This window comes from Pezoporus flaviventris, unplaced genomic scaffold, assembly GCF_033815535.1.
Source record: "Pezoporus flaviventris isolate CSIRO_AGI_PZ_B2104156 unplaced genomic scaffold, CSIRO_AGI_Pfla_v1 ptg000002l, whole genome shotgun sequence".
In the NCBI taxonomy this organism is placed as follows: Eukaryota; Metazoa; Chordata; class Aves; order Psittaciformes; family Psittacidae; genus Pezoporus; species Pezoporus flaviventris.
In genome coordinates, this window is record NW_026892550.1 from 91,241,240 (window position 1) to 91,722,643 (window position 481,404).

A 481,404-nucleotide genomic window follows, 5' to 3' on the forward strand; every position below is an offset into this window, starting at 1 on the left:
CTGCTCGCCCCGCCTTCCAAAGGGAAGCTAGCAACCCTGACGAGAATATTACAAGTCGTGTTCATCAACTGCGTGGATTGAAGCAAATGCCCCAGAAAAAAAATATCCACCAGGTCATTTGTGCTGTAGACACGTGAATGTAGACATAAGTTGCAAGCATGGGTATTTTATGATGCTTGCTTTAACTGTAATGTTATTCCCCCTTTCCCTAAAGTCTGATTGATAACACAAGTTAATGGCTTATTTGGGAGGAAAAGCACTATAATACTGTTTTTTAAGCACATGTAAATCTCTACTTGGAAATGCATCAGACAAAGAAGAGAATTGAGCCATTAAACAAATGCTGGAGAGTGCATCTTTAAACTCCCAGGTAGACCTTATAAATGAAGCAGAAGACATACCTGTGACTGTAAGAAGGCATATTTCCAGCAGACAGGCTGAGAAGATATCTGTTTCAGGATGCATTTATTGTTTTATTTTTGTGTTCAGAGAAGCAGGTGGCTCCATTGTGCCTCTTAGCCATTTTTGTTGCTTTGAAATCTAGCAGATGAAGTGTATGCTTAGAGCTGTCCACCTGGATAAGGAATGCAAGAACATACAGTGTTTGTAGGGTTTTAGTGGGAAATGATAACAGAAAAGATCTCTGGAGTATTTTGTACTCTGCAGAATTCCAGATCTCAAAGGCTGAGATGGTTCCCCCTGACAAGATTCCTTATGCATGGAAGAGCCATGCAGTAGAGGTCAATCTTCCTCATCTTCTTCTGCCACCTCTGAAGCCATGTGATAAAGGTGGTGCATGTTGCATTTTGTTTAACTTGTTGAATGTTGCTTTTATTTGCAATAGACTACAAAAGCTCCTCAAGCCTCTTGGAGCACAGAATGGTATAATATATTTTTCATGGGTAAGGGTAGAAAGGCTGAACCAGTCCTTTAGACTGCCTTAAGCAATGCCAGGCAAAACTGAGTGTCTGGCTCAGTTAGCTGATTAAAGTGCCAGTCTCTCAAATGTATTGTTATCCTGCAGAATTTCCCCAGAATTCAAAATATGTCATAGCAGGCAGACCTGCAAGAGAGGGTCTGTCAGTTCTGAGAGATGAAAGTGCTCAGCTAAAAAGCAGTATCAAGAATTGTGGCCTAACATTAAAGTAGAATCTAAAGCAACACTGGGAACATGTCCTTACTCAAGGAAAGAAGCAATTTGAAGGACAAGATAAGTGCATTATATCAGAGCAAAAGGAAGTTGAAAGGTATAACCCAGCCCCATGGACAATCTCTAGAATTGCTCATTTTTTTAAAAAGATCTTTGAGAGCTCCTGTTGTTCTTGGGTCTTGGTTAGAAGTGTTTCAACATGCACAATACGTCTGAAAATGCAGAGCTACTTTCCTTAGAATATACCATGAAGATGAGGAAGAGGTAAATGTTCTGCCCCCACCACCAACTCCAGGTTTTAGCCATTAAATAGTGAAATAGAGTATCAGGGCACCATATCTTTGTCAGATATTTTAGGTACACAAGATCCCCAGTGCACGGAGGGGTAATCACTTTAATTTGGCAAGTGTCCCTTAGGAACATGCTTATGAGTGCTTACCAATTCCATCATCATTAAAAGTTGATAATATTTTGACACTCTTCTTTCAGTATTTGTAAATCATGGTTCATATTAACTGTACCTTTCTGGCAGTGAAAAACAACTATAAACTTGGTTTAACCAGCCAGACAACTTCAGCTTAGAGTTTGGTGCTTACAGAAACAGCTCAAAGCAGCCAGAGGACACTAAAGAATCTGGCCTTATATGTCAACTGAAAGGGATGATTTAAGGTCTAAGCTTAGCACAAACACCAGTGCTCTTAGATCCTGGTACCCTAAGGTCTTACAGAGACCAAGGCCTCCTTGCTGTTGGGACAGGTCATCATCTCTTGTTCAAGTGCTAATATCAGATGGAGTTTTAACAGAGAAAGCACTGAGGCCTCTAAATTCCCATCAATGGTTTGTGAAAAATGCACACTGCTGTCTGTGCACAGAATTAGCCCAGCAAATCACAGTGCATGAAAGCACGTGTTGTATTTTAGAAATATAGTTTAGCTCAGTTCAATTCAATCATCCTGGTCGAAACCAGACTGCTTTATGTGGAAGCCTAATGTGATGATCTATTTTATCCGTTACAGTACTACAGACTGGAGTTTACATTTCGGGATCTGCTTTATATTATCTTTACACACCCTGACCCAGGACGCTATCAGGTTAACATCACATTAGAATAAATCAACCTCAGGCTTAGTTAAGATTCATCTTATTATACTAACATAGGACAACTTCAGATAGAAAATTGCATTCTCCCTGTCTTCTTTATCACCAACCTTTCTGCTCGCAAATGCCCCTAAGCTAAGGAAGGTGCTGGGGGAGGAGGAGCCTGCGCAGCAGCTGGTAGTTGCAAGCCATGTACAGTCTGGCAGTGATGTACATTCTGTGCTACAGTGTCTGCGCAGTAACCAACAAATGATACCAGGGTTTCAAGACCTAACAGAAGACAAAAGACTGAGATAAAAGTGACCCACTATGCTTCTTCAAAGATCTCATGTTTCTGACTGCAGACAGCCAGGATATACTGTCGGTTTTACTTAATTTCCATAGGCAGAGAGTTTTCTAATAGACATAAAATTTTTAAAAAGTAAACCCGATCTACACAGTTCAGATTATTTCAGGCATCAAAGTCTGAAGTGTTAAGAGTTGTGCAAGTAAGGAAAATAAATCTTGTCTAATCCGCCAATAATTCCAATGACTATATTTTGTTTCAAGAAGCTCTGTCGGTAAATTTCACTGATAACAAATGATGATCAAGTGTAAAATTATCTGCGCCACAAGATATTTCACAAGATTTTGTGTTTTTTTGCGTCTTTGTTTTCTTAAAGTTAAGGAAACCAAACAACATTTAAAGTGCTACATAAAACAAATTCAGGGCTTTTGTTTTTGCTTAGTCAAAGCTTTTCTTAATATCATTGGAAGGTTTTATTTTTCATGCTGACTATTTTTAAACTTGAATATAGCAAGCTTATGATTAATTTAAAAAATACAATAATTAAATGGTGCAGACATATTTTATATTTAGAACAGCTTAAATTTCTAACCAAAATAATAAGCAATTTAAAAGTTGTTTTAAAATGAATCATTGGAGTGTTACCATACATGTCTTTTTAAATAGAATTTTTTACCTTATGGAAATGTCTTCCTCCCCTTATCCCCCCTACCCTGTTTTTTCCTATGTCCCATTAGATGATATTCAAATCTGCATTTTCTAATGAGAAAATGTTGGATCACAAAATTCCTGCTCAGCTCTGTTGATTAGACTTTCATGCACATAGTTCAGTTTTGTCATTTGGAAACTAAGTTGTTTACCCACTTCTGCTATTCAGTTTCATCTTTCTGGGGAGATTAAAGAAGTGTAATGAGTTAGACACGCAAGAGACAGAGGAGTGGAAATAATTAAATATAGCCCTACCAATTTAACCCTATTTGCATTGGGTTTTGAAATTCCAGTTCAGTACAGAATCACATATATTTTAGGATCATGTGTCCCAGTAAAAACATGAATTAATTTATCTACCCAGTCTCTGCTTTTCCTTTCTTTTTATTTACATAAGTCAGGAATAAAAGCTGATAAGATTAAAGCATGTTCAAACTTAATGCACTGGACAAAGTATCAGCAGTGAGCTTGCATGTGGCAATATTTCCATATTATACATCACAGCCTTTTGGAAATTAAGCCATCTTTTTGATATATGTCCTTAAGCAGCAGAGCAGGAAAATGTTATATTAACCAGTGCTTGTAGAAGCATGAAAGATTGCTGGGGCAGCTGGGGGCATCAGGCAATGGATAGTGATGAATTTTGCTGAATAAAGTTGTAGAAAGGCGGCTACATTGTGCAGAAACCTCCTGTGCAATCACTTCTGGCATCAGTTAACTTTTCCATTATCATCACTTCCAAACATCCTTTCAACCTTTCTTCTAGACACAGAACTTCCTTTTGTTTCCAATCCACAGCAATTTTATGTCATGCTGCTGCAAACAAATGTGAAATCAATTCTGTGTTTTTCAGCTTGTACTCTCCTTTTTCTTGCGCATCAGCAAAACTAACATCAATGACAGTGTGGGTCACCCTTATTTAAAATATGCACCACTTAGAAACCACTAAGCTCTGTAAAAGAGGTGAAGAATGTTAGCCTGCAGGTGCTCAATACATTTGAGCGTCATCTAAGTGCAGTTAAGTAGGACTATTAGTTCAGAAGTCATTCCACACCAGACCAGACCAGGTCAGTAGAATTAATGCAATGAGCAAAAGACTGCCTCCAAAGTCCCTATAGAGCTAAACAGATTAAAATACCATGTGAAGAGTAGATATTTATCATAGTTACTGTCACCTGCAAACCTACATGGTACTTGTCCCTGGCTTTTAGACACTTTCCTGGACATCAACAGCCAGTTAATGGCATGGGAGAAGACCCAGCAATGAGTGCCTTTCTAGTGATAGCAAGGGTGCAGGGCATCTTTCAACAGCCTTATAACAAATCCTATGTATCCCAGATGGTCTAGCTGAAATTTGGTTTATTAAGAAAGAGAAGGGGAGATGCCAGCATGCAAAGGTTATGTGGGATATAGCCAGCCATAAACATTACACGTGAGAATGTTAGATTGTTCAGGTACGCTCAGTTTACTGTGAAGAAGATGCCTAGCATCTTCTAAAATAGAAGGAAGAAGTCTTCTTTTTTCCTTTTTAAGTCCTGTTTGGCAGGACGTTAGGCAGTTTCTGTGAGGTCTGCTAGTGAGTTTCATCCTTCCTGTCATCAGGTCTTGATTTTCCATTTTACTTTCTATATTCATAATTTAACTTTTATTGACATGTAAAGCTCTGAGTGATTGTTACCCTCTCCAGATACTCCTTTTGCCTCTCTAACAGACACACACATACCTCTTTAATACACTTTGCTTCTACACTGAGACTCCCATCACATAGCATGTAATACTGAGTTCCTCTGCTGAGCTTTGATTCCAATTACCTTTTTTTAATTCCTCCTTCTCTCCAACTCTGAAATCCCATTGCTAAGAAGGCCACAGACTAAGGACCTTCAACCTTCTGTCTTTTTATTTCCTATGTAAGAGGCAATCTTCTTGATGGGCCAGCCAACACTTTCCTAACTGTTCTCTAGCTAAGGGAGCTACCAAATTCAACTCCATTCTTAGGAGGCAGGTTTACAGTTTTCAGCTCCTCATTAAATTTATTTTACTTTATGCTAAGTACATGCTATTGGCAGACATAATGTTTACTATAGAATAGTAGAAAAGAGAAAACACTCTTCTATGATTTACAGGATATTAAATATACCTGAAATTTAATCAAGATCACATTTGTAATGGGGCTGAAAATGGCCTGTCAAATACTGGCTGATTATTTTTTAATTAAAAACAATGATAAATCTTCCATTGAAGAGGTAAGAATATTTTATTAATATATCAGTGTGGGATTAGATAGAATACATAAGAAAAAAAAGTTATCAAGCTAAAAAACAAACAAACAAAAAAACAACAAAAAAATCAAAACCCAGAAAAAAACCTCATCTTCATTCTGTTTTTTAACACATGCAGGAATACCATTTGAAAGGTGATAAACAAGCCATGACCAGTACATTGGAATGACTACCCAATAAATTCCTGAACAAATACTACTATTCCTGGGCTGATGATTACTGCTAGAGCTCAGCTTCTGTTTTTCTTGCCTTGCTCCAGCAATATGCATGTTCAGTGGCAGCCCTTCTTTTACAGCTATTGACTTAGTCCTTTTAAAGGGAAAGTTTTCCTAAAATTCTCCCAAAGACTGAAAATCTCAGTACAGTGCAAACTACTTAATCCAGGCAAGAAAAAAGACAAGTAGCTTGCACCAATCTTTTCATGCTGTCCATGGAACTCATCACAAGTTTTAATGCTGTAGTTTAACCCCAGTAGGCAGCTAAGCTCCACATACCTACTTACTCACTATCCCCCGCTGGGATGGGTAAGAGAATTAGCAGGGTAAGAGTGTGAAAACTCGTGGGTTGACATAAAGACAGTTCGATAGGTAAAGGAAAAGCTGCATGCACAAGCAAAGCAAAACAAGGAATTCATTCACCACTTCCCATCAGCAGGCAAGTGGTCAGCCATCTCCAGGAAAGAAGGGCTCTATCACTCATAACAGTTACCTGGGAAGACAAATATCATTACTCTGAACATTCCCCTTCCTTCTTCTTCCCACCACCTTTTATTGTTGAGCACGATGTCTTATGGTATGGGATATTTCTTTGGTCCGTTCAGGTCACTTGTCCTGGCTGTTTCAACTCACAACTTCTTGTGCAGAGCAAGTCTGCTCAGTGGCAGGGCAGTATGAGAAACAGAAAAGGCCTTGACTCTGTGTAAGCACTGTTCAGCTTTTTATGTGTTATCAATACTGTTTTCATCACAAATCCAGAATGCAGCACCACACAAGCTACTAGGAAATTAGCTCTAACCCAGCCAGACCCAGTATAATAAATTAGCTTTTATCCTTGCACCCAATAGATCACAATGCTACTTGTTTATATTTCCCACAGACATCTGCTCAAAGTACACACATTTTCCCAAAGGAAAAATGCCTAGTTTTCAGTATACTTGCCATACAAATCTAATCCGGGCCCCATTGGGACTCTTCTGTTCCACAAGCAAACCCACAATATACAGATAGGATTTGTCATACACAGCCGATTGAAATTAACAGCTACTGTACAGTTCCCACAAGTATGGGCTGTGCATGTCAAAACAAGACTCCTCAGTCCCTCTGTCTCCTCAGCCATGCCGTATACTATTTATACAGGGTAAGGACTGCTAGCTTCCATTTTGAGTGGTCTTCTAGACTGTAGCATAGCTTGCAGGACCCAGGAGCTTTTTTTGAGTGTGTAGCCCCAGGTGCCCCCAAACACCACACAGGAGTAAGGCTGGGGCATACACATCTCCTTACCTCTGTGTCATGATTTCTGTGGGAAAGAAATACACCCATGTTGTCCAAATGAAAGCTGTGGTGCACACCAGACAGCTCTCCAAGCTGGATGATGGGGATCCTGGGATCTCAGGACATAGCTCAGCTGCCATTCCCTGCAGAACCTTCTTATTTTATTGCTTATTCTTTGAAGGTAGAGACTACCTTGGACATAGCCAGGTGGCCCCTTTTACTTGGCAGTCCAGAATCTGCATCTAAAGCACTGTGTCCAGTTCTGGATCCCCTCTTTCAAGAGAAAGAAAGAAAGAAAACTAGGACAAGTTTAGCAGAGTGTTATGAAGATGGCTAGATGGCTGGAAAACATATTGGATGAGGAGAGAGGGGTGTAGCTGAGTTTCTTCAACCATGAGAAGGAATGGTGGAAAGGGATTTAATTTCTGCCTGCTACAACTGGAAGTGGATTTGTGGGAAAGGTGGAGCCCATCTGACATTCATGGCAAAAGTAAAAGAATCAGTGATCAAATCTCAGCAAAAGTAAATCTGTCTGGATATAAGGAAAAAAATCTGGTTAAGGACTGGAAGAGGGGCTCAGAGAGGCTATGGACTCTCCATAACCAAGCTGGAGAACTATGGTCTGGGCAAATTAATGGTGAGAAGGTGGAAAATTATCTGGGCTCAGACAATGGCAATTAGCAGTAACAAGTCCAGCTGGCAGACTCTTACTGGTGGCATCCCTCAGGATCTAATACTGGGCCAATATCATTTATCAGGATTGTTAGCAAGCAAGATGAAGAGACCGAGCTCAATCCTGGCAAGGCTACAGATGGTACCAAACCAGGGGAAACAGCTGCCATGCTGGAGGGTATGACTGCTACTCAGAGGGACCTAGACAGGCAGTAAAAATTGGCTGAGAGGACCATGAGATTCTAGAGTGGCAAATGCCAAGTCTCCCACCAAGGAACGGAATAATGCTATGTAACACCTCATGCAACAGCGCAGGTCAGGGACTGATAGCCTGAAAAACAGCTTTGCATGAAAAGAATGAGTGGTCCTGCTCAAAAAGAATACACAGAATCATAGAATCACAGAATGGTTTGTGTTGGAAAGGATTTACAGATCATCTGGTTCCAATCCCCCTGACAAGGGCAATGACACCTTCAACTAGACCAGGTTGCTCCAAGCCCTGTCCAGCCTTGCCTTGGACACTGCGAGGGATGGGGCAGCCACAGCTTCTCTGAGCAACCTGTGTCAGTGCTTCACCACCCTCACAGTAAGCAATTTCATCCTAATACCTAATGTGAATCTCCTCTCTTTCAGTTTAAAGTGATTTCCCCTTGTCCTATCACTAGATGACCTTGTAAAAAGTCCCTCTCCAGATTTCTTGTAGGCCCCTTTTACGTACTGGAAGGCTGCTGTAAGGTATCTACTGTGTCTTCTCCTCTCCAGACTGGACAAGCCAAACTCTCTCAGACTGTCTTCATGGGAGAGGTGCTCCAGCCTCCTGATCAGCTTCATGGCCATCCTCTGGACTCACTTGAGCAGGTCCACACCATAATTAGGGCATTATTCAACTTTCCCTTCCTTTAAATGCTGATGAATGGTTGTAGATACACTCTTGAAACAACTTTTGCACTGAAAATACACAGTAGAAAATTTTCAAGCAGTATGTGAACAGTTCAGAAGTTCAAATGCAGAAATTGCCTCTATTGTTACTTGAACGAAGAAATGAACATGACTCAGCAGTGTGTCCCGGTAGTAAGCAAGGCCAACCAAATACTGGGCTATACTAATAAAAGGTTAGCCAGCAGGTTGAAGGAAGTGATTATTCCCCTGTGCCTGGCACTTCTGAGACTGCATGTGGAGTGTTGTGTTGAGTTTTGAGTTCCCCACTACAAGAGATAATGACATACAGGAAAAATTCAAAACTTTGCTTGGCAAAGTCCTGAGCAACCTGTCCTAGATAGCATTATATGAGTAGGAGGTTGGAAGAGGTCATCTCCAAATGCCCCTTGCAATCTGCATGTCTCCATGTTTCTATTTCTTGAGGTACACAAAACTCTGATAAATGAACTTTAATTTGATCAAATTTTGAAATTGGCCCTGCTCTGAAATAGCAGTTGGACTAGTCCAGAGATCCTGCTAATTTATGTTAGCCTTTGACTTATGATTCTAGTGAACAACATATTTGTTCATTCAACTGCACAAATCCAGCGCCATTCAAAATAAAGTCTGTTAACAGGACATAAAAATGAATTGATTTATAAGCAAGTGTTTTTGCTCCTGACCTCCAGTGGTTGACACCATTTATACTGAAAGAAGGCCAAAATATATCCATAAAACGTTACTTTCATTTTGACTACTGTAAAGTATTCTGCAAGACTTCCAGTTGTTCTTCCAGAAAGACACAGTTCTCCTGGACCTTCTTTGCCTATCTGCCAGCTCTGAGCAGACCTCCTGAACAACTGCAAGCACAATAACATCACCAGAAGGCTATGTTTAAGGTTTGAACTGAACCCTAAGCACCCTAAGTTTGAGAAGATGTTGAGCACCTCCCTGTTGACTTACTAGGTGTTAAAAGCCAGGCCAGTTACTCAGACTGAGAGCCCACTGCCTCAGGAAGAACCAATTTCATCAAAAAGAAGTTTCCTGGGTTTTCTCAGTTTCTGCTGGGCAAACCTTTCAGAAGTACCTTGAGCACTCAGGAGTGTCAGCTCCACTGACTTTCAATTGGATGTACCCCTTAAAATGCTTAAGGAATTCTGAAGCTGTTGCATTTTGGAAGGAAATTAAGTATCTCTGCAAGACAAGCCAAAAAAACCCCAGTTGACATTATGTTGAATCAACTCATTGCCCACTTCTTCTAACAGTGCTTCTTCAAACAGTGGTAAAAAAGGTTCTGTGCCCTCTTCAAATAAACTGCTTGTGACCTTAGCTCATCAGAGTAACGACGTACTCTTGTTGACCAAGAATAATTCTCCTCTTGACATAGACCTGCACTGGTAAACTTCATTTTTCACAGAAGAAAATCTGAAGGTGAGACAAGGAGGGAAGATGGGAGACTGGGCTGAAAAGAGCTATAAAATTTTTCAGATGGCTCCTGGGTTAGTAGGCACTTTATAAAACTCAAAAGCCTGCACTAAATGGCAAACTGAGAGGGTTCTTTCATTTCTTATATTGCTTTCTCTTACATGCAGTAACTATTTACCCACATTTGACATGCAGTCCTGAAAAGCAAGTCTGAGCTATAATTTCTAAAGCTACGTGCTGCTTCCAAATCATTTATACAAAGAGAATTTATAAATATCCAGAGATGTCACTCCTCTGCTACGCACTAAGAACAGATTTGTTTAAAGCACCTAATTCGCCTCAGGAGAGGCAAAATACAGAAGTGCAATAAAACTCAAAGACTGCCAACGTTTAACAAACTATATAATAAAATAATAATATATTAGACAGGGAGGAGGGAGTCCAAAACAATGACAAAAAAAAATGCTGTAAATAAGCATTTAATTGCATCACACATAAAAAGAAGACTGCCACGTGACTCACTGGTACTTTATAACCCTCTTTTCTTGCAAGTCCTGTACGACTTTGTGTTTTTTCTCCCATGAGCAACTCAAGCACAGAACAGGGAATGAAACCCTCCATACAATCTTTTCTAACATCAGTTATGATGTTGTTATCCCCTCTGCAGGTGAATGTATCCCTCCTCAGAAAGCCTGCACTCCAGTACCTCTTCGCCCTGCAAGAGAGGTATTGCTGCACTCAGGTGGATCAGAGGCCTGCTTGTGAGTGTTTGAAAGTCAGGATTGTGCTCTGAAGCATGGAGGCAGGGAAGTTGTTGTATTTGGGAGGGAAAAGCTGCATATACAGATTTTCAAAGGGACACAAATCACCGTATTTTTGCGTTTCTCTCTCATGTCTCTGCACTCTAGTAAAAAAAAAAAAGAAAACAAACCAACAACAAACCAAATAAAATAAAAATACATTTGTAAATAGAAAGACCACCCATAACAGCAAGAGATGTTACATCCTGGAGCTGCAAACCAAAGCTTAGCTGGAGCAGAGGCTCAAATCACCACTTTCCATTTTAATGCAAGTCCCACAGACGACTCTTGAGAAAAACTTGCCTGGCTTCTGCACTTTCATAAGCTATGTAAGTACAGTAAGAAAGAAGTACTGTGAAAGGCACACACAAAAAGTGAGGGCCTACACAGAAATTCCTAGCTGCATAATCCAATATGCAAAGGTCCCAGAAGGAAAACATTGCTCAGGGATTTCTGTAGCCAAGAGCAACTGGGAAAGAAGCTTCGTTTGCCTTAAATGTCTTTGCATTCAACCCCTGAAGTGGCTTGATGGCAGTCACCATAACTGTGCAAGGATTCTAGTTTGATAAGGTAGTTGGACTGGACAGAAGGATGAAATAAGGGCAGAAGGACTGAGAAGAGGCAGAAAAGGCTTTTATTTTGTGTCACTTAATGAATGCTGTAGATCTCTGATTCCCTGAAATAGATATCTTTCAAAGAGTTGGCCAAAAGACAGCTCCAAAGAGGGGGTGTCAACAGAGCAACCTCTCCTACGAGCTGCATCAGGCAAAGGCTGAATGAACTGCAGTGAGCAAGGACCACCTACCACAAATAAAGGCAGTGTAATTTCAGAGAGGAAGGTGGGGGAGTCTCAGGACAGATCCAGGCACTACTTCTTCCATGGACTAGAGATACCCCTAGCTGAATATCTACCATTCCTACAATGTGTTCAGGATGCCGCTACATTTTCCTTAGTGCTTTATCTCCCTCTGACTCCTTCCTTGTGGTCTCCATGCCAGCAAACAAGGAAACTCAGCTTACAAATGGAGCTAAAAAGAGATTTGGCTTGTCCTGTCTTTTGACACGGTTTTTAGGCCAAGGAGGCCAGGGTACATTCCCAGGTGCTGCCAGCTCCAGAAGGATGCTGACTTCAGGGGAGTATCCACAGGCATGTGAAGCTCAGTACACTTGGCCTCTAACAGGGTCCTGCATAAGGGCTCTGTATGATTGACAGGAAGGGAAGACCACCCAGCCATGGGATGATTGTTGTGCCATTTGAAGGGGATGCACATACCACAATGAGCTGTGCTGTGAGGAAATGGTAAGATCCTCCAGCTCCCCTGGGAAGTCTGCTTCCATACTTACACTGTCCTTACGAAGAGGAGGGACGAAGTCCTGACACAGCTAACACTGGCAGGAAAAACAGATACCCAAGGATGGAAAAGGGAGAAATCTGCACTCTTCCATGCTTCTCGCCCTCTGCTTCACACACCTCAACATTTGCTTTTTGTTTTACCTTGGCCCCACTGTCACTGCTTTTTTCTTGTGGTAGGGGCTGCAGTGCAGCATCCCAGGGTGCAAAGCTGTAATATCCCCAGCTGATGCACACAGCAGAGCTACAGAAACATCCTATATGTCTGATTTCCCCTGCTCCCCACTGCCTTTCACTAGATTATCACAACTTGACATTATTTTAACAGTGTTTTGGAAACATAGGATGCATTTAATTATACTTTATATTTGTAGGCTGTGAGGCTGACAGCTTGCTTTTAATAACCAAACACTTGGTGATAATCAAACAAACCTTTCGAGTTGAGATGACAAAGTGCCAGCCAGAAGGAACACAGCAATGCAGAAGATGCAGGGACTTGCGCAGGCTCAGCAAAAACACCTAGCCAGCAGCCTGGCTCCAGGGCAGGGAACCCAGTGCTGCACAGCCCTTCAAGCTCAACAGCCAAAGCTGTACCCTGAAGCGGAGCTCTAAGACAACTGCCTACCAAAGGACTGTAAGGAAGCTGTATGTTTTGGAAACTTCATCTTGAGAAATAACTGAGATAAAATACCTCTGCTTCTTTTTCTTTGTTTTTTTTTTTCATGACCTCCCATGAGCAGCATCCATATTCCCCTACTCCCCATTCAACATCCAAATATTCTCACTGCTATTTTTCACCTGGTAAAGACTGAAAAAAGACTATCATGTGAACCATCCACAATGATCAAAGGATTCTTAAAGAGTATGACAGAGAAGCAACAGTTCTCTCTAAGGTGATATTTCACTTTTATATGTTTGTCAATCTCAGATAAATCCCACACTAGGGTTTCTTTCCCAGCTAGCTCTGAATTTACTCACCCCTCTATGCTGCAGTGCTTATAAAAGTAGTCCTGCTTTTTATTTTTTATTATTTATTTGCCCAGCATGAAATTCATAAACCCTACATTCTTTCCAGAACACAAACCAAAACTTTTCTGTACGTCCTAAGAACTTTCAGCACATTCCCAGCGCTTTTTTGCAGCCCTCGTCAACATTTCCTCTCTTGTGGACAAATGCTGGCTGCAAAACCTCAGGCTTTTCTGCAGGTGCCTTTTACCTCCACTGACAGTCAAAGCTCCAGGTATAACCATCTTCATGGTCTTGACAAATAAAGACCTTCCAGTTTTTAAAGTGGCTTTGATTCTGTGTACACACCTTCATAGCACGTGTCCAGAGACCTCTCTTGTATGGCCTGGATTTGAAATGTTCTTCTCTGATCAATCTAGCACTGCCAGTACCAAAATTATTTGTTCTGCTTTACATAAAAAAACAAAACAAAACACTCAAAGATGCAATGCAATGTCATACTGTCCTCTATGGATATTAAGACTCTTTTAAAACCCTCCCTGGACCTCCCATCTCTGTCAAGGATCATTTCCTTGTTCAGTCCAGATATAGATTAATTTTCCTATGCCATTGAATTTCACTCTTTCCTTCTGTCAGACAACACTCCAGGATGACTTTTTCCTGCTTTAAGTCCTGATGAGCAGCCAACTGATAGGTCACTGAGTCTTAATAGGAAGTCAGAGGATGTGAAATCCTACTCTGTCTCTCCCCCTCCTTTTTCTGTGTCATTCATAAGGGGACAACCTTTTGCCCAACACTTTTGTCCAACACTTTTGCCCAAAATTTGGATCAAGTTCTCCAGTGGATGACTTATTGGGAAGTCACCTCTTTTTCCAGTTTTCCCACTGTTCAGGCTTGGAGTTGTGATAAACATGCAACTATAGAATGAATAAGGTACAAAAATAGCAGCAGTAAAAAACAGTGTTCCAATGACAGATCCACTTTCAGGGGAGAGGAAACAAGTTAAGACTTAGGTACATATCTCATGCTTACCTTATAATTTGCCAGCATAGTCCTATTTGTAATGCAGCTGTGACAATATTTAAATATAGTAATTTTGAATCTGAATTATAGATGATGTTTTGTACTTTAACAGAACTCACTGGCTAAATATTTATCTTTTCCTCTTTCAGGTGTCTCCTTTTGTTGGCAAATTTCCAGTTCCCTCTCCTTCGCTTCTCTGCTTTGGAAATACTGCACTGAATAAGGATTTTTATTCTTTAGAACTTGGCTCCTCTTTCACCTGGCTCCTGTGGTGAAAGCAATTAAGAGCAATTAGTTGCTATAGAAATATTAATATTTATTATTGATACTGCAGTAATATCCTGAAGCTTTAGCAGCTGTGATGTAAATATACGAGAGAGTGATAACTGTGATAGTGCCAGCTGAGGATTATTACTTTGACCACAAGGTCAAGAACCCTGCCATCATGTAGACATACTTTGAAAACAGTAAAGTAGGGAATCTTCTAGAAAAAAAGTAAACCACAGCTGCAATCATTTGCATGCAATACAAATGCAGTCATTGTAAGCCCCATTTCTCTTGAGAGGATCTCTGGGAACCGATAACTGCAAATTGGTCTTTTGAGAAGTTGAGGAGTAAGAGTTGAAAGAAAAAAAAAATCATCCATTTAAACTTCTTTACCACAGGTCATCTTGCCTTATGCAGTTGTGCCACATGCTGAATTCTGCTGAAAGTTAACTACAATCATCAGAAAATGTTGTCATGACATAAGCACAGCAAAGGAGCATTTTGGATTGGTCTGCCTGGCCTACCAAACTACCGTGCTAGACCATTAAATGCTAATATTCTTTGTAAAGTGTATCAGCCCCACAAAAGGCTAATATATTCCTTTTTAGGCAGAAAGTAAAGGTGAGATTTATGAGAGCCGATAGGTTCCATCCTACCATGCTACACTGCAGTATCACTGATATTGGCAGAGTGAAGCAATTTTAAATGCCCTTACACCAACCTGTTATTTTGTCCAGAAAGACCCAGCATGAAAATCATATTGCAGTAGGTCCATTACAGTAGCTGATACACTTTCAGAATATCACAACAGAAAGGCTGTAAGTAAAATCAACACCTTAAAAACTAATATTTTTGCTGGGTCTGTTTTTTTTTCAAATCACATTATAACATTTTGAGAAACATGAGGCATTGTTTCATGAAAATTCCTCTGCCTTAAAAAGACTGTTTGTCATGCAAAATCACTATGCAGAAAATTTTCACACACTTCAGTGCATTAGCGTATTCCTACTTATGTACACACAGATTAAGAGGATATACACAGTGTGTATGTGTCTGAGTGCGTTTTTAACAGCTTTATATATTTACCAATGAGTCAAGATGATTACGGTGAGATCATGGGAGGAAAAGATAATGCACTTTAAATGTTTAAAGGGATTTTATGAAAGTGACAGGGGCCAATCATTCTACTTAGCCAACAAAGAGAGAACAAGATGTAATAGGATTAAAGGGACACTGTCAAATTACATTTCAGAAGCCATTTAATTGCAATAATTCCATATTCTGACAACTTGCACTTTTAATAATATTTCCTGGTTTTGAGATTATTTGAAATTCTCTTAGAAGAGAAATTTTCATTTTCAGTTTGCTTTTGAAGGAATGAAGAAATGTGAAAAATAGTTCCTGTATACAGAGGTCATTGTAGGAGATAATATGTTAAACAGTTTATTGGGTGTTACATAAATAAGATAGAGAAAAACAGCTTCTGTTAATCTACCAGATAAAGCTAAATTTTCAATTTACTTCCATTCAAACATACAAGATTTTTTTATAACAGATGTGGTATTTTCCAGATAGGAAAAGAGAAATACAAGGGTACAGTTTATGTTTCGTTGTACCTGCTGTGCTACTGCCTGTGTCCCACTGATACAATTTGGGACATGTTCTAAAAAAGAAATGTTGATTCTGGGCATCTCCTTTTGCAATCTCCAATTTGAGACAGGTAAAACCATCCACTTTTCAAACTTGCACTACTTAGTTCTGTCTGAAAATGAGGTTCCAGCTCAATGTCTCAGAAAATGAAGGCCCCTAAAATGAATGGTGGTTTGGAAAAAAAATTTGTTATTTTTTAAATTGCATAAGCTCTTCCAGAAGTGATATGTCGGGGAGTTAAGAAGAAATATTCTCTCTCTATTGATGTTTCTCTTCAAATGTGTAGTTTGGTCACAGTAATTCTCCTGAGGAATGATGGACTAACTGTGGTATACTAACACAATTGTAAACATACTTTTTTTTTTTTTCCTGCACAGATACAAATCTAGTTTTAACATTTTGTTATATAAGTATATTGGCTAGTCTGCCCCAAAACCATAGCTGACAGCTGGAAATGTCTTAGTTTATTTTTTCAGTGAATTATTATTTCAGTGAATTTATTTTTGTGAATTATTTCTTTTTTCACTACATTTTTTTCTTTTCTTTGTTCTTTTAATGCCATAGAAATAGTCCACATTTTCAGTTAAGAATAAAAATAGGTTATGAATTAATTTAATTCCTTTTTTTTTTTTTTTTTACAGGAAAAATACCTGATGTTTCCTAACCAGCTGAAACGTTTTCCTAGAGTAGACTTGCCATAGGATGATGTTAGGTACCTATAAGAATTGCTTTCCATTCCATGTATTGCTATTAAAAAACCCCAAGTTGTTGACAAATATGAAGGTGTGCAAGTAAAAGTAATAGACACCAGTTATGCTTAGATAATGAGAGCTAGGGCTGAGAGCAAGGATAACAATGAAAGCTAAGGGTCACATTAGGCAACTGAATGACTACATTAACTGGTTTATGAAGAAAGATGAAGGAAACTAGGCACAACTACATTGTCTAAACAAGTGAATTGTCAATGGCACAATACAGTACACATTCATAATAAGGAACAAATAATAGAGAGGGGTTACGGTTTATGGTGGCATAACTGGTTATGACTTGACTGTTGCCATAGCCTGATGATCTTGACAACACAAGAGGCACTGTAAGGTAAACTTCCTGACAACGAGATCTTCAGGTTATTCAAAATTACAAAGCAGGTGAAGGAAGCCCTGTTGCCTCAGGCTAGACTGGGCAATAGTCCAGCCTGCTGAGTATGTATTTTTAGCTTCTTGAAATGCATATCAGGAAGTTCCAAGGAATGTTTCAGGTGGCAAAAACAAAGATGTGCTTCAGAGTTGAAAGTACTGTCCCTATTCCACTAAAGCTCTGTAAAAAACTTTCAAGAAAGGACTTTACTGTGACTCTTAACTCCTGTCACATGTACAAATACAGAGTGCAGGTATCAAGCCTTTGGAGGTAAGATGAACTAGACGATGCATCAGATCTTTTCCATCTCTAATTTTCATGAATGCACAAATATTCATGCCTGGTAACATTAATCACTATTGGGTAGAGGTCAAAATCACAGAAGGGAAATAATGTTTTGTGCATGCCCAGCATACAATGTTCTAATGTTTATAACTATGTAATTTCCAAACCAAATTTCTTCAAACAAGGTAATGCATCATTCAGGAGTACATTCGCTTTCAAGAGTGATGTTTCAAAATAAAGTTTGAGTTACTGGGGATGAAAAGCACATGAAAAATACCTTAAGTGGTGAAAATCAGTTTTCCCTCCTCCTGATTGGATAATGTTGAAAAAAAATTACAAACAGCTAGGTTGATTTTTATGAAAGTTTCTAAAACCAATTCAGTCTTGGACTGAGACTGAGCATGAAAAATTTGAGCCCCAAAGGTAGTATTTTTCTGAGAAAGTTATAAATGACTGTGATTTAGAATTGAAGTGCCATTTTCAAGCTTGGCAATATCATCACAACCGTAATGTTACATTAACTTGTGTTGTGCAAAGCTGTAGTGATAATAGAAACCCAAATTCTCCTGATTTCAACAGTCCTGCAGCAAGTTACTCTGTCAGGGAATCTGTCACACAAACAGAAAGCAGGGAGTAAGAAAGAGAAGAGGATGAGTAGGACTAGAGAAGAGAACAAGAAAATAAAACCAAACCAAACAGTGACTGATAAAGGGGAGACTGGAAAACAACGCAAAAAATAAAATAAAAGGTAGACCCGTACAGTCTCTCTTATCAAGACTCTGGCTTGCCAAGGTTTCCTCGGTATAAAGGACCTCAGAATACAGAGGTACAGAAGGACAACATTATCCAAATTTACCAGCTTTTCTTATATTTGTTAACAAACTGAATTGTCCTGCCAGGGATTCTGCATAAACATACATCTTGAAGATCCTTTCTGAAATTTCTACAGATCCTCAAAACTTCAGTGGTAGTCCTGGTTGCAGACCCTGCTCTGCAAGAGCTAGTTCAAATGCATCTCAGGCATCAGTCTTTGATTGAGGCTTGCTTTTCCCTTTTGAGCATAGACCTGGAGTCTGATCAGCTTTCCTTTCCTGCTATTTTCACTCCTGTCAGGTGTGAAACACATCCTGTGTTCTGCATCTTCTGTTTGTCTCCATGGAGTATTCAGTGAAGGACTCCCTCATGAGTTTCAGTCACAGGCCCCTCTTTTACCTTCTTCCAAACCACCCCCAGGGGTTGAGCATCATTCAAAGCTCTTCCTGTATAAAGCAGTTGTCACATTGCAAACATCCATTCTGCTTCTGATTGGCTAGTGAAAAGTGAACTGTTTGCTGCTTTGCGTCCATAACCTGACATGGACAGACAACAGCAAGAAAAATCAGCCTCTCCTTCTGACTATAGGTATTTTCTTTCCTTTTCATACTCTTATTTTAAACTAGCCATCCTTGCTGCTCTGTACCCAACAGCAAAAAAAGTTCAGTGACTCATCTCACCCATTCTGGTCTTGCTGACATTTAGAAACAAATGTCAGGTTGATGGCTTACTTGAGAGACAAGAGAAGGGCATTGTCCTCTCTATTCAAAAAACCTTGGTACAATATTTGTAACATTTTTTCAATACTCTACATATTATATATCTTAAAATGTATGAACAATATAAAATTTCACCCTTATTTTTAGCAAAGCATGAGCAAAAAGTAAAATATATGGCAGGCACAATAACAGTATGGATAATAAAGCTGATAAGAGAGTACTTTGATCCATAGTTTCCTTCCTCTCAGGAACATATTTGTATATTAGCTTTAGTACCATCTTAAATGACACATGAGAAGCTTCACTTATGCCTAAAGGTTTGTTTTGCCTCTTCCAAAATGTGTCAGAGGTTGGACCCCACGACCAAACCTTTGGTACAGTGAGAAGGTGGCTAAAGCTAGGTGTTTGCCAGTACCGTTTCAAAACTCAGCTATCTGAAAAAAATCTGTTGGGACTGTTTTCCAAAGGTAAATATCATTGACAAATGTGTGCACATAAATATTTTGATCTGGAAAAATGCTGATTATGCAGAAAAACAAAGCTCCTTAAAGATAATCTATGAAGCTCTATCTGTAGCTATGTCTAGACACTATTTTTTGGTGATGTCATACATCAATAACCATAAAAATGCATTGGGAAAAAGAGAGTTTGATTGCTTGAAGTTTATATTGTGCATATTATTTGAAGTTCCATGGAAAAAAAAATTTATTATTTTAAGTGATATAAGAGACTGTGACGCATTCTACAGGCAAGTATTTATATTATACCTTATGCTGTGCCAACTGTGGTATGGCTCTATTTTATGCATCTCTGAGCCCAATGCTTTTTAAACCAAAATATGTTTTTTAGTTTTTTCACATATCCTTAGCAACTTACTTCAGAAAGCAAAAATAATTTTGATTCTTTAGAAAACAATAATGATTCATGTAGTTGCATGCTAATACACAGGAGTTTTCAGCAGTAAGAATACTTATTATAAAAGCTGGGCTGGGGAATACTCTGTACTACTAAACGGAATGGATAACAGCAGAAAACTTCACAGGACTCTGGTACTTGTTGCCTCACTGGAATGAAAAAACAGTGAGAACTCTCTTTGTAGTGTAACTCATTCTTGTAATATAGCTTTGCTATTTTTAGGACAGCAAAAAAATCTAAGCGTGCTTTATACTGAGAGATATTTAAGGCTAGGTTGGAATTTCATCTTGAGGGAAGCTTTTAAGGCCAATTAAAATCAGATCTGACATAATTTAGTTGAATGGCCTAGGCAGGCAATTAGGAATGTTTCCCAAACTCAACAGCTCTATGACAAAACATCCAAAGACAAAGTAGACTTAACTGCTAACTTTTTCCATATTGAAAATTCTTCCAGAGATGAAGGGTAAAAAACATTAAATAATTTGTCCAAAATGTCTACAAAGATGGAAACACAGGCACAATACCTGACATGGATTTTCTAAGAAAAATACTGTATGCAAAATAGATATGCCTTCTGTGTATATCACAAAGGCTCAAGTCTGCCTTGATCAAAGCCAGGATCTGATCATGGAATTAAACCTGACAGCCTCATATTTAAAAGATTTGAAGACTGAACAGTTAAAAGTTACAACATTTGTCTACAGGAATAGGATCTACTTATCTTAGAATTTAAACAGGGTCTGTAATGACATCTAGTCACTTCTGGTTTTAGTGAAAACCAAAATCATCATCATAGAATCATAGAATGGTTTAGGTTGGAAGGGACCTTAAAGCTCATCTAGTTCCAAACCTTCTGTCAGAATTCTCAAAGCTCCATCCAACCTGGCCTTGAACACTGCCAAGGATAGGACAATGTTAACTTCTCGGGGCAGCCGGTTCCATTGTCTCACCACCCTTACAGTAACCAATTTCTTCCTAATATCTAATCTAAATCTACCCTTTTTCAGTTTAAAGTGATTCCCCTTTGTCCTATCACTACATGACTTTGTAAAAAGTCCCTCTCCAGATTTCTTGTACGTTCCTTTTAGGTACTGGACGCTGCTTTAAGGTCTCCCAGAGACTCCTCTTCTCCAGACAGACCAAGCACAACTCTCAGCCTGTCTTCATAGGAAAGGTGCTTCAGATCCCTGATCATCTTCATGGCCCTTTGGATTTGTTCCAAGAGGTCCACACCCTTCTTATGCTGGGGGACCCAGAGCTGAACACAATACTCCAGGTAGGGCCTCACAACAATAGAGCAGAGGGGGAGAATCACCTCCTTTGACCTGCCGGTCACACTTCTTTTGATGCAACCCAGGCTGCGAGCACACACTGCCAGGTCATGCTGAGCTTCTCGATGACCAAGACCCCTGAGTCTTTCTACTCAGGGCCACTCCTAATCCATTCTCTGTCCAGGCTTTATTTGTGCTTGAGATTGCCACAGTACACATGCAGGACATAGCTAATCCTAACATTTCTCTTCAAATGGGTGCATACAGCCATAATCACATTTAAAACAAAAAGGAAAAAAGATGTAAAATACACATTTTTTTTAATTGGCATCCAATTTAAACTTCAATTTAGGCTGATTTTGTCTGAACCATGTACCAAGTTACAGACTGTTTGTTAGCTGACAGCATTGTATATTGTCAATTCTGATAACATTTGCTAAGTAAAATGTTTTTTCTAGAGAGGCAGAAAAGATCAGTCAGTAAAAGAAAATGTTCTGGAAATACTCAGAGTAATGTTTTATTACTGGTGGCCTTCAGCAAGAGATTGATTAAGATCTTTCTGCCTTCAACTTGCTTCACTTCCTCCCTCATCCCCAGTGCTTTTCTAGGGCTTACCAGCCAGTGGTCTACCCCAAATTATATCTGGGGGTATAATCTTTAGAAGAAAGCAACCTCTTATGTGGACTTCTGGGGTAAAAACACAAAGGTTTTTCTCTCTCTCTGTGGTGTGTGTGTGTTAGATGATTTTCCATATCTTTAGTCCAAGTCCACACAAATAGAAAATGGATGGAATTGAAGGAGTAACTTTTGGCAGGAGATAAATCACTTGAAGTAGCTCTATCATCAAAGGATTCACAACGTGAAAAAGCATATTTGTAGCACTGCTCACAAATAGATTAGCATTTTCCAGTCTTGCACAAAGCATGTCTTTCCACAGACTGATGGATTCTCATTGAGTGTTCTGACTGTTCTGTTTTATCACTACAGGCAAACAACAAAGCCATGAACGCTTTGTTTTAATTGTCTGTCAGGTGCTATGGCAGTCTTTCAGGTCGCTTTGTGCTACACCATTTTTAATTAATAGGTTATGGACCTGCTCACGCCCATAAGACTCCATTAAATGCAGCTGAATGTTACTAACACTGAATTACAGCAAAAAATATGTCTGCAAATATACTGTCTTAAGACAAGCTTCACGTTCAGCTAAAATTCAATGAAAAATTTAATGAAGCTGGTCACCTTGTCTAATGAAGAATACTACTACTCTGTACAAAGCTGAAAAGCACAGAAAATTTTGTCACAGTCATTTTGTTAGACATGATGAGCACTGAAGACCAAGCTGAAGTACAGACTAGAAGCAATTGCTTTTCATTTGATCTAGTTATGCTCCTCTCTTAAACAAATTGAGAAAACAGTGGGTAATAAATATGAAAGCTGAAAGACTGTAGTAAGTAGGAGAGAGAAGGAAGGAGGTAGCTTGCATTTTGGAGAAGACAGTTCAGTAAGAGGTAAAATTAAAGGATGCTGCTGGTGAACATCTGGTGGGTCCATGAGCTGTGAGTCTTAGCACAGGAATACTTTTTAGTGACCGGAGTTGGAATGGCTGTTTTGTTAGAAACATCCTCCTATTCATAACCAAGTTCTTCTGGCTGTGTGGGAATTCATTGTGCTGTGGGGTGTTCATTTAGCTTCACTTGTATGGTTTTCATTTCAGTCTGAGAAAGGCAGGGATTCATGAATTTCAGTGTGTCTATTGTAGGATCCCTAACAATCCTACATATATACAAAACCGGTTATTTTTTGCATTTGTTTACCTAGTGCAAACCAGTGCTATTTAATGTTATTTGTCACACTCACCTGGTGTTCTTTACAGTTGCTTGCTTTCTGGAGGAATACGTGGTTCTGCTAGGGGTTTTGAACGTCACTGTTGTAAAATACGTTTATTTTGTAATGTTGACCATGACACCTAGAAAGTTGAGGTTGATGAAAAACATGAATGTTTTAATGGACAAGTGATTGTTAATAAATTGGTGATGAAAATTGCTATAGGATTCTATGGTTTCAGGTCAGATAAATAAGTCATCCTTATACAACACAGATGTCCTGTTATACGCAGCTCCTTGTAAACTTCATAAAGCAAGATTTTTCTCTGATTGTTATTCCTTCAAGAATAACTGCTGGTATGTGTGCACAGGAATTGGTGAAGCTACCAGGGAATGAGAAATAAATGAACTATTCTGCAGTATGGCTGGCTTTAAAATCTGAACGCTGTCATGTTCTTTGAGGTGAGACTGTGATGGTATAGGATCCTGATATAATGGATGAGGATACTCAGAATGATGAAAGAGGGTTTATGCTGAGAAGTTTTTGAGGCATAGTTTGAGAAAAAAAAAAAAAGCTTTCTAAGTGGAAAAACAGTTCTGTGTATCCAGCTTTTATTAGAACGGTGGTTATATCTGACGTGTCTACCTGGCGTCCTGTATTCATCATTACTAGGGAATGTACAGAAAGCTCTAGAGACCAGAGATGGAAATAAGAAAGCTGGTAGCACAGCATTTTCTTGGGTTATCTGAGAAGACACTCAATAGTGTCTTTGAAATTAAAGACAGAGAAGCATATGTTTTCTTTCCTTGAGTTCCTTTTTTTGCCCTGATTATCAGTAAATCACAATCTTGTCTTGCTGACGCAGTCTTGGATGATGTATCATTTCGGTAGCTCTTCCTGAAATTAAAGATTTTCATTGTTTTCAGTGAGAGGTAACATACAACTTGAATGGAGATTATTGGTTACTGTCATTCATCTACATGAAAATAAGGTCACATTTCAGGCTTTCAAATGTGTGATTTCCAAAGCAATCTAATTTAGAGCTTGACAAGATGCAGAGTGCTTAAAAGAGGAAAATATTATTTCAGGGAAAGAAGTTCTTGATATTTAGATGGGAGAGCAGTCTAAAATCTCTTTACCATGTAAGTTCTGCCAGTGGGGTTGGCAGTCGCACACCATGACTATCAGGTCATCTGGCCTAATTTGTTCTCTTTCTTTCCTACCAGTAGTTAACTCCAGAGCAAGGAGCATCTGATATGAGACAGGGGGCACAGACTCGGTGGAAACTCTCCATCTGTCCAGCCCATGTAAACAACAGAAGATGTGTCAGAGGTGCAAGAACAAAAGGGAGAGAGGTGGGATGGTCAGTTCCACATCATTTCCCCTCAGTCCACCATTCTCTAGCCTTCACACGAAAAAGTCACTACAAATGAGACACAAAAGTGGAATATCATTGTTCAAGTGTAAATGTAGAAGAAAGAGAGGTTATACAGAAGAAAAAAAAACGGAACAGAAGGAGAACAAAGCAGCAAGAGAAATATTGACATTTGTTACACTGTGGCATGGCCTGGAGGCCCAACTTTATGTTTGTGTACCACTCTGCTAGTTTTTATTTCAAACATTACAAAAATATAGCCATTACTCTGGGAGTGTAAAAATAAACAAATCCTGCAAGAAACAGGAGAATCAGTTTTACAGGCGCAGCTCTGAAAATGCTAGTAACAACAATACATGTTTTAAGGGATGGCTATCATAAAAGAGCTTCTTAGTCAAACCTACTTAGACTTCAACGGCACCCAAGTCCTGCCAGACATCTTTCAACCTCATCAAATGCCAGGGAGAAAACTTGTCCTAGCTAAAAATAACCTTCCACATGCTCGATGGCACATGAAGGTTTCTAGTGGCTGGGACCCAACCTGAAAAACCTGATTGCAGAACTATGGAATGTTTTCAGGCATCAGCAACAGTAAAAGAATAAATCCAGTTAGCCTAGAGGAGGTAAGAGACCAGTTTGGGAAATACCAGCATGACAAAGTCAAAACTAGGCAGCCTCTTCTGAATGAGCAGAGCAAAGAAGATTCTGGAACAAATGCTCCTCCTTGGGCTTTTTGTCCCCCACCTCCTTGAGTTCTTGGCTTCTAGCATGACATACCCAGGGAATATGTGCGCAGCTGCTGGGTTAGAGGCTTCATTCAGCTGGATACCAGCTTTGGGAGAAAAGGCAGGAGGAACAACGGAGTATCTGCCAGCAGCCATGCAAGGATCACATCACAGGCAGCATTTTGGTCATTCCAAGCAGCCGGTCAGAGTTCAACTCCACTCTGCTGACGCTGAAAAATGACCATTGTGCTTGCTCACTGGAATTTTTAAGTGTCTTTCCAAGAACATTTAGCCCTTATATGCAAACATATTCATGTGTAAAGCCATAGGAATCCTCTTATTTGCTGAGAAAACTCTGGCAAGTTTTTTAATGCATCTGTTAAAATCTCTAGGGAAAAAAAATAGAGGAAAAAAACTGAAAGAGGAAATAACAGCTGATTCTAAGGTTCAACAAGTAAAGGGAAAACTGGTGCACAGTGAAGGTACTAATGCCTTTCTAGTGACAGTAATATAATTATATAACAGCCAGAGAGACCAGTAGTGATCATTGCTAAACATTAAGTACAAGGTTCTATCCTAAGTCTGCATTTTATTTTAGGTTTGGGGTTTCTTGAAAAAAAATTCAACAGACTCCATCCATATGAAGTAAACCATGACAATTGCATATTTTCTGTAATTGCAGCAAAAAGAAGATTCAACATTTGAAAGGAAGACAGTAAGGGAAAAGAAGCTATTCCTTTGTTTTTCATTAGAGTATATTACATTTTATTTTATATTTTTTTAACAAGTCTTTTAATACCTGCATACTTCACAAAAAAAAGACACGCCGTTTGTTTTGCTAAGGGAAGTTGGGAAAGAAAGAAAAGCCTTTTGTTATGACTGACAAAATCTAAGTACATTTTGTAAACTGGAATTTTCACATTCTCACTAGAAAAACTTTAGAGCTACCAAATGCTTTTTACATGCTTCCTACGTGTTGTGCATATTTCTAGACTCCTTCAAAAGACCTCTTCTGTGCTTTTTGACTGTGTCATAACATTAAACATTACCCTCAGAAACATAGAGCAGGATCCAGCAGTCTGAACTTCCATAATGGTGGCACTTCTAGCAAACAGTTTTAGGCCATAGCAGTGAAATGTGTGTCATCTCCTCCTCCTGTACTTAGTTCACATAGACGATGAGAGCCTACTGATAATATCAGTTACTGCATTAATTGATAAAACAGACACTCACAATGACACCCAACTTCCCAAGGAAGGAAAGCAATTTGTTCCACGAGACTGTTTTGGTGTGGGAGTCAGCATGCAAACCCAAGGAAGATATGTGCCAGAATGCCAATATTAAAAGTTTGCAAAGTCAAATTCTGAAGCTGAGGAAATGTCAACATTGTACTCGACAAGCATGCATCGTTTTCTCTCCCAGGATTCTTGTCTTGCTCAGTACACAGAATGAGCAATGAATGAGGCAGAAGCTGGAAAGAACAGAAGGGATGTTCTCTGCTATAAAAACTGGTGTGGGACCTAGGTTGGCTGAGGTTTATTCCAAATTCAGCTGCCATCTTTCTACAGGATGTTGGACAAAAGTGTAACAGTAGTTAACGTATAAGGAAAGGTGGATTATGTTGTGCAATTCACCTTAAATCTTCTATCTCTTGGTTGTCATTTCAATCTTAACCTTCTTTTAATGCATTTTCTTCAGACCCATTTAATACATCTTGAAGCGGATCTATTTCTCATACCCAGGAAACCCTGTTAGCAGGTTGTTCAATGCTAATTTGTTGTATACAAAGGGCTCAGTTATTCATTCTGCTGCAGCCTTGTCCCCAGGGGCCCTGCCACCTCAGTGGCTTGCCTTAAACTGAAGCATATTGCTATGCATCTTGATGACCATATGGAGGTGTTCATGAGCAAGCAGAAATCAAGCAGGTTTTAAGCCACTGTAGCCTATGTTAAGATTTGAATCAGCTCCTGGCTGGCTCTTAACCAGCAGAATTATGAAAGTGTTATGATATCTGAGACCTTTATCACCCATCTGAGACCTTAAATAAACAGTCTGATCAGGAGCAAGTGCAACCAGGATATGTGAATGCAGTGTTTAGGGGAGTATACATGTGCACATATATGCACAATATACCACAGGCTCATGACATAGCCTCTTGCAAGAACACTGCACAAAAACTTGCTGCATTTTTTACTTTGCAGTTGACTGGATCTTGCTATTTTGCAGTTTTAGTGAAGAGGAACACACATTTTTCTTGATTCTTCTTCCCCTTGTATTTGCGTGAACACTGGAATCCTCACTGATCTGTGCCTAATGGGAACCACTAGCCAAAATGCTACAGATGAAGTGAATGACCTTTGCCAATGCTGAGTTCATCTTGCAAAAAACAATGGACAGGGAAAGAGCAAGAGAGCAAGAGACAGCTCCGACAGTAATGGGCTGTAATTGAGTTCTCAGCCTTGCTTTAAGTACCTTGGTGCGATTGCCTGTGAAAGTTGCTCCATTTTATGCTCTTAGGTTCTGTCAAGCCCCATTTAAAATAATGAGGCCCCTTCACTCACTTTCTCCCCTTTGAGTTCCGACCAGAACTTTCAAAGGAAGAACAAAAACTCATCTGCAGAGAAGAGGGGGACATTGTAAATTACTGATACCCAGGACTCTTACAGAGTTACCCAGGTGTGACCTTGACAAAGGACAAATCAAACACACATTATGCAGCTCTTTCAGTCAATGCCTTCTGTTCACAGGAGGTGCAAACTCACACTGGATGCCCATTAAAGTTGCTGGTCTCTAGCAGCTGATCCTTCTCTTTCATCAAGTGCGCAAATCCACAACACACATAACAGAAGCAGGGTGGATACTGACACTAATGGGTCTTAGAAGATCCTTAATGAAAGTCATGTTTGAATTGGGAGCTAAGGCCAGGTGTAGAGAGGTGACAAACACTCCTAATGGTGCATCTCTCCAGCGGAGATGTAATACCCACAGTAGCCTTTGCTTATGGGACAGCTCTACCATGAAATGATTGATCTCATCACCAGGTGTGTGCTGTAACCATCCACAGCTGCTTAGGGTGCCATAACCCACATGTCATACAATATCAGTTCCAGCAGATCTAATGAAAGGACATTTTGCCCTCACAGACTCCTTTTAATCATCCTTAAAAAAATCTAGAGTATGAAACAGAAGGTTTTAGAGACATTCAATAATATCCAAGTGGTTTTGAAAAAGCTTTTATAAGAATACATTGTAAAAAAAAGTGAAAAATACTTTCCACACTGAAAATACCAATACTTACCATCTTAGTAAAAAGATTAACTTAAAAAAACTATTTAGTTTAATGTCATTTTTCTTATTAAAATCATCTTGCTAACTTTACTGCTGGACTGCACTCTGAGAGTGCACTGTTAGGATAAAATTGTCTCTTGAGCATGAGGGCTCCCATTGTGCTGCTGGAGGCAAAATACTTCCGAAAAGAAGGCTCAGTCTAAAAATGTTGGGAATAGCTCAGAAAATTTTTGGAGAAAACTTATCTTCTTATACATCTACCTGGCTTGAGATTTGTATTTTCTTCAACACAGCTTACTTGTCAGTAGAGAAGGGAAGCTGGAGAAATCAAGTAAGATGACTACATGACTTTCCAGAATGTCACTCAGCTGAAACCTCTCCTTGGATTCCAATTTCCAATTTCCAATTTTATGCATCACCATAAGATGGCCCACAAAACATTCTGTGATTTGTGGGAACGTCCCATTAGAAGCAAGGCAGTCCAGTGAATGAATCCACAGGAGCTGACTCCAGTCCTTTTAGTATGGGGAGAAGAACAAGGGAAGAAAGTTATTCTTGATACAAACAGAAATGAGAAAACCAAGTCTGGACCCAGGGGCCATCAATGCCTGAGTTCTTTTTGTTGCCTTTGATAGACACCCCTCGTGTAACACAAAGCCCTACACATGTACTGCATTTCTCACTAGTATGAGAAGACACGTACTGTTGGGATTATGTTAGTTTTTCCCAGCCAGATTTTTTGAATGGCTCAAAACCATTGTTCTGAGACAAAGGTGGGTATAGGCTTAATTAGTTCTTCCTTTCCTTGTACTAAGAGGATGGAAAACAGACACAAGTCCACCTGACATCAGTATCCTTACAGATGAAAGCAGGAGCTCCGGGCTTGAGAGTGGCGTGGTCTAGTACCTCTGGGCTGAGGAAAGAAGAGTCAGTTGATTTGTCTTTATCACAGCAGCAACAAACCTCAGTGTCTCTCACTTTATAACAGTGTCTTCTCAGGAATGGGAAGCCAAAAGAAATGAGCTGATAGACTGAAAACATTGTAGAAAAGACATAAATACCTGGCAAACAGAGGCCTAGAAGAATTAATCACATGACATCAATTCTAGCACTGGTATTGCTTGCAATGTATTAACAAACCATTAGATGTCCCTTTGTGCCTTGCAAAGCTCCAGATGGTGCACAGTTTCTGGAATAAAAAGGGCAAACAAAGCTGGACCTAAACCTTTGCAGAAACCTTTCTGCCTTTTTGCTTGCCTCTGTTGAGGTGATATTTAGCAAAATCCACCTGTTCAGGAAGGAACATGGAATTTGCAGTTCATGATACCAACAAACTACTGACAGTACACTCTCTGTCTTAGGCAAGTCCTTCTGGGTATGCTGGCCAATGTTAAACTCTGAGGCTGTTGGAGTAGTATGTGGTGAGATAGGCAGACAAGCAGCATGTTCTTGCAATGTTTAAAAAAGAGGTCCAGCTTTGGGATGACTTTTACCTTACCCACCTGCAGTAGGAAATGGCATCCTAAAATACTGATCCAACAGCAACATGACAGGCAGTATGTAGCTGGGACAGTTTTTTTGAGCTGCTGTGATCTGTGGTAGGGACCCTCTGTAAGGTAGTAGACAGCATCATTTCCTGCCAGGAAGCAAGAAGCTGAGTTGTCTCTGTTCTGGATGCTTGCCTCTTAAGCCATCTTCTCCTGTATTATCAGCAGTTTACCACACTGAGCATTTCCCTAGGGTAGACAGGAAGTGCAGTTTATTATTCAGTCAGAAGTGTAGTTTTATGATCTCTTAATTGGTGAAGAGACAATAATTGCTATTCCAGCTCCGACCACATGCTGCTGCAGAAAGAGAATCAAAGCTGAGTCTGCAAGAAACCTTATGATAAGTCATGCTAGCAATCCCCAGAGATACTGCTTTTCTTCCACACTATTGCTTTTCAAGACTCATTATGCTTTCTTCCTTCTTCCCTTTCTCACACTTTCCTTTCGCCATTTCACAAAGATCCCATTGCCATTTCTTCCACCTTGCTTCTCGCTATCTCAGAATCTGGTCATATATTTTTATGTGGTTTTCTCCCCTTGTTCTCTCCATAACTTTGTTCTTCTGTGTGTGAGAGGGCATAGACAAAGCACTGTGAACTCCAGCCTTTAGTATGATGTTTATTTGCCTTCTGGATGATTTTATCCTTACCGATATTTATTATTAGCTGTTTTCATTCCTTGGCATTTCTCAGTGTTGGCACTCAGCTTCCTTTATTATACACACCAGTCAGTGAAATTTATGTTCACTGCCCTCTCATAATAATAATAACAGGGAGGGAACATATTTCCTTATGTTGTGTGCCTTGTGCATTTATTAGCAGCTTGGAAGGTCTCTTTGGCAGTGGTGCTGCTAACAGAGTTCTGGAGCTATCACATTTGAGATGGAAAATGGTATTTGTCCTGCAATGACAAAGATGTTACATTCCTCATCTTGCTGACTATCACATTGTCAATTGCTTGGTTGCTTTTTATTAAGACAGTGTTTTGTGCTATTATTTTTTATTTCACTTATATTGCTCATGTACGTTTAAAACTGCTGTTCATCTTGCTGCTCGGGGTTTTCTGCAGCACAAGACATACATGGACTATGACTTAAAGATGTCTATGGAAGAACTGGAGAGGTGAGAAATATATGTGCACATAACATCATCCATTAAATTTTACGAACTTGCATTGAATGGTAGTGTAAAACTAGAAAAAAAATAATGTGCTAGTGGTACATGCTGTGCATGCATTTGCCCATGACGCAGAACAACACAACAGGGGCTGCCAGCCAAGCAAAGACCCCAAGCTAAACAAAAAAACCCTATGTAGAATAGTCAGAGGGAATTCTCGCAACACCATCAGTGCCACACAAGTAATTTAACAGTTATGTTGCCAAAATGCTGTCCAGGGACTGATGTGAGGCTGACAATTCCATTTTACCTGAACCACACCTTGACTCGCTCTGCTATGAGTCTTTGACATATTCCTCAGTGTGAATCTTCAGTGCAGTAGCTAGGCACAAACTAGGAGGCTTAACAGATCTGTTTGCTGCATCATCTCCTAAGGGGGAAATCTGATACCATATTATTACTATTGGACTCCACTTAAGAGGGACTTTTGTCTCCCTACGGTCAATTAATTCTAGACATGGCTTGACTTTGGCCATGTAAGAACCAATCCATAGACGACTTATTAGCATTGTAACCGCAGATGGATTGCACCTTTGTCATTCCTTCCTTAAAGTTTTGTTCTGTGAAAAAGGAGGTTTGAATTTTAAAATGCAAAAAATAAACCAAACAAATAAACCACGATACTCGGTTAACCAAATAAAATGACACTTAGCATCATCATCTCTCCTTTACTCTAGCCAAATCAGTAACCAGAAAACAGAAGTAAGGTGACAGGGCCATGCTAGTAATAGAATGTCATTTACAGAAATATGAAATCCATGCTACGCTCCACATCTCAGCTCCTGACACAAGGGAAGTCTCTGCTGATAGTCTGCAGCCTTGGCTCGATATTACGGCTCACACTGGAGCCTCCAGATGTATAACATGTCACTTGAACTGATTTTCTGACTTGTGAAGTAGTGCGGTCTCCAGACAGATCTTGGGTCACAAGCCTGCTGTGCCAGCAGCATAGCTGCAGAAACACCACGGTGCTGTCCTGTGCCACTATATGAGAAGTGTGGAAGGAGTAGCAAGGGAGTCGAGTTTCTTGCAAAATTGATTGTTCTGAAGTTACAAGGAAATTACCTTCCTATGATATGCCTAGGACTGGAGGAAGTCAGTCCCACCTTAGGATTTGGGGGGAAAGGGATTGTCAGTGTATAAAGAGCTGCCCCTGTGAGAAAGGGGATGTGTATTGATAGATATCAGAAGTTGGCTAGCTCCCCTTGAGCTGGTTTGAATTCAGTGAGTTTGGCAAAGATCTGGGAAACAAAAAGAACATGGGGAAGAAATATTTATGAGGAATTCCACTTTTACTGAAATATGGATTTCAGTTTGTTTGACTTGGGAGAGACACGAGAAGAACATTTGAGGTCCCAACAGCAAAACCTGGGAAGCAGAAAACATCCGGGGAAAAGACTTTCTTTTACTGTGCTATAAATCACTTAACAACAGTCTCTCATGCCTGTCTCTCATGACCCTGATCCCAGTTTTAATTAAACTCTGCTCAAAACTGAGTCTCAGTGGTCCTCATGGGAAGCAATGCAGCAGCTGCAATAGTGATTCAGGAGAGAGGTGAGGAGTGAGAGACTGGTGGAAGTCTTGCTTCTATCTGGGTTATTTTTATACTGCTCTCATCAGCACAGTACCAGTATGCCTTCCGCTAGCACAACAAGCTGCACAATTAGCATCTTGTAACTGTGCCTCTTCCTCCTCTCTTTCGCCCCCCTGTGCAAAGGGGGTTTTCTTTTTAGTTAAAGATTATGTGTGCAGAACTATATAGATCGTCATTAGCAGCTACTGAAGATTGTGGGTTACTAGTGGCTAAGCCAGAGGCATTCTGGCAAGGTAACGTAACATAATGTAATGTAATGTAACGTGAGGATTCTTCACATGTAACACCTATTCCTTCTTTGAAAAGAATGTGTTTATACACATACATATTGAAAGCTATCAACATAGTCAGTGCCGTCAGGGAAGATACAGGGCCCATTTCCTAAGAGTGCTGCAGGAAGAGCTAGAGTCAGTATGCTAGGTGAGTGGTAAAGGCCGGTAGGTGTTTCTGATGAGTGACAGAGGCAACTCTTCTCCCATGTTCCTCATGTCAGTAAAGCAGGTAGGAAATGAAGCTGAAATATAGCAAAATGAGAAGTGAGACTACAATGTACAACTAAGCAAAATTTTCCTGGGCTGTGAACAGGAGGAATACTGTAGATCTCATATGTCTGTCTTCTTCAGTGCCATTTGATCTCTAATTGCTACAGCAGCTTTGATGGGCTATGATCCCCACTGTGGCTTTGAGACAAAGTAAAATATGGGTAAAGTAGGAAGTCATCGATTCTGGTACATAATTCATAAAACTTCCATGTAAAAGATCCAATTCATGAATTCCAATTTGATGAAATATTCAAAGGAATATAAATATATTTGCAGCTATTAGATTCCCCAGCACTTAAAATCTCTCAGGACATCGTGCCAGAAAGTTCCCAGTCATGTTAATCACACTGTGCTGTGAGTAACCTGCTGCAGAGTGCACACTCTGCCAGCTGAGGAGAGCTGGAAGAGCAGGCAGCCAAAGACCCATGCTTCTAGGTCCTGCTTACCCTCAGCTCCCAGGGACATCATCTCTGACATCCTGGAGCCATCATATTATCAGCACCCCCACTCCCACAAAACATCATCACTGAAGACACAGACACATATAGTTTCTCTTTTCAGGGAAACATTTAAGGCCTTGTTATGATAATCAGGTCCATTTGACCTCATAAACAAGAAGATTGTATCAGTGTTTAGAAAGTGCATACCTGCTGAAAGATGAGGAGTTTCATAGACCTAGTGACTACTATTTTTTGTGTTGGGTCAGGTGGTCTCATTCCGTGAGCTGGGGGAGGTGTGCTGTGCCCTCTTTCCAAAACTCTGGTGGAACAACTGGCCAACCATTGGGTCTGGCAGGGTCTGAGAGCTCTTTCGCATATTTTCTAAACAAGAAAGTCAGGTGTAAGAAAGGGAAGAGCAGAGGCCACTGAGCTGCAGCCCTTGAGGAGCTTGAAAGTAATATGTTCGAAAAGTGTTCAGGGTCCAATGATCCAAGGACTTCTTGTTGTCCTTCAGTATATGAACTACGCTATGCTCAGAGATGTATAGGAAAGAAAAATTCAGATTTTCTTGTGCCTCAAATAAAGGTTCTTTCCCTTATCCAATTTTTATATTTATTTTAACCTTATATCTCAGTTTCTCAAAATTTTGCTTATAGCTGTTTTCGGATTGCATTTTTAGGATGGGACTCAAAAACTTAGGAATATATGGTGTCAAAATGCAAGGACCTCAATGCAGGAATATCCTAATGGTTACAATAAGCATGAAATTCTTAGGAGCTCTGTGGGTGACTGAGAAAACAGGAGTCACAAGACAGAAACAATGGGGATTCAGCAACACTAGAGGAGAAAAATAGTTGAAGATACTTTGAGAAGATATCTTCACTGGTAGTTTGTCCCAGTTACACTTAAGGAATTGCTTCTTTGTACGTTTTCATGTTAGTGTTGAAATGGCTTTCCACTGGAACTCTGGGCAGAAATCCACTGCAGCCTTGGAAAGGTGTCCATACATTGCTTAGCAGTCATAGGTGTATATATATAACTATAAACCTAAAAGAAACACATTTGGTGAGCCAAGGAAGACATGCTCCTTCTCTGAGCCACCCATGCCCAGAGTGATGGGAGTCAGGTTATCTTTTCATCTCCATATTAGCAAAGGCTGAGCCAGCTGATATTTGGTATAGAAATGGGATGAATTTCCAATAAATTCACTGCTGATGGGGATGATAGTAAAACTTCTACAAACTCCATTTTCAACATACATTTTTTCAAGTGTGTTTTTTAAAGTTCTCATTAAAATTATTTTAAATGTCAACCTTCTCTAATCTTCAGATTCCTCGGGAGAGGAAAAGCTTTTATAAGGTCAAAATTAGCTGTAACAGAATTGCAATCAATGTCTTCAGGAAGACAAAGATTGTCTCAGTTGCTATTTTCTCCTCTTTCATTATTAATGCAGCTGATGGACCTTGGGTAAAGACAAATATGAGCAGAAAATATTGTTGCCAAGCACCTTAAAAGGTTTTCATCTGAAGCACTGAGAGTTATTACATTTCCAGAGAACAGAGAATAATTTGTTTATCTCTTCAGTAGTTATACTCTTTCATTCAGTGCTGTTGCAAGTTGTTTTATATTATTATACTAGTGCCAACAGATCCATAGAGTTACTATTTACTTTCAGAATGTAGTAACTTATGTGTGTACATTAAGATATTAGCATGCAGACTGCAGGGTATTCCTGAAGGCTAATTTGGGTAAAAATAAAGGAAATCAGTCTGCTCAAAATTTTTCCATAGTCAGTGAAGGGACAGAGCTCTTCTAAGCAGGCCAACTTATGGCATTTAACATTTAAGTATAACCATTGTTTCTTTACAGTCTGTAAAATGAGGCTGGCCTGCCCCATATTAGCATTATTCTTGTAAATAACCCCATGAATAGAGCATTCGTTGACAGAGTGACACTGAGGAAGGTTAAATCCAGCTTTAACAACCAAGTGCATTTATAATGGATTAGTTAAACTGCATTAAATCCTTGCGCAGCCTCTGGAAAATGGAACTGAATAAAGGCTACATTTGTTCTGAAGAAGCATTCATCACCAGCTCTGAATGAAGTCAAACAGGCTTTAAAAACAAACACAGATTTATTTTTTCTGATCATTTTTTCTGCTGACTGTATGGTCAATATTCTTATAAGCATCAGCACAAGGTAGATTGCCTGCTGTAAGTTTATACCCTGCTTTACCTCCTACTACTTTTTCCACAGACAGATCTTAGCAGTCTAAAGAGTCTCCCCTGGAATTGCTGATATGATATCTACAGAGCTCTAGCTATTGCGGTGGAAATTGAAGAGGATCTCATTTGCCAGACCTTGCTGACTAGCCTAGTGAGAGCCAGAGAGGTTAACCAGTTATCAAGGGAAAGCGGTTTGTGTTTTTTTTACCTCTCCTGTTTGACATACTGTGTCAGATGATGTCTGCCTGCATTTGCCTCAAGAAATAGATTTTACTTAAGCAAAACTTTTCCTTTATTGGTCTTAATATCTGGCCTGGAAGCATTCAGTAAGTGGAGTCAAGTTATCTCAATATTTCACTTGTGACTTTATAAGACTTTTGGCTAATTTGACAAAAAGAGCAAATAAAATAAAGAATAACAAACATCAAAGAACACTGCGGGTGGTGCAAGGAGAAAGCTGGTTTTGGAGCAGACCTGAGCTGGTATAATTGCAGAGGTTTTCCCAGGTTAGAAATCATACGCATCATCAGAGCCATGAGGCATTGTTATTGTTACAGACATGGAAAAGAAAGTGAAGTGCTGGTCACTGCCAGATTATGGTCACAGTTGCTTGCTCACAGTTTGCTTGATGATATTCATCCCTTGTCTTTCCTTCCTTTGGCAATCTGGCTATAAAGGAGCATACAGATGTTCACTGTAATATTTACAGAAGCATTTTTGCTAATCTTAATCTTTTTTGAAAGCTCTCTAAATTGCTGTTGAGAGCTAAAAAAAAAGCTATTTGAAAGAAAACTGATTTAGGATGCCATAAGGTAGACTTTCTTCCTAGTACATTCCACATCCTTTTATTCATCAGAAAAATGTGGTCCATGGGTAAAACACAGAAAATACTCCTGCTCACAGTGTAGGATTTGATAGAAGAGATTTATCTGCACAAGATTGCAGGTGGAAAGAATCTCCTCAGAGTTGAGAAACAGCACTCAGGAAACTTCTATAATATTAATTTAGTGCTGTTGTCTGTCTCATGCTTGAACTGGACTTGATATTAGTGGCCAGCATCTCACACACAGATATGCAAAATGCATCTCACAGCTGATCACTCACTATTGCATATCTGGACTTCAGAGCAGAGAGGGTTCTCTCTGTTTTACTTCCAGTGCTTTAATTCTGTGATGGGCAAAAACAAGGATAAGGACAGGACTGTCAATATGACACCATGGGAGACAAAGAAAGATTGAAGTCAAGTATGTTGGAACGAAGAGCTACAGCATCAAGGGCCCACACTGCATCAAGGGCCAGCTTTTGAAGGAGATTTTCTGAGGTTAGCAAAGTTTTATAAAGCAGAGCACTGATCAGTTGAATGCAGATAAATAAAGGAGCAAAACTTCTTTCAAAAAAAAAAAAAAGAGACTGGTAACATGATAAAATATTCAAGGAGGCAAACAGAAGGAGTTCTAAAGTGGAGAAGGAAAATTGTTTCATGAATGGCACTGCACCAGCTCAGCTTTCATTTCCACACCAAAGATGACTACCTCATTAGGAAAAGGCAGAAGGTTGTACCTATAGAGTCTGGAGGAAAGTGTATTTAATAGGAATTGAATTGAGAAGAAAAAATGTGACCTGGTTAACTGTGCGGTTAGTGAAAAATATTTTTTCTCATGAATGCTAACATCAGTGGATCTAACAGTTTAATAACTTGCCCCTCTCCACATTATGGCCCAGATCTCCATACCCTCTTCCATTTTCTGTCCAACCACAAGTGTGGAGTCCAGAAATAGCTATTCACAGACAATGCAGAAATTACACAAAAGGATCAAATAGGGCCTTAACTTTTGTGCCAGCCCTGATAGTGGCTTTGTTATAACTTTGGCGAATGTCATGCTACTTCTAATTCCAAACAGGATCAAGATGAGCTGTCAGTTTCCACCACAAGACACTGTGAATAGCTTTAGAGGGAAGAAGTTCCCACTGCAAATTTGGAAGACCAAGCACAAAATCTGCTGGTTTATACCTAAATACTGGGGAAGGAGACATTTTGGAAGGATTCATCTCACCTAACTTTCATTTGATGAAAGAGCAGCGTCTATAATGCGATTGTATATCTGACTCAATGACCTCGGCTCCCTTTTGTAGCTAATCAGGACCTAGTCAGTACAGCTAATGGAGACTAGATAGCAATTCTTTCTCTTCCCACTTTTTCACAGAATGTTTTCCAGTAGTTCCAGAAGCGTCTGCCATGAGGAATATTGGCCATTCTAAAAAGGCATCATTCCTTGTCCCAGAGAATTTCTACTTCAGTTAGTCAAGACAGAAAAAAACTGGGAGAAATGCGTTATTATCATGTACTACAACTGTGTTATTTCTTTCCCCTTGTTACTAAGTGACGCAGACTGCATACAAATTAACTTCCAACCAGCGAGCATCAGGAGGATGTGAAATACCATTATTTGGAACAGAGTTCTGAAGGAAAGTGTGCAATGCATCACTAACAGTGGAGAGATACAGCTGGACCTTCAGCTCTCCTTTCTTCTAGGGACAAACACACATGCACCTTCTTCATGGAAAAATGTAGTGCAGTTCTTTTTGGAAAAACACATTGATAGTTCATGCAAAGGATCACATTTTTGCATTGTAAAAATATTGTGGCATGGCAGATGCCATAAAGGTCCACACTTGCACACTTAAGCTTATTTCACTTAATGCAACGAAAGTAGATCGAGCTCCATTATGGTGTTGCATTTTACATAAGGTAAGGACTCTCACACAGAGTGTTACAGATGACTGACAACTCAGTAGGCCATCAGAAGTTTATCATCTGTCTGAAAACTGAGATTTCTGAGGAATCTAATTCTTCCACTCTAGTTGTGTCTATTGCCACAACTTTGCACAGAGTAGGTCTTACTCCATGAGTGATCCCATCAGGCTTCAGTGCAAATTTTGCCTTATTAGAGGAAAACAGGCAAAATATAAGCAGAACAATGAAGAAAAGAAAACATGTTGCTGGGGTCCTGTGGAGCAAATAAAATTGCTTACACAGGAGATTAAGACAAGATGTCCTGATGATTCCTAATGGCCTTATAATCCATGAGACCTGAACATATGAGAGGGATAAGTAAGATGAAACTCAAAACGAAATATAGGACTTTGCTTATTAGTCTTGGTAAGTTTAATCTGCCTTTAAATTTGGATGATAATAACCTCCCATGTGGCCATCAGATACATCCCACTAACGTAGCATTTTTTGCTACAGTGAGGGTTGGATGTAGCTTAGAGTATCTTGTCTGAACTCTGGCAGTAAAAGTGTCAAACTGACATTTTTTCCAGCACATTTTATAAAAGGCAGCAAACAGCAGTGGGAATAAGAGTAAATATGGCAACCCCACCTTCCTTGGTCTACAGGCAAAGCTAATTTCTCATGAGTTTCTTACTGATAGAGGCGAGCTTAAGGAAAGTAATTTTTACTATTTACATTCACAGTAATAAGCTCAAGTGCCAGAGATCTTGCATGAAAAATCTTAACAATTGAAAATGCTTATGGGTATTTATTTTTAAGTATATATATATGTCTGTGTGTATATATATTATGGAAATTAGGGGTAATTTCTTTCTGAAGAGTGTACAATTAGACCCAAACACAGTAACCTTAGATGGTGTTTTTGAGAAGACTGTACTTATTTCTAGGATGAGTCTTTGTAAAGTTCAGATGAGCCATAATTATATAGAAGAAGATATTAAAAGGTAAAGACGAGGTGCATTTCTTCACTCCTTGAATTTATGGCTTATTAATCAACTAAAACTTATCTTGAAAAAATGTTCCAGCATATCAGCACAAACATTATAACCTGGATATCTTTACCAAGAGAATTCAGGAACCTCTGTTCCATTGACTCTCAATGAAGTTTATATTCTTAAGCACCTGTTATTTTGAACTTGGGACTTAACTCCAGATCCACAAAGATACTTAGTCCTGTAACTCCTATTTATTTGAATGGAAATACCTTTGAGGACATGAACTCTAAATCTAAGCAAGCACACGTGAAAATGTTATTTTAAATATCTAGCACCAGGGACATATTTCCCTGAAAGTTAATTCAGATTAAAGTACCATGTAGAATAGGAAATATTCTATAATAAATCTGTGAATGAAAGTAATGATTCACTACCAGCAACCTGTGATAATTTAACAAGTCACTGAATTCTGGTCAAGGCACACTAAACCTCTGGTGGGACAGTTTGTGCTCTTGCTGCTTGTAAGATAATGAGGCTTAATATCGAGCATCAAATGATGATACAAAAATTAGTGGTTTTCTGCCCATAACCTCTGCATAGACACGATTGTGCTTTATTTCCATTCAACTAAATCCATTGCCTGAACAGATTACATGAAAATGAAGCAAGGCACTGTTACTCTTGAGTAGGGCTGTAGTCTTTCAGGTAAAGCTAGGCAGCTCAGCTAGGCATCTAGGCTAACTTAGGTTTCTTTTATAGACTATAAACATAGTGGGGAGATACAACCACGGCCAAAGGTAATTCATCCTGTTCTAAGACAACACCTACGAGAGTCACTATCAGTTAGAGAGCAAATCTAAGCAAGCAGGCTGAAGAAGGTGAAGCACTGTTTAGAAGGTGAAGGTAAGAAAGATTAATCCTGTCTCAGATGTCCAAATACAAAGCTAATTAGAAATTGTGGAATAGGTTTTCCTGGATAATTCCAAGCACAGGGTACCTTTAAATCTTCACAAACTAGCCACAGTCATATGTGGAACACCAGAAATGACATCCAGTGCATTTGGTTTAAACCATTGAAAGAAAAAAAAAAAGAAAACAAAACGGAACTACTATGTCTACTGTGTAATAAATTAGGAATGAAAATTACTGAAATTATTTAAAATTTGGCAGCTCAGATTCTAAAGATTATTTCCAGGAAAGTTCAACATTTATATCATAATGTAAATATTAGGATGGGGGGGTAAGGCATGTTAGGCTTATCTCTTCACAGTTTTCTTGCATGTTAAAACATTGCATTTTGGGGTAGAGTTTCTGAAATGGTGGCTGAAAATATCATTGTGCAAAATCATTTACTTAAGATCTTTTCTCATTTACATAATGCTGTATCTCCTGCTTCAGTCTATGAGTCTACAAATGGATTTGAACAAGTAGATTCAGTTTACTGGAATGCCTAGTCCACATCACCTTTTTATCATGGGGTATTTCATACATACTAGTTACCCAACTGAAAAGTATGTCTTTCATTAACATTTAAGAAAGGTTAAAAGCTCTAGAGTTAAGGTCTTTCTTTATGGGGTCAAACAAATACTTAAACTCTAACCACAGTTCATTACAGCCTCTGTCTTTTTGTTACCATATGAGAAACAAAAGCTAGTTCTTTCAAATTCTATTTATCTACATGCAATACAGGAAGGAATTTATCTTATTTTCTTCTTTTTATCACTCTTTATCACTAAAAAATCATGGGACTGCACTGAATTTCACAGTGACCCAATAGCTTCTGTCACACAGTCCTGGCGCAGTTAGGAAGCAATCTAATGCATTTGGCCAGTTGCACTGTGCTCTGTACGAAAGGCCAGAACCCTTCCTGACCCTGTACCGATGAGATTCAACCTCCATTTTATTGGGTTAATAAACCCATAAGTATTGTCAATGGCCTTAAAAACATTCATTCTTTTTTAAAGTCCACTCACTGCATTTGGTTTGATTACCTTGTCTGGCAATAAACTAACTCTGCAGATTATTAATTATTATTAGGAAATTCTTGTGCTTGATTTCAAAGGTGTGAATGATGCCTCACAGCTACGAAAAAAAACAAGGAGAAAGATTCTGGCCCCATGATTTCTATTGTTTTTTTCTTTCCTGCCATTCTGTAGGAATACCTGGAGGGAGGGAGACAATATCCATTTACTCTTCACAGTGTTAGCTCCCATAACTCTAGTTTTGGGAAAACACCTGCCTCTGTGGACATGTTAGGGTCACACATGGTGACTGCTGCAGAGGCTGGCACAGACTATGCTGGCTCCACTTGCAGTGGCAGTTTAACGCTGTTTAGCTTATACCAAGGGACAAGTGCTAGTTCGTCACCCACCAGAGGTGGGTGAGTAGATACAGGATGCAACTGGATGTGCTGGCTGGTATGGATCCATGTTGGGCCAGGCTAAGTGAGAGGAGCAACAAGACTGTGGTCTCGCCCAGCAGACTTCACAGAAACATGGAGGTGGCAAGCCACTTCTGCTGGAGACTGTGTGAAAAAATCAAGCCACTTTTACAAGGGGAGGTGGTGCACATTAAAGACCTGGGAATGCTTAAATTTACACAATCCCTTTTTGTGTAGATTGGGCTTCCTGTCTAACCATGCTGCAAGCTCTTAAGCAGCTCCTGGGATCATCAACTTTTCCCACGAAACAGACACGCACCAAGGGATCCTCTGGGCTAGTGGTGGTCATCAGGCCACCGTGTGGCTTTTCTTCATTGTCCTTTCCCAAGCCAAGCTGACGAAGCCCATGCTGAAGAACATAACTAAGCCTCTGGAGTGCAAGGATTTCCACTGGGGTACTGGGTACTCTGTGGTTAGGCAAGGAACTGGCCTATATGGTTCACATCATCTCTTGGATGAGATCACCCTGATACTATGCAGTTACCTTAAAGTCACCCTCAGCTCAAAATCAGTCTTGAAGGCAAAAGCAAATAAAAATAATATTTATTTACAAAATCCAAAATAGACACCATAGTTACAAAGATTTATAAAGGCAAAAAATGGTAAGAAAACTACATTTAATCTACTTATCCTGAGATTAAATCTAAAGGTTAGTCTCTTCCCTTGTATCTAGCAGACAAACTGTTAGACACTTATTTAACCTATGCGGCTAGGGAATCAGTCCTTGAGGACAATCTATATCTTTATTCACATTTATAGGAGGTATCCGTAAGATACAAAAGTAAGTTAGATTTTATAACTAATTATTCCTTTCAGGTTTCCTTGGAGGTACATGTAGATTCTTAACTCCCATTCTCTCTTCATTTCCTCCCCTCAAGGATTATCGATTCTTAACTTATTTCATTACATATAAATATGCAAAATGACATCTGCATTTTACACAAACAGACTTTTTTTTGCTCCTTATTGAGCCTAGACAGAAGATTACCCACTCATAGAGAGGTGCTGGCAAATCTGGATGATTGATGTCCCCCTCTTTTTATGGGCTAAGGAATACACTCCCTTTCTTCATGAATCTTCTGGTGGTTGGGCTAGAATAGTAGTGCCTTTCTTTTGGTTCACTTCATGGGAAAAATAGAGTTTGTATCTACTGTATCCCTGTGAATGTGACCTACAAGTTCATGTCCAATTCACTTCATGCAGAATGAATGCCCACCACGGCTGCTCAACCCATGGTTACCCTCTTGTACCCCTTTCCCCTGGCTCTAGGCTGCAGTAGTCCTCTAAAATGACTGTGAGCTTAACACTACAAATTACATGCTTGTTCACAGTGTTGCATTGGGGAATGTAAAGAGCTGTGCTTGCAGAATCACCCCTGGTTTAGGTATTACCTATTATGATATGACCTGGAGAATAATAAATGTATTTCCTTTCTTTCAGTGAGCTAAAGGATATTGTTCCTTTGGTTTGGAAGTAGTTAGAGGCATATTAGTTGTCATATGTAGAAAAGAGAGTAGGGAAGTAAAATAGCGTATGTCAACTCATTGTACAGAAGCCTCCAATGCAGTTTAAGGAGGAAAGGGTTCTGTTCATTTCTCTCACTGCAAGCTTCTAAAACCATCTGGGATGCCCTACAGTATTCTACCTCTCTTCCAGCTGCTGCTTCAGTGTCCCATAGGTTCTGTGCCATGTCTGACAGCTCTCTGTGAATGTTTCAGATGCTCCCAGGGCATTTCAAATGTTCCTGAATGCTTATGCTCAGGGGGAGTGAATTAGGTGTTCAGTATCTATCATCACATGCACTCACTTGGAGCAATGTCTTTTATTACCTGTATGTAACTCTCATCTCTGTTGTTCTGCTGTTAGCCAAGGACCTTCACCAAAATCAAGAGTCTGTGTGTGCCAGAAGGTCTGCACAAACCTCATGAGAAACACTCCCTAGCCCAAAAGTATGGGAAAAAAAATAAAAGTGTCATGCCTGAGCTCATGCAAGGGACCTCTTGCAGAAAAAAGAGCTAAATTCACATCTAAATCCAGACAACAGCTACCCATTCCAGACTGTCCTTTTGTACGGACCATTTGCAATATCTGCGTTATCTTGTCTGCAAGAAATCTAACACTTTGTGACCCAGAAGGGCTGGTAAAGGAGGGTTGAGTCTGAGTCTGTAAAATATAAGCTGAATTAAGATAAAATCAGTCCTGAAATGCAATTATCCCTTTTCTCTTCCTTGAAATATCTCCACTTTCTCTGTCTTTTCCTACCTTCATTTCATGCCACTTGGAGTAAGATTTATTTTCAAGCGGAAGTGGTGAATTATGGTCATGGTGCTGCAACCTCTCAGACCCTATATATCACAGAAAGCTCTTTACCAGCGATGTGTTGCTAAGAGTATTTTTGCAAAAACTTTAGCTACTCCATGGGGATTTCTTTACACACACACAATGCAAGGAGCAGTTCAATGTTATGGTGCTTCTGTATGTATGTATCTCTTCTCCTTGTTTCTGCTTGTCCTGTTCAGACTGGAGTATGTATTTTTGGGACTTCATGGGTGTCAAACAAGAGTGGTCTTCTTGGAAATAACTCACAATCCCTGCCAAGCATGAATTTAGAACAGAAAGATCTTTTTTCTACTCAGAACCACTGAGAAAGCAGTCCAATTTGGAGAGTCCCTCTTGGATGCCCCCGATGTGTCTGTGTCTTGCTTAAGGCAGACCTCCTGCTGGTTCACTTCCCAGTTTCAAAAGGGAAAAAAGACCATGTACGCATAAGATACTGCCCTGCTGGGCAGTTGTGAAGTGCAGGTCTAGTGCTGTGACTGTCAGGGATGCCTACCTGCTGGCAACCACTTTGCCCTGCGTTATCTGGCTTTAGTGGCACAGAAGGTAAAGCTCAAGGAAGAGTGACTCTCTGCAAAGGCTGTCACGTGTTAGGTCAGGTACTTGAATGAACTGGCAGCAGCAGCTGAGCACTGCAGGCTAAGTAAGGGCCTTACCTGGCAGAAACATTCCTGGTACCCAAACCCATCGCCATGGAGCATACTACAGAGGTGAACATAGATGGACACAGGCATTTCATCTTGTTGACTTTTCTCCTGAGTGATGGAGGTAAGCCTCCTGAGGAACTCCACTGACAGAAGTGCTGGCCAGACAGCTGCATGCTGAGCTTTGATGGCACAATCTTAGGGCAAGAGCAAACCTTAGCCCTTCCCTTGTCAATGATGAAGCTCCACATGCTTCCGTTTCCATTTCCCTCTCAAACTATAGGCTCAGAGACATGGCCGCCTGCTCACTCATGACTGGGAGATGTTCATTCGCAGGTCTAGCCACCCAGCACATGCAGCCAGCCACTGCTTCCTTACTGAGAAGAGGATAGAAAAGAGAAGGGAACAGAATTAGTTTGTTGGGGTAATCATATCCTGAGTTGCTAGCTACTACCAACTAACCAAGCACATAGCTTCACTTCAGTTTAACTAGCAGCACTTGATGAAATGTTGCGAAAGGTTTGTTTCCCCATATTGAGAATAAACAAAGACAGGGTATAACCTGGGGAGTAGCAATATAAAGCCAAACCTTTTGCCTCCACTTTTTTTTTGGTTTATCACCACTTTAAACCATCTCAGTACTGCAAAGACTAGGAGTCAATGACAGTTGCACACTGGTTTGCATTGCCCTAGTCAGACCTGTAGCAGAAAAGCATTGTTACAACAAAAGACTATCATACAGATTGAACTTATGATGAGTTCTTGGCAAAAGGAACAAGCTGTTTTTGAAGCCTTTTATTCCGAGAGATGGTCTAATCAATCAGATATTGCTGGGGAGTGCTGACAAAGGCATAATGGAAACTATGGACACAGCAATTAGTTTGACATCTTTACCATCATATAGCTGTCTAGAAAGCACATTTCCAGATGACTTTGGCTGCCTGCTCACTGTAATGTTGTGAAGTTCTGGCTATTTGTTGTAATATTTCAGTGGGAAGATAACCTACTTTGGAAAAAATCTGGTACTAAGGATTTTGTCCTTCAAGTATTTGATTCTGGCTCTCAGAAATATCTGTATGTAAAAAAAGGAAGGGAAAAGGTTGTTTGTCTGATGATGCTGCGTATCTGACAAATGCTCAGCAGGGAGTAATAGAAAGATGCAAATCAAAATCTTTGTTTGAAAAAACAAACAAAACCACAAAACCAACCCAAAACCAACAACCCACAACAACTCAAAAAAAAGATATTACTAACTGCAAACTAACCTCAAAAAGATGAATTGAAAAATCAACCAACTGTAAATTAATTGCATACAGATAGATAAAGCAGAAGGATAGTGGTCGACTGGTTGGTTTGTTTTGCTTTACTGAGTCCTGTCACAGTGGATATGACATGCACATTAGCCCCAGATGAATTCATAATGATCAAAAAAGTCATTACATGACATGACAAATGAATTATTAATGACAGAACACAGAGTAGAAAGTGTTGCCTGAGCTAAGTGGTAGGCAAGGGGTTTAGCACAATGCATTGCCAGGAGGGAACAGGGCTTCAGTTACTGATCCCAGCCTCTTCCTCCCCAGAGATCAGGAGGTAGGATTACCCAGTGTTGCATAGTTAGTGCATAGTCTGCAATGAAGGCATCTCTTGCCACCATTTTTTTAGTCTTTCTGACTAACTGAAGACTGACATTTTGTGGCTTCACCTAATGCTTGCATTGTCATGATTCATCAAAATACCTTTTAATTGTACAGTGTCACACAGAGGAAAATGATGGGACAGGAGTCTGAGCTCATTAGTAGACACGCAGCACACCAGGAAAGACAACCCAAGCAAAGATAACTGGATATCACAATCTGAAAGAAAAGCAGACATTTTGAAATGAGCAGTTGGTTACCTCCTGCAGTGACCAATGTTCTTCACTGGATACAAGAGCTAAGATAGCTCCTACCTGCTCTTCCAAACCAGGTATACCACATCTCCTAAACTGACTGCTGCCAGCTGGATTCATGGGGCTTGGAGCTCTGCTTTCACTGATCCTTACCACCATCTGTGGGATGCAAGCATTTTTGTATTGTGGGACTGACTTCTAGTGGCTCTAGACTTAGCTCAGGAAATGTTCCCAGAACCCACAAGGCAACAAATAACAGTTCCATTTTCAAAACAAGGTGAGGCAGCAAAGGCAATTCTGGGAGTTCTATTTAGATCCAGACTCCACTGTGTCTTCCTCCTGGGATGCAACCTTCCTCATTGCCTTTCGTAAGAGAAAAACTTGAGGGTGTTTGGAGAACAGTGGGGAGAGTTGGCCACTTCAGAGCTGTTTCTTTGTTGAAGAAGTTTCTGCTGGGGCATCTCCTCTGCTTTCAGCAGTGGTTATATAAAGCAAGAAAAATAGAGACTCTATTATCGCACAGTTCCCCTCCCTTCTGTGCATCGGACTTCCTAGAGCTGTGTCAGGAAACAGCTGGGGACAATTTGTTTAATTTATATCTCATCTTGTGGTTCTCTAAGGACTCCCGAGGTTTAGGTTTCCTGCTTTCTCAGAGAGCAAATTATTGTTCTGGTTTGTTCTGTTTTCCCATTAGATTTCAAAACAAAAAAACAAAATAAAAGAAGATAAAATTTGTTGTGACTCTAACGCATGGCTTTCAATAGGTAACAAAGGCAGGGATTTGAATTTCCTTTATTAGCCAAAAAAAAAAAAAAAGAAGGATGATGATGGATGACGTTGTGCAAGGGCACTAGGACTGATCTGAGAAATTGCAAGAAAGGGGAAAAACCCGGAGGTCTCAGGAAGAGAAAGGGAGAACTAAACCCACATGGGGGGAAAAGGGAAAGGCAAGGCCTGGGGGTGGGAATGCATGCTGGGACAGTGGGGGAGCAAAGCTGCTTCTGTGGTTCCAAGTCCTAAATGAAGGGACTCACATGTTTCACTTAAATTGAAGAAAACACCAGTTCTGTTGCCAGTTAACTCGATACAGACATACTGTCAAAAGAATATTTGTACGCATGGAAAAAACCCAGTGATGGCTGCAGCTGCATTTTTAAACAGGGCTCTGTTTCATCAGTGTGAAGGCTGGACTCGGCACAGAGGGATGGCATAGGCAGGGAAGATTAAATTCGAAGGATGAGGTGTTCCTCATTCCCTCTCTGAGTTGGGCCTGGCTTAACCTGCATGCAGTGCTGTGGCCTGGGGTCACAGGCAGCTGTCACTGCTATTCCCCCATATGGGAGTCCTGCACCACAGAGATTTAGAGCTCAGCAATGAGCAGCTTCCCTTTGTTTAATTTGCACCCCACTGACATTACCAAGGGCATAATTTGCATAGAGCATCTACCTTGCTGGCCTCCAAACTGTCTCTGGGGCAGAGGCACATGATGTGCATTGGGAATCACACATCCTCTGGTATCCCAGAAGGCAGCATAGCCAGCCTAAGCAGTGGGTGGGTGAAATCCAAACAGGGAGGGAAATGGACAGCACTCTTCCAGTGGAGATGCCTCTGATGTGTCTACCATAGATCTCAGGTGAGAAAAACAGGTTTGGTGAGAGAGGAGAGCAAGCAATGTGCAGCTACTTCCTTGTCTCCGCACCCCATGCGACCAGAAAACTTCACACCGTTCCACAAATCCAACCTGATGCGTGATTTCTTTTGCATGTCGAATCAGCAGCCTGATTCTGTAATCTTTCTTTACTGTGATCTTTCCCCTGGCTTTCATATACCCTGCAGGTGGGCCAAAGGTATAACTAAACCACTTAACTCTTTTCTGGTTGCACTCCCACCTCCACTCATTAACGAAAAGGCAGGGCTGGAGCAGCAGTGACCAGGCAGATTTGAGACCCAAATGCTGAGACTTTTCCTGGGAGCCACATGAGCATTTGACAGGGTCTCATAGCTCCCATCTCACACACAGTGTATTTTTCCAAGAAGGAAGACTTCAGACACAAACACTTACAAGATGTACTGCGTGTCTCAGGATACTTCAGGAGATGTGAAATGTCACTTTTTGTTTCTATCCTCAATACCGCTGCTGCTGTTCTTTGGTACCATCTTGCAAGGGCCAGCTGGCTCTGGCTCAGTTATCCTACGTGATTAAAGGAGCAGACCAGGAAGGTGACAAGGACAAAATAGATGAGACCCCCTCAGTCTTTGAATGGCAGCTACAACCCTTTAAAGTCAGGGAGGGTGAGACAGGAGCTGCATCATGCCCACAGTGTTCCTGGGAAAGCTCAGGGGGACACCCCTGTGCCATCTTCTTCTGTCTCCAAATCTGAGAAACCTGCTGTAGCCATGTTTCCTGGCCAGATCTGGAGGAGTTAAAAGGATCCAGCGGGGCACAGAGAGGAGTCCCGCCTCACAACAGCAACCAATCCTGCAAGCCAGGGCCACAGGATAAACTCAAGAGTTGCTGCCAGTCAGTTCAAGAGGCAGCATCAGGCAGTTATTTTACTGCCTTTCATCTGGAGCTGTTTTGGTATTTGTATTTATTTCTTTGTGTCTTTCTCCCTGTTAAGGTAAAAGGAGAAGAAAAAAAAAAGGGGGATGAAAGGAAACAGCTCTTGTCTTCCACTAAATTTGATGGTAAGGGAATCAGGATGCAAATTACCAATAATACACCAAAACAAATGTGATAACATCTAGTTAAGGCTGTTAAATTGTTCCTTCAGCTCTGGGGTTAAGAGAGGAGTGTGGCAGTTCAGGAGGCTGAAAAGGAGCAAAGATTTTTATTTAACATACAACTAAACAGCAGCAGAAATAAATATTCAGGAGGCACTTAACTGCACCACTGGAGCATATGCTAAGGGCTTGAGCTCAGGTAACAACAGGAGGGGCTGAGGGATGCCTCAGAGAGGACTTTTTGTAAGTGCCCTCTCTTCTCCCACAGGTAGAGACAGAGGAGGGAATGTGACTGTTTATTGCTCACACTTACAATAGCAATGGGAAAACCTCATAAATCTAGTAAGGGTATTTCACCCTGTGTGAGCTCCAGTTATGGTTCCCATCCCTCCGTCACTCTGTTGTTCAGCCTGTGTGGCATGCATTGATCAGGGCTTCAGGTGCTGACAAACGATCACTCTGCCATACCCAGCTCTCAGCTGCTGGCTGCTGCAGTGCTGAGGCTCTCTCATTATTGAACTTTCTAGGTGCTCTGGGATGGCTGAGTTGCCTATTGCACCATTATGAAATTCACAGATTGAGAATCATTATTATGCTGAACCATTTTTCTGTCCTTTAAGACCTGTTTTCTCTCTCTGTTTCTATCTGTCAGTTACTTCTGCTACTACTCAGTTGCCAGTACACTGTCTCTTCCCTGTCAGAGATAATCTGCATTCTTACGGAATTGCCTGTTTCTTGCCATTTCTCATTCATCACTTTTACAGCTGCATGGCCAGCAAGAGAAATGTTTCCATGCCCGATGTCTAAAGCAGCAGTTTTCAGCTCTTTGGCTTATAGATCCTTAGCAGTTCTCCAGTAGATGTGAAAACTGCTTATAAGTTAAATTAATGTCCATGTCCTCCACATTTTTCTTTTCAGTGTGAAACAGTCTACAGAAGACAGAGATTTTGTAAAATATAGATGAAAGCCACCTCTCCAGAAAGACCCAAATCCTCTTTAGGCCTCTATGTTTCACATGTTCCCTTTTCCTTCTCATTTTCCTCCCTTTTGTATTCTTCCTCCTTCTTCCATCTGGTTATCTGGTTGTTTCTTTTCTTTCTCCCACAGCTTTTCCAAACCTACTAATATCTATCTTTTCTTTTGAGCTCCACTTTCAAAATGGTGGTAAAAAAACCTCTAAGCCTCTATTACTTTTCTGGTGAGCGTCTTCAGCCATTGCCATGTCAGGAGTACTTACTCCTGCTGCTCTGAATATGTTTTTTCCATCCTGTAAAGAGAGATTAGTAACATATGCCAAGCCTTTGTGCCTAAAGCAGCCCAGATCACACTAAGCACCGTTGGCCTTGGAAGTGCAATAACTCACACCATTCAGCCTCCCTGTACAGAAATGGGCAAAGCAAAAGGTCTTTCATTTGGGAGGAATTTTTAATAGGGATATTGTTTTTCCTGACCATAATGCTAACCACCTGTGGGATTTCAGTAAGCTCAAAAATGAGACAAGTGTGAGAAGAAAGATTTAAATGGAGAATCTGATTACTGCTAAAGTTTTCCCTGAAAGACTCATGTACATTAATATTGCACAGCATTCAGTTTATCTGCCTGGGAAAATGTGGATCTGGACTGAGGTCCTTATGGATTTCAAGCTAGGAACTTAATAGTGGGAAAGGCTAATCTAGGTGCAATGTTCCCAGTCCAAAACATTCAGAAAAATCACATTGGTCCCACAAAACCATGAGGTGAAGCTTAAAAAAAAAAACTCGCATCTGAAATCGTGGTAATTTTCTGGTTTCTGTTCCTTTGAATCACAAGCAGGAAGTAGGAAGAAACCTCAGAAATCTTTCCAACAGGACTGGGTGTGAATGGGAGATGCTCAGCAAATCTGCAGGTGAATTGCCTTCCACAGAGGAAGGATGGAAAAAGGGATTTGGCATCCAAATCCCAACACTGTACTTGGCTGATCCCCCCATGTGTCAGCTAAAAGTTCTGTACAGGCTATGACCACAGAGGTAGATGTATGAGAGTATTCAGGATTATATGAGGTCAAGCCTGGAGCCTTGTTAATACAGCCACGTAGTTTCCAAACTGGTTCTAGGATGCTGTCCTGGGTTCAGCAGTAGCAGTCATGTTTTTTTTCTTTGTGGTAGCTGGTACAGTGCTGTGTTTTGACTTCCAGCCTGAGAACAGTGGTGGTGAAGCCGATGTTTTCAGTTGTTGCTAAGTGATGTTTACCCTGACCAAGGACTTTGTGAGGCTCATGCTCTGCCAGGGAGGAGGGGAAGCTGGGAGGAAGCAGAGACGGGGCGCCTGACCCGGGCTAGCCAGGGAGGTATTCCATACCACAGCACGTCATGCCCGGGGTGGGGGGTAACTGGGAGTTACCCGGAAGGACAGGGGCTTCCGGGTGGGACTCGTTTCTTGGCCGGTGGTATCGTATTCTCTTCCCTTGTTATTTTCCCTTATCATTGTTTTAGCTGATAGTAGCGGTGGTGATTTGTGTTGTACATTGGTTGCTGGACTGTTCTTGTCTCGACCCGTAGGAGTTGCACTCTTTCGGTCCTCCTCCCCGTTCTTCCGGGAGCGGGGAAGGGGAGAGCCCTGGGGGGGGGCGGGGGGGGGGACGGGACAGACCTCAATTGTTGTCAGCTCGGCACCAATCACTGAGAGTGAGGGAACAAGTTACCTGACTGGGTTTAAACCACGACAGATGCATTCACAGTTTTGGGCATGGCCAGCTCAGCCTCTCACAGATGTACCCAGTGATGCTTACACTCCTTCAGCCATCCCACATGGAATATTGGCAACCCTTCCTTTCCTGCCAGCCTGGGAAATGTTCTCATGTGCTTCACTCCTGCCTTCTCTCTCCATTGTATATTTTCTGTTCATCTCTGTCTTTTTATCATTAGGTAGTCCATGGCATCCAAAGTGATTTTGTTTGCTGTAGGGGAGCTCCAAATAGACCCAGAGATCCACGCAAAGGGAATTGCATAACGCTGCAGCACTTAGCCCATGACTTGTCAAAGACTTACCTGCGTGTATTTAACTTCGGGCACTCTGAAGGCACACTTCAGGCAGCACTGAAGTAAACTGAACTCCTCACAGAGCACAAAGTACAGTGAGTGCTGAATGCATTGAATGATTGGAGCCCGAGGCTATAGACACTCTGGGGCAGGACTTTTCTACTTGCAGTTACTTCTATCAGAATGGTATCCTACTCACGCTATGTGTTTCTCCTGTCCCTAAAGCGCTTTACAAAGGAAATCACTACCATTCACATTTTGCAACCGAAGAAGCAGAGGGGCGGTAAAAGCATGGGATACTAATGAGTCTTCTTATATGTTTGCCATCTAAGTGCTGTCCTTGCAAAGTGCCTTGAAATTTGGAGGTAAAAGGTGTTCTAACAGGTTGTCATACTTCCAGTCTCCCTTGTTAAAGTGACAGATGCGCTATAACAAAACATGGTCTTTCAAGACATGAAATGCTGTTTTATTCTGTCTATGATCCAACTTGAGAAGCAGACCAGTGGTCTGGGATGCTGTGCCTTTAATTTTGCCAACATTACACATCATGTCACTGCAAAATGGTCTCTGCTGCTGCCAAAGTTTGGGAACGTCTGTGGTAATCTAAAAATAAATAAATTATTACACTACATTTCACAGCCTGTCCAGGAGACAAATGTTTCTTACCTGGTTCGGGTTTGGTTTTATTTTTCCCTTGTTGGTGTGTGGATTATTTTTAAATTGAACAGCCCTACACCTGCATTGAGCAAAAGTTTTATGTTTTTAGAACTGCTGTACAAATTGATAACTCATTTTCTCCACATCCACCTCCAAGATGACTTAAATTAAAAAAGAATTAATGCAGGAGGCAGAGGTCTCCCCTAGATATATAAGAGCAAAGACTGCTTTTCCTGTTGCAATTCTGAGCAGGTGGTATCATTTGAACATATAAATGAAAATTACTATGCACTTTATTAAAATGTACATCTAGTCTGTGAATAAATTTTGCATAAAATTCACCATTTTCCTGAAACCTTGGGAATTAGTAAAAATTCACTTGCTGATGCCAAACAAACAGTTATTATAGTGAGGACCATGTTCTTGTAGTGAAATGCCTGGTAAGATAAAAGAACAAAAACACCACAAACAGAAATAGCATGACCAGCTGGGCCAAGGCAGTGATCATCCCCCTGTACTGGGCACTGGTGAGGCCACACCTCGAATTCTGTGCTCAGTTCTGGGCCCCTCACTACAAGAGAGACATTGAGGTGCTAGAGTGGGTCCAAAAGAGGGCAACAAAGTTGGTGAAGGGTCTGGAGCACAAGTGTGATGAAGAATGGCTGAGGGAACTGGGGGTATTTAGTCTGAAGATAAGGAGGCTGAAGGGAGACCTTATCACTGTCTAGGGCTACCTGAAAGGAGGCTTTAATGAGGTGGATGTCATCTTCTCTCCAGGTAACAAGCAATGGGACAAGAGGAAATGGCCTCAGGTTGCGCCAAGGGTAGTTTAGATTGGACATTATGAAAAGTTTCTTCACCAAAAGGGTTGTCAAGCATTGGAACAGGCTGCCCAGGGAAGTAACCATCCCTGGTTTACTTAAAAGACATGTAGATGTGGTGCATAGGGACATGGTTTAGTGGTGGACGTGGCAGAGCTGGGTTGACGGTTAGACTCTATGGTCTGGAAAGGTTTTTCTACAGTCCTGGGCACCCTGCTCTAAGTGGCTCTGCTTTATTAGTGGGGTGGGACCAGATGACCCATAGAAATCCTTTCCAACCTCTGACTCTCAGCTTCAGATTCTGCAGTTCCCTTCTGTTTTCTCAGGATATGTTTGCTGGTATCCATGCAGCATATAGGGCCTCCTTCATTAGGTGTCTTTTGTTCAGAAAAGGCACCTGCTTACAGAGGCCAAAACTGTGTAACTGTCCTTTGCTGCACCTTAGAGTATGCTCTGATATATTTTAAACTCCTAGCTGTGCTGGGTACACTTGTGCCAGGGCAGAATCTTTGTTACTGCCAGTTTTCCAGCTGCAATAAGGACAGTACTTTTCTTCATAGTTTTTAAAATTCTAACTTGTCTGCCCCTTTTGTATAAAGTAAAAAGGATATCATACACACTGGTTATTCCAAGACATTCTCAATTATGCCAGCACTCACAGCCCCAGTTTCTTAATCAAGACTATAAGTTCCAACCAGTTTTGAAGCAACTAGAATGAACTGGAAGAGGGGAGTTGAAATAGTGCAGCATTAAAAAAAAAGAAATAAAATCATAGAATTACTAATAGAGAAAAAGGTAATACTGTATGAACACCGATGCAGTGCAGGGTCTATTAGCTATAGTCCCAGACTCAATCAAACAGCTCTCAGAGACAGACTGACATTACAAACATCTTTTTCAGCTCTAGGTTGATGCTGTTGGTACATATTCAATCTCATGGTCACACATGAGAAAAGAAAAGAACAAAATTATAAGGGGTCTAGTTTGATCCCAGGCAGAGAATAACTCAGGTTTACTCAAGATTTATGCTACAGGGAAAGTTGGAAAGTTGAATCGTGCTGAGTTGAGAAGATACACTTAATTATCTGTGTCCTAGAAAACGAGACTATTGGGTGTTACAGAAAGCACACTGCTTTCTTATGGACATACCTGTCATTGTTGTCAGCAGACTGCAATTAGACCTAATTTTTGTGTGCTGTACATCTACTTTTTATAACAGAATAATTCTACCAGAGTCAATAAAGTACCCAAGAGGATCCACAGGTAGGACTGAGACATGTGAAAATCGGACCTGTCTGTAATCTCTATCCTACAGGCTTTTCCAGGAATTGTGAAGACAAGCATAACAATTACAGTACATTGAGAAGAACTGGCAAGGGAAAATTAATTTTAAAGAGGAAATCTGAAAATAAGTTTAGAAACCCATGCTAAAGCTCAGACTGGTTGCATACAGGCAGTGGAGTCCATATGGAGTCCTGTGGCAACACTGTCCATTGGGAAAATGTCTCAGAGGACTTATTGGCCCTGGGAGAGGGAACTAGTAAACAGGTCCAGCTCTCCTCTTTCCTGCTTTTCCCTTCCTCCCCTACTCTAGCTTTCAACTCCTATTGAAACTGACCTAAAGATGGCAGAAAACCTACCAAGAAAAAAAGAAAGTAATTAACCTTCTGTCAGTTCAGCGAGGTTAATCAGCTTGCTGATGGCTTGGAGGAGAGCTGGAAAAGGGCACGAGGGAAAAGAATGGCCAGGGATGAGTGGGATCATCTCTTTGGCGGAAGCTGTAGGGTCAGCATAGCTATTTTTGCCCGCTACATCTTCATTACAGATTATTTACATGCAACCCTGACTGCGCTGATACCAAGGTACTATCAGTGCTTATTTCTAAGGCACCCATCACTAACAATTGGTTGGGATTACCTATTACCTAACCAATAGACAGACTTATCCTCTTACCCCCACCACTGTGCTTAATGGAAGATATTTACTTCAAGTGCCATTCTCCTTGCTTGACAATTTGCTGATGAATTATGGAGAGCCCAGGTTTGGTCAGATAGTGAGCTTCCAAGCTTCAAAATCTCCAGGTCCCCAGCTTCTGCCTGTCACAATGAGTTTAGGCTTTCTTTGCTCCTGGGCTTTAGGCATGCTGGGTTGTAGCTTAGCAGTGGAGCTGACCAGGAACTGGGAACCTAGAAGCCCTGAAATTGGCAGTTTCCAAACTCTTGAGTTTCCTTGTTCAGAAGATGCTATGGATAATTTTTTGTTGCTTCAGATTCAGTAGAAATAGGATTGTTCTGGTTCCTGATCCACTCACCTCACAAATTTGAAAACCTTTGACTTTATATGTTTGAAATTAAAACAGTACCTAAACCAGCATCCAAACACTGACATACTATTTCTGTGTAGAGTTCTACCTACTAGTATCCTATGTAACTCAACAATACAAAAATACAACCCCCCCGAGCATCACTTGGGCAGAAATCTCCAACGTATCAGTGATTATTTTTTTTTAGGAGCATTACAGTACCACAATAATAACGATAATAATTATAATCTGTTTAAAGAAGACACAGAATTCCTTTCAAAATCATCAGCTATTTTCCCAGTAACTGACTTGTGTGTCCTGCAATGACAATATCTTGCATTCACTTTTGTCAAAGCACAATAGCATTTATTACAATTGCCTGACAGGAAAAAAGCTACAGGCTTTCCAGTTACTTATGGGCTTACCTTATTTTTTTTAACTTCCTTTTATTTGATGTCACTGTGCTGTTAACATGAATATAGTGTTATTACAGCTTAAGCAAGATTCCTTTTCCACAAATTCAGTTAACAATAGCAGACAGCTCAGATGTATCCAGAGAGTATTTTAACCTAACTACTGAAAAGCCATCCTTATATGAAAATCAAAAAGATCAGAGCTCAACATGTGCAACCTGAGCACTCTCCTCAAAGGGTTGCCTTGCTTGACACATGTTATGGTGTCATCTGTATTATGCAGACATATGTTTGCTCTGTAGTGGAAGCATCGTTTTCAATTCTTTGATCTGCACCTAGAAAAGTTTGATCAGACGAACATACAATCCCAATACAGACCTAATAAAGCAACTGAACCAAGAAAGACTTTGATATTTCTATTCCATCCCATGCCAGTCATTCCTAAGGCACCTGGATCCATGGACAAGTCAAGAATTCCAGCCTAGCCAATATCACTGCTTGCATGAAGTTGATTGCTCAAGATATCTTCAGAGACAGAGATGGCTGCCATGCATACCAATCATGTAGTGACAATCCAAGTTGTCTTTGACAGCAAATGTTTCAATATAAAAAAATACCGAGACATAATGAAGCATTTGAGAAGACTGAGTTTCGACACGGGGCTGACAGTAAAAGTTTTTAATGGAAGTAAATTGTAAATCAGGTACAACACATCAGAAATGTTTGCACTGTAAGGACAGAGCAGCCTCAAAATGTCCTTCTTCTGGGTCTGAGAACAATTTCATCTTTGCCATCACTTCCCCTTGTGAAGAAAACTTTCTTTCCTTCAGACTTTACACCATAAGCCAGAGTAACAGATTCTTCATTCTGGTGCCTTAATTCTTTTTTTTTTTTTCCATCTCTGTCTAAGCTTTGGTTTTCACTGTCACATCAGCTTTATCCTTTAAGAAGTAGGTCACATGCTGCCATGTAGAGACATACCACTGTCTCCTAAGACAGAGATTTCTGCACTGTGTTCCAGTCTCTGATACTTGTTAAGCATCCTGGGTCCATTACACAGAAGGTAATACCAGAAGACAGATAATTCAATTGACTCTGGGAATTCACTGGAAAGGGTGAAGACCAATCTGACGGGCTGACATTGGCCTCTGTGACATTCAACTCCAGTGACACATGCTACTGTAATTTGTTACAAACTCAGCAAAATTATCCCTTTTCTGACTAGCACCCATTTATCTGAGCCAACGTGCAAGAACTGTTTGAATATATGGTAAAGACTTAACCTGGGCAATGTGTGGTAATGTGGTCATAAGTATTACTAGTTGAAGAAGTACCTGCAACCTGGTGACACCTGAGTCTGCCCCACATGACCACCAAATGTCTGCAAGTGGAGTTGAGAAGCAACAAAGACAGTTGACATCTGTGGTACCTCTGCCCACTGAGTATGAATCTAGCAATGGAGAGAAGCAGTACTGTGGCAAAATCCAGTGATTTTGTGTCCATCACAGAGGCCAGTAACCACTGAATAAAGATAAGGAATAAGGACCACTGGTGACAAAGAAATGAAGCTGAATCATTTTTGCAGCAAGTTCTATACTGGAGTTGTCTCTAACTGTTCCGCAGAAAAATGGTGATTTGCAGAAAAATATTTCTTTGCTGAAAGAGAAGTTTCCGTTGTAAAAACATCAGTTCCTATGAAAGTTTTATCAGGAAGGTTTCTTAAGCCCTGGGTAGAATTTTAAGTCAGAGCCAGAGATAGAGACAGAGCCAAAAGCCAGTAGCTGCATCCTGATGCAGATGAGGAAACAGAACATGCATCTTTAATATTTTATGTTCTTTTATGACTGAGTTTCCAACTCACTTTTGCTAATGAATTTTTAGTATATACATAAAGTGGAGGACAGAATAAAGCAGAAACTGACTTCATACTCTCATTAGCTGTCCAGTTTCACATCCCTATTTTGAACTGGGTGAAAGCAGAGGACTTCACTGTCGGTGTTCTGGTTCTTGGTGTTTTTGAGGAAATTCTAGCTCTCGGAATATTTTCTGAGGGGCAGCCAAAACAGTGATGAACTGCTTTGAGCACCACCACTTTCTCCTGGATAAAACCAGAACTGCACAAATAGCATTTATAAACACAGTTTTGTTAACTTTGTTTACTTTGGACAAAGTAACAAAGTCCTTTGTTAACTTTATCCTAAGGACTTTGATCTTGGGATCACATCCCAAAGGCGAGCTATGAAAGCTCTGAGAAACATGACAGTAATGACAATTTTTAATTCCTTACTGGAAAACTTACTTCATAATCCCTGTAAACATTAGCCAATGACTATATGAAACAGCTATAATACTTTTATTATTTTAAAAGACAACATCATGCTTCTTTGTTGTCTCCTATCACATAAGCTGTAATGCTGTGAGAAGGACTCTTTACCATTCACATCCAAATGCCGGAGCAGATACAGTCTGAGAACAGTGTTTGGGCCCATAAGCTAAAACTGCCTAGCTTGACCTAAATCCTCAGTTATAAATGATTTGCTCAGATACATAAGTCTGCAGACTACATATAGAAGTTTTTTCCACTGCTTTGTCTTGTTAAGTGAAAAGTAACTATGTTTTTGTCTCCAGGCAGGCAAAAATCAGGTTTCTGTTGTCACCAAGGATTGAAGATACTTGTCTCCTTAGAGACACCTTAGGGTGTCCACTCCAGCTCCTCCAGTGTGGTTGTCTGGGGACTGTCTAATCTGTTACACCAGCACTGACACTTTCTTCTGTGGAGACTTGCTCACAGGCAAATGATTTATGTTCTCACCTTCTCTTCAGCAGCTGGAGTTCATAATCTCTGCTATTTCATCCTCATTAGTATTACCTTTGGTTAACCTTGGAGATATAAATTTGATAAGGCTTCAGGAAGATGCTATGTCACAGATATGATAAAAACTTGGACAAAGCTTATCAGCTATTAAAAATATTAAGTTTTCCTCATGCTGTTCGCTGTGCTCTGTGCATAAAATCTGCCCAGAGCCTGGACTCAGATTGGGAGAGATGATATTCTCTACTGACACCAGAGTCAGCCTGTTTCATCTCATAGCTGTGGCAGCTGCCAAGAATCCTTTATTCAGATGGTTATGTTTTTCTCCCCTTTGATACCTCTGGGCTGTGTCTTCATAACCTATAAAAGTAAAATGTGTCTCGATCCCCGGAAAAGGGGAATGAAGCAGTGCTGTTGGTTTACCTTTATTTATCACACAAAGGAAAGTTGACTCTGTGGCAAGTTATTGAAGTCTGGGTCACAGCTGAGCAGTAGTATGTGAACCATGCATAGGTCTTCTTGTGAGCATCCCTCTGCTCTCAAGGTCCAGGAAGGACCGTGATGTTGCTGGAACTGCCTTAATTTCTCTCCTAAAAACCAAGGGTTCCAGGTCAGCACATGGGTATCCTCTCTCTAGGTCCCCTGACAGGAGGAGCTGTCACTGGTCTCTTGGTCTCTCTGATTCTGTTCATGGGTTTCTTGGCTTTTCAGCACTGTTCCCTTGAAGTTTAAGCCTATGCTTTCTTGGCAAAGCAACTGTTTTCAATTAAGATTATGCCTAGTATCTTGTTAGAATAATGAATGGACTAAACAATGATATGTAAGTTATGCAAGGGGATTGCTGTGTCAGTTTGAGGAAACAAAGGAAAGCCTCAAGTGTGTGGCCTCTCAGACTAATAAATCTTTAGGTCTTTCCTGTTGTTGTCTTTAAATGCATATTATGAATTAATTTTTATGTCTCTTAAAGAGGCTGTCTTTTGAAAATCTGCACCTCTGTATCCATTCCAGGAAACGGGTGACTTATAATTCATAAGATCTTTGTGTCCTATAAATACTAATTCTGTGTAATATAATGAGGTCCTGACTGGTTATTTACATAAATCCCAGTTCTGCCTTTTGGTACCTCTGCGCAGTAGTTTACATTAATGGTAATGTAAGCCCTTCACATCCATTCAAGACCTTAATATAGCCCTAGGTAGTATCACATCATTTCATGGTAAATTATTTCTGTCTTTTAAGGCACAGAGCAAATTGCAGGTAAATTATTAATAATAATGATACTTAGATCTTATCTTCAAAAGACTTTGCTAACATTAATTAATTCTTGCACTCCTCTGAGGTAGGTAGCTGCATTATCAGTTACACTCCTTACAAGAGTGGAAATTAAGACAAAGCAGGATGAGATATGCCTGCAGCTGCTGCTAGCTATGGGATGCAGAGTACCAGGTGGAGGCAGGCAAGCATCCAAGACCAGCTAAAATGTTTTGCCTCCAGTTATTTGCTATCTTCTCCTCCTGCAGGTCATTGCTTCTGCCTCAGACTGAATGACAGGGTGCAACAAGAGACCCTGCTCCAACCACTTCTTTATCAAGTCTGGAACCTTTAGTTACAGATACAAGTGAAGTGTGTTGGCGAAAAGAATAAGAGGGTTAAGCTAAGTTTGTTGAATCTTGCTCTGAGGATGGTTGTCAGCTCCAGTAGAAAGAAGACAGCTGTGGCACCACAGTTTTAAACCATTACAGTCAGGTGTTTTGGAGGTTCCTTACCTGCAGGTTCAATTTCAAATACGGAAGTAGAATTCCAATCAAAAGAGGAAAAAAACTGACTTTCATAAAGAATGGATTTTGATATTTTTTTTTTATCCTTCCAATATTCCTTACCCAGCTTTCAGAAAAAAAAATAAATCTGAACTTTATGTAGGTTTTAAAAATAACAGTATATCGCTAACACCATATAACATTCATGCTACTATCAGTATATAACAGTAAGACGCCAAGCTGTCATTGAAATATTCTGGTATTTGTCCATTTTCAATTATTAAGGGCAATTACATTAATTAGAACATCTTTCCTCTTTTGGTGGATCAGATTTACTCCTGGTTTCACTGGTATCCAACAGACTGTTTAATTGCGTTAAAATTAAAATGAGAACATTTCAACAGTGATGTATGAACGAATGCATACATAAACCAGAAATATGAAAAATGCATAGGAAAGTACCGATACAATTTTCATGTTTTTCATGTTTCAAACAGAAATTTTGAAATGGGATCCTAAATCCCTTTTTGTTTTACAAATGTTTTCTCCTGCAGGAAATCCACAGAACTTTTGCGATTTTGAAAAAAAACAAAAATGAGCTTAAATATAAAGACTTTTTTTCCTAATGAAGACCATCTGAGAAATGTTATCCTGACTACAGAGGGCTGCCAGGATTCTGCTCACACCTCTACAGCAAGCTTTGTTCTGCTTTGAAATTACATGGCTCTGTATCACTTCCTCCTGTAATGAAGCCTCTCTTAAAAAGCCTCAAGAAAGGAAATCTACACAGCAGTACCCTCAGAGAATTATAATATGCCCACAACTAACAGATAATCTGCTGGTGGAGCTGGACTTACACTCCCAAAATTCATCTATCAGCAGGCACAGAATGAGAGCTGCTGTGTTCTGCAGTCAGTAGTGCTGCTGCATCTGTTGCCCCCTGTGGTCCAGTTTGCTTAGATCCAGACCATTGGCTGGAGATACCTAGCTTCGTCCTTTGACAACGAAAAAAGCCTAGGACAACTTTGGCGGCCCAGTTAAGTGCCTAAAGTTGGGGCAGCTTCACTGTAGTAGGTGTGCAACTCAAGGCGTGGGGGGAATCTGGAAAGTCTCCCTGAACTAACAATGGACGCGGCCCACATGTGTAAAGGGCTCAGAAGACTGTTCCAGAGAGTCTAATTGCTGATAGATATCTGCTAATTAGTTATGTTTCTGAGCAAACTCAGCCAAAATAAATAGAGACGTTCCAACTGGAATACCAGTAATTAAGGAATTAGGGAGTAGCTTTTTTCAGGTGTTATTGCTTTACTGAGTATGATCTGCTAGTTGTTCTAGCTCCAACTAGCTAGCACTGAGGAAAAGTATTGAGCACATGCCCAAATGCATCCCTCTCCAGATCAGCCTTCAGTTCATGCCCAAAAAGTGAAGGGCTATCTGTTTGGAAGGAGGCACAACAAGCAAAGCCAGCCTGGTAACAGTGAGACACCTCCAGTGTTTCTGGTCCAGACATCATCCCAGGGCTGAAGACTGATAACTTTCAGCAGAGGAAATCCAGGGATCCGGGGTCAGGCCAAGATACCTTCTGTCCACCTACCTGCATCCAGAAACAGCCTTGTAGCACAACAGACAGAGCTGTGCCAGATTCCTCAGCTGTTATTCCACTCCCTGTTTCACTGGAGTCCGGGCTGCAAGCCATGAAGACAATACAGCCCTGTTGTTACCCTAAGCGTTTTTTTTTTCATTTTATTTTTTACTCTTTAAGTTTTTATGCACCAGGAGACCTTCCCATACTTTTTATTCCCTCATTATAAAGAGAGAGCATGTGACTGTGTGCCTGCACATACACTCAGTGCCTATAACTACCACTGGGAAAGAGCCAGGAAGAAGAAAAAAAATCCCACAAATTTTTAGTTTCCTCACACTCTCAAGCACATTTTAAAAAGTGTTTTTATATGGCAGGATTTAGGACTGTTTAAAGCCATTAGCTACAGACTGTCAAACAATGGTAGTGAAATTTCAGCTTCCCCATGTGCCCTGCTCAGGCCTCTGTTGCAGAAGTGGGAGGGCAGCCGCCTGCACAAGGCACTTTATGTCCTTGTCCAACTAGGTGATTCAGCTACCAAATCAACATAGTTTTGGTGTCACCATCTTTCACAAGATTTAAGTTTAGTTTCACTGCATAATTTTTGCTGGTATCTACAGCTAATCACACCTTTGTTATCTCCTTCCCCTTTCCAACAGTTTTTAAGATAGGGAATATGTGTTTGCTTGGTGGTTGCACAAACAGGATGATTAAATGCTGCTCCGAATACTGAAATCGGATTGTTAAGCTCTGTTCTTCTCATAAAAACAATAGCTGGAATGAAAATCGAGCTTGGTAATATATAGTCCTGAATTTATTTTTGTTTGCCCAATAGCTTTAAGACTGTGTACAAAACCCATACCAAATCATATTTACTTCTCTGTGGGTGCCAAGCTTCTTAGGAGTGTGACAGATCCCAGCCAAACAACCCCAAAGCCTGACAAGCTGTCTACCTACTAACTCTAAGATTTTTATAGGGACAAATAAAGAAAGAAAGACATCCATCTATATTGAAGATGAGGCTATGTAAAAAGCTTTATGAATCTGTATAGCTATCCCTCAGAGTCACTTCAAATTTAGTAGTACCTGAGGTATTAAAAAACAGATGGGTACGTTGAGTCTCAGACAAGCCAACAAAAGATAAATTGCTGAGATGTGAATCCATATAATCTCCATTTGATGCCCAGCATGTGGGCTGCTCTTGCATGGCATTGCAAAGAGAAATAGCAGTCATCAGAGAGAGAGAAAAAAGTAAAAGGCACACGGTACAATGGAAAGAAAACATCATCCCATGCCATGCTTCAGCCTTACATTTATGTTTTGGGAGTCCGTATGGGAACAAGTCTGCTTGGAAAAGGCCCTATTCTTGATCAGCCCTTTTTTCGTAGCAGCTGTCCTAAAGAGCCGTTCAGTGTCAGCCATCCCATATTACAAGCCATGGTCAGAACTCTGATTAATCTCCCAATCCAAATCTCGGCCCAGGCTTGAATACCCTCTGTCTTGCACAGGGCACATCATAAACCTCTCAGGTCAGACCTACTTCAGCAGATGAGGGTGTGCAAGGGGAGGGCGAGGGAAGAGAGGGCAGCAAGGCCAGGCTTCCACCACACTTGGGCAGGATGCTCGGTACCACTTCCCAGCAGCTGAGATCAGATTGGGCAAACTAGCATGGTGTGTGGAGCCAAAGCCCAAGGCTCAAGCCTAGGATGAAAATACAGTGTAAATATAACCATTCAGATCTGCTGAGCATCTGGTTTGCGTGAAAAATGCCAACGACACTCCAATGCACAGTGCACAAAATCTCTGAGTGCAAGTACTGGAAATATTTCCGGGGTATTAGCTGTGTTCATGCTGAAAATCAGGGAAAATTAGGTCAAGCTGGAATGAGTGTCAAAGCCAGTATAGCCACTTCTGAACCACGCTATGCTGTGCTACATGGTGATTTCAATGTTTTATTGTCTTGACGAAGATGCAGCATCATGCTAGCAGCCCACCAAACCTAGAAAGGGGAGGGCATCAAAGAGACTCCTCAAAGGCATCTTAGGAATAGTCCTTTTCCAGTGTAAAGGCTACAGGACTTTCATCTCTGAGTGTTATAAAAGATTCCTTCAAGTGATCAGGAAGAAAAAGAGCCATGCAGTATCTATCAGTTTAGCTACATTAAAATAAATATTTGAATACATGTGACCAGGCATCACTAGTCCCTTCAACACAAGCTTGAATCCAATATTTTTATCTGGGGTACTCTAATAAAATACAGACTAAAAAGAATAAAAGTAGGTTATTCCCACTAGCCCCACTTTAAGGCAAGTAAATGAGACAAAGATTGATGACATGACTTGGCCCAGGTCACCCTGCAGGCTGGTGACAGAGCTGAAAGCAAAGCTGTGATCTCCTGAGTTTCAGTCAGATCTGTCAAACCACAGCATCACAATGTACAAGGCAAAGTATTAATCTTGTTTAAACTAAGAAGACAGGCTCAAGTCAAATGGCCAAATACTCTGTCTTGACAGGAAAATAAATAAATAAATAAATAAATAAATAAAAAGCAAAATAAAACCCAAAAAACAGTTGTTTCAAAGCCTAGAAGAGAACCATCCTATAATAACAAAATAATTAACTTTCCCAGAAGGCATGTCTTTCCCAGAGTCACTGTCCGCTTCCAATCCTTCACATGCCTGATCAAGATTACAGCCTTCCTTCCCTTTCTTCCTTTGTACTTCCATTTATATAAATATTCCTCTCAACTGTCTTACATCAGAACTTCTTTTTTAGCTCAAGCTACTTTCAATCATATCTAGGTCCTTTCACCACCATAAAAACATTCTGATCAGAGAGACATTAATAAAGCTACCTTCGCTTTATTTGCTTTTTTCTACTGGCTCAACAGGGTGCATTGAGCTACATGATAAACATTTACAGCCAACATTAGAAAAGAAATTAAGACTGTAACAGAGTCTTGCTTCTTTGTCTTTCACCCACATTTAAGACTGCAGCAAATATAATCCAGGCCGCAGGAAATAGAAACCAGGATACTTTGGTGGACTGGCTCCCCAGCTCACCTTTACTCAGTCTCTAGATAAGGTCAGCCCCATACTATACCTCCAGTGATACAGAATCTCTCACCGTCATTTCTAAAGCTATATGGAGGTGGGAGACACCTTGTAGGCAATGAGTAAAGTGAGGGGAGAAATCCAATTCCCACCTCTGTTACATAGTAACTTTATTTTTCTCTTCAGTTCATCCACTTCTATTGCCACCTCCTCTTCAGTGACATTTGTTGTGTTTCTGAATTGCCCTCAATACCCAGATTTTGTTTCAGGGCAGCCTCCAATGTAAAAGAGAATTAATAATGACACATCTGTGACATTTACAGCTGATATCGATGCCTGTAATGTAAACACCAAAGAGGACATGCAATGACAGAAGGGAATGGTGGCAGGTACTGTCAGCGCTTTCTGAACGGCAGCTGGCAAAGAGTCAATGATAATTTTCCCAATGCTCAGCACCCATCATTGTCTTCTTCTTCAGTTCCTAGGAGGTGTGAAGGGTCAGGAAATGAAGGGAGGAAGGGGACCATAGCCTGGGCAAACTGTAAAAGCAGTTTCTGTAGCTTCCTAGTAGATCTAGCTCTGAGATTATAATGATTATGTCTAGCAGTTTATAAAGCTGGAAAAGGGAATTAAGTCATCCCCAAATGCGTCCCTATGCTTTATGTGAAAGGAGCTTCATTCAAGGGGGCTCCTCTGTATGTTTTCTTTTCTTACTGCTGTCAGATTAGGAGCCTGAGTATTTGCCAGAGAAGAGTGAGAAGACTAGTCAAAAAATAACATGATTAGATCTGACTTTGGAATACTCAAGTGATGATGGTAGGGCAGGGAATCATATGGGATGCTGGAAAAGTATTGAAGACAAGAAATCAGAGAAACAACAATGCCAAGTGAAGCTTAGAAAGGATAGGTGGCTGGGGATGTGGGCACTTAGAGGTGCTGATGGACCACAAAGTACTCATGGTAAAGTAGGAAAGGGCTCTGTACTGGGACCAGGTCTGGTGCTGTTAATAGATAACATTTGCTGTCCCCAGAGTTAGCTGGGCATCCTACATCCGAGAAGAGAGGCTAGCACTGGTTCTCTGTTTCAAAACCAGCCTTTCACTGGTGGGGTACTACATTCATTTTGACAGACTATCTATCTCATCTCCTGCATTCAGTGGTAGAACTGGAAAGTCTGTCCTGACCATGAAAGAAATGCTTGATTCAGTAACAGAAAAAAAAAACCAACAAAACAAAACCACCAATAAAAACAACAAAAAGAAAAAAACTTACAAAGATCTTAAAGTAGGAAATATCTGAGAAGAGACGGAAGATCACACCTAAAGCTCAAGGTCTCTTTACCATTAATGTCCCCTAGGAGAAACTGGGAAGAAATTGTACTTGTACTGAAGGCCAGGAACATTATATTATGACTTTTTTTTTTAATTGTGAGGAAATGATGAAGAAAATGGTCAAAACCCTATCACTTGGAACACCTTGAATAAAGTATTAGTTAATGAACCAAGAACAATCCTACATTAAGATGATGTACTGGGTAATTATTTAGTCTCTTACATCTGTCTTTTACAAACTGCTTGAACAGATCTGTTTGTTCTTTAATGTCTTGGCTCTACAGAATCACCTCTCCACCTGTTTTAAACTGCCGTAAGATTATTGACTTCAGTGAAACTAGCCCAGTTTTACCAGTTGGATTGGCCCATGACTGCTTTTGGAAAAGGACTTCTTGTCTTAAAGGAAAAAGAAAATCCAACCCAGGGTTAGCTTCCAAAAGTACTTTATATCATATATATATCGGATTCATGTGCCACCCTCACACTGACAAAGGGCAAGGATGAGAAACAAGTCTGCATATGCACAGTTAAATCAGAGTGTTACAACATAAGGGGCGAAATCAAGAGTGGAATAATAGCAGAATCCCATTCTCATATAGTTAAAGACAGAGAAACAACAAAGATATTCTTAGACCCATACCTGTGACAGCTGTGCAGTAAGAGACTGCTCTCAGGCACATTTGCCGCTGAAGGCGGTCAAATGACAGGTGATGTATGTCCGTTAACTTGGCAAGTGCCCTGACCCTTAAGTACAAGTCATTGGCTATTCTTCATCTGACCACTTGATTTCTTTTAAACCCCTGTGGAAGGTGGGGTGATGGTCAGCACCGAGACAAGGATGTGATGAATTCAGTCAGAGCTCAAGAGGAGGAAGGTTTCTGCAGGCACACTTTCAGTGACACCCAAGGGAGGTGTGAGGGCAGACTGCGCAGCTGCTCCATGTACAGCAGTTCCCTGTTTACCCCTGAGAATGGTTAAAGCCCATCAGACACTTGGATAGTGCTACCTTTACATTATTTAGGAATACAGCCCTCTTGGCACACGACATCAACGGGAGACTGAAATAAGGAGAGTCTAAAGGTATGCTTAGAGTCTTAAAGGGCTATATCAAGTCCTGAAGACAGATTCCCTATGGAGAAACACCCTTCAGGCATTGCTCTGACATCTGGTCTAGTAACTTCCTCAAATTTCCCTGGTTTCTGCAGTGAACTTGTCTCCCTGGAAAGCCTTGCTGGGAAAAGGCAAGATGCAAACTGCAAACTGACCCCTGACAGCATAGGAAGCTACACAACAGTAAGTAGCAAGGCATACTTTGAGTCCATGTGTACCAATCCAGCTAGCATTACCCTCTCCTCCAGAATGAAAAAGGAGGGGAAAAAAAAAATAAGAGGAAGCAGAAATAGCTCTCTTTACTGAAAATAAAAATCCCAGCACTTGAAAAGGTTTCAAAACCTTCTTAGAGCTACAAAAGAACCTCTCTGAAATTTCAAAGGAGGGATGTCTCTAGGCTGGCACCTGTTATTTACGTGTAGTAGCTGCACATCCCATTAATGCAGATAGTGGAAATTCAGTGTATGATATTTTGTCACAAAGCAGAAGAGGCAGCAGGTTTGAAATTCTTTAAGCCAGGAATAAAAGTGGAAAATTGGCAGCTGGAAATAGAATATTTCCATAACTGCATCACTGCTTGCAAAGAATTGGCGGTTCTTTGTCCAGTGCTTGGAAGACCAAAGATGATATGCACCACAGCAACCCCCACCATTGTGGAGCTAAACCCTGTTGGGATTTTCTTTGGGAATCACACACAGCAAAGGGAACCTGCACACAGCATCAGACATGCAGGAGAAATAAAATTGCAAAGGTAATTCAGAGCACTCTCTGCTCTGGGTCCTGTTTTCTTCCATCCACACATTTGCTTCCTGTGCTGTCTATCTCCACCAGTTTATACAAATATCAAAGAAAAACTTTTTATTATATCTGTCTACAGAACAGACTGAACTGGTTTAGGACTTCTTAAATGCAGTGAGAAAGTATTTTTGCTGCATTTACTTTAATAGAGACCCCAGATATTGCATGGGTTTCAGGGATTTCGTTTCCCACTTGCCCTCTGATAGGCAACGGAATAAGAGAAGACATAAGAGATTTTACTGTCCTTTGTAGATAAATAATTCTCTGGGACTATTAAAACAGCACTGGAAACAAATTCATGAATTCATAAAATTAGCTTTTTTTATATCCATTTTGTAATCATCTTTAGATATGGTAAGGCTATACAGAGGAAGTAACTGAAATTGTGTTTTCAAGAGGGGCCATATTCAGCCAAGCCAGCATCCCAGCCTACCTTTCCCTGATCTCTCAAGCTCTGAACACACTCCCAGGACTTCTGAGAGACCAATACGCTCAGGCACACTGCCGTTTTCCCACACCACAGAATCTGAGAATCATAGAATCATAGGACCATTTAGGGTGGAGAAGACTTTGAAGATCGCTGATCTCAAACATAAATCCAACACTGCCATGCATCAGTGCAATTTGAGTGATCTGGACAGTGTGGTGGCTGGAGAAAGGTGTGACAATAGCAGCTGAGGAAGTTCATACCTGACACTCCCACCCCTGTGGCAGCAGAAGTGAGAAAGGCAGGGTGGGTAAGCTCTTACAGGTACCTCTCAGCAGCCTGCCCATGCTCCTCGGACCTCTGGCTCTCCTCAATCATATGGGAGCAGGCTGTCCTTACCCTCAAAAATTCTAAAACCTGTGCTACAAACTATACAGTTAATAGTATTATTAGGTTGTTTCAACCCTGAGGCGTGAGAACTTCAGTTCAGACCTGAACCCTGATGCACTGTGGGACAACTCTCCCAGGATTCATTATTCATGTTTCTTTTCCAGGTTTTGCTGTGCAAGTTCCCATGCCAGGTCAAACATGTGAACTCAGGAATTTCACGAGAACCTCTACTGTAATATGCACATTTCTTATTCTGCCTCCACAGTTGAAATTAATGCACCATCTAAAGTTCTCGTTGGGCTTATGGCCAAATAGGCTCAAACAGCCTCATCAGCAGATTAAGGAGTTTCTTCTTTTTCCTCCTGGGTCATTGCAAGGAGGGGATTGACAGGTAGATGCAATCTTCTAAATAGCTCCTTTACCCTTTTCTTCCCTGCTGGCCAATTTCAGGTCTTTTCTGAATGAACTATCCTTCCCCAAGTAGCCAGAGAAACCTCTTGGAAGGTCTATATGTTAGCTGTGTCTGGCACTGAAGAAGTTAAACAGATCAACAGGGAGGTGGCCAGGTCTGACTGAGACTCTGAGGCAGAAACCAGTAAAGAGGTCTAGCACCAGGACCGAAGTGAAAATCTATTTTAAGATGCTGTTTTTAAACTGCTGTTGTTTGAACAGTTGTGTGTTTTAGTAAAGCTGAAATTGGTTATGAAGTCATACAGACAGGGAAGGGGGAAAGAATGATTTATTTCCTTAAATGCAAGAAAATACATATCTGCAGCGTTTTCTGACTCTGCAGTCTGTCATGTGGGGGTTGTGTCTACAATATAATTTGTTGGGGAACAGGGCTCCTCGAAGTTGACACAACACAGCTGTCTCCACCACTTAGGCTTAACTGGAAGAGTGAATTGCCATAGTTCTGTGGGCATGTGTGCATGAACATTTGGGTGCATTACAGAGCAGTGCTTTGTGCTGTGCAATCTCCCTCTTGTTCATTTCTTTCTTCTTTCACTGTAACATACAACCCTGCAGCTCCTCCCAGTGAGCTGCCTGTGAGGACTGAATTGGGAACTACCATGAGAAAAAATCATGTCATGAGTGAATTTTTATTGAGTGTGCTTCTGGGGTTAACTTTAATCTTCTGTTTGTCACCTGTGGAGAAAGGCAAAGACCTTCCCTATGCAGTAGCACCACCTTAGGGACCCAATTCTTCAGATTCCTTTATAGACACTCTTGTATGCTCACTTAGTCTAATGGAAGTCAAAAAGAAATCAAATCACTGGGAAAGTGATGCACAGCTACCCACAGAAAGAGCTGCATCATCAGCCTCATTTCTGCTAATGCACTGCTGGAACCTGTTCAGCAGTCACATCTATGTTTTACCAGTGGGGTGGAATTTTCTCTTTGCTCTGTTCCCCACTCATTCCCCACTCTTTCAAATGCTCCTCTCTAATCAGGAAAAACAAATCTCTACTGTGCCAAATGCTCAGTACGGCACACTGTCTGGTGGAGCAGTTAACACACCAGCCTGTAATTACATACCCTTCAAAGCCTTGCTTTTCCTTCTGTTCCTTTCCAATCCCTCCCTGATAAACCCACTATCTCCTTGCACACTGAGGGGGACCAGAGCTGCCCTCCGGGCATGCATTACTTCCCACTAGTGTCAGTGGGAGTCACAAGAGCACATCAGCGGAAGAACAAACCCTTAAGGGAAAAAAAACCTTTGATGAAATCCAGCCACCCCATGCTAGGACCATGTATGAATTCTAAGAAGTTGGATCTAAAGGAAATGAGGGCATATTTGCCCAAGGACTTCTCTGAAGTACAGAAACGTCAGTTTTACTCTGTTGGCTCTGTACATGAAGGAAACTCCAGATAAGGCTTGCTTATGAGCAGTATGCAGCAAAATAGCAACCTTACCCTACTGTTAAAAACTACTGAGAATATAAAAGGTACAGTTCATCCCCTTTCTGGGGTTTTGAGTTATTAACAAACTTAAAGAACAGTTGAAGTTCTTATCTGAACCACCTTGCAGTCTCACCTGTTCTTATGGTTACTCTAATAGGCTGTCTGTGTACTAGGGTCTGTTTTCCTCCACCCAGGCAGTGATTTCCCACCGCTATAGCCAGAATAAAGTGTCCTGGTCCCACCAAGTCAGAAAGTGATAGGCTGTGGCCTTTTCCGGTTTTGATTCCAACACCTGATGGAGGTCAGGTCATAGAAGACTGAAACAAGCTAGCATTGCACTAATGGAGAAATATGTATATAGTTAATAGTCAGAGGAATTCCACTGAAATTTATAATTCATTTTGGAACAGGAAAAAGCTCCTTAAAGTGAATACATTAAGTGCACCCTCAGTAAGTTTGCAGATGACACCAAGTAAGGCTGGTGTTGATCTGCTTGAAGGTAGGAAAGCTCTACAGAGGGATCTGGACAGGCTGGATCAATGGGCTGAGGCAAATTGCATGAGCTTCAACAAGACAAAATGCCTGGTCCTGCACTTGTGTCACAAGAACCTCATGCAACTCTAGAGGCTTGGGGAAGAGTGGCTGGAAAGTTGCCTGGATCAAAAGGACCTGGAGGCGCTGATTGACAGAGATAAACACGAGCTAGCTTGTGCCCAGGCAGCCAAGAAGGCCAACAGCATCCTGGCCTGTATCAGCAACAGTGTGGCAGCAGGGCCAGGGCAGTGATCATCCCCCAGGACTGGGCACTGGTGAGACTGCATCTTGAATCCTGTGTTCAGTTCTGGGCCCTTCACTACAACAGGCACATTGAGGTGCTGGAGCAGGGCCAGAGAAGGGCAAGGATGCTGATAAAGGGTCTGGAGCACAAATGTGATGAGGAGTGGCTGGGGGAACTGGAGAAGAGAAGGATCAGGGGGGACCGTATCACTCTCTATAGCTACCTGAGAAGAGGTTGTAGTGAGATGGGTGTCCGTCTCTTCTCTCAAGTAACAAGTGATAGGACAAGAGGAAATGACCTCAAGCTGCACCAGGGGAGGTTAAGATGGGACATTAGGAAAAATTTCTTCACCAAAAGGGTTGTGGTGCACTGGAACAGGCTGCCCAGGGACGTGGTTGAGCTACCATTCCTAGAGGTATTTATAAGATGTGTAGATGTGGCGCTTAGAGACATGGGTTAGTGCTAGGTTAACTTGCATGGACTTGGTAACGCTAGATTAAAGGTTGGACTCAATGATCTTTTCCAACCTAAATTATCCCATGAGTCTATGAATTAACAAGCTGCCATATGGACCCCAAGAAGTACCACTTATGTGTGTGTGAATTATTTTGTATCACCAAAATGATGCTGGAATTTGGAGTTGAGGTTTCAAAGCTTGCTCTGAACACTTGATCTCACTCAGGTCATCTGACAGTACCAAAAGAGACAGGAAAGTTCTCTTTTCATTGTAAAGAATAAATTGGGTTTTTTCAGCATATGGAAGACCAAGTCTAAGTTCTGCACCCTAGTGAGCAGGTTAGACATAGCCAGACTTGTGTAGGCAACATCAGCCTAATTAACAGCCTGATTTGTATCTGAGTGAATCGTTCACTTTCTCGATTTATGTATGTTACTAAGAGAACACTGAAGTAATCCCATTTGCCTAATTACTTACTGGTTCCCAATTAACAGAAGAGTAACAAGCTCTGTATGGAATGACATGGAAACGAGGGCTTCTTACTTGATACCCCACCAGGAAGGGGCCAATGATCCAATCAAGAGAACCTTGTTAGATAAACCACATGTTAGTGTTCAGTCACAGGCAGGAACCAAAGGGAAACGACCTCATAGTCTCCCCCCTGGAAAGATAAATCAGACAGTACTTTGTGGGTTTCCTTATTGCATTGCATCTCTGTCATGTTATGCTGGAGACTGGGTCACTCCCTTGACTTCTTTGGAGTTCTAGATTTGCATCACACAGCTTTGGATCTCAGCACCCATTTTCTGTATTAAACAGAACAACACTTCTGATATTCATTAATTTCTTTCACTAGAAGAGGATAGCTTTGTTGTGTAATTTACATGCCAATAATTAAAGATTCCAAGATGATATACTAATTTCTCTCTCTCACACACACTCTTTCAAAATGTTGTTGGCAGTAATTGCATTAACATCTTTTCTTTTCCTGTTCCCTTTGGGAATTTATTAGGCTTTCATTTAGTCTTTTTCTCATTTCACAAAAATATAAATATTTCCTTTGCTCCTCTGAAGATTTGCTACAGAGTTGAAAACCTTGAGCAGCTTGACTCCCTTCTCCCCCCTCTCCTCTGCTAACGCCGGGGAATCTTCAGTGTCCTTCATTTTCAAACTCTTTCAAACAGAAGGTGAAAACTTGCAAGTGATGGTGTATGTTTTTTCCCAAGATTATAAATACAGATAATTCTTGTGATAGCAGAATCATTCATGTAGATAAATCAAGTCAGCTGAAATTGAGATGGATTTTGAACAACCACTGGGTTGGAGAGCTAAACCATAAACCTGGGACTTTTGTATTCAGTCATACAACAGTAGTCCTCCAACCTGGTGCCCATGCAGCAGCAGTGCTGCTTTATTTACAAGTCTCAAGCAACACAGTGATTTGCTGTCATTGCTGGTTTTAGCTTTCTCTCTTTTCCAGCTGTAACACATGCTTAGGACATCTACATTAGGGATCCAGCCCTGGTAAATCCTTGGTGGGCAGTTGAGTACCCTCCTCTAAGCTCATTAAGGTGTAGCCTCGCTTTGTTTCATGCAGTTTTAGTATGTGTTAGTCACTTAAAAAACAGCCCTAGTTTCTGAGCGGCAATATTTATAGTGTTGCCCTACTGCCCCTGCTTTTTGTGGGGGTCAGCTGTGAGAAGAGAGGAAAAAACATCCTCCAGACAGTGAATCATAATCCTGACTCAGGTATTGACCTTGACCTGCAACTTCAGCTTGTCCAAAGACAATTCCCATTTATGCCTGAGACTGAAAATAATAGCTAACCATTCATCACCACACCCTGACAAGAGTACTCATTCTTTTTTTCCTATCCCTTCACTTTCTGCTGCATTTTATCTTTCATCTGCATTTATTAGCCTGTCTCTGTTTGTCTGGGGAAAACAAATTTGCTGAAATCTATGACTATAGTGGTAAAATTACAGTGTTTGGTTGCAAGCCAACTTGATGCTGCTTAAATGATAAAAAGGGCTAGGAAAGAAACAGCTAGGTTTGTAGCTCCCTTATGTGCATAAGTTTAAAAAGGAGTAAATCTTCCTTTTTTTTTCTCTTCTGTGACTTTGAATTGAGCCTGGGACCACAAAACTGATCCCTGCCTATGTTCCAGGCAAGAAGGAAGGAAGAAAGAACATCCAAAGGCTGCTGTCAATGCCAGAGCAAACCCAAGATTCTGTTTCTGGAAAATGAGATTTTGCTGTATGGCTGGAAGGCCAAACTTGAGGCAGCTGCAGCTTTAGATCTTTGCTGAGAATGCCTACCCTGTACAATGTGGTGGAACATAGACATTTCCAAGCTATTTCAGGGTTGGAAGTGGTCCAGCTGTGGTAGCACAGAGCTCCAGGCAGACTAATACATGTTAAATAGTATCTCTGTGCTCGATGTAGGAAATAACTCATGCAGTGGTAAACGTGCATTACACAAATATTTATGCAAACTATTTCAAGTGCTTGGGCAGTAATAAATTGCTGTTATTTGGTTCGCTAACGCTTGATGAACAGCCTGTTTTGTTTTGGGTTGTTTATTTTGTCAAGCTAGTTAGCAGGTACTGTGGCAAACAAGAAATATAAAGGGAAAGCTCTTCTTGCCCATGCTGCCCAATGGAGAAAAACCTTTCCCCTTCCACTGATGGGCAGTGGAAAGGATGCTAAAGCTCTTTTTGGTTGCTCCTTTTTCACATCCAAAGGTTTCATCTTCAGTAGTAGGCTGATTTCCTTGGGAGGGTTGAAGGATGGGACACATAGTGTCAAAATATTACCGTAACTGAGCCACATAAGGTGCCTTTAACTAGAGGCGAAACTAAATTCTGGGTCAGGGGAAAACACTCAAACTGGTATAAAAAAGCTGGATACTTCAAAGGCACATATAGTTTGTTGCAGAGTATTAAGCTGTTAGTACTGTAATCTGTCTGTCATGTATTTTGGATGGCTGAGAGGGACTCTTCATCAGGGACTGCAGCAATAGGACAAGGGGTAATGGGTTCAGACTAAAACAGGGGAAGTTCAGGTTAGATATAAGGAAGAAGTGAGGGTGGTGAAAATGCTCCATCCCTGGCAGTGTTCAAGGTCAGGTTGGACAGAGCCTTGGGTGACATAGTCTAGGGTCAGGCATCCCTGTTCATGGCAGGGTGTTGGAAATAGATGATATTAAGGTCCTTTCCAACCCAAACCATTCTAAGATCCTTTTTATGGTGGTTATCCAGGAGTAAGACTCTCCACGGGGTCCAGTCAATTGAAGTAAGTACTGTATGTAGGACAGGGTGTCTCTCTGATGAAGCAGAGAGCAGGAAGAGAGTTTATGAAGAAAGCATATGGGATTTTTAGTCTGAATGGAAAAGGTAACCCATTGCCTTTGCAGCATCCTTATTTTGTTTACTTTTATGCAAAGCACAGTGTGCCCTCCATTAATCTGATAGGCATAGAAGATTTCCATGGAAACAGCAGGACTCCATTTCATTTAAACTCTGATGCCCAGTTTTCTTGTCAAGTGGAAATCAATGTGTTGGTAACAGGGGAAGCGTTCATAGTATCACTCAGAGATGTTGCCTGTGCAGAGACATCTCTGGAGCAGTGCAGTGATCTGCCCTATCCCATCACTGTTCACCTGGGCATGAGCCACCACTCCACACTTCTTCTTTCCTTCCTTTCTTCTGTTTAGTCAGTACTGTTCTCAGTTTCACTGCTTACCTTATCCACCTGACCTCACATGCAATTATTATTCTCCCTGTCTGTGGGTTTATATACAAAGAGATCTTATGTACGAATTGACAGTGCCTAGATAAGTGCTTCAGCTTTCTACTCTTCACCCAGAATCAGGAGCATTTGTGTTACTGGGAAGTGAGGATTAAATTAAAAAATGAGGAGTCATTAAAAAAAAAAGTTCTAAAATACTGTGAAAAGCAGCCAAAATTATTTAGTGAGACACTTTCTCAGCTCATTTCTCAGTTTATCTTCTCACATGCCTTAAGCAACTATCTTTTTTGCCCAGCAAGAACTGATCAAGACCTTTAGGGGTCTTTCTATGGAGCCCACCAGGTAAAGGTATACGTGGTTTTCAGTGTGTTCCACCATAATGCATGGGCAGACTGACAGAACATTGCTCCTACACCTCTCCTCAACTGTCCACCGCCCAGTGAGGCACTGGAACATGACCAGCCCTCTCCACCACTTCTACCCACCTCCAGGTATCAAGGTTGAACCTCACTCCTGTTTCTCTGTCTCCAAGGTATGCTCCAAAGGTAGAAAGGGCCAAGGAAGTAACAGAAGCAGAACCGTGTTGGTGTAAGAATGGGAAGGGGCTGTGAGACAGGTCTGGTGAACATATTAATATTCTACAAGATGAAAAGGTCCCTTTTTTTTAGATGACCTCTGGACTCTGCACAAGCGATGCCATACAAAGCAGCACGTTTTGGCCTTCAAAGCCTTTGAGGCCAAGGTTAATCATTTAGATAGGCTTCCAGAGTGATATTGGGGTTTGATATTCAGAGTGTGAATATTTCAGTAATGCAATTTATCCAGACCTTGTCATCAGCTTTTTCTTTTTCTTTTTTCTGGGCTCTTTCCTGTCTGTAATATATTTTTAAGTGCAGCCATCAAAGGAAGGCATAAGTAATTCAGGCAGTGGTAGCAGAAAGGGAGATGTTTTACTGGGAAAGGGGACAAAGAATGAGAGATGGGAGGTTAAAGGATACACCCTAAATTAAAGTAATTCAAGTATAGATGAGTGTAGGACCCTGGAGTCTCGCGTTCCCTGTGCTGGCCTTTAATCACTGCATATTCTCTCTTCTCTTAAAATTGAAGCAAATCTTAGGCTGCAGATAAGGCTTCAAACTAATTATAAATTACTGTCGATGCTTCCCCTTTGGCTGGGAAATGGTACAAGTACACACACCCTAAGCTTCCTAAAGGCTTTTTTGAAAAGTTGTTTGCTATTTAAAACCTTGTTCATCTTCTCTGCATATGTGTCTTGTATTTTTCTTTGGCTGCTGGCTAGTGGAACCTCATTCTAGCTGCTCTGACTGCATACTGTGGGAAAAGAAAGAGGTTCTTCTTCTTGCATAGCTGAAACAATGGAGAAGCCAGAGCAATTTATCTTTAACATTGTTGCAAAGCAAAAAAAATCAGACTCCTAGTTTATTCCTGTCAACTTCACTTCAACATTATAAATTACACTTTCTGCCCGAAGTGTCAATCAGGAGCCGTAATACATACAGGAAGGTGCTTTCTCCTGATGAACAAACATTTCCAGGGTGGGAGGAAGCATGAGGAACCTGACCAGCCTCACAATTAGGCTGGGAAGATTTTACCTGACAAGAAAGTCATCACCTCAAAACGCTGCAGTGCCAAGGGCAGCCAGAAACAGAAGAACAAACTGGAGACAATGCTGAAGAAAACTCCACCGCTATCACTGCTAGAATCCAGCTCTGCTTTGCGTTACAGAAAGCCACTGCTTTTTGCTTACTGTGACTGCCTCCAGCACTTCTAGGGAAAGCCAGGGTGACCTCTGCATGCCCTCTGCAGTCTCCTTGCCCCACCGGTGCCCTGTGCAGCTCCCCGAGTCTGCTCCCAGCAGTGGCATTTCCTGCACTGGGGAATGTGCCTCTGAGTATTTTTCTGCCTTTTGACATATCTCAGTTGCATCAAGTTGTACAGAGAGACCATTGTAGCCTTTCACACAAAATCAGCTAAGCCCTATTCTATCATGAGTCAGGTTTATCTTCCATAGAGGAAGGGGAAGCCTTTATGTAATGCAATAGGACCCAGTGGGTCTCCAGTGTCATTGCTGAGAACAGCAGAACCTTTTGCTGCTTGCAGGAGCTTTCGCTAATACTGCCCCTTTACAATAAAGTCTGAGCTATTCATTAATTAACCACTACGATTATATATCTTTTTTTCATATGCATTTTAATCAGTTAGAGCAAGGGGACCTACCTGGGATCAGGCCTTTCTGTTCTGGAGGCTGTGCTGGAAAGCAGCGACAGTCTGTGCCTAGGAAACTTTGCTAAAAAATCAGAGGGTGTACAGGGAAACTCCCATGTTTTGGTGCTGACAAAAGGTAATATTTTCTCTGAAATTTACCTGTGTCAAAATACAGCTTGAAACAAGCACTTAATTGTCAGGAAACAGTTCAGTGAGTCTCTATATCAACAACTGCCATTGACAGAATTGCTGTCTTTAGCACCAGCATTTTGCTAGCTCTGCATTTTCAAGTAATGTTTGAGCTGAGGCTTTTGTAGGATAGAATAAGTGGCATCTATCAATTGAGCCATGATCTGAAATATTAAAAGATTTATAAATTCTCTGTCTGATGGGATGGATTTTTGTTTCCCCTGTGATTTACCAAGCGATGCTGCTAAATTCAGAAGCATCTCATTTCGATTTGTTAAGAAACTGGTGAGCAGGAGTTATGAGGAAGTGGGGTGAGCTACATCACCTCTTCTGAAAATCAAAATCTTGTTTCTGTTCCCTAGCCACTGAAACTGTGTGGGCTGTTGCCATCACATAACTTTTGTTTGTGTTTCCTCTGCTTTCCCAGGCAGCCTCAGAAAGTGGGCAGATACACTACAATAGGCAGGATCATCAGACCTGGCATCTGGTTAATCTGGTTAAGAAAAGTTATGAGTATCAAACACATAGCTCAAGGAAACTGCTTCATGATTTTCTGAATAATGTGCTAGCTTCTTGAAGCTCTCAGAGGAAAGGCACAGAAACCATACTGCTTAAACAGAAAATGCTTCGAGGAGCTGTGTTTTTGTGATCTTTCTCTTGGGGAAATTCTAGCATCAATCTCAATAAAAGAAGACCTGTGACACTTGATGATGCTTGCTCTCAGAGTGTGCACGTGTGTGTGTGCAAGTAATCCAGAGATTTTCCTGTTAATGGCAGCTGACTAATAGACTCCGAACACGTAAGGCATCCCTAAGCTAAATGGCTGCTTTCCAGAACTGTGCATGCATGAAATTTCAGATTGGGAATGTTATGTGATTAATCCTGAAAGTATTTCTCTGTACATTTCCATTTGAATTTTGCATGCAACAAGCTGCATCGTTTTGACATGCACCAGGATATTTTGTGTGACATTTCTTGGCAAAGTAGAGATATTGGCTACCAACTGACCATCTGTAATTTAAACAGACTATCTTAATGAACATCAGCATCACCTTTGATCTGAAAGTGACTGGCACCTTGCTATATCTGGCACTCAGATGGAATAAGATGTTCCAGCAGGTGCTGATACTGCTATGTTGTACTTATGGCTGGCAGCTAACTGCCCTTTACCAGTGTTCTAGATAAAGCTCATAAAGGTGTTGATTTATTAATAATGGTTTAATTAAACTGATAATTAGATTAATTGATTTTGTTTATATCAAAGTAAATTAAAATAAATTGGGTTAATTTTTATTTTATGTTATGCTTTTGGTTAATTATTTGATTTAGCAATTAAAGTGTATGAAAATTGAAAACTGGAAGGCTGGAGGATGAGATTTTTTCTCTCTCTGGAAATCCAGACCAAGTCTCTGAGGAGTTCTGGAGTAGATAAGGTCAAGCAATTGTGTGTAGTAATGACTACAGACACACCGAGTCATTGCCACAATACCTGTGAAACCCACCTAACAGAGGAAAAAAGGGCCAGTTTTGTAAAGATGCTTTGGTAGCTAGCACTGCATAATGAAATTCAGTTTCATCTTTCAAAACTATGAACACTTTTCTGCACCTTTAGGCATATTTAAGGTGCAACATCTTTAAAGCTCTAGGCAAAAAAAATCTAAGAATGTCAGAAAGCCTGGGACAGAAGTAGTTAGGAAAGAACAGTGTTTCCCAATTAGAGGAGGTAAAATTTGTCACATTTTCATTGACATTTTTAATTTTGAAAGGGGAAAAAAATCTTTCAACATTTCCAAATGTGATGGTTTGGCAGCTCTCCTTTTTTTCCTTTCTAGTTTATATCAGTTGCCGAATAGGCTGAATTTTCACTGTTGATACCTGGGGGGAAAAAGAAGTCTGTTTATATTCTCATCCAGCTTTGATGCAATTCCACTGGCACAAGCATGCAGGTCTGTTATACTTCAGATTTGCAACTGCCCCCCTCCTCCCGATAATATTATTGGTGTGGGGCTATATACAGATGTATATATGCTGATATAGAGGCTCTTTTATGTATGTAGATGTGGATGTCTAAAAATACACAGTGATGTGTTCCACAGCCAGCACAAAGGAGATCAAAGAAAGCCAAGAGGAGTGAAGGAGGAACTCTTGTTCAGCAACTCCATCATAACAGCTGACATTTCCCATCACACCAATGTGCCCATCCTTACCACCCCTCAGCAGTCAGAAATACCACTTTTGTCAGGGGTTAGGGTGACCCAAAACACTGGAGGAGCTGATGGGATGCTACAGACGGAGCTCGTGTGGCAGCGCCAAAAGCAGGGCTTTTATTCTTGGCTTTGGGTTTGTGCCCTGTCTCCCCAAAGCTGGATAAATGATGTTCCACAACAAAATAAAAAAAAAACAAACAACCCTGCAAGTGGTAAATAAATGTTGTATGACCCTGCAGGTATATGCTCTGCTTGCTTTCCAGATATGTTCTGGTGATTTAGCAGAAATGTTCTGCTAGATGGCTGCAAGGGAATATCACGTAATGGTTATGAAAAATGAATTTTGAGCTCTCTGGAGACCTTCATACCAGAGCTATATTTGCCCAGCACAGGAACAGAAGTGCCCCCCCCCCCCGGTAACCAGTCAACATTTCTGTGAGTCCCTCCATGGCACATGTGCACAGTTGCTCCTGCAGCAGCAGAGGAAAAGGTTTTGGAGAAAAACAAGTGGACGTTTCATCTCCAGCTCTCTCCTTCCCTCTTGTTTGCCCCTGAGGTTAATTAGGGATGGGTGGTGTCTGGTCCTTTGCCTAGTTTTAGACAAAGAAAGAGGTGAAGGAGGGGACTTGCACGTGTGCCTGGCCAGTGATCAGGCTGCAGCTGGGGAGGAGTTTGATCACATCAGGCTGAAGCCCAGGCATGAGTGCAGATCTGCTGAGAGCTCAAGGCCAGCCAAAGGGTCTCAACCTGCAAAGAAGCCAAAGGATTTGGGCCTCCTGGGAGTACCAGGTACCAATGTCCTGGCTTACAGACTGGATTCCACACAGCAAATACACGGTGCATCTGTCATGCAGCTTTGAGTTTGAAAGCTCCCCAGGGGACTGCCCGAGAATGAGCTACACACAGAGCATCTTTCACAGGAAATATCCTGGGAATAATGTATGACTGAAAGGAATACTTGATAGGTTCTCAGACATCTTGAGAGTACGGAGGAGAGGAGAAATTTTGGCAAGTGAGTTAATCATCATAAAACATATTCTCCCTTCCCCCCTGCAACACACACCAGAGTTTATCCAGAAGGTGGCTATTGCATGTGCAAGAGAGATGGAGGTTCTAAAGCCTTTCATCGGCACAGGGCTGGCTTATTGAGTCATCCTCATGATGAATGCTTGAAGCCTGCATGAAAGTGCAGTGCGATTACTGCTGAGTAATATCAGCAGGTGGAGCTTTTCAGTTCCGGCTGGGATGTAAGAGGCGATGATGGTAAATCAATCAGTGTGGAAGAGACCGTGGTTTGGGAGGAAGGAAGAATGTGGGGGAGAGTTTTTCTTTGAGTAGCCCCTGAGTTTAGGAAAGAGAAAGCTTAAATCTGTTAAGAGCGTTATGGGTGACTGGAGTTAAATTTATTGTTCACTAAAGCTGCACCTGAAAGGAAATATATCTGAGCTCTGTGGAACAAAGTGGTAACGATACCTGAGTAAACAAGGAGGGGATAAAAGCTCTGACAGAACAAAGGGAAAAAGTAAAAGAGAATTGGGTGTAGATTCTAAAATAACCCCAAATAATTACAGCAAGGCCATTACAATCTGCTGGTCTTTCCAACAGCTCTGTGACTTTCTGGGAGGCTGCTTTGGGTGGCATGAGCTCTGTCAAGGTGCCAGATAATGTGGAGGACTGGGCCCTGATTTTGTTTCAGTCAGGACAGTATTGGATGTTGTGTGCTGTTTTCTGCTTCTTTTGTGGAGAACATGCCTTAGCTGCCTAATCTCTGAAAGCTAACCACAGCAGATGATAAAAAAGGCTTGGTTTTCAAGGCTTGGCTGGTACCTTCATGATGAAGTATTGTTTAGCTGTGACCCATACAGATGTACCAGGGAAGAAAGGCAATTAAACCATTGCAGTTTGGGGCATGAGGAGGGATTTTTATTATAGGCTTTAGCTAAACACAGAGCTCAGCCAAAGGAGCAGCTGAAGCCCAGCCTGCAGAGGTCAGTATGTTATCCATACTCCCACCCCACAGCCCCTTCTAGAGAGAAGGAGCAGAGCAGGGCTTGGACTAGTGGGCTGAAACAACTCCAGAGCTGCTCTACCCTTCATATGCTCTGCTGGAAGAACGGCATGTCCCTGTTTTGCTGTAAGCTGGCATGCCATGTGCTGGACAGGGTAGCCTGGAGACTGATAGAAAACTTGTCACAGTCAGATGCTGAGGTAAAGGATGAAAACAAGGGAAGAGGGAAGGAGAGAGACCATGGATAAACTTGATGCCAGGACTTATCAATCTTCTGCTTGAAAGTGGCATGGTAGTGCCTCTGAAACCTACTTAAAGTTCCTTTGTGTCATAGGGAATATTTTTCCAGAATCTTGAGAGAAATTGGACAATTACATATTTAAAACAGATTCTATTTCTGGTCACCTGTGGTTTAGATGTCTGAGCCATGCATGTTAGATGATATGTCAGAAAGAAACAACAATTGGATTATTTATTTCCCTGCAAGGAAAAGGCTTGACCAAAAGCAGTAGTCTCCACCGCTATGGTGCTGACTGGAAATGAGAAATTAAGTCCCACTTGTCACTTTGCCTGGCAGTGGACTGCCTTAACGAAGGCGGCCCTGTTCATAAAGCACCAGTTTTGGAGCCTAGAGGCTTGTGCATCAATACTGAGTTATGCCATAGGTTATGAATAACTTCAGGAAAGTTGCATCAATGCTCTGTGTCACTGCTTTTCTGTATGTAAAAGAGAAGAACTGATAACTAACTGCTTCGGAAGGTTATTCCAGGGATAGGCTGGTGCTAGTGAATCACTTCAGTACCTTACGATAACGTACTATAGAAATTATTATTATCATAAACTCAGTCTTCTGCAAAGGTTGGTACTGGAAAGATACAGGGAATTTGCCATCAAGAATTAGAATGTTCAAATTTAGGCAGAGCCTATGAAAAATCAGGCTTGCATCTTGCATTAATTTTTGATTATTTTTCTTTTTTCTTTTTCTTTTGTTAATAAGGACAAATAAGAGGTGGAGGAACAACCAGTTCACTGCCTTCTTCACTTGCTCCCCTCTTCACTGCCAGTCTGTTCCCTAAGAAAAGATGTGCACAATGACCTATTTTAGAGCATATATTCTTACTGTGGGGAAGATGCATAAAACAGCAGGAATACAGGAGCTCTCTAAAGTAATTTCAAGCAAGGCATGAACTTGCTTAGAATGGTGCAACTAGCGCATGTGCAGGAAACCAGTTATTAAGCGCTAATGATTCCCTTTCTTTCTAAGCATGTAAATAAGCCAGATAAGCATTAATAAAGGGATAGGTGAGAGAACAGGCCAGATGGAAAAACTGGAATTGAAATGGTTCACAGCACAGCTGGCTCTGACTGACTGGAAAGACTCCTTAGTCTTTGTGCTGACACTGAGAGAATGCAAAGGAGCTTTCTTCATAGCAAAAATGTGCTATAAAGCCCCCAGAAAATCCATGGTAATGACAAAGTTTGAAATGCATGGTCTCTCTTAAAGGCAACACAGACCCTAAATCACTGCCCTTTATCTCCAACCTGCCCAGAAGCAGAAAGGCTTATTCTGCCTGGCTACGATTACAGCTCTGGACCAAGAGGTCTGCAGCGGTAGAGGGAACCTGAGAGTCTCACAGCCTGGCACTGTTGTGAAATTCCCCATTGACTACTATCTTCCTGGGAAAAATGAGACCAAAAAGACTCTGATCTTTAGTGCTTTCCTTGATGTGCACTGAAAAAGAAAAAGATATCGTTTGCAAGTCTGTGTATTTTGTTCCTATATTAATACCCTTTGCGGGAATGGATAGAAGAGGATTAAGAGCAGCTATGCTCTCATCAATCTAATCTCCTATTGACTGACAAACATCACATAGGGATGTCTTGGAGGAATTAACACAGATCCCTCTAAAATTCTTCAGTGCCTTCTTCCTTCCCTTCCCAGCTCCCCAACCCCTACTCTCTGTCCCCTGTGCTGAATTTGTAGCAGAGGATGTGGCCAAGGAGGATCACGGGTAATCAATTACTATGCAGACTTTTACCATTTGAGATGTGTTATCATGGTCCCACATCCTGAAACACAAACTCTATCTATCGCATTGCAAATGAGTTCAAAGTGGAAGATTAAAGAGGCAGAGAAGCACATAGTCTCACCATAGAATTCAATTTTTAAAAAAAAGAAGGAAGCAAAAAACATGAAAGCAGGAACAACAGAGGGAAAGCTGGCTCATCTGTAGCCAAACTTTACCCTCCATCCTTCCAATAAGTCGGATCAGCCGGGATAGTTTGGAGTAGTCTGAACCACAGCTTGTGTGTAAATAATGACGGGTTTGTCAACTTGAGATGGGATGAAAGCTCTTTCACACAAAGACACTTCTCTGTTTTCTCTTTAGCCGTCCCAAAAGAATGTCTCAGGACTAAATGGATTGAGTGCAGGTGTATTTATTTTCATCTGTGGTCATTCCAGGCCAGCAAAACACTTCACCTCAGTCAGGCCAGGATGAGCACCAAGGTAACTACGAACATTCAGTGCACCTCATCTTGTGTGGTCATGAGTTTCTGAAGAACAAGCTCAGAACTCCACAGTACTTCTCCAAGGTGGGCCGGTGCATGTACATGCTTTTTCTGCCTTGTTGGCTTTATTCTCATTGCCCCCTTACCCTCCTATAAAGGCTGAGATTACGATTTTTCCCATCCTGTTCAGCACTCCTCAAAAAGCGCTGGCATGAAGAGTAGTAAAAATTAGAAGAAGTTTTAAATTATGCAAGGCCTTTCCTTCTCCTCTCTCAATGTTTTCCACATTTTTGTCAGAAATCTTTGTGTCTGATACAAATACAGTAAAAGCATAAATATTTGGGATGAAAACAGAATTAATTCAGTTTAAAACAGAACCACTTACAGGCATCATCAAGATGTAGCCAACCCACAGATAAGAGCCCACTGATCGCATTCTCATTTATATACTTGCTCCTAGGGAATATCCAAATTCTCAGCATGGAAATCAAAGTCCACATAAGTTTAAAGGCAGGGAATGAAACTGAAGTCATCTTTTGGATGAGCTTTCCCAACTCCAGCAAGGGCTTTGACTCCTACCCTGGAAAACCTCTGTCTACTAAAACCTTCCTGTCATTTCTAACTTTCCCTATAAGAAGCATAAGGAGCTGTGGTGGGTCTGCCAAAGAACGGCACTAATTACACAACTGCCAGAAACATATGTGTCCTCTTTCTTTAAAATTAAATTGTCATGTAAACCATACCATTGGGAGCCTTCATGTGTCACAGCCTACAGCGGTTGAGGCACCAGAGGGAAATATGACTGCTAGATTCACTTGCTTCCCATTTGCTTGCTCACAGAGAGCTGGTTAAGGAACCCTTCTAGCAGAGACAGGAGACAGACACACATAGAAGGTAACAAGGACACATTGTGGATTCTTTATCAATCACCCATGGCTTGATTTCAGATTTATTTTAGTGCTGGGATTAATTTGATGCTCATGAAAAAGGCTGTCAGCACTGACGAAAGCTTGCCTGACAGTCAGGGAGGCACTGGGTGAATTTTATGTACACGCATTTGATTTCACCCCTCGTTACTGGTGTGCAGCACCACCTGCCCTGGTCTCTGCCCCACAGCCGTACGGCTAGCACCAGTCCTGACCTCCACACAGGGCAACAGGCACAGCCATGCAGCGCTCTTACCCAACTCACTGTGCCAACACAGCCTATGAGCTGGGACCAACTTACAGATATAGTAGTGGCACCACAAAGAAAAGGAAACAATTTGGAGAAGCCAAAAGCTGAACTACTTGATTAACTCTTTTTTTCATTTCCTAACATTTTTAGTAAGAAACTTACTTAATCTTTATTGATGGAAAGCGTGGAAGAGGAAACAAAATTAAAGGAAAGAATTTTACAACCTGGAAATGGAAAGAAACAGTTCTGAACTGCCGAGGAAGTTCAGCAGTCCCAGTGCCTTTACCAGGAGTCCCCAGTTTACTGACAGGCTGAGTTATCAGTCATTGCAGGCAGCATAACACCGTAACAAGAAATACTCTGTTTTTCTGGGGCTCTCACTTAGAAAGTGATGCTGACTTTCTGGGACAAGCCCTTCTGAAAGAAGGTGCTGAAGAAAAGCATCTGCATATGTGCTGCCTGAACTATGAAGTTATTTTTGTTTTTTTGCTTCTGTGGTAAGTAAATATTTCTATGCTGTGGAGGGTAAAACATTTTCGTTGACTATTTGTAAAAGCAATTTCTCATGTAATTCTGTTTCAGAAAGCTTAAAACGCTTCATCAGACAGCTCTAAGTTTAACCATTTTAGAATGGATTTAAAGAGCTTGCAACCTTCCAAATCAAACACAGTGCTCAAAATTACACTGAAATATTGTACTTCATGTAATCCACTTTGGAAAGCTCATTCATTACTATAAGAAATGGCAGATTGTCACAGCCTCTAGGGGCATATGCAAAATCTTAAACAATGCACATCATGTAATGACAAACAGCCATTTACAGAGACCTCAATCCAAATGCCAGCTCTTATTCCTCACTAGCATTCCCTCAAGGACTGATGCCTGATTTTACTACTTTTGTTTGTGAAGGGGGCAGAAAAGATGCCCAGTGACTACCCCTATCAGTAGTGACTTATGGATTAGGAACCTGCGAGGAAAGGCAGTCCTCCCTTCCCTATCTTCTCCCTGCCTTTCTGATTCAGCCCCAGTAGGTTAAAAAGAGGAATATATAGTGGTTTTCCACAATTTTTTGCTCAACTTTAAAAAATACTACAGAAGCATCTAGAAGATTATAATCCACTGTGTTTTTATTTAAAAACTGTTGTCAAGCAAAACATGTTTTGTTTAATAGGAAACAAACTTAAGTCAACAAACACCATCAACAGTTAAACATTAACTGGTTTTGCTATGCATCTACTTAGGCTGAGATCTTGACTGTGGCTCTTGGTGGGGGGAGAATATATTTACTCTGCCTCAGCAAAGCAATAGAGAGGAAATTCTACTGCAAAACTCAGTATAATCCAGCTTTTTGCATCTGCAGTGATGCATCTGAAAAATAAAGGGCTAGCAAATGAGTTTCTTTAAAATGAGAGCAATTCATAGTCTGGGCCAGATGCAGCCTGATGTGGAGGCACTGGCTGAGTGGCAGTGCAGCACCTCTCCTGTATAACAAACAGGAGTTCACATATTTCATCAGGCAGCACTAATGAGGAAAGCAAGGGCTATATCCCATTTTTATTCTCCCCTGTGAATCTATTCCCAGGAATACTGATAACCCTCCACAGCTCTGAAAGAAGCATCATCTGGCAAACAAAAAGAGGAAAAACATATGGGAATAAAAACCACATTAAAGAAGGAATTACAAACTTGAAATACATCAGAACCCTGCCACACTAGTACACAAGGACATGCTGACTGCAAGGCTCTGTTTTCTTGTGATGGAAACTACAGAGCAATGGAGTTTGGGTTTCTACCTGCTGCTGGATGCATTTCCATTTCAAAAACAATATCCTAGCACTTTGTTTTGCTTTCTCAAGGAGGCCTTCGCCCACCTGAAATCCTTCCATCATCCCAGAACTGGAGACAGAAGTAAAAGAGTTGCAGGATAAATGTTCATGTCAATCCAGGCCTGAGCATGCATATTGATAGTTAAATAGACACAGAACTACACAATACATAAAGCTGAAAAGCACCTACAGAGAACACAGTGAAGCGTTCCTTTACTTTTCTCACCCCTTCCTTATACATGTGTCTCCTGCTAGTCATATATCACATTCTGATGAAAGCAGGTATGTTAGAAGGATCTTATCCCGACCAAAGCTTGTATTACAAAACTTCAACATCCCATGCTGGCTCAATCTATCATTGTCCCGGGTTCAGCTGGGATAAAGTTAACTTTCTTCCTAGTATCTGGCTCAGTGTTGTGTTTTGGCTTTAGTCTGAGAACAGTGCTGATAACACACTGATGTTTTAGTTGTTGCTAAGTAGCATTTACCCTGATCAAGGACTTTTCAGTTTCCTGGGGCACAAAAAGCCAGGAGGGAGCACTACCAGGACAGCTGACCCAAAATGGCCCAAGGGATAGTCTATACCACAGCAAATCATACTCACTATAGAAACTGGGGGGAGTTGACCATGGGGGAGATGGGCTGAGCATCTGTCAGCAAGTGGTGAACAGCTGTATCGTGCTTCACGTGTGTTTCTTGGGGTTTATTTCTCTCTATGTATTCATAATTGTTATTATTTACATTATTATTAACATTATTACTCACATTATTATTAACTTTATTTCAATTACTAAACTTTTCTTATCTCAACCTGCAGATTTTACTTTTTCTATCATCCCCATGCCACTGGAGAGGAGCTGGGAGTCAGCAAGTGTCGGTGTGGCACTAAGTTGCTGGCTGGGCTTAAGCCATGACGAGCATTCCCCTGAACATGTAAAATATTTTGCTTCTTGAATACCCGACTGCCTGGTTAATTCAGAGACCAGCCTTAAAAAAAAAACAACACTCCAAAACAACAACAAAACCCCAACGAAACAACCAAACATCAACAACAAAAGGAAGAAAATTAGCTTGGAAATTCAAAATACTACAGATTTGTGTTGGCATTTTGAAGGAAAAGAATACCCAGACATTGGCCATTAGTTTAAGAAAGGCTGGGAATAACGCCATCGGCATGCTGAAAACACACACATGTATGCTGAGACATCATACTGAGACATTCAGTAATTCAGCTGCTTCGAAAAGCCTGCTTCTAATTTAATTTTGAAGAGAAAATGCTTCAAACTAACTGACTTCTGTAAAAAGCTGGAGCTATTGAGATGGGATGATTACTTTTCTGTCAGAGATTTTAGATGCTATGTGTCCTGCAGAGGTGACTGGAAGGCCTGCCGTACCAGATAGGTAAGTAACTGAAAAGATGCCTCCACACCTCCTCCCCAGTCTCTTATTCTAACTGGTCATGTATACTGCTGTTCCTTCTTCTGTCTTGGCTCTCACACCCATGCTTTTTACTGCCTGGCCAAGGAAGACCATTCCTTTACAGTCAGCTTGACACCCCCGCCCTCTTGCTGCTGGGCAAGTCAAGGTAGCCATAGTAACTTAGAAATAGCTACCAATGACCCATTTCAGCTAGAAAAAAAACAGTTACTTAAAAAAAACCCTCAGCCAACCAAATGAAAAAAGAACACAACACAAAAGAACAAAAACATCCCAAATGAAACTGACTGTTTTTAAAGCTAGAAGAGCATCTAAAACTGTAACGGTGCCGAGCAACTTTATAAATTGTTGAGTGGTCATTTCTCAAGCCTGGACTTCCTGAGATGGCTTGCTATCACATTTTAGATACATCATTTTTCCTGACTGAGGAGTCCTAGAGAGCATCTCACAAAGCCAGATGTCTCTTGCTGGTGAGAAAACTCATCCATCCTACTTACATCTGGCAGCACAGATTTCTTTTTATGAAAAGGGTCTACCCTTTCACACCTCCTCCTGCAAAGTTATCACCTCCCCACGGTGTTAAATGCTCTCCTTACAAAATAACATTACTTCCCAGCCTCAGCAGTCACTCCAAAACATCGAGGTCTTGGAGGTTATTGTTATCAGGAAAAGAAACATTTGGATGAGGAGGCCCAGGCCTTTGAACACACTCTTGTGACTACAGTAGGATGCACCACAGTCCTGCTGCTTTAGAGGCAGGAGGGAGCAAACCTTCAGAGTTTATCTGCTCACTGCACCAGTGCCATTCGGCTGCGTGCCTTCTCATAGCCCGTCCTGTGCTCCCACCCTCTTCCCTTTCACCCTTTCTGTAGACAGTTTTTGCCTGTTCTTTAGATGCATTTTTTATACCAAGTGATTTTGTTTTCCTGATTTCTCTCTTCTTGAGCTGTTCCTCCCCATTATGCATATGTACCTGTCCTCTAAGCAAAGCCTTTCTAGCAAAAAAATTCAAGGTTGCTAACTGCTTTGCATTTTCCCCCACTCTGGATGTGACAATATGTGCTTGCCTTTCTGGCTTGGAGATTGCAGTCATTGCCAAAGCTCCCTGCTTCACAAGAAGGTTTAGGGATTCTCTCAAGCAAATAATTAACCAGTTAGATGAAAATTTGGTAGATATAACACCCAATTGTGATAATATTTTCCATTTTAAATTTCCAAGGGATTTAGTCAGCCTAAATAGGTTTATAATCCCTGTGTCTTTCATGATCCTAAATTGAGTAGAATGTATATTTGTATGGGGAATTAATGAAACAAAAGGGCCAGCAATTGTATTCTGCTCAAAGCCTAGAAAGAATAATACCCATTTAATGGCACTTTCAAGGTTTCCACACAGGCGTGCTTTAGAAATGAAAAAGATTGAAGATTTCTACAGAGAAAATGTACACATTCCACTTTAAAATTTGAGATCAAATGTATTTATAAAGAAACAGATATTTTATTGTCAGAAAGTTATCTCCACTTTCTCCTTCTGAAAAACAAGAAAAATTGCAATCTCATTAATTTATTTATTTTTTTTTTTAATGGGGGAATTTATTAAAAATAAGAAAATCCTTGGTTTGGTCCAAAAATCACTTTTTGTTGGAAAAAAAGCTTCACAATGAAAACCCACTAATCCAATTTACATTTTAAAACAAGGAATATGAATATAAATCCATTATTAGTTACAGCAGGCTACTCAGGACAAACCAGTTCTCAGGGCCAAATTTAACTCTATTATGAACTATGGAATTTAATGGAGTGCACTAAAAATAAACATGGAAGTTGTCTTTGTTTTGCGTTTTTTTTGCAGCAAGAAAAATGGCATGAATTCGTAACTGGCTGTCAGCAAGAAATACAGAAAGACTGGAAGCACTGGATTTTATTTTTACCTGTATTTTGCAGCAAGGGGGCAAACACTATTTTTAATCATAATTTCTCCCACAGTGCTTCCTTTTTTCCTCCTTTAGAAAGGACTGACATTTTCCAGTGCAGCCCCTCTATCCAGGTAGCTGCAGGACACTTCAGACCAAGAGTTCAAACATGCCACAGGCTGCGCAGTGACCAGCTAAATGAATGCACACCGCCCACAGAGCCAGCACCTTTAAAAGCACACATGAGACCTCTGACAATTCAGTGCTTCAGACTGTGCGGCTTCTTCAACATTTGCAAAGCTGAGACTGTAATAGAATTTTTTCAGAGTTTTTGTAAATAGCCTATTGACCTTTTCCCAAGTATTTTCCTAGCTTCCCTGACACTGTGTGAAATAAAACCTTTCCTTGTAAGTTCTGCAGCCCCTGGCTCAGAGGGGGATTATAGAGCATGTGGATCCTCTCTGGACATGGACCTGCATGGCGCTGATGTACCAACACAAGCTGTGATAACTTATGCTTTTAGGTGCAGTGATTCCCTGGTTCAATTTGCAGTGTGTTGATCGAGATGGCAGCTGTCATGAGAGACAGGACTTCCCCTGAAAACATGCTGATTTGAGACAGCAACAGGGACCCAGGGGTAGAGCTTTGTGTTTCAGTTCCATAATGAACACAGAATAAATAGCTTTTCTGAGCAGGGATTCGGCTTCATTACAGCTTCAAACAAAGACAGGCTTTGCAGTGCCATCTGCGTTTCCTTGCTAGTGGCTGCCCACTGGTGCCTATGATTAAGATACAGCTAGACCTTTGAACCTGTCAGCCCAGGACAGCAGTGTTAAAAATGTAGGATGCCTCTATTGAATGGCAATGACTAGGTACCTGACAGCTGCAGTGCTTCCTTACAAAGTCTGCTTTTTCTCACTACGTGTATTAAGCAAACTTTTTGCTTTGCCTTCCCCTGTCATCGGAAAATCGGTCACATAAATTATGTACCGCACAGTTTCAACTGCCTTCAGAATATGTGTCGTTTGAAATGCTTAAATCAATAACTTTGGTCTCAAGAAGAGGCTTCTGTCATTGAATTGTTAAAAAAAGAAGTTTCTTTCTCCAGGGAACAGCTATTATACAGGGATTTGGCTCACAGGTAGTAAATTAACTGATAATTTGCTAGGCAGCAGGAGGATATTGGAGATTAGGAGTCGTGGGTTTACCCGGGGCATGGAAGGGAAGTATGATGTAAAACTTACAGCCCAGACTGAGAACATCACACTTGATTTGAAAGGCGGTGACTGACACTACCTAAAGCAATATATAAGGTGAAGGATCTACACTGAACGTCAAATACAACCTGAAATTACTTTATCCTAAATGACTTTATCCTAAAATGACTTTACAGGAGAAAGAAAACAAATAGGGCCTGACTGTTGGTCAGGTTTGGAGATGCAAGATTTTGGGCTGCAAAGGGCATGGAAATAAAAGGAGTGATCATGCAGGTATTAACTACATAACATAAGACACGCTTATTACAGGCACAGCTACAGGTTGGGCAGAGAAGAGATTCAGAGCAGTCCTGCAGAGAAGGACTTGGGGGTGCTGGTCGATGAGAAAATGAGCATGAGCCGGCTTCAGGGTGCGCTTGCAGCCCAGAAAGCCAACCGTATCCTGGGCTGCATCAAAAGGAGCGTGACCAGCAGGTCCAAGGAGGTGATCCTGCCCCTCTACTCTGCTCTCGTGAGACCTCACTTGGAGTATTGTGTGCAGTTCTGGTGTCCTCAGCATAAAAAGGACATGGAACTGTTGGAACAAGTCCTGAGGAGGGCCACGAGGATGGTCAGGGGACTGGAGCACCTCCCGTATGGAGACAGGCTGAGGAAGTTGGGGCTGTTCAGCCTGGAGAAGAGAAGGCTGCGTGGAGACCTCATAGCAGCCTTCCAGTATCTGAAGGGGGCCTATAAGGGTGCTGGAGAGGGACTCTTCATTAGGGACTGTAGTGATAGGACAAGGGGTAATGGGTTGAAACTTAAACAGGGGAAGTTTAGATTGGATATAAGGAGGAAATTCTTTCCTGTTAGGTTGGTAAGGCACTGGAATGGGTTGCCCAGGGAGGTTGTGAATGCTCCATCCCTGGCAGTGTTCAAGACCAGGTTGGACAAAGCCTTGGGTGAGATGGTTTAGCATGAGGTGTCCCTGCCCATGGCAGGGGGGTTGGAACTTGATGATCTTAAGGTCCTTTCCAACCCTAACTATTCTATGATTCTATGACTGTGAATGGGAGCTCTCATTCTGCTTGATTGTAAAGCACTGCCAGCCATACTGATGCTGCAGGATAAACAAGTTCATCAGTCAGTCTGTGGTCCCTTGGGCAAAACTCAAATGCATGTGAGGGCGTTTGTCATCCAGACACTTTCCCAGCAGTTACAAGAGATTTATGACAGCATTCACGCAACTGACGTACTTCTATGTCTGCATAATGTGAATTCCCATACAGTTGCAACACTCACTGGAGTTTGATAAGTCCCTTGAAGTCTAGAGTAATGTAGTGATGTCCCTCTAGCTAGTCTCTTTTGCCTTCCCACCACCTTTGTTATATTTTCCATTTCAAAAGCCAACAGCCTATAGCTGTACAGCCAGGCCTCATGCTATTGTACACTGCTAACAAACAGGGGCATTTGGCTCCTACTGTGTCCAAAGGGCTCACTCTCGTGCTCTTTGAGGGAAAGAAGCAATACCTCAACTCAATTTGCTCCTTAGCAGAAAGCAGCAAGCTCTGAAAAAGCTGTGGCAGGCTCACAGTGCCTGGGCAGTGAGCCTCATCCACAGGCCACGAGGAAGCCCACTCCCATGCCTCTCCCCACACTACTGCGTCAAGCCTCAGGAAAAGCCACCAAAGAGAACTGAGTGCTGGTTCTGGGCAGTTGTCATAGGACTTTTAGGACCATCTTCTGCCCGGAAATTATGGTTCAGATTTAGTGCACATATTTTGTTTTCTTCTCCCTCGAAAAGTGACCTTAGCAGCTTGTTGAACTTTTCAGCCTTTCAGATGTTTTATGTGGTGTTTTCAATAATACTCTTACAAAACACAATTTAGTTACAACTTCTCAAATGTATTCAGAAATAACTCAATAGGCTTCCATATATTGAAGAAGGGTTCAGCTGAATCTAGAAAAAACAACTGGCATTAATAAAACAGGAATTTTTCTTATTTTTCAGATATCTGCACTTTTAAAGGAAAGGTAGGAGTACCAGGAACATCTTATTTTCTCCAAAGCAATTAATGTAAAGATACAGTATGACTGGACATTGATTTAGATGAGAAGCTTTAAAGTATTTCTATATTTAACATCAGCATGAAGGTCCTGATTTTTCAGGCATGCAATTATTACTCCTACTGCCATTTTGCCATGGGCTAAATTTTATTTCCAATAAATTTCACCTGTTAACTACCATAGGCTTAAAATATGCAATTAACTATTCAACTGTCAGACAGTTTCGACTGGAAATGCACACAGCCTTTCCCTTGTGTCCTGGGTTCAGCAGTAGCAGTCATGTTTCTCCTCCTTGGTAGCTGGTGCAGTGCAGTGTTTTGACTTTCGGCTCGGGAACAGAGCTGGTAGAGATGTTTTGGTTTGGCCAAGGACTTTGTGAACCTCATGCTCTGCCAGGGAGGAGGGGAAGCCAGGAGGAAGCAGAGACAGGACACCTGACCCAAACTGACCAAAGAGGTATTCCATACCACAGCACGTCATGACCAGGATGTAACTGGGAGTTAGCCGGAAGGGCTGGGAGACTGCAGGGTTGGAGGAGGTATCGGTCGGAGCTTGGTCGGGCTTGGGGGGCGAGTTATCGGTCGGCTGGTGGTGAGGTGTTGTATTCTGTTCCCTTGTTATTTCCTTTATCATTATTATCATTGGTGGTAGCAGTAGTGATTTGTGTTATACCTTAGTTACTAAACTGTTCTTATCTCAACCCGTGGGAGTTGCATTCTTTTCAATTCTCCTCTCCGTCCCTCCGGGAGCAGGGGGAGGGCAAGAAAGGGGGGGGAAGTGAGCGAACGAATTACCTGACTGGGTTTAAGCTACGACACCTTGTTTTAGCAGACTGAGATTAAATACTCTAATCTGAGAAAAAATAAATTGTGCATGGTATCTTCAGTTGAGCTCCCTACTCACAGGTAATTGATCACCAGAAAACCCCATTGAATTCTGAAAGATTTCCAATGGCTAAACACAGGGAACAGAGAAACACAGCTTAGCTGGTGATGAAAAGCCAGTGAGTCAAAGGAAGGCTACTTCAGAGATGAAGAATGAAAACATGAAGTTGTGTTTTATGTCTGCCAGGAGCACCAATGGGGTTCTGGGAGGAAGAACATAGAGAGCATGTGGGTTGTCAGAAAGGGGGTGAACCCACCCATGTACCCTAACACAGCAGAGATACGGCCTCTCAAACGGCTATGTTGCTTGCTTCACTTAGGACTTCTGGTGTAAAATGGACACTATAAGGCTGCTTATATCACTTCTGGTCTGCAGAGAAATGGGTCACTTATTTCTTTGTATGTGGCCAAATCATGGGGAGGATAATTTACACAACTGCAGGGCTACTCCTGCAATTCCTTTTCTGTCACTGTTTCACTTCAAGAGATGTGCAGTGTCACATCCATGTCACATCAAGCTTGGGATGAGACTCAAAACTGGGGTTTACTTTTCCCTTTCCTTTTCTAGCTCTCTTACTTTGTCATCAATGTCTGATTACACAGGCATTTTTGTGTTCTGCCTGTAAGTTTTTACAGAAAGTGAGAGTTTTTCCAGGCCCCACAAAACTATGCTGACTTTACGCCACACAACTTTCTCTTTTTTCAGAGGTGCTCACTGTGGGCTGTCTTTGAGCTGACAGATATTTCTTATTCACATAAAAAGGCTTTGTTTCTTAAGTGTAACAGATTTTGAGCCCCACATAAAGATATCTTTAGCCCTTTTCTTGAGTGGCTTTCTAGTAAACAATGTGTATAACTCCTTGTAGTCATGGGCAATTCTGTATGACCTTAGGAATCAACAGCTGGATATGTGTATTCCACCTCTACAAGCTGCCTCTCACACTGGTGAAAGAAACAGGATACACCTTGTTCTAGGCTTCTTATTCTAATAGCCATACTTCCTTTCTCCGGGATTTCATCCTGAGCAGCAGTGACGGCAATCACAGTCTGCCTTTCATCTGCCACAAAACAGATTTTAGGCTGCTTTCTGAAGTGAAAAAACAACTATACTTATGCAATCACACTCTGAATGTCAACTTGTTTATTCTCTCCATGCATTTAGAAACCCTAACTTTTGAGCTGTCTGGTTGTTTTCAGCTAAATTAATGGAGGATCACTCATCTGAAATATTTTAAACCCATTTAAACTTCTGTTGATAGTCCTGAAGAAAAGAAAGATACTGTTAGTATCCAGACAGGAGAGAAACATGAAGGCAATCACCTCTAAAGAGGAAAAGTCAATTGACCTTCACACCTTCAGAAACTGATCCACAAGGTTTCATGTGCAACCAAACCGTCTTTGATCAGCTGCTTACAGAAAAACTTGCTGAAGGCAGATTTGCCTTTGTCCCAACATGGAGGTATGGGATACGGACCCTAGATAATTCAGCTTCTCCAGTCCCCCTCTTTGCCCCTTACATTTGCATCCCTAGTCTATTGTGCATATATACGTAGCAATACTCTCAAATTGCTGATTCACATAGCTAGGATAAAGATGAGTTTCCCCATGGCAACTGCCTCACCCAAGGGTCTTCCAACCTCTTCTGTCCTTGCAGGCTTGCAGGTGATGATTTCAAACTACCTGTATCTCACTGCTTCAGCTCTCCTCTAAGGTTAAAGGCTTGTGGAAAGCCTTCCTCTTTTCTAGTTAATTGAGGATCTTCTAAGCAGCTGTAGCCAGGAGCTCTGGCTCTCTCTGAAGTTGCCAAAGGCCCCTGGTCATACTTTTCTGCTGTTTTTCCTCAGATCTAAATGTTATCAATGTGGAACACATTTTATTGGAGACTCTTGTTTCCCAGGGAAATGCCCTGGGTGCCCAACACATACCAACTGTTAGTTTGCCAAAACCATACCCTAAGGCAAGAATTAAATGTAGGCAAACGTAAGTACCTTGAGAAATTCAGGCCAGAAACAGAGCTGATACAGCAAGTAGACAAGAAAATATTTTATGCAACCAAGAAAAAAGATCTCTATGTAATGGGAAGTGTTTCCCATTTTTAGTGAAACTTGTATTATGTGCAGATATAAATCCCCAAGAACAGGCTTACTCTTCCCTTGGCTGACATGTGGACACAGCCCTTCTGTCAGCCCTTCTGCTCACCTGAGTTTAAAACACTTCCAGGATAATTTGGCTTTCCAGAAGGAGGAAAAACAGTCTCAAAAGTAATAATGATGGAGCACTTGAGGTCCTTTAGCTCTAACCTTTGCTCAGAGATTCTCTGTGCCCTGAAGACATCCTCATGTGTAACCATTCTGGCCTCCTGCCCTTGCCAGTATGATTGTTCATACATTTATCCCTGTTATTAGATAATCGCCATCTGGTATCTTAAGAGAAACATCATTAATTCTCAGAAATTGTAAAAATAGCTCTCTGACCCTGGATCCTATTGACATCTTTCTCCTGTTGTTTGTATTTTTGAGGTGAAAAATATACAATAAAAAATATATAATAGAGCAACCATGTAATTTTTATCAGCTTTCCTCCATCACTTTATGTAAAGCAAATCAGAATTCTAGCTTGTTGCACCTTTCGCCTGTGAACCCAGTATTTTAGCACTGTAGTGATTTTACCTGTTTCGCTTCACAAAGAACACATGTCCATTTTGTTTCAGTGTGGTATTCAGATATCCCTCTGCACTGAGTCTTTGGACAGTTCTTCCACTGTTCTAGGAAAGCCCTGTGAGCTGCATGCCTGTTTTCGAAGCTTGTCAGAAATTTTCTTCTTACACTCAAATGCACATTTTTTTCCTGCCGAGGTCCTTTTAAAAACAGAGTGCCCCCATCAGGGTCATCCTTTTTCTTGCTTTTGCAAAAACTATGAAGCAGTCCCCACCAGTGATGACTTTCAGTCTTTCTCCTTCCTAGGTAACAAGAAGACCTGGGAGCAGTAATCCCCTGACTTTCTTAAATTTTTCAGATAGCTCAGTAGTCTTTAAACTCTGTATCTCAGCATTTCCAGTTACCTGAGTCAAGAGTTTTCATGCTATCATCTTCCAAAGTAATGGCTAAGGAAATCTAAGGTCTTTTTCGGCTTTGGATTTGTGATGAGGAAAGGAGAGAAACTGCAGTGTTTCATCGTGCATTTTTCTGTCTCCCTAGACTACTTCTACCTTTTGCTTTGGTCAAGCCTTTTATCCACAATCTTCTTGAATTTGTTCTGACCATACTGACAAATAGCATCTCAGCGATCTTTTCCTTTTTATTCCCCAAGCTCTTACGTGCTCTCTGTGCCATAGCTCTTCTAGCACTCTCCATAGCTCCTATTTCAGAAGCGGACAATCTCTTCTCCATGTTTTCTGTTCCTTAACCAAGCCCACAAACAGTAGCTCACAGGGCTGTCTCCCAAGGATACTTTCCATTTTCACCAGCCCATCACCACTTTTATTTTGAAGCACCTCTCTCCAGTGGTTCCCTTTGCTTTTCTGGGTACCTAAATAAAGTAGGAATTCCCTCGAGATGCAGCCACATTATACCACCAGCTTCTGACGAGTCTTTCATTTACCACTCAGCTCCACAACTCGCCTTCAAGCCAGCAAGTATCACTCCTTTTTTTGTCACTCTAGAAAGTTCAAACACACCTAATCTAGCAGACAGACTTGTGTGTTGACACCAGTGAGCTGATCCTTGACCATCCTGCCATTATTAGCACTGAGCAGTGAGGAGGCACCCCCAGTTAAACACTGAAAAACTAATATTGGGCTTTCAGAAACCACCTCTTAATGATCTTTCACAACCCTCCAGAAAAATCTCATTAGCAGCAGCAGAAACCCTGGAGCTGTGCAGAACACATCCAGCATGTGTCGAAGGAGAACATTGGTTTGCCTCCTGATGAAAGAGGCCCGTGTGTCACAGATCAGGGGCCAGCAGAGATGCTGAAAATAGTGCAAAAGGGCATCTAAGCAATTTAAGTGGAAACCCAGCAGCAACAAAGAAGTTGCAAAAAGGGTAGCTGTAGACATTCTAAACTGAGAACAAACAAGCAGAGTGTCAGGTTTAATATTTTTCAGCTTTTGAGGCAGAATGCCAGTTTAAGTTAATTTGGAGGAAACATCAAGCATGCAGTTCAAAATGATCTCTGCTACAGAGATCTCTTTGCAGAGGAGAGTTCAGCACCTTTAGTATGAACTTGGCCGGAACTTGTTCAAAGTTATTCTCATTCTCTTTTGCAAAAGCAATGATTTTACTTTTCCAGAGAGCAAAGTTCAAGCAGGAATTATTCTGCCCTCATCCCCTCAGTGCAAAACTAAAACACCCAAATAAACGGATGTTAAAATGCCTGAAATGCCACAAACACTTTTTGAATTCTTCTGTCTCGGCCTACATCCAAACAACGTAGTTAGAGATGCTGCACCAAGATGCTGCACCAAGAAACTTTTACCTCTGCAAAATCACAACAGAAGTTTTGACCTAAGTGTCTTTCACATTTACAGTCCTCAGGCAGCCTCATTTTTAAGGGTCCTCAGGAACATTTAAGAGATTCAGCTGCTTGTGTCTCTCCATTCTCACCTTCTACTTTCCTGTCAAAGTCAGTCTTCATCTTCTCCAGGGAACCAATTCTTGAGAAGTGGCAGGTATGTTCAGCTGACATTTAACTGAACAGAAATAGGGGCTGCTCAGCCTCCTGAAATATCTGCTGAGAGTTTTGTTTTTTTTTTAGGACTTGCCAGATGTACTGATTTATGGTGTGGACTAATTGGAACTGGAAGAATCCTCACATTGACTTTGTTTAAGCTAAGTTGGAACAAGAACCAAATTCTTCAGAGAAACCTCAGTTACCTTGAGACTCCTTACTGCAGATTCTCCTGCTATCCAATTCCTTTTTTTTTTTTTTTTTACATAAAATCCACCTTGTCCTCAGCAAAAGAGTAAAGTTAGGGCTGAATATTGCACTGCTCAGTGTCAAGATTCTATAAAAGTCTCACATTCTGGTTTCTTGTCATGTTAACTAGCTTTCAAACAAGAGAACTAAAAAAAAAAAGTATGCTTATTATGAAATCTGAATGCCAGAAAAGCAAATGAAAGGAAGATCCACCTTACTATGTTCACAAAATCCAGCTGCAAAGTGTTCAAAGAGCATTTAGAACTAGTGATATCTGCTGGCCTTCCCTAGCTGTTTCCTTGTGAAGTCTGTCTCCTGTAAGTGAGCAATAACCTCACAGATTCACATAAGTTATCCTTGGTCATTTATAAAGTGGGGTTTACTGCCCAGACTTGCCTATTTGTGAATGCAGAAAGTGAAAGAAGACGACACAGCAGCAGAATGTTAAATAAATCACAAGCGTGTACTTTAGATAGTCCATGCCCTCTTCATCTGAAGAGGAGAGCATAAGACACAAACCTGATGTGTACCTTTGCCTGCTCTCATTCTGAGAAGCTATTTGAAAGCCCAAAGAAGGGGCTTAAACCTGACAATGGTAATTCAACATTTTCTGATCCCATATGCATATTGAGCTATGCCTGTCTATATTTCATGTTAGGAAGTTGTTGCAAACACTAGTGGATCTCTCCCTTCCACAGAGAGACTGAGGCCACAACCTCTTTTCTTTGCCTCTAAGTATTTTAGGATGAGTGGGTCAGACTCCTGAATGCCATGAACACAGTTATGCACTTAACAGGCTGTCAAGGGAACAAAGGTCTGTTAAAACCCCAAATATGGAATGAGGCAGGCTGGGGTAAAATAAGAAAGTAGCCACTATCAGACTATGAGGCTTCATTTTTCCCACTCACACAGCATGTGCCTGAGGGAAAGCAGAGAATAATGAGCATAGGAACCTTGTTTTAAGGTGGGATTTTTTTGCTTTTTAAACAGAAATTAAAAGGCAAAATAAAGCCCTGTTAAATGTTGGATGTTGTACATCCCTCTGCATTTATTTTCAGAACACTTGGAATGTCCTGTGGGAGCTTTTGGAGCTCCCCCTTAAGTGGGAAAGAGAGAAAAAGGAAAAGAAAGTCACAGAAGTCACAGTGTTCCAGGAATTAGATGCCAAATACTCATGAAACAACCACAGCATCAAGGCTCAGAAGAACAGGATACAGAAATTTCTCTCTGGATCACCTGGTTCTACTCAAGCACTGTCTGTCTCACCAGGTTCTGTAATTTCCCCATGCTCTATCCTCTCCTCCATGAAGTACCACAAACCCAGATGGTTCTATCTACCCATGGCATTCTTAATCAAGGACTCTTTCCCAGGGTTGGGTCCACTATAGCATGAATACAAGTTACAAGACCTCTTCAAGACAATGTTTCTCACGTTGCCACTTCTTGTACTGGATTGGTGAATCTATACAAACTCTGGCAAAAAGAAACTTACTACATGTGGCTTCCATGTATACAAATACTAGCTTTGTGCAGATAAGCAATAATAAGTAAATGATGAACATGTAGGGATTTGCATGATAAAACAAAGGGAGAATGCTGTGCAAAACCAGATGTGAGCATGTCAGTCTGTGACTTCTGTGCAGTTACTGAATGTTTTAACAGGGTAGAAGAAAGCATGGGCAGGACCAAATGACCAACAATGAGGGGGCAGGCTGCTCACCAGCATGAGACAGAGCTTGACACTGAGAAGAGGCATGTTAACACAGAAGCTGAAGACGGGAAGCACACTAGTCTGCCACAAAAGGGAGAAGAGGGTGCAGAGAGGCAGAACATGACATAGCACTGCAGAGGTTTGCAGAGTTTGGGAAGTGACAGTGTCATTAGACTGAAAGTAAAAATAGAAAAATTGAAATTCATAGAAGCAGTGTGAACACTTCATTAGAAGTACAGGAAGTCTGTGGTACACATTTAAGCAGACAAGAGGAAAAACAGTGTACAGTACTGGTAAGGTATGTGAATATATGTAGACATTTCCCGAAAACTAGACCAGACAGGGCTGGCAGAATCAATGAATGGAAATTACACTCAGCATGAGAAGAAAGCATTGTGGTCGAGATATTATCTATATGCTGTTCTGAATACAGCCATACCTAAGCATTCTGAAGTGTTTCAGCAAAATAAGATGAAAGCATTGCCATTGTCTATGAGAAGGGATTCTGCAGTAAGAACTGTAATCCCAGGATACCACATAAGCATGGAAAATTTTCTGCCTCTTCTTCTGGATCATATTTCTTTAAAAAAAGTTGCTCAGATGAGTTTAATTTACATGTCACAGACAACCTGATCTATATTCAGAAAGAACATTATGTCCTCCTCAGATGTCTAAATAATTTTATCTTTCAACCTGGGTTGGAGTCAGACATAAAGGATGCAATGCATGTGGCTCCCATTAAAGTGTTAATCTCTAACACCTGCTGTTCACAGAAGTTTCTATACTGTGAAATAAACTGAAACTTTCCCATTCCACTGTTGTGCAGTGCTTACTTGAAAATTGTTTTTCTAACTTGGCTTCCAACTTCGAAAGAAGAAAAATGCAATTTAGACTTGCTACCTGGGAAGCTTAATTCAATTTCCTGCTCCATCACAGACTCCCTGTGTGTCTCTAAGGAAGCCACAAAGGTTGAGATTTAAGAGATAGGTTGAATGCTTCCCTTGAAAATGTTTTGTAGACCTGGCCTTAGTCTCTATGACTATCTATAATATATATATGATATAGAAATATAGTACCCTTGGAAGTGGAATACAATACCCAAGCAGAAGCTTGTAGTGGATTGAGATTTTTCTGCCTTCCAGCTACTCATTAAAGGCCTTCTTCTGTCTTTGTAACCAACCTGGTTGTATGAGCATTTATAGTCTGCTTCAGTACAAAACCATCTAGTTTAGCCTGAATTGTTACTGAAGGTAGCATGGACTATTGGCATAGCTCAGGGAGCTGAGGGAGAAATAATGCCTGGAAGATGGCCAATTCAATAATAATAATTAAAAAAAAAAAAAGAGAAAAAGAATGGGACAAATAATAGCTTGATCCACTACACTTCTAGTCATATGCAGAGGACATCCCTGCCTTTTAGACACAGTCATGATCCTAGATACCTGGAAGATATAAGCAGGATAGAATTATGGTACACAGGAATGAAGCACAAGCAAGCTGATATCTGTCCTGGAGAAGTCGAAGAAGTACCTCGACAGCATTATCAAGAAGACACATTCAGAAATTAGCATGTGTGTCATGGTATGGGATGGAAGATGAGGGCAGACCAAGCAACAGAACATGGCAAGAACGTAGTCAAAGGCTGGGACAAAGATGAGGAACAGGCATTTGTAATAAGAGGTGACCACAGGGACAAAAACTGTAGCTAAGAGTACAGGTCGGGCAAACAGGTTAAGTGGCTTCATTCAGCAGAACAGGCTTTCTCCTTGGTGTGGCTTTAGTTCCCTGGAAGCACGGTTACCACCAGGGACCCGCCACAGAATTCAATTGTCTCTGCAGGGTAGCACAGAATAGCATCCCAGCACTATGGCAATGAAGCCATCCTGGAAAAGCAGTTCCTATGACAAGAATGAAACACATTACTGGGAAAAAAATAACTTCTGATGAGACTCTGCAAAACAAGGACTATGTCTGTGAGATCCTCCTTGTGCTATAAGGAGCTGACTCTCTTCCAAGGCTGCTCAGAACTATTTGGTAGGTATGTGAGATTGGTAGATGGTGCAAAAAACACCTTAGTGGGATTTTGTATCAACATACTAATTTTCAATCGAAACACAGCAAGTGCTCCAGAAGTGGGATCTATGTAAGAAAATAAAAGAATAAATACTTCTCATTCTAATACATTCTGCCCTAAATATTTTGGGTATCAGGAATTCAATTTTGGGTGTATCTGAGATGCCTCTTACACACTACTGACATTTTAGTTAGGCCTTCCCCTCATTTCCAAAATGTGTATGGCATCACAGAATTCAAGCAGGTGGCCTGCTCCTGCTGACAAATCTGACTTCCAATGAACTGTCATACTACTAAGCTGTGTTTTCTTTAATGAGGTCCTTACAACAAGCATAGGGACTGCATTTGAAAAGTGCTTTTAATGAGGTCAGTATTACCACTCAGCATTTGGTTGACCCTGTGGGAATGTAAGAATGAGCTCTAGTGCTGCACTATTAGCAGATCTCTTATCACAAGTGTCATGAAACCTGGTGTCCCACTTCATTTTGCAGCTCCTGGATGTTTCTGACTATCTGGAAATTCTAATTCTCATTAAAAATAAACCAGTTATGGTGCTGCAGAACCAATAATGACTAGGTTTCTACTTATTTACACCCTACATCTATTCCTCTTTCTACCTACCTGCTCCTGCCACAATTATTTCAGTTATTCCTCTGCACACCCCCAACTTCCTCCCATTTCCCCTAACTTCAGGGCTTTAACTGTATGCTCCATAACCACTGTGGTCAGTTCAGCCCATGCTGATATCCCTTGTGCTGAAGCTTTTGCCTCAATGACGACCTCAATCTGTAGATTCCTTTTTTCAGAGCTATTTTTGTAAACTTGTCAGACATTTGTAACTTCAAGAACTTTTGCCCTTTTGATGACTCTGGTAGGAGGGTGAAGCAGGCAGAGACCCATGGACATAGATCTCAGTCACATTTCCTTAAAAAGCCAAGACTTTGCTGAGCCATTATGGTCATCAAAGAATGCTCATAAGATCCCTAAAACCTAAAAATTAAGTTGCCGAAAAGGCATCTCAAAGATTTTTTATAATATCTAATGATTCTGTGGACAAGATTCGTTACATATTTCAGCTTCAAATCTATATAAGCTATATATCTTTGTGACCTCTTTTAGCCTTTGAGATGGCTAGCTTTCTGCTGGCACTTATCTTTTTCTGAGAGATGTGACTGATGTCAGTGAAATCCATTTCTGTTAATTTGTTTCAAAATTATTTTCTTAAAATTGGGGAAAAAGAAAGCACTTTTCCTTCTGCAATTCCATAGGCTGCACAGTGCGTAAAGGCTACCAGTCCCTAACTGTCTAGAAAGCTGCGCAATGCAATTTTACTCCTCTCAACAGAAGGTAAAATGGAATAGGTTTTCCTCCATGAAATTGCCTTTATTCCAAGGGGTTTAATCTTTCAGGTTTGAAGGTGTTCTCCATTGTTCCCTCTTTTATATTCAGCACTGTGAATTGATGTTTAGCTTTGTTCTCCCTGCCACTTCCATTTATGCATCAGTGCTTGCATTTGAAATAAAGAAATCACTGAGAAACTCCCCCTGAAAGGGCAGCTGACTTTTCCCACAGACACAGCTAGGGACATGCCACTCATTACCCTGACTGCCTCTCACATGCTGGCGTGCATGAGAGGAGGGAGGCATAGCAGCACATCATGCCCTGGAGGATGCTCACATTGAAGCCAGGGGTATCTGAACCAGAAATAGTGTGTGAGTGGCTTATAACCACCCCAGTGGGACAGCAGGAAAGTGAGCCCAAGCACTTTGCTACCACTGGAAGAGCTTCCCTTAGTGTTGCCTTCACAGTTGTCAGTGCTCTCGCCGAGAAAGCCGTTGTCCCCCACAATGTGTGAGACCCCCAGTGGCTGGTATACAGCCTGCCTGATGTTCCCCGGCTCCTGCCCCTTCGTGCTGCATAGGAACCCACAAGCAAGCCTGCATGCAGTATTTTAGCTCAATCTCTGGTTTAGTCACTGGTGTGAGCTGGAAGCAGCAGGGGCAGCTCAATAAGCTTGCAAGCAAAAACTTCTCCTCTTCCCTGTGACACCAGCCTGAAGCTTCAAATCCCACTCCTACCAGCCCAGTGTCTGCGATTTCTTCAGACACATTTCACCCTGGTTTTATGAATGAATTTCTCCTCTACACTTTTGCTGTGGGAGCAATCTCTGCCTACCAGGAAACCGAGCACTGCTTGTACTACTAGCTTGTAGCTCTGTGAGCCAAGCCCCAGGAAAACAGCAAGTGTTAGGATTCCTTACCCGCCCAAAGAAAGCAGTGACTTTGCCTGTGCAGAGCCCTGTCAGGTACATACCAGCCATGAACCAGAAACAGTGTCTTCTCCAGTGCCTGTTAAATTAGTCTGAGTCTCATATACAACCTCTGTCCAATTCCATTTGCCAATCCTGTAAATCAGAAAACCCCACAGGTTAAAATGACATGGTTACCTTATAAATCCTGATTTACTTTTTAAACCTTTTGAGTTGATTTATGTTCTTGGACTCTTTGGGGTACACTGACATTATGGTTTTCCGCTTCTCTCCACAATATAAAATCATGAGGAACCCTGGGCCAGTGACACTGGATGGGCTGCCAGGGTTTCTGCTCTTGGTTGGCACAATGTATAGCTGAGCTTCTCCTGTCAGTAACAGGCACAGCCTCAAGCCTGATATTTTATGGCAAAGCAAAATCAAGCTGTAAACTGCAAAGGTCTGGGGTAAACTTCACAAGGACTTCAGCAGGAATTGGGGGTAGTAAGACGTAACCTCAGCAGCAGCCTGAAGGAAAATGTTCCTTTTCGTTATCTCTTAGTTCACTAAAACATGGGAGGAGGGGTTGGAAACCAAGCAATTGCAAAATTTAAGAGGCTAATATAAGGGTATAAAATAGCTTCAGACAGTTAAATGATTTTAAGATTCACAATACGCTTTCAATTTTGAATCCCTTACCATAGTCATGGCTCTCACCTCCCTGATGCCTGAGAACCCCCTCCAGCCAGCAATCAGGGTAGGGTTATTCAGATAACACAGTGTTTGAAGTGTCACACAATGCTACTGCCTACTGAAGATTTTCCATAAGATGTCTATGCATGAACTTTCATCATTCATTTTGACCTGTATATGTGATACGTCTGCCTTGAAAAACTAACAAAAAGAGAGGTGGGATTTCTTGTTGACCGAAAAAAAAGAACATCAGAAGTCAGAAGCCAGCAGAAGAGTAATTTCCAAAGCATTACAGCAGAAAGAGAAGAAAATTAAAAAGAATTTTACTGAAAAGCTAATAATGGGCATGTTACTCCTTGATTTTCATATTCTGCCAAGTGTCATGTTTTGGCTCCTTAAAGAAGAGATCTCCCTTTCTCATTTTTAATAGTGTATGTACCTAGGAATATAAAATAGATTGGTAGGTGAATTGCCAATTGCCCGGAGGGTCTTTGTATTGTGCTGGAAATAGAAACGTCCTCAGAAGGAGTGGAAATGGCATGTTTCCCTGAAAAGGGAGCGAACTCAAAGCGGAGCAAAAGCCTTGCTGCACCTTAGTATCACAGTAATGCGAGAGAACACATCTCCTCTCTGGTTCACAGGCCTGCTTCTGTAGATCCTGCTTCTTTGAGGCTTATCCTCTCTTGTGCCTTCTGAACTGGGAAGGACACAGGAAATCAGAACAGGAACATTTCACATCACATCGTGGATGTGATTAGCACTGGGGTAAGAGTGCACGTAAGGGCTGCTACCCTAGTCAATATGCCTCAGGCTGAGCCAGGGGGTTTCACAGCTAAAACCAAGAGCTGGTAAAAGCTGGTAAAGTCAAGTATAGTGAAGTCCAGAAAATTTAACATCTTCCCTAGGGTTTAAAGGTCCATTAAGACTTACACATGCTGCAAACGGCTTCTATTACACAGTGCCTGGCATCAGCTTTTTAACAAATGAAGTATGATCTGGTGATCTGTAACAAGAGAACATGCTCATATCTGAGGACAAAGAGGCAGAAAGATGCTGCAAGAGATTTCCACCACTCTTCATGTGAATACTGTCTTTTTTACACATTCTGCCTGCAAACACCTGTGTGATGTATTTTCTTGTCAGGCTTGGAGTTCTAGAGGCAATTAGGAAAACATTGCTTTATTCTGCTGTTTATAGGATATATTTTTATTTTTATTGTGCTACTCTGTACCTTCACTTGGTACTGACTCCATGACTGTCTTTAGCTTCTTTACTTTAAATGCTAAAGCCAAGTCAGAGAGCAACTTAACTGGAGTTAAGCAAGAACTTAACTGTTCCCTCAGGAATCAGATCTTTTAATGTTAAAGAAAAAAAGATGAATAGTAATGATTTGAAGCTCCTCTGTTTCTCAGTGCCCTTCTTGAAATGCTTAATGTAGGCTTGATTTTTTTTTTTTTTCCTGTAAAACTTCAAACCACTAAGCATAAATCTGCGCAAATGTAAATCCTCACAGAACCAGAATCAAAGTAGGTTGCACTGTGGAGAAATACTTTGTAGTAATTTAGATATGTTTCATAAAAAGTAATTAGTAATTAGCTAATATTCCATTGTCTCTTTCCTGCAAACATTATTAGAATCTTTTGAACACAACAGAACATGAGATAACAGGCAACAAATAATTCAGATTGGAAGATGGCGATGAAAATGAATCTGATGTGAGGCTTTTTACAAGGGCATATAGTAGTGACAGGACAGGGGGAATGGGTTTAAACTGAAAGAGGGTAGATTTAAATTAGACATTAGGAAGAAGTTCTTCCCTGTGAGGGTGGTGAGGCACTGGCACAGGTTGCCCAGAGAAGCTGTGGCTGCCCCATCCCTGGCAGCGTTCAAGGCCAGGTTGGACGGGGCTTGGAGCAACCTCCTCTAGTGGAAGGTGTCCTTGCCCACGGCAGGGGGTTGGAACTAGATGAGATTTAAGGTCCTTTCCAATCCAAACCCTTCTATGATTCTATGATAAAACAGGCTAATGCAATCTACCTGAGACAATGAGGCCAAATTTCTTGCTGATAATTCCGTATAGGAAAAAAAAACACATGTGGAGGAAAAAAAGCAGTTACAACACAGAGCAGAGCTTTCAGCAGGAGTTTAGCTGTCATATGTTCAAAGCAGTCATTGGAATGATACCCTCCAATAACTGTCTAGGCATACTCAAAGGAAATAGGGCACGTGGACCCAAGATCAAGACTCAGCAACGAGAATTTTCCAGATGAAGGTCAAATTACCATTACCCCATATTTTACAGATCATTTTATCTTGCAGATGAGAGAAGGAATGCTGCTACTATTGTTGTCAGAGATTTTGGTGACTGCGGAAACGGTCACCTCATCCCTTGAAGTCAAGAGGAGCTTTATCGTTCATTAAAACAGACTCTGAGCCATATGTTAAAGCATGCCAGAGCCTGCTTGCATCCTTGTTCATCAGGGCTGGACAAAATACAAAGAAGTACTTGCAAAAAGTTGTGCCAAAGACCACTTTCAAACAATTAAATGGTGATTTTATGATTATTGTTATTATTATTATTAACATTATCATCATTAATGCTACTATGAATATCCAGTGATCTTTTGCAAACACCCTATAAGCACCTGTACTAGAAGAAATGTTGCTAAAAGTTAACATCTTTTCAGTGGCTTTAGTAAAGTCTTAGCAGTGCAAACTTCAAGTGTGTTTGTACCAAGAATTAAAAAGTAAATTTTCAGCATGCAAAATCATATTGTGTGTCCAACTGAAGGGTCAAATATTTCAGATGATCAGTGCTCAGTTCTTCCTCAGGAATGCTTTGGGATGTTTTATATTCACTACTCACTTCTGAAAATACAATTGCAGATTCCAGGTGTTTGTCTTGCTCATTCAGGGATTAAGAACTATTTTAAAAGCAGTTGCATTTCCCAAGTCTCAATACCTAAAGTTAAAGGCCTGATTTACGTTAACATTTCAACATCTTAGCAAGTTTAAGTTACCTAGTCCACAGATTGCCTAGTTCACAAAGTCTTCAAGTAGATCTGGAATGCTTCTTCCCCCAAATGGCCCCAAGAGACCATACTGGAAATAAGAACTTTACAGTTTCTCTGTGTAATACATGTGTGACATCAAGAGTGCATGTGTGACTTCAAGATTCCATTTCATGGATGCAAATGAAAACAGAGATGTCATGTCAACTGTACAAACACCACTGCGTTTTGCCCCCCACTCCCTTCCTTCCTTCCTTCCTTCCTTCCTTCCTTCCTTCCTTCCTTCCTTCCTTCCTTCCTTCCTTCCTTCCTTCCTCACTCCCTTCCTTCCTTCCCACCTGCCTGCCTGCCTATGTTTTTTTTCTTCCTTTCTTTCTTTCTTTTCCTTTATGTCTACCTCTCATTTTTTAGGATCAGCTCTCTGCTGAAAAGTTGCTTTGTAGTCTCTGAGCTAATGATAATTTTTTTTTAAAAGGCAAAATATCAAGACCCTGAGGAATCTCTTAATGAATGAGACTTGAAACAGTATTTTGTCAGGCTAATTGCATGCTGTACAAGATTTCAGTTAAATCTGAAAATATATGTGGCTTGAGGTTGCAGTGTTATGGATGAAACGCTAAGAATGTCCTTCTTCACTATTACCTGGCTTATTTCTTTGAGCAAACAATAATAGTCTAATCATTGCCCTTGCATATATGAATATGTCATTCTGAAAACAACAGGACTTTTGCATGCATATCCCAGGGCAAGGTTTTACCCTGTATTTTCAGTGGTAAAGAGTAGTTTAAGCCCATTTGTAATTAATAGTTCACCAAGAATTTTATTTTTTTTTCCTTTCTTGTAGGTAAATTAGTAAAAATGTCTAATGTAATAGTGGAATATGTCATTCTGGCTGGCAGCAAGGCCAGTTTAACAAAAGTAACAGACTGTTGTTGCATTTCTCATTCATTATGAAAATGATTCTGCATGCCATTCATGCTGGTTTATGGCATGTGCACAATGTGATGATATCCTGCTGGAATTTTGTTTGTTCTTTGAGTATGTAAGAAAACTGAAAGATTTCAATTGTATGTAATGAAGGTATAATTTCAAGGGTATAAGGGAATGAAATCCCCTGTTATTAACTACATTACTTGTCTATCTTTTGAGTATTTTCTATAGGGCACTTGCTGAGGTTTTGATCAGCTTAATTTTAAATGTCCCAAGTCATAGAACATCAAGACTGCCCTTCTACTTTAACTGTTCCACAGTGTAAGCGATCCTAGTGTCAGGAACTTTCTCTGATATAAAAGAACATACTTTTTTTCTTTTCCTTTATCTAATAGTGCTATGTGTATATACAATACTATAAAGCTCTATTACCTATGTTTAAGAGTGGGTACTCTTCAAGTGCTTATAGGCTATAAACATACCATAACCTACCCCCAAACACAGCTTGCTATCTATCTCATTCAAGTGCTCACCCTTGCCCAAGACCCATCCCTGACCCCTCGATGATGTCCAGTGCCTGGGGCTGGGGCTGCCCTATGCCCTGCTCCCTAGTTGAAGCTGTGGAATGGGCCCTGGCTGCCAAGCCCTGTCCTGCCTTATGGCTGTGCCATCTACGGGACTCTTAATTTCATATATTCAGTCCATCTCTGTATGTTCTTGTCCTATTATTAATGCTAAATGTAAGGAATAAGTTAATTACTATATTGGGGCTAAAGCTCTTACATGGGCTTATTTGCCCCGTTTTATCTTCACAAAAGATAATGAGAAGGCAATTATTGTTGGACAGAGTCCTACTGAGGGTCAAAGATTACAGAAGCGGATCAGAAACCCTGGACTGTCACACTATCAGGCAATGGCGAAACAGAGAGACGAGGACTGCTGTAACTGCTGCATGTTCCCTTACACTCAAAGCCCAGAGGGACATCTGCTCCTGGGCAGCAGAACTGCTCCAGGGTGGTGCTGTTCTGAATTTCATTAAGATAATGCAGAAGCAGCTCAATTAAGGGAGGAAATTAATTAGAGTATTGCCCTGTAATTAGACTTACTGAGACAGCTGCACTCCCTTTGCATGGCTGCAGCCATTCCTTCACCTTCTGGGGTGGCAGAAAAGATGGTTTGATTTCTCACACCACCTTCAAATGGACCTTCCTATCATGTGTTGATCAAGAAACATGGGAAATGAATCTGTTTCACTGTGTTAATATTAAATAGTAAGAAGAGAGGATGACCAAAGCAAACTGCAGTACTTTATAGTGGAACAAAATCTTTCAGTGGAGATGAGAAATTCTGAGAAGACCTATTGAACTAGAGAAATTGACAACATAAGAGCAGATTAGATTCATTTTGTACAAGTGCAAGGTAACGAACACTGGAAGGAGCAGTTTAAGCAACCGATACGTACTGATGGATTCAGAATTAGCTGTTAGTTCTGAGGAAAAGAGTTTTAGGCATCATTATGGAACATTCAATGAAGACATCTGCTATGCATACAGAAGAAGAAAATAAGATGCTTGGCTGCATGGTAAAGGAAATAGTAAATGGCACGAACAAAATGATACAATGCCATTGTATAAAACCGATTCTGCAGCATGTCCTTACTTAGAATACTGCATTTAATTTTGGTCATCTCAGCTCAAAGGGGCCATGAGAGAAATCAGAAGAGATGTTGAGAAAGGGAAGTGAAAATTATTGGAATCACAGGAGGATATTTCAAATATGAAAAAAAAAGAAAGAATCAGATACATTAATCTGGTTAGGAGAAAAGCGAGATGTGGTAGGAGAGAGCTCTCTAAAATATTACATGGTGTGGAAAGAAAGCAAAGCATATATTATTGCCTCCATTTTCTGATAATGTAGGTATGCTCAAAGAATGGTCTGTGAAGAACAGCAGGTTCTAAAAGGACATAGTGAAATATCATTGTATGCAGAGTAAAATAGCCTGTGATGCCCTGGGATGCAAGATGAAATTGCAGCAACAGTGTTCAGGCCCTTATTAGCCATTAAGGTAGTAACTATCATTTAAAGGAGGGTGACACAACTGCTGAAAGTGCCTCCCTATAAATAAGAGTAAGTCACATGTAAGAAAAGGTGACAAGACAGATTGGGCTAAAATTTTCGAAGTTCAGATAAAATGTCAAGATCTGTAATACCTGCATGCCTCAGGGCACTTGCGCTAACCCATTGCTACTGACAAAAGGATGATGCCATAACACACAAGATCTTAGAGTTTTGTTAATGCAAAATTTTGGTCTGCAGTCCTGAGCATCAGCCATCTCTGCTAGACTACCTCCTGGATCTACACTGATATCACCAAGTAGCCCATAGAACCTCTTCCCCACCATGAACAATGCCCACTAAGTGGGACACCCTTCTACTGAAAATCAGCTTCATGCTCTGTATTTTAATACATAACTGAATTCAGACTTCTCCCCCTTCCCAGAAAACTGTCAGTGAGGCTGAGGACAGACAGGAATGAACATCTGGGACTTCACAGAAACAGGGGAGCAAAAATAAAAGACACGTGCATGTGATGAGAAAGGGAGAAGGAGAAGTAAAAATCCTCAAAGGAATGATACAGGGAGAAAAGGGTGAAACCTTTGAGAGACAGGAGGGTACAATGAAACAAAAGAAGGGTGAAGGCAAAATGGAACAGAAAGAGACTGAAAGGAAAGAGGGGTGGATGGAAAGATTATAGCACAGATTTTCTGAGGCCAAAAGGTATAGGGAATATAAAGGCATATAAATTGGAAGGAAAAGGAAGGTGGGCAAGTATAGGAGAAGGAGCAGAGAGAAAAAATATGAGGAAGGAAGACCTAAAAGGGGGGGGGGAGGAAAATAGAATAAGTAAGAAAGACTGCTTCCATAGAAATTAAAATCTCAGCAAAGGATGCTGAAAGTCATCTGAAGGCACAAAATGGATAGAGTGAATCAAGGATGCATGGAAGGTGGAACTGGAGAGAAAAGACCATGCAGATGCACAACCAATGTATTACCTATGTCTTCCAATGCAGGACAGAGAATGAACTCTGCCCCAGCAGCTACCTTTGACTGAGAATTTCTTCTGAGAGAGTATAAGATACATGAAAATGCAATACAATAAAAATATCTTAGTGATGTAAATGCTGGATGATTCACAACACAATGGAACAAAGGGCAAATTCTGTTAACCATCTTAGAAGAAATCACATATTTTCTGTATACTTTTGCTAATCCCAGGCAAAAGTGTACATTTTGCAGAAAGACTAGAAAGAATAGCCCAGCCCATGTTTTGTGTCCTTCCACAAAAATGGAAACTAATGGTCTTGTTAAAGTAGGTTCTACTGCACTGCTGTCTGTGAAGTAAAATTATCATCATTTAACTTGAGATAACTCTCAAAATTCTTTACAAAAGCTTTTCTGTACCTAATAATGTTCTGATTTTAGAACACGACTGTTACTCAGAGCATGAGAAAAAGTTCTGTAATCTCACTGGATTTCCACTCCTTCTCAGCATGTGGTTTTACAATGAAATTCCAAAACTGGATGTCATCCACTCTGACTATTTCATACCCACAGGGAAATGACATACAAAGACAAGTAAGCCTGATATCTGTCCTCCTGTTGTTTGGATGAGGCAAGCAGGCTGGTAGAGCAACAGGTCTTCAGTAGTAGGTCTTGGAACTTTAGCCACATTCATAGATGATATCACTGACTTGTGTGATCTTTCACAATCGTCAGTATCAGTGTTTTGTCCCTGGTTTGTTTTTCTTTTTTCCCATTTAGATAGATAGTAAACAGTTTAATGCCAAGATAATCTACAGTGTCCAGAATATAAAGACTTCAGGCCATACTATAAGGATAGGATAATTATCTGCTGAACATAGTTACTGCACTGTCCTAGACTGTTACCTGCAACCCACTTAGGTATTCATTGCACTCACTACACATCTCTGTCCTGGTACCATAGAATCATAAACATGAAATACTAACAATTTTCTATGCATTTACTCTAAAAGAATAAGCATTTGCATTTTTTCCCTATCTCTTAGTGAGCTTGTGATGGACACTAATATTGTAAACAGGCTGTAGTTAACAATTTGCTGTGAATGTTTCAGCTTTCCATTTTCTTGCAAGTTCAGTCAGTGCCAAAATCTCACTTGCTAGAGATTATTCTTTGGTTCCTGAAGAGAATTCAGTCATCTTTACAGTCTTTATTTTGCTTCATTTAAAATTTGCAACTAATTTTCAGACTGGAACAATGAATAAACTTAGGACCGGAGGAACGGTAGTAAGGGTTAAGAGGCTTTTTTATTCCTGTCTGATCTCCTTTCTGTTCTGATTAACTTTTAGAAGTAGCATGCCCCCTTTAACTTTCTAGTGTTGGTGAAAAGGATTAACAATGAAGGATGGAAGACGCAAAAGGATGGAAGGGAGAGTTGGTTTAAAATGTGCATTAGGAATAAAGTGCTACCTATAATTTAGTATTATTATTTAGTCTTTCTGCTCAAAAATTTAAGAGAGTGATTTGGCCTAGGCAATCTCTTATAGACGTTTGTCTGTGATGTCAAGAGTCAGGACTTGACTTTACTGCAGCTTGTCCATTTCATCTAGAGCTGCTTCTACTTCCCTACTTTCTACATCCTCTGCATTTACAGTAACTCTGCATCCCTCATTCTGTCCCCAAACCTTGGCAGAGCAACATTTAATGTAAATAGAAGTGACAATGTGATTTCTCTCCCCAGCTATATTTATTTACCCATGAGACCCACAGCCAGGCTTATCTCCCTGGGCTTCCCCTCAGTTACCCTTGACCATTCAGGATGAACTTCTGGATACCTGTCACCACAGAAGTACATACTATATTCAGCTTAGAAAGGGATTTCTGGTTTTGCTGTGAGCCGTGGGGTATCTGATGCCCTGTGAGCCCTGAATCATGCTTACCAGTGGGGTGAGAGGCCTAGATCAAAGCAAACCCTAGCTGAGGACAAATTCATATTCACTGAAGTTAGCAGAGCTCCATTAGTGCTTATAACTTCCTATCCTTTATTTGCACTCCACTCACAGCACTATTACAAGTGGTTTTGTGGCTTATTTTATATATGCTTGTTTATCACTCCCAGGAACAGTTTGATTTCATTCTTTTAAGACCACTCTCATGGTATATTCCCATTCAGATTAGCCATTTAGTACTTATGGCTTCAGTTCAGCAAAGCACTTACCCACATGCTGAAGCAAATGCATTTTAAACATGAAGTGACGTATGTTGCTGATATATCATTAGGACTTAATATTTATATGGACACAGCGCCTAGCAACCCAGCCCTGTTCCAGGAGTTCTGCTGCTGCTGCATGTTATACACAACAGAAAGACAAATATTGTTCCCAGAAGCTATCAGTCCTGAGCTTTGTATAGTGTACATTCCTTGAATGTGTTACGATTATTAACCTGTGTAACCACTGCATGATGCTGAGGGTTAGATGAGCTAAGGTAGCTCCCATTTGCTGATACGGAAAATTAATCAGCAAAACAATTGTCTCTGTCAGCTTTTCTGACCAGCCCTGGCAGCTTATCCCATTACCCCTCATGGGCTTCATGCTAGGCTAGATGTACTTTATATTCCCCCATTCTCCTGGGTTTAGGTTTGGCAACTATACCAAAGCAGTGCTTCTAGGACTAGACATGTAAATTGAACAATTTGTCAATCAAAAAAAAACCCCACCGTATCTATATGCTATATTGATTATAAGAGAAAAGAGGATTTGCAAGCTCTTACATACATGCAAGAACAGATAACGAACCAGTGTTACGAAAGACCAACGACTATATTAAAACAGCCATTTACTTTATAGCATAGTTTTGTTCTTAAAGGTTTTGGTCTACTATGGATTTCTACTACCATTTTGTCAGTCTCTTATGGGTTTGACAGTCACTCTGGAAAGCTTTACTTTAATTTTACCACAAGATGGGTTGAAAAGGTCATATTTCTGTTTTGCAAATCCTCACAAACTGGGCTTTAGAGATGAAAAATTAAAACCAGTGTGTTTCATGCATGTTATTCCAAGGTATAACAACGAAAAAACAGAGAAATAATTTTAGATGCAAGATGTAGGCTGAGTTCTTCCCTTCTCCCTCTTTCCCAGGTTATAATTTTTAAATGGGCATGGTTCTGCAGGGCTATTATTTTAGGACAGCTCTGTTGCTAATTCACTACTTACAAATTGCCTCATACACTCCAGCATTACATCTGTCAATAGTTGTTTGAAAGTAGGCTGATACCAAGAAGATATTCTCCCTACTCTGGAGACCTCCAAACATCTCTCTGAGGTCATTATTAGTAGCCCATTAGCAAATTAGCAGGTTTATGTATTTAATTCGCTGTGTAAAACCCCTTGTTCAACTGTGAAGATTTGATTATGCCCGACCTGATGTGATTATCTCCCATCTATTGAACACCCATTGGTTTTTAGTACAAAGAAGTACTTGAACTACCAGGGCCCTTGTATAATTATGGCAGGGTCCCCTTTCTGGTCCAGAGGTCAAGGCAAATCTTGGTTTAGCTTGACTTGAAGATGATATCTTTTAGCAGATCTACTCAAAATACTGCTTATATCTTTATGTACACCATGACACACACAAGGAAATACCTCATTAGGATACTTAAGAAGAAGACATGCTTCTGTGCCTAACTGAAGGTTAGTGTTGTGGGCTCTCTACATCTCTTTGCTTCAGGTGAGCTTTAATGCTTCCAAGAGAGAGACTGCTCCCAAATCTCTATTTACAGAACACCTACCACTTCTTGAAGACACCACAGCCTCCCTGCATCATATACAGCACACACAATAAATCATAATGCTGGCTCTCATAGGCTAGCTTACACATGAATGGCAGGCAATTAGTTCTCTCTCTATTCCAGGGGTGAATTCCGCACTGCCACTTTCCCCACCAGCACGATGGACAGAAGCTGTTTCTTTCACACCACACTCCTCAATCCTACCTGCATTTGTAGATTCTGATTATTTTTTAATCAAATGCCAAAACTCATAAGCAATCCTTGCTCTCTGCAAACATGTGCCTCTGTGCCTAAGTTAGAAGTTTAAGCAAGACAATCACTATGTGCAGGTAACATTTAAACTGAATACTTTTGTCTTGCCACCACTGTTTTTCCATGGTACCTCAGGGTTTGTTTCCTTTTTATCCTTTGAAAAAGGGCACCAGATATTTTTTTTTTTTTTTTTTTTTTTAGTGCTGACACAAATGAAAGGAACTGGTGGGCTGTGAAAACAGAATCAGCAAGGAACCCTAAGAACAGAGTCTGGCATTCAACACAAAAGGGAAAGTGCTGCAAGAAGTGTAAGAGCACCCAATTTGCCAAAAGACTTATCCTTCCCTTTTCCTTTCACCCCAAAGTAGCCAGTAAAGGCAGAATAGCAAAGAAGACCCAGAGAAGTATACAGACTGCAGCAGCCAAGAATATCAAGGAGAGATCTTTGTCAGAAATAAAGATTAATTTGGTGTCTCCTTTTTAGCTTTTCGGTACAATTCCTGAGCCATAGGCATTTCTCAAATGGATAATTATCTGCTAAATAAAAATGCAGTTTGAAAATGACTCAAGCTATTTGTAAACTCAAGTTGGAGTTACAGACCGCTTTAGCCAAAATGAATAAAAGAAATGTGTAAGGGGGAGGGTGGGTAAAGCTGAAAAGTTTGACTTCAACATTTTCTCAAAAAACATTTTGCTTTCTTTTCACATCTTGAAGACTGCTTTGAGATCAACTGGAATTCATTTTATTTCCCCATTTTCACTTTCAGTTTTAAATAAAATGATAATTATTGAATGTTTTCTCTTGGTGGAGAGGAAAGCTAAGAGTATATTTTGGCAAGAACATTTTATTTGTTAGTTTCAAGTTATCATCCTTAGTAAAGTAGTTTCCTTCCTTCTTTCAGCTATAGTTTCGGAAATTTGTACTTGGACACACCACAAAATAATTTTGTGCACTTCTTCTTTGGCTGAGACAGAAGACTAGAATAGAAGAGGTGAAGGTATTTACTGATAAGAGGTCTCTGGGGTACAGTTATGTCCGGGACTTTAATGTAGGCAGCTTCAGAAACAGTGGTACACACAGGAGAGACACAAGACCAGCACAGCATAAGCAACTTTATATCAGAAAGGGAACTGTGCACTAAATCAGAGTCAGGCATAGCAAAAGTGGTTCTGGCATTCAGGATTAAGATGAACCGACAAAGCTGAAACAGACCAGAAAATCAAAGGTAACTACCTGTGGTTAAAAATACCGAACATAACAAACCTAATAGTACTTCTTTCTAACTTGCTCAAGGACTGTGCAGGTTTCATGAGAGGGGGAGCCAGTGCCACCAGCTCCTTGCTTGTCTGGCACCTTAGCAAGTTTGCTTGCTCCCTGAAACCTGCTGAGATGTTTGGCCCACAGCAGCAGTTTTGCTCCTTTTTGTACAGTTAATAACTAGCTCCCATGGCATCAGCATTAGCTGCCAGTGTCTTCAAATGGCAATAAAATCTTGGTCTAAGAGTTGTTCTGGAACAATTACTTGTGCCCTGGCAGGGAAGGTTTCAGATACCACACTTTGAAGCCTCTCTGATGCATTTTATGTTTTGAGTCTTGATCTTCACCTAACAGGACATGTTTTCAAAGTCTTTGTGCCTTCTTCCAGGGCTTGAGGAGAAGTAGCTACAGGAATTAGAAGAGAGGAAGAGGAACTGTGTGATACAGAAGAGACTGCTGGGGCACATGTTTCCACATTTCCCAGGCACTGGCTAGCACAGCTGGCTAACACAGTCTGTTGCTTTGAATGCAACCAGTAGATCATGAGCAGTCCTAAGATTTCACACAGTATGGGAAATTTCAGCAGATAAACCCTTCTATGTCACTCCATGTTCACTACAATTCTGGAATAACTCTAGAACCGACACATCACACCGCAGCCTCTCTGTGTTCAGCATCTCTGGCTGTCCAGACCTGCACCCAGATTGGCATCTCCAGGGACACCACTCCGGGGAACAGTGCAAAGAGAACCCTGAGAATGAATGCACTGCATGCCCCTGCTCAGGAGTCTCAAGTCCTTGTGGGTTTTATCCCCAGAGATTGCTTTTTCCAGCTTAGGCAAAGAGAAACCTCTTTGAGTTAAATATTCATATGACTTGAGTGGGACTTGAGTTGCTGCTCTTTGTGTACATTAGGCTCATCATTTCAATAAAGAATGGGAAAAAAAAGTGCTCAAAATCCATAAACGACTTGCCTTAATACCTTTACCCCTGTTAACACATGCAGAACATAAAAATTCAAAGATTCACAGGTCCTTTTTCAAAATATATGTAGGTTGTTCCTGAGTTTCTCTAAGAAGGACCACTTAAGGGAAAGCATATAATAACTCTGGTGCTAAGTCTGTATACTTAAACAAAAAAAACCAACAAAACATAAGAAAGAAGCCTTACATCTTCAGCTTCGCAGATTCACTAGCTTACCTGTGTGACTGCATGTAATGCTTTGATATAAAACTTGTTATAGAACAAGTACATGAAAATCTCAAGCTCTATTCTGCAGATCCTGCATACCATTCAGTTGTAGGACAGTGACTATGATTTTACTTCAGATCCTTGTTGGGACACTGAAGATGAAAGAGCGAGCTTTGGTCAAGAGAAGAAAAGGGGGAAAAAATGTAGATCGGAGAAGCGCAAAGGGAGGAAAGGAAAACATCAGGGAAAAAATGGTTCTGCTGCATTTGTTTAATTTAAAAGGGTAGAAAAGATGAGCAAAAAAACATTCTTTCCTTATCCTGAAGAGCTGGGGGAATTGAAGATGTGATTGTAGCTGGGTAGGAGGAATAAGATTCCAGCATTCTTCAGGGTTCAAGGACAAAGAAAAGACCTGCTTCATGCAATCCAAGTAGCTCCTGGTGCTGCTCAGACCACCTCCATTAGCAGGTCCTATATGCAACTAAGGTGCTGCTGGATTTACCACAACTTGGGATACCATCTAGGTTTATTAGCCTAAGCTGCTGAGCTGGTGATACACTAGAATGACATCCTTCCGATCCTTTCAGACAGACCACACCAGAAGCAATGGATCCTTTACATCAGCCAAGATGCTAATTTCTTTGATTAAAAATAGCATGAAAGGCACACCGTGAGAGGGAGACAGAGTGCCATGTGAAGTGTGTGTAGTTCCAGCATTTTTTTCTTTTACTTTTAATATGAACCCAGAAATTTCCCTGCATGTTTGCTTACTGTTACTGTTTTGATTGCAAATTGACAGTCAACTGCCAGAGTCCTATTTCAAATTTAGGAGACAATGGTTGCTTTGCTGTTACCTTTCAGCCTGCCAATAATACGTCCAGATCAAGTTGTCATCAAGAAAATGGGCTCCAATATTCCACAACTCATGTAATTGCTTCCCTTTCTTTCCCTTTTGTATCTCTCTTTCTAAGGTATCTCCACTCTTTTTCCTTTTTCTTTTTGTTTTCCTTTATAGCATATCCAGGAAGAATGGAGAAGCATAAACGAGTTGGTAACGATGAATTAATATGCAGCTATGTGCCTGCTTGCCTCTGATGATGATGAGATACAGGAAAAATCATCTACGTATAGCAAATCTGACAGCAGTAGAAGTCAGCTAAGCTTTCCCGAAAACATCTAGGTCTTCATTTGGCCTATCAGTGTTCGCTTTTGGCAAAGGAAGTGCATCTTTGCATTTAAATTAAGCAGGTAGAAGGGTGGAACATGAGTGGCATTTATTTGCACCAGTGATGTTTAGTAAGTCAGTCTCAATGCTGGTGCATCCATGGGTGGTGAAGCCCAATTTTCATGATGTTCCTGTCTGGCAAATGACATCTAGGGACCTCTCTGTAGTACAAGGCAGTGATTGCTAGGAAAAAGTGTTCAGATAGTCACTTAGCATACTGGTGATGGGGCAAATGCAAGTTTATAAGTCCAAGGAGACATGGAAGTCTCCCCATAGGAGACAGCTGGTGCCTGCTGGATGAGTATAAGAACAGTTTAGCAGTTTAGACTACAGTGTCATCCAGCCCTGAGCTCTGCTTTGACTCTTTTCCTTCCCACTTGTGGTTTACAGCAGCTCACAGTCAGGCTGACATTTCTTCTCACTGCTGCTGGTGTCTGGCTTCCTTGCTGTTTGGAAACCCCAAAAGGCATTATGACTGAGACATGTCAGTGTGATTGACAGGTTTGTACACACAGCAGGCTGGGGCATCCAAGAAGCACTGATGACAGCTCACAGAAATGTGAAGGCAAGAGAGCAAGTAGATTTGGCAGCCTGAGGAGCAAGTAAATAGGCGTTGGCTTCAGCCCATGAGGTCTGGGGAGGCAATGGGACCACTCCAGAGACTGAATTTGATGCATGAGGTTATGGAGATGCATGAAGAGGAGATGCAAAGAAGGATGAACAGATGAACTGCTACGGGAAAAGAGGGCCATTAGATAAGGGGGATGATAGAAGGGAAGAGGAAGAAGATAAAAAACCCAGAAAACAGAAAAAAGAAAATTATATCTCCTTCATCAAAGACGCTTGCCATGAGCCTTTGATTTTCCCTCCTACCCCACCTCAGGAAAGAAGTTACATTTGTTTTTCAAGCTGTTATCACTAGCCTTTCCATAAGGAAGACAGCCTGTTGAGTTTGCACATTCACAGATCAAATCTCTTTTCTGGCTCCATCAGGAGATTCATATCACTCTTGCTAATCTTCCCAATAGAACAGTTTTTACATTGGTCTTATATTTACAGCAGGTCTTCCTGCAAGTACAAACAGGAGGTCCTGTCCAGCAGTCCAAGCGTCCACTGACTTGACACTATCCCACAAAGTCAATGAATAACATGACTGACTCTGAAATTAAGTCATTGCATTACTAATTCAGGATAGTCTGAGTACTTAAATCTTCCAAAGACCATACAAAACCTGACAACACTTCATTTTAAAATTCCATTGTAAAATGGAAAACAATCACACCTGCTTTCTTCCTTAATTCTGTGGGACCCTTTACATAGGTAGGCCCAAATGATGCAACCTCTCCATATCTGAACCTGTGGAATGGAAACCAGAAATTTTGCAATGGCTTTTCAAGGGTAGCCACAGAGCTAGCCTGGCCAAATGGTTTCTCCTGGTGGGAGCAAATACTGAAGAGGCAGCCCAGACAGAAGACTTTTGGTCCATCCTATCTAATTAGGCTCTAACCTCTTGGAGGAAGGGACAGGCTACTAGCATGGGTTTTACATGTTAGGGAATTATCTTAGTTTTCTTTCTCCTCTCTATTAACCTTTCCTCCTCCTTCTTGGCCCAAGAGCTGCCATTGTGGATTTCACAATGCTTTGTCAGAAGCTTCCTTTGTTAGGTTTTTTTGTGTGTTTTATTTTTTGATTTGTCATCAGCAACATCTGAAGACTCTTTGAACTCTTAAGAACTGTTGCCTTACAAATGTTCTTTTAGCAAGGTCAGACCTGAGAAAGGATTGTGATTTGTCTTCTCTCATATGCAAGCTTTGTCATTTTGCCATTTGTCTGGGCTGTTCACTGAGTTTCACTAAAAACTTCAAGCTCTCTCTCCCTTCTTAGCAAGGATAATGAATGTGGCAATGAAAAAATTTACTTTCTTTTCAGCTAGGTGTTTACATCTGATTTACTTCTTCTTGTAGACCTGCTTTTGCCACCAGATTCAACAGAGCCCTTGAAGATGTAGACATGGGTAATATTAAACTGACTATGAGTCAGCCCAGATAGAAACACCCCAAAAGATCCGTAAGTCTGTTTGTACCAACTTTTAGAGCACCTTCAATGCCAGCATGTGAGAAAATGCTGTGTTGGACACAGAGGGGGTGTCTGTCCCTAGGCTGGGAATGAAGGCATCACCACAGCCAGGCTTATGTTTGCTTGTGGTGACGTGGGATTGAAAATCAGGGCAGCAGCCACAGCACTGCACAGTGAATGATTGAAATACATGTGTGTTTATGGCAAAGGGAAGCAGAAGACTTTAAGGCTTGTGTTTGGTCTGGCCCTCCTCTACCTTGGACTCTTGCTCTTCCTTGAGTGGGACGTTGGATCAGGTGACATTCAAGAGTACCTTCTGACCTAGATTGTTCCCTGATCCTCGTATTGCATGTGTCTCAGTGGGACAGGCTGTAGCATGCAGAATACCAGATAGCCCTCATTTGCTCCACTACACTTATTTTACAAAGAAAGTCTAGGAGATCCAAAAGTCAGTGATTGAAGTTTGGCTCTCACATTCCAGTGAAGATAACTAAATAAATAGATCACATACAGCATAACCATCTGTTACTGGAGAAGTGAATCAAGGCCACTTATCTATTTCAGTTTAACAAGCTAGTTTGAAAATCTCAGCATCCTTGAATACAAGTATTATCTGTTGACACAGCTGCTACTCTCTTGCTATTGTCTCTTTCTTTCAACCTGATGCAATGCCAAAATACAGCTGAAGGCATTGCTTAGAGTAGCTCATGAGCATTCTCATCTCCTTTCTTCCTGTGCATACAAGGTCCAGGTAATGGCTAGGCATGAATTTATGATGCTCCCTGTTAAAGAACTGTGGCTTGAGAACAGGTGCGTAGTAGATTCACAAAGACTGTAGCTTCTGGTTTAGACTTCCTTATTTAAATATATGCATGGATGTAATTTTGAATCCACATCCATATTCAAAGCTTCAGAAGTACTTGGGTCCAGGTATCTCCTTTTTAAGCCATTTGGATCCAAACTAAACTTCCTCCAAGCTTCACAGCTGACTATATTTATGCAGTAAATAGTGAGGGAGAAGATGTGGAAAGAGTCTGAGAGACGATAAATTGCGGAGGCAGAATTATAGCTCCAAATATGACGTCTTTCATAGTGTAGTACGCGATCCCTTCAGGGGTGATAAAGTTCAGATTGTGTGTTCAAGGACAGCCATAGTTTGATGACACTGCCAGTGATACTCCTCTTCTGCTTCCACACCCTGTGAAGCAAACCTCCATTTGTTGTCCAGCTACTAATGGACCTTTTACAGTGAGAAAGAAGAGAGTACTGGCTTGGACAGCAGAAGAAGGGTGGAGAGAGAAAGAAAAGGCAGTTTCAATTTTGCAATAAAAATAGAAATTATGCTAAAAGGAACCTTTTTTTTTTTCTTTTTTTGTTAAAAAGCACTGGAAGAGGCTTTATTCTCTGCTCCTTGATGACATTTCCCTATTCCTGCAGGAATTCCTATTTAGCCTAATGAGGCTCTGTTTCTCCTTCATTTGGGCTCCATAACTCATTAGCTTCCAGCTGGGCAACTCATGATTCTAGAATGTCTAATTACCTTCTTCTAGCAGACACCCTGATTGCCTCTGGTCAAAAAATGCTGATCTGGTCCCTTCAGCTGATCTGAACTGATCTCAAAATGAGTTGTGTCATTAGCCCCTTCTAATTTTATCCATTCTTTCTACTTATTCCCCTTGGTCAAGATCAACATCACGTATGACCTGGTGTGGCAGAGAACCAAGAACATAAGACAGTCAGTATCTTAAAGCAGAACACTCACTACTCTATCAGTCTGCATCATTTTGATAATATCAAGCACTTTGAAGTTCCTGAGGCACACACATGAATAAGTATCTTCATCTGTTTCAGCTAACCACAGAGGTCTTTTTCTCTTCTTTCCAAGGGTGACATTAAATCCATTTTAATCAGGTATGAAACCCTAATTCAATTTTGACTCTTTGCTGGGACTGTATCTAAAGCTAATTTGTCACAGTCACATTCAAGTTTACCTCAGTCAGATTCAAAGCAGAGTTTATAATATTCTTGTAAATTTGGATAAATGCATCAGCGTAGATCCAGGCTTCAGTAAAAGGTTTATTCCATTGTTTTTGTGGTTCAGCTTATTCAGATTTAATTGACTGTTTCTTTTTTTTAAAAAAAAAAGAAAAAGAACATGTTCAGTTGCAACAGCTGACCCTGATTTAGTGGTCTACACAGATTATATTTTTTGTGTATAACAAATGCCCCAGTCACAACGGTTCTGCTGTAGCACGGAAGAGTTGCACAGTTTGCATTGTCAAAGCAGATCAGGATTGAAGTGCTGTGTTGATTTATTAATGACAGGTAGGTAAATGCCAGTCAGCAAAATGTACGTTCAGGATATAATGTCAGCAATATAATAGAAAAAAAGGTAAGACCAAACTCTCACAAAATGTTGTTGAACGCTTACAAATTTCTGAACAACTTTTTACAACTAGTCCAAAATTTCTAATCCCATAGATATACACTCAAAGAATTAATTTTCCAAGAGTGGGCTGTGTAGGTACCACACTCAAATACCAGAGAGCAAGTTTATCAGTAGTTGGGAATATATGGGTGAGTTATCTATAACCTGACCTCTAATATTTGTTTTAAATTGTACCAAATCGTCTCTTTCCAGTAGCTCCTTCCAGTCTCTTTTTCTTTATATTATGATTTCACTTGGGCTGCAGAGAATTTTGAAGACACTCCATAGAATCATTTCCTTATTTCTCACTGCTGTAAGCTATTGTTCCCAGACTAAAGACTTCAGCTAAAGTGTCATATTCCTATGTGAAAACAAGAGAGACACTCTCTCCCTAGAACAAGAGCATCTGCCTATTGTCTGCCATCAATAAAGGCTACTTTACTCTATTATATGTCACTGATTACCAAAAAGTTCTGTGTTGATATTCTGCCACTCTCACCACCAGTGTGCAGCACACTCTGGTACTTCAGACACCTGGAAATGATGGGGATTGTGCTTCAGCTGTAATTGAGACAGTTCTTCTAAATCACTGCTCTGTAGCAGGTCACGCTGAGTACTAAGTTGTTACCAACACCCCAAAATCCATACTCTGATTGAGGCGCTTATGGATTCAAGAAGTTGAAAGAGTGGGTTGTGTTGCTGTTAGCAGAGTAGCATTAGTATTTCAAGCAGAGCACTGATAACTTCAGCGTGCCAGGGACGCAGCAGTGAATTCATGCTTGTGGTGTCACCACAATCACATCAAATCCACTTTTCAGGTGTGAAAGTTGATACATGGAAAGATGGACTTGCTAAAAGTTACACAAACTAGGAAAAAGAAGGAATTAGACTCTGGAAAATGTGTTTAACCCAAGAGACTATGCTATTTTTCCTGTCAGGGTTCTGGTTTCCAAAAAGAGATACATTGAACGGATGAAGTTTAAATTAAAGCAGTGTGGCTGATGTTAATTTTGAAGGATTTCCATACAGATGACAGTTTATTGACTTCTTTTGCTCATTACTTCATCAAATACTTTGATATGTGATTGGGAAATGGAGTTTTCTTTGAGCTGTTACATTTCCGCATGAAGTGACACTTTTTCATCTGTCATTAAAAAGTATGCCATAAAGACCCTGGTCATGGCATAGAAAGAAGACACTATTCTGAGGATAAAATATTTTGCGTTTGCAGCAACAGTTTTGTCAAAAATCATTTTTTTTCCCTTCGTAGCACTTTCGATGGAACATTATTTCTGGTTTGACTGTTTATTATAACCTATGCCTTTGTGGTTTATGTTTTTAGTGGAGATGCTTACCTCCTTGGCTGGGGCATTTTGACCGCTTTATGTAAAAGCACACGCGTTTGTCAGATGAGCAACGTATAAAGTACTTTTCCTGACATAGAGGCAACATGGTGCTTTTTTCCATAAGTAAAATGACAGATTCTGCTGTTAAAAGGATCAGCTGATGTAACATACTTTATAATTTTATAAGAATAATCACTTCATAAAAATAAATGTCTCTCCAAGAAGTCACTGCTGCCTCTTTAGGTGCATGTGATGTGCTCCCTCATCCTCTCACTCCAAAACTGTGTTAGCTGATATTTTGCCCTGATGTGCCAACAATAGGATAATATGATAGATTAAGCCAAGGCAGTCCCAATTAATTCCTAAACAGTTTTAATTTAATTTTCCTCTTTAAATAAACCCAATTTACCTCTATGGAGGTGTGACACATCTGATTACACACAGAGACATTGGAAGCAGCCATGCTTGGAGAGGGAGAGAGGGGGAGTGAGAGACAAGAGTGAGCTCTGTGCACGATGTGATAAGAGATCAAAGCTAACAGAGCTCCTCAGTATTTCTATTAGCAATAATTCAAAAGAACGTGCTTTTCAAATGTCCCTCTTAACCACTTTAATTGCAGAGATAATAACTCTGAATCATGGTAAAGGAAAAGAGTCAGGGGTCAGGCCTCTAAGCAGTAGAAATTATGGAAACTAAAAAGGCTAGTTAAGGTAAATAATCCACATAGCCTCCTGCTTCATCCTGGTTTCAGAGTACTTGGTTTTCAGCCCATGCAAGAGTAGCTGAGCTGTGGATGGTGATGTGGGCTTGGCCTCTTGCAGAAATCAGAGGAAGGTTTTAAAATGTACTTTAAACTCTTCCATGGGCTCTCTGTTTTGCCTCCCTTTCATGACCTGCTTTACCAGCCCCAAGAACAAATTTTCAAAGCATTTTGAACTTTTCCTTTCCCTTGATAGTGTAGGCTTGGTTGAGCATCTGCATGTGTTGATGTGTGTGAGTGTGTGTGTCCCTATGAGAGCCCATTGCTTTGTAGTGATTTCTAATTCTTTACTAGCTTAGGAGCCACCTTCCCAAAGGGTGGTCTGTTTAAATCTTTGCACTCAACTGAAATGAAATATTTCAGAAAATTGGGAGATTTAGCAGCAATGGTTCCTTTTAAAGCTTTTAATGTATTTGAAGACAAGACCTTTAGTTGTGACTAGGTTTATCCCGTTTGATTTTTAAGCAGGTGGTAAAGAACAGCACACGGCTTGTACCTTGGCTGTTGTGACACCCCAGAGTGAGGGTTAGATGACAAGAGATTAACAGTCAGTCGTGAGTGGCTTTACTGTCCAAGACACAGTCAGCACAAGGACCTGGGATGGTGAGAAACTTGTTGCTGAAAGAAGAAAAGGCTTGCACAGGAAAATCATCACAAAAGCAACACCCAGGCAGAGATATGAAATCAGAGGCCAAATGAGAAGGTTCATCAGTGCAAGCATCCCAACAGGTGTTGGGATACAGACATATTTAAGACATTGAACGATTTAGATCCCAAAATCAGACTTTTCAGCCTGGCACTGTGCCTTGTTGTGCATCCAGAAGTGACCTTGTGCCACACTGCAGCCTGGTTCTCTCCTGCACCCAGTGGCTTTGACCTACCAGGTCTCAGGTATCCCAAGACACTTTCTAACAAGTACTTTGGAGCTCATGTGAAGGAGTTTTGCTAGCCTGAATGTGGGGGAGTGAGGACGGCCCTCTGTGCACTACAGCTGTTCTCTGTTCATCACGATCTCTGTCTGGGAAGGCAGAGCAGTCACAGATCTGCTCTGTCACAGGGCAAAGCCTCAGGAAGCCTCTCAGTATTTTTAGGGATATAGGGCACAGGAAATTATTTTGAAGCCATCATAGCCAAATCCCTTCCATCCTTTTTCCATATCCCACAGCAGAAGAAAGAGAGAGCCTTGTCCTCTCACAGGTACCTGGTTCGAATTGAAGTCAATGGGAATAAGGCGCTTAAATACCTTGAGGACTCAGGCAGTAAGAATCTCATTGCTTGGTTTTGTCTATGTAAAACACTCACTACTAAGGTACGGTCATTTTTAATACCCAATATACTGAGTTCAAAGCTAGCTCAAGCAGCATTACTCAGCACTCAATCTTGTGAAAGCTACACACTACAAGTGTGATTGAAATCCTGATCCCTTTAAAATCCATGTAGTAGCCCATACTAAATTTAGTGTTTTTAAAAGTCACTATCACCACTCTAAAGCACAATGCTTTGAAAGATGACAGGCATGAGACCAGAAAACCTGTAAAAGTTACCTGTAGAAGTTAAACACGCACTTATACGCTCAGGGGCACAGGTAATAATTTGCAGGCTTTGCACCTGTTGATTTTTGAATCCAGATGTTTCATTTAATTATTGTATTTCTCCTGGAGTTTTTATCTCCAAGCAGAAACCATGACCAGATCAAGTTAAGAATTAAGCAAAGATCAAAAGCTATGGTTGATTTTCATCTGTTCTCTTTCCAGTTATCCAAGCAAAATTTCTAGACATTTTAAAGATGATTGCACTGATCCTTAACTTTCTTCATCCAAACTCCTATTAATGCAGAGTTCAGGTTGACTGGAGAAATCTGTATCACAATGATTTGATTTCATGCTACTGATCTATTTTAGAGCAATTTTATTAATAACAAAAATTTTTCTACAGTGCTTTTCAGATGGTCTCTGGAGACTAAAGTGTTAATTTGCCTGTTTTCTCACAAATTTCACATTTCTAGACACTTAGAAAATCCTGCCTTAACTGCTTCTGTGCCAAGCACTCTGTACTTTCACTGTGTTCATTCAGTGTTCTGAAAAACTGAAGGTTCTGAGATATGTATCATAGTTGTTCTTGAAGCAGGATATATGCATTTGTATTTTTTAGAGCCCACATGCAGGAAGAATGCCAAATGTTTTATCACATTTGGATTTTGCTTCACATTTGCTATTTCTATTGATGTGTTTCTGTGCAAGGACTAGGTTATACCGTACTGTTTCTGTGTCAGTAATTTCTATCCATCATGCTTGACTGGCATTTATCAGTCTTCTTTTTTCAGTATTCGTTTTATACTCCACCATATGCACCTCTTCAGCAAAGTAGAACTAGATTATGCTGAAACAAATAGAAAAGCAGTGACAAAAACAGGGAAATGAGAATGAAACAGAAAGATGCCTACCACATCCTACCTTCTTCTGGGCTATTTTGCAGAGCCTCGCAGAGCCTTGCAGAGGTAGAAAATAATTTTATTACTTGAATTATGATGAACTGTAATCAAATTGGGTACTTTTTTGGCTTAGGTACCTGAATTCACAGTCTAAACCTAGATCTTCCGTTCAGAAAGTCTTCTTCAGGTCACCTTTCACAATCTTTGCTGACTGTATTAAAGGCTTAGAAATCCATTTGGAAACTGGAAAATTTCCCTAGAAAGCAGACAACAGCCTTGTTCAATATTGTGCTATTATGACATCCTACCCTTCTCCTTCCATTTAGAAGGCCAAGTTTTCTCCTGGATACCTTTCTAATGCATATTTCGTTTAACCCATGTCTGTTTTCCTAAATTCTACCAGTAATCCCTACACTATGAGCATATCCAGGCACAAAATGGCCTCTTTACTCATTAATCCAAGGCTTAGCATGTCTTAATCTGTGGCAAAATTCTGCAACCACATTTATGATGAAATCCCAAGGGCTTGTTTTGTTCTTTTTAAGACCAGCTGTAATATTTATGGCTCTAAACAATACCATACAGTGTTTCGTAGGAAGAAAAATAAGTACAAAGTATATACACAGCATTTGCATCCAGATTTCTGAATGGGAAATAAACTTTAAGGTAATTAGTTGTACGATCCTATTCATCCTACACTTTACTAGGCTTGACTTCCTGCTCCTTTAAGGAATTTAAAAGTTTAAAGAAACAGTACTTGTGTTTGCCCCATGCCACATAATGTGTAGTAGTCTTTAGTTACCAGTTCTCATGAAGAGGGCAAAGGGCATAGGTTTTTATTGAGTATGTGAATTTACTAATAGCAAGACCATCATGAATCTTAGGCTCTGAGTCTGACCTCCTGTGAAGGTAACCAAGCTGAGATTGGATGGTCTTAATTATAATAATTATTTCCCCATTAGGCATCGGGACCCTGCTGCCTTCAGCACTACACAGTAAGGCAGCAAGGTGACCCTTGGCTCAAAGAGCTGTCTAAAATGGGAAACAAATGGCTGCAACATGCACAATAGGGAGCACAAGATCAAATCCAGGCTGTGGTGGCTGCGTGACCAGACATTAAGCACAGGACCTCCACTCAGTTTGCTTGGTAGAGTCTAGTGCTGCATGGCACACTGCTTCTGTCCAAAATTACTGAAAATATGGTAAGTATGTGGAGATGGAGTCTTATCGTGCCCCAGCACTGCTCAGTTCATTTGTTGTTGCTCTACATAAATGGAGCTCCTGAGGAAAACCAGAAAGAAACTGAGACATGGTGATGCACAGTGCAATATGCTCAGTCATCTTTTTCCCCCAATCTCCATGTATTTTCGGTCCTCAGCAGCTGCCACATAAGACTTGCCATTAGTACTGCAGTGCTGCTTCCATTTCATGTTGCTACAACAGACCTAAGGTGGGATATAGCAGCTGACTCTAATTTTCTACATGCGACACCCTTAAAGGTTGGGACAGTTCCATGGAAGTAGCAGCAAATTCGTAGTGAGACAATTCTAGTATAGGTGTAAGATGAAAAGAAATATCCCTTTGAGTGTAAAAAAGAAAACTCTTCACTTAAACAATTGATACTTCATGAGTAAAAACCTAAATAAGCCAAGCACCTGCTGCTCTGTTTTTTTTTGCTGCTGCTAAACTCAATGTTTTTTGCTCCCTCTGCTGGCTCTGACATAGCAGATCAGCAGTACTCATCTGCCAATGCAGTCTGAGGGTGGGACAGGCGGGCAGTGTGCAGCTGGTATAGAAGGGCACGGCCTGCAGGATTAGCTGCTGGCATTGTTGGCTTTGTGCCCTCACCTTCAGGGGAAAAAAAAAACAACAACAAATAACAACAATGACAAAGTCACACTCTGGAGTGTGCATCAGGCTTTTAAATCTAACCACTTCTCACTTCAAGGCAAAATTAGTGAGAAAAAGAAGACAAAGTTTACTCTCAGTTCACACAGAACATATTGCTGTGTGGCATGACAACAAACCAAACAATCTCAAGTAAACAAGCACTACTGCTAAAATATTTTTATCTTAGCTTGGAAATTTAATCTACTCGGCTCTCACCACGGCCATTTCTTCACTGAGCGGTTACATCCCTGATCCAAAATAAAGTCAGTTAATTGCATTCACAGGTGATACAAAATCAGGAGGTGTTGCAAATCCCAAGGAGAATAGAGAAGTAATGTAGACTGCATTTAATTCCATGTAGCTTCTTGTACTTGCCCCGTAACTGTCAGAGCTGAGAAAGAAATAGAGTTTGAAAATAAAACAAAATTAGATTCAGCCTGGGAAAATGCACACAAGGGAAAACTCATCTGAAACTAAATTCTTTTTTTTTTTGGAAGAAAGGGAAATACTTGAAGAGCTGACTAGCAAGAGATGGATGGTGAGAATGAATAAATGAGTTATGAGTCTGCAGCACAACGTGCTGAAGTAAAAAGCCAATGTGATTACAAGTTTCTTCCACCTGAAGTTATGCAGTATTGCAGGAAAGATTAAAAGATCTAATCTAGCCAAAACCAGGCTGTTGGTTTTGATGAGGTTCATTTTGGCCCAAACCTGTGTTCCAGCATACAAATTTTGGTTAAACCCTGGAGAAAGCATCATCCACCAAGCATGGCAAACTTTCCTCATCCTCTGCATCACATAAGTCAAAGATTCAGGTGGTCACAATCAGCAGCATACGTTCCCTGTAAACTGCAGAGCATAAGGTGGGGGAACACTGAAAGTGGACTGCAGACAGCTGGTGATAGGATTTTCCCAGGGATCCTGTTTTGGCACTGCAAGATGGAGGGTGAATGTGGAGCAGGCTCCAGATTCAGAATGAGAGGTGAATTTGAAGTGCACAAGAGGTGCAGGTTTGATACCCATGGCTAGCATATCTCTAAGCAAAAACAAACTTCAAAAAGAAAGGGAGAGCTTGATGCAAAGGGTGTGTGACTTTAAAGAAATTACGGGTATGTGAGCAGATGATTTGAAGGACAATTCACATATTAGAAATGTGCTATTAGTAAGCTCTAATAGACTGATGAAAAGTCCCAGGGGATGCAATAGAAACAGTTCAGATATATAAAACTCTCCAGGTCAAAGTACTAATGAACAGAAGATAAAGGACAGTCAGCAATGGCTGCAGAGAAAAGACAAGAAAAGCTGATACCATCTCTAACTCACATTATTCTATATCAAAGCATCACTAAGCACTCAGGAAGAGGAGTGGGGCCAAATTTAGCCCTGGTAAAAGCAGATAAATCTTTTTAAAAGACAAGAGATGATAGATCATGATGATGTACACTGGGCTCCTGACAAACATTATCACCCAGTAATTCCTGCATCATACACACACATTTTGGGTGCTTTGAGTATTGACAGAGAAATTCAGAATGCAAGATGTCCCTCGGTGGAAAATGTGTTACATCTCTTGATAAGGTAATTCAGCGGTTAATTATCCTGATTCTTTAATACATGCACTTTGCTTCTAGTTTGATTTTTTTCCCCATCTTTAACGATTGGGCTTCATCATGCCTTTGCTAAAGAGCTTTCAAACACTTTCCTCTCTGCATAGGCAATGCAGCCTGCAAACTAATCTCCATGAAGTCAAATTAAGGCATTCAATCCCCAAGAGAGACGTGATTTAAAACTCATCCCTCCTGTTGTTTTCTCCTATTGCCTAATTTAAGTAGCTCTCTTCTCAGCATGTTGGCTCTAGTGAATTCTGTTCCTTAGCACCCAACCCTCCAAAGTGTCATTAAATCAGGAACGAAGGGTTTGAAAGCCAGGAACTGCAATGTTTACTGTTGCAGTGGAAATACTCTAGTGTATCTGTGCCTCAGGCTTTGACTTTGCTGCTCTAACCAGAGCAAACACTGACTATACATATGGATCCTTCTACGTGGATCTTGGCATCTCCACACCGGTATTTCAGGAATGTTGTGTTACTTCTACTACTCCTTTCCTCTAAATCCGAGGCCTTGTTCTATGCAACATTCCAATGCAAGTTATATAGAGGGTATTTAATGCCATTCGTAAGAGCTATTCTAATAGATTACTAGCTAGTGACCCATAGACAAGAGCTAATGCATTATGAAGAGAAAAGGGTAAATTCTGACATTATGAATGGATACAGTGGCATCAGGTTCATAGAAATTTAGTTTTAAATCAGTGGCAGGCTGGGTTTCTGCATATTTTGTAGATCCCACTAAAGAACTGCTAGTTTGGGAATCACTACAATATGTAGTAAGCCACCAAAAATTGACAGGGCCTGACATGGATCTGCCAGATGGGGCAAAAGTGGGTCATTACCTGAAGCACTAGCCTGTTCAAGTGGAAATACCTTAAGAGAATTATTTGACTGAAACCTGCTAAGAGAACTACTTCCTTCATGGCTCTGCAGGCGGATCAGGCAGACAGCTGGAAAACCTCAGGAGTAAAATTAAAGAACCAGGAATTCATGGTGGGATATACAAAGTCAAGTAATTCACAGGCAGTCCAGTAGACTTCGTGTTAGAGAGACAAAGGAGAAATGCAGGATTTTATAGATGAGGTTTTGATTAACTGTGAGACTAACCAAGCTCAAAAGAGATAGCCTGGATGCACTTCAGAGCTGCCACAGCTGGGAGACTTAGCCAACTGATCAGATTGACAGCCAGCTCCAGGGAGTGATTCAGCCTAGCTAAAGTCTGATTCACCCTCTGGAAGTGCCAAGCTTTTGATTTAGGTTTTAGATAAGACTGACTCATTCCCTGAAGGTGCCTTTCTCCAAAGACTATAGGGGACTCACCGCACAGCAGGACTAAAAGCCAACTGGAAGAACTAAGTCCGGCCACAACTGATTGTCATTGCAACACACCCCAAAGAGCTGAGCCTGAAGTCAAGTCACCTGCATGATGGGAGTCCGGGAAAGGGTGCATACAGGGGCTGAGTGAGAAAATGTGGTGCTTTCCTGTGAGCTCTCTTGATGCTGTTTCCTTGAAAACTATCACTTTAAATATATACACTCCAGGATGTGGAAACTGGATCTTCCTACTTGGTCCTGCCCTTACTGTAGTGATGATTACCTATTTCTTCATGTTGTCATGAAACTCGTTTTGGTACTGGCCCAAGAGGTGCCACAAGCCTCTCGGATGGACAATACAATGACCTTGTAAAAATTATTGGTTTGATGATGTATAGACTGTACAGACAACAGTCAAGTCTAGGGATCAAATACTGCCTTTTACCTGCTCTGTGAAAAGGGTTACCACACAAAAACTATTTCCTAACTATTTCTGCAGATAAAACTCATTATGACTTTCTCAATTCTTAATCAATACTTTAGAGGCCTTCTGTTTTATAGAACAGTTCATCAATATTTTATTTATTTTAATAATTTATCCTTTATTACAGAACCAGATGGAGCCTGCGGCACACTTGTCCTCAAGAAACCAGAGCAAGGAGGAGAAGGTGCCCAGAATCCACATCACCTGGGACCAAAGACTCACATTTTCTTCTGTCTTATCCATATGTCTGCTATGTCTTGAGTTCAGTCATAGGGACTAATCATACCCAGTGGCCCTGTAGCTATGCTGTAACCTTGGAATGGCAGAGTTGTGGAGGGAAGATTTTTCTGTTCCCCTTAGTACTGATTCCTAACTGTGAGAGATCCCATCTGTCCCTCCTGATAGGTTCACAGCTTTCAGGAGACCTTGACATCATTTTCTAACAGATATCCCTGGGTGCTCTCTGGAAGTGGGGGAAAGGAGTTAAATATTGTGGTGAAAGTGTCAATCACATCCTTTTCTCTGGAGCTGGGAAGCAGATCTGTGAGTGTCAGTCATCTCAGCTGAAGGATCTTGTGTGTATGGTTATGCAAAACTGCCCCTTGCCCTCTTCATGCATGTATTTGTAAATATATATGATCCCAGTCAGAAAAGACTTTTTTTTTATCTGAGACATAGGCCTGAACTGAGGAGTAGGTAAAACCAGTGAAGAAACTTCTAAGATGCTTTTACTAAGATATGACTTCATGTCACCAGATCCAGATGATATGAGCTGGTATTTCCCATGTGTCTAGCAGGACAACAGTAGGATAAATGTCATTTTATTAACTCCAGCAGATGGAATATGGTTGCAAATAGTAGCTTGAGGAAGAGATTTTTCAGGATCTGGAATAGGCATCAATCACCTTTGTCCATGTTTTTTGTTTTTGAAAAAAATTGAGAGCACGTTTGGATTTATAGTTATTACTAGAAACTTGCTAGCAGTGGTGTCTAAGGAGCTCTTTCTTTCACTCTGTGTCTAGCTAGAAATGTAGCCTTTACCTCTGGAAGCAATCTTTGACTTGGCAGTCTGTTCTCTTTTGCTTTCTAGACCATCAGGTGATGCAGGACATGCTGGGTAGCCTCTTGCATTGCTTCAGTCACTGGGCATGCATTACACCATATTCCTGTACATGTTCATATCCGAGGCTTAACACTTAGTTGTACTGTTTTATAGCTGTTGGCTTTCTTTTCATCTCCAGTTCCAGTCTTTGATTTTGTTTACAGATGTTTTCACCTCTTGATTTTGACTACTTGAGTGATCATGTTTCATCAGTGATACATCATGACAGATGGTGGTCTTTATTTTTCAGTACAGGTTGGGCGGGTGGTGGGATGTTGCCAGTGAAAACCACCTGATTATACAGATCCTTCCCCAGGTTTGATGTAACAGAGCATGCATTGGCTTTGAATATGGATGACAAAGCCTGTCTCTCTTCTTCCTACCCTGGAAGACTATGATATGGAAGAGGATAGTTTGACGTATACTTAGCCATTGATGAAGAATAAATTACGGCATAAAGAAAATACTGCTGTTTGTTGATACAATAATCTAGGACAACATGATGACCAGAACAGGTAGTGACACCTGGAATAGGTTTTCTTTTGGGTTGAGGGTAAGCCAAAGAAAAGGGATCCAGATCACTCAGGGTCTGGACATGTGAGCAGATAAGGAGTTAAGCAGGAGAAAAGGTAAAGGGGGATAAAGGAGAGTAAGAGAGAAAGAGAGATGGCAGAAGAGTGAGAGGTGGGAATAAGGAAGATTCTCCATGTAAGAAAGAAGTGAAAAGTAGAAAACCACTGAAGACAGAAGAGGAAGAAAGGGTTAAAGATAAATGGACTGGCAAAAGATCATTGGAAATAAAAACTGCAGAAGAAAATAAAACAAAATAAAAATAGACAGGTTGCTAGAGGTAAGATATTGGGAGAAATATGTTCAGTTTTATATCACAGGGAAGTCAGATTAAATACAAAGTAGGTAAGCAAGAAATAGTACAGTATGTAATGCAACAGACATAGAGCAGGGGAAAAAAGTAAGGGAAAGGAAAAGAAAGACCTAAACCAACTGAGGCAGAATAACCACATCACTTCTGATTTTTTCTCAATACAGAAACAATGAATGTTCAGTCCTTGTAAAATAGGCAAATAGGCAGACAAAAGGGTAAGGTTGGACAGACAGTTTGCTTCCCTTGCAGGATTACATTCGTCCTGCTGGTAGTTAGATGTCTGTATTCCCTAAAGCCTGAAATATCATTGCCTTAAAATCACTCTGTAATCAATGGCTAGCAAGAGCGTACTTCCAGGAAAGAATGCAGACTATCCATCTCCCACTATTGACAGAGTGCAGGGTGATGAGAAGCCAGGTCTCAATCACGTGCCCACTTCTCAAGCAATCTTCTTTACTACCAGACAAACCTTAATATCTATATTCCTCAGATTACTCATGCACAGAGCCCTAATATGCACATTCACAGTACTTCTCATCTTCAGAGTGAAGGCTGCTCCAGAGACATTTGACAGAGCACAATGGAGCTGCTCATACTGCTTCTGCCCCAGTTGAACCTTGTTTGTGAAGAAAAGTAAGATTTCAGTTGGTGGATCTGCTGATACATCTCATTCCCAACCTAAGAGATTCCCCGGTTAGACCAATTCAAGGCTTCCCTAGTGCAGAGAAGGTCACATCCACCCAAATCTGCTGTGGCAGGAGGGTTGCAGTCAGTGGCAGGAGGGTTGCAGTCAGCACCAGGAGAAAGCGAGTCAGCCTCCTGTACTTTCTGAACTTGTTCAGGACTTCAGGCGTTTCCAGCAGTGAAAAAATGTAACTGCCACCAACCTAAGTATGGGTTTTGCACATATTACACATGCTTCCCCTTCAACAGCTCCATCCCCTTCAACAAATCGCTTCATTAGAGTTACTAAGCTTAGGGAAGCAGCAGTTATTCTTTCACTTGTCCCTTCCCTATCCACTGTCTGAGCCCCATAGCGTTTTAAGTCACAACACATGAGACCAGTCGGTTACTGACATGGTTTGACAAGCTTTGCTTCTGTGGTGTCTCCTTTGTTTAAAACCCTGTCGATTACATTTTCTTCTAAAACACAGGATGATTTCCAACTTCACGCCCACAGAATGATTCATTTGACTTCTGAATCGTCTGAAAGCTTAGGAAGATCCCTTCCCAGCATTCTTTCAAAGGGAAGAGGGTAAAAAGGGGGTGAACATCTTTATTTCTTCTGCTTCCAGAAGTTAAGGACATATTCAAGCTTCATAAAGGCTCTCCTTGTGCTCAGTTGAGAGTTTATTAAGATGGAATAATTGAAGTCAATGTTCAATTTTGTCTTAACAATGCAGATGTCTTCCAGTTCCCTTGAGACCTGCCATACTAGACGCAGATGACAGTAGTGGTTTTCACAGCATCAAGGGTAAATGTATGTAAATCCCTACATCATTCAGATTAGTCCATTGCTGAGTGGAATCCAGATGGCTTCTTCTAGGTCTAATTCTCACAGAAGCAAAGAAAAGATCCATGTAGGTGAAGGGTCATTTCTTCTAATAAGAAAAGGGCTCGGTGACCCAGCCAAGTTGCACAGCTAACCACCTGTTCATCCATAGGTTTACACACAGAAAGGATTCCATTGCCTTAGAGAAAGCAAAGTTCAGAGGATGGAAAGATTCTTACCTGTGGAAAAGCTTGTAAAACAGATCTACCTATAAAATATCTGATGTTTACAGTATGTCTGGCTAAGGACAGTACACAGACAGAAAGGAAATCCCTGCCCCAAAGAACCTACAATCTAATATTGGTACTTTCGTGGATAAATATTTTTTTACAAATATCTCTATGGTAACTGAATTTCACAGCTTTAAAAAACACAGTGAAAGTGTAGTGCCTTAATCTATTTATGGAGATGTGTAGGAAACACAGTTAAGGAGAGAGACGGTATATTAATGGGAATGGCTTGGCTATTGAATTTCTGGAATCCAGCACAGAACTGAAAGAGCCTTGAGGGAGAAAAGGATTAGTAATGCAATAAGGACTGAAGAGTTCAGAGGGGCATGCAAATAGTACCTTTTATTCAAGGACAGATTTCATCCATACTAAGACTCATCCATGCCAAGACATTTACTTCCCTAGCCTTACTGTTCAGAGAGCTTCTGGAAAAACACCTTTTTCTCCTGTTTGATGAGTTACTCACACAAAGTAAGGAAATAACATGTGTGTGTGGGCTGCTGATATTATATAGCGTTTTAGCCATTTTCAGACTACGTGCTGCAGGTATGTCACTTGTACATTACAACTACCTCAGCATCTGATTTCAAAAGAGAGATGAACAATCCAGACTTCCTATTGTTATGCAGAGTTGCTGAAACATGTCTTCATAAAGACTCAGGGAAGAAAAGAAATTCAAACATCTAATTACAGCCTTTTAAAAAACAATCTGAATGTGGCCCAAGTCTCTCAGATGCTCTGAGCTCTCAGAGCAGCAGCATGATTACCTCTCAGGGTGTCAGTGACTTTATTTATAAATGTTGGTGGCAATTCTTAGGAAGACAAGAGATAAAATCCAGATCAGAAGGAATTAGATATTGTCCCTAGAAAGAAATAGATTTTCAGTCTTTGAATTCCATCAACACTATAAAGACAAAAGGGAGCTTCCTGATTCAGATGAATGTGGGACCTGTATCAGCTCATTTGTTTCTTTTTGGCCACAGTGATACTGCTCTCGTAGGATCTGACTGACCTGCAAGTTCATTTTCCAGGGGCACGACAGCAGGAACATCATGCAAAAATCAGCCACAATGAGAATTTCCCAAGCACCAAGCACAGATGTGGCAGCATCAGTCAAGCGTGGTGAATTGGTTGATCCTGAGGGCTGTGCTGTTCACAAGTAGTTCAAACAGGTCTTTTCCAGAGCTGCATGACAGGACTTACAGGGAGAGGCAGAAGGGAGAACTACTGACTCTCTAGCTTGTGGATTATCTGAAAGGAGCATAGAGAAGTAAAGCCAGTATCACTGGTCTACCTGGGACCCAGCTCACTACCCACAAAGAAATGGAGAAATTCCCTGTGAACCGCCTACCTGTGAGCTGCTTTTGATTTACCCTCTACTGCCTCGGTCCTCTGTGAGCTGTGAAGTGTGTCAGGACTTAACAAAATTCTGCTGCGTAGATTGCTAGATCAATGAAGCTTGCTCATCTCTTGTGGTCTGCTTCACAGAACCACCTCAGACTCTACCGTCTTCTGTTCTCCTGGATGTAACGCTCTCATAGTTGGCAAAAGGAACGAAAATGAAGAGGATTTAAAGTAAAAGGGCGAGTGGCACACAAGGAGACATGACTTCGGGGCAGAAAAAGAAATGACTAAAAGGTTATGATAAAAAAAGAATCAATCATGAGAGTCCTAGAGGAAGGAAATTAGTACCTAGTGGTGGAAATAGAAGAAGACGCTACTGACTGGAGCTCATCCCACATCCTCTTTGGGGTCCAGCTGTGGGCTCAGGGCCAACTTCGATAAAGCATTTCCGTGGCCTTGAAGTTGTAATACTGCTGTTTGAGAAGCCTTTGTAGGGGTCTGCCATGGCCCATCATCATGCTCTCTGTGGCCAGAAGCTTAATTACAAGGTTGGAAAAGATACTTTGCCCCTTCTCCAATATAGTGAGACAAATAGTTGGTTTAATGATGGAATGCCACTTCCAGGCTGGAAAAAAAAATGTCCTCTAAGTACTATGTATGTATAGACAAGGGTAAATTTGTCATTGAAAAAGTTTCAATGGAAAGTGCTATTTTCACTGCAGTTGGAATGTTTGCTGAAAGAATCACTGTTAATCACATTCTCTTAAAAACAAATGCAAGTCAACAAGCAATTTTTTTTATGGAAATTATTTTTCCCAGAGAAAAAGTGTGTCCTTTTTTTATGAAAAAGCTTTCACTTTAGGTCATTTCTAATACAATGGTTCCATTCGATAAACTCTCAGAAATTCTTATTAATCCCTGAGCACATGATGTTTTATTTTAGGGTAGTAACTGTCACCCTATATCTATTATTTCAGACCTTAAGATTAGCCACTTTTCCCTGAAGCATTTCTTTCTTCTCCTGTATATTGACAGTATTTCCCAACTTACCACCAAGAAATTTCTCCCATGAAGTAGAAATTCACCTCTTGGGAACAATGGGGAATGACAAAGACCTATGTGATAAATTAATGACAAGGTAACCATGCCTAACAGATGTGATCCAGTGATACAGCAGTTGCAGCATGCCCGGAAAGGAGATGGAAATACTCCTGCCGTTGTATGCAGAGGTGGTGAGAGTCCATTTATCACCTTTGCTATTTTGCAGTGAGCTGCTGAAAGAAGTTAAGAAAGATCAGAAGAGTTCTACTATTAAAAGATGCAGTATTGAGCCTTCTTTACAGAAAACACCAGGACTATATGAAAGAGGGACAGAAAAAAACAGATAGATATGGAGGGGAAGAGAGAAGGAAAATATGTTTTTACAACCTGTGAAAAAATGCATGTAAGAAGGAAATAGATGTGATGGAAGAAAAATCAGTGAAATAGGGAGAGATAAATAGAAAGAGAACAGTAAGACCTATGATGGTTTAGGATTGCATCTACTTTAACATTTTGTCACCAGAAAAAGGTGCTTGAACATAGCAGGGAAGAGGCAAAACGCTGCCTTTGGAGTGAGACACTTGAGGTGAGCTGGGCCTGCAGGGAGCCTGCTCTCTGCACCTGAGGTGAGCAGTTTATAAGTAGAAAATATCTTCTAACACTGGGTATAGGGCACAGAGGTATTTTTCATCTGCACCTTCTTTTATTCTCCCTGTCTGATTCAGTTGCACTTCAATGCCTCACAAAATCACCTAAGAAAATAAATGCAGAAGTAGAAAGTTGAAGCAGTGTGTCTTAGCATGCTGTGAATCAAACCTCTGATTTTTATTTATTCAAAAATAGGGTTTTTTTGAAAATGCTTTACATTTTTCCCAAAAAGGAGATGGGTTTAACTCCCAAATGCAATGTTCAGCTTGATCCAATATAAAATCTTAGTTTGTAAAAAAATGCAGGTGTTTTTGGCACCGATGGTGAACCCATAACCTGCTGCTCACGCAGTCTCAGATCCACATGCTGTGTGGATAGTAACACGGCAGTGAGTGCTCTGTGTTGTTTGTCTTCTTGGAAGCAATAACACATTTAGAAAAGAGGCATATCAGCAGCTGACAATCCTCCTAGGTGCCAGGAATATGGTCCCTTTACATGAAGCACAGGACAGCATTCTAAATATGCCACCGTCCCCATCTAGCCCCAGTTTCCTTATTTATAACCTCTTTCTATCAGCACTATCTCAAGAGGCTCGAGTACTTGTCCTCCTGAGATTTTTTTTTTATGCCATACAATTTGACAGTGTAATTTTCTATACTTCCCTCAGAAATATCTTCTGAGCCTGAGAAACTGTAGATAAGTGAATTGAAAGACAAGGAAACAGCTTGGATAGCATGGACAGAGAGGGTAAAAGGCTTCAAATCCTTTCTGGTGCTCCTCAGATGAATTTAAGGCTGGGGGGCTCCTGATTTTTTTTTTTTTGTGTAGATGTTTTTTCCCCCTGGTGTTCTCCTTTCCCCTTTGGTAACAGATGCTTAGGTCAGCAGGCATGTAAATCACAAAGCTGTCAGGGCACATTCAGGAAGGTTAAACAGGCTCTGAAATCCAAAGTGGTTACAAATGCAGATGTCAGGTGCATCTAAGCAGAGGAAACTTTCTCCCAAGTCCATGTGCTCTTGCCTATCACGAGGCACACAGAGGACCACCATGTCCCCCCACCCAGCATGCAGACACCTTCCTTCTCAGGGAAAAGGCAGTTCCAGGCATGGTGCTCTCCAAACTTGGGAGCCCAGCTTGCAGGATGAGACCATACCCCATGGGACTTCCCCATCATCTCCCTGTCCCTGCTGGCATTACCTTTACCCCAGGCCCTGGTTTTGGAAGATGGGAGACAAATTGCTTTTTCTTTTTGAGTCCATGGATGAATGACGTGAACTGTGCCAAAACCAGACTGTTTCTGAAAAGGAACTGAGCCTGGGGCAGAAGATAATGAGATGAGTCAGAAATCCACGGAGAAACGTGCTTGGTTTCTCTGGCTGGAAGGAGTTAGGAGCAGTGGCTTAGTGACCCTACATTAGGTTGCTCCATCTTACAACACAAACCCTTGGTAGTTCCTTTACGGTAACAGAAATGGGCAGATCGTATTTGCAGACCTCTGGAAGGGCTAAACCAAACAGAGGGGCCACAGGCAACAGCCATGATTGTCTGTGTCTGGAAACCACCCTGTGCCTCCCTCTCTTCCCACATCACACACAAAACCAGACCCTTTTCTGACTCCTCCTCTCCACAGCCTCTCCTGTGGACTTACCAAAGGGTCAGGTGTAGTCCAGTCCTGACAGGAAAGGAAGAGATCTGTTCTCTGCTGATCTCACTTCCTGACAAATGAGACAGTCACGTTGCCAGTGCAGGAGGAAGCAGACAGTCTGAGGACACCTGAGAATTCCAGAGTGCTTTGTAGCATCCTGCTGCAGATTTTTCTAGGAGCACACGGTTTCCAATAGATTCATGAATTGCATCAGCCCTATGCAGAGGGAGTCACCATAGAAAAGGTGTTGACATTGTTGATGAGAACATGTGAATGCATTCCAAAATAGGAGGCAAAACCACAAATCAACAAGAGGAATATATGAGGGAGGAAGCCACATGGAAATGGACAGCCATGCATGCAGTATGAATGAACACAGAACAGAGAAATACAACAGCTCTGTAGGAAAGGCAATGGGAGTTACAGCAGATCACAAACTGAACATCAATCTATAGTATCCTGCTGCTGTGAAGAAAGCAAACATCCTCCTGAGCTGTATAAACAAAAGGATAGTTTGCCAAGCCCACAAAATAATCCTTCCACTTCGCTTAGAGTTGTCAGTGAGCCAACCTCCAGAGCCACAGTTTCATGTACCACCTGAGGTGGCAAATTCTAACAGTGCTTTTAGAAAATCTCCAGGACCATAGACTTTGTGTAGATATGATAACCATCACTGAATGGCAGCTTAGTAGCACTAATGATGTTCTCAATGCAAACAGCCTCCCCACTGATGATAAATACATTATTGAATTATAACACTTTACATAAGGATTATGTATTTATTAGACAAAAGGAGAGTTTAAGACAAGGCATCTAAAAAATAATGTTCCCTGTTTAAAAGAACCATAAACACATAACATAATATTTTGTCTCAGTTAAAGCATATACATGCTTTAAAAAATGGGGACATATATTTCAAGCAATATATTAATTTTCCTATTTCTACTCCAAGTCTTTCTGGAAATGATGATGAATATTTTTCTCTACTTAACTAGTTGTTCAGCCAATCCAGGTTTAAAGCTAGCATACCTCTCAGACACTGCATTCAAGTATACTCCCTGGTTAGTCAGAAGGCTGAATTCAGTTACATCTTCTAAGCCTCAGAATTGCTGGGGTGTCGGTGACCAAGTCATCCAGGCCACATTCATTAATATCAGTTGAGTTGTTCACCCTTAACTTAATGTACTGAGCACTGTGAGCTCGCAGTGCAGAGATCATCACCAAAACCCTCCCTGAAGGTTTGCACACAGCACATTCTGCATTTACCTTGCATGGTGAAAGCTGATTTGAGTCAGTTTTGTGCCCTCTTGGAACAAAAAGTCTGATAATGATACTCACAGGCATCAGACACTTCATCTTTAGAGTCAGCAAGGTCCCCTGGTCGCTTCTGACAAAACCAGATGCAAGTTTCTATGCTTCTGCATTCTCAGAAAAAAAAAAAAAAAATCAATTTTAAGTTTATCTTTGTTCCCTTCACATAAATATTAGGTGCCACAGGTTTGCCCTACTTGCAAGTATAGCAGAACTGTTGCTGCCCAGTTGGGTATGCAGACCAGACAGTGGCCTGTGTCTACGAGCCTGAAGGATCGATGCTGTTTTACCTATGCCATTGAGCCTCACTCCAGTCTGTGCTTCAATTTTCCACTGCAGTTTTTTAGGGACATTATTGTTAACCCAAGCCAGTGCAGAGGATATCCATCTACAAGACCAGTTATAACTGATTTGAACCCGTCATTTGAGGCAAAGATGAGAAATTAAAGTTTTTCAATAATAGATTGAAACATTGTGATGGATTTCATTTATTAATTGTAAAGAAGAGAGGGTTGAGCACAAACATAACTGTCTCCAGTTATATATAAAACTGCTGCAAGAAAGGAATTAAGTTTTGTTCATCTTCATGGTGGGTAGGGTGAAAAACAATAGGGAAAAACTTAAAGCAAGATGGCATCAGAGAAAATCCTAACACTAAGAATTGTAAAGCATTGCAATAGGTCTCCTGCTTCACTGCAAGTTTTCATAGAATTATTCTGTTCTCCAAGAGATTTGAAGAGGACTTTCCCACTCCTGTAACTTTACTGAAAAGCTAAGAAAATTCACAGTTAAAAGTCTTCCTTAACAACCGACTGAAGTGTGAAGACATGGTCGTATGTGATTCGGAAGCCTCTCTCTCTTTTGTGAAAGCTAAGTTCCTCCTTGATATGTTTCCTTTGAAAAATCACCTCCTAACCCATATCAGACAACACTGAGGTCCTTAGAGCTCTCTGTGCCTTTGAAAATGTCTTCCTTGGACAGATGGTCCTGAGGTCTTTTGCAGAAATGAGGCACTTGAATTGCTCCAGTCTCAATGAATGTGGCCTGCAGGCCTCCAGTCCCATTCAATGTCAAGAGACATTCATTTCCCAAGGTTCAAATTTCTAAAGGCATTCAGGTTTTACAGCAATAACTGAAGCACATAAGGCTTAATTACAAAACTACTTTGGAACTGAAGTCCTAAAACTAAAGGACTTTGAAAGAATACAAGACCTTTTGGGCCCAGATCCTGCAAGATAAGGGGTATTTTATCTCCAATGATTTCACTGGAATAAGATGCTAAATGCCAATAATGTTCTGTAACTAAGTCGTTCAAAAAGAAGACTTTGTTTTCTAAATCACATACGTGAAAATATGTCCACTGACCTTTATTTCAATGCCTTCAAAAAAACCTCTCAGAGTGTTATATTTTTATCAGTCAGCTCTGTTAAAAACCCTGGAGCTGGGAAGAGCCTGTGTAGTAACTCAGAACACAGTACAAGATGTTCCGCGTTAGCGAGAGTTTTGGTTTTTTTTCTTAAGCTGTGTTTATTCTACAGGTTTTATAGAATTTATCAGAATTTATGTTCTTAAAGCCAAAAGGGCAGCACAGTAACTATCTCCGTTCTTTCAGTGACACTGGGTTTTTCCTGCCTATGTTACCATTTCTGATAAATACCTTTGCACTTTTCCCTGCACCGCACCTTCAACTTTCAATAGGTTCACATTTAAGTCTACAGTTACCTTTATATTATTTTCCTCAAAATTCACATTAAGGCCATCAGTGCTGTGACACCCCCAAAATCCTTGACTCTGGCACAGCAGCTGTTGTGTGTGCTCCAGCCATTGTTACTGAGCTCTTCATTGCTGTCTTACAACCCTGCACTCTCAGGGTAAGAACCATGGTTTTCTTTTGTGTTTGTACAACACTTAGCACAGCGGAGTCCTAGCTCAGAATTAGGTAGGATGGATAGATCCTCCCACCTTAAAAAAACAAATAATAATGACCTTGGAAAGAAGGAAAATATATAGCAGAAATAGCTGCATTGCCAGTTGATGCAAGTCAGAAGGATGGTATTAAATTTAACCTCCTACAACATTCTAGAGTTAATTTGAGGTCCGTGGGATTTTTAAGAAGAAACATGGCCTACTTTTTTGGACTAATTAGACAAAAGAGTTCCTGCTAAAATGTACTAAAAATGCATAAAGAACAAAAAAAAATTAAAGATTTACATTTCCCAAAATTATGAGCTTGAATAAGCATTTGTGGGGAGGGGAGAGAATCTCTCCTCCTCCTGAATTTGCATAAAACCTTTTAATTAGGGTTTTTAATTAAAGCCCCAAGGTAACTCCAACCATTATCTTTGGGAGAATGAAAGAATTTAAATGCTAAATTCTGGCTCTGTGACTGTCTTTACTGAAATTAATCCTGGGTTTTATGACAAAGACAGCACACATACATATGTAGTTGAGCACAAGGAAATCTGAAAAGGCTGGGACAGGCTGGGACTGCCATCTCTGAGGGCACATCAGTGATGATGTCCTGAACTGGACACCAGAATAGCCCCTTCACTCATCCTTTGTGTCCTCGCAGGCTTTTCCAGGTGGATTTGCCTTGGGTTCTCTCTCCCTTCTCCCAGTTCAGGTCTGGGAAAGAGAGCTTCATTTGTGAAGTCCTTGAGTGTGGAGATCCCTGATGTGGCTTTCGGGACGCCACCCTCACTAAAATTGGTGAGTGAAACTGGATGAGAAGGACCTCCTCCATCCCTTGTGCGAGGGCCCTGATCAAACATCAGGCACCAGTGGGCATGAGGGGGATCCCAGGAGAATGCTGCTGAGACAAGACATTTCTTGCCAAAGGAGAGCACCATGCTTTGGTCTCTGCCTGAATAAGGTTCAGCAGAGAGGTGGAGAAAAGGAAATGATGTGGTAAAGGTAACACATGGGCTTATACGTAGAGCATGAGACTGAGCTAATGACCCCTACAGAGGCTGTGATTTATTGTTTCTATATATAGGCTGTTTTCATGCTTTTCAGGCTTATACTGTGTTTTGGTTTTCTCTTTCTTACCTGAGTTTTGTGTAAAAACCCACTGAAGCAGAAATTGAAACTCCAGTTGTTCCTGGCTTCAGCAACAGTTATTCTTTCCCAGTGAATATTTATATATATTTTCTTATAAGGGAAGCAGATCCACAAGAGGCTATGAGGGAGTGTAATTCCTCAGTTCTCTGTAGCCTAGAGGTAAGTGCAGGGCTGAACATCCTGATCTGAGGAGGAGATGGAGAACAACCCTCAAATTAATTTCCTTTAGGAATATTCTTTTCACTGAAGCATTGTGATGAATCTTCCTCCATGAATCCTGTTAGATCTATTCCATTTTGTAAGAAATGGTGTCAATAAATGGAGATGCAGAATGTAAGCTCAAGCCCAGTGGAGGGAAAACATAGTGTAGCCTTACAGCTGAAACAGCGTAAACTCGCATGCCTAGCTTGATAGCAAATCAAACCCATATCGACAAAGCTTGAAGCTACAGGCAGGATGTGCAATGGCTGTGGGGAGCACTCCTGCTAAACCTTGAAGAAACATGCATGCTGTTGTAAAAGGTAGCTATTAAATTCCTTTTGTGTTTGAGGGCACAGGGCCCTGGCATCTGCCAGGTGAGGTCCCGAGATCTCTACTACAAGAAACAGGGTAAATAAGCATGCTCTAAACTCTTTTTTCTGTGGCTAGACTTTTCTGTCCCCCAAGCTAGTTTCCCTAGTAATGTCACCGACACCTCTACCCAACACCACCAGAACACCAGTATCAGCAGTGTAAACATACCTGCTCTAATAATGTGCTTGCAGAACCACATACTCTACAAACAAAAAATTCATCTTGCTTGAAGTATGGCTCTGTAACACCATTTTTGTATTCTTATAATGGCCCAAAACACTCCCATCTCACATAGAGATACAGTTCTCATATCTATAGACAGATACAAGAACTGTATTCACACCAGCTCAGTTCTGTGCAACAGGATAGCCAGACATGTCAGGCATCATTTCCAGGCTGAGTGGCCAGCTTCTCAGCTGTTTCCAGCTCTCTCCTGTCACTTCCAAATCTGATACTTGCTTGGAAAGTGCTTGACCTGAGTCCCATCAATTTCTGTGCCCTCCTCCTGTGAAAGACAAGAGGAGAAAAAGAAGGATTTAAGTGTGTATGAAGATAGGTTGTTCCTCAAATGAAGCTTTTACAACAGCAGAGGCATCAGTGACAGCTTTCTCCAGCAGATTTGTTAGCAGCTAATAAGAGAGGGTTGAGGAGCCAGCACCGCTGCCTTTATGTGGTTGAAAAGGCAATCAACATCTGATGAGGGAACAGAGACTGCAACCCAGGCTGTGGTTATCTAGTGCTCATAAAATCTTTGGCTTGCTAGAGAGCTGCTGACCAAACAGTGAGAGCTATGAACACCACTCCACACACCAGCACTGTTAAAAATCTAAGTGCTAAAACTTAGCTACTGTGCCTGTAAGTACATATCCTGGGCTTCAAGAGACCCAGCAGCTTCATAGATTGGTTCCCTGGGTTAATTGAGGGTCTGGTTTCCTGACTTGTCCACCAAACAATGTGGGGAAATTCCTTATAATGCTTTACCCTGTGGTCCCAGCCGTGAGATGTGCCAGTGAGGTAGGTTGGATGGAGGTGGGTGAGGCAGAGCCATGGTATTTGCCTGCAGAGCACTAAATTACTGCAGTATCATCATCTGACAAAAATATAAAGAGATGCTCTTCTGTAACAATGAAGGGGAAGTGGATAATTGCACCACAGGGACAACTCTGGGATCCAGCCATTTGTAGTTAATCAGAGTTATTTGTCTGTTTGGTAAACTTTTATTTCTTTTGTAACAAGAGGAAAAATTGACTAAGGATGCAGCCAGGAGATACAGTAAACACACCAGCCTGGGAGGCCTGTGAATGCAAGCTAAGGAGCGTGCAGAAGGAATAATATAGCAAGCTTGTTTTCAGGTGGAAATGCTGAGTGCAGGAAGTCTGCTGCTCTTCATGTCGAGACTGGTCAATGCATCTCTCACTATGTCCCTGAGATGGAGTGCATTTTAATAGGCTTGGCTTCCATAGTGAGCAGCTTAATGCTGCACCTGACGGATGGTGCTTTGCTGTAATGCTGGCAGCTCCTGCCAGGGCAGCATCTTGCTGAGGTAGAACTGTGGTGTCAGCAGCAGAGAAGGGGCCAGCTCAAGGTGTCCATCTCTCTTCCACACACACACAGAGCCTGTCTTCTGAAAGCATTAGGGAAATGGAGAAGAGCAGCAAAAACCTACTTAACAGGTAGACGCGGCTAGTGCTATAGCTTTAACCCTCTGCAGCCTAGCTTTTACAATTAGAGTTTCAACTTTAATGAGGACGATGGTGGAAATTGGCCTCCTCTGTCCACATGGACATTTGCAGGAGTGGCTGAAATCAGGACAAAGCCAAAAGCAGATGTGGTGCTAGAGTCTCCATCTGCCTTGCAGGCTATCACAGCCAGTTCCCCAGTTTGGCCCATTCTTACCTAGAGCACTCTCTAATCTGTGGTGGAGTTCCTTCAGCAGTAATCTGCTGTATCATGCCAGGAATAATATTTCCTCGTTACCATGTCAGAGGGTCTCCATGGACCCAAGGGAATAAGCCTCCGCTGAGAAAGGAGGAGGGACTGTTGATCCAGCATGTGGGATTCATGACCTGCAGTGTGAATCACAGGAGTGTGAAAGACCACTGATCTCTCCTGCCTGCTGGGCAGCACATGCACTGTTTATTTCCCTTTCCCAGAACTGAACTTCTTTGCTACAGGAACTTGGAGGGGAAAATGCTTGGAAATAGCAGAGAAATGCAAGAGTTGCCAGGTTAACCATCTTTTGATTTCTTATCATAGAGAGGTTTATGAAATACTTCTAGCCATCTAGGAAGCCCAGACCAATGGTCTTATGATTGTTATTATGGGGAAGGGGGGGGGAAGTAAATCAATCTTGGTCATATAATCAGAGACCTGCAGCCTCACTCAAAATTATTTATTATTCTCATTTCCTGAGGAAACAAGCCTTATAAAATTATCCTCTGTCTGCTGCTTCCCAGAGCACAAGTCTGATGAAGTGACAGGACAAGAGGAAATGGCCTTAAGCTGCGGTTTAGACTGGATATTAGGAAAAATTTCTTCACAAAGAGAGTGCTCAGGCATTGGAACAGGCTACACAGGGAATAGTGGAATCACTGTCCCTCGAAGCATTCAAAACCATGTAGATGAAGCCCTCAGTGACATGGTTTAGTGATGGACTTGGCAGTCCTGAGGTAAAGGCTGGATTTGGTAACCTTAAAGGTCTTTTCCAATCTAGATGATTCTATGATTCCCCACTTCCTTCCTTTCATAGTTTTAAGTCATCACCTAATTTCACCTTAAATTCAGTTTAATGTTTCAGAGGTAGGAGACTCCTATGCCTTTGTAAGAGCTGGAGGTAGATAAAGGGATCCAAATCAATCACGGAAGGAAAGGTTTCAGTGAGCTGTACAGTTACCTGGTTTACTCAGCCTGCCCATGCAGGTCTGCCGCAGAACAATCTTCCTTCTGCCTAGCAGCCGAACTAGGGCCATGGGAAGAGCATGTGAGTCCCATGATGCAGTCAAAGGGGTGGGCAGGCTATGGGGAGTCCTGAAATCAATGACATTGTATAGTAATTAGGAAGACAGGAAGTTAGGGGGGATGCATATGAGCAGGGGTACAAATGCAGGTGAAACAGAGCTTTACTAATCCTGTTGCTCAGAGCATATTTGTGGTGGTATCAGCTGCACTAGCTGCATTCCAATGATCGGAGCACAGGCTAACAGACAGCCACTACCCGAAAGAATTGCCCCCTGCCAAAAGGTTGCCTGCCGTTCTTGTGGAGTCATTTAGGCCTTCTTCCAGTGCAGAGCTTAAGCTTATCACTGATCAAAATAAATTCAATGGCTTCAGCTGGGCTGTTTCCCAAATCAGGCGCAAGGTTGCATATCTTGTTGAATCAAAGACTTGCAGAGCGAAGTGAGTATTGAGGTGGCATTGTGGTAATTACCCTGCACAGGCATAAGTGGCCATTAAACCTATTTGGATGCCTTCGGTAGCAAATCAAGCCTGTGTAGTTAAATAGCATGTTGATAGTTCTAGTAACAATTTAGGGAAGTACAGGGCAATATTGCAGATAATGAGGCAATCTTATCTACTTGTCAAAAGTAAAACCTGAAAATTTAAAGGGTCCTATTGTATTTTGCCTGAAAGAAAAAAAGAGCTAGAAGAGACTTGATTGAGGTATTCATAATTATATGAGAAATAGTGAAAATTAATCAGTCTGTGCTTTTCATATTGTCACATAATGCAAGAACAAGGCGACCCTTAAAATGTAAATTAATAAGCGGTACATTTAGCGTTCAAATGTATTTAGTGAATCGTGTTACAATTACAGTGTGTATAAATAATCCACCAATTTCCATAAAACTATCTGATAAAATTCACCATAACAATAGTTCATTTCCCAGTTCACTTTTCATTATTAGAAATCCTTTAGAAACCCAAGGGAAGCTGTGGGCTGGGGATTGTAAATGGCTGCACATTTAGAACAAATCCAATTGGTGGACTGACTTCTGTAGCATGTTATCCCCTTCAGAAATTCACAGCCCTAGGAAGTTAAGGACACAAATGCAAAGGCCAGTTAAAACAAAGGGGAAAAACACCTCACACTGGATAATTTTATAACCCTTAGTAACATTTGTGTCTATACAAGCTAAGATAATTATAATGGTAATCATATCTTGTGCTTCAGAGCCTAAAGTGATTGTCTGCAGAGGCCAGGGAAGTCTTGGAGAGTTTCCATTGAAAGAAGGATTAGAAATGCTTAAGATTATTTAATTTGGTCATATTGGACATAGCAGAAAGAAGGTACCTATTTCCCTTTTTGAAAGCTTTTCCTTTCTCCTTTCTGAATCAGTTTCTTCCCTGTGGATTTACTTGTAAACTGGTATCACCGTTGGCATCTTCACTTTCTTTTTTTTTGCCTTTCCCACCCAGTTTGTGCCTGAATCTTGCTGTTTTCCCCCTGAATCTTGTCTGTTTCCCTGTGTCTCAGCCCATTCCTCTCTTGTGCTTGTTTAGTACATTCCCAGGAATATCACCCCTTCAGAGTGAAAAGCCTGTCCTTGCATCTAGTGTCCTCAACCAGACTTCATTAGCAATCCCTGCTCTGACTTTATTTCTCCCCAAGTGGCATCAGCCTGTCTCTTCTTTTTGCATGCAAGTTGCTCTCTCCATCATTGCAGCCTTTTCCAACCAACTTCTCCAAACTGTCAGTATTTCTGTATCCCAGTTTTCCCACAAAGGCCCATAGAAATCATGATACTAGTATCAAGCAGGACAGTCTTCTTTTACAGATCATCTACTGTTTAAAAACTAAAGGAAGCGAATGAAAAATCAGAAATGCCTCATGTTGCCCATTAAGCATTGCAAGTGTTGCTCTCCTGCTGTTTCACACCTTCATTGCACAATGATTGCATGTTGTGCCAGATTCAGATAACCTCTCACAGAGAACTTTAGATGTCTCCACAAAGTGAGGTCTCCACTGATTTTAGTGAACCAACATGTGTAGTAACAGGTACGAGAGAATGTCAGAAATCAGCCTGAGGTGAAGAAGACATGGTCGTGCTCCACACTTGTGAAGAAACAAGAGACAAAAGATACGGTGTCCTTCTATTACTCTGCTCACAGCAACACAGTGAAGAATAACTGACAAGAAAGGGCTGGTATTTCCCTCCCCATGCAAGGAAGATGGAAGTATAGACAGAAATTATATTGCTTTCTGTCACACAATATCCAGGTTTTCTGAGCCTGTTGCAGAAGGTGCTACTGAACGGAAATGCCTGCCTCTGGCTACTCCCTTGCTAGAAACAACAACCAGGTGGTGTCTTTCTGAGGTTGTGTATAGCAAGACAGCGGAGCAAGCCATGAGCACACAGGTCCCTTTGAGCCGTTTGCTTTCTGTCTATGACAATGGCTTTTAGCTAAGGTTTCATATGAGCTTAAAGGATCAATTCTGCATTTAGGAGCAGAAGAGCTGTTGATGGGCCTGAATCACACTTAATGCACTTAAACCCTCTGAAGAGGAGCCTGGGCACACACTGAGATGCTGAGCATGCCTAGGGCTTCTCCTCTGTAGGCTGTGATGTCAGGCTCTTCATGCAGACGTGGATGATGAGCAGTGATGGTCTGGGAAGAGAGCAGGGGTCACGGCTTAGCTGACAGTATGTACATAGCCTGGTGTGTTGCCAAACTCTTGGTCTGCTCCTACACGCATCACTCCTGTGCTATAGTTTATGCCAAAGCCGGGACTTTGAGCTAGTTCACTTTAGGACACTTCAGAAGAAAGAAAATGATAATCTGAGAACTAAAGGCAGCAATGATAAAGGCGTAGAGAGTTATGAATAGCAAAAGGAAGGCCAAGAAAGTACTGCTAGTCAGCCTTTTTGGTAATAAAATACAAAGTGGCAGCCATGGAATGAAATTACAAAGCAACACACGGTGAGTGGATGAAACGTAATGTTGTTTACAAAAGGTATAATTAAACCATGATATTCACTGCTCCAGAGATTGAGAGGGATGGCTCTCCAGGTTTAAGAAATGATTCAGCATTTATATAAATAAAAAGAACATCTGCGAGGACACTAGCTAAATACAATTACAAGGGCTATCAATCATGCCTCAGGACATGGTTACCTGCTGAGATCAGAAAGAAATTTCTTCATGGTATAGCACTAAAAAGTAAAATGCATTATTGGGCATTGATGGGTATTGGATACCTTATTAGATGGGCCTTTAATCTGTTCCACTATGCAATTCTTCTGTTCCTTCATATCGCAAATCAGTGAAGCATTTAGGTATGTGCTTGAATTCCATTTTGAAATCAATAGGACTTAAAAATGTTCATAAATGTAAGTAAGTGCACAATTAAGTGCTTTCCAGAATAGATATATAAATTTTTAGATATATTGAAGTGTTTTTTGGTTCAGGAGTGACTTTTCAGTGCCCAAATCACACATGCAGAAACAGTAAAACTTACTGTAACTTATATGTTATCAACTAAATTTGTAGAAACTCTGTACAACATGCTGCCAGTTTTAAAAGACTTCCACTTTTCATTTCAAAAGCCCATGAATTTGTGACTATAGATCTACAGTTCATTGCACAGATATTTCAATATGCATATAGACATAATCACACTGGTCTAAAATCTTTTCTGGGCTTTCTTTGGTGTGTATAAAATGAGCTTTGCCATCTGCTATAGTCTCCTCCCTTGTATGTGTGCACTACTGGTTCATCTTGCAGTTCTAGGTAAGGTGGCAGCCACACATTGCAGATATCTTTGAAGACTTAAGTAAGTTTCACGTTTCGCTTTAAACTTTGAAGCCCATTCATTTTTTATCATCCTTTCTTTTTAGAGGAGATATCACTCAATCCCAACAGTCTTTCAGGGTCAGCAGCAGAGTTCTGAATACAGGGGAAACACAGTGCTGATCTGATCTCTCTACAGAATTGGGACATAGTAGATGCTCCCCATGTTGCAAGGGGTTTCACCTGGAGAAGGTCATATGGAAGTATAAAGAGAAGCTTGAGTATTCTTCACAGTCCTTCTCACCATTGCTGGCAGGTGGTTAAAGGGTTTGTCACATACACAAGACCACTGATGTGGCTGGAGGATAGATGTTACCAAAATCCCAAGTTCTTGCAGCCTATAGTGCTACTCAGTTAAAAGGGTACTTAAAATATCACCATAACAGTAGGAGAGATTCCCCTCCTGTGGGTCTGTCTTCTCTGTCTTCCTCACTGGACAAATTGCTTCTTGCAGAGGGGCTGTGGCGACTCACTGGGGGTGTCTGGGTGAGTTTCAGTGATGTGCAACAGGCAGTAATTCTTCCTTCCAGTGCTGAATGTTCAGCCTGAGCAGAGCTCGTAGGGATCTACATGCTGAGATCAAGGGAACATTTCCAATGACTCATGGAGGAGCTGGAACCAGGCCTTTATGGAGTGCTAAATAATTAAATCAGACCTCATGTAGAGGTGAAATAGAGCTCTAACACTTAAGAATCAGCACTTAATAGCACATGGAAAGACATAGTTTACAGACCTATGCTAATAAAGAAAACTATAAATCAAGGGATTTTTTTTCTCAAACAGCTCTTTTTTTCCCCTCATAATCAAACATAAAAGTAAAGATGTTGTCTGCTGTAATCAGACATACATCTTGAGTTGCTATTTGCTTCCAGCTTCATTTGAGATAAAATTGAAACTACTTAGTTTAAATTCACCATCTTAGATACCTATAAAAGACTGACTTGCTGGAAGTGCTAAGCAGATGCTCTCGGGAAATCTGTTCTACTTAACTCATTTCTAGTTTCATGTTAAGAAGGTACCCAACCTGGTGCCTGAGCAACCAGGTAAACTTCTATGATGAAAAAACTGCCTTGGTAGATGAGGAAAGAGTAGTGGGTATTGTCTACCTAGACTTCAGCAAGGCTTTCAACACTATATCCCATAAGATCCTCATAGGGAAGCCAATGGAAGTATATGCTGGATGAGCAGGCAGTGAGGTGGACTGAAAACTGACTGAATGGCTGGGCCCAGAGGGTGCTAATCAGTGGCACAAAGTTGTGCTGAAAGCCAGTAACCATTGGTGTCCCGAGGAATCAATACTGGGCTGATCCTGTTTTACTTCTCCATTAACGATCTGAATGATGAGGAGGAGTGTACCCTCAGCAAGTCTGCAGGTGACACAAAACTGTGAAGCGTGGCTGGTATACCAGGGAGTTGTGCTTCCATCCAGAGAGATCTCGTCAGGCTGGAGAAATGGTCTGGCAGGAGCCTCATGAAGTTCTACAAGGGATCCTAGGCACCAGTAACTCCTGGGGGTGGCCTGGCTGGAAAGCAGTGTGGTAGAAAAGGACCTGGGGGTCCTGATGGACATCAAGTTGAACAGCAGTGCGTCCTTGCAGCAAAGAAGGTCAATGGTATCTTGGGCTGCATTAGGAGGAATGTTGCCAGAAGGCCAAGGGAGGTGATCCTTCTACTCAGCACTGTTGAGGATACACCTAGACTGCTGGGTCCAATTCTGGGACATGGACACAGTGCACTGTGTCCCTTGAAGTTCACTAAGATGATTAAAGGACTGGAGCATCCCACATACGAAGAAAGGCTGAGAGAGTTTGGACTGTTCAGTCTGGAGAAGAGAAAATTCAAGGGGGAAATCTCATCAATGTGTATAATTTCCTGACGGGAGGGTGCAAAGAAGATGGAGCCAGGCTCTTTTCACGGGTACCCAGTGACGGAACAAGGTACAATGGGCACAGACTGAAGAATGGAAGGGTCCCTCTGAACACCAGAGAACACTTTTTACTGAGAGGGTGACTGAGAACTGATATAGGTTGCCCAGGGAGCCTGTGGAGTCTCCATCCTTGGAAATATCCATGAAATCATCTGGGCATAGTCCTGGGAAACCTGCTCTCGGTGGCACTGCTTGAGTAAGGGGGTCACTAGACAAAATGACATCCAGAGGTCACTTCCAATCCAGCCATTCTGTGATAACCAAAAGCCACAGGCACAATTGCATGTCTTGGCCTAAGTTATTCTGTTTAAGCCACCAAAGAGGGGGTTAAAACCCTGCTAAAGTAGTTTCCATGTACTGAAAGATTCCCTTTATCCTTTGGGAAGCTCTAGTAATAGTATGCTAGGAGCTCACTTGCACATGTAATGCTCTTAGCAATGTGTTCTAGCTCAGGATTTCCTGAACTTCTAAACCATTAGCATTTCTCAAAGGATAGTATGTACACTTATGATTTCCTTTAACATGGGGTTTATCAAAATGTGTACTCAGTGCTTCTGCAGCATTCACATTTCTGCATCTCCACTCTGCTCCTATCAGACAGATCTCTACACCCCTTTTCTCCTCAGCTCTCATTTTGTGAAAGGGTAGCAGAAGTTCAGCACTCTCTGAGTTAACACTCAACACAAGTGAAAATCTTTATCTCACAGTGTGTGGGACAAATTGGATTTGAAACAGCTACACAGGGTCATCAATTCTTCAAATGGACATAGCACGAGTCTCCCATAAACTGAAACAGAGTCGGTGCTGCAGATCCATCTGGAGAGGTTATTATTAGGGAATTGGGGGTGTTTTCAAATGCAGGGATGTAATTTATCATGACTAGGTTTTGTTAGCAGGGAATTTAGACAGTTTTTGTTACTGCAACCTAGTAAGTCATTTTATCAGCATATTTATTTCCTTGGCTGCTGACACCTCCGCAAACCTCATACCCTTTTAGTATCACATGGCAGGAAAACAACTGACAAATAAAGAGAAATCATCGGTTGTGAACTCACTGAAATAGCATATTCCCTCTGGAAAGCTTGAATAATGCAGTTCAGTAACAAAGCTTAGTCCATTAAAGGTATATAGGCCTCTTGCTCTCTCTCATCATACTGTATATAGAAGGGAGAATCTGTAACCAAGGGAATACATCATGAAATCCTACCCAGCTACCTAGCCACAGGGGAAACTGGCAGCAGTGCTTCTGGATACAGAGCAGGCAAGCATCCTAAGAGGAAGCCCAGGGTAAATGACAGCAGAGCTAAACCTCCCTGCTTTACTCCTTTCCCAGATACTAGAAGACTTGCACAGATATTTACCCTAGTCAGACTTCTAGATCTCTGCCTTACATGGAGTCACAAGCAGCTGCTCACTCCCCTTAGAAAAACCAGCTCCAATTAGGACTTGCAAGATCAATTTATCCTGGTTTAGCTCATCTCTGCTATTGCTAAATAATGAATCATTTATTTGGCAAGTACTTCACATTTTTTCTCGTCCCTCCATCTCCAACCACAAACACAAACAGAAGGGCAATAAAAAGTGCATTTACCTGTGACTCTCAGGGATTGCTACTTGCCGTGAGAGTCAATGTATTTTGCTTCTATTAGACTAGCACAGAAGCAGATTCCAGGGTTTAAGAGCATCAAGGAAAAGTAACATGAACCCAGAATAGCCAAATCTCCGATTGGGAGACCATATATGGAAAACTGCAAGCTTTTTTTTCAGTTGCTATAATGAACAAAAACAGTCTTAGGAAGGGAAACCACAGCCCACAGTGGAAGGACTTTGTAAATCAGAAACAACTTCTCAAATTGTTCCTAAAAGCTACGAGAAAACTGTGCGAGTACAGAAGGGATCTTCCATTTCCTCTCATAACCACAATGAAGTTAGCATAAGGAAGCCATGCCCTACCCCACACAGAAACAGCTTGGCAGGACAGCCACAAGGTCAGAAGAGGGTGAATACCTATTCCAAGAACAGGGCCAGATTTAGTTGGATACGTATAAGGAGGTGGCTGTACCTGGCCATGTATCAGGCACAGCTATCCTTCCCGCCCCTTTAATCTCTCCCCATGTGCTGCAGGCTCTTGTAGGACCAGATGAAAATTTTCCACTTTTCCACATATTTTTGTACTGGGAAAATCACAGTTTGGGTTGGTTTAGTTTAATGAGACAGTGTGGGCAGAAAGTGAATGCTTTCTTTGAGTTTTATATTTCATAGGTCAATCGAACTCCAGCAAACTAAAAGGCTGGCAAGAAGAAATCAGTGAGCTGGGGGAGATAATTTTGTAATTTTGATTACTGAAATGGAAAGGAAAATATTGCCAAGGGGAATAAGTGACTTTTTTTTATTTTATTTTTTATTTACTTTATTTTTTATAAATTCCTAGGAAAATCCTCATTTCTGGAAAGCTAGTCTTTGGAAGGAGAAACAGAAGTACTTTTACAGCCAGCACATCTGCTATCTTACGTTCTCTCTGATCACATATGCAGATGGCAAGAGGGACAAGCCTGGACAGCTGGGGAATACCCCTGAAGGTCATTGACACAAATGATCAACTTTCTGAACCTTTCTTTGGTACTTATAAGCAAAAAAGGAAAGGAGCTACTGAAAGACAGTCCCTGTCCATTCTTGTCAGGATCAGTCAGGACACAACAGCAACATGGTCTCAATAAATCAGTATAGAAAAATGATCTGCCACCTTTGTTAAGAAGCCCTAAATCCAACAAACCAGTGAGGTCTCAAATACTGAAAGTTATTTTGCAAAGGGTGAAAGATTTACAGAGTCCCAAAGAGCACTCAAGTCCCTCTCTACTGGCCCTTCATTCAACTTTCCCACAAAACCAAAATCCAGGGGCTGATGGGTATGCATATGTTGTCAGTATATACACACTGTGAACAGTCTAATCTGCAGGCTACATTGCTTTCCTAATGTCTAAAAGGTCAAAAAGAAAAGCCAAAAGGAAACTCAGCCTGGAAAAGACATGACATCTTTCTGCTCCTGCAGAACCAGCCCTTTCATCTCCACTCTAAGGCTACTTGTACAAAGACTAGAACTGTATCAGAAAGGTACCTGTTTCTTTCAAGCAGCACGTCGGATGTAAAAGCAGGTTAAGTATTTCCATTGGTCAAAGCCTCACAGTGATTATAACCAGCAAGGAGAAAAGCTCTTCTTAGCCTCAAAACAGACAAAGAAGAATGTTTCCAAACATTGCACCAAGCCCTTTCTTCTTGGCCTGAACATTGCTCTGTAGAAAGCAGTGAATAGTTGAAGGAGCCCTTCTGGCTGCCAGACCCCCTGTGAGGTTGGGTCAGCTGCAGGTATTCTAGTTCAACACTAGATTTAACTTGTTCAGCTTGGTTGAATTCAATGAACTTACTGTTGGTTTTACACCAGCAAAAGCAGAGTCGGAGGTAGTGTGAAAGAAATCAGCAATAATAGGAAGTGACTGCTCAACCTGCCATTCAGTGGGCTTCTACAAACCAATGACAGGAATGCTCTAGTATAGTTAACAAAGCCATTTATTCCTGATCATACAGTACTAGTTAAACTGTAATAGTAGGTATTCATAAATAAGCAATTATTTCTTGCTGTGCTTTACAAAAGGCTTGCTTTTCCTTCCAGGTTGAGAGCTGACCAGTCAGAAATTCGTGATTCTCATGATTAGGCTCTGACACTCTTGGTATTATTTCAGTTTTAAGGAAGGCATCTGAGATAAAACTAAAGGATGGCCAGAGAAGAACAGGAAACAATTGGACTGTATAGTTTATATCCACCTGCCAAAGTAAAAGCTAACCTTGAGCCAGCCTTATTTGTCTTTTCAAACCATTTTGTGTCAGAGAGCAGGACTCGTGTCATTGCACAGAACCCCTGCAAGGAACAAACAGGAGAATTCATGTTCCCCGTGTGGCAGGTACGGGAAAGGGTGATACAGGATTTGTGACAGCTTCCCTCATCCCTGGGAATTCGCAGTACAGTTTTGTATCAGTTCAAAGTGAAAACTAAGAACAGTAGGAGAGGCAGAGCTAGAAAAAAGCCTTGGCTTTGGGTGCCTATATCTGAAGCCAGGATATTGTCCTAGCAGTATATTTACCATGTTCATAATTAAACCCCTAAGTGCCAGCTGAACTAGAAATCATGCTGTGTGGTGCCTCTCCTACCATCTGAATGACTGTTAGACAGTTGGCACTGCTTTGACACAAAAATGCAGTCCATCATAGGCCCATTCATCTGTCATCTGTTGCCTGCTTGTCTCTTTTCCCATTTAGTTGTGTATAAGATGAAATGCTTTCCTCCTGCTGCTTGTCTGGGTTTTTTTGCACTTCATTTTCTTTGCTGGTTTTTATGTACTTACAATGAAATAGCCACATAGAGTCACATTGCCAGACATAATAGCGGATTGAAGCTATATTGACTTAAGATATATACAGCCATTTTAATATTTTTTCCTTTCTCTTTCTCATTACAAATCTGAAATGAACATATCAATTAGTCTCTTCCCCCCTCCCTTCACTTTAAATAACTAGTGGGAGAGCAGGGGAAAACTTACCAGTCATTGTTACATGTTCATTACTGTGACATATTAAGGAGAGAGCCAAAGTAATGATAGAGTAATACAGCCAAAGAAAATTACCTGTATTATATTGTCACAGGTGATTGAGACACAGTCACATGTATACAAAACCACATAAACTGTTTAAAGAGCAAGTAATTATGGGGCCAAGGGACAAAGAGTTTTAGATAAATACTCTCCTGAATTATTTACGGTAACACTGTGGAAGATTCTTTTTTCCTGAAAATAATTCAAAAAAGTAGCCACAAATCAGGCTATTTGCAGAGCTGCTCTGCAGTAACAAGTGAGTATGTATATATTTCTGTGCTGGACTATGTCAGAACTGTCTGACCCACTCTGGCTGTTCTCATTTTGTCTATTTTTCCCCTCAGTGATGAGGAAAATAAAATAAATGTTTATCTCGTAATTTAATTTCTATCTGACCCTCTTGATTTGCAAGGACAAAAAACTCCCAAACCTTGGAATATTGCCTTCTGCCCTTCATCTGTGTTTTTGCATAACACATGACAGATCCTGAGGCCTTCTATGAAACCCTCTGCCTTTCAGACAGTGAAAATGATAAAGAAACTTTTGAGATCTAGAGTATCCATGATTCATCATGAGTCATGCTGCCTTCATTTCAGAGTACCCTAAACATGAAAGTTAAACTCATCTTTTGTTTCTTTAAGGAAATATCTGGGACTGGGTGTGCAAATACTTTCAGGCATCAGAAGACTTAAAAATAACGCTTAACAGGATCTTTAAGAGTTCCTGATGTGGTTATGCACAGGATTCATATCACAGACACATAAATATCAGGCACCTAATTTAAGCATGTCCTCCAGTTCCTTCTGCAATCAGTGGAACCAGAGGACTCCAACAGAGGACCATTCTGTCCGCCAAATGAAAAGGGAGAAGAATGTCTGTCCCATAACCTGAGATGCCCATATTTTTCTGAGGTTAAGTGGGATGAATCCCACCTCAATGGCAGGTCTGTGAGAATGCCTGCCCCTCAGCCACTCTGAACCACAGCAGCTCTGAAGCAGCAGTGCCTCTGCCCATGTGTAAATCAGGTGCTTGCACTAATCTTGCACTACCACATATCACCCTGCGTGGGATAAGTTTTGGGAAGAAACAGGAAATGCCCAGTAGATGTGCACTATGGAATGATGCAGTAGCGTCAGTGTGCAGCTCCCATCTGGCCAAAGCCAGTCCTAAGCAAAATATTTCTTCATAAACCAGTCTTTGCTATCTCTGGTTTGCTCCCCCCGCCTCACAGAACCAGTAGCACTAGAGGCCTCTATCCTGGTGCCTGGGGGGCACCTGAGCAGGCAGACCTTTGACAAACCTCAGTGGGCATCTGGATGGGCACCTCCTGCTCCTGACAACCACAGCTGGACATCCCTTGTGTCAAGCTCATCATGGCGCATATTCTTTTCTCTCCAGCCTCTTCACTTGTTTCTGGAATTGTAGCTCTGCAAAATAACCAGAGTATCCTCTGGACAAAAGTAAAGTAACTCAGGAAAAAGGAAAATAATTAGGCTCATGCACAAGTGACTCCTGCATGTTCATTTTGCTATGGGCACTGATTCTCTGGGGTAAATCTGTGTATAAAGATGAAGATGCTATCTCTTAGAGATACTCTGACACAAGGTTCATCAAAGCTTGAAAAACCACCTTATTGATACCAAAACTCATCAGACCGCATGCCAAACCCCCACTGGCTCTTACCCAGATTCCAAGCTACCTGAGGAATTACTAGTTTCAAAGCTTCTTCAGATCTTGTCATCTGCATCTAGCTCACCACTTCTGTAGGTAAGATTCACGGCTCCTCACAAGAGATGGGAATTGACCCAGGGTTCCCTGTCCTATTTTAATAGTGCAAATTGTTCATGGCTGTAATGAGAGCTTGTTGGGAGTGGGTTTTTTTTTTTGCTATTAAGTATATTGAACTGAAAAATCATCAGAAACTATTTTTTGTTTGTTTTTGAAACAAAAAATGCAAGTTAAAAAGATTATTTAAAACTTTTCAGTGAAGGAATACAGTCACAACACCAGGGCTACATAAGAGACAGGGCAGTCAAAATCAGTTCAAGATATGTAAAACTTATTAAAGTGAAACATTTCTCTCTCGGTTGAACTACTTTTTGTGTATGGGGAAGGATTCTCGCTATGAACATTTTCAAGAGATTGAGCTCCCTATTTCTGCTTAGGTTAGGAAAAAATCTGAAATGTCAAAAAGTATTACGGGATTTGAAGGGTTTCCCATTCACATCATTAAAGAGAAAAAAGCAGAACTGATTTGCTCATACTTAATTTTAACAACATAAACTCCCACCTGCTCTGACTAGACCACTGGCATGGTGATTTTACCTGTTATTATTACACAGTTAAATTTTCCCAAACTGGTATTTAACACTCTACATGTCTCCTTGCTAATGATCTTGATTAAATGTCCTCTGAGAGTTCCTTGCATTCACATTGACACTACCTGTGATACAATATTTCAGGCGGTCAAAATATGCCTTTACAAAAGTGTAAAAGGACAAATCTGTGCCTATGTGAAAGAATAACAAGCTTTTGACATTCACAGATTATAAAAATAAAAAAATAAAAAAATAAAAAGAAAAACCTCTCTAGGGCTTGTCTAACAAGCCTAATTCAACAGCTGAAACAAGTGCTCTGTGAAGGGAGCTGTGTTCATTACAGCGTTAGTTCATTAGAGGTGAGGTGGCAACTCTTCTGCCACCCGCAGCTGAATCACGCCCCACAGCCTGCAAGTATAGTATGCAATTGCTCACTCCTCTGCCTCTTCACTGATGAAGCAGACATGCTGACATTTGAGGCTGGGCATCCATTAATGCAAAGAAGGGCAGCTCTGCTCCACTTCAAGATGCAGTGGAGCCGAGCTCCTTTTGCCATCTCACTCCTCTTCTGCCTGGCCCATGTGTGTTAACCTGATTCCGTATTTTTGGCATAACTCAAACACAATTCTTCAGTGGTCCACATCCTCCTGGCCCAATGGTACCCCACAATGGCTGCTTGAACAACTGTACAGGTGCTGATCTGGAGCAAACTGGTGTGGTCCTCCTTCTCCTGCTCCTGACTGCTAGCCTGTCGCATAGGATCTGAGCTGCTTAAGCACTCTTTAACCCTTTAGAGAGGCTGAAAGTGCACAGTCACATTCCTATTTATTACCCAGTTTCTGATATTTTGCAAGCAGTATTAGAAACACCACTTTCAAGGGTTTCTTGATGCTTCCCTTGTTAAGTCTTTATTTTCGGCTTTCACTCGCTTCAACTGTGCAAATGTTTCCCATGTGGGATTATATCTCAGGATAAGCACATGCATTTTTTAAGTTTTAACAAAAATGCATGAAAAAATCCCTGAATCACAGAATCACAGAATCCTAAGGGTTGGAAGGGACCTCAAAAGATCATCTAGTCCAACCCTCCTGCAAGAGCAGGTAACCTAGAGTACATCACACAGGAACTTGTCCAGGTGGGTCTTGAATATCTCCAACGTAGGGGACTCCACAACCCCCCTGGGCAACCTGTTCCAGTGCTCTGTCACTCTCACAGTAAAGAAATTTTTCCTGATGTTCACATGGAACCTCCTATGCTCCAGTTTACACCCATTGCCCCTTGTCCTATCACTGGACATCACTGAAAAAAACCTAGCTCCATCATCCCGACACTCACCCTTTACATATTTGTAAACATTGATGAGGTCACCCCTCAGTCTCTTCTTCTCCAAGCTAAAGAGTCCCAGCTCCCTCAGCCTCTCCTCATAAGAGAGATGTTCTATTCCCTTAATCATCTTTGTAGCTCTGCGCTGGACTCTTTCAAGCAATTCCCTGTCCTTCTTGAACTGAGGGGCCCAGAACTGGACACAATATTCCAGATGGGGTCTCACCAAGGCAGAGTAGAGGGGGAGGAGAACCTCTCTTGACCTACTAACCACACCCTTTCTAATGCACCCTAGGATGCCATCGGCCTTCTTGGCCACAAGGGCACATTGCTGGCTCATGGTCATCCTCCTATCCACCAGGACGCCCAGGTCCCTTTCCCCTTCACTGCTGTCCAGCAGGTCAGCCCCCAGCCTGTACTGGTACATGGGGTTGTTCTTCCCCAGATGCAAGACTCTACACTTGCCCTTGTTGAATTTCATCAAGTTTCTCCCCGCCCAACTCTCCAGCCTGTCCAGGTCTCACTGAATGGCAACACAGCCCTCTGGTGTGTCAGCCACTCCTCCCAGTTTAGTATCATCAGCAAACTTGCTGAGGGTGCATTCAGTTCCCTCATCCAGGTCGTTGATGAAAATATTAAACAGCACTGGTCTCAGCACCGACCCCTGAGGGACTCCACTAGTCACAGACCTCCAGATAGATTCTTCCCCATTGGCCACAACTCTCTGCCTTCTTCCTTCCAACCACTTGATCCAGAAATGAGTCTATGGGAAGAGATGGAGCTATTTTGCAATGCCAACAAGTTGCTAAAACTTTATTCTAGAAACTGTAGTGCCCCCATACTTTGGAGGAGGGACATAATATTTGGTAGAGGTGGCCTTTCCACTTTCTGCTGTTGCTATGGAAAACTGCTTTTACTGGCAAGGCTCAGTGTTTGAAACATTATATTTGTGTTTGTTACAGCCTTGTTAGAACTTGGCTGTTAAATGCTTGAGAAGGTTGTAAGGGCTAGCTGGGCTCTGAAAGCGTTGCCCTTAAGGAAAACCTGTATGGGCTCCCTTTGGGGCAGGAAAGGCTCAGCAGTGCTCCAGGCAGACAGGCAGGAAAGCAGTGGGCTTGGAGCATGGTTTTCCAGCCTTCCCAGCATGGAGATTCCTCCAGCAAGGAGACAGAGAAAGTACTGTGGCACAATGTGCTGGTGGGACAGGAGTTTATGGGGCTCTGTGGGGAATAAATGCACAGAGGAGTGTGAAAGCCAAAGACAGGAGGGAGGGGAGGGAGGAAAGTGAGGGAAGAAAAGGGGAAAGAAGAGAAAACTCCCTGGCCCTCTTCCAGCTACTGAGCATGCCGCTGTCTATTCTAAATTTATTATGCTTTTCTTTAGGTTGTGGAGGAAAAGTTCCAAAATAGCATAAGGTAAGGTCAAACACTTGCTCCAGGATAACAGTAATATCAAAAAAAACATATGCTGTGTTGTGTTACCACCAATTAGCAATTGCTTCCACTGTGACAAATGGTCTCTGAAACACCATACTTCCAGGGTAAGGAATATGTAGAAAGCAATTGTGAGTTACATACATCTGAAGTGTTTATGTAAATGCTTATTGTTAATAATAACAACAACCGTAATGACAATAGAGAATTCCCTCTTTTGCAGTGTTGTGGTTGCTCAGAACAGCTGTTTTAATGAGACATCTGCCAGTGAAACAATTTAGCCGGAGGATAACGAATAACTGTTACTTAACTGAGACAGTATTAGCATAAACTCTGCTTAATGGGGACACATTTGGCCAGTGAATAGTGATTTCTTGGTATTTATCTAGGTGTTTAATAGTGAAAATTTCAAGCTTGTGGCAAAAATAAAGGAACAAATGAATAGTCATATACTATATACTGTGATTTTTCCGGTTGCTTTAGTTTGAAATACCTTAAAGGGATCTTGTCAGAGGGTGAATTATGCAAAACTTAGGGAAACTTTGTGTTGGGTGTTTGGAAATGCTGAAACAAGATGATCGCTGAGGTCTTAATCTTTTGTTACAGAAGTTAGTAAAATATTAGGACACAATCATTTGTTTCCCTATTTTACGGTGTTATTTTCTCTCATCTGAATCTTTCCATATATCTATTATGCAGGTACAGGTACACATGCATGTTTAAGAAACCTTACTGCGGATTGTTTCAAAGCTGGGTAAGCCAAACATCCAGAATGGCATTTCAGGTATAGAATTCTGTTCTGATACACTCTGCTCAGGAGAATTCCCAGATTTTTCTAGTTCCTGTAGAGATGTGTTTCAGAATGCTGAGACAACTGCATAAAAACTTTGTTCTGTGATGGGCAAGCACAGCGCTATGCTGTAGTCAAAGCTATAGAGACAGTTTTTGTAAACTACTGGTTGTCTATGCAAGAACTAAAAGCTTGCTAGTAAGTGAAATGTTACTTGCTTTCAAAAGAGATGCACTCTATGTGTGTGGTGGCTGTCATTCCCTGGCTCTAAGAAAAAGAAGTTAGCAAAGACTACGTTCTTTATGCAATAAACTAGAATAATGAGGTTAAATGAGAGACCAGTGCAGTGTGATTCAATTTATTTGGCCAGATGTATGAATGAAATGAATGGGAGGCATGGGACCTTTGAACACTGTGAAAAGCTGTCTGCTGTTTCTCTTGAGGAAACTAAACGAATCCTTTCTTGGATAAGATAAAAGACACTGTTGCCATATTAGTGAAATTATTTAACAGATTCAGAAGAATGCCAGATAATCCTTCCTCTCATATTTGTAGCTGTCTTTTCCTACGTATAAAAAACACAGCTTCTCTCTAAAGGTAGAAGAGAGCCCTTAGGATCTAGAAGAGGAAGAAGACTTTGGGAACCTCTAAGCAACTGAGGTCTGGAGCTCACCAGAGACATACACACCATTTGGCAGGCAATCCTGATGCCTGCCTTCATTCTGGAACCCAGAAATGATGAAATTCCCACCTGGGAAATGTTAAGAAAAATTGGCAATTATTTTGAATGCATTGAAATATCTTGTTTCATTACCATTATTATCTTGTTCTAATAATCATTATCTTATATGTGTATCTTGTTTGATTATCATTATTATCTTATTACAATAATTGTTATCTCATATTCATCTCTTGTTTCATTATCATTATTCTATCTTGTTTCAATAATCATTATTGATTACTTGATATATTGATAACAGCAACATATATGTACTGTTCCTATAGTGGTTCTAGTGTTGGAAATGTCTTGTGAGAATCATTCATAACAGAGACATGTATGTTTGAACAAGGCAAGTAGACTCCCTTCTAAGCAGGAATTTTAGGCTGTGATTCATTTGACCTATTTCAGACACCTACACTAAGGCAAGATGAATCTGGAGAAGTGAATCATACCAGTCGTGTCTACACTGCCCTGGACTCCTGTTGAAACTGCAGTAGAATTTCTGGGGGCTGGTCTAATTTCCTCAACTTAGAGCTCTCCCAGTAATGTTCTCCAAAAAGTAACAGGAATCAAAGTCAACTTTGGAGTTTGCTAGCATAGCTATGCTTCTTAGAAAAGGGAAGGAGTCTTGATGTTGATAGCTTTTCTGACAGCAGTCCTAAATTCAGTTTTACCAGCAGCTTGGTGGGACAGCAATATTGATTTTGCAAGACAAGCCCTACAGTAAAAGACTTCTTTCACAAGGACAAGCCTTTCTTGTTTACACTTAGGGTGCATCATAAGCAGGGGACTACTATTTCTTTCAGCACCTGAGCTGGGAGTGAGAAAGCCTTGAAATCTACAGGGAGGAAACACTTTTGTCTGACTGAATGTAGGTGACTGCTGTTTGCCCAAGAGCTAAGGTCAGCACTTAGAGAGGATAGTGTCCCCACTCCATAGCACTCCATCTCTCATCAGACATTTGTGTGAGTGAGCTGAGGTGACATTCTTTGCTGGCCTGGCTACATCTGGCCTAGCTCTAAAGAATCAAGGCAGTCTGCTCTTAAATCCACTCAATATCATACTCACTGTCATGCCTGGCTCAGGAAAGATCACAGAACAGTTTAGATTGGAAGGGATCTCAGTAGGTCATCTGGTCCAACCTTCTTGCTCTAAACTGATTTCAGATTTACATCAGGTTTCCCAAAGCCTTGTCCAGTCAAGTTTTCACAGTGTCTGTGGATGGAGATTTCAAGCAACAGCTCTATTTAGTACAAAGACTGCAGGCTTTGCTTACTTTTGTGTAGCTACAGACTGATTTCAAGTAAATGGCTGCGTTGTGGCCTGGTGCAAAATCACAGATGAAATATGCCAATATTCCTTTAGCATGTCACAAAGGACTAGCAAAATTATATACAATTAAAAGGTCCAAGGACAATGAAGAGAAGGTGTTGCCCTGTAGAGAGAAAACACTAGGAGAACTTTCACAATACAGCTATTTGGGGAACTGGCACTGAATTGAACTCTTACTTGCTCCAACTTTACAGACTTACTCTTGGCCAGATATCTAAACCATTTGGCTGAATAGCATTCCAGACACAGCCACATTTTCAAAGTGATGCAACAGGGAAATAAATTACCTCTATTATGTGAAAAGCAATGGGTGTGCAGTCTCTAAGAAAAAGTAATTTTGAGAGCAAGAGACTGAATTTATCTTGGAAAACTTGAATACCAAGAAATACTGGTGGTTGTGCATGCACACAGTCTTGGACACAAAGTTATCCAGGCCACATGAGTATTTCCTTGCTGCTTGAGGACTGGTTGGACAGCTTTGAATTTCTTGCTGGAATTTTAAAATTAGTGCTGTGTCTGGCTGTCTCAATGGACACCAAGTCAGACATAAGTTATCAATCAGGGTTGGGATGAAGTGTTGTAGTCTTAGTTATGTTAAGAACTAACTAAAAAACTTCATTTTATTGTTTCCTCTTTTGGCTAGCGCACACCACCAGCACTACCCCGTCCCTCCCACCCAGCTCATCTGCACCCTTCAGAAACATTCAAGGACTGATTTCATTCAGGATGTGTTGTTCCTTTTGTATGTCCTAAAGAAGATGTGTTTGAATCATTGGGTTCATACTAATGGCTTTCACTAATTGTTCTTGAAGGGACATCAGACTTTTGTTTACGCTTGTATACATGAAGACTCTGTGAGGGAGTCTGTGTTCTCAGAAGCAAGCTCCCACCCATAAACCTGTTAACTCCAGTCATAGAAAGATCACACAGCTGGTGAAATTGCTTTAGCCCTCCCAACCTCTGGCTGATATAAGGCTCAAGTACTTTGACCGTGAACACTACTGCAGTCCATTAATGCCCTGCTTTTATTACATTCTTTCTCATCCGCAGATGTAATTACCAGAGATGTGTACTTTCTCTGTGACTCTTCTAACTTGATATCTTCACAGAGCCAGAAGGACAGTGCATATTCATACTGAGGAATTAAAATCAACCCTTCATCCTCACACTGCATTTTCACAAGCATTTTTGGAGATGACAGGGAGGAACCTCCTTCATTAATTCAAATAAAACCAACCAAACAAAGCACAGACCGTTAGTAAGGTGTTAATAGTATCTTATTCTGCATCCAGCCAAGAAATAAACTTATTGTGTGATCATGTTTGTAAACTAGAAACAATTCTTTTGCCTGATAATTGCTCTCCTGAAGAGATGTAAGATTTCCTACCAGGGTGCATGTGGGATATTCGTTCAATTGATAGGAAAATGGGGTTATGATCTAGGCGTGGAGTTCTCAAGTGTTACTGCTAAAAACAGGAAGAAAAATAATCTGGAAGGGCTGCTGAAGGTGCCTTAAAGGAGCTCTCTTTTAACACCTCTGTTTATGAGTAGAAGAGTTCATGAGTGGAAGAGCTTCTAGATGCACAGGCACAATTTCAGGAGCATTTTCTCTTTCTTTTTTCCCCTCTAAAGTAACCTTTCCACTATGTGTGTACTCTATAAGCCAACAATCCTTCCTCTGCTGCAGGAGCTCAGTTCATTGCTTAAGGGAAGAATAAAAAAGAAACACACACTGCATCAAAAAGAAACAAGGCTGCAGGTCTGGGAGAGATTTGCCTTTGGCATTTCCTCTTGCCCTTCTCCCACAGGCAAGCAAGACTATAGGGCCCTCTGTCAGTCTTATGGAAATACATTTCATCTGAAATAAATGTTACCCTAGTTCACAGATGCTGTAAAGAAAAACGTTGGTCTTCTAAAGTTTAAAGGAGAGATTTCAGTTGTGGAAAGGGCAGTGGCAGTTTTGGGGAGGCTTTGCTTGACCCCTCTTGATCTGGACTTTGCTGATAAATGCACTCAAAGTGGCCCAACAAAGAATCCAATTATAAAGTGATTAAGAATGCTGAACCTGACAGTTCCCTTGGCTGACCAAATGTGTGTGCCCTGACTGTGAAACAGAGGGACTCCTGCTCACACTGTGCTGTGGGTGAATGTAAAACAAAATTTTGGGGACTTTGGCTTCCACTGTGGCAAACAAGAGGCTTCTGGCAAGAGTTATGGCCATTATACAGTTAGGCCATCAATCAAAGGAATCCATTTCAGGGATGAGTTTTAAACATGTCAACAAATTGTAGCACCAACTTTTTTGTCCTAACTTTTCTCGCCAGTTTTTCACATGCCATAGATGGTAACTACTGAGTGTTTTATGAAAACAGCAAATCAGAATTGAATGCACAGCACTCTTTCTCCAGCAAGTCAGGCTCCAACTGTTTGAGCTAAAGGAAAACCTGTGTAAACTACCAGTGAGGGAGAACCTTAACACACACATAATCTGCTCAGTGTCCAGGAAACTTACTGAAACTTACCCGGTTTAGCCCATTCACTCTTAATGTGCAAAAGCAAATTGCTGACCAGAGCCCTCATGTCTAAGTTTACATTTTAAAAAGTATTTTTAATCCAAAACACTTCTTAAGCATCCTAACTGGGGCATTAGTGACCCAAAATTTTTCAGACTTGGAACGCTGATGCCTTTAAGATTTTCCTGAAAGGACAAGAGAATAAAGAGAAAACCCTTTCCTGACTATCTCTCCAGAAAAGAAACAGTGGGAAGAAAAACTTCACAGCAAGTATCTGCCACCTTTCTTCTACTCTCCCTCCTGCTGACCAGCATCATGTGGAAAGTCCCTTCTATTCCAGAATCAAATGTCTCTGGAAGGCAAAATACTGTGGGAATTCCAGATTTTAAAGGACAAACCCCCATATTTCCATGACTTAGTCAGCAGCACAGCTCCAAAACCCCATAAAAGGATACAAGAGATCTCAAAATTCTATGTCAGAGCAGCCAGGACTCCAGTTATCTGCCAAATCCCCTAACTTCTCCATGTGTGCTAACCCTGCCAGTGCTCTGGAGCTTGTGGGCTGATAGCAGACTTTCCATGGGGGCTCAACTGGAGGTAACTGTTGCATCCGGGATGTGAAAGAAACAGGCTTAAACTGAACATAGGGACCAGTGTTCTGTTGATGGCTAAGTAAATCCTCCGTTTTGAAACACGAGATGCAATAAGCAAGAGACAGACCCCCATGCTTTCATTGCACAGGAACAGAGGAGGCAGCTCTGCTTGCCAGAAATGCTTACAGAAGCAATAGCAGCTTGCTGGCTTCCATGGAGATGTTTAATGTAGAATCATCATCAGTATCCCGGGGCAGGAGTGCAGCAGAAACTGTTAGCAAGATCTCTCCGCAGGCAGAGAGATCAGTGCATGAAAACAAATGGTAGTGCTCAAGAATGTCAGATTTCAGTTGAAAAGCAATTTTATTGTGTGGTTTCCAAGGTTTTATTACTATTCCAGATAAAGGAAGAAAATTGTATATCGGTAGCATCCTTTTAATCCTGTATCTTAATTGGATGAGAGGAGTGTCTGCCAGTACAGAGAGAAGCAACAGGCTTTTAGACTCATAATGAAATTACTTTCCCCTATTGAACTTTTCATTAGTAGATCTCAAAACACTTTACAAGAGGAAGTCAGCTTTGCTATTTCTGTTTTATAGAAATAGTTTATGCAGCTGATATTACACTCTCTTTTTATGCCTCCATACACTAGAAAAGGATTTTGTAATGGAACAAACTGTCTTTTGTAATGGGTAAACCACTAGTATTTAATTAAGCTAGCAGTGGGATGATGCTCATCAGCAGTTTTAAAATATCCCTGACTCCACACCTCTGGGAATATCACTTTAACAGTCAAATAAGAAAATGCACAAAACTTAACATTTGCATGGGAGCTTTATTCTCCTTTTATTTCTATAACTATAAATAAAGACTTTCCTCCCGGACAAGGGAGAATAAATACCTTCAATGCAGAATGCGCAAAAGTTCAGTGAAGTAGCAGAATTATCTTATGGCTAATTTAGGGATGCACATAACCAGAGTAAAGAGGTGGCAGTTCTTTATGCCAGCTGAAGCTGCATTTCCTGAATTTCTCCTAAAAAGCATGGTGTCTTTGATCTTGGCACTTCACTTCTCTGAATCTCTGATTCTGCTGGGGCAATGATCTGTTAAAAGTCTGACATTTTCAAGCACAGACAAAAAGTGCCTTGTTGCTAGTATCCCAAGCGTTATCCACATTTGAGAACACAGGCTTGATATTGTATGCATGTATAATACTTTATAGTACGTATGTGCACTCAGAGAATTTACTGATCCTGAGGTGCAGTTTCTTGGTTTTCAGAGAGCACGTTTACAAGGAGTACCTGGTATCTTGAACAGGTATCTCTTCTTGTAGGATGGCAGCAGCTTTCTCTTTCAGTTCATGTTGTTCAACATTAAAGAAAAACACAAGAAACAAACAAACCTGACACAAAAGCAAAACCCAAACCAAATATCTACAGAAATCATATCTGCTTTATTGTGAAACACTATCTTTTGACATTTCTAACAAGCAAGTCTTGAAGTTATGAAACCTCCTGACATATACCTTTATGTAAACTACAGGTAAAAGCATTCCAAAGGTCATCCCACAAACAGTCACATCCCACAGACAGTCACATCCACTGCCCTGCTGACCAGGCTCTCTAAACACAGCATGCGATCTTGTATTCTTTCCCTAATTCTCAGGGTTAATTCATTAAGAAGAGTTTGATGTCTTAATTCATATTTTAATTCAGCAATGTGTTAAAAAATAGTTTAGTTTTCTCCTCTTTTGAATGGACTATTTCTCCTACTTAATGAGACCTTAGAGCATGATTTGTTCTACTGGAGTGGAAGGATTTCATACAGGCGTACCCATGCTAGCTGTGGATTCTACCTCTCCAACACCCATGGCAGTACAGAACTCAGCCCAGAATGAGTATCTGAGCATGTAGTATTGCAGACCAGTTTTACCGTCTGCTTTAAACTTAGCACTATGATTGCTATGCTGATAGAAATGTCAATGGCTCTATATGAGCTGTAGTTAGAGCTATGACAATGGTTTTGTAAGCTCTCATTTTTACTTTTTCTTAAAACTTGTTTTCATCCAATTATTTACTTTTCGTTGATCAGTCTTCTATTTATTTCACACACACACACACACCCCCCCCCACACACACCCATAATACTGGAGCACAAACAGAGCACAACTGCACTACAAACCCATATGATGTATATTCTAGAAGAGTGCATTCTGTAATTGCTGATACCACTGCATCTTGGTGATTTCCTATGCAAGTCTATTAGCTGTAAGTGACCCTGCTGAGGAAGATGCTCCAAAAGAGTAGTAACCAGGGAGGCCAGCCCAAAGGGGGCTGCTTGGGCAGTGAGGTAGCTCTCTTATTCCTCTACCACATCTGCTAAGCTAATGCCAGGAAACCAATTCCTTTGGCATAGACAATAACCTCCCAAATCCCCAGAGAGCACACAGAAGCTGTTTCACAGCACTCTGTGCCTGCCAGCCAGGAGGGATGTGTGATGGGATATGGGATCATGAGTCCAGGGTGAGAAACCGCAAGATGTATCATTCATTACCACCACCCACCACATGCCTGCAGATGTGGGACCTGAGAACAGAGTGCTAGTGTGGAGAATGTCAGGATGCAGAAGCGTGGTAGGCTGCCGTATGTTGGCAAGCGCGAGATTACCTAACGCATGGTTAGCATACAGTGTAGGCAGGTTTTATTAGCAAAGTTCAGACCATGATGTGCTAATTAAAGAAGAGGTTGTCCTAGTTGCTAAGGAAATGAATGCTGTCTGTATTACTGCTTCTACTCCAACAAAGCATGTTCTCAACTGTCCCTCTGGTTGTGTTTGCCAGAAAGAGGGGTCAGGGCTTGATATTGTTGCTTTAGTGATTACAGTGCTCCTGTGAGCTGATTTTCAGGTCAAGTGTAGTAGGTGAAACAGATGTCAGGGAAAAGTGTTTTAAAACACTCTTTTATCAGGTATATGTCTAGTGAGAAGCTCTTTCTAAAACTCCTGGTTTCAGGGTATAACGTTTTTGTTTATAAGCTCAGTTCTGCTTCTTTCAGGAAAGATGCAGTCCAGACCAGGAGATTTGTGTGCTTTAAAATTGGTCTAACTCTTCTGCAATGCAGAATCTAATGGAGTGTTGGAACCAGTCCTAGAATAAAGGAGATGTAATGGTTTGAATTTTTCATTAGTAAAGAAGCTGGCTACCACCAGACAGGCATCGTGCTTAGTCTCATGAGAAAGCATTCTCTGATTCATTATTCCTCTACCACAATACATACTGTGCATAGGCAGCTGCTACAAACATAAGGATGCATCAACATCAACAGGACTGAAAACTGCATATTGTGAAGTTAATATGTAAGTAAGTGAAAAACTGTCTTCATGGGGTGGTCCATTGCTGGCTGCTAGTCCCACAGCAATTCTTGTCATCCTTCATTCTCAATGTGAGATTTACATCAGTCCCAGCTTGAAACGTACATGATTATGTACAGCATCTTCAAAGCACTTAGTTTCTTTTTCTTTCCCCTCTGCACCTTCCATGGAAACCCTGTCACCAGCACTACAAACCCTTCTCCTCTATCACTCTCTGGGACAGCGTTTGTCTGGCTGTAACTTTGTGAGATCCCAGAGTCATGATCCTCCTGTGTCATGGAGATGGGCAACAATAATAAAAAATTATAAAAAATTAAGATAAAATTGTCTGTGTCTTTGGGAGACCGTAGAGCTCTACATTAACCTCCAGTTTCAAGTGTGCTGGGAAAAAAAAAATAGTTTTTTTTAAATTATGCTTTTATTTTCTGAAATAATATTCCTCTAGCTATTATAGCGGAACACGTTCCCTTTATTTCATCTGCTCCCCTCCTACCTCGATGCAGACGTTGCAACATTTGGCATCACCCCTCCCTACCAGCTGGTTTATTGCTGCATTGTTCAAGGAATAAGTTGCCATTTCCAAAGAAAGACCTTTGAAGCCACAGAGCTCCACTTCCAACTTTCTCTCCCTGAGGACTTTAACACCCCGTGACATTAATTTTTCTTTCTCTTAAAAACGCTCCCTGCGCAATTTTATCCGGTCTAATTTTGCATTGAAAACTCTGCAATATCCTTTTGCCAATTCAAATGTTTCATGAGGGGCTGTGAAACCCTCATAACACAAAAATCTTTAGCTGAACCTCAGACTGGGCGTGACAAATGAACAGGAACCTCTTGCTGCCTCAGATTCATAGCAGAGACTGGAACCTGCCAGAACCTTCTGCTGCCCGCTGGAGGCAGATGTGGACTGTTAGGCTTTGAATATTTAGGAGAAAGTTCTCTATTTAGAGCTAAGTTCTGTTATTTAATATTTAGGAGAGAAGCCAACAACAGCTGAGCCAAAGCTCTTCTCCCAGGTTACTTTGCTTTGGTGTTTCCGTGTTGATGTGGTTGGTTTTATTTTCAAACCACCTTTCTGTTAATAAAGCTTGAAGCAGAATGAGACCTTGGTGCTATGGTAAAGGCAGTATTTTCATTTGCATGTTGGTGGGGATTCATCATTTTACAGGGAGGTACAAAAGCAGCTGCAAATATTGTGTGTGTGTGTGTTGTGTGAAGAGCTGTGAGTGCTGATGTGGGAGAAATATTTGCCACAATTAGCTGTTATTAGTCTCAGTGGTCAATGTTCATCAGAAGTTCATCCTGTCTGGGAGTCTTGGTCTGTGATGAAGCCTAGTGTTTCAGTCCTTGCCAAATTAACAGGAAACCAAAATAAACAGACATCTCTAAAGACCCTTCCTGCTTATAAAATGTACCAATCATTTTAAAATCTCTTAGGACAATCTGCTTAGATAAGATGTTAATGCATTTACTGGATATGCTGACATTTAATAGAGGAAATTACTTTCAGCATAATCCATATTGGATAGTAAAAGGGGGCAGGATTCCTTGAAAGATGAAAAGAACTCTTCAAAAAATTAGGGCTTGTTGTCTACACTGTATTTATAAATCAAATATATCAGCTGTTGCTTAAATTCTAAGTTCATTTGTACTCAGAGTGGATAGTCATAAAATGCCCTCTCCTTTTTAAACGAGATCAGATCAGGGCTAGGCTCAGCCCTTTACTTGTAACTTCTGCTTTGGCGTGTAACAGTTGGAGACTGCCCGACTACACCTCCTTAGTGCACAAGCTTAGAGTGGGCAGTATTGCTGTTTTGTCATTCCCATTTAACCTCTGTAGGATTAGCATTATTTTACCCATTAATGTTTCACTGCCTGTCATCATATTCAGTGGTCTCTCTATTCAAGTTGGCCACTGATGGGACAGTTGGGCTCAATAGTTAATTACTTGCCAAATTAATCACTACTTCCACTTTTGAGACACTTTTTCAGTGGTATAGAAAGAGTACTGCATTTCCAGGGAGGAGGTTAAAAAATTAACTAAAGGTATTTTCAGTGTTCCACAAATTGGATGAGCTTTATTGAGCTAGCCATTCAGTGCACTGGGAAATCTGTGGGCTGCAATTCAGAAGATGTTTTTAGTCTTCCCTGCTTTTTCTCTCTGATTTTCTTCCAGATTTCATTTTATTTACTTCCTTGAGTTCTCTGAAACACCAGTATCTCTTTTCACTTTATCCTTTGTGTTTGTCTGTGCATAGGTCTCTGGCTCCACTGTCTCCCTCCACCTTTTCTTTCACCACACTGCAATCTCCCCATTTCCCTCCTCCCCTCTGCCCCCCCCCCCCCCCCCATGCTATTAATGCTTATTTTTATTTATTTACTTTTGAGGACTTGCATTCAAAGACCAACTTCTTCCTTAGACATTCCCAACCTCCTCTGGAGGCCAGGTGTCTATCAGTGTTCCTAATCCTCCACCAACCTGCTCCTGCTTATGGCTGGAGCATTGGCTTTTTGTCATAGCTGTAGAGGAGGGAGCAACACTGACTCTTTTACTGCTGGCAGCCATCCTTCTTTCTGTCCTGTGTGTTTCTTCTCATCTAGCAATACCCATGAGGTCTGTACAACCCATGAAAAAGTAATGAAGCTGGCAATTTTACTTCTTCCAGCACGCTGTTATCACCAGCATCTTAAGAGCTGAGTTCCGACTTAGATACCAAAAGTGCATTAAGATTACATAATGTTCTAATCAGGTTTTGTCTTTTGCTAAAGGAAACGATCCTCTTATGGGCATTCCCTGTGCTTTTTATAGAAAAGCAGTGTAAAAAAAGGCTGCTAATTTTCAATGCCTACAACAGTATGAGCATCTAAATGTACATATTCCCAGATGAGAAACAGCATTAACAGTGAGTTAAAGATTTTAGACTGTGAATACCACCAACGCAAGCCATAAAAGGGGAAAAAAGAAGAGAAACCAAGAAAGAAGTAGCAAAGTTCTTTAGTGCCTTGTCTGTGCTCCATACAACTGTTCTTTATTCTGGCTAACTTCTACTCCCTCCCACTGCCCAAATGTTTCCACTTGTACCCACGAATTGCTGCTTTAACAAATCAAGGGTTTCTGAAAACAGATGAAGTAAATAGATCATAAATTTAGAAAAGAGGTTCTTAGAACTACAGAAATACAGAAGTCAGGTTGATTTCTTTCTTTCCCCTCCGAAGAGTATATGTGTCAAGCTGAAAAACTAGCTCTGTATCACATACAGATGACTACTTCAGAAGTTATTTCCCAAAGCAATGTTTTCATAACACCAGTAGTAGATTCCACCTAACTAGTTCTTCTTTACTAATGCATCTTTTGGGTTTTTTTGGTTCTCTCTGTAACAAATACTTATGTGATAATCTATCCAGACTGTTTGATTTTCTTTTATTTTTATTGTTTTGCTTTTCAAATAAAGGGACTTGTAAGTGTAGGGGAACAGAGCAGATTCCTGCCAAAATCAGTAGAGAGATTCAGTGCCTGATGAGACATACTTCGTGTGTTTTTAGCAGAGACCCTGCAATTCTAAGAGAGGATTCTGTATTACTCATTCACTGAGTCTCACAGTTCAGAACACAGGCAAACCTTTATTTTGTGTGTATGTGAATGTGAGATAAGGTTTTAAAGAGTTTATGGATCTGCCTACTCAGGAAGGGGGTGTTCTTTTGGCTGTTGCTTTTAAAAAGGTTGTGAGTTTAGTTGTAATGAATGTGTATAGCACTGTATGAAACAACGTCTCTCTCACCCAGAACTGCTAAGAGTAATACCTTTTTGCAGTGTTTCTTGATAGAGAAAAATGCAGTAAACTTCTCCTAGAATAAAAAAAAAAAGGAAGCAATTAAGTGTACAAATATATGCAGCAATCCTACCTAATAATCTTGATGAATGATGATGAATGGATCGTGCACACTGGATTTTTATTCACCTTCTGTTCCTGTATTGTCCCAAACTGGGTCACCTTCAGCCATTCAGAATTACTTAAGAAGCTGCCTTTTTTGTTTGCTTGTTTGACAAAACCTACCAAAAAGGTGAACAGGGCACACCAGTTTTTATAATTAAATCAGATGGGATTTCCGATATATACATTTAAGCCCCAGTCCTGCAAAGCAGAGCCAGATCAACACTTCTTAACAACATATGTAAAAATTCAATGTTTCTGCCCTAAAGCAGACTAAGGATGGGGCTGCTATTGCCACGAGAAAGGAATTGCAGGGAGACAGGCGGTAGACCATGTGGAAAGTGTCCACTTCCAGCAACTTGTAAAGAGTTGGTAGCATGTTGCTGGGCACAGCACTGCTGGAGAGGCTGCTGAAACCGAGCAGCGGATATCACACCAGACATCCTGCCTGTTCTCTTATGACCTACAGTCATAGCTCAGAAGTGCTGCAGTCCTGGTTTTCCACAGCCATCGTGGCTTTTCCACAGCCCTGGCACAGCCAAAGCAGCCTGCTGGACCATAGCTTGGCTAGTCCTAGTCTGCTGCAAAGGTTTGCATATTCCTATAAAAGCTATCTTAATTTCTCTGGAAAACTGTCCATATGCAATGTTTGGTATGTCTGTATAGCTCTTTTGGAGTTGTGGTCTCAGCACCCATAGTCTTTAGTGCCTCACTAAGGCTAGAGATGGGATCTTCAGTTTTGTCCCAAAGCATCTCAGTCTCCCACTCAAGACAGAGACAAAGAGTCTCCCACCGAGCCACAGCACTTGCAACAGCCTCTGGAAAATTCCTGAGCTCCAGCAGCTTGACAAAAACAAGTAAAGAGAAAGAACCTGTTTGAGATAATTTGCAGTGACTACTGAAATTCACTTGTAATATCCTCTCCGAGTCTTGTTCATTTGGACTCATGTTACACAGCATGTTCAGAATCCTATCTAATTTCCATTTGTTTGGGGCAGATGTTTTAACATGCATGCCAGTTAGAAGCTATGTAATTTTTCTCATTAACAACCTTAATCAGTCAAAAAGACATTTGTGCCCATGTTTCCACTCGTTTCATTACAGCCTTGTGTACTGTTGTGTCCATTTCACCTAAACTTTTTAAGTACATGCTGCAACTCTTTGGTTCCTTCCTTTTTGCTCACAGGCCCTCCACGTCCACACTGTAGTGTAAGTTATGGTGTCTGGTTTGGTTTGACACTGTCATCCCCCAGGTTTAAATAGCCAATGTACAGCTGATGCAGTTTATCAGGAACTAATGCCTCAGTCTCGTGAAAGCAGCAGGTTTGCTCAGCAGTACTGGAGACAGAGTTGGTAACAGGAAAAGGCTGAAGAATGAAGTGTACACTTATCTGCAAAATGGTTTGCTCTGCTACCATCTTAGCCATGTCAGGCTGACAACACTGTGAAAGGTCCCCATGCAAATGTGATTGGTTGCCCTCAAGTAGTTCTGAGAGTCATCTAGGATTTTGACACTCAAGCCAGTAGTCTGGTGTGGAAAAATGAATCCTTCAGATATCTGGTAAGGTTCCAGCACTGTCTGCCAGCATCTGCCAGCTGAAGATTTGGTGCTCAGTACCCAAGAGACAGGAAAAGTTTTGAAAGCTGAAGATGGAAAATTCTTTTTTTCTCTTTCCTGCTCAGAGAGGAGTAGGTGTGAATATAAACTGGTGGGGACAGGATATTTTTAGTACCTCTTAGCAATTTCTATTAACTACTTGTCCTCCTGCATTTACTCTTACCACTTCATCCATATCTTTTTGTCGCTGGTAAAATGACACACACTAATGGAAGCATGCATATTGCTTTCAGTTTGCAGCCTGCTAAGAATCATAGGATCATAGAATGGTTAGGGTTGGAAAGGACTTTAAGATCATCTAGTTCCAAGCCCCCAAAGAAGTTGACACACGGTTTTGAGATAACCATCTACAGTCTCCAGAAAAAGACTGATCCCAGTCTGCAGACATTCTCTACTGAGTTTTAAGCTTTTGCTTACAAAAGTAAGAGAAGAAGAAGATATCAAAAAGGAAAAGATATCTATATGTTTGCATCTGTTCTGGTTTTGGCTCAGGTAGAGTTAATTGTACCCCAGCCAAAACCAGCACAGCATTAATGTTAATTGGCAAGTATAGAGTTGTGGGACTACTGACCTTGTTGTGTAGTCCTGTCACTCAAGGGATATTAATCAGTCCAATATATGTTAAGATTCTAGGGTAGAAAGTGCCACTTTCTCACTTCACTTGGTGCAGAACTGCACAACTACCCTGAGGACAGGCTAAAGACTGGGTCTACTGAAATTTTCTTCACAGGATGCCTTTGAAGTATCATGTTAAGCATCAGTTACATCAGAGATGTACACTATGCTGAAAATCTATTGCACTGCATATCTGAGGCATATTTGTGAAGTATCAGGCTCTCTAGCCAACCCAAACATTTTGTGACTATTGGCTTAAAGCATGCCCTTCTTCTGAGGCTATTCTTTGCAGCAGAGAAAACTGAAGATTACTATTTTGCCAAAGGATACCTCCTTTCCTAGCAGAAGGAACATAGGTCATAGAAAATCAATTGGAACATAATTCATCTGGTGTCATTCCTCTTTCAAATCAGCCCTCTGCTGTCTTAAGACAGTATGCTCTGCTTACACCTCTGCTGGATTCAACTTTTTGTCACGTGAAGTTAGGCCACAACTTTCTTTGTTCTGAGTCTAAATCTCCTCAAGAGTAGTGAGAGAGATTATCAAAACAATCATGTGCACCTGATTACTAGTACTTAAAGCAACTGATCTTCTGAGGTAGTAGTGCAGATAGACGGAAATCAAACAATGACAGCTGTATCTGCTAGCACCCAATCTGTTGTGCAGGTGTCACCTGCATCTAAGCCTTTCCCATGAGTATGCTGGTAGATAGGATTATCTTCCTGTTCACACTCTATTACACTCACACTGTCAAAATATTCTTCAAAAAAAAGTAATTCATTAGTGCCCCACTTTCTTCCAAAATGCTCAAAAAGGAGAATACCTATTGTATTATTTCAGGGAGGAAACCACAAAACTGATGGCAGAATCCTATTCTAACTGTAGTTTACATTAAATATAAACTGTTTGGGGTGTCGTAGCATTCTGAGAACTTCAATGGCATAAAACCATCTAGGCATCTGACTCTTATTTGTGCCTATTAGGTTTTTTCTATAAATGTCATCACTAGAAAGAAACTAAGGAAAAAACCTTCCTGTTCATATAGGCACTTATCAGCAATGCAATCAGTACAAGCTTGAAGAAACAAACTTCACTAGACTCCATCTCCATCCTATTTCTGTAATATCCAGCCTTACACACAGAAAGTACATTAACAGAACATTGCTGTGGTTGCAAACTCAAGTACACAAAGTTAGGAAATGATAACAAAATTCTTGTATGCAAACAGAATTTGACACCCCATTTTTTTTCCACATTATGATACAATTCCTAATTATATGATCACAGAGTGATTTCTACCAGACCCTTACTTCACTTGGTGTGCAAAAAGGTCAAGTGCAGACTTCACAGCACTTTTTAGGATACTCATCTCTCTTAAAAACATCTGATTTCTTCATCCAGATAATCCTGGTTTTCATCTTGTATCCCAACTCCCCATCAAATCTCTTTCGTTCTCCTTCTGGCTCCTATGGAAGAAATAAAGTCACCATTGTTAATTCCTGTATCCATCCCTATATGGGCTTGATCAGAGAGGGGTAACCACTTTAGAAGAACTAATTTTTGTTCCTGCAGTGTCAACATAAAAGAAAATAATAAAAAACAAAACAATTTGCTGTTGGGTATCAGCAGCTGCAAAGCCTGGTAACAAATCAAAGGAGAGTGAGCTTTCTTAGCTGCTGTGTTAGACTAGTCAAGGAAGATGTTTGAGCTCACCTTCTGGGTATAGATTCTTCAAGGGTGCAGCTCTTCCCTTTTATTGACTCTCTACTAAGCACATATGGATTTTTAATGTCTTACATAAGTAAAATACTTTTAAAAAAAATGTTCACACACTGATGGCATTGTTCTCTAGAAGAATTCTGAGAAAATTGCTTAATCCAACACTAGTTTTGAGGCTCCAAAAAGTTGCTGAGCATCTAGTAATACATGGCCCACCACATCTCAGACTTGTCACAGATTATCCTGCAGAAAGAAGTCTTACAACTAGTCCTTCCTTTCAATGAGCTAATTGATATAAATGGGGTAAGACTCCTATATTACAGCCTAGTAATTGCCATAGCAAAGCTAGCACTGTATTTGGCATAAAGCTCATTCTCAAGGAATGGTATCTTTTTTACCTTGATCTGGAAGAAGGTAAGGAAATACAGTACTAATCTTGGCTGCATCTATTTTGCACTTAGTTATCCTGAAGGTGAGAAAAAGTCTCAAAAAGCCATTGGCATCAAGTTTGGTACTGTTAAAATCTCAACGTATTCCCTCCCATTGGAACTGCTGTAATATCAAGCTAGCATAGGATCAATAAGGCAGCACACTTGGAAGTATTTTCAATATGGGCAAAGGCACCACGCCAGTGTAATTTCCAATTCCAGCACTGAGATCTTGTGTGTTGGTTGGAGAAGTGATGTTTAAAATTATTTTCCCTCTCTTCTTTTAACTGACTTAAACACATGCTGATTTCATTGGAAACTTTGCTTTGTATGGTCATTTCTTTCAGGTGCTGCAGGAACTATGAATTCCAGTCATCCATGGTAGTAAAAGCCTACTCCTTTCCTCAGACCACCATCTGAAACAAACTTCAGTTTTAGAGTAAGTAGCAATGCCAGCACAGGCTTCCCAGCTCAGAAATTCAGTTACACACACGGAACATAAAATATCTATTGCACTGGTTGGGCTTTTTTGTATCTGCTGCTGGATTCCTTCAATGTAACCTTCAGAGACTGAAGGACAGTCCTTGTTCTGGGTCTGACCTTGTCTGCTTGGCCTCTAGTATGTCTGACAGCTTTAGTTTCACCTAAGAATCAATGAAAAAAATCCTAATGTGTCAAGATAGAGTCTGAAGCACAGAATACTGAAGCGTTAAAGTACTCTGAAAAAGAGGTGTTTAATGTTGACAGGTTCACTGGCACTAATATTGGTCTTGCCTTGTTGCTCGACCTTAGCATCAACTTCCCTGTAACTGCTGTTGAGACTGAGGAGGATTATCCTTTTGTTACTGACATTTTTACTGCTGAGATGGGGTGACCTTTCCTATTCTTTTACAACGTAGCAAGTCCAGATCATAGCTCACAACTTCTCAAATGTCAGCAAGAACACAGAAACTTTCTTTAGCATTGACAGTCTTGGTCAGAGAGCTGGATGCGGCTCACAGTCACATCATAGCTCCGGCAAAGAAATATTTTAGTTTATTCACAGCACACTTGTGAGATACGCAATCACTTTGCGGCCACTGAATGAGTTCATTTTTTGTATGCTTGGCCATTCAGACTATGCTCCTTGTTTATAGTCAGATGCATGTACATATATTTCCATCGTGCTTTTGTCTGACAAGGACATGAAAGTGGACTTTCTTCTGTCAATTTTGTTAAACTGCCAGAAAAGATACATGTTGGGCAGTCTTACTGTTGTGATGGCTGTAAAGCAAATAAGCCTGAGGCATTAGACAGGATATGGGTTTTATTTTATCACTTCATTGAATAGTAGCAGCTATAATGCATTTCTGCTTTATAGAGAAATCCTCTAGAAAATATTTAAAAGAATAGCCCTCATTGGGAAAAAACATGGAAGTTCTAGGATCTGACTGATAATTATGGTCACTTATTTTGGTCAAAAAAATACAGTAAGTCTGGGGTAATTTCCTTCCCACAGTGCCTTTTTTAAATTCAGGCATTTTTTTATACAGTCTAAAAGCCTGACCATTGCTATACAATTTAAAGTTATTTTAACAAGTCTTGCTATCATGCATTAGTTTGTAACAGGATCTATGTTTTTATCATTCATCTATCTGGTTTAATTTTGTTTACATTTTACATTTACACTTACTCTTCAGCCCTGTACAGACTTTTTCTCTTTTTTTTTTTTTTTTTTTTTTTTTTTTGTCAGGCTTACATGAGCTTTAAAATAAAATCAGCATAAATGTGACAAATGCCAGACGTGTTACTACTGATACTCTGGCTGCATAAGGAAGCAATCCAAGAATTCATATGGCACCCTCCAAACATGCCTAACCCACCTAGCTGGGGACATAGGAGCTAACAGATGATGCTGGCCACAAAGATCATTGCTCAGACGGCATGAAACTTGATGGACAACTTAACATTGTTTCCTTAATCATTATTAGACTTACTGTTGTTGGTTGTCTGAAGAGGCTATTTCAGTGTGGGAATAACTCATTTGTCACATGTATTCTCTGAGTTCATATAACCGGCAGTTATTCCTCCTTTCTGGCAGAAACACTCTGGCAGTGATTGAATGAGCCTTCTTGCTCTCTTAAAGAAGACACAATTCTTGAGCTACTGTAACGACAGTTTTCCTTCCAATTAGCATCCTGGCTCTGGGGAGGCCTGTATTGGTAACACTTTCAGAAGTTAATGAAGCTATTCTGAAAACAATTCAACCTTCCATGCATAAGACAGGTACTTCTAATGGAAACGATAGGTCTTTTTTTTAACAGGTAGAGTATCCTCTTTTTTTACCAGAGCAGTGAAAAGTGTCTTTAGATGAATTAAATTTGAAATGTGTTAAGATAAGAGCAGAGGAGTGATACATCCTGTGCTTTAATACTTCTAGAAAGGATAGCAGGTATTAATTATACAGATCTACAATTCATCTAAGGCTTTTCATGGTCTTATTTAGCATTCATACCACAGGGCAATAAACAGAGAAGTGCAACAAAAGAAAGAGTAACAAGAGAGAGACAATATATCCACTATTTGATTGGGAGTGAGGTAAAGCAGTCAAATAGAAACAATTACTAAAAAAGAACTTCATAAATGTGTGTGTGTATGTATATACGTGTATATGTATTTTTTTCCAAGAACACAGACTGGGACATAAAGGATCGTTTAGACTGAATACCAGTGAAACCAGTGCAGTTTCTCCACTGAGCTTAACATACCTTGATCTAGTCTTTAGAGTACCTGGGTCAGTTTCATCTTCATAGACAGTGAAGTTTTAGATTATTTTAAAGGCTGTACAATGCTGCTTTTCTTTTCCAGAAGATTCTGTAAAGGGACTGATACTTGTTGATACAGAAGAGTTATGCTACTTTAGTTTACCCAGAATTTGACTGCAAACAGCATAGGTGTGAAGATTCCTTTGTAAAAGAAAAAAACCAAACCAAATAAATAAAAGAACAAAAACACAGGAGAAATTTCAGACACAGCACTTGTTACTTTTTGTTTGTTTGTTTGGTTGGTTTTTAGCATGCAGTTATGTATGACTAAGAGATCTGGAAACATTGGCATTGACTTTATGGAGTAAATCATAAAGTCTTTTCTGAGTTATACAAGTCATATTAACAAAAGAATTATCAACTTTTTCTATAAGTACAGGATTGACTTGATCACAGTAGGTCCAAACTCAAAGAACTATCAACCTGAAATGAGATTAACTTCATGAAAATCCACAGGAAGTTCTGTCAGAGACATAAAGTAAACGAACAGGCAAATACCCCTTTCCTTCACGTTTTCTTCGATATAGGGTATAATATTATTTAAGACTCTATTATGTATGTTTACCTTTTTGTGTGGAGAAGTACAACTGAATCCTAAGAGAAATCCATATGAAAATCAAAATAAGTTAACACAGAACGTTTATTGTTTGAAATCTATTTTGGCATAAAAAAAGAAATAATTTCTGGTTTAATAATGACTTCTTAATTTTTTTCGTTTCATGATATTTTGTAGTCTTTTAAAGGCACTCAGTTTACCAGTCTTTATTTTTTACCAGTTCCTACAACCCCAGAGAATCTGGATCTTGTTCTGACTTTCTTAGGTTTTGTTGACTTCTCTTTTTTCTGTTAGACACACAGAAAAATCTCCATTAAATTTTAATTTACTGCACATTGTGGAAAGCATATGTAACAGAGTTTCCACTTTATTTTCCCTGGGTAGATTAAATTTCACTTATTTCTAGTCATACTACAAAAGATGCTAGGCAGCCTGGTAGTCCTGTATTTACTGCAGTGGCAGATGATAACAAGAATCTGAAGATTCAGACTTTTGGTCTTGCTCTTCATGCTCTGTTACTATTTACAGTTGTGCTATTTAGCATCCAGAAGGTAAGAGTGGCAATTTGTAAACAAAGAGTCATAACCTTCTGTGTTAAGTGGATCATTTAACATCATCCATCCAGCTAGCTAAATCAGATTTGAGTTTCTGTTCCTCAACAGAACACCCTGAATGGCTGATTTTATGAAAAGTGGTTATCAGCTCCAAACAAAAGCAGGTCATGGAGAACTTAGCTTTGTCATAGAATCACAGACTGGTTTGGGTTGAAGGGACCTTAAAGATCTAGTTCCAAACCCCTGCCACAGACAGGGACACCTTCCACAGACCAGGTTGCTCAAAGCTGCATCCAGCCTGGCCTTGAACACTGCCAGCGATGGGGCAGCCACAGCTTCTCTGGGTAACCTGTGCCAGCACCTCATCACCCTCACAGGGAAGAATTTCTAGAACAGTCCAATCTAAATCTCCCCTCTTGACAGCTTAAAGCCATCCCCCCCCTTATCCTGTTTGTTGAATGTGACACAGCAGCATCAGCCCAGGTATGGAGGAATGGGGACAGAACAGCCTCCTGGTTTTCAGAAATGGTTTAGCTTCAATTGCAGCTGGCACATAATGCACTATTAGAGCAGTAAAGCACTTTCCAGTCACCTCTTGAACAAAGCACCGTCTTTTTCCTCAAAAGACCTCGTAGTGGTTGAATTCAGCTAGAACAACAAAGCAACTTGAAGAACGTAAAAAGGACTTCACTGGTGTTAAATGGGAAATGAACTTCATGCACTTCTATAAGTTTGAATACTTGTGCACCTTACACCTCTCTTTCACATAAAATTGTTATATTAGAAATAATCTTGTTCTTTTCATTAAAACCAGACAGCATGTGCTTGGGGTATTGTAAACAGACTTAATCCTATTTTACTTACTGTTGTTCTGGCGAAGGCATCACAACCCATTTGAAGTTGTTTACGTTTATGCCTTTATCTCTTGTTATTAGGAAAAAAGGAGACCAAATGGTTGTGTGATAATTTTACATCAGTGAAACTTGATCATATAACACTACCTCAAAATTGACCTGTTCCTATCATAAAGATCTGGTTTATGTAATTTTTTAATAATAGGACTGTTAAAGCTTTGACCTTTTCAAACTTACATAACTGCCACTTTTTTTAAAAGCTATATACTTTAGGTTTAGCTTATTTTTTTTTTTTTTTATTGTAAGTAGACCTCTCACTCTAGAACTTGAGTAGCTTCTAGAGAAACCTTCCTTCTGGCTGAATGAAATCTGAAGTGCAAATATTTGCATCTCCTTTCTTCTAGCTGTCCTTGGCATAAGGATCCTTCTGCACTGCTTGTTTTCTCTATGTCCAAAGCAATTGCCACTTCAAGATTTTCAAGGACAAAGACTGATGGAGCTATTCTATGATGAATATGAAAAGGTTACTTGCTTATAAACGCAGTTTCTGAAAAACTGTATCTTCACAGGTAGTCCCTCCTCCTGTCCTTGTTGGATTTTGTTAGCTAGTGGTAATTATTCTCAACTGGAGCTTCTGACAAATGCTGCTCTGGGTTTGGACAACTGTTGACCATTTTGTGAGTAGGTCACCACCTTGACAGATGCAGAGCAATTGTTTCAGTGTGAAGACATTTTGTTTCAGTGTGAAGTTCCATATTTGTTGGGAATGGCAGTACATTTGACAATCTTAATAATCCATGCTGCTTCTAAGAATTTTTGTGGGGGCTGAAAGTTGCGTTCTCCAGTAGCAGATAAGAACATACAGAAATTGTTCAGTATTTTGTAGGGTCAGACTCTGACAATTTGCTAGACAATTTTAAGACATCGCATGAGACTAAAATATGTGGAACTGCTGAGAATTCCAGTAACAGGCAGCAGACAATCTGGTTTTATTAATAATAAAGCTGTATACAAAATCTTGTTTCCTCCTCCTTACATCCCCAGCAATTCATTCATTGTGTCTGTCACCAAAGCAGTTACAATCTTTCAACAGCGCAAGAAAACATTATTACATGAAGGCTGATCCTTTAGCTTCACTTAGGAGAATGGACAGAATAAGTCACTACAGTACAGCTCACTTCTGACTTTGATTTGCTCATGAAAATAACTAGCACAATAGAAACCAATCTGCGTGTTACAACAGCTTCTCCAGAAAATCATTCATATCAGAATTAAGTGCTTTTTACAGATATGCAGAGGTTTTGTGCTATCGGGTTTTTTTTTTGTTGTTTGTTTGTTTTTCCTAAAATACTTTCCTACTTGTCATAATATATCAACATTTGCAGTTAGTAACACATGATATCACTGGCATGTTCAACTTCATGATTCACTTCAGTTCATCAGACACGACTCTTGACTAAAGCATCAGGAAGTGGGCACTGCTGGCAGCAGAATACTACACTTGATGGACCAATGCCTTTAATTAAGTCTGGCAAATACTATCTTGCCATGAGAACCTATTCCAGCATTCACAATATTTTGGTACCACATATTGCAAAACATAATTTCTGCCCATGTTAAAGAGACTTTTGAATAAGTTATAGGATTTAAGAAGTTGATGTAACAAGAGAATTAGCATCTATGGTATCTTTTATAGAATAACATTTTTCTCTTAAACTATCCCCCTATCCTTCTGGAAGAAGAAAACAATACTGATACAATCTGTATCCCTATTATTTCTACTTCTGATTATTTACATTGCTACTCAAAGCACATGTATACTTTCCTTCCTCTTCCATTCTAAGAACGCATCAATGCCTTTCAGAATAGGACTGTATACACATTTGCTCCCCTCCTCTCATTTCTGTTCTCCTTGCAGTCCTCCCCAAATCTCAGGCACTCTTTTGCATCCACACACATACAGAGTTTATCACACGGTCCTCTTAGCATGATAACGGATTGCAATGACCCACTTTACACCGCTAAGGAAGTTGAAGAAAAATTATGCATAAGACAAAAAGAGCGTTGTCCTATGCCCACGGAAAACAAACAAGCAAGCAATCAAACAGAAGGTGCACTTATTACTTCACTCTCAGCAGTTACCAGCACACAGGGAAACAACACCGGGACACGCTCCGCCGCATTTAAGTGCAAAGCCGTGGTACTCAGTTCTGACGTGTCAACTATCAGTGCTATTAAGCCAGGTCTCCCACCGCCGAGCGCTCACGTTTGAAGGCTGGGCACCGCTTCGCCGGCGTGACGGGCACCCCGCCCCTCCGCTGCCTGAGGCGAGGGCCGGGCCAGGGCCGTCCCTCGCTCTCCCCGCACTCACCACACCGCGCTCCGCCGTCCGGCCGGGACGGTGCGCTCAGCTGCGGCGCTTGGGGTCACCGCTCGGCAGGCGGAGGCAGGCGGGCGCGGAGCCGGGTCTCCCCTCGCACTGCCCTCCCGCGGGACGCGCTCGCTGTCCTGGGCCCAGGTGTAGCGACCCGCGGCGCCCCGCTCCGCGGTCGGGCGGGCCGGCCGCGCTGGCGGCAGCCGCTGGTTGGGCTCTCGGCGCCTGTCGCTGGGCGGCGTGTCAGCGGGCTGGCTCCGCCTCGGCCCCGCGCCTCCGCCCGCCCAGGCACAGACATGACACAGGCACACAGTCACTGCAGCTGCCGCTGAGCCCGGGGTAGAGCGGCGGCGGGCAGCCCGCTCCGGCACCCGCGGAACGGCAGCGGCGGCCACCCTCGCCCCGGCTGGCCGGGCACAGCGCCGGCGGCGGGCAGCCTCGGCACCGAGACCCGCAGGGGGCAGCCTGGCACCGGGCGCCGGAGAGAGCCGGCGGGGGAAGGCTGGCAGCGGGGAAGGGGCGGGAGGCAAGGGAGGAAGGAAGGAAGGAAGGGGAAGGGGGCACCCTGGCACTCAGACTCGGAGGCGGCCGCCGGGCACTGGCACGGAGCGAGCCCGGGCGGAGCGCGGCACCCAGCGGCCGCTGAGGCTGGGCCGGCAGCAGTAACAACGACCGCGGCGGTGCCGGAGGGAGACTCTCCGTGCTCTGCTCCACGCTGCCGGTGACCTTCCCGGGGCTGCTCGCCGCCCGCCAGGCCGGGGCAGGGCCTCCTCTCCCCGCGGAGAGCGTGCATCAGGCCTCGGGGAGAGGCCGGGAGGCTGGGCCGGAATCCCCCGTCGCCCCCGAGTCCTTCTGGCCGCCGGCGGGGCCTGTGCGCCTCGCGGCTCGCCGCCTGGGAGCGGGTCGGGGGAGGCGAGCGGGACGGACGGACGGGTCCGGGCTGCGCCTCAGGACAGCCTGAAGAAGGGAGCGGGCAGAGAGCGAGAGAGCGGGGAGGAGAAAGCAGCCACTTCGGCGGCGCATCCCAGGAAGAGTGCGACCCTCCCCGCCACCCTCCCTCTCCCGCCGCCAGCAGCTCGTCCCACGGAGAGTGGAACCGCTGGTACCGCCCCGGCTGGGACCCGCCGGCTGACACCTCCGGAGCGCCGGGCGGCGGGGACGGAGCTGGAGCTGCTCGCCTGGAGCAAAGGAGGAGGAAGGACTGCTTGCCTGTGCGGAGAAGTGGGCGCTGAGCGCCCGTCCCGGCGGCCCGGGAGCCACACGGGGAAGGTAAATGCCTCGCCGGGTCGCTGGTGCTTTTAGAGGCGAGGGGCGGGGGAGGGCGAAGAACAATCGGTGAGTGTCTGCCTTCCAGCAGCCCGGGGGAGGGGGCATCCGAGTCCGGTAGAGCTGAGAGGGTGACGGTTTTATCTCCTCGATTTTAATCCGCATCAGATCTGGAGTTGAAGAGATGATCCGGCGGAGGCACGCTTGTCGCTCCCCGGGCACAACGGGGCACACCCCCTGTTCCTCAGCTGAGGGAGGTTTCCCTGCCTGGCTCGCACTGCGTTCCACTCGTGAGTCTGACCGGGCGCTGGTTTACACCGCACCCGTGCCTCTTCCCTCCAGCTGGGTGCGTTCCTGTGCCGCGGGGCTCTGGCCGCGGGGCTGGCGGGAGGGACGGAGCCTCCGTCCCGCAGAGGAGCCCGGGGCTGCCGGGGCCGGTGGCTGCTGCCTTGGGGGGTGGCCGGGTGTCACGCCGTGGGGCGTGAGCGCCTCGCCCCGCGGCGTGTCCGCTCTGGGAGGCAGCTGTCTGAACGGGACCTGCCCGCTGGCCCGGGGAGAAGCCGGAGTTTCGCTGAGACAGTGAAACGGGGAGGGTGGTTTCCCCGTCCCCCTCTAGCCTCCCCAGCAAGCTTTCAGCCCAGGAGGCTCTCCTTTGGGAAGGCTTCTGCTATCGCCTCCTATCCGAGATGGTGTCATTTAGATTATTAATCCCTGCTCAAGGGGGGGGAAGGAAGGGAAAATAGCAACTTGCGGCCTCTGTGGAGGTGATGTGAAGTTTGACAGTGCCTTATGTAACACTTTGGAGAGATTCTTAGCTCTTCTGCTGTGCCCAGTTTTGTTTTTAGAAAGCAAGTGATTTCTCGTCTTTGTAGAGCATCAGACAAGCGATCTTTATTTGTGTTTTCACCTAAGTAAAGTGTCTTCTGCTTTGTTCAACTTGGAACAGAGGTACTGTTAGACAGCAAATAAAGCCTGCTTCTTCTCTGACATGCATTTTTTTAACTGAAAAATTAGCCCGTGGAGGCATCTGAACAGTTGTCATAAGGTCTTTACCTTTTTGTGGATGTATTGTAGTTGCTTTTTATAGCGCTCTTAAAATTACTACAGGAAACATTTTCACAGCACTGATTGTCATTTATGTGTTCTGGAAGATATGATGCCAGGATGGAAATGACAGTAAATCAACTGTCTTTTAAACATTGTTAGCTTTTTTAATAGTATTTAAGTGCTGTAATGAACAGAAGCCACCGGGCTAAACAAAGTACTATGTTAAAATCAGACCTGGCAATTGCCAATAGGTCAGCACATCTCATTTATTGAAATCTTCTGGATACAGATTAATTTTCTTTGTACAACTTTTATTTTTTTTTTAACTTCCTCAGAAACAGTAGGAAATTAGATAAATGGGTTGAAAGGTTGCCTAGTTTCCCTGCAGTTTCTCTAAGTGGTTATGTCTTCTACTGAAAAAAGAAAAGAAGCTAGCTTCACACAAAAAGACAGGGTAGTGATTCATGACATATTCTTTAGACTCCTACTGCAAAGGTACGCTAGGGGGACTAGTTTGGGTTGTGGTTTTTTTTTTCCCCATTCAATGGTGAAAATGCACAGGCTATTGTAATAAGACCTGTAAAATGAAGGGGTTTTGTGTCACCTTATAGGGCTCCATGATTATAATTGTAAGCTTAGAGGAAAAATCACATGTGTAAACTTAGATGATGAGTTCAGGGAAGAGGGATCTTCTAAGAAAGTCGTTCTGCTCCCTGCTGAATAGAGAGATAGGTTATTAAAGGTTAGTTTACTTACAAGAACAGAACAAGTTAATGAACAAACCACTCCGAACATTCTCACTGTGTTGGAGTTTTTTGTTTGTTTTAAATGGAGAAATGACCAAGGTGGAGCACATATCCCTAGGCTTCTTGAAAACTGCAAAGTGCTGATAAGTATTCCAAGTTTTAAATATGAAACTCTTATTGCTTAGGTGTCTTGTGACGACCCTTGATCAACAAGGCTGCAAGTCATGTAGAAGCCGCAGTAACTGCAGAGTCTCTGATGGATAATTGGATTGGTAGGTTGGTTTTGCTTAATTTCCCCCCCCTCCCCCCTTTTAATTGCCTGCTGTGGTAGCAGGTTCCTTTTCTCCATCCTGTTGATATTTAATTCTCATCATTTTTTATTTATGTTGTCTGTTGCATCTTTCCTGTTCAAAGCATATACCCCTGTCTCAGTTGCTAGTAAGGAAAAATAGCTTGGAGGTATTTGGATGGCAGTATGTAGCAAGATATATTTATTTATCTGAAATATACATGACAACGTTTTTTCTTCTCTGTTTAGATGACATAAAAAGATTGTAAGTTTTCTCAAGTCTGGAGAAATAAGTACTGTTTTTTCTTTGGCGAAGCACTGACAATAGTATTACTGATATGTTGAATTCCCAGGGCCAGCTATTCAATCTACAGGAATTCCAAAGTACGGTACTCGGAAAGCCAAAGTGCAGCGGAGTGGTGGATGACTGCCTGTCCTTTGGCAAATTCAGAGCTGTCAGAGGCTTGATCTGAAATTTCAGTGTGTAGGACTTAATATTAGCAAAAGTAGTATTCCTGCTGAATGAGTTATTTTAGAAAACTGGTAAAACTAGGCATCTCCCATGTGCACTTAAATCACTGAAGTGTTCTTAAATATAACGATTTTGAAGGAACAATCCTCCAAACTATTACTTGTGTGACTGTTTATTGCTCTAATGTGTATTTTTTGTTTTTACTTGGAAGAAGCTATCAGCTGTCAGTAGTCCCTTACTGGAATACTCTCCTCTTTCATCCTCTGATTTCTTTTTTTGAATGTGTGCCTTTATAAGAGCAATTTTAAAAAACCAAATGCGCATATACACAAAACCAACAAAACCCAAGTCATTTTTCCTGAGGCTAATATTGAGTAAAATTCATAACCTGACCAGAAAGGCTTTGCACTGTATGTTAAACTTGATCTACATGCAAACTCCTATCAGTGTTCATGGGAGTGCTTGTCTAAATCGAGAACAGCTTTGGTTTAAGACATTTCATCACCTGCATTAGAATAATTAAAAATACTATGCGTTTTAAGGGTGTGAGATTTCTGGTGTATCTGTTTTTCTTGTAACTTATATGTGCTGATGACATTAAGATAAAGACTTACGTGATAATAGGGCATAATGACCAATGCAAGTTTACAGTTGGTTAATCTTCATGAGTTTGTCTTCATTCCCTCCAGAGCTAGGTATATTGGTTAATTGCCTAATTCTGTGGCTAAAGAACTTTCTGAAAAGAAGCTTTGTGTAAGGAAACATACACAGAAGCACATGCACTATTTTTGCTCAGTTACTTGTCTGGGTTTGAATCATCTTTGTAGTAAATATTAGCTTTAAGAGACAATTATTGTTTATTACCCCACACTTGGCATAATTTAAGAGCTGGAGAGTGAGAACTACCATCAGGGAAGGTATTTTTCCTTTTTTTGCCTTTTTCAGTGGATTCCTAGTTCTCCCCTTCCTTGTGGTATGCACACCTGAAGATAAATGTTAAGAAATGAGCTTTGTACCTTGTAGTGATTCATGACTCTCTGGTGTCATTTTGCTAAGTATTTAAGGTCTGTCCTGTGTCTTGTCAAAGCTTGTTCAATGCATGGCTGTAGAAGGGGAGTAGCAGATAAGAAATTCTATTTCAAATGGAAGTTGGTGGCTCAAAAATCGAGGAGAAAATTGCTAGAAAGGATTATCCTGGCCTTGGCACTGACTTTCAAGCAAAACTACCAAGCCTGGAAGCCTTGCTTAAGAGCCACGTGTGTCAGAATTAGAAGCAAAGTGTGTAGAATAGTTCCATTAACTGTTTCAATTTGCAGATCAGAGCAGGTCTGATCTTACAATGCTTGCAGTGGTATCCACATCACTGTTCTTTCTCAGATACAGCTACTATTTCCCCAATAATGGAGTTAACTGGATAGAAGCTGCACTTGACATTGACAAGAAGAACCCCAGAAATGTCTAGCCAATGTATAACAAAAAGCTAGATCTAATCACATAAGCCTGATGATGGAGGAAGCTGGAAATCTCAGACAGTGCAGGCAGAATGTAGTCTTCCTTGCTAACTTCCGCATAAGATAGGTATGCTTGAAAATAATAAATAGACTGCTTTTTAAGAATAGACTTCCCTGTGCTTATGCCTCTGATCTCTTGACCTATGAGCAGATAGAGTGGTTGTGGCAGCTACTCTTCACCCATGCATTTTTGAGTACTGATGAGTCTATTTTGTTACTCCACATCCATACCAGTTTTCTGTCCTCAGGGAATAGTTGCACATATTGACCCAGACCCTATGCATGTTGCCTGAGAGGCAGCCAGTCAAGGGTCACATCATTTAACACTGGCTGACGTTACTGTTTTCCCAGATATCTGTGAAAACGATGGAAACTCGTAACAATTTTTGATTGTTGTTTCGCAGAGCCGGAAGTAGCTTACTAATACCAGAACCGTTGCTTTCTTAAATCAGAAGGACAACACCTATATCAGTTTAAACCTGCTTTTACATTCTGGCACTGACACACTTTTACAAGAAAACTTGCATTCAGAAAAAGAATTTTAAGCCCCCCTGTGCTGCTTCCTCCACCAGAAATTTTCTGCTGCTTTAAACTTCAGGGAAGTTGAGTTTTGCTTTGAGTTGCAACTTTCAGTAGTCCCTCTAAAGTTTATCCCAGAATGCAATATGTTTACATGCAAAATGCCATCATTTCAGTTGTATCATTAGCTTTTGGGTTTTGTTTCCTGATAGGCATTTGGCAACCAAGACTTGGGACTAGGAGAAAACTGTGTTATTGAGCAATCTTCATTTAAATACGGAGAAGAATGAAGGATTTTGATTTGAGGGGGAAGTAGAAGAGAGAAAGTGCAGAATAGTGCAAGAATTGTGGAATTTGATTTAATGTACTTATTTTATTTTTTTTTAATATGAAAGTCTTTGTTTTCCTACAATTGCCAGATGGACTTTCGTACCTGTTTTGGACTTGGGAGAAAAGAATGTTTCTCATCTTGGAATATAAAGTGCTACTGAGTGGTGAAATGGTGGGAGCAAGGAGAATTGTGAAATTAGATGTAAATTCAAGTGAATTGTTTAAACTAGATGAAGTTTCCAGCTAATAGTCAGGCTTCTCAACCCAGCTCCTTCTGGCTAAGTTTCACCTTCCTCTCTCTGATTCCCCTGCTGTGCCCCTGAACCTCAGTCACCTTGGTGATTGTTTTCTGTTCTGTCTTCAGTTAATGGTATTGCTAGTCAATACTGCCAATGGAATTTTATGTTCAGAAATGACTGGACTTCAATATATGAATCTGCTTAATCTAATATTTTTCAGGATGAAGTTATGAGAAAGGTGTATGCCACTGGATAGAAATAAGAGATTAAAACCAATCATTCTAGCATTATTAAATCTCCAAATATATATTCTTTAGATCATGTTGTTCTTAAGGATATTAGCTTTCATTGTTTTCTAACAGAAGGGACTCATAGCCTTCTTGGTTTTTTGTAGAGCATGAACAGACATTAACTCTGAGGCTGTGCAAGCAGCAGTTATATTCTGTATTTCTGTTGTTTCATCTTTTTTCAATTCTAGGACTGGTTCTAGAATGTGACTCAGATTTAAACACAGGGAGGTTATCATTCATGTAAGACAAGTCTTCTAAGATAATATATTGGTTGGTGTACCTGAGAATTCTTATGCAAGATAAAAATGGTTCCTACCCTCTTAAAAGGGTACAATTGTATTTTTTAATTCTTCAGTGCGTACCATACAACTAGGTGCTGTTTTATCAAAGTAGAGAATTGGAGCATTTGAGATTGAGGTCTGTGTAAAGGTGGATGTTTTCTATTGTTATTTTTCAAATACTTTGTATTATTTTCTTGATCTTTCAGATCTCTTTAACATCAACTACATTTATGAGAAGTCTGTTCCTCTTTAGTGACTCTTCCAAGTTAGATGTCAGCAGGTTGATGTTTGCTCTGCATGGTGGCAGAGCTACAGGAAGAGGTGGAATGGCTAAGGAGCATAGGGGAATATGAGGAGGAGATTGACTGGTGGACCCACACTTCACCATCCCTGAGAGAAGCAAGCTAGCCACTTGAAACAAAAGAAATGAAGGATCCTTTACCCTCTAGCCACCAGGCAGATGGAGGAGACCTAGGAGACAGGGGAGGTTGGAAGCAGGTTACTCCTCGGTGTAGATGGTATATTACTCCCCAGTTTATGTCACCTTCCCAGTACCCCTCTACAACAGGTTTGAGGCCTTGGTACTTGAGGATCAGGAAGATGATGAATTAGATTTGTGGAGGGCCACAAGGATCATAAAGGGGCTGGAGCACCTCCTGTATGAAGACAGGCTGACACAGTTGGGGCTGCTCAGCCTGGAGAAGAGAAGGCTGCATGAAGTCCTCATAGCAGCCTTCCAGTATCTGAAGGGGGCCTACAAGGATGCTGGGGAGGGACTCTTCAGTAGAGACTGTAGTGGTAGGACAAGGGGTGATGTGTTCAAACTTAAACAGGGGAAGTTTAGGTTAGATATAAGGAGGAAGCTCTTTACTATGAGGGTGGTGAGGCACTGGAATGGGTTGCCCAAGGAAGTTGTGAATGCTTCATCCCTGGCAGTGTTCAAGGCCAGGTTGGATGGAGTCTTGGGTGACATGGTTCAGTGTGAGGTGTCCCTGCCCATGGCAGGGGGGTTGGAACTAGATGATCTTAAGGTCCTTTCCAACCCTAACTATTCTATGATTCTAGATAAGGGATCACCCAGCGTAGAAGAGTCGCCACAGAAGAGTCAGAGAATGCCTTGTATCACAAGCAACTCTACTAGGAAAAAAAGTAGAGTGGTTGTGATTGGTGAGTTCATGCTAAGGGGAGCAGAGGGCCCCACATGTCGACCTGACCCAACTCACAGGGAAGTCTACTCCCTCCCTGGGGCCAGCGTAAGGGATGTTACTGGAAAACTCTCTTGTCTGGTATGCCCAGTGACTATTATCCTTTACTAGTCTTCCAGGTGGGGAATGAGGAAATACCTTCAAGAAGCCTTAAGGACTTAAGAAGGACTTCAGGGCACTGGGGCAACTGTTTCAGGGTTCAGGAGCCCAAGTAGTCTTATCCCTCCTGCCAGTCGCAAACAATGATAGTGGTAGCATCAGAAAAATCTTGCCGATTAATTCCTGGCTCTGGGACTTGTGTCAACATCAGAATTCTGTGGGTTTTGATCATGGGTTGGTTTACACGTGTCCTGGGTTCAGCAGTAGCAGTCATGTTTCTCCTCCTTGGTAGCTGGTGCAGTGCAGTGTTTTGACTTTCGGCTCGGGAACAGAGCTGATAGAGATGTTTTGGTTTGGCCAAGGACTTTGTGAGCCTCATGCTCTGCCAGGGAGGAGGGGAAGCCAGGAGGAAGCAGAGACAGGACACCTGACCCAAACTGACCAAAGAGGTATTCCATACCACAGCACGTCATGCCCAGGAGGTAACTGGGAGTTAGCCGGAAGGGCTGGGAGACTGCAGGGTTGGAGGAGGTATCGGTCGGAGCTTGGTCGGGCTTGGGGGGCGAGTTATCGGTCAGCAGGTGGTGAGGTGTTGTATTCTGTTCCCTTGTTATTTCCTTTATCATTATTATCATTGGTGGTAGCAGTAGTGATTTGTGTTATACCTTAGTTACTAAACTGTTCTTATCTCAACCCATGGGAGTTGCATTCTTTTGATTCTCCTCTCCGTCCCTCCGGGAGCAGGGGGAGGGCAAGAAAGGGAGGGGGGAAGTGAGCGAACGAATTACCTGACTGGGTTTAAACCACAACAACACGGCACCAGGCCTGCAGGCGGCATATGAGGTATGCCTTTCCCAAAGGGGGAAAAGGATGCTAGCCCAGGAGCTAGCAGGGCTCACAGAAAGGGCTTTAAGCGCTTAAAGGGGAAAGAAATATGAGAATGCTTGAAGGAGTAAATGAATATATCTTGGTCTTTAAAGGTTGCAGGTTAGTGTTCTTTAAATGTATGGAGTTTTGTCTATGGCCAGGTGATGCTAACGACCTGGAGAGGAAAACATGCACAGGCTATTGCCATTTAGCTGAAGTCACCATAAGTGAATGTAAGGAGACCACAGTTTCCACTGAATTATTGACCCATGCTAACTGGGTTAAAAATGGAGCACTTTTATTTATGACATGAGTTCCTATCAGTTTTGATGAGTGATAAACAAGGGCAGGCACAGCATCTGTCTGAGTAGAAGGGTATGGCCGTGTTGCTGGGCAAATTTGTAAGGGTGAAGGGGTGGAGAGAAATGAAGAGAGGGAAGCAGCACTGAGGTAAAGCCAAATTTGACAGGAGTCTGAAGGTGGTATAGTGTGATACAGAGCAAATTTTTCACATGCCCTGTTTGTCGTAAAGCTCTTTGAAATTTTCATAGGTGAGGTTCTGCCCTTTCTGTTCTAAAACTGAAAAATACTGGATTATGCATCAGTAATAAAGATTTCTGGGCCTGCAGTTAGTATAAGGGATTTCCCTAACTAGCTAATTTTTGAGCATGGTTTATTTTCCATGTTCCGTTTTGATTCTTTATGGAATAGGAATGCTTGCATAAAACAGCAGTATAAACCTTGGTTTATACTGGAAGTTGTCTGACACAGCAGTGCGTTCAGAGAATCACAGATTGGTTGAGGCTGGAAGGATCCTCTGGAGGTCATCTGGTCTCCCCGCCATGCCCAAGCAGGCCCACCTCGAGCAGGTTCTGCAAGACAATATCCAGATGGACTTTGAATATCTACAAAGAGGGAGAGTATACAAATTCTCTGGGCAACCTGCACCATTGATCAGTTGCTCTTACAGTAAAAAAGTGTTTCCTGATGTTCAGAGGGAGCATCCTATGTTTCAGTTTGTGCCCATTGTCTCTTTTCAATCACTGAACACCACTGAGAAGGATCTAGCTCCATCTTCTTTATACCTTCCCTTTAAATACTTATTTTTGACATCTCTCACTAGTTTCAGCTCCAGGTAGGTTCTGGCTGTCCTGACTGCATTTCTGCATGCTCAGGCAATGTCTCTGTATTTCTCCCAGGTTACCTGTTCCTGCTTCTAGCTTTTTTATACTTTCTGTGTTTGAGTTTTGCCAGGATCTACTTATTCATCCATGTAGGCCTCCTGGCATTTTTGCCTGGCTTCCTGCTCACTGGGATGATGGATTTTTGAGCTTAGAGGAAGTGATCCTTGAGTATCAACCAGCTTTTTTGGACTCCTCTTCCCTCCAGGGCCTCTTTCAAGCAGACCCCTGAAGAGCCCAGTCTGTTATCCTGAAGTCCAGGGCTCTGATCAACTTTTCTTTTGTCCTGCGCTCTCCTCTGAGGATCCTGAATGCCACCATGGTCACTGCAATTTAAGGCTACCTTTGACCTTCAGATCCCTCAGGAACCCTTCCTTCTTCAAAAGAATAAGATCCAGCACAGCATCTCTTGTTGTTGGCACCTCTGTCACTTGAGTGAGGAATTTGTCATCAGTGCTCTGCAGGAAAGCTCTGGATTGCTTATCCCTGCCTGTGTTGTCCTCCCTGTAGATACCACAGTGGTTTAAGTCCCTGGTGAGGACTGGGGCTTGTGAGTGTGAGGTTGCTTCTGCCTGTCTGTAGAGGGCCTCATCCACTTGTTCTTGGTGGTTAGGTGGCCTATAGTAGTTGTCCACTGCAGTGTCACCCATAATGGTTTGCTCTTTAATACTTACCCATAAGCTAAACTCCTTGCTCTCCAAGTGCTCTTTCACATAAAGGGGTATTCCACCACCTTACTTTCCAACATGTCCTTCCTAAAGACACTGTAGCACTGTAGTCATGCAAGCCATCCCACCATATCTCCATCATCTCAACAAGATCCTAACCATGAAACTGCACAAAAATATTTTAATTCCCTATGTTTATAATCTTTGTGTTTATTTGTGGGAAAAAAAAACCCAGCCTCCACAAATGATGGAAACAATTCAGATAAAAGCACTGTTTTTGCCAATGTGACTGTGAGTACTGTGGCAGCTTCTGCTAGCCAAGTTATGTCAATCAACAGTCACTCTTCACACCATCAACCAATATAGCTGGGGTGTCAGAAATTCCCAAAGCAAGAAACTGTTCCTACCTAAAAGAGCTTGTAAAAGTGCAGAAGTAAGAGTGTGCTCAACTGTTTGAATACTGATAGTTTGTACTTTCCTTTTTTTATTTTCTTTTTTTTTTAGATAGTACATTTAATCTCAATAATTTATCATTTGAGTAATACTGGCTTATTTACACATGGTTTTGTTTGTTAAAATATCTTTGGAAAAAGTAAAATCTCTATTCCTGTGTTGCAATCCACTAGAAGCAGCAGCATGGAACAATTCTGAAAAAAGAAATCTCTTTAGTTCTGGGACACAACTGCTTTTCTCTGTCAGATTGCATTGTTTTGGTTTGCTTCAAATTGATGTATTTTAAGTACATTTTTATATTTGACTTGAAAGTGCTAGAATAAAATCTTACAATAGTATATAACACCAAATTTTTGGACTAACCAAATGGAAACCTTTAGCAGGGTCATGACAGATCCCACTGCACCTGCCGTGTGATGGTAGTATATGAAGGTGAAATGCATCTAACATGTCAGGAGCTGAGTCATTCATCACAGAGCAAGAAATCTAAGTTCCCTTGTGTTTTTGTGTCTTTTCCTTTGCTGGTATTCACCCTGCCTATCTGACTTTGTTATACAACTTTTTTTGATCACCAAGAACATGTCTTGTTTGGTCTGTTTTTAGTCAGATACAGCTGTCATTTTTAGGACCTAGTGTCTTTGATTTATCAGAACAAAACAGGAGAAAATGGAATTTCTGGTAAAGTTTTACTGGATTGAGCACTGGTATTCCAGCATGCCAGCAATAACATTATTAAGAGTGAGAAGTATTTTTCAGGAGCCGTTTCTAATGCCAAATTAAGTATTTCTAGTGAGAAATCACTCTAATTGTTAGGTTGTCCCAGGTCTATTTTCAAATCCTCTCTGCTTTCAGATAAGGAGATTGTTAGATGATACCTAATAATGTTTTCAGTTGGATATTCCTGTCAAATGTTTACCTGACAACCAAATGTCATGGTTCTTTGTGGGTTTTTTGCCAACTGGAACTCTTATCTGAGTTGACTGTGGTAACTGAGTGCAAATTCCCACTAGTAACCAAGCCTGCTAAACTAGGCTGAACAATGGGAGGACGTGAAACTTGTGCTCCTTGCTGTTAACTAGCTTCACTTCCTTTCTCTATCCTGTTCAAGCCCTTAATTTTTCAATGCCCTACTCAGAATCCCAGAGGGAATGTTTCTGCCAGGTTCACAGGGCTTCAAGCTGGGCCCTTAATGAGGTGAACATTAAACACCGAAGTGAAGAACTTTGCCATTCTTGCTTTACTTTTGCCATGAGTTGTTTCACAGAAATCAGCACTGCTAATAGTAGAGTGAGATACTAAGCAATATAGATGAGGATCTATCAAGAGTTCTGCTTTTTGAGATTGGGTCTCCATCCGTCAGCTACCAGTTTTTGCTGTGGTAGAATACTGGCGAGTATGCAGTGATACTTCTGGATAGCATGGACTTCTCCGTAGATTTCCCAGCGTTGATTGGTGTTAGTAGTATTAGACACCCAAATGAGCATGAATGGAGCAGATAATGTTTCGTGATGAATCTTTGCAGAAGTCTTTCCTGTCAGCTGTGGCTAAAGGACTACAAAATGCCCTAAAAAAGGAAATGAAATTCAGCAGGGCATGTAGTGGACAAATTGAAACAAATTGCAGCTTTGTATCTAGCATCTTGACTGTGTTGGTATATGTGGCTTGGAAATGCAGTAATGGGAACTGCAAAGGAAAAACACTTTATTCCCAGTAACAATATAAAAGTTTTTTTTATGGTAGTATAGAAAAAATAAAATAACATAAAATAAAAAAAAACCAGTCTTCATTGAAGAAAAGAAATAGTAATTTCAGTTGGAAAAATATTAGTGTTGAAAGTGCGCTAGGTCTACCAGGATCTCTCAATATGCAGTAATTCCTTTGCTGTTCTAATACTGCAGAACCTGTTTTGATGCATCAATAAGATGGGAATGAAAACACAGTATACAAAACTGAAGTGTCAGCCATCCAGCCATCATCCATTTTGGTACCAAATTTTGCATCTTCTTTTCTCGCTTCCTTTCACTGAAACAATGGTTCTTTTATATCTTGACACTTTAGTATTTGCAAAGTGTTTTTGAAAGAAGAAATGCATCAGAAAGGTGCTAAGTATTCTTGCTTAGTATTCTTGCTTTCATTTAGAACTAATTTTCATTCAAGATGTTCTTGTCATGGCTTATACTTGGTGTGAAATCTGGAGGGGATGCTGCGATTTTAAGAATTTTGGGCTTACTTGTTTTGCTGGCAGAACACAAACACAGATATGTGAGGTTTTGCTCTAATTCTGTGGCTCAAGAGTAGCTTTTTGATGCAGATGAGGATTTGTATTCTAGAAGCTGCTTTGCTAAGGGCTGGCATAGAAATGTATCAGAGATTACTTGTTATACCTAGATTGGGATGTGCTCAGTGCATTTAATTCAACTCTCTAAGCATCACTGAATGGCCAAAGTGCTATCATAATTGTAGGGTTTTTTCTTTCTTCTCTTTGCATATCTGTAGCTAACAGACTGAAGTTTTCGATTCTTAGATACTTATTTATTTAAAAAAATTGAATATTCAAATAAAGGAGAGATTTTCTACCCAGACTTAGCACAGTTAATGCAAAATTTCTTGCCATTGTTAAGTTACAGGTGGGAAGAAGAAGTTCTGCAAGAACCTAATAGAAACACTGACATGTCTACCTGTCCCATGTTTATATAATAAACCAAAAATAAGTGGATGCTCTGTGTCTATTAGGAAAAACTTCCTTTGAGGTGAAGGCAAGTATGAAATGTTACATAGTCAAAATTCTCGTCTTTAAGGTCATTAATTCTTATGAAATTTTTTACAATAAATGGTGATCTGCAGACGATTTCTAAGGTTCTTAGTTCTTGACTTAGTGGGAAATGCAGATTCTTGTGTTATTTTTCCATCTGCCTGTGCATCTGTAAAACATTCAGGAATTCACAATCTGAAACCATTGATGTGAAATAAAGTGTAAACTGATACAGGTCTAATTTCTGTAAATACAACTTGGGAAATTGTATTAGGCATATTGCAGAGCCGTTAAGGCTTGCTCCAACTATATAGGAATGTAATGGCATTACGCCTGTTGCCTTGAATTTTGGAACAGGATCCGAATAAATGATCCTAAATAGTTCCAAGAACTGTTGTCTTTGGCTCTGAGTGGTATTTATTACCTCTAAAGTTTTGCCTTCAACAGTTGTCTTTATTCAAGTGCATGCTTACTTTCTATAAGAAATGATGGCTTACTTCACAGGACAAATGGAGGACTTAGATGGTATCTCCATTCGCCATTTCAGTACTATGGGAAATTTCATGTCATAAGAAGCACATTTCCCTCTGTATAAATGTGAAATTGCGTTGTGAATGAAATCTCTTAATTACCACTCAGCTTTGCTAGTTTTTTACTTGAGTCAGCAGCTGTCTTCCTGAAAAACACCATCATTTTGAAGCAGAAATTTAGCACTGAAGATTTTAATCCAATTTCATTCTTCCTAATCATTAAGAGAATAGTGGTGTAGCAGTCAGGAAGAAAAGGATTCTGCTTTTATAAACAGTACTCAACTTCTTGTATTAGTAAATTAGAACAGCATGTTCATGTTTATTCTTCACCTCCTCACTGACTCTCTCACTTCTGGTTTTGCTTCTAGTTTTTGGACCCCACCTTTCACTTTGGAGCTTCATTTTTTTTTACTAACCTAAGTTTCAATGCACATTTTAGGTCAAATGTATATATGTATCTCTGGGAAAAGGCTGTTGCCTTGAGACCAAAAGTGCGCAATTACTGACTCCAAAAACCAAGCTTATGGTAAGCTAGGTTGTGGATTTTTTTTTTTTTTTAATTTATGTATGAAAGTGTTCTTAGAAATTGAGGGGTGTGTGTGTTTAATGATGTCTGTAATTTTGACAGACGTGGGGTGTCGTGATGACCTCTGTAAGATTTGTGGGCTACTTGGTGAAATCTTTTAATTGCACCAACGATTTTTAATTTTCACTTAGGGTTGCACAGAGCATCAATTTTATCGGGAGTCCAGGTTGAAATCCTAATCTGTGCTATATGTAAATTGAGCAATTTTCCTTAACTGTAGTCTTCAAGTAAGACTGTGCCATGTTTACACACTGTAGTCTGTAATGAATGTTCTGAATATCGACAGTGAAAACGGTGCTGTAATTTGGGAGTGATTACTCCCTTGTTGCATCACCAAATGTGTGGTGACTGCTGTTTGCTATATTTGCCCTGTTTCCTCTTGTGTTTCAGCTATATTTCCCTGGTTTAGCCACTTGTTTTCCCTAATTTTACCCTTGGATCATGTGAGTACCTTGTGAGAGGCGTAGTTTCTTCATTGCACCACTGTTAGCACAGCAAAACCATGGGTCTATGGTCGTGCCTGGCAACCACAGTCCATTATGCCCAGTATAGTCCTCAATAATGAAAGCATTACACAGTTGGACAAGACTGGTAGGACTCATTAAAAACACACTCTTATCCTAAGGTTATCAAATGTACCTTCAAAGTATACCCTAGATTCTCTCTTAACGAGTGAGAGGGTTTTTCTTTTTGCCATTCATAACTACAGGGAACTCTAGTTTTCATATACCACTGGTAATAATAGCTAAAGTATTAAAACAAAGATGGATGTACTAAAAGCAAAGAGGCAGGATTCAAAAAACATTTTGTAATCCTCTGGGATAATGGCCTTAAGCCACGTCCTTGGGATTTATGCACTCATTTTTATTATTTGTCCTTTTTGACTGAAAGCTTTGTCACAAAGAGATTTGATAATAGCCTGTTCGGTATGATTGTAGGCTTTTTTATTCATGTAATAAAACAAATAATTTTGCACCATTTGTGGGTTTAGTCATTCTTGCTGTATGTGTTTCACCTCTGATTTCACCTTCAGTAGCTTGGATGGAGCTAGATAAGGACCTTTTGCTCACTTAGTCCTGTCCCATGGTGATACTACACAGAAATGCCTTCAATTTTGTGCTTTGATGTATTGGAACACTAGTAAGATACACATGTACCGTACTTGCAGTATATATATTGTGTAGTTGGCAAATGGGAATATAGGTTAGTAGAATTTGCAACTCTGTGTATTTTGACAAGCATTGCAACCACTAAAGGCCCATATTAAGATAAACAATCTAAAGCAGAGAAAAATATAGGAAATCCAGAATTTATTTCTTTAACTTGCAGACTTACTGCAGCCTCAGTTTTACAGTAATAAACGTTGCAGTGATAGAATCTCTAAAGGGTGGAAGTGAGTTTCAGATCTTAGACAGCTAGCTTATTCCAAGAGTCATGCACTCAAGCAGCTGAAGAAAGCATCCGTGAAAAAAAAGGTAACATGCCGGAGTAGGGAACTAAGAGATTAAGATATTGCTGGTTGGTTTTGCTGGTTTTGAGGTGGAAAATGTATCTGAGATGAATTTTTCTGGAAAGGAATTTCTTCTGGAAAGAAACACAGCCTTTGCCTTGCTTTTTCTGTGACTCCACATCATCTCACTACATTAAAACGTTACCTTTGTTTTTTATCCATAACCTGGTAATGAAAAAAATTGCTCTAGAGCTAGTCTTTTATGTCCTCTAAACTGAGTTAGCTTCCCTGCTGTGACTTCAATAATGCATCATTTTGTAAGTTCAGAGGATTTAATGCTTTTCAGGTGAATTTGTGAGTTGCTTTTAGATGGTTAAAAGGAAAATAGCTGTAATGGATTGGATGCAAAGCTGCTTCCCCGGCTTCTTTCTCATCCCACCCACTAACATGCAGACGCATCTACCTCTCATCTCCTCTTTGCCTGGTGCTATGTGTGAGTGCGTTTTGACAAACATTTTATGAACAGAGATCTATGAGGTGAAATAACAGTGGTGAGAAACGCAAATAGTTCTGACTTAGTAGATAACTACTTGCGCGTAGAGGGTGATGCTTTAGCAAATAAAAATATTTCTGTAGTAAAAGTTGCCACAGCAAATTAACCTGTCTCCTCTAGCTCTGTTGAAATAGAGCATCTCTAAATTTGTAAGTTACTTAGAATTAAAAAAAAAAAAAGTAGGGGCTTTTGGCCTATATTCTTCATAGAAGTTAGAAGATACTTTTTCTTTCTGTAAGGTTTCTTGAATATATATTCTGTCTGGAATATATATTCTGTCTGAGTTATCTGAATGCTGTATAAAGGAAGAATTTTTTCAGTTAGGACACTTTCAAGATGATCATGTTGTGACAACACAAATGGCTTTGTTTTTAAGATTTCAGACATAGTATATTTACAGATAGGAATTATGACTGAAATATTTTCCATATGTGGAGGAAATATTGATGTTGCATGTTGATTCACAGTAACTTAGGGTAGTTTTCCAAGTATGCATGATACAAGTATTACTTCACTTACTGAAACACGTGTGTATGTGGCGTTTCCAAGATGGGAGGGTAAAACGAGTTTGAACCACTACATTTTATTTTGTTGTGCGAACTTGGTGTAGTGATTTTACCTGTTACTTACTCTGCTGGTGTAAAGAGTATTTTAGGTACTTTGACTGGAGAGAATGAATTAGTGTGCTCTGGAAACATACCCAAATCTTTCACAAGTAACACTATATAGCGTAGACAAAGCTTTAAATTATATTGCTAGTATCATGCAATTGAAGGATTGTTCTCATTTGAATTTGATCTTATAGCTCTCTGTGTCTGGTAAGGAACCTGCAAAAGGGAGAGCCAGGCAGTACTGGGAGATTCTGGAATAATATCCAAGGCAGCTACAGCCAAATTGGCTGTTGGGTGCTTAGTTTATACATGTCTTAATAGAATATATTCTTGGCCTAACAGGGTTAACCAGTGTGAATTCTTACAGGTTTCTTCTGTGTCCACTTGGTTTGCCTACATCTGTCCAGATTTTCATACTTTCAGCAGCTCATAATCAAAAAAGTTTGTAAAGCTGAAGTGGGATGGGGATCCTGGGGATGTGGAAACTTTCATACAGGGTATGAGTATGTTCTCCAAGTTGCATGCTGCTGGCTTCTGAAGGTTTTTTTGAGCATGGAAGATAGTAAAACAGTAAGAGCATTACAGCTCTGTAAAACCAAGTGCCGTTTTTTGTTCCTTGATGACTGTCCCTTTGCATTCATATACCAGAAGTGTGTTACAACTGTGTTTTAAATCAACTCTTTGCTTACTTGTACTGTTATAATGTGCCTTGAGGTTTGAAAGAGGTGCTATACTTTCAATCACACTTAAAACCAACCATACAAAAGAATTTGATAGAAATAAAACTCATCCCTGGTCAAGTACTTGGTAGATCTCTTTATTGTGACAACTGTGTAAGTTTTTGGGAAGATTCTCTCTGCACCAGAACCCCTCATTCAGTCAGTTTCAATCACAACAGGCAGTGGAGTTTCTAGCTAGTGGTCCAGTGGAACAAAAAGGGGTACAAAATAGATAGCTGAGCTACTAAAAGGTCAAGCATTTCATGTGACTTAAGAGATCTGACTTTCAGGATTGAACGACTTCATTTACAAATCTGTCCAACCCTATCATAACTTAGTAAAATGACTGTCTGTTGCTTCACTGGTGGGCTTGCAAGGTTCTTTAGTGTATGGGTTACTCCTGGTAAGAAGAAACCTTGTCATCCTGCTGAAGCCTGGAGAGAACATATTGTGGACAAACAAATAAACAAAAAAAACCTCCATAGTTGAAGGTTTGCCTCATTAATGTGATTAAATGTTGATTGTTTGAGGGGAAGAAGTTGGTAGGCTTCCTTACTGATTTGTGTTTTTTGTCTTTTGAAAATGCACTTCTTTACTCTTATGTCCATGTAAGATGCTTTTTGTTTTTATGAATTCATTGTTACATTTTTTTGCATTCAGTGTTATTCAAATTGATCTGCTTCTGTTTTTCTGCTTCTGCAGTTGTAATATTGAAGCTGACTGTTGTCCAGAGTATATTTCCTTTTGTATTGTCTTTCCTTCAAAATGTTAGCCTGACAGTAAATTGTGTAGTGTTTTGTTTTTCCCCTAGGGGTAGTTGCAGAGATTAGCAGGACAATGAAATAGTAGGGGGAAGCATCTGGAAGGCAAGACTTTCCAGATGGATATACTTTTGAGATATAATAATGGATGTGCTTGGTATTTTGTTTTGTTTTTCAAGAGAGTAGGGTGCAGAAATTTTGCTCTGCATCTCTTAGTATTTTCATTTGTCTCTTTTTCATAATGAGATGTTTGTTAATGCCAGAGGAATTACTCTGATCATTTGACCCGATGGAATCGGGCTGTAGAATTCCAGCAGCTATTCCTGGCTCCAGGAATTAAAAATCCATAAATAATGATTAAGATGTATGCAGTACTGAGATTTTCCATCTTCATTTTTGAAATTTTGAGTCATAAAGAAGGTACCACATTTCACAGTTTGACCCACTGATTGTTTATCTTGCATTGTCAGTTATGTGTCCTGGTTTCTTCCCCAGGTATTTCTGTAGGAAGCCAATTGATCAGCATGGATTAAAAGCGCAGACTATTCAGAAAATACAGTACACAAGTGCCCAGCTGACCTTGAGAAAATATTTAAAGATCATGAATCAAACAAAAACTATGTGAGCTCAAAAGACTGGATACCTATACTGAGGTTAGTAGTAGCAAATCTTAAGCGGTATAAACAACTGCAGTTTTTAAAAAAAGCTTAAGAATATGATAGCACATTCTGTTAGTAGCTCTCTGAATACAGTAGGTCAGTTGGAATAAAAAAAGGCTTTGCATTTCTCAACAAAAGATAACTATATCCAACAGATGGGAGCCAGCTAAAAGTTTCAAATTAACTACTCTAGCAAGAATAAAAACCTATATGCTATTTGGAATTATTCTTTTCCCTCCTTCTAAAATTCCTTGTTGCTTTTTGGCTGGTCCAAGATTCAGTATTACCAGTAAAAGTACAGTATTTTCCCACAAGATGATCTGTAATTGAAGGAAAAGAACAGGTTATGTTTCAATAACAGTTCTTAAAATCACTCTATTGAAATTTAAACTAACCTGTCTCTGGAAATAAGCAAATTTTTTTTCCCTGTAAAGCTAACTCATTTCTTCTCTAAGCCAAGTAGTAACCTGATATTTTTCTGAACAAAGTGAAAATCAATAACTGAACTTGGACAATCTGCTCCCTTGATAACTGCAGTCTACTGTTACTTTCCTGCATTGGCAGCATTAAGCTGCAATTCAGTTTCTTTTTTGATTATAACCTGTTATTATTTGGTTATAATAGAAGATCCTTTATAATTTCAAGTGAGTTTTCAGGGAAATTTTATGATAATTTGTCACTTCATCTGTATGTTTGCCTAAATGATCTTTATAGGAGCAAGAGGTAAAGTAAGGGGAGAGGAGAAAGAAGGAAGACTACAGGACTGGCTAGATCACAAAGCATCTCAGACTTAAGTGTTGTTCTGTTTTTGGGGTAGGCTTCTGACTAGAAACACCCCCAGCTGACATCTGTGGAGTATGTGATCAGCTTTCAGTTGTCCCTGAAACTTGCTACTGAAGCATGAATCTCAGCATCAATCTCAAGAAGATTAGCACTCATCTGTTACCCTCAAGAGATTTAGTAGTAGATAAAACTGCGCTAAGGCACATTTCTGTGCAGTTCTCTTCACTGATGCCATTGACTGCTTCTAACACTCTTAAAAACTTTAAAACATGGAAGATTAAAAAACTGACAAATTCCTCCTTGAGCTTTTCTTGGAGTGGTCTGTTATGCAAGTCATCTCCCTGTCTGTCTTCCAAGCATATGTGTGATTTTTTGTGGTATTTGGAAGTTGTCTTTAAACTAGCTGTGTGAATGTTTTCTTGGAATGGCCGTGGGTGATACTCTGTAATGGCGGTTTCCTCCTAGTCCCCAAAGGGATCTCCTTCTTATCTAAACAGTTGCACTGCTCATATTATAAAAATTTGTATTTGTCTGTATGTGAATGGAAAACATTGAGACGGTTTTGGTTTTGTTTAAAACTTGAAAGGGCTGATGAAGGAAAAGTTCTGTTTCAGAAATGGAATAACACCTGAAACCAAGCCAAAAATACTCTTTGGCATATCTTTTATCTTAATATATTGTGTGCTAGAGCCATTCCATATATCGCTTCTGCCGTGAGAGGTGGCATGCTAAGTTACAGAACAAGGATTACTTTGCACCTTCTCTATTAAATTTGCAAACACAAATGAGGGGGTAGGGTAGAGATTAGTCGCTTCATCTTAAAAGAAGTTCAGATCCACAGTAGCTGTAAATTACTGCTTTTTTTTTTTTTCCTTCTTTTAACCTGATGCAGGCTTAAAAAGATTCACTAGACTTGTGAATTCAAGAACAGACTGCTGCATTAGCATGTTTGGTCATGTTTTGCTTTCTCTGCCAAGAATTGTTTTTCTATCTATTAATTGGAGCTGTCGCTGTGCATGCTGAAGTAATAGTGATTTTTACATGCTGAACTAGCATACCAATCAGTAATTAGCCACAAGTTCAAAGTTCTGCTCTCTGGTGTATTGGTTAAGGTTCACAACCAAAGTACTGCCTTTGTCTCATGGACTCTATTTCAATTTCAAGTTGATATTAGAAGCAGGAGATAATTCTTTACTGTATGTTCCCTTGCAAGTGGGTATTTATTCTAAGTTAATCAGCACCATAACTTAAAGGAAGGTGGTCTGCTAGGGTGACACCTGGTCTGGACATTATGTGTGTAAAGACTCAGAGTGCTCCTGAGTTGGAACTTCTAAAGGATTCTTGTAAACATGATAAAAAGAATAGTTAATTGTGCATTTTTCACCCATTGGTAATACCAATTTCATAAAGTTGATATGTGGTGCTGTCAAATTGTAGGCTTATCCTGCTTGGATGTGCAATCCTGCAGTGTTACTCTTGGACAAGCTGTCTATGCTAATTTACTCAAAATACTGGGACTGGTGCGGGGGAAAAGCAACAGTTTGCACATGTATTTATGGCCAGTGGAAATCTGAAGACAAAGCAAAGTGGTTACTGACTTCTTACACTTCTCATTAAATTATTTTAAAAGCAGTACCTTTATGTACTACCTTTATAGTACCTTTATGACCATTTCAGGATGGATAGTTAAAAACTCAGATCAATCTATCAAGACTAACAAGTGTTAATGACCAGAATGTGATAGATAACAGCACCCTTAGAAACACTTGGCCACTACGGGTGTAGAAGTGGAGATTTATAAAAGAAATACTAAGATTTTATGAATTCAGTATGAATGGAAATGCGTAGGTGTGTAAGCACCAGAAGAGACAGCCGAACAAAGCGGAACAGTTAAAAGCGCAGCCTGTATTGATAATAAAGAACACTATTCCCAGGACAACATTCTCAGCAGTAAAATGGAGGAAAATGGTTTTCCAGACCAAAAGACCTGCGCTTTGATAAAGCCAGTGCACAGATGGCTTGTAAGCGGAAGACCCTCTATCCTAGCACAAGAAAAAACACTTTGACATACCGTGTATGCCATTTCTCTTCCTGTTAGGTTACAAGGAAAACAGACATACATTCCAAGTGAGGAAAAAACCCAACCCTGATGGTACTACCAGAGTAGAAACCGGCCTGGGATTTTTGGAAATTGAATTTAGCAAGACTTTGAGGCTGAGAACCACAACAACTAATGATGCCTAAGTGATGTGTAAAAGTTTGTCTGAAAGCTGGCTTGTCAGGGAGCAGGAATTCTGGAGACATGGTATGGACTTGACAGCTATGATCTTGTCTTCTCTGTGCAGATTATTTGGGCATACGTATCTTGGTGGTTGTGAGAGTACAAGGCTTAAACATTTAAATTAATGAAATCTATGAGAGAATGAGTGTTAGTGGGTAAACCCAGATTATTTGGAGACTTTGTAAAGCAATAGCATGCTTTACAAACCATGAGTTCTTGTATTTTTGAGTAATTTCTATATAAAGAAGATACTACTTACCATTTCACAAAATTTCCATCATTAGAATGGTTGTTTTGTGCTGGTTTATTAGTTAAAAGATGTTGTGATAGTTTCCAAGAAGGCAGCCTATGAAAAATCTGGGGAACTTGTTGCTTTGTAAAACAAGTGCTACATCTGATAATACTAAATTGTTATCCTTTAGACACGTGAACAACCTGCTTTTGTGGATACTATTATTGTCATGATATTTGCTTTGGAAGCTTTTGCTGATTTCATTAGAAATTTCTTTAAAAACATTAATTTCCTTTTCTTTTAGAGAAATTTAACTTATTGTTTGTTTCCTCAATCTTGATCATTGTAATCAATTGAAGTGTTTGTTAACTTTTGTGAACTCTTGACCATCCATAGTATGCAAGCCAGAAAATATGGCAAAGGGCTTGCTGTGTTGAATTGCTTCCTTTTGTAAATTTTGTGTGTGTCACTCAATGTTTTTATCTGATCTTTGGACTCTTTGTATTGCCAGATGTAAACGGTCACGTGTAAACATCCTTGAGGGGGTGATATGTGTGTTTAATGAAGTCTGTAAGAATCTATCTGGAATTTTTGTGCCTCGGTTGGAAAAAGGGGGTTTGTTGTTGGTTTTTTCTTTTTTTCTTTTGGCCTCTTATGTATGTGGTTTTACAGGTACAGCCCCTTTTCATGCATGTTGGGAAGCGTTGTAAATGATGTGGATTTTAATGGCATGGAGTAAAGGTAAAATCAGTGCAATCTCCTTTGGATGCATAACACAGCTGATTCCCATGAACTGAGGCTGTGTTTTATTTCTGGCTGTTGTTATTAGGTCTTTTTCTTTGACGTTTCCATTGGCTGGAGGAAATCTGTTGGTTTTTTGTGGGTTTTTTTTTTGGAGTAAACCATGAACAGCTCAAGGATGATGAGTCACTGGTGGAACAGTGTTTGCCCCACTGGCAGTCGTGCCAGGACCTTGAGGCAGCACTAGAGGCGGGTTTGGGAGACTCTGAGATGCTCCCTTGCACCTGGCTTTGAACTGACAGTAGGCAAGTCTCTTGCAGGCAGGAAGGCTGCTGTGTTCTGCCAAGCTGGAATAGAGATTTTGGAAAAATTGCTTCCATTTTCTGACCTAATTACAGTTAATTACGATAATTTTCCCTGGAAGTGATTGATGCAGGGACCAATGTGATATGGCCATGTTCTCATCTGGGAGAAAAGGCTGACGTTTCCTAGCATGCTAGAGGTTGTATAAAAGGTTTCTGAGTGCCTGTTCTTTAGAAAATTTAACCAGAAAACTGGTATCTTCTTTAGAAAATTTAACCCTTTCAGAATGTGAGACCTGAAGTTTGGTTTTTTTTTGCAAAATCTCTTCACACTTTCCAGTAGTTCCAGCATGAACTTTTTCAGAGTTTTTAGCTTATTCCTTCAGAAATATAGATACAAATGGTGGAAAAATACATATATAGTAATTGTACTTTCCTTTAAGCATTGTGAGAGAGGGCATCAATTGAGCCATGGGCTAAATGCATCTTCAGCATCTCTGTTCCATCACATTTCATGTTATGTGACAGTGATGCACCTCCATCTTGAAGGAGAAAATGTGTCTTCCTCAGCTTTGCATAGCAGCTTTAGTTGTCTCAAGATTTCCACGCAGGAAACACAAAGCTTGAGAGGTAATGTAGGTCCATGTTATTGAGCTCTGAGATTCCAGCACTGATAGTGGCTGATAGTCTGAGCCAGAATTGAGCTCCAGTGGTAGAAACTGCTTTTGAAAAAGCATATTGATGTCAAGCTGTGAGAGAGAAAAAATCAGCTAAGTGAAGGAGGGAAATCAGTATTGAAATTACTTGGAATAAATTCTCTGTTTTTTGATTTATTTTTTTTTTTTTTTATTATTAATGTGTACTGAAATTTATGCAAAACAGCAAAAATGACAATCCCCTGTGCCCTGGAGTGTTTATGTCAAGTTTAGCATGGTGAAATTCTCATCTATACTGGAACACTTTCATGCCAATAAAAGAAAATTAATGAAACAATAACCATGGGTATTTAGGAATCTAGTAGTAATACAGGTACTGGATCATAACTGCTGAACTGTTAAATTGCTCAAAGTTGCATCACAGAAAACGTGCAAGACCCTAAAATTAAAAACTAAGCACTCTAAGAAATGTCAGAATTAAGGCTTCCTATGCAGCTGTTAGTTAAACCTGTTGTACAGACATTTCCTGGAGGAGATAGTAAGCAGATATTTCAACTCACAATATGACTTGACAGCTTGAAACTTTGATGGAACACACTGTTCTGAAGAATGTTTTGACACTTCAGAGTCAACTTCTATGGTACTTCTCAATCAAAAACATAATTTTCTATATTACAGGCTGAAGTGTTTCATTTTGGGCATTTGAATGGCTGTGACCCTACTCCATGTCTTTCCTTAAAACATCTTGATACACCTGAAGGCTAGGCATGTTGATTGACCTCTTTGGTTAGATTGCATATTGTGTGGTGCGACTGCATGTTGTGTGGTCATACAAAATGCTTGTTGCTCAGTGATTTATGACTGGAGATGTTTAAAGCTCAGCCAGTATCAGTGAAGTTATACAAATGACCTCCTTGTGCTAGACTGTAAATTGCAGAGCATGATGTAACGATCTGAACAAAATCAGTGTTCAGGGAGGCAGACAGCATAGAAACCCCCTTAGATTTGGGGGTTTTGGCAAAGGTATAAATGAGTGGAAAGAGGACCTTGTATTGAAGGTTGTGTGATACTCTCCAACCTAAGAATCACCACTTGTGCTCTCTATAACTAGATAAGGAAGCTTTTGTTGCTGTCTTTTGCAAAAAAATAATGTATTTATCAAATTTTCTTCTCTTTGGCATTGTTGTAAGCACTGCTTAGATACAGAACACTGTTTAAATACAAAATCAGAATACTAGCTGGTCCTGACTGATCACTCCAGACCCAAGCCTTTTCATGGCTTTGGCATACTAGGAGAGTTCTTCTTTAATTCAATATATTTTTTTTTTTTTTTAATTTATTCCATCAGAGATACATAAAAGTTTTTTGTAATTAAACTGAATTTTTTTTTTCTTTGGTGATGGTGGCGGTAGGGTGAATGAGAAGAGAAGGAGCAGTGGAAGTGGTAAAATAAAAGTCAATGCAGCTGTTTAGGGAGGGCTGAAGTTTGTGATCATCTTGATCTACAGGGCTGAACTTGAGAGCTGAGCTGGTTTGCACTGTTAAATACGTTACAGCATTTTGAGTTGTCCTGGAAGATGCATGAATGACAGTGCGAGCCCATTTAGAGAGGAAGAGTCCCCTTGCTCCCTGTGTTCATGCAGTACAAAAGTATGAATACAAATACAAGTCCTACCTTGAAAATTCATTTTTCCATGTTAAATTTTGCTTGACTTTCTTTCAAGAAGTCTGGGATGATACCCATTATGATAGAGATGTTTTTGAAGATTTTGTTCATAGTCAAGATGGTAAAACGCTTCAGTGGGGAATAAATAGGACCAAGACATCTACAGTTTCTCAAGTTCTTGAGGTTCACATGCCAGGGGTTTCTATCAGCTGTGTCAGTATATAAGTGTATGATACCAAAAAGTGGGTTCTGTTGCCAGCATTTGTGCTTTTCCTGTTTGTAAGAATCAGTAGGCATCACGTCGTCTTTTTTTCCTAGGCAGTCTTAACAGGAGTTCTTTGCAGCTATTGACAGCCTTTCTCGTAGTGAACAAATGCACCACGTAAGGTTAGCTTACTTCCTGGAGTAAGCAGGAATGCTTCTTAGATCTCCAGCAGACTATTAAAGAATTGGTGTCATCATTCCTGCCAGTTTGCCCATTTTCTGGTGGGTGATAATTGTGTTCAGTGAATAATAAACACTTATGTTGTGGACTTTTTTCTTTTCACTGTTCCTAACTTTCTCAATGGACAGCTGCCAACTTCATCTATCCTTAAAGTAAGCCAAGAGAATATGTGGGCTTTAAAATGAGTCTCTATGCAAGTGCTGTGAAAGCTCTTTTCCTTAAAATAAGAAGTACAAAAGCCTGTAGAATTGTAAAAAAAAATTGTGATGGTGATAAACATATCTTGGAGGATGACAAAATTATTGTTGCCTGAAACCCAAACTCTGCCGCACTGATGGTATGAAAGTTAATCTGAGTTTCATTACCGACCTTCAGAGAGGACCAAAGGACAAGAAATGGACTTTTAAGATACTTAAAAAAAAATAAATCTATCTTATGAATTTGCCCTAGATTAATAAATTTGTTTGCAACAGATGAGTAAGTCAACCTCATAATTTTAGTTAGACAAGCAAGTCAGTAGTAATGCTGATTCTGTTGTTCCTTAATGGCTTCCTGAATATAAATACAGAAATGCTGCCCTTCAAAAAGGGAGAAAGAAACGACATACCACAGTATACCGACATACCACATTCATGAATAAACTATGAATATAGTATATTCATATTTGAATATACTAACCATGACCTGCATTTCTACTGCCTTTCCTGACAGCTGGTTTTCATGGCTTGAGTGGCACATGTACCTCTGTTCCCTTTTTTTTTGTCTCAAAAGTTCAATCCAACATCTTTACCTTTGGTTGAATTTCAAAATCTCCTGAATCTGGGTTGTAGTGCCTCTGATACATTCCTTCTTAACCACTGGGTTGAGCTGAGCCGTTATACTTGGATTCTTTTCTTCAGATCTGTAGTGAATATAATGTCTTCTTAAACAGTTTTAAGTATAGAACAGAAGTAGAGGACAAAAAGTATTTTTAGAGTAAGTAGTTGTCTGCAAGCCTATTTGTTGTTCCTAAGCATCATGTCTAGATAGATACAACATTGTCTATGAAGCTATACGTATCTTTATGTCAACCTGTTGAGACTCCTCAAAGCCAAGGCTGCGTCGTCTTCCTTCTGCAAAGCCATTTTGAAATCACTGTAGAAATGTTGATTGTCTTGTGCTCCCAGGTCTCTGGATGTCCTGCAGCAAATCTTATGACTCCCTTATTGTTTATCATTAATTTGTCAAATAATTGGGGTTGGAAGGTATCTTGGGAAGTCAGCTAGTCCTGCCTCTAGCTTATGGTACAGTTTACGATAATCCAGTCAGAAGAACAGCTTTTTTTTTGCTAATTAACTGCTAAGTCAAGACTGTGTTAGACTTTAGAAACATTTTACAGCAAAATCCCTGTAAACTTCTAAAACACGTCTTAAAAAATGTTTTACTTTCCCTCAGTTGTATTTTATGGGCCTCTTTCTCTTCCCTTCCTTAATTTTCTCCCCTTTCAAGCAGTGCTTTCTTGAATGTTCTATTTCTGTGATGGATTATTCAGTTTGCAGCAGTGGAAAGTCATGCTTTTGCCTAATGCCTTTTATTAAGTTGCAGGCATCTGGAACCATGGCTGCCTTTGTCTGCCAATGTTGATAAACAGGGGAGTGGGGTGAGAGATCCATTGTGGAAAATGAAAAGAGAAGGGTGACAGGAGATACTGAACTCACATAACATCTTTTTTTCATTGCAGTGTGTTAGATACCTTTAGAAAATGTGTTTGGGAGAATTGCATTCAGTAGTGTTTGCAGGCAGTGTGTATAGAGTCTTTAAAATTAAAGCCTTCCTCAACCTGCACTACTACAGGTTGAAGAAGATAACTAGTATTAAGGGAAGGGGTAGTACTGCCAGCTACAGGGCACCTGGCAGCTCACTAAGAAAGTGACATTTGGTTGGTGTTGGGAAGTGAAAGCTGCTTATAATGTTCTAAAGTGTGTGTGCGAAAGGTGACCTGATGTGTGTTTCACAGTGTACTTAGATTTCTCAGCTCTGCTACTTTTTTTCTGAGCACTAAAACTTGCTTGTGCTTTAGAGGAAAGCAAGCGAGATACTTTAGTATTTCAATTACTAGACAAAGCAAAGTTTGTAGTATGCATAGTAAAGAAAGTGCTTCCACAGAAGCCTAAAAGGAAAAACAAGAAACTTGGCTCATCGAGTGTGCCACTGAAATGATGTTTATCAGTAAAGTAGTTTTAATAGATTCAGTATCTGGTCAGCTGAGATGAAGGGAAAAGCATTGTCTGTGTGCATAGCACTCTGTGAAGCTTTATAATAAAGTGAACAGGAACAGAAATAATTGCTAATCTTGAAGCAGTATGTGACATCTAAAGGGAGGATTTAACCGGTGCTGTATGATTCATGACAGTGGCAAGGGCTGGGAAACTAAGGGAACAGTTGTGGGAAGCTTCCTGATTTTATAATGGATTCTTAAAGTAGCGTTCAGGTTGTTATAACAAGAAAAAAAAAAAAAGAAAAAAAAGAAAAAGAGTGTATTTTCCACTGCTGGGGATGCTGTGCAACCTCCCCTCTCTCTGGGGCCAGGAGACATGAAATATTGATGCAGTGGGAGATATTTCTGTAACACCTTTGACAGAGTACTGTGGGGTAGGTTCTTTCATCCCTTTTATGTCTGAGATGTGAGTTCTGAAGTTCTGTCCTTCAGCCAGCCAAGTTGAGTTCCCTTAGGAAGTGGAAACTTCATCAAGTGCTGGTGGCCATTCTGTTATATACTCTTAATTCAGGGGAAAAAGGGAGCTGAAGCTTTGTGAAAGTTTAGGCCTGTATTTGATTCGAAAAGGCAAAGCTAGGCTGCTTCAATAAGCAAAAAATTCCCTTGCACCTCTCTCTGTTGTCTCAGGCTCCTTTCTAGCTTCAGGTAGTGAGTGTCTTACAGCAGGGCTTAGAGTATCTTTGGAGCTTTATGATGTATGTAGATCTGTATGTAAATGAAGGTTTAAGATTTGCAAAAGGCAATAAATCTTGTGTCCATTTGCCTTGCAAAATTTCTTATCCACAGTTGGTGAGTGGGAGAGTGTATTTGTTACTGGCAGAGCCTGTCAAATCTATAATTCACAATTGTTTAGAAAAAATTACATTATAATACAACTTTCTAGAATGTTTCCTAGTGCTGAAAGTTTTAAAACAAATGTATTTAGTTCAGACTGGAGATTTTTGCTAAGGTCGGTTTTCCTGTCTGGGAGCTGGGAGTGTTATGGCTGTCATTAGATAGATATTCATTACACTGACAGTGTAATGAACATTTTTTTCAGCCACTGAAACTATTTCTCCTGATCCTTTTACGTGGAAAACTTTGGTCTGCTTTTCTGTCTTGCCTGTGTTAGCAGTATATGATGTAACCTTTTTATTCAGATCAAAGACAGGTTTCTGGATCTTTGTGTGTATATATATATATATATATACATAAAAATATATATAATTATTTTTATATTCAGTGTCAAATTAATTTTTGGAATGTGTGGTGATCCTTGTTTTCAGGATGAGCTGTTATTCTTCCCTCCTACCTCACACCTCCAGTATGTATGACTTGTGAGTAAGTTTCCATTTCTGCCCTCTCTTCTTTGAAGCTGGCAACCTTATCTGTGCTTCGTCCTATGCATCTGTATGTAATGCAGTGTGGTGAGCAGTAGAAGCTGTTTACCACAACTGCTTCCAGGGGAAATTACTTATATAGGTGGTATAGATCACCAAGGAATTGTCATACAAACCAAAATTTCTTACCATATATACCTATCAAATATTATTGTCTGCAAATGATCAGACAGTAATGTATTGCATTTTCTTTGTGTTAATGTGATGATTTAGTGTTTATTCCTTGCTGCAGGAGGGCATCAGGAGTATTTTCAATGATAAAACTTAACTTTGTCCTGTACAGACAGAAGTGGTTAGGAATTATATTAGTATATCATTCACCACATACCACAGGTGCCAAAAACAGAAAGACATTTGTTCTTCTGAACTGTGACAGCTCTCTTACATCTTGGTGAGTTTTATTATTTAGTCATATGAGTAGGCATATTAGTCAGCAAGTAGATTGCCTCATTTTGACCTTATTCATTTATTTCTAAAGGAGAAAAATCTAGTCAGTAATCCTACTTGACTCAGGATTTGGAAAGGTGCCTAGGAAAATGGTTGTTCTATGCCTTGGACTATTCATGTTCCTTCATAATTGGTCATATGTTGTGTTTTTGCATACTCTGCTACTATTCCTTATCCTATTGTAAACAGGAGGTTTTCGATAAGTTGTATTTTGGTTTAATTAATGGATTGTCCACTTGAGTTTACTGTCCTACTTGTAAAGGCAGTATCGGCATGGAAACATACACAGTCTCCCACAGCATCCTCACGGCTAAAATGAGGAAGTGTGGACTGGATGATCAGGTAGTGAGGTGGACTGCGAACTGGCTGAAGGAGAGAAGCCAGAGAGTTGTAGTCTATGGGGCTGAGTCTAGTTGGAGGCCTGTAACTAGTGGAGTGCCTCAAGGGTCAGTACTGGGACCGGTATTATTTAATATATTCATCAATGATTTAGATGAGGGAATTGAGTGTACTATCAGCAAGTTTGCTGATGACACTAAGCTGGGAGGAGTGGCTGGTACGCCAGAAGGCTGTGCTGCCATCCAGCGAGACCTGGATAGGCTGGAGAGTTGGGCAGGGAGTAACTTGATGAAATATAACAAGGGAAAGTGTAGAGTCCTGCATCTGGGCAGGAACAACCCCAGGTTCCAGTATAGGTTGGGGAACGACCTGTTAGAGAGCAGTGTAGGGGAGAGGGACCTGGGGGTCCTAGTGGACAACAGGATGACCATGAGCCAACACTGTGCCCTTGTGGCCAAGAAGGCCAATGGCATCCTGGGGTGTATTAGAAGGGCGGTGGTTAGTAGGTCGAGAGAGGTCCTCCTTCCCCTCTACTCTGCCCTGGTGAGACCGCATCTGGAGTATTGTGTCCAGTTCTGGGCCCCTCAGTTCAAGAAGGACAGGGAGCTGCTGGAGAGAGTCCAGCGCAGGGCAACGAAGATGATTAAGGGAGTGGAACATCTCCCTTATGAGGAAAGACTGAGGGAGCTGGGTCTCTATAGTTTGGAGAAGAGGAGACTGAGGGGTGACCTTATCAGTGTCTATAAATATATAAAGGGGGAGTGTCACGAGGACGGAGCCAGGCTCTACTCAGTGGCAAACAATGATAGGACAAGGGGTAATGGGTACAAACTGGAACACAAGAGGTTCCACTTAAACTTGAGAAGAAACTTCTTCTCAGTGAGGGTGACGGAACACTGGAACAGGCTGCCCAGGGAGGTTGTGGAGTCTCCTTCCCTGGAGACATTCAAAACCCGCCTGGACACATTCCTGTGTAACATTATCTAGGTGTTCCTGCTCCGGCAGGGGGATTGGACTAGATGATCTTTCAAGGTCCCTTCCAATCTCTAACATACTGTGATACTGTGATTTTACTTTAGATAATGGTTTATTCCAAATGAATACTACTTTTAATTCTTTGTCAATGAATCCAGGCTGCCCTGTGACCTTTTCACTTCCTCCCCGCTAAAGTATGCCTTCATTACAGAAGGTCTGAGAGCAGCTGGGGAGAGTGGAGGTATTTATCCTTATTCTAATAATATTCTGAAGGTTTGCACTCAGTGCAGTGGGGAGAGGCCAGATAAATTTAACTGTCTTTTCCCAGCCACAAATGAAATTTTGAGTAAGGACAACTGTTGTGCAGAGGAACTGAGGGATACACCCTTAAGAATGTGAGCCCTTTTGGGGACTTATGTAAATGTCATGTTTTTAGTAAAAGTTGATAGGAGAATCTTACTAGGATTGTTTGGGTTTTGGAAGAGATTTCAGCCTACATTTTATGTAATGCTCAAAAGTTACAACAGTTATCTCTTAACAGAAGCTCTAAAACCAGGTTTAGGTGTGAAGGATTCTTTTGGAAAAAATGTTGGTATATGCATGACCTAAGTCAGGTTCAAACGTGTCTCCTTGTGCAACAAAGGTTTTTGTTGATTGGTTCTGGAAGCCTGTGGTTCATTCCCGTGTGTGGAAGGCCTGCTCTCGTGTGAAAGATTGTGTTTAAAGTGAGATGTGTTTGCTTCTCTCATTGATTGCTTAAGCCATGACCAGACAGCACTGGATAAGGAGGGCCTGAACCCCTAGCTCCTTTCTTCAAGGGAAATGCTATAGCAGTAATGACAACGAAGTTTGAACTAGGACATTGCTCAGACTAATGTTGTTTTAGGTTCTTTCTTTAAAACCTTCACTGTAATTATGTAAAGATACAGGCCCCAGACATGAGGTTAATTCCCAGTGGGACTTTCAGCGGGAACTGACTTCCCGATTTATGTCTCTGTGTTTGAAGATTCTGCCTGTTCAAGCTTAAAAGTGCAGTGTTTCATGGATGGGAATGATTTTTTTAACTAACAAATCTAATTAAAACCCAGGGAAATCACTAAAATAGAAATTCTTTAAAATAATGGAAGAGGATCTAACAATCAAATTGGTAACTGTCATTCTGGGAGTTGGAAATCAAGTATAGTTAGAAGACTTTCCTTATTCTTTGTATTAACATGGAGGCAGAAGAGGCAAAGTTGTTGGGAGGCAGATTTGATTAAACCAACTTCTTTGCTTTTCTCTCCAATAATTGGCATATGTATGAGTTTTGAAGCCATAGTTACATTTGAGAGAAATACAGGGTTCTTTTGTCATTTAGACTCCATATTGTGAGTCTTGAAATCTCTCTGGGAGAAAACAAGATACAACTGAAAGTGCCACTATGATGCCATGCCTTTAATTATGGGCATATGCTTGCAAGGGTACATACATATGTAATTAGATAAAATTTAAGAGTGTACATGTTTTTAAAGTCTTTCACATCCAAGCCAGCATGGGAGAACATAATTTGGCTCTTCTGGCTGCATATGGAAATGGCTAAGTAGAGCCTTAAAGAATCTGAAACCTATCTTAAGTAATTGCATGAGTGAAGTTATGCAAAGCCATGGCAAATACAAGCTACAGTTAGGAGGTGTGATCACAGCTTCTGCAAATAAACAAAAACTGGATTTAACCTAGCTAGTGTAGGAGCTAAGAGTGTGGTCTGTGGGTTTTAGCAGTGATGGCACTGAGTAGTCCAGGGCTTCTGGTTCTTGTGTACTTTGCCACTAAAACCTGAATGTTCATGTACCCTATGCAGGTTTGCTACAAGCTTGTTGTGTCTGTTCACAGACAGTTAAACGCTGTTGCAGCCTACATGGAGATTTTTGGTGCATTTTTGTTTTTTTTTTCTTCTGGAGGCTCAAATCTTGCTGGTGTTCACTAGATAAGCACAGTGGCTGGAAGTGAATTTTACTCCCAATCCATGAGTACCATGTCCTAAAGCAATGAGCAGTGAAGGTTAGGCACTTAGCTTGTAAGCATCCTATCTCTCTCCCTCACAATTAAAAACTCACCTGAGAGGCTTCATATAGCAGACTGCAATTTGGTATAATTTGAAGCAGTGAGTGAGACTGCTTGATGACTTACTGGGTTTTATTCTGGGGGCTATAAATTAGAACTCTAGCACATGAATTTAACAAAAAAATGTATTCCCTTGAGGCAAGGCTTCTATAAAATTTCGTATGTGAAGTCAAGGATTACATACATGGAGACACTGGAAAACTGAGCTGTATTATTAACATGTCAATGTTAAAGAAATTAGTTTAACTTGATTAAATCTTTTGTGTGGGTACTTCCTCTTCTCAACTGAATTACAGCAAACCAAGTAGAAGCTCTCTTGATTCTGAGCACAGGCATTCGTTCACACAGCCTCGAAATGTAGTCTAGCTGATCTACTTGAATTCTACATGTGTATTTAACATGAATTAATTTACCTGAATGTCCTCAGGTATAGACAGACCAGTCTTACTGACTCTCATCTGATTACTGCTAGCACTGATTCTTGAATGCCTGCCTGACAAGTATTGAGGAAAGTTAGTGTTTCTTCTGTACTCTGTACCAGCTCTTCTACACAGAAGTTAACCAAGTGAAAATGAGTTACCCTTTATCTTCCTGCACCTGTCAATTTTGTCTTTAATGTGGTGCTCAGCTGAAAATACCAGATTTGTTCCCATGCTCACTGACCTTTCCTCATCAATTTACCAGGATAAAAAAGGATGGTGAAAGGCTAGATAGAAGATGCAAAGTAAAAATGACTCCAAAGTAAATGTACCTATCAGGTAACTATCTTTAATGTACTTCATATAAGTGCAGGCACATGCTTTAAAAATAAACAACATGAGCATGAGAGATTCTTTGAAGCACAAAGAGAAACAAAATCACGTTTGATATATTTACAGAAGTATGATTTTCAGCCCACACAATATCTGATTGCTCTGGGACTGATGGCCTCCCATATGGAAGTAGGGAGGAAGAACAGCACAGACTCCTTTTTGTAAATGCTGTATTTGTGGTTTTTAGTAAGATATGCCTTTTTTAATTTTTTTTTTCTCATTATGGACCTTTTCTCCTGCAGTAATTCTAAACTGGATTTTTATGGTGATATCAAGGCCCGTATCTACATGCGAGTGGGAAGAAGAATTTGAAGAAATCGTTTTATTGATAAATGTCATCTAAAAAGGCCAGTTTTGAAAAAAACCCCAATATTCAGTATTCATCTCATACATTGAAGTTTGTTATTAACCCTTGAAAAGTTGTGCTTCTGAGAAGGGGGAAGAAATTTGGGACTTTCTTTTGGTATTTTTAAATTTATGTTTATTCTGTTCTCTTCAAGTGCTGTACGTAATTGCTTCATCAAGGCTTCTTTGCAGTTGCGTGTTATTAAACAGGTGGTTGGTTTTGGTTTCATATAAAAATACAGAGAATTTGCTTTCTCTTCATACAGTGAGGTCAAAATAGAAATCTAGAATCAAACTTGCATAAAATTATAAAATGTGGACCCATTTATACTATGTTTTCTTAAATAAAAGTGCTGAGATGCTCAAAACCATAACTGTACAGTGACGAATTTGATCATGTAGAATTGACAATAGAATCATGAACAGCGGCAGTAACATGTAATTGGTGCTGTTTTTACTGGGCTTCATTTTGTGATGCTCTTTTCAATAGTGTAAAATAACTTCTCCCAATTTTATCAGTTCAGATTGTCTTTTCCTCATTCATTTGACTGTGTTTCTGTCCCGCAAAGGTTTTATCGGGAATAGAACTTAATGTGGCATACAGTGTGTTTATGTTTGTTTCTTTTAGTTGCACGTGATAATCACCAACTATCTCAGCAAAGATCTGGGAATAGTTTCTTAGCTGCAGCTGCAGAGGAAGTAAAAAAAAAAAAAAAAAGAAAAAAGTATTTGCGTGTGTCCTATGTAAACGGGCTTTTAAAAAATCCATTTCTCAGCATCTGTTATAACAGCAATGACTTATTTTATTTTAAAAGCAGATTTCTGGAGTCTGGAAAATATTCTTCACTGCAAGTTCTTTACAGCTATTATTTGTGCCATTTAAAAGTGGTGCTGTTTTAACCAGTGCTTGCTGTACTGTTTGTGAAAGGGAAATCTTTATCGATGACCATCATAACAAGTGGTGTTGTCAGATAAATGCAACCAAGCAAGTGCTAATGCTGCAGATCTGGAGCGGAATGGGTTAGAGACTTGCTGCAATTAAGGCATTAGCCATGTTTTAATTTTCATCTTGGTTATATTGAAATAATATAATTATTTCAGTAGCTCAAGAAAATATATGCTGATTACGGTGGCTTGATTTTGTTCTTTGGACTATTTCTTGGTGTTAATTCTAGACTAGATTAGTGGAGGGTGGTGCAGCAAGGCAGTTGGATGCATTGATAAAGTCGTACTCCTCCATATATTGCTAACTCAAGAGTCTCTCTAGTTTGAATTCTTCAAAGGACTGTATTCCCTTCATCCTGCTCATATCCGTAGTAGTATTGGAATTGCTTTACTAAGTTGGAGAAGGGACATGGAGTTCATTTGGTCACATGTAGATGTTGATATCTGGCTTTATTCAAGTACTCAAAATTTCCCTTGGAAGGTTAAAATTAATGTTGAAAGAATAATAGAATAGACCAACTTTTGTGTCTTCTGAAAATAATTACATAGTTGAATCAGAAATGTTAATATATATGGTAATCTATACAATTTATATTATAAAAACATGGTGATTTCAAGTCTGTGAGGTTAACTTGTGGAAATGGTAATTGGAATTTCCCTGAACCTTTTCGTTGAGGCAGAGGCTTTCTAAACAGAATCCCATTTAATTAGTGCTATGCTGTGTGCCATTCACCTAATTTTTAGACTCAGCTCTTCTGAAAATAGAAAGGGAAGGAGGGGGGAGAACAAGAAAAAAAGTGGTAATAGCACAGATTTGCTTCTCAGCTTCCCCTGCTATGAGCAGTTTAAGGGCAGGTGATCGCTGTGCTGTCTGTAACACAGATAAAGCTTAATGATCAAAACCAATTATCATTATATGTGCTGTCACCTTTTCCTCTCAACTCTGTTTCCAAAGAGTATGTAGATTATTGCAGCCACAGACTCCTTTGGATCATTAGGGCCATAGTCAAGACTTTAATTTGCCACCAGTCTTTTAACCGTGTTGCATAGTTTGAAACCTGCTGTTCATAACAGTCAGAAATCCCAAACAAAATCTGTGCACTGCCCCACTACAACCCTAATCATAAAACAGCTCTTGCTGAAACCAGGGCAGAAGTTCATAACCTAGTAAAAAGGAAAGTTGGAGCAAGAATTGGGGGAGAGCTAGTATGATATTATTATTTAGATGAGAAACTGAAACAGTTGTGATGTGACCAACTTGTGTAGGTCTTCATCCAGAGTTATAGATAGAACTCATTTCTCTGGAGCCACATACCATTGCTTTTCATAGGAAACCACCATCGTTTTAATCTTGATCTGTTAAAGAGGAGTTTTGTTTTGCTGAAAGGTGTACCAAAGTATAGTTGTAAATTCTGTGACAGTGTTTGCCAGACAGGGAAGTGCCATTTTACAGCTCTTCTGCTTGGATTCCTTGCTTGATCATTGTTGAAATTTATATACTGCAGTCACAAAGCCATGCTTGTTCTTTTACCTGGTCAAGCAAGCATTTCTATAATCATCATTGTCCTATCTAAATACTAGGTCAAACAGGAGCAATTAAAACCTTTAAATACTAGATTTGAAATTCATTTTGTCTCTTTTCATCAGTAATCCCTCCTGATTGATTACACATTTCTGAGTGTTGTAAAGTCATGTACTAACTTGTCTGTATATTTTCCATTAGAAAATGCTTTAAAAGTTCTGAATTATGTTTGTTGCCATAGCAATACTCAGTTAAAGATTCATAGTATGGCTTTTATTTTCTTCCTACCATGGAAAAAAAATGTCCAGAGTTTAAATCTATTTCTGGAGTACCAAAGGTATTTATAGTGATGAGAAGGCCTGTGGCTTTTGGTTGTATCTTATTCCAGGGGACCTTGTCTTAAAACTAAAACTGATATGGAAAAGAAGTGCCTACAGAAGAAATCAGTTTTCTTTGTCCATTCTTGTTTTTCCGTTAAAATGTGATGTTTCTATTTCATCTTTTAATCTCTAAGAACTTGAAATGGTGCCACTCTTCTTGAGATTGTGAAAGCAGAATGGGCAAAAAGTAGGCTCTGAAATTGCCATTTATTGCTAATATCTCATCAGCTGTCTTCATAAATCTGTTTTGAGTAGTTTCTTGTCAATATTTAGAATTTTATTGGAGTGTCAGCGATTGCAGCCTTAGTAAACAACTGAAACCCCACATAATGCTACATTTTGAATAGCTGTGATTAAGTTTAATCCGAGTTCTCTTCCCAGATTCAAGACTTGTAGGCGGCCTTGGAAAAGTTTGTCTTGAGTGTGTTCATCCTTTTTTGTTGAATGTTTCTAGACTTGGCTGGTCACAGAACACTGGACAAAAAGGTCTTGATTAACTGTATGTGATGTTTCATATTTTGTTATGATGTTTCGTATTTTGTTATTGAACACGTAATTTGACAATCCTCCTTCTATGGAGGATTGCACATTTTGGAAGTCTAAAAAAGCTGCTTGAATTTCATGTCGTTCCAAGAGCAGCTGTTGTTTCCACGTGCCCAATGAACTGTAGGAGCATAAAGAAGTTAGGACAGTATTGGATTTAAAGGGAAATAGCAAGTCGAGTTCAATATTTTGTCCGTATAAGTTGATTACAGAAGTGGAAAACAGTGCAATACAGGGTAAATGAATGTTTTCAGCTTTTTAATTGGAAGAGGTAAAGTTTGAACAAATACTGCCTTAAACCAGACTTGCTTTTGCTCCTGATCCAGCAGTTTCTTTTTTTTTTTTTTTTTTTTTTTTTTTCCCCCCACTGAAAAAGAGAAAGACAATTTCCCATTGTGCTAGGAAATTCTACACAAGGTTTTGTAATGTTCTGTTTATTTAAAGGGTTAATGGGGGCTGAGGGGAGGCCCCCCAGCTGCTATCAGAATCCATGTGCAAACTGAGAAATGAGATCAGTCCTCTTATGTCAGTTTTAAAATCAGAAGTTTTCTAAAAAAACATAGAATTTTTAAATAGATTCTTGTTATTTACGTCTGGGGTTTTGAGCTGTTATGGTTCAATTCTTCAAGCTCTTAAAGCTCTTGTGATTTGGAAGAAGAAAAACAAATATCAGGCAACTTGTAGTAATTGCAAGAGCTGCAACACTGAGATAACAAAATATTGAGAATGCAGTTCCTCTTCACTTAAGCTGGAGTTCCGCAAACACATAAACCGTGCATTCACTTCAGTAAAGCAAGCAATTTTGTAGAGAATGGACTACTCTTGATGATGAAGTTAAGCGTTTGAAAATGTGTTGCTAGGGTCAAAGCTATAGGTATCCGGCTTTTGGTTTCAAGGGCTTGTGGGTCTTTCTTTAAGATACCAACAATTTAGTGTACTCTGAACTGCCAGAAGACCTACTGTAACATAGAAAATGTGTGAAATTTGATGTTTGGTTTGTTTCTAGAAAGTCCAGGACTACTGTTAAACAATAACCTCGTTAGTAAGAAATGTGAAGAATAAATGTTGCGAAGTGCAGACAAATCCAGAAAATCACTGTAAAAGTGATATTAATGGATTTATACTTTTTCCTAATTATATTTCTGTATTCCTAGTGGACTTGTGGACGTAATCTTAGAATGGCTGGAGAGATCATATAAAGAAAAAGATGGGTGTGATGGGTAATGGGAGGGGGAAAGAAGAGGTGAAAAATGTACTAGCATGAGCAGCAAATAAAAATGGGAGGACAGAGAAGGGCAAATAGAAGGCACTTGAAAGTTAGCAAATCACCGTCCCTCCTTTTGGCATCTATAAATTATTTTTGAGAGACGTATATGATCTGCAAATCTCTTTTGTTCTTTATTCCTTTAGCCTTTGGTGCAGTTCTCATAATTTTTCCTACATTCAGCTAGTTCAGAGGTAACGAGCTGTTAGGTTTTGCTAGGGTATGTGAACTCCTACTCAACTGTTCTTTATGTAGTATTCTACATCAGTAAAATGCAAGTGTAGAATAGGTAAAGAACATGGTGAATTGAAGACTGGCATATTCAAATTGTTTTAAGGGAATTTCTCCACTGACATGGCTTGTTGTGAGTTTGTGATGTTATTTTAAGGAGGTAAATAAAAAATGATGCTGGAATGGAATGTTCTTTTGTGAATCTCATTGTTCTCAACAGTAAAGGCTTGACTAGTGTTAGGTGCTGCATAGTGTGTAAATGCTGTTCACAGTCAAATATTACATAGAAATTAAATTGCATAAATATTAATAACCATTTTTATCTTATAAAATGGCTACATGCAAACAGCATAATTCTAGTGGAATGAAATGTGTGACATGGGATGTCATGGAACCTATTTTGAAAGCAGAAGCAGAATAAGAAATATTTTTCAGTTTTTAAAAAGTTTTGAAAGGCTGTAAAATAGTCTCTGTAGGTCTACTACCTAATTGTTAAAAGGAAGCAGAATATCCTTTCAGTACCATGTAGTATGTGCAGGTGCATGTTTGTGTATGCTTTTGTGTGTGTATATATATAGAGAGTGTGTATGTGTGTGTGTGTATACACCCATATAGCATGTGTGTATGTGTTTTTCTTTGCTACAGCTCAGTTGCTGAGAAATGTTAGTACTGAATCACAAAAAATGAAGCTTGCTGCAACATCTGCACAAAATTTATGCCCCTTCTGCTGGCATATTTAACAAATACGAATTCTAGAGTGGTATCACTCATAGAGGCAGGTAGGTATTTATTGTTCTGTGATATAATCATTTTAGTAAAGCATGAATGAAGAAGTATATAAAATTGAGTTAATTTAAGCTTTTATTACAGGTTCTAGGGAGAAAAACTATTTTGCCAAAAAATCTCTCTTGCAAGAGAAATAATCAAGGCTTGAGCCTTTAAAGGTGATTTATAAATAGTATTTCTGAAAATCTGGATTTTACTATTTTTGAAGTTTGTCATAGTATTCTAGTGAATGATGGGTAAGTATGGCAAGGAGTTATCACCTATTGCCTTCGAACTCACCTGACTGGGGCTCAGCTTCCTCAGTTGGTGGCTAACTTAGGCAGCACTTTGTTGGCAGTTGGTGGCAGCAACCTTGGATGCAACTTTATCGATCAAACTGGGACATCCATCTCTTGTCATGTCACTTTCTTTTGAAATGTACTGTGCTAAACTCCTAAAAGGCAGTTTTACTTCCATTCACAGGAGTTCTGCAGAAATAGGAAACATAAGAAGGAAGACAATGCTGCAGTTCTTGGTGATGGCTCAGTTTTAGGTCAGCTTAAACTGATTTTATGATTACAGCCGATATTGCTGTGATAACCATTGCACAGCAGATTGTTTCTTTTTGCTGTACAATTAGGGTGGAAGGACCCATACCTTTGGATTTTGCATGGTTTACATTGCTCTTTTCTGAGGTGGGATACCTAGGTTGTTTCCCACTTGAGTGTAAATTGAACTACATATGCAAAGTAAAAACACCATCAACACAGAATCATAGAATCACACGGGATACTCTTGTATATTATTTTTAAAGCAGGCTGCATTTTATTTCTCTTCAGTTCAGTGCCCTTATGGGTCATATGGGTTACATTTTCATGGTATGTTCACAGCCATACTGTATAGATACTTTTTAAAACTGAGATTGCCAATTAACCCAAGTGTCTGAACTTTTTATGTTAAAGAAAATAACACATAATTTGAGATTGTCAATAAATCCATGATTCCAATGATTCGTCTTGGGCATTTTCCCCTGTTTACCTGTCAGTCATCTGCCACTACAACTACCCTGCTTCAGGCCCATGCTCTAGATTTATTGAATATCATTCTTGTATATCTGGTTTATAAATCTGATTATCTTAAAAAGTGGTGATAGAAAAGGGCAAGAAAGGAAAAAAAAAGTGCATTTTACAGCTGCAGAATCTGAAGTAACTGAATCCCATCTAGTACTGCATGAGTTAATTTCCATCTTGGAGAGCCAAGTGACCTTGCGGTCAGTAATAAGAATTTCTAGGAAAAGACGCCAGGCCACATGACAGACCTGTTGTCAGCCATCCTGTGTATGAAGTTGGGTGAACTACCAGCAATCCCAGAGGCAAATGTAAGTTAGCAAGTCAGTAACAAAGCACCTCATTCTGCAGGGCAGGAGGTAGGCGGCTTTCTGTAGGGAAGGAGTAAAGATCCCAAGTGAATATATGAAGAACACAACAAGAACTTCAGGAATCAGTTTGTTTTTCTCAGTGTTAGTCATGAACATGTGTTTTGTTCCTTTGATTAAAACTTTTCATCCTAGCCCTGAATTGTAGCCCTGATGTTCTATTCTTCCTGACTGATACGTCTAGCAAAGGCAGGTGCCTAAATGGACGTTGAATCCTGTGGTTCTTAGCATACCCGTAATTAACTGCCACTGACAAAACTGTTAGGCCTGCTGGATCTTGCAGGCTATGCTCAGAGCAGCTTGCTTTTACTTAAATCTTTGACAGTTTCTGTAGGCAGGAACTGCTCACTTTCGCATGTAGAGAAACTGAATACTGAGTGCTAGTGTATTAGTATTTGTCTGTTACAGGGGTCTGACTGAGCAATTGGAATTGCTCAAAAATTTGGGAAAGCTGGAGATGTGACAAGTTAGACCAGCTCATGGGGTGACCAAGAACTAATAACCATTACTATCAGGAATGTGTTTAGTTTTCTGTATTTTAATCCTTTACAGTTTGTGACCCTAACCAGGAACCTACTCGGAACTTAAAAAAATGTAAAAGAGCTATGGAAATGCAAGTTAGGAGGTTTTTTCATCAAACCATTCCTGTATTCGAGCCCAAAGGAGCTTTTGTAGTTGTTATAGAAAACATGTGCATCATTATGTGTTGGTCCTTGCACATGTATTTCTTACATGTTATCTGTTATCCTGCAGAAGAAAATTGCCAGGTCAGGAAGTTTGTTATTCCATTTTTGGAAAAGTTGGACAAATGGACAAAATCTAAATTTTACCTTGTGTCTGGATGATTTTCCATTTGGAAAATTGTATTTCAGGATAGAAACTGATTCTGGGAAACTACATGGTTCTGGATAGCAAGGTGGGAAAATAATTGGCTGAGCTATGTAAGCTGTTCCATACTTAACTTGACATTTGGTTATAACACAACAACACTTGTTCGGCACATTCTGTTCATCCAGGATTTCTGGGAAAAAATCTCATTTTTCATAATGCAGGTACGGTTTTTATATTGACCTTGGGAAAAGTAGCGTTCTCTAGAAAGTCCTGTAGCTTTAATAACTGCAAATAGCAAATTTTGCAATGGCAAAACTCAATAGTATGGAGTTACTAAAAGAGGCTATTATGCAGAAGAGTGACTAGGAGCTCAGCTACATCATGGCGTGAGAAGCAGAATTATTCTGGGAAAAATATTTGTGGACAAGTAAAGGACTTGTCTGTGCTTGTAAAATGATAATCAGCATAGTCAGTGAAGTGGGATGTAAACCCCTGCAGGAGATGCCCACAGTACTTTGCTTTGCATTTGATAATTTGCAAAACAGAGCCTTCTTATTTACCACTAATACTGTCATACTGCATTTAGCAAGAGAAGGCCATTTGACTTTCTCTTATGGATTGAGCTTCCCTGCCAGATTTCAGATCCAGGGGTCCTACTTTCCTTTCAGGAGGATTTTCTGGTATGCTCTTGATTTGTTTCAAACCATCCAGCCAATTACTACCCTTGCTGTTTATTAGATCTGGTGTTTGTGTTTTGAATGAGGACAGTCAGTATAGCATATTTTATCCACTTTAGCACATTATCCAAATTCTTTTATAATGGGGATTGATTTTTAACCCAAAAGCTAGTCACGGGGTTTTCTTGTTACTGTCAAATCTATCATCTTGTAATATGTTGTGATATTTAAGTTTATGCTGTACCAGTTTATAAACTCACTAATCATTTGGTTTGTAAATACTATTGAATCCATTATAACATTATCAGTAATGCATAAGATAATGAGAGAAGGAGAACATTTTAAATACTGCTCCATGTTTTCATTTACTGATACATTTCCAGGAAAAAACGTTTTGTTCTTAATTGCTTCTTATTAGGGGACATTACTTAAAATGTTTTAGTTACGTAACTGTTTCAGTTACATGTTGACACAGGACAGGGTGCTAGCTCACAGAATCATAGATGTTGTTTTGGGTTGGTAGTGATCTTAAAGACTGCACCCCCTGCATGGACAGGATCACCTTCCACTAGACCAGGTTGCTCAAAGCCCCGTCCAACCTGGCCTTCAACGCTGCCACTGATGGGGCAGCCACAACTTCTCAGCCTGCTCCAGTGTTTCCCCTTTTCCAGACACTGAGAACTTACTGCCACGACTTCTCAAATATAATGGAGAGTGGCTTAGCCACTTCATCCGCTAGTTCTCTCAGGACCCACAGATGCATCTCATCAGGTCCCATGGACTTGAACACTTTCAGGTTCCTTAAATGTTCTCAAACCTGATCTTTTGCTGGAGTGATGATTCTTCATTCTCTCAGTCCCTGCCTTTGCCTTCTGTAACTTGAGCAGTGTGGCTGGAGCACTTGCCAGTAAAGGCAATTTCCATCTCATCTGTAAATCTGTTTTATGTGACTTAGAGCAGCTTGATCCAAATAGGAAGCTCATGGGCCTGACTTGGCCTGTATCATGTTTCCATTCATCCTCCTACCGTTTCCTCAGAGAAGATGGACAGTGACTCTTTGGGGCTTGAAAGGCAAATGTCTTACTTTGTATGGGGGCAGCAAGACCTGCCACCACAGCAACACTATATAAGAAGCAATGGGAATTGAACAGTAACATGCATCTCACTGTCCACGTCTTGGGTGTTGCAGTTGCAGCTTTCCCACTGACACAGGTCACAGCTTGGGCACAGGAGTCTCATAGTTGTGAACTGGATGTATTGCTACAGAAATTGGATCATGCAGACTTAAGTTATGTTTCTCTGAAGTGTGGCTTGCACTAAGCTAATCTGAAAGCAGTGGGGATGTAGATAAGGGGAGGAAGGTCTTTACCTGAATAAAGAATAACCATCAGGCTTTACCCTGGAGACAGTTCCTGCAAGACTTTTGAACAGTCTCTTACTTTGTCTTTGGGTGGGTACCAGTGGGGGATATGTTGTCTCAATTGAAGAATCACTTGTGATGTCTTCTGATTGATTTCTACCTCATTCATAGATAATTTATTTTGTGCTTTACTCTTCAGTCCATGAATAGTCCCACTGAGGTATAAAGAACAACTGTTTGTGTGCTGAAGTACCTTGAATATTGAGCTAATTATCCTCCCTGCTCAGAGCTACCCCACAGTCTTCAAGACGTTTGACAGCAGTATGCCAAGATGCTGGCAGTAGTCTTTGCCTGTACCTTTAGTCTCCCTTCCCTGCATGGCAGCCGTACTGTAGGTTCTTCTTGCTTTTTATTCTCTTTTTTTCATGCTGACCCTTATGCTTAGAATTCCTCTCCTAATGCATCTTAAAGCTGTTCTTACTGTATACATATTTGCAAACAGTAACCTATATTTCTTGCCTGAATTCCTCCTTAAAACACACATCCTCTGCAACCCTGTCACTGTGTGCATGAAAGAAAAATGTTATATATATTAAACAAAAAGCTATCAATTTCACTGCCTGTACTGAATACCTAATTCACATTCTCTAATTTTATTGCATATTTTAAGTTTGCTTGAACAGAGGTCACCTCTTTCAGTGGTTTGCCAAGTGTAAGTTGATTGTGCTTAGTAAATAGTAATAGGATCCAGTTAAATTTTAGCTTTTGCCTTTAATTCTATAACTGTCTTTGGGAAAAGATCAATACAGCAATATTCAGCTCCAGGAGAGGTTCCAAGTGAAAGAGTTAGTTGTTCTTACCTGTTTGGACCTCTTTTCTCAACCCTATTCTGCTGTGCTGTCTGGCATAATTGAGTACCCCTTTTCAACAGAGATCTGTAACTGAAATTAAGAGTCATTGCAGATCAGGACAGAGGTGGCTTGGCAAAGCTGGGTGCAGTTAGCATACTACAGGGTTCTTTCTTCAGCTAATGCTGTAGTCTCCTCATTCTGTGTAACCCACAGATCGGTTTAAAGAGAAATAAATAACTAAAATGTCGTAAGGCTGGGTGATTACAGCATTGTTCTTAGAACAGTTTTGATGAGAATTTATAGGGGATTTTTCTCTGACCTGGTTCACTAAATTTGGGTTATATTAGCACTTTGTATTCTTCACTGACAGTACTTCTCTGCCCCAAACAAGTAATCTTAAGCAATCAATCAAACTTAAGCTTGTAGATAGTACGTCCATTCTTCCCAGTTACTGTCTTTGTACTGGTTCAAATTAGTCCACGTGTTCCTGGGATGTGTGCTACAAGATGTTTTGAGGACAGTATAAAAGACATAAGAATTGGTACTTTCCGGACTGTGAAAGATCTTTTGGGAATGGGAAAAAGTTATGTTATACTGGTTTTATATAGTTACTGTGTTGTGGGATCCCCTGAGTAATTATCCTGATAAATAGGGCACCATGTTTTTTAATTTGCCAACTGTAGAGGTCCAAAGACTGTGCGATTAGTATATAAAGCTATTATGTAAATCTTCTTTGCCCCAGTTTAAGTTAATGCTCTACATATGGCATGCCTGTTAGGGTGAAAATTCATGTTCGCTCCTTACCTAAGCAATACATAGCAGTGCTGCTAATGCTGTGTTCATAGAATGGGAGAGGTGGTCAAGGGGTTTATAAGTACTCAAGCAATCAATTTAGTTTTTCATGTACAGGATGTAGATGACTCACTCCTTCTGTATTTTATCACTGACATGAGACTGTTCTGTAAATAGCACATGTTCAGAAATAGGGCACCTCCCACCCCCATTAGCTATGAAATCAAGGTAATGTAGCTATTTGATTTTTAAACAAGAAGCAGGAGCAAATTTCAATACAAGCAGCAATCTAGCATTGCATTCTGAGGTAGGGGACCAAATTTATTTCCACTTCCTGACAGTAGGCCGTTATTACTAGTTGCCATCAAGGAGATAAGTGGAAAATAAAGAAATAAGGGTGTCTGAGACGCAACGCCATGAAGATGGGCAAAGGATTTATTTTTCCTTTCTCTCTGAACAGCATTTCAAGATTTTGCAATAAAATGTAACAGTTTCTGAAAAGGAAAAGTAAGATTGGTAAAATTAGCCTACAGAGTAGAGTCCTGATAGCTGAGGAGTTTGAAAGAAGTTCTGTTATGCTGTGTGCATTTTTATTTATAGAGTAGTTATGTTGTGACTAAGAATTCCTTGATTGCAAAGTTGAGAAAGGAGGAGAGGTTCACACTTCAGTCTCTCTCTCGGAAATCCTGGATTCCTACCACATTTACCTGTGGCTTACAATCTGGATGTGAAACAGGAAATTAGAAAAAAACCAAAAGAAGAAAGAAATCTAGAAGGGAAGAATTAAAGGCAAATAGAGAGTCCTGTGCCTGGGATGGAATTAACCTGTGCAGTAAATGCAGGCTGGAGGCAGACCGGGTAGAAAGCAGATTTGCAGAAGAAGTCCTGGAGCCCCTGCTTGATGTCAAATAAAACGTCAGTCAACAGCTTGCCCTTGAAGTAAAGAAGACCACTGACGTACTCGGTTGTGTTAGCAGGAGTGTAACCAGCAGGGTGAGGTAGATGATTATTATCCTCTGCTCAGTGTTTGTGAGGCCGCATGTACGTTACTGTGCCCAGTTTTGGGCTCCCCAGGAAAAGAAGGCCATACTTGCGTACGTCCAGTGGAGGAGTGCCAAAATGTTTGGGGAACAGGAGATAACCTGCTAGTAGATTTAGAGGATTCTGATACTTACACAGGTTAAGATGGATACCAAGATACCATATGCTGGCTGTTGATTGTACACACACTTACCCTGACTCCATAATAGAGTATATGTGTGGTAGTTTAATCCTTTTTCAGCTGAGGAGTGAAATACCTCACACCTACTGCATTTTAGCATAGGATACAAACATATATACTGGTTGTTTCTCAGCAGTTGGTACAAGTTAACTACCTGCTTCCTGATAGCCTGTGCATATGTCACAGTTAAGAGTTAACCTATTTAGTTGTACCTTGCAGCAACACAGCTGCTTTCTGAATGATTCAAGTTCACGTTAGTAGTTTTGTCGTATGTTCACTGTCAGGAAAGAATTAATAAAATCTGTTAAAAGCCAGTGATGTGAAGATGCAATTTTCTGTATGAAAATATGCAGTAGGTTTAAATGCTCCACAGCTACTGCATGGGCCTCTTCTGTTACTTCTTTACACCCATTTCTGCTAGATCTCCATAGCCCAGTTTTCAGGTTGAAGGGTGTGCCAGTTTCACAAGTTCTTAAACTTTATTCTCTCTTTTTTTTTTGGATTGATTCAGTGATTCCCACTGGTGAATGAGATTGTTCCTATTTATAGAATATCCTTCAACACACATTCAGTGCTCAAGTTTGTTACCAATGCAGAAGAGTAGATCTCTTTTTAAAGAAAGTCAAAACAGGTAGTAAACAGCTCTGTAACTTTAAATGTAATGAGAGGATGAGAAAAGAAAAATGATAACACCGTACAGAAATGACTGGGTGGTGATTAAAGGTAATCTGCGTCTGGCCAGAAAGCTAAATGAACGCTCTGCTGTTGTTTTCAGTGTAGGGCGTGTAGGGGAAGGCAGGGTAGCTCTTGAGAAGGGGTATATATAGAAATGGAAATTAACATTTCTGAGGTAGAAGCAAACTGCACAGAACTTCATATGTTGAAGCTAAACAGACCTGATAATTTCTGCCTTAAAGTATTCAGCACATGAAATTGTAAATCCTCTGGTTAGGGTGCTTTTTAGAATTTATCCAATGGGAGATTGTTTTCTATGGCTGGTAAAGGGTACCTATGGTGTCTCTTTTTAAGTGGGACAGGGACATCTGCCTGACTACAGACTCGTTAGTTTGATCTCGGGGCATTAATTTAGAGCATACTTTGAGGGAGAGGATGTTTACAGGCATAGAGGTGAGAGCAAATGAGGTGAAATTTCAGTAAATGGGATTTCAGTAAAACATCTATGCACCGTTACATGGGGAAATGCTAGTCAAGATAAAACAAAAGGAAGTTTAGAATAAGGAATGAAATGTAGGCAAGAGAAATGGCTGCAGTGAATCAGTAGGTAAAGTGGACGAGAATGCTAGACTGGAGGGAGAGTAATGCTGTAGTACCTCAAAGATCAGATTTGAAAATACTGTAATGCTTTCTTGTTAAGGAAGTTGGCATGAAAAATAAGAAAGCTGAAGACTGCTGATGATGGGAAGCACTGGAATAGTGGACAGGAGCACTGGACAGAAGAATAAGATGTGTAGTTTGAAGTGAAAGATCATGCCCATAACATGCAATTGTTGGAATATATGTTTTATGTATTTTATATAAATATATATACAAAAATATATATTCTTACATGTAGGAAATGCTATTGCTTGAAAATGACTGAGGAATTTTCATTCCTCTTTCGTATGTTGGAAATGCTATTTCTTGAAAATGACTGGGGAATAGAAAAGATGGGGTTTTGCTGTCACCTGCAAGGTGATTATGTTCTGTGACTGTGATGTAATTCTAATGGAAATGTGATCTTAAAAAGGATTGGGAAAGGTATTTTTGCAAAATAGGGAAATGGCAAAACCATTATACTTGTGTAGTACAATACTTAGCTGAAATGCTATACATCTAGATCTCTAAATAACCTGTTTAAGAAAGGTGAATATCATTTGGAAAATAAGCAGAGAGTAGGTACTGCTTTGGGTTGTCTGGAAATAAAGGTGGAGGAGTGGTATGCTGCTTTCTGTAAATGTATTGTGGAGAGACTAGGCACAGCACTGGAAAGAGCTATATATGTTGAAAGGAAGTAAAGTGCTATCCTTGAGGTCTGAAACATGTTTCCCAAAATACTTTCTTGGACTATGAGACATTTAAATATTTGGCCCTTGCCATCAAATGAACAAAGTGTTCTCTAAAAGATTGAAGACTGTATTTTTCAAGTACTGCTGGCTGAGGGAACTCCTTGGTAAGGTTGCATGTTTTCCCAGGATGGTCAAGCATTGCTACTCTTGGAGATTAGGAGGTTTCTTTTCTTTATTCCCATTTGATTTGGGTAGAGGAACAATTCCAAAGTTATCATGTTACTTGCCTAGAGATGTAAAAAGTAGGTGTTTCACAGAATCATAGAATCAGCCAGGTTGGAAAAGACCTTTAAGATCATCAAGTCCAACCTTTACCCCAGGACTGACAAGTTCACCACTAAGCCGTATCACTGAGGGCCTCATCTATACAGTTTGTGAACACTTCCAGGGACTGTGATTCCACCTGCCCAGGGCAGCCTGTTCCAATGCCTGAGCACCCTCTCGGTGAAGAAATTGTCCCTAATATCCAGTCTAAACTTCCCCTGCCACAGCTTGAGGCTGTTTCCTCTTGTCCTATTGCTTGTTACTTGGGAGAAGAGACCAACTCCCACCTCACTACAACCTCCTTATCCGAATAGTTGGGTTATTTAATTTGTTGTGATTAACCTCAGTTTTGTAAGGAAAATGTCATCTTCTGAGAAAGTGTGAGGGAATCCGTTTTAAACCCTGAACTGTAAACAGAACTGAAAGAGTTTTTGAATCCCTTCTTCCTGACATTCTGATTTGGCATTCATCCAGAATGGTGAGGAAGCTCAGATCTCCACTTTCATAATGACAGCCCTCAACTAGTTGCTTTTCAGACTGCTGTCTGATTCCTTTTTACAGATCTTCTACGTTTTATATCAGTAAGGAGTCATAATTCTGGCTAAATTTCTCCCTCGTTTTCAATGGTTCAGTTTTCAATCTCTTCTCATGTCAAAACGCTATTTGTTCTGCTAACCACAGTGCTCAATAGCACACTGAGCATAGAATTTAAATGTAAAACAGGTTGTTTCATAAACAGCTGAACTAATGAGGACTGATTTTCTATTGAAATGTACCCTGTTATCCTAATTTACTTCTCTACAAAACATTCTCAGATCCCTCTCATATCACCTATTTACTTGGCTGGAGAATTAACAACAGACAGGGTCGCTAGTGCAAACCCATTCACATGCTAAAGTGTTGGATGAAGAGTGAGGTGTAATTACCTTCCTTCACGAGGAACACTCACTTTGTTCCTCTTCCTATGCTTCCTTAGTTGCAGATTTCCACAAAAGTAGCAAGAATCCCATCTTTTGAAACTGCTGATGCTCTGTCAAATTTAGATAAAATTACCCAGAAGTTATGAATGGGAAATACCTAGAGAAACAAACCTTCTTTTTCACAAGAAATGAAGCTAAAGGCCTTCAGAGGAAACAAATCTGCAGTCACTTCAGGTCTTGATCATACCTAATAGGAAAGGTGAAAGCCTCTATGTTTTTTCCATCACAAGTAATTTAAAAAATACAGCTCTGAAAAGTCTCATGAGGTAACAAGGTGATGCAGAAAGCTGTGTGTTGCAGGAGAGACAAGTTGCGATTATGTCTCTCCATCTCAGTCCGCATAAAAGTGGAGCTGCCCTGTTGTCTGTGCTAGATACTTGCAGGCAGAAAGCATTTCTTTGGAGACATTCAGGTATCTGCCTTCTTCAAGTCTTATTCCAGACCATAGTAAGGGACTGACAGACTTTGAGCTATTCCTAGCCAGCTGAAAAAAAAAAATGAGGGTGACTCTGGAGACTGAGAGAGGACTTGCTTCTTTTTCCTGAGTTTGAATTAGTCAGGATCCAAATCTTTTCTTACATTGTTACTGTGTAACACTAATTTGACTGATTCTACTGAATCTACTCTGTATTTGGTGAAAACTAAGGTAAGAATCAGGTACGGTTTTAGTAATCTGGTGACAGAATCTCAACCAACTGCTCCACTTTTCTTTAAGCTAATTGAATAATAAAATTAAATGAAAGAGGACAATTTTTGAGATAATTGGGCTCAGGAGGCTTGCTTTCTCTTTTTAACCCCACAAAGTGGACAAGCCATTGATATTCTCTCAAAAATTCTTACAATACATGAACTAGATAACATCTTTTGGAATTACATTGCCTGCTTCTACGAATAAGCTGTGTATAGTGTGTATATTTTAAAATGTCATGGCATTTATCGCCATAGGGGTGAATACAGTAGACTTAAACAGGTTGTGTATATTTTATTTAATATGCAAGCAAACTGTGTACATACCGAATATGAAGTGTGTGTGTTTCTGTGTCATCTCTGTGCATAATTCTGTGGTTCAGTAAGTGGGATGGATGGTGTTGAAAGTGCTAATACACAAACAAAATTGCGTTATGCTCCCAAATTATAAGATGCTATTTAAAAGGTTCCTGGTTTTGAAATTCTGGGTTATTTGGAAATGAAAAGATTTATGTTAAATCTTGGTTGCTTGATTTTTGTAGGTTATGTAGATTGAATGTATTTCCCATATTAGTAGAACACAGTTATAACCACAAATAAGTCCTTCATTTCCTGCATGTTTTGAACTTACTGAAATTACCAAATGATTTGTACCAATTTAACCAGTTTGAGTTGGTTTTGTTTTTTTTTTCCAGAATCAGGAAAACAGGAAAGGCGAGAGAGAGAATGTGAATAAACATAGGCCTCATCCTTTAAACAGGTGGGGGTACTGTTCTAGGCCAGTTTGAGCAGGGCCTTGAGCAACCTGGTCTAGCAGGAGGTGTCCCTGCCCATGACAGTGGGTTGGAACTGGATGAGCTTTAAGGTCCCTTCCAGCCCAAGCCATTCTATGATTCTGTGGAAGTGAAACAGCTGAGCAATCAGGAGAGTTCCTGGTGATCTTTCTATACTTGCCTATAGAATTAATCTAACTAATGTTGCTGGTAATGATAATCTTTTTTGGTTGTGGAGAAAATAGGTGTTGTTCAGTACATGTAGGACACAACTCTTCTTCTCCTGAACTCTTGTCCAAACTGTGCTATAGGCTCATTGGTGATCTTGAATGATCTCTGCCTCCAGTTTCCCTTCTGTATGGGGGATGACACTGTTTTACAAATGTAAAGAGCAGCAGTCAGGGGAGGGGTGAACGAGATGGGCTTGGCGGTAAGCAGAGGAACCGCAGCTTCATTTTTGAGGCAACATTTATCTTGCAAGGGGGAGGAATCCACTTTCTGTAGGTGATTATAGAACAGATGTTGTGGAAAAATAATCTTCAAAAATTCACTTGCTTTTAAGAAGCAGGCAAGGCAGTCTTGAATGTGGATAGCTCAAAACCATAAGCGTTGGTAAAAATCTACAGTAATGATTTTTCTTCTGTTGACTTCACTGATACATGGAGAAAAGACATAGACTTTGGCTCAGGCCACTTGTCTTTGGAAGGCTATTTTTTATGAAGGGGTTAAACAATATATAAGCATAAAAAAATGTATATGAATGCATTGCATTGTGGTTTTTTTTCAAACTTTCCCTTTGATTTATTTAATTGACAGCTCTATAGATTATTCTAGGAAAAAGGACAGTTAAATGGTAGAGGTGGTTTTCTCTATAGGTATGCTTGAAATAGTTATTGAACTATGTATTTGCTTCATGTTTCTAATGGAAAACTTGAAAATTAAGATTAGAAATCAGATACCTCTTTTGGAATAAAACTGAGAGCAAAATGCTGTTTTCAGAATCATAATTTTTAAGAGAGCTCATAGGTGCTCTGTTTTTCTTGAAGTCAATAGCAAAACTGTCATCCTTTTCAGTAAGAGGAAGGCTAGGCTGGTACTGGGTATTTCTGGCGATCTCCCTTTTATATATTGCCATAAGAGATATTGAGATGGAAATGTAAAACTTTCACGTAAGGACAAACCAAACAAGCCCTCTCTTATGTTTTGGGAAACTGGCCAAATACAGTGAAGGTTACTTGGATAACCTTTACTCTGTCAGTGCAGTGCTGCCAGCTTCTCACATCCCACTTGGCTGACCCATTGGACCTTGTTTTGAATAGCAGTTCTCAGTGAATGGATGTACAGTGCCTCAAATAATTTTTGTAAGATTGCAGGCACCTAAAATTGGAGAAGTGACTGTGGGGTTTGTGCACGGCATGCAAGAATTTGTACAAATGTATATTAGCGATGTGCATGTTCTGTTTTGGATGTACTTCACTACCTGCTTCACAGTCCTATTTAATCTGTGTACCCTGAGGAGTGTGTGCAAACTGCAAAGATACAGTGCAAAATCTTTCCTAGTATGATCTTGCTAAAATCATAGGGCAGATGGGCCAAAATAGCTAACTGAGCCCTTTCAACAGCTATTTTCAGAAGTGGGCAAGGACACCCTCCATCTCCCTTCCTATAGGGGCATGTATAAGTTGTTTCTCCCTCTTGATAGTTCTTGTTTTTGAAGGATGCAAGAATGAATGAAAGATGTGTTATTGAAATCTCAATAGAAGTTGCCCAATAGATGCAGAAGTTATTAGAGACAACAAGTAATTGCACAAGCTTTGTTTCTTCAGGAGAACTGATTAAAAACACAGGTGAAGTTCAGTTTTAACAAGGTAGCAGTGTGTATTTTGCTCATGGATGTTTTTAATAAGAAGGATGAGAACATTTAATACCTTCCTAAGAGTGTGGTTAAACCACTACAGGTACTGTAGTTCTTTCTTCTGTGTTCAGGAAGTATTTTTGGTCTGTCTCTTGGAACCTTACTCCACCACAATTTTTTTCCCTCATGAGAATCCCTTTATATTTTTTTAGTGGTTTTGTCAGTAGCTAAATTGGCTTTGTCTGTGCTAGTTCTTTTATTGTGTTTGTGGGCTGGAATATGTGTTGAGCTTGTAAACCCTTTGGATTGCAGAGAGACCTAATTGTTTATGGAACCAGCCTTTTTAATCACTCGATTGGAATGAAATTTAAAAATACACATGATTTATAGTCTGATGCGGGAGGCATGCTCACGCTCACATTGTAATGCAAGAGGTGATTAATAAAAAAATTATGTATGTGTAATTGTATAGGCAAGGTATTTTTCTCCTTGTTAACATTTATGAGTATCCTTTTGTGCTTTTAAACTGGCTAAAATTCTTATCTACTCATAGACTAGAAGCATAATAAGGAAATCCAGTGGATATGAAATTATTTTGCTTCAGAAATTGTTAACAAACAGCTATTCTCTCACTAGACCATGTATATCAATTTTCTTGCAAAACAGTATGGTTTTTTGAGTTTTTTTTTTGGTTTTTCGAAGTGTTGAGTACTGTTGCTGTGAAATACGACATTTTAAGTAGGCATTGATCATTCCACTTTGGTTAAGTGTAAACTGTATCATTGGATTTCCCAGCAGTTTAAGACATCTGAACATAATTCAGTAATGATCAGATAAATGCAAATAGCCTGTTTGATTTCCTTTTATTAAAAAAAAAGGGTAGTAAGAATATGGACTGCATCCTCCCAACTCCTATACTGGGAATTGTGCTACTCACTTTAGATGATTTTACCTCTTTTATATGTAACTCCATTGTTTGAAATACATAGCAAGAAGTTTGGGGAGCTGAGAGCTAAGTATTGAGCACTTTTGTTCTTAACTTAAGCCAGATTTGTTTCGCTAGTGCAGAGAACTGGACATACATTTGGAGAGGCAAGAGTAAGTACACAGCTGTTCTTGTAAGCCTTTTAGTACTGCATCTTTCAAGTACAGCAGCATCTCAAAGGAGTCCAAAGCTTTCTGATTTTACCAGTATTCAAGCTACTGTGGTAGCAACTGATAATTGCTGTAATGAGCTATTTTGTAAGAAGTGTAGTAATACTGACAAGTTTGAAACCACGTGACTGACGGGGCAGTTGGATAGTCATTTATCTGATCCTCACATACAGTAAACACCCAAAATAGCTCTTGGGCAGCTGCTGCTCTTTCAGCTGTTCATCTGGCTGCTACAAGAGAAGCTCTGGGATTTTCAGGAATGTTGCTCCAACCTGCAGCACCAGGTACCTCCTCCTTAGGCTAAAGTCACTGTATGTCAGTTCTCTCTTTGTATTTGCACGCAAATCTGGCTGTGGTGTAAACCAGATTAAAGTTATCTTTAAGTAGGACAAGGTGGAGAAGGGACAAGCACAGGAGTGAGCTGAAAGTGGCTGTTTTACACCTCTCCTCCTTCTGTTAGAAGTGGAATGGTGTCATTTGAGTTAGGAAAGTTGGTCTTCTTTCGTTCTGTGTTCTAGATGTTACCCTTTTGAAGGGGGATGCTCCCAGGACAGCCTCCTCAAAAATAAGACCTAGCAGTGTCCTGGCACTGGATTGTGAGAAAGAACTGTTCTATTGCGGAGAAAAAGATGTGTGTGTGTGTGTGTGTATAAAAATAAAAAGTTGACTAGCATATTTCTATGTATACATTTATGAATTTTTATTTATTTTTAGAAGGTTTTTTAACCAGGCAAATCCCAGTCCTGATTGAATTTCTTGTCTTGCAAAGAATTTTATCACTAGGAATCCATGTTTTCTGACTGGAAAACAAAAAGTCATGTAAATAAAACCTGAAAAAGGTTTACAGTCCTTACAAAAAAAAAAAAAAAGCAAATTTCAAACTGTATTGCAGCATGTAAAACATAAAATGTGGTTTTGGAGTAAACTTTAATCTGATTTGAATTCAGCAGTGTCTTCTCCCCTCACCATTCTCTTCCCTTCCTCCCCCCTGATTTCTTTTTTTCTTTCTTTTTCTCCTTTTACCTTGGCTTTCCTACAGCAGTGGAATCGCTTCAGTGGTAAGAAAGCATTTCTCAAGGACTGGTCTCAATCTGTAGTTGCATTGTTGGAATGTATAGTTGTGTAGAGCTAGATCTAGTGTATTTGCAGACTTGTTTTGATGGTCCATGGGGAGCTATGCTCTCCTGTCAGAGCTGATGAAGAGGGCTGCATTGACAATAGCTAATACTGAGCCTTTTACTTTTTGTAGGAGATAGGGAAAACACATACACAGTTTTATTTGCAGGTTCGAGGCCAACACTGAACTGTGTCAACAACACTTGTGAGGTAGTTGCTTTTCCACTGGAAGTCTGAACAGTAGTTGGTAGAAATTGCCAAAGGAGACAGATTGCATCAATTTGAAAATGCAAGATTATAGACCTTGTGGGGAAGAGTAATCATTTATTAAAATTGTGTGGTATTTCTCTAAATACAAACATCTCCACTGTTACACTCCCTGTGTTCTTGCATGCTGCGATATCATCCCCATTCAGCACACACCCGTGATGCATCACATGCCCCATAGTTCGTGCTTTATGTTTCTTGCTTCCTCATAGAATACAGAAACAGGGTTTCCCTGTGCTTAAAGGAGTTTATGTTTCAACTGCCATTCTATTCCTTTGACTAAGGACAGACAGCTCCATCCATGCCAGAAGTACTTTGTTTAATATGTCATCTCTCCAAGATACATTTTGAAAGGGTGCAACATTAAATACGGCGCTGTCGAGGAGAGTTATGGCTATGACATTTATTACTGCTACTTGCAAGAGCAAAGGGATAAAGCACAGGAAACATGCCGTACAGATGGACAAGAAGTTCTGATGTACACTAGTGTAGCTGCAGTCATTGATTTTTGGTAGTGGAAGATGCTGCCCAGAATGTATAAGCATACCATAGTCAGAACACTCATGTGAGGTAGTTACACTATTTGAAAGCTTTGTCAAAAAGAAAAGGAACAAATCATTTTAACAGCTGTGGGAAGAATGGCCTTCCAGCAGTTACTGAACTAAGCTGGAAATGTGCAAAAAAATGTGATCTAAAAAGATTTGTGTGCAGTTATTGGCCTTTTTTTAATCCCAGTGATCTAACTTCAGTAGCCACAGAAGTGGTATCTATGTTTTGGGATTTCCATGGTGGTTGTACTGTCTGCTATCCCACACAAAGCAGCAGCAAATTTCTCCCAGAAGCTGCCAGCAGCAGAATGCACCATCTTCTTGGTACATAGAGCTTGTGCAGAGAAGAGGGATGGCAAGTGTCTTCTGCTCAATGCAGAAAGCTGCCTGCTGATACCACTGCAGTTGGCATGATGGGAGACATGGTACTGCAAGTTGAAACAACTGTCTGCATTACCCATTTCTCTTCCCACCACTTGAAAAAAGAATTTGGAATAAATTAAAAATAACCATCTGGAATTCTGTTATACTAGCTGGGGCTATTTTAGCATCCATGATGATGCAACTAGCTTTCTAAAAATATGGATCTTGCAAGTTAACCCCCTAATATATAACTCTAGTAGATAGTGTTAGATATGAATTTCGCAATTTTCCAAAATTTAATGTTAAGGCTCTTGCCACCACTTCAGCTTGATTTTTAAGTCTGCCCTTTGAGATTGTTACCATACAACCATCTCCAATCAGCATCATGCAAATCCTGAATATCACCATGAGCACTGGGAAACAATATGTAATTCCTTCCTTTGTTTAGGCTAGACAGAACTGAAGGTTGAATGAGAAATGCAGGTGCTACATGTGGATGGATTGCGTGCAGACACAGTAAACTCTGACTCATCAAAGCTTACCAACACTAAACACTGGGAGATATTGTTGTATTATTTCTATAACATTAAAGAAGTCTCTTATGTGCCACTGTTGCCAAAGATTTCACCACTGATACGAGGAACGGTTAATTCCTTAACTCACTGTGTAAGAGCAACAAATATGCCGGTCTGTTCCAGTTTATTCTTACACACTGCGGTGCAACTTTGCCTGTCGCAATGAAGGCAGCTAGAATGGGTTCATTATGGCTCTGGTCTGTCAATGCTGCTCCATTCCCAGAAGCTGAGCTGCCTTTGATAATGATCTCTTATTTGCTGGGAGATCATAGAATACTGGCTGTTTGAAAAGTCACTCTGTCAGTGCTTTAGCTAGCTGCAGTGCTTATGTGTCATGCCTAGGGTGTCCTTGCCCCTCGGTCACTGTACTTTAGTAGGAGTGCTGGCAAAGGGCTAGAGCATGTCAGCCTCTTTCAGTATCCTGCCTCTCTTCAATTTCTTCTCTGTTTTCCCTTATTGGTCTCTCACCTGTCTCTTTCCTTCCACTGTACCGTAGGAGTCAGGAAATTCTAAATAAATTATGTGGAAAAATAAAAATAATTAAATAAAATAAAAAAGGAAATTGTGTATAAGGTTGTTTTTGAGCAAATTACAGCTTTTTCAGTCATTTTCCAACCTTTAGATTATCTAACTGGCTGCTAGTGTACTTCATTTTCCCTCACTTTTTCATGGTGATTTCTCAGTGATGCTTTGAAAAGAAATTTGGACTCTTGTTGTTTTAATTGCCTATATGCAAATGCTTTCTAATAAATATTGGTGCAAAAGAAAGCAAGCAAAGAAGTTACACAACAACATTACAGACTCAGTGTGATCAAGTATAGGGCTTTAAGCTCAACATTTACTGACCATAGTTCAGGTTTAGTCGTATAGGATGTTTCAGGTGCCAGGCATCTTCTGCCGTCAGTGATACAAGTGTTGTGCTTTGCACAGAGCCCTTACTTTCTTGCTGTAGTTTTTGACCTGTGTAGCATGTGAGTTTAACTAAGCCTGATCTAGAACTATGAACTTTTTCTTTATGTAAACTTAACTTTATGTAAGTTAGCTTACATACCATAGTGTTTTGTTTGAGATTGACTGGGTGTTGTGGTAGTATCAGCGCTGCTTAATGTTAAGAGTTTGGAGTTTGTGTTTGAGATGCATACAGAAGTGATCACAATGGTTTTTAAACAGTTGCATGTGAAGCACATTGATTTTGGGAAGCCCCATCTTCATGCAATTTAGGATTTGGACTAAAGTCCCTATGCTGTTTCCATAAGAACAAACATCTGCAATGTCTTTGGCTTCATCACGTCAGACTATTGTGTAAAGTTGTGTGGTGAGCAGCTTGTTCTGTGAAAATGGAGGGCCCATGTCAGCTTACTAGAGAGTATTACCAGAACTTTGGTTAATTGTGCAAAGCTATTTAACCTTATGAAGCTAGACTGTGAGTTAAGCAGATACGGAAGAGGCATAAAAGATGTTAAGAGTCTTATTTCCCAGTTGACATAAACTAGCTAATTTAGAAACAGAAAGCTGTCTTCGACCCTAGTACTGCACCATAACATGCTTAAATAACCATTTCTCATTCAGTATGTGCATCCTTCTTCCCTATCCAAATTCATTGCTGCTAAGGAGCCTGAAAGGGGCCCGATTTTCATGGAATACTGACTTTCACTTTATGGAAGTGGGGCCTCTCACTAGAATGTCTTAAGTTAGATGCTCACAAGCAATGATTCAAAAAGCTTTGTCACTTTAGGAACTGTGTATCTCTCTGTTATAGAATGAAGTAGCAGACAATATTGAAGGTTAGACAGAGGCATGTCAGTTGAGCTGTAATGTGTGAAGAAGCATACAGTTCCTGCTTACAGAGGATTTATGCAATATCATTCATTGCTACACAGCCATTTTCATGGATGTTAAAAATCTAACCATTATTTGAGATTAAGACAAAACAAACAAACAGGCTTAAAAACCCCAAGCAGTATGAATAGGTAGAAGTTTTAAAAAATGAATAGTTTTTGAAATGACTCAGTAAGTGCTATCAGGAGAACTCTGGAGTATTCACAGCATAAGAAGCAAACAGAAATTACTTGTATTCATAGGCACTGTTGCTGTGTAATTATCAAAAGGCTGAGTCAAAACTGAGCAAGTCTGTCAAAAATTCAGCATGTGTCAGGAAATATTTCCTAGCTAATAAATAACATGGCAAAAATCTTCCCCTAAAGAAATTACCAGCTCCTTTGCATATCTGAATGATATGTAATGGGAATAAGTGAATACAGAGTCAGCAATTGTGTGAGGAAAGAAGCCACATTACTCCTTTAATTTTTGGCTGTGCCTGAGGTCAGAAGTCCCTTTGTTCTTTCTTTATGTCCCATTAGAGCAAACATAGTCTGCTTCTTTTCTCTTAAGGCTCTTTTTTCCTGTCCAACTTTTTTTTTTTCTTTATAAAATAAAAATGTCTGTCTGAGTTGCAAACCATGACTGTGTTGGCTCATTATTATTATTTTCAACACTTGCATGTTAATGACATGTTGCCTTATCCTAAATTGTAATATTTATCAAAGGAAAAAGCCCTCTTTAAAGAGGCAGAGTAATGGGGTCGTAATTTATTGCATTAAAACTTCAAACAGTAATAGTTAATGTGCATGCTGTTAAAGCACTAACCGTGCATCAAGTATTTACAGTGTATAAGGCTACTTGTATAATAACATGCTTTATTTATGAATGCTTCCACAACGTTGCATGGTAGTGCTTTTCAGATGTGGAAAAACTGGCTCCTTTTGTTTTGCTTTTCAGCTTTCAAGCTCTTTGGGGCCAGCGTTATTGTTTGCTTAAAAGTCGTTACTGTTCCATCAAATGCAGTGGAAAACTCATCCATTTGCTTTAGGTGCTTACAGCAGGAAAAAGTTAAATAATAACATTGAGTGCATGTGTGGCATTATGTTTGTAAGCATGGTTCCTTCTGTGGAGAGTATGAATTGGAAAGGTTTCTTGCATCGCTATTAACTAGGGACTGAGCTGTAACAAATCTGTGTCTGCTTCATGGCTGTCACTCTGTCGTTCACCATAACGGTATGGAATTTCACACTGACAGCAGGGGTAGTACCTGGATCTGCATGCATCACAAATCTCAGCCCACTACCACTGGAGGAAGGACTGTGCATGGCTTTAGTATTCATGTATGGCTCTCTACTGGTAGATACTACCTTGTGTGAGGAAAGGCAATTAATTACTGCATTAGTACCAGCAATAACAGTAGAGCTGGTGGCTTTTATTTGCTCTAGGACATTAAGTTGCTTTATGTTTTCCCGGTGGTTCATTTTAGAGAAGACAGTAAGAAAAGATCTGCATGACAAGGGTGTTTGTGTTTGAGTGACACACAAATCTTTTTTTCTGTTTATGAATAGATTTCCCTAATTATTAAAATCCCACCATGTGAGATGCTTAGGGGTAGTTATTTGATCATGAGGCATGTTTTCACGCGAGACAATGCAGTAAGCATGCATTTGTGAATGGGGTCATATGATTCAGCATCCCCAAACGTGTTGGCTTGTGCAGCAAGGGACACTGCTAAGCTTACTTCTATGAGAAGCATTTTATGACTCTTTTCAGTGCCCTGGCCTGAAACTGTAAGTGAACATAATTTTTGCAACTAGTATAACAAAATTTAATGTGGAAGCCCTTTACGGGGTGAAGGTGCTTTTGCTTTCACAAAATGCATTTTTCTTTCTGACACCCATTCTTTCACTGATTTCAATTTCTTACTCACATATCCAGAAGCACCAAGACATGTGGCCAAGTTATGGGGCTAGGATTACTTACAGTGAGAGGAAGGCTAAAAGATGACAGCTATTAATTCCTCATCATATCTGCTGGTTTTTCTTGATTGGTGATCACGTGGTGTTTTTTGACTGTACTTTTTATACTCTCTAGGAGTTGACAGTGATTGCAATCTTAGCCTTTTCATTCTGTATCATCTCTGTAAGTCAGTAGGCAACATTGCTGATTTCTCCACTGTCCTTCTGCCGCGTTGTCTGGGTGGTTTATAGCTGTAATCCTGATCTTTTATCTTCCTGTCACCTTCTCTTAATGATTTAATTTTGCCCTTTATTTTGCAAACCCAGACCTCTTCAGAAACTGCATATAGAAGTGCTGTTGATAATGTATTTGGGAGTGCCCATGAACATGTGACATTTCTTATTCCTTCTTTGTCCATTTTTCTTGGTGCTTTCACAACACATACATGTCCATTCATACCTCATTCAGACTATTCTTTGTAGTCCTATTACAGATCTCTGCACATTTAATCCATTGTTTGGATTCAAAAATATCCTTTGTTTAAGTACAGGTGAGTTCCATAATCCATTTGAATTCTCTAGTCCTTGAGAAGAAGAGATACATCCTAAAAGCTGTGGGTATATGCTCTGTTCTGTCTTATTGCTGCCTGAGGAGTCACTGCAGTGTTCTCTTCTCCTCTGTCCTCTCTCCAGTTAGAAAATACCACCTTAATTGGGTGGAGCATCCAATGAACTGATGAGTCCATGTTGCCTTATGACAAGCGCTGCACTTGAAGAAATTCCTATGTTGTGCTCCATGTTTATCTTTTCTGTCCCTTTATTAATTGGAATCTTTGTCTGGAAGATAGGACCTTTATGCTTATTGTAAAAGCATCATGAACTAAGGAAAAAATAGAAGATACTGACTTCATTAGCTTATATTGTGATTAAATGGTTTAAGAGACAGAGGAAGGGTGCTTGTATGTTGCATACATAATAAGCAGAGTAGATAATGTATTATATGGGGAAACTAACTTGTAAGAAGGTTGGAGTATGTTTGTTTATTTTACTTAGAGGCACTATCAGTGCTAGAAATGTGAGTTGTAATACCTATTCTGCAATAATAGATAATCTTTTGAGAGTAGCTGGCTCAGTCGTCTGTTCTTTGGCTTTGGCTTTTTGCTGGGGTTGTGGATGTTCTGTTTCTTTGATCAGTTTGTGTTAGCTGGTTGATTGTTTTCCTAAGGACATTTGATGATGTTGAAGTTGAAAATAATTAAATTGCTGCTTAAATAATTAAAAAAAGGAGATGGGTGGGTGTTTAATTTGAAGTTATCTTCCATTGTATAGAGGATTTTTATAGAGGACTTTTATCTGTTCTTAGTATATGTGAGTGATAGTAGATTTTGTTTCCTTTCTATTTATAGAACCTTGTATATTATGATTAGCCTTTGCTTTTCCAGGGCTAAGATCAGGATAGCAGGTGATGAAGCAACCTTTCTTTTATTGGAGGTCAGGTAGGGGAAAGGTCTTCCATTTCCTTTCCCAAACTCTTGGTATTTGCCAAACAATACAGAGGTGATTGAAAGTGGTGTTTTGAAACTAAAATAAAATAGTAAAAGATATTCTTAATGCTTTTACTAGCTCTTTCTTCTTTTTACCAAGAGAAGGGGTGGCTGACAGATATGACCTTTCTCTTCTGGGGCTATTTTTGCATTTATAATTTAGGTCATAACTTCTTAAAACCTACATAGCTGAAGCTAGCTGCTAATTCTTGCCTTATTAATTTTAATTCTGAATTTGAGACATTGTAAGACCTTGTTTTACAAAAGTATCGAGCGCACATAATTTCTGTAAAAGTCTCTAAATCTAGAACTTGTGGTATTTAATACAGAATATGCATTTTTGTTCATAGAACAGCCCAGGTTGGAAGGGACCTCAGAAGATCATGGAAGAGGGAGCCTATCTGAAATTATACAGCACCCTGTCTAGTCGCATCTTGTTGAGTCTTGACAGAAGTGGGTTTATTAAAAGGTAATGACACAATGGCAAAGCAGATTTTTTTTACTATTTAATTTTAGACTTCAGACAGTATTTTCCTCTAGATTACAACCTTTGAAAAAAATAGTTCATTTTGCACTGAAGCTAAAATTACCACCTCCTGTTTCTGCAAAGCCAAAGAATGATGAAATGAATAGGTCTTTTTTAAGGTATTATGTTTTAGGGTTTTGATAAAAGATAACAAGAAGTCTGTCTTCATTAAGTTACTTATAGTCTATTTTATATAATTTGAATCTAGTCATCTTTCTCCTATGTCTTTATTTTAGATTTTCAATTTTTCTGTTGCCTTCCTAAAAAGTAGTGGAGTATCTCTCAGCCATTATTTTTTGTCCATGAAGAATTTGAAGGTGACTGATGCACCCACTGGTTCAGATAACATTTTCATGCTGCCTAAATCTGAGAATTACGGGGATCTAAACTAATAATCATAGTGTCAGACTTGAGTGTGAGAAAGTAGGAACTGAGTTAATGCGTAAGAGTGGCTCTCTGATTTGTGGTTGCCAGTTAGCAGGGAAAGCAGTGATTTTTAACAATGTGTGAGCATTACAGAGATGATCTTTTTGACTTGGCAGAAGCTTATAAGGTCATTCCTGTCATCTTTGTTAGTGTCCTTATTCCTTTTTCCATCACCCTATTTAGGTAATGAAAGATAATGCTGGCCTTATTCAAGTGTTTTATTTACAAAACACCCATTCAGGCTGTAATCTCCCTTTCTGTAGTTCTGTACAGAGCAAAGTCAGCCGCTGTCTCAGGACAAGTGATATTAGCTCGAGTGTTTAGAATTGTACATACCTCATAGGACTTCACTTCCTTCTCCCTCTTAACCGTAATCCCACGTCACAGCTCTGCTGCAGTCCTAAAAACACGAGTCTTCTAACCAAGTAAGATAATTTCTGTGTCTGTTTTCATAACATCTAGATTGTGAAAGTCAGCTCCATAACTCATGAAAAAGATCATCTACTTACACGTCTGTAAGGCAAAAATGTAAAAAAAACTGTGTTGTTCTAGTTCTGTAAATTCTTCATGCACATAAACATGAGACACCTGCTTGTGTTCCCATTCATATGCGTAATGTGACCAGTAAGAATGTGACTTAAATCAACCTCCATAAAATTGGAAAGAAAGAACAAAATTATTATTGTAATATCAATTTTTAAACACTCTAAGAACGTGCGTTGTCAGTGGAAAGGATAGGAGTAGGCAGGTAAAATCTAGGTTTGCACTGGCTTTTTTATGTAACACTTGAGTAGGGATGGACAAGAAAAAGACCTTCATGATCCTTAGGTTAGGGGCTGTCTAGCCATAGCTCTGCCTGTCCCGCAGCACAAAACCCACGTTTCTTTTGCTTTTTGAATAGCATCACACAGAGCTGTTTTACAGGTATTTTCTGTCCTAGGAGGACTTTTTTCCTCTCTCCTCTCCTTATATAGTATCATGCTGGAGTTTCCTGTCTGGGCTGGACTTTGAACAGCTCAAATGAGCTGGAATTGATCCCTCAATACATCTGTAAACTGCTCTGAAGATTGTAATTTTTTGTGGGGGAAATTATGTTTCATTTCTTTCCCAGAGCTGTATTTCAGCATTAAATACTGGGCACATGACAGATTACAGGACAGCAAAATAGGCTTTTGAATAAAGCCTTAGACCTTCCCATGTTTTAAAATGTTTGAGAGGAAAAAATGTAGTGACTCTTCAGGTGCAACATTTTAGGTGTGACTTCCTAAAAAACGAAGTTAGATGCAAAAAAAAAAAAAAAAAACAAAACCATTTTTCATTCTGTATGGTGTTCAACTGTTCTGTTAAAGAATGTTTTGGTAAGTGACAGGAACAGCCTGAGCCTATAGATTCTCTTGGGCATGGAACTGAGAGAGAGGATCTGATCATGGCATGAAGGGTTCTGTGGTAATAATGCTTTTAAAAGAGGGATAAATTCCAGTTAAGGTGATGGACTTGGTCTTCAAAATCCCTTTCTCTGCTCACATTTCAGACTCAGTCTGCTGATAGACCAGGCACGTCAGTATGCCTTGATACTTTCCATACTATGGAAAATTCAAGAGTATTTTCTTTCTAGAGAATTCTAGGTCACAAGGTCTGTGGGGGCAAGAGCCTCCTGTGTTTGCATACCCCTTATCAGACATGGTGCTCCCATGGTAAGGCCCATAGGCATAATTGTGCAAGAAGTCTCTGTACCGGGGGGAGGAAAAATGTAGAAATCTTGCCATTTTGATTGCAAATAAGTTTTTGTTTGCACGGTATGACTGATAATTTGCACTGTGCAGGTAAGCCAGCCACTCGCTTCTAGGATTCAGTGGTACTTTTTTCCCACTGCTTGGCTACTGTTCTTCAACTTGCAAATGTGTGTCATTATTTTTTATTGCCTACCATTTTCAGAGAGATTAATTCGTACTAACCTCTTCCCCTTCCTTGTAGTCATCTTCCTAAACACTGTGACATCTGCTGTCTGACTGTGGCATTGCAGTGCTTCAGTGTGTGCTGCTGAAAAATGCAAGCACTTGCTGAAATTACATCGCTGACTTTCAAATGGAGCACCGTTTTAGCTGAAACTCATTTATTTTCTTGGAAGCAGTTAGAACTACAACATTGGGATGTGTAATTTCAGTCGATCTAAGTTAAAGAATTTCTCTGAAGCGCTGAAAGTTAGAGTACATCTAATTCCTTTCATTGCCACCCTTGAGAAAATAACTGCTTGGAATTGTAGATTTGAGGAAAACAAGTGTTGATGTTAAATAAGTAATTTATCTTTTCCTCCTTTGCCTACTGTAAGAGCAAAAGCAGGAAAATGCCCCAAATAAGGTACGTTTATCAAGTACCTAATTAGCTGAGCTCTTGTGCTTCAACGTAAGACAGGTTGTGGATGGGATGTTAAAAGAGGAGTCCTTTTATAGCCTAATTTTTAGGTGAAGAAAAAACTTGCATTTGATCACAGCTGTTGATTTTCCTCATGGTGCCACAGCCTGTGAGTTGTTCCTCATAGCTGTATGAAACTGGGTTTTTTCAGTACACATCACATTTTGCGTGGTTTCGGATTTTCCTGCAGCTTGACCTGGTACAGCTTTGTCTCTGTGTTACCAAATACGTCCAGCAGGAGTGGATTTGTAGAGTGAAATAGTTGGTGCTGAGGGCCTGTTACGCAGGCTGCATTCATTGAAGGGTTTTACAGTAGGCTAGTTAGAGTCTTGTCCCAGCAGCTGAGCATCCGTAGCATCCTTTAGCATACACTCTGGAGTGCATGGTTTTGTTTCATCCTATGGGTATCCAGTTTGTGCCCCATCAGACTCCTCATATATGTAGCTTAGGCTAGAGTAAGCAGGAATACTTGGAGGCATTGTGTCAAAAGGAATAAAGGCATTCCTTCTGTTGAAGAAAAATGCTGATGTAAACCCAGTCATTGACTTCCTTCTCAGTCAGAGTTGAAACTGCCTGATTCCCTGCTTTTTTGCGGATTGATTCACCAAAAGGAATGGAGATTGAATTTCTGGGACATATGTCATGGTAGCTGTAGGGTTTCAATTGATGTTGTTATTTCTATTAGCATGCTGATTGAGCATTTTTCCCCATAAACTTTTGAATTTTTATACCTCCAAATCTTTTGTACTATTCACACAGTAAAGCAATTTTAGATGCTGTTATCCAAAATCTCTTAACATCACAGGTGGCACTAAAAACTAAACAGAAAACCCAGCATGTCATTCTGAAGAAGAAAAAAACACAAACAAAAACACAAAATGTGTAGATCTGATTCATTAATCTTTGTTAGTGGCACTTAGACAATATTATTGAGCTACTCTGGTAAAATATTAATGAGGACTGAGGTATTGCTTAAATGCAGTTATCACTGCAGTAAGGCATTTTAGATGCTTCTCCTAACTTTATCATTGACTTTCTGTGTAACCAATTTTTCTTAAATTCTTAATTTGTTTTACTTTAAAGACCCAAGGATTCCTGAGGATGTGTAAATATTACAACATTTAATTTACAGATCCTGGTATCTTAATATGAGGATGTGTTACAGGTATGTTAGAAATGCTGCAAAGAAGTTGAGACCTTTAAATGAAGGCTGTCTCTCTTTATTTGTCAACATGACTTTAAGTATTAGAAGAATGACACACACACACTGACACACACACACACAGTTTGATCGTATCATTGAATGCAACTTTGAAGACAAAAAAAACACCTCAACATGTATTGCATATTCAACATTACTTCTTAAGTGTCTTTGGATACTAGGAAGACATGATTCGACTCCATAAAGGTCTGTTCTGCTTCATACTACTGGTTTATAATATTAATCTGGGAAGGTCTTAACATGGATTCTTATTTCCATGTGAATATTTGGTAAGGTCTTCTCAGCATTTAAAGTATTAAAGGACCTCTACATTGATCAGTACAGACTATTCCAGGGATCTGTTTATTAAAGTCTATACACAGTTTGTCACCACAATGTCTGTTTGGAAGACAGTGCAGTGTTCCAGACCCAGCTGTGTAAATTCCAAGTGCTGCATGATAAAAGCCTGAATTTGTGATCGTTGCCCAGTATAGGTTTGAACTGTCTTCCAACAAGTATGTGCATCTTCAGTAATGCCTACAAAGGTGTTGCTACAGTTTTTTACCCCTACAGTTTTTTTCAGGAGCCTCGAGAAGGTGGCATTTTATGTCAAGTTCAGTCCTTGAAGTTCTAATATGACATAGCAGCCTTCCAGTATCTGAAGGGGGCCTGTAGGGATGCTGGAGAGGGACTCTTCATTAGAGACTGTAGTGATAGGACAAGGGGTGACGGGTTAAAACTTAAACAGGGGAAGTTTAGGTTGGATATAAGAAGGAAGTTCTTTCCTGTTAGGGTGGTGAGGCACTGGAATGGGTTGCCCAGGGAGGTTGTGAATGCTCCATCCCTGGCAGTGTTCACGGCCAGGTTGGACGAGGCCTTGGGTGATATGATTTAGCGTAAGGTGTCCCTGCCCACGGCCGGGGGGTTGGAACTGGATGATCTTAAGGTCCTTTCCTACCCTAACCATTCTATGATTCTAAGATTTCATTAAAAAAATAAATGGAAAAGTTCCAGGTTTTCAAAGTTGTAAGTGTAATTTGGGATAGAAACTTTTAAAGTTTTCCAATCTGACGGTATGATTTAAGAAAATGAGAAGAAGAGCAGCCCCTTCTTTCTCCTCTCTAGCTGGTGTGGCCTCTCTCACCAGTTCTGTGACAGCAGGTTGTCAGGCTGCTAATGCTTGTTGTTAAAATGGCCACTTAGGCAGAAAAGACTTACTTATTATTGTAGTTTAAGGGGCATTTTACAGGAACACTATTTTCTGCAGAATACTTTTCACTCAACTATACATTTTTATAGTCTTCAGCCCTACTGTCCAATTATCTAAAGTTTCAATTTCTCATTTAAAATGGTACGTACTGTCCCTTTCAATATATTTCACTGTCTCTCTCTCTGAAAATCACCTTGTAAAAGCCCTTACCTGCAGAGATGAAATATAATTTTAAAGGCAGCTGTAACAACCAATATTAACAGGTTTCTTTAATCTGTTCAAGTCCGTTTAAAAAGTATTCTTCTAGCTACTGTGTGTGAGCTCGAAACCAATACATTTCACAGGTTTTCAAATGTGAAATATTACTCCATTTTCCTACACAATGCTGAAACAGTACATAAACTTGACAAAATACAAAAAATATACATCCATATGTAGCATTTTATCAAGTTGAAACCCTTCAGGAATAAACGAACTTTCTTTTAAACATTATCTCATTTTAGAGAAATGGAATCCAATGAAGATGATTTTGTTTGGCACCAGCAAAATACAAAGTCAATGCTGTGCACTTTAGAGCTAATGCATATTACTGAAACTCTTCACATTTTTTTTTTTTTCTTCTTTCACGGGGTATGTTTTAGGTTAGGTTAAGAGATAAGAAATAGAGTTATGGTCAAAGAATCCACCACTTAGGTTATAATTTAACTTGTAATTACAAAATCATATCTCAATATCATCAGATGTAAGATCACACTATTCTTAAGACTGTACAAGACACTTTCAGCATATTACAGAAGAGGTATGAATAGCCTTGCATCACTTCATAGGTCTGTCCCTCATCTCCAGCTTTTTCATTATTAACACATTCAAAACATGCATCTGAGCTGTCTTCACCTGATGTACCAGAGCACCTTCTAGTAAGCGGAATACATTGTAAGATTATTTTAATAGCATGGTATAAAACGTGTAGTCACTACAAGGTATGCCTCGACATTTCCATAAAACAAGGCAGACAAAATAAGCCTTGTATGGCTTTGAGCAACCTGGTCTAGTGGAAGGTGTCTCTGCCCATGGCAGGAGGGCTGGAACTAGATGATCTTTAAGGTCCCTTCCAACCCAAACCATTTAGGATTCTGTGGTTCTATACATCTGACACTTTTTGGTCCACTAAGGAAAAGTAATTGAAATATTAACTTCAGAACTTTCAAGACCAAATTATAAGTTGCCTTGAAAATATATGCAATACATATTTTCCCCAAGCAATTAGTGGTGAAAAAAACCCTCTAATTTTCTATTAACTTGTGTATCCTAAGTTAACATTAGGACTATGAACTGCAATGATTATTGAAGTTCAAACTGTTTCATTTGAGCCTGCTATCTAAATTTTCAAATGTTCTTAATGCGGTTTCATTGTTGTATTGGAAATAAAGGATTTTCAGCTGTGCAATAACATGTAATCATTGCAAGTATTTTATATATCTATAGTTACAATCCTCAGCAAGCAACCCCACCCCCCACCAGAAAAACCAGACACCCAAGGCCTTTTTAGCCTTCTTTTAAATTCCTTTCATCAATTGAAAAGTAGTTAATATAATCTTGGCAGTAAACAAAGCTTGTCCTATCAACATGTATCCTTATAGCTCTGGGTGAATCTTGGAAAAACAGTATTATGTAATTTGTTGTCAAAATCAACCAATTCGTGTCAACCACTATAGCTAATAATACTGTGGTACATTTTTGGTAATACTATGGACTACTTTTGTTGCCCTTCAAATAGCTGCATTGTTATGTCCTATATTTTCGTATCTCCTGGCAACGAAAAAAAGTTTTAAAAAGTTTTATTTTTAGAAGTGTGCTAGAATTGTTTTCACAATCATTACATTTTCATGCTGTCTTAGTGACAGTTCCCCATGAGCAACTGAGAAAATTCACATAAAATGCAGTGATATATAGTGGTTATTGCTATCTGTTGCATTACATAGAATCATAGACTAGGTAGGGTTGGAAAGGACCTTAAGATCATCTAGTTCTGTCTTGTTGGTAAAACATTGTTTTTGCAGTCAGTTGCATGATCCCAGCCTTTGTGCTGGTCTAAGTTTTAGTTTATGATCATTGTATCTGCTGTGTACCTGCAGTTTACATGGCCTTGTAGATTCTAAACATTGTGCCCCATATGGTTATGATAAAAGAGAGTGCTTATGGTACAAGAACAGGCTAAGCCATCTGTAGATAACAAAATAAGCGTTATAGCAATGACATTTATATGCCAAAGGCATTGCCTCCAGACCGTATATCTTGATCTGCAGGACAGAATGTGGAGAATGGCCCTGTAGAGCAAACTGGCTGCACTCGTGTTGCATAGCATGCTTTGCCTGGGTCCTAATACATTATTATTTTTCTTTATATAATTCAGAAAAACTGCCACCATCCACCCAAGTCATGACATGGTGCAAAGTGGTATATGTTTCCTTAGGCATTCCATGATGGCAGCATGTGAAGGCATCAAACCTGCTCAGGCAGTGCTGGGGGTTTGTTGGTAGTGCACAGGGCGCAGTATCATCCATGATGTCTGTAGACAGTAGTGCCTGTAGTAAATCTTCTTCAAAACTTCCCAAATTTGTGTCAGAAAGACCTGGCTGGCTTACCCTGAGAAGCCCAGGAGCCAAGAGACCTGTGGAGAGCTATAGCAGATCTGGAACAAGGAAGGGAGCAAAATCATGGAACAGTATTGGTAACAATATGGGTATTTTAACTGTAGCTTCATTGGTTAAACTTTTCTTTAAAATATATTTTAAATGTGTTATTTTGGCTTTGATGTTAGTTGAAGTTATATATGTGTGTTCGTGTAAAGATCTTTCGGTTTTAAACTACTATTAAGATGTAATATGCAGAAGTGTTACAGAAACAGGTCTTCGGTATAGGAAGTTCAGATATCTTTCAGAATTCTTTTAAGGTGTGAGTATTCATAGTATGACTTTCAGTCATTCCTACTTGATTGTCTCACTGTTGAAGTACTTCCATCTTGTTGACAACAGTCTCAGACTAGAGAGTAACTCCTTCACCTTAATTCTTCTGAGACTTCTACCCAGTCTTTTTCTTACTCTCAGAAGACTCACTGTTGGAGTTACTAGAAGTTAGCTTTACTTCTCTGGATTTATATTAATGATTGGTAGGACAACACAGAGTCAAATTGTCTTAAAAGATACTAGGAGATAGAAGCAGAATTAGGAGAGAGAGTAAGAGGTGTTCTTCCACTCTTCGCCTCCCCTCATCTCAAACATCAGCCAAAGCATGCACATGTGTTATATGATGTGTCCATGACTGCACAGTCCTCTATATTCTTTGATCCTCCCTCTCGTCATTTTCCTCGTTTGCTTTGTTAGAAAAGATCTGGCAATCTCCCCTCTGCCCTGAAAATGATGAATTATAATCAAATTTAAAATGGAAGTTTTAATTATGTGCATTTGAATAAGGTACTCTTTTCAGTATATTCATTTTCATTCCAAGGGACTTGCTAAATATTTTATATTTATTATTTCTGTACCCTCATCTAATTGCAGAATTAAAGCAGCTTCAGAGAACAATAATGATGATAATGAGATCAGTAAGAGATTACAAAGACTGAAGTTCTAATGCAAAGAAACAGTCAAATGTTCAGTGAAAACCATTACAATTTGAGGAGAGAGCATAAAAACCCTTAGCCCACTGCCCTTTCTTTGTAGGCAGACCACCCCCTCTCAGATCATAGTTTTAAAATGAAGAGTAAAGAGCTCAGATTGCTTTCAAAGAACAGTGTTCAACCTGCTGTGTTCAGAGGGTTGGACTAGATGACCTCCAGAGGTCCCTTCCAATCTAAACTATTTTGTCATTCTATTGGAATGCTAACTCTGCCCATGGAAAACTTGAATTCTTTAGGAAGTGCTTTTGCCAGTGTCTCCTCTTGAGGCTATTTTCTACAGCTTTGTTCAGCTTTAATAACACCTTTCATGCTCCTTTTGTAATTGCATTAAACTTGCATGTCATTCTTGTCGAATACCCACATTAATCTGTGTATTGCCAAATAAGAAGCCATTAGAAATGTGTTTACAAATCCAGTTTATCAAGCCCTTTTCCAGTGCTCCAATCACAGAATCAACCAGGTTAGAAAAGACCTTTAAGATCATCAAGTCCAACCATTCCCCAAGACTGTGAAGGCCACCACTAACCCATGGCACTGAGGGCCTCATCTACATGCTGTGTGGCCACTTCCAGGGACAGTGGCTCCAGCATTGCCCTGAGCAGCTTGTTTCAGTGCCCGAGCACCCTTTGGGGAAGGAATTGCTCCTAATCTCCATCTAAACCTCCCCTGGTGCAGCTTGAGGTCATTTCCTCTTGTCCAGTCACTTGTTCCTTGGGAGCACAGGCCAGCCTCCTCCTGGCTTCATCTTCCTGTCAGGCAGTTTTAGAGAGCGACTAGGTACCCCCTGAGCATTCTCTTCTCCAGACTAAACACCCTCAGGTCCCTCAGCCCTTCTGCATCACACTTGTGCTCCAAGCCCTGCACCAGCTCTGTTGCCCTTCTCTTTCCCTGCTCCAGCACCTCCAGCACCCTCAGTGAGGGGCTCAGAACTGAGCAAAGGATTTGAGGTGCAGCCTCACCACTGCTGAGTATTTCAGTGCTTAAAATGACATGTAGCCTTACAAAGGAACTTCAGACTACAGCAGCACTTCAAATAACCTTTCTCAACTGCTGTCCAACCCTGATTTCCAAAGACATTTCCTTGCTTAGCTGTAGAGTTTTCCTGCAGGTGGACATTTTTGAATACCTTAGGTAGTACCCCAGTCTTTACAGAAACAAGCAAGTCAGTGTTTAGCTCACTCCTGTGCTTGGTTGGGATCCAAAACCTTGATGTTCTTCTTCCCAGTTTCCCTAAAAGGCTTGCCCCTGTAGACATTTACAATCCTGAACACGGACAGGGACTGTACAAATTGCAGCTGTGGCTGTTGTGTTCTTTCAGACATTTGCTCCCTCATTCCCCTTACATGATGATGCGTGGCAGTAAATACCACAGTGAAGGTTCAGGTGTGTAGGAACAGTTTTCTCTTGTCACACAAAAGAATAGTCCTATATGAAATAACCTAAATCCGCTGCTGCCTTTCCTACTTTAAAAAGTGAATGACACCAAATTACTTTGCAAAAGGTTTGCTTAAGTGAGAAGGAGTATGGGGGGAAGCACCTTTCTCATCAACTTGTGTAGAACCCACTCAGCCCTGGGAAAGCCTGGGCAATGGATAGTCCTTGTAGCCTGTCCGGATGGCATTATATTTAAGAAGAAATTAATTCTTAACCTTGAGACAGAAGGATTTCAGCAGGAAACTTACTAAAAAAGTTGCTCACAACTCATGGTGCTATTTAATGTTCTGTAGTAGCAAAGAAGTATTGAGAATGTATAATGTGCTTGGTAAGGTAGCACATCATCACAATGAAGAAATTCTCTTCTGCTTTGCATCATGGCCATGTATATATTATGCTGTTTTACTATTTGCTGATTCCTTGATTATTCAAATACAAAATTCCCAGCAGTTCTTGGAATTTTCATTGCATTGTTTATTTTTTACATAAATTTGCTAGAAATATTTGTGGGTTTAGTAATCTTTAAAGCGGTATGTAGTGGTAGTGGTGAGGTGATAACTTTGGTGCTTATATAAAAAATTCTCTTGTCCCTTAATTATGAGAGACTTTGTGAATTAATGCAGGCTGAATTTACCTTAGGGAAGCCATATTGATTTATGAAAGCTAAAATTTTAACCTGGGATTCCCTGTGTATATAATTGTTCACGTGCATTATTATTCATGCATAGTGAAGTAGATGTTAGTTGGCATTTTTGAGGATTTAAATTGAATGGCCACTATGTGTTTTATAAGTGGGTGCCACACTGTAGAATTATGGAATTATGTGATTGAGTTTGGAAGAGATTTCTGGAGATCATCTGGTTCAACCCCCTGCTCAAAGCAAGATCAACTAAAGCAAGCTGCTCAGGCCCATGTCCAGTTGGGTTTTGAATGTCTCCAAGTGTGAATGCTCTACAGCCTCTCTGGCTGTATCCTTGCACTGGCAAGCCCAGACCTGGACATAGCACTCTAGATGTGTCCCACCAGTGATGAGTTAGAGGAGAAGGATGCCAAGGAGAGCTCCATGCATTTCTGCTGCTCTCACATACAAGGCTATTTCTTCTCCGTGTCTTCTTGGCTAGTCCTTCCTAAAAAACCTGAATGTATCAATTACCTGATAGCCACAGACATGTATTTCTTGTCCACATCATTCAGCATCGTTCGATTGCCAGCCATTCCACTGCTTTCTTACTTGTTGGTGGGTTTTCACTTCCCTCCTTAATACTCACAATTTAATTCCTCACCCGTTGGTGCCCACCCTATTGGAAAAGACGCTTTTGCCCCATGTGGTCAGATGGATTCTGTGTCTTGTTAGCAGTCTTCCATTTTCAGAGAGGGTCCCATGGTTGTAAAATCAAAGTATTTCTTCACAGTGCCAGCTGTGCAACTGTCCCGGTTTTGGCTGGGATAGACTTAATTATTTTTTTATTACTAGCTGGTACAGTGCTGTGTTTTGGCTTTAGTCTGAGAGCAGTGCCGATAACACACCAAAGTTTTAGTTATTGCTCAGTTGCGCTTACCCTGATCAAGGACTTTTCAGTCTCTCAAGCTCCGCTAGTGAGGAGGGGCACAAGAAGCCAGGAGGAAGCAGAGACAGGACACCTGACCCAAATTAGCCAAAGGGGTATTCCATACCACAGCGTGTCATGCCCAGTATATAAACCTGAGGGGGAGTTACCCAGAAGGGCCAGATCACTGCTTGGGTCACGCTGGGTATTGGTTGGCTGGTAGTGAGCAGGTGTACTGTGCATCACTTGTGTTTATTGCTTTTTTCCTTTCCCCTTTTAGTATTATATGCTCTCCCCTTGTTTTTTCCCTTATCATTATAAGTAGTATTATATTATGCTTTAGTTATTAAACTGTTCTTACCTCAACAGCGACAAGCCATTGTTGTCACGGGGCGGGGAGGGGGGTGAGCGAGTGACTGCATGGTACTTATTTACCGGCTGGGTTTAAACCACAACAGCAACCAATTTTTGACCCACAGGATCTATCCACTCATCCTCAGCTCATTCCTCCTCACTGCACGATTGAGGAGAGAGCCACCTGGGCCCATTTCTCTCTCTTTTTATTTTTTAATGTAATACAAGTATTTCATAAAGAGCAATTTGCAAGTACGATGCTAACTTCTGTTTCCATCTGACAAGTAGCTGCTGTAAGCATGTTACAAATCCCTATGTAAAACTAACTTGTAGTGTGAGATGTAGGCAGTAAAATAAAGGGTTTCTTTTTCTTTTCTTTTTTTTTTTAATATGATAAGACTTTGCTTCATAGAGGGACATAGGTTCATAAATTCTTTTGTCAAGGAGAAACACTTCAAGCAGTAACTATTTTCTCCTGGGCAAAACCTTCTTATGAATCTTTAAAAAAATTTCTTGTTAAAGCCGCTTTGTACATAGAGGATTTTAATGAAGGTAAACACTGCTTTTGAATGAGCATACGAGAACTTCGGCTGAGAAGCAAAATGTTAGCATCAAAATTCTCAAGAGGTGTTACTTATGTTGCAAGTAGCACTTCTGATTTAAAGACCATTTTGTTTTCTATGTGATTGCATGCACACAGTACCTAAGAAAGAGACTTAATAAAATGGACAAGCCCATGACTCTTCAGTACTTTATTATGAAGGAAAAAGATGCCCTGGCATAGAGTTGTTGGACTTCTGTCATACGCAAACTGCATCAGGCTCTGTTTTATTTTCTTTTAACTGCGCTGAGTCCTGAGATAAACTGGGGAATCAGCAAGTACTGATGCTATATACCCCTATAGGTGAACGGGTAGAATAAAGCAGAGTTTGGAGAACTCACTGAAAAATGAGGTCAGTAGCTGCTTTGAAAATAAGTATCATTCTTGGGTTGCAAATGGAATGTGAGTAACAGACAAGATTGATCTTTCTGTCATGATTGTGTTTTGTTGCTGTTATCTCTTCTCAACCAGTAGATTTATTTTTTCCCCTCATATTCTTGGTGACATTTTAGAGGAGGGTTAGGAAAATATCTGTATCCTGTTCATCTTAAATTGCGTTATTCTTTGAAAATAATTTTTGAAGTTTCAGGCTTTCCATATTTTTGAGCAGTCTAGGCTTGAAAGTATAAAGGAATGTCATTAAAAAGGCATCTATAAATATATATCTGTACATACATATAGAGGAATAGATGGGAATGAAAACGGAAAAATGTGAAAGCAAATTATTTATTAACTTCTGTCCTTCTGTGACTGTGATACTACGGGTTAGATCCCCATTCATAGAATCATAGAATCATTTAGGTTGGAAAAGAGCTTGAAGATCATTGAGTCCAACCATTAACCTAGCAATGCCAAGTCCACACTAAACCACGTCCCCCATTCCTGTGCTGGTGTTGCTTACACCTGGAACCTTCTAAAAACTTTGATTACCAGACTTTTCTGTGAACCACAGCACATACTGAGTGAAAATATAAAAGAAGGTGTCAATCCTGTGTACCCTCAGAGCTGCTAGCACAGTTCCAAGGAAGAACTCATTTGGGCTGTCAACTTACTGGCTATTTTCTCTCTTATAGATAGGACTGGTTTTTTTTGTAACTAGTTGGGAAAGAGTAAATTTGGTAGGATCTGGAAACGGCTGTAATCTGTTCCTTTAAAATGGATTTACAGAACTTCTGAGGTGGGTGCCGAGTCCAAGTTCACCCCAATTCCTTCTTTAAAGTCATGATACAGGGGTTCTTACAGGGATTAAGAAGTCTGATTTGGGGGGAAGATCTCCAATGCCAAGAAAAGTTGGAATTTTGGCGCCCAGTGAGCCTCATATTTCTTTCTGAAGCACGTTCTGCCATGTGGGAGAGGAAGTTGATAAGAGAGGAGATGACATTTTCCTTCAAAATGCTATTTGTGTTCTAAGAACTTGAGAAGTGGAGTACATTAAAAGAGCTATGTTATTTAAACAAAGATTTACCATTTACTTTTTTCATCTTTTATTTCATAATGTGTTTATTCCACACCCTGCCTTTATGGTACCAAATTTTTCTCTAATATGACAAAAAATCTGTCACATGACAACCAACTTTCATAGTTGGAAGACTGTAAAGCTGGAATATAAAAAGCTGACTATCAAGCAGTGAACTCATTATAACCCCACATTATCAAAATTTTGAAGAAAACCAGAAAAATACTGGCTAAGATACTCTTTTTTTCTTTAGGTTATTTATATTTTGAGTCTGGCGAAAAACCTGTGAAAAATCTCTTGTAAGGGATGGATGCTACATTGACACAGAGCCAAGGGAAAAGCTTTACAGTAGAAATTGTTCATTGACTCTGTGACTACAAGTGTGGAAAAGCAGAGAAAAATTAGATAACATTAATTCAAGAAACACAGCAAAGCCAAGGCACAGGATTGGTGTATAAACAGCTTTAACTGTATATATTCATCTCAGTGGCTCTGAAAACAAATGAAAGATTACTGGGATAAGATTATCTGTAACAAATGCAAGGAAGTGTATGAAGCAGTTGGAAAAGCTTTTTATAGTGGAGCCGTTAAATCTAGTTAATTGTATTTGATTTTTGTTTTCATAATTACTTCCATTGTTCCACTGAACTCCTGCTGAATGTCTGACATCGTCGAGCTGTCATGCCCTAATTAAAAAAATAAATGAATAGAAACTGAATACCAAGGTGATTAGTGTTGTGTTCCATGCTTTAATATATGTCCTGCTCCTACTGGTTGAGAGCTACTTCATACTTAGCTGAGGAGATAGTCTTTGATTTAAAATGAAAAAGCCACTATGATAAGGTAGTGTGGTTAAGGGAAGAAGCATTTGACCATATGTGATGGTAACAAAAGTAATTCTGTTTGCTGTTGCCATGTGGTAAGAAGGTCAGGAGTAAGTAATGAGAAACCCAATTTATGTTAATTCCCACTGTGACCCCTCACACAGGCACTGTCCAAGTTAGTAGCATTTTATAGCTCTGTTAGAAGTAGTCAAGGATGAGCTGGCCTGAGGTTGCTGTATTGTGATCTGTACATGTGCAGTAGGTTTTATAAATCTTGAACTGGGTTTATTGTGGAACTGTAGAACATTTGACTTACAGCAAGGCATACATGCGTGATGTACATGCAGCTGTTTTTGAGGATATTACTTATTTAATCTGATTAATTTCTAAAATGCAATTATATGATGCTCTTGGAGCACATGCAGTGCACTGAATTCACAGACCTTTCCTATATCTGTGGCACAGACATAAAATCTTATTGTATCTGGAGAAGTGTAGCTGAGACCATGTTTCAAAGTACAACCCCCTTTCCCCAAACTCTCACAACCATTACCATTCATTCTGGGGCTAATTTTGATCTCCCTTACTTTGAGATAAACCCAGTAATGGTGGCTGAAGTTGCAGATGTTCATGTGGGCAACAAATAAAGAGAAGCCACTGGCTCTATTTTGATCTGGGTATTGCACCTAGATCCTGTGCTTAAATTGGCCAGTTACTTCCTCATCATATTTTTTTTTTTTCTTTCATATTTAATGCTATGAATTTCTGAGTGCAGGCATTATGTTAGCACAGTTTTTAAGGCTGGAAGCTGTCAGGAGGAACACTGCATAGGTTTGTGTAAACGAAGTGAACTGTCTTAACAGTGCTTGTTATTACTGGAAAGACTAATATGGCTAGCAATGTCACGTACAAAGCTGCTTTCTAAGACCTTTTAGGCAGGTGGCCATCTGAGTCAGGTAGGACTGTGGCTTGAGGAGCAGTGGATGCTGTAGAAGTCTAAAGGCAAGTTCATATGACAGAAATATGTGCTCCAGGCAGTGTTATCAGTCACTTTCCTTTCACGATGGGTATCAATCTGGCCACCTGTTGAAGTGAAAGGAAAACCGAGTCAAAGAACTGCAGTATCTTCTTTCAGTTTATTTGACAATGGTGTGTTAGGTAAAAATCTTTAAAAAGGAAAACTGATAATCGTGAAGTCCAAAGCTTTTCTTTTAAGCCAAGCATCTTCATTACCATTCATGGGCATTTTATATAGTTGTTCGTGTAAGGTTTGCACTTGATTCACATGATGCATTACCTAGTTTGAAAAAAAACTACTCAGCAGGTGTGGTGATACTATATGCTGAAAATGAATATTTAAGACTCAGGGGAAACTATTTACAACTTTGGGGAGGTGGGAAGACAGTATAAACTTCATTTAAAATAGTTTATGTCTCTTCTCCCTTTTAAAGCACCATTGAAAGAGGTATATCCACATTTCCTAGGGTGATCCGTCACGAGCTGACTTACCTATGATTTTCCCAAATATCTTCCTAGTTAGATAAAACATGTGCATGAATGTGAGAATGATTTATCTGTTTTGTCTCAGTGATGAAAATCTGTATTCAACTGAATTTGCCACTTTCTTAACTTTCCTTTATAGCTGAATTGGGAGTTCAGTGTTGCTTCTTACACTTTCTTAATTTGTTGTGGTACTTCACACTCATGGGGTGGAAAAGCTAGATTTCATCCTCCATGTCGACTGTTCAGAAACTTGCATGGATATTTAAAAAAATATATAGGAAAAATAGAATTATTTTTACAAATGCAGCCCCAGGATGAATCCACCTCTAGCACCATAGCCCCAAGCTTCAGAGCCTGGTTGTCATTACCCCTAAAACTTCTATCAGTGTACTTGTAACAGCATGATTTCAGAAACATCTAGCGTTGACTCTTACTTTGCTACCATAGGAGCAGTATCTAACCCGTGCATGTTGAATTACAAGATGTGGCTATTCGAAAATGACCCTACTTGTGAGTTTATATTTTCAAAGATTTATTTGTCCATGCCTAGACTGATGTCAGTGGTGCATGTGGTGATCTTAAAGGAAGAAAAAAAATAATTTCCTACTTAAAGTGATTCTGTGCATTTTACAATATACACACGTGTAGCAAGTGTGGAACACAGAAGCAAGGAAAGTTATCTGTGTTTTTCAAGTAGGCATGTAAAGGAAGCTGTGTGATGTAAGGAAAAGAAATTAAATTTAATCATTATTCAGATACAGCGAGTAAAGATGAAAGTTCTCCACAATTTATCTACCAAATGTTTGTGTCTGACACAGTGACTCTAATACCACAGTTGTTAATATTAAGTCTGTCCACATATTTTGTGCAAAATGTCTGTGGTGAGGCATTCATTGTGTTGAAAAGCTGACACAATGGAATGCTTTTTGTGCTGGCTCTGGACAAATTACAGTCCATTTTGTTAGTTCCAAGGTCAGAGTACTATCATGGCTCTTAAAGTGTAGAGTAGTGAAGTGAGCCCTATTGAATGAGGAACAGCTCTAAGTTTGCCTGATTATTGCAGCCAGGTATCTCTAATAGCAGAGTTCTTCATGTGAGCCTATTTCTCTTGTCTAAAATTCTCATTTTTGCTGTAATTTGATTTCAGAATGACTTTCACTGAAGTATATGTACAGTTGTAGAGCTCAGCCATATTTTCAAGGTACACAGTAGCCATTGTCAGTGTAGATATGCTTTCATTGCCTATTTCAGCTCTACTGCTAGTTTAAGCATAAGACAAAGGGCACTGTTATTAAACACCTTGTACTGTCAGAGTCTGTGTTTCTTTCCCTGACATTCTGGTAGATCAATTCTTTTCTTAAAATCAGAAAACATAAGCTCTTTCACACAAAACTTGGAACTAGATTTGCATGGACTTAATACATCCCTTTTCCCCCTACCCTCTCTGGTCTAACACTAGCCTTTCCTCCTAATATGAAACATTATTTTTGTGCCTTGCAAGCCTGCACTGGTTTTTCTGTGAATAAGAATCATCAGATTATTTTGCCATCTTGGCCTCTCTGAAATGCAGCATGATTGTTTTAAACAAATTAAGATCAGAATTAGTTTTTTTTTTTTCCTCATAAAAACAGTGGTACTCTCCAGAATCCTCTTCTTTTCTCACAGCATGCAATTTAAAGTTCTTGATACCCATTTTGTGACTAATGAAGCTTTCTTGCCCATTTTGCTCTTCTCCCCTTCTATAAAGCAGTTCATCAGCATTGCTTTTTGATTAGCAAAGTGAGTCATTTTAATAACATCCATCTGCACCCAAAGTGTACCTTTAATTCTTCAGTTCACTCTTTTGAGTTCATGACCACCTGCAGCCAGCTCATTGATTCACTGGTGTGATTTTTGCTCTTTGGGAGCAGGTGAAGAAATAGGGTGGCTTTCTCTTATCTGCCCAGGGGCACCAGCACACATAAGCATCAAAGGACCCAGAGTTTCTGTAGAGTAAAAGGCTGGAAAAGAAACAAATAAAGGTGATGTCTGGTTGTAAGACTAGCTCAATGTGTATTTAGGTTGATACAATGTGTTTTATTGACTTACTGTCTTAGTCCGAATTCTAAAACTTGCTTTATTATTACTTAGTCCTGGGTAATTTTGAAATGGGTATTGCTTTGCCGTTGTTTGAACTCTGTCTTTAGCCTTGTCCTTTTATTTCTTCAGGATCATTGGTGTATCTAAATTTCTGTATAGAGATAAGCTGTTAAAATATTTTGGTTTTCCTTTCCTTTGCAGGGAGTAATATGTGGGAGGCTGTGGACTATTTGCTTCCAACATAGGAACAGCACTGGGTTGGGAATCTGCACTCCTGAGAGAATGCTGGGAATCTGCAGAGGGCGACGGAAATTCCTGGCTGCCTCTTTGACCGTCCTTTTTGTCCCTGCCATTACGTGGATTTATCTGTTTACTGGGAGTTTTGAAGGTAAGAGGAGAATAAGGGCTGGAGGTGGAAGGCTGGGGTGTTGAATGTATCAGACAAATGCAGATCATTGATTTTATTGAAATAAATCTGGTTTGACTTTCAGAGGAGGTAGCTCGCAAGGTGCAGATTTCAATGAAGGGGCTTCCTTACCATGTTCTCACTGCTGAGGAGGATGTAATTGCTGGCCCCAGTTATTTGATGTTTTTTCTCATTTTTTGACTTGTAAAAAGTGAAGGAAACCCAAACAAATCCACCTTACTCATTTCTTTTCAGAGTTTTCTAATTTTTAAAAGTTGACCTATCCTATGCCCTGTAAGATTTTACTTTTAATTGAAATTAACATCTCATTTCAGATCTGCCCTTAATATTATTTTAAAGTGTTTAAAATATTTATTCTGGGCACTCTTTACACATCTCTGTTTTTATGGACCTGTGTGTTAGACCTTATATGTATAGATGAGACTGAGCCTAGTTCTGGGACGCAAAGCAGGTAGTGTACCTAGCTGGAGGGCCTACAGGACAAGCCAGGAAAACGTGTGTCTGGCATGGATCTTTGCATCATGGACTGTGCTAGGTCATGGTTACTCAGCTGCAGGCTTTCTCTTGTCATGTGGTCCATTGTGCTGCAGCTCACTGGACCATGGAACACATGGTGGTACCTAGTTCGGAATGTCAGACAGTGGTGGGATGCTGCTCTATGAAGCGTAAATGTAGGAGCAAAGAATTCTATGAATGTTCTCTAGGCTCCTGATTTGGTTATATAAATGCATATGTGGCCAAAACCTGCAAACACATGAGACTCTTTTCTTGCCTTTGTGTGAAAATTGTTAGTTCTAGCCACTGCCTCTATGTTTATTGTGCTAGGAGGCTGAACGCAGAAAATCAGCAAATACCTGTATAAAATCTCTTATAAAATCAGTTCAAATCCATATCACTCTGGGTGGCAGTGGGCTGCTATAGCTGGAGTATCTTTGGCCTTTTTTCAGGTGGAGATCCTCAAGCTTCTAGGTACATTGACTTGCAGCTTTTTATAATCAGACTTGAAATAACCACTACTTTGTCTTTTGTCTGTCTGATGACCTCTTTTTCTGGCTTTAAAGGAGTTCAGTAGTAATACTTCAGTTAGGTGAGGTTAGAAGTTGCTGGACCTCTGATTTCTTATTACTTTGTAGTTTTGAGGGGGTTTTGTATTTTTATTTTTTGATTTTAAATGAGATGGAGCATTTTATGTTTGGCAATAGGTGTGTTGTTTTGGCATGACTGGAAAAAGCTGTTCAGCCTTTGTAATTCTCTCAGCACAAGGAAAGGTGTTTCAGCTGTTTAAAAACTGTTCAAAAGCTAGTTCACAGTCTGATAATTTTAAAAAGGCATCGTTTAAAATGTCAAACTTCTTTCATGTAACCTTGGCTGATGAATTTGTGCTTTGTTTCAAAACAAAATTGGATTCCAAGTTAAATTACGAGGAAGAACGTGTGAATATTTTTAGTGTGTATTACATACATTTCTGTATTAGTTACATGCCAGGTACAAATATTTGCTTATGCAAATTTATTTGCTTACATAAAATTCTGCCTTAATGGGCAGTAACTCTATGAGCTTATTCTAGGATGAAACACTTAGGGATTCATGTTAAATTGGAAATATAAAGGGTGCTGGCTGCATACTTGAAAACTAATGATCTGGCAGTCAGAACAGTACTGATTGTGTTTGATTTTAAAAGCTGAGCAAATGCAGGCCTCACCTTTTTGCTTTTAGAGGAATATTATGCTGCCTTGTCGTAATGACTATTTTAATTGTGTCCACAATTGATAATGGCATGCTGCTTTAAATTCCTCTGTGTGTAGAATCCTTTGTTTTTACAGTGTGCTCAATACAAATCTTGAAATTCACTGCTAAATGTTATTTGAAGTGACTTAAAACTCTCAGTGTGAATTAATCTTAAATGCAAACCAGGGAGCAAAGCCCATTACCTATTAAGAAGCCTTCTACTGAAAAAGGACTGGAAATTACATACAAATAGTAACTCTTTCTGTTATTTTTCTGTATCTGTTTTTTTGTTTTCAGTTGTTTTTCTTTTTAAATTTTTGGATGGGGCATGATTGTTGGTTAAAAACTATGATCAGTTAAAATATTTATTTAACCAAGTGATAGCTAGGATTTTCCTTAAATTGTAGGTATTACGGACAGAAAGTTAAGGCCTTTTTTGCCACTTTATCAGCTTTTTGAGCTGTACTTCACTGTGGTTCACACAATTTACTTATGTTTTAAGCTGTCTGCGTATGGTTGAGTAAAAATGTCCCACAGCAGCATCGTGCCTTGATTTGAAACCAGCAGGAGTGGAAAGTCCTCTCTGTCTTCTGGCATTAGCTTCTTTGGTTAATAACAGGCAGCACCAGAAGCTTTCTTTTCAGCTCGTTTGGTTTTAGATTAAAGTAAATGGTTCTTGTTATACTTTTATCCACTAAGTTAAAGAAATTGTCAGTGCCTAGTTTCTTCATCGGCTCAATTATTCAGGGTGGAAGGGGCCTCAGGAGTTCTCTGGTTAAACTTCTGCTCAAGGCAGGGTGGGCTTTGGTGTCAGGCAAGATTTCTTAAGCCTTTATCCAGTCACGTCTTGAAAACCTCCAAGCATAGAGACTACATTGTGTTCCTGGGCAACTTGTGCCACTGCTTGACTGTCCTCAGGTGGAAGGGTTTCTCCATATATCTAGTTTGAACCTCTTTTGCTTCAATTTATGTCTGATGTCACTCATCCCTGCACCATGTATCACTGTGAAGAGCCTGGCTTTATTCTCTTGCCACTTACTTGTAGGTGTATTTCCATTTGAAGGTACTTACATGTAGCCGAACCACCTCTCAGTCTTTTTTTCACTAAGCTAAAAACGTTGAGCTCTCTGAGCTGTAATGGGAAAGAATGTTGTGCTCTTTTTCTGTATTATTTTGCAGGGTTTTGTTTGTTTGTGTGTTTCAGGGTTCTAGAACCAAATATCACTCTTCGGTACTGGTATCTGCAGTGCTTTGTCCTGGAATTACTTGTTCTTGATGTAATTAGGGATTACATTACTTGTCTATGTGTTTGTATCTAAGAAGTTATTAATTTGCCATGCCATGGCAGTGGGATCACATTTAGAAAGCCTCTATAAGCTCTTTGTTAATGTGTAATACAAAATATGGGCTAATGTAGTCAAATCCCACGTTCTGCTTTTTAAATAGTTTGCAACTCTTTAAGAAGAATTTTATTTCATTTTGGGTTTTGTTTCTCTGGTCAGAATGTACATTGCAGCCTAATACTGCACAGTTGTCACTCAGACACTACCAGTAAGACTCTTTCCTTGGAATATTCATTGGAGGAGACATTACCCAAACTGTGACAGTGACAGCTACTAAAAGCTTCATTAATCATGAATATATGTCTATTAAGGTTGAATATTGTATAGCCCTTGAATGTAACTGGTTACTGTTGCTGTTTTTAATAATGCATGAGGACAGTGTAATCTCAGTTATCAGTTACTTTGAATGAAAAAGCTAATTGTTCCAACATCCTTAAATCACATTCAAAGGGGAAGGTAATAGAGTAGAAAGGGTGGGGTGCATTTGAAACAGGAAAGAGGAAATAATCAAATAATATATGATGAATTTTCATTAGAAAGAATATAGCAGTTTTGGTAACCCATAGAGCTCCAGAAATAGCATCATTTTCCAAGCTATATGCAGCAGTTTCCTATCCCCTTTACCATAAAAGTCATGTAAAATGAAGACTTGGAACTGTAATTTGACGCATGCTCTCTAGATTACTGCTTCCTCAAAAAAATGCCCACTGTGGCTATGTGGCCTCAGTCACCTCGTTTTGAAAGGATGAAAATACACTTTAGTTGTAAGTTTCTGTTCTGTGGATCCATTTGAGGTTGAAATCGCCAAAGTGGCTGTGGAGGGTTTCTGTGTAGAATGTATTTCACAGGAAAGGAAGAGTCAGTAGTGTAACCTTAAGATAAAGACTTGAGAAGTTGTGTGAGACACTATGTGGGAGGTCTGTGAGGGAGCCGGAAGCTGACTCTGTGTTTTGTCAACTGTCAAGGTAACATTTTAACAGCACAACCTGCCTTCTTTCCTGGGACTTGCTTTCCTCAGTTGTTGTTTTTTTCACTCCAGTGTTGGGCAACTCTAATTTTCTGACTACTTTTTATTTTATTCCAACTAATCTGTAGAGACATGATTGAAGCCCGAGTTGGGCAAACACCTCATAAAATACAATAAAGTAAAATGAAGGAAGGCTGCAAATATTCATCTTAGTATTTAAATGGCTTCACTTTGATGCTGTTCACACTCTTTTTGTGTATGCTTTCCATAAATATTCTAGTGAATATGTTAATTGGGAAAAATGTCTACAGAAACAATGAATATCCAGTTTTAATATTCATGGGAAGCAGATTTCGAAATCATATTTGTGAATACTTGAATCAGGAAACCGATTCTGGGAGTTCAGCTTTATAGAGTTAAGTGCCAAAAGTTTATCACATGATCTTATATGCGTGATGAAAACTGCTGAGTTTTTAATGCTTGCAATAAGTTGCTCATAGGAAGAGGCAAACAAATAATTAATTGCTAAAATGTCTATCAGACACTTGCAACTGATTAACAAACATCAGAAAATAATCCCTTCACAGACAATGTAATCAGAAAGAGGCAAAATCTGAAATTGCTTTTTTCATTACAATTCTCTCAGTTTGCCTGAATTTTATCTGCTGTGTGTCTCAGCAGGATTAAACAAGAAAACTTAATCCAGTGTGCATTTAAAGTAGAAGTTTCAACCTCTGTATTTATTAAGTCTTTTTAATAAAGTTCTTAGAAGAGAGGTCCTGAAAGGGCTCCTTTGCATATAATAAGGATGTTACTGTGATGGGTGCTGAACAGCTTTACATGTTCAGTTACTCATTATACATGCTTTAGTTTGGCTTCATAGCAGCCCCTTCGTAAAAGCTGCTTCTGTATAAATTTCCATTCTGGAGCAAATGATGGTCATTTACTCCTCTCTTGTTACAGTTTTTTTTTTAGGAAATATGCTGAGAATTGTCATTTAAACACTTTTATCTCAGCTGCAATCAAAATACCTTCTTTAGTGTTTGCAGTTTTTACTGGAGGATCCTCCAAGAATAAAATCAGTCATGATAGTAAAGACCTCAGGCTTATGCTAGCTTTTATTGCTTTGTCCTTGAAAGCCTGACTTTCTATGCAACCCTTGTGATTCGGCTATGCGGTGTTTGGAATGTCTGGTATACTGATGAAGTTTGATTGAAGTATGCTGTTGACCAGGAGGTCCATGCTGTGAAAGCTCATCATCTTTAGCTTGCAAGTCAGTATCCCCGCAATTAGATCTTGTTTTGCAGACATGTACAGACATGAGAACCATTATTTCACCATCATAGAAGAAAATAAAATTAACAAGCGAATATGAAAAAATAAAGAGTTTTATTCCCCATTATATAAAGACATAGTCTGCTCGTGAGCAGTGACTGGAAAGTCAAGTAGTTTCTGTGGCAAAAAGAGAATGGCCTTAGGCAAATAATGTGAACCAAAAGACAACATAGTCATGAGAAGCTTTTGAAGGTCAGACTGTGGAGTTAGTGAGGACCATGTTTGTTTTTTTCTTCTCAACCACTCTTTCAATTGATCCAAATGATTCTGCAATACACTTTTTTCCTTAACTAATAAGGTCCACCAGGTATCTCAACACCTAAATGCTGGTTTCAGTGCTGTTTCTTTTGCTTGCCAGGAATTCACATCCTTAAACCAGTATGTTATCGTCTCAAGAAATGCCATGAATCTTGTAACAGCCGCTTCTTTTGTGAGTATGTTGTGCCAAATAAAAGCAAGTACTCATTGCTTTTTTGAATTCCAGTGTAGGGCATACATGTTCTCTTTCAACACTTCTCTCAAGGCTCTTATTCCATCTTTGACTTCCTCATTCATTGAGCAAACATTTGGGAAAAATGTTGTCCATGAAAGTTGCATTACACAAAAGTGAGCAAATTCCTTCCAAGAAGAAGGGACATCTAGATGCCTAAATTCTATTAGGACTTCATGGAAGACTAGCAGTAGGGGAGTTATTTCCTGATTATTCCTCTTTCTCTTCAAAGAAAGATTCAAAGATAGGTACTTGTAACTTCATAGTCAAAATATGGTTTTCTTCAGAAAAACAAGATGAGCTTAAATGTCTTGTTTCTAAAAAAAAAAAAAAAAAACGCCAACCTCCTAAGCAGTTCTGCTTGGCTGTTTGAAACAAAACAAAATGTGCAGCTTACAAGTCCACCAGACCTTCTTTGAATGTTGGAACTAATGTAGCCTGACTTGCTGTGATTGATGGCATGCGGCTGATTGATGTTGAAGTCGTTTTTCCTACAATTAGGGCATTTATAAAAATCTAGCTCCCATATGGGTCTCCTGGTATTTAAATAAATCTTGAGTTCATGCTGCAATATATTTCTCAATAATGAAAAGTATAGCATCTCTCTGTGTGTTCCTGACGATTGTAGAAGCTTCATTACATCTGACTTCTTTCCCTCTAACAAAATAATTTGAAATTAACCAGTGAGCTTTGGGGGCAAACGGTCAACAAATATATGTGTATGGGAGAAATAAAATACCTGAAATAGAAACATTTTAAAAGATTGAAATGAAAATTTAGTATTTTGTTTCTGGCAAATGTTTCAGTTAACTCAGAACAATTACGATATTTGCTTTTAGTGAAATATTTGTGGATATTTTTTCAGATCTGGGAAAAATTTGTAATCAGAATCTTTCCTGTTAGCAAATTGCATCTGTAGCATCTTTCAGTAGTTTTGAAACTTACGTTTTGAATATTTATTTAAATGTGTATAATACCAGAAGGGGAAGGAGTCAAGATAAAAATACATTTGAAGAAGTATTTCACACATCATGTATAGTTATTCTTTTGTTCTGTAGATAATGCTCTGGCATGGTTTAGCAAAAGCAACTGAGTGTGAAGGTTAATAGCCTGGTATTGGATGGATATGTTTTAGGTATGCTTACCTTAAGAATCCCAGTATCTTCAAGACATTTCTTTATTCCCTCTTTACCCATTTCAGACATTTTTTTCAGTCATGACAACCATTCAGTTTTTCAGTTGAGTAGTTATTTCCCTCCCTTGAAATTTTACCTCTCTTGTGCTGCTTTTCCTTCTGCAGTTCTTGTTTTGAGACTTGAATTTGAAAGATATTTTTAAAGTTATCTCAATATCCTTGGACAATTGAGTGAAATGCACAGCTAACTTCAAAAACGTGGGCTGACAGCAGTCAACTCGGTTCACTCAGCTTTGTAGATACCAACAACAGGAGGAAAAGTTTATGACCTGGAGAATTGTATGTTTTTAGCCTGATACTCTTTTGCAGTTTAACAGTGTTCAAGCCATTTGAGCTATCCTGTGGTAATACTTTTTTCTAACCTGTAGCACAACCGTCCTTCTCCATACTTCTGTGGAACATGAGACAAAGTCCAGGATGTAAACACGAAGGTTTTAAACATGTTTTGTTTTCGTTGTAATTCTGTTTAGCTTTCAAATTGCTAAATGTCAGCTTTTGCAGAGATTAGTAATTAGGGGGGAGAAGTGAAAGTTTTCAAAGTTAAATTCAGAAAGCATAACAGCTTGTGTTTCTGTTTGGTATGTTTACTTAAAAACAGAAATAATGGAAGATAATTTGTGGGCCTAGATAAAATATTTTACTGTCTGAATAAAGTATTTCATAAGGTGGAAACAAGGGTATGTGGATAATGTGGGCCCCCTCTGGAAGGAAATGGGAGAACTGGCTACCCTGGATTTGAAGAAGGCTGATGTTCTCAATGACTTTTTTGCCCCAGTCTTCACCAACAAGTGCTCTAGCCATGCCACTCATGTCTTGGAAGGCAAATGCAGGGACTGTGAGAATGAAGACGTTAGACCCATTTTAGGACAAGATCAGATTCAAGATCATCTTAGGACCCTGAATGTGCACAAGTCATCCTGCCCCTCTACTTTCTCTCATGAGACCCCACTTGGAGTACTGTGTGCAGTTCTGGTGTCATCAACATAAGAAGGACATGGAACTGTTGGAGCAAGTCCAGAGGAGGCCATGAGGATGATCAGGGGACTGGAGCACCTCCCGTATGAAGACAGGCTGACACAGTTGGGGCTGTTCAGCCTGGAGAAGAGAAGGCTGTGTGGAGACCTCATAGCAGCCTTCCAGTATCTGAAGGGGTCTTACAATGATGCTGGAGAGGGTCCCTTCATCAGGGACTGTAACGATAGGACAAGGGGTACTGGGTTTAAACTTAAGCAGGGGAAGTTATAGTTAGATATAAGGAAGAACTTCTTAATGTGAGGGTAGTGAAGCATGGGAACAGGTTGCCCAGAGAAATGGTAAATGCTCCATCCCTGGCAGTGTTCAAGGCCAGGTTGAAAAGAACCTTGGGTGACATTGTCTAGTGTGAGGTGTCCCTGCCCATGGCAGATTATATTTAAGGTCCTTCCCAACCCTATCAATTCTATGATGCTATAATGCAATACTTTTCCAGTGAGCCTGTAGTAACAGGTCTGCATACTGATTCCTGAACTTTGGAGAAGCCCAATGAAATCACTGTCATCAGGATATAGTTTAGGACACATGGAATAGCTTACAACCTTGGTTGTAATGTATTGAGGTTCTGAATTGGAAAATCCAAAATCTGTATCCACAAAATATACTGAAAGTGTGATTGTAATAGAATCAAATCTACTTGTGCTGGCTGTAATTGAGCAAGCACAGGTACTGTTAGGAATAGAAGTAGGCCACTATGAAAAGCAGAAGAAGCCTGGTCAGCTTGTATACTGTTTTCTAGACAGTGAAGCCTGGGCCCCTGCATCTTCAAAGTGATATTTGTTCTTCCTAAGTAGGTTAAAACCAGTGCATTTATGGCTGTTGGTGCTACAATAGCATCTTCATTTGGCTCTCTTAACACAGTATTGAGGTTGTCATGGTGTAGTTTAATATCAAACAATGTCGCATAGCATTCATGTAATACATAGATGATTATTTCTGGAGCCAAAATAAAGCCATGGCTAATAAAATAGAAATATTCTTATGTGCTGAAAACGTCTTGAAGAAAGTGCTAGAATAAAAAAGATGAAAGAGCTGTATGTGATTGCGTTAAAAAAATAAAATAAACTCTAAAAGCAGTGTTGCTCCCCACCATTTTCTTTCTTTCCTTTCTATTTTATGATTCATCTTTCCTTTACATGTCTGTACATCTCTCTTAGAGTAGTTGCACCAGGCTTTTGCTTGTGTTTCAAAATTGAACTGGCAGACAAATTTGTAGATTCTCCCCAAAATCTCATAGAACAGGTACTTATGTTTTGTTGGCTTGTGAAGATTTGTAGATTTCTGCCATCAGATGAATGTTAACATCTCTCATATCTTCCATAGTGTAGCTTGTATTAGGTTGTAGAGTTGATAGAATAATGTTGACTGGTAATTCCTGCATCTGACCCATGCCTTCTAGATACACCACAGCTTTTTTTCTAATCAGATTTCCAAACCTTATATTAAAGCTGGTGGAGGATTTTAGCACATCTCTGACGAAATTATGCCACCTTTTTTCACAAATACGTGCTTTAATCCTTGTCTGTATTTTTCTGGCTTCATGTTTGGAAGTGAAAGATGAGAAATAGATGAGGAAAAAACAATAAAAAGGGATCATTTAAACAGTTTCAGTTTTTGTGTAAATAAGTGCTCAAGGCTATGAGATATTGCAATACATAAAGTACACCGCAAGAAATATCACCTTGAGAACTATAAATGAGAGTGCTACAGAACTACAATTACCAAAACATATAGCTGTTTGTTTTTTTTTAACAAAAAGGTGTATTTATAGGATAATTACTAACCTTACCATAGCTGACAATCCTAGTTATCTGGATGATCAGTTGCCATCCTAGGACAGAAAAACTAATTTCCCAAGTAGATTCTTTGTTTTGGGCTTCAGGTTACTCTGTACCTTTTCAGTAGTGAAAAATAACCCTTCAGAAAAGATCAAATCAAGCACAGTTTCAGGTGCAAGTTAAAAATGTTTATTAAATTTGAGAAACAAGATTCATTTGAGCACTAATTTGTCAACCAATTATTCAGGCTTATAAACTTACATTTTATGACTGTTGTAATCTCAGTTCTCGAGATAAAACAGAAAATCACTGTACAGTGTTTGCAAGTTGCCTTTACAGCATTAAGAAATAAAAGATTTCTCTCCCACTGTTTTCATATCATTAAAGCATTCAGTATTCTAGAATTGTATTGAACTAATACCACAGCTTTAATATTTCACAATCAGTAAATTTCGTGTCTGTCACTGGATTTAATTTAACCTAACTCCATGATTTTGCTTGTTAACTGTAGCAAGAATAACATTTTCAGATGAATGGGTGCTATAAAAATCTGCTTTTTATTCTCTACTAATCAAACTGTTATAATATGTACCTCAAGTGATCTACGGTGACTTTAACAGAGATTTCCTTTGGTCTGAAAATGTGAAAAACACACAGAATGTTTTCTAGGGGTGTTAACTATAATGGATTTAGCTATTTCACCTCTTGCTTCAGTGCATTACAAACCCAAGGGTTTAAGGTAAAAATCTCAACAGAGAGGTTACATTTTGTAGAGTATTCTTACAGCACCCAAGTAGAAAAATCTGTCTGCGCAGCTAAATGTAATTATTAGCTTCCAAGGAACTCCAAGTAACTCTTTAAAGCTTTGCCAATATACACAGGGATAAGTAAATCTGAAAATAACCATTATCTAACATACTTGAGTTGGGTGAAGTTATTAGTTGCTTGTTCACATACACTTTAATGGAGGTGTGATGAATTAAGTACTCTTCCTGTAGAATGCAAATACCTTTAACCAAACGATTGAAATCTGCTACTTATCTCCTTTAAACTGAACAACTTTATTTGCACGAGATCTGCCTCATGGTAACCTGACTTCAGAGCCTCTGATGGTGACTCTCAGCTTCATTCTGAGTTTCTTGCTCTAAGAGATTTAAGAGCAAAACATACCTCAGTTATTTTTGTCTTTTTTTTCCTCTCCTCAATTTTAAACGTTTTCATATGCCCCCTTTCTCTTCAGCTACTATACTTACACCTCAGTGATTTGATATTAATAGCAAAGATTAAGCAGTTTCAGCTCATCAGAGAAGAGATATTAATCATCATCAAGCCCAATGAGAAGTTTAATTTTCTGCTTCTCTTTTTTCACTAAGCTCTGGCGGCTGTCACTCGCACCGATGTCTGCGGGACATTTAATAATCTACTTGTGAAGATGCATTTCAGTAGTTTCTTTCCTTTTATTTCCTCTGTCAATCTCTGAGAGTTTCATCATTGCAGGCTTTAACTGAAGACCACTGTCAGGAGATGAAGAGAAGAAGATTATTTCTTGAACAAAGCTAGTTGTGGGACTCATGGTTTTTAACTGTATTCAGGAGGAAGACGGGTTAAATCAAGGTATTGAAAACTATGGGTTTGGGTGGGTGACTCACTACCCATTCCCTTCAAAAATATCATATGCTCCCTGTCCCCAGCTCCTGTTTGTACACATTTACTTATTGGTGCCTCAAAAGTATGGTTAGATTTGCGGTGCAGTACAGATGTGCAGCACACTGAATCAGGGGATGACAAGAAAGAATTCGCATAGAAATCCTCATAAATTACACAGTTATACTGGTCCGTGTCATTGTTGTAGATAGCATTATTGCAGTGTAGGAATGGCTTTTGCCAGCTCAGTTAAAACAGCTTCCAAAACGACATACGTACCAATAAAAGTCACGTGGAATATTATGCTAGTTGACATAGCAATAGCTGTTTAAAATGGCATGTCGTCTTAGACTGGCACAAGCTTACCTTACAGAGAAGCACTAAAAAGTGAAGTACTGTCTGTATAGGTGTTAATGTGCAGTTTGCATATCCCACCTATCCAGGGGGTTGTTTATCAGGTTCCAAGCAGTTTTAAAAGCAGAAGCTCTCCATTTCGGACAGAAGGTTACAGTTTTGTTAAGTCGGAGAAGAACAGATCAGACTGAGACAAAGCCACACAGGGAACTCAGAAGCATAATGGTTAGTTTTCTGTATGCTTCAGATAGACTTCATTTATTGGATAGTGGATTTGCTGTTTGATCTGTGATGTAGCTGATTAATTTGTACAGCACATGCTGTGAAAGCACTTAAGAAAAATTTTAAGGAGTTTGTAACTGTGGCTGCTACTGTCTTGCTTTATTGGTTCTGGATGCCTGATTTTGAGTCAATGTTTCTCCTGTTTAAAAAACAGGCCCTTCTGAATTTGGAGAGGTTCAGGTTGAGCACCTGAGAGCTTTAACCCAAAATCAATCATTATGGGTTTTTTTTGCAGAAAAGATGGCTCCCAGCCTGATACTGTGCTCTACTGAGAGGACTGATTTATTCCCTCTTGCCAGGAAGACTGTTGTGTAACTGCATTTTTCCTTTCAGCTTCGAAAAAGGCCTCTGTCTACACTGCTCATTTAGGATGTAACTGCAGCATGCCTCTAAAGTTTTCTGGTCATGGAACCTTCCTGAGCTTTATTAAAAATAGTTTTTTAAAAAGAACTTTTTGATATCAGTAGCCACTTTTCCACCTTGGGTACTAAAACCACAATAGGCGGGTAAATCAAGACAAAATAACATTAAGCTTAGAAAAATTTGCTATTACCCATTGCAATTGCTGCCACTAAAGAAAGGGCAGAATCCCTTCCTCCACCAAATCTACAACAATTAGTACTGTTCTAATTGGCATAATAATTTATTTTGCAGGTTAACTCAGGCGAGCCAGATCTAAAATAATATTGCCAACCTGAAGCATAATGGTATTTTCTGGGGGGTGAAAAAATATTTACAGAGTACCGTACTGTTCATAGCACAGCACTCTATGAACATATGTAATGTGCATTGAATTTCCTCAAATTTTTTAAATGGTAAAGTATTGTCCTTGGAAACAAGGCAGTTGGGAAAACATTTGCATATTTGAGCAGACTGTTATATTTGTAATAACTAAATGATCATTTACCTTATATATCAACCAGTAAAGCACAAGGAGTAGGAAGATACTGTATTATTATTTTGATACTGCTTAGAAACATTCCTGGTGTTTTTGTCATAGTTTGACTGCACAGAAGTAATGGGAAAATCTGAGCCATTTCTGAGCAGGGGGTATTTTTTGTGCTATCACAGTTTGGTTGCACAGAAGTAATGTACTTGATTTAGGAACTGTGGTGGAGTAGAGACTCCCCTTGGAGGCAGACAGGAAATGGAAAGCTTCTGCTGGTTGAAAGATGTTAATTTTAGGTGGTGCTTGTTGGAAGAACCAGTTTTTCAGTGAGTGAGAGTAGGAATTGCAAAAGGATTGGTGAAATGTGGGAGCTATGTTTTCAGTGGGTCTCACAACAGAGGTGTTCTAACAGTGTGGTGAAAACTGAGGACATGAGGGTTTAACTGAGGATGGAGGAGCTAATGAATGAGAGTTGGGAAAGAACCATGCTCAGGTGTTACTGTCACTTGTCATAAAGGCTTTCTTGGTAGGAAGCTGAACAGAGTACTGAGAGCTGACTTTTTTTTGTAATAATACAGGCAAGGAAAAGGTGTGCATGCGCAAACCTGAGATGTAGTGAAGAAAGTGGATTCATATTGAAAAGAGAGAGGATTATCTTGAGGAGTCAAGAAGACACTGAGTTCCATTATGAAAGCATCATTTGCAATGTTACTATAAGCAGTCTCACGGTGCCTCAGACTAACCTCATTGTATTTGAGCATCACATACATGTGAAAGGATTCTGCATCATGGAAACCTGTATGTTATTATCCATTCCAAACTATTCTTTTAGGTTTCAAACTTCTGAAATTACAGTGAAATTTTGTATTTGAAACTCAGTCTAAACATAAAGGTGACCAGTCGAACTTGCAAATGGATAATGGATATTTGTTAGTCATCAAGTGTTTGTTTGTGGCTTTAACTGAATCAGTGTTGTAAAGTTGAAGGAAATCATTAAGAATTATTAAGAGATAATTTGCTGTTACAAGGAATATGGAAAACCTGCCTATTTGATCCTCTCAAGAGCAAATATAAATTGAATGAACAATACGTTGAAGAGAAAGAGGAGAGTGATCCTGTAGGTGAAGCATTTTTGGTGATAGTAGATGGATCAATGATTTTTTATTAATTTAAGTCTGTCTAGACCTCCCAGCACCTTTTTATTATCAGTCTAGCTCAAGAGCAGAGGCTTTATATTGTCAACTCCCCAGTAAGACAGCTGAAAGTTATGAGGTTAAAAATAATAAGAATAATAAAATAACTGAAAGACAATGACTGTAACTTAATGAGCAAGTTGTATTCTGCCTGTGTACTTTAATTAACAGTTCCAGTATATCTCAAAATAATCAACTTAAGAAGTAATTAGAAAACTTAAATTTTGGGTACTTATTTTCTATGCATATATGAAGGGACAAGTACACTTCTGGATGCTGAAACTTAAGAAAAGGGAGAAAAGTTAAGAGACTGAACTGAGAGAATCACCATTTTCATTATTTTAAGTTGCCTGGTTGAAAATGAACAGATAATGGCTGTGAGAATCCAGAATACAGGTAAAACCACATTCCTAATTAATTCTATTTATTATTTGCCTCAAAGAAAACAGCAGAATGTTGATACCAAGTTGATGGAGATGTCGATCAAGGATACAGGAGTAAAAGGTAAATTAGGAGGTCTTTGCTTCTTCAGAGCAAAAAATAGGGTAAAAATGTTCAGAACTTCAAAATGCAGTAATGTGAGATATTTGAAGTACTTCTGATGATATTTGTTGAAAATGAAGTGTATCTTAGTACTGTTCTAAAGTGTATGGTGGAAGGTCAAACATCTTCCCTGGATGTTTAGAGAAAGGTTGATAAATAGTGTAATTCTCAGGAAAAGGAGGACTGCACATTTGTAGTCAACACTGCAAGCTGACTAGCCTTTTTATAGCATACAGAAGTGGATTTGATCTGATTGTAACTAGTTACAGACTTAAATTATAGCAGTGGGAAATTTAGGTAGAATTTGACAAGAGGAAAAGCAGCTCTAAACATAAGGAGTGTGAAATGTCCTGGTAGATCGTGAATAGGAATTGTGGAATCTACACCATGAGATTTTTTTTTAAAGCAGGGCCATACAGTGGCAAATGAAGTTCAGTGTTTGTAAGTGTAAGGTACCTTGGGAAAGAATAAGCTTAATTCACTATAGTGGCCTCTTAGGTGATTGTCACTGCTCTAGAACTAGGTCTTGGACTTTTAATAAATAGTCCTAAGAAAGCTGGACTTGACACTGGAAGTTAGTAGGTAAGGTATATGTGTCAACAGCACAGGCAAAATTTGATAGACCTTGTTAGTTATTAGAATGGGAGACTTAATTGTATTTTCTGTTCTTTTACCAGATTGAGAGCTTTCTAAATGCACAAGGCAGGGCAGAGCTTTTCACATGAACGGGCACTGTTAATACCAAGACAAATGATTTTTATCAGATCAAATGTACATTTAAGATGGACATGGGAGAAAAATATCTGTTTGTCCCATCAGTGCACTTCTAGCAAAACCTCTCAGTGGGATTAATGAAAGGCGAAAGGCACTCACTAGTTCTAATGCAAAACTTGAGAGGTTTGAGAAAGGGCTTATATGATATATCAACATGGGACAATTGGGCCTTAGCTCAATAGCTGAAAAGGTCCATTCTAATCCTCTGTGGTATCTTTGCAAATATATTCCCTTTTTGCTTCATGTAGCCCTCATGGGGTCCACTGAACAGGCAATAATCTCCTTTGCTAGAGAAAGCTAGAGAAGGTGTATTATTTGGAGATTACGTTTTGGCTTCTTCATGTTTTTAAAACACCATGTCTACGGATTAAGGTAGCAGCAGAGCTGATTATTCAGTGGGTATTACTTGATGAGGTAATAACATTTGCCTTCTTTACTAAGTACTTTTTTGATCTACTGATGAAAACCACTATATAGGCTAGGTAATATTGTTATTATAATGGAGTGTTGGGGACTAATTAGTTACACCAACCTTTTCAGGCAAAGGAAAAGAAGTGTTGATAGAGAAAAAGGAATGCTGTTAAGCTTCAGGAACACTGCTTTGAAAGTCTTCTTTTGAGTGACAGTCTCTCTGTGTAATCTGAACTACTCAAAGCATTTGTGTGGGAAAGTGGATTTATTTCAAAGTGGGTGGTTCAGGGTGTATTGAGTTTGTGTGGCAAGGTTTTGGTAGCAAGGGGGCTACAGGGGTGGCTTCCATAAGAAGCTACTAGAAGCTTCCCCCATATCAGACAGAGCCAAATCCAGCTGGACCTGCTGCTGCCCAGGGCCTAGCTGGTCAGCAATGGTGATAGCACATCTGGGATAACATATTTGAGAAGGGGGAAAACATACTGTGGAAACAGCAGCAGAGAGAGGAGAGAGAACAACTGCACATCCCAAGGTCAGCACAGAAGGAGGAGAGAAGGTGCTCCAGACACTGAGTCAGAGGTTCCCTTGAAGCCAATGGTTCAGACCGTGGTGAAGCATTTTAGTTGTTGCTATGTAGTGCTTACCCTAAGTTAAGGACTTTCCAGTTCCCCATGCTCTGCCAGTGGGGAGGTGCACAAACTGGAAGGGAACACAGCCAGGGCAGCTGACCTGAAATAGCCAAAGGGATATTTCATGCCATAGAACATCATGCTTGGTATATGAACTGAGCGAGTTGGCTGGAGGGGATGATTGCTGCTTGGGTCTGGCTGGGCATTGGTCATCAGATAGTGAGCAATGGTATCGTGCATCACTTGTGTTTGTTAGGCTTTATTCCTCTATCTTTTTCCTCTTGTTGTTATTACAATATTTACTTCATGTCCTTATCTCAACCCATGGGTTTACCTTTTAACAATTCTCCTCCCCATTTCACCAGAGAGCTGGAAGGGGGAATGAGTGAGTAGCTGCGTAGTACTTAGCTGCTGGCTGAGGTTAAATCACAACGGTTGGTTTTGCCCTCTCCTTATCTCAACCCATGAACTTTTAATTATATTTTCTCTCCCCTATCCAGCTGAGGAGGAGAGTGACAGAACAACTTTGGTAGGCATCCAGCCAGCGTCAACCCACCATGCAGGGAATGCAATTTGTAAAGAAACACACAGCATGTATTGAAAAGGCTCTGATCTACCTATTATTTCTTTGCCTGACACATTGATTTTCTGCCTACTATACTTCCTGTCCTGAAGGATACAGAAGTATTCTGCAAAATGCAGACTTCATCCTGAGAGATGCTGAGAACCTGTAGCTCCCAATGACTTAGATTTTATTTGTGGGGAGGTAGCGTCCATCATGATCGAACATAAAAAGCCTCTTGCACAAGAGGAACTGTTTGAGGAATAATGCTGTAACACAGTGATACAGAAGGAGGAATTTTAAAGATGAGTACAGTTATTCTATACATACTTGACCAAAATGCAGGGGCATACAGCCCTGGTACTGCAAACAAAATGCAGTAAGATTGTTAATAAGTGGTAATGATCTCTCTTCATAGCAATTCCAAACCCTGTTCGGGCATGGTGACTAAACATGCTGTGGCTTGCTGGGTCTCACATACAGTTCCTAACATACATGTTTTGGTGCTTATTCAAGTCAGGTGCCCCTCAGCTTATACCCAGGCCCATTTTACATGTTTTCGCATTCATGGTACAAAATTTATGTTGTCCAAATCTATAGATTTTTAACAGAGAAGGTAGTCTCTTCAACGTATAACTTTATGTATGAAAGTAATTAGATGGAATCAACTTTGTTTTGGATTCACTTCCCTTTTCATAAGCTTTTTTCATTGTTCATCAGATAATTTTTTTTTTTTTAGCACTACAGAGCCATTCCATGGATGGGAGAATGAGCTGTAAACTCTTCTGAATTGACTATCAACAGAATTACTAGCAGCTGAGCAGCTCATTTTATTGTTGCAGAGGAAAAAAAAGGATTCTTTTACTTTTGAGATGCAGGTTGAATTTTGAGTATTTCTAGTTCCTGAAACTAGTTTGTAAGTAAACCAAATTGCTGAACAATAGTTAAAGGACAAAAAGCATTTATGAAGGTATTTGTGAGTATGTATGTGTAAAATATAAAGGCGTGTTCCTATTTGCCCAGTTGCCTTTGAAAAAAGTAAAAAAAAAAAAAGTAAAAAAAGAGTAAAGAAAACTTTTAATCATATATTTCATAATTATTTATAGTATATTCATTCTGTAGTTTTTTAGAAAGTTATTGATGATATCTAGCCCATAAGATCCAAATTTGAGGCTGGATAAGCACAAATAAGGTGTTTATTCACCACACAGACCTTCAATAACCTTCACGATAGAAATGAATCTATGAGAACCTTTTACTGTAGTTTTTCAAGATTATGACAGGAATATGACAAATTGAATCTTTTATAAAATAAATATGACTGCAGAAAGGTTAAATGAAATCTGTATTTTTGAGAACTTGAATGTTCACAGGGAAGCCATGCAACCTTTTGGCTTACACTCTAATAAATTTGAGGCTGTCTTCAAAGAAACAAAAGAAACAGTTTCTCTGTCATTAGTGACACAAAATGAAATAACTCACTCTTTCTTGACGTTTTACATAGGTGGAGATTATCTTGAAACACTTGGAGAGAGTACTACATTAAAAAAATAGCATCCTGTAGTCTAGTTATGAAAAAAAGACTGCAGGAGATCCATCAAGGCTGTTTGGGATAAGCCGAGTAATTCAAGCACCATAATTGTTGTTATCCAGAGAAGTATTTGAATACCTGTATTTCTTTCAAGTTTATTTTATGTGAATAGAGAAATATTTCCTGGTTTCATATTTTTGTGTACCTACAGCTGTGTGGTAGAACTTTTGTTTAGCCATCTCTAACAGATAGTTGTGCGTAATATCTGTAGTCCCTAATTTCTCTGCCCCTGATTCCTTGCAGAAGATATTTTGTTGTGATACTATATATATGTTTGCCATCACAGTAGACAGTGACAAGAACAGTACATCACATAAGGAAGAAAGCATGTAAACACTCAGCTGCACTTTTGAAGTTACTGGTTCCCCTTTCTTCCAGTTTGCTGTTTTCCAAAGGACATGCTGCATGGTCACTCTCACCACCTCAGCTTGGTGGATAAAACTGAAGGCAATTTCTGAATGTTTTGTTTATTAATAATCCTTTGTAGTTACTATGGCTCTTTGTCTCTTTCTTATATTGCTCTCTGGCCTGTTTTTTGTCTAACAGTCTCTCTTCTGATAAATGTTGAAGATAAAAGAAAACGGAAAAAAAAAAGAAACACATTATTAACACTGTATTCTATCTGATTTTCCTACTTTTGCCATCTCTTACTGCATCCCAGCCTGTCACTCTGCCATGCTCTGTTGCTCACTTGTATGCTCATTCATTACGCTGTTTTTTCTTTCACGTTTATGCTTGGTTACCCTCTATCACTTTCAGCTTCACTCGAAATCCTGTTCCTGTTTTCATCTTGCACTTGCAGTGATTCACACAATCCCTCACACTCTCAGTGTTTTCACACCTTGAGCCCTTTTAAGCCTTTTGTGTCGTACTTCTTTTTCGTGCTTCATTTCTCTCTGGCTCTCTGTCACACATGTTCAATTTTCTCTATTTTATGATTGAATTCCTGGGGGTATATTTGCAGTAATGCTGAGTGGCAATAAGGGCTGCAATTCTAGTATTTCTCTAATAGTCTTATGTTCCACGTTCAGCACCGGTGATGATGTGATCAGAAAATCTTAACCACTGCTAGTTTCCCTCCGTGTGTACATTATTAATTCTCTCTCTCCTAAAAAAAAAAAAAAAAAAGAAGTTCCATTTGCTTCCTCTTTTTAAAATTGATTTTCATTAGGAAAACAATTTTATTTTGGAGATATAAAAAAAACAAGCAACATTGTTAGCAAAGTTACAATGTGTTCCATGTAAAAAGTCCCAAGGAGCCTTGAAATGGAGCTAAAAGAGGAAATTGTTGCATCCTTCCAGTTACAACAGACAAGATCCAATATGGCTCAGATGTTCCCTTCTATACAGCAGTGCCATTTCGGAATAGAGAAGTCATGTAAACCAGTTGTGCACAGTCCACCTGTATTGCTTTACTTTGCTGTGTATTCTTCTATCTAAATACCTGCTTAGCTATGCTTAACATAAAAACTCCACTGACTGCAGTTTCTAATGCTGTATTGGGACTCCTTCTTATATGATAATTAATTATCCTTTTTATGTGTAAACTTCCCCTAACCAACTTAGCTTTCTGTTCTTTTTATGTAACATACTCTTCAGCTGTATAATTTTCTTGCATCTGGTTTATTTGCACAATCTTAAATGCTGTTTAGGAGCATTTATATTTAGGGGTTCCACTGAAGAAAATGTGATTTGAAATAATACAATCAGCCAAGAGTAACTAGAAAAGTACAAGGTTTTCAGGGAGTTCAAATTTTCTTCACAAATCCATGCACTGCTTCTCTCTGCTTAGTGTTCATGATTTAGCATCTTGGGCTAATGGTGGTGTTGTTGGAGGGTGTTTGCACTAGCTAGTTGCTAGATGGTTTTAGCATTCTTTCACCTTAGCTGATGCAACTAGGAATATGCAAGAGGTAAGAACATGTTTTCTGTTACAAAGAGAACAAACTCTGCCTCTTTTTCAGTCATTTATGATAGTATCCCAGGCTTGGGGAGGGCTGGGGGGAGAAGGTGCTAAGAGATGGTTAGATATTTTATAGAAATAAGCAAAGCAATTCATTCTGACAGGATAGCAAACTCAAAGTATGTCTACATTGCATTTAAAACCACAATTGGAGCACTGCTGTTGCACATCCAGTATCTTCACTGCTGTTGGCAGTGGCAGAATGGTTATTTTGGGATTCTGTGAGCAGATACAGCCTCAATGTTGTCAGTGTCTGAACTCGTTAATGAAAACATCTCTGGTGTGTCTGCACTTCAGAGCTGCCATGACCCATCACCGAAGTTACACACATAATGGTTAGTGTGATAGGAGTAGGGGCAAGAAGGAAGCTTAAGAGCAGAGGAACAACAAAAAAAAAAAAGCCAGCAGAAGCCTTTCCAAGTAATCCAAGCCACTGATCCATCCAATTATGTCCTGTCTCTCAACCAGCACCTGCTTGCTTCCTGGGAGGTTTGGATCTGCAGATGGTAAGCGCAGAGAGGGCAATTTATCTCCTACCTCCTACTTCCTGCTGGCAGAAATCTGCAAAGTCTTGGGGCAAAAGATTCAACAGAACTCCCAAATTACTGATTAGTAATAATTGGGGTAATTACTGTTAGTAATTATGGGGCATTATTCTGATACCTGTTTGTAGTCAAAGTAGAACTTTGAAAGTCTGAAAGGCAATTGAATTTAGGACATTCTTAAAGAACCAAGTGTTATTGAAGGAGTACGTACAGACTATTTCTCTGTACGTTCTGTTTTTCTACAGCGACAAAAAGAGTATCTTTTTGAATGATGAAGGTTTAAACAGAACATCAGAGCTGAAAGTGCATTTTACTTTGGGAGCAGGGGTTGAGTGGGGAAAAAAATGTTATTCCCTGTCTCTAAGGCTTTGAGTCTTGGGTTGTTTGAATTGCATATAAGGACTGCAAATGTCTATGCAGAGTAGAAGCGCATGTTACTTGAGCAATTTAGGCTTGATAAATAGCATGCAAAACTGTGTGCATGTTATGCTGCTGCTGCAAAGGGAGAGATACTATATGCAGGTAGGAAGCAGCCCTAAATGTAGTGTATATGACATGGCAGAAGGACATAGTCTGCTCCTAGCTTGAGACCTGGTTTTGTTATAGTGGGGATTCTTCTTGCCAGCTATACAGTGGGTGTGAAGCCCAGCTACTTCATTGCAGAGCCTGACCCAGTGTTCCCAGGACACTGAAGCCAAAACCAGACAAACGGCAAGACTGCAGGTTGTAGAGAGAGATGCCCGGTATCCGTGTGTTTTCACATATATCTGTAGAAATGTGACTATGTTCCTTGTTTATTTCCAAGTCTGTAGCAGCAGATGAGTGTAACACTTCTGAACGGGAATGAGATACCAGCTTACTGGAGGTGAGGAAGGGAGGACACTAAGATACATTTTACCACATAAATCAAACTGGACCTCACAATTTTCTTGAAATTTATCAGAAAAGAAAATTCAGTACATTTCTTTTTTTTTTTTTTTTACAGTTCCATGAATTTCTGTAATGAGTGTCAGAAAATCTTTAACGCTCGTGGGTAATTATTCTCTAAGTCTTATCCATTCTTTCCGTTTTGTGGATATTTTTCTTCCTTTAAAAAAAGAAAAAACCTGATTAATTATAAGAAGATGGATACTTAACCGAGCTTCAGGCTTCTTGATGAAACCCAGCCTGAAGCTGATGAATGTTATCTGTGAGAATACAAAGAGTTTTTTCTTTTATTTGAGTTTTTAAAAAATAGGGATATGTTAAAAAAAATTGCAGGACAAGGTGATACATAACTGTCATGAATGAATTAAACGCAGCCTTAGGAAAGCTTCATTACATACACATTTTCAATTTAGAAAAATGAATAAAGACTCTATCTGTCTATCTTGGTGAACAGAAAACACTTTTATTAGTCTGTAAAATAAGAAAATCTAATAGTAAAATCATAAAAATAGACAAAAAAAGGATTTAATTCCTCAAACTTTTAAATATTTTAAATACTCTCTATTTTTAAAGAGGTAATAGAATTTAATTTGATTAATAGTGTCTCTTTGGCTAGAAAAGAAGATCATTTACAGTATTGCCAATCCCAAATGTCCTAATATTATGAGTTCTGGATCACAAAAATCATGACACTGGATTTTTAGTTTTGTTTCTAAAGCAACTCCGCATCTGTTCTCCTAAAAATAAAAGTCCTCATTAGTTGGCATTTGAGTTATGAATTATTAGATCAGAATTTGTAACTAGATAATAATTTCAAGCTTTGCATTGGCATTCTATGGAACAAGAAATCTATTTGGTTTTTTATAAAAAAGAAAACCAAGAATGTTTGAGCAGCAACCCACATGTGCATTTACATTACTGGAGCAGTGCTCGTAAGGGAGGTACATAGGTTTGTCATGTAAATGACTGCTGAATTTTCTTCTTTAATCTCTTGTACAGTCCTAAGGAAAATTTGTTGAAGAATTATGATATCTCAAGTAGTGCTTGGGAATGTTGATCTCTATTTCCTGCCTTTCCTGCCTTATCCATATTATGTGCAACTTGTTGAGTGCTGCATATGTCTTTTTCTCTGACTCCAAAATAGACTTAGTAATCATTAATTTTCAGATGAAATGACCAGAGAATAGAAGCTCTCAGGAAATCCTGTGTTAATCCACATTAATTTGCACTGTAGCGTGCTGCTACCAGTGGTCACACTGACATCTGGCAGCTCAGTAGGCTCTATGGAACTTGGCCACAGATGCCTATGGCAATTGCCGCTTGTTTACTTAGCAAAAGGTTGTGAAATATCTGCTTCCTCTCTTGATAGTTGCCTTTCAATTAAAATGTAGCAAGAGAGACACTTGGGGATGGACAGCAAGGCGTATGTTAGGGTAAACCTTGTATGCAATGGTGGTGTAGGTAGAGTACGGCCCGATCCTGACAGCAACAAAAACGCCAGTGTCACTGTGCTCTACTCAGGACCAATTAGAAACCTTGATAGAAACCATATGTTCATGGAGTTCTAGGCCAGTAAAGACCTCTCAGTTGTCTGAGCTGGTCTTTTTATTACATCATTGTATTTTACCTTTATGTTTATTGTAGTGAGGCAAACTACTTATGTTTTGCTGCAGTGTTACTTTTGTGAGAGTAAAGCCTATCCTTCAGAAATGTAGTAATGATTCAAAATGCAGAAAACTATCTCTCTGCATGGGAAGCTTATGAGGTGATGAGTCATGTTCAATGACAAAAATGTATACCCCATTTCCAATTTGAAATTGTCTGAGTACAGCTTCCAGTTGGTTCTTGCTCTAGCCTTCTCCACTAGATTAAAGAGCTCTTCAGTACCTGCTATTTTCTCCCTGTGAGGGAGCTTATACAGTTTAATCAACTCCTTAGTTTCCTTCTTTATAAGCTAAACAGATTGATCTCTTTCAATTGTGGGGCATTATCTCTCGTCATCAGCTCATTTTCTGTCTCTCTTCTGAACCCTCTCCAGATTTTCAACATGCTTTTAAAGATGCATGTGGCAGAAGTCATAATGGTAGGAAGTATCATTCTTGTCAGTACTACATATAGCGGTACTACATGTATTTATTTCCTGCTGCTCTTTAACTCCCCACTTCCAAAGACCTAATTACTTACACATCCCTTTCTTTTATAACTGCAGCTCTTGGAGCTATTTTTTTCAATTGCTTGCTTATATTTTTTGACTTTTAAGTCCCTTCCATGATTCTTCTTTTCCAAAATACATGATTCTGTTTAATAGATACTGTCTACATTGTTTGTTCTCAAAAGTATACCTTTGCAATTGGACATACTGAACGGCATTATGTCTGAGTGGGACATAAGTCCCTGTCTTTAGCATAATTTAACTTTCTGTCATATGTAAAGTTATTTTATTTTAATTTACAAAGCATGAATGAACTGTTAAATAAGAACCAGCAGAATACTGTCTCCTTTGACGTCCCAGCAGACATTCCTGTTTCATTAATTGACACCTGTTGCTTGCAATCTGTTTAGCTAGCCAGTTTTTAGTTCATAAAATAGAATGCCCTGGTATTGTATCTTTTCTACATGAAAATTTGTTACTAGATCAGGCACCTTGCAGATGCCTCTATATATTACATAATCTTATTTGCCAACTTTAAGTCTGATCAAAACATAAATTTAGTCTGATCAGAGCAGATCCATAGTAAAAAAAGATAAAAGCTATGTATCGTAAATTATATTTCTATAAATTCATTTTCTATCTACTGATTTCTGGATTAACTTTTTCATTACTTTAAGTGCACTTAGTGCATATGGCATCAGTGTAACAGCCCCAGGAGTCATCATCATCATTTTGTTTCCCCTTATTGAGTACTGGCACAGAATAAATTCTCAGATCAATAAAACAGCCTTTCATTTCTGATAGGTATTATGTAGTGGTTTTGGCTCTTCCCTGGAAAAATTCCCTCCTTTATTCTTGAGCATGCTGTCTTTCTCTTGTTATTTAGTATGGATCACTGGATAGAAGATATCCTGGTTTACATTCCTGTTAACAAAACTCAAGTCTTAAAATTCCCTTCAATGCAACTATTTATTTTATGTAAACTGATAGTCCTCACTGTGTTCAAAACCTGCAGATTTTCTAAAATTTTTAAATAAGGAAAAAGTTTACATTCAGTTTGACTTCAAATAGGTTCAGCTTCCCAAGCGTGCTGTCTGTCCTTCCCAAGACTTTGGTGTGTGATGAGCAGACATATTTCTCCTCTTTTGCCATCCACATATTGGCTTCCTCCATTTTTTCAATTAAGTTTCAAAACCATTGCTTGAGGGAATATCTTTCTAGCTTGAATCATGTGTCTTCAAGACCCCTTTTGAAATTTTGCTGAAGCCCCATTTTAAGCCTGCATTACAGCATCATGGGCTGAGTTTACACAAAGGTGTATTGCATTACAAAGAACTGAATGGCAATATCTTTGCACAGTAATTCTCCTTTAGAATGACTAAAATGGCACTTCCAGCTGTGTACCACAATGAGGCTTCACAACGGAAAAATTATGAACTCTTTCTAATCTTCTCTTCTTTAGCTTTCTAGCTCTCCATATGTCTGTTTTGTTGTTACATACCTTTAAATCTTGCAGTTATCGCTGAGAACTAAGTGATTGATTTATAATTCTTATAGCTCTTAAATTGACTAAACCACACAAATTTAGAAAGTAAAACTGAAAAATCTTCAATCATCTCTGTTATGCAAAATGTTCTTCCTTATACAACATTGGAGTATATACACCTGACTGGTCTGCTCACTCTGTTGTGAGAATTCCTCTTAAAAAATTGAGTGGAATACTTTATAAGAAATAGGTGCTACTTATTGCAGTCAAGTCATTCTTCAACACCTCTGCTAGTAAGTCTGTCTTAGTTTTCCTTGGGATTTGGATTTTTTTCACTGGAATTTAGCTTGTAAAGCCCCTTGTTCTTCTTGTTCCCCACAGACAGATACCATCTGGACATTGTTGTGTTGTAATTGTGGAAAGCGTAATATTTTTGTTTGTTAGGATTACAGGATTAGTTTGGCTTTTAAATAAAGTGAAACAGGCATCTTCTCATTAACATTTATATTACTTCTTTCTTTGGTTGCAGCCAATAATACTAAAGCGTAAGGTTTGTGTGATTTAGTAGGTTTTTGAAACAAAACCTGTCCATTTTGGTGCTGTGGGATATGGCAACAGATTAATGTGGAGTTTGGCTGTGGCTGGCTTCACAATAAAAGTGTGGTAGAACTGCATTAATTCATATGCCCTACACCTTTGAATCCTTGCCCTTCCAAATTCCAATTTGAAATTTCGGAAGTGTGGTCCCCTAGTCAACGTCTAAGGTGCACTGTGCTCTGGGTTGTGCATGCTTTAGCTCTGTTAGTGCTCTCAGTCATTCACCCAAATCAGTGATATAAAGGGAATTCCTCATATACCAAGCAAAAAAAGACACAGTTGTGTGACACAGGCCACAAGATTTCTTTTTTTACTGGCTTTCACAAAAACTTGTCTTTGATTGTTAAATGTACAGAGACAGAAAATTGGTGGTGATTCTTGATAGTTATTTCAATGCTTAATTACTTTTTTTGCTCAAATTTGTACCTTGTTTCTGTCTTACATTTTTGAAAACACAGTTATCAGCCACTGGTTCTTGTACCATTCTTTTACAACTGGAAGAGTTTTCTTGGAATGAATTTTAGTATTTCTCATAGGTATTTAAGAATGTGAGCAAATTGCCTATTATCCATACTTTTGTCTATCTGAATAGATTTCTGTCGTTCAGCAAATCATTCTGAAAGAAGTTTTCTAGGATTTCAGCCATTCTGCAGCTCTTTGCATCTTCCTTCTTGTCAAGTTCCTTGTTTAGTAAGGGTCACCAGAACAGAACAGTGTTCCATATTCTTCATGTATGTATATTCTATAAATTCATGTAGAAAAATATTGAAGTGTCAAGAGTTAAGACTTTCAGAATGTTTCTATTCTAGATGTCTTTTTCAAGAGGCTTGACAGTTTTGCAAAGACTGTGACTGTTCAGGCTAAAACTTTACATTTTTTATGCAGACCCTAATAAAGATTCTTTTAATTATTTGAGAAAACTGCTTATTTTCCAGGAGAAGATAATTTTCCTTGCAAATATTGTTCAATCACTGTTTAACTGTAACAGTTAAACAAGTGCTTTTCATTCTTTGTCTCTGTTCTTGCTACTTCTGACTTTAAGGAAGTTACGTGTTGAGTTGATGTTTCTAGTAGTTCTTTGCTTAGAATTTCATTTATTTCATGGTGAGGAAGGGACATGGGTTCAAAGGAGTTGACTAAAATGCTGTGCAGATTGTCACAGCATAGGGGATAATGCAGTATGTTCATTGCCTTGTCCTGGTCTTATTTTCTGTGAGTGGGTGATTTAAAAAAGGCTTAACTGGAAAACCTCACGCGTGGTATGAAGATGACCTTTCATAAGGGCTAGAGACCATGACATCAGAGGAAAAAAAAGACACACATCTGAGAAAATGTTAGGTATGAAAATTAGGTGTTGTGCAGGAGCAGCAATGAATGACCTGCCATTGTTATTTCAGAGTGAACTGAGAAGGCAGAGCTATTTCAGCAGGTCAGTATGAGTGTGTTGGTTTTATACTGGGGAAAAAAATTAAATCTAGAATTGAATTTGAGTGCAATAAAAGGCTTTGGTGTATTGTTATGAATGTTAATTTAAATGCACAGAAGCCAAGAACTTTAGAGTTACAGCAGCTGTGGGAAACATAAGTTGGTAATGTTTTACATACACTTCGGGGCATAAATTTCTTAGCATAAACAGCAATGCAAAACACTACATATGTGCCAGTAGATAGAGTAATGGATGCTGTGGGAACCACGTATGACTTTGAATTTCTGGACTTTAAATTCAGAACCCCAAGACTGCAGTCACTCACAGCTGTTTTCCCACTGAATATATAAGGTATAGAATGAATTATGTCCTGTTCTAAAATACAGTGCCCTGATTCTGCATAAAGTGCTTACATAAATTCAAGCATCTAAGTAGCCACACTGTTTGCTATGTAACTTCTTCCTTGTATGGATTAACACACCTACAAGCTTTTATCAGGCTTAGTTACTGGCATCTTAAAAACAGTGAAAATCAAGAAATGAAAATGAATATTTACGCAAAGTGAAAGCTGTTACATTTTCAGAATCACCCAGCGTTGGATCTGACGGCCCTGTTGACCCTAACTTTGAGCAGAATGGCCTAATCCTGAACATTTTTGAAGTTCTGGTGTACACAAAAGTTTCAGTGCTGGTGTTTTGTCTGGAACTGAGCAAATGTGTCTTGAGCAGTGTGTGTTTCCAGGATAACTAATTTATTTAGCTGATAGTTGCCCTTAGGTGTGAAACTGCGAGGCAAAGAGCATGCATCATTGGTCCATGCCATGGTGAAGGAAGGGGCAAAGAATTATATCATGACAGCCATACAAGTCACCTCCTGTAGGTGGGAGGAGGAAGGATCCTATGGGATTAAAGACTTGTCTCTGTTACCAGCAAGCTCTGATTTTGCTGCAAGGTGCAAAGATAGATGCTGTCTGCACAGTGACTTTGGAAGGCACTGTACGTTTTCTAGAAAGACAGTAACCTTAACTCCTTCCCTCTGCCCTGCTTCTCAAAGCACAGTTTCTGCCTGAAAGCAGCTAGATTAAGATTCTTGATGGTTTGTCAATTGGCTTCAGCTTCCTGAACTGCCTGTCTTGAGCAACAGAGGAGATCAAGGATTCTCTCTGGGTACTTTTGCTTTTAGCTAATAGTTAATACTGGCTAAGATTCAAGTTAATTCACTTAATGCTGTCTCAGTCTTTATGGCCTGTGGATCATCTAGTGCTGATGTCCCTATATTACATGTGCAATGTGGTTGTTGGCTCTAGTCATAGAACTTTGCAATAAAAAGTAATAGGTTTTGTGGTTTTTATTCTCTCCTTAACCCGCCATTCATAATATTTACTCAACGAGCAACCCACTATTGCTTAAAGTGTGTGTATTATAAAATAGTCTGTGTCCACTTGATTGATTTATTCTCTGTTAAGCATCAGGTCTACATAGTGTTGTGTTCATTTCTGACGTTTAGTGTGACAGTTTATAAATACACTGAGTTGACTTCCATTTTCTTCTGATCCACCAAATCAGCCTAACCAGTAAGAAATGATTTCTCCTTTTTAAAATGTGTATGGTCTGAGAACAAATCAGTATTTCCTTATGTCTTCAGTGACCTTTCTGCTGATGTTTTTGTTGTGAAACTTCTAAGAACACACCAGAGTAGGAAAATACAAGGAACTTAGCCTGGCTTCTTCGCCTATATTTAGCAAACATGGTGATTTAAGAAACAGCTGCGACTGGATGTGTTTTGGGGCTTTTTGGTTTGATTCGGGTTTTATTTTTGTATCTATATTTGTGATTTAACAAAGACTGAAAGAGATGGTATCAGAAGATTGGAATTTTTACCATTGATATTAGTGGGCTAGGACTTACTTTAGAAAATCTTGATGGGTGGTCATGGAGAAGGTTTATTTACTGTTTTATTTTTAAGACTTTAGGGAACTATTTGTCAATCTTTTTCTACCTTTAGCAGGGCTAAATGTCCTTTTGTACTCATTTAGAACCTGAGATCCTACATGATTCCATTATGGCAGTTGTGAGAGACTGGAGAACATCACCGAGTATTTTGAAACTCATTATAGGAGTTTCATGTCAGTGCTCATAATGGCTAGATTCTTTGCCATATTCCTTCTATGGCAGTTCATTATAATCTGGTTCTCTTGAATGATTGACAGTGGTTGACACATGGGCTGGGTATGTATCTTTCCACTCTTGACGGCACTGCAGATTAAAATTACATGGGTTTGTTCCTGAAGAAGCATTCAGGGGGCTTCTCAGCATGCGTCTAAGGTTGCTGATCAAAATCCAGTTTAAAAGCTGGAGCTGAGTTCACACTAGCTACCTCGGTGCCTAAATTCCAACACTGAAGTTAAACAGAGAGATGAACAGATAATTTTCCGTCTGAGCAGCCGGACGCCAGTTGCCTGTATAGCTGCTAGAAGGAGGAAGATGCACTACCTAAATTCAGCAGACTGTAGTTGGCAACCTGAATTAACCTGTGACTACCAGCCATAGGTTGGTACTACAAGCCTTTTTAGCACATAATGATAAGTACCAGAAGGGCAGCTGTGCCTATGAGCATACTAGTTCTGTCTCTCTCTGCCTTAACAGCAGCCAAGAAGGATGGACTAGGAAAGAGATGCTGCACACTTGCCAGTATAGCCAGTATTCTGGATGAGGTCTCCAGCCTCTGTGTGTCCTCATCCTTTCTCCTCTGACATATCGATGATATTTTGGCCATGATCTAGCCTTCAGGGATTTGGGAGGAGGAAGCAATGGAGAGGAGGGGTGAAGCTAGCTGTCTGTTTTATAGCAACTGTAACAGATGTATGGCAATGTGCTCTTCTTTGGCAGCTGCCAGCAGCAGTGCTATTAGTTGCCAAGACAATTGGCAGCAGATGGCTTTGTCCAATTGTGCCATGAAATTCATTTAAACTAAAAAGATGGAGTATTGTAGCTGATTCATTACAAGAAAATGAGACTCCCTGTACTCTGATTTTATAAGTACTGAATTTCACAATTACAGCTGAGAATCCAAATATTATGTATCCCCCCCACTTCCACAGCCCACCAGCATAACCATGCAAAAGTGAAAAAAGCCTCGTTGTTTTTCTTCAGTGACATTGAAGGAAGATTTCCTGTATTTACTGTAGCTGCTAAGAAAACTTCCTAAGGTAGGATTGCAACCAGGGAAACTTTGGACCTGCACTTCCTGTGGGGTTTTTGTTCAATTACTCAGCCTGTTCTTTATTTTGGCAGCTGACCCCATCATCAAAATAGTATTACATTGCAATATCTGAGTAAAAGTATATGGCATCTGCGATAAGTTCTTGAATACATTTTTTCCTGCAAAATAACGTGGGCTTAATGTAGTTCCTCTTCCATCTTTTCCTCTATACAGAGGACCAGAATTCGTATGTGAGTTTGAACTGCTAGTCTTCACGGAACTTCCTGAGAAAAAGGAATAAAGTATAGAAGAAGAATACAGTATAGAGGAAGATGTCCAATTTATACTGTTTTAATACTAACATGAGCCTCACAGAATCCAGTATCTCTATATAGTTTGCAGTTTTGTTTCCAAAATAGGCCCATTTAAGTAATAGCTAGACATGCTAGACAGCTGTTTTTTCTGGCAAGAACAATCTACTCTATCAGTGTATACCCATTTTTTTCTGATATTTGCTTTTTTTAGAAAAAAACAAATTTCACAAATTCATATGGTTGTTGGCCAGTCTCTTCCACCAAAGTAAAAAATTGTAGTTCTCACAATTCCAAAAGAAAGATTAAAAAAGTAAATCTAAAAACCCCCAAAATATTTTGCAAAATTTATAATTTGAAGAAAAAACAAATCTGTTGTTTTGGGTATCTAATAATTTTTAAGTGCTTGGACTTAATTCTGTTAATACCAAAAGCAGATTCATTATATTTTTAAAATTTTGGAAAGCTAAACACAGCAAAACAATTTTTAATATCTTTTTAATTCATGTCAGAGTTTGAATATTGACTTAAAAGCTTAATCTTGGCCATCCCATTTTAAGGGTCCTGAAGACAATTTGTTTTGACTAGGAATATATTTTTCGATTGCACCTGTGTGATTTAGGAGCTAGGGTAATAGGCCTACATGTCAGGCTCAACAGCATTCAAGAGATACGGGAAGGCGCACACAGACTCTGTTCTTATAACTGATGAACGCCATTCTATAGATCCCACTCATGAGTCCCAAGTTTTATAGATATGTTAAATAGCTGGAAATAAAGAAAAATAAAAAAATATCTATTTATAGAGTTGTAAAAGAAGAGAAGTAATAGAGGAATTCCAAAATACTGCAGTGGCCTAATCAGGGTCTTTTCTAAGAGCACTTCACCAGCATGCAGTCATTTATATATTGTGCTGGTAAAGCATTTCTAGCATGGAGGCAACTGTACTGGTAAAACCCCCTCTGTATTGATATAATAAGCAGCTTTCCAACAATGAAATGTGCAGCTGCTGAACGTGAGGGTTTTTTCTGGTGTAATCGTATGTACTCACAGTACTTCCGCAAGGGTAACAGTTCAGTCAGGGATTAAACATTTTCATACCCCATTTCATGTCTCAGGAAGTCTCCTCAGAAGCTTAGCTGTATTGCCCAAAAGCCTGAAAAATCCCCTGAACAACAATTTGGTTGTTAGTTTGTTACCAAAGTAACAGGGCTTTTAATACAATAATATACAATCATTAGAGATTGTTGGGTTGTTGCATTTCTTTATTACTTTCCTGATCTCTGCCAGGAAAAAGGTACTCTTAGGACCTCCTATTTCGCGTGGAGCTGGTGAAACAAACGGGGAATATTTTAATTTTAATTAATACGATCCTACTTAAGAAGAAATTAACTAGCTATTCTTCCAAAAATCTTTTTGTCAGTATTCCATGTCGACATTATACATCCATACAATGATGACTGAATGTATACAATTTTGTGAGGCTGCTTAGTATTCTTCTCTCAAATTCAGCTTAACTACTCCATGGTGGCTTTGAATCAATAGCACAAATAGTTCTGCTCTGATCCTGAAATTTCATAGCAAAGACAGCCTCAGGGTCACTGCAATGAACTGAGCGGCCTAAATCTAGGCTGCATTTATCAAGAGTCATACTTAAGAGCTGACTGAAATTCTTTGTTCTGTCACTATGTATGACAAGGCAGTACCCTGTCTCATTTATTAAAATAGGAAAGAGATTTCAAATTTCAATTTTGGCAGCATTTTCACTATCAGTATAATAAATATGAAGCAGAGGTTAACATCCTCAAAGCCAAATTGTTGCAATAAAACATAGAAATAAAGGGTTTGACATGGTCAGACCCTTTAGTAGCAGCCGTTGACATACAGAACGTGTTCCAGGTTTGTGGGATTTCTTCTCATTTAAATATTCTTTGCATTTCCTGAGGCCTGTCTCCTTGCAGGGCATTGGCAGGCTGTCAGAATCGATTTATAGTAAGTCTTGGAATAGCGTTTTCAAAAAGAATATTAAGTCTCACAGTCAAGAGCGAAGTTAGACAATTAGGACTTGGTTTATAAAGTCATTTAAGCAATTTGAGTAAGGCTAGATGCCTAAAGGTGCACTTACCTGCTTTGTAGACACCTGCTTTTATTTGAAAATCTACTTTTCTCAATCCTCTCAGGCTGCTCAGTGTCTATTTCTTTCAATGGAATGGGCTTCTAAATCATCTGAAGTCCTGACTTTTGTCAGAATGGTATAAATACATACAAAAAATCCAGAGACTATGCTTTCATTGGAAAGCTTCAATATAGGTGGGGTTTAAAATTAAATAATACTCATTTTCATCACCTAAATGAAAACAATAATTATGGGTACCTTACTATCTCATTGTTCTTCCATCCCCCCAGTCTATACTGGAAATGGGAATGAGAAACAGGGAAAAAATAAAATGGAAAAGTTTTTGATGCTCGGACTTTATTTGACATCTGGGGAATAAATTAATTTCAAATTAAGATTAAAAAAATAGGTTTGGTTGAGCAAGCTATTCTGGGAAGGAGTTCTCAGACAACTGTCTTAATAATTTTGGCCTGCTACATCAGTGATGTTGTCACCCTTATGTGAATTATAAAGGCAATCACTTCTTCTTTTATTGAAGTTAGTAATTTTCTTTTTCTTTCAAAAGATATGTTGGTAGATATGTTGCTGCTTATGGACAATTGTTCTTACATAGGTATATCCATTGATTTAGATTTATTTCTCATACCTATGAGTAAATCAGCATTACAAAAACTTGTGGTACTTGGAACTAGTTTCCTAGTTCTCTAGGATTTCATTGTCCTCCAAAACTAGGATAGGTGCATTAAGAGTAATATATGTGATCTTCAGATTTTCCTAAAATTCAGTAGTCTTAATAGTGTTCAATCTCTTTTTCTTCAAAAAATTAACCCAAAGTCATGCAAGTATGTTTTTCCTTAATAAAATTTAAATTAAGGTCAGTGTCTGCTACTCTTGTCTTAAACTCAATGGATTTTTTTTGACATCTTCTCCTTAGCAGCTCCATTTCTGGGGTTCCATTATGATTTATTTTTTTTCTGATTTGTGCATTCTCTATTCTAAATTGGCCTTGTGCCTCTCTCTCTTTTGCTATTTTCATTTTACTAACCAGTATATGAAATGTAACCTCAAGTTACCGATTTTCATGTTTCTCAGGGCAGTGTTTCCCTGCTCTCTGCATCCTCCATTCCCCTAACAGTTTAAATTCTTTTTCTTGAAGACATATATAATCCCATATTGTACTGTACCCTAAATTCAAAATTCTCCAAGCACTGAAATTCAGTCAGCAAGATAGACTCATTGTGATTTATTGGTAGCTTTGATTGATATGGTAGGAGTGGTCGAAAAGGGAACAATTTGCAGTCTGCCCTTTATGCTACCTGTGTGGCATAGGATGGAAGTGTTCTTACACCCCTCGAAAGTGCCATTGCCTCACCTGTCCTGACCTGCCACATTTGTGAAAGTATCATGGATCATTACTGTATTTTCAGTAATGTTGCAGCTGAACTGATAATAGCTCCAGATGAGGCTTCTTCTGTTTTTTTCTCTGGAAGCCTTCAATAGATATGCATGTAATGAGCATGCACCAATCTCATACGTACCTCAGCATCTCATATGTGACTATATTGGATCAATTCCCCAGGGATACGTAAGTCTCCAGTAGTCACTTTTTCTCATTTCTTTCATAATCCATTTTTAATTGAGATCACTGACTGTATAAGCCTTCAGAGGCCCTGCAAGTTTTAGTCCCCTGAGCAGAAGATCTTTCCATTTCCAGGTGAGACAACAGTGCTCAGTAATAAAGGGTGGGAAATTATATTACCTTGGCAAGCAGAACTCTGTCATCTATGCCACCATCTTTTTGTTGAACTTACCTGTCTACAAGGATCTATGTAAGTTCTTTTTGGTTCTTGTTTTGTCACTAACTCATCTCAGCAGCTTCTTTTTATCTCCCCTAAAAGTTCTTCAGTAACAAATCAAAACTCATGCACTTCGGAATACAATTCAAACCTTGTGTTTCAGAATACAGTGGAAAACCTACTATTGTCAGTGATGATTTGTGGTTCCCAGTAGCATAAATTAGCTTCACTTCTCTTCATGGATCATATTTTCTAAGACTTCTGAGTGGTAGCTTGGCTGTGGCCATACTCCAACCCTTCTGTTTCTTGGGCTGCAGAAATGTGAGCCTTTCAAATATATTTGCTTTTGGTCCTGCCAAAGCCTTTGAGAGCTTCCCTGCTCAGGACAGATGTGTGCCACTGTTGTTGAAAGGGTGCAGCCAAAGGTGGATTTCCATGAGGCTCTGGCTTGGCTGGTTTAGGATGTTTTAACTCCCTACCTATGCTTCTAATCTCTCTCCTAAGCAACTACTCATTGCCACTGTTCTGTTCTTGCATAAGTTTCTAACCTTTGTGAGGCTGTGCTAAAACCAGCATTTAAGTGTTCTGCATTAAAAATAGCCCATTCTTTATGGCAGTGGGAAAAAGAGCTTGGGAGTTTTTTAAGCATGTGTGTCATAGTACTAAAGTTTGTCAGGCCATCACCTCTGCAAACTGGAACCACTTTTATTGTTTGCACTTCAGCTGCTAGTACATGCAGAAGTGGTTTTTGCTTTGTTCTGTCGTGTACACACATGGGGAAATGAAGGTTGATGTACTTCTGGTATGTCCTAATTTTTCAGAGTTTATACTTAAAATCCATGTATTCTTTCCACATAGTATTATTAAGTATAGCGTGGTATAATTGGCATATGTTCCTGAAGTCCCTTTCCCTCCAAGTACTTCTATCCCCAGTGCAGGAACAAGAGATGCATGCATTCCTATGATTTGGTTTACTCCCTTTCTGGACAGGGATTTTGCCTGTAGCAGTAGCACAATCTATGTCCCTGTTCCCCAAAGCAACAAATATTTCTTTTCTTTCAGGCACACACCACCAATTCTAAGCGTTCCAGAACACAACAGTATTTTCCTTACTATCCTTCTTTACATACACATATCTTGAGAATTGGATATATGTCTCTGTTCAAGAGAAAATGAGTGAACAGCCTGCAGAGTGCTAACAAATTATCCTTATTAGTTTTATCCATAAATGCATGATTCTTGTCAATAGAAGCTATGCAAAAATGAGTTTTGATAAGTAAGAGAGGTTTGTTTTCACTTGGTTTTCTTACATATTTCTTATATAAGTAGGCTGTCATTAGTAGATTAAAAAAGAATTTTTTTGCTGCTTCACTACTACATTTAAAACCTGTAGCTCTTGGTTAAGCCTGTGACTTAGTGCCAACTTGTTTAGCTTTACCTCACCAAAGGAAAAGCACATAGAGAAAGAGAAGAAGAAATGTAAGTGTTAACAGCGCCTCTGTGGTGTCTACAGGGTTTATGGTAAAAAGTATTTAACTGTAATTGTTGGTTTGTATTTTTTTTTTTTTGCCATGGTGGGTATGAAACGGCCAGGATTGAGAAAAGAAACAAGCATTTCCAAAGTCACACAACAGCCTGAAAAAACATCTCACAACAGATACAGGAACATTTGAACAATATGGGAGTGCATTTGTGGCTGCTCGTAATAGCCCCTCCAGAATACAAAACTCACTCCCTCATTCTATAGATCGCTGTTTTAGTGGGAATCGTGCCCATTTGAGCAGGTACTGAATTTTGCACAATGTCTTAGAATATTTGAAAGTGAAAGCTCAAGCTGTTATGTTTTAGGCTGAATTTATAGATGAATTTCTATCTAATTTAGAGAATCCTCACCTAGATTAGATGCTTTATATCTTGAATACTTCTGTCACTTCATCCCTACTTAATTACTTTCATTCTTCCCTAATTGAGTTTAGGGTAATAACTTTGATAACTCAGACACCATCTGGCATGGGAATATAGATTTCACAAGAAGGAAGCAGCAGAATAGCACTTGAAATTTGGCTGTATTTGTTTCCTCTCTCTTTTTAAGAGAAATAGTAAAATCCAGGCATGAAAATACTGTCATTTCACAATTTTCGAAGAAACATGCACCATAACAAATCCAGTGGTGTATAACTACAGAGTGTACTTCAGAATTCCTCACACATTCTCATTCTGTTAAATAAAATAAATAACATGGTTGTAGCTATGCGATTGAGGCTTGAAATGAGGCTTATTTTCACATCTCTTGTGTGCAGCTGATAAAAGCCAGTTGGTTAGATTAGATATACCTGGGCTGCTTGGGGCTGAGTTTGGAAGGCATGAATTGATGAAAATTCATTACATAAGCATTTTACATTGCTTAATCCATAGAGCAGGATCAGCATCAGACTATTATGAGGGATTACAGTCTGCACAGCCACACAGAGGATGAATCTAAAATTTGCAGAAATTTCAAAATGAAGAATGGAATTGGGAAATGCTGGGCTCTGAAATTAAGGCATTAAGGATCTCCAGGACCTGCTTAAGAACCAGGTCCAAAATGCCTGAACAAGAGAAGCATAAAAAGGGGAAAAAAATATCAAAAAGGGAAAAAGCACAACCATGAAATTAAATACATGGTAATTGATATCTAACAGATTTGGAGGTTTTTATATTGTTGGCAGACTTAAAGACTTAAACTGCTTTGTAAGTGCTGTAGTATAACAGAATGGAACTGATATCACTTTACTTTGATTTGAGCATTTTTTCTTGGGATCTGGAAACCTGTGTGCCCTAACCCGAAGAGTTACACCTCGGGGTGTACTGGGTATGTATCTGTGAAAATAACATGTTTTTCAGCATACAGCTCTCCCTGCAGAGCTTTCTCAAGGGTAATTCCAACAAAAATAAACAAAGAGAGCAGTAATTCAAGTGATTGACTATATACCCTTGCTAGTTTTGTGTGTTTATATATCTGGTATAATACTGTTGTCTTGCAAGTTCTGCTAAAGTTTACCACGGGGTATTTAGTGCTCCTTTAAATGCCCAGCAACACTTATGATTGCGTTAGTAATCATTCCTCAGGCAGAATTGATGGCTCCACCGTAGGTGTCACAAGTTTGTCACAGGTGCTTGCCCTTACATTTACCTACCTTAGCTGACATGTCTGTTGTTACAGAATGTACCTAGCGTAGTAAAGCACAAGTAATTTGAAGAGCAGTAATAAAAAACTGGAATTGCTAGTTCAAAGTGTTCAAGAGTCATAATTCACTATGTCTAAATTACAAGGTTTTAAGAGCTTTGTCTCCTGATTTTTTTTCATTGTGACAGGTCGTGGTTTTTCTCAGCTCTCTCCTGTTGAGATAAAATGAGATTTTACTGCAAAGGAAACAAACCAGCCAAAACCACAGATATTTTCTCATGTAACTTCAAGATTTGACTTTCCAATATATCTAAGATATTGCAAGACTTTAAACACAATTTTAAGAACTGGAAATGCTGAATACAGGCAGCAAATTCCTTGCTCACTGTTACATCTTGTGTGTTTCTTAATGTTCCAAGCTGGAGCAAGATTTAATGACTGTCACGTAGCAGTAGACTACTGCTACCCTATGTGGTCTTTGGGCAAGTCTGGAATTTTACTTTCCCTCTTGATTTGATTCAGTCAGATTATTCAGGAGAAGAAGGAAAAGCATTGTCTCAGGGAATTTACAATAAATACTTGTGCTCATCAAATAAGAAACTCAGTTGTTTCCGTAGAAGGTACTAATATAAGGTGCTAGTATGAATTTTAAGTATGTACCTGGTGAAGTTACAGTTTCTCAGAACAGGAAAGACTGTCTTTCAGAATATAAGAAATCACATTCAAATGTCCTGCCAAGTGGAATTTTACCATAAGGGACAGAATGCATATTATATACTGACAGAAATATAGGATTTTCTTCAGAGGAGCACATGAAGTTAGAACTGGTACAACTCAATTTCTGTACGATTTTAATGATAGTTAAGAACAGAACAAGGCGTGATATAAAAAAGTAAATTTGATAGTAATAACACAAAAAAGTATTGTTATATTGTCTGCTTCAGGTTTTCCTGGGTGTTTATAACTTGAAAGTAGGGAAGGCTGTATTTTCTTATTTGTTGTAATGGTATGTATTGCAGCTGCCTGGTCTCAGAATGAAAAGGGTGAAGTAAGCAACGTTCTTCTAGCATTCACTCTTCAGCCTTATCTTATATCCGTTCTTAGCAGCTGATTCCTGTCTCTAGATTAATTCAACTTACTACGTACGTAACAGAATATGTAACTGAAAATAATAAGATCCTTCCCTTTGCCTCAAACAAGATGGGAGTAGTTGTGAAGGGGAGCTACTTTTATTTTCTCTCTCTTATTTCCCCCCTCTCCCCATTGTTGTTTCTTTTTTAGCTTGACCTTTAAAGGACTTTTACAGTTGCAGCATTTTTTTGTGTAGCTGATCTATTGTTTGGGTTTCTTTTTCCCCCGTGTCTGATTGTTCTTTAGGCATAAGGTTTGTTGATTCATGTTTTTTTATATGAAACAATTTTGGCCAAGTCTCCATCTATTCCGCTTAGACTTCAAGATAACAAAAGATTTTTCAGATGATAGAAATAAACCTATAATTACAGTAACAAAGGAAGATGGGTAGGTATTTTAAGTCTATCAACAGCAAGAAAGGGTAATTGCAAAACTGTAATTGACCACTACACACAACCCATTTACTCCTAAACACAACGAATTTTTCTAAATGTCTCCACCTTCACCTTCCCTTTAGCCCAACATGAAAACTTATCGTAGACATCAATTAGTTCATAGTATAAGTCACTGTAGAAAGGCTATTGCTGTCAGCTCTGATCAAAGGCTACTTAACTTCTTAAATTGCTATACTGTAGTATTTCATTTGTGCTTATTAAAGAGGTCTCCCACACTGTATTGTACTTTTGAGAGAAATTCCTGGAGGTAATGAAAACTTAGAAAACAAGAGATCTTGTTGAAAAAGAAAAAAAAAAAAGAGAACGTGTTTATTTAAATACATACAGATCCTATTAATATTGAGCACTGCTGCCCGGATTGAGTAAAGCAAATCTATTTTAGAATAGTAAGTAAACATGTCAGTGGAACTTCACCTCAGTGTCATCTTGCACAAGTGTAGGCATATTCTTTAGGATCCTTATGTAGGATCCTAAACATACATTAAGATGTTTCTGTGCACTGGAGCAGAAATTTCAATTAGTCTCACAGATATACCTCATCTATTACAAGACAAAATCTTTGTAGGCAGAACATCTAAATCTTCTTGTAAGTTGATGATATTTAACCCTAGTAAACTCGTGGCTGCTCAGAAAGGGAAATTTCCATTTGCTTGCTACACAGGAAGCTTGGCAGGTTTGTGATGGGGCACAGGGGATATGGCCCACATTCTGACCTACCACAGAGCAGCACTGTGTACGTTTATGGTACAACATAAAAATGACTAACAACACCATGCTGTATGCATGCAGAATATCATGAAATATTAGCCTATGCTTGTTTTCATCAAAGTCACTGAGTTTTGCCTTTGAATCACTTGAAATAGGATTACATTTCTGATATGCTGTCTTCACTTTTGTAACAAAACAGGAGAATCATACAGAGGAACTTCCCCATGTTTTATAGGAAATCTAGGTCACCAGTTAAAATGAAATGGGTATCTACCTGATATATCTGATATAAAATTAATTCAGTACATGCCTATTTGTTTGTAGAGGGGGCATCTCTAATGTATTAAAGCTAAACGGTTTTTAAAGAGGTAAGTGTTAAGTAAGTCAATGCAAAAAAGAGGTTCCATATTACATGTCAATGGAGTCTAGTTACCAAAACTATATATTGTAGTCCTGGGGTGGATATCTGGCCACAATTAAGCTAATTCTGAAGCCGCTGTTAATCTCCATGGGATTTCATGAGAATTAAGACTACATTTTCTACTTTGTTTTAATTTCACTACTCCGTCTATGTATACTATGGGATTTGGAGATTTTAAGTAGAAAAGTAGTATTTTATCAAACACAATATATCAGCCAGCTGTGGCTTTCTATTTGGAAAACATGGTGAAATAAGAAAATGTGAAAATCTATTTAAGATTCTACCAAACTGAATGGACAACTCATTGTTGTTTGATGTAGTTGTAACTTCTGCAGATAATCTAACTAGTTGCTTTTAGTTAATTTGTGAAATGTTGTTCTAGCATTAGGGTTTTTTTAAATATATGACTTATTTTTCTATCTACTATCTTAAAATGCTTTGTGTTTCATTTCTGATGTCATAGCCATGACAAGTAAGCTACCATCTGCATCACTGCTGTGATGTTTCTTTTCTCTGCCAAGTGTATTAGAAATTTTGCTGTATATATAGTACATGACGATCTGTTATGACATATTTCTTCATGAGGAGGGTGGGAAACTAACTCATGAGTTATTTTATCACTTGTCATCGGTGAAGATAAATGTCATAACACTGATCAGCCTTCATGTGTTCTGAATGTGCTGTTATTTGCATTTTCCCCTCACTGTTCTTCAGGACTGAAGTGGCTGAAATGACAGGTGCAGCAAATGAAAAGGGCTGAGAATGTGTGGGGAAAATAGAAGACTCAATACTGAAAGATATTAATATCTTATGCACTGCTATGTCATCAGTGAAGTAACACTGATGTATTTCATAACATATTAAACTAGAAGTATAAACTTGAAATATTTCTGTCTGCATGCGTAATATTCAGGTACATTTAGAAAGAAGAGAAACCATTGTTTTAAAAATTGGTTCTTTGCTACTTGCCTTTAGATATATCCATGCTCATATCTGTTGCTGGTGGTTAGAGCTCTGTAAGATCTGAAGGTTCTTACAGATGTGGTTCCTGCTAAGGAAGAAATTGTGTGGTGCAGAATTTGGATTTTTTTTATTTACTTACTCATTTATCCTTGAACAATCTTTGATGCTCAGTCAGTATTCAGGCAATCTCCTTTTTCAGCAGCATCAATCAAAATACTAGTGCATGGTTCTCTGGTGGCATCTCTCTGCCAAGGGAGATTAAGGGATGTACATACAAGCTTTCCAGCAGGCTTCAGTAGCACCAACCAGCCTGAACTAATACAGCATTTCTGTATATGTGTTGAAAATTAACTTTTGAGATTGTGTGTAGCAGTGCTACGAGGTGATTTCTAGCATTACACATCAATTTTGCTATAGGTGAATTTTAAACTACCAGTTAGGAGCCTAAATGCTGTCTTTCAGAGGGGCTGACCACCTGCATTCCCTTAGACCATCCATGTTTAACCAAAGCCAGACTCAATCATCTTTTCCTTTACTATTCATTGTTGTTTGATAAAAAGCATTCAGGTCTGTTAATAGTAAGCCTGTGAGGGACTGTGGTACAGTAGCTACATGGGAGCAGGTAGTTGTGTTATGGATTCCGTAAAGATCTTCCCAATTCTTTGCACATTTCCTTATCCCTAAAGTAAATGTGCATATGAATTCCTTTGATATTAAGCATATCTGGGCATGCCTTGTGTGTCATATAATTGTGGAGAATTGCACACATGAATGTAATGTACCCATTGTGTGTGTTTAAATGTATTCTTGATACTATAGTTAACTGGGGTGGGAAGGCTATGACCGGTGACCAAGAATCACATTCAGGAAACGAAGTTTTTATCTGGAGAAAGGGAGATAAGAAAAGGCTAAACAGGGAACCACGTAAAGATACTCCTTTGGAGGAGAGGGCCACATCTGGAGGTCACTAGGATTAATGGGCTGAATCTGTCCACTGGAGTTTCAGCATGTCTTTTAAGGGCACCAGGCTGGCTTGTCACAGAGCAGTTGTTACACATTTTTTGAGGTTGTAAGGAAACTTAGGTAAATGTTATGAGGAATATGCAAAACTCTGTCTTATTATTATTAGAGATATTCTGGAAGAAATGAATGATTGCATTTTTCCTGTTATGCAGGGGTAGGACTTTTTTTTGCTCTAGCTAGTAGATGTCAGTGTGTGTAAGTGCGTTTCTTCTGAATGGTTGGCCTGATGAGGGTAAGGAAGGATATGCAAAGCAGACTCTCTTGCCCAGGTTCCCCAAATCCAAGTGCTGTACAATCAGGAAATGCATTATAGCATCTATTGTTGCTTCAGCAGGGAAAGCATGCTTTACATATGCAAATACTGCTCAGAAGTTTAACTTAATAATTATCAGCTGGAGACTCTATTGATGAGCAGCTGAGGCTAATCATCAGCAACAATCTGAATTAACTACTACTAGGCTTTGATTGAGCACACTTGTCTCATGCTTGTGGTTACTGTGGCAGTTGTAGAAACCTATAGGTATTTTTATAATCTTTCCTAAGCTTATAGATAGATATTTCTTGTACTTTCTGTACTCTTAAAAAAATCTATTAAATGCTGTATTTTAGACTTTTTCCCTTCCTATCTCTTCCACAGTGTTTTACTGAGCAGGAGCCAACGTAGAAGAGTTTCATTCTTTTGCATCCCACTGCCATGAATGACAGTCACAGTACTGTGTACAACCGCAGGGATCCATCTGGGCACATGCTTTACCTTAAAGAGCTTGTAATGGCTGCCTGCTATTGATTATGTATCCTGCTTTACTGGGGCCTCAGAAGTTACCTTAACACCAAGCTCACACCTGGACATAGAGAAATCTCTGGGCATAAGATATCCAGATGCTTAATGAGAAAAGAGGTACAGCTACTCCATAGGAAATCTTCAAATTAAGAGGATCCCATTGTCTTCCCTCCCACTCTTACTCTACACCAGGGAGATTCAGCTGGCTACAAATACTAACCCCGCAGATATCATTCATATGCCTTTTCCTAAGTGTGCCTTATTATTCACATCACACTCCTACAGTCCCTCCACAGCTTCCCTTCTAATTATTCCCTGCTTGCCCATTCCTATGAATAACCAGTGGCATTCACCCATATTCTGCCATTTAAGGCAGTTAGTAGTCCATCCTACTATGAATTAGATTTCTCGTTTTCCAGGAGGTGCCACAATTTATTTAAATTCATCTGGATTATAACTCTGAAGATTTATAATTGAGTTGCAGAAGGTTTCAGCTTTGGGGAAGAGACACCCACTAGACAGTGCTTTGTCTCTACTGCTTTAGTGGAGGTTGTAGAGGGGAATGCTTCAGGGCAGAAGCAATCAGACTATCTCAAACCAGCTCCATTGGTGGTGTAAACAGTTGGATGCTTTGCACTGCAGAAGGTAAGAAATGTTGCATAACCCTTTGGGTCAGCTAAGCTGTGGGAATGGTGACCTCTAACTGAATGATAATGTCTGCAACTGATCTAAAAGGGGTCATTTATTTGTGCCCCTAAGTGACCACTGCTAATTGTGATGTGGTTGGTTGTGACAAAAAGTCATTGCTAAGTGATGGCTGGTCATGGGCTCTGTAGAGAAGTGCTTCTGCCAAAAATGCTGTAGGCACCACCTCTGAGCCTGGCTAGGGTGGTCAAGGACAGGAGGGGTATTAACCCTCCTCTCCTGTTACCAGATTGCCTGCAGTATATTTGCGGAGTGTTGTAGGAGTTTTCCTACAATACCCTTTTGGTGTCTGAACATTTTAGTCTTGTGAGTTGTCACATGAGTCTTTACCTGCATGCAGAGTTTTTTTGGAAAAAAGGATAGATAATATCCCTCTAGCTTTGTGGAGAAAGAGCTTTCTTTTCTCCTCCACCTCCCCTACTTCCCTAACTGCTACAGAAAAAAAATCAGCCAAAAAATCAGCATCTTTACAGGAATGAGGCTTGGAGAAAATAACAATTCATCAAGAGCACAGATGGCTTATTTAGAATCTAATAGGTATTAAACCATTATTTTCCCCAAGCTTTACTCCTGATATTGATAACGTGTTATCTTTGCCAAGTTCTCCTCTGATAGCATGTTCTGTTTGTCAAGCCAAGTCCCTGATAAAATCTTATTTTCACTCAGTGCTTACTCTGATAAGACATTATTTTCTTACATCTCCACTCCCAGTGGAAAGGAGGCAAACGTTATTTTTAGTCATTTTCTGGGGGAGGCGTATATTTTGCCAAGGCAGTGCAAAGCAGGGAAAGGAAGAATGAGAAGACAAGAAAAAGAAAAGTCATTGTGTTCTAGACAAGGGAATGTGCAAATCATTTAAGACTTTGTTTTAAATTTGGTAATAAGCTAACGTTCATCACATTAGCTAATAAGCTGATATTTCATTTGAAAAAAAACCCAAGCTATTAAAAAGAGCAGCATCCATTTTCGAGAAAGATGTATGATATGTTTAGATTTCCTTTCCCTCTTTCTTCCTGTATTCTGTTGCTACGTGCTTTTCCTTTACCTAGAGTCTTTCACTGTTTACCATCCCTATTATTCCTGTTAGAAGTACCAGAATTATGTTCACTCAGACAACACATAAACAGCTTTCTGCAGCTATGCAATGGGATGCATCATTGACAGTACAGTGGCTAACTCCGAGACACAACCCCTTCCTCATCTTGTGTGCAGAGCAAATGCAACAATGGGGAGAGTGGTTCTTGGATCACTCTGTTTAGTTAATTAAAGAGACTAGAAGGTGTGTCGTGAACAAGGCAGAGGAGAGTAGAAAGAAAAGGGACAACTTTGTAGTTTATGAAGTCAAATCTGCCCTGGATAATTGTTTCTGTCTCTACTACTGAGTTCATAACACGTAGTTCATGACTACATGATGTTCATAAAACAAAGCTATTAAAAGTGTCTGCTATTTTTCCCCATCTTCTGTGTTTTCAGCTTGCAGACTCTTGCAGTACGGAAACCTTAAGGATATATTGTTACATACGCAGATGATGAGGTCTGTCCTTTGAGCAAATGAAGTGCCAAAAAGGTGCTTATTTGTTGAAACACTACATCAGAACTCAGTTGTGCATTCCAGCCTAGTATTTTCTTTTGGTCTTAATGACTCCAAAGTTCCCTGCCCTGCCTGTAAGGAGAGACTAATAGCACCACATTTCCCTTGAATAACTTAGAAGAATAAGTCACTGATCCTTGTGCAGCGTTCAGGTGTTATAGTGACGAGCATCATAGGCCAATAAGGGAATAAATAAGTCCTTTTGCAGAGCAGGGTATGTGTGGTCACAAACTGAATGATGAGCTGAAAAAAGCACCATCCACCCTGTGCACTCAGTGATGCCAGGCTTCTCTGGAAAGAAAGTGGTGATCATGCAATTAATGATCCTGTCATTATGCATAAGGGAATGACTGCAGGTTTTCCCTTCACCCCTCCCTTCTACACAGGTTCAACTTCACTCCTGAGCTCTCTTCCTCCTTCCCGATTCCTGAGCAGCGTAGGTCCAGGGAATGGTAGTTGTGCTCAGTTCATCACGTTGTCTCCGCTGTTCCTTCCTCCTCAGGAGAGAATTCCTCACACTATTCCACTGCTCCACCATGGGGTCTCTCACTGGAGAGTCCTCCATGAACTTTTCCAACTTCAATCCCTCCCACAGGCTGCAGTTCTTCATGAGCTGCTCCAGTGTGGGTCCCTTCCATTGTGTCACAAGTCCTGCAGCAAACCTGCTTCTCTCTCCGTGGGGCCACAGGTCCTGCCAGGAGCCTGCCCCAGCACATGTTTCCCATGGGATCACAGCCTCCTTCAGGCATCCCCCTGCTCTAACATGGGGTCTTCTGTGGGCTGCAAGTGAATATGTGCTCCAGCATGGACTCTATGGGCTGCAGGGGACATCCTGCCTCACCATGGGCTGCACCACAGGCTGCAGGGGACTCTGCTGCATTGCCTGGAGCACCTCATCCCCCTCTTCGTGACCAGCTTTAGGGTCTGCAGAGCTATTCCTCGCTTGTTCTGCTTGGCCTTGGCCAGCGGTGGGTCTGTCTTGGAGTCGGCTGACATTGGCTCTATTGGACACAGAGGAAGCTTGTAACAGCTTCTCACCGAAGCAATCCCTGTAGGCTCCCAGCTATGAAGACCTTGCCACTTTGCAAACATAATGTTCTGTGGGTGTAGGGTTTTTCTCTGTGATACGTTTAATTTCCAAATCCACTGAATATAGGCGGCTGTCTTGTTCAAGGGCAGTAGGAAGGTATCTGCCTGTGTATGTATATTGCAGTAGGCAAGGTATCTGCCTGTGTATGTATATTGCAGTAGGCAATAATGTGATGCTTGAAGTAAGGCTGGCCTGCAGTGGAAATTAATGGTTCAGGTTTGGGTTGAATAAAACATGTTAGCATGTGCGTAACTACCATTAGTAGCAGTGGAAGTAAACAAAGATTTAGCACTTAAAGGACAAGCTGAAGGGCCTAAGTGCAATTACTGTTGCCTAAGTCTAAGGCTGATGGTTGATGGGCATCTGGTGTGGAAACAGTCCTTACAATGAACATGTAATTTAGCACATATGCTATCCGTGCCAAATCCCAAGAAGGGCTTAATACTTATTATTATAAAATAATACTTATTATATATAAATAAGCTGATGGGAGCAGCTTTTCTGTTAGAGCTGAGGAAATATGTTTGAGCAGTATGAAATGTTTGGTTGCCATTTCTTGCACTGTTTCTGTCTAGTGGGCATCAGCCTTCAGTGTGCTCACTGTAACATCTTTCAATGGCACAACTTTCTACCACTGAAACTTGGAAACATAAGCTTATAATTGCCTCATGTCACGTTAGAATGAAGAAGTTCTGTGTTCACAGATCTGTAGTAAATTGCTTAGACTATATTCCACTATTACGATGGTTATTTGGGGAAGGTTTTCTACTTCCAGCTGAGATCACACTTCAGTGATTCAGAAAAAGGTGTCAGAAAAAAAAAATACTTTAGTGAATGTGGGAATAGTCACCTTGGGATGCCTTAGCACCTACTCTTGGAGGTATATATCTTAAAGTTCCAAACTGTTAACAAAAAGGATTTCATTCATAGCTGCCTGTAAAACCAGTACCTACCAAAGCATCCAACTGAGCAGAAGTGCATAGAGTACTAAGGTTTTAGATGATTAAAGCTGAGCTAGAGCTCCAAAGGAAAAGGAATAGTTTATTTGCTTACACAGAGCTTTAATGTCTCCATAGTCCTGACCGCAGTCTTCTTATTTTTCTTTTCCCTTGGGGTCCATGGAGTTTTCTACAATGATCTGTATTGGTAAAAAAGTAATTGGAATGAACTTCAAATGATTTTGCTCTTGGCCTTAACAGAGGGAAATTCGTGAGGGTAGTTGCCTGCTATCCCAGTTCTTTCTGCAGAATGTTGGCTTTTGGTTAAAATTGTTATACTGATAGTCCTCAAAGCGTGCAGTGATAATGTGAATTTTCAAATGTGAACACATGTGAAATGGGGGAGTGGTGTTTTCCTGTGTCTGTAGGCAGACAGACTGAAATACTATCCGGAGCAGCATAACTTGCTCTTATCTCAGATGCAGCCTAGAGTTCACTGTCATCAGTTAATTCATTATAAAGGCATTACATGCTATTAGATAGGATGAATAATATCTAAACCACATAGAAATATCTAGAACTTATAAAAAGGCCAAAACCAAGTGGTTTGCACTTATAAGAGCAAAAGAAATGGAAAAAAATAAGGAAAAATAGCACCCAACATGCTACATAAATTTTCCTGTCTCGATTAGTTCTTATCAAAATTTTAAGCATTTGAGTTCAGAGGAGGGTCATCTGAGAAACTTGGTATCCCTGCCTCTGTACTTGTCTTCTCCTCTGAATCTGGGTGAAATTCTCTTTCCTACACTCTGCTTCTTTCTCCCTTATTCACCTCTGCAGTTAACCTTTGGCTGAACTTTTTTTCTCTGTGGGTCTTCCCCAGCAAGCTTACAATGCCGCTGAGTCCTTTTCAGGACTATCACCTCTCCAAGTTTGGTAACTACAAAACAAGAAACTTGATGTTAATATTTATGTTTTATGTTTTGTATGTAAGAAAATTCCACTGTCCTTTCAATTAAATTACGCTGGTTTGCTTTCTGTAGGCTTTATTTCTTCTAGTGTCTTAAGGTGCTCTGCTTAAGTAATGTTTAGTGAAGTCTCTTGCCTTAAACAGAGGTGACTCCACATTTGCAGAAGCATTCAATAATCCATAGAATTCATAACTTGCATATTATCAAGCTTTCTGAATTGTTGTACCGACTGTGATGATAAGTCATTGACTGCTGTCAACCATGAAATAATTATTCAGGTTTGGGTTTTGTTTTGTGGACAAGGGAATTTCACAGATCATTTTTATTTCTTTGGTACAGTTGTATTAGCACAAAGAGTCTGAAGTAAAAGGCTTGAAAATCACACACAAAAAAATAAATCCAAGACTTTCAAGGCCCAAAATTAAGCCCAAATGAAGAATAAAAATTTGTAGCTTTTTTATTATTTATTGCACCATTCAAAATTATACTAGTTGCTTCAGAGCACAGCAATGTTTCTTGAAGTGATCCTGGGAGATCTTCCGTCCTGAAGTCATTCAGACCTCGTTATGTGTTATGTTACTTCATTTTGATTTAGATTGGTTAAAAAGTGTCTAGATATCAGCTCAGAGCACTCTGCCAGTTACTTGAAACTATGAAATTCAAGTGCAGTGCAGTCAGTTTAACTCTTATACCAAGCAGCACGCACAGTCAAGTATTAGTGGTCCCTTACATGAGCTCACTTACTTACTCCTTTTTCAAAGATGGGGTGACAAGAGTAAGAAGAGATAAATGACATCTGTGTCATACTGGATATTCACCAAGTAGGGAATGAAATCTTTGACTAGATTTGCATTGTAATTGTATGTCTGATGGTAATGCAGATTGTTTGGTGTATGGGTAAGTAGGGGTGCTTGTTTTCTTTCTATCTGAGAGTATCTACACAATATACTCTTGCTGTCCAGGAATGGGAATGCAATATAATCACATCCAAATGAGTTTTATTCTTTCTAGCAGCTGAGAAATAACACAATTTCAGTTCCATGGCTTCCAAGCTGGATGGAGAAAGATAATTCTGCATTTTATTTCACTTCTAATTATAGCATAGTTCTGTCCTTAATGTTGACATTTCTCTATTTTTGCACTCATGATTTTCATGCTCTTCAAATCTGTCATTTAATTTTTAATAACTATTTGCTTGAGCATTCATGTTCCAAAATACCAGTGGCCAAACTTCAGAATCCGACTTGAGACATTTTTGAAGCTCAGATTTATCTATAAGCTTTGCTAATACTAAAAATAAATAAATTAGATTTTTATTTTCTGGAAAAAAGTCTGCAAACAAATGCAAGATAGTCTATCCAAATGGTGCATTAAAACAGGATAGCTATTTATATAGATAACAGGAAGTATGTATGCTGGTATACCTCAACGATGGGAATTAACATTGTGGTTTTGATTTCTATAGCTGTTTTTTTCATGAGCTCAGTTTGGTAGAGTGCTCACCATTCATGTAAATGTGAAACAATGGGAGAGAGCAAGCAATGAGCAGTTCATTATAGCAGGGAGATAGTTTTGAGTCAGAAGTTGAGAAAAGAAGTACTTTTTTTGATAAGTAGAACTGCTAAACAATAACTGTGATTTCTATTTTCTGGACCACTCAGGCTGGTGTTTATTTGATAAAGCCAAAGGAACTCTCTGCATGAAAAAAAAATATTAAATAGCAAACTTTTAATGTAAGCAGGTAGAAAGTTATTTCAGAGAAATGCCTTAGTATATGATACTCACCTATCTTCACTTTAAAGAAATGTCTTGTTGATTATGACACTGTAGATAACTCTTCCCATATTTTGCTTTGTTTCAATTTCATTTCAGTTGAACATTTTAAACCAGTAGTTTAGTTTGAGGGTTTGTTACCACCCATCCAGCATTTCTGGTCTGTGTAAAGTTATATGAAAATATGTCTCCTTTGAGAACACATCAGTTGCGTTCCTATTTACTCCCTTATGGTTTGGCAGCAGTAATGTACTGTGAGGTGATGGCAGACTGTGCTGCAATTGTTGTCTTTGGTTATGGAATTTGGGTTTAAGTTATCTTTTTCTTTTTTATACTTTATTTCTAGCTCAGTATTTAATGCTGTTTTGCAAAATGAAGATAACTTTTGAAAATGTGAAAACAAAGTGTTTCCTGTTTCTGGAATGTAACTTTTTAGTTAAATGCGCTGGATTGAACCATTGTGATTTTTTGTTAAATTCCCTTGTTGTCTTTTTCAGCCAAAATACTTTCCAGAATTTGACCTACATGTATATTGAATGTTTCTGTCCTTCAGAGCCTCTCATTTCTCAGCAAGCACATAATACTGTGCTGCTGAATAAAAACCATCTGCTCCTCACATGTGAATCAACTGGGGCCACTGTTTGGCACAAAATGGTAACCAAAATGCTGTAGCTTGACTGTGAAAGAAATGGGGAATAGGAAAATTATTTTGTCTTGCATACATTTCTAAAATATATGTAGCTGTATAGTAATTGCTTTCATATTAAATTCTTCTAGTCTTGACTGTCTTCCCAGACCAGAGACTGGCAGGCAGCCCTGTCCAGAACAAAAGAAACACATGCTTATCTTTTAGCGTGGTTTTAAAAATAACACGACTTGGAGCTCATAGAACTTTAACATTTGTCCAAGTTTACCGTGGTCTTAAGCATTGCCTTGAAGTGTCAATTCTATACAAAATGTGGCTGGATTTGAAACACATCCCTGCCTCACAATGCTGGCATTAAAGGAAAACGCAGCTTCAACTATATTCTGACAGAAGCGCTCCATTTCCTCCTCTTGCAGATGGGAAGCCAGTGTCACTGTCTCCACTTGAATCCCAGCCCCACAGTCCTCGGTACACGGCGTCAAGCCAGCGGGAGCGCGAGAGCTTGGAAGTCCGCATGCGGGAGGTGGAGGAGGAGAACCGCGTGCTTCGCAAGCAGCTCAGCCTGGCACAGAGTCGCAGCCCCTCACACCACCGCGGCAATCACTCCAAAACCTACTCCATGGAAGAGGGGACAGGCGACAGCGAGAGCCTGCGGGCTGGCATTGTGGCAGGGAACAGCTCTGAATGTGGGCAGCAACCAGCAGTGGAAAAATGTGAGGTAAGTAAACAAAAGGAACCTGCCAGAAACAAAGCTTCTTAGATTTGATCCTTCAAGGACATTGCAGATCCCTATCTCCTTCCCTCTAAAACCTTCTGCTCAGAAACCAGACTCTTTGGGGACTGCTGAGTGCAACTTTTTAGATAATTTTTAATTATTCTTTAAAAAAAACCCAACTTTAAAACATTTAATCATCTGAATAACTTTTGAGTTACTAGTTGATCAGAGTGTTTTGTCTTTTTCATTCTTGTGTTCCCAAACCTGATGTGAAAATCAAAGCCTTGTTCCAAGCTGACTTCAATACAGCTGTGCTGATAAAACCTGTGGCAAACTGACCCCGTGCATTTCTAAATGAAAGCGCCACAGTGCTTTCAAAAACCTTATTCCTTTGTTTGTGTATCTGTGCTAGAAGAGTTCAGGGTTTACCATTAATTAAATTGTGGCTTATGGAGCCAGCCTGTGATTTTGAGTCACTTACAGTAGTATTTCTGGATGCTACTGTGGAATGACCTGCTTTGTGTGAGCTATGCGGAAGAGGTGTGGTTAGCTGCAGAGAAGAGGAAGTCAGTTTCTAAGAAGGTTTGGGATTTTTCTCTGGTTTGTTTTTACCCATTTTATGCCAGTAGTTTTGTGGATGTCATCCAGCTATGTAGTTGTCAGTTATGTGAATGATGACAGTTCCGAATATGGATAGATCGAAAGCAGGAAGCCTTGCTTAAAGGCCTTGTGCCAATCCCAGCTGGTGAAGACATCAAAAATAACTTCCTCCATTTATTTCTACAAAAAGGGTAATACTGTATCACCTTTTATCTTGCTTTCTGACACTGGGAAGATAAAAGCTAAAAGAAAGTAAGTGGGAGAGAAAAAGATGTCCTAATTATCTCTTTAAGTAAAGTCTATTTAATGGGCAAATATCCAGTATTGTCTAAGAATGAATTATTGCTTTCCACTTAGACATCTTTGTCCAGCAGTGTGGAAGAAAAGAACCAACGTTATTTTAAGGACAGGGAAAAGGAGGTTTTTCATTTTCCCTCTTCCTAATAATGAGGGTCTGATTTTCTGCCCTGTGAGCATTTTGGCATTTATTTTAATGAGGAAAGTTCAGACCATCAATAAACAAACTTCACTTTTCACTTATTTTCATGCCAAGCAGCAATGAACTGAATTTCAGTTTTTGGTTTTTCAATGTACCTACCAATCTGGGACACAAAAATAGCGGCTTAAAGGGGGAATAGTTTAAGTGGCCTTTCAGTTTATAATGTGTTTTTCCAATAAAATTGCTTGCACTGTAGGGTTTAGGATTGTGCTGAAGGCAATGGTTATATAAAACATGAAACCTCACTTTATTTGCTATGCCCCTATCTTACCACACACTATTTTCATAACAAAATAGCTTTTTCTTAAGGAATTCACTCAGTAATTCAGTAACAGCAATGGAAGTTAAAATTAAACTTCCTTATTATCAGATCTGCTGGGGTCTCATCTTTTATCCTACTACTGTAGATTCTGGTTCCGTGTTTATGTGAATGGTATCTGGACTGCATTCACCCTGTGTTTCAGTGCTTCAAAGGTGTGAACTAGATTTTTTTTAGCTTCTGACTCTGGAATATGTCACAGCAAGGGTCAACAGCTTGGGAAGAAAAAGACAAGGTACCTGAGAAAAAGACTGGGGATGTGGGGGAGAAGAAGAGAGCTGGAAGTATGGTGTTTCATTGAGTCAGTTCTTTGAGAATCACTGAAGGTAATTTCAGAATTAATTTGGGATGGTCTTTAGTGATGATTAAAGCATTTACAAATGCATTTACAATGAATGGACATTAAATCTCTGATAAAGCATAATCTGTGGGATAATAATTTTGATCTATATCAAATAGTAGTGGGTTTGTTGCATTCCAACCACTGCTTCCTACTCTATTGCATCACAGGAGAGCTGTTCTGATGTTATAAAATGGACCAGCATTATACTGCAAGACAAAAAATCAGTTCCAAACAGGGCCTTCTCACTGGAGGGAGCAGATCCTGGTCATGCTTTCCCAGCAGGAGACAATTTTAACACAAGCTTGAAGTATAAGTAAGGGAGTCCTTACACAAATGTAAGCACAAATAACGGGCTTCAGGAGACCATAACGCTGATGGAAGCTGACAGAATCATTTGACTCTCCTATGATGTTAGCCCAGTATCTTTCCAGCTTATGCCTCCATAAACTGGACATCTAGTTTGAATTAAGTGTGCATTTATAAATATTTTAAAAAGAGATTATATATTAGAAAATGGTTCATTAGCAGCATAGCATTTAGTAGATGAACAGAATACTTAACATCTGAAGCATTTTTTACAGGCATATTTGTATTGTCACTAATCTTAACTGCTTTGCTCAATAGTTTTAAGTGTGTAGTACTCCAGAACCACAAAGACCAGGGCCCCACCAACTCCAACACTGTAACACAGGAAAAGCAGATGTTACCTGCCTCTGGGAACCATTTGTAGCATATTTACATTTTTGTAACATGCTTTTAATATCTCTTAATCACATTTAATGATTATTTATAAAGGATTAAGTAACTGCAATGGAAGCCCTGGCTAGTGCTACTGGAAAATTATTAGAGTATGAAATGCTTTACCAAAGATTATTTTCAGCTATAAGAACTAATTGCAGTTTGTTAAGCTCATTATTTCACCATTCTAAAAAGTAGCCTGAGGAGGAAAAAAAATAACATCTGTTTATCTAGGCACCTTATACTCCTCATCACTATGGGATCTTGGGTATTTTCTTTCCATTAATATTACCCCAGAACAGACTTATATTAAATACTGCTCTCAGAAACAGTTTTTCTACACTGGTCTCTAGTGGCTAAATAAATGGTTCCTAAACTATGTTAGCATGCACCTTGGTGCTATTTATTTAAACTCCCTTTCCTGAAGAAGTTTAACTTCCTTAAGTGCCTTGCAGTGCCTTTGTCTGAGTGCTCCCTAAATTATTTAAAGCCAAAAATAGTTCTGTTTGTGTTCCTGATCCCCAACCTGTAGGAAGAACAGCATGATTAACTTCCACAGTGTTTTGATTATCTATTCATATCTGTATGTATAAACAGAGGGAGAATTCGTTGAGTCTGGAAAGCAAAAAGTATCATCATTTAATCTGTTGTTGCAATGAGTTCCATTGTCTAGAGGCAGCTCCAGTGAATGGCCTGTGTCCAGACTTCTTGCAACATCTATTAGTGATGAACATATCTATCATTCAGTTGAAAAAGAGCATTGTAGGAGGCTAGACACTTTCAAGGAGCTCAGTTTAGTCCTGCAGTGACTTTTGAATGTCTAGGCTAGAGTTAGACAACTGGAACTGTCATGGGCTGTAGACAGTGAGGAGCAAGTGCAGCATGCAGAGCCTTGGTGTGAGAAGTTTGGAGGGTCATGTTGAACCAACAAGACAGGCTGCTTCCATGTTGTGGAAGGTATCTTCACTCCTAGGTGTTGCAGTCATCAAGTCTGGAACTTGTGTGAATCACAGTGCACATTTCTGGTGGGATGGAGGGACAGTCTTCTAGCCATCTCCAGATGGAAAATGAGGATTTTGAGAGAGCTGTGATGTTGCTGACCATTTTATAATCCGGGACCTAAAGCTTACAGTAGGATACTCAGGAGAATGTAAGTTCTTTGAAGTGCTTCCTTCTTCCAGCCACTGTTGCCCTATCTTGCTAGGATTTGCCTATAACCAATCTGCTCTCTCTCCAAACACATATTTGGAACAAGCATGGAGAAAACTGGAAAAAAAAGTTCCTTTCATTAGGATGCAAATGTGTCCAGACAGTTCAGGTTGATGACCTCATGTTAACTTCCCTGTTTGACAGTTAAAAAGTGAGGGAGAGGAAAGCGAATCAAGAAAAGGAGAGGAACAGACAGAGTCTTGCAGCATGCTGCAGGCTAAAACTTGGGGGAAAAAAAGGACTAGGTTTTTATTCTCTGAGGATTATTGCTTTTACTTGTGGCTGATTGCAGGCAAGTGTACAAGTGATGCGTAGTATCAAACACCGCAGAGAGGCTGAGTAGAAGGTGTATGGATGCCTGTGTCTTTGAACTGCAAAAGGACATAAAGAAGAGCTGCAAGTGCTGTCTCCTCTCTGTGCTGTGGCTGGAACAGCATGCAAAACAGCAACACCTGCTAGAAGACAGTGAGGAAAGCATGCTTTTAATTTTGAAACAGACTGATTTAGGAAAAGGAGAACAGATGTGGGTAAGTTGTTGACTGAATAAACTCTGATTTTGAGGAGAGTTTGAAGATGGAGTGAGAGTTTGCAAGGAGAGCTTTTCTGGCAAGTAGAGGTAGTGTAAGATGTTAACAGTGCCATTCTGTCAAAACCCATAAAATGTTTGTGTCTGGTCCAGTGTCTTCAGGTGAAGTGTTTAAAGCAGGGATGAGACTATTCTCAGTTAATTTGGGTTTAATTGGCGTTAAGGGAAGGATCTTAGATCTTCCAAAAGCCTGAGAAAGACGAGGTGGCAAACAGAGAGGAGGCAGTGTGTGCAGGGTCAGGAACCAGTGCACCTATGCCCGTACGTATGGTACAAAACACTGCTGCAATAAAAGGCGTTAATAAGCAGTGTCTGTTCTCCCATACTTTTATCACAAGAGAGAAACACAATCTTTTTGCCAAGTGCTGAGGCGTGCTCAACTCCAGTTGGCTTTAACACAAGTTTGAAGTGCTGAATACCTCACAGAGCTGTTGCCAAAGTGTACTGCAGTAGCTTTTCTTTCTCACACCTCTCTGGACAGGCAGTTGCCTTATTAATTCAAGTCCTCTTAAAACCTCACATTTTCAATGTGCCTCAGCTTGTGAGGCACACTATGGCTGGAGGCAGCTGCAATGTTCATGGGGAGGTTGCACAATGGCACAGCCACTTGACATGATTCAAATTGTGCCCTGTACCAGGCAGTGTTAATGGTTGGGGTATGGACTCTTTAGACGTGCCTAACTCATTCCACCTTCTGTTTAAATCTGCTTCTGTAACAAGCCAGACTTTGGGAATCTATGTGAGGAGACAGAATTCCTCATTTGTTCTCTGCGTAGTGGGCTTTCTGTGGAAAATGAGAGCTGTGTGTGTGAGAAACCAGCTAACCAAGCTTCAAATGGAAGCCAAATGAGGCTTCCCTGCAGTTTCACAGCTGTGTCCCCAATCACAGCTTTGTGCTGCCAGCATGGTAAACTCTCCTTCATTTCAAAGAAACAGAAAAATGCAGAAGCTGGAGTCAAAACTTGCTAAGATTCATTTTCTTTTGTCCTCAGGGAATAGCAGTGGCTAATTTTAACACTAGAGAAGAGTAACTTAGCAGCATTTTTCAAATTATTAGTTACTGCTTTAATAATAATGACTAGTAGCGCCTTTTCACTTTTCCCTTTCCTCTTGAAGAGATGAGTAAACCTCTGCCTCGTACCAAAAGGGAGGTAAGAAGGCACAGAATAAGTGATAATTTACCAAGGTGCTGGAGTGGGGAGAATTTATGGGGGGGGGGGGGGGTATGTATTTAACTTCACATTATCATTGCCCAGTACAGCCCATAATGGTAGTCACAGGCAGGGAAGTGACCACCCACGTTCACAGCTCGTGTCTGATCTTGTCACTGCGATGCAGCCTGCCACTGGCAAACCAATTGTCCCTTTCTTGATCATCCATCAGAGCTTGCTCACCTTCTTCTTTGTAGCTGTTCTTAAGATGGAAATAATGCCAAATTTCTAAGAGCAGATCTGCCTCTAATTGTCAGATGTAATTTTAAACTTCAGAAGGCTGAAGTGTCTGCATGTTTGCATAATCAGAATTTTGTGTGCTGCTAAATGGGGGGGAGTATGTACATACGCGCACACATATGCTCATGCGCTCTTAGCTAATAAATGCAATTCTGTTCAGACATCTGATGCAATTTAGGGATAGTAATGACTTTGGAATGATGATGGTGTTATAACTCAATTAGGATGTTTTTAACAAACTGCCTCAAGTGGGCTGCAAACAGCTGCAAAACACCCACTCAAATCCTTAACAATCGCCGCACTAAATAATAGCACTGTCATGTATGTGCTGTCCTTAAGGAATGACAGAACACAGGAGCAGGCCTTAATTTTTATTCTTTCTGTTCCTTTTCTCCCACAGACTATCCACGTTGCCATTGTTTGTGCAGGGTACAATGCCAGTCGGGATGTTGTCACGCTTGTCAAGTCTGTCTTATTTCACAGGTAAAGGTAGCTTTCTTTTCTTGTATATTGTATATCTGGTTGTGGCTAAGTAAGCTCCTTTTGTATTTATTCTCTTACTTCAAAAGACAGTCATATTCACTTCCCTGGTTCCTTTTTCAATGGAAGGAAAAAAGGATGGAATTTATGCCAACCACAAATAGATTCACCTGTGTAAAGATTTCTACAGGTAATTAGGGGGATCAGAGATCTACCCGCTACCTTTGTTGTATTGTGGGACTAGGGACACTATCTCTGTAATGTAAATCATCTGCTTACTCCTGACTCTTATAAAATAATAATAGTAATTGTAATAGCAGCATTGTATTCATTTAGCCTATCTCTGGTATCAGTTTATGGCACAGGTGGAGATCGTAATATAAAATCCATAAACATAAATAGACACTGGTTACTTGACTATTCCAGCTTCCCATTTAGACATTTATTTTTTATGTAAACCTGTTACTACAATCAGTATTATTTTATTATTTATTGCCTGTCTGCCTTTGGAAGGGCTACATACAGCCCCTCAGGCGACTTTGCAACCTGATTCTAACCCATGGAGCATGGTTAGAGCCCCAAATTGGGAGGCATAAATATACAATGAAGTCAAAATGACCAGTTCTCTTAGTAAATAGCAGCTCCAGAAAAGGAGAAATGCGTTTGGGCATATGTGTAATTCCCTTGTCCAGTTTAGTAGTGTCTCTCAGAGATGTTTTCCAACAGTGTTTCAGAAACCGGATTAAAATAGGTGAGCGGTCGGACTGTTTGACTCAAACAGGACAAGTAGACTAATAAAACATGCACAGAGCATAAAGAAGTATACTAAGGTGATAGGTTCAACATACTGTTCTGTTCTGAATTATAATTTTGTACCAGGGAGATTGACTCTTGTTTGTTTCATGTGCTAAGATCTTTTTATAGCTAGCTGAAGTAGAGCTTTCCAGTCCCCCACATTGCTCCTTATGTTTGCCTCCAGTCCTCTGCTGGAACAGTCTTAGTCATCGATCCCTTACAATTGTTTTAGTACACCATTTTAACTTTTACCCATTTTTGGTAAGCTTCATAAAAGAGTGTAAATGCTTGCCTTGTACAATGTGGAAAAAGACTCAGTAAATATTGTGTAAGAGGTTGGCTAGGATGCAGGTGAAGAGGGGAAAGTCTTCAAAACATGAGAACAGATTTCACTGTCAACACATAGACTTTGCAGTCTTTCCAGAAGCAGCATGTTCATGTTAGATGAGGGCTAGGAAAAGAAAAACAATGCTGAAATAAGCATAACAAAAGCAAAACAGTAAAACACTGTATCATGCTCTGTGCAGAATTTTTCTGAATCCTAAAATCTTGTTAAATTTTAAAACTGTATCTATTTCCAATTAGACTTCTGAATTATTCAGTGTAAGCTGACTTTATATTGCAAGGGGGGGGGGGGGGTACTATCTATTTTGATTGTTGTTTCTAAGGGATTTCTAGCAAATACGCATTTTTATGGTGACAGGATTTATCCTCACCACCATGAGTGGTTAGCTTTACAAGGTTTTTGTCTCCTAGTGCTTGCATCCATTTTGAGAAGACTCTAATCTGTTCTGTAAATAGTAGGAATCTCACAGCTCACAGCTTTAAACAACCTCTCCCTCTGTTACTTAAAGGAAAGGTCCCTGTTTTATATAAGCCACTCGTGAGCAATTAGGAAACGTATAAACAATTCTGTCATATAATGACAGAATTATGTAGTTTGCAAATATATTTAATTAAAAATTTGAAGCCAAAACAAAGGGAATCAACATTCTCATATCTAAGTCTGGTGGATTCTGCCCTCGTCAAGAGCATATTTGCTATTTGACCAGCAGTACTGCTCATGTCAAAGGATTTGTCTAGCTCAGCAGAGGTGATAAAGTCCAGTATAGCTAATGAAACTTTAGTACAGTTAGTTGCATGCAAGATAACCTATCTCACTTGTTTATTCAAAACATACATAGAGACAAATCTAAGTCCATTCCTGCCTAGAACTACCTTGTGTAACTAGTCATTAAATTGTTCACTATAAAGGGAATATGTTCTCAAAGAGACAGAGCTTCTTACAGCCCTTTCTTCGTTATCATCTATAAAACACAGTCTTCTTAAGCATCTGTTGATGCTTTGGCTACATGTGCAGAGGGCCATGCTTCAAAAATGCTCCTTTCTTGGATCTTTATCTTTGGAGTGGCAGTGGTGAAGAAATCTGGAGAATAAACAATGAACAAACAACAACCTCAGATAAAAAAAAATTATTTAGAACCAAGATTCCTTGCATTGGTTGCCACGTGCAAACAATGTTATCTTGTAGACCAGTGTGGACTTCAAAAATTATGATCATTGGAAAGAAAGCTTCTTTTAGTTGCTAAGATCTATGTAATTGTAAGAATTAAGGACAAGACAGGTCATGACACTGCATTAAGAGGAATGAGTTAAGGGAGTTGGAGGTGGTTGGTTTAGATAGTGCGTGCTTCGTGACATCAGTAGCAAGTTCACTATCTAACTTGGGGGTTTTCAGTGAGAACAGGCATGCAGATGCTTCTTCTAACCGCTTTATGTGCATGAGGGAATGCATCCTAGCTGTCATTATCCAATAAGCCAAGAAATTTGAAAGGACTGTATGCTTCCATTGGAGAAGAAATTTGCTTGTTCTCTCCTAATCTCTAATTCAATCTCAAATACAGTTTTGCAGGAACACAACAAATGTGCCTCCAAACATATTGTCAAAGAGAGGTTTTTTTTTTTCCTTTTTTGAAGTTTCTGATGATCAATGTTCAGCCAAACCTGATGACAGACAGTAAAGAATTTGCCTGAAACAAGAGTGCATTGTATAATTGAGAGATGCTTGTGTAGAAATCGTGGTTGTTGGTATGTAGCCAGGCACAGTGTGGGTTCTCCTTGGGCAGCTGTAGCATTACATCTCAATCCTACCCTGCAACACTCTGAATATGGTCTGCTGGTTAAGCGACTGGCCCTTCAAAGTAACCACTCTTAATAGCCTAACTTGTTCCTGCTACACTCCACTTGGTGTTTGTTGTAAGAGCACTGATTTCAGTGAATCTGTCTGGAATTCATGGAGATGTCATGAACATTTATTAGCATTTCCATCTAGTTTACTAATTAAAGTGTGTTTCAGCTGTGCATTTTGATACAAAAAGAGGTACTTAAATTCCCTACTTCTGTGGGGAATACCTACTTCTCTAATAGGAAGATTCTGAGAAACGGAGGTCATGTCAGTCTGATCTTCTTCCCTTCATGCATTAACATGTTTGTCATACCCCCAACTTTGAACTAGAGGGACCAAAACAGCAGGGGTGCTGGGTCATTAAGAATAAAAACTGCAGGAGTTTCTATAGATGGAGTGTGCTGTCTCTTCTCTCTTGCATCAATATACAGCAAATCTTGCATATTGAACAGTGCAGTTCTCCCCCGGTTTAAAAAAGCAAGTTTCTGATTCTAGTCATACCATATATATCGTAAGACTTAGGCAAGCTACATGTTGGAACTGTTTGAGAATATATATCTGTCTTTAGATTCTAGGGAGTGGGAAGAAGAGTGGAAAAGGAGTGGTGTGGTCGATTCCGTATAAGAACATCGTGGTTCAGGAATGTGTTTCATTCCCAATGGAAAAGGAGCTTGATTTCAGTTTTGTCTTTAGAAAACGTATGCTCAAGCCGCAAAATCCCAGCAGCTTTTAACACCCAGTTTGACATAACTGACAGTCTGTTCTCAGGAGGAGACTCAGCAGATCTGGGATAGTGCAGGGTTTGCAGAGTCTGATAAATATGCATTGGCAGTGCTGCACAGAGGGAGGCTTGTAGAATAAGTTCTTAGTCCTAGTCTGCAACTTTCCTGCTTTCTTTCTTGGTCATCTAGTTCCTAATTATAACAGATTTTATAAATCTGTTGCAGGGTTAAAAACAAAAAATACATATGAGTCAATTTAACACAGCCAAGCTCATATTGCTGTGTCCTCAATGCAACTTAACTTCAGTTTTTCCAAAGCAAAAGACTAAACACTAAAAATAGTGGGTCAAATCGGCAAAATGAAATGTAACTGCTTTTGGAAACCGCATATAGTAGTATGCAAAGCATCTGCGTTTCTTTGTCGAAGCTGTGGGTAATAACTCTCCTTGAAACTTTGGCAACTACCAGTCCAAACTACATTTGTAATTTTCAATGTTTCACTTCGTTTCTGAACATTGTAAAGCTTAGAGTGCCATAGAAGCAGCCCATGAGTTACAGTTTCATATTGCAAAGATCATTTCTGTCTCTGCTTAGGTAAGTCTTAAGTAAGAGCTAAAATGGTTTTTAGTGTACTCTTTATCTTTTCCAAAGACATGCTAAACACCATGTTTCATTTGGGAACAAAGGCCAAAATTACACAATTATAACAAGTTGCTGGCAGTTAGGTCAGCCTGAGAATCTGTGAAAAATTGCCTTCTCTTTTGTGCCAGCAAATACTGGCTTGTTTTTTTTTCTTTTTTCCTGTGTTAGTCACTCTTCTTTGGAGAAAACATTATGAGTATTTCTTCAGCTGCATGCTTCATCTATCATATAGGAATAGGGGCATAGTAATGGTGGTGGTTTTCTTAGTGTAAACAAAACCAGACAACCAGACAAATGCTTTTTAATACAAAGTAGCCTCTTGCCTTCAAGTAGGTTGCTTGTGAATTTAAAGTTCAGCATAAGTCTAAGATTTTATAAGATTAGGATATGAAACTATGTTATACATTGCTGTATGTACAATAAATGTGGGTTTTTTTTTCCTTGGAATAAGTAGAATAAGGCAAACCAAATGAAAATCGGAATTAAATAAAAAGTATGACATGTAATTTCCAAGTAAGAGTCACAAGTCAACACTGGCTGGTAATTAAAGCTTATGTAATCTAATGGCTATATTCCATGGAGACCACTTTGCCTTAATGGAATTAATTTGAGAATTTAAAACCTCTGTCATGATTTCCAACTTTTCTAATATTCAGTCTGTTTTGTGGGAGATTCTTCTGGCAAAACGTATAAAGCGTGTACTTGTTTCTCTGATCCATATAGATTCATCAATAATACACACTTTTTGTATTTTCTAGTTGTCATAACAGTGGAGGCATCACGGAGAAAGCAATGTTTAAAAAAAAATAAAATCTGCCCATGAAATCTCTTATTATTTCCCAAAGTGCTTCTATAAGTTAACAAAAAGCAAAAAGATCCATGAACGAGGCAGCTAGTGCATCTTTAAGATCTGTCCAATAGTTTGGGGAGCATTTTAATCAATACTGGATGTGAAGAGGTATGAAAAATCTTAATGATTTTCACATTAAAATTCTCCCTATATGAGAAAGGGATTGTCATATGGGCATTAGGAAAAAAAAAATACTTCCCAAGCTACCTTTTATAATTTCTGTTTGAAGTCCTTGTAACCATTTGTTACAGATATAAAAGGTATTACCTTGTTGTGCTTCCCTTAATAAAGTATAGGTTTTGGAAATAAACCCCCTGGGCTACTGACCTTTTTATATGCTTAGAAAATAAAATTCCTCTGTTGTGGAGATAGAACTGTGCAACCAAGCAGCTGCTTTTTAAATTGCTTACATTTGAGCTATAGAATAATCTGAAAGAGAAGAGTGAGCCTTGGTTCAGTACTCCCTTTTTCAATTGTAGATTTTTGTATTTTAGTCTGTGGCAGTGGCTATTCAAAAAGAATGGACCACAAATGCTTGAGCAAGCGGGTCAAAACTCTGATGAAGGATGAGAAGTTTTGAAATACAAAGATAAGACATGATGATTTTAAAAAAAAATTGAAATGGGTACCTTGGAATAGGCTCCTAAATTCATAATCTGACTTTTAAAATTACTGGCTTCTTTACATTTTACTAACTTCATAGAATCTCAGCAATTCTAAAAACGAGAGCATTCATTTCAGCTTCTATATTTAGGCCTAAGAGCCTATACTTAAGCATCCATGCTTAAAAATCTTGGCCAGAATATCATTTCATTCACTTTTGAGGAAAGCAATTTAAGACAATAAATGGGTGCTCTTTACGTATGGTTTACTTTGTCAGATATCATTCTGATTTTAAGATAAGTGGAAATAATTTAATACATGAAGATTTGCAGCTTTCTAAATCAAGTGGTTAAAACCTTGACTTTCCACTGATGGGAAATACTGATACTTTGAAAAGGAGTTCTTATGCATTAAGACATTAGAGCATCAGCATTTTCCATGTAGCAGAAAATGTGAAAAGTTGTAGTTCATAAAAGTTTAGATGTTCAGATCTTTGAGGTGAATGAGATTAAGTATTTCTGGAACTTGAGAGAAATTCTCTGGCTGTTTCAGTATCTGCTTTTATAGTGGGGAAAATAGAAGACCTGGTGCTCAGAATTCAAGAGCTGTCTGTTCTGAAACCTGGGATACTAGAAACCTTGACTTCACAAATTCATACGAATACTGGTAATTTTCTAAACCCTATTGATTTTGTAGGTAAAGTTTATAAAATCTCTCATATATTGACCTTTCTTATTCCATAGTTGCATATACTGTCACCATTTACAGTATAGTACTTTCTAGCAGTACAAGATACTACCGACCTCTACTGTGTGTGGATCTTCCATTCTGTTGTCATGACCAGTGGAACATGAGTTATATGGGGTAATATATGCATTAAAAGTAAACACAAGACACAACTGTGCTCTGAGTTAGTTAGAGAAATTCAAGTCAAAGGAAGTCCATCTCATGTTTAGAGTGAGAGAAGAGAAAGTTTATACTGGTCATCCCTTCCTCTGAGACCTGATTCCAGGTTCCCCTCAACCGAAGAAAGATGTCTTGCACTGAAGTCCTGAGCCTCAAGGAATTGGAAATAAATCTGTTGAGTCATCTCATTAGCTCCCCTGCTATTGCAGGAGCCAACCTTATTGAGACCCTTTTCACAACTTCATCTACCTTCACAACAGAATGAAGTTGGGTTTTTCTTTAACCAGAGCATCATATTTTTCAAGTTTCATGCCACTCGGTTTCCACTAGCAAACTTCGGTGTCTTCAGCTGCTCGTTTCTTCAAAGGCCATGCCACCCTTCCTTGTATACCCAAGTGAGGGACTCAAGCCTCCCTCTGGAAGGTATCAGCCCCCACCTTTCTCAAAATTTTTAAACTGTAGCTGCTAAATGTCTGTAAAGAATAGCTTTCCATACGGCTATCCCTTCACTTATCATAGGAGCAATAGAATTTGATTTCACTTTTATAAACCCCATATCCCGAAATAGCTCTGTCATGGACAAAGACCAGTCTGAAGAATGGAATAGTTTTCACTTACATCAAATGGTACAGCAAAACATCTGAGTCTAATTATATGTCACTTTCAGTGGAATCCCTTACAATATCCTGATTGTCACCCCTAATTCGTAGAGCCAGTGATTCGGCCGTGTTAGCAAATAATGACTTCCCTTTCTCATATGTCTTAAGAAAGACTTCTTATCCTACAGAATCTCTTCTGTATCTTTTACAGTGGATGTTGTTTGATCTTTAAGCTACTGAACTTGCTTCATAAACATTTTGAGGCAATCCTTGTCTTTTAGGCTTTGCATATTACAGAGACCAGAAGAGGTAAAACATGTCATCTGTGTGTATGCTAGTACTGTTACTTTCAGAAGGTCTTACAAGTTTGAGTCTGTGCTCTGTTGGCTTCTAGCACCATGCTAAACCTCACATTTCACATAACTAAAATCTCGTCTGGAGTAAAATTTTGTGTGGATGATGCACATTTAGTTGTAGATGTCAGTGGGTCACTGTTTTGGTGATGTATTTTTGTAAGTGATAATCTTCTGCTTTTCCTCTGACACATACTTTCCTTCCAGCTGAATATCTACCATGAGGCTAACAACTTGAAAGAGATTTCTGTGTAGGAGTACAACTACTCCTTTTTTCTTTTTCCCAGTAGGAGCTGAACTAAAGAAAATGTCACCCTCTTGTTCCCATTTAAGTTTCATACACTTTGGGTCATTCAGATAAGTATAAACTGCTACTGAAGATCTGAGTCTTTGTATCAGATTTTTTCTTTTCAACTAGTGTGTTTCATCTTGAAATTTTATATCAGTTCCATTTAACTAAATGATGGATTGAAAGTGATACAGCTTTCTTGGTTTTGACTGATTTTTTACTCTTATTCTACTTTGCAGTATCTAGATAAATGACCCTGGAAAAAGGGAAAGAAGTTACTAAAGAACACCAACTGGGGAATAGTTCTACCAGATACTGGCCTCAGCCCCTGCTAAGCAGAGGGACCTGTGTAGGATGTGTATGTTGATACTCGACACCTATTTGCCTAGAGATATTGCTTTGCCAGTACCCAAAGCCACTGATGTTGTACTTTGTTTCTCTTGGCCTTTTCTCTGCTAATGAAATGTATTTCCTTATCATTGCTATTTCCCGATATTTTCTTGGCAAGGTGCCTGGTTGCTGCGGAATCTGCATGAGCCAGGATGTCCTCCTCTTCTCTCCTGCTGGGCTGGTGAAGCAGTTATAATTGTTGTGATCCCTTTAGCTTGGTAATGGGACACTCAGCAGCTGGCAGCCTTCACCTTTCCTTTTCCCCCCGTCATTCCAGGGCAAGCTGGAGATTGAAAGACCTTTGCCTTTTTGGAAAGCAGTGTTTTGGGTATAGTTAAACGTAGATCAGATGTGGGTTTATTCTGCCGTCGTGATTAGCTCATACATAAGGCTTCTAACCAGCACGTAACATGTAAGCACATTATTTGAATCATGGTGCCCCTGAAGCCCATACAACACCTTCACTGGCATCCAGGGGTATTGGATCTCAGGTGTAGTATTTCTAACACTGCAAAATCCAGCCATATATTGCTTCTCACAACAATCTCTTGTTTCTGCTGAGTGGTGTGTTATGATCTTACGAACCATTATATATATTTTTACATTTTCTTGTGGACTTTGTTAAGTGAGAAACAGTATTACTCATCAAAGCAAGAAGAATAGCATTAAAGAGAAAGGCACATTTTGTCTAATAATGCAGGAAATGGAGAAAGAAATAATAAGTTCAAAAGTTTAATGGGAGTACATTGTCCTGAACTAACATAGATTCCTTCACTTCTTGTTCACACAGAAGAATGTAGTAGCATCAGTCGTCTTCCACTTTAACCAGCATCTGACACTAAATGCTTCTCTTTCTAGATGAAAAATATCAGGTAACAAGTATACACTGATTTATCTTTACAAATTTCACATAAATAAAGCTCTACTATTCCGCCATAGGAATCGAAGAAAGGTTGAGCCAATGCTAAAGTCTGCATGAACCATCTGTCTTCTTAGTGGCTTTTGAAACTCTGTCCTTCTCTGCTGACTTGGAAGTTTGCTAAGCTAGGGATAAACACAGAAAACTACACATCATGACTAACTTCCACTGGCAAATTTTCCTACTCCTGCCACAGAAGTTGAGTAAAGATCAGACTTTGTTGCTTACTGTCCCTTCAAGAAAGCAGCTAAAACATGGTATTTGTGATGTCTAAGTTCACATTACTGTTGAAAACTCCATATGCTTTGTCAAACCATGCCAGTCTTGCTGATACTGGCTTCATTCATCTTGTTTTGAAGCTTTTCACTTAGCTCAAGTCTTGTAACAGAGGTGAACCCACAGCTGGTGTTTTTGGAGGAAAATAATTCTTCCTCCTTTTCTTCAACCCTCCCTCTTTCTTAGCAACAGGGATGTGGGGAAATTTACAATTTCCATTCTACTTACTGTGCCAGTACCTAGAAGGCACTCACCTGGAACACCTGATTTTGTGTTCCCATAGGACAGCTGTTGATGCCCCAAGTTTGCTTTGTTGAAAAGATCTGTGTAAACTCACTGGTCCTGGAATTTCACCTCATTCAGATGATTAGCTTTTAACCTTCCTTTCTACCCCTACTTCTCCACAGAAAACTGTTTGTACCACAAAGATAAATTAGCAGGTTGACCTAGAAAATGAAAGCAATCAGTTTCACAGCTCAAGTCCCCAAATGGGATTAACTTGACCTTCTTTTAAGGAGCTGGCAGAAGGGACCAGATCCTTAGCTGTTGTAAATAATCACATTCCACTGAAGTCAGGGGAGCTATGTTTATTTACAACCACCCAGAAACTGGTCCAGTATTTCTATTACTGTCATGTTTATTCAAATTGTGTTTTAGCATTTTGGCCACAGAGCAGGACTCCACCAAACATGCTGTATGCTTTACCTTGAGACCTTAGACATAGTTAAAGCTTTTTAAGTTCCGATGTTGTCTTTTCACAACAGGAATTAGAAACCTTTAAACTAATGCATTTCTTTCTCTTCTTATATCAGGCGAAACCCACTCCACTTCCACCTCATCGCAGATGCAATTGCCAAACAGATCCTGGCGACTCTGTTCCAGACATGGATGGTCCCTGCTGTGCGCATAGACTTCTATGATGCAGATGAACTCAAGGTAAAGAAAGACAAACACAAATGTTGCTCATACACTTCATGCCATCCCTTTTTTATTTATTTCTCTGGATTGGTGACTTGTGGGAGAACTGTTGGCTAAAATATTCTTCCTGGCTAAAATTAATTTTAACCCACATGATTGGAATCCCAGTTACACTTAACTAGAAGATACTAAATGGCCAACATCAGTTCAGTTTCTCCGCTGATGAGGCATGTTCTTTAGCATCTTAGAATTTTATCTGCTATCAAGAGGTTTCTGGCTGCCCGAGTTGAATTGCATCTGATCACACTATGGTTTGCTAAAGGTACTTCTTTCTAGTAGCGATGGTGGAATTGTAAGTATCTTGTTCAATAAGCCCAAATCTGTTATTGGAAGCACTCAACTTCCCTGCATTCCTTAAGCATGGGTGTGTAATACCATAAGTGGGCACATTCTGATGAGGTATTAGTACTACATTTTAAAATAGCTGCCTTCTTTATCTGGATGCCCTTTCAAAAGAATGAATATGAAGAGAATTCTGAGGGGGGGGGGGGGGGGTGGTGGGGGCAGGGTGAAAAAATCAGTTACTCAAAGCATAAAGTAATTATCTTTTCATAGTTACGAAGTTTAAAATAAATCACGAAGGCACAGCACTGAGTTTGAGCTGCACATTTTTTAGCTGTGGAGGTAGAATGAAGTAGTCTGATTTTAGCATTTGAGGTTCGTGGCAATAATTTGAATGACTTCCCAGACTGTTCTGGGCAACACCCTGAAACAAGGAAAAAAGCAAAATTTAGCAAATTGCTGTGCTAATTAAAGGGTAAATTCAAAGCACACTGGGTTGTAGAATCTTGAGAACAAAAAGTTGTAGAAAGATGGAAAAGGCAAAAATTGATCCTTGAGAAAAGTGTTTTGTTTCTAGCTGGTTTTATTTCTTTATTGGTTCTTCCACATGAAACCATAAGCTGGTATTAACCTAATTAGCTTGAGACCTCCCTTCTGTTCTTTAGAGCTTCATAGCAAGGAGGAGGTTTATTCTTGTAAATCCTGTATGTGTCTATATTACATGTGCTTTTCTGCAAATTGTAGGGTTTTTGCAGTGCTTAATTAGCCTCTCAGCTGGGGAAGACAGACCTCTTAGTGTTTTCCTTCTGGTCATTTGGGTATGGTCCAATCTAGTTAAGTAAATAATAACCAAGAGAGCTTACTTCAGTGATCCCAAACTTCCTGATTTATAGGCAAACACTGTGCAGATATGAGGCTACAGAGCAGAGTCTTGCTTTATTCCTCCCTCTTCCAGTCAGCTTTAATTTTCATATGGCAGGCAACCTGAAGCAACACTGGACTTATCTTGCTTTAGGTTGGGGACCACTTTCTTACTAGATACAGGTACTGATGCATGAATACATTTTTCTAGGTCTGCCACTCTTGCTCGGAGCTCAGCATACTGCATACCAAGCAATTTGCCTGATTTCAGTAGCCAAAAAAAAACCAAGTATAAAGTAGTACTCAGCATAGGTGAATGTGACAGACACTGCCAAAGGACAGCAAAGAGTTGTAAATATAAACGGGGTTTTAAGAAGCCAGGTATGATGCTGGCTCATATCCAGATCATTCTGCAAGTTTTAGCAAAAAAGACAGAGGAGCCTTTTACAGGCAGCAGTAGGAGCTCATCTCAGTGTTTCCTACATAGCCTCTAGAGAGGATTTAATGATTGGTTTGGGTTCATGTATTTCACCCATACTCTTAAGAACTGTATTATGCTGTCCAGTGTTTCAAAAACACAGAGCTGATGCTGGAATGTTTACTAGAAACTCTACCTTTCTCTAAAGTGACATATGAATACAATGTTACAATACATACTATATTTCAGTTTTAATGACTTGCCGTAGTTCTTTTTTGAACATGTAATCAGTGCCAATTGCTGGCATTTTTAACAGATTTAGACAGAACAATAGCTTGAACATTTTCACTTAGCTTTCATTTACCCAGGTTTTATTGTTTTGGAACACAGATGCTACAGAAAACATTTCATTTCATGTTTATTTTTTTCCTTTTTGATATATATGAGCTTCCAGCCTCATACTTCCAATGCAGCAGGAGCTGGCATGTTAGCTCATGCCCTTAAGTCATGGGAAATGTCCTGTTCTGTTCCTGTTCCTGCTCAGACAGTGAAAGGAAGCACATAATGTTAGATCCTCCATAAACAGTATAGATGTTTGGGCTTTTTTCAAGGAGCTGTTTAGAATTACGGCAACAGTTTCCACTAGAGTTTTGTTGGGACTTTTTTTAAAGGCAGAATTTGGAGGCTAAAATATTTGGCAACATTTCTTAACATATCCTGCAATTCTTAAAATATTTGCCGTTTAGCATAGAGTTAGGCCAACCAGTGTCCTGAAGGAAGGTGTAGAAAATAAGGCTCTGCAGTAGGTGTTGTTTCTTTGTGGGTTTTAGAGGAAAACTGGATGCTTCACTGCAAGAAAGGGAAGGCAAGGTTCCACTGATTATCCCAGAATTTCTACGGCCCAAAACCAATGTGTCTGCTTTGTCTGCTGCTGTGAATTATGCATGTCAAATGTTTCTTTTGAAACTTAGAGAAGACTTATTTTTCCTTTGCAAGGTGTCACATCTGTTCATGCTCATGCTGCACCACAAAGAGCCTGTGTTCATTCTCTCCCTAGAGGCAAGTGCTGCCAAACTAACACCAGCCTGCTTGGAAGAAGGACGGAGCACAGGGAAGGACGGCCAGGGAAAGGCCTATCTTTGCTTGAGGCACGCGATAGGGAATGGGGTGGGAGAGGAGGAGACTTGGCTGTGGAGCTGAGCCACGATAACAGCATCTCTAGGAAAAAGGTCAGCAGCAGTTGAGATGGAACCTTTCTGGCTATATTTCTTTTAAACAGCTAGTTTGATGATTTTAACAGACAGTTCTACTAAGACAATTGTAACCTCCCCCAGCATATCTTGGCCTGTCTCCCTATTGCTTTACCAGTAACCACAAAGGTGATCTGTGGTTAAAAGCTCTCCCTCAGCTCAGAAACTGTTTAGATTGTGAACTGTACTGCCAGTGCAACTCTCTCCCATTAACTAGACTTGCTACATGTGTGTAGTAATCAGCAATAAGCATCCTTGAAGTGTGGGCAGCTGATAATGGTGTCAGTAATTGAGCCATTCCATAGCTGCAGATTTCATTCTTGTTCTACTCAGTATGGCCCACACATAGCTCTTCCAAATTTGTGGGGCCACATATGGCTGTGACTGCAAACTGGAAAGTTACTTGGCAATGGAGATTCACTTTGTATGGTTAAATTAGTTATGTTACTCAGCTTTGGTCCTAATGCAGTAGATGTAGCTATTACAGCAGTGCATCCCACAAAATAACTGGAAGCTGAAAATTGTCTTCTTTGAACATTAAATAAAAGAAAAAAATCATACCTGTGAAACACTGATCTAAAAGACCCATTACAGCAGTGGCTTGCAAATACCAGGCTGCAGGATGTTGTGGTTTATTCAGTTCAGTCTTACATGAAGATACTACAGAGCTAACTATTGAAGGTACGCAACATGAGCACTGAGATTCTACACTTCATCGTTCGATGTGGAATCGCATGTCAGTTCACTCGTAGGGAAGTATAGACATTAAACCCGTTGTGATCTGCATTGGCCCAGAGCAGAGGGAGCAGCTGATAAAGCAGTAGTTTGTGTTGTGTGGAATACAGATGAGTTGAGATTGTTTTCCCAGATGTTGTTTGACAGACTGCTGACAACATCAGGTGAGCGAAGGGAAGCAGAAGGTAGAATGAGTAGTTGCCTGCTCTGCTCTGTGTGAATCTTGATGGCCGAAATAAATGTAGTTTCTTCATCACCAGTAAAGCAGAAAATCCATTTCCTTTAAATAGTTCAGCCCACAAGCATGCGTGCTGCAAGTGATCTTTGAACTTGGAGGTAGGAATGGTGAATTGGTTTTTGCAGTAGGTGAGCATTTGACATGGAAATAAAAAGTGGAAAGCTCCATATTTTGCTGCATATATCCACAATATTCCAGCTTTTACTGTTCCCAGAAACAATAAACCACGCATCTCACTGCAAGTGCTGCCTTAGGTGATTTCATATCAGAAATGTTGATGTTTGCACGCTCAAATTCAGTGATGTGATCCAGAGATCAAAACCAAGCTGGGATAAATGTGATGTATGATAAATGTGATATGTGATACTTATGCATACCAAAAGTACCACCTAACTTTAGGCTTTTACTTAAGCATGAGATGAGTCACTCCTTAGCCACTTCCATCTGAACTGGGGAGGTAGTTCACTAGGTCAGACGTTGACATCATTTGGTCAGAAAGATGGGCAAGGGCTAGAAGACTTAAGCAGAATAATAACGTTTAATTATTTAATTATAATTGTAATGTAGCTGGTCTCAGGGCTGTGCCTATGTGCACTCCCAATGCACTTAAGTTATTAATTCCCAGAGTGGTCCCAGAACTTCCAGGCTAGTCGTCTGCGAAGATGAGATAAAGCATTGGTTTGAGACAGCAGACCAAATTGAAAGGAGGTGATTGACTCAACTGCTGGCTATCTGCACAAGAAGTATTTGACAGATCGACACAAGAGCTGCCCCAGCGGGAATTTCAGGCAGTTCTTGAGATTTCCCAGGCGGTTCCTGCTGTGCCTAGACCAATTTGTATGCTTAAATGTGTTGATTAACATCCTGGGTGGAGAATCTGATTGTCCCAGCGATTCCCAGACAGTTCCTGCTGCAAAGTTAATCAATTGTGCAAAGATAAGACCATCAATAGAAACAGTTCCAATGTGTAGATGTGATCATGTAGGACAATGTTTTGTACATTACTTACGATAGTTAAAAATCTTTGTATGTAGGTTAAGGTGATCTGTAACAATGGATTATACGTGTTTTGCAGTGGTCATGTAAGACCACAGACCCGCTGATCGTAAAAATTGGACAGAACTGTGTTTTAGGGAGTCTCACTGAAGTCTCACTGTTTTTTTATGGAGTTTTTACTTAGGCATCCAACTAAGGTGTCCCTGCAAGTACCCTTACCATGGTAACACCCTTCCTCGACCAGACAGCAACCAGCTGTCCTCTTTGACAACTATATTGTCCACACAAGAGTTACCCTAAGACAGTGATGATTTAAAGTATGCTTGGTTTGTAAGTGTCTGTGCAACCAATGAAAATCAAATCCAATGCCAGGGATTTTTTTTTGCTACCAGTGGAAACATTTCCAATGAATGATAGTATTGATGGGGATGTATGTATCATACATTGCTGTATGCCAGTTTTGGAACCATGTTCAAGCAAACACTTCCAACAGAACTGCAGATCCTGCAATCTGAATATGGAAGAGAGAGACCTCTTTGACGGTTGGGAAGATGTGAGATTTGGTGGAAAGATTATTTGTTTAGTATTAGTTGTATCAGCTGCAGAAGATAACAATGATAACAATGCTGATAAAACCTTGAACAACAAAACTGGCCAGCATTCTCCTGCATTCCACCATCTTCCTATTCAAGCACTTCCACTGGATGCTGCAGAATCAGATATTCATAACAGTTTATTTTCACAAGACTAGTGACTGCCTACTAATTATCACGGATTATAACTGTTGGACTATATTTGCATTGCACTGCATGCAGATAATGTATTGTTCAAGGGCAGTGCATGATTGTTTATCTGTTAAATAGTTCACTGTATGCCTCAGAGGCAGACACACAAAGTTATTAAGCAGATGTACGTTACTTTCCTTCTTTCCACTTCATATGCAAGATCTAATTGCTATTAATTCAATACAGGATGTGAAATGCAGCATCTCTTTATGCTTACATTCATTTATGCAGTGGTAGGTATTCAATTAAAATGTTTCTACAGGACTGTGGTTTTGGTCAAATACTGTCACATATTATAATGGACTTGCAATGCTGCTGCATTTCACAAGCCTTTTGTCTTTTTGAAAACTGGCCTACTCCACATCAGTGAAGTAAGAGGCATAGACTGTTGTTTCTTCCTGCCCTTTCCCTTTTTCTTTTACAGAATTATTTAAAAAAATAATTAAATGCAAATTGAAGATTCTGAATACCAAAATTTATAATCAAAACATTGTACAGGTTTTGATAACTTGTGTGGCTTAGTTTTAGATATGAATTTCCAATTATGATAGAGATTTTGTGTATTTGCTAATGAACATATTGAATACTGACACGTGAAGTCTCAGGTGATGAAATACACTTGTGGTTATGACACAGTGCTGACACACTAAGAACAGGGTCTTTTATCCATGGTTTTCAATACAGATGACTAGACATTAACAGATCAGGTTTTGTAAGCCAAGATATTTTCCTCCAGACTGCTTGGGAGGAAATGAGTATCCACCAAGAAACAGATAGCAATTCAAACTCCCCAGCACAGTGGAACCTTTGTGAAGTGGTCAGAATCTATCCATGCAGTCTGAGTAGCCTAAGCTGTACTTCCTCTATCCTCCCATCCCTCTCTGCACAGAACAAAAAAAGCCATGCAACATTACAAATTATTATTAGATGTGTTTTCTGTTATTACTCAGGCCTAGAATATGAAAAAAGTAATTTTAGATAAAATCACATCTGATCTTAAATTTATGCCTATTCAAAACAGGCAGTGATGAAAGAAGTGCTGTGGAAATCAGTGAGGCTGGTCAGAAACTGGCCATGAGAATGGGAATCATGGTGCTGTTACTGACTTCCAGCAGTTGTTATCTGCTTAGTGGCATCCAGCTTTCATAAGCAGCCTCACTTCTGATTTTGTGGAGGAAGACGAGATGCCAAAGGTGCAATAGCTTTTTGGAGATATCTCTGTAATTTCTCCTGAGATTTACAAATGTTGTCACTTAGTTTAAGATTTGGTAATATAAGAATTTGGTATACTGGGATGAAGCCCAATGTGATGAAAGGAGGTGCATCCTGGGCCACTTTCAAGGGTCCCAGTCTGCCTACATACTCTGTTCTGTTGTGCAGTGCTTCTACTGCACAACTGGCTATTCCAAAAGAAAGCCTCATCCCTGGCTTTTATAACACCTTTATACTGGTGTTTTAGAAACATTGGAATTCTTTGTTTATTTTATAACTTTATCTGTTGTGAGATTCTCTGTATCTCCACCTTATCTTGACTCTAGGGAAAAGCAGTACATTCACTATGTACTACCTCCACCAAGAATCCAGGGTAGCTGCTCTTTGTAACTAACATATGTGAAGTGAGGAAAAAGGAGCCAACTCCTTTTTTTGACATCACCCACATTTATATCATAGTATCTGACTGTGACATTTGAATAGCAAGGATTCCTGTTTCACATTTGGCTTCTTAAACATCACTCATTGCAGCAAGGTGTTGCACCTTCAGGGAAGGCTATTTTAGCAGAGAATGAGGAAAAGATAAATAACTACACATGAGATTTTCCAAAAATTATTCAGTTTGACAAAATATCCAATGTACCCTGGGAAAAAAAGAAGTTAAAAACACACTGTTCCTCAAACTGACTGCTGCAGCTATTGCTTGTGCTATGTATCCCCATTACAGCAACTGCTTTCTCAGAACTTCATCATCCATCCATGAGAAATGAAAGCATTTTGCTGTGCTAATATGGGACATTTGACATACAGAATTTATTTGACACTTTGATATGCTGTCGTGGTTTAAACAAAGTCGGCCATAAATCACACAGTCGCTCTCTCACTCCCACCCTTTTTGCCCTCCCCCTGCTCCTGGAGGGATGGAGAGGAGAATCAAAAGAATGCAACTCCCACGGGTTCAGATAAGAACAGTTTAGTAACTAAGGTATAACACAAATCACTGCTGCTACCACCAGTAATAATAATGATAAGAGAAATAACCAGGGAAGAGAATACAACACCTCACCACCTGCTGACCGATAATTCGCCCCCCTCAGCCTGACCAAGCACCAATCGATACCTCCTCCAACCCTGCAGTCTCCCAGCCCTTCCAGGTAACTCTCAGTTACATCCTGGGCATGACGTGCTGTGGTATGGAATACCTCTTTGGTCAGTTTGGGTCAGGTGTCCTGTCTCTGCTTCCTCCTGGCTTCCCTCCTCCCTGGCAGAGCATGAGGCTCACAAAGTCCTTGGCCAGACCAAACATTTGAGCAGTAACAAAAAACATCGGTGCTATCAGCACCATTCCCAGGCCGAAAGTCAAAAAACAGCATGGCACCAGGTACCAGGAAGGAGAAAAAATAACTGCTACTGCTAAACCCAGAACATATGCTTAAGGGTTATAGTTTGTATATCCCTAGTACTTGCTGAGGAGAGTTAATGGTCAGTTTGTGTTCCAGCACAGTTTCCTCTGTTGGCACTAATAGATAAAAAGGCTGGGAAGACATAAAATGACTATGGTCTTAGGTCTTAATGGCTATTTACTTGCTCACAAGGATATAGGACAGACTGTTCAAGGTGTTCCTATTCACTATTGGTATTGATGTGAGCATCTTATAAAAACGTTTAGTGATCCTTGCTTTTAGATTTACAAAGAACTGAAGTACATGTATGTCCATGTCTAATGGATAAGCTGAAAAAAGGTAGCAGGCTGGAAGGACTCCCAAGAGTATCCTTGATTCACCATGAGGGAGCTGCAATTGTTAGAATTCATTATTTGTAATGTACTTGATGTTGGAATTCAGGGATGTGTTGCATGGTAGTTCAGATGTGAGCTCCTTCCCATGGAGAAGTACAGCAGGCAGGGTAAGCAGAAAGTATTCTGAAGGATGAGGGCTGAAATGGTCAGTGTTGTAGTGAAAAATTGTATTCATCTTTACCTGGGCACATCTTTTTGTATGACACTTTTCCACATCACTGGAAATTACAAGTCATGCTGTGTGTCTGATGTAGCACGAGCACACAGTGAAGTCACTCTTCTTATAGGTCTGAAACCATTTGAGCCTGGGTAAGGGCATTCAGGCAGATTTGGAGTTTGAGTGCCTGCTTCAAATGGGAAATACGTACTAAGGTTATTAATGAGATGCCACGGAGTCAACTCTTCTTGAGTCAACTTGTTATGAGAACACTTGAATTTCTAAATTGAGTAATTTTATTTGTTAGTAGAGATACCACTTTTCAGATCAAACTGACTTAATCCTGCAGAAGTTTCATTTTCTGTTGGTGCGACGCTGGTGTCTAGGTCTCACCCTTTCAGCAATAAAGATGAAAACTCAGTAGCATTTCAGTCCCCTGATAGTTTTCTTATATACTGTTCCATTACTTCAGGTTTGACCCTTTTCACAGTTGAATGGATTCCACAGTTTTTAGCTGATATAGTTGAAAGCCTTTATAAAACGGTTCCATCTGTATTGTTTTAAGCAGCCATTTAGGATCAGTGTTCACCAGTCTATCTGACTGCATTTTTATCTGATGGTCCTTAGGGTGAAACTACAAGATTATCTGGAATTAGGGTGACACAGGTGACCTTGGCTCTCACACCAAAAGTTTCAGGGAGTGTAAGAGATACATGCTTGCTGCATAGACACTTGATTTAAACACCACTCATGTAAACTCACTGTTATCTCAAGTATTTGACCAATACTTAACCAGAAACTAGGCAAGAAGGTGTCATGAACACCAAGTTCAATATTTCTTGCTTTGAAGGAGCCCAGCTTTCCCGATAATGTCTTATTTTCTTCAGGTTGCTTCTCTAGTTAGTCCTGCATTATTCAAGAGACATTTTATCTCTTTCTGGTAACAAAGAAAAATAATGCTTCCTCCCTATCCCTCTGTTGCATTTAGTGCTTCTTATACTATGTTATTGTTAGTATTGCTTGTTCAGACTTGTAATACATTTTATCCTTTAATATCCTTTTTATCCCAGATGTATTCCTGGAGCTTTTTTAGTCCTCAGGAGTTTTGATCTATTATAATACTTACCATTGGAGAATAGCACACTGCTTCATATAATTTTTGTTCTCTTCAAGCAATAGTTGCGATATAAGAAGTTTCCACTCCGGCCTCCAGACGTGCAGGATGGAGGATGATTTGTTTTCCTGCCAAGTCTTTGCTTTTGCAGAAAACAAGAGACTTAATAATGGGCTATGGCATTTATTCCACCAACTGGATGGATGTGTGTTCTAACCACTGATGGCCTCTTTCTTGGTGCAGCATTTTCAGCTGTCAAAAGTTTCACCAGAACAAGGCTCTGAAGACAGAAACAATGAAAGTTTAGGTTTGGAGAGAGGTGCTTTTACAGGTGAGATGCTGGATAGTAGCTAGTAATTGCCTTCTCAGTCATAGAATTAATTCTTTTTTCTCGCATGTATTTGCTGTTTTTTTGACTTCATATTAGGACGTCAGTGGTCTGGTGGAGGCTACATTCCCACATACTTTCCAGAAACTGTCACTGGACATAAGGAAAAGGTTCTTCACTGAGGAGGTGGTCAGTCACTGGAACAGGCTCCCCAGGGTCATGATGGTACCAAGCCTGTCAGAGTTCAAGGACCTTCCGGACGTTGCTCTTAGTCATATGGTTTGGTTTCAGCTAGTACTGCAAGGAACAGAGAGTTGGACTCACTGATGCTTACAGATCCCTTCCAACTTTAGGTATTCTTTGATTCTGTGATTCTGTCTTCTGCAACTCTTGTTGCATTGCAGTGCATTCTGTTTTGTATTGGATATAAACAGGATGAGATCTTTCGGTCTCAAAAGGGTGAGAAGTCCTTCCTTCAAAATTCTGGGACTTTGGTTGGGGATGTTTTGCAAATGGTAACTAATATTTTAGACCTGCAGTCTCCTTCCAGGAATTACTTGGTTAATAATAATCAATCACTGTGACTGTTCTGCTACCTTCTTTCGTCATCCTTAAAAAAAAAGGACTCTTGCACAAAATCCATTAGAGGAAAAAAGTCCCACTTCAGATACATTTTTGTATCTGAAGGTACTGTCTGTCCAACATAAGGTGTTTATGCAGGAGAAAGTGCTGCTTTTTATTCTGGACAGTGTGTCTTGATTACACCTGTTTAATATCCTGACAATAGGAAAACTATACATAGAACGACTCTGGGCTTTCACCCCAAGAGCTGCATGGAGTTTTGCCAGAACATATAATGGCTGCAGCATGTATTTGTACAATGGGCATGTATTTGCATAGTTACTAAAATTAAAAAGCTGACAAAATAATATTTTCATGGATTTCTATCTTCCCTGATGGATTAGGACAAAGAGCTGGTTGATTGAGTCCACTGGCAATTAAAACATGCAATTGATCTCTCTTATCTTTCCATACAGGTGAAGTGAGAAGGGCAGCCATGAGTTGCTTTTCACCACTGGCCAGATTCTTGCCAGACCTACCTGTCAGTCAGCTTTTAGCAGAAATGGCTTCTTGCCATTTGATCTAGTCCAGCTTATGTGTCTCTTTTCACTCATTCACTGACAGGAAGAAATAAAAAGGAAAATAAAAAGAAGGTTTTTTTCTTCTCTTACAGGGAAGACTGTTTTTTTTTTGCCTCTGCTGAGGAGGTAGGACAGGGAGGCTGGTGTTTGGTTTATTCTCACTGACCTTTGACAGGATGCCCTGACTCTTGTAGGTCTTCCACCCTTGTCTGCCACACTGAAAACATGCAGAGTTGAGACTGAAGGGCCCAAAGGAACAAGAAACAGCACTAACTGAAACTGGCCAGACTTTTCTTTTCTATTCTGCAGTCTCATCTTGCACAAATGAATAGAGAAAAGCAGAGGACATTCAGCACTTTGGAGATAGTGGAGAAAATTAAGACTATCTCAAATGAGAGTACAGGAAAGAACTCAAGAGTCAAATGGAAACTGTCCGTTTGAGTTTGGGGCTAAGCGAGGAGGGAGGAATAGAAACCTTGTGGAGAAAAGCCAGCCAAAGACTGAGGGAAGGGAGCTAATCCTCAAAGATCCAGGAGGTGAATTACTTTGTGCTTATTTCTTTTCTGAAGAAGCTGTATGGCTGAATGTCTTGTTACCTAAATAGCAGAGACAAAAAAACATCCATTATGCTTATGTAACAGTCTGCAGTCTCATCCATTTAAAGCATGTTGGTTCCAAACATAGAGCATGTCTTAACTCTTAGCACCCTCAGTTAATTTTTTTATTAAGGAAGTTGTTTTGAAGATGCATTCTTAAATCAGGTTTTTCCCACTTGTCTGCCCTGTGTGTATTGGTGAGAGATCTGTGAAGGAAGAAAAACAACCCAACAACAAAGAAAAACAAGCATCATTCAGACTGCATTACAGAGTTTGCTACAGAGAGGAGAATTAATTTGCAGTTATTCTTCTTTGCTGTATGCTGATGCTTTTTTGGGAGGTTTTTTGTTCTGCCTTTTTAATATCTAATCTTCCTTTCCAGTTGTGGCTTGCTTCACAGTTTCTGCATTTGCTCTGCATTATCCAGGACCTAGAGGTTCAGCTAATCATCCATTTCTATCTCAACCTTTTTGCTCACTGCTATTTGTATCCAGACTTGTTGCACGTATGTGTGGAAGATATCATCTGTTCATAAAGTGAGAGATGAGGTGGAATTCTATTAAAGTCTCCCAAGCTTCTGTGATGAGTAAGAACAACAGCCATGAAGGCCAGCAGAAACAGAAAAATAATTTTAGCAAAAATGTGTAAATTCCCATCTCCTTAGAGTTGTTTCTCAGTGTGAATTATTGTTATTACTGTAAATACTCAGGCACCAGAAATTCTGAATCTAGAAAAGTTACCCAGCTTTGCTGGATTCCTGGTTTCCTTGACAACCATTCATATAAATAGTAAGGACCTGTTATGGGGAGAGGGGGGAATATCGAAACCTGTGAATCACCAGGACAAAATTAAATCCAGGGCTGAAGTTACAAGATATCCAGCAAGCAGAGTCTGTTTTCATGTTTTTAGAGTCTGTTTTCATTTAAATATGGCTCTTCTGTTAATTTTTGCTAGATACCTGACAAGGATGAAGCAAAGGCAGTGATTTTCCAAAGGTGAGATGCAAGGAGATTCCTTTTGACATTCCTTACAGGTGACAATCACCTTCTTTGTCCCAGGCTCTTTGGTCACTTGGAATCAGTCTCTCTTGTGTGATTTTGATTCCTTTTTTTTTCTTACTATTATTTGTAAAAAAGAAATACAGTGTGCTAAAGACAGGCATGACTGCTACCCATATTTAAATGTTATCCTGTGCCCCCCTTCTTTCTCAATGATTCAGTTAACCCAGTCTCAGCAACAAGATGTTGATACTGCTTTCCTGGAAGCAAGAGCCTGCTAAAGGAGATCAGCCACACGTCCCTGCAGAGAGTTTAGATATCGTGAGGGACGGTCAGTGTGAAATGGGGAAGATTATCCTGAAAGTATCCCTGATCTGTGCTAGTGCCACTGGAATTGTGACTCAGGTTTCATTTATGTGGGAAGAGGTATGGCAAAAATTTATAGTAGGATGAAGTTCTCCCTGTGTGAAACTGAAAAACAGTGATGAGGAAAACTGTACTTTTGGAAATTCAGCTTTCCATCAAGTCATTCATTGCAAGGCTCAGTTAGCATTTCTCTTATTTCAGTCACTGTATTCTGGATTCCAGATATCTTTTTATAGCAAAACCTGGGTGAAAGCCCAAAGGAGGCAGAATTACCTACAGACTGCCTTTTCAACTTCCTCCAGCCTTTTCTGTTTTCTGGCTCCCCCTGTTTGCTGATGGCTTTTCCCCCCACCATAATGAAACTGCACCCATTAACTCTGAGTGATGGTGGGATTTGGTTCTGTTTGACCCCTTTTTTTAGCCCACCTCTGAAAGGGGTGCATGCAAGTGGCACCTTCTTCCTCCAGGCTTGCTGTTACTCAGCCTGGTGCGTTAGCCCAGCCAGTCTGACCTTCAGGCTCTTGCAAGATACTGGCCTTAGTGATGCTTTTGTAAAGTCAGCTGAGCAGAAATGGTATCTTTTATTTGGAGTGGGAATGGGGATATTATGTCATAGCTGAGGATTATTTTTATTGATTTTTTTTTTCCAAAGATATCTAGGAAGATGCAGTGAATGTAGTGAGAAAATCAATACGTATTGAAGGTTGCATTTTTCCAGTGTAAAGTGTTTAAGGACATGCTGCCAGGGAAAACACTTCATCAGCCAAACCTCCCTCATCTTACCACGCTAAACAAGAAGCGCTTTTTGCAGCTCAGGAGGTGCTATGGAGCTATATATTCTGTGGGACAGTAAGGAATTCTATTAAGAAAATGGAATACAAGAGGGTCTAACAGAAACTTCATGAAGTTCAACAAGGAGAAGTGTGAAGTCTTGCACCTGGGAACTACACCATGTACCAGTACATGGGCCACCCAGCTGGAAAGCAGCTTGGTGGAAAAGGAGTGGGTGGTCCTGGTGGATACCAGGTTGAACATGAGCCAGCAGTGTATCCTTGTGACAAAGAGAGCTGGTGGTATCCTTGGCTGCGTTGAATAAAGTATTGCCAGCAGGTTGAGGGAGGTGATCCTTCCACTCAGTTGAGGCTACAGCTGGAGTGTGCTGGGTCAGGTTCTGGGCTCTTCAATACAAGAGAGACATGGGCATACTGGAGAGAGTCCACTGAAGTCAGATTCACTAAGATGATTAAGGGACTGGAGCACTTCACACATAATGAAAAGCTGAGAAAGCTGGGACTGTTCAGCCTGGAGAAGAGAATGCTCAGGGGGAAACTCATCAATGAATATAAATACCTGAAGGGAGGTGAAGACAGAGTTGTTTTCAGAGGTGCCTAGTGACAGGTCAGGGGACAGTGGGCACAAACTGAAACACAGGAGGTTCCCTCTATAGCTGGGTCCAGACAAACAGGAGTTGTAAATAAGATATGGCACTCTGCTGCAGGATGTTGTGTTTGCTAAAAACTTACAGGACATAAAAGATCGATGAAATTCACAGATGAGAAATCCGTCCAAAGTTGTTAACAAAAGAAATAGCATCTCTAGCTCCAAAATCTGGTGCAGACTCCTAGATGATAGGAGTATATATGTGGGTGGTATGGCTGTAGAATTTCCCTGTTTTTAAATTCTTCAGTAGGCACCTGCCACCATCCACTATCATATACTGTCTCCTGAGCTCTATGGACTTTTGATCTGACACAGTATAGGCACCCGTAAGTTGTTCATCCTTTCCTGTTGGTCAGTGTTCCTGCTGTCATTCTGTTCATGTTAGTAGTGTTTTCCAAATTTGCTGTCTGCTGAGCCTCAAGAGTCTTTCAAAGAGGCTTAAGATACCTGCCCATGTGCAGATTTTGCTTACAGCTACAGAGCAATCAGTATTCACCTGGAAGCCTGGGCAAATTCCTGCATCACCTGTTTGTGGGGAAAAAATAGCATACTTGGGGAAAAAATAGCATACTTAGGGAAAACGGTGTCACTGCGATTCCCTAAAGAAGTACAGTGTGAGTTGAAGTCTGGCTGAATGTGTTTGTGATGACTTTGTAGAAGAGTTGTGCTCTTGATCTCAATGTGTGAGCAACCATACTCAAGTGTTTTTAAGAATGAAAATACTTGAGAATGTATACAATTCATTCACAACCAAGAAGGAGCTGCTGTTTCCCCTCTCTCTGTCACAGAAACAGAGAAGCATGATTTAAAGTTGTATGTCTCTATTAGATTTCACTTCATAAAAACAGCAGTTCTGATAACTCTGATGAACATTTATACAATGGGAGCAACTGTGAAAAAGCTGAGTTAGGATGCACACAGCCACTGTGTTTCAGCCAGCTGTTCCCAGAGGTAATCAGAGCATAGTTACAGAAGACAACATGCTGGTGAAGTATTGCTGGTCATGGAGACTGTTCCTCCTGCTTCTCTGGCATTTACCGGGGTGATCAGTTGTATACAGCATGCAGACTCATGGGGATGTAATTTCTATATTCAGAGCCAGAAGCACCAAATAATTTAGATAATTTAGTGTACTTTTAGTCTTCAATTATGGAAAGAATAAAGATGATTCTGATGAAAGTTCTATACTGAGTAGGTATTATTTCACTTAGCTTACCTAAAAGAATCACTGTCAGCACCAGCTAAAAAAATGCCTGTCTTCACTCTCCTCTCATGAACAAAAATCCAGATCTTGAGAGCCAGAGATCCAAGGTGTGCTATTTCTGCTGAACTGAGAATTATACATATGGCAAAGTGTGTCACACTATTTTGTTTCGCTTTCCTCTTTTACTTTTTTTTTTCTGTTCCTGCCATATCTTATAGGAGTGTTTGTTCTCTGAAGGCAACTCTGATCTAGCTTGTAAAGCAGATGATTCACAGACATTCCATATATGGGCCATTTTAACTACACTGGAGAGAAAAAGCTGTATTAAGACTTACAGAAAATGTTTAGACAATATTTAGGTAAATGAAATGGCTAAGTGTTACCGGTTATACCAAAGTGGACAGCTTGCAGGTTGAAGAATTTACAAGAGTTTGTGCTTATGCCACCTTGATTATCTCAAACTGGCAATTCTTAACTACTAAGCACCTATTCAACCACAGTGTTCTTGTATTCCTTTTAGCAAGACCATATGTAACAGTGCTGTTGTGTAGTGTAAGTTTTCCTCAGCACAAATCTGGAATGGTTAGATTATTCATGAATAGCAAAGCCATGAAGAAATTATACGGGGGACAAATTAGGACCCCTCTTTATGTCTTAGACAACAGTGCATCAGAGGAGATAAAACTTCAGGTATATTTAACCGATTGAGAGTTCAAACTTCACCATATGCTCAGATCAAACATATGCCTGTCAGCTGTGATGGACCATTTGGGACTGCTCTTTTCATTTTTAGAAGTGATCCTTTCAGGCTTCAGGATGGTAGGCTTTTGGCTTCTGTGTGCCAGATCAGAAGGAACTGCCAGGCAAGGATCTACTCCTTGCAGTGAGACATATAATGGCTCCTTAAAGGTGATATACTTTTCTAGCCACCTTTTACCTTCCCTTCTTGTCTCGGGCTATTCATGCAACATCTGAACCCCTGCCTTAGGCTTATTTGCATAAGCATATTAGGAGTTATTCCGGAGCTACAGTATGTTGGACTACTAAAATGAAGGGCATGCCATCCAAAATTAACAGCACAGGGATGTGTAATAACAAAGCAAGCTCAAGTCTGTAAAAGTACTTTGACTCTTTTACCTTGTCAGTATGACTAGAGAGCTGATCTCCATGGCTGGTCTATTGCAGGGATGTCAAGTGGCAGATTCAGAATGATATACAGAGTACGGAGAAGCAGAGTAAATTCTGCTTTGCTGACACCTTAATGTGTTGGTCCATTCCTAGGTCCCTCATGTGAGAGAGCTAGGACACAAATAACTGGAGTTTTGAGGGTGTGCATTTGAAATTATCTCTGATTCAAACTCAGAAAACATTTCTGGGGATCATTGAGGTTTATTTTTATATAACTAGAGACTTAATATTGCCATGCGTCTGGGAGACCCAAGCTCTCTTCTAAGCATCATACAAATTACAGAGAGAGCAAGCAAGCAAGAATGAAATGGTGCTTTAGACCCATAAATTAACCATGCTGTGTATTACTTCCCTCTGTAATTTCTTTCATAGTGGTTTATACCACAGTCCTAGCAATCATTGCTTGTATTAATCGTGGCATTTTACAGTGCAAATCCTATAGAAAGCACAAGTAAGTAATCGATACATATGGAGGTGACAGTGCCAGCCATATGTAAGTGATTGCATATTAATTATATACACAATGGGACACACCAATGGATTGCCAGGATGCTGTGCCTTTCAAAAAACAACTGAAACTTCCCACTTCAGTTTGCTCTTTTTGTTGTTTTAAGACAAGCTGCTTTTCCTGCCTTTCCCCTTGAAATTTTGCCTTTCTCCTTAAAGGTTTGCTCTACTACCCTCAGTCTTTTTACCAGCTTAGCAGTGGGGGAAATCTCTGCCCTGGTACAGTAGCCTTGATAACGCAGAAGACAACTGTTTGCCATTTTAAAGGGAAAAGAGCAGGTCAGCTTACATCAGCAGTGGCCTTGTTACTTTATATTCATAAAAGAAATGGTCTCTAAGCAGCTATTATTAGCCTTTCTTCAGCTACTCTTCCAGCTTCCAAATAACATTTAGGAACCTATCTCTTGTCAGGTTTTCTTGAAGGTTTTTGGAGGAAATGAGCTCTTCTGTGCAAAAAGATGTTTCACATAAAAACTTTACAGTACCAGTGAGCAGATATGAGACAGTTAAACAACAGAATAAATCTTCTGTTTTATGAATGCAGTTATTTTCTGCCTACGTTCTCTGAAGTGTAACATGCCAGGACAAATCCTGAAATCAGCCTCACTCAGGTCCCCGACAGACAAAATGCTAATTGAAGTTAATGGGAGCATGACTCAGGAAAAACTTAAAATCTGAGAATTCTAGTGCATGCACTTTTAAACATTAAATAAGGAATTTCAAACAGGGCAACAGGAGCTGTACAAAAACTTCTATATCCCGTTTTTATATCCCAGTGATATTTGATATTTGAGAACTTGAGTCTCAAAGAAAGAAAATTCAGCAGAGCTCATGGAACATTCTAGTGCCAGTAGATACTGAGTTTAGAATCCCAACTTATTTTAGAAGCTGTAGAAATGTTTTGTTTAGCCCTTAATGAAGAAATGTAAGTGTTTGGGTTTGCCTCTTCAATATATAACTAACAAAAAATGTGGCTAAAAATGTTCTCATACTTTCTCCACTTTGGGGCATGTCTGTGTGATGTCAGTAGTTAGAAATTAAAGGTGTAAGGCTTAGGAAAAATTTGAGTTCATAAGAAGTAATTCTTTCGCAGTTTTGTGGCCCAGTGTTCTAAATGACTGGCCTTTTGAAATTCAGCCCTCCAATCTGTAAGAAATAAAAGAAAACCAAAAAAAGCTTGTTAGTTCTACTTGAGTCATAAGATTCTGGGAATGGCAAACACAAAAGTTTTTGTTTTGTTTGAAAATGAAAGCAGGATACCTTACACCTGAAATTTTGATTTAAAAATATATTTCAGTTTTATCAAGATACATGGATGACTCCCAATGGATTGTACCAAGTTGGACAGGCTCAACTAATTTCAATTATATTGTGTAAAGCAGTTGCCTGGAAGAGCCCTTTGTCAATCTTTTAGCAGCTTTATCATATTGTAAAGCTTCTGAAGTTAATTTAAAAGCAGGATTTTAGATGTCTGTTTCCACCTCAGCAATCTCCCACTATTACAAGAAACTAGTGTCAGGAAGAGTTCCTCTTTCTAATGAAGATTATTTTTTTCTTCCTCTTTCCCACTTCCTTTTTCCTGTCAGTCGGAAGTGTCTTGGATCCCCAACAAACACTACTCTGGGATTTACGGGCTGATGAAGTTGGTTCTGACTAAGACTCTACCTTCCAATCTTGAGCGAGTCATTGTCCTCGACACAGACATAACATTTGCCACTGACATTGCTGAGCTATGGGCCGTCTTTCACAAATTCAAAGGTATTCTAATGATTTATTTTTACTGTCTTTATTTGAGGGGGAGGGAAAATGGTAAAGCAAACAGTATAGTGGGGGTAAAGGGCTATCTGAGATTTGTTAAATGTTTTCACTTTTTCAATTTTTGGTATTTGAATATAACTGTTCTATTTGTGAGCTCTTTCCTCAATGATTTGCTGTACAGAGTGATTGATGACACTGATTATCTATGTAGTGTGTTTTATTGGTCTCATTATTTGGGACAGGTGAGAGCTTGACAATAAATTAGGTGATAAAGAATTTTGAGGAATCTGCAGTGGTGTGCCATTCAAGTACCTGTTGGTATTCAATACTTGGAAGAAAATGGTTTCTGTTGCATTTTGGTAATGAAAATTAATTATTACTTTCAATATAACTTCTCCATGTTGCCGCTGAAAATGAATGAAGTTAGAATCATACCTGAACCAGGGAGGAGGATGGAGGGGGCAGAGTTTTACATGTGAATACAAAGAAGTTACTGCTTACTCCTCTTAGTGAGTTGATAAAGGGCTCTGAAGTATCCATCTAAAGTAGGGTTTTTTTTTACCTATCCCTGTTTCGTGCAACTCCTTGAAAATTTCCTTAATAGTTTGGCTAAGAAAGGAGACTTTCAGAGTAACTGTGTAAGGAGACAGTCACAAAAAATGTTCCCCACTACCCTGTCACAAACCAGAGCACTTTCCTGGCTGACACACTGCAAAAAACATTTAATCCTTCCAGGCTCCGGTGTTGCCAGCTTTTCAGAGTCAGACATGCCCTATTGTTCTCCTCTTGCCCTCAGAATATGTATTGCAGTGCTGGTGAGCGCAGAGACATTCCAGTATCCTGCTTTGAAGTTGTACAGCCCCTCAAAAGTGTAACCTTGATGCATATCCTCGACTCTCTTGACTCACCTCAAGCAAAGTCAGCCTAAGGAAACGGGAGTATTTATTTACACAAGCAAAATACACCACTTCATTAGAAAGGTGACAGAAAAGACAGCACCTTTGCTGTACTTTACCCCATGCTGAAATGCCTTTTCCTGTACTTAGCTCATGGGCAGGTCCTATTATCTTCAGCTCTACAGTCAAGGCTTGGGTTCTAGTGCTTGCTTCTATATACACTTGTTTCCTTTCCCTTCTCTGGATTTACTGTTGTCCCTTCAGCAGGCCGGAAGCAATTAACTTCTTACTTAACTGAACTATTCACAAACTTTCTTCATTAAGGAATATTAAGTTTTCCCTCTTCTTTGGGTATTGATCAAACCTCTTCACCAAGACATTCCTTACACTGAACCTCGAGTTTCATGTAAACATACACCTTGAGAACCATAATTTACATAAATGTATGTCTAGGGAGTAACGCTGGAGTAATTATTGTACTGCCCCGCTGCGTATTACTGTCCCATTAATAATAATATTTTACTGAATATGGTGTATTAGCATGATGTAGAGGGTAAAAAAATGCGTATGAACTTGGGCACTGCATGGTCAAACGTAGCAAAATCTGCATGGAGATAATTAGGGGATCATCTCCTTGCTTGTATTTTCTGCCATATTTCAATGAAGGTCCGTTGGGGAAAGAAACCAAGCATAAACACTTATTGTAAAGAAAGAATATGGAGCAGAGGCAGGCCTAAGATTGGAAAAAAATACCGACAGAAATACAGGAACACAGAGAAGGATAATTAATGGAAGTTAAAAAGTGGGTGTAAATCAGTCTCCATAGAGCAAGGCAAGGTTGTTAATCTGATAAGAGCTGTGAAAAGCTCTAACTTACACATGGAGACAGAATTCCTGTGCTACTGCCAGCCCTCATAACGTACATATCGCAGCTCCCAAATGTATGATTTTGTAAGTTGGCCAGCCTGTCTTTTTAATTCTGTCTGACCACCTGCTTCTGTACAGTTTTTTAATCCTGGCAAGAAACTGGTCAGCATCTATATCTGCTATCTCCCAGACAGTCATGCACAAAGAAAGAATTAATGGGACAGTTCCATAGCCCCAGGACTTTGCAAGGCTCATATGCCCAAAATAGTGATCCTGTATGTTGGGTAGGAGAGGGAAATGAATGTGTCCAAGCACAAGCTTATTCTCAAGCCTCTATCAGGGGATGCAGTCCCATTAGGCAAAAGTGAGTTTGATGGTGGTGACAACAGGATTGAGAGTTTATGGATAAGAATCAGGTCTTTGAAAGACATGTAGCACTTAGTGACATGGTTTAGTGGCGGACTTGGCAGTACAAAGTTAATAGTTGGACTTGATTATCTTAAATGTCTTTTCCAACCTAAATCATTTTATGATTCTGTGGTTCTGTGACTCAGTGGAAATCAAACATCCTAGAAAGCTAGGGCAAGTAAGTTGGAGCGATACTGTTGCTCTTCTACTGCTGTAAATACTGGTTTATATCATATGGTGATTCTCAGTTTGTCCTCAGCCTGACAGCATTACAGAAGATTCAAAGGATGTCTCATGTCATTTGCCCCAAATATTCTTCTAAAAGAACTGGGTTTAAACTGATATTTTAATCCCTTCCTTGTTTCTCCCTCAGAAGTCCCTTGTAAATTTATAAAGATTTCTTTGGGACAACCTGATGTGTTTCTTGAAATATTAATTAAACAGAAGAAAAATAAAACTCCTGTGAAGGGAAATTGTACTCTCTAGAGGAATCTGACACTATACCCAACTCCAGCTTTGAGGGCACCATAGACCCACAGGCCCTCCCAGGAGTGTTCAAATACCCACTCGTTGGCTAGAAGTGGCCATTATAAACTTGCTTGCTCCAGGATGTTGTTAGAGCAAATAGAAGATTTTTTCACATCAGTGCAGGAAAGGCAAGAGCTTCCTTCTTCAGGTTGCTGCAGGATAACAGTTCCAGCACAGCCTCTTCCAAATTACAGCCATGCAGATAAAGAGAAGAGGTCCTAGAGTCTGCAATTCTTTCTGTTCCCAGGGAGACTTTCCTTCCCAACAAAAGCAGTGACAGAGCCCAGTAGCTCAGACTCCCTTTTTCTAGGACACCATGCTTGGAAGAAATTCTGATTCAGGATTGGTTTCAATTTAATCAGGTCCAATTTGCTGTGTAGAAAGGCCCATAGTATGTTTTAAATAGCACCTGCAATACCCAGTATTCTTGTTCTGCAAATGTTCTTCTTCCATTCCTCTTAAGAGTTGCTGAAAAGATCAGACCCGTACCCAGTAACTTAATATTTTAGGTGGTAAAGCTGCTTACTGCATTTGCTCTCTATATGGAAAAAAAGGAAGTAGGATTCCTTTGTAAATTACTGCTCTTCTTCCCTTTTCTGATAAGCTTTTTGCATATGCCTTTACAATAAATGAGCCAACTATTCTGTGAGTGCACAAATTAGGGCTGTACATATGTGATTTCATTTTAAAATCTCTTCTTTGAAGTTGCAACCTTAGGATTTGGGAGAAATTCACAACTTTCTTTGGTAGCCTGAAACAGTGTCTCAAGCAATGTAACATTTAAAAACTTCTCAGCAGTTTATGGGGGTTTTATAGTTATGTTCTTTCTATATGCAAGCTTCAATCTCTATGCATAAAAATGTCTTCGGGAAGCAGTAACTTATATTTCAAGAGTCAGATACAGCTTTTCAGCTGGGATTTGGACATCTCTGCTTTAGCCTCATTCTCTCTTGTTCTCCCAAAGATAGGCAGTCTGTTTCTCTAGGACAAATATATAACTCCAAAATACGGACTTCAAAGGTGTGAGATTGCAGCCAGCCTGGTGAAGATAACCTGTCATGCATGTTTTCCGTGACTTAGTTGACATTGATTGTGTTTTCTGTACATCTTTCCCTGGATCTTGACAGTTCTAAACTTGAGAAAGCACCTAGCCTAAGGGAAGAAGAGTGGGACTGTAGATCATAAGCATTCTTGGATAAAGTGCTGCAAAGTGTTTCAGACAGTAAGGATTAGTGTAACCAATATGCCTTTATTGCAGAAATTGTATGAATTCTTCTGAGAAAAGAAGCAATCTAAAGCGATGCTCTCAGCCATCAATCTTTAAGTTCTTTTAAAAGCCATATCAGCTAATTGTTTTATTATTCTTGCTGACCCAAAATATTGGTATTGAAATGTCTAGGTTTTTTCCAAACTCACAGTTTTTACTTTAAATGTATGGTAAATACGGATTCTCAAGAGCATTCATGGTAAGTAGTATTGTGAATTTATTTGGGACCTGACTATAACAGTTGTCATAATTACGGGTTGTGTTACAGGTTGCAGGTTCAGTCAGAATCACAGTCTCTTTGTGCTGGGTGCTGGACATATAAGTAGCACGAGACTGTCTTTGTACTTTACCTAGCATCAGGTCACAATTCTTGTGTCTGCTTGTTTCTTTAGGCCATTGCTGTGCATGAGTCACAGCTGAGACTGACAAATGAGGCCTGAATAATCCCTGTAGAGATCAATGTTGAGAGGAATTAGAGATGTGTGCACGTCTACGGGGGTATGATATAATGGGCATCACAGAAACATGGTGGGATGGCTCCTACGACTGGAGTGTTGGAATGGAAGGTTACAGGCTCTTTAGGAACGACAGGACTGGCAGGTGGGGAGGGGGAGTTGCCCTTTATGTTAGGGATAGGCTGGAGAGTATGGAACTCTGTCTGGGAACAGGTGAGCAGTTAACAGAGAGTTTGTGGGTGAGGGTTAAAGGGAAAACAGCTATGGGAGACATTACTGTGGGGATTTGTTACAGACCGCCTGATCAAGGAGAACCTGTGGATGAAGCACTCCATAGACAGATAGGAAAAGCCTCACGCTCGCAGGCCCTTGTTCTCATGGGTGACTTCAACCACCCTGACATCTGTTGGAAGGACGGTACGGCCCAGCACAAGTAATCCAGGAGGTTCCTCGATTGTGTAGAAGACAACTTCCTTCTGCAAGTAACAGAGGAACCAACCAGGAGAGGTGCCATGCTTGACCTCGTGCTCACCAACAGAGCTCGTTGGAAATGTGATGCTCCAGGGCAGCCTTGGATGCAGCGATCATGAGATGGCTGAATTTGAGATCCTCAGGACAGTGAGAAGAGCGTGCAGCAAGCTCACTGCCCTGGACTTCAAAAGAGCAGACTCTGGTCTCTTCAGGAACCTCCTTAGGAAGGTTCCATGGGATACAGCCCTAGAGGGCAGAGGAGCCCAAGACGGTTGATATTCAAGGATCGTCTGCTGCAAGCTCAGGAGTGTTGCATCCCAACCAGAAGGAAGTGCAGCAGGAGGGCCAGGAGACCTCCTTGGATGGATAAGGAGCTGCTGAGGAAAATTCAAATGAAAAAAGAGGCTTATAATAAGTGGAAGCAAGGACAGGTGGCCTGGGAAGAGTACAAGGATGTTGTCCGGGAAGCTAGGGACCAGGTTAGGAAAGCTAAGGCTCAGTTAGAATTAAACTTGGCTAGAGGTATTAAAGATAACAGGAAGGGATTCTACAGGTACGTAGCAAATAAAAAACAGACTAGGGAGAATGTAGGCCCCCTCAGGAAGCTCTCGGGAGAACTGGCTATGCAGGATTTGGAGAAGGCTGAGGTTCTGAATGACTTCTTTGCGAAAGGTTCTGACTGCACCACCCAAGTCTTGGAAGGCAGATGCGGGAGCTGTGAGAATGAAGACCTTGGGCCCACCGTAGGAGAGGATCTGGTTTGAGACCATCTTAAAAATCTGAACGTGCACAAGTCCATGGGACCTGATGAGATCCATCCGCGGGTCCTGAAGGAGCTGAAGAATGAAGTTGCTAAGCCACTGGCCGTCATATTTGAGAAATCATGGCAGTCAGGTGAAGTTCCTGATGACTGGAAAAAGGGAAATATAACCCCAATTTTCAAGAAGGGGAAAATGGATGACCCGGGGAATTACAGACCAGTCAGTCTCACCTCTGTGCCTGGCAAAATCTTGGAGCACATTCTCCTGGAAGGCATGCTAAGGCACATGAAAATCAACAAGGTGCTTTGGTGACAGCCAGCATGGCTTCACTAAGGGGAAATCCTGCCTGACCAATTTGGTGGCCTTCTGTGATGGGGCTACAGAACTGATGGACAGGGGTAGAGCAGTTGATGTCATCTACCTGGACTTGTGCAAAGCATTCGACACTGTCCCACATGACATCCTTGTCTCTAAATTGGAGAGACATCAGTTTGATGGATGGACCACTCGGTGGATAAAGAGTGGTGGATGGATGGCCACACACAAAGAGTTGTGGTCAATGGCTCAATGTCCGGCTGGAGACCAGTAACGAGTGGTGTCCCTCAGGGATCGGTGTTGGGACCGGTCTTGTTCAACATCTCCCACTGGACAGTGGGATTGAGTGCGCCCTCAGCAAGTTTGCCGATGACACCAAGCTGTGTGGTTCGGTTGATAGGCTGGAGGGAAGGAATGCCATCCAGAGGGACTTCGACACGCTTGTGAGGTGGGCTGATGCCAACCTTATGGAGTTTAACCATGACAAGTGCAAGGTCCTACACCTGGGTCAGAGCAATCCCAGGCACAGCTACAGGTTGGGCAGAGAAGAGATTCAGAGCAGCCCTGCAGAGAAGGACTTGGGGGTGCTGGTTGATGAGAAAATGAGCATGAGCCGGCTTCAGTGTGCGCTTGCAGCCCAGAAAGCCAACCGTATCCTGGGCTGCATTAAAAGGAGCGTGACCAGCAGGTCGAAGGAGGTAATCCTGCCCCTCTGCTCTTGTGAGACCTCATCTGGAGTATTGTGTGCAGTTCTGGTGTCCTCAACATAAAAAGGACATGGAACTGTTGGAACAAGTCCAGAGGAGGGCCACGAGGATGATCAGGGGACTGGAGCACCTCCCGTATGAAGACAGGTTGAGGAAGTTGGAGCTGTTCAGCCTGGAGAAGCGAAGGCTGCCTGGAGACCTCATAGAAGCCTTCCAGTATCTGAAGGGGGCCTATGGGGATGCTGGAGAGGGACTCTTCATTAGAGACTGTAGTGACAGGACAAGGGGTAACGGGTTAAAACTTAAACAGGGGAAGTTTAGGTTGGATATAAGAAGGAAATTCTTTCCTGTTAGGGTGGTGAGGCACTGGAATGGGTTGCCCAGGAAGGTTGTGAAAGCTCCATCCCTGGCAGTTTTCAAGGCCAGGTTGGATGAGGCCTTGGGTGATATGATTTAGCATAAGGTGTCCCTGCCCACGGCAGGGGGGTTGGAACTAGATGATCTTAAGGTCCTTTCCAACCCTAACAATTCTATGATTCTATGATTCTATGACTCTGAGAAGAACACCACATCTAAGGGCATTGTGGTATTTCTAAGTACCTGTCATAACTCAGAGACTATATTGAACAGTGATGTTCTACTACTACACGTTAGTCTCATACAGCTATCTGATATGATAAATATTTTAAGTACTTCTGTGCAACAGCGACTGGATAATACATAACTAATGTATTTCAAATAACTACTTGTACACTAAGTCATCCAGAGAGTATAAATTACAATTAATGTTCTTCCGTGCAAGTAGTCTTCTCTGGAAAGCTGGTGAAGGCAGTAAAGCAGAATCACCTACCTCCACTAATCAAGCATCCAAGAAGGAGAAATGTCAGGCTTGATAGGAAGACTGAGATTCCCATATTCGCACTTTGCATGAACAGAAAAAAATTATATAGAAGATGTTTGCTTTGTGTCAGGAGCTCAAACAATGATAAAAATCCATACTGACATCATAAATACCAGAAAAGGTCAACAGCGATTTTGGTGCAGGATTAAATGCCCACAGCTGAAGAGGGACCGGCACATAGTCAATCCCAAACTTAAAATTTGCAAACACTCAGTATGTGGGTGCTTTGGCGTATTGCTCTGCAGAATGCCTGAGGTAACAATCTAGGTTCGTGCTATTTTTGCAGCTTCTTCAGGAAAAGGAGCAAACAAAAAAAAATCACAAGCATCAAAAAATTCAACATCCTGTGTAGGTGGTTTAGTAATGATATTCCTACAAGAACTATTATGCATAAGGTTGTAATATCAAATGCATGCATGACTTTTCATTTGTGTGTGAATTTAGTGTGCCAGTAAGTGAGATGCTGATGGCTCTGGTGAGAGTCAGGCAGAGTCAGCAGGTGCTGTATAAATTTCCCTGAATTTGGCTCCATCAGTGAATCCCCAGTTTAATAAACTATACCTGTCACAGACCTAGGCTCTTCTGCAGAAATTGTACTTTTTATAGGTGTGCTCTTCTTATGGTGATGTAAAATGCTCAGTTGTTGCCAAGATTAAAATTTAAAATTCATTGTCACCTGTGGCTGAAGGCAGTAGTTGAGCCACAGAATTGATTCTGGGCAGATCCTGTAGTTCAGTCTGTCAGTTTACACTGAGTAAATCATTAAAGCTTCCACGGATCATTTTGAGACAGGATCTCTGCAGGCTGACACACAGTTTGTGTTGAATCCTGCAGAGATCTTTCTGTTCCCTCTGGTCAGTACAATAGGTTTTCTTTTCTTACTAATCAAGAGGAAGGCATTAGCAAGGTGCACCTAAGTGTATGAAAAAATCCATGATATGAGTCAGTCTTTTTCTGAAGGAAACAGGATCACATTGTAGCAGAGTGCATTAATAAAATTGTCAGGCAGTTAATAAAATAGCTTAAAATGATCTGAATTTTTATAGGTGTCTAAAAAGGCCGAATGGCACTTTTCTTTGCTCATAAAAGGAACATCTGTTAGCTTCTGAAAGACTTGTGTAAGTGTTTAATGGTTAGACTACAGTACATAGCTCATCCTATGGTTATTCCACAAATGAAATACATTTTTTCTTTGAAAAGGTCCCTGTGGAGACTCTGTCTGCTTAAGATTTTCTATTCCTGGTTGTTACATTGTGATGTTTTCTTCTTTTCTGCTGCAGAATCTCTGAAGCTTCATTGATAAAGGATCCTATTTGTTAGGTATAGCTGATAGAAATGTTGGGGTGTGTTGTGCTCCTCTGTCTCATGATGCTGTTGTTATCATCTGTGTGTGAAACTACAGGAGTGAACACTGATTTATCTTGGTGAAGTGTGAGGAAAGTAAGGATTTAGGATATTTGGGAAAAAAAGACAAGTTTCTAACTGTGGTTAGTGGTTAATTTTGCTGATTTTAATTAGGAGGTGATCAAGCAAAGAGATGGGGCTTACTGATTCTGTGGGCCCAGGGAAAAACACTTCTGTCTCTCCGTACTTGTTCAATATGCAGTTTGCTTTGCTGTGGTATTCCTATATTGAGAAGGAAGTATGTGAGAAAGTTGACCTCAGTAAATGAGCTCAAGGGGAGAGAGTTTATTATAGGGATCAGCATGTGCACATTCTAGTTTATGGGTTTTAATGTGACAAGGGACATAATCAGAAAATTCTGATTATGAATTGCTGCCAAAATAGAATGGCTGCAGTTTCTGAGACATCTGTAGTTCTTTTTTAGCTGAATGGTTCTTTGTCTGTTTCTGCCACCAGACAGAAACATTTAGAGGTGAAAGGCCAACAGTGCATAGAAATTAGGTACAACTCATGGTGGGGAAAATTCTAAAGTAAAGTAAAATAAAATAAAAGGTTTGGGTTCTTTATTTTTCCATTTTGATTTCCAAGGGGTACCCTTTGGTCATGTTTTCAAGCTTTTTCCCATGGGGGCTAGGAATGTTTTAGTTAAAAATGAAAGCTGATATTCTTTTGTCATCTTTTGATTCCACAACTGGAGTTTTCAGAATAAAAACCCACCACATACTACAAGATTTGTAATAAAATCTTGTTTGCTATACTGAAATTTTGAGGACTTTTTTCTACCTTCTCAACATCAGTACAGTGCTTTTCCTGCATTATTTTTCTCCAGTCTTTTTAAACCTGCCACTAATTCTACAGCTGTCTTTCTGGGTTAGTTGCTTTGATGTATCGAACACCCAAACTAAACATTGCATGACTCACAGCATTAAAGCAAAAAAACAGTTTCTGTCTCTTCAGTGCTTTACCTTCAGGATTTCAAGATACTTTAATTCTATTCATCTCTCGTATTCCAACTGTGGAGAATGGTCCTAGAGCTTTTTGAATTGCCTTGCAAATATTTATTGAGAGAAATCTGGGTAGAGTGCAGCATCAGAAGAGCAAAGTCTATATCTCCATCTCCCTTGACCAGCAGAAGCTGTGACTTACCAGAAGCTAGAAAATCTGTCTCCCAGAGGGTACACTCTGGGAGAAGAAGTTTTTCTGCTTTGTTTGTTTGATCTCAGCAGAGAAAAAGTGCATTTCTGGGAGTGGGATGCCAGTAAGCTGTGCTGAAATGAAAACCTAGGAGAACAGAGAGGGGGAACAAACTGAGGAGGAAAATAATAATAACCCCCTATCACAACTTAAAGGGAAGAATCAGTCAGGAGTTACTGTCCACCAATAAATGTTTTGGATTGATCATTTTCTCCTGCAATCTGTTCACCTTCTTACACAATTATAGGCGTGTTCCTCCTCAGATACACTGAGTACTCCTGCCCCATCAACTCACAACTTGCTTATTTATATATATTTTTAGAAGGTTATTAAAAAAATTCTCAAACTGAATGTCTGCTGGTCTTCTTGGGTGGAGTACACAAATTAAGTCCATGTATTAATCCCTCTGGCAAGTCTGTCTGCATTCCCTGGGTGACAGTAAAGCAGAGCAAGTGTATGAGTAGGCACTGAATATGGAGGGAGTGGCAACTTATCCATTATTCCAATTAGTAATATGTAATAATGATTCACCTCTGCATTTATGAAAAAGCCAAGCAGATGAGACATCCAGGTCATTCCCCTAACAAATGAAGTTTTACTCTAGGGTTTGATAGTTATATTTCTAGGGCTAAAGAAAGAATGATATTTAATAGATAGGTTTCCACGCCTAAGGCCCTTATTCTAATCACATGCAATCTGCCAAACACATGTGCTTTTCGCAGTTCTCTGTGAAATGCATTGTAATGAGTTGATATTCTGTTTTCTCCCTCTCTGAATCAGGCATATTCCCTGAGCCTACCTTATTCTACGTTAGCAATCCATATTTTTAAGGACCTCAGGCCCCATTTCCAATTACAAAGCTCTCATCTGAGGTTTCACCTTTTTGGTTTTATGCAACAAATTATGCCTGTAATACTGTTCTTGGCAGCACATGGATTTGCATAGGGTAAAGTGGAGTAGGGAATATCTGTCTCACAGGCTCAAGTTGGAAGGTAGAATGTGTCACCCAGAGGTCAATGGTATGATTGTCCCATCAGCAGGGTGCGTGCAAGGCACTGTTTTCCGAGCAAGCAGAGGGGAGGGAAAAGGGTCTACAAAATTAAGCCAATAGATGACGACTGCACTAAAGCTGTGTACAAATGCACCATGAGCGATAAGTGGGGACGGTTGCATGAACTAAAAGTTATCCATATAAATGAAAACAGTAATCAGTCCAATTTTGTGGAAATAGTAGAAACCTCACAGGATTCCTTTCCCCAGGCAATCTAGAAAATCAGGAATGTTTGAACCCCCATTTGAGCCCTCAAGCTATAAGAAAGAGTTAGGTATGTCTTTAATGGCTTACTTCACCCTGCATCTCCCAAGTGTCTTTACTTACATCTCAAGCTTGCTGTACTCCCATGTGCTTTGCAGTAACCTCTAGCTTGCGTTCAGCACAGGCCTAGCAGTTCAATTAAAAGAAGAAGGGTTTTTTCCCTCTGACTCTTTCCTCAGGGTACATCTTTTTGTACAAGCTTTCAGACACTGCTAACAACCAAGAGATTTTTATCCTATCCCTTCCAGATACATACCAAAAGGTGATTGATAAAAATGTACAGTAAAACGAAGGGAATGTGTCAAAAACTTTACTGTATTTTCATTTTATTTCCTGCATGTAGCCACAGTGGAATTCATAGTTTGGTCTTAAGTGTCAAGTGTGGTGATCTGTAACATCTTCTATTGCACAAGGGCTGGTCCTGAAAAGAATTTGGACCAAAAGTGCAAAATTCATAACTGTAGTAAATGGTGTGCAGGTTCATGTCAGTAAAAGAGATGCACATACAACATTTCCTCGTGAAGACCCAGGCCAATTTATGTTTCCTTTGCACTGCCTGAATACGTAAAAGGATCCCAAGATCTAAGCTGATGATTTTCCTGCTTGGGTGTAAGATGAGCCTTTGTCAGCTGCTTGTGCTCCTTGTGGTTCTGGGATTTGTTCCAGAGCTGGAACTTAATATGTCAGCAGAACAGCTTCTTGAGACCCAGTAGGCACAACTAAGTGAAACTGAAGCTACTTATGTCCATCTTTAGGGATGTGGATCAGGGCTGGCTAATCAGTCCACATGAGTAAATACTCAAACAAAACCAGCAAAACAGGAGCTAGGGTTTACATTATGTACCCAGGAGTTAGGATAAAAACAACTTGTCATGACAGTTTTAGTCATCAAAAGACGGGACTACTTCAGTGTCCTCTGCATGGAGCTGTTCCTTGAGACTATTCAGTAGCTGAAGTGAGAACTGCCGAACAAGGCAGCCCTCTTACAGAGCACTGCTTCATGCTGAGAGTTGGTTCCAGCAGCATGCTGATAGCCTGTGAGCTTTGGAGAATTGGTTGTAACCTGGCAAGCCCTAAATTGTTTGGGATCTGCCTGTACTGAGGACTTCCCCTCTCCCTGTGTGGTGTCTTTAATAGCTGTGCTCTGTAAAGTCTCTTTTGCTTGTAAAGAATGATAATAGAGCTTTTCCTTCCGCAAATCTGTATCTCCATCTACTCATTATTTGGTTCTCCTAGAGCAGTGGACCACTGGAGCATATCATCTCTCCTAACTTCTGATAGATTACTGTGCATCTCTACTATCAAACTTCACATTGAAGCTATGGACCAGTTGCAGACCATTTACTCTGTCCCATCAAACCGTTGTGGTACAGAGTGCAGTGTTACGGGATCATAATTTATGACAAGCCACACGACGCATTTGGAAAGAGGATAGACCAGCCTAGCCAGGCAGCCGTGGAGATTGTTGTTCATCAGTGTTTTTATGGGGAGGCACAAGTGGGTCAGTTTTCTGAAATCAGTTGCATCAACGATGAATGAACGTTTCTTTCCTTAAATGCATGTTCTAAAGAACATGAAAGATTCCTGCTGTGATCTTGCAAGAGTTTCCTTTGTCAAGATCAAGCAGGCAGCAGGGGACATCGTATAGTTCAGACATGCTTTGTGGTTTCTGATCCCTCTGCAAGCCTAGAGAAGTCTGCTATTACTTCCTCACAACTGACCCTCAATTCTCCAGGCTCCATTCTGGATTTTTCAGCCCTGCCTGCAGGTGATGATTAGTGAGAAACAGTATTCCCTTCCTGCTTTCTCAGTGTCTCCCTCTAACCCTCGGATATCATATTCAAACAAATCACATTCTAGGGTGCTACTTATCCTTCATTTTTATGGATTGGGAATCTCCTCCATGATCTTGAAGTTTCCAGATGAGACCTGTTCCATCTAATCTGGTCAAGATTTGCTGGACACAATTCCTTCCTTTGGTCTTCTTCAACTCCTTTCTCCCGTCAAAAAGCTTCAAATTAGTAAGTCAAAAGTTGAAGTTAAATGTTTTAAACACTGCCTTCTCCTTTTCCCGTGTATTCTGATGACATGTTGACTTCTACTCCATGAAAAAAAAATTGTAACCAAGCTTCAGAGGGACTTCTATATTACCTTGAAATTAGCTCCTGTTTCAGTTAAATTACTGAGGCTGACCACCATGCCTGTGATTTCTACTCATTAATTTTACTAACTAGCTAGGTTCAGTACAGATCCATTCTCTGAACAGTCCTTCTGTCTCTAATGCACAGCAGGCTGCATAGCCTCTTCTTTTTGGGTAGTCTTGCTGTAAACTCTATGGTTGATGCTTGGGGTTTATGGCTGGATTAGATCTTAATTTTCTGAAGAGCTGGACAGTGGGCAGATGCTCAAAGCTGTCATCTTTTCCACTTCTTTAATAATTAGAAAACACTGTTGAGCAGGACATATGCATGTGTGGGTTCTTAACGAACAGTATTATCAAACCAAATAATAGACATACCCCTGAGCTTTTTAAAACTGATGTTGCCTTACCCGGCACTAATGCTAGGACAGCTATTACTGCTTATAGGAGCTTCATTTTTAATGAGGTTTTCTATATCATCAAATAGTCCTTCTTTCAGTTTCTCCTGTTTCACTTGACTGAGATTGGTGTAAGAGGTGAATTTAAGTAAAGAAGCAGGTTTGCAGTCCAAGGGATCACATCAGGGTTGGATCTAGATCTGGAATATGTACCTGTGCATAAGGAGAATTTGTGGAGATTTCTTTTTAAAGAGAAGCAGAAGTAAGAAAGAGCTGCAGGTTGCAATAAGCTCTTCACTAGCCCTGTAACAAGAATACTTGCCCTAATCCACTATATTCCACTGGGACTCCCCTTATATTGGCAATACAGAACATATAATCAGCATTAGCCTGACCTGGCCAGTACATTCAGTGCTGTTTAAGAGTAGGCAGCAAAAACCGCACTTGAATATTAGTGTGTTTCAGTGACAATAGTTCTTCATGTGCTTCAGGGCTATTTTGTCATTGCAGATGTGACACCAATATTTGAGCTGCCTTGTTTTTCACCTTTCTTACATTTTACAACCCTTTTTCTGTCTTCCCATTACCATGTGTTTTCTATAGAGCATTGAAAACTTCACCAGCCTACACCTGAGGTCCATCTTCAGTTTCTTGCTGGAACACACTCTCTGAACTGCCAAGGCACACTTCCCCAGATATCCAGATCTGTACTTAATGTTCCCCTAAAAGGTGCAAAATTACGAGGCGCAGAAACTTATTGATGATGACTGCTGTTTAGTGATAGAGTAAATAAAAACCTAGAGATGAAAATATCATATCCACCTAGCACTAAGTGGTAATCTGGCATAAATTCACTGATTCATTTCTCTGCCAAAATATTAATGGATTAACTATTCTGAGAAACCTTACCCTGGATCACATACCATCTGTCTTTCTATAGAAAGCTTAAAGTCAGCATAAACTTCAAATCATGTGTTCTGGCTAATGCAATAGAAATGTCAGTCTATGCCCACACTTGACTATCTATCAGATTTGCTCTGCTGGGTGTCTCAGTCATGAACAGATCCTGTATACTAATGAACATAGAGCCATCTCTGGAGTGAAGCTTGGACTAACTTGGTTGACATATATTGCTCTAGGGTACCTCACTATGTAGGTCTGACTTTCACACTGAAGGCAGATGGGAATGCTAATTTCTTGGGATGAAGCTTGGAAGGCAGAATCTAAAGTAGGAGAAATTTGATTTTCGTGATCCAAAGCTATGATTAGTCTTAATTTGTCCCTTGGTAGATAGAGGAGATATTTAATAATTTCTCTAACAATATGTAAAGTCTTCAGGTTGTCAAAATTAAGGCCTAAAGACTGGGTTAGAAATCTCTGGAAAGAGTGTTGAGACCTGAAGAGCACCTTTCATCATTTTTGTCCCCCTGTGAGTAGTGCTTGGAAAAGCAATGATAAACTCTGAAGGAAGTTGCAACTAGAGTTCAAAGCAGAGACAGGAGAGCTGTGATTTAAAGACTTGGGGAGGGGTTGGGGGGAAGTCATGCTTACATGTCCACCTCTGCAAAAATGCACTGAGAATATGCTTCTTGAGACATCCAAAGCAGCTATTACTTTTTGTTCTACTCTCCAAAGACTGCCTCTGTCAGGCGTAGCTGTCAGGCAAAGCATGAGCTTGTTCCTGGGAGCTTTGCAGGTCTTGATGCCTTGTTCATAGTGGGTCCGTTGGCAAAGAGGAGGCAAACTCTTCCAGATGAATCAGGATAAAGTACTGTCACAATTGTATTATTAGCCTGAAAGCTTGAAGCACTTTTACCAATTACCAGTACCCATTCCCTGCCTTGCAAGTGGGATTAGGATCTCTCAACAGTATATTGAAAGCAATTGAATATTGTCTAGCGATTGCCATGAGTGAACTTGTAAGTAATTAGTACTAATGATACTTATGAGGGAAAACAGGTGTGGTTGAATCATGCTTTTCCCTTATAGACTTACAATACATGCACACTGAAACTAATTATGTAATTATATGCTAGGATTGTTGCAGGGTTTCTTTACGTGTTTCTAGTGCTGTTGGTAAGGAAGTACATAGCGATAGAAGGACATTGTAACCTTTTCCCTTGTGATCTCACCCAAAGTTTCAAGGTAATTGTGTAGAATTAATGTTCTTAAAAATGTTGTTTTTCCCTACCAGGGGATCTTGCAAGAATGTGGTGCATTTTTCACTAAAAACCCAGTGTTACTAATGGAGATCTCAAGGGAAACATTTGTGAGATTAGGCCAAGATCCTTGTCTCATTTACCATAGACTGAATCCGGAGTAACTCCATTAATTTAAGCTATCCTTGGATTTATATTGGTGAAAATGAGATGAAAATCCAGCTTCTAATTAGAAACAGTGCATATGTGAGTTGTACTGTGTTTCCTTTTTCATGAGACATCCGACTTCAGTGTGCAGCAGAGGTGTCCCAGAAGTAATCTTACCACCTATCTCAACTTAAAACCAGTTGATCCAGATATGGGTTGTTTGTTTTTTTTTTCTTCTCAAAAATAAAAGCCTGTGAAACACTGTTAAAAAAAAACAAGAAAAATCTAAGGAATCAAACTTTTGGAAACTGTGAGATGTGGATAAATTTGATGATCATGAAAGAGAAGTTGTGATAGCTTTCAGTTAGCTTGGAATAGCATGGGAATTGTCTGCTTATGCCTGAGCTCTAGTTTAAGGGTCTCCTTTATTTATTCCATACACTGTAGCCCATGATATAGTGGCACGGCCCTGTTCCTAAAATGCCATTGCAGTATCAATGGCTGTTGATCATCGCTTGCTTGCCAAACTGATGGGATTCCTTGTGAATCACAATGAGATTTAGCTTATGTGAATCACAATGAAATTTAGCTCACAATGAGATTTTTCTTTCACAAGAGAAACAGATAGATTTGTCTGTAAAGCACTGTTACGAGGGCATTTTAGATACTTGGTACCAGAGAGATGCTCTGCTGTGCTCATCTGCTGTCAGGAATGACCAGAGCTGTTTCTTTCCACATTACTTAAAGTTCAGGCAAGACTCAACATTAGAAGAAAGAGATCCAGCTCAAGTGGGGGCTCAGTGCCAGGGAGCCTCACAAGTGAGACAAGAACCAAGCAGTTACTGTCTCAGTTCCTGTGAAAAGCACAACAGATCATAGCTCTCCCTCTTTATTTTCTGATACACTGCTTTCCACCAATTTCCACCCCCTTCATTATTTCTCTCTGGTTTGGTTTCTATTCTTCAAGCTTACAAACTTGCGTTTTTTCCAGGATGATTTTTTTTCTTATTTCCCCACCCTCAGTGTTGCCCTTCTAGGTCTCTCTGTAACATTTCTGGTCTAGTGATGTGTGCAATAGTTCTCAATTTAATGGTACTTAACACTGGTAATCAAGGTGCTGTATACCCCTCTTTCAGTACTGTTAACATTCAGTTGGGCAGCCTCATCTGAAGAGAGTAGAGGAATTTTAACAGCCTGGTGTATTACAGGTCATGATTTATGGACCTGGCCAAAGCACCAGATGAGAAGCATGTACGGCATAAGCACACACTTTTTGTAGCTGTGAAATAACTGCAGCATTCTGCAGGTTTTATTTTATATGCCATTCCTTTCTTCCCTCTCATTTTAAGGTTAAATCCGGTCCTTAGAATTTCCCAAGTCATGGGTTATTATTTTCATAGCCAGTTCAGCCATTCCATTATGAATGCTTCTGCTTTTATGCTGAGTATCACTGAAAAGGATGTATTTCTGACCCACCTCCACTGCTCACTAAGTCAACGGCCTTTGAAGTATGTGTAATAAAGTTTCTCTGATGGCAAAAAGAAAAGCCTCATTAGTTCCAGGCCATATTTGGGATGTGCCTCTAATCCACACTTGTTCTGCTTCTTTCTTTTTAATGTTTAATTGTTGATAAACCTTACCTGACTCATGCAGTCTTATAGCGGTAAGATTTTCCCTGCATTTTCCCAACCCTCTCTTAACATTTTCACTCACTCACACAAAGCCTGGGTAACATTTACATGAGGGTCTGTGAAATGTCTGACAAAAGACCATAGCAAAATAAACCTATGTGGAGTAGGTTCTTGTCATGGTTTAACCCCAGCCAGTAACTAAGTACCACGCATCCGGTTCCCCTTCCATTAGGATGGGGAAGAGAATTAGAAAAAGCTAAAACTCGTAGATTGAGATAAGGACAGTTTAATAATTGAAATAAAGTAAAATATTGTAATAAAATATAGTAATAGAAATAAAAATAATAATAATAGGGGAAGAGAGAGAGGGATAAACCCCAATAAACACAAGTGATGCACAGTGCAACTGCTCACCATCCATCGACTGCCCGGCCTGTCCCTAGGCAGCGATCAACCCCTCCTGGCCAGCTCCCCACAACTTACATTCTGAGCACAATGTTCTGTGGTATGGAATACCCCTTTGGCTACTTCAGGTCAGCTGTCCTGGCTGTGCTTCCTCCTGCTTCTTGTGCACTGGTGGAGCATAGGAAACTGAAAAGTCCTAAATACAACACACAGCACTGTACCAGCTTCTAGGAAGAAAATTAACTCTATCCCAGCCAAAACCATGAGAGGTATAAAAGGTGCTCCCAGCTAGCTATCAGTATGGGACCAGTATCCCTTTATCTCTATTGTATCTTTGCTGGCTGCATGAGCGTTTGATGGATACCAAGGAAATACCATTTCTCTTTGCAAAACCCTGGCATCGGAAAAGGTACTTACAGTTGGGCCACAGAATATAAAAAGTATCATTATAGCCTTCTGCACACAGGAGAAAAGAAGTCCCCTGCAAGAAGGAATGTTTGGACCATAGATACTGTCTTTGAGAGTTTAGGTCCTGAGGCCTGCCTTAATGGAGATAGCTTACCATGGTAAAACACTCAAAGATCAGGAGACTTACTTCAAGATCATGATGTTAAGAAAAAGGAGAGTATATAGGTCTTGTTTGTTGTCTGGCTCATTAATGTTACACTTCCTTGCTTTTCATAGCAGCCATAAGAGCAGAAAGCTTACTGTTTTAAAAAAGCAGAAGAAAAGCAAGTTTTTCCCATTATTACATAGTTTTAGAATGTGTGATGCTAATAAATACCCTCAAGTTCTGTGGCATATATGGCAGGGATGTTTTGATCCTCAAAACCCAGCGCCATTTAGCATGGCATATGTCAGAGCAGTAGGTACTGCAGATCTCAAAATGTCAGGCATCATTAAATAACAACAGTGATAGTATGGTTATAATACCACTCTTTCCCCAACAAGTAATAGGAATCAGGGGATTTTTAACATAGGGAATTATTTTTGCCTTTTAATTCGTAGTGCTGCAGAAGCCTACCCAGGACACACCTCATTGGAGTAGGAGCTGTGTCATTTTAGTATATGGGAATTATGTGATAACATATCAAATACATACTTCTGTGAGCAGAAGCAGCTCACAACCAGAGTAACTGATGTCTAGCATAATCAAGCCTCTGCTACTGTGTTTTTGGAAGTTCTTGTTCCACATTCACTATTTCGGTCCCTTTTTTAAACATTGCTTAGGAAACTCCGTCTAATGATGTCAGCAACTGATCTCTACTCATCTGGAAGAGTCTTTTTTAAGTCTGAATGAGCAAGTTTAGCACAGTGAGGTGAATCAAGGTAAAAAACCTTTCCTCCTTGCAAGAAGTTTGTTGATTCAAATATTCCACTAGGATTAAACTTGAACCCTGTGCTGATAGGTCCCTTTATTTCAGGCATATTCAATCTCCCAGTTAGTTGTTAAAATAGGGTCTTTCACTGATAGCGTCTTCTGTCTCTGTTTTTCAAGGTGCTGAAAGCACCTTCTCCAACCTGCTCCCCAAGAATAAAGTATGCCCCACCTTTAAGCAAGTAGGTGGAGCCATGTGGCAGCAGGGGCAGGTTAAACAGCCAGATGTGCCTGGCAGGTACCAATTGTTACCTTGCCAGTTTTCTAGCAAGAAATGAGTAACCTGATGACTTTCCCTGAAAAGGGCTTGGGAAGCCACTCAAGAAACCCAGAGATGTGACAGTAAAAAGTGGTGCAAAGAGAGCCTCTGTTTCTTACAGTGTTTCCTTTAGCTTTTACCTGCTATGTTTTTATACTGGTAGAATCATCAATGGGCCTGGAGCCATAGGAAGAAAAGTCCTTTTTCTGATACCCTGTCAAATCCCTGAATAAAGACCCCTTAACAGGGAGAGTGAGAGAGTTTGGCCAGTTCTTCAGAAGCATTCTTGTTAAAATCCATGTGAGTTGTGGGTGTTCTTGCTCCTTTGAGAATCCAGGCTCAGCATTTACACTTTCTTCTTAGCAGGTCTCTTAATTTGTGCTCAAATCACTCTCTTTCTCCAGCAATGTAACCCTCACAGGCCACCTGAGGAAGAGGAGAAAGGGCAAAAGGTTTAGGGTAACCAGCTCAGGAGGAATTTTCCCTTTTCCAGTCACTAGAAATGGGCAGAGAGAAACCTTCCATTGCTAATCTGCCGAAGCTGTAGCTCCTAGTTCAAGACTAGATTGTGCTATGATTAATGAAATGTGTTTAGCAGTCTCATTTGAGCTTTTAATGGTCTGTTGTCTGCATTATGGCTTTAGCATACACTTCAGCATGATTGATCACTTGTTTGGGAGTAGGAAGCAGGGTAGAGGGCTGCTTTGAGGTGCACACGCTGAACACAGAGAGAAGTGAAAATAGCTTCTGGAAACGCTGTGTTAATCCTTTGGGATATGTCTCTATGGGGGCCAATACACACACGTGTACCTGAGCTAGCTTACCGCACTAGCAAAATACTGTGTTGGGCTGATCAGTCCTGCTGAGAAGTGGCAAAAATACACAGTGGCAAAATGCTGCATTAACACAGCTGTGTGGCTTCTGCTACTCAAACAAACCAAGATATCTCTCTGCTAGACACTGCGGTATGCCAGTTTCCTACAGCTTTCCTTTTCTGTGTACCTCATCCTTTTCTGAGAGCCCTAACATGCTGCTGTTCTTCCCTACCTTAGCAGTAGGGTAAGTACAGCTCTCTCTTGAATCAATCAATTTCCCATGTCTCAAGTTTAGTGGGAGGATTGCTGACATGCAGACTGGGATATTATTTTGCCACTTGTTTTGCCAGCCATGAGCCTGAAGGGAATATGTTGCAGGTGAGAGAGCAACCTTCAGGAGCACCTTGCAAGCATCTACAATTTAAATTTAATGACCTTATTTAGTGAAGTACTTAATCATAGGCTGAAGTGTAAAAGCTCATGAGTAATCTCATTGACTTCAGCAAGACTGAAAATGATGATGCATTTAAGATACAGCATTGACTTCGGGATGATAACGTCTGAGCCTGTCCTGGTAATAGATTCAGGGCCAAGTGTTGCTCTTCACTGGCATCCCCTTTTACCCCCCTCACTGAACAGTATCTGCCAAATGTGGTCTTTTCCAGGTTCAGAGGAGATGATGTGATATACTGACTTCCCATTAGGCCTTTGATGCTGAAATTTAAGGTGAAATTTAGAATCACTGAGTTTAGCTTTGGGAAAAAGATGGAGCAGTCAGCAAAATGTCACAGGTGACCATGATGTACTGCTGCTCCCCACTGGCATGTGCTCTGACAGGTCATGCATGCCTGAGGCTATAGAGCTCAATGATCCCTAGGGAAAAAAAAAAACCTCTTGCCCACAACTCATAAATTCTTAATACTAAAATAGTTTTGTCACTAAACTTCATCAGGTTTAAAGTGTTTGTAGCAAAAGAGCAAAGCTAACTGGAAACCTCCAGCTTCCATAGAAAATGAGTTTTTAATCTGGCCTCTTCTGCCCAGTTTCTGAGCTGTCACATCGTAAACTCTTAGTATAATCATTTTGATCAATTTTTTGTGAATCTTAGGAATATGTCACCTCTGCGTCCATCTGAACATGCACCCATCAATTTGCTTGTCACCTGTCTACCTATTTTTATCACATAAAAGATGTGAGCTTTGTCATCCATTTATTCATCTTCCTAGGAATGTTCATGAATTATTCTGGTCATTTAATGCATCCTAGTTCTGCATTTTGCGGGTATCTGTTCTTAGTAGTAGTAAATCTGTCAGTTTAATTGCTTTCTCTTCATCCTCAAACTTTTTCTCATTAAGTCGATGAGTAATCATATTATTAAGGATACTAGGGTGGAAAAGTTGTTACTGGTTCTCTTTGAGTTCTTTTATTTAAGAAAATGAACTAGCTAAATAACAATCCCTCCCCACTGTTTCCTAAATGGTACTACTTCCTGTTAGGCACATGGGAGCTTCAGCCTGTTTGCTTTTTAATTAAAAGTAAGTTTTCAGCTACCTCTTTCATCATCAGGATTTTCTGTCACCTTGAAATGAAGGCTCTGGCATTGTCTTTTAAATTATTGAGCGCTGGCCAACTGGAGGAGTTCAGTTTAGAGTATACATTAATCTTCTTAACTACTCCCATCAAACTGACTGTCCAGACTACTGTGGTTTCAGTACCCCTGTTTGCTACCCCTCCTTTGTTTGTCTACCCACCAAGACATACAAAATATGAATATAATCTTCCTTCATGCTTGCTAATTACTGAATTATATATTCTTTGTGTTCTGACATGTTACAAAACGTTTCCCAAGGTCGTGCCTGACATGAATAAGTTGGTGTAGAGAGCTTTTCCTTTGCCACTTGGTTAGCAGAACTTGCAGTTGAAAGTGGTATTGCTTCGGGAGTTACTTCAGACCTTCTGGGAAAACATTATATATCTGTCTTTTTTTCTTTTCAATTACTCTGATTTGCAAAAGATCAAAAAAAAATAATCCTTTAAGCAGAGCTGAAGTAATTTGCAATCTTAACAACTATTTAGACTCTTCTGTTGAAACAAAAAAAAGGTTAGTGATTTGTGCACATTACTGTTGTCAGTGTATTGGCAAACTTTGTTGCTTGTGAAATAAGCTGTTAAAAATCCATAGCAGGGTCGAGAACAAGAAAAGCAGTCCCAATGGGTGGAAGAGCAGGAATCTGGGGTCTGCTTCCTGTCTCTGATATAGATATATGCGGATACCTTACTGCCTCTGCAGTCCTGAGTCCTGCCTGTGGTTTCCTTTCTCCTTCCCATTGTCTGTCTTGCCTAGTCGTTACCAGTTGTGTGTTAGCACAGCACCTAGCACTGCGGAGGACTGGGTAAGTTCCCCCTGTACAAATAAATTGTCCATAGGAATAAGTATTTTCTTTACTGAGCCCTTTTTACACTGGGAATTCACAGTTCCCTTTGATTTGTCTCGCATTTAGTCTAGGTGGAATAATTGTGCAAGATTTACTGTCAATACGTGAAGTTGTAGCTGTCTGGTTTCATAGTGGTTGCTCAGATGCTATTGTGTGTACTCCTGAACATTAGCTGTCAGACACTTTAGAGGGCAAATAGTGACTTCTGTGAATTTTACCATTTAGTGCCACACATGATTCTGGTACTTTCTTCTCTCAGAGTTTCTTCCTATAAAAATATCAAATTAGATGTACTCTCACAGCGATCAAGCATCAATTTACACATCCTGCTATGCCATCCTGGTATCATTTCAGAAATAGTGGTTGGATCCTTTTGCATTTGGGGAGGTTGTTAGTTTTAATTTAGCTTGATCTTCTACAGAACTAAACTTGGGCTGCTATGGATTAGAATTCATGAAGCCCAGTTTCCCAAATGGCAAAGCCTCTCTTACACAGCTGCGTGCTTTATGGAGCGTGCCTTGGCCAGAGCATAGCTTGCCAGCAATCCTGTTCTTGGTCTGACAGCTTTCCTCAGCAACTTGCCCAGAACGGGAAAGTGGGAGGTTGTTAATCAGCAGCAAAGCCAACAGCCGGTGTTTTTATGAGAAAATATATGAAAAATGCTTCATTCTTCTGTAGAATAAATTTAGCCAAGTTCTGACCTGCTACAGGTTGGAATGGCTCCATTTGATATAAAAGGAGTCATACCTGCTTACTGTATCCCTGTATTGACTCTTTCAAGTCAGTGTGTGTAAATGTAGGGTCTTCAGTTCCCTGTTACACTCTCTCACACCACTGAACCCATTTTATCAGGAACCACAGCAGCTGCTGTTGCTGACATCCAAGATCACCCTGTTGAGTATGTTTTATTCAGCTGCCCTTCAAAACCAGCAGGGCTGTGTTTCGAGGGCTTGATAGTGCTGGTGTTCACTGGAAGCACCCTTGACAGATAGCATCCAAGGACACAGGTGCCTGTTCTGTGCAGCAGAACACATCAAATTTTAATCCAGACCCAGATACACATGGTATTGTTTCATTCCTCAAGTATGGTCTAAAGTACAAATCAAAGTTGTTAAATGGAAATAAACCAGAGAAAAGAGCAAATTCCATGTGCAGAGGGCCATGGACCAGAGATTCTGTAGTGTCAAATCTAGACTAAATTTAATGATCAAAGCTGCTGCAACAGTCATTGAACTAAGTTATGTACTGAACTAAGTCTGAAGTTATGAGTCAAATAAGTCAGTCTTCAAAAAGTGACTGACATATTCTTAAAATCTCCATTACCCACAATAACCTTAAAAACTTTGTCACAAGCCTCTATTGTTATCAGCTCCCAAGCAAATTTAACTGTACAGCTTTGGAATTTTTTTCTTAGACATTGTCTTCCCTTAATTATTGATTAGCCTAACCAAAGCAAGTGTATATAAAAGAGGGCTGGGTTTTTTTCTCCCTTTTCCAGTCAGTTATGACCCACTTACCAGTCTCATTCAGGAGTGTATTTCAATCTGTCACCATGGAAATCATTTGGTGTCACAAATGTGAGACTGTAGAATCAGTTAATACATCAGGCAGGTAGACCCAGACTAATTACAAGGGAGAAAAATTAAATTTAACACACACACATTTATTGACAGTAAGTAATGAAGGGAAAGGAAATTAAGCAGTAGCTCATGATTGTTAAGTGGTCCAGAAAGAAATACATCAAACTTCTTATGAAAGCTGCTGTACATATTTAAATCACTTTTGGATTATACCGTGGAAACATTTTAATAATTGCAGTATCATATACCTTACAGCTTTCTTCAGACTTCCACTTTATAATCCTTATATAGAATTCAATTAATTTCCATTAACACTTCCATATGCTTGTTTCCATTCCCCCCCTTCCCCCTGCATTTGTACATGATAGAATTGCAGGCATATTTATCGTGTTTGTTAGTCTCTCTCATTCACAGTGCCTTACTAATAAAGTATATCCAGAAATTATTGGAATTATTAAAAGAAACCGCTTGCTTTGTTACATTGTTCAGCAAGGTCCATCTAGCTCCTGCTAGATGTGCACATGAGCATGTGGGTAGCTATTTGAAGCTCACTGAAATTACTGAATGTTAGGCCATGTTTTCTCTTGCACATATATTCACATAGACTTTCCACTTAATGATTGTTCGCATAGGACATTTGTTACCTGTTCTTGCTGTCCTTGAGAACAAAGAACATATATGCTGCTTCCCAAACAGTAGTGTTGGGAAGAAATAATAATAGTAAAAAATGATAGGTTTTTTTTTATCAAGATTTCTTTTTTATCCCCTTCAGAAAATTATTTATTTTACCTTCCATACAGCAGAGGGAATAATAAAGTTTGACTAGAGGTAGATTTTCCCTTTTACTTGTCATTTAAAGGGACTCCGACAAGGTTTGGTAGACCTAAAAATCAATTCACGCTACGTTTTTATTTGATGTATCTGTAGTGATTTTGTACAAATTTTTTTTTCTACTTTTTGCTACAGTTTGCAATTAAAAGAAAGAAAAAAAACCCAAAGGATTGATTTGCTTACTGCGTATAAGAAGTAGATATCCGGTATGTAAAATGGCAACACCTTTATCTTCTGAAGGGAGATATTGAGGATTTGCATTAATAACCAACTCAGTTCTTCCCCACTGGATTTTTTTCCAGCCAAGATACTAGTCCAAATAACAAGCAATAGCTTGAAGTCTTTCCATCCTAGTTGACAGTGGCTAGAGAATGAAGTGCAAATCCTTGCATTTATCCACCAACTTGATTATTTTGTTCAATTCTGCAGCCAAATGAAGGCAGATCAATCTCAGATGTTTGTCAGAACAGTTTGCTTAATATGACCTCAAAAGACATTTTCATGGCAGCAAAGAAATTTCTCTCTGCCCGAGCTCAGCCACAACTTCCGATGTTCTTCAGTACAGTCCAAAAATCTTTGGGTACATCTGTGTCAGTTCTCCTGTCCTAGGCTAGCTATTTCTCACAGTTGCTGATGTGGGCAGTAAGAGAGGCAGAGGGCCTGCTGACCTTAACTGAGCGACTCTATCCACAGTATTGGTTCTCCCTTCTGGTAGTGTAGAAAACAGTCTCAGGAGAAAGAGCTATTTCTGTCTCACTCCCACCTTGCTGTTCTGAGGAGGCAAAAAATCCTTTGTGCTGCACATGCTTCTTCTTTGCTTAAATAGCAAGCCTTTCCTTACTTCCCGCTGTTGTTTGCGTAAAACAAAAAATTGACAATCCCTTTTCTCTCTCAGAGTCCACTAGCAGACTGCTAATGTTTAGTAAGAGCTCACTGAAGTGACTCACAACTTTACATTAAGGAGAATTCCTGTGTGTAAACTCAGACTACGGAGGGACACTGCCTTTTTGGTCTGGAAGCTGTCCTTGTTCCAGTAACGCATTTGTATAACATTGCAGTCATCTTGGTTGGGTAGAAGAGTGTGCAGGGAGATAACTTTCAAGGTACGTCAATTTATCCTAATGCTCTTGCCAGTGATTCACTGCTGTTTTGATCATTTTGGGTTTTGAACTACAGACTCAATAATAGATTGTAAAAAGCAAACAAAGGGAAGCTTTTTTTCTCTCTTGCAGCAATTTAAAAAATAATTTCCATGTTTCATCTACACAAAGATAATTTAATTAAATACTTTAATCCTGACCACAAATGATTTATGTAGTGGTTCAGTCAGAGAAGCCCAGCATTGTCTTGTCATAGAGCATTTACTTAATCCTGTCGTACCTGCTTGATAATTACTCCCTCAGATCTGTCCTTGCATTAGCTGCAAAATTAGCTTAAAGGACTTGGAAAAAAAAAAGAAGAGAGGAAAAATCCTTCAAATTAGTTAATAATTTATGATTGCTCTTGAGTCAGTCCTCATTCAGTCTTTCTGAGGGGTGAACCTTCCCATCTGCTGCGAAATGAAATAACATTAGTACTTCCCAATTTCTAGAGCTGATCAGAATCTGATAATGATATATAGAAGAGCTTTTCTCCACCTCCAAAACAGATAATGATCTCTTTTTAATGCCTTTGTGTCTTAAGTCACATCACACATAAATCTTCCTTTCCTTCAGTGCATGCATACTCACACATTACTCTTCCTGCAGCAGTGATCTTATAAGCTTAAATGGGGAATTGTTTATTTTCCTTTCATGGAAAGCCAGAAGCCGAGTTCTTCTTCATGTGGTGACAACAAATGGAAGGCTGTCCCAGAATTTGATCTGCGCCTTGGAGTTTGTTTCCTCATGCAATTAATGGGCTGAGCCTGAGTGACAGAATAAGAGCTTTAAATTCAGTCAAAAGGTTGTATCTTACTCTAGCAGGAAAGAAACTGGCATTTCACATGTTGTAGAAGGGGTGTTGTTCTCTGTTCTTGTTTTGAGGATGTATGTACCATTGAAAATGATCCCTACATTTCATATGCCAATTTACAGAGCGCAGTTGACAATCCGTGTTTTGTAGTTTGAACACAGAGAGAAAATCATACAAATTAGAAATAAAACGATCTTGTGGAAAAGAAGTTCATTTCTGAAAACCCTTAGGGCATGATAGGGAACAAGTGTAGATCCAAGCTAAAAGCAGCACTAATGAAGTGGGGAGTTAAGAAATGCCCCAGGGGGACACTGTACTAGAAGGAGGCTGGGACTGGATGGACTAAAATAAGAGTTAATTAGGGTGCATTTGGTAAAAGGAAAAAAGTCTGCGCTTATATGATTTCACAGGAGTTATTCAGAGCCACCTACATTATTGTTTTTGAAGAATAAATCCTAGGCAGGTCTGTCTGGGACTACACAGTTGGATTTTATGAGTGAGTACAGTATTTGTGCACCTCCAGGAAAGAATCCTAAAGAAAAAAAGATCAATTTTGACTTTTAAAGGGCAGATGTGGGAGCTAAAGTGAGATACAGAAGGGAAACTTTCACAGATCTGTGAGGTTTAGGGTCTGTCCTCATTGCTAGCAAAGGATTTGCCTTTTCTAGAGATTAAGATAGGTTAACTGTAAATGTCCCATTTACTGGATGCTTTTGAAGACATAAATTGGCATCCAGACAATTTTGGTTGGAGTGATTTAAGAAATGATTTCCAGCATGTCTTCATACTTTTCCTTGAGCTGCATTAACAGATTTTATGGGGACTCATTGTCCCTCTCTCCATACAGTCATTACAGAGGGCCAGTGAAGAGGACTGCAGCTAATTCCAGATGGCTGTACACTAATTTGAACTAGGTAGGCAGCTACTCTTGCTATGGGGTGATAATTTCTCAAATTAGTGTGCTTGCTTGTATAGCATTTATGTGATTGAGGTCTGAATTAACTCTCAAAGCATTAAATCCAATAGAAACCAAGATTTCATCACTAGATTTAACTGGGTCTTACTGACCTTCACAATACACAGCCAAAATTGTCATCTACATCACCCTGTCTTTGACTTACTGCTTTTCTGATCTGCAAATGCATTTTAATTTGTTGCTATTTTTCAGTACTTGAAAGGCAATCCGTTTTTAATTTGCCAAAGTATTAAATGTGTTTCTATTGTAATTTGTATTTATTACGGCGCTTAATAGATCTGCAGCATGACTGACAAAAAAGGTGACATCAGTTTCCAGTACAAGGAGCTATGAGCTGGTAAAGGGTCTGTCTTGTGATCACCTGGTGGGTGAGGGATTCTTTATATGCTCCAAAAGGAAAACAGAAGGTGAAGCCCTTTTTTTTTCTGTTGTTGTAATACCTTTTTTAAGAAAAAAGAGTCTTATCATATAGATAATTTTATCTTATTTATTTCATAAGTTTGTTCCCTTTTAAGAGGAAGTGCAGTGTGTCATCTGACATCTGTGGTTGAGAGGGAATGAGTTAGCCAAGTCCATTTTACAGCTTTCAATTTTTATACTGTTTTCCATCTTGTCCCTGGACAGCTGAAGAGGAAAGTAAGTAAAGGGAACTTTTCTCATATTTGACTTGCTGTTCTTAGCCTTTTGATTACCAGATTCATTGAGATGCAAGATAGATTCAAAACTCATAACGTTTTACTGCTTTGTAAAAGAAATGGTGCTTACACTCCATGCATTAATAGAGATTAAGAGGATTAACTGATACCGTAACTTCCTGCCCTTTGCATGCTTTCCTGCAGTGGTTGCACAGCTGGTTCACTGCATTTTGATGTCCTCAGAATTCTTAGTACTTTCACGCTTCTCATTTTATTGTGGAAGTATGGTTTAGCTTGTCTAGACATTTTCAGTATTTGAGCTGATTGTGCTTTGATTCTCCGGTATTTTTGAAGGAAAGCTTGCATGCTAAACCTTATTATAAAATCACTTTGAAAAGTAAGGCACTTAAATTAGGCTCTGATTAACAAAGAGACACTGTCTAAATTTAAATCCAGTTGGAGTTTATACACCTAACTAACAAAGTGGTTCATAAAAGTTTTTCAAGCTGCTGCTTTTAACCACAGCACACAGGCAACTTAAGATCTGCTGCCGTGCCTGCCTGCACATGCTGTCATTTGGTCAAGCCAGACAACTGCCAGCTATTTTCAGCCTAAATCCATTTTGCACCTAACCTTTTAGAAGGTCCAAACAAGTTGACCTCATTACAGGGGAACGAGTAAGAAGGAGAGTTTGTGGGGTGCTAGTGCTACATTTTACATACTAATGCGGAGGAAGGAGCACATGGCCAGAAAAGGGAGGGCCTGTTCTTCTTCATCCTGTAGGGGTTTGAACTAACTTATGTTGCTTAAAAATTCATCTATCTGTGACATGTGGCTGCAGGCTGTTTCTCAGTGAGGCCATGCTGCTGTGCATTAGGAATGCAAAATTAACGAGGCTAGAAAGAGAGGGAGAGTAAGCAGGGATGATCATAACCCAGTCATTCACTGCAGAGGATAATTCTGTAAGATGGAAAGTTCTGGATTTTTTCCCAGAAACCACTTTTACTTTTTGCATTCTCCTCTTAGTTCTTTCCAAAGAGAGCAAGGTTTGGAGTGCTTTTCCCACTGTTTCAGAATTCATTTTAGCCTCTACTGGGTGGATTTGGGAATAAGCAGTTTATTTTGGGATGCTTTTTGAATTCCCGTACAGACGTGCATTTCCTTCTTTCTGGTTTGGCTTTTCCATGCATTTATTCCTGTGTCGTAAAGGAACTCTGAGTTCTTCTTTTCCTCTCAATTGGTGCAACCACTTGTAGCTATTGAGTATCAGTAAGTAGACTTCCAAGGCTTCTCTGGTGATATTTGCTACTGGGGTTTAAAGAGAACACACTCAGTTGAATACATATATGGATCTCCTCTGTGTTTTGTAAGCCAAATGCAGAATATTTCCTTAAAACTAGATGCCAGAAAATTTAATAGCTCATAGACTTCTAATCTTCTCTCTTCCTATATCAGAAAAGAGCGGTCAATGCAAAAGTTGAATCCTAGGCTAACAGAGCATATCTTAAAGCACCTATGTGAGAAGTTTGAGCAATGCTTTTTCACAGATGCAGATGATATGTGAGGTGTGCTGCAGTCTAACCTGCTGAAAAGCCCATCAGATTACAGGAAGAGAACCAAAGAGACTTCTAAATAATAGGACCGGTAGACTTTTGCGCTCTTTTTGCTTCCTACCCGTATAATGTCAACGTTATCCAGTGAGCAAACTGCCAGTAATGAAGTCTGGGTCTCTTCCCATCTGTCTCGCTAAATGCCACTTGGAACAAGCGCCTTTTCATTTGACAATAAAATCAATGAATGAAATATTAGAGGCTTGAACGATATGATGTGCAGAATACATTATGGGAGTTGTTGTGTTTCACTGGACAGCAAGTCTTGCCCTTTCTTCCCGTTATCATCAACATATCTACTTAATGAAACTGGCACCTTCTGCTAGTCTCTCACCTCTTTGCTTTTAGACTTTAACTCTTTTGTAACACTTCAGAGTCTCGCTGGCTCTGGGCTGTGTAATAAAATTCTGAGCTCTCTAAGTACTCATGGGCTCGCATTTTGTCTCAGTTAAAACCAGACCTGCACTAACTAAATAATTAAGCCACAGAAAAAGAGAAGGAGCTTAAGCTGATTTTTGTAACGCTTATTTTTATCCCTTTACTCAGCTGAGACAGCCTTCTTCCTCTGCTCTGAGATGTTTCAGAACAACAGGAATCACTCAGTGCTAAGCCAATAAACAGGGGGGAAAAGGAAATGTCAGTGCTGAGGTTCCTAAAACCTCTGGAATGCTCCACAAAGACTGATCTGCAAAAGACTGAAGGATGAGATTTTTAACTTCTTTTTCTAAGCCTTACTGGATTCTCCATCAGGAATAGTAACCACTTAATTGTCATGCTAGCCAAATGTGTCATACATGTAATAAACAGCTGTAAACTCAGAAAGTAAACAGTAACTAATGCTTACTAGCAGTCCATGAGACATATGATACTGTTCAACCTTACAGCTCAAGGTACTGTGTGAGTGGCAGCTTCGTAATTTTATCTGTGTGCCAATCTTGACTCTGTAGTATTGGACAGGGTTATTACATGCTGGCAAAAGTGAGACAGTGCTATATGTGATTTCAAGTTGAGTTTACGAGTAGACACATTTTCAGCAAGAGAACATCTCAAGCACTTTGCCCCGTAAATCCAAATGTCTGCAGAGTACAGGTTAAAAGACAGAGAAGGATGCGGAGAAAGATCAGCTCTGTTCAAATTTAAGAGCAATTCTCTGCATGTTTATTAGGTATTTGCAGTGGTCCATCTCTTTCTGACAAAATAGCTTGCAACACTGTGTCAGGATAATTTTCCATTCTGTTCTCCAGCTTGTTCTTTTCTTCTTATTTGCACATCCACTATTCAGCCTGACTGCAGGTTCATGCTCAGCTTAGAGAGGCTGAAGCTCAACAGAGAGATGACCCATCTGAAATTGAACAGCTGGTCAACATTAGAATGAGGAACAAATTCCAAGACTCTTGAGCTCATCACTAAAGCATGAGGCTTCTGGTACAGCCACTGTTTTGTTGTATCGGGGGAAGCATCTTTTATGCTGTAGGCTCAAGATGCAAAACGGCAGGTTGTTGTTTGGTATCAGAGCTCTTATCATATTTCCTGAGATAGGACTAATTGTGCTTAACCATTAGATCTGAAATAACGTTTGCTGTGTTATCTTACCATCTGATACGCCTAATGCAGAAATAATTCTTAGCTGTAGTGTTTATGATCTCTAACCTGTCTTGAAGCACGTAATTAAAATGATAGGTGAGCTGTTTACATAAACCAATTTTCAGTATAGCAAATGCCATTAACAGCACTGGCAAGAAGTGATAGGCAGGTAGCAGCATCTTACTGTAATCTGTGTCTACCGAAGAGCATTTTTATCTACTCCTGAATTTTTATCTTGAGAAATCTGCATAGGCTGGTAAAACCACATAGCCAAAGGCAAGTGCAGAGCTTGTTTGTTTTTTAACAGAAGTAAACCAAATAAAGTGGAAAAATAATGTCAACATAGTTGGATTTTAATACCAGGTATAATAACTTGGCAACCTTTTTTACATGGAGTGGGTGATTACAGGCCTTTTCTACTAAATATGGCCTTTTTTTTCTGGTTTGATTTGGAATTTTTACTTGCCACCAAAAAAAAAAAAGTCTTTTTCATTTTGTTCATCTTGAGGTTTTTTTCTGCCTCTACTTCCACATTCTGGGACTTCTGTCATGTTCAGAGAAACTACTTATGATACCTACTGATTTCTTGCTTACTAAAAATCCTGGTGTGTCCATCAATTTAGGAGATGTGTTCCTTTTATATAAAATGGAAGGGATTTTAGTATCTTGCTGTTTATATATGATAACTGCCAAAAAGGATATAAAGTAGGAAGCTGTGCATAGTTTCCATGAACAGTCTCCAGAATATAGAATCATAGAATCAGCTAGATTGGAAAAGACCTTTAAGATCATCAAGTCCAACCATTACTCCAGGACTGCCAATGCCACTACTAAACTGTGTCACTAAGGGCCTCATCACACAGATTTTGAATGCTTCCAGTGATTCCACCACTGCCCTGGGCAGCCTGTTCACCCTTTCAGGGAAGAAGTGTTTCGTAATACCCAGCCTGAACCTCCTCTGGCACAGCTTGAGGCTGTTACCTCTTGTACTATTGCCTGGGAGAAGAGATCAGCCACCTCCTCACTAATAGAAAGCTCTTACCTACCCTCTGTCTCTAATTCATTGCTAATAAGCAGCAGTTTACTATTCCAACAACCTCAAACACCAATTACTGAAACCTGATGGAGTGTAGTGAAGAAGCGGTCTTATCCTCACTTTGCAGATCAAAAGTGAGGTGCAAACAGTCAGCTGCTAACCTCTGTTACCCTGGTGTGAATCTGAGTTAAGTTCATTTGTTAACAGAGGCAGTTCAAGGCTTACATTGCTACAGCTGAAATGAGCAGCTGCCTGAACGCCAAGTGGAAAATAAAGAGTCATCACCCGGAATCCCAAAGGATGTACCCAAAGTAAATCTATAGCAGAGCAGAACATAGCATTCAGGGATGTGGTGAGAAAAAATCAGCCATCAGTGGACCCAGTAGGCTGACAGCTGCTCAAAAGACTAGCTGAGTGGGAATTTCTGCATGATTACTGGCAGTGACAGTTCAGGCCCTAAGCTACTAAAAAGGACAGTATCTGTCAGTATCTAAGAGCAGTGCTCTGGGTCTCACAAGTCCTGGCACCCGTTCATACATCACCACTCGCCTCCCCAGTGACCTTGGAAATGTCAAATGTTGCTCCATCACCACATGCCTCAGTTTCTTCTGATGTAAGGAGGGCTCTCCTTTCCCTTGTAAAGTGCTGCTAGGCATTGCACAAGAGTTAGATTATTGATTACACATTGCAGCCTGCTGCTCAGCTCCCCGTTACTGAGATGCATTTCACAGATGGGGTTTGTGCCCACAAAAATGTGCATATCAGGACCTTATCCCCTTTATAAAATTGACACAGTTATGACAGGCAGAGTTGTCACAGTGCATAGGCAGTTCTTTCATGCTTTTTAGATGCTCCTCCAAGACGTTTTATTGCATGGTCTTTGGCAGCAAAAAAGAAAACATTTTTTGTTCAGTGATCATGTATTCCTGCCTAGCACAAATTCAGGCCATGGTTTCAATAGCTTGTATATTCTTGAAATCTGGCACAGTCATTTAAAAATATACTTTTTTTCAGATCAATGCCTGAATGTTAAAAGTAACGGATTTGAATTGACTTTGCTCCCAAGGATGTTTTGCTGCTTTCAGAGAAAGAAGTTTTCAATTTTCTAAGTTTGGGAGTTTGTATTGAATAAATTAAAAATTAAAAAGGAGACCATGATGAGGAAGCAGCAGTGTCAGGGCACACAGTCATTAGGCTGCCATCAGTGTGAATGAAAAATTGAGGTGTGTAGTCAGAGCAGTGAGTACATCTTGCTGACCTCCTGCAGCCTGATGAGGAAAGAATACTTGCCACCTGAGCAGGGGAGGGGTTTGTGTCAAGTCTCCTAACTGAACTGCTGTCAGTTAATGTCAGTTCTACTGCTGGGACATTTTGTGCAATTAACACTGATATAAAAACTGAGGTCAGGAAGGACAAGTGAAGCTGGGATGGGCATCTCTTGCGGTCTAGCTTACAATTTCACAGTGGTCAGGCTCGTTCTTCCCCAGATTCCATGTAGAGCACTTTTCTTGGCAACGTGTGGGGCATGTCCTTACCTGCCACATAGAAGGCAAACAAAAACTCGTGTGCATGTCCAAATCACAACACCTTCAAATTCTTTTGAAGTTGCTGGCAGCACAGGAGCCCAGCTGTCATGGGCCCATGAAGATCGGCTGTTGTCACAGAAAACCTCAAAAAGTTCTGTTACAAAGCAAAAGGTTTTTTCTGCACTTACTCTCTTGTGTTCAGCTACTGAGAATCCGTTTCCCTGGAATTCTGCAGATGAAAGGGCTGCAAACATGAATGGCAGGTTTGCTAGCTTTGCTGTGGTTTGCTGGACTCTTCACTGTCCTCTTCATTTTTCTAAAAAGCTCCTTGGAGAAGAGGAGAGGATGCGTGGAAACCCAATATATTCTCTTCTTTTGACTGATTTCATTCTTTCATCTTTCCTTCTGAAGATCAGAAATTTAGCTCTTTACCCCAACCTTTCTCAATACAATTCTCAATACATCATCCTCTTGATCACCTTTTGTGTGTGATTATGCCTTTTGAATCCTCCCTCCTACCACCTACAAAACACTTGTCAAGATTTTTTATGTACAGACTGTTGCAGTTATTCTTCTCTGACTCAAGTTACTGAAACTTCTTTTGCCCTGGCCACATCACCACCTCTGAGTACATGCAGAAGTCAGCTGATACCACTGCTTTAATCCTTGTTCCAGCATTACCAGCACCTTCCTTTATTTCTTTCACTAGCAACTTTCTCCTTTAATGAGTCAACCTGGCCCATCTTGTCTTTCCCTGCCCTTGGTATACTCTGCCTACCTCTTCTTCACTTCTCTACTCTTCTTTCTTATCAGGTATTCCATGTCTGTCTTCTTTCTTCCTCCTCTGGCACCAGTGTGCTGTCCAATGTGATGCTCCCACAGAGCAAGCTATCCACTCTTCTTCTGAGGCAGTCCTGCTGTTCCTTAAGTGAGTTACTCCTTGTCTCCTTCTCATCCAAGTTGCTCCTTAAGAACTGTCTGTGCAGTTTATGTCTGTGAGCAATTAGTCCCCTAAAAAGGACCAAGGGCTGTTGGAAAACAGCAATGTACTTAATGCAAATGAGATATCAAATAAAAAATTAAACTAATATGGTAGGTATTTTTCCCTGAAATTTGACTTTTTCACATTTAAAAGGTAAGTTCTTCAAAGGAGAGGTTGGCTTTTTTCTGTATCTGCCTAAACATGCACACACACAGCTATGCATTTATGCATGTAATATATGTGTGTGTGTGTGTATGCATGTGCACGTGCACATACACCTATAACACATACATCTTGCATGCAAGCACATTGTGAAATAAATGCACACTAGAGGTTAAAGTATTCTATTTTGTTGAACACAGTATATCCTGTACTATACTGGCATAAGAGAAAATGTCATGCCTTGTTTCTGGGGACAGGCAAGCTTGTGTTACACACAAGATTTTATGTGTGTATTTTACACTGGATTCATGGTAAAATTTCTAAAAGCTTCATAGATAAAAGTGTTGAGGGGTTTTGTGCTTAAAATTATTTTTCAGAGGTAACTCAGGGCATTTGTTGCATGAGAAGACAGTCTTCTGTAATGATGAGAGGGGACATGGCAGTGGAAGAGAGAATTGAGTTTGAGAGCAGGAAGAAACATGAATTGATATAGACAGTGAAAGAATTGCACAGGGCATCAATAGTGAGGATGAAAAGCTTGAGCTTGACAGTGATCTGAAGGGACAGATGTATGAGAGATGTGGCAGGAGAAGTGAAGGATTTTAGAAGCTGCATATTTTGTATGAATCAGTGCAAGATCAGGGACTAGAAGGCCATAGAGAAAGGGTCAGTCACTCGAGGCAAGACTTAATGTGAAGTGCAATATATTCAGCTGATATCAGTCAGTGCAAGTGCACTGATTTCATTGAAGTCATGCAGATTTAGACCAGCTAAGGATGTGGCCTCACACCTTTCAGAAAGGGTGTCTTATGCAGGTGTTTAGAGGATAAAGAAGGATAAATCAGAAAGAAGGAAGAGAAAAAGGACATAAATAAAAGATTTTAACTGAGTTGTGCAGAAAATAACCCAGCTTCATTCTACTATTAGAGAGTCAGTTAGTCCTATGTTCATTAGACGTGGTACTGGCCAATTTAGAAATGTTCCAACATTCAGAATACGTACGCTTCCCCTCCTCCCTCCTGTCACCTTTTTATTCTCTATTTCTCTGTCCCATTTTGGGAGCAGAACTCTGCAGCTCTCTTGATTCCTACCGAGCTTGAATCTTAAATTCCTATTGAGTCTTCTCCTGTTTTTTCAGCTTACACTGCAAACATGGATTACTCTGGAAGTACTTGGCTGTGTCTCCAGCATTCATATATGTATTAAATTCCTAATGATATAAATCACAGTGTTAAAGTAGTTAGAAGTAGCAAGACAGAGTTATGCTCTGTCTTCTTTTAATAACATCCACAGTGTAGAAATTGCTTACTTATGTTTTTCAAGGCTGAAAATTATTTGCACGTGCATTTTACTTTGGAGGCCTGTACCAAATATGACTAAACCTTGTGAATGTGAGAACCGGGAGAGATGTGCTAAAGCAGATCTCTCCTGTGGTATCAGCTAACCCTTTGGCCATAGGTGATGAAGAGGTGCCACCCCACCGCTCTAAAATATCTTTTTGTCTTCTCTTTCTGGAAACAGCCCGATGCCCTGAGGACCACAGAAAGTGCGGCTTACCTGAAGTGTTTGCTGTGGGCCCACTGCTCTTTATGTGATTGCAATAGAGTCATATGAAAGAGCTGAAGTTAGGCTCCTTTGTACCAAAGACTCTAAAGAAGATATAATTCTCTAAAACTAGGGAAAAAAATCAGGGCAGAATAGGAAAGTATTGTTCACAGGCATGAAGATTGTACTGGGCACCAAAGGAAACTAGTGGATACCAGATGCAACATAAGCTGATGCTTCTTCAGATGTGTCATGTGCTACAAGTGACTGGAAGCCTGAGGACCGCTCTTAGGAAGTGCCACAACAGAGCTTTGCTGTTGTGCTCCATACTGCACAGCTGTTACTTCCCGCTGCTCAAGAAACAATAGTGTGTGGATGGAGCTTCAGGCTGGCCACATGCAGGTGCTGTTAAGCTTTCAGTAGAAGCTAGCACACGTAAGTCCCTCAGAGGACTTTATTTGCAGTATGTGAAAGAGTCAAAATGGAAGAGGGGTAAAAAGTTATTTCTATCCCTATTTTTATTAAGGGAGATTTGAGCAAGAGGTTGGTATGTGCTCTGTCCAGTGTCACTCAAGAAATCAGTACCAGAGGTAGGAGCTGAAGATACGGAGTCCATGACAATGCCTGAATTAGAGGATCATTCTTTCCCCTCCGTTAGCCACCAGAAATCTATGAAGTGAAGGCAGACTCGAAGATATGGAGTTGTCAGGCTCAGAAGTATCTGTTTTTCCATGGAAACATCTTCCCAGCAACAGCTAAGCTTCTGCAAGGAGAGAAGCAGTTCTCATCATGCGAGAGCTGTCAGGAAGCTGTACTGTGCAAAATGCTATGGCTGTGCAGCTGCCTTCTGGAGAAGTCTCACCCACAGCCGGGCAGCATACAGCCCTGTTCCTGACAATCCAGCTGTAATTCTGCCTGCCTGGTAATTTTTCACCCTGGTCATGCCAGAATCATAGCCTTGTTTTCTGTTGTCTGGCTGTTAGTGATGATGTATGAATAAGTAGGAAAGACAGCTTCATTTTCATAAGCTAACTTGTGCCTGGAGGAACAGAGAGTGCGAGGAGTGCACTTAATCATAACTGCAGGGCCGGAGCAGCGAACAATGACAGAGCTTTTGCTGTTAGAGATGGTATTTTATTATACTAACTCTTAGGAAGGAAGACACAGGCAGCTCAGAATGCTGAATGATTCAAATTCATTATGGTAGCCACCATGTTCTCATCTGCTGGAGGAATAACTCACGTAACTCTTTTGCTCTTGCCTCCTACAAAAGGCCACTGTGGGAAGGGACTCCAGTCTTTCTCCTCACAAAATCTGAATTCAGACTGTGGTACGACCAGCTGGTAAAAAGTTTCTGCAGAGCTGCAGACGCTTTGCGGGGAAGGCATGAAGAGCAGCAGAGGGACAGGCTGAGGCCGATGGATGGTCAGAGAAGTGAGGGCATGGAAAGCCTTCACCATGCCTTCTGAACATGAAACATGCATTGCTTCGGCCAGTGCCTCATTTCTATAACTCCGTAACGTATTTGGAAAAGTAAATGACTAAAAAAAAATAACTGTTAATGCTCAGATACACTGGACAGATATTCTCACAATGTATAAAAGAATTTTGATGAAAGCTTTGAGTGAAACATATTTAACTGTTCAAAATTGGAAGGGCAAAACTTAAGAGATTATTTTGTTTGAACTTTTAGATACATAGAATAGTGTGGTATACATGGCATCCATTATGCAGCTGTATTATGTGCCACACATATTAAATATATAATACATATATTTTATATATATATATATAAAAGGAGGTTTATAGATTTATATGTGGTTATTTTGGTATCTTCAGATTAAAATATTTGGGAATTTTTTTTCATAGAATATTTCTGAATTTGAATTGAGGCTTGGAGCAACCTGTTCTGGTGGAAGGTGTCCCCGCCCATGGCAGAGGGTTGGAACTGGACAACCTTTTAAGGTCCCTTCCAACCCAAACCATTCTATGATTCTGTTATTCTCTGATGATTTCTTTTTTCTGTACTGATTTAGAATGAAAACATGTTTTGGAACCATTAATATTTACTCTGCAGCTGCAGTTCTCGTTTCCTGATCACTTCTGCCCTAAGTCAAGATCATAGAGACAATGTAAAGGGAAATAAAAATATGTTCTTTGGCAGAGACATCAATACTATTCTAGCCTAGAGAAAGCAGAGATATAACTAGAGAAGCTACAAAATACTTCATCTCTTTCTCCAAGGTGACTTGGCAGACTTGCCATCCCGTCTGCCTAGTAGGGTTTCAGACACCAGCAGGAGTTACAAACAGCCTGACAAGTTGCATAATGCTCTACCCGAAGACAGTACGTGAACATGTGCACATTCCTAGGCCATTCAAAAGCAGTGTTAGCTAATACATTGTACTTCGTATTTGTGACAAGCTAAAAGGGCATCTACAGGCAGTTATACCAGCTCAGTTAATGTACAGTAAGTCACATTATATCTGATCCATATATCTAAGCTCTAAAGCTTACATGATGGTAATTTCTGCCATCATCTGTGTCCCATGTCAAACCTCAAAGGATACTGGTGAGAGCAGGATTTGTTCTGATGTCTTCAAAAACAAAGGGAAAAGGGGGAAGGAAATGGTACAACTGCAATAAATATGTGCGACCGTAATTTCCTGAGACTTTTCAGTTTACCTTGCCATGAAAAATAATAACTGAGAAATAAGTATTTCAGGGGTACATTGTCAGAACTGAGATTTTGGACTGGTAGGTGGGAAAGAAAAGCCATTAACAACCAGCAAGGTTTGTTCTTTTTTTATTATTCATCAGCTGGAAGGCTGAACTCTGTGGCTTGTTGGGAAATGCATGGGGCTAAGATAATGAAAGCAGATTGATGCTCCATAGTAAGGAAGTTCAATATCTGCTTCTTGCAAATGGAATTCTAACATTTCTTTTGATGTTAGCAGTACTATCCCAAGAAGGATCTGTGGACTGCTGAGTTGTGAAATGCGCTGTTAGAATACAGGCAGGGTTACTCTCTTTGTACCAGCTGTGCCAATCCCTGCTAGCCCAGCTGCACCTGCATTTTTTATTGGTTTTTTTTTTCTCATCCTTTACTAGCCATAGTAGTTTCTTACTTTGATTTACTTAACCTCAGCTGTAAGTGATGTTGATAAAGAACCGGCAGTCTTCCATCATGGAATCAACAAGTGTCGGTTAAAATTGTGCCCTTCAGCTGTTTTGGGGTAAAGGCTTGTTTCAGCCAGTTGAGATCCCTTTCATATTTCCTCACAATATATGGCTCGTGGTCCCTCATGTGCTGTTTAGTGTGTTCTGTGTGTCTCACAGGTTAAGAGATCCTACAGTTTATTTGTATGAACAAATCATCAGTTGCCTAGGATGCATCTGCCTCTAACTTGTCATTTCCTTCATTCTCTTGTGCTTTGCCCTCTGTTAATATTGCCAATTTGCAGTAGCACCAATGGGGTGATAAATGTGCGGTGGTCTTTTATATGTTCCATTCTGCTATCCCCCAGATTTTCCACCTTCTTGAAAAGTGAGTTATGGAGTATAATGTAAAATTTTAAATATATGTATTACATGTAATCTATAATGGAAAGGGAGAGATATCATCGGAAAATTAGGTCTGGCAAGCACTGGCATGCTCTGATTAGGATAGAGTAGGATGATCCTGAACAGAGGTGTGGAATGGACTTGGTAATTTCTCAAGGTTATTTCTAGATTGATTTCCGTTCACCCCTTGAATGCTTTTGTAATGTTGATTTATTTGTTATATGCATCAGCCACTCATTGCTGCTCACACTCATTGAAACAGCATTTGAGGCACATGTGGGGGTTACTGACAGAATTAGAGATATCACAGGAGAGTGCTGTAATCACCTGACCTATCCTAATGTCTTCCAAGCTGATAATAAAGTATGAATTAATCACTTCTGTCTTAATGTCCTGCTTCCCAGCCTGATCTTGACTTGGGCCATACTGAAATGTTAGTTATAAAGCTGTGGTCCTACATAAACAAGATATAATGATCATTTAATGCTTTCAGTGGACTGCTGTGACCATACATCCAGTTTTATGAGCATAGCTGGGATTTGAAAATGTGCCTTCAGAGCATGATGCTTAATTGCTTTCTCAAAAGGTTGCAAAATAATCTCCAGTCCCAGTCTTAGTGCCCTCAGTGAGCGGGTCCCTCTGTCAAAACACCATTTCCTTTTCTTTCTTTGACTAGATCCAAAAACAGTTTTCCCCTTCCCTCCATCCTCTGTCACCAGAGCTTTATTTCAATCACTTCTCTTATTTACATTTTATACAGCACATTTTAGGATAGATAATTAAGTCCTTATCTATACAAACATTCATTTTTCAGTTGATTTTTAAGCAGTGCAAACCTTCTAGACACATTTGATTTAAAGCACATTTTACTCCAGCTGGAGCCAGCTGCTAATCAATGTAAGCTAAACCAAAATAAGCCCATCCAGAACTGAAATCATAATATCTATGCAGCATTCCACACAGGCTTACCTAAATGACTTTTGAATTATGCTCTTAAATTAAAACAGTGCAACTTTCTTATGTAGGTAAACTCTTAGAATCCAATAATTTTCTAAGCAAAAGGGATTTCCTTTGTGACTGATAAAAAAAAATCCCCAAAACTACTGGGGGGGAGGGGGGGAACATGGGAAGAATAATTTGCTGTACTGAGCCTTGTTCTTCAAATGTATTACCTCATCAGAGTATGAACAGATCTTCATATTAAATGATCATTTTACCAACACTTACTTCTCACTAGGAGAATTCTTCATCATTGTATTCCAAGATCAGGCAGCATTCAGATTTGTCTGGGTGATATATTTTTGTCAGTATGACAAAGGTTCCCACAGTGTTTAATTACTCAGACTAGCCAGGGGAGAAGGAAAGAAATGAGCCATGCTCAATTTGCTGTGCCAGACTTGCTGTCTGTTGCATAAGCAGGCTTCTTCTAAGTGCATGGAAGGAGGGCAGCACCCAAACTTCTGTCTTCTCTTTCCATTGGCTTTCCCTCTCCAGATTTCCTGTGAGTTTTCCATTGGTTGTCTTTTGTCTCATGATGCTTTTGCAATTTGTTCATTTCCAGGGCAGCAGGTTCTTGGCTTGGTGGAGAACCAGAGTGATTGGTATTTGGGGAACCTTTGGAAGAATCATCGGCCCTGGCCAGCGCTTGGGAGGGGCTACAACACAGGTAGGTCCTGAGGGTTTTTTCTGAATTAAGGTTTCCATTGGGCATGCAGTCAGTCTCCCGCTGTAAAAGTGTATGAGATGTGGTAACTTGCACCTCCCTTCCTAACTTACTGCAAAACTTGTCATTTAAAGCAGTAAAAATGATGCAGTGTGATGCATTTTGAAACTTCTGGTACTGTGCTACTGAGAAAAATATATACCTTCTCTAAATGGTCTTAAGAGAGATTGTATGGCATCCATCAGGGAAGGACTGAGCTTCTCAGCAGTCTGACACATTCTCAGCACATCTCCTACAAGATTTCTGTCTATGATAAGCTTTTGTAGACCCAAGAAGAGGGAAAGAACAGGGATCAAGGCTCATTTATTGTAGAAAGGTAAATGATATCACAAAATGTCAGCCCAATAAAGATATAACTCCTCCAGGACAGCAACAGAGTCATAATTGTCCTAATAAAATGCAAACTACTGGCCATCAATTTCTGCTGCTATGGGAAAGGAATAAAGGCATTAGATCAGAGAATTTGTTAGGTTACAAGAGAGAGGTCTTCCCTCTGATTTGTGTTTGGTATGTGAGAAAACATACCAGGTGCATAGAGAACACACACGTACATCTAAATCATTCCAATGCTAGGCTGTACATGCTGATGCAGGGAGTTAGGTTCCCTCTCTATTTGTAATAAAAGGGCAGAACAGATGGTGAAGCCTCCATTTAGAACAGGTGAGTCTATTTAAATACCCCTGCCCTATCAGGAAATTATTCACCGTAACAGAAGTTTCGCTTTGCAGAAATGCATTCAATTCAATTAAACAGACTAACTAGGAAAAGGATTGCACAAGTTGTGGTTGGGTCATCTGTATTTCTATATTCCTTTGTCTATTTGGGGGAATCACTCCAGTTTTTGTGAATTTGTATTTCAGCCTCTGCAAAGCATCTCTGTTCTGTGAAAAGATTCCAAAGGATAGCCTAACAGAACAAAATAGATATGAATACAAGATTTCAGCAAAAGAAGTTTTTGTTTCCTGGCTCTCCACTTGCCAGAGCAGAACTGCATATATAAAGGTTAGGGCTGCCCACTCCTGCCCCTCACTCTTCCAAAAGCATTAGACAGAGCCAAGTTTCATGGATTTGTCCTGAAAACAAAAAGCTTACGTTATACACAGCTGTATACATTGATGTCAGTTCTGTTCACTGTTACACCACAAAACAATATCTTTTGTTCTACTGAGAGATGAACAACTTTTACAGGTACTTTCTTTCTGCTACATTTTTGCTTTTTCCTTTCAGACATTTAATGCTGGCAGAAAGCGTCACAACCACATAACATTAGAATAACCCAAAAATGTATGGTATCTAAAATGCAATTAATTAAATCAAAGTGCTATAAAGCTTTAATTTATATTGTCTTAACTTACTGTTCCATATGGTTTATAGGGATACCAAATGCCAGTTTATCACAAAATTCTTCCACTGAAAGCAAAAATAATTGAATGCCTGCAGTCCTTCAAATAAATGGCATGTGTTAATTCCTGGTATGTGTTAATACGTACCTACCAGGCTATGCATAATCCTGCCGATGATTTTAGTCTGTTCCTAATTTCTTTCTTCAGACAACTCACCTGTAATTGTAAAAACTCTTCAAAAAACAAACAAACAAACAAAACACCAGAAGGTAGATAATGAATGGAAGAATGACAAGTGATCATAAGAAGTGGATTGATGTTTTTTTAACTACATGCAACAGGAGGTCACTGGGTGAAGCAGTTCAAGTTCTGAGAAGTAGCAAATGATGTTATTGACAGAATCAGCATAATTTACTGTAATTTTCTTAATTGAATTTATTGTTTGCCTCAGTAATCTAGCTGAGATTGGAAGTAAAAATATTTCAATGAAGATGAAATATGAAGTGAAGCTGGAGCTTGTTTGATGTGTTCAGTAAATTAAAATAATTGTCACTGAATGCAACACTTGTGGCCAAGGAGGATTCAGAAAACTAAGGGTGGGGGAGGAAGAGGGCAGGAAAGAGAGACTATAACTCTAAGCAAAACACTCATCAAAGGCAGTGGGCTGGGAAAGGAAAGACTCAGAAATTCAGCTGCTTACAGCTGTACTTAGAAACAATAAAAGGGCCCCCAAAACGCTGAAACTTCAATGGGCTGAGCAAAGCTGGATCAGACAGACTTTGCTTTTGCTCTTGGGAGAGTGTTTACTACAAACCCAGGACACAATCCCAAGATAAAGTTTTTATGTGGGCCTCTTCAGCCAGTCCCAACATTGGCAGGTTTGATGCAGAAGCACCCCTTGAAGTAAAAATTACTCCATTTATTCCTCCCACTTTCTGAAGGAAATAATTTATCTTTCATTGTACTTTTCTGAGTCACTCTGGAAAAAATATAGGTTGGGAGGAGTCCCAAAAGGCAGATACATAGAAGCCATAGGTGTGTTTGTTCCTTCTCCACTAGCTCTTTAACACAGTAATCACGTGTGTTCTATTACTGTGTGCCCAGACCAAACCTCCTGACAACCAATACATCTTCAAGGGAAGATTTTTGGGGGGGCTGTTTTTCATCCTTCTTCCTCATTTGCACAGGCAGAAAATTTTTTAGAAGTGTGTGTAGGGATTTAAACTGGCAGAGCGGAGATCTAGATTAGACATTAGGAAGAAGTTCTTCCCAGTGAGAGTGGTAAGACACTGGAACAAGTTGCCCAGAGAAGCTGTGGCTGCCCCATCCCTGGCAGTGTTCAAGGCCAGGTTGGACAGGGCTTTGAGCAACCTGATTTAATGGAAGGCATCCCTGCCCATGCAAGCTGGTTGGAACTAGATGATCTTTAAGGTCCCTTCCAACTCAAACCATTCTATGATTCTGTAACCCAAATCACACTTAAATTCATGATATTATAATTTTGGAAAACCAGATCAAACTCAAAACTCAGTTCAGTGACAATTTAATTGGTGATTAAAATACTCTTGGTTAGAACCATTCTTTATTTGAGATTATATTCCCTTCTTCAAGCCACTTTAAACACAGTTTCTTCTGTACCACAAAGGCACCCAGGTTTTTTCTGTACCTCACTGGCCAAAACTGGGTAAGCTGCTTAATCAAATGCATTTTTATGTATTGCCCATTCCCTTTTGCCTGTCTACACCATTAATTCTCACAGACACTATTCTCTCTGTATCATCTGCATTGTCTTTCACTGACCAAACCTGTGCTTTCTAAAGTATTGTCTGAGCTGCACTATGATTTTTCTCTTTACAGATGTTAAACTGACAGCTCCAGAATTGGAGCTTGATGTTAATTTCTGAAGTAACAGTCATCTTAGACCTCAGAAAAATATCTTGTCAAAAAAATTCTAAACATAAAAGCTTTTAGTACGTTGTCGGCTTTATACTTTCCATCATGGTGGAGAACAGCTTTTAAAAGCAGTTTCTGGTGGCTGTTACCATGATTTCAGGCCACTTCCTCAGCTGGTGTGAATCACCCCTGTCTTCTCTGGCTTCAGTGCAGCAAGGCCAACTTATATCTGCTGCAAATGTTTTCTCTGCCTTTCGAGTAGAGCTTTAGGATGGATTTGTGCCTGTAATTTGGGTGCCAGGAGGGGCATTTGGAAAAACTTTGGCAGAGGGGATTTCAGAATTCTAGACTACAGAAGCCCATGCTGAGAGTTTGAGGCTCATCTGAAATACACTGCTTCAGTGCAACTACTAGATACAGTAAGGATGTGTCTTAACAGCTTGAGCTGAGGACTCATACTCCCACGCTGAGAGATGTCACTTTACCAGATTTGTGGATTGCGAACAGAAGGGACTGGCTAGCACCTAACGATTACCAGGCTACGTGTGCACCATGCATTATTACTCTGATGTTTGTTATGACTGGAAGAATGCTTGAATGAATCTCTTTATTGTTTCCCTGAAAAAAAAAGAACCTATGAAAGATGATTTGGAAGTGAGAAGCATATGTTGTGTCATTTTTGCATAATATTTAGCAATTGTAAATAAGAAGGACAAGCATAGGGCAGGCTGTTTATATGAAGTTAGACTGGATCACATCTTGCGTTTCTTCATGATGAAGTTGTGCACCTTCAGTGCAGAGAGCAAATGACTAGTAAAACAGAGCACAGTGGGGTGGTTGTGGTCATGGTCCTGTCCTGGAAACATGGAAACCGCATTCATCTGCACTCCACAGGCTTCTGTTCACAGCATTATGATAATGGATCTGATGTTAAGAAGTGCGGAGCACTTTTAATTTAATCAGACATTTCTGTTTGGGTTTATTTTTCAGAAAGCCTCACAATTAATGCTTTATATAGCTATTGTTGCCTAAGTCTGGATAGATCTGTTACCAAAATGCCTTTCCCTCCCCATGGAAGAGTCAGAATTCTATGACAGCCATCTGAATATAGCAATAATTTATGAACTATTCCACAGATTCTGACTTAAACCACTGCTTTTCTCCATGGTGTAAAGAAGAGTGTACTGGTCGCTTGAGAGGGAAGATTTTTTCCAGATTGTCTCAACAAATGCAGAAGTCAGAAACCTCATGGTTTATGGAACCTTTAAACATCCTTGAAACATCAGGGCCTGTCTCAGTTTAGCCGTGTCCTCTCTAAAAGCCATCGCAATATTCCTATCTCCCATTACATAACACATTAGTCTCATTTAATACAGGAACTGTTATCATACAGGTTTAGATGCAAGTACAGGAGCATTTGCAAACAGTGTAAAATTATTTTAATGATAAAAAAAAAAAGAGAGAGAGAAAAGTCCAACACTAACATCAAGGCAAAAAGTAGTAATTTCTTCACCTACTCACATTCACACTGTGCCAGGGTTTTTTATTAGATTCTTGCTTCTCTAAGGTACTGTGAGCTCATTCAGCAAATACTGTTATTGATACAAAACATGCTTGATATACCTGTGCTTTATAACTCATGAAGATGCATTTGAAGTACAGGTGTGTGCACATTGTATAGGTAGTGCCAATACATTGTTGCTTTTAGGCTCAGCAGGAAATATCAGTCTGTTTGTGTCAATGTTGGGAAGCTAAAATGATAATTCCAACTTTGATGACCACATCCTTTTCTTTGTTGGCTATAATCTGTAGCTTGCAGTTAAAAATAAGCTTTCTTAAAGCTGACTGCCCTCAAAGAATAGCTTTCTTTCCAGTCTTCCTCATACATTTTCTAAACCATGTGATGCACCGAGAACTTGTTTACAGCACTCTTGACATTTCTGAAATGAGGGCCAATATATATTTGATTTTGAAAATGGTGCCTCTAGTTTGAGAGGCCTACCCATGTAATGGCATTGCTGTGGCTGAATTAGTCTACTTTTTATTGTATTCTGTGAGATACGTCCTCTGCTCCTTAGACCCTGCAATAACTGTGTTTTTTTTAAAAAAACAACACCTGACTTTCTTTGAAACACTGAAAACTTTTGTCTGCTAAGAAACCTGTGATAAAAAAGCAGTGGCATTCAGACAGTCTATACCAGATTTTAGTTTCTATTGTATTGCCGTAAATAAAAAGTGGGGTTTTTTAGTTGATTAAATTCTCCTATTTAGGTTTTTTCTTTACTGGTCTGACCTAAGTTCATAATGTAAAGTTCTCCATGTAATGTACACCAATAGGATACATATATATATATCTAATTAATGATTTAAAGTATCATTCGGAAGTGTGATATTTTTAGCTTGATCAAGACAGTTCTTCATGTGAACATACATAGCTTGATGAGTAATTATGCTGTCCAGCACTCTGAAATGCCCTCTCTTTATTGTAGAGAGACCATCATTATCAAGTTAGATTTAGATGAAAGACTTGCACATAAAAGCTTAGTAGAGGTATCCAGGTGCCTAAACTGAGAACAGAAATTTGTATTATATGACGGGAGAACCCCAGGCAAATGCATAGTAATAGTAAACCCAGTGCTTTTTCTTCTGAATTGCAAGTTCACTTTCCAGTTTCTCATTGTGCTTATAAAAGTGGTTGGGTAAAGGCAGTTCTTCTTTTGTAGGTACAGAAACAGAGGTTGTAGCCATAGTCCCAAAACAAAGAAGGAGGCATCACTGTTAGACTCCATCTTCGGAGTCTAATGGGCAGCCTGGTGTCTGCCACACAAAGTAGCAGAGTAACTAAGATTTCTTTTCTACGCTTTTATGTCAAAGCTGTCACCTGTAAATGAGTGCCAACAAAAAACAGTTGAATTTGGTCATCTTCAGATGATCAGATCAGAGAGCATCTCCAGAGATCTTCTAGTCCTCTTCCCTCTGAAAACCAACTCATGTTGCTCAGGGCCTTTTCCAATTGGGTATTTAGTATCTCCAAGGATACCTCCCGAAGCAGCCTGTTCTTGTTACTGTCTTTTAGTAAGAAAATTAAAAAATAGAAAAAAAATCCCTAATTTGTAATTAGAATTTTCTTTGCTGCAGTTTTTTGTCAGTTATGTCTCATTCTTTCTCTCTGCATCCCTTAGAAGAGTTTGGCTCTATTAAGTACTTTTAGGCAGCAGTAAGAGATCCCCTCAGCTTTCTCTTTCCAGGTAGAACAAACCCAATTCTCTCAGCTTCTTGTATGTCTTTTTCAAGCCTCTAACAATTTTGGTTGCTCTCCTCTGGACTTACTCCAACATGTCAGTGTCTAGGTTTGACTAAGAAACCCAAAACAGTACTTCAGATGTAGTCTTACAAGCACTAAGGAGAGAGTGGTAATCACTTTCCATGACCTAAGCAGGGCTAAGAGAGCCCAGGATGTGGTTGGTCACCTTTGCTGCAAGGTTGCATTGCTGCTTATGTTCAACTTGCTGTCCACCAACCACATAGGACTTTTTCTGGAAAGCTCCATTCTATCCAGTTGTCCTCCAGCTTGTGCTGCCCATTCAGGAATAGTCCCATGCAGGGCTTCTCATTGGGCCTTATGAGCTTTCTCTTATCCCACTTGTCCAGCCTGCCAGGGGCCTTCTGAATAGCAGCTCTGTCCCCAAGGCCACAGACCCCAATTTGGTGTCACATGTGACATTGCTGAGGTTGTGTTCTAGCTCATCTCTATCTAATTAATCGGGATGTTAAACAGTATCAAACACGGTATTAACTCCTGTGGAATACCACGTGTACCTGGCCGCAGTCTGAATGAACACAGCCCCCTGAGCTTGGTACTCCAACTTATTTTGCAGGCACCTTGTAATCCACTTATCCAAACTGTACCTCAGTTCAGCTATATGAGCATGCTAAACAGCTCCACATGCATTTTCTCCTTATGCAAATGTATCTATTTCTGTTGTGAACCTAATCCTGTCTGTTACTGGAAGAGAAATAATCATGGAGGGAGGGTTGACCTGCAGCTGACCCTTAGTTTAAATCGTTTCATTAAAGTACGTAGTGTTTCCTGTTTGTTCGGGTTTTATTAAGGCTATAATTAATTTTTAGGCTTGTTCATTCTATACTGCTTCTTTATTCCTCTAACTCATTTCTTAGAAATCTTCTATTCCTCCTGAATGTCATCCAGTCAATAAACTGCCTATTAGAGGGAAAGAAAAGTTGTCTGGTTGTTTATGAATGCAGAACCCCAAACCTTTTTGTCATCCAGCTCTAAAGAAACGCTTGAGAGGCTGTTCAGCCCAGGAGCCACATCTCCTTCTCTGTTGCTAGGGCATTGACTGAACACCAGACCAAGAAGAGCTATGACAGGTTCTTACTCATTGTGCCCATCCCTGTAATTAGCCTTGAGGACCTCTGTTAGTATTATAAGCCAGGCAAAATAATTATCACCTGCGCAGGATGTATTTTTCCTCTTCACATAGTCCAAAGTGGAAACCTTGTAAAATTGTTGACATTTCAACCCCTATTAAATATGATGCTTTTGAGAGGCTCCAAACCAGAAAAACTCACATAATTTAAAGCAATGGTCCCTGTTACCTTTCATTTTTTGCTGCTTTCTGAGGAAGAAAAAAACATAGATAAGCATCATGGATGAGGTCCAGATCTGATATAAATGCCTGACTCTTGCATTAAAGAGACCTAAGCTGATTTATAGGAGCTGAGAATCAGGAGATAAACTTTTTTCTTTTAAAGGCTGGTGATTCTTTGGTGAAGAGTCCAAGATAGATTAGTTTTGGAAGATGTACTTGCTTTTATCAGGGCAAATATCCTGCAAATTCCAGCAGACCTCCTCATTTTTTATCCATGAAAACAAGGTTTGTGTGATCCCTTTTTCCAAACATCCTGCACAGGACTGGACCTCCTGCACAGTAACCCTGTACAGTTTGTACTATGCTGTGATTCCTTTTCAGGACAGCTCACCCAAAGTCCAGCTACTCTGGCTTGATGTAGGGTTGTGACACTCCCTCACACTTCCATGTTTTGAAGCACTGGCTTGTAAGATTGTACGCTTGGAAGGAATGAAGAGATGCATGAGAATCAGTCCAGGATAGATAATCAGATGAGCATGACCTCCAGGTTTAATACAGTTGTCAAAATACTTTGTGTGATCATTGGATGTCTAAACAGGGATCTTTCAAGCATGAGTGCAAGAAATATACTTCTTTTTTGTATTGGGTGTGGATTTCTTACTCCTGACATACTGGATGTCTATGCTATCAGCTAGCTTAGCTCCCTGGGTCGTTCTTTGTTCTTGGCACCCTAATCATCAGCAGGACATAGAAATCAGTTGGTACCCTGTCTTGCCTTTGCCAAGAAAAAAGAAACTGAGTGCGATTTTTTGATACTCTGGGAAGTATTTCTGGAAGGTAGTATGGATAGGACTATTCTTACATGCCTTGATGACATTCTCCACTGCACACAACACAGACCCTCAGTTCCTTGCTGAAAACTCCAATCTAGAAGCTTGTAACATGGCTCTCATAATGTTGGACACTGAAAAATGCAAACAAAATGACTGTTATGCCTGAAAATCGAAGGAACATGAACTAGGCCCTCCGAGAAAGAGCGTTATGTAGTGTGGATGTGGCCAGCCTGCTCAATGAAGAGCTAGACACTGGGCAGTATGTGCAGCCACTCTGCAGTCCTTGATCTGAGTGCTAGGGATCACTTCTTGGAATGGGTTTATTTTACAATGTAGACTTACATACTTGTCCAGGTATGATCTTCACAGGTCAAAGATAAGTACTTATAAATTAACAAAGTTCAGAGAAAATACTGGATAAAATCCCATAAAGTTGGGGAAAATAGCTCCCGGAGCTTATTTGGGAGTGAGTCAAGGGATAGTTTGATCACAGCTTATTAGTATCTGCAGGATGAAATAACATTTCTTAATAGAGGGCTTGCCAATTTAGCAAAGGTTCAGCAAGATCAAATGACTGCAGGTTCAAAGACATGTTCAAACCAGAAATAAGGGAAGTCTCCTTCATCAGAGTAATTATGCGTTGGAATAACTTGTCAAAGTTTGTGATAGATTACCCATTATTGTAGATTTTTAAATCAAGGCTGAATGTTTTTCTAGAATTTATGTTCTAGTTAAAGCACAAATCGATTTGGAAAAATCCTATGGCCTCTGTAATGCAAGAGCTGAAAATCATCCTTTCTGGCTTTTATCACTTAAATATGTATTTCACTGGGACTTTGTTTTCCTCTCGGCTGAAGTCACCTAAGCATCCATGTAAATGAAATCACAGATAACCTGCCATGTAAGAACTCTGCATTTTTAGCGTTGAAGACAGGAAAAGTTCTCTAAAACTTTGTAGAAATTTTCCACATTTCCCCCATTCTTGTTAAGTCTCACGTTTCAGAGTGCTTCATAATAAGAACTGTACCTGACCATCTTTTTGTTAGTGTCAGCTTTTGGCAACTCCATTGTGACTTCCAGATGCACACAGAAATGCACACTAAATAGCTCTTGGATGATACTTGTGTGTGACAGTCATGTGAGTCACATCTTTAAGACAGCTCTCCTCTGCTCCATTTAGAATGGCCATTGTCATTGTGTTACAGCATGTAGAAGTGGAAACTGCCCTCCTCTCTCACTTTGGGAAGAATTTAATGATTTGCCTCTTGGAAGCCATCTTCCCAGTTTACCAACTGAGAAATCCCTTTAATATTTGCTTTCCACTGCGTTTAAAATGTAATCTCTGGATCCTATATGCTCATAAGGGTCACGGAATGCAAAGGGGGAGCTTTTTAAAACCCATGTAAGGAGCTTCTTCACAGGTGGTTTTCATCTCCCATAACTCTGCAGAGTTCAGGAAACACAGGGATTCAAGAAAGCTTACTATCCTTACTGTCTTCATCAACTCCCAAAGCAAGTAGAGCAGATGGGAGAAACCCTAGCTTCCCTTTCTGATTTTGCTAATATTTGTCTTTTCGTGAGTCATGTTGTCTTCTGTTACAGGATTTAGGAAAACTTTATCAGCAATTCGGGCAGGAAAATGTATGACTTGGTACTTCTTGGGATCTGTGTAAGAGAAGGCCGTTTCCTCTGGGTCTCAAGACATTTTTTCTTTGCTGACATCTGAGAGTCCTGCAGAGTTGTTATTTCTCTTTGTAAGACTCAGGAAGATAGGAGGGGAGAGCATTACTTAGCAGGATGTTCTTTAAGTAACAGATTTTTCCTCCTTAGGCTTCGTAAAAATCTTAATGGCTCATGACTTCTCTCCTGTAGACCTTTCAGACTCCTGAATCAAGGAAATTTTTCTGTAACAGCCTTTGGGGATTTAGGAAAGTTGGAGAAATTCCCCAGAAATTGAAGTCATTAAAGAGAAGACAGAAAGCAAATGTTTCTTTTTTCGAATTGCTGAGGAAGAATATCATATAAACAATAAAGAAATAATTAGAAAACTAGGAAATTCTGAGCTACAGTCAGTAGCTCTATAAGAAGTTTGAATCATGCTTGAGTACATCCTTCATCTTAATTTTGCCTAAGGAGAAACAGCATACTTCTGAAGAGGAGAAAAAAGAAAATAAAAGTGTTCCATTTCATTAAATGGTCATCAGGAAGTGTAAGCAAAATGTTTATAATGCTTCAAGAGGAACCAGGCTCCCAACAGAGTGACTGCAGTATATTTCAAAATGCACTCTATCACAGCTTCATTTTCAATATATGTGCAGAGAAAACAAGGGCTATTGCATTCTGTCACCATGCCCGGAGGGACACCCACTCTCCATTTCAAAACAGCTTCTCAGCCCTATTCTGTTTTCTCAGAGAAAAGTTCAAATGTGGAGTCGTTGTTTATTCTCAATTAACACACTGTGCATCCCTGCAAGTTTTCATTAGGTTTTTTTACATTGTAAAGTGCCTGGGTTTTTGAGGGGAAAAAAAAAAAGGCTGTTGTATGTAAATCCATAGTTAAATAATGTACCAGGATATAAAAAAATCTAATAGAAATAGGATTAAAGTTCTCTGGACATACTGTGTTAAAAGCTATAGACGCAAGCTGTGGTTTTATTATACTAATGAACTAGGAACATCAATTAGATAGATGGTTTAAAAGTCAAGTGAAATAAATGCATTGTTTTTAATCCACACAAAGACTTGAAATGAAGATTCAAAAAGGTGTGCAGTGGCTTGTTGTGGAATTGCAGCTTTAGTTCATTTTTTAATCCCTAACAGCTATACAGTTGTATTTTATTCTTTGCTATAGATACTGTGGGTAGATAGCAGATGCCACAGCCAATTGTGTGGAGGTGTGGGATAGTGGATTTCAGATGTAGTCCTTTGCAGTACTGGTACTTTGGGCTTTGATCCAGCAGAGGCATAGTTGCATTCCTAGCATTACACACTGTGACCACTTATGTTGATTTCAGGTACAATAAATTGGAATTCAAAGAACATGCATAAATATTTGCTAGGGCACTAAGTGGTCAGCACTGCCGCGGCACTTCTGGGATAGCAAAGCTGCTAACCCCTTCCATAGTGCCTAAAACTGAAATTGACTTTTTGGTGCCAAATCTATTTCACAAAACATGGTAGCTTACTGTTGTTTGTACTGCCTTAAATCTCTGCGTCAGTTATTTATTGCGGCAAATCCCCATACTGTCAGCCCTATTTAACATTGTTTCTAACAGCATCTGAGACCCAGGGTTTTGGTGTATGGTCTTTGGTATGCTTGTTAGGTATTGTAGAATCCTAGTAATTCTTTTAAAAGTCACTGTTGCTTTGTAATATATTTTGAAGTGTGTCTTGCCTGTCTTTCTCAGATACTGTAATGGTATCTACTTGCTATCTGTCTAGATGATTCCCTGTTATAGACATCGTTTTGAGAAGAGTTTTTAAAAATCTGACAAGGATAGGCTCTGAGATGCGGCTCACATAATACGGCATTGCCTCAACAGCTCACAGAAGCGTCCTGTTCCACCTGAAAGAAACAGGCAAGGTAGTGCTTACAGAAAATGATCTCTTAGTAGCTATACCTTTGTTCCACCACAGCACTGAGCATTTTTTCAGCCATCTTCAAAGGGCCATTGTCATAAATTGATGGAGTTTGAAAGCTCGTCCAGTTTCACTATAACTTCTATAAGTGATCCTGTTCTATCTAAAATGCTGTTTATGACTTCCAGCTCTGATATATATTCATCTCTGAATTCTGGGAAAAGCTATAGTCTGTGTTCCCAAAGCAAGACGTGGGGATGCTTGGTAGCATTCCAAAGGAAATCACTGGTGTTTCTGTAAATTTTCACTTACTATTCAGAAAAAATAAATATTTTGTAGTGACACTGTTGCTTAGTCAAAACACTGGAAAACCAGGAAATTTTATTTGGATTGAATGAAAAAGTGAGAAAAAGACAAAAAACTTAGGTTACCTCCAGAGTTTTGTTAGACGCAGAATCAAACATTTATTTTCCTTTTCAGAGCTTGTAAATATTTTCAATAAGATTTATAACTTGTATCAATTTTGGAGTGAAAAATGCTATTGTAGAATAAGTTGGTTTTTAAAATATGCCAAAATGAAGTATTTCCCAACTGGACCGTTTTAGTCCAAAAATGTTAATTCAGGTTTCTTGCCCTGTTTTCTGCAGTATATTCACCAAATTCCTTTTTTTGTTTATTTGTTTTCTTGTGGGGCTGGGATTTTGTGTGTGTCCTGAAATTGCACAATTGAGAAACTCCTTTGTTGTTTGCTTTCTTATTTGTTTGTTTGATCAATCCAGAATCTGTCAGATTTTGTTAGTTCAAGTAAAGTCTCATCAAGCAGGGGAGAAAATGGCATTCAAGTGAAAACTAGACTAGGACGTGTTCCACAGGTTTAGTAATAAAGCATTGTTTTTCCAAGACCTCTTTGAGGTATTTGCATCTCTGTATATGCCTGAACTATTTCCTCAAGGTGACAAAAATAGGATATTCTGTGGCTGATCATTATTTGTTTAATACTCATGAGACAATTGGTTTGCCACTTTTCTCCTTCTGTTTATTTGCTGCCAAGCTTTCCCTTTGTTTTTCTCAGGTAGGTTAGGGCAGGACAATGCTGCACTCATCAAAAGATAAGTCCCAGTGCCTGGGGGCAGATGTTCATAAAATATTCCTTTGATTTTTTTATTTTTATTTCAGTCTCTTCCTCCCCCAGCACGGCAGCTGAGAGTAGGTCCCTTTTTCTGTTATGTTCAGCTGTATGTCATCTTAAATTTAGTCTGAGATTTCAGTCAGTTTCACTCTGAGGGAAAGGGCTCCCGAGGCAAATATTTCCCTTATTTCAGACATTTTGCCTTCAAACTAATTGCACAGATTGGAATAAGTTCGTTTTTATGTTTGCTTTTGGTAACAGAACAGTATAGAAGAGTAACTTAAGTGCTCTGTGCTGAGGAAATGTAATTTTTCCTTTGCATTAACTGAGTTCCCAACACACATGGTTTTGCTTTGCTTTTGCACTAAATAACACTAATTAGCTGAATAGTATTAAATTCTCCTCTTAGTAGAAATCTCTTGTTCTCACTAATTCTAATGAGTAAATATTTAATCTCGATATAAATATTTTCTAGTAGTTGTTTTTACAGCAGCAGTAAATTAGAATTCCACAGTGGGAGAAGCCTTGAACAGGGGCTGCACAAAGGTGTTAAACCCAAGCCTGTTGGTGAATTAAAATAGAAATCACATCAAAATTAGTCTTGACGATGGAACATTAAAAGCCTGTGAATATCTTTGATAGCCATGATTGCATCATAATTTAATACATCCTTTCTCACATCTATTCCAGTTTTTCCACCACATCTGCCTCTTTTATTCTCAGCTGCTACCATGATAGCCCCTCAGGACAGCATAATCTCTTTAGCTGCAATGCAATAATCTCCTGCTAGCATAAGAGTGGAAGACAAATAAATTGAAGAATAGTGCACATTTTAAAATATTTTCCCTTCTCCTCCTCAGACTGGAGGCTTAAAAAAATTAAGAATAATTGTTTTATTGTCTGTAAATTGTAAAAACTATTAAATTACGGTTAACCGAATCTTACAGTTATGTTTTATTTTTCATAATAAAAAAATCTTCTCTGTTGCATTTCACTGTTGAAACAAAGCTGACAGTTCTTGCCAGCTGGAGAAAATCCACTGCTAGAGAGGAGCTTATCCCACCCAGTTTATTGCTGCAACACTAGGAACCTGCTTCACATTGATGTCGAGTTTCAGACAGTGCACAATGGCTCTCTGAGAAGCTAATGCACACACACTGCACACTCCAAATAGGCTTCAGTTATGCTGGAGACAAGACAAAACACACTGGCAAAAAGAAGTTGTAGCATGTTGTGACAATACGCCCCTTTCCAATCCAACAGCTGGAAGCAGAAAGGTTGACTGAAGATGAAAGGGGATCCCTCCAGTACAGGTTCCAGCATCCTTGGGAACCAGATGGACTGAAATGGAAAACAGAACTAAAATAGGCCACAAAATTCACTGCCAGAAGAGGTTTTCTTTTTATTTATGGCAGTGCCAGGTTTTACTAGAAAGAAATTTGCCATGTCAGAAACTGAAGATAGGAATGAAATGGAACCGCCTTTGCTGTCTTCCCACCAGTGGAGGGAAGGTACACTTTCTCATCTTTGTGTAGCCTGATTTTTAAAGACTCATGAAATAAAGCATTTTATCTGCCATTTTTCGTTTATTTCACAACTGCTTTAGGAGGTTTTTTCTAAAGTATTCAGATTACATTTCCTTTTTTATTCTCATTACTTTTAATTTTATCATTTTAGACTCCCTCAGGCAGCTTTTCCCAGTGTCTGCTTTTTGCCATTTCATATTCTCCTGTGTAGCTGTTATGTTTCTCTGCAGTTGCCATGATATTTTTTTGTAAGACCTCTTGTTTAATGTCACTTGCAGGTGTCGTTACTATTCTGTTCATGTCCCCCTTCCACTAATGAAGATGTGAAACAACAGACTTTGCTCTTACTAGGTACTTCCTGTCAACTTCCTAGGCTGCTCTTTATCAGTAGTCTTCCTTTATGGTCCTTCAGTTTGCCTTCATTCCCAATGACACTGCTCTTATCTTAAGTCTTCCCAAATTAATTTGTCATGTAAAAATTTCTGACACACTGGAGAAGAGGTTTTGCTGATGCTTTAATCCAGCTTCATTGCTTCTCCTGTTTTCCCCTCTTCTACAGTACGGGTTTTGTCTGGACAAAAGGCAGCAGAGGAATAACAATGCATGTTGAGATAGTTCTTTTCCCACTCGTAGTGTAACTTTCTTATCTGAGGATCCTGCACTATGAACACTTGCTGCCCTACTGGTGGTCACTCTCAAAGGCTAGGTTGTAGCCAGCACTGATTATCTGTTACTCAGAATCAAGGATTACATGTGTCAGGTGGTTAACTTCTTACTAGGTGGAGTATGGGCTGCGATTTCATTTTAGGCAGCGTATATATTGCATCCTATGCAGTAAGTATTAAGAGCCAGATTTTGCCACACACACCTTGAGTAAAATGTTTTATATAAGTGAAAAAAATTTTCTTTGTCTCATCATAATATTAATTCTGGGCCAGATAGAAATTAATTTAAACAATGGGATTTTGGAAGAAGCCATCTTCAGTGTGAAGATGGCAGAAATGGAGTCACATAAGATAAGTCAGGATTGTCTCTACCCTTTCCCTAGTAGACAGTGAAATGAAAGAATGTCCTCTCAGAGCCTGTAGCTTTTCAGAGTAAGGAGTGGGGAGGGTCACTTCCGAGTGTTAAGAGGGTGCTGCTTTCTTTCTTGTAGGATATTGTCTAACTCTCTTTGGAATGATAATAACCTCTGGATGGAGTTAACCACATCATGTGGTTAACCACATCGTATTGGTTCATTTTTTAAGGAATAACCCAATGCTAATTAAGTCATAATGAAATCAAGCTGTATCAATTAAGACTACTAGAAATACAGCATCCTTCTCTTGACTCTCTTTTTCCCCGTTTCACTCCTCTTTAGCTACTTTAGCCTTCTTGCAAGCCTGTATAACTTAGCATTCATTTGTATGCTATCTCACCATTTCTTCTCTACAGCCCCAGGGGTTCAGGAAAGCTTTCTCTTATGGCCTCTTGAAATCTGAAGCTTTTTTTTTAGTCTGTCTGTCTCCTGTGATAGCATGGGGTAAGGACTGCAGTTTCCACTGATAGATCTTAGCTCAGGTCCTTGTTTTACCTGCTGATTCAGCACATGGACAGGATGGGCCCTGTCTGGCATGTGACATCATGGTTTCTCTTTTTCTCTGCGCTGTGTTTTCCTTCAGGGGTTATCTTGCTGCTTCTCGATAAGTTACGGAAGATGAAATGGGAGCAGATGTGGAGACTGACAGCAGAGCGGGAGTTAATGAGCATGCTATCCACTTCACTGGCTGACCAGGTGAGTAGGATGTGGAAGAGGATTGGTACAACCACTGCTCTGTGGACTGAGGAAAGGGAAGGTGCATAGGATGTTGGAAAAGGTGGGGAAAAGATACTGTGCGTGTAGTCATCATTTGTGGAGTCGTCCTGGAGAAAAGGTGCAAGACAGGAATGAAGGTTTACTCATGAAGTTTTTCTTACTACACTGACATTTTTACCTCCTCTGCACAGATGATTCACAAGACAGACAAACAGTGTTTTCAGGCTTTAATTTTCTGTCCTCCTTTCTTCAACATAAAACTCTCCAGACATGAGAAGTCCAAATATACTGTGTCTTTTCCTGCTGCTTATTGTCTAAGAAGACTTTAGTTTTAAGAGCCTCCAGATACTTCTTTACAGTTTCTGGCAGATGAGTCCCAACAGTCTGAATGTACTCCTTGCCATAGCACCCCTGTGAAGACAAAAGCACTGCTTTCTTCCTGCCCTGGATGGGAAGCTGAGGCCAAGAGAAAAAGTAGTGTACCTGTACACAGAAATGCATATTTGCTCTTCTTGTGCTTCCTGCCAGCTCTCAGTTTTAAATCCAGAATCCCTGTTTATATAGTACTTGACCTGAACAGATAAGTCTTGCTCAACATCTCGAGTGTATTAATTCAATTCAGCATCATATTTAGATATTTTTACTGCTTCTGAGCTATATCTGGTTTATGAGTCCTGGGGTAAAGGCTGGACTTAATGATCTTAAAAGCCTTTTCCAGCCCAGTTGATTCTGTGATTCTGTGGCTAGTCACCACTAAGGAAGCATGCAGCTTACTGTGCACATAGAGTTGTGCACTTGTGTACAGTATCCTTGCAGGTTGATCCAAAACCTACTGAAGTTCATTAAAATGATTCTTAGAACTTCACTGTGTTTTCAGTCAGGTCCTGAGCTGATGTCTAATACTTGCGTGGGGCAGAATTTTGCAGAACGAACTAAGGTTGCTAATGTCCTACCTAATACCTTAACTACAAGACTGTCCTTATAACTTACTTTTCCAACCGGGTGGCTGCACAGAGGCGGAACACATTCTGCCCCTTTATGGTGTAGGCTGTTCTGCAGATCTGTCCTACATGCCCTTTCCATGAAATACCTAGAATACTTGTAGCAACAATGAAATGTTAGCTAAAATCCCACATAGTAATTCACCTTGAAGCAGCACAACTGCCAGGATTACTTTCCTCCCCTTTATTGAAAAGTGATGCAGTACTTACTAACAGCAGACAGTTTGTCATTTGCTGCTTGTTACTCTCCCTGGTGACTAGAACAAGAACCCCATCTTTTGCCAGCAGTACAAGAAACATGTTTTGAAAACTTTGCTGCAGTCCGTTAGCTCTGTGTGTCAAGAAAGCCTGTTCCTCTTGTTCAGACCTATATATCACGCCTCAGATTGATAGCCCCCTCTATAGAAACAATGACAAAGCAAGGTTTGCAGAGTTCAGCTCACAGACCAATTGCATCTCTACCTGTGATGGGGAGAACAACAGCCAGCTCAGAGTCAGGGAGGGGTTGAGATCACCTCACTATAGAAGCAATGTACCCTACTGTTTCTCTGGTTTTGTCTGATAGGATATCTTCAATGCAGTCATCAAACAAAATCCCTTCCTTGTCTACCAGCTCCCATGTTTCTGGAATGTACAGCTGTCTGATCACACCCGTTCCGAGCAGTGCTACAGAGATGTGTCTGACCTGAAGGTATGTTTCACAGGAGGTTGGATGGGTGATATCCTTTGGGACAAGACTCTGCTGTGACAGAAAGATGATGTCCATTGAGGGGGGGGTTGAAATAACCCATGCAGTTTGAGGACAACCAAACAGGGGAAGCAAATAGGACCTGGCTTTGTGCATTTTCACTGTTAGAAAAGTCAAGGATGAATGCTGCTTTGGGGTTTGGCAAAGTGTTAGAGTAGTCCTTCACCTTTTTACGTTCTGTACCCATCACCTATGCCACTGCACCTTACTGCTGAGTTCCTCTTGCTGTCCCAGTATTAGCTCTTCCTATCCAAAGAATATGAAACTGTTTTCTTTTTGCACTGGACAAGTTTGAAACTCTTTAGTCAGCATCATTTAATAGAGTGAAATTCACAAAGAGGGTTGGGCAGACCCTAGCTAGAAATACAGTAGCCAAAATTCAAAGACCTTGCACACTTCTTATTTAGCTTAATCATATGCTTAACCCAGCCACACTGCCACTCATTTTCCCAGGATTTGCCCTTGAAAATAGGCTGTATAGAATACTATTCATTTAATAGGGTCAAGCTATAGTATCAGTTTAATAGCACATTTTCTACTATTGTCAAGTAGAATATAAAAGCAGGATGGATTCGAACAATATGGATAAATTAACATCAATTGTTGTGTGGTCATTTTGAAAGGCCAGACTCAAATGTAGCATGCAGAGAGTTCAGAATTGAAGCTGATTGTGCTTCTACCAGGTGTAGAATAATACTGGCTGGCTAAACAGCAGTAGATTCCATCAGAGCAGAGTAGTGGCATCAGAACTGCCTAAAGTTTTTGGTGATCCATTTTAAAATTCAGTTAAGATTCATATAGTTAATTAATGTTCAAAGAATACTTTAGTAAGTGAGGTTAAAAAAGAAAAAGAAAAACACCGAACCATAGAAGAGGTTGCAAGAGACCTCTGGAGAGTGTCCAAACCCTGCTCAAAGCACTTTAGATAAGGTTGTTCAGCGCCTTGTGCAATTGAGTGGCAAGTTACCAAAGACTGAGTTTCCACAACCTTCCTGGCCCCCTGTCCCAGACTTTGACCATTCTCCTAGTGCATTGTATTTCCTAAATCTAACCAATTTTTCCCTGCTAACAATTTGTAGAGTGACATCAGGAGTATTGAGTATGAACATAAAATACTGGATGAATACTGAAAAGCAATCACACTGATTTCAAAAGCTGCATTTCCCCAGAAACAGAAGATCTACTACATGGGTTAACTGGCATATCAAAGCTGGCCAATATTGCTTGAATTTCATACATAAGGTATTTACAACCAACTGTTCAGGTGTGGTCCCTAGAAGGCAGCTTTTAAAGTTAGATCGGTATACTGATCAGTACACTGATAACTCAATGTTTTATAATTGATGCTTGTAGGGCAGGATCAACACAGGGACTGAAAAGCATCATTGTTTTATGGCTTGTAACAAAGTTCTGGTAGAGATTTAGTTCTGTGCTGGTGCTGAGAATCATGCATGACAGCGATTTTAAGGCCTGAAACAAAAGAAGAGATGTAGTAACCGGGAAAATGTTTTCTAAAAGGTGAATTTTAGGAAAATACACCTCCTACCTGGGAGATATCAAAGTATTTTTCTGTGACTTAGAGGCTGACATTAATTCATATGATACACTGAGACAGTCAGATTGGATTCAACACAAGGTTAAGACACATACATTTACATGAGAAAAAAATATTGAAGCTAATAACTGAGGATCTAGGGCTTGGTCCAATTGCCTAAACATAATTGGAGTCATCATCGATACTCTCAGATATCTATGTGGGACTGGCAAATACAACACAGACCTACATCACCTCCTGTAGATCTGTGTTGTATCTGTATCTTTTGGTAAGGCAGATGATGGGCCAGTGGGGTAGCACCAACGTGCTTCTAATGGTACTATGCGCCTGTATTTAGGGAGCTCAACTGTGATCCCAGCGAATGGTTCTGGAGACTGGTTAAGCTCACCTGAGAGTAGACAACTGACAACTAATTGGGCAAATCACTCTTTAGGCTCCAATGACTTATCTGCTTCCAATGTGGGTCATCTTGCTCATATGTAACATCTACAAATAATTATTTAATAGAAGTATCTTAAAATCAAATTGAATCTTCACTGTCAATGAACAAATTTGTGTTTACAGGTATAACTTAGGCTTGGTTGTTTATTATAGTATATAGTATCACACTGTCAATTCTATTACAACATAGGTAATGAAGTCTAAGATGCACAATATCCTCCACTGGCTTTCTGGTCTGAGATATTTTACTCAAGAAGGGGTGCAAATACATAAGCAATTTCTTCAGCTGAAATGGACTTGCTCACACTGCTAAAATTACCCCTAAATACTGAATCAGGGCTGAAGCTCTTTGCTTTGAAAGAGAGGCCAGAGCCTTATCATCAAGTGCACATTAGCCCCCTGGTTTCAGTAAAGCTCTTCCTATATTCAGCAGTTAAAGAACTAGCCCTCAGGCAGCACTGTTTAAAATTCTTCATGCAATTAAAAAAAAAAAAAAAAGTATAAACCAATTAAAGCTGTGATTTGCACTATGGAAATGAGCAAAATTCTAGTTCTGAAAAGAAACCGTCTGGTTTGGTATGTTATCCTCTCAAAAAATCAACAGATGTCGTTAGCCCAAGTTAGAAAATATACTCTTAAAAAATCACCAAAGTTAGTCAGTTCCATGGCATTTAATATAAACCGTATGACACAACATATTTGGCACATCCTGTATTTCATGGTAAGACTGGAATAGGAAACGAGGTAAAAGAAACCTCCAGGGTAAGAGGGAGAGAAAGACAGACTGTGAAGTTTGTACTGGAGGATTAAGAAGAATAGCATAGGAAAGAAGGAAATGCAGGGAGAAATTTAAATTCCAAGGTAGAGCTGGCCCAGTAAAGTTTTCCTCAGTCAAATCAGACTGCATTCCTCAACTCAGACTGAAAAGGCATTGATTTAATTCCATCCAGCCTCAAAGTCCATGGGACTTGAGAATTTGTCATCTCTTACATACAGCACTGTGTCAGACTTGGACCCACAGGGCTGACTGCTGTTCAGGTCACAGGGGGTATATATACACACCTCTTTGCTGCTTTGGTCACATTCATGCAAACACAAGATGGCTGGCATACTTTTTGGAGCACTTGGATATTTCAGATTGCTTGAAGAAGATTCTAATCACGTTTTTCTCATTATAGGACTCATTAAGTTGCATCTCCATTTTGTTGGGGAAAAAAAAACAACCCACACCAGTTTTTTTGTACAGTTTTAGGTTAGAGGTTAGACTTACCTCCTGTGCCATACTCTGTAGTGCTAGATGCCACACTGTACACAGCTAGATGGAATCCTGTGGGTTTTGTTCTGCTGTCTGTGGCATATGGAACCAAATCTTACATAAACAATTACACTTACAGAAGTCTTCCTTTTCCCACCCCAAGGGCACCTGTGATAAAGATGGTTTGTATCAGTCAAGAATGTCTTGAAATGAACAATTTTAATAGAAACAAAGAGTAGGCTAAGAGGAAGCGGATGCCCTTTAATTCTTTTTGCCAAGTAAGCCACCTGCAATTTCTAAAGGCCAGAGGTGATTGGTTTTGTGTGCCATTTGTTACACCTTGGAGAAACACTCAGGAATTGTTACTGATGACTAGTCTAAAGGTATGGAAGTGCTACTAGTCATTCCGTGTAGGCATCCACTGTCTGTCTTACTTATCTCAGCTCTTCACATGGTCCTCAGTATCTTGTCCGTGAACAAGCATGTGTCCTATAGGACCATACCTTGCTGGGCTTTGGAGCCTGTAGGGATCTGCCTGGAACTGAGGTTCATTTATGCATTACTTTTGGTGAGTTGGGTGTTTGTTTCCTTTTTGGTTAATAGTTTGTTCCTGTCTGTAAAGGAATCTCAATTACTATGATTTGGCACAAACCAAATGGCAAGAAAAATCCTGTGAAAGAAGGTAATGAATTGTGATGCCTCTGACAATGAATCATGACCTCATTGAATGAGTCAGTCTTGAAGAGAAGTCTGGTTGTCAAGGATACAGAGGCTATTTACACACAGAGAATCTGGTAATTCACAATCACAAAAATCAGATGCTGGATTCTTCAGTGAGAATGTGTCAAATTATTAGACTTTACCCCTCAGCTCCAAAGTAAGAAAATACTTAAAGACCTGTCGATGGCTTTTCAAACTGGTTTTGAATACAGCTGATGTTAAATTAGCAGATAAATAATTAACCTCATAAATTTCCCTTCTGAAATTATATTATGTGATTCACTGTGTCCTCCCTGGGAATGTCTTCTACACTTTGTGAGATTGCTTGCAAAAGTTTACACAGGTTCTTGCCCATAACCCAAATACATCATTTTCTCATCTGCCTCAAACATGATCTGTTGCCTTCTTGCACCTTTCAGTACCAACCAAGAAAGAGCTACACTGAGTGGAGAAAGGGCTCAAGAGGGTTAAACATACCCCTCTGTTAAATGAACATTGGAGTCAGTAAGGTGTTTCCGCTCTCCCAAATAGGGAATATTGTATTATAGAGGTGGTTTTAGGGAGCGTTTTTGCAGGCAGGAGGCCTCTCATTAGACATTGATACAGAAGTTGAAGGGAGAGCTGCAAATCCTCTCAAGGAATAACGGAGAACTTTGAAAAATACAAGACAGGGACAGTCTATCACCATACTGTCATACAGTGTAGGCAGTAAGCTGGGGAGTAAAGCAATACCTGGGGCCATGGGCACCAAATAAGACAAGGCAAGGATTTGAATCCCACATCCAGAAGCAGTGCGTGGGCCTCTGGGTTGCTGGATACTGCACTGTGAGCCCCTTCTGCTTATGTAGTTCAGAAATATCACTCTGAAACCTCCCTGATGACATTTTTGTGAAGTATTTCATCCTTTCTAAGGAAATTGGTTCTTTTATTAAACCATATATTTCTGACAAAACACAGTTTAAAAATAAAATTTCCAGACATCTCTAATTGAGGCATAAGTTACACACAGGGTGCTTGTATGCAGTGTGGCTTGGGGCATATTTAAACTTCTCAGTAATACAAGCCTGAAAAGAAGCCTGTTGAGATGCATTAAAGTGCTATGTATTATGTGGCTTTACTGTGCAGATTTGCTGAACATTTAACTCCTGTTGATCTCGGTAGGAACTGTCTGGTTGCCTAAACAAGTAGTCTAGTTTTTAAGCAGGAAAGCTCCCCCTCTACAAAATACCACTTCTACTTACCTGAATTGTGAAGTGCTCATGGGCTTAATTAAGAATATCTGTTCAGTGCTTTGCAAAATTGAAGTTCTTTAGGTTTAAATTTAAGCTGAATTTATTCTTACTTTTCACCTCTTCAGCCTGGAAAGTGTGTGTACAGAATATTCTTTATTCTCTGATATTATAAGGGCTCAAGCAGAGTGAGAAATTATCAAGACTTGTCTTTAGGTAAAAAATGGAAGAGGTTGTTGTTAAGGAAACGTTTGGCCAAATACTTTTGGAGAGAGAAGATGCTTCAGGGGAAAAATGGATAGAAGTACCTATAGAAATAATGTTGTGTTGAAGCTTAACATTTAGTGGTTGGAATATCAGAGTAAAAATATTTCCTCTCCCCAGGGAGGACAATGCAACTGGTAACCTAAGGATTTTTGCTGGGATTTTTGTTTTCAGTGTATTTCCATGAGTATAAATGAGCTTAGGGCCATGTCCTATACTCCGCCAGCATATGACATCCTCTGTTACCTTCCATCTACAGCTGTGTCTTCATTTGGGTGCTTTGGATCAGAACCTGGTGAATAAATGGGAACTACTGGTGCAGTTTGCCTGTTTCGCTAGGTCATAAGTGCATGGCAGTATTTCAGGAGGCTGCCCGGGTGTAATCAGCGAGTGGTAACAGTTGCTGATTAACTAGGATGGTATTAACAGAAATGTAGATAGTGCCAAGTTGCTTAATGACAACTAACCAAGTGTTAAATAGATGTGGATTTTTAAGTTCTGATCTTTCAGTGCTTAAATTGCTAAGTAAAGATTAAGGAGCATATTTTTCTTAGTTCTCAGGAGGCCTTGATCAAGAGTGGAAAGGATCTGTTGGACAGCCTGAAGGTTAGCACTGTTCCTGAGCTATCTACCCAGATAATGGAAGTGGAATTCTATGTGTTCTAGCTGCAGTTCCCTTTGTAAGCCAACAGAGCTTTGGAATAGCTTAGAAACTAGGAGAGAAAATAGAAGAAATAAGCACAGTATTATGGTACTATTCAGTCTTAGAAAGAGGATGTAATAATAAGTGTTTTAGTTTCTAGATTCACTTTCTCTTTTTAGTGTTGAGGTAACAGTTGCATAATCTGCAAATAAAATGCATTCTAAGTTTGAGGGCTTTTTCCTTTCTGATTTCCCTGTAGTCTCAAACTGATTTATTTTTTTTCTCCAGTCAATTTACTGTTGCCTGCAATAAACTTTCTAACATAATGGCCATAGTTTTACCATTGTTTCTGTCGTGTACTTCACTGATGCCCATGACAGGATGTCATACATGCAAGGACATCTTGGCCTGTACAACTTCTTCTATAGCTGATGTGCATCAAACCAAATCAGAGAGCTACAGTCTGAACTGAAGGTGAATTTGTGGGCTGACAGCAAGATAGGAATACGGTCTTTGAATGTACTGTTCTATGTCAATGGTTAAGAGTCGTGCTGCTTTTTGAAACCTGCTGTTCTTTTTCATGCTTTCAGATATCAAATAATATTTATCTAATCATGTTACATTTGAAAAGCAGCCTCCTTTTTCACTAGGCCTGTTTCATGGTTTTCTTACCTCAGGTCATCCAGATGGTTGCATAGTTCCTTGATGTTCTTTAGCACATCATCTTAAGCACACACTCACATGTGCTGTCTTTCTTGATTAAAAAATCAGCTTTTATGGATAGTCATCAGCTGCATTCAGCTTTCTTGAGTTCACTCCAGGCTTCACTGACATCTGTGCACATGCAGCATCCCGACACGTTTCAAATCTGATCAGATGTGAACCACCAGCTAGGCCCTTAACAGCTTTTACACACACAACATATTTTGAAGCACAGCAGCAAAGAGCCTCTACGCTGACAGCTGCAGTTGCCTGGCTTTGACATCCCCCATACAACCAGGTAGAGGCATCAACACCAGTACTTGGCTATGACGTGACATAGTGTAAGTTGATGGGAAATTTCTGCAGCACTGGGAAGCCTGTTCCATAGCAGTTACTGAGTTTATCATCTTTAGCCATTTCTGTGCTCATGGTCCCCACGGTGAGCGGTCAGAATGCTGAGCAGGGGAGTGGCTCATGAAGCTATCCAACAGGAAACTCACGCGAAGTGTAGGAGTAGTATGAAGAACACACAGAAGTTTTTTCTTAGTATTTTTGTCCCGCTTGCCAGCTTCTCACACTTCTTTGATCCACTCTTAAATAAGTTCAAGTTACCAGCAGACAGTTTCCGTTCTTTGCCTGCTTATAAAAATGCATACTAGTACCCTGTAAAACTGTTAATCAGTTCTTTAGGTTCCTTCAACCCTGTGCTTCTATTACGTGTGCCTGTTTCCCTGAGGTAGGATTCAATCAAACTTTTTTTGCATGTATTTAGTACCTTTGCTGCAGTTAAATGCAGTGGATTAAATGTCAAGTTCTTTTCAAAGAAATAAGATTTTGGAGATCCATTTTTCAGTGGAAGAAATCTGTCATCTTAAGTTTATGTCCTAACCTCCCTAAAGCTCTTTCTGTTTCTGTGATGTTCTGTATTTTTAGCAGCAACATGTTATTGCACAGAGAAGTTACACTTCCGAACATATGGACAAATGTAAAAGCAGCAAAGAATGCAGCATTACCTGGGAAAAAATATCTACACTGAGTATTTTTGTCCAAGCAAATTCCCAGATTTATACAGCATGTAGATGCATCGTGATCTTGATTTGAAGTGTCCCTATAACTGGAAAAAGTGATTTGCTGATTTCCAAAATGACTTTTTTCTTTCCTTACAGTTGCTTTTCTTTAACTGCATGTATGGTTTTTCTGACATCCTGGTGGTCTCAGCAGTGAAATCGCAAGAAAGGATAAAGCTTTCCCTATCAGGAGATACTTTCATTGGTGTTAGGTACATGGAAGAGAGTGCCATAGCTTTGATGGAAGTATAAACACTCAACAGAGAGACTGTATTGTTTGCTCAAGTTAGTCCAGAAAGAATTCAGGCTGTGTCCTGCTAAGTTCTCCTCCAGTCCACTCATTCAGCAACAGATAGCATGATTTCAGAGGGCTCCCTGTTCCTGTGGAACACTGTTGCTGACACCAAGGGAACTGCATTCCTCTGCTCTGGGCTGCTTCTGTTGTACCTGCTGCACCTCAGCTCTATGCATTCCTTCCCACAAATGCAATGTTCAGAGCAAAACTCACTGTGTGATCAGCTAGGCACAGCTCAGCAGCTGGCATTGCAGCTCTGTGGCTGTGACACAGTGCCTTCACGCAATTAGCTTAATGGATTCAGAGAACCTGCAGAACTCCTAGCTTGGAAGTATTCCCAAAGGAGACTTTTTTTTTTTATTTCTTTAGAAGTCACAGGAATAAAACTGAATACAAAGTATTTGGTGGTTTGTTTTTTTTTTCTTATGCCTAAAATACAGCCTCTATAAAATGAAATAATTCCTGCAAGCCAATTGTGGCTCCCTCTTAGTTTTTCCTGGGGGCCCCATTCTCGTTCACATTGGCAGCAGTGCAAAGTTGTCTTGGTATAAATGAGAATCAGGCCCTTTATGTCAGCATTAGAGTTAAATCTAGGGCAGTGTGAAAGTCATCTCTCATAAGCAGACGCTAAATACCTGCTAGAAATTGGAATTCAAAGGGTGAAGCACTGTACTGCATCTCTGTGTTGTGTAACACAACTGGAATCAGTCTTGGCTAAAAGAATGGCAAAATGGAAGTCAAATTCAGTCATTTTGGGAGGGCATAAATGGGTATAGGAATTAATTTATTTTTTTTTTCTTCTCAATCCCTAACCAGAGAAGAGTCTGCGTGGCCTGAAACAGTGAATCAATTTCATTAGCTGAAACAGTCATGTGGAAATCTGAGATTAATGTTTAATACCCACATCCCTGTGTCCCTCGTCCTTCTACCTTCTTCAACAGAGTCCATAACCTATCAACTCCATGATTAGACTGATGGCAGCATTTATGCAGGGCTGCATCACAAATTAGAGCAGCACCCTAACTCATGTGCAGGTAATCCTGTGGAGGAGTTTCAAAGCACATCACCTGTAGAGCTGGAGTTACTTGTGGAGGATATGGAAAAGCCTGCCTGATAAAAAGACAGAAGAAAGTCTGTGTGGGTTTGGGGTTGTTTATTTTGTTTTTAAGAGGGCAGCAAACTGAAAACACGTAAAAAGAGGAGATAAAGCAAATCTGTGTTCTAACTGCAGGATGTGTTTTCTCTGTTTTTTCCTCTGAGGTGATTCACTGGAACTCACCAAAGAAGTTGCGAGTGAAAAACAAGCATGTGGAGTTCTTCCGCAACCTCTACCTGACATTCCTGGAATATGATGGGAATTTGCTGAGACGGGAACTCTTTGGCTGCCCCAGTGAGGCAGATGTTAACAGTGAAAATGTAAGTGGCATGTGTAGGGCTCGACGATTTAAAGGATGGTTTGTACAAGGCACAGGCTACATGAAGGCTTGGAGAGCTGGTGCAGGTAGTGCAGGGCAGAAGGACTCAGGAGAATTGAGGTCAGGGCTCAGATTCCAGGAGTAACACTGCAAATCATGTAATCTCCCTCTGCCTCTGTTCCTCACTTGGAAAACTGTGATATTAATGCTGCCTTTCCCCTGATTTTCGTTGTCTTTTTTTTTTCCACTTTTACTTTTAAAAATCCCCACGAAAGCTAACATCACAAACTGAAAATGAGGAATTGAGCTCTTAATTCCATTACGCAATTTCGCAAGTCTCACCCCTAAACTTAAAACTTTCTGGGGGAAAGGCTTGTTTCTTGTGTTTGTTCTGCAGATAGTGATGTCAGTTTGGGCTAGTAGATACTAATGCACAAATAATGAAGAAGAAGTGAAAATATCGAGACTGCTGGATTTGGGTCTACAAGGTTTTGCCATGCTGCAAACTACAGAACGAGTTAATATTTCAAGGTACACACAGGCTGTGAGACTGCAGGTTTTCTCCGCACTGCCCCTAATCAAACACAGCAGCATTTATGTGTATCTGCATAGAAATTGCAATCAGAACTATTCAGACAAAGTAAATCATTTGAAAATGGTTGAAATCAAGGATGTTTATGTACAGATGTTCTTATGTGTGTGTATGCCTTAGTACATGTAATTCCAAAGTAAAAACTGTTATCTGAGATGTTTATACACAGATTCATATGAACTCCTTGTTTATAAGGGCATTAAACTGAAAGAGGGTAGGCTTAGATTTGATATTAGGAAGAAATTCTTCACTATGAGGGTGGTGAGACACTGGCACAGGTTGCCCAGAGAAGCTGTGGCTGCCTCATCCCTGGCAGTGTTCAAGGCCAGGTTGGATGGGGCTTTGAGCAGCCTGGTCTAGTGGAAGGTGTCCCTGCCCATGGAAGGTGTCCCTGTCCATGGCAGGGGATTGGAACTGGGTGATCTTTAAGGTCCCTTCCAAACCAAACTATTCTATGATTCTACAGTGATGTAGTCTTTGGATATTTCTAGACCAAGTACCAATTTTGGCTACATAGTCTGAAAGGAAATAAAAAAAAAGCAACCTGTAATACTTTGTGTTATCTTCAAGAAAAAAAGAATTCTAATATGTGCTTTATCTATATAAAAATCAATAAAGCAAAGCAAGTATCATGTACACATCAGCAGTTAAGATGTAATTGGCAATCCATAGCCTTGTTGAGGCTTGTAGTATTTCCATTTAGTCTGTTGATAAAATGACCACAGGGGATACCATTCCCTGTTTTTTAACTATAGCACTCATAGCTTGGATAGATATATTTTAGCCTAAATCATGACTTCCCAGATACATATTTAACCATCCCACTGTCTTCTGAAAGGAGTGGGGAATGGTGGGAAATCGGAGATCAACATTAACTGGAAGAGACTGAAGCAGGAACGAGAGAGAGAGAGAAAGAGCACAATAAGAGCAAAAGCACATGGAGAAAGAAAATCTTCTGCAAGAGTGAGAGGCTTTTAGACAATCAAGTGAACTGAATGTGATAAAAGACCACTCTGACCATCAGAGACGTCAAGATACAATAGACAGGGTAGAGGGCAAGAGATGGAAAGGAAAAGGGGAGTGAGACATTAAAAAAAAAGACAAGCAAACAAAACACACCTTCATCAGATTTTAAAAGTTCAGGTTAAATTTATACTGAATTCCCAATATGTTGTCTAGGTTCGAAAAGCATGAATGCAGTCACAGACTCATTGCTTTATTTTCCAGAGCTCTGTATATCCTTATTAAATAGATTTATTCCAGACATATTGCTGGGTAGCAGCATACAGTGAATGCATTTTCTTGCTACTTGAAAATGGCAGCCCTGAAAGTTTAAAATGGCTCATTTTACTGAACTTGTATCTAGTTGACAGACACTGGAAATGACTAACTGTTCAAGCCTGTTTCTTATTCAAGACAAGTAGAACGCAATATGGTATATGGTATGGCTTGTGTCTGAAAAAGAAAGATAACTCATTTTTCCATTTATAAATAATTAAAAAAAAGAGATACTGAAAAAAAAATGAGCTAGACATACAAAAATAAGTCCTAATTTGTCAAGAGGCACCAAAAATTTAACAGCTTTCTATCAAAACAATCAGATACATTAGAAAAGCTAACTTCAGATAGATAGCTTAAAACTAGTCACTTAGGAGAAGACATTGTTCTTCTAACTTATCCTTGATGTAAGCTCCTCTCTAAACTTGGTTAAGTCATTTTTACTGTAGAATACAAAAACTAAGTTTCAGCTCTGAAGTTACGAGACCCTAGGAATAGGTTTATTGCAAAACCCACTCTCTCACTGTGACACACACAGTGTCACAGGTGTCCTATTAAAGTACAGTACATTACCACAATATATTGCAGGATAATCATTAGAAGTAGAACATCTTGTAAGGTGAGCAGGGAACCTCTGTCATTCCTCCCACTGCAAGAACTGGGGGGCATGAAGTGGAAACTGCTAGTAGCAGGTTCAAAACAAAGATATTTTACCCACGATGTAATGAAGCTTTGAGCAGGAGGTAATGTTGCTAAAAGTATACACACGCTCAAAAGTGACTTCTCATGGAAAGCAGATTGGTCAGGAACTGTTTAGCTTTCATGTAGAAAGTCCTTGAACCACAAGCTCAAGATCAGGGGAATGTTCTGATAATGCATCACTGTACACTCGTCCTGCTTTTACACTCCTCTCTAGGCAGCCAGGTCACAGCTGGAGGCAGGCTGCTGGGCTAGATGGACCTGTAGTCTGACAAGAAACACCCATACATTTCCAGTTGGATTCCTAAGCATATATGTTACATAAAAGGCTGTAATTCCTGTGAAGTAACATATGTATAAAGTAGAAATTGCCATTTGGTTTATCTCATTACCTGTAATTTTTCCTTTCTTTGAATTGAGACTATCAGCCCAAAACCACAGTTGGCCTTTATTGTGCTAAGCATTGTATATGGGTAAAAGGTGGTCCTCCAGCTGCCTGTGTTTCTCTGCTTTGTGCACAGGTGGACAAAATATTAGAATATCTCTTCTTGTTTTATAATCAAAGATAATTACTTAAGCATTGAATGCGCTGAGCCGTGTCGTTGAAGCAGAGGCTTAATGTGAGTCTGTCACTCACAGTCTGGCTGTATCAGAATCTACCCTTAAGTTCTTGTTTCGATATGTCAGCCATTGTTTTCTTCAGAATGCAACCTGTAATTAAGGAATCTCATTTGTAATTGAAATAATGTGGAAAGGAAGTATGGCAGTGGGTACCATTGGACTGGTTCTGTTAACTGTAAGGCCCTTTACACTTCTTACCAGTACTGAGATGGCCTTAAAGTGAATGTAGATTATGTATCTTTACTTTTCAAGGACTGTTTACATTGCTAGGGAGACATAAAGGGGCATTAGTTTAAAAGGTAATCAGACCTTACATTAATATCTCTCTGTATGTATGCACATGCATCTATGCTTAAATATGTGTCTATATGCATGTCTCTTCTTTTAATGTTTGCTAAGGACATATAATACCGCAGATTGAGTTCTAAGAGGTCTAAAGGCAGTCTTTGGATCTTATACTGCACAGTCCTGACCAAGACAGCTCTTGATCTTCAGTGCACCAAACAACACTGTTCTAAGGTTCCAAAATATTACAAATGGGAATGAACAGAACAGATAGGGTTCTGAAACTTGAATATTGAAGGCAAAGGAATACAGATGTGGTAATTTTTCTGTTTATGTAAAAATGCTTATGTGTATGTCTGTGTGTACATGCATGTTTCATCCTTTCCTTGAAAATGTCAAGCAGAAAGATCCTGTGTATTTCAGGGACAGGCTGTGGACAGGAGCCTGCCACATGCTCCCTGCCATAGAGCAGTACTATAAGTCCCTGTAAGTAAACATGTGTTAAAATGAGAATACCAAGAGCATACTCTTCTCTGCAAATTGATACTACAATCACACCTTTGCCTTTTGTTCAGATTCTGGGTGGGAAATACAGAATATGAACCAAATCCTCCTGTAAACATAGCCATTGTCTCAAGTGGCCTTTGGAGCACCTACTTAGTCACTCCATCCTAGTTATTCCATGCTATTTCTCCCTTCTCAGTCCTTCTTTCTTATTTTGATAAAATGCAGAAGATTTTAGGGAAAGCCACAAAGGCAAAGCTCACAGTGATCTCAAATTTGAACATTTCTTATTGGCCTTTAGTGCTTGTGTTCAGCATTTCATTCTAAAGGACCTAATGTAAAGTCTAAAATATTTCAACAGGATCTTCTCTGTACCAGCCTATCTCTGTAGTTACACTATGAGATAGATACTGAAAAGCCTGATTTTAGCACACAGGCCCACAGTCAACTCGTAAAACCTCTTTTCCTGCAGACAGTTTCTCATCAGGTACGTCTGCCAAAGCATTTAATCTGAAGGTTGAATGGGGCATCCCCTATTAGTGAAGCTGTGTCCTGATACAAAGTCCAGAGCAAGATCAGTGGGAAGTTTATCACTGTTTTCACTCAGTTTAAGAAAAGGACAATAGATTCCCACTGGAGAAGACTTTCAGAAAGCACAGGACAAAAATCTCAGCATATTTTTATTTACAGACTTTCAAAACAACAATACAAAGAAACAGTGTAAAAAAGAAAACACTTGTTTGGGTGTATACTTACTAAACGTGTTTTTACTTATTTACTTTTTCACGCAAAACCAGGGATTCTTAATACTAGCAAATGGCTGTGCATGCCAGTTGGTAATAGCCACCAGAAGAACAGGAAATTCTATCAATATGGCACATGCTAGAAACTCTACTAATCTAGCAATTTTTGAATGTCTAAAAATAGCATGCAAAGGGAGCTTCCAAATCAGTATCAGGGCACTGAACGTGTAGTCAGACTGATGCTTTGAGTACCCTTTACTTCTGCAGAGTTTCATCATTTCTAGGACTGGGAATTAAAGTTACTATTTTGTGGTGAAATGGTCTTTCTCTAGTAGTAACAGGTGGTTTATGGCAGTTTTGAGGTGAATTCCTGACTTCCCCAGCTGTGTTGTTTCTATTATTATAACTGTTACTGTTATTAAATGCTGAGCTGGTAGCCCATCCTGTTAGTTGCCTGAAAGTTGCTGTTATACTGCTTTCAATGGCTTATAATATTGATAATGGGGATCATGTGGATGGGGATTTATTTGGGTTTTTTTATGCCGTGCTGGTTACCTCTTTCTTTCTTTAATTTTTAAAGTGAAACATGGGGAAAAGATTGGGAGGGATTGCCCACAACACAGGTTCTGATGACTTCTTCATGAAAGTACTCCACACCTTACAGAAGGAACTGACTTTTGGGCTCAGAACATGTGTTTTGCCAACCTGGTGAGAACTTAGGCTAATTACAATGCTGAAAAACCCTGGTTTGCATATTGTTGGTAATGTTTTATTTGACTTTAAGAAGGCTCAGATCTCTGGAGACTCTGAAAGAGATTTGGCAGACTACTTTTGCGTAAGAACCACTGGATTAGAAACAGGACTGGGACTGACCATGAGACTTGTCACACAAGAAGGAACAGGGCTAGAAACAATCCAGGATAACAAAAGCAAAGAGACCAGCTTTCTTTCATGGAACTGGGCTGCCAGGGAGGACTGGGAACAGCTCAGCCAGGAAGGCTTGGCAGGGACCTGGGGAAATCAGAGGCAAAGGATTACCAGGATCCAACATCAGCAGCTGAGATGAAGGGAATTTGTAATGCACATATACAGAACTGTCTAAGATGTTATGCGTGCCTAAAAATTGGGTTCTTAATTGTGTTGATTATTTGTGGTCAAGATAAGACATTTAAGCAAGAGGGTTAGCTACTTCTTACATGCTGCATCAAAATTCCTCTTGCTAGGTAGGCTTGCTCAAACATTATCCTCTTTGTCCTTAGCACAGCTTTGTTTCACAGAAGGCTCAATTTGACCCGTAGCAAATGTACAAAATTTTATGGTGTGGGAGGAATAAAGGTTTAATTGACATGGGATTAGTCTGGCTTTTATTACTAATCATTGAAGAAGCCAGAAGTACTTTATGTAGGTCATCCCAAACAAGATTCAGTGAATGCTTTTTCCTCTCAACATCATCATCTGCTTTGTTTGTGCATGCTGTAGGCAACAGTTAATTCACACACATTGAAAGTGCTAAATGTTGCAATCCAAATTGCCTACTGGTGGGAACTGGGACAGCTACACAGGAGGAAATGAAACTGCTGCAGTTTATAACCAGATTGTAGTTTCATCCCAGGCTGGTGTTAGTTCTCATCTCAGCAGCTAAGCTGAGTTGATTTTGTACTATGAATCTTAACTGCATACAGCTGGGAGAAGGAACCATGATCTGAAAGGTAGTTTTCATCTAAGCTGCTCAGTTCCTGTTGTGTTGGCATGAATATCAAGTGAGTGACTTAAGCCTAGCCTAGTTTCACCTCACCTAAACACTTGATAGAGATGCCTACATTAGTGTTTCTGTCCCCTTCCCCAAGATCTAAATGGCTGCTAGACACAAAGTGTTTCTTGTTGGTGGTTTTTTGAATATCACTAATCCTTTCAAAATACTTCTGATCCCAGATTTTGGGTTGATCTCAAGTGAGATGAAGTCTTTTTGATTTTGGTGGGGAGTAAATGGTTTCTGTGGCACAGCAGTTAAAATGAGGCCAATCACAAATTTGCTTACACTAGGAACAGCCTTAGGAAGGGAGATTTATGAACAGACTATCTAGTTTGCTGGTGAAAGGTATATGTCGTGTGCCATGTATCATATGGGTCTACCATCGATCACATGGATAGAAAACAGCACCTCACCTCATACAAATGTATTTTAGACAAGTAGACCTGGTGAATCATGATGATTTATGACAGAGTTAAATACCTTCTGGCCTGCCTGTGCCACTCTGGCCAGCCTATCTTCAAAGAGCTTTCCCTGAGACGAAGTCTGATCACCTGCCACAGCTGGTTGCCCAGAGAAGTAACTTAGTGTAGATTTCTTTTTATCTGTTTTTCTCTTTGTTTTGGCACAATGAGTGTCATGGCATTTTTATTGCCACTTTATATGCCATTTTTATTTCCGTAACATCATGATGCTAATGAGAGCACTTGTTTCCCACTACAGTATTTCCTAAGAGAACGTCTACCATACACAGCCTGAAAAGAATACATTTTTCACTGTGATAGTGTTTCCTAGAGGTAATGTTTCCCACATGCTCAGTGGCAGGTAGCCTTAGCATTGAAAATCTTGTAGAAACAGTGAATCTTATGCTAAGCAGGTACTCACTTATGAGAATACATGCTGTCACTCTAAGGTTAAGAAGTCTTTGCTATATTAGGCATATTGTTGTAAGTATAATGGAGGGGTCCATAATGAGGATGCCGTATTTTTATCAAATCCAGCTGATATTTTGATGGTGCACTAGTGCACTGTTTAAGTAAGCATCTGTTTGCGTAAGTCGTGTCAGCATTCCCATTATAAACACATCTTTTTCAGAAGACATAATGTAGCGGCAAACCTTAAACCAAGCTGTAAGCTCTTTGTCTGTAAGTAATGGACCTCTGCAATGTGCATGCTATAGATAAGATTATATCACTGGAGAAATTTATGTGATCATGTAACTGAAAATTAATATGAGGTAACTCAGAAAGATTTAAGGATATGTATGTGTATGTGTCTGTCTCAGACAATTCACTGTCTTTTGCATGTCACACATCTTTAACATTCTTCATTTTAAATATGAGTAAAAAATGGCGTATGACTGCGCAATATGTATGTATAGGTTCTGTGTGTCTCTTCATAGTAAAGAGGAAGCAGGCTTTATGTGTATGCGATACTGGGGCACTGGTGTCTGAATGTATATATGAATATACATATGTATATAAATGAAGGGAACAAAGAAAGTGAGGGAGGGAAAAAGGCTCTTAAACTGCATTAAATGTACGGCACCCTGCTGTTAGTCCTGATAATTTGTGTAGGTCATACAGCTTGCTTCAGTGAGATAGCCTGTGATCTTACAGGTTTTGCTGGACCAAATCCAGGGTGCCTAGCGTGTCTAGCATTGCTTCCAGCAGGAGAGGTATTTTCATATGGATAATCACATACTATTGCATTCCAGGGCCTGTTGCCTCAGCATTGCAGGATAGCTCCATCCTTAATGCAGACTGCTTGACACATATGCAGAGGCAGTGCTACAGGCCAAGTCTCAGCCTGTCCTGTGCTGGTTTTCCCACCTGAAGGAGCACACCTCAAGCAAGCTGTGTTTTCCCAGCCTGCAGAGCATGGCTCCTGAGGTAGCCTAGCAGTTTAGGCTCGTGGTATAAGTGGGCAAGGATTGCACAAGCATTCCTGCAATGTGCTGATGAAGCTGTGTCTGATCCTGCCAGGTGATGTCTGCATATTAGGCAGGGCTCTCTGGCAGGCTGTGCTTGGGCTTCCCCATGGCAGCCTGCCTGCACGTGAGAGGAGGGTGCTAAGGGCAGAGGCTAGGGTAGATAGGCAGCACATCATGCACATGGTCCTTCTGGGGAATGCTCTCTCCAAGGGTGGGTTGTGTTTCAACTCTTCTCCTAAGAGAAGAGGTGAGACATGGCCATCACTTGGGTCCACCGCTACATGGGGTACTGAGCATGAGTCATGCGAAGTGCCAGTGAGAACTTTGCAGACCATCAGCATAACTGCAGGCTCAGAAAAAGTGTGACAGGACAGAGATAAAATCCTGACCCTACAAGATGCAGAGGAAAGAGCAAGATTTCTCCTGCCCTGTAGCAGAAGGGATCTTCTGCTGTTTGCTGCTCTCCTTCACCTCCATCACCAACTCTGTGACTTGGTGAGTTTCACCATCTGGGGCCTCTAAGAAGCTGTGTCTCCTCTTCTCCCACCCAGGGCTCTGTAGATTGCAAAGCCATAATTTAGCTCCAAATGTTACTGTTTAACTCATAATTAAGTATTTATATCCTCTTAGCTTGCAACCCAGATGTAATCTGATAGTCATTCAGTGACTGCCTGATTAATAGCTGTTGTGTAATTACAAACTTCTAGCCTGGTCATTTATATATACAGCAGGATAGTAAGGTATCCCTGAAATGTGCTTTGCTATTGTCTTAACCATTTAAACTTCAATTATCTCCTTGATAATTCACTTAAGGTCATACTAGTATCTCTTTTCAAGGAAGAAATAGAAAGATGCAATAGTCTTTCTAATCACTGTTGTAATTATTGGGTTTAATTCAATTACTGTTTGAATGTGACTTGGAAAAGAAAGTACAGGCTCAGCTGAATGACAGTTTGTGAAGTAGAATCAATGAAACTCCAAGAATGTGGAAAAGAACTCCCGATTTCTATTCCACCAAAAGAGATCTTGATTTCAATAGAAGTTTTGCCTGAGTAAAGATTTGTCAAGATTTGGACTCTCGTCTTTCTAAAAGCAGTCTCTCTTCAGGGATGTTTTAAGATCTGTGCAGAACAAAAGCACAGAAGAATGAGAGCCTGATCCAAAACTCTTTGAAATCAAAGGAGATACTTCCATTATTCAAAAGAAGATTATAGAGTGATGTACAGGAAAATATCAGGAATTATTCCATCAGCCTTCACAGGAAAACATTCATCTGTAAGCATTATTCTTGGTGGCAATCATTATGCTTATAGTTCCAAGAACAACAGCTCTTCTTAGTACAGTATTAGAACAAGAAATGTCTACTTTTTTTTTTTTTCTTTTGAAGGTAAGGAAACTATTACTTCAACTCGTCCTGAACAGGACAAAAAGAAGAGATTTTTAAATAGAAATGAATGTCTGTAATTCAGCAATCTGTTTGTTGCATGAAATGCTTTTGAAGTGCACTGTGATTTTTATCAAAACTTGTAAGATTTCCATTAAATTAATCTTTTTCTTATTTACTGATAAATATACAATTGTATTCTTCTTATAGGATGCTTTCTAAAAATGAAATCTAAAAACACCTTTATTAATAACATACATTTCAGAGCAATACAGACAGAACTCTATTTGACCTGTTAAGACCATATGTTATTTTCATCTTCATTACATTTTATAGTACATTTTACAGCAGATTGATTTTTCCTTTTAAATAATCTAGCTGGATGGTTTCTTTAAAATAATACACTTCAGGGATGGAACTAGGCAGCTGCATCGACCTTTGGTCAGTTTTTCTCTTCCTCATTTCCTCAGAGCTAAGCTTTTATTCTCTTAAAGCTACAGGTCTAAGTGACTCAGGATTGAATTGCTCTGAGATGCCCATTTTAACTTTGAAGGGGCTTGGTTTCCAAGGGAGAGAAAACAATACCTGTTCTCTGCTAATCTGCCATCCTTTGGATTTCTCAAACTAGGTATCCAGGAACATAAATGCCATTAGAAGTGTAGGCTTAATTTTGCAGCTGAAAGAATATTTTCATTGCAAAATTGAACTGGTGCAGATACATAAATCTCAAGAGACAGAATAATGATCAGTTAAAGATGTTTCTTGCAGTTGTCTGTCCACGCTGCTGGCAGCAGTTACTATTCTCCAACAGAGGCAGCAGAATGGGAATTGCTCAGTCCAGGGCATTCAAGCTTAATGTGCTGCTGAGTTTTGTCTACTGAAGCTGTATGTCTACGAGTAGTTTGAAACACTGCTTCTAGTAAGGAATAACATCATGCACCACATTGGAGTGTTAGCTCTGAAACTTGGGATTATGAAACTTTAATCGTTCACTGTTTCATTTCTGGTCTGGATGTTGAAAGTATGTAATGCAGATAATACATATGATATCTAGACCATAAGACAATGTCTTATGTCTGCCTTATCAGTTTAGTTACAAGTGCTTTCTGCTTGTCTCTTGTCCAGTGACTTGCAGGAGCAGTGCTACTCTGTATGTTTCACTTCCGCTCCCCATTGCAACATGCTGCACATTGCCAACCTCATTCATTCTGATTTACCAAAATAATTACAAAGAATTTATCTTTATGTCCACTCTCTCCTTACAGCTCCAGAAACAGTTGTCTGAGCTGGATGAGGATGACTTATGCTATGAATTTCGTCGAGAACGTTTCACCGTCCATCGCACTCATTTGTATTTTCTACACTATGAATATGAGCCTGCTTCAGACAATACTGATGTAACACTGGTGGCTCAACTTTCAATGGACAGGTAGGGAAAACCTCTTGTTCTCCTGAAAGCACGACACAATTAATATTTTCTCACAGAGAAATCCAACTGTATAATGCTTTGGGGAGAAAAAAGACTCACTTCTATAGAAACTTGGATGTCATATTGTAAGACCTTTCTTGAATTAGGAGTAGCACGGGTAAACATCATGCAGACATTCAGACTTCAGCTCTGCAGTGCGCACACGAGTATGGGTAGAGTTCATGAGAGGCTGAATACTAGAGCTGCAGGGGTTGTTACCTGTATTAGGAGTTATGAAGGGGTTTTTAGAAAAAGCAGGAGTTGTTTGTAATAGGGTTAGGCAAGCAGTTGTAGCTGATGAGGATTTTACACTCTTTATTTCCTCATTAGACATTTGCTTTCATTGCTCTTTTCCTTGCAGAAAAGCTCAATTGCTGATTTTTCTTACAGTGAAAATCAAAACTAAACATTTTAGTTTCAAATTGGGAAGTTGAAAATTAAACTCTTTTTTAATGCACTAGTGTGAAACATAAGATCTTTTGAGTGGAGTCACTGCGTTTTTATGCAAATGTTGATTTTCAGAATAACATTTCTATTTTAATTCTTCTGAACTTTATGTTCTGGTCTAAAGTGAAATTTTTGCTTGTATTTCACTTGGGAAAATACGAAAATTTTCACCTGCATCTTTCTGATTCCTACCACTGCAATTAGTTGCCATTTTTCAGAAGCCCTGGATAAGCCAACTTTGTGAAATTTTGAATTGTCAGTCTCCTTTTTCCTTCTGTTCCTCAGTTTTAATCTGGACCAGCCTTTGTAGTTACTGGTATGAGAATGGGTTACAAACCAGGTCAGATCTCCTTGAATATTGGCTAGGAAATGATATTTCATTTAGCATAGCACACACAGAATACAACAAACACGATCCGTGAATGCCACCACTGCTACAGTAGCAGAAGGTCAGCAATATTCCAGGAGGGTCAGAGAAAATCAGATCAACAAAACATTAACAGCCTGTTTTAAAATAAACATGAACGAATGAGGGCTATTCTCTTTGGCCAGTGCCTCAGCACTGCAGCCTGCACGTTGTGTTATGATTTGCTCTGCACATCAGTGTCTGTTCTGTTGATTTTGAATTGAGGAAACATTTCTTAAGTGTTCACAAACCTTTGAGTAAAAAACTAAAGAAATAAATTAAGCCAGGCCCTGAGCGAGTGCCACAGTAAATTAGTAAAGCTGGTGTGTGCACATGGTATACTTTCCCCCCAGAATTTAATTCAAAAGAATGAGCTGGGGCTCAGTGCTCATTCACTGGCACTGATGCAAAGTTTGAGCATCTGTTTCCCTTTCTGGATTCTCACTGGGGCACATGTATTTACTGATAGACAAGACCACACATTTTTATTCAGGAAGAACAGGCATCCTGATACGTGCAGGAAGAATCTGAAAAATCTTCCCTGCTTCTTTGGTGTGTTGCTCTAAATTATTGATTTGAGTTGGAAATACCTTTCAGCTAAAATCAATGAATAATACCATACCAAAGAACTGTTTAGCTGCTTTGTTTTCTTTCACATCTTTCAGATACTTTTTTTTTCTCTTCTTTAAACCACTTTTATTAAACTCCTCCAGCGTAGCTGTAGACATTTAAGAATTGTGTCTCAGATGTAAGATGGCATGTACATAAACAATGTGCTATATGCTGCATTCCTGCATTGTTCTTTCAAATTATCATCCAAGATGAGGAAAGGCAAAAAAATCAACTCCTGGTTTCTCCAATTATAGTCCTGTTGGATATGAGACTGACATGACTGTTGTGACAGGCTTGTATTTGCCTATGCTTGAGGAATGGAAGAGGGGAATGAGGTTTAGGAGCTAACATTAATTTCTTTAGGTAGAAGTTTTGAGACCAACCTCATTCAGTGCTGTTCATTACTGGTTAATTGTCACCTTTTATACTGATATGACATTTTCTTGAATAATGGCTTGGTTGCATTGCTGTGTGTTTCATGCTTCTTTTGGCTAGGCAGCCTTTTTTAAAGGCATGGCATGTACCTGGGATTGAGAAAGCAGAGTGGGAGTTACAAAAATAGGAGACTGGGAAGTGGACAGGAAAGACATGATTATCGTTACACCACTTGACATGTGGGCGAGAACGAGTAGTAAATTGGTTGAGTATCCTTAAGAAAAGTGAAAACAAAGAACCTCACAAAGTAACTGAATTTCATGAAAATTCACTTGGCTGAAACAGATCTGTAAAAAATTTACCAACTAAATGATGACCTCATTATTATGCAGTACAGCAGTACATTTATTTTCTCTGGAGTCCTTAAGAGGATGCATTCCTCAAGACCGCTAACAAAATCGAAATTACTCGGTCGTGTTGTGCTTAGAAACTCATAATTCTGAGCTTTATAGTGAGTGAGACTACTGTAACAACCTACAGAGGGTAGATTATCGAGCACCCACCCAGCAGTCCCTGCATCAAACTCATGGAAGTGGAGCCTGTCAGTGAGAACCCTGCAGCAAAATGGAGTATTCTGAAGGGCACTAAGCTGTCCAGCTGGAAATTTATACCAGCAAAACCCAGTTTCCACTTAACCATCGTGAAAAGCTTTGCAAGCATTATCAGGTGCGCCATTTAGATAAGTTATGTATGCCATTTGTCTGTTGCATGGAGTCCTTGAAAGGCATTTTGCTGCATTTCTTGCTAGGCAAGTATTCCGTTTTTTAAAGGCTGCCCCTAAATCTGAGTGCTGATAAAGTGGAATCTCCTGCTTAATAGGTTTCCAGTCGGTTGGAAAAAGGAAATAAAAAAAGTATTTTTCCATATTTATTATTTGTACAGTCAAAAGCCTAAAGCCTTCGCACACTTTTTAAATCTTTTTTATTGATTTGTGTTTGTAGTTTGGCTGTATGTTTCAGGCTGATAATAACCTTTGTTTCAATAATAGATAAAAAGAAAATAATGTACCAGGTGTAGACTAGCAAAGGTAATATCTCATATCTAAGAAAAATGATTGTATCGTCTTGGATGTCATCACGATCATTCAGAAATGCAGGAAAAAAGCTATTAATGTTAAGTCGGAATGTGTGTTTGCTGGTATATCATTCCTTTCTGCTGCAAAGCTTAGATAGTCGGAGGGGAAATTATTTTCTCTGATTACAATGATGCAGAAAAGTTTTCTTGTATTCTGTATAAATATTCATAGGAACAATCTAGTAATGTGGATTTGGAAGGGAGAGAAGATAATCATGTTGCATAGTCTACTCTTCCTAATTTTTAATAGAATATCTGACTGGGCTGCATAGGTTCATTTCCCTTTGTATTAACTCAAGAGGCTTTCTAATCAATCCTTGCTGTATTTTTGGGTGGCATATCTTAATCTCTAGGTAATTTTCTATAAATTACCCAAAGTGCTTAAAAGATTTTGACCAGCCTGGGTTTGATTTACATTTCTGTATGAGATCTTTTGTTGTCATTTTCATCAATAGTATTGTAACTGCTGGAAGTTTTAAGAAATACACATCGATGCAACCTGTTCTGAAAATGATTTAATGACATTGGAGATACTTCTAGAGCATATACAAATTAGTAGCTTAAACGATGGTTTTGTCTGAAATATGATTTTGATGTTCCACAGTAATGGTCTCTCCTTCCTTCTCTCCTTACTCCCTACACACAGTAGATCCCACTTTTACCCTTTGTCTGACAGTGAGGCTTCTTCTAGTCTATGCAAATGTCTGTATTCCCTTGACCTGTTGCTTTTAACATCTTTCAAGATCCAACTAACTGCCTCGAAAAATTCTGGGGAAGGTTTTCCTAAATAGGAGGTAAAATGATTTGTGTGTCTGTACATCTTTCTCTTCCACAGGAGTACTGTAGTATGCTGTAAGTAGATCCTCATAGATAGAGCCCTGTAACTGCTCAAAGCTCGCATCAGATGAAGTTGTATCATCCATGTGGGTTTTCCTGCAGCGTCAGCACTTAATGCAGCAAGGATGGTGTTGATTTCACCTAGCTTTAGGTATCTAAGTTGTGTTTGTGTGTATCTAAGCTAGGGACATCTCTAGGTTTCCTTGTATTCAGTGGAGAGAAGCAGGCATATCTAGGGTGCCACCCATGTGTCTAGAAGGAGACATCAACTTACATGAGGTTAACTGTGGTATAGAAATACTCATCGCTTTCCACAGCATATGAAGTGACTCTCACTTAGAGACAGATACCTGCATTGATGAACCCAGGCAAAGGGCCCCGGACAGGAAGACAGCTTTTTCTTATTCTCACCCTTCCTCTTTCAGGCTCCAGATGCTTGAAGCCATCTGCAAACACTGGGAAGGTCCAATCAGCCTGGCGCTCTATCTTTCTGATGCAGAAGCCCAGCAATTTCTGCGCTACGCCCAGGGCTCAGAAGTACTTATGAGCCGCCACAATGTTGGCTATCATATCGTGTACAAGGAGGGCCAATTCTATCCTGTGAATCTGCTAAGGAATGTGGCCATGAAGCATATCAGCACACCATACATGTTTCTGTCCGACATCGACTTCTTGCCCATGTATGGACTCTACGAGTACCTCAGGTAAATGAACAGTGGAGAAATTCCCACTATCACACGCATTTTTAGCCCCTCCACACCCCATCCTTCTCATACATTCCCAAAACAATGCAATTTGAGCAGAACTGGAAGAGGCAACTGGTAGATGTTTAAGTGCCTAGCAAGCTGCAAGAGTTTTTTAGGGTAAAAGGCTGTAACTGGAAGGAAAGCAGTACAGTTATGAAAGAAAATCTTGGGTCTAAATGTGAGCCCTGTTAGCCATAAGAGTAATTCCCTCAGAGCAGCAGAAGAATCAATTTGAAAATTGAACTGGACTAAGTGTTATTAAATGTGCAAGAGCATCCTGTATTAGCAGAGATGTGAACTGGGCAATTTGCCTAAAAATCTGTGGTTCTTAATGTCAGTGACAGAAAAAACACATTCAGAGCATTACTGAACTTACTGTACTCTGACACTCTTAATCCAGTTCTGTAACTTGAAAAGAGGGAGCTAGTCTAACCAGCTCAGAAATATGACTGCAGTGCCAGCACCTGCCAGGGCAAAATGGTTAGCATAAGGAAACTGGGAAGAGTAACCTCAGTGTGTATTGCATTATAATGAATGTGAGCAGGTTAGGCTGAGCAAGCTACAGACCTCTGATCCATTAACTGGGCTTTTTTTAATAAAGACCTTTTTCCCCTGCAGAGGCTGGTCATTTGAGGCCAGCACATAGAGCAAGGATGACACCCTGTGGCCATACAGGAGGACTTCAGTTCCTTAGTTCAGTTTGCTTGTCATCTCTGTTCTAATTCGGCAAAAGTTGATCAAAATGTTCCTGTGAGGTGATACTTTTCAGTCCATAGGTCCCAGGTTCTGGAGTGTAAAGGGAAATATGCATTCTGGTACAGTAAGCTTATGGAGGAATTCCTTTGTTTCAGGCTTAACAATTTAGTAAGGAGCTTCTCACTTCTCCCTCATATGGAGAATTAATTGCCTTTTTTAATGTCTGTGTCCATGTACACCGTTAAATTCGCTGTTGAGAGAGATGTAGAGTAGGTTCCAGGGATAACGTATAGCAGCCTTCCAGAACCTAAAGGGGGCCTATAAAAAAAGATGGAGACAAACTTTTAGCAGGGCCTGTTGTGATAGTACAAGGGTTTTAAATGAAAAGAGCTGACATAAGCAAGAAATTTTTTACAATGGGGTTGGTGAAACACTGGCACAGGTTGTCCAGTGAGGTGGCAGATGCCCCATCCCTGTAAACATTCAAGGTCAGGTTGGACAGGGCTCTGAGCAACCTGATGTAGTTGCAGATGTTCCTGCTTACTGCAGGGTCCCTTCCAAACCAAACTATTCTGTGATTCTATGGCTTTAAAGACACTGTTTTTGATAATATGACTGAAGTTTTCTCACACTGTGTCAGCTTGTTTCCCGCTTAATTTAAGGATATTTCTTTTTGACCTGTGCTGTCAGGACTCCAAAGTAATTCTGTCCCTTCCACACATTAGTTGTCTCAGGGTATATGTAGGGACAGTTGTTAGCTTCTCTGTTCTTCAATGTTAGGGTTGCATATTGTTACACTTTTCCAGATTGATGCTGGACACAGTAAGGATGGCATCTGTTGATACTGGCATGTAGTACTAAAAAAGCAGCTCATTCCTTCATGCTGCTTCACAGTGCACTTACGGGAGCCAGCACTGAAAGGAAGAAAAACATAGACAAAATGATGGACCACAACGTGCTTGAGATATTACAACCATAGAAATAATTCTTGTATGGTAATAACACATCAGAGAACTAAATGCACAGTGACACCACTGATTGGTGCTGTTTCAGAAATAAAAAAAACCCAACACAGATTCACACTGAAAGCTCTTGCATCCAAGATGTGTTACTCTACCAGCATTTTGTGACTCCCGTACCACCTTTAATCTGTGAGTCTCAGTTGCCTGGGAATATTGAAATTACTAATCTGCTACTGCCAACGTTTGAAAAAGGGGTTGGAGGTTTTTCTGCATGTGTTCTAGAGGCTTTTGTTGCTTTTTCAGTAATAGTTTTCCTAAGCAAAACAGCAGGGAGGTGCAGTGAGAATATTTTAAATACAGATAGCCTGTATCTTTCTTCATTGTCTGTTACCACTGCCTCTGCAAGTAGCTGATTAGTGCTATCTATCTGAGTGGCAGTGATTGTTTGTTAGAGAGATGTACAAACGTTTTCATCTTCATTTCCTCAAATAGAGTAACCAGAAACAAACAGAAATAGTGTGGTTTTTCAGGGTATTGCTTTGTACGATGAACTAGACAAGTCCCTCTCACTGCAAGTTTGCTTATTTATATATATATATAGTATGTTGTGTCTCTTCAGACAATATATTCTCAGAAAGAAATTTTGTGAAACATTTTCACAATATTTTGAAGGTATTGTTTGTGAAAGTTTACAGCCAGTTTAAAAAAAAAAAAAAAAGGTGGTCCCTCTAGTTCTCTGTTGCTAACACTTAGATTTTTGCTAATTGAGCTTTTCACAGCTGCTAAGTAAGACCATTTTAATGCTTTTAATCTCCATCAAACCACCTCCCTTACTCTTTTGTGAGGTACTAAAGGAATGTATCATTTCAAGACTTCCTGTTTAGGAAACTCAAATGCTTTCATGGTCTGGCTAAGTGGAAGTCTTTTGTCACCATCCCTCATTAGTTACTAAGGTCATCTTGTCATTGGCCCAGTGGTAAAAGCTCTTTCTGTTTGCTACAAGTAAGGTGTGTGGGTCATTCTAAAGGTTCTTCTAAGGTAGAATAACTAGACAGGCTGCTTATCTACAGTTGTCACAGCTAGCATTAAAGTTCTTCCTTGACACATTTTGTGTAAAATATGGCCTTCACTTCCAGTGACACATTTAGCATGATTGGGTCCTGGCATCCAGTCTTTAACCACAGGTTTTATACCTGTCCCTGCAGCATTAGTTGTGAAGTATTTCTGGTTTTTCTTCAGCATCTCAGCAAGAGACACACTTCATGTAGTGTCTCTTGGTTTTTATTTGTCAGATGCCTTTGTAGGCTATGCACTCATTGCTTTTGCAGAGAGAAGGAACTTTATAAGAATATGAATTCAACAGTGGAGTGACAGCTCTCCAGTTCTTACCACAAACTCTGTGACTGCTGTATTCCTTGATCTCGTGCTAACCACTTACTGAGTCCTGATGGTGGAAGTTGATTTGAATTAGTGGACTTTTATCTTTTCCCCTGAATTCAGTGCTTTAGGATAAGGTTGCTAACCTTTCTGTGTTTGAGCTTCTCTACCCTCCAGAAATGGGCATGATATTACTATCTGCCCCTATAATGATGAAAATTCTGTGTGAATTTTTGGAAAGGATTATGGAGTTGAAAAGATTGACACCAATATGCTGGAGTTCATTTAACTGGTGTTGAGACCCATGATTTAAGATTCATTTCTTCAAAGCTTTGCAAAAAATAGGGTTGATTAGTAGATTTAGAAATTTAACCTAACCTTCACTGTGTCAGAATGTCATACATCAGGTCTGAACACAAAGATGCCTGGGAAACGGTTTCCTGGACAACACTAGCAAAGAGAAAGCTCTTCATAAAACCATGTATCTTATTTTGGGGTTTGGGGGAAAAGGACAGATAAAGGAAAAAGGATACTGAATCAATATTACTGAATCCAAAAGCCAGCCTTCATTAGGATAGTGCAGGAATTAAACAGTTTACCCAGTGTTAGTTTGCAGAATAACCTGGAAATTTTCCTATTCCAAGTACCACAAAACCAGTCAACCAGCAAATGGCACATCCACAGAAAACAGGATAAAAAAGTCACCCCATGGAAATGGAAATGGAAAAGTAGCTTTGCTTCAAATAAGAAGAGGTTGTATTTTCAGCTGTTTGGTTTAGGAGCAGACCATCAGCCAAGTCACCAGGAGAAAATGGAAGGTGTTCATCTATCAAATCCTCCTGCCATTATTACATTTTACATGGCCTCTTTTGTCTTTTGTCACTCAGGTTGAACACCTAGATGTCAGCACTGATTCCTTCTTCCACTTACATTAGTTCTTTATGTCATATAGTCCACATCAAAGGCAGGCTACACTACTCGGAAGTCAGTGCTGCTGGACTTCTTCACTGAGCATATCTCAAGTCCCAGCTCAGTTTTGAACCCCTCCACTTTGACCTGCCTGACATGCAACTTAGATGCTTAACATATCTCTTGAAAATATTTCTGCAGAGATTATCCCACTCTTTTCTTTCACTGTTGAAGTACCTCTACCAGTTCTCTGTGTTTGTATCTATTACAAGAATCTTGCTTTCGGACCTCTGCTTCTCTCCACTTACCTATCTTTTCATGTTGACCTTTGACAGTACAAATGATTTCATCCTTTTGTATCAGTTTATTCCCTCTTCCTTTTGTTTGTCTTCATGATGGTACTGTCATCTATTTTTTCCAACAGTTTTGCCATTGATACCTATATTAAATTTGCAGATGACAACAGTAGGGAGCATGCAGAAAGGATTATTGATACCCACATTGGTTTTGTGCTTGTATCCCATATCTTACAAAATTAGTCACATTCAACACTAGCTTCAGCACAGTTTGCTCTGTCTGACAGTCTCTGCTGTTACCCTTCCTTGATACCTGTCCTGGGTTCAGCTGTAGCAGTTATTTTTCTTCCTAGTAGCTGGTGCAGTGCTGTGTTTTGGTTTCAGTCTGAGAACAATGCTAATAACACACTGGTGTTTTAACTGTTGCTAAGTAATGCTTATGCTGGTCAAGGACTTTTCAGTCTCATGCTCTACCTGTGAGAAGGGCACAAGAAGCCAGGAGTGAGCACAGCCAGGACACCTGACCCAACCTAGCCAAAGGGATATTCCATACCACAGCACATCATGCCCAGTATATAAACTGGGGGGATTCACCCAGAAGGGACTGGTCGCTGCTTGGTTTGGGCTGGGTATCAGTCAGTGAGTGGTGAACAATTATATTGTGCATCACCTGTGGTTTCTGAGCTTTCATTTCTTCTCTTGTTTCCTATTGTTATTGCTGGTATTCTTTCTATTACCACTATACTTTATTGTAGTTACTGGACTGTTCTCATCTCAACCCGTGGGGTTTACATTCTTCTATTCTCCTCCCCATGCCTCCTGGGGCTGGAGGAAATGGAGGGATGAGTGAACTGCTGTGTGGTGGTCCTGAGTTACCAGCTGGTTTTAAACCACAACAGTACCTGTACCTGGTTCAGCTTTGTTCAGCTTCAGACTATGAACACTGCTGGACAGGATTGTCTCTTCCTTCTTGACAGTGCCAAGCACATCAAGGACTTCATTTTTGCCTGGGACTTTTGAGCTCCCCATCAAACAAAGAGACAGTAACAGCCATAAATGGAAGCTGCTATTTCCTTGCAGAGCCCAAAGGGTGAGCATCACTGCAAATGTTACTTGCTCCTTCCTAGAACTGAGTCCCCAAAGCTTCACCACTCAAGTCTGATAGATTGCAGAGATCAGAAAGCCTGAGATGTTGGAAGAGAAACTATGTCAGTGTCCCCTGCTCTCAGAGAAGGTGTGAAGGGGGAGAAACATTAACAGCATCATAAAGACTAGATGCTGGCACTACTCAATGATTCTGGAAGGTCATGGAGGCTGACTATGAAGGAGTGGTGAGAGAGAAGGTAGTGAAGGAAGTACAAAAAAGTTATAAGATGCTGTTAAAATCCTTCAGTTGTGAAAAGTTTACTGGAATGTAGCATGGCTTCTTTAAACAATGCAAACTTTACAGTAAGGCGCTGAGAACAGACTTCTTTTTATAGAACAGGACTATAGGGTGGTGTGAATTCTCTGAACTTCAGGATTTATTAAATAGCCCTGCTCCTCTTCTTTTTCTCTGATAGCAATATAAATGAATTTTAGATATTCTGGGCCAAGAAAAGTGGTTTGTTTGGTTCTTCTGTTATTATGACAGTGAACCCAATTCCTTCATCTTATAACGCTGCAGAGCTTTTGCTGCTTGTCAACATTGTCCTTGATTGCTTGTTGCAGTAACATAAAAATCAGGACAGTGAGTCCTGTTAAAGGGAACTGACTTTGACAAGGAGAGAGAGGCATATTTCTCGTATGAAATATGAAGATAATGAAAGGAAAATTGAGACAGAGTTATTTCTAATGACAAGCATAGTAAAATTTAGTTTGGGGGTGGAAAAGTAACTTCTTTTTCTTTTTCTTTGGGTTTTAGTTTGTTAGGAAAGAACAGACTGAATACCTCTGGCAGGCAGGCCATAAGATCACCAATTCCTGGCTCCATGGCTGGTGTCAGAGTCAGAATGTTGGGGGTTTTGACCATGGGTTAGTTTTTACAGCACCAGGCCTGCAGGCAGCAGATGGGGTATGCCTGTCCCAAAGTGGGAAAAGGATTTTAGCCCAGGAGCTGGCAGGGCTTATAGAAAGGGCTTCAGACTAGTTTCAGAGGGGGAAAGGGATAACACCAGGCACACTAGACGTGATCTAGGGGATAGCGTGCTGCTGTTGGAGTCCACATCCACAGGGCAATTTAAATGCATTTATGCCAATACCCACAGCATGGGTGACAAACAGGAGGAGCTGGAAGCCATTGTGCGGCAGGGAAATCATGACATAATCGCCATCACAGAAATGTGGTGGAATGCTTCACATGATTGGAGTGCTGCAATGGAAGGCTACAGGCTCTTCAGAAGGGATAGGCAAGGAAAAAAGAGGTGGTGGGGTTGTGTTGTCTGTCAGGGAGTGCATCGACTGCCTTGAGCTCAATGCTGTGAGTGAGAATGCCGAATGTTTGTGGGTAAAGATCAGGGGGAGGCCAACCAAGCAAATATCCAAGCAAATAGGAGTCTCTTATAGACCACCCAGCCAGGATAAAGCTATGGATAAAGTATTCTTCAAACAAGTAGGAGAAGTTTCATCATCCCTTGCCCTTGTTCTCTTGGAGGCCTTAGTCTGCCAGATGTTTGCTGGAAGTACAACACAGAAGAGAAGAAACAATCTAGGAGGTTCTTGGAGGGTGTGGAAAATAACTTCCTAACCCAGCTGGTTAGTGAGCCAACTAGGAAAGATGCCTGGCTAGATCTGCTCTTCACAGAGAAGGACTGGTGGGTGATGTGATGGTTGGAGACCATCTTGGGCAAAGCAGTCATGAAATGATTCTATTTTCAATCCTTGGAAAAATCAGGAAGAAGGTCAGCAAAACCTCCACCTTAGATTTCCAGAGGGCTGACTGGCCTGTTTAGGATGGTGCTTAGCATATTTCCTTTGGAAACATTACTGAAGGACAAAGGGTCCAGGAAGGCTGGACACTCTTCGAGAATGAAATCCTTATGGCACAGGAGCAGGCGGTCCCTATGTACTGAAAACCAAACCAGCGAAAAAGAGACCAGCCTGGCTGACCAAGGAGATATTGCTTGAACTCATGAAAAAAAACAGAACTTACCACCTGTGGAAGAAGGGACTGTCACCCCATGAAAAGTACAAGGATGTTAGGTTATATAGAAAGTTTGACAGGCGAAGGCACAGATGGAACTAAATTTGGGCACTGCTATAAAAGATAATAAAAAGTACTTTTACAAATGATAGTGTTCATGAGAGCAAATATCTGGTCTATAGTAATGTTAAGGTAACACTCCCCTTGCAGGACAGACAGAGCTCTAAGGCAGAGGTAAAAAGCAAGTATGATGGCACAACTTAGCACAGAGAAGAGCTAGACTGAGGTGCAGTCAAACTTTCCAGCTCCTCATCTTGTGAAATCCCACTGAATCCTGAATAAATCCCATTTTTTTAGAGCTGCATTGACTGAGCAGCTCTTTCCCATATATGTATTAATATTCAGCTATGTTTCTTTCAAAGGGGTGGTCAGTTGGCTGTGCTTAGAGTGCTAGTTTAGTCCTGTGCACCCCTGAACATGCAGGGCATCACTGATCAGTCAAACACACAAGTTCTTTTTGAACTCTGTCGTTCTTCCTGCTCAAAAGTAGCACCCGTGGGAAAAATACAGGCTATAGTTACATTTATGGTATCAAACTGCCCATTCTCTGTGCTTTATTTTGAAAAGCCAAGCGATTTGCTCTGTTTACAATTTTCCTGCTTTATTTGTTGTTTCTCTTTGCCAGGAAGTCCGTCATCCAGCTCGACCTGGCTAACACCAAGAAAGCTCTGATTGTACCTGCTTTTGAGACCCTACGCTACCGCCTGTCCTTCCCCAAGTCAAAAGCAGAGCTGCTCTCTATGCTGGACATGGGAACCCTCTTCACTTTCAGGTAGTGGAAAGTACTTTTGTTGAATGTGTGATCATGATCTCTAAAGAGATCCCTCATGTGACCAAAAATAATTTTTCTCTGCTGGTTTGTTCACTTCCTGACTGAGTTATGGGAAAAAACAAATGCAGGCTTGCCATGTGCTCTTTCAAAGCGTGGAACAGCTGCTTAGATAGCTAGAGTTTCTCAATGCAGAGGTAAAAGTGTACTCTGACTAGAAGCTGAGAAGTGAGGAACACCTAAATTTGGAGCTCCTCTCTGAAGCAGGCACCTTTTATGGCTGTGAACAAGTCCCTTCTATTATCTGCCAGACTCTTTGGTTTTAAAATGCAACTACCAGTGTTAACTGTCTCTTGGGTGTGTGTGTGTGGTAAGGTCTGATTAGCAGACATTTGTAAAGCATCGCAGTGATGGGAAGAGTACAATATGGCCTTATGATGTTGCACAGAGAGGGGGCTTAGGAGATGTGCGTTCTCTTCCCGGCTCCACTACTGCCCTGCTGGGAGGTGGTACACGAATCAGTTCATTTTCTTACATCTCTGTTCTCCATCTCTGAAATGCAGGTAACAATGTTCACCTCTCCTTTTTACAGTATTTTAAGATCTAGAGATAAAAACTCTGAAAAAGCTAGGTATTATCCATGTCCAGTGGAGCTCTGTATCACCTTTCCTATCCTTCTCTTTATAGCTTTCCTCACACTCCCATTGTGTGTATCGCACACCTCTTTTTGCAGCAGCCACCCTTCCCTCATTTGGCCGCATAGCAAACACCCTGGTGAGCCTGAAAACAATCCTGACACTGCCTCTACCAGTGACCGACTTGAAATAGAAACTTGAGGCATGCCTCTCTCTGGAAAATTACTTAAGAATACTGATAAAGCAAGAGCCATTCACTCTTCCATCATTCTTTAACAGTCAAAGGCATACAAATTAACAAGAGATTTGTTGACAGAACGACTATGTTCTATGAAATGACTGTTTCCCCCATAGCTGAAAGAAAAATATCCTTCCAGTGGAAAATAACACCCTCAGGATTTTCAGATGCTGCATTCCACCAACAGTCAAATTTTCAACTTGCACAGCACTGGGCTTCCACTACAGATTTTATCCTCAAGCTATACAGCATGTTGGCATGTTACGTACACAGACAGATTTGCAGGTCCTTTCTTAAGTCTCACTTAGGCAAAACTGTCTTTAACATCATTGGGAGTTTTGCCAAAGCAAGGTTAAATAAGAACTGAAGGACATGCGGTCTGTAGCTGGTGTTCTTATTAATGTAGGACACAATTTGCAAATGCTTTCCAAGTTTGCTTTGGCTCACTTCATTGCTCAAATCTATCAACAGCCACAAAGCAGCTGTGATCTGGGCTGAGAATTTCCACCTCCACGTTCAAGGTGCTGTAATAACGCTGCAATTTGAGGCTGAGCGGGTGGGAGTGAGCTGGGGAGGACTGCTGTGGCAGTGATTGCTGAAAGTGCCTGCAGCATCCCAGTCCCTCGTGCCACATGGTAGATTACAATCTTTTCCTCACTGAAATTGCTTTTGCCACCTCTTTTCCAAATGGTGACCTTTCCTAGCTCTGGGCAGCTAAGAAGTACAAAAAGGTTCTCAATTACATCCCCCAGTCACCATCAGGAGAAAAGGGAAGATGTGAGCATCTGTGGCTTGCAAGGTGTGCTGTGTGGAAACCCTCCACAGAAGCAGGTTGCTCTGTGCCAGCTTCCTAGCTTTGTTTAAGATGAAACATTTGATCAAAGCGGTGGGTATGTTTTTTTCCAGTTGTTTTCCATAAACCATAGAAAACAAATTCATCAGCACTTTACTGAGGTCAGATTACTTTTTTGGATTTGCCAAAATTGCCAGTGGTAGTGAAAGATACATCGTTCACAATTTTCAGGAAGTTCTGGGAGTCAGTGAGGGCAGCCTTAAGATTTGATGAATATTTAACTCTTGAGTGACAAGGGCCTGAGCAGGAAAATCAGATTTATTAATTTGTCCTGTGAGATGGAAGACCAGTGCAGACAGTGAACCACATCCCACGGCTGCATCTCTGAGAGTAAAGTCTGTTGGAAATTACTTGCTCTTTTATAGTAACTTACTCTGTATGGACACCCATATAATGGTCTCTGCATATCTTACTGTGCAGTACATGTCATTTAATGATCAGCCATTTGCCATGATCCACCTCCAGCAGATTGTATGTGTGTATGTATATATGTAGACTTGTCTGTATTGTATGTACAGATATGTATGGAATCCTGAACCTGCACAATTCTTGTTTCTGGTCTAATTAGTCCTTTATAATTAATGTGCACCTCATTTGAGCAACATGTACTCATTTTTCTCTTCATCCTGACCTTAGCCATCCTTTTGTCTTCCTCTTTCCCTGCACTACATCTGTCACTCTGAACAGGCAAGTAGATCATCTCTGGTATTATTTTGTTCGGTACAATCAGGTCTATTCCTTCCTTTCTACTTTGTTTCATCTCTTCAATCTCATTTCCGTATTTTCCCCTCCCTGTCTCTTCCCAATTTTTTTTCCCTGCTGGTCAGCTCCCTCGACTCACAGTGATTATACCTGAGCTGCTGTAGCAGCTTACACTGATATCCCTAAACATGGGGGAAAGAAATTGCTGGGTTTTATGGCTGGCATCCTGTTTAAATCAGTTGGAGTGTTACTAGAACAACAGCAGCACTTGACTGCTTCTCTGCAGGGATCTCTCAATTAACTGAAGTTTGTACGGGGCTTTGAAGATACAAATCACTTTGGAAGTGTTTAGTAGTCATTATTATTATTGCCATAATTAATTTCAAAATGCTGGAGGTAGGATTTTGGAAGATAAAGCATCCTCCACAATCCCATATAATTTTAAACCCCACATTGTGATAATATTTTTTTTCTGGCATAGATAGCTTTCCATTAGTGACTAGGTGGGTTACCCACTCGTTTCCAAGAGACCAAGAAAAGAGGTAGGCTTTTTGGAGATGATTGCAAAGGGCGTTAAGCATTGTAAGCATCTTTGTGAATTTGGCACTCTCTTCTAATAATCTCTGGAGAATTAATTCATCGTTATTTTCTTTTCATACAGAAGGACTGTTTTCCCAGGTCCTCGAGCCAGATAACTGAAAGTGATGCAACCTGTTTACAGTTTAGAAATGCAGCCTTCGAAGGGCCATACGTAACTTGGGACCCTGCTGCTATACTAATTATTCTACCTTCCTGACTGCCCCTGAACAAGAGTAGTCAACACCTCTGTTTTTCCTGTTACAAGCCATACAAATATACAGTCCTAGTGAAAACTCCTGGGTGTGATTTTGCATCCCTGCTTTTAGGAATGACTCCCAATGTTATGAGAATTTCTGGGGTTGAAACATTACCTCAGGTCCTAATTCTGAAAAGATTTAATGCTCGAATCTCAACACTTCTAGTGCAAATCATCCCTGTGAATTCAGTGTACCTTACATTATGAATTGGCAGGGTGTTTGTTTTGCCTCTTCTGTTACACGTCTCTGAGCGCTGTAGTACAGATGGCCAGCTATGCCTTTCTTTCATTATTTAATCTATACATCTGCAGAAAGAACCCGTCTCATTGATTTTTGGAAAGTGTAAGAAGAAGAAGTGGGTGAGAGAGTCATTGACCCTGGCACTAATGGGGTGCATTCAAGCTGTTCTTGGAAGAGACCTGCTGTGACCTAAACAAGATTAGCGAAGTATAAAAGGATCTTTTTCTGTAAATCAAATTGATTACCTTACTAAGGATCACATGGGTACTCCCCACAGTGTAGAAAGTACAATAGAAAGCTTTTATGTAATATTTTACTTATTCATTTAATTATGCACTTTGGCTCCCGCCATCATAATCACAGTAACTAATAAAACAGAGCATCTATCCGGAGCTGCAGGTGTCTCTCATACAAATTAAAAAATTACATATAAAACAAATAGTGAATGTCAGTGTAGTGTAGAAGGAAATAGCTAATTTTAGGGACCTTATCTGAGCTGCAGACTTTCACACTGATTTTAAAGCACTGATACAGCTACTTGGTTGCTAGGTACAAGCCGCAGCACTTTGTAGTGCAGATGAGCTGCCTGCGTACTTTGTAATTGTTTCTCACATTAGCATTAGGTAGTGTTTTCACACTATCCTTCACCAACTAGATGCGTTTAAGCATTGAGTACATAGAGGCTCTGGGAAGCGTGCTGGAAATAGTCCTAGAAATTGCCTCCGCTCTGTCTTAAAAATGATGATGTGAACTGTATGCTAATGTCCTTATTTCTGAGCGTTTCATCTAACAAGTAACATTTTGTTGCCTCACCAAGATGTATTCTATCTAACTGCCTCCCCGCATCCGTGCCATTTATGTCTGTTTAAGGTATCACGTCTGGACGAAAGGGCATGCGCCAACGAACTTTGCCAAGTGGCGAACAGCCACCACCCCCTACCGTGTCGAGTGGGAAGCAGACTTTGAGCCATACGTTGTTGTGAGGAAGGACTGCCCAGAGTATGACAGGCGGTTTGTTGGATTTGGCTGGAACAAAGTAGCTCACATCATGGAACTGGATGCACAGGTGAGGAGATGGCACCTGCATATCTCACCCAGCGGCTAGGCAGGAGGGTTGTTAAAATGAAATCAGTGCTCTGTAGAAAGGCTTCAGGCTTTGCATCACCAAAGTACTCATCTGGCCTTACTGAGCTCCTGAATGAGTGCCTCTTGAGTTGGGAACACTCAGCTTAGTCCTTGTCAAGCATTAGAAGCAGAGCTAAGCCTAAGTGAGTTTAATTGTCAGTACTGAGAAAGTTGTTTTGAAGTGGCACAGTCCCTGCAGTGTCCACCTCCTGCCCAGCAGTGTGCCTGAGCACTGCAGCACATATTACGAGTCGTATAACCTGCTAGGGGATCCGCAGACTTAGCTGGAAGTTTTTTCAGTTAAACTGGGGTTAGTGAGTCCCAGATGCTAATTTAGAATTCAAAAAGCAATCTCAAATTGAATCCAAAGCAAGCTTCTTCCATTTCTGGCCTGGATTTGCAGCGCAACTCTGCAAAGCCAAGGACTTTGCATTTCAAAAGTCTCTGGCTGTGGAGCAGCCTCTAGAGGATCTAGCTACTTGATCCTTGGGCTACCTCCCTTTTGTATCTGTGACTTGGGATGAAGTTGTTGGGCAAAATATTTAAGAGTAAGGATGATGCAGAGAAAGCTTGAGAGTCTCAGATTAGCACGAGAGCTCTCAGTCCCTGCCACTGACCTAGATCTTAGGGTCTGGCAGTGACTATGGCTCCATGAGAGCCTGGTGCTGCTACTCCTTACTGAAATGGCAGGGTTTGCATCTCACTACTGCCCTTGAATGTGAAGCTAACAATATAATGTGGTAATCAGCAGTATTTGTTACAGCATTTCTTTATAGTTTGGGATTTGTTTGGGGGGGTTTGTTTGGTTTCAAACCTAGTTTTTGAAATAGTAACATTTCATGCTAACCAAAAAACATGGGGTTTGGCCATCTATATCCTCCTATGGTAGCTTCTGCTACGAATCTGGAAGAGAGCTGATCCTTCTCTGCTCAACTCTTAACAGTTTATGTGAAGCAGAGCAGCACAAGGCATGCAGTAAGATACTGGGAAATTGCGTCTGAGGTGTGGGCTATTTGTGTGCAGGCATGTTTGTGGGAGGCATATTTTCTACTGCTTACAAAACCACATGGTCACCTTGTGCTGGCAGCCATTTGCCCTGTTTGTAGAAGGGCATTCCCAAGGAATTTGTACCTACTTATGTTGTGAAAAAAAAATTATGGCAGACTAGAAAAAAAAGGCCCCTTATATTATCATTAATAATAACACTTTGCTCTGCTATAGCACTTTAATTTTTCAATGCACTTTCCAAACACTAATCATTTAACCATCAGTTGTGGAGAGTGCTAGGGTAATGATATATTATTTGTTAATCTGGGTAACAAGGCTTTATGTTCCCACTGGCAGCTCTCATCTAGCACTCACAATTTAACTCTTCTGTTCAGAGATGTTTGCCCAGCACACAGATTTACACGTGAGAAAATGGAACATTTTGCAAAGTTGTTCATCATGCAGATATTTTAAAAAGCCATTGAGTTGGAGCGAACTCTGGGGAATTGGTTTTCTCACTCTTCCAGCCTTAGAAACATTCTCACATTGAAAAGAAGCTTAATTTCCATCATGGGTAGCAACATGGATGTTGGCCTGTTCTCCCACAGAATCAGCCTGGAGAGGATCTGGAATCACATAGCTACATCCCCGTATGGCATTCCTCTGCTTCAGGGTGTCCACAGATCAGGTTGCTGCCAGCCACTTGGCTGGTTTCATTACCAGCAGGCAGAGGAGCTTCTCAATTGAATTATTTCACTGCTCCTCACAACTGCAGTGTCTGTCAAGAGGACTGTTTCATTTTCCTTACCAAGGGCCTGTGCCACTGCCATCCTTCAGAGCAGCACACTGTGAGAAAATAAGCATCATTATTATTCTGGAGGCATGTAGATGTCCACAGAGCTGGATGCTGTCCAAATACATCGATAATGACAGCGTTCATCTAAAGAATTTATAACCTGTGAGTTAGGCACAGAGGTTCCTGCAAGTGCATTGCTTTGTCCATAAATGTTTACATGTAATAGAGGAGGATCATTAGGAAGCCTTTCCCTGTTCGTCTAGTGACTGTGGAACTAGACTGTGAGCATCCCTTTTGCCAGGACGCTAGCCCAGCATCTTTCAAAGAGGCTTATTAGCAGTAGACTCATGCAAGTTTTTGGAAGGCTGTAGGTGCCTGAAGGATTTTCAGAAGGATGGGAGCATTGCTGTGCTGGACAGTTTACACTACAGAGCATAGACAGTCCCTGAACTGCAGGATTACAGACTTGAGATGCAAACAGGGAGCAAAGATTGTAGGAGGGGAATGGGTCTTTCTCTGCAGCTTCAGCTCTGTTAGTTTTAAGGTCTTGTAAAGACATATTTTATAGTTTGTAGTTTATCAGCTCTCCTCACTCCATCATGACAGCCTTTTATTTTGCATTTAGCTCCCCATTAATTCCAAGTGTTTTCCAGCTAAATAAGTTCTGCCTGTGAGCATCAAGATTATTTTGCTCTTGCTGTACATTCATCACCCCAAACAGAAGCTCAGAGGGGCCTATTCCCATATATGACAGCATTGTAATCTGGCACAAAGATTTGCTACTTCAGCACTGTCTGGCAGGGAAGAGGCATTCCCATAATAAGAAAGGAGCAGCCATACAGCTGCATCTGCTCCTAGCTGTCTAGTACATGCTGCTGTTTCATAGGTGTCTCTGGGAAGGTACTGCAGCCTTAGCTATACTTCAGGGTCACCAGTATCACTGCCTGAGTTGGGATATAGCTCCACATTTCATTCTGCTCTCTTTTTTCCATTTTATTTGGGCTTTATTTTGAGCTGTGTTGCTTAAACACTTGGTTTCTGGTAGCATTGTAACCCAGCAGCTTTCAGTCTTTTCTGGGTTGATCATGTTTGTTCCACTAACAACTTCCCTGGGCAGCCTGTTCCGGTGCCTCACCACTCTCACAGTAAAGGATTTCTTCCTAATATCTAACCTAAATCTCCCCTGTTTAAGTTTGAACCTATTACCCCTTGTCCTGTCACCATAGTCCCTGCTGACAAGACCCTCCACATCATCCCTATAGGCCCCCTTCAGATACTGGAAGGCTGCTATGAGGTCTCCACACAGCCTTCTCTTCTCCAGGCTGAACAGCCCCAACTTTCTCAGCCTATCTTCATATGGGAGGTGCTCCAGTCCCCTGATCGTCGTTGTGTCCCTCCTCTGGACTTGCTCCAACAGCTCCATGTTCTTATGTTGGGGACACCAGAACTGCACACAGTGCTCCAAGTGGAGTCTCACAAGAGCAGAGTAGAGGGCCTTCAGGCCTGCCTTCTGTACCATTTCCCCATTATTTGGCTTATATGGAGTAAAATATTTAAAATATAAAGTATATCTTTCATAAAACCAAGCAAAATCAACTTTAAAAAGAAGGCTTATTTGTCTTATCTGTATGAGTTTGTAATTTCTGAGACTCACACTGCACTATTGTGTGATGGAGCATGTATGACTGTGGAGGTATGGCAGAGATGTGTCACAGGGGGGGCTCGGGGACATCCTCACAGCCAGTGTCTTTCTCCCCCAGGAGTACGAGTTCACGGTGCTGCCCAATGCCTACATGATCCACATGCCGCACGCCCCCAGCTTCGACATCACCAAGTTTCGCTCCAACAAGCAATACCGCATTTGTCTCAAGACCCTGAAGGAGGAGTTCCAGCAGGATATGTCACGCCACTACGGCTTTGCAGCCCTCAAATATCTCACGGCAGAGAGCAACAGCTAGCACAGCAGAGCCCGTGTGAGGGAAATAGGGACACCGGAGGGAGGAGCCGCTCAATGTTTGGGGTCTTCAAACTTCGAACTGAGAAATACTTTCTGGTTTTATATCATACTTGGCAGTTCTAACAGTAGAAATTTGAAGTGAGATGTCTTCGAACTATGCTCATTCGTCTCTTCCCCGACTACCCCAGGCCTTTCAGCTTTAGCATTCATGACGTGTCAGCGAGAGGAGCCGGCCACGCGCCCGCCATGCCGACGGAGCTGGGGACTGGGCTGGGGCTGGGAAAGCACTCTTGCTCTGTTAACTGCAGAGCAAAGACAGACCTTAAGAATATAGGATTTCATGTTGCTATTTAATAACTTGACATGCTTTTTATCTGTAAAGGAAGATCTTCGGGTCGCTGTCCTGTGAATTTCAAATCTGCACTACTCTAAAAGGGAACTCTCACCTGTGAACTTTCACAGGGCCCTGTTACCATGGATGACCTTGTTAATGCAGGATGAGCCAAAGGTCTGAATTAGCCTTGAAAACAAAGGGGACGCTTATATAGTACTGCACTCCAGGGAAGGTGTGTTAACTGGCTTAGGTGTATACATGATACCAGTTGGTCTTTTACTCTCAAATTAGTTGTTTTATCAGGAAAATTCCCTATACCCCACCCCGCCTTTTCCCCAGTCCTAAATGCTGCTCCTTTCCTTGCCAAGGAAATGTCTCCCTTGTGTTTCTTTCCCATCTTCAGTTCTGGTGGTCCCATAAAGAAGACGAGTAGGCTCTGCCAGAACATGAACAAAACTTGTCAGTGTAAGGTTTGTTTTCACCAGAGCAACTTGTTCGTGTGTGTCTCGCAAAATAAAGGGCCTGGCTGAAACTCTTTATCCTTTTTTAGGCAAGAATTGGATTTTGCCTATGAGGCACATTGTGCCGGGGGGGGATATTGATTTGTAGGCTTATTTCAGTGCATGCCCATCTGTGAAGGCATTGGGCCTTGGGCTTTAAGTGGATTTCTCTGATGAGAAGGGAATATAAACACAGCAACTAGTAGCCTTGGTGCTCTCCTGCTGCCTGCTGCAAGGTCTCAGAACTACTTCGTTAAAGGAGTTTATAATTAAACGGAGCAGAACTGTTAGGAATAAACTCCCCATTCGAGGGGGAGAAAAGAACGTGTTGGGAATCTGAGTGTGAGTGTTTGCTTGAACGTGGGCTGGTCAAGTTCACAACTTTGGTACACATAGGAATATGCTGGTGGGCGGACAGGAAACCTAACAAGCAAAATGCAGAAAACAAGACACTGGACTTTTTACCATTTTCTTTATTCTTCAGTATTAATGTTGTGTTTACATGGGATGCAGAGATGAGGTTTAATGCACTACCCCTTGCAGGGCTATTTGTAATTTCTGTTGCAATGTTAATAGAGAAAGCAGAAACAACTCAGTGAGAAATGTGTCTGTCTCCTTACCCCAGATCCCCATATAACCACGGTACCAATACCACTGCCTGAGTTGGGAAATGGATCCACATTGTGTTCTGCTCAGTTTTTTCCCCTTTTGTTTTTCAGCCACTGGACCTTCTACTTTCCTCCCCACCTCCTCTCTCTAGGGCTTGGTTTTATTTCTAACCTGACATTTCGTGAGAGCTTTCTGTTACAGTGGAAACCACGTGGTTAAACCAGACATTTAAACTACAAATATCAGTTCATCATGCTGTGTATATGTAAGAAAAGCCCAAAAAGGCAACTTTGACAAGAAATAAAAAGGGGCGGGAGGCTGTGTGTAATTTTCACTTTTTCCCCTGGGAGTGTTGGCTGCATAAGAATACATCACTGCATAATTTTCCAAAGTGCTTCTCTTCTGTTCTTAATGGCTTTGTGGAAAGATTTACATAAAAAAAAAAAAAAAATGGGAAGAGCTGGGAAGAAGTGAAATGAGTGCTCAGTCCTGGCTAAAATATGTTCTTTTAAAAACACCAAAATCTTAACTACCTATGACCTGTATTACTCACCATTAAGGGCCAAGGTCACTGTGCATATCGAGAATGAGAACCCTGTAGCACAGGGGCCTGTTCATTAGCTAATGTGCAGAAGGGTGTCAAAAGTTGATCCAGAGAGAGCCTAACACCAGTTGTCCCTACATAAAATCTCCAACCAGAGCTTCAGAGTGACCATCATTATGTTTCATATATATTAGAAACTTTTATTTCCAGATGTATGTTTTTTCTTGGCTTAACAATGTTGCCCAAGGGTGGACTGGATTGTCCTGCAGCAGCATAACCTGTAGCGTGGACCTCTGTGTTGTTTTGATGTGCCATTATCAACATGAACATTATTTTCTCCTCAGTGGTCATGAGATGATGTAGATGGGGGGGAACAGGGAGATAATCATTTGCTATTTGCTGTCTGCATAGCAAGTCATGGAACGTTCTGGGTAGGCTTAGGTGTGCTGGCTGCTGTAACCAGCTCAAAGATTGCTAGTAGGTTCGAAGAGCCCCTTTTTTTTACCTTTATAGACACTGTACTGACTTGTATCTGTCACGTCGTGTTGGTCTATGTGGTTCATAATTAGGGAAGTGTGAGGCTTGGGTTTTTTTAACACATTTCATCCATTTTACATGATAGCAAATTAGAATTACATATCTGTCTGTAACTGTCAGGGCTCCTCCAATACCACGAAAAAATCACCACTGACAACAACAGAAGTCCCCAACTCAGTTATAACACTGACTGTCTTCCAGTCCTCTGCTGTAGTAACTATTTGATAGCAACTTTGTTACTTAATTCTCAGTTTTCTCCTGAAATCTTCAAGAAATATCAGGTAAACCTCGTAACTTAATGCCTTTGATTTATTGATTTGTTCCACCAACTTCTCTCTTGAGTCTTCAATCTCCTTATCTTTAGTATTTGGAAAGTGTGAGTCTTTCATTTAGTTTTCACTCCAGCACCCTCCCTGGTGAAGACTGATGCAAATAAATCATTTAGATTCTTGGCAATGTCCTTATTGTCTTTAATTGTTTCTTCTACTTACTATTTGGGGTGGCCTTCCGGTTATGTCCGGTTTTCTGCTTTTGGTGTACTGAGCAAATGTGTATTTTCAGTTTTAACTTCCTACTATTTGCTCTTCAGATTCCCTCTTAGTTTGCTCAAACTCCATCTTAACTATTACATACTTTCTTTTCAGGTTTACAAAATTCTGATTTCCATTCTCTAAAGTTTTCTTATTTGGCCTGAATAACTTCTAAACTTTCCAGTTTAGTCATACCAGCATTTCCTTGTCCTCATCTTCCATTTATCTGAGGGGATACCATACACCATGGCCATTGATAAGCCTTTTCCATTTTCAGTCTGAGGATTTCAGTTTTTCTTTTCTTTTTATTTAGGGCTACTGGTTCTTTAAAAGGAAAAAGGGGTTTTGTTTTAAATTTTTTATATCAAACATCAGCCTATTATTGTAGGTTTGTATTTTCCTCTTTACCTTTCCTAAATGCTGCCCTTTTTCTGGTCAAGGGATCAGAAATAAAATCTTAAAAATTCTTTTGTTCTTCTAATTTGGGTTCTTACCTTGACGTGTTTTGTTCTGTGGCTCCCTTTTCCCCCTTCACCCAAAAACATTGACGTGTATGAGTCACTGCAAACTTTTCAGTTCCAGAGCCTGAAATGTGTATTTATTTCCCAGCACCTTCTGACATCCCACCACATTTCAGACATAATTATTATTCCAAATAACAATCTGCGGGCTGGCACCCAGTCCTTCTATTTTTGTTTTCATGCTTCTCCCTTTGATAGAACAAGCTTTGCAAGTTTAAGTTTTGGGCAAAGCACTTGCCTTTATTTAATGCCTTATTGTAACCTTCTAGTAAGTTTCCATTATTTCTCTCTGTTGTCACAGTATATACCTTCAAATGTTTGGCTGTAGCTTCCATGCTGTCATTTCCTGGCTAAGAGTCATCTACCACTTGCCTACCTGGCAGACCTAGAAAACGTCTTTCTTTCTTCTGACTAGTCCTTAGTGTATCCATAACGGGTTTTTTCCAAGTCCTACTGTTAGTAATTCCTTACAGCCTTTCTTGTTTCCTGTGTCAGCAATCTGGTTCCACTTCATAATTTGTTTTGGAGGGTTTTTTTTACTATTTTTAATCATCATCTTGGCCTCTGTGATATAAAGGAATTAGCAGCTGTACTTGCAGTTCCATCACTTTTGTTAGACTTCATATCCCATATGCTGACGTGATTCCTAAAGTGCTCGTTTTTTACCTGGTAGGCGTCATGTGATTTGTATGTAAATCATAAACTGCATTTTCCTTTTACTGCAACAAACAGAGCTATTTTGCAGTGTTACTTGCAGTAGCTGGTGCAACAGAGTAAGCCCTGTGTTACAGCAAAAAGCACAAAAACCTTGTCAGAACTGTAGCTACTGTTCCTCTCCAGAGGGGAAATAAGGCCCTAGTGCAGCTGAACAGTTTTATAAATGCCCTGCACAAAACACATTGCACATTATTTTCTGGTAGGTATAATCATACATTGTCCAATTAAATATGAAAAATACATTTTTAATGTTCTCATTTTTACATGCAATTCTATCCAGAAGATAATGCATTTCCTTCTCTATCTTGCCAGTTTCTCCCATTACTCCAGCCTGCCTAATAGCCCCATCTGTTTTCAGCTGAGAAAGATTAATGACCAGCAGCACTGGGAGTCCTGGCAAATCAGCAGAGATATTACTCTTAGGCATTGCACAGGACATTCTTTGCTATTCTGCCAGATACTGTATGGGTGTTCCTCAGGTTTCAACACAGCAACAGCAGAACACAGCAAGCTCAGCAAGTGGGGTGAGAGCATCATTATTTATGAACTTCAGTGAGGCCTAATACATTAGATGGTGGGACTGCTAAAAAAAGAATGTATCATTGTGAGCTCAAAAAGTATTTCAACTTTAGGAAAAGAAAGCAGCTAAGTTTCTGCAACTCAGCAAGTGAGACTGGAACAAATAAGTCACTAGTAGACGGTGACAGCCTAGTATTTCCACTGCAGTATTCAAAATGCAGAAGCTAAATGAAGTCACTTTTACAGCAGGAATCCATAATGTGTATTTATATGGAGTGTTTATGTCCAAACACGTAGGTAAACTGGGGATTGTTTGAAAGTTGTTACTTTGGTTCACAATATAAAATTGTTTGGAAAAGCTGCTGGCTGTGCACAACAAGTTACAGCTCAGGAAATGCTTGCAAACTGGAATTTAGAAATACCTTGTTTTTATAGGAATTTGTTTTCGTGAGTAGTTAAACGTTCCCGAAACAAGGGCTGTGGGAATTTCAAAAGGTGCTATGTATGTGTCAGTTGTCTGGAACATTTTCCTTGTACGGCTACTTGGGATTTGGGAGTCATTTGCTCTTCAGAGATTAATTGTTATGATTGGTTGAAAAAATAAGCTGGGAATTAGAAAGCCAGCCAAATATTTATTTGTATGATTGATCATAGGAATGTATTTGTGCAGACATGTTAATGGGTACAGCAATGGAGTTAGCTCATTGAAGGTGTTGGGATGCAAAAGATCTGAAACCCAGGCTAAGAGCTTAGTATCTTTTCAGTCATTCTGTGCTAGAGTTTCCCCTTATAGCATGAGAACACCTTCCTGTCTCCTAGCTGATTGCTATTTTTGTAGGGTTAAAATGTCCTAAATCTCTGCAACATGGATTCATGGGAAGTCACTGTGCAGGTGACAGAGGCTGCATTTGAGCTCCGTGGTCCAATGCTGTGACGTACAAGATTTCAGCCCTATAGAAATAGTTCTGACCTGGGGGTAATTCTCTGATCAGCTGTGTAGAGAGGTCCCCAAACACATAAAGCCAGGTAATTCAAGGCAAGCTAAGCCTATTCCTCAGTATTATGGTAACATAGTTCTCAGACAATAAGTGTGTGACATTTCAACATTAACCATTATATCACAAGACTCCACTAAGGATGCATACATAATCAGTCATGTGAAAGACTCCACTAAGGATGCATACATAATCAGTCATGTGAAAGACAGAGGATCTGAAATCCAAGTTGCAGGTGGAACTGGTGATTTGCTCATAGAGCTTCTTTCTGCCCCCGGCACATATGTAATATGTCTCTACACAATTTGCTGGGTGTTTTTGAGAGGACTCCTCTCATTCTAGGCAGAGTGGATGGGATGATACTTAGGGAAAAAAAGCAGCTTGTGATACTTTCTACTGTTGCTGTCATTGATCTTTTCCTAATACGATAGCTGCCTTGATTCTGAGCAAAGCCAGACTTTTTTCTTTTTTTTTTTCCTAAAGGATAGGTATAAACTGAGATTAGAAAAGGCAAATATCCCCCATACTCTCAGGCTTTCTGAGCAGAATGCCTGCAGTTCTCTTCTCCAAGCTTTTCCTGTGTGGAGGGATCCCATGCAGCTGATGGAAATGGCCTTGTAGCACTCACTCCCAACCCATGAATGCTAACAGCTGAACATGCAAGAGTGGGGAATCCCAGCTCTGACCAAGCACGTCTGCTCCATCTCTGGGGCATTCAACAGACTTAACAGGAGTCTGTCAGGTAAGCTGTGAAAAGGTAGAGTAAATAACAGGGGTGGGGGGCATGAGGGGTTTAAGGAGCCAGATTTCCAGGAGTGAGGAAGGCAAAAGCATCCTGAGGTTCCTCAGAAGATCTGTTAGTAGGAAATTTGATGCTCCAGGGAAGCCTGGGCTGTAGCTGTTATGAGATGGTCTAGTTCAAGATCCTCAGGACAGTGAGAAGAGCATGCAGCAAGCTCTTGGACTTCAAGAGAGCAGACTTATGGGTTCAAACTTAAACAGGAAGTTTAGGTTTAGGTTAGATGTAAGGAAGAAGTTCTTTACTAAGGATGGTGGGGCACTGGAATGGATTGCCCAAGGAACCCATTCCTCGGGTTCCTTGGGCAATGTGAATGCGCCACTGCTGGCAGCGTTCAAGGCCAGGTTGAATGGAGTCCTGGCTGACATGGTTCAGTGTGAGCTGCCCCTGCCCATAGCAGGGGGATTGGAACTTGATATCTTAGCACCCTTTCCAACCTTAACCATTCTATGATTCTATGATCTGTGGGTTGGACTAAGCTCATTCTGCATCTGTGTCACTTCTTATCCAACACTGGCCAATGCTGCCCACCTGTAGTAAATTCTATAGGTTGTAAAATGCATGAAAGTGTGCACTGAGATTAAACCATTCTCAGCTCAAAGATGTTTAATTTGTTTCAGTTCTTTGGATTCCCACATTGCTCCTTTGCTGATCATGAGAAAAGGAAAAAATAGCAGTTTGATAACAGTTGGAGTCTGACTACTCAGGCTTTTTCAAATTATCAGCACTGTGGTCAATGGTTGGGGCGAAGCTGGAGTTAGAAAGGCTCATAGAATTTCTTCATTTTATCTGCCTAGGGATCTGTTGTTCCAGCAGTGCCCTCCAGCAATCCTGTAAGGGAAGGAAAAGCTATCCATGAACTCTTCATCCGGTTGATACCAACCACTAGCAGCAGGAAGGAAGCTACACGACTGTCTGCATTAAGGTTTTCTAGCTGGCAATAGTGAGTTCAGCATGAAATCTGTTGTTCTGATGATAGACTTTGCTGAGCTTTTCTGCATTTTAGGTGTATGCTTGAGTATACATCTGAGTGACAGAGGCTCCTCGGGGCTAGGAAGAGATGGGATTCAGCAGCTTGCTTGTTCAGAATAAGAACAAGAGAAGTATGTATTTTCCCTCAACATCTTGCACAGTTTTTACTAGTAATATCAGCATCAGTCCAGCTGGCCTGAGACTCAGTGTTCAGGCTGGGCAGTAAGCTTCTGTTGTCTGTGTTAGGAGGACAGATAAAATGATGCTTTCTGTCCATAACATCAATGAATATTGCCATACAGGTTCAGATGGCTCATGTAGAATTTACATCTTTTACTTTTCAGTGCTAAGTTCAAAGAACAGCAAAGGCAATTAAAAATTAAAAAAAAAAGTGCTGAGTCCTGCAAGGACCCACAAGGATTAACATTCATGGAGATTTGCCAGTGCAAAATACCCACCAAGTTAACCTGCCAGCTTTTGTCATGGACATGGAGAATGCAGGTACCATCCTCTCCTTTCTGATTACCTTTCATAGAGCAAAACAAGTGCATGTAGTAAGAACAACTCTCTGACCAGATCACCCAAGACCCAAATATTTTATATGTTTTGTTGCTTTCATTTCCATTTTCATATGTGGAATTTACAGTTTCCAAAATTTGGTGATTTTCTTAAGCTGATACAGCTTTCTTCTGCATCAGTCAGACTTGCAAACATCATAGAATTGTCTGGGGTGAAGAATACAACTGCGGGATCATTGAGATGTCCTCAGCATCACTTTAGTGCAGAGAGAGCTCCTCCTGTAGCCTGGTGGATTTTTCTTTCCTTTGTGCTATCACAGGCTTTATTTTTATCTTAGCAGTGTCTCTTCCAGTAAGTATGAAAGACTACTGGTTTGTGCTAGACCACTGTGTGAGCTCATTACTAAAGCAATGTTTCTGGCATGGCACCTGGGCCTTCATACAGATTTATTCTGCGGGGGTTTTTTCCAATTTTAGTCTTCAAGCCTACACCTGAGAGAAATTTCAGCAATTTGAAGCTGTAAGAAGGGATCACTATGCTTTATTTTCAGCATATTCTTACTGTTCAAACTTTTCTGGCCGCTACAGCCATATATCTTCCAGAAGAATATTGTTTTGAGAGGAAGAGAGTCGTTGCCAGTAACCCAGTGGGGCTGAAATCATCACCATTTATGAAGATAAGCACCTTACCTAAGCCAGAAGTTTTAGCTTAAGTTTCTACAATTTACAAATTTGCTGCTATTTCTGTAGGGCTTGATTTCAGGATCCTTCTTCAGCCAGCTTATTCTTACACTTTTTTTCCACATTCCCAATCTGCTGCACCTCCAGTCCATGTTTAAACCAGCCTTAGGCAGGTGTTGGCAGGTATTTTAATGACAGTACAGACAGTTTCCACAGTGCTGAGGTCTGGTTACAGCTATTACATAGAAAAAGGTATCTCACTATTGCTGGTTGTCTTAAACTGGCAAGAAAAAATAGGAGAATAGGGGGCTGCTGGGGGAGAAGAGAGCAAGGGACTTGAGTCCTTAATGTCGTTACTACCAAAACAAGATCAGGCTGCTTAGGACCTGACACATTATTACAGGTTGGTAGCCATGCATAAGATGACAGTGGTGATTATGTGTGGCTCTGGAAGAAACAATGACTTTAGAAGACTTGATGTAGATCATTTGATCTGAGACCATAGGTTTTGCTTTTCCCATGCATTTGAATTGCCTTTCATAAAGCTCTCTCTCATTATCACGATTCCCAATGTGCAAGCACTAACTAGGATAACAAGTTGATAAACACCCCCTTTCCTTCTAAACTCACTGTAGGTCGTGTTGCCATCAATTACTCTGTTTCTCCAGTCTACAGCAGAGGGTCCAAAACCTGAAGAAGGTTATCACCAAAGGGATCTAAATACCAAGTGAACTTTGCAGTGCTGGAATCCAACGTACTTTGCAATGCTGGGTTTTTTGGTTCCCAGCTGGAAGCATTCAGGCCCCAGATTCAGCCCCTACAATGTAACAGCTCTCTGAAACCCACAGCATTGGACTTGGTCCTGTTAATTTCCTTTGATAGTCGACAGCATGAGCAGGACTTCTGCAGAATATATTTCTGTTCACCTAAACCCTACATGACCCTTTGCTCTCTGACTACCAGAAAAGGTTACAGTGCTGATGGTCCTCACATGAGTCCCTCAGGTGTACACCTGCCCAAAGTAACATGGGAGACAAACTGGGCTAGTGAGCATCAGTTTGAGAGCTACCACCTATTCAGTTAAGATTGCAGGTGTCAAAATCCCTTGGAAGCTAAGCAGAAATTGCTGTGATGCTGTATACTCAATATTAGCTGACAGACTTGAAAACAACCATCCACAGACATGGGAGGGAAATGGTTTGTGGATTCTGGAGATTGTGATACACGTTGTGGCAGACAGCCTGTGTTAACAGCCAGGAGAGCACTCATTCTCAGCATAAAGCTGTGGGCTTCACAATGGTCATTAAAATAATACCCTTGGCATTGCGGGTCAAGTTGTGCAGTGTTTGTTGCACTGCATTATCACTGTGCATCTCTGCCAAGAGCAGAGGCAGCATTTGCAATGTGCCAGCCATCACTTTTCCAAAAGTGCAGGTAAAAAATCCATGAGAAAGAAGGGCCAAAGAAAAAATCGGAACAAAACACAACAACAGTGTTCATGTGTGTTTCTTCTTGAGACTCAAACTTCATTCCCTTCCTGTCATGACCAAGGCGATTCTACATTCTCCAGGAGACAACGGGGATTGTTCAGCTTTAGGGTGAACCATGCATGAAACAAGGCCTGTAATTTTCTTGCAAGGTTTGTGGCACTGAAGGGTTTTGAATCTTCAGCTTACCACCCTGTCAGTACATTATCTGACTGGCTGGACTTGTAATTGAACTAATACTGAACTCTTTTGCTTCTCTCCCAGGGTTGGGGAAAGATCCTTAAGTAATGTTTCAGGAAAGGAAAAAGGAAGATGTGTCTTTCCTTGTGCTGCTCCATCTCCCAAGCACCTCTCCCTCCTGGGTGAGACTGAGGCAACTTGCATTTAGCACAAACCACTTAGTTTACCCATATGCTTCAGTCCATGTGTAAGTTTTCTAGGTGACAGTTTTATCTGGGAAAATGCTGTTTAGATTGTGTGCACAACCAATGGCTTGTAAATATTGAAAAAAAAAGAAAAAGGAGAAAATTTAGTTTTCAGTTTGCAATAAAATTGTGAAATAATCCTCTTAATTCCTTTCCAGTCCCTGACTTGACATGTGCTGGTTTCAGGAGCTGGTTTTCAGTTTCCGGCTGTTGTTCCTTCAGACAGAAACAAAGAGAGGTCATGGACTGTTTTGTTTTCATCTTTGAGCTTTTTATTACTATTTGATTTTGCATTGTCATTCCCTTTAATCTGGTTTATTCCACCAACCCTGGGTCAATTGGACACATCAGTACAAGGCTGTTTCCACTGCAGACAGGTGAGTCATTATCTGCTCAGTGTTAATCATATGTTTATCTGCTCTACTTGACCTTCTTCCTGCTGTTGTCTTTTTGTAATCAAAGATAAGACTTTAGTAGATGAGGGGAGTTTGTTCAGTTCGTGTTTAGAGTATGACAACAAGCAGATGGAAGAGGAATGACACCAACAGCATGGAAGCAAATCCAGCTAACAGGTTAGCATTGCAAATGCTT

At 40.1% G+C, this 481,404-nt stretch overlaps 1 protein-coding gene and 1 long non-coding RNA gene across 6 annotated transcripts; one reads left to right on the forward strand and one right to left on the reverse strand.

The window, feature by feature from the left end:
- Nucleotides 1–188,586: 188,586 nt before the first annotated feature.
- On the reverse strand, nucleotides 188,587–194,346 carry LOC133264938 (uncharacterized). Its single transcript, XR_009741804.1, has 3 exons — nucleotides 193,984–194,346; nucleotides 191,960–192,116; nucleotides 188,587–189,697 (listed from the first exon to the last, which is right to left on the reverse strand). It is a non-coding gene; the product is annotated as an uncharacterized LOC133264938 (long non-coding RNA).
- Nucleotides 194,347–194,890: 544 nt separating this feature from the next.
- On the forward strand, nucleotides 194,891–473,109 carry LARGE1 (LARGE xylosyl- and glucuronyltransferase 1). 5 transcript variants are annotated; one of them, XR_009741802.1, is made up of 17 exons: nucleotides 194,891–195,255; nucleotides 197,231–197,317; nucleotides 278,074–278,260; nucleotides 330,337–330,638; nucleotides 336,781–336,863; nucleotides 347,202–347,325; nucleotides 366,569–366,740; nucleotides 409,542–409,646; nucleotides 426,284–426,396; nucleotides 427,984–428,109; nucleotides 437,598–437,753; nucleotides 448,807–448,970; nucleotides 453,246–453,524; nucleotides 461,613–461,759; nucleotides 466,131–466,326; nucleotides 469,929–470,691; nucleotides 471,679–473,109. XR_009741802.1 is itself a non-coding variant. In XM_061445076.1 (17 exons), exons 4-17 carry the CDS (start codon nucleotides 278,155–278,157, stop codon nucleotides 470,124–470,126), a joined length of 2,271 nt encoding a protein of 756 aa, XP_061301060.1. In that variant the 5' UTR covers nucleotides 194,891–195,255; nucleotides 197,231–197,317; nucleotides 213,907–214,064; nucleotides 278,074–278,154; the 3' UTR covers nucleotides 470,127–473,109. The 5 variants fall into 5 exon arrangements, 4 of the variants coding, with proteins under 4 accessions (XP_061301060.1, XP_061301058.1, XP_061301062.1 ...); XM_061445076.1 differs by adding an exon at nucleotides 213,907–214,064 and having other exon boundaries at nucleotides 469,929–473,109; XM_061445074.1 differs by having other exon boundaries at nucleotides 469,929–473,109.
- The last annotated feature ends 8,295 nt before the right edge of the window (nucleotides 473,110–481,404 follow it).

Coding starts and splice junctions, on each gene's coding strand:
- LARGE1 (XM_061445076.1), top strand. CDS start 278,155: ATGCTGGGAATCTGCAGAGGGCGACGGAAATTCCTGGCTGCCTCTTTG. Junction 336,864..347,201: donor AAGTCTGTCTTATTTCACAG/GTAAAGGTAGCT, acceptor TTCTTATATCAG/GCGAAACCCACTCCACTTCC. Junction 426,397..427,983: donor CCACTTCACTGGCTGACCAG/GTGAGTAGGATG, acceptor TTTGTCTGATAG/GATATCTTCAATGCAGTCAT.